Source organism: Eublepharis macularius, chromosome 14 (assembly GCF_028583425.1).
Source record: "Eublepharis macularius isolate TG4126 chromosome 14, MPM_Emac_v1.0, whole genome shotgun sequence".
Taxonomy (NCBI): domain Eukaryota; kingdom Metazoa; phylum Chordata; class Lepidosauria; order Squamata; family Eublepharidae; genus Eublepharis; species Eublepharis macularius.
The window spans coordinates 47,697,501-48,236,370 of NC_072803.1; the positions used below are offsets into that span (position 1 = coordinate 47,697,501).

General features: G+C 43.3%; 10 protein-coding genes and 2 long non-coding RNA genes across 16 annotated transcripts; 6 read left to right on the forward strand and 6 right to left on the reverse strand.

Annotated features, from left to right (window-relative positions):
- The first annotated feature begins 7,032 nt into the window (after positions 1 to 7,032).
- STOM (stomatin) lies at positions 7,033 to 45,965 on the forward strand. Its single transcript, XM_054997799.1, has 7 exons — positions 7,033 to 7,178; positions 20,362 to 20,465; positions 26,241 to 26,313; positions 30,237 to 30,319; positions 40,846 to 41,049; positions 41,739 to 41,873; positions 44,236 to 45,965. The coding sequence occupies exons 1-7, from the start codon at positions 7,121 to 7,123 to the stop codon at positions 44,428 to 44,430; spliced, it is 852 nt and encodes a 283-aa protein (XP_054853774.1). The 5' UTR covers positions 7,033 to 7,120; the 3' UTR covers positions 44,431 to 45,965.
- LOC129342172 (uncharacterized) lies at positions 20,369 to 25,319 on the reverse strand. The gene is made up of 4 exons (XR_008598208.1): positions 25,222 to 25,319; positions 24,999 to 25,113; positions 21,337 to 21,528; positions 20,369 to 20,455 (listed from the first exon to the last, which is right to left on the reverse strand). It is a non-coding gene; the product is annotated as an uncharacterized LOC129342172 (long non-coding RNA).
- A 7,294-nt stretch (positions 45,966 to 53,259) lies between the features above and the next one.
- Positions 53,260 to 114,536, reverse strand: GSN (gelsolin). Of its 2 annotated transcripts, none has more exons than XM_054997448.1 (17): positions 114,466 to 114,536; positions 80,116 to 80,317; positions 79,274 to 79,428; positions 76,574 to 76,735; positions 74,182 to 74,331; positions 71,762 to 71,851; positions 69,266 to 69,398; positions 68,202 to 68,290; positions 66,067 to 66,282; positions 62,361 to 62,494; positions 59,558 to 59,648; positions 58,749 to 58,919; positions 57,385 to 57,559; positions 55,572 to 55,696; positions 55,260 to 55,337; positions 54,110 to 54,170; positions 53,260 to 53,670 (listed from the first exon to the last, which is right to left on the reverse strand). In XM_054997448.1, the coding sequence occupies exons 2-17, from the start codon at positions 80,306 to 80,308 to the stop codon at positions 53,501 to 53,503; spliced, it is 2,193 nt and encodes a 730-aa protein (XP_054853423.1). In that variant the 5' UTR covers positions 80,309 to 80,317; positions 114,466 to 114,536; the 3' UTR covers positions 53,260 to 53,500. The 2 variants fall into 2 exon arrangements, with proteins under 2 accessions (XP_054853423.1, XP_054853422.1); XM_054997447.1 differs by lacking the exon at positions 114,466 to 114,536 and adding an exon at positions 85,766 to 85,961.
- Positions 114,537 to 173,890: 59,354 nt separating this feature from the next.
- Positions 173,891 to 208,589, forward strand: RAB14 (RAB14, member RAS oncogene family). The gene is made up of 8 exons (XM_054998203.1): positions 173,891 to 174,155; positions 197,273 to 197,331; positions 199,202 to 199,255; positions 200,275 to 200,452; positions 201,253 to 201,319; positions 204,194 to 204,281; positions 204,547 to 204,577; positions 206,434 to 208,589. Exons 2-8 carry the CDS (start codon positions 197,280 to 197,282, stop codon positions 206,609 to 206,611), a joined length of 648 nt encoding a protein of 215 aa, XP_054854178.1. The 5' UTR covers positions 173,891 to 174,155; positions 197,273 to 197,279; the 3' UTR covers positions 206,612 to 208,589.
- Positions 208,590 to 209,457: 868 nt separating this feature from the next.
- CNTRL (centriolin) lies at positions 209,458 to 302,155 on the reverse strand. Of its 2 annotated transcripts, XM_054997646.1 has the most exons (44): positions 301,964 to 302,155; positions 299,526 to 299,677; positions 297,871 to 298,117; positions 296,241 to 296,374; positions 295,195 to 295,325; positions 289,748 to 289,889; positions 288,357 to 288,543; positions 286,763 to 286,956; positions 284,587 to 284,706; positions 281,133 to 281,355; positions 280,816 to 280,925; positions 280,138 to 280,332; positions 272,692 to 272,845; positions 268,942 to 269,162; positions 266,089 to 266,265; positions 265,478 to 265,612; positions 264,990 to 265,132; positions 263,146 to 263,353; positions 261,276 to 261,455; positions 259,980 to 260,159; positions 259,268 to 259,384; positions 256,894 to 257,038; positions 248,520 to 248,662; positions 246,857 to 247,049; positions 239,556 to 239,836; positions 238,301 to 238,509; positions 228,446 to 228,638; positions 226,803 to 226,933; positions 225,655 to 225,795; positions 224,983 to 225,109; positions 224,553 to 224,717; positions 224,105 to 224,264; positions 219,305 to 219,420; positions 218,371 to 218,588; positions 217,273 to 217,430; positions 217,007 to 217,080; positions 216,181 to 216,369; positions 215,280 to 215,505; positions 214,718 to 214,923; positions 212,980 to 213,120; positions 212,385 to 212,660; positions 211,851 to 211,913; positions 210,734 to 210,943; positions 209,458 to 209,756 (listed from the first exon to the last, which is right to left on the reverse strand). In XM_054997646.1, exons 3-44 carry the CDS (start codon positions 298,082 to 298,084, stop codon positions 209,751 to 209,753), a joined length of 6,936 nt encoding a protein of 2,311 aa, XP_054853621.1. In that variant the 5' UTR covers positions 298,085 to 298,117; positions 299,526 to 299,677; positions 301,964 to 302,155; the 3' UTR covers positions 209,458 to 209,750. The 2 variants fall into 2 exon arrangements, with proteins under 2 accessions (XP_054853621.1, XP_054853622.1); XM_054997647.1 differs by lacking the exons at positions 280,138 to 280,332; positions 280,816 to 280,925; positions 281,133 to 281,355; ... (7 more) ...; positions 299,526 to 299,677; positions 301,964 to 302,155 and adding an exon at positions 275,994 to 276,221 and having other exon boundaries at positions 209,458 to 210,943.
- A 9,758-nt stretch (positions 302,156 to 311,913) lies between these two features.
- On the forward strand, positions 311,914 to 394,855 carry C5 (complement C5). Its single transcript, XM_054998491.1, has 41 exons — positions 311,914 to 312,049; positions 319,324 to 319,516; positions 320,210 to 320,378; positions 321,755 to 321,825; positions 325,279 to 325,370; positions 327,476 to 327,558; positions 328,831 to 328,921; positions 330,067 to 330,172; positions 340,653 to 340,779; positions 341,967 to 342,082; positions 342,702 to 342,902; positions 343,485 to 343,688; positions 345,653 to 345,862; positions 346,009 to 346,158; positions 347,739 to 347,868; positions 348,353 to 348,418; positions 349,342 to 349,542; positions 352,620 to 352,707; positions 355,348 to 355,424; positions 356,015 to 356,154; positions 357,714 to 357,944; positions 360,465 to 360,525; positions 362,468 to 362,557; positions 363,732 to 363,944; positions 366,157 to 366,232; positions 366,999 to 367,158; positions 370,126 to 370,221; positions 370,483 to 370,654; positions 372,470 to 372,672; positions 375,699 to 375,851; positions 376,640 to 376,702; positions 376,854 to 376,935; positions 379,660 to 379,729; positions 381,508 to 381,610; positions 382,669 to 382,743; positions 384,426 to 384,531; positions 384,990 to 385,076; positions 387,274 to 387,363; positions 391,318 to 391,401; positions 392,299 to 392,425; positions 394,274 to 394,855. The coding sequence occupies exons 1-41, from the start codon at positions 311,985 to 311,987 to the stop codon at positions 394,401 to 394,403; spliced, it is 5,052 nt and encodes a 1,683-aa protein (XP_054854466.1). The 5' UTR covers positions 311,914 to 311,984; the 3' UTR covers positions 394,404 to 394,855.
- Positions 394,856 to 403,658: 8,803 nt separating this feature from the next.
- On the forward strand, positions 403,659 to 421,160 carry TRAF1 (TNF receptor associated factor 1). The gene is made up of 9 exons (XM_054998087.1): positions 403,659 to 403,940; positions 406,358 to 406,442; positions 408,073 to 408,171; positions 409,230 to 409,331; positions 410,412 to 410,477; positions 412,882 to 413,289; positions 416,094 to 416,271; positions 417,095 to 417,243; positions 420,255 to 421,160. Exons 1-9 carry the CDS (start codon positions 403,738 to 403,740, stop codon positions 420,471 to 420,473), a joined length of 1,509 nt encoding a protein of 502 aa, XP_054854062.1. The 5' UTR covers positions 403,659 to 403,737; the 3' UTR covers positions 420,474 to 421,160.
- Positions 421,161 to 447,248: 26,088 nt separating this feature from the next.
- On the forward strand, positions 447,249 to 480,646 carry PHF19 (PHD finger protein 19). Of its 2 annotated transcripts, none has more exons than XM_054998359.1 (15): positions 447,249 to 447,336; positions 458,806 to 459,000; positions 461,303 to 461,384; positions 462,117 to 462,212; positions 462,623 to 462,723; positions 464,296 to 464,444; positions 465,887 to 465,982; positions 468,056 to 468,124; positions 468,952 to 469,072; positions 469,737 to 469,804; positions 470,844 to 471,002; positions 472,520 to 472,607; positions 475,061 to 475,146; positions 476,282 to 476,377; positions 478,127 to 480,646. In XM_054998359.1, the coding sequence occupies exons 2-15, from the start codon at positions 458,821 to 458,823 to the stop codon at positions 478,479 to 478,481; spliced, it is 1,746 nt and encodes a 581-aa protein (XP_054854334.1). In that variant the 5' UTR covers positions 447,249 to 447,336; positions 458,806 to 458,820; the 3' UTR covers positions 478,482 to 480,646. The 2 variants fall into 2 exon arrangements, with proteins under 2 accessions (XP_054854334.1, XP_054854335.1); XM_054998360.1 differs by having other exon boundaries at positions 478,130 to 480,646.
- Positions 453,061 to 454,133, reverse strand: LOC129342534 (uncharacterized). Of its 2 annotated transcripts, none has more exons than XR_008598221.1 (2): positions 453,498 to 454,133; positions 453,061 to 453,289 (listed from the first exon to the last, which is right to left on the reverse strand). It is a non-coding gene; the product is annotated as an uncharacterized LOC129342534 (long non-coding RNA). The 2 variants fall into 2 exon arrangements; XR_008598220.1 differs by having other exon boundaries at positions 453,061 to 453,418.
- Positions 480,647 to 483,319: 2,673 nt separating the features above from the next.
- On the reverse strand, positions 483,320 to 497,775 carry LOC129342431 (protein CutA homolog). The gene is made up of 6 exons (XM_054998197.1): positions 497,600 to 497,775; positions 494,658 to 494,806; positions 487,352 to 487,411; positions 487,147 to 487,192; positions 486,623 to 486,672; positions 483,320 to 485,884 (listed from the first exon to the last, which is right to left on the reverse strand). The coding sequence occupies exons 1-6, from the start codon at positions 497,684 to 497,686 to the stop codon at positions 485,782 to 485,784; spliced, it is 495 nt and encodes a 164-aa protein (XP_054854172.1). The 5' UTR covers positions 497,687 to 497,775; the 3' UTR covers positions 483,320 to 485,781.
- Positions 497,776 to 500,992: 3,217 nt separating this feature from the next.
- PSMD5 (proteasome 26S subunit, non-ATPase 5) lies at positions 500,993 to 521,328 on the forward strand. Its single transcript, XM_054997260.1, has 10 exons — positions 500,993 to 501,177; positions 506,862 to 507,006; positions 507,347 to 507,460; positions 509,772 to 509,900; positions 511,003 to 511,112; positions 513,770 to 513,912; positions 514,840 to 515,031; positions 516,730 to 516,839; positions 518,136 to 518,276; positions 518,563 to 521,328. Exons 1-10 carry the CDS (start codon positions 500,993 to 500,995, stop codon positions 518,818 to 518,820), a joined length of 1,527 nt encoding a protein of 508 aa, XP_054853235.1. The 3' UTR covers positions 518,821 to 521,328.
- Positions 521,329 to 524,006: 2,678 nt separating this feature from the next.
- On the reverse strand, positions 524,007 to 527,581 carry B3GALT9 (beta-1,3-galactosyltransferase 9). Its single transcript, XM_054997374.1, has 2 exons — positions 527,550 to 527,581; positions 524,007 to 525,116 (listed from the first exon to the last, which is right to left on the reverse strand). The coding sequence occupies exons 1-2, from the start codon at positions 527,553 to 527,555 to the stop codon at positions 524,007 to 524,009; spliced, it is 1,116 nt and encodes a 371-aa protein (XP_054853349.1). The 5' UTR covers positions 527,556 to 527,581.
- Positions 527,582 to 538,870: the final 11,289 nt, after the last annotated feature.

Sequence of the window (538,870 nt, forward strand, 5' to 3'; positions counted from 1 at the left end):
CACCCCCTTTCCCCAAAAGAGTTCAAGATGGTGTACATAATTCTCCCTCCCTCCATTTTACCATTGCAAGAACGCTGCAAGGTTGGGTAGGCTGAGAGAGAGCTCAACATGCGATTCAATGAGCTTTATAACTAAGCAGGAGTTCAAACCCCAATATTACAAGTCCTAGTCCCATATTTCCCAGAGTTCCACAGAATCCTGTGGTTCCGCAGGACTTTGTCAGGGGTTCCATGAGAAATCGTGGAATAAATAAATAATTTTTTTGATATACTGCAAAAATTCCAAATATCCCTCAAAATATCATGGTTACGAAGGTAGTATTTAGCTGTATTTTGTCTGTTTCATATTGTTACAGAGCATTAACAATACAAATGACAATAATTTAGCAGTAACTGAATTATGCTCCTCACCATCAACTTTTTCTGGACTGTAAACATTTTCATTGGTTGGAGTTCCTCAGGATTTGAAAAATTACTCTGGGCTTCCTCCATGGAAAAGAGGTTGAGAAACACTGTCCTAGTCTATTGCTCTTACTCAGGGATCTGCAGCCTTTTACGATTAGAGCCAAAGTACATTGAACTTCAGAGCAGGAGATGAAAAGTAAAAGAAAGTCCGTTTGCATACTTGAAACTATACAGCTTAACATTCCTGATACTTGACATGTTGATTAATAATCCATAAAGTTTCTTCAGCCCAAGCACTGATTGGCATGAGTCCTTTATTAGGAAGTGGCATGTGCAAGATCTCACATTAAATAGTAAATATACATAAGGATACTCTGTGAGATTGTTTTAGCGCACTAGTGAATTATCTAAACATAATTCACACTTGGATTACTGGCGATTGTGCACTTCTATCACTTCCCTTTCTGTAAAGCATCTCCAAGAAACCCTTCACCCCCCATAAAATTTTTTGCTTGCCATTCCCTTCACATACTGGTTATTCTAGTATTCCACCTACCCTGCCAAACACTTTCCCATAGGTTGCAGACCTCCCCTCCCCTTCTAACCACTACACAACACTAGTTTCTCACATGTGCATTGTTAAATGCAGGGATGTTGAAATGTGATTGTAAACCAGCCTTCCCACATACCCATTATCTGTCGATTAACAAACCTGATACAAGCTTTTCACACATGTGCAGGACTCATTTCGAGGGGGAACGCACAGGAACGCAGTTCTGGCAGTTCCCCAAAGAAGACACGTCAGGTGGCCTCGCCCACCTGACTCTCGGCCGTTTTGGGCCCGTTTCAGCCTGGATTGGGGCTGAAACGACCCGGATCGGGCCTCTGATGGGTGGTGGATCACTCTCCTGCTCATCAGTGGCCTGTTCCTGACCATTTTGGGCCCCTTTACGGCCATTTTCAGCCCCTTTTTGCCATTTTGGCCCAATTTTGGCCCTGAATGGCCAGGATTGGGTCCAAAACAGCCAGGATAGGTGATGTCAGGGGGTGTGGCATATGCAAATCAGTTATACTAATAACACACTTCCAGTGATGGCAAGAGGCGTGGTATATGCTAATGAGTTATGCTAATGAGTTCCTCCAGCTCTTTTTCTACAAAATGACCCCTGCACATGTGCACCAACAATGAGCAAAAGGGCTGAAAAGCATTTGTATACAGCACGTGTGAAGCTACTTTGGGAGCAAACCCAGATGAAATAGATCTGTTAAAGAAACAGGTAAAATGCACGCCCTCTCCTTTTACAGTGAGTGTTCAGACCACTCAGAGTATGATGCACATCACTCCAATTGAGACAATTTTATTGGAGCAATATTTATTACTTTGTCCAGTATGTTAGTTTCTTATAAAGGCATGAGAAATATTACAAGGAAAGCAGAAACAAGAAGCCCCCCCAGGTTCCATGGGGCCAAGGTGCACTTTTCGAAAAGGTGTGGGATATGGGAAGAAGGAGTGATTGAAAGCTGCAGGGGTCATTTTGTAGAAAAAGAGCTGGAGGAAGTCATTAGCATAACTCATTACCATAACTCATTAGCAAATGCCACGCCTCTTGCCATCACCGGAAGGGTGTCATTAGTATAACTGATTTGCATATGCCACACCCCCTGACATCACCTGTTCTGGCTGTTTTGGATCCAATCCTGGCCATTCAGGGCCGAAATCAGGCCCAAAATGGCAAAAAGAGGCTGAAAATGGCTGAAAATGGGCCCAAAATGGTCAGGATCGGGCCGCTGATGAGCGGGAGAGTGATCCACCACCCATCAGAGGCCCGATCCAGGCCGTTTTGGCCCCAATCCAGGCCAAAATGGGCCCAAAATGGCTGAGTCAGGTGGGCGGGGCCACCTAACATGTGACCTCTTTGGGGAACTGCCAGAACTGCGTTCCCGTGCATTCCCTCTCAAAATGAGCTCTGGAGAGCTGTGTAACTCAATGGGTCCTCCAGTGATAGTCAGAGCAAATGGTTCATACAGCCCTGTTTCTGTGCATGCCTGGGCCACCAAAATGAGAAATCAAGGTTTGTAATAGATTTTCAGGGTTTGGCCTGTGACTTGGAGCAATGTCTGAACTGACAAGCAACTCTAGAGACAACTGCAGAATGGAAAGGGAATTGCCAAGTTTCACAGGGTGAATCTTAGCCTAACCCACATATACACCACTCCGAGCTTCTCAGATGAAGTTGGAATAAAAATAATGATCGGGAGGCTGTTTCCTAGAAGAAAAAGGAAATGATTTGTCAGGACTCTGTGGCTGGGCACAGAGAGTCAGAAAACCAGTAAGGGACACGTAACATCTTATTATTATCTGGCCACAAAGAACAAAGAGGCTGTTGTTAGGAAAACAAGAGGTGCCTCTTAATTCGGGCAGGGCCAAACCCCACCAGATGGAGGGAGTTCTATGACTGGCGATCCCAGTATTTGGGTTTTTTAAAATTCAGTGACATGGGGGCCTGATTCTGATTACGACATCTTACAAAGGGAGGGTTAAGCATCCCCCTGGGCTGATTTCCCAATCTAAAATAACCCTAAGAAGCTACTTTTTGCCCCAGTTGAGGAAACAGACACATATAGGTATTGGTGGTACCGTTATATTTAGCCTAGTGAGCTCCGTGGTGCAGAGTGGTAAGCTGCAGTACTGCAGCCCAAGCTCTGCTCACAGGAGTTTGATCCCAGCGGAAGCCAGGTTCAGGTAGCCAGCTCAAGGTTGACTCAGCCTTCCATCCTTCTGAAGCTGGTAAAATGAGTACCCAGTTTCCTGGGGGTAAAGTGTAGATGACTGGGGCAGGCAATGGCAAACTACCCCATAAAAAACAGTCTGCCAAGAAAACGTCGTGATGCGATGTCCCCCCATGGGTCAGTAATGACTTGGTGCTTGCACAGGGGACTACTTTTACCTTTATGTTTAGCCTAATGTGGCAAATGGCAGCTCCTTGGGGGACTACAGTGCAATCCTAAGCAAAGTTACTCCAGTCCATACCCATTGATTTCAATGGGCTTAGACTGTAGTAAGTCTGCTTAGGATTGCACTGTAAGTTTTCATTATCCTTTTTATTCCCTTTCTAAAGCTAAAAAGAGAGATGTCAGCGTATGCAAACAGAGTGGAAAGTTTTATCTCCACCCATCCCCATTTATTTATCTCAGAAAACTGAGAGTGAAATGTAGGTTATCACTGTGACTTGAGTCACAGTGAAGCAGTTACATCCTAGGGAGGGCAAATTGCAAAAGATTTACAAGGGAGAATGAGGACACATCCTTCTTGAAAGCAAGGGCTATCCCATATCTTGACATCACTTGGCAGAGGGATGCCTGTTCTTTTCCCAGTTTTGCAATGCATTACTCATTTATTATGGCATTATGAAGTCCACTTAGACAAGCAAGAGTAAGTCTTAACCGGATGGTAATTTTTAAAAAAGAAAATAGGCTTGGACCAGATGTAGTGCAATTCATGTGCACATGTAACTTGCCCTTGGAGTTTTACAAGCCCTACCCTATGACGCGTCAGGTACAGTGTAAGAAAACTATTGTGTAATGCCTTAGAAGCAGACTTCCTAGGAAATAAGCCCCACGAAGTTCAGTGAGATCCATAAAAGGTTTCCAAGTATCTACAAATCAGCCCACCCACATATATGCCATATATTCAAATATAGATAAAGTTGTAAGGTTCTCCATCCACAGAACTGTGGAACATTATATCACTAGTGTGATGCAGTGCTCTAGGATTTGGCAAATCTCTATGGTTTTACCATAGAGTTTTGCTCAAATCCCGGAGCATCATCTCAACATTACAGTGGAGATGTAAAATCACTTCTGGTAATTGATGGAATTGATGTTGCGCTATTGGTCAAGTACCATTTCCCCCGGTCCCCCCACTCACTGTTTGCTGGCCATCAGCTGGCAAACCTTAACACTCACTGCTTTCTACTGCTCAGATGACAAAATGTAAAGTCCATCTGTTTGGAGCATAGGAAGCAGCAGTTTGCAACTCTTTCCCAAGTATTGGGTATACTTGCAATTTTTTTAATAGAGAAAATGAAGACATTTATACTTTATATGCTGAGTTGTAAATGATCAGTAAAAGATTAGGTTTAATAGAAAAACAAGTATTGTCAGGGCTTTTTTTCAGAGGGAATGTGGTGGAATGGAGTTCCGGCACCTCTTAAAAATGGTCACGTGTCCGGTGGCCCCACCCCCTGATCTCCAGACAGAGGGGAGTTTAGAGCACAGAGGGCAATCTAAACTTCCCTCTGTCTGGAGATCAGGGGGCGGGGCCACTGGCCATGTGACCATTTTCACCAAGGGCCATTTAAACTTTAAAAAACTCCCCCCTTGTTCCAGCTGACCCAAAGTGACACCATTGTATGGTCTTGACTTCCACCACTGAGTTCCACCACCACCTTTTCCCAGAAAAAAAGCCCTGAGTATTGCAAATATTAAACCTTTTCCTAAAATTTCCATGCCACTCTTACCTTTACACTTGACTGTTTAGCAGTCTGTTCATGGGGCTGTCCTTGAAGACAATTGGAAATTTTAGCTGGTGCAAAGTCACGCTCATTTTACAATAGCTTCACAGGCTGGCAATTAGTTTCTGGGTTCAGCTCGAAGTGTGGGGTTTGACATACTAAGGCCTTCCTGGCCTAGTCTGCTTCCCCGATATGTTCTTCTGTGACAGCCCCATTCACCAGTTAGGCCTTCAGAAAGCACCACACTTTTAAAGCAGATAATACTAGCAGCTGCTCATGCCAGAGCATTCTCAGAGGGAGTCCCTAACTTGGTGGAATGGCTTGCCTAATGAAATCGGACAGGCCCCACACTGTCGTCAGTCTGTAACTTATGCAAAATGGAATCGTTTTAGAAGGATATTTTTAATGATGCCTGGATATTTATCTGGTTTTATGTTTAATGATGGATTACTATCTGTTTTATTGTAGTCTTTAAGGGTTTTTTTTAAATGTTATCTGCCTTGAGCTCTGTGGAGAAAAGACAGATTAGAAACGCTGTAAAATAAAAACAAATTATTATTTCACAGTATCTTTATTTTGTAATTGAGAAGGTGGTTGCTAGTTGCATTGGTCCAAAGCAAAAGCCAAAAATAAAAGCCACGTGATGCCTTTTATTAGGACCAGCCAAAATAACAGAGAACAGTGTGCAAGTTTTTGAGTTCTCTTCATCAGGTTGAACTAAATGCCCTCCTCTTTTTAAAAAAAAAAATCATGAAGAGTTCTGGAGAGCTGAAAAACTTGCATATTGTTCTGTGTCATTTTGGCTGGTCCTGATAAAAGGTATTTTAAAAAACTGTATTTAATTGAGAATGTAATCTGCCCGAATCCTTTGTGAGCTAGACAGGGCTCATTTTGAGGGGGAACGCGCAGGAACGCAGTTCCAGGAGTTCCCCAAAGAGGTCACGTCTCGGCCATTTTGGGCCTGTTTCGTCTTGGATTGGGGCTGAAATGGCCCGGATCGGGCCTCTGACGGGTGGTTGATCACTCTCCTGCTAAGCAATGGCCCGATCCTGACCATTTTGGGCCTCCTTTCAGCCATTTTCAGTCCCTTTTTGCCATTTTGGCCCAATTTTGGCCCTGAATGGCCAGGATTGGGTCCAAAACAGCCAGGATAAGTGATGCCAGGGGGTGTGGCACATGCAAATCAGTTAGACTAATAAAACATTTCCAGTGCGGCAAGGGGCGTGGCATATGCTAATGAGTTATGCTAATGAGTTCCTCCAGCTCTTTTTCTACCAAATGACCCCTGGAGCTAAATAAATGATTCTCTGTCCCAGAGAAAACTCCAATAAACACATTGGGTGGTGGGGGGGGCGTGATTTTAAATAAACACGTGTGAGAATTGCCAAGCAGTTCAGCAAGCATAGCATTGTCTGCCACAGGAATGGTACAAGCTCTCCCTCTTGAATTCTGTTGGTCCTGGGAGCCCTGTTAGGGTGGAAAAAGAAAAAAATGTATTGTTTTGTTAGGGCACAGTGGTGCAGCGACAGTTAACCTTCTGCTTGCAGGACAGCCACTAAAGGAAGCGGTGACTCTTGAAAACTCATGGTCCCTAAGGTGCAAACGGACTCGAATCTTGCTCTTCCATTGCAGACCAACACAGCCACCCACCTCACACTAAAAGCAAGCAAGGAACAGAACAGGCGACAGCAATTGTCTAGGCAGAATTTTTTTTAAAAAAACCCGCGCTTTCCCTGTTGAATTTTTGCTTGCTGAGCTGCTCCAAGCAGAAGGAAAAATTTCCCCGGGCGCAACCTTATTTTCAAAAATGCACATCAGGCAGCAATGCCAATGGGCGAATTTTACCCCTCCCGTGCAAATAAGCGTGGCTCTTCACCTGTTGGATTTCTTATTTAAAAACTGCACACGCCAGCGCCAGTGGTGACCCCCATCCCCCCGGTGCAAATAACTGTGCCGGACGGGAGGCCGGGGCTGGAGCGGCACAGGCTCCCTAAGTCAAGCCTTGTGCGTCTCGGGCGTGCAGAGGCAGGCGGGGCGGTGCTTCGGCGAGGGGCCGGGCAGAGGCGAGGCAGAGCAGCCCCCGCCTCCCCCCGAGTCAAGTTCGGCTGCGGGCGGCCCGGCGGGCGCAGTTGGCTCCGCTCTCTGGGTGGCGCCGCCGGAGGAACCGCAGCAGCAGCCAGGCTGGGCAAGTCCGTGGGCATCATGGAGGATGCCGAGAAGGGCAACGCCAACCGCGGGCGGCGGGAGCTCAAGATCGGGGGTGAGAGGCCGCGGGCCGGGCAGCTATGGAGCGGGGGTGGGGGGGATCGGCAGGGGCGCCTGGTCTGTTTCTCTGCGGTTCGCGGTGCCGCTGAGCTTGTGCAGAGTGCCGCTCGGGCCTGAGTCCTAGCCACCAGAAGGGAATGGCTCGCTTTTCTCTGAGGCAAAATTGGCGGGCGGTGAATCGGCACTCTGCTGGTTCGAATGCCACCACTGTCCGACTGCTGAGACGAGCTCAGCAGGTGGCCTTGGTTCAGCCGCTCCGCTCGGCCCATTTCCCCAGCCGTATTGTGGGGAGAATAATAACACGGACTTCGTTCAGCGCTCGGAGTGGGCACTAATCTGCCCAGAAGAGTGCTCTATAAGCGCTGTTGTTGTTGTTGTTGTTATAGTTGTTATTGTTGTTGTCTTGGAACGGGCGCTCCCATTTGCAGAGCTGTATCAACCCCCCCCCCCCGCCCCCGAACCGCGCAAAGCAAAACTGTATTCCTTGGAGTTTAGTTATCAAGTCAGAGTGCTTCTGAGTATATGCAGAGTGTGTATGAGCGCTCACTGTTTGGCAGGTGCTCGTTGCGTTTGTCGTTTCTGGCCCGGTGGTCTTTGGTTTTTGAGATGGCTTGAAAGGGATGACCCACTGGACAAGGCTTAATATGAATTTACTGCTGGCGTTAGGAAAGATACAGAGGAAACCAGAGTGTCTCTGAGCACATGTAGAGGGTCTCCACACTGTCACTACAATCACCAGGTGAGGATTTGCTGTACTCATCCACGTGAAATTTGGTGATGGTTTTCTGTACGCAGAAAGGGGTTCAGGTCGGGAGGGCTCAGGACATGCTGGTTTCTGGGGTGTCTTCAGGACAGGAGTTTCATTTCTCTGGATCGAAGTAGGCCTGTAGCAAGACAAGAAAGCAGAAATTGGAATCTATGGGTTTCAGCCAGTTCTTGTTTCACCTACATCTGATTTTTTTTTTAGGTTCCAGTGGCAATTTGCTGTATTCTCAAATGCCCACTATGGATGGGTTTTTTATTGTTTTGTTTGGGAGGTGATTTTAAGGGCTAGGAACTCCCAAATAAAAAATATCCAAATCATGATTGAACTGCCATTTCGCTTCCACAGCTATATTCCTCTGAGATTCCAGCATTCCAAACTTCTTAGCTATTTCCCACGCTCCCTCACCCATCCCTTTTCCTGTAACTTAAACTTTGTATTGAACATGGGGCGTGTGAAACTTTACAGAAGCAGAAGTAATCACCCCTGCATATTTAAGCAAAATGCATCAGCAAAAAGTAACCCTCCTTGAGGAATTCTGGTGGTGAATCCCAAGTAAGAAGCAGCTCTGGGGACTTGTTTGTTTACTCTTGTAGCTGGTAATAACAAAATGTTTGGCTGGTGGCTGCTTGCTAGATTAACAGTGAAATCTAAACAGAGTCACTCCAGTCTAAGCCCATTGAAATCAAAGGCCTTAGACTGGAGTAAGTTTGGTTAGAGTTTCACTGTAAAATGCCTGTTGAGACTGTTATCAACCAATTAAACATGGCAGAATTTAAACCAGACAGATGGATAGATTGAATACTTCTTGTGCACAGAAAGATAATTTATTTGAGCACGCACATGCACACAAACATGCAAAAATGTATCCCCCCCACCCATTCCCTGCTTGTACAGTCTACAGAGCTATATAGTTTGCAGAGGGAAAAATATTATGTGGGCTCTTTTGGAGCAGCCTTCAGCTCTCTGTTCCCTGAGGCAGTGCCAGAGAACTAGTGTGGATTAGTGGTTAGAGTGTTGAATTCAAACTTGGGAGACTTGGGCTTGAATCCTCACACTGCTATATAAGCTCAATGGGTGACCTTGGGCCAGTCACTCTCTGTTTCAACCTAGCCTACCTCACAGGGTGGTGGTTGTGAGGATAAAATGCAAGCGGAGAGAATGGCGTTAGCTCCTTTGGGTCCCCACTGGAGAGAAAAGTGGGGGATAAATTTCTAACTAAATAAAGATTCTGGCTGTTGGGTGCGTGCAGGTGAGGCCTGCAGCCTCCAGCACACGAACTAACAAATGATGACTAAAGGGTGTGAAGTGGCTAATTCCATCAAATGCAACAGGGAAACAGGTAATCAGTGTTGCCCCAAACAAACCCATGTCGCCTGAACCTCTTGTGTCAGTTGCATGCCTGCAAGATTCCTCATATACAAATAATGAACCAGCATTCACAAGGGACAGACCTGGAAAATCTTGTGCAGGTCAGTGAGGAAACAGGGTGGCACCACATCCAGCCTACACTTCCTAGACCTTCCTAGATTTTTCCCTGTTTCTAGCACATGAGCAGTAGTGACTGCTGAGGACTCTTGCCGAGTGGCTCCACGGCTGGGAAGCAATTGGGCATGTAGGAATGGGAGGGTGGCCTGCATTTTCCCCCGGTTGGTGAGGGGTCTGGGATTGGCTTTGCTCTGCACAGTGGACAATGATCTCCCCAAATCTGGTGTATTCTCCTCTAAAGAGCCCTGTGGCCAGGGTGGTAAGTGGCAATACTGCAGCCCAAGCTCTGCTCGCGACCTGAGTTCGATCCTGGTGGAAGCCGGGTTCAGGTAGCCGGCTCAAGGTTGACTCAGCCTTCCATCCTTCTGAGGTCGGTAAAATGAGTACCCAGTTTCCTGGGGGTAAAGTGTAGATGACTGGGGAAGGCAATGGCAAACCACCCTGTAACAAAAGTCTGCCAAGAAAACGCCGTGATGTCCCCCATGGGTCAGTAATGACTTGGTGCTTGCACCTTTACCTCCTCTAGGCATTATTTTTTTTTTGGCGAAGCAGCGATGCTGCCTTAAGCTCACAGCTCTAAGTTAAGCCCTGGAGTCCTTGTGCCTAGTTTTTCCCTTCAGGTACAGGGTTGAACACTCAAATAATGCTGGCAGCACCCCTGTGTGCCAGTCTCCTTAAGTAGGAAGCAGGGGCCCACTGTGGTCTGTAAGCCCATTTGGCCTGCCATTTGGTAGACCAGGGAAAGGGGGTTGTGAATTAGCTCCAACACATCTGTTGCATCTCTGGTGGATCAGACCTGTGGGTAGAAGAATTTGGAGAGGTGCTTGTGTGTGTGTGGTCACGACAAGGGAGAAGAGAAAGGCTGAAAGTCTCTCTCCTGCCCTGTCCATCCCCTCCACCTGGATTATTGCAAGTCTTGTCTTGTGTTGCATATTTATCAATTGGGGTCATGCGCATTTCTCGGCACAGTGCCAAGCTGTAATTCCAGGGCTTTTGATATCAGCCAGCTTCGAGTCTGCTGGCACTGGTGAGTGAGGAAAAGGGAGTGCAGAGAAGGGACAGAAGTAAACTGGAAAAAATCCAACCCCGCCCCCAACATCCCTTCTGATTCCAGTCGGCCTTCACTGGGTAGCCTTGACAATGTATTTAAGTGGTGTCATGAATTAAGCCACGTTCTTTGGCCGTACAGTTGCTCCAGGACCATAATAGACACTGTTACATTGCCAGTTTATAAGTTCTGCAGAAATGAAGTGGTAATCGTCTTTCTGGATTGTGCTGCTTTCAGAGGAGGATAGTTGTACATTTGAATGTTTTCCAATAAGAGCAAAAACTCCCTAGAGGCCCTCTTGATTGTCCCAAAGAATCTGGATATATGAGAGAGGGCCTTTTTGGTCGCAGCCCCACAATTGTTATTTATTCATGTCATTTATATTTTGCCTTTCTCACTGAGACTCAAGGCGGATTACATAGTGTGAGACTAGTACAATCAGTGGCAAGGACAAGGGCAGGCATTTCCATACAGCGTCAAGATCATTTCCATAAACAATGTCATAGGGTAAATAAATACAAGTTTACAAAGACATACCATTAGCAAGGATCCAATATGGGGTTGAAGAATTGCTGAAACAGAACATAATCAATTCTAGGACTGACATTAAACAACATGAAGCACAGGTAGTATATAGAAGTACATATTTAAAGCGACAGATAATATGTAAGGCAATATAATGGTGAAATCTATGGTTCCTAACTCATTGGCGAGACAGCTGGGACACCTTTCCTACAATACCACCTTCCTTGCTGAGAAAAAAAGCCTTTTTGAATAATTTGGTTTTGCATTGTTTCACCTACTGGCTATTTCCCCAGGGAGGAGTGCCTAATCCTCTAAGTCTTGAACTTTAGGTGGCAGCTGAAGACTGTTTTATTCAGGATGGCTTTCAATCAGTTGTGTTTTATGTATTTTTATATAATATTCTATTTACATTGTAAGCCGCCTTGAGTTCTGCAAGATAGAAAAGCGACTAATATGATGATGTGAGCAGCCCTGAGCCCATTCGTGAGGAGGGCGGGATATAAGTCAAATAAGATAAATAAATAATAAATAAATATATGTTTTTTTTAAAAAAATAAACAGCATACTAGTGTGAAAGCTAATTGAAACATTCTCCTTGATATGTTAGTTTTCTATAAGCAGGGAAGTTTCTCTCCCCCTCCCCAAGTATACAATTATGCCACTCCCTGTCTGCTTTCTGAAGTGCTACAATCCCAGGAAAAAAATGGTACCACTTGACTTTTGCAGATTATATTAAACAGGCCCTCCTAATTGAAATCAAGATACTTAAATTATGTTCAGGAGCTTCTGCACCAGCTGTTCCACTGAATTTAAATAGCTCTTCCTGCCACACATCTCTGAAATGCATATAACATTACTGTATTCCCCCCCCTTTTTGCAGAGCTAAAAGAGTCTAAGGGCCGAGCTACAAGTGACGAATGACACTTGAACAGCAAGTAAACAGGCTCACATGTATTCCTCCCTGTTCACTTGCGCTCCACTTGCACTCCATGTGATTGAGTGGAGTGCAAGTGGAGCGCAAGTGAACAGGGAGGAATACACGTGAGTCTGTTCACTTGCTGTTCAAGTGTCATTCGTCACTTCTAGCTTGGCCCTAAGCTGCCTCGATCTCTGTCCTATATGCATTCAGTGCAGTTGAAAATAGTGGGGAAATTCTGGATAGGGAAATTCTTGGAAATTTGGGAGGGTGGAGCCTGGGGAGATAGGGATTTGGGGAGGGGAGGGACCTCAGCAAGGTATAATGCCATCAAGTCCACCATCCAAAGCTGCCATTTTCTCCTGGGGAACTGACTTCTGTTGCCTAGATATCAGTTGTAACTCCAAGAGATCTGCAGCCACCACTTGGAGGTTGGCAACCCTAGTTGGAAATAGTGGTTGCCAGACTCTACCGGCATTTTCTGTAGAGATGGGCACGAACCAGAAAAAAAACGAACCATGCGGTTCGTGGTTCATCACATTTCACGAACCATGAACTTTCATGAACCTGCCCTGGTTCATGAACTGACCCTTCCGGGTCAGTAGAAGGTCACTTCTGGGTCAGCAGAAGGTCTGCAGAAAGCCCGACCCCTGTTGCCTAGGTAACTGATTGATTGACACCAGGCTGTCTACAGTGACGAATCAAACGAACCACCCTAAAGTTCGTGGCAGTTTGTCAGAAATGGGCTCTGACGAACCACTGGTTTGCGAACCATGAACCAGCCTGGTTTGTGATGAACTTTGGTTCGTATTTTGATTCGTGCCCATCTCTAATTTTCTGTTGACAACCTATTCTAGCAGGCTTGTATAATGTCATGGTTTGGGTGGGCAGGGATTGGCTTCCCCCAGTTTGACTGATTAGTGTGGCCAATACTAGTGAAGTCACGAGTCCTTTTGAAATGAGCAGGGCTTGTATCAGAACCAAGGATGCAAATTTATTTATTTATTTGGTTGTTTATTTATTTCATTTACATCCTGCCTGTTACCCAAATAGGGGGGGTCTCTTTGCAAGTTGGGAGAACTAGCTTACAAGGAGATGCAGTGAGAGGGGGTAAATGCAGGATCTCCACCAAAGTATACCAGGGCTGTTTCCCCATGACTTAAAAATGGCACCCCAATCACCGAACTCTGGGAGCTCTTTCGTGCAATTTCCACGTCACCATTTCCAAAAGAGAGGCAGGCAGTTATGATTCCGTTTTTGTGATGCCACGTTTTCATGTGGGGACAGCTAGTCAGCCTGATTTACCTTCTGGTAATTCTCCGACTCCAGATGGGATTGGCTTTTGTTCTACCTAAACAGGCCGTGTTTTTGTGTTTGGGGCACATGAGGAAGGAGCTCATGATATTCCATATTCGTAAGCGGCCCTTGCAATACGGAGAAGGTGTAGGACTGCTAACACTGCCTTTCTCCCCAATGGGGACCCAAAACAGCATACAACATTCTTCCCTCCATTTTATCCTCACAACAACCCTGTGAGGTAGGTTATACAGAGAGAGTGACTGGCCCAGGGTTGTCCAGTGAGCTTCCAGACCTGGGTCTCTCAGATTGACTTTGTAAACACTGTACAACACTAACTGGGTTAGGCTGGGAGCATTATTCTTTTGCTACCTGTCCAACTGGAGTATCCCTGATCTGGTTGCAAACTATGTATAAAACTTTGCCCTTCTGATTTTGGCTGTTTCACTTGGATTTTGAGCCCTGGGCAGTTAATATTCTACAGATGTCTCAGCTCTCTCCAGCCAGCAAAACAATTAAAGAAATCACTTCTTTGCCAAGCAACAGCTTTCTTTCTCCCAGGGTAATTTTAATTGGATGACAATCGCTTCTGTAACATCACTTTCCATTGCACCAACGCAAACAGCAGCAAGACAGAGTGGCAATCACCTTTCCCACTCTTTCTTTCTCTCTGTCTCCTTAGAGTAACGCAAAGGATCTCTAACAAACATGCTCTGGCAAAAGAAAATGCCAACTGTGTGTTGGCAACTCAGCGCTCTTGCCCTGTTGAGTAACAGCTCGTTTTCACACATCTCGGCATAGTGCTAAACTCAAGGAATGAATCGAGGATTCATTCCGTGGCACGATGACGTCAGAGGATTCATTCCGTGGCACGATGACATCAGAAATCACGCCATGAAGACGCCCTTCTTCCGTGAGTTTAGCGCTATGCTGAGATGTGTGAAAACGGCCTGTGGCCATTTCCTCTAGGCTACCGGATTTGCCTTGGTCACTTTGGGAATGCTGTGCTATGGGGCCTGCATGGACGGTACTTGAATTCTCCCTTTAGTAGATATTATCTCTTCTCCAGTCATCCCTTTGCCATTACCAGGACAAAAGAATCTGGATCAGGATGTATAATCTAGGTGTGATGTGACTTGTAATCATCTGTTCTGTTGAGCAAGAACCTTTGTGAGCATTGCGGTATCATTTCCTGTTGATCTTTTCCTCTTTCCGGAAAACGAATGCCAAAGTACAAGGGGCAGGCTTTTGAAATTCCCCTTCAGAGTCCTGTGTGTACATTTCTGGGAGTGAGCTCATACTCCAATGATTTGGTTTGAAAGTGTTTCCCTTGCTTGGCCTCTCGGTTAATGCTTCCTTTTGGAAGTGTGCTACAGATATGCGAATCGCTTTTTATTGTAAAATGTATTGACCCTGCAAGCCACAGGGGAATCTTGCAGATTCAAGATGAGTAGTAATTTGGGATGGGGCAGGATTAAAGAGAAGTGCCTCCAGCGAAAATTAAACATAGAATGGGCCTAGTCTTAGAAGATGGTGAAATGACAATGAAGCCCAAGAGTAGGTGTGACGTAGTGGTTAGAAGGCTAAGTTACAAATAGAGTTCCTAGTTCAAAGCTTCCCTTTGTCTCGAGCTCACGAGGGCCATTTCCATATGGGTTATCAGCCCCGAGATCAATCCTGTTGGAAAGCAAGAGGTTGGTGGTTCCTGCTTCTCCACAGCATCACAGTACATTTGTACACCTCCTCGCATTTCTCTGGTTTTTCTACCATCTTTCTCAAACTGTTTTGCTCCAAAGTTTTGGAAAAGATCTCAATAAATCTGAATGGTTGCTTTGTGGATGGTAGAATTCAGATAGTCCCACCCACATGAGAACCATTTCCCCTAACCCTGTCTTCACAGCAGCCATGTCCTATCCCTGCCTGTTTTTTAAAAATATTTTTTAACAAATCAGCCCTAAAATATTGTTATATCAATACTAGCACCAGAGCCCGTTGTGTGAAACAATACAACGGGCTGTAGCTGAGGGGCCTTGGGAGGGCCATGCTGTCTTGGCCACCTCCGCAGCCCCTCAGAGGCCTGGCGCAGGCCCCTCACTGTGCACGTGACAGGATAAAAGGTGAGTCGTCACCAACACGGCTTGCCTTTTATAGAGTAGTATACCAATATGTGCACGAGGTTCTCTGAATTCCCAGCTTTCATATATTTTAAAATAGTAAGGGCCAAACTGCACATTATGGAAGCCTCAGGTCCAACCCATGGCCGCCAGCACCATTTTAGAGAAGAATTTAACAGTTGAGACATTGGTGTGGGGCAAGCCCATGGCATGGCAGCACCATGCTATCTTGTCCTTTCTCCTCTTTTTTCCCAAGAACCAAAATAGACCTCCCTCAAATGACTATTTCTACTCTGGAAAAGTGTGGCGGGGTTACATACGCAGTCACATGGTAAAATCAAAAAGAGTCCAGTAGCACCTTTAAGACTAACCAATTTTATTGTAGCATAAGCTTTCGAGAATCAAGTTCTCTTCGTCAGATGCATGATACAAACATGCATCTGACGAAGAAAACTTGATTCTCGAAAGCTTATGCTACAATAAAATTGGTTAGTCTTAAAGGTGCTACTGGACTCTTTTTGATTTTGCTACTACAGACTAACACGGCTAACTCCTCTGGATCTTTAGTCACATGGTACTTGTCATGTTACAGACCTGATCAAGATCAGGCACTCACAGCAATTTTTAAACAGCTAAATTCTTTAAAACATCATCAGTGGCCGTGGGCTTGACCTGTGGCTGCTGTAATGTGTAATTTGGCTCTTTGTCTCTAAGAGCTAAACTACATAAGACAAATTACGCGAGGACGCTCAAGTGACGCAATGTTAGCAGAGAAGTGTAGTTTGAATTTCACCTTTCTCTCCAGAGCCGGCAAAGATTGCTTCTCAGAGGGTTTGTTAATAATTGACAGAGCCTTCCCAGAGGCAAAGAGGAAATTAACAAGCCCTCCGAGGAATGATCTTTGCCAGCTCTGTAGAGAGAGTTGAAATTCAAACTATGCTTCCCAGCTAACATGCGTCTCCCTTCACTTGAGTGTTCTCGTGTAGTTTAACTCTAAGCCTGTTCTGTTATGGAGATATGACTTTCCCTTATATCTCTGCAATGAAAGGGGCTAGAGACTTTTTTTTAAAAAAATGAAAGCTGGGAATTCAGAGAACCTGGTTCACATATGGGTATAATGCTATATTGATATAACAATATTCTAGGGCTGATTTTAAAAGATGCAAAAGCCCGGGTGGCCACTGTCAGGGGATTAGGGCAGAGAAACTGCAGTGAAATCTGCCATGTGGAAGGTATGTTGCTGCTGTGCTTTATCAGCAAGGGCACCAGCAACAGGGAAACCACCTAGGTAAGTCACTTTCTTTCACTCTCTCTCTCTATTGGCAATATGGAGATAATAAGACTCTCCTACCTTGCAGGGTGATGGTTAATATTGCAAGAACATGTGAATGCTTTGGATGCATGAACGCGCCACACAAATGTGTTAAAAGCCAAGTTTTGAATCCCTGTGAGTTCCAAACTTGTGGCCCAGGACATCCGTCACTTAACTACACCTCGGAGATTCAAAGAGAATTAGGCTAGCACAAATTCTTTCCACCTAGTGCCTACCTTAGTCCATCAGTTATGGATTTCCTTCTAGGTGCTTTATATATATGCCTAAGCTTATCACCCTCTGAATATAATGGGGCCTGTTTCCAAGTAAGTAGTCATTGGATTTCAACTAAATAAAACTTCAACTGTCTGATCTCCATGAAAACAAAAAGTGTGTCTCTGTTGGAATCATATAGTAGGGCCCTCTGAGAGACCATGTAGGTAAAGCGTACTAAGATTAGGAAGAACTGACTTTAAATACCACCACCACTACCCCACACACAAACACATGCTTGATTTATTTAGGCTTGCTTGATTTATTTAGGCTTGCTGGACCTTGATCCAGTCATCTTTTTCCTGCTTAACCTACCTTGCAGGGTTGTTGTGAAGATAAAAGCGAGCAAGAAACTATGGATGCTGCCTTGAGCTCCTTCAAGGAAGGGCAGAATGACAATGCGATAGACCATTTGCAATCTTCAAGTAAAAGAAATCCCACGAATTGTGCATACTCTCTTTATTTTACCCCCAGCTGCTACTGTGAGACTATTAGACAACCTGTTAGCCTGAAACTTGCAGCATGGAGAACAGCTTTTTAAAGCCCGAAGTTTCCCATCTATTTCTTTTCTGCCGCCTCTTTCCTTGATCCTTCTTTTTAAAAAGAACCCCGAAGAGAAAAGAGTATTGTGTTAGTAGATTGCAGCAGCAAATTAAATCAGATCACAACTGGAGTGCAACCCTGCTGGATCCATCCAGTCCAACATCTCCACGACAGCCAGCTAGATGCCCAGCAGAGGGGCCAAAGCGGCCTCGTTTTGTTGTCCTTCCAGTAACTGATATTCAGTGATGTCTTGCCTCTGAGCTCCCAGTTTCCGTTCAGCCATCATGGCTAATAGCCATTGATGAACCCATCTTCCATGAACGTGTCCAACCCCCTTTTGAAGCGAGCAGCCCTCACTGTGTCTTGTGGCAGTGAGTTCCACAAGTTCATTGCGCCCTGAATGAAAGAGTGCCTACTTTTGTTTGTTCTGAATCTCAGGCCTGTCAATTTTATTGGGTCTCTCTGCTTACGCAGTAGCATAGGAGAGGGAGAAAAGGTTTTCTCCGCATGTGGATGTCAGTCACTTGCCACCGCAAGGGCTTGCTGGATGATAAGTTTATCAGCAGCTGAAATCTGATGGACATGGAACATCTCTTGCCACTTTGGCTACCACACCTGGCAAGGATTCACTTCCTTAACTTCAAGACTGCTTAAAACTGCCGATTTCCACCTAGGGATTCTTATGAAAAAAGGTTGGTGTCCTTGACTGAAGCTGTAGCCGTGCTTCTGCTTGCAGATGGGTTTTAACTTTGTAAGGTGCAGCTGCTAGATCTACACTTTGAAGAGGGAAGTTCTCTCTAATCGAGATGAAAGCAGTTTGAAGGGGAAGGGGAAGCGTGGGTGGGGGACGACTGCGGGGAAAGGGTGAAGCCACTCTTTCTATTCCAACTGCCTTCAAATTGCGGTCGTTGCATAAAACTGAGAAATGGCCTGTTCAGACTATTGCAGAAAGACAGGATGTGTGACCTTAAGAAAGCCGGGTGACGGGAAATCTTCCATTCCTAGTTCCAGGTTGTTGCTTGGGGTATTTTTTGTGTGTGTTTTGTTTTTGGGTTCTAGTTGAATATTGTTTGAATGTGCCAGATGCCAACTTCACAAACCTGAAGACTGTGGCTTTCTGTAGCATCTGGTATCCAAATGTATAATACCTTTGGATGTGGATGCTCCACACAGTAATCCTATCAAAATGTTGATAAGGGACTGATCTCAGGATATAGAGTGTATTTTTTGTGCAGTGTATTGGACTGGAAACTGTCAGTTCCGCACTGGGAAATTTTGGGCTAGACATTCATTCTACATTTTAGCCTACACAGAGTCATTGTGAGGAGAAAATAAGGGAGCGGAGAACCATGTAGGCTGCCCTGCGCTCCTTAGTGGAAGGGTGGGATAAAAACGTAATAGATCGGTCTAATGGTTTCTTAGCTAAGGACTACCAGATCTTGTGGCAGTGAGTTCCATATGTTGATTTACAACGAATGTTGCAGGTGTTTTTATAAAGAATACTCGGTAAAGTAGTACATTTTGCCTTCCTTGAAGCTGCTGCCAATCAGTTTCATTTGGCATAGATGCCAAAAGTCCACTTTTAAGAGGGACTTTAAAACAAACAGATCTTCTCATCTGAAAGCTTAAGCAAATGAACAGCTCTACATGGCTGTCCAGTGCCAGATTCTATGCATGCAGAACCGTTGAGATTTGTTTGAACAGTTGGCTTAATTTTGTTCAGTCTGTTCCATGGAAGGAATGTGCATATCCTGTTGTGCAAAAACTGGAATGGAGAGTGGAAATTAGCATCCTGAGTATCTCAGTATCTTTAAAAAACCAAACAAAACTGAGGCTGCAGCTTTTGACACCTCTTTAACTGGTCAAATTAATTGGGCAGCAATTGTTTTGTAAAAATATTATTTTTAATGCAAATAAACTGGAAACACTTCCTCGCAGGAGGGAATGCCTGTTTTGTGCTGTTTCTGTGTGCATAACACGCATGGTTTCAGCATTTGTTTATTTTATTTATTTATTTTATCGTATTTATATTCCGCCCTCCCCACAAGCAGGCTCAGGGTGGATAACAACATTAAAAAATTTAAAACATTTCATATAAAACATTTAAAACATTTAAAAAGCATGGTGCTTTCAGTGTTCAGAGTGCTTCATACTTATTCTCTTCTTGTAATTCTTACAACAGCCATATAAGGTGGACCATTTTTATTATCCCCATATTGCAGTTGAAAGAACTGAGGCTGAAACACAGTGGCTTGCCTAAGGCCCCATAATGAGCTTACGGCAGAGGTATGATTTTAACTGAGCACCTCCTGCATCACAAAATCCTCTGAGCCTTTGTGCTACACCAGCTCAGCTAAAACCAAAATGAGGGTTTTTTTATTGTTCTGGAAAGATCATTTTATGTGTATACAAACTTGATCAACTTTCCAGAACTCATATGGTTAAGCTTTCTTTAAGTGCAACAACACACACATGGAAAAGCATGAAAATGCATCTGACGAAGAGAACTGTGATTCTCGAAAGCTTATGCTACAATAAAGTTGGTTAGTCTTAAAGGTGCTACTGGACTCTTTTTGATGGAAAAGCAAGTTTCTAGTCCTTACCCTTGTAACGTTAAACTTGGAAGCAGCTGAGCATCACTTTGCAAAATCATAGAAGACGGAGGGTGTTGAATATCCTGGGACAAAGGACTAGGTCCTGTCCACTTTAATTCATCCATCTTCTCCATTACAAGCAGAAGCAATTGTGCCAACTAAACAAATATATTATTAGCTACACGTGTACAGTCCCAGAATTGCAGTTGTTTCTTGGTGAAGAATTCTTGATTCTTGTGTGTTTACACATTATATTTTCAGTGGAGTTGCATTGACCCCTCCCATTTCTGTGTCTGTCTTCTCCAGAGGGCTCTGATCATGGCCTGGGAGTATGTGGCTGGCTGCTGGTCATCATTTCCTTCATCATGACCTTGGCAACTTTTCCTGTCTCCATCTGGCTCTGCATAAAGGTAAACTTTCTTGGAAGACATTCAAGGTGTGGAATCAACTTCAAATGAAGTAACGTTTAGTAGCATTTTCATTCTTAATGGAGGGTGTGCCAATGACTAAACTTTTTAAAATAAAATCTCCAACTTGACACATCTCGGTCCCTGCACACAAAACTGCCTTTTACTAAGAGCTAAGCTACAAGAGACGAATTACACAAGGAGGAGCATGTGAAGGGAGTCGCAATGTTAGCCGGGAAGCTGAGTTTTCAAAGAGATCGGAAGGCTTTGTCAATTTCTCCTCTTTACAGAGCCTGGGAGATCCCTGCTCAGAAGGTTTGTTAATTTCCTCTTTGCCTCCAGAAGCCTTTGTTAGTTTCACCTCCCCTTCTAAGAGGTGAAGAGGAAATAAACCTTCTGAGCAGCAATCTGTAGAGAGGGGAAATTGACAAAGTCTTACGATCTTTTTTAAATCAAAAAGAGTCCAGTAGCACCTTTAAGACTAACCAACTTTATTGTAGCATAAGCTTTCGAGAATCACAGTTCTTTTCGTCAGATGCAAGAAGCAGCTGAGCATCTGACGAAGAGAACTGTGATTCTCAAAAGCTTATGCTACAATAAAGTTAGTTAGTCTTAAAGGTGCTACTGGACTCTTTTTGATTTTGCTACTACAGACTAACACGGCTAACTCCTCTGGATCTATGGTCTTTTTTAAAACTCAGCTTCCTGGCTGACATTGCGAAGTCGTTCGCATGCTCCTCCTGGTGTAATTTGTCTCTTGTAGCTTGGTTTTAAGTCAAACCTTTGACCTTTCAAGGTCAGTACTGACTACTCTGACTGGCAGTGGCTCTCCAAGATCTCAAAGCAAGGTCTTTCACATCACCTGCTGCCTGACCTTTTCACTTGGAGATGCCAGGGATTGAACCTGGGACCTTCTGCATGCCAAACAAAGGCTCTTCTACTGAGCCGTAGCCTCTTCCCCTGTATGCTTCTTCAGCCTCAGTTTGCCTCAGTGCCACGGAGGGAAGGGAGAGATGTTTTAATCCTTCCACTTGGTTTTGTATATAGGAAATCTCTGTCTTGGTATCTGCATATTTAAGAAAAAAAAACATTATTTTCCTTTAAAATGTTAGTGACAGAGCAAGCGAGCCACTCTCCTACATGCACGCACATCCGTGAACTCACACTCTTGCTGCCTCTCCTGCGGTAGGAGGGAGGCATGATTCCTTCATGCCTCTTCAAGCGCCATTAGTGTCTGCTTCTCTGAATGGAGCATGTAAGAGCTGCAGTTCACTGCTTCCAGCACTCACACACACACGCAATAAAGGAAGTGGAAAGCACCCCACAACGTTGCAGAAGCCCCCGGGGCAATCTCCTGTTTCCTGGAGAGAGCAAGAGTGGTTAGCAGGGGTTTTACTGGAAGGTGCCCAACCATGCCAACCCTTGATCATAGCCCTGGGATGGTTCTGGTTCTGGCTGGGTTTAGGCCTGGCATACACACAGAAGAGAGTGAGGTGAGAGAACTCTCAGGTGGTAAAATGGATTTTGATTTCAGTCTGCAGGTGGTTGATTTCAGATATGAATGTTCCTTCACATAATACATTCCTTGCAAGTGGAAAGCTAACGGTGCAGGGAGAAGACTCCCCTCCACTTTGCTTGCTGCACAGGGACCGTTTTTTTAAAATTTGCTACAAGTTTTTAAAATGGGGGTGGGTTCCAAAACACAATCTGCATTCTGAAGCGGTGCAATTCGTTCTACCAGCGGAAGAGTCTGCCTGCGTATCTGCTCCCACATTCTCCTGCACACGTGAACCGAGCAGCACTTATTTTCATTTGTTTATTTACTTCGTTATAGCCTGCCTTTCTCCCCAGCGGGCACCCAAAGCAGCTTGCATCATTCTCCTCTTCTATAGTTACAGAGGAGTTGCTGTCTTCTGCATGGTACTTTGGGGAACCTGCTCTTACTGTTTATATTTTGCTCCTAATGGTTTGGCTGTGTTTTAAAATGATTTATACATTATTTTTGTGCACTACTTCAGGAGTGTGATCGGAAGAAATGTAGTAGTTGGAGTGCTGGTGTCAGTCCCTGGCAGTTAGGTCCCCTCAAATTCTCCACAGTTAACACACAGGTGTTCCAGTTGAAGCAACTTTATTAGAGATCCATACAGTTCAGGGTGTTCACACAAAGGTAGCAATTGGCAGAAGTGACTATTCAAACAGGGCACTACTAATTATAGGGAAACTTCCCGCCTTTGGGTCCTTTGGCACGAAACCCCAAAGAGTTACATGGGAACTGATTCGTTTAGGCTAGACAGAGCACAGAATGAAATCATCCCAGTCTCTGAGAAAAGATACATCGCTCACTGCCCGCAGATTGCATCCAAGGACACTTGCTACAAAAGTAAAAGTAAATATTTTCAACAGATAACAGAGAGGCCCAACTGATTCTCCTGTACATTTCATGTTAGCAGTTTACGCGCTCTCAGATGATATAACAGAATACAACTTTAGCAAACAGTTATGATCAGCACAAAATGCAAAACACAATATTGGCAGGTATGCTGGCACACATAACAGCTGGACTAGGACCTGGAATAACCAGGTTCAAATCCCTGCTCCACTATGGAAGCCTTGGGCTTGTCGCAATCTCTCAGCCTAGTCTACCTCACAAGGTGGTTGTTGTGAGGATAGCATGGCCGAGAGGAAAATGATATGATAAGCTGTTTCAGGTCTCCATTAGGGAGAAACTGTGGGATGTAAATAAAAATACTGTGCAAAGCATTTTGTGGTCAAAGCCAATGCACATTTTAGATAGAGGTCAATTTTCCCCTCATCCTTATACATAAAACAGCATAGCTACAGAGTACAGGTTCAACTGGATCATGGCTGGATCCAGATCAGCCGAGAATCTCCTACCAAATAAACATTTGCCTTACATTTTAATTGTCATTTTGAATATTGTGAACTGGTTTGGAAGCCGATTTTTGGTGGGAAAACAAGAGACAATTATAACCTTTTTCTGAAGACGGGTGGGTCTGTACCTACTGCAGGAGCTCCTCCTCTTTTAGGCTCCACCCCCACTCCCATACTTCCTAATAGCATAATACCATGTATCATTCCTGTCTCAAAATGGATGGGATTACATATGCTTATATAATCTTGTTGGTTTTGGAAACCTGCCTCATCCATGTTGCTTGATAATCTTATCCTACTATATAATTCCTTTAGCGTCTTTCCGACGATGCAAATTTATCCTGGTGCGCCTGCATGGCGCACCAGGATAAAAACGCGCTGTGGAATGCCACCAATGGAGGGTGTGGACTAGGTAGCCCAGCTGGAGGAAGAGGGTGGCGCAGGAAGAGAGATGTGTGGAGCCCGGGTGATTGGGTGGAGGCGAAGTGCCCGTTGACCTCAGAGGCCCACCGCGCCGTGCCACTCTCGGCGGGGACCGGGTGGAGGTAAAGCACCTGTCGACCTTGGAGCCTTGCCACGCCACGGTGCTCTCGGCGGGGACTGGGCGGAGGCAAAGCGCCTGTCGACCTCACAGCCCTGCTGCGCCATGCCGCACCACAGTGCTCTCGGTGGGGACCGGGCAGAGCCTAAGCGCCTGTCTCCCTCTGAGCCCCGCCGCGCTGTGCCGTGGCGCTTTCAGCAGGGACAGGGCAATGGGGCATGAGCAATGTGCCCATCGCCCTGCGAGGCCTGCTGGAGCCGGGCATGCGGAGGGAAGAGCGAACCTGCTCTGCTCTCTCTCCCTGGCTCCACACCCCGCCTCCCAGCCCTTCCCACACCCCTCCTGCCTCTCAGCCCTCCCAAGAACCCCCCTTGCCCCTCTACCTGCCAGTCCTCCCCAGACCCCTCCTGCCTCTCCACCCTCCCCAAACCCCCATTGCCTCCCTACCTGCCATCCCTCCCCACACCCCTCCTGCCTCTCAGCCCTCCCAAGAACCCCCCTTGCCCTTCTACCTGCCATCCCTCCCCAGACCCCTCCTGCCTCTCCACCCTCCCCAAACCCCCATTGCCTCCCTACCTGCCATCCCTCCCCACACCCCTCCTGCCTCTCAGCCCTCCCAAGAACCCCCCTTGCCCCTCTACCTGCCATCCCTCCCCAGACCCCTCCTGCCTCTCCACCCTCCCCAAACCCCTATTGCCTCCCTACCTGCCATCCCTCCCCACACCCCTCCTGCCTCTCAGCCCTCCCAAGAACCCCCCTTGCCCCTCTACCTGCCATCCCTCCCCAGACCCCTCCTGCTTCACCACCCTCCCAAACCCCCATTGCCTCCCTACCTGCCATCCCTCCTCAAACCCCTCCTACCTCTCCACCCTCCCCAACCCCCCATGGCCTCCCACCCAGCCATCGCTTCCCAGACCCCTCCTGCTTCTCACCTCTCCCCAGACTCCCCCTTGCCCCCCACCTGCCAGCCCTTCCCAACCTCCAACCCCCCACCAGCCCTCCCCAGACCCAGCTTTCTAGAGCCCGTTGTATTTATTTGCATAACAGGCTCTGTTTCTAGTCTCTTTAATAAAATTCTTAATTTTTAAAAAAGAGAATCTTACCTCTTTCCTTCTTGTTTTACACAACTGGCAGAATCCAACGGGAAAGCTTTTCCTGGATTGTACAAGTGATGAGTTACATGTTTAAATGCTGCCTTCTATGGGTGGGGGGAGATCCCTGTAAGTAGAAAAGAGGGGAAGAGTTGAGCCTGCCTATTTGTCTGATATGCTTCTGATCTTAGTGGGCGGAAGTTAGGTTCATGGGGAAAATTTAAACTTTTGCTACCATCCTGCCATTTGAAGCAGTCCAGTGTAGAGAGAAGTCCTTTCCTGCTTGATTCTTCTGATTGTATAAACTAGCTCTGAGAGTGTGCCAGCGGCAGATTTCCATTGTTCCACTTTCCAATGCACTGCACCTTCCACCCTGAGCAAATGTATATATATATTGGTTGCCTAGAAACCTTGTTGATTTACCCGTAATCTGTGCAGCAGGCATTTCTCTCTTTCTTTCTCTCTGAGCTATTACAGCTGTAGCTTCTTGGCCGAAGCTTTTTTTTTTGATACATGGGCTGATATAACACCAAACCTTGGTTTATTGCCACGGGAATGAGCCTTGGAAATCCACATGCTTATGCATACTTCTTTTTATGCATGACTCAGGGATAGTGACTTTCCAAGAAACTGCAGTTCGCTATGTCATCCAGGTCAGACAAATCAACAAGCTGTGGTTTGTTCTTTTGCCTCCAAACCAAGTATAAAACCGGGCTTTCGAAGCCAGGTCCGTAAGCATGGTTTGTTGTTCCATTCAAATAAGGACGAGGCTTATGTTGGCTATTTCCTTAAAATCTGTCTCTGATGTGAATATACAAACAGCGTTCCTAGTTTACCTTTAGTTTCTTGCTTTTAGTGTTAACAATTGTATAATATAACAAATGCAACAGCTTTCCAAAACAAATGTATGCCACAATCAGCACATGCTGAATTTCTTTCTTACAGTAAACCAAAAATTATTCCCATATGAGCAACAGATGACAGATAACCAAACATTGACCCATAACCCTGCCTGGAACATTTTAAGTTTTAGCCATTTTATGTATAAAATATCAGAACTGTTTATTCTTCCCTTGTGTTCTCTGATACAGCAGCATTCTAATTAGACACATGTCCAGTTTCTTTTCTGTATATTATCATGTGTATGCTACATGTGAATGTTTTACAAAAGCTTAGCACAAAATAGACTGAAAGGTGACTTTATTTTTCCACATGTGGGACTAAACATTTTTCACTTATTGTTCTAATTTGCAGATAGTCAAGGAGTACGAGCGAGCCATCATCTTTCGGCTGGGACGTATCTTAAAAGGAGGTGCGAAAGGGCCGGGTAAGTATTACGTTATGATCAGCAATGTGATGTACCTCTTGTGCTTGCCAAGAGTATGATAGCACTTGGTTTGGTACAAAATAATTCTGCTTCCCCGAACGTTCTCACAGAACTTAAAAAAGATTCTGCCCAGGCTCCTAAAAAGCATCCACGGTTAGCTCCGTCAAGACCCCAAAGTATTGGATTTGTATCATTAAATGGAACAGGATCATCAATTTGACCTTTCTGCTTCCGTTCCTTGGCAGCCACCGCCGCCCCCCCCCCCCATGTTTTTTTCCTCAATGTGATCAGCGAAAACTTCTTGAAGCCCTTGACATGGAGTGTTGTGGGGTCAAGAGGGAGGGTTAACAGTAGAAGGGCAGCTGGTGGTGGGGGGGGGTTAAGCATCCCTTATATCTTTTGCCCAGCAAACACTTCCACCCAACACACACACATACACTGCTTGCACTTCGCACAGGTTTAGTAAATAAGAAGCTTTGGAACCCCCTGCCTACTGTCAAGTCTTTATGTTTCATGTTAAAGGGCAAATAGTTTTCCATATCAAGGTGGATGGATTCCAAAATCACTTTATAATGCAGTAGATGGTGGTGTGGGACCTGCTGTTAAGGGGCAGGGGAGTCAAACTCTTCAGGGCATTCTTAATAGCTCTTTTGAAATTTATCGTCTGCATTTTCAAGCTTGTCTTTTACAGGCCCAGATGAGCCTGTTCTCATCAGATCTCAGAAGCTAAGCAGGGTTGGCCTTGGTTTGTAATTGGATGGGAGACCTCCAGCGAAGACCATTAAAACCCCACATTAAAACCCCAACAGGGGTCATCATAAGTCAGCTATGACTTGAGGGCACCCCCACACACACACATACTCTTAAAGGCTAGAAACTTAATAAAGAAACATAAAGGAGATTTTTTAAGAGCCAGCTTGAAATGAAATTCTGTGTGAGGAAAACATGAGTCTGGTTTAAATCCTTTACATTCTTTTGCACTCCCCCCTCCCCCAATGGCATTTCACTGGCATGATCTGCAGATCGTTTATTTTTAAAAATATATCAGACTGTCATTTTCTAATGGGAAAGTGTTTTCTTTGCTGTGAGCTTGTGGTTTTATTTAATTATAATTATTTAGGTATATTTTGTGTTTGCGCTCAGGCTAGCTGGTGGTGGAAACTGCCATCAAGCCACAGCGTCTTATGGCGACTGTAGAGTTTTCAAGGCAAGAGACTTCAGAGATGGTTTGCCATTGCCTTTCTCTGCGTAACAACCGTGGTCTTCCATAGAGGTCTCCCATCTAAGTCCTAACTAGGGCCAACCCTGCTTAGCTTCCAAGATCTGATGAGAATGGACTAGCCTGGGCTATCCAGGTCAGGGGTCTGGCAATGGTTAAATTGAATATGTATTTTTTATGTATTGACTTCACACAAAGATAATGAGAGGTCTATCTAACAAAAGATAAGGTGACTAGAAGAACAACAGAACCACAATTACCAGTCATTCAGCCCAGAGCAAAGTCCTAACCACAGCCACCAAGGCAGAAACTTCTAGGCCAGAGCAGAAAAACAGGAAGTGTGAGTAAAGGTGTAGCAACGCTTTTAGTGGAACTGTGCCGTACACCACCACACTATCCACCCCTGTAATCTGTATGTTCTTCTTAATTGTTTTTACAAATTCTGCTGTTCTGATGGTTTGTGGTTCTGCCTTGGCTGAAAATGCACCTCAAAACTTGATGTGTCTGCAGAATCCTGTGTTTACGTTGAGATTTTTTTTCTTGCCCGTCCATCGGGTTGTGTTGCAAACTCAAATGTTCCTTTCGGCGCTGCTGGGAAAACACCATCTGACCAGAAATAAGAGTGACGCCCCATGTAGTGCCCTGATAATCTCCACATATTCTAACCTTTCCGTCATTACAATAACAGCTGCCCAGTCACTGAACTCTGCCAGAGAAATCCACTCCTCTTTCTGCGCCTCTTCTAGCTGCTACTCATGTAGGACTTTGTGGAACTTATGGATTGCCCATTTAGCCACATACAGTCTGGCTTTTATCACTTGCACCAAACCTATTCTTGTACCAAGCACAGCCTTAAATTCTTCAGTCAAGGTCATTGCTATATCCGCCGATTGGAGCAAGGTACTCCAATCCAGTTTTAAACTGTGTGGCTAATTTCTACTAAGGACAGGAAGCCACTCCTTTCAGCCAAAGTTAAGTCAAGTAGTAACCCTGCCTCCACCCTTCCACATATGTCACTGTTCTAGGCCAGCTTCCCTAGTACCCTTATTTGTCCTTTAATATATAATAATATATATAATTTTATTATTGCAAAAAGAAAATACAGAAAAAGAGGGATGAAGGAAGGGGACAAGAAAAACAAATATAAAGCTGTGTGCTACAAGGATTATTAAAGTACATAGTACAAAAATCATAAACCTTTAAAGGTGTTAGAATAATAATTGAAACTGTTTAGTGTATATTAGTGTATATATTTTCTAATAATCAACACATGCAGAATTCAAACCTCTTTCTACTCCTTATCTTAAAAAAATAAAAAACTCACCATTCCATTATTACTCCCCCTTATTTGTCCTTGATTATAATTTTTCAAAAGTACATCAGTGCTGATTAGTGGTCAGAAAAGAATTGTTTACACATTGCCTTGGGAAACACTGATGATGCAACTCTGATAACTGTCTCCATCTGGAATACATCAATCATCCACTTCTACCTGGACATAATAGGGTGTCTTTGCTTTGTGGCATTTTTAAGCACCTGTGGAGACAGGAAACTCAGAGCAGAACCACAAGTGACAAAAGGCACAGATTGGACACTTGCCAGCTTCCCTCAAGTTTTGATGGGAAATGTAGGCAGCTTGGCGGAATGCTGGACAAGTGACAGTTGAAAAGTCCATTGGTCAGCAGTCAGAGAGCCAAGCTGCAAGACCAGGATGCCTACATTTCCCATCAAAACTTGAGGGAAGCTGACTAGTGTCCAATCTGTGCCTTTTGTCACTTGTGGTTCTGCTCTCAGTGTCTGACTCCTTGGCATAAGAGTGGTTAGTGTCTGGCTCTTCCACAGACATGTGGCACATCTGGTGTCTCTGCCTTGTAGTTGATAGCCAGTTCTTCTGCAGATGTCCTTGAGTATCTTGGGGTGCAATATGTTATGCACAGGCCACAATTATAGCACTGCAGGTTAATAAAAACGCAGTTTTCAGGCTGATATGATATTTTTGAGCAGCAGAAACGTGATTTCTCTTCCACACACACACACTGCTTTGCTGCTGTGTGTCGTGAAGCACCTGATTGCATTGTTGCCGTTTTTTTTTATCGTCTCCTCTTTCAATAAACATGTTGGCAGTGGCTGTAGCTTGTGCTGAAACTGCAGATAATTCATTTGGGTGGATTCAAATATGACAGCAACCTCTTCTTTCTTCTTGGGGCAGATCTTTTCTGCAACACATTTAATAGTCTGTCTGTCTGTCTGTTTCTTTCAACTTGGAGTTCCTGACTCCAAAAAACAAAATAATCTCTCAAAGCTTCTTTTGAGAACCCCTCAAAACTTACAGAAGGCTGCCTGCTTCTTCAAAACTGCAAGGAATTCTGATACACTTCCCTTTCATCTCTGAGGTGGAATTGATATTTTTCCAGCAGAAAATTGTTAGTAGGACAAAATTGCCTTTCAATATTTTAATAGTCTCTTTATAGTCCGCCTTACCCTCGGCCAAACTGATTAGTTTCCTGTTTAATGAAAAAGGGGATGCCTGTGTTCAAAGACTGGAACAGTATTTTAAAGCAAGAAGAGGAGAAAGTAAATGTGCTCATGTTGGGCAGGAACTGCGGCCCCTGCTTTAGCGGCAAAAGGTTTACACTCATATGTTCACTTATCATGGATATCCCATGGCCACCATGTTTCATGTCTGTATTTTTCTTTCCCACAGGCCTTTTTTTTGTTTTGCCTTGTACAGACAACATTATCAAAGTGGACATGCGGACGATATCCTTCGACATACCTCCACAAGAAGTACGTATTTTCCCCTTCCTGGGTTGCCTTCTTCTCCTATAGTGCAATCCTGAGTGGAGTTACACCCTTCTGAGCCCATTGACTACAATGAACTTGAAAAGGTGTAACTTTGTTTATAGGATACTAAACAAAGCTAATGGGTGTGATCTCTCTTTCCTTTTTCTTCCCCTCTCTTGCCATCTGAATTTCAGAACTCCAACCAAGTTTCTTTCTGTTTACTTTAGAGGGAATTCTTGGGATCAGAAGGAATGGTCTAGTCTGGGGAACTTGCGCTGGGAGGGAAGGGCAAAACACTTCCAATGCTGTTACCTCTCTCCAGTTAGGGAGCACCCCTAGCAGTAGTTTCTATGTAAAACTAAAATGTTGAGAGATCCAATTGAAAATCTTCCATATCATGTCTGTTTGTGTGCATTTCTTAAAGATACACAGGGGCCTTCTCATGATTTGAATGGGGTAACCCTGTCAATCATCAGAATTGGAACCTGTATCATTGGCGGGGTGTGTGTGGAATGTGTGGAAATGGTTACCGATGGCTGATTCCGCACACGTTGGATAATGCACTTCCAATCCTCTTTATAGATCATTTGGAACGGATTTTTTTGTGTGCGGAACAAAAAATCCACCTCAAACAATTGATAAAGTGCATTGAAAGTGCATTATCCAACGTGTGCGGAATCAGTCATAGTCTTCAGGACATGCTGGTCCCACAACATACATTTCCATACATTGTTACAGTCCCACTCTCTGCTTTGTTCATGGTTTCAGGAAAGAGATTATTCAGCAATTTGTGGTTGCCAGGTAACTAAAAGACACTGTTCAACAAAGTGCTTTTTTATTTTTGTTTCCTGAAACTCCTTGAGGCGAGGGTAGAGCATTTGTTTTGCACACACAAGGTCCTGGATTCCTTCTTTGTCCTCTCCAGTTAAAAGGATTAAGTAGCAGGTGACGTGCCTGAGATGTTTGAGAGCTGCTGCCAGTCTGAATAGAGAGTACTAACCTTGATAGACCAGCAGTCTGACATAGGATAAGGCAGTTTCATGTGTTCGAGTTCATGTGAAGATCAGTGTTCATTCCAGGAGGAACCCGAGAAAAGGACTTTTTCATGAGGATCGTAAATTAATTTAAGGAGTTCACTGCCACAAGATGTGGTGTCTTGGATGGTTTTGTTTTTTAAAAAGGGAGGTTGCCCAAATGGGTAGATGATCAATTTGTCTATGGGCCAAGCTACAAGTGACGAATGACACTTGAACGGCAAGTGGAGCGCAAGTGGAGGGCAAGTGAAAAGGGAGAAATACACTTGCCGTTCAAGTGTCATTCATCACTTGTAGCTTGGCCCTACTTTAGAGCTAAATGAAGCCTCTTTACCCTAAGCTAGGCTATCTGTGAGAGCCAAGCTACAAGTGACGAATTACACACGTGAGTCTGTTCACTTGCCAGGCAAGTGTCATTCGTCACTTGTCGCTTGGGTCTCAGAATCAGATGTTGGGGGACATGCTGGGAACAGTTTCGCTGTCATCACACTCCTGTTTTGAGCTCTAAGCAGCATCTCACTGTCCCCTGTTGAAGACAGAATGCTGAGCTTGGTTTGACCCAGCGTGGCAATTATGAAAATGTCCTTCTGTTCTTATGAAACCAGATCATGTCTTTAGTGTTAACATGCCCCTTGAATTAAATCTGGGCATGTGCTTCCGGGCCTTGCATTCTACAAAGAATTCTCATTTCCACTGTAGAAAGGCTCCTGTTTGGTTTAACTGTACCATTTGCAAACTCTCCAGCCTCTCTGTCAAAACAGACAGCTTGCAATAACCGGATCGATGGGTCTCATTTTCGATCCAGTCAGCAGGCCTGCCAGTCACCAGCGATGGTTTGTGTCGGCAGTAGCTGTCACAGAACTGGGAAAAGATTAATTGTCTGGAAACCTAATAATCATTAGGCATAATGTGTTTGCTGTTGCTGACCTATCCGCCTACTTCCTTCTTTTGTCTTGGCGCCTTGATTTGTTTGGTTTTTTTCCCCCCAATTAGATTAAATTGTGCTTGTGGGTTTTTGTTTTGAGGGGGAAAGCAACAGATTTTCATGGAAATTGTGGGAGTTTGGGGGGAGGCTGTCCCCACCTTGTTTTCTCCTTCATAAAAGAATGCTACTTTTGTTATGACACAATTGCCAAGCACAAAATCCCAACATTTGGTGAGAGAGACGGAGTCTGTATAACGCAGCCATCTTCTTAATTAGCACAGACCACAATTGATCCACTTGAGATTTCTCCTGTGTGTGTGCACGCGTGCACACGCATGCATGTGTACAGGGGGGTGGCGGCTGTTGAGGCTGAGGCAGGAAAAGTGGCACCTATGTGGGCGAGGCTTGCAAAGATGGCCACCTTCCATTCCACACAACATCAAAAGGTGTTTTTACCAAAACACTTGTACCAAAACAAGCTTGGGAACAATCACATTAGAGCAAGGGAAGAAGGACAAATACAGATGACTTTATGTGGATGCTCCTGAAAACACCATTGTGGTAAGGATGCCAAATCACAGCCAAACATCCACATGGAAACAGCCCGGCTGAATATGTGACTGAAAACCCTGCAAAGAACAGCTTTGTGAAGTCACCAGGGAGCCTTGCCTTTGGTGCTTTGATCTGTGGTTGTTCCTTAAGCCCCGTCATTAAGGCAGCAACACACAGGAGTGAATCAGCCCCTGGCTTGAAGGGCATCTAATCCAGGGCTGGGCAGCTTGATAGTCATCGAGGGCCAGTGGGAATTAGTGGTGATAAGAGACTCAGATACTGTTGTGCAACCGCAAGGCCTTTAACTTTGCACACAGTTTTTAATCTAATGGAAAGAAAAGCAGAAGGGCCAGGAAGAAAAAGGTGGGTGGGAGGGAACCTAGTAGCGGCACATTGGCAGCAGCAGAGACATTATGTCTAATGACACTTACAGTGCAGTTCTAAGAAGGATTACTCCAGTCTCAGTCCACTGAAATCACTGGGCTTAGACGGGAGTAGGATCACACTGTTAGGTTTGCGGATAGTTGTTTTCCCCTGACGCCCTGTTTGTGAATTCTGTGGGGGTGTTAGCTTTGCCATCTCTGATCAGAAGGAATATGCGTGGCTGAAACCACCTCCCTCTCATCAGGTTTTCCCCCACTAACCCTTCTCTGCTCTAATTTGGATGGCCCATGTTGGCCCTGTCTTGTCAGATCTCAGAAACTGTGCTGGATCAGCCCTGGTTAGTACTTGGATGGGAGACCAGCAAGGAAGTTCAGGGTTGTTATGCAGAGGCAGGCAGTGGCAAACCACCTCTGTTTGTCTGTTGCCTTGAAAACCGTAGCGGGGGGGGGGGGTCACCCAAAGTCAACTGGGACTCGATGGCACTTTTCTGCTTAACCTAGTTACTTGCTTATCAGGTTGCCACACCGCAACCTGGAGCTCACCCCCTTTCCCTTTTAACTTGGCTGCTGGAGTGTGGCCCTTGTAGCTTTTCCCTGGACTTTTTGGCTTCTCTCTGATTTCTCTCTTGCTATCGTAAGCAGGACACCAAGTGCGTGCATTGCACAAGAGGCAAGGAAGGAGCATGCAAGAGAAGCCTCAATTCCTGACTCAGCAGCATATTTTAAAAAGATAATCTCTGGGGTGCAAGCTGGCAGCTCTCCTTCCTTCTTTGTAGAACACTGTCCCTTTCAAAAGCCACTAGACTTCTTGAGATTGTTTCTCTCCCCTTTTTACTATCAGGTCTGCTCAATTTGAGGCCCTCCAAGACCTGCTGCGGGTTTTATGGAGCCCTGGGCACAGAGGATCTTTCTGGCACCCTTCTCCCTCCACATCATGCCCACCTTCTCCCACCTGCCAAATTCTGGGCCCTGTTATTGTTTCCCACCCCTGTCATAGCTACCTCCCTCTCCTCTGTTGCAGTGCCTTTCTTTTCCACCACGACCCTTCCCTCCCAAGTGAGGCTATGCTGAAGAGAGAGCCTTTTTGCCCTGTGAGCAATTTGGCCAGCTGTAGCATCTTCCCCCCTCCCTTCGAAACCCAGTAAATGAAATCCAGCATTCCCTGCCAGCAGCATAATTAGATCATCCTGAGATCTGTTTGTGTTGTATTTACTAGCAAATGAAATACGGCAGGAAGAAAATCTAATTGCTTGAGGAAAGACTCTTTTTTATTATTATTAATGGAAAGGGGGGAGAGAGAGAGTAAATTTATTATCAGGGCTATTGATGCCCTGCATCAAGCAAGCTGGGATTCTGCACTTTGTGGCATCTACAGCATTTTGACCACATTTATTTTGGTTCCCTCCAATCTTTTTTTATTTGCACATTTTTCACTGTTTCCTTCTGGTTTTTCTTCAGAGCCCATGTTCTCCACAAAGTCTTGGTTGGACCTTACCAGTTAAGACTCATTTCCAACTAAAACAAAATCCAAGTATGGGTTACTGTATCCAGAACCTCACATCCATCTATTGGCTCCCACCCTTCTCCTGCTATCAAAATCTGCATTGTAAGATCATTGGGACAGGGATCTATCTTGTTTTGCTTATGTGACTCTGTAAATGATCAAAATGCATACATTATATTAAGGCAGCTTTATATATCCATACTTTGGTATTTTACTACTATATATAGCCATACTTTGCTATTTTACATTAGCAACCCAGCTAGCTGAGTATTCTCTCTAACTAGGGTTGCCAGACTCCAGGTGGAAGCTGGAGATGTCCTGAAATTACAACTGATCTCCAGGTGACAGAGACCAGTTCCCCTGGAGAAAATGGCTGCTCTGAAGGGTGAACTCTATGGCATTATACCCCACTGAGGCCCCTCCCCTCCCAAACCCCACCCACTGCAGGCTGCACCCCCAAAACCTCCAGGAATTTTCCATCCTGGACCTGGCAGCTCTGTCTCTAGCAGAGATCCCCAGTGGGGCAGTCACTGATGTAGGGTTGCCAGCCTCCAGGTAGTACAAACCCCAACGAGAGAGCCACGTATATAGAAGAGGAAAAGCAGAAGCCGTGGCCGACTGACTAGGAAAATATCAAAAAGTGTATTTAAAACAATTCTATCAGAGTGAATTATACAATAAGTGCAATAAACATTCCTATATCACAATCAATACAGCTCTTTAGGGAAGCCCCGGTGAACACCTCTCCACCACGTCCGAAGAAGGGGTAACACAGACTGCCCTAGAGTACTTATTAGGCTATGTACTAAGTCCGATTTGGAACAATGAATACAACCAAATACAATTACAAGTATGTGCAACAGTTATTGCAAAAATAAATCACAATGCCAATAAGGTCATAGAACAATAAATCCAATCGCTAACTGCTGAAACCAATCAAATTGCAACCGCAACGGGTTAGCTAGCAAATGAACATCCCGTATCGGATTCTTCTTCTTCCAAGCAGTTACAACTGAAAAATACAAAATAACAATCAATGATCCATTCCAATATTGCACATATTCCCACCACATCTTGTAAACATATACTCACTTTTTACAGACACAATTCACAAGTATTCCAAATCAAAAGCATAATGGCGGCTCGCTCTCAGGCGTAAGCACAGCCGAATAGAACGTAAATTCTTAAGTACCATCAAGCCTGAAGGCATTGAAAGTAATTTAAAGCACCAGAGTCCTGATCCGTCCTCACAAAAAGGCAGTAAAGTCACAGTTTAAGTTTAGTCCCTTAGGTTCAACAGTGCAAAGTCTGTGGATCCACCATGCCTCCTTCCTTCCACAGAGATCAGTTCCCCTGGAGAAGATGGCTACTTTGGGGGGTGGACTCTATGGAATTATGCCATGCCAGGGTCCTTTCCCTCCCCAAACCTCACTTTCTCCAGGTTTCTCCAGGTTTCACCCTCCAGATCTCCAGGAATTTCCTAAGTTGGAGCTGGCAACCCTATGCTGATGTGTTTCTTGGTACCTGCTTGTTTCTTTCCTCAAGCAAGGAGCCAGTCCTGGCTTTTTTCTCACTGGAGCAGGAAATCTTCAGAATACCTCAGGAATCATGCCTTTGGGTTGGTGGGTAGTGGCACCCATTCTGAAATAGCTGCCCCCCCGCCAGCATAAGAGGATACTTGGCTTTGGCTCTCACAGCCTTTTGTAGTTGCCCACCGTGGCAGCCATTTTGTGATCAGTATCACCTCCTATGGCAGCCATTTTGTGGTGTTGCCCACTCTCTTGTCTCAAAATTCCAAAAATGCCCCCAAGCTCATCGAGGTTGAAGAGTTTTGCTCTGCACTGGCTGCCAGCAGCTCTCCAGGGCATCTGGTGGAGAAAGGTCTTTCCCAACATCTGCTTACCTCAGAATTTGTAACTGGAAATGTCTGAGACTTCCTGCATGTAAAATGTGTTGTTCTATGACTGAGTCATGTCTCCTTCCATAAGTAGGTGGCCTTCAGTATTCAAAATGTTGAAAGATTTCAGTAGGGCAGGTTCCGAGGTGGTTCTGCTGTTCCTTCTGCTCTTGAGCCAGGCATCATATACTGAGTCAGAGCATCAGTCTGTCTTGTCTACTATTACCTTCCTCTGACTGGTAGTAGTTCTTAAGATCATGGGCAGAGTACCTTTTCCAGCATCTGCAGCTTTGTGACCTTTTAACTGAAGGTGCCAGAGATTGAGCCTTGGGCCTTCTGGATGCCAAATATGTGCTCTCACACTGAGCTACAAGCAGGAGTAGAAAGAGGCCAAGGCCTCCCTCTGTTCTTTCAAGCCCCTCCCCCCCATTGATGGACCTCTCGTCCATGAATTTGTATACTTCCATTACTGCCTCCCACGTCTAAAATTAGGTGGTAAGTTCCTTGGGACAGAGACACATTTGCTTGTGTTATTCTTTGTAATGCCATGCATATGCATAGTATAAATAACAAATGAGCTGTTTGCTGCTCCCTTCTTGCAGGGTGCTGTTTATGAATCCCAAACAGCCTTCTACAACAAAGAGTGACATCTTTTGTCTCCTTGAAAAGTGCCTGAGAGACTGTTGGCAACTTGTCTGGTGCCACCACACCTTTTAACCTCCAAAGGATTTAGCCATGGTTCTGAATCAGGCCAGCACCCACAGCTCACATGCAAACCAGGGGGCCATTTCTGGTTACTGTCAGTGAGTTTTTTTCCTGTAGCTACATATATCCACAAATTGAGTGCTGACTCAGCTGTCATTCTTGTCCCTCCCTATGTGCTTTGCTTAGAGGGAATCACATGAAAAGGAAACAAGGCTTCCCTCTTGGGTACACACAGAACACAAGATCTGAGGAATGGTAGATGATTTATGTTTCAGGTGACAAGGAGTGATAGGTTAATTTTTTACAACAAATGCCACAGTGATATCTAGTTTAGGTTACGGTCATATTCCTTTGAAGACGGTCCAGAAATCTTAGTTGACACAAAATTTGGCAGCTAGAGTTTTTACACAAGATTTCTCCTCAGTGAGCGTGTAAGGCCAGAAACGGCATTGGTTTCTGATTTGTGTTCAGGCCCAATTCCATGTGTGATGTTTGATCTGTAAAGCCCCAAATGGCTTGTCCCTCCCCAAGGACATGACAGATCTCCACCCATACGAAATCTGCTCAGGACCTAAGGTCACTTGCTGGTGCTGTGCTTTAGGAGCCCACTCTATTAGATGTAAAGTTGACAGGTACCCGCAGCTGCCCCTGGTAAGTGTTTCTTCAACTCCCTCCCCTGGGACTGCAGAATTCCTACTCCACAGAGATGCAGATGGCACTACTACCCCCTTTGGGGACATTCTGGCATAGTCTAAAGACACGCTTAACCTGGAGGGCCTGTGATTCGTTCTGCCTTTTAAAATACTGTCAAGCCTTTTATTGTTGGTTTAACTGGGGTGGTTTTTTAGTTGATTATTTAATAGATTTTATTCCAGTTTCTATTTATGACTGAAGTTGAAAGAGGAGCACTTACTTAATTGTTTTAAGCTATCTTGGTATTTGAAGAGAGATTTAGGATATTTGTCTTATAAATAAATAAGATAGGTTATAAAACCCATTTGGGCAGAGCTCCTGCTCAACTGATGCATCCTCCCTTTCCAGGCAGGGGTGGTTAGGCTGGGTGTGGTTATGCTCTGCAGCTCTCGTCAGAGGAATTGCTTTGCTACCTTAGCCCTGAGATCAACCATACGATCTGTTTAGTTTAATTATCTGTAGATCCGTTTGAGAGCTGTGTGTTTTCAGGACAGGGAGGCAGCCTGAGAGTTAGCTCTTCCCACTCGTACTTTGCACTATTATTTCAGTGTTTCCAGAATCAGTGCATACAAACAAAGAAATACGGCCGCCTTTTGAAGGATGTCAATGGTGCATTCTAGAGCATTAAATGTCAATTGTCTCAGAAAAGTGTAACTCTGTTTACGAATACGATTGCACTGGAAGTTCCTTTGCCCTTGTGGAAGGGAGAAACATTATTATTTCATTTCTTTCTTTCAGTTCTCCTCTCCCCACCCCGGTTTTCCTCTTCCCAATCTTGGCTCTGTTTTTAAGCTGCTAGAGAAGCCTGATGCTTTCTGGTAAAAGTGACTGAGATTAGTAGAGTAATCTGCGCCAGCATACTGTTCTTCATTTTAATTGCTCCTAAAAAAAAATCCCTTCCGGGCATTGCATGTTAGATTGTAAGGCATTAGCAGGAACCCAATGTTCTTGTTTTAATAGCACCGATTATTATTAAAATTCTTGCCACAAATATGCAGGTCCTTTTAAGTTTTGCATGACAACAGTCATAGCAAAAACAGACAACAGTCATAGCAAAACTATGGACCTTGGGATGTAAGTACAGTATTTCCTCAAAATCAAGATTAAGATTTTCCCCAGATATGCCATAAAATAGAGGGGATCATCTTATGTTCGTGTGCAAGTTACAGTTATGTGCAATAATAAATTGACATACATATATCACTTTTAAGGGGTCATCTTACATTCAGGGTCATCTTTTTTTTGTGAAAACATGATTTTTTTTATTATAGCTTGTGTGTTCCGTTTAACTGGAGTTCCAAAGCCTCTTGCAACATTTATAAAATTCAGGATATTCCATTTTTTAAAAATCTGTGTTTAATTTTTGAAAAAACATAAAATAAATGGACCAATGAGAAGAGATGATGGGTGGAGTGACATGAAAACTGCATTTTAAAAACTGAACTTAAAAATGCCCCCTCCCCCTATGTAAACTGTTTTCCAAAGAGCCTGTTGGGTGCCCCAATTATTGGCTCATTGTATGCTGTGACATCAGAGCAGGCAAACCAACAGCAAGCTACAAGATGTAACACTTGGGCAGCTTGCAAGAATAACCAAAGTTATTCTATGATGTTAAAGGATATGGAGAAACTGGCAGAGGTTAGGGACCGATTGCATGGCTAGAGTAAGATAATAAGGGAGATGGTGCAGTTCGTGTCAGAGGCTATTTACATCTCAACTAGGATGCCAATTTTAAAAAGTTCTACAAGGTGCATATCACATAATGAACTTTTCAGCCCTGAACAGCAAAGATTCTGACTGGTAAAACTACAAGAGTCTCAGAATCTCTCTACATGAGACTTCTTACATGAGGATTCTCAAGTGAAGGGAGATGCAATGTTAGCCTGGAAACATAGGCCGATTCCAGACGGCCCTCCCCATCCCAAAACGTCGCACGTCGTCGCGCGGAAAACGCAAAATATCGCGTTTTCTCACGCAAGTTTTGCGCGATGTCGCATAAAACTTGCGCGAGAAAACACGGTATTTCGCGTTTTCCGTGAGATGACGCGCAACGTTTCGGGACGGGGAGGGCCGTCTGGAATCGGCCATAATTTAAAAAGACAGAAGCAGAGGTTCTGTCAATTTCCCCTATCTACAGAGCAGGCAAAGATCACTTCTCAGAGGGTTTGTTAATTTCCTCTTCACCTCCCTGAAGGCTCTGTCAATTTCCCTTCCCTTCCCTTTCAGAGAGGCATAGAGGAAATTAACAAACCCTTAGAGCAGCAATCTTCACCTCTGACTTTTAAAACTCGGCTTCCTAGCTAACATTGCATCTCCCTTCACTTGAGCATCCTCGTGTAAGACATCTTGTGTAGAAAGACTCTCAGATGCTATAACTATGTGCTATCCCTTTGTTATAACAAAGGTTACTTTGCTTCAGTTTTGTGGATCTTTAGTAGTGAAGTCTGTTGCCGTGTAACTGGGAATACTGGCATAACAGGCAGCAAAGGGCCATAAAGTAGAGTTCAGTGTTATTCTCTAATGCCCTTTAATCTATTGCTGAACACTTTATTCTCCAATTAATTTAACTCTCAGCACAACAATCTGACCTGTATCAATAGCCTACCTAGCCAAATAACAACACAGGTGTGATGCAAATCAAGACATGAGCAAATGTGTATCGACAAAGCAATAAAGTTGGTTAATACTTTGTTTGGTGATGAGCTAGTGGATAGGTTGTGGTTACTAGCAACATGCTGTTGGTTGCTGCTGCTAGCTAAATGCTCTGAATCAATTATATTGCTTCTTTTTAAAAAAATAATTCTTACATTGAATTTTCTCTCTGTTTCTGTCGCAGATCCTTACCAAAGATTCAGTAACAGTTAATGTGGATGGTGTGGTTTATTACCGAGTCCAGAACGCAACCCTTGCTGTAGCAAACATCACAAATGCTGATTCCGCCACTCGGCTCTTGGCCCAAACCACCTTGAGGAATGTTCTAGGGACCAAGAACCTCTCCCAGATCCTCTCTGACCGGGAAGAAATTGCGCACAGCATGCAGGTATGGCTAAGCAATGTTCAAATTGTGTGTTCTTGGACTGTTAGAGAATGAAATCTCTGTTTGGCACAGGAAGTTGAAAGTATTTTGTGTAGATATGGCTGTCTGGAAAATATTGTTCAGGATAAAGGGAAGTGATAACAAACACTGCATAATTCTTAATTGAAAAAAAATGTTCTTAGTAGCTCCAAATGTTCAGTGGTGCTTCTGCGCTGAATATTTGAATTGGGGGGGGGGCTTGTTCACATGAAAGAACTGTGTTAGAGACTATCATGAGCTGGAGGAACCCTGTGGCCTTAATGTGAATTCATTACTAAGTAAATGTGTGTGAGAGAGAGACTTGTATTCTGCAGTTTTCCCAAATGAGTGTAGGCTTTAGTAATATACACTAAACTTAGAAACCCGACAATTCTGCCTTATTTTTCAGTGCTAAAGGGGCAAGTTTTCTAGTCCTTCAGGCTATGAGAATAGGTTTGAAATAATGTGGGTAATACCTGTGAACTGCAAGCTGATCATCATCATCATCATGTGTACTAAAGATCTGGTACAGACACAGGCATAAATGCTCAGTGTCTTTATTCATTTGAGCTATGTTTAAACTTCATAGCTCTTGCAACATTTATTTCGGTCTGTATGATCTCTTGTGTTGATGGACGGCTTTTAACGCAGCTACTATTTCATACTGTTAACAGAGCACCCTCGACGATGCTACTGATGACTGGGGGATAAAGGTGGAGCGTGTGGAAATCAAAGATGTGAAGCTGCCCATCCAACTCCAGAGAGCAATGGCTGCTGAAGCAGAAGCAGCCCGCGAGGCGAGAGCCAAGGTAGGAGAGTTGGCATACTTAGGTTTGTTTGCATCCAGTTAAGGAGATCATCTCCTAAAAGATGGTCCAACAAAAGAGAAAAGCGGGTGCCATCTTTGAAATCTTACAGCTGCTGACCTGTAGTCTTCGGCTTTGGACAGACACCTGGTTTCCAGGTTGACACATGTCCCCTAGTTAGTCAGTTTCCCAGCATGGAGTTTTACTTTTTAAAAAAAATATCAGAATCTGGTTATAGTTTGACAAATTTTACAAATATTTTGAAGTTTACCACTCACAAGATCACAATAAAGTTGAGGGCGAGATTATTTCTTACAGCAAGAGATAAAATTTCAGGAACCTAGACAAGAAGCTATTTTAATATGATGATAACAAATGGGATTGAATAAGAAATTAAAACGTAAAGGAAAGGTTTTAGAGTTCCATAGATAAGATTAAATCTTATCTTAGCTAACTCTTGCTGGTTGTCTACTTCAACAATATTGAACCAGCTGGATCATTGCTCTTGAATGCCTGAAGCATCTTAATATTGTCTATATTAGTCAGAACCCACAACGGTCCTTGGAAAGTATCTGGTCAAAGGAAATGAGATCATCTGTCCACTTAACATACTGAAAGATAAGTTCTTCATTACAGATGGGTTGTCTTTCCAACATCCAACTGCTCCGTAGACCTACATGCACAAGTCCCTATAATCACTGAGCATTAACCCTTCAGGCCTCTCCAAAATGGCTGATTGTTTGCCTAAGAGGATGGTGTTCCTTCCATCTGCCCTGGCCCCGGCCTGGTGGAACGCTCTCCCGCTGGAGATCCGGGCCCTGTGGGACCTGTTAAAGTTTCACAAGGCCTGTAAAACGGAAATGTTCCACCGGGCCTTCGGCTGAGTGCCGGCAGGTGTCCTCCTTCTCCCATCTAAGACCACCCCTTCTTCTGGGGCTGCCCTCGGCCATCTGCTATGCCCGTGCACGGACTCTCAATATTTGTTTAAATAGCCTGCTCCTGGACTATTTTAATGATTTTTTAAAAATTATTATTGATTTTATGTTTTTGTGATTTTAATGTATTTTTTAATGTTGTTAGCCGCCCTGAGCCCATCTGTGGGGAGTGCGGGGCATAAATCAAATAAATAAATAAATAAATAAATAAATAATAACTGAGCATCCATCTTAGAACACTCCCCAGAATTGTCTGCAATGTGCAGGTGAACCTTCCATAACCATCCTACATGTATAACAGCACTGTTTTCTCCTGTTCGTCCACTGAGATCTTCTTTACATGTTCAGGGACAGAGTACCTCTGAGTACCAGTTTCTGAGGGGGACAGTAGGAAATGGAAGCTTTGTCCTTTTTGTGTGCATCCATAGATACCTGGTTGACCACATCAGTAAACAGAATGCTGGAGTAGATGAACCTCTGATCTAATCAAGAAGAGTTCATTTTACGTTGATAGTTGCCTTCTAGCTTGTTCAATTTCCCCCCATTGATTTTGCAGCTTTGTTACAGTATCTTATACAGCCTATACGATCTGTCTTCAACAAGTTTTTAATTTGTTTAATGTTTTGTTTTTGTTTTGAATTTAATGTATTTTCCAATATCACCTGCTCAGAAGCAGCATTACAAACTACGAAAAATGGGGTACAAATAAATAAATAATTGCTACATTTTGAGATATATAGTGTCAGTATATGGCTTCACTAAAGATTTTAACTGCTCGTTCATGGAATTAATTTTGGTGAAGTGGAATGCAGGGTAGCCAGGAGGGAGCATGTGAACCCTGCTACTTTGACTGTTTTTTGTTTTACTTTAAAAAAAAATTGTTTTCATGTTATCCCTTTGGAATTCAATACGATCATCGTCTGGCAGTTCTTCCTCTTGTGCTAACTATTTTTCAAGACAGTTAACAATTTGGCATATTGCATTGTTCTCTTGCCTAGAAAAAAAATTCTGGCTCCAGTTTATTTTTAGAAGATGAAGATAACGTCTATAGACACACCACAGTACCCTTTTCTGTCAAAATACAGACATTCTAGCATACTGTCTGAGACCTTTCGTTTGTAATGCTGTCGTCCATAGCTCAATGATGGAGTGCATGCTTTGCATGCAGAGTCTCTAGTATCTGTCATTAAACATAGGATTACACGCAGTTGCCTTCTACTGAGCTGCATCTATCCACTTAGCTCAAAGCTGCCAAAATTCAGGCAGACAAAGGTTTCTTTCAGCACCTGCTACCTGAGATCATTAAGTGGGGATGCTGGAAACGGAACCTGGGATTCTCTACATGCAAAGTTGCTGAGCCATGTCCCTTCTCGAAAGTGCACAAGGTGGCTTCCTCGGTACTTAGATATCTATGTCTGGCTTCCTTCTAGGTCATTGCGGCAGAGGGTGAAATGAATGCCTCCAGAGCCCTGAAGGAAGCTTCCATCGTCATCACGGAGTCTCCCGCAGCCCTCCAGCTCCGCTACCTCCAGACCCTGACCACCATTGCTGCTGAAAAGAACTCCACGATTGTCTTCCCGCTGCCTATAGATATGCTGCAAGGCATCGTGGGGATGAAACGCTAACTAGGAGGGAGGCCAGGTGCTATAAAAGGGCAAAGTGGAAGAGAAAGAAAATGAGGAAATCGATATTTCTGGCTAGCTTTCCACATAGATGCGCATCCTGTGATTTGTGTCTGTGGGCGACCCGTATCCCATTGCTGTTTATCTGAACAAATTATGCTTTGATTTTAGGCTGTGTCATCAGAAAACTTGGTCTTTCAATCAGTCTGTCCCCGCTGCCCCAAATAGAGAATTTTAGGATTGCCTGAATTTGACAGTCGGAGAATGCCACAGCATCTCTGTGAAGCAGGCAGTTTCAGAAATAATAACATTTTTCTCCTGGGAAGCAGCTTCTCAGTGGTGAATCAGAAGTGGAACTTTCCACCTGCTGCCTTGCTACGGCACATAGAGAAGGAATGAACACACTGTAGTTATGGGAACAATATGCTTGTAGCTACGATGTTCAGTCATTCTCGGATGTGTTTGTTTTGTGTGGAGACTAACAAAAATGCCTTCTATAAACACTTGAAAATGCCTCTGGATCTGTCTTTTTGTTTGTACATTTTTTAATAAAATAAATGTGTGCTTTTTTAAAAAAATAAATAAAATCTTATTTTTAGATGCCTATCCATTGAATTTTTTAATATATATAAAAAGCATGAGCAACACAAAATTGGAATCTCAACTGGTGCCTTTCATTATTAACTCTATTTTGTTTGTTTTTCATTTTTCTCTGATCACTAGTATGTGGAACTCGGTCTTTGTGAACAATAGCATTAACTGCTTGTGGTGGCTTAAAAGCAGGTTTCATTCCTGGCCACGTATATCTGTATATTTGCAGTGTTTTCATAATCTTTACATTCAATGTGAATCCTGTACAGTGGAAGTTTTACCCTACCCCTAGACATTTCAGAGAGTGAATTGTTATAGTTCACATGTTCAGCTTTAAATGCAAGATACCAGTCTTTGCTCAATGACCTTTGAGTGTTACAATAATTCAGACTAGGATTTCTGGCTTCTCCCTCGACCCTAACCTTTTAGCTGCTGCTTGGATAGGATCTTTCAGGCAAAGCAAACTCCGGTGTGTAAAGCGGAGATGAACTGTTTTGCCAACAGTCATATGGCTAAAGGCACAGTAACTAATGATGCCAGCAAAACACATGGTAATTCCAGTTCAGGCTTGGTTTCAAATGCTGTTGTTACTATGTACCATCCAGATGGTGTGTCCCCTGCAGACTCTCAGGTGGCCAAATGCCACTTGTCCCTCCAAGTGGTTGCACATGCTGAGCCAGTCAGTGTAGCATGCATGCAGTCCCAGACATCTAAGAGAATTACAGACCTGTTATTACTCAATCTTTTGGCTAAGATCAAGTGTAGTACCCTGCTTATACCAGGATCCTCTCTTATTTGGAACGGCTGATTTCACCCTGTTTACTTTCAGCAAACCAAAGTTTATGGAGGAAAGGTCTTTGCAGTGTGCCCTTTTGCGCTCTTGCAATAGTGTGTCTGCATTTGTCTGCCATGGCATGTGCTCACACCAGCAGGAGAGGAACGAGGAACTGCAGTTCATCAATCAGCAAATGTTGCATTCCTCTTGAAAGCCATTGTATGCATATGTACTGCCTTGCATGGGTTGAGACTGCATGTGAATTGCCTGTGAGGTCATTTTCACACATCAAGATTGGAAAGCCCCTTTGGGCTCCCTGCAAATATGATGTCTCTACAATCTTTCATACAATCTTTCTTAAATACCCCTCTCCCATTTCCCCATCACCTGGTATGAATGATGTTTGTGCCCGTAACGTAGCACAGTAAAGGATCACAGCAACAGGAAGCGTGTTCTGTGGCGGCTGTTTCCAAGACAACATATTTCTCTTCTAGCATTAACCAGGTCAGTACTGATTAGGAGGGAAGCATTCTCAACACGCTCGTGCAAGAATACAGAACGACACCTACCCACACCCACCTCAAAGCTTTGGTTAAAGGTCTGCCTGCCAGAAGGTTTTTTAATGTTGTGTGTGGAAATGCCAGAAGGGAAGATCGAAAAACAATGTATAAATGAAGGGCAGCCATATCTTTCAAAAGTGTCCTTGTTCACATGATTATGCCTATAATAAATAAACGTGTCTTATAATCAATTCTTGCTTTTGAATTTTTAAGGGTTAATTCAGGGGAAGGGAGGGGCTTTGGTTTGCATGCAAAAGAGCCTAGATTGCATTTGTAGCATCTTCAATTTAAAAGAAGACCTCAAGTGGCATTTCATCGGCTAGATTTGAGTTGCTTCCATGTGGAAAGTTTGCTTTGGTTTGGCCTGCACACTCGAATGAGATTGTTTTGGGGTGTTTTTTTTTGGAGTGGCTACATGATCTCATCCCCTAATCGTCCACTTTGTGGGTTTTCTCCCATACTTTGATGACCCCTTTATCTCTAACAGAAAAAGATAAACTTTTTAAAAATGAAAGTTCGGAAATCAGAGGAGCTAGTAGAAGATGGCAGTAGATCATTATAACATTACCATACTGTGGCAATCACTGATATTTTTAAAAGTTGTGGGTGGGGGATTACATCTGGAGCAGAGGAGAAAAGCACACAGCCATGTGACTCCCATTGCTGCTGCAAAAGCCTCTGCAGTCACAGCAATAAGAGTTACACACAGAATTGTGTCTGAGTGGAAGGAGCCCTGGAGAACTGATGCCAGCCGGGCCAGAGAACGTACTGAGCCACCTGGACTGGTGGTCTGTCTCAGTAGGTGGCAGCTTATACGTCATGGGTGCTGGAGAGTGCCCTCAAGTCATAGTTGACTAATAGCAACCCCTGGTGGGGTTTTCATGGCAAGAGGCTAACAGGTGGCTTGCCATTGCCTTCCTCTGCAACCCTGGTCTTCAATGGAGGTCTCCCATCCAGTTACTAACTCAGGCAGACCCTGCTTAGCTTCTGAGATTTGAAGAGATCAGGCTCACCTGGGCTATCCAGGTCAGGGCATATCTCATGGGTACTGGCTTATATAGTCTGTGCCAAAACATGCAAACTTGTTGAACTTGCGATTTTGGCATAATTTTAGTTCCCTTCAGATTTTTAGTGAGCTAAATCGAAAAGAGTCCAGTAGCACCTTTAAGACTGACCAACTTTAGTGTAAGCTTTCGAGAAACACAGTTCTCTTTATCAGATGCGTCACATCTGATGAAGAGAACTGTGTTTCTCGAAAGCTTACGCTACAGTAAAGTTGGTCAGTCTTAAAGAAGCTACTGGACTCTTTTCGATTTTGCTACTACAGACTAACACGGCTAACTCCTCTGGATTAGTGAGCTAAGAAGCTTTATTTTCTGCACAGACTTCATCTGGCAAAGGGATGTGTAAAGTAAGTGGACAAATGGGTGTTGGGAGTCCAGCAAGAGAGTTTAAGCTTTAGAGTGTTGGATTAATAGTGCAGAGACACAAGTTCAATCAAGAATCTCACCAGGTCACCTTGGCCCAGTTGTACACTCCCAGTCTAATCTCTGTTATGCTGTAAGAATAAAATGTGGGAAGAGAGAACCATATATCCACCCTGAATGGCAGGATAAAATTCAGCCAGCAAAGTGTTCCCTTTTGCATTGCTGCCTTTCCTGTAGCTGGTGAAGGAGAAAACAGAGGATGAAAAACCATTTATATGTATGTTAAACTATAACGCTGGCTTCTCTCTGATGTGATTTGTTCTTTCTTCCAAGAAACACAGAAGGAATGTTGACTTTACTGGAAGCTTCAGACTTTACAAGCTAAAATCTTCATTATGAACGCTGACTGGATTTGAATGCCTGGCTTTTGTTCTACAGCTGCAAGCTGCTTTAGCTTGACTCCAATTGAGCTCTGTTTATGGCGGATAGCAACGGATCTTGAGCCAAGCTGGGAAAGAATCTCATGGTAGCTGGGAAGCGGAAAAACTGTCCAGAGAAGCTGCTGCTAGACATACGGTCTGCAGATCTGGTGCCAATCCTCACCCCCAGCAGAATATAAAAGATCCTATGTGTTTCTTCTCCACTTTGGGCTCACTGCCTTTTCCCCTCATCCCACAGGTTTGTGCTTTTAACAGATTTCATGGCAAGTACGAAGTCTGCTAAGACTTCACCCATTAAACTTTTATCTCACTGTTTTAAGCAGGACACAGGCTTTGTCAGTAGATGAGATGGCTGTGAGGCAGTAAGTCCCCTAATCTCAATTCACCAGATAACCAAAAAAGGTAAGGTAAAGGTAGTCTCCTGTGCAAGCACTGAGTTATTACTGACCCATGGGGGGACGTCACATCACAACGTTTGGGGTGGTTTGCCATTGCCTTCCCCAGTCATCTACACTTTACTCCCAGGAAACTGGGTACTCACTTTACTGACCTCGGAAGGATGGAAGGCTGAGTCAACCTTGAGCTGGCTTCCGCCAGGATCGTACTGCAGCTTACTACTCTGGCTCTTTCCAAAAAAAGCCCCTTTTAATCTCAACCCCCTCCCACTGCTCATCTATGCTAGGGGGATAACTCTACTGGCCTACCTTACATGGTACGGTCAGTGTTAGCTGAGCAATTAAACACTCTGGATTGAGGGACTCCAACACTTGCCAGGAACAAAGTAGTTTATTAAACAGATGATTAAACTGACAGGCTTAACTAACTATATATATACTCCAGGTTTTCCCTTTTGGCTCTCCAGGAAGTGGTTCCTGTTACTGCTTCCCTTTGATCTCTGTACAAGGAACTATTCTGCATGGTGGATATGCAGAATGAAGATCTGCATGAAGCACATCCTTAGAGTTTATATCGCAGTTTCCCTCAAATAATTACTGTTATGTGGCTTGTTGAAATCACAGGGCTTGGCACTTGTGCTAGGAAAGGCAAATAGTGCCAGTTCTATACAAACATGGGGCATGATGATCCACAGAGGTGGTCTCTTGCACAACCCTACGTGAGCTGAAGAGCCAGAAACTGTCCTATGTGGCAGGGACCATAGAAGTAATTCTAAGGGGTGGGAGAATCAAAGTGATCTGGACATGATGATGGTGGTACATTTTCCCATGAGTTTACTTAATGGGCAAATGAATTAAAGTTCTTAGCCATTTCAGTCAGTATCATAGAAATAAGTTTATCACGGTGGTACAGATGAAACTTTTTTTTAAAAAAACCCAAAACATAGTTGATTGGTCAGAGTAACACATCAAATGTTTACGGAATTATGAACTGAACTATGGAAAGATCTTGGTGGGATAAAAATGACCCCCTATTATTTTATTCAGTGATGGGCAGGCATGACACAACAAAGGAAGTTCTTTTGTAGAAAGCCAGCATCTTTTTTTAGGTATTACTGAAGCATCAGATATAATCAGCTTCTCTTCCTCCACTATGTGTGTATGTGGTGTTGGTGGGGAGGGGCACCTTGCCTCTCTCTAATCCAAAGGCTGCAAAATTTACCCAGCTCTGACCTAAGGAATGACTTCTGGAATTAGGTGATAGTTTATATTTCCTCACCTAGTTTATATTCCCTCACCTGGGAGTAAGCCCCACTGAACTTAGCAGGAAGTATCTGTCTAAACATGCAGAGGAGTTGCGCAGTTTGAATAGAAACTTGTTCAACTTTGAAAAGGGAGAGCAACCAACACTGAAAAGAGCAGATTGTGCATAAGTAGCACAGAATTGTCCAGGGCGTAGCACAGAATTGTCCAGGGCTCATCCTCTCCGTGTTCACCATCAACTCCATTTCTGTCTCTCTCCATGCGGCTTACCCTCTCCTCTATCCACAGCTGAGCTCTGCTCCCAAGGTATAGCGAAAGGGCCTGTCTTCTGTTGGTGGGCCCCAAAGAATGAGCAACCATCAGCCTTGACTACAACTGCCGCCTTTGGGCCAGATCGTTGAGGGAGGGGGAAGGCTCAGCCCTCCCTGGCCGATCTTAGGGCTGGCTTTGTTTCCATGCAGTGGGAGTTTATGGAGAAAACCTTATGACTGCGTCAAACTCACATAGTGTTATACCTGTTATGTTTCCCATTCAATCTTCCCTCACAGAACCCCACATCAGCTTGACTTTGCCTCATAGCAGGGCTGCCTCTGCCAGAAAGAGAAGCGCTGCCTTCTGCATCAACTGTCTGAGATCAGAATGGAACCGTAGGCTGACCTGCATGTTGGACATGGGGAAGCGTCCTGAGACCATTGGTTTCTCAAGGATCCTGTTGTCCATTTTGAATGGCAGTGGCTCTCGGATCTTTAACATGACCTACAACCTGGTCTTTTTAATGGAGAAGCCAAGGATTGAACCTGGGACCTTTTACATACAAAGCAGATGCTCTGCCATGCAGTCAAAGCTCCTTCCCATCTCCTTAAAAGCTGGTGGTTGCAGGAACCCTGGGTAATGCTGCTGTTCTCTACAGCAAACAGAGAATGAAACCTGCCCCCTTCCTCCCACACCATGGCACTCAGTCGGTTTGTGTTTTTCTCCATGCCTGCCTGATGCAGGAAGGAGACCAAGCAGGGACGGGTGGGCTCAAGGCACTGGAGCAACACAAAGGAAAGCAGGGGAGGAGCTGGGGTTAGCTCCTCTCTCGCATGCTCTGCTTTTAGATAAAAGGCTGCTGCTGCTTCTTTATGCATCTTTTTTCGTTGTCGCATTTTTAGCCTGCTCCGAGGAGCTCAGGATAGTATATGTGGTGCTCTCCTCCTCCCACAAATTCTCCTATGTACTACCTGTGCTTTATATTGTCCAATGTCAATCCTAGAAGGGATTATGTTCTGTTCCAGTATTTTCTTGTACTTTGTATTGGATTCTTGCTAGCGCCTTGTCTTTTTAAACCTGTATCTATTTACCCTATGGCATTGTTTATGGAAATGTCCTTGACACTGTATGGAAATGTACTTGATTCTGTACGGAAATGTTGATTATACTAAGCTTGTACTGTGTAATCCGCCTTGAGTCTCAGTGAGAAAGGTGGACTATAAATGACAAATAAATAAATAAATAAACGCCTAGCCCAGCAATTCCACCACACTGAGCATAGTAGATCCTGCTGTGGTGCCTTTTTCAGCCTGGGCTCAAGCAGGCTGAAATACACTGCTGTTTTAATGATGTTTTAATGTAGGTGAATTTTTATTGTATTTTAATATTTTGTTATCCACCCTGAGCCTGCCCGTGGGGAGGGCAGAATAGAAATTTGAAATAAATAAATAAAAATCAAATAAATAAATGGTTTCTGCATGGTTGTATTCAAGTGTTTAAAGTTACAGCCTTGCCAATTTTTTTTTACATGTTGACTGCAGAAAACATCCGTGTAATATGAGCGGGCCTCTCAACACATCTAAGCATGTAGCATTGCTGCCACTTCAGGATGTTTGAGGCATGGGCGATGGCATGAGAAAAAAAACTTCTGCTAATCAGCAAAGGAGCTGTTAGCCTGTCTTCACTTTAGACCTCTCTTTTCTTAAGTGTTTTCTCCTTTTCAACCTCAGCTGGAGGCAGAGAGGGACTCTGACTGCTACAGTTAAAGTCTATTGAGCCAATGGAGTGGGGATTCTTTCCCTTTGTAAAAATGTGTATTCTCTAGAAAAGACTTCACTGTCACTTTCTATTTATTTTGGATCTCATCAAACTGAATTTAAATAGATGTTTTTTCTCATCTGGCCAAAAAAGAAAATCAATATTATTTTTGGATTGAATACAGTTGTCATAGGGACATAGGGAAAAAATCAACTGCCATCTTCATAATTAAAGATGGTAAAGTTCCCCAAACAAGTTCTTGATCCTATCTGTCTCTCCCCCTTCAGTGTTTATGTCGGATGGCTGGAGAAAAGAGAAATTGCTATGGTGGGCACCAGGGGCAGAACTCTTGCTTTGCATGCATGAAGCCCTGCCTGAATCCGTGATGCCTCCTCTGAAAGAACAGGAGGCCTTGGGAAAGACCTTACGTCCGCCCGAGACCTTGAATGGATGCAGCCAGTCAGAGCAAACCCTACTGAGCTAGATGGACCAATGGACTGACTCAGTGTCAAGCAGTTTCATACATTCCACAAGATCTGAAACTCAAGTGTAGGTAAATGAACAGAGCAAGCAGACCCAACGGGAAACTGAAAAGTTCTATAGACTCAGCCGATTGCAGCGCTGCATTGGCCACATCAGGCTTTGTCATAACATGCAAATCATGCCCTATTATTTCATTAAAGATCACACCCCGAGCCTCCTCCTCTTTGTCACATGTTCTTGGAGATACTTTTTGTTTCTTCCATGACTGGCTGAGGCTTCTGAAACAAGGGAGTGTTAGGCAACTGCTACATTGACTGTTCAACCCCACCAGGGATCTGGTTGTCCCTAATTTTCAGCACCGTGACTCAGCTCTGCAATTTGTGATGCCTTAATAAATCAGAGAGTGCCTTTTGAGTACGTGCAGCATGACTTCCCTTCTCTGCCTATTGCAGATTTCCCTTCTCTGCCTATTGGCTCAATAGACTTTAACTGTAGTAATCAGAGTCTACCACATGCAGTCTCCACCTGTCTGGGACTGAGGAGGGATGGGAGTTCCCAGGTCTTAAAGGGTGTCTTCGGTGGGGTTTCAGCCCCAGATCTTCTCATTAGAGCCAGTGTAGCCCAGGTGTTCAAGTGTCTGACTAGGACGGCATTGGCCCCAGCTTCAGATTCTCATTTAGCCTTGAAACCTGATGGGTGATCTCGAGCCAGTCACCCTCTTACAGGCTAACCTGCCTCAACAGGCTTGTTGCAAGGATAAAAAGGAGGAGGATTGTGTATGCTGCCCTGGACCCCTTGGAGGAAAGGTGGGGCGGGGGGGGGAGTTTAATGTATTAAACATTATCAGAACCCAACAAAAGAAGTTGCAAAACATTATCAGAACCCAACTTTGCAAATTCCATGTAAGCTTTATTAAAGGCTGTTCCTTAAAGCAGCAAAACAACAAAACAGTTCATGGGCAGTTCTTGGCTATTGCACAGCTATTTGGCTATCTTTTTTTAAAAAAAGAAACAACCCTAAAACCACAAAGGCCACATCTCTGTGCTTTGTGGGAAAGGAGGGCAGTTGTTCTTTGCAGGTAGTGAAGGCACTGGGATTTTTTTTGTTTTAAGAGATGTACATCTTTTGTTTATGCATCGAGCTCTGCCAGAGCCCTCTGCAGAGGATCAGTATCCCAGAAATCGTCTTCCCAGCCCAGGAACCAGCCAGTGAAGGTAGGTGGTTCATGTCCTTGACGGATGACGGTGATAGGAGTTCTTCTGTCGCGGTTCGCAGGATCAGTCTCAATGTACCTTGTTGCTGTAAAGATCAAAACGAAAGAAAGAAAATAAGTAAGTCTACTGCTGTGATCCGAAGGCCAAACTTCACCTTATGGATGCAGCTCTGAAGACAGGTTCCAAATATGATTGGAGCAGCACCACCAAGGGGACAAGGTTTTTAACCATGCTGATTTCCAACTGTAAATTTTCTCCCCACTTGAAAGTTGCTGTTAAGGAAAAAAAAAAAAGCATGCACTTTCCCACTGCGGTTGCATTAAAGTAAGGAGGAAAACATCAGGAGCTCCGATAGCATGCACTTTGGCCATTCCACTCTTCACGGAATACAGGATAGCAAGACTCTTTTCTCCCTTTTCCAGAATACTAGAACTCAGGGGCACCCAGTGTCTGTGGACAGTAGATTTAGGACAAATCGAAAGCAAGTGCTTCTTTTACACAATGAGAGATGCAGGCGGACTTACCTGATGCCTGAGCCTCTGCCTTCTCCTCCTCCTGGGCATCTTTTCCGATCCACACAAAGACCTTTAAAAATTACAAAATGCAATAAGGGGGAGGGAAGAGAAGCCCAAAATAAACAAGCAGCTGCAGCAAGAAAATTTGGGGCGGACCCTTTAAGAAACATGAGACTTAGAACCAGGGGTCATTTCGTAGAAAAAGAACTGGAGAAACTCATTGGCATAAATCATTAGCATATGCCATGCCTCTTTCCATCACCGGAAGTTTGTCATTCATATAACTGATTTGCATATGCCACACACCCTGACATCACCTATTCTGCCTGTTTTGGACCCAATCCTGGGTATTCAGGGCTGAAATTGGGCCAAAAATGGCAAAAAGGGGCTGAAAATGGCTGAAAAGGGGCACAGAATGGTCAGGACCTGGCTGCTGATGAGTGGGAGAGTGATCCACCACCCGTCAGAGGCCCGATCCAGGCCATTCCAGCCCCAATCCAGGCTGAAATGGGCCCAAAATGGCCGAGAGTCAGGTGGGTGGGGCCAACTGCCATGTGACCTCTTTGGGGAACTGCCAGAACTGTGTTCCTGTGCATTCCCCCTCGAAATGAGCCCTGCTTAGAACTTGTAGAATCAGCAGAATCAAGCAATCACTTTTTCTTGGGTTGAACTATTTCAGGCAGCGGGTCAGGAAACTGAATGTGAGAATATGTCCCCATGAAAAATTAAAAAAACCCTGCAGAAAGGAAAAAAGCAGATCAGGATGAAGGGTGAGCCAAATGTTTCTCCCTGATATGCTAGTTTTCTTCATGCAAGGAGGTATTCTCAGGAAATAGCATTCAAAGTAGGAAGGGCAGCATATTCAAACATGAAGTCCATCGCTTGATTCGGATGATTGAGTACATCACCCCTCGGCCTGATAAAGAATCCTCCAGTTCACAGAAGCTCTTACAGTTCACTTATTTTAAACAAAGAACTAAAGGTAGAACTAGATGTCACAGGAGTTATCGGGCTGCCGCCCAAGCAGCAACCTCGTATCTCTCTCCTTCTTCGGCAACGCACAGCTCAACAAGGCAGCCAGGCTCTCTTCATTGTAGAAGGCTCAGCTTATCTGGCATTGAACGTGAACAGACCTGGTTGTAAGGGAAGGGCTAAATACCTGGTCCCAGGTGTCCAACAGCATCACATCATCTGTAGCCAAATCATCTTGGGTCAGTTCCCCAGGGACTTCTTCAATCTAAAAGGAATATTTAAAGATAATACGTAATGGGCATAAATACTCCAAGCAAGAGTGAAAGGCATTCATATTCTCGGGCTACTCCGATAAAGAAGACCCTGCTCCTAACAACCAGCAGGTTACCCACAGGAGGCAGCTGCTGATCAAGGGACAGCTGTCTCCAACGAGATCCAAATCCTCTGGATTGCTGAAAAGGGAGCAACTTTCCATGGCGTCAACCCACAAGATACTTACAACAAAGCGTCCACTCTTGTTGGAGCAGGCAAAGAGCCTAGGGGGATGAGCATCCATTTTCTTGTCCTTCAGCCGTGGGGAAGTGCGGTAAGGGGCTCTTCCACCCAGAGCTTGCCAGAAGTTGGCTGCAAAGCAGAACGAGAGCATCACACATGGTTTTACCAGCCATGTCACTCCATTGCCTACAAGGGTAAGTGGTAAGCTCTGAGCATAGATGCTGGCAGGGCTTTTTTTCTGGGAAAAGAGGTGGTGGAACTCAAGACTGCACAATGATGTCACTTTGGGTCAGCTGGAACAAGGGGGGAGTTTTTTAAAGTTTAAATTGCCCTTGGCGAAAATGGTCACATGGCCGGTGGCCCCGCCCCCTGATCTCAAGACAGAGGGGAGTTGAGATTGCCCTCTGCTAAACTCCCCTCTCTCTGGAGATCAGGGGGTGGAGCCACTGGCCATGTGACCATTCTTAAGAGGTGCCGGAACTCCGTTCCATCGTGTTCCCGCTGAAAAAAAGCCCTGCCCGCTGGAGTGGATTAACCCTTACCGTGAAAGTTCCTAGTGGCAGCCAGGAGGAAGCTGAGCTGAGCCGGTACTACTCCGCCTAGACCCAGCCAGCAGTGGCCATGACAGGTTTGGGCTCATTTGCTGATTTTGCCCGTGATACAATCACCAGGTGCAGACCGAGCTGCCCCTCCCCTGAAGCATTAAACAGCTTGGCTTCCTCGTGAACCATCTGAATGCTCCTGCTACCAGCCCTTCCTCTGGCTTGAAGATCCGGAGTTGGGTCCATGGAATTGTTTAGAAATACTCCTCCCATTTATACCCTACTTCTTGCCCCACAAAAGGTCTCGGATACAGTGTACAGTAAAACAGGCCATAATGCATATAAAATGGCATAACAAATACAGGCAGGGTGGTGGGCTTGGGAGCAGAAAATAAATGAACTTGGAGAGAAGAGGTTTTCCCCAGTAGAGGTAAGAGCAGCTGGGTGGAGGCAACTGTTAGCAAGAAAAGAGCACGAGGGGAAAGAATTAAGTAACACCTCCCCAGTCCCATACCAGTATATCGGAGCTCTGTGGCTTCACTCAAGTCAGAAAAATTATCATAGTACTAAACATAACATGCAGTTCCTCCTTTTAAAATGTCAAGATAGAATTTAGAAAGGCAACGCTTAACTTGACAGGCTCTACAGTTTATCCAGGAGATTTAACTTCTGTCAAAATATGGAACTGGCAAAGGGTCCTAGGACGCGGTTTGATGGCACTCGAACCAACAGGCTTGCTAAAGTCTGGGTCTGTTCAGTGCCCACACGGGAGGCCTCTTGGGAACCTGATGTAAGCCACCTTACCTTCCAGGATGGAAGGAGGATGGAATATAAATGAAATAAATAAGCCTAGACCTGTGGCGCAGAGTGGTAAGCTGCAGTACTGCAGCCCAAGCTCTGCTCATGACCTAAGTTCGATCCCGGCAGAAGTCAGGTTCAGGTATCCGGCTCAAGGTTGACTCAGCCTTCATCCTTTCGAGGTTGGTAAAATGAGTACCCAGTTTCCTGGGAGTAAAGTGTAGATGGCTGGGGAAGGCAATGGCAAACCACCCCGTAACAAAAAAGTCTGCCAAGAAAACGTTGTGAGGTGACGTCCCCCCTGTGGGTCATTATGACTCAGTGCTTGTGCAGGGGACTACCTTTACCTTTACCTAGCACTGAAATGTTCATTATTTTGAGCTCCTGGACCTTGCTGAAGACTAACACTCCAACCCTGGGCCACAGACTGGAGAAGGCTGAGAAAGGGCCAATACAGTTCAGAATACCACCTCATACCTGGTTCTTGACCTTCAGTAACCTGGGTCCCGCTCACACCCAGAACCTTCAACAGCTCCTGGGCCCCAGATTTCTCAGCATCGCTGGCTCCTTGGCCTACCCAGAGGTAAGCAGCTGAGGGAGTTTTTAATACGAAGACATCGTTGGAATTGAGCTCTTTGGCTGCTGGATCCAGCTGTAGAAGAACAGTTGACAATACTGACTCTTTTTGAGGTGCTGAGAGTTCTCCCCAAAGGTGCCTAATTTTCCTTTGCCTTCCAGACACCATTTACAACGTATGTAAAATCATTAACAAAAGCAACTCTAAAAATAAAAGCTTTCCTGGAGAGAAGCCCACACAGCAAAAACTATTCTGGGAATAAATTACAAGTTCATGGGAACATCTCGATAATCAGTCATCCTTATCTGCAGGAAAAGAGGAATCTCCCAGGAATGTATCTAGACCATGAAGTGCTAGCTAAATTTGGGACTTGTATATCAAGTCAAATACCATTTGCAGCAGACTTCAGCTTTCCTAGTTAATTGCATGCCAGATGAAACATCGTACATAAAATTAACAAGGTTGCCCCTTTGGACTCCAGCATACCTGGATGGTTGATTGTCAACCAATCAAATGAAATTCAAATAGATAACCTTTGACATGCACTCCAGTACACCAAATACCACCTCCCTACAACATTTACATTAGAGTTGTTGGAAATCCCTGGAATTCCATTTTCACGTTCATTTGCCTGGCTTAGGCCAACAGATTTCTGTGCAATATCTACTTCCCTTCCAGATTTGATATTGCCATGTGAGCTCTGCCATTTCCATTCATTATACACCATATTGTAGCTGGAGGTTTGACTTAGACTGGAGAGGTCTGGGTTCCAATACCTCTTAGGGCCATGCATCTGACCTTGGGCCAATCATCCATTCCTGGCCCAGCCTGCCTGACAGCATTGTTCTGAAGGAAAAATGGGATTTTACCATCCTAAACTCCTTGGAGGAAGGGTAGGATAGACATGTAGGAAACAAATGATTTTAAAAGCCTTTACATTTTCATCTGGGTTCCTCTCACTTAGTTGCACTACATGATGGGTTTTGTAGTCTTAAGCAACAGTTTTCAAGCATAAATATTTTGCTCAGATTGTGGGCATGCATATCATATATTCCAAGTGGATTTAGATAAATATGGCCTCTGTTTTGGAACATGATTCTGCATCCACAGGACACCAAATTCCATTCTGAATGGAATTCAGCAGCAATACGAATGTGCAACATACACCATCATGAGAGCCATATCCAACCATGAAGAGGATGCAATAGTAAAGAATAGTAAATAAGTTTGCAATGTATGAATTCTGACTTTATGAATCTGATACCTCTACTGCTCTGGTAGCTCCAGAAGTGCTGGACCGGACTTGGAACAGCCGTGTTGCTGCTGGGCTCGTCTGCCCACCTTCTCTGGAGGTGCCACCCTTGTAAACAATCAAAGGTTTCCTGCCAAACAAGCTCATGAGATGAGGTGGTTCTTTGCCCTGGACCACTCGTTTCTGTTGAGAAAGCGGCCCACAGTCAGACTACAGAAGAGGAAAAACCTCACAGTGGATGCTGTACCATGCAAAGAGCAATCAATGGAACACGTCCTACAGTAGGCTTCCATGAAAACAAATCAGCAGTTCCATGGACCACACAAAACTTCTTTGGATTGTGAACCAATTAGAGAATTTATACTTGATCATTGCCTGCCTTATAACAGATGAGTCAGTTCATTAGAGATTCTCTCCATTGATTGGTTCCTGAATTTTGTGATTTCTATAAATACATTCCCCTTAGGAAGTCCATCTTGAAGTTCATTTTCTTGACGTAGGTTGACAGATTTCTATAAAACATCTGCTAAGATTTCATCCTTTTTTTTGTTAGTGACTGCTTTCCTTTCAATGAAAAACACTGGATTACTTTCACATACTTTACACACCATTGCACTGTATGATGTGTTTTGTAGTCTTATGGCTGCATAAGCTGCATTATGGCTGCATAAGCATCAGTTCTCAAGTCTAAGTATTTTCAGTTCCTTTAACAGTCTGCTGTAGCTCTGTTAGTTCCTCTTTGTACCCTATTCCTTCCCTTGCTTTACTACAACTTAACTTTAACTAAACAACCTGCATGGATCCCTGCTGGTTCTAATTACCTGTACGGGAGTGCCACCAAGCTCTTCATCCAGTTGAACACTAAGAAAAGCTGAAGTTGTAATCTCATCTTGGGAAGAATCAGCACCCTGCCTGAAAAGGACAAAATAAAAACAGAGATATACCCTTGAGGATTTTCAGAACTAATCAATTTTTAAAAAATAAATAATAATTCAATTATTTAATTTTAAAATAATAATGGCAGCATGTCTTCAGCAGGCTCTCCTCCAGCCACCCTCCAAGGTTGGCCAAGATTACATTTCGGACATCCGAGTTACAGACCCCCAAAGCGGCAGCCCCCAGGAAACTTCCAGTACACAGAATAGGAGCCGCAAACACCAATTGACTTGCATTGGCTTGTAGTAATTGGCAGAGCCCTAGGCTCGTCCAACTCCCCACAATCAAATAAGAATTGAAAGAGGAAAAAAATGAGACAGAAGAGTTAGTCCTCAAGGAGACCACTAAGCTTGCACCCAGAGCCTGACTGCAGCTCTGAGACTGGGTTGGGGCACAGCCCTAGGCTATCCCACTGCCCCACAAGCAAATAAGAATTGAAAGAAAAAAAGAAGAAACAAGAATGAGCCCTCAGCCAAGGAAACACAATAAGCTTGCTCCCACCCAGAGCCTTGCTGCAACACAAGCCCCAAGCCTCCCTCTGACGCAATCAGAAAAGAAAACCCTGCAACAAGCAGTTCCTCCAAGCCAGTAAACAGCTGGAAAGTGAAAACACGGCTCTGAACTATGTCTTATATACTAAACGCTCACATAGAGACTAATGGGAGCTCTCTCATTGGTGACCAGAGCTGCCTATCAACATTTTCAGGATAAGACTGGTGTGTTTCAAGGGCAGCAGAAGGTCTGCAGGTGGCTCCTATGTTACCTAGGGAATTGATTGCTCGGCGCTGGGATGTCTGGTTTCACAGACCAACAGACCGACTGACTGTCCAAAGTTTGTCGTGTCCGTAAAAAAAGGAGCGTCCCATGACCCACTGGCTTGTGAATGCCGAACCAGCCTGGTCCATGTAAAATTTTGTCTGTTTTTTGATCTATGCCCACCTCTAGTCTTTAACATAAATTTAAGAGAGGTAGCACTTGCCATATATGACCTGTTTTTACAAGCGTCAAAAGTTCTTAAGTAATGCTCATCGTTTTGGCTAATATCTATAAATGCCTATGGAACATCACCTGGCAGAATTTCTGCAAATTACCTTAGCAGAGGTGGTATAGAATAGAAATGGTAACTGCTTTCCTAAAAAATTGTCTGGATATAACATTTATTTTAGTTGGAAAGAGACTGGAACAAATTCTAATCTCAAGGGATGGAAAATACTCCTCATTCCCGAGAGTGTTCACAATTAGCTGGAATGATTCCTTTGAACTGATAAGAGGAAAAATCCACTAATGCATTCAACTTCGGGTCATGGTCTCAGCTGAGATGGTTCATACCAGTGCTACCAGGACCCTTGGAGAAAGAAAGAGATTCACACTGAAAAGTTTGGGGCCTTGACCCCCGACTCCCCCAAACCAGGTTCCCAGTTTGAGGGCTGCCTTTAAAAAGGGGTTGGAAGCAGCAGCAAATCCCAAGCATTAACCGGGACCTTTCTCTCTGGCACAAATTGTACCATCTTCATTGGCTTTCCATTTTATTTATTTACTTATTTCAATTTCTATCCTCCCTACACTGGCAGGCTCAGGGAGGATTACATTCATAAACGTCACTGAAAAATGTCTTAAAGGGAAAGGGTTTGGAGGTGGATGTTCTGATAGGGAGCATTCTAATTCAATTCGGCCGGTGGGGGCCCTGCCCAGCATCAACCATACGTCTGGTGGAACAGTTCCATCTTACAGGCCCAGTGGAAGGATAACAAATCCTGCCGGGTCCTGGTCTCGTCTGACAGAACGTTCCACCAGGTTGGAGCCAGGACCAAAAAGGCCCTGGCTCTGGTCGATGCTAGGCAGGCCTCCCTGGGGCCAGGGACCATTAATAGCTGTTTGTCTCCAGATCGGAGCATCTTCTGGGGTACATATAGGGAGAGGCAGTCCCAAAGATACGCAGGTCCCAGTCCGCATAGGGCTTTATAGGTTAATACTCCAGTTCAAAGTGTGAGTTTTGACATTTAAAGTTCCAAGCAATTTCAAGCCTGTATGCCTTGAGGACCACCTGCTATAGGAGTCTGCCTGCATGCTCAAGAAATCCACAGATAGCCTACACTGTGTAAGTATGGTGGGGAGGCTCAGATGACAGAGCCTTTCTAAGAAAGCCCCCTTAGCTCCTTCCCAGCCAGGCTGCAGGCCTATCTATTTATTTTTCTCATTCAATTTGATTCCACCCTTTTTTCTGGAAGTTCAGGGTATGTGATTCTCCCCTCCTCCATTTTATCTTCATAACAACCCTGTGAGGTAGGCCAAGCTAAGAATGAGTGATAGGACCCAGCTCATCCAGTGAACTTCATGGCTAAATGGGGATTTAAAAATGGGTCTCCCAAGTCCCCATCTGAAGTTCCTGTCTAACAACTACACCATGTTGGTTCTCAAGTGGTGTTCATTTCCACATACCTCTGACCTGACCTAGAAATCTGCCTGATTTTTCTGTGTTCCTGTTGGGGACATGCAGATCTTGTTGCACTTTAGTGAGCTGGTGTTTTTAATGTTTAATGTTGTCTTCATTAATGTTGCCAGATGTTTCTCATTTAGTGTCTGGATACTGATTTTGTTACCCTTAGCTGCACTGAGGGTCCCCATATGGGCTAAGAAGACAGGACAGAAAGTTTTTCATTTTCTGGGCTTTAAAGGGAATCTACTTACCAAGTATAGATGATTTTCCCTTGCTTGTTTCCATGCCGGTAATCATACAAGATGATGTAGCTGTCTCCGCCGTAGAACTGGCCATAGTTTGAAGGGTCTACAGGCACTTTGGCAGAACCTTCTATTCTCCAGATCTGGGTGCAAAAGAGAAGGGATCATTTCAAATTAGTACGAGAACACCTTTTTCCTTTCAAAGAAGGAGCTGCTTATTTCTCAGATTGTAAACGTAGAGCGGACAGTAAGTATAACCTAAAGGCAAAATTACACATGATGCTCTGTCTCCTGAAACAAAAATAGTCTTCCCAGACTGCTGTAAGCCGTTGATAGGCCAAAAGACAGGGAACTGAACTTCCTCTGTCTTGTATGCATTGTAAACCTAGCGCTTGCTTGGTTAACAGTTTTGTTCTCTCCCACAGTGCAATCCTAAGAACACATTCTGTGAGTAAGCTCCATTGAGCAGAGCTCAGTAAGGTTCTGAGTAAACCTGCTTAGGATAGCACTGGCCCAGGTTTGAATCCTCACTGCACTCTGGAGGCCTTCTGGGTGACCTTGGACTAGTCACTCTCTCTCAGTCTAACCTAACCTGCAGGGTTGTTGTGAAGATAAAATGAAGGCCAGAAGAACCATGTTGTAGCCTGCTTTGGGTCCTGCTGACAAGGACAGCAAGGTAAGGATATCTACTTTTTAAGAATATTTTATTTTGCTTCATTTATATCCTACTTTTCTCCCCAATGGGGACCCACAGCAGCTTACAACATTTCCCCCTCCTCCATTTTTTCCCTCACAACAGCCCTGTGAGGTAGGTTAGGCTGAGGATGTGTGACTGGCCCAAGGTCACCCAAGCAGGTTTCCATGGCAAAGTGGGAAATTGAACCAGATCTTAGTTCATCACTCTAGCCACTACATGGTGCTGGTGTGATAATAACAACACAGCTAGAAATTAAGAAACATCTCGGGTTTTTCTGCAATCTCTGCTCCCCTTGTTGAATTCTGCATGTATGCACGTGCAGTTACTATACAGCATTTCCATGATGGCTCTCCACGCTCCTATAAACCGCAGGAACGGTGCCATCCTGACTTCTGATCTCTGCTGTTCTAAACTGCTGAGTAGAAGTGCTGCCTGAAGGACAGTTAACCCCTTCTACGTCTGTTGATTTCAATGGACTTAGCTCTGCTTAGGATGGCACTGTAGGATATTAGGAAGGAGCCAGCAAAAAATTAAAAATTTAATTGGAGAATTGGCTAGGAATTGTAGCAAGACAACGGCTGCAAAGCTTTCAAACTTCCTCTGCCTACCCCTATTCCAGCCCCACACATCTCCTTGCACTTCTGGTTTTGTTCAATTGCACAACCAATAGTTTTGATGTAGCTGTCTGGACACATTGTCTGCCGCCCCCTGCTCTTATAATATTTGTTTCTTCTTCCCAGAATGCAGGTGCTGTAATCTATTAACACCTACAGCAATCAAACCGCGAGGCTGCCAGTGTCCAACATCAAAGGTGGCACGACAAGGTCTTAAGATCTGGCCCTGGAACATTTGCTTTTTCCCCTCCTTCCTGCCTGATGAAGGGTTCTATAGAACCCAAAAACTTGCCTAATGTTTTGCGCCACTGGATTGGCCTTAATAAAAAGGTATTACATGACTTTATATTTTTTTCTGGATTTTGTGTTGGCCAATACAGCTATTTAGCTGGATACACAATACAGCCTGCAGAGCCACCTCCTGGGGGGAAATGGTAAAACCCATGAGAACATCTCACTGACATGCCTTGGCTTGAAATAAAACTTAGCTGAGACTTAAACATCCAGAGCAAAAGATGCTCAGCTTTATCATGAGGACAACGCATGACCGCAGAAACTGTAAGAGTAACACTATATCCCTGGCCTCTCAACCAAAAGGATCTAAGGTAGCAGGTATTGGGAATGACTTTCCCCTTCCTGAGATCCTGGAGAACTGCAGCCAGTCAGAGCAGTTAATACTGACCTTGGTGGACCAATGGTCTCACTTGGTATAAGACAAAAAGGAAGTACCTACTTTTTGCAATGGATAGCTGATCTGTGGAACTCACTGCTAAGAGATGTGGTGATGGCCATTGGCTTAGATGGACTTTTAAATGGGTTGGTCAGATTTATCTCAAACTATTGCTGGCTATTGGGAGGGAAGGCAGCATGTTATAGCGCAGTCTCATTAAATCTCAGAAGCTAAGCAGGGTGGAAGACTCTGCAAAGGAAGGCAATGGCTACTTCACACTTACCTTGAAAGTCCCTTGCTAGGGTCGCCATAAGCTGGTTGCAACTGGATGGCACATAACATATATATGGTTGGCTATTTGTCATGATAGCCAAATGTTCCAGAAAACAGCAAAATCGCGTGATAACAGCGTCTTCTTGCATGATTTCGTGCAAGATTTCGCTGTTTTCCAGAACAAGGTAAGCCGTGTGGAAACAGCCCAGCTTGCCTGTGGTTTTGTTCCAGCCGCTGTTGGAAACAGGATGCTGGACTTCAAGGACCATCAATCTGATCCAGCGTGGTTAGTCTTCTGCTCTAATCTTGTATGTGATTTTGCTTAAAAACACACACACTACCATGACTTCTTGTCTGTGTTACAGAAATAAAATTGCTGTGTGACACAGTTATTGTCTCACTAGCGACCAAGCCCATTTAAAAATTACTCCTGCACTCCTCAGTGGGCCAATTTTGGCCCGTTTGTGGACAAAATCCGCCTGCTGCAGAGCACAGGAACGCTGCAGGGGTGGCGCGATAGGCCCTGGAGTGCTCTGTGCTCCACAGAGGGCCAATTCCAGCCCAAAAGGGCCCAATTCAGCCTGAAATGGGCTGAAATCAGCCCACTGTGGAGCACAGGAGCACTCCAGGTCTTGTTGCACCACCCCAGCCTGCTCAGGGCCGCTTCCGCACCAGGCCAGTGCCAGGCCTTCCTGGGCCTCCAAATGGGCCCCGAAATGGGCTGAAATCTGGCCACTGCAGAGCAGAGGAGCACTCCAGGGCTCGTCGCACTGCTCCAGCAGCACTCCTGTGCTCTGCAGCAGGCCGATTCTGGCCCAATTGATGCCAAATTGGGCCTGTTTGGGCCCCAAATCAGCCTGCTGCGGAACGCAGGAATGCTGCCAGGGCAGCGCAACAGGCCCTGGAGTGCTCTTGCACTCCACAGTGTGCTGCTTTCGGCCCCAAATGGGCCCAATTCGGCCTCAAATGGGCTGAAATCAGCCCACTGTGGAGCGCAGGACTACTCTAGGGCCTGTTGCACTGCCCTGTCCTGCTTGGGGCCACTACCACACTGGACCTTCCTGGGCCTCTAGAAGCCCCAAGGAGGCAGCAGGAAGGCAAATCACATTGCCACTGACTCAGTTCTTATCCCTGCAGAGTGCTCCTGCATGGGGATAAAAAGTGAGTCGTTGGCAACATGGTTTGCTTTTTTTGTCTTAGGATTGCATTGCCTTTCTTCCATCATGAAACTCATGGCAATGTTTACTGGAACTCCAGGAGTCCTGCCATCCAGACACCAACTCTTCTCTACTTCAACAAGCATTATATGCTTTCAGACCACAAGAAGTTCAGAAAATGTGGTCTGCGGATCGCTGGTGGTCTTTTAGGCAATGTCAATGGTCTTCAATCCCACTGTCATCATTTCTAGAGCAAGCAATCTCAAACACTGAGTGAAATCTGGGCTCCTCCTGCCTCAGTTACCTGTTTGTTCCCAGAGCCATCGTCTTCCATACCATGCTGGGCAGCCATCGTCGGGGAGGTGTGCAGTGTGGCAGCATCAAAAGGCACCTTCTCGATCTTGGCTATGTGACCGGAGATGTATGCCACTCCCAGGCCCTCCGTCTGGTCCCTGTCCCGCCAATTCTTGAAGAACTGCTTGAACAGGGGAGTCTCACCGCTCTCTGGAAGGACTTGGATCTGAAGCAAAGCAAAGAACTCTGAGCAGGGACAGTCTCACCCTGAGCTAAATTCCTAAGAGATTCCTGAGGGCCTTGATCAGGTTTCTGAAAAGGTTGCCATATAAACGCTTAAAATAAATACATTTTCACAAATGGGTCTTGGGGCCAAAGTACAGGTGACTGAGTTCCAGCAATGGAAATCCACACGTGCAAAGTAGCCCTTAAAAAAAAGCCAACATGGATTTGGACCGTGGCACTAGAGAAAGGGCACTTAACTTTTGCTGCTGTGTCACACCCCCATTCCCATCTCCCTTTGTCTAAAAAGCTCTCCCCGACAAGAGCTTCTCTAAGCTCCTGCAGAGGGAAAGACCAATATTGTGCTTTCCAGTCCAAGGAGGCTATTTTTGATTTGGTAAATAGACCCCCAAGAAGAGTTAAACCCCCACTTTCCCCAAGCATCATGGCCCCAGTCCATATGTCTTCTTGCAGCTGGTTTTTAGTGTCAAACAAACACATTTGACATTCTAGCTATGGAATTCCAATGCCACATAGAGTTGGTGGTTGTGGAAAGGGATGTCAAGTCACAGTTGACTTACGACAACCCCTGCTGGGGTTTTCAAGGCAAGAGACTAACAGAGGTGGTTTGCCATTACCTGCCTCTGCAACCCTGGTCTTCTTTGGAGGTCTCCCATCCAATCGCTATCTAAGGCCAGCCCTGCTTAGTTTCAGAGATCTGATGAGATTGGTCTTGCCTGGTCTATCCAGGTCAGGGTGCCACATATAGTTATGACTGTTAAACTGGTTTATAACCAGGAAAGTCGAAGCAGTTTAAGGGGATATTTATGCTGACAACTTAGATGAGCCTTACACCAGTTTAATTCTCACGACCTTCTACAAAGAATCCAAGGAACTGAAATTTGAGGAGGGAGCTGAGGAGCTGCCATGTCACAGAGCTACAATTCCCAGAAATCCCCAGAAATCCCCAGAAATCACTGCAGAGGGGGAATTGTTGTTAAACTTGTTTAAGTCGGTGGTGCAGATGGAGCTTGAGGAGAATTCAAGGTATTCTGGAGAAAGAGGGCATTAGCTTTCGGATAACGGGGAGAAACATTCCCCTCAGAGGTGAACACAAACATCTCAGAGAAAGGTCAGATTTAAAGCATTGGCCAAACTATTTTCTGGGGTACATCTCAGGAACAAGCCTGAGGCACAAGCCACCATCTTGTGATAAGAACAGAGGAGCCACAAAGCGTATTGCCCTTGACATAACATACAAAACATTACAAGGGTCAGAAGCCCACAGTCCTAGTCACCTTTCATTATAAAGTCCTACACCTCTTAGGTACTATGGAAGAAGTGACTATGGACTTGCCCACTTCCATATACTCTGAGGCAGGTAATGAATCATTCCCATTTTATAAGCAGAAAATTGCAGGAGAGGGAGCATTGCCTCAGAGGCACTCTCTGCTTACACAGCTGAATTGGCCTGTCAACTAGTATAACAAAGCTAGCTTGGGTTTTGAGTCCAATTCCATCGATCAATGCAGAGTTTCAGTCTCAGATATGTTCTTTACCGTCTCATTCTACTATACTAGATTTTTATCCCCTCCTTCTCCAGGGAGCTCAGAGGACAATCATGATGGTTCCCCCTCCCCAATTTTATCCTTACAACAACCTGTGAGGTAGATTTGGCTGAGATATACTGTGACTGTCTTAAGGTCAGCCAGCGAGTTTCATGGCTGTTTGGGAATTCGAATTTGGCCCTTAGCCAATACTTACCTGCTACACTATGCTGACATTCCACGGTCTCTTCCCCACTACTTTCCTCCTTTAAAGGGGACTTTTGGGATTTCCTAGAACCCTCATTTCTTATCAGCCATGTTTAATTAAGGTAGAAGACTGTAACTGAAGGACAATCTCCTTTCCTTTGACCCTCACCTGTGTGTGCCGGGGATAGCCCATCTTGGTGATGAATTCTGAGGCGGTTTTCAGGGCTGCCTTCCTTTCCTCAGCATTGGCATTTTTACCTATGGTTAGAACAGGTATGTGAGAGCACTGATCTGTTTTAGGCAGTCACAGAATTTAAAAAAAAATCTTAGTTGATCAATCATACGTGGGCTAGCCAATCAATTAATTGATCAAATCAGTGTGCGTTTGAATACAAACAAAACAATAGCTCTAAGGAAAATTTTGCTTTTAGGCGACACATGCAGAAGTCTCAGCAGCCACCATCTAGAAGAGGCATTCTCCCCTATGTGAAAGAGAGCAGGAATGCCTCGCATAAGATGGTACTGGAAAAGGAACATGAGAAAGGTTTATAAAAACATGCATGACATACACAGGAAGAACAACTTTCCACACTCCTATACCAGAAGTTAGGGTAACTTACAGTGCAATCCTAAACAGAGTTACACCAGTCTAAGCCCATTGAAATCAATAGGCTTAGACTGGAGTAACTCTGCTTAGGATTGCATTGTTTACGAAGGTGATAGGCAGTAGATTTAGGACAGACAACAAGAAATAGCTCTTTGCACAAGCCATAATTAACATAGGAATTTGCTGCCTCAAGATGCTAATCAGGTCGACTTGCAGAGGCATATTTAAAGGATTAGGCAAATTTTTGGAGGATTGGTCTCACAACAGCTATTAGGCATGATAACTAAACAGAACCTCCATACACAGAGGCAGTGGACACCCAAGAAACAGAAAATGAGGATAAACGATTGAAATGACTGTCACTATTGTGCACCACTTGCAAGCTTCCAGGGGCATCACACTGGCCCCTGTGGTCAACAATACCCTGGCACAGACAGATCTTTGCTCTGACCCCGCCTGGCAATTTTCATGGTCATACCCACAAAGTAACCCTATGAAAACGCATACAGAAAATTCACACCGGTGCTCAATAAAGCACCGTATATACATGTATATACTCTCCGCAGGAACACATCACGTGCACCAGCTATCATACATTTTGGTTCAGCCATACTCCCTCCCTTTACCTTTCCAGACAAAGATCTTCCCGTTGGTGCCATGGTCAAGAATAAAGCAGTCATCTGAAGTCAAGGCAGCCTGGGAGAATGGGTTCTCATCCGCTACCAGAGAGACCGCCATAGTCCCTGCACCATTAGACACCTGTGACGGAGCAGCAGAGTAGACATGTTGAACTGTTTGAAAAAGATAAACACAGCCTCTACCACCACCCCACAAACTTTTATCTGGATTTTAGTCACAAGAGCGCAGGAGAGGAGGCATTCTATGTAAGCACAAAGATACTCTTCCCTCTATCTCTTAACTTTTTCCAAGCATGACACTCAAAGTCTGCCTAAGGACTGTGAGCTATTCTCAAATTCAGCCTGAACGTGCTTCATATTGGGAAAGACCACCTGAGAGCAGGCAGCCCCTCACCCACTCACAATTATCCCTAGCTGCTATTTGGAGCAGCGCATATTGCCCAGAAAATAGATATTCGTGGCAATTATTTAGGCATTTAATGAGCCAAACAAAAGTGAAGAAGATTCAGTAGAAACAGAAAACAACTCCATCAATTACTGACTGGTACAACTGAATCTGGGACTACTGTATAATGGAAAAAATAGCAGATCGTCTAGCTTACTACGAAAACCAGAAATATATATCCTGTTTTCTAGAACAGTGGTTCCCAATTCTAGAACAACAAAACAGCAAAATATGCTATTCCTAAAGGTGATTATCAACAACTGATGTACTCATGAAGAGAAGAAATTGTGACCCGCTTGAAGAATACAGAATGGGCTAGAGAAATGTCTATCTCAAACCCAAGTAATCATAGTTAGTTATTGTTAGCTGGATACGTTGTTGTGGTATATTATTATTATTGTGTTATTTTGTTGTTGTATGTTCTCCTCTACAAAAAAATAAATAAAATAAAAATTATAAATTAAAAAAAATTCAGTAAACTAATCTGAATTAAAACCAACCTTCCCTCTAGACTCATTTTAAAAAATTCAGTCAGCAAAACACTGCCTGGATTAGAATCAACCACTGCTCGCAAATACAGTATACAAGTTTTTGAGTTAGACAAAATTCTTCCACAGGCTGGACGTCCAAGGGGTTAAAAACAAGGGGAAAATCTGTTACTGAGTCAAAGCACAGTATTAAACCCTGTGGTGTGCTTAAGTGAGTAAAGGCTGAAGGCCTTTGCAGATTTGATGAGAACAGTGCCTTATTTTAAGAATATAATTCACGCAGGTATTTCCCTCTTTCACAAACACACATACCTGTGCAGGGATCACATCACAGGTTTCTTATGCCTCCGCAGAACTCTATCAGGCCTTTTCTTTCAAATGCCCACTCAAAACCCATGTCTTCTATCAAGACTTTGGTTCGACTCCAGGTAATCATTCCTAGTACTCATATTCACTGTCTCACTCTTTTCCCCCTTTGGCCCCACCTGTCTAAATTTAGATTATAAACTATTTTTTGGCTAACATTCCTCTAAAAAGCACCATATATACCACATCTGTAAAGCAACTGCGTGATGCCATTTCTTACTTTCTTCAGATCTTTCCTTAAATCCTACCCTCCCAGTAAAGCCTTTGATACAACTTCCTTACTGACACGGATGAGGCCTTGTTCACACATGCAGGAGAATGGGGTGGTAGAACGGGCTGCGACGGCCAAGGTTGGATTCCAGTTCGGAATGCCCTTTTGTATGGCAAAAAACGCCATGCAAATGGAGAAACCAGCCCAGCAGGGAGAAAGGTTATCTTTGCTTGCTGTGTAGGTCCTCTATTTTTGAGGATTTTTCAACATGGAGAAGGGGGTGGAGGAGGGCATTCCTAAATGTGATCCTCTTGGTGCAGGCTGAAGCAAGCCAATCCATCCGACCACCTCATTCTCTTGACTGCTGTGCCACAGCACATTATTAATTTATATCCTGCATTTCTCCCCAATGGAAACCCAAGAGAGGCTTACAAGATTGTTCTCTGCTCCATTTTATCCTCACAACAAGCTCATGAGGTGTGTTAAATTGAGAGAGCAAGTGGCCCAACGTGAACCAGTTAGATTTTATGACAAAGTGGGGATTCAAACCCGGGCCTCCCAAATTCTAATCAGATCCTAGATTAAATATATATTCTTCCCATCGATCCCATTTTCTTGCCTTCAGTTTCAGATTTTAAGCTCCTTTGCACAGGGACCGCTTGCATTCTGTAGAGTGCCATTCACATGGATAGCAGTATGCACTCTCAAATAAATAAATAATGCCCCAACATTCACAGACAGTGTTATGTTCATATTATCAATTAGATTCAACTGGTTCTTGTCTTGCTAAAAACTGCCAAAGGCAACAAGAAAAAGGAAATAAACTAATGAGGGGCAATGTTGACAGTTTTCCCAGCTTGCAATCTGCTCTAAGCCCATCAGGGACAAGGAAGTGAGACTCTCTGTCTGCCCTTTGTACCCTTCAGAGATAACTTATCAGCTGCCCCTCCCCTTGGTATCTGTTTGGGTTATACCTTGTACAGCTTGGCCAACCTCCGATTGGATGCATCCGCCTGTCCATCATCAGTGGTGCCCTCGGGAAGGCTGGGCTTGGGTCCCAAGACCTGGAAGACCAAGAACAGGGAGGAAGAAAAAATGATCAAAGCTGCTGAATCTCTGCTCTCCAGATGCTCTCACAGAAGAAACAAGATCCACATGAGAAAACCATCAGCAAATTCATGCCTCAGCCCAGTGACCAGACTTACACCTGTTGTGTTAAGAGGCTAGCTATAAAAAGTGGTATGGGAGGGGGAGCAATAAACAACACAGAATCTTTAGGAAATCAGATTCAGTACGAACAGATTTGGGAAGATTCAAATTGTCGAATGCTTCCTGCAAGGAGAAAAGTAGCATAGCAAGAAATGAGCTGGTTTAGCACCTTTCTCCCTGAGATGCTATTCTTCAGTTCCAAGAAAGTTTTTCATGTGGGAAAACAAAATCAGCAGCTGCCTCCTGAAGCATTATGGCCTATGCTACCACATGTGCATTCCACTGCACATGTAAACCAGCCCTGCCACATGGAGGAAAATGTAGTAGTGAACGTATCATCAAACACAAATGATCCACAAATACAATAATATTTTAAAATCTTGTAGTGTTCAAAGTAAACAGTTTTCAGAAATCTGAAGGGTTTGATGATAAACTAAAAGACACCAACAGTGGTTGGTAACTGACTGCCACTGATCACGTTGAACCCACTGGCAAATGCTAGGTGGATTTTTGGTTTCCATTCACTGAATCTTCATTTTCCCACTGCACCATTGGCATTTGGCCTTGCCTTCTTGCGTCTTAGGGACTGGTGCAGCCCTCCTGTTTTCCTAAATGCCAGCTGGCCCATCTAGGTCTCTCAATCGATTGAACAGAGCCCCAGTCAGCCTCCTCAAAGTTAGAGATGGGGACCACCCTGAAATACCTGATCCAGTCCTCCAGAGAAGCACAGCCTTCTGCCAGAGGGAGGAGAGATTAGGCAGTGATCCTTTGCATGAGAACTGGGGTGTTACAATCATGCCCCCATTTTCATCTGCAGAGTATTGGAGGGTACAGGCTTATAAGGCAGTCATGGGAAGAGACCAGGCCTTTTACCTTCATGTTTTGCCTTCAATTGGCCTGCTGGCCAACCTACTTGGCTGGCCAACAAACTTAGTATAAGTGCTGGTTTCAGGATAGGAGATTTAGCTGAAGAGAAATTGTTCTGAGCACTTTGGGAAGCTAAGAGTTCCATAATGATAACAGCGATTTTCTAAAGATGGGGAGATACAAGGGACCGTATGGTTCCCTTTCACAAGCATAGCAATTCATGTTGCCAGAGAGGAAAGGGATGTGTTGCTAGGAACTGTCACAAGCTTTGAAGTGGCGAGTTCTTTAGTTACTGATTAAGAAAACCTGGCTTGAAGCCCAAGTACACACTACGCAGGAGATCAATGGCCTTAGAAGGGTATACCTCTGCTTAGGTTAGTCCTGAGAATCCCCTATTTTCTTTTCATTTCTTTTGTACTGACATGCCTTGCTGCAAATTTGTTCACTGCTAACCTTGATGGGCTCCACCAGTAATACCAGACTGTAAACTAGACCCAAAAGAGTATCCGGCGGTAGAACAAAAATCTCTAGATCTAATGAAACTAATTTTAAATTTTGATTTTTTGTATTACTAATTTCTTAAAGTGCCAGGTGCTAATCACGTGCAGCACTTGGCACTTTAAGAGATTAGTAATACCAAAAAAAAAATCAGCATTTAAAATTAGTTTCATTAGATCCAGAGATTTTAGTTCTACCTCTGGATGCTCTTTTGGGTCTAGTTTACAGTCCGCAAATTTGTTCACAGCAGAGATGAAGAAAGCAAGTAGGTTCTTAATCCTTTCCTTCTAGCATTTCTATCTAAATTGCCACGTCCAAGTTCCCCTCTGCCCTTTAGGAAATAAAATGAAGGTACTTGCATTCCCCCCCGCCCCCACAAACACACACACAGTTGGACTAACATTTTGGAGGATTCTATTTAGTTGGGGAGAAATGACTAAACATTCCCTCCAAATTGCAAATTTGTTCCTCCATCACTGCATTGCAGAGAACAAATGTACCAACCAAAATTTGTGTGTCTCTGTTGCGGCTCTCCCATGTAATGTGCGATTTGGCCTCAAGGATGGCTTGTTTCACCCATCCATTTATATCATTCCTACAAACAGCTCGAAGCAATGTGCTCTCTCATTTCGTTCACACAAGAAACCCCTGAGGAAGCCAAGAGTGACAGAGATGGACTTGCCCAAAGCCATCCAGCAAGCCCCTCTGCCTGCACTAAAATGGTATCCAATATATCACACTGGCTTCCATGGTGGGTTACAGCACAAACTTAAGATGAATGTGAAATGAAGCTGAAATCCATGGGGAAATCAATAATAACCTGAAGCATCTCTTCCCTCTCTGAACCTTCATCTATGACGTAGACCCTGGCGCGGCCACTTCGCTCGTTGTCTCGGATGCCCTTAGCGACCTGCGTGGCCTTCAGCTTTTCAAACCGGTTACTCTGAGAGCCACACCACTGATGGATATTCTGTAGGACACAAAGCAAGGAACAAGAAGAGATGAATACTATCTTCACATGGGGTGGGAAAACTGGTTTCTTTATGAAGCAAAGAGCAGGGCTTTTTTTCAGCTGGAACGTGGTGGAACGGAGTTCCGGAACCTCTTGAAAATGGTCACATGACTGGTAGCCCCGCCCCCTGATCTCCAGACAGAGGGGAGTTGAGATTGCCCTCCGTGCCGCCGAGTGGAGGGCGATCTAAACTCCTCTCTGTCTGGAGATCAGGGGGCGGGGCCACCAGCCATGTGACCATTTTCTCCAAGGGCAACCCACTGAGTTCCACCACCTCTTTTCGCAGAAAAAAATATGACAGATGTTGTAGAGAAAAATGGAAAATGTATTATTTTTCTTTGTTCTTTTTAATTTTTGTTCTCTTCTTTTTCTCTCCCTTTTCCTCTCCTTCATTATTTCTTTTTCTTTTTTTTCTCTTTTCTCTTCCCTTTCTATTGGGATTTTAAGCTTAACAATAAAATAAGAAGTATTAAAAATAAAAAAATTGTCCAGACCAATTGCATACTCTCAACGCCAGCAAATGCCTCAAGCTTAGGATACTTCAGGCAGGAGCATTTTTATAGGAGGAGCTGGAAAAGAATGTTTGGGTTGCAGAAGGAGCTTGCATAGGGTTGCCAATCACCAGGCGGGACCTGGAGATCTCCCAGATATACAACCGATCTTCAGATGACAGAGATCAGATCTCATGGAGCAAATAGGTGTTTTGGAGTAGAGATTCTACAGCATTACATCCCTGTGGTGCTCACACCCCTCCCCAAACCTTGCCCTCCCCCAGGCTCCACTCCCAAATCTCCAGGAATTTTCCAACCCAGAGTTGGCAACCCTAAGCTAGCATCAAGTCATGACTGACTATTTGTATTGTGGAAAGCATCAACTATATAATTGTATTTTTCTAATATCTAGTGATTGTAAAGTCAGCAGCAGCCTGTTTGAAAACCATTCCAGGTAATAAAGGGGTGTTTGTCCCCCAGTCCTGCCCCAATTCAAACAGGGCCTGTTTCGGGGCTGGCATACTGAGGCACCCATTGAGGCCCACAGTTTGGCACAGAGACCGGTAGGCCAAATGCAAGGAGTCCAGAAGGCTGGGGAGAAAGTAGCATGCATGAGAATTGTGCTCTGTGGCCTCCTCCAGGTACTCCCCACATTCAGCCTGGAGGCTCCCCATAACACTGTGGTGACTTTCTTGTTCCTGACGGGGTAAAAGTTGTGCCAGAAAGTCACACTATGCTCCCTCCCACATTGATGCAAGTGAGAGGAAGAGGCATGGCTATAACTGAACAGGGCCGGATCTAGGGTTCCCAGCCCTCGGGACAACCCAAGTCTGGCTGCCCTCACACATGCGTGCTCCCAGGCGTGCATGCCACCAGCGGAGCGGCAGCAATGCTGACAGCTGGGAGGCTGCCCGTGCCACTCACCTGCCCCACTGAGGGGGGTGGCCAGCTTGCCACTTTCTCCCTGTCCTGCGAGGCAGGCGAGTAGTGCAGGTGGCCTCCCAGCCCTCCGTGCCATTTGCCTGCCCATCTGAGGGGGTGGCCAGCTTGCCGCACACTCCCTGTCCTGCTGGGCAGGCGAATGGTTTGGGTGGCCACTCAGCTGCCTGTGCTGCCGCCAGCATGCTCCTGATGGCTGGCAGCTGTGCCCGGCGCCCCCTCTTTGGCGGTGCCGGGGGCAGACTCCCACCCCCAGCCCCCCCTCGATCCAGCCCTGTAACTGAAGGAAAAATAAAGCCATGGGAAGGGGGTGTTATAGTCATTCATGGAGTGGGGAGACACGACAGATGATTAGAGGGGAAAGAGGCTAAAATTTTTAGGAGGAGAAAAGAGCTACAACTAGGGAGGAAAATGTGATGGTGGAACCCACAGACAAGCCTGTGGATCTCTAAAAACCTCCAGCCAGCCCTGTATTTCAGCTGCAAAATGTTTGTGTGTGTGGAAGCTACAAGATACTTACGCTGCCCAGATCCAAGATGAAGCAGTCTCCAGTGTTGAAGCTGTCCCAGGTGACATCATCACACAGGGTGTGCGTGCCACCAGCAGAGCGGCAGCAACGCTGACAGCTGGGAGGCTGCCCGCGCCACTCACCTGCCCTACTGAGGCCCACAGGTGGCCTCCCAGCCCTCCGTGCTATTCGCACGGCCTCCAGCCAGCCCTGTATTTAAGCTGCAAAATGTTTGTGTGTGTGGAAGCTGCAAGATACTTACGCTGCCCAGATCCAAGATGAAGCAGTCTCCAGTGTTGAAGCTGTCCCAGGTGACAGGGATCTCCGTTGCTCGTACCGTTCGCCTGCCTTTGATCTGGAGAAGCCTCTGGACAGTCACTTCATTGGGAACAACATGCCGGAACCCAGAAGCGACGCCACCAGCCTAGAAAACCGGAGAGAAAATGAATTAGTCCCGTGCCAAGCTGAGAAACTTGGATGGACCTACCTGAGTACCAGACCAGTTCTCAATGGGAAAGGACCTTTGACAGCCAAGGGGGATAAAGATGGATTTTCCAGCCTAAGCGCAGATCTTCTTTTGGGTGAATGGCTGTTGCTTCTGTCGGATAAATAGTTACTGGGATTTTAAAGATTAGGTCTCTCCTGGTGTCCCTTCATTGTTATTGTTTGGAGGCACAACTTTAACCATTAACTATGCAAGCATACCATCCTTGTGTGATTTGTAAATTTTTAACAATGAATTTGGGGATACTTTTAAGTAAATTTTGGATACTTTTAAGTAAAGCATCAATTGAAGTTTGAGGTTCTTGTGCTCCTCTTTGTCCATTGCAGAGGCCCTCCAATGCAGAACGCAGGTGCCTCTCAAGCTAGGCACTTTTGCTCCCTCAATATGGCTTCCAGGGAGCCCAAAAGTGCTTAGCACTAGAGGAACAGCTCTACAGAGTAGACCTCCATAACAAATGAAGAAGAGCACAAGCAGAAAGAAGGTCCGTGGGTCCAGAAAGCTACATGCCCCAGTGAAAAATACTAACATTATTGGTACATTATTCAAAAAGGCTTTTTACTCAGATAGGAAGGCTATATTGTAGGAAGGGGATCTCAGATGATCCACTAATGAGATAGGAACCACAGACCTCACCACTATGTTGCACTGGATTCCTATTACTGCTATGTCTTTGTGAACTTCTATTTACCCTAAGGCATTGTTTATGGAAATGTTCCTGATATATTGGTTGTACTAATCTCACACTGTATAATCTGCCTTGAGTCTCAGTGAGAAAAGTGGACTATAAATGACATAAATAAATAAATATGAAAAGGGAGTGTATATGAGCAATGTAACCTTTTTTGAGGATTGCCTTCGCCAAAGTTTTGCAAGATGAAGTGGGGGAGGCAAGAACAGATGCAAAACAAAGGCCAACAGCAGACTGGTGAATCGGTTGCTATCTGTGCGCTAAGAGGGAAATTAACATTTTAGAAACCTTGATAAAGAGGACAATATGGGGGTAAAAGACAGTTCAATTATCTTGTGAAAAGTTTGCCACCTAAACTAGTGAAAAAAATTTGGGTGTATCCACATGAAGCAATTTGTGGGCAGCCAGTGTACATACTCAGCTGCAGCCCCCAAATTTACGGAGCTTCAATGACATTGTCATCACTACCAGCCCAGGTAGTTTGGTAGGGCTGGTGCTAGTACAGCATGCTCAAGGATTGGACTAGGGGACACATGAACACACGAAACCGCCTTATATATAGTCAGACTCTTACCGTGAAATCCTAAGCGGAGTTACTCCAGTCTAAGCCCAGTGAAACCAATGGGCTTAGACTGGAGTAACTCTGCTTAGGATTTCACGGTAAGAGTCTGACTATATATAAGGTGGTTTCTCCAGTGAGTTACTCCGATCTAAGCCCAGTGAAACCAAGGGGCTTAGACTGGAGTAACTCTGCTTAGGATTTCACTGTTAGTCAATCAAGGTCAGTTTGATCGGCAGCCGCTCTCCATGGCTTCAGACAAAACTCTTTCACATTACTTGCTATCTGATCTTTTTAGCTGGAGATGCCAGGAATTGAACGCAGGACCTTCTGCATGCAAGGCAGATGCTGTATCGCTGAGCCACAGTCCCTCCTCTAAATCAGGTTACTTCTCGTTTCTTGTTATGTCAGCCTTAGAGTTCCTGACTGTGAAGACTTGGCATTAGAATGCCCCCCACTGTGCAAGACTCTACTGTGTGTTACATTCAGTTGGAGTAATACGCAAATTTTTGGTTGGTGATACAACATAAATACATGTTGTTTTCTGGTTGTTTTCTAATAGCACACTGCTGAAACAATGTACTTGATCTGACTATCCCAAATCAAGGAGGCTTTGTTAAAAGTGGCAGGGGAGAAATGCAACGGGGATGCATACAGAAACAATCCAGATACCAGAATGGGTCTGATCAGTATATTGATCGTAAAAACTCTAATTTCCAAATTGGTTGTATAAAATCTGGACCAGTTGCTGCCTCCTCTGCCAGAAAAACAAACCCAGTGAGAGCCAAGCTACAAGTGACGCCTGACACAGGTTGGACGCTTGTCAGCTTCCCTCAAGTTTTGATGGGAAATGTAGGCATCCTGGTCTTGCAGCTGTAATGGAGAGCCAAGCTGTAAAACCAGGAGGCCTACATTTCCCTTCAAAACTTGAGGGAAGCTGACAAGTGTCCAACCTGTGTCAGGCGTCACTTGTAGCTTGGCTCTGAGACTTACTGCCTCCCTGGACAACTGGCAAAATCACCCCAGCCCTCTCCTACTGGAAACTGCTTTTCTTTACCCCGTCCACTTCAGCTGATTGCAAATTATCTGGAAGGGAATTTATGACCACCTATTAGCAAATGAAGCACATCATTTGGCCCCCACCAGAAGACAGGCAGGCCAGAAACTCTGTGCTAATGAAATACAGGCTCCTGCTCCAAGCGGCACTTACTTTGTACTTGAGGCCTGTTTTAAAGTACCCCAGAAATGTGGCAGATTCATGTCCTTGCACCTCCCGATGCTGAATAGCCTTGCCACCAAGGTAATCATCTAACTGGACAGTGAAGATGGCCGCAGCTCCGCTCTCATCCTGGCTGCACTGATCCCCTAGGAACCAAAAAAGGAGGAAACACAAGAGTCAGTGGAGCATCAGGTCATTTGCCAGTGACATCCAGTTTGCACAGCCAAAATTTCTCAGCAACTGGATACTAGCAGGATCAATCCATCCATTTCATTTGGGTGCACTTTGCAAGCTGTTATCTGCATCTACTTTTTTAAAGGGTTGCCAGCTCCGAGATGGGAAATTCCTGGCGATTTGGGGGGGGGGGATGCCTGGAGAGGGTGGGGTTTGGGGAGGGATGTTAGCAGGATATAATTACATACAGTCCACCCTCCCAAGCAGCCGTTTTCTCCAGGAGAACTGATCTCTATGGTCTGGAGATCAGTTGTAATTCTGGGCGGTCTCCAGTCACACCACCAGGAAGCTGGCAAGCAAACCTAAACAGAACTTTTTTACTTTGTTTGGAGGATGTTTGGGGATCCTGAATGGAGTGGGAAAATAGTATAGCAATGTTTTCAATAAATAAATAACAAAGAACTGTGATCTGTGGTTTTACTTTTTAAAATAATAAAAGCAGGGGTTTTAGAAGCTGATATTGGAGAATTCCTTCTCCTTAGGAAAGGGGATGATGAAAAGGAGTGCCAGATCTTGCATCCTGCTCGCTATCTTTTAACTGCAGTGAAAAGACAGGCAGCTGTACATCTGCATCGCTCTCCAGAAACAGTTTTCCTTACCCAGCCAGAAATGAAGATCGTACTGCAGATTCCCACTGCGCTGCCGGATGGTGTTCAGGATCACGTAGGCATCTCCAGTAAAGAAATCTCCGTACAAGTTTCTCGGCACCGGCACCAGGTCGAACCTCTCGATCCGCCAGATCTGAAGGCCAGGCTCCCGCCCAGCTTTCAGGAATTCGGCGTGCTCCACCATGCTAACAGGCTGAGAAGTGGCGAGAATGGAAAACAACAACTCAGTTCAGTTTGCTCGGTACAAGGAGGCCTTTGTACTCAGTTGCTCTTTTACGCTGCCTCCAGCACAAGGATTTTTCCAGAGGCCAATTTCCATTTGCAAGAGATGGCTAGAGGAGAAATTTTCTCAGATGTTCTAGACATAAGAACATAAGAAGATGCTTGCTGTATCAGACCATATAGTCCAACAGGCTGCATACGTATGTTGAAAATGGGCAAAACCGTTCTCCATATACAGTTGATGAAACAGTCACATGGCCAACACTAAAACAGACTGTATGTGTTTCAGCCTCAAGGCCTTCCTCAGTGGTCAATTGTACAATATTTATGGTGAACAAACACACTCATGCATCCAGAAACCAATATAAAAAATGCTTCTGATGTTCTTATCTAAATCTGCAAAAGGAGAGGGGGAGAAAAATATTGGCAATCACTATACTATAGAAATATTTTTTAGAGAAATCAATTTTACCTCTTGTATTACGTGGTATAACACTGATTGTTGCAGCAGACCACGGACAGCTTCACAGTATAGTAGTTGCCAATATTAAAAATATTTTTAATATTCAACGGTTTACCTATTTTCAACATATGTATGTGGCCTGTTATTCAGGCCCAAAGTTTTAGCTTGTTTTTAACTTAAACTTTGCATACACTGATAATAAATACCTATTTTGAATATATTTTAATATTTTACTTTGTAACTTGACCCCTGTATTTTCCCCTGTTTGTTTGGGTTGAGTCTGTGGGGGTTTCTCCCCCCCCCCACCTTCTTTTCTTTGCTGTATATAGTCTGATTCAGGATTTTTTTTCTGGGAAAAGAGGTGGCGGAACTCTCAAGAGGGAAATGAGGAAGAAACACATGGGATTCTTTGAAGTAATATTATTTTCACGCACTATTGCCGAGTATTTTCAAGAGGTGCTGGAACTCTGTTCCACTGTGTTCCCGCTGAAAGAAAGCCCTGGTCTGATTCAATCTGATTCATCTTGTTTTCCATAGTGGCCAGCCAGATATCCCAGAAAGCCGACAGCCTCTCCCTATTATCACTTCTAGGCAGCAACTGGTATTTAGAGTATACCGTCTCTGAGCATTTGAGGATCTCATTTAGCCATGCTGGGCAATAGACACTGATGGATCTATCCTCTGCGATTTTGTCCAATTCTCTTTTTATAAGTTTGAGGCCATCCCTACATTCTATGGCAGTGGTGAAGAAGCAATTTTTTTAAAAAAAAGTTGCTTCATTTCTAAACTAAAAAGCCCCAAATGCTTTAACTACAATGTGTGAAAAGTATGGAAACCTTTTAATATTCGAGCTGCACCTAACGGGAGGGAGGTATGAGCAAGAACCTCAAGGATTTCTAAAGCTCATTCTCATATCAAACAAACATACTTTATTTATATATGAACAGAGCCATCCTGTGTCTTTATGTACAAATGTACAGGTTGAGCAGGTATTAGAAAAGTGCAGAAGCGAGCACACGGGGCAGAATCTGATTCATAGCAGAATCATTCCAATTTCTTAAAACCTCAGATCCTAAAACTATCCCCCCCACACCCAGTTCTCCAGCTCAGACTGGACACAACAGTTTTAGCGTTCATATTTGATTTGGTTCCAGGTACATTGTGAAATGCCTCTGGAGAAACAATAACCTCAAATATCCGTCAGTATTCATTGTTAATGCTCAAACTGCACCAAGCCTATATTGTGTAATAAATCAGCATGACTCACAACTGTGTTTTTACATACGCAGTTTTTACTATATGCTTATGTAAAAATCACATGCAATCCAGTATTCTCCATAGGAAGAACTGACAGCAGCTCTGTTGGTAAACTGCTAAACGTTGCCGACACTGACTGAAATTTCCATGCTGACAGGGTTACCTAGCAAGTCTAGCTATGATCGGATGCTATCAACGCCCAGTTTAATTCCACCAATTATTTATATTGCAAACTATAGTCCCTGTTGTCAGCTTCAGCTAACCACTTCCAACTCCTTAAATAAGCTTATTTTCTACCTCCTCCATGTTATCTGCTATCAACACCTAAATCACCTAAATCACAACCTGTATACATATAGAAGTGGCTAAATCATAAATGAGATAATGGACATGAGATCCAAATACTTCTAAATCTTTTGTAACTGGTTTGAAAGCCTCTATTTTGTTTATATGCAAGTATAAAAGAAAATGATGCAATGGGAATCACACCCAACAACATAAATTAATATAAATAATAAATGGAGAACAGCATGGTGTTAAGAGTGTTGGTCTAAGATATGGGAGAACCAGCTTCAAATCTTTACTCTGCCACAGAACCTTAATTTTATTTCCAAGAGACTTGAGGCACCCCCATTTTATCCTCACAATAACCCTGTAGAAAGGCTGAGAGAGAGTCCAAAGATCACCTCATGGCGAGGGGGAAGACTTGAACCTGTGCCAGCCCACTCCAAGTTTAACCACTACCACTTTGCTGACTTATACTGATGAGAGCTTCTTATATGATCTGAAGGTATTTGGGAGGTATTTGGGAATTTCCTGCATTTTGCAGGGGGTTGGACTAGATGACCCTAGAGGTATCTTCCAACCCAGTGATCCTACGATTCTATGAAGAGAGATCAGAACATATAGGTGAGAGCTTCTTCAAAATGCCTCTCTCAGTTTGTGAGCCAATATGGTAAAGTCAGGGTTCCCAAGTGTGGGTTTGGAAATTCCTGGAGATTTGGGGGGGGTGGAGCCCGGGAAGGGCAGGTTTGGGGGAGGGGAGAAACCTCGGTAGAGTTTAGTGCCATAGAGTGCACTATCCAAAGCAGCTCTCTGTAATCTAAGAATCAGTTGTAATTCCAGTCTCTAGGCCCCGCCTGGAGTTTGGCAACCATAGGTGAAGTCAGGGCTTTTTTTCTGGGAAAAGAGGTGGTGGAACTCAGTGGGTTGCCCTTGGAGAAAATGGTCACATGGCTGGTGGCCCCGCCCCCCTGATCTCCAGACAGAGGGGAGTTTAGATTGCCCTCCGCGCCGCTCAGCACGGGCAATCAACGGCGTGGAGGGCAGTATCAACTCCCCTCTGTCTGGAGATCAGGGGGCGGGGCCACCAGCCATGTGACCATTTTCAAGAGGTTCCGGAACTCCGTTCCCCCGCGTTCCTGCTGAAAAAAAGCCCTGGGTGAAGTGATGAGATGGAAGATATGTTTACGGTGATGATGTCGGAATATGGGATCACTCATTTATTTTAAATATTTTTACCTTGCTATCTGTCAATGAAGCCTTCAAGGTGACTTTTTACTTCCCTCAGAGCTTAATAGTAAAGCATCAAACAATGCCCTTACTAGGACCCACAGGGTCCAACGAGCTGAGACACTGCACAATCCTGTGCCAGAATCTTCACAGAGTTTTTAAACAGTAAATTACAGGAAGCCAGCACTTTAATCCTACCACCCCTGCATAGTTTCATCTATCAAAACCCATCCCAACCTCACCGTAATTAGAACAAACAAAAAAGATGAGAAGTCTCCTTCTCCCCCTCTCCTGCACAGCTCTGATTCAAAATGAGGTCTTGCACGAATGCCGTTTATTTTTTAAAAAAACACTGGGAAGATCCAGTCACAGCTCTCCCAGCATCTTGCCCAATACAACCCAAAGATTCTCAATGTAGTGAATGAGCTTTTTCGTTTCGCTGATCGTGCCACAGCTTTGTTTCCTTTTAAGATCAAAAAGCGATTCTTCCAGCTTTAACTCCACCTTCGTAACGCAAACATGGAACCTCACAGTGAATGGAAATGACATTTTGCAAACACACCTGCCAGAAGAAGGCACAAAAACCAGCCATCGCACAGGAAAGATCAGAGCTTTTCCGTGGCTCATGATAACAGTTATCAGTTGATAACAGCGGCTGAGTTAGGATGCCGGTGGGGGTGTCTGAAGGCTGAAATATCCCATCTGTACTCAGACAAGGCGCTTTTGTGCTTTAATATGCTTTAATGTGCTTTTAACACTCTATTTTATTGTACTTTGCTTAAGTTTCTTTTATGCCCTAATTGTAATGGTCTTTGGACCTATACAATAAATACTACTATGGCTCTATACTCTCAACATTGGCCACGGCAGGGCAGGGCAGGGCAGGGCAGAAGAGAGAGAGAGAGACAGAGAGAGACAGAGAGAGACAGAGAGAGACAGAGAGAAAGAAAGAAAGAAAGATTTTCTAGCTTGGTATTAAATCTTCTAATCTGTACCCTACCACCTCTGCTCAGCAAAGTTTGAAGCCTTCCTCTTCAAGGAGACCCTTCCTCTGGCGGAATAGCCATTTAAGTTGGAGGAAGTTTCTTTAGCCTGGAGGAAGGCTTCAGATATTGCTGAGTGGAGACCATTAATTTAAGATGTAAATTATTATAAATGTTTTTATTTGATGTAATTCGCCCTGGGCCTGCCTGCATGGGGAGAGCGGAATAAAAACTGAAAATAAATAAATAGGCAGACAGAGACATGGTTTGGGCACAGGATACCCAAGTCTGGACCTCCTCTTAGCTACAAAATTTACTGGACATATTAAGCTGCCTTCTTTTGGTTCGCCCAAAAGGGAAACAACCCTGAATATAAGGCAAACTCCCTAGAGAAGCTATAAAGGCTTTAAAAAAAATAGCGGTACATAACCATAACTCGTATGTGAATTTAAAACGCCTCCCTCTTTTGCTTGACAGCACATCTTGGGGTGGGGGGAGCCCAGTCTCTTTTTCATGTGAAAAGGGCGATTCTCCAGGATTTCAGGAAAGGATCTTTCCCAGCATACCAGCACAAATGAGATCCTGACTTTCACTTTATTTGTTGATTGCATTTTATACCACAATTATTCAAAGGAGATTAGGATAAGGTACATGGCTTTCTCCCCTCCTCCATTTTATCTTCACAACAACCCAGTGAGGTAGGTTAAGCTTAAAGAGAACTGGCCCAAGGTCGCCCAGTGAGCTTTGCAGCAGAGAAGGAAGCTGAACCCGGGTCTTCCCCAAACCTGGGCCATCTATCCTTCCCTCATATCACAGTACCTGTCCATGTTGCATACATGCTTACCCCTCGACTTTCATTGAAGCCTTGCAGGGCTTCTCAAAAAGAAAGACTATCAAACCTGCTTTGGAGGTAAAAGAGCTGCCCTTGCACAAAATAATACAACCGCCTTAGCAGTGACGTAGAGCTTTCTGAGTATTTCAAGCACTCCAGGTACGCTAGGGAAATAATCCTGCTTACAACAGACCTATAAGGCAGAACAGTCTTAATATTCTTGTATTACAGACAGTGGCGCTGAGGCTAAGAGGCTTGCCAAAAGCCACCTAAGAATATTGCAGAGGGGAGATTTGAACTGCAGACCTGGCTCACACCTTACTCTCTTAGCCACCACCAGCTGTCAAAAACAGATGAAAGAGAGTCACTTACCACAGCAGACAGCACTGCAATAGCCACCACGAGGGAGGTGAATCCCTGGACAGGCATCATGTTCACTCAGCTTAATTGCACACTTTTTGTTATAAGAAACCCACAGAGTTTTCTCTGCACTAAAACTTGCCCAGCTTTCTTCTCAAGTCTGCCTCTGACAGGAGCTGTCAGAGGAAAGAGGGACTGGTAAGACCCTGCGCCTGCCTTTTATCTCCTGTCCCATAACGATGTGCAATTCTTGGCAGGGATTTTATCCCAGGCACACCCAACCCCTGCTGAAATGCAACAGCGGGAGACGCCTGTGTACAGGCTGTATTCCAGGCAACCCAGAGGTTGTTCATGTGGCCCAAAGGACCAGCAGGGTGTAAACTAATGTGTTGTTATACTGAGGCAGCTGTCATAGCAAACAGACATTGCTGCCCATTGAGCGGCCAGTAAATTGTGCAAGATCAAAATACAGCTTTAGGCCTAACCCCAAGTTTGGGATCCGGGGTCTGTGCCAAGCAGGCAGAAAGTGGTGAGGCAAGCAGGTGATCTGCAAAAGAGAAGCAGCAGACTGAAGAGGAAGTGGGATCCTTCCCCATTTGGTAATTCCGCTTTCAATGTCTCCCCCCACCCACCCACCGAGCTTTCCTTCCCCTAGAATAGCAAGTATGAGTCCAGAACCTGCTTGAACGGGGGAAGCAGCAGACATTTAAGGGTTAAGTACACACATCCCATATACATGCCATTTCTCTACTGCAAATCACTTCCTTGCCAGTTGCTTTGCAGCATGGCACAGATCTAGGTTTCCAGACCCAGGTCTGCTGCTAAATGTGATTTTATGTCCCAAGAACAAGCATTAATTCAAAAGATACGCAGCGCATTTTGCAAGAACCTGGAGGAAGCTGAATGCACATCTGAGCAAAGGGACAGGCTTACCTGTTCCTGCCGATGCAAGAAGAGTGGGGTTTTTAAAAGCTGCCCCTAACCATTCCCTACCAAGCTGGTAGCACATGCATCACTCTTTACTTTTGGCTTCTGTGTCATTTCAAAAAACTGGGGAAACAGTTAAGAACTTAACTGATAAATCTGGCCCTGGAAAATTGTTTTCCTTGGCCAACAAAGTACTCTCTGGCTGATTAAAGTGTGCCCCAGTTGCCACAAAGCAATGAAGCAAATAGAGCTGACCTAGTGGTGCGGATCTTCATGTCTGCATCCACACACACACACACACACACACACGTGTGGTGCTGAATGTTTGGCTGCTCTCTGACGACAAGGACTTTCTTCTTAAGGAGAAGCTCTGCAGGTTCCAGTAACTGTGCCCTTTCTTCCATCCTCAAGGGGATGCTGTTTCTAGAACACTGTGTTTATCTTGCTCAATCGCTCCCTTCTGAGCTGTCAAAAGCGTTGGAATGCGCTTACTTCAAATCACTCCCCTTTTGGCCAAGAACTGGCCATCAACCCTTTCAAGACCTTTCATAATAAGTTAACAAAACAGCCTTGGACATTCTCAGATTTTCTTTCTGTGTTCAGTTCATGCCTTGATCTTGCTCATATTCCTCCTATCCCACCCCTTCCAATATCCCAAGGGCACAAAGAACTCATGGGAGAGTTCTGGCTTGCAAACCAACAGAGGCATCTTCCCACAGTATATGCTATCCAAGGAATAAAATTGTGGCATGACAGCCATATGCAACAGCAGAGGAAACAGCAAGTTTTTCCATTTTTGGTAGGGAATATGCTGGTCTACTTTGTTCCAGTCTTCTCCAATTTCTACATCAGAAGGAGATGTATGTATTTATAGAAGCATCTTAATGTATGCAAAACTGCATGTGTATTTAATATGTGCATCTATATATTTATGGGAATATATATCAGAGTAAAAACTGGTTGTTGCCTGTTGCTTACAAGCTAACTCCTCCAATTTGCTGTTGGATGACCTATTTTGATGCAATTGAACGTTCACAAACATTCTAATCACTGAGGTAGAAGACAAAGGAATATCTATTGACAAAAAGAGCAGTGCAGTGAGGAAATTACTGGCAGACATGAAACACTTCCCTCCTCCTTTCCTGTTAGTTGCAAACATAGTGACTGGATCTCCCTGGAAAGGGACCCACATCCTTCTTCAGCTTTCTCAGGCTTACAAAAGACTTCTCAAAATATGTATGTTGCTGCACTATTAGATAGTAGAAGCTGCCTGGATCCTAGAGCCAGTTTCCTGCAGGTCTTCCATAGGCAATCCATCATTTCAAGGATGTTTAGTTCTAAACAGCCATATCCTAATAGCTGAGATGGGCAATCCAACATCCAGATTTAGTAATAAACCAATGTCTTGTTGTTTGTTCCAATCATCTTTGCCACAGTTTTTAACAGAACATTCTGAGTTCATAAGACACTGGCATCTTTTACGTAACCTAGTTATCTGGGTGACCCTGCATAATGGTTCAGCCTACATGCTCACTTTGTTTATTTGTTTGTTTATAGTCCTCCTTTCTCACTGAGACTCAAAGTGGATGACTCAGTGTAAGTCAGTACAATCAACAGCAGGGGTGTTCAATAAATAATGCAATAGGATATACAAGTGGAAATTTGCAGAGATTTGATCAGATACATGGCTGAAGCAATGCTGAGCACAGGAACTGAGTAGTGGTTAAGAGCGCGGGACTCTAATCTGGAGAGCCGGGTTTGGTTCCCCACTCCTCCACTTGAAGCCAGCTGGGTGACCTTGGGCTAGTCACGGCTCTCTGGAGCTCTCTCAGCCCCACCCACCTCACAGGGTGTTTTGTTGTGGGGATAATAATGACATGCTTTGTAAACCGCTCTGAGTGGGCATTAAGTTGTCCTGAAGGGCGGTATATAAATTGAATGTTGTTGTTGTTGTTATAAGCAATTCTAAACTGGACATGTTAAATAAGGCACAAACTTCCAAGCCATTACTACCACCAGTGGAGTATCATAGGAGCAGGAAAGGCCCATGATCACATCTCCATGCATCCGTGAAACTTACTGGATGGGTCATTCTCTCAGGCTAACCTACCTCATGAGGATAGATCAAGATGGGTAGCCGTGTTAGTCTGTCTGTAGCAGTGGAAAAGAGCAAGAGTCCAGCAGCATCTCTAAGGCTAACAAAATTTGTGGTAGGGGATGAACTTTCATGAGCCACAGCTCACTTTTTCAGCTACCTCATGAGGTATCTCTTGTAATGAGATTCTTGTAATGAAAAATGGGGGGAGGGGAGAACTAAGTAGCTACCTCGAGCTCTTGAGAAGAAAGGCAGGATAAAAATGTCATAAAATAAGACTTGATATTATAAATAATATATAATATAAAATGATAAATACAATAATCGTTGATATTCATTTAATAAAAATGTAATTCGTGGGTCTCCAACTTGGTTGAGCCTGTCTACACTATGGGAATTTTGAGAACATTGAGGAGACTCTATCACAAAATAGCTGCCGCTGAACCTGGAGCCAGTCACAAAATGTTGACGGTCCTAAGTCAAGCATCCTCCTTTGACTGAAGCAGCTCTTCCTGCGTAGCAAATTCCTGAAGCTCAAAGGGGATGTTTCCTGAGCTCTTCTGAAGCACCTCCGGTTCCAACGAAGTGGAGGAAAGCCAAGAACTGACCTTTGCTTTGGAGAAGAGATACTTTACAGAAGAAGCGAGAGGACAGCAGGAAACACATCAGTGGGCACCAGGGCACCACACTGGGGATCCATGACGTAATTCACAGCATGCAAACGCAACTGCAATTCACATTTAAAATTATGTTGGACTAGGATGACATTATTAGGGTTGCCAGTCCCCTGCTGGGGGCGGGGGATCTCCCACCCTCTCCCCTGCTTACCTGGCTGGTGGGAGGGGAAGGCACCTCCCAGGGCATGCTCCTTGGTGGCACTCCACAGCAGCTGAATTCAGGCCGGATTCGGCCCAAATCGGGCCAGTGAGGAGAGCTCCCAGGGCAGCACATGGCCTGCACAATGAAGTCACTTCCTGGACACACGTGGGAGGGACGTCAAAATGTAGGTGCTGGGTCTCCAGCCTCCCACCCAGGGGGTAGGGGGACTTGGCAACCCTAGGCATTAACATGATTGGTGTTGTATGTGCACATGGGGGGGGCAGGTGGAGGGGTCCTGTATTCTTGAGCTCCCTCAGTGGCTACCCAAGCCTTGGCAACAGATCCACCAAAATTGGATCTCTTTTGGATATATCTGGGTGGGTGTGAAGAAAAAAAGAATGCCAGCAGTCTAGAAAGCCGCCATGCCTGTTTGCCTAGCGGTGATATTTCCTTGCCATAGATGACTGAGAAAGATAGCTGTTTGCAAACCTGTTTCCCTCTAGGGTTCAGCATTTAGCTGGTCAAACAGAGGTCAAGTATTTTTAAAGCATTAACATTATGATCCAAACACACTCATGCATCTCCTGCACCCCCCAGAACCCCTGCACCACAGCAGAGAGCTAGAACTGAAACTTGCACCTGGCAGCTTGAGGTATCCTGCACTCCCAGTTGTATGCAAGAGGAGAGCACTCCACTCTCTAGATAAATGTTTCCCAACCTTTTTTCCATGGAGGAACTGCTAAAATAACCTTTATCTCAAGGAATACCTACCAAGGAAAACTTTCACAGGCCAGAAAAAAAGCAATTGCGGGGAGTGCAATACAATTACTGCTAAATTATTGTCAAAAAAATGTATTTGTAAAGAGCTGTGTGTGCCCTCTTTCTCGCAATTTACATAACCTTAATAACCACGATATTTCAAGGAATATTTGGAATTTTTCATGGTATTTCAAAAAAAAATTATTCATTCCACAATTTTTCATGGAACCCTTGACAATCCTGCCGTACAATTCCTGGGGTCCTCTGAAACCTGGGCTGTAGATCTTTGCAGGATCCAGTTACAGGAAGGGGCGGGGCAATTAGGTCTCCAACCTAGCTCATGCTAACCTTGGACAGCTCCCTGCAGCAAGGTTCTAGTTCTTGAATGGATAGCTCTTGAATAGAGGTCTGCTCTAGCTCGGCCCGATCTTCACTACCTTCCAAAGAACCCGTGCCATTTCCCGTAGTTGGCCAAGTGGAGAATGGAACACTGAAACTCATTTCAAAAAACAAATTAAATATTATTGTGACTCACTTTAAAAAAAAACAAATTATTATACCCTTTAATAATTTGGGTATCAGTTTCTATAAGTGAGGCCCATTCTCTGGACTGTTCTTTGGCTTTTAACCTGGAACACCATTAAAAATGAAATTAAAAACAAAAAAAGCAAATAATTAATTAGCAACTTGTTCTTTTTCTTTTACTGGGGCTGCTAGCATCTGGGTTGTTGGGTGTCTGATTTCTCTCCTGGAAACAGTACAGAGATGAAGAGCTAAGATGCCACGGCCCTGATCCAAAGTGACTCCCACAACTGCATTTAAATGACATCAACAACATCAGGAGATCCAGTCATGGGTCTCTCCCATATCATCTAGCTAAGTTCCTAAAACCACAGGGCTGATTTTTAAATCACGAGTCACACTCCTTTCCACAAGCTACAATTGCCTTTGCAGTCAGGCTAGCCAGAACTTAGGAGTCTTTTTGCTAAGATGTCTGGTCCAGCACATCATCACAAAATCCACATACAGCAGACTTGCAGTCTCACAGATACACATACAACGCGTCACTGATTTGCATCTGTTAGTTTTTCCTGCTGCGCAATTTAGTAGAAGTTAATTGGGTTTGTTAAATATCTCACTCTTGCTTCTGATACCTTCACCCAAGTTATCTTATCTGTTACCTCACTACACCCCCCACCTTGCAGTCCTTTTTTCATTCTACAACATGAGATACATATTCTGCACAAGCACACCATATGATGCTGGTGGAAAGTGGTATCAAGTCACAGTTAACTTATGGCAAACCTGCAGGGTTTTCAAGGCAAAAGACAAACAAGAGGTGGTTTGCCATTGCCTGCCTCTGTGTAGCAATCCTGGACTTTCTTGGTGGTCTCCCATCCAAATACTAATTAGGGCTGACTTACTTAGCTTCTGAGATCTGATGAGATCGGGCTAGCCTGGGCCATTACTGGGCTAAAAATTCAACATCTTGAGAATTTCAGCTTTAACAAAAATATCAAGACTCTAGTCCACAAGGATAAGAAGATATAGTATGCTATAGTTACTCAAACTTCCTGTATTTACTCAAATGCAAGACTAGATTTCCCCCCAGATATGCCATAACAACAACAACAACAACATTCAATTTATATACTACCCTCCAGGACAACTCAATGCCCACTCAGAGTGGTTTACAAAGTATGTTATTATTATTAAAATATTATTTAAAATATTATTAAAATATTATATTATTAAATATCTATTATAAAAAAGAGGGTTGTCATCTTAAAAGTGCATGCAAGTTTCAGCTTTGTCCAACAACAAAAATCTTTTTGGTATAACATTTGCAAGCGGGGGCATTTTACATTCAAGGTAATCTTCCTTTTGAGTAAATATGGTATATATGCACAGCCAAGGGTATAAATTCTGCAAGCGAAGGGATTGTTTAAGGGGCCATGAGTTCTGCTAGTTTCTCTCCCAGAGAAATCAACTTTCTCCCCATCCTCTATCCGGCCAGCTGGCAGAATACTATTTACAACTTGGCAGCAGGGCAGAGTTGATATTGCAGAAGCTGAGTAAGCGAATGAGTTTTTTCATTCCAGTGCCCATTCAAACCAAAGTTTCTCCATAAATCTGCTCTTCCTTTGACTGTTCCCCCAAATATTCTCTTCTAGCATTCATATGTTCCCAGCAGCCCAAACTCCCCAGGAGCCATCTGACAAGCCAATAAACAGTCCCTGGACATATGAGTGATCCAGTCATGGACATAAGGTGACTGCTTAAGGAGGCAGCACTCCAAGAAGCTTTCAGCTACGTTATGGCTCAGAACTAAAATACAGGCTGTGTAGTTCCTAACGGAGGAGGTGCTTGTTTCTGTGCCTACTGATGGCTAACAACGAAAGGCAGCTTTGAGGTTCAAGTCAGAGATTGGAATCAGAAATATCAGAGGAACACATACTTGATTCAGGAAATCCACCTTACGGGCTGGGCAGAGCCAGCCCGCTTTTTAGCATTAGCAACAGGAAGGGAAAATAAAACCTACAATATGCTGATAAGATTGCCAGCCTTCCAGTAGGGCTTGGAGATCTCCTGGAATTACAACAGATTTCCAATCTATAGAGATCAGTTCCCCTGAAGGAAATGGTAGCTTTGGAGGGTGGAATCTAAGGCATATCATAGATTCTAGGTGAAATCCCTCCTTAAATTCCTTCCTCCATAAGCTCCATCCCCAAATCTCCAGGAATTGGGAGTTGGCAATCCTATATGGTGGGTGGGACTGGCTGTAATTGGTAGTGTATGCTGTAAACTTGGAAAATACAAGGGTACTGCTGCGCACTATTGAGACCACACCAGTGGCTTCAATTTCGTAACCTTATTTAAAACCAGGGAAGCTGCTTGGATTTATAGTCTCCACTGTAACATCAGCAGATCGGTGGTGCTGATAAACTTCAGCGTGTTTTCCATAGCAGTAACAGAGGCGTTTTAAGAGATGGTTGGCTTAAAGATGTGCCACAGGAGATTGGAATCATTGCATTGGAATGGTCGCAGGGACTGTAATTATCTAGTCGGCCAAATAAACGGTCAGAGATTCCAAAAAAAAAGGCGGCTGAAATTCAGAGCAACCCTACACAGAGTTTACCCTGCTCTCTGCCCATATGAATCAATGGAGTTAGACAGGAGTAACCATGCATAGGACCGCACTGTAAGTCTATTATAGCAAAACAGCAGAGAGCTTTGTGGCACCTGAAAGACTAACACATTTATTATGGCATAATAACATTTCATGCATGAAGGACATCCCTCCGCACAGAAGAGAAGGGTCAAAGAGCAATGAAATGTGAAAGATATGGATGATGATGTTTCTTTTAAAAAGCAGAAAAGTTGAACATGGTGACCATCAGAGATAAGTATTAATACAATCATCCTTGATTTGTGAAGCGAACGTAACGTCTGTAGTCCAACAGGAAACCGTTACTGCAGTTGAGGCCTAATTGCATAATGACATACTTCCTCATACATTCTAATTCAGCAATTTCACACTAGCATCTGTCTTTGCAGTTCTTTTATTACAGACCTCTGCCTTTCTGCAGTAGTCTCCTGACCAATAGAAATGTTCTCCAGTTGGTTTTCTGAATGTTGCTGTTTTTTATGTCAGATCTGTGCAGAAAGACTGACCAGGTTGTCCTCTGCAGAGAGCAAGAACGGCACTTCTTGGGAAGCGATGGCATATTTTACCCGGGAGGAGGAGCTGAAGGAGCCCCAGATGGGACGGCTAATGTTATCAGGCCCTGCCATAATGTTGTGGATACAACGTAGATTTGGCAAGTGATGTAGATGTAGATGTAGATTTAGCAAGTGATTCTTGGGAAGTGATGGCATATTTTACCCTGGAGGAGGAGCCGAAGGAGCCCCTGATGGGATGGCTAATGTTATCGGGCCCTGCCATAATGTTGTGGATACAATGTAGATTTGGAGACGAGTAAAGCAACGTTCCTCCAAAAAAGCAATCATCACCCAGAGAACAAGAACGCTTGCAAGCACTTGCTATCACTTTATGATGCCATCCTTTCCCCAAGGAGCTCTGCAGGCATCCTACATGGTTCAATCCTCCTTCTCCTCCTACCCAGAGTAGTAGGTTAGGCTGAAACGGGCTCAAGATCACCTGAAGAGCTGCACGGTTGAATGAGGGTTCGATGGCCGGTCTCTCCAGTCCTGGCGCAGCACTCTGGTCACTACATTTTGTTGGCCATATAATGCATAAAAATATTATTTTATATAGTGAGATCAGTATATAGTGTGCTTTAGAGAGTCAACAAGTAAAAGGAAGGAGTGCATGTCCCAAAGAAGTTACAATCCAAATTTCAACACTGCAGGATGCCACTACGGGAACAGAGCTGATCTCTTTTTTCTTTGGAAACCCACTGGACTTAAAATTGCTTATTTTTGGCAGCATCATGCCCTAAATTAATTTTGGCTTCTCCAAAGATGCATCTGGATTTGCAAGTCTTAAGTTATTTTCTCTAATTTTTTTAACAGTCAGCAACTGGAGCTACAGAATAGGAGCCAGATACTTTGTAATCTTTCAAAAAAAAGTATTTAAAGTGATCACTTATATCCAGTATGCTCTAGACAGGTAGCTCTAGACAGGTAGCTCCTGCACAAGGGGGTGCCACCTGCTTGAATACAAAGGGGGTTTAAGTTGGAAGAATGGCATGCAGCTCCAAGGATTTTGGAGAGCCTTTGATACGTCCATCAAAGGCACTCCAAAATCCTTTAAGGTTTTCAGATGGGCAAAGCATCGGCATTTATTTCATTTCTTAAGGGCAGCCAATGGTTCATTTCTGCATTCAGCCAGCAGGGGACACACAAACACTATTGATTTCCCTTTGAGCAAGGTTTTACTTTTTACAAGCAGAAATAAAACTAACCATTGTACAAGGCAAGAATTTGACATGTATTTGCAATCTTTAGTATTTTCATTAAAATCAATCTTTTTAAAAACTTCTGTCTGATCAAGGCACCTTTTTATTTTATCAAAAGCCCCCCCCCCTAATTATCTAATTGCTACCCTAGGAATCTCACATAGGATGTTCAGATTTTTTTTGTCTTCTACCCACCAGAGATTTGGCTTAAAGGGTCTGGAATCTAACAGTGCAATCCTATGGTGAGTTACTCCAGTCTTAGACTGGAGTAACTCTCCATAGGATTGCACTGTAAGGCAAAGCAATTGCTATTGTCTGTAAATTATTTGGAGTGCTTCCTCAATAGAATCTAATCGTTAGGAGACAGATCTGCTCAAGGACCCTGACTGGCTTGGAGAGAACTACTCTGCCCCACTAAGAAGAGAGGGGTGGCTGTGAGTGTGTATGTTAAACCAAAGTTTTGCATTTGGAACAGACCAAGAGAACAAGCTATGAGTTGGCTGAAGGGGAAAAACTTTGGGATGTTGAAGCGGTCCTGCCTCCACCTATAGTCTACTTGTATATTTGCAAATAAAGGAATTATCGCAAATGATAACGACATCTGTGCAAAGACACCACACTCTCTCTTCTACAAAGGGAGCCGACCCAGATCTCACCCTTAGAACTACTCAGGGCTTGGAGGAAGTGCGCTCACAGAACAATAAGAACAGGCAAATTAAGAAGAGATCAGAGAATCCCCTTTCCTCCTCTGATGTGTCTTTGCATAAATTGGCAGATGTCTGATTTATACAATCTCAGCTAAATTCACCTTTCAGTAGAGCAAGTAAATGGATGCTGGCTAGGTTGCAGAGCACAAATTAGTATTTATCAGCTCAAATCCAAAATCATCCATTTGTATTTTTTGTCTCTGCACCCTCACAGGGAAAAAATTCCTCATATCCCATAAGAACCCTAATCCACACAGTGTCAGCCTATCATACTTTTATCTCACTGTCCTGCAAGGAACTCAGGACAGCATACATGTTTATCCCTTCTTCTATTTCATTCATTCATCCATCCATCCATTCATTTATTTATACCCCGCCCTCCCCACAAATGGGCTCAGGGCAGCTCACAACATTAATAAAATACTATAAATTAATCATAAAACTATAAAATCAGTAATAATCTTAAAACAGTCATTAAAATAGTCCAGATGCCGTATCCATAGGATACTTAAACAAACAGTCGGGAGTCTGTATAAAGGCATACATATGGGCACAGCACATGGCCAAGGGCAGTCCCAGAAAAACTGGTGGTCTTAGGTGGAAGAGGGGGGACACCCACTGGTCCTCAGCCAAAGGCCTGGTGGAACATCTCCATTTTACAGGCCCTGCGGAACTGTAACAGGTCCCGTAGGGCCCAGATCTCCAGCGGGAGAGAGTTCCACCAGGTTGGGACCAGGGCAGAAAAAGCCCTGGCCCTGGTCAAGGCCAGACAGATGTCCTTCAGGCTGGGGACCACCAGGAGTTGCTTGTCTGCAGAGCGCAATGCCCTGCAGGGGACATAATGGGAGAGGCAGTCCCACAGGTATGCAGGTCCCAGTCCATGAAGGGCTTTAAACACCAAGGTTAACACCTTGAACCGGATCCAGAACTCCACTGGGAGCCAGTGCAGCTGGCATAGTACAGGATGAACGTGTGCTCCAATTGGCATTCCAGTAAGGACATGTGCGGCTGCATTCTGGACCAGCTGTAACTTCCGGGTCAGGCCCAAGGGCAGCCCAGCATAGAGTGAGTTGCAGTAGTCTAGCCTGGAGGTGACTGTCACATGGATTACTGTAGCCAGGTCCCAGGGCAAGAGATAGGGTGCCAGTTGCCTGGCTTGCCAAAGATGAAAAAAGGCAGACCTGGCAACGGTCGTGACCTGGGCCTCCACTGAAAGTGTGGCATCCAAGGTCACACCCAGGCTCCTCACCATCAACGAAGGTTTCAGTTGTACCCCATCGAGGGTTGGGATCCAGGTCCCCAGACACAGAACCTCCGTCTTCCAGGGATTCAATTTCAGGCAACTCTGATGTAACCATACCGTCACAGCCGCAAGACCCTTGGCCAAGGAATCTGGAGCGAGATCAGACTGGCCGTCTATCAGCAGATAGAGCTGGGTGTCATCTGCATACTGGTTACAACCCAGCCCAAAGCTGCAACCTGGGTGAGGGGGCACATATAGATGTTAAAGAGGATCGGGGAAAGAATCGCCCCTTTGTGAGGTAGGTTAGGCTGAAAGAGCAACTGGCCTGAAGTCACCCATTGTGCTTCATGGTTGAGGAAAGATCTGAACTCAGAACTTGAAAGAATATGAGGCATGGTGTACGTCCATCACTGCAGAGTCTAGTGCTGATGTCTGTGTGCCCATCAATGATGGAAGTTATTTAGGTTTGTGCACCGTGGTTTCATTGGTTTATGGATCACAACCTAGGTAAACATTCTACAGCAACACAAAAGGTTGTCTTAGAGATACCCCACCCACTGTCACAGCTGTGAGCTTGGTGAGTCAGCCGACTATGTAGCAGTCCATCCCTCTGAACAAATCTAGGCAGCACACCCTTCAATTCAGCACAAAGTTCACATCCTATTGCCTAGGTTGGGATAACAAACTGGACCACTGTGAGCCAAATTTCATCCCAAGGTAATCTGGGGTATCAGCTCTGTATCAATTTTAATGAACCTGTAACAAAACATTTGGCCACAGTTTCACAGATAAGGAAAACGTAATAATGGGTTGGATCCTGGGTATGATAGCAGATTGGCCATGCCTTCCCCTTCCCCTGGAGCAGCTTTTGGGAGGTGGTGACAGAGGGCAGCTGTGGAAAGGAGAAGGTAGGGAAGATCTGTTGCCACAAGCATCTTCTGCTCTTGCATAGATTGCATCGAATCGAGCGGTTGTTGGTTTTTTTTGCAGTTTTCATCCTTCTGCTTTTGTATGAGTTTCATCATCATCATCGTGTTTTTTAACATTGGCTTCATCCGTACAGCAATGATTTTCTGTTATGTATTTTTATCTCTATGAATGCAAAGACATTCACAATGGCAATGGAGTGTCCACACAGAAGTCTCTTGCATATTCTCCTCCATCGGCTGCCACTTCCCTTGTATTTCCCCCCCACTGCACCAGTCTTTTTAAAAAAAATCAGTAAAAGCTATAGTATGTTATAGACATTACAGATTCTCAGGCATATGGGGGCCCAATTCGGAATCAGGGAACTATTTGCTCCATTGAAGAAAACTTGCATGTCAGTCATCAATATAGCTACATTTCCCCAACATTTCAAGTTAGGAAAATGATGCAAGCAGAAGGATGAAGCCTCCTCTCCCTGTGTGCTGTACTCTCAGTCCAAATTGCACCCCCCTTATATGCCTAGGAATCTAAGTTTCAACAGGGAACTCCCAGCATACATCTGCTTGAGAGGACCCTGGTTGACACTGGAAGGACCTGAGAACTGTATAACAAGTAGTTAGTCCCTCTGAGCTACTTTATAGCAGCAAGAAAATAGTCTTCAGCATTTGAAATCCGGTTCCTTGCTCCTTCCCCACCCCCACTCCCAACCCAGCTCAATTGCTGTTGATTTAAAGGGTGATTAGCAATACTCTTTCCTTTCACTGACACTCGCACAAAAATGTGCGGTCAGCAAATGTTTCCCCTTGCTGCAACAATGGGATCGCACTGCTGAAATAACCCACACATAGAGGCTCACAGCCAAAACAACCATGTGTCAAAAGCAACTTATGACACCGGTCAGGGGATCTATTGTATTTTCATCTGGTGTAGCTCAATGTGGTGCACAAGGTTCTTCCTTCATTTCATCCTCAGCACTATACTACCCTGTACCTTTTGCTTTGACCCTAACAACAACAACAACAACAACGATCACGATGATGAGAAGAATAAGAAGAAAAAGAAGAATTGGAGGCAGTGTGATGCTTAAGCCTGCTGGTATTCCATTAATACATGGTTCTGCCAAGATGAAGACAGTCTGCTTTCCAAATCTTCATTCAAAATTGTTAGTCACAATAACTAAATGGAACCTCCATGTACAGCAGCAGTCAGCCTGTCTCTGGATCCCAAATGCTTGGGGACAATCAACCAGGAGACTGATTGCTTTCACCCTCTTCTTTGCAGAGGCATCTTGCTGGAAGCTACTAAAACTGATCCTTGTATTGGATGGTCTGACACAGCAATGCAATTCTTAAATGGGCAACTGGTGGGGCATAGTGGCTAAATAAACTGGGAGATCCCCAGTTCAGATTCTGTATTAGCCACAAACTTACTATGTGGTCTTAAGCTACACCATTCAGCCCCAGGCCCCTGTTTACATTGATTGTGACTTATCCTAGAAGGCTGTTAAAAGAATTAGGGTAAAATAATATACGGGAAAATCTTTCAAGCACTAGATAAAGCACTGCCGCATTCTTAGATATTCCCAGACTTTTCTCCTTGACAACAAGGGCTAGAAACTTGTGCTTTAAAACGGAGAAGGTTCTCTAGATCCACACAAACCCTCAGGCATGTGACAAACTCACAAGACTGAATAACTCTTGCATGCAGCCTTCCAGCATATCTTTGATATCATCCTATGGCATTTACTTAAGAACACAATATTTCAGTTGTGAAAATGAGAATACACAAAGACTATACTGTCCAGGAGGGCTTAGAAGTACAAAGCATGGGGCTCTATTGTCTCTGCAGCTTGCATTCCAAAGTGGGAGTTGCCAGATCAAGATTCCAAAAATAGAGAGACAGACAGACAAAGAGAAAGAAACTGGTGAATTCATGGAACAGAGGTGCAGTGTTGTCTAAGGATAAATATCCATTGTTCTCCAGGGGACCTGATTTTCTGCAACAGAGGAGTCATCTTTTCAAATCAGGAACATCTGGCTGCTTGTTTTCAATTCTGTTCCTCCAGCAATTTTAGGTTGAAATGCAGCTAGATTTTTTTTTTAAGTTCAGTGGAAATGTTTACTAAATTCAGCTGTTTAAAATACAACTCTCATTCATAAGTTCCTAATATGGTCAAGTGCTTTTTTCTCCCCCCCTCCCCCTCGCCCCAGGGCATTGCACAGAGCTGATATTTCCGAAGCCCAAATGTCTCTGGATTAGGCAGTCTCTTGTGGTTAGAATCAGATGGAAATGTGGGCCTTGGTCCATCATGGAAATATTTTTGTAGTTTTGGAAACATTTTATTTTTTAAAAAAGAGAGCTTAGTTTAAAGCAGTAATTGCCAAGCCATGTACTTCAATAATCCAGCCACAAAGAGGCAGCCTGTTGCATCTCTGAATGATCTACTGCTCTGTCTTTGCATCCTGTTTCTGTGCAATTGGATTGCCCAACCATTCCTGAAGCAAATATTCCACAGATCTGTTCTAAGATGAAGCTGTCCATTCTATCTCTGCATGAGTCATTGTTCTGGGCTCTCTCAGTTTCACCTTCCCTTCTAGGAGATGAAGAGGAAATAAACCCTCTGAGGAGCAATCTTTGCTGGCTCTTTAGAGAGGGGAAATTGACAGAGTCTTCCGATCTGTCTTTTTAAACTCGGCTTCCCAGCTAACATTGCGACTCCTTTCACGTGAGCATCCTCGTGTAATTTATCTCTTGTAGTTTAGCTCTAAGAAGTCAGCTTTTGCAAAGGAAATGTTCTTTTCCCTTGCAAATCTCTGGTTCATGAGGAAATACATGAAACTTGCAGAACTGCAATAGAAAGTCGCTATCTCCGCAGAGCCTGCAAAGATGACAGCTCAGAGGGTTAATTTCCTCTTTGCCTCCCCAAAGGCTCTGTCAATTTCACCTCCCCTTCCAGAGGCAAAGAGGAAATTAACAAATTCTCTGAGGAGCAACTTTGCCCTCTGTAGAGAGGGGAAATTGACAGAGCCTTTGCCTCTGTCTTTTTAAACTATGCTTCCTGGCTAACATTGCGTCTCCTTTCACTTGAGTGTCCTCGTGTAAGAGGTCTCGTGTAGAGAGACTTAAAGCCTCTGACATCTGTCAACAAAACTCAAATATTTGCAAGAAGCACGTGACCATTTCCAGCAGTAGCAATTAGCTGAAAATCATTCTTCCTAAACTTGCGAAGCTAATTTAATATTCATAGTGTGAGGAAACCATATCCAGTCATTTTTACTTCTTATATTTAGGTGTCCCATCTATCTGTCTGCTCTCTAGGCTATGCTGCCTCCTTTATGTATTCCTTTTCGCCCTCCCTCCAAACAGATTGCTTAATATTATACTGAAAGAAAAGCCCTAGTTCCCAGCATCAGTTTATAGCTCTCCTGAAAAAGTTTACTTTTAAGGCTACTGAACGCACGCAGGTTGATTAAAAAGGCATTGCTAGAACCACGCCTTCCTGGCTTGGAGCCACAAGTTTCCAGTTAACTCATCCGGCTGAACTTCAGGAAAAAGCTCCCTAGTATTTTTGGAAACTGCAGGGTGAAGCCCATAGATGGTCACAAGAAAGAAAGAAATTCCTGTCATCTACTTGCTGTTCGTACTGCTGTGCAGGTAGTTTCATGAAGTGCAGCTGCAATTTGTCAAGTGTGGCAAACTTGGCAAGAGCTCTCCCGCCACACAGAGACCCTGCTGGAATGAACCTCTGTTGCAACTTCCCTGCATTTACGTCAGCGGTTTCCCTTTTCCCATTGCCTTGTTTGCCACACCGAAAGTGTGCTGCAAGAGAGTCTGAGAACAGTTCTAGGACGCACAGATTGTGCAGCGGATCAGCGAAGCATGCCAAGACTCAGTGACACTCCATGTGCTCCTTCCACAACACCCCCGTAGCTGAACAGTGCAGAGAAAGATCAGGGCCGGCTGCCAACCGCCACTGCATCAAAGCCTCTCTGTCATTAGTGATCTTATCAAGACATTCCCAATCTGCTTCTGAGAAACCCTACTGTTCCCTAGGGAATAGACGGAAAGCCACTGCCGTGCGCTCCAAAGAGTCACATGCATGTCCATTACATGTGACAAACTAGCCAGAGGATTCATGTATTTTCCCACAATAGAGCGGTTTCCATGAGAGACACAGGTCTTGCGTGAAACAGCCAAAAACTTTGGAGCTCAAACTAAAGGCAGCACTGGGGATTTAGTTATTTTTATCCCACTCCCCCCTCCACCATGGAGACTCAAACCAGCTTACAAAACAGTTCCCCTTCCTCCATTTTATCCTCACCAACAACTCTTGTTAAGTGGGTTCGGCTGACAGAGAAAGTGACTGGCCCAAAGGCACCCGGCAAGCTTGCATGCCACCATGGGGATCTGAACTGGCCTCTCCTAGAGCCTAGCTCAAACACCCTAACCACTACACCACACTGTCATTTAGACATTCAACAGTGTGTGTGTGTGTGTGTGTGTGTGTGTGTGTGTGTGTGTACACATTGGGGGGGTGGTATGGATTGAGGCTGCAGTGCTGGCGAATGGAGGGGGAATTTAATCATGCTCCTGTCCTAAGGCAAGCTCCATTGGCTTGAAAGAAGACTTCTAGGGCACATAAACGAAACCAGTCTGCTCTTTGCCTCCAGGCCAAACTGCCCATTTCAACAAGCTCAGGCTGGATCAAGTGTTTCCTTCTGCCCAGGGTGTCCATCAGAACTTGGGGGCTAACTCTGCCTATTTAGTTCTCTTTTGTAAACTGCTTTTATTTCTATTTTTACCTTTAAACCTGGCTAAACAGAGGCTTGCTGGGGGCGGGGTCTATAATTCCTAGGTGGCTACTTTTATTTCTTGAGTAGGTTTTAAAACTTTCCTCTCTTTTTTGATCATGGTCAGATTGAAATAGGGTTTATAGAGTGAATTTTGTTTGGTTGGTACAACTTTGAAGCCTGGGTTCTGGTGTGGCTGGATGGGACTGTCTTTTAATGTGATTTGGGGTTTTAAGGGATGATTTAAGATCCCCGATAGATTTTAAATGACTTAAGGGGGGCATTGAGCATTCTTTACTTGTGTTCCGATTTATTATTCTATCTTTTAAAACCTGTCTGCTTACTAGTATAGGATGAATAGATTATTATTATTATTATTATTATTATTATTATTATTATTCCTCCTCCTTTCTGAGATCTAAGGCGGATTACACATTGCATGTGAAAATACAATATGTTTAACAGCTATTATATTTATTATTATTATTATTATTCCTCCTTTCTGAGATCTAAGGCGGATTACACATTGCATGTGAAAATACAGTATGTTCAACAGCTAAGACATTCACAAAGCAAAATCTTTATCTACATATATATATCTGTATCTATGGGGAGGGCCAGGAGTGGCTCAAGACATAAGCCGTACCAGTTTTTTCTGCCCATCTGGTACTTGTTTTATCAAAAACATAGTACATGTTTATGGAGCACTGAGTGGGATTTCTGTGAACTTGAATATCTGGAAAAGCAATTGTCATGGCTGTTCGGCCCCAAAAGGTGTAATAGCCAATCAGTGGTTAGTTTCTCTAATCCAACCCATTTTAGAGAGCTGATTGAACGTGAGGGGAAGTGCAGCAGCTGCCAGTCTCAGGTCTGCCCTAGGAAGGGAGCACACACTTTTGTGTGCAGCTCTGCCTGAAAGTGTAGAGAGGGTTAACTCTTCTGGAAGAGAACAGGCTGCCCAGGTTTGAGGCCTGTCTCAGGGTGATGACCAGACCTACTATAGTTTTTGTCTGACTCTCGAGAAAAGGCAGGCTGGAAAGGTTGGAAACCTGTGAGACAGACAGGATGTACCCTGACAGTGTTGCCAACTCCAGGATGGGAAATTCCTGGAGATCTGGGGGTAGAGGCAAGGGAGGGACTTCAGTGGGATATAATGCCATAGTCCACTCTCCAAAGCAGCTGTTTTTTCCAGGGCGACTGATGTCTGTCAGCTGGAGGTCAGCTGTAATTCTGGGAGATCTCCAAGCGCCACCTGGAGGTTGGCAACCCTACACTTGATGGTTAGGCAGTAAAAGTCTGTTAGTAACTTACAAACCTTTCAGAAAAGGTCCTGAGGGATAGCAGGCTGTGTAGCAATTGCTCAATCACAATTCAGAGCTTCAAATCTGTGGTTTTATATACTGAAGTGAATTTATCATCAAACCTTGAAGCTGTGCAGTGGAAGTGCCTGTCCTGTGCTGCTAAAGTGTTTTTTAAAAAATTATATAAATAAACCATCTTTGTTATCTCCATTGGACTTTTATCTCAGTGTTCTACTTGTGTACCACAAAATTTACCTCACGGCAGCAAACCCCAAAGCCTTTACATCCGCAATCACAACTATATATAAGAAATGAGGGAAAGGGGATGGCTTTTATTTGGCTCTTCAAAGTCACAAAAGGCTGTATAGTCCCCTTGGTTTGATAAGAGGCTTGTTACAGTGATATACATTCTTAAACAAATAACATTGTGACCTATTTAACTGTGCTTTTGTTGCTACAATCCACCTGCCTGGAAAAGGGACTCCCCTGACTGCGATCCTATGCACACTTGAGGTCGTTTCCATGAAGTCACTAAGATGCTTGTGAGTAACCTGTATAGGACAGGGTTGGGCAATGACAAGAGGCTTACAGGAGCTTCCTTATGAATAGGTTATTTCTATTTCTATTTATTCCATTTCGAGCCCACCCTCCCCGCAAACAGGCTCAGGGCGGGTTACATCAAACATAAATACAATTTAAAACCACAATAAAGGGTCTGAGGCATTTTGGTGAAGGGAAAAAGGGGTCGGAAGGGCGATTTAAAGGAAGGCGAACAATTCCCACTTTGTTTCAGAACAGAACGGTTACCCGCTGAAACTGATTGGCAAGAGACTCAGGACATTCTGGAGCGAGTACTTCTTCAGGCGAGTCAGCATGACTCATGGCATTCATTAACAAATGATGCTAGAATTGAACCACAGTTACATATGCTTTGGTAACAACATTGTAACGTGTTCTACCTTTGAATGTGCACAGGGCTTTTTTTCTGGGAAAAGAGGTGGTGGAACTCAAGACCGCACAATGACATCACTTTGGGTCAGCTGGAACAAGGGGGGAGTTTTTTAAAGTTTAAATTGCCCTTGGCGAAAATGGTCACATGGCCGGTGGCCCCGCCCCCTGATCTCAAGACAGAGGGGAGTTGAGATTGCCCTCTGCTAAACTCCCCTCTGTCTGGAGATCAGGGGGCGGAGCCACTGGCCATGTGACCATTCTTAAGAGGTGCCGGAACTCCGTTCCATCGTGTTCCCGCTGAAAAAAACTTTAGATGGTGAATGATAGATAACCATTTTACACCCGATGTGTGGTAAACAAGTTCCCCTTATTCTGTGGTAGGATGGTACAAGGAAGCTCATCCCAGGATAGTTGGGTCATCTCTGTGGCTTCATGGACAAGACCGGCCTGGTATTTTGGAACCTGAATGAGAAAATGCAAGTGTTCCTCTTCACAGTAAATCTGCAATGGCAAATAACAATCTGCTAACATTATCTCAAGCTCGCATGGCTGCCCTTATTGAGTAAAATTTGATTCCAGACAATTAAGCCCATGAAAGAAGGCAGGTTCCTTTGCTTGATCCAGATCTCTGCAGTGCCACAAAAGACCAACTTAATGCACATGAACAAGGTATGTGTGTGGACTAGGGGTGTACGACCCGGGATTCCAATTTGGAAAAAAAAACCCAAATCGGGTCCAAAACGGAAAGATTCGGGATTCCCAACTCGGGCCCAGCATTGCTGGCCCAATTCAGAAATAACGAATCAAAGCTTTCCAAAGTGATTTGTATCACTCTGAAGTGTTTTCCTGCTTCGGGTAAACCCGAAGCGGGAAACCCAAATATTTTTCAGGTGCATACCCCTAGTGTGGACTAGTAACTTCTGTGGCATAATCTTCAAAGCCTGCTTTAGCAGTCTACAAAATCAATCCACCTGGAGTAACTGCCTCAGCTTAATTCGCCAGTGTGGTGCAGTGGTTAGTGTTAGACTGGGACTAGGAGAGTGGGTTGAAATCCACACTGCTTCATCAGGTGCATTTGGACCAGTTATGATCATTCAGCCTAACTTACCACAAGGCTGTTGTGAGGACAGAAGGGGCAGCAATATCCCCTCCTTTATGCATGTTGCCCACAGCTCCTTAGAGTCAAGGTGGGGTGAAAACAGTGGCAGGGCTAACACTAAGTATGGTGGGGCAAATCTTCCCCATAGGCCACTATATGAAGGTGGTATTTTATCAGTGGATTTGCTCTTATGTGCTAAAAATGTGATCAAATATTTCATTTAGCGTTTAAGAAATCGAGAAGGGAAAAAACATTGCCAGGAGACCTCTCCCACCACCCTTTCCTAGAACAGGAATTCCCAACCCTCCTCCAAGCCATGCCCAAGGAAGATGTCATGAAACATGCACATAGGCAAGTTTTGGAAACGAGAAGAATTCAGATTATCAGGTGGAGGAAATGAGTTTCAATTTATATTATCAAGTGGCAGAAACAAGGAACTGCATAGAAAAGGGAGGGGCAGAAGGGGATTGGATGAAAAGTCCTGTGTTAGCAAGGTTGGATTTATTCAAAACATCCAAAAAGAAAGCGAGTTAACATTCCAAGCAATTTATTCAAAGCGGGTCTTACTTACTACCTTGGCTTCTTTGACACATGTCATCCCCATAATTTTTTTAAAATAACACTGTCCCTAGGAAAATTTTAAATAAGGTTTCAGTTGCTACAGTTTGAAATGGTTCACCTTGCAATTTTTGCAGAGTGCTGTGAGAATCATGCTTTACCAACATACAATCTGTAAATATGAATACTTGTATAACACTGTATTTGGAAAAAAATAGCCTTAACCTAACTGTTAAATCCAGTCTTCTTGCTCTTAGCGTTAAGTGGTTCAGTGCTATTTTTACCAGCTGCTGGCAGATGACCCGAGTTGGTCATAAGATCAAGGGGAAATGAGGATTTGTCATCTCTCCATCAACAGTTCCACCCATGTCAGTGTCTTGATTGCCAAGAAAGAAGCAAGGAGGCAATTGCGGGGGCGGGGGTCCTTTATACAAGCAAATTGCACTGCAGTTCTGACCCAGAGTAGCAGCTCTTTTGTTCCCCAGGAATGGTGATTCCCAAATGCTTGAAAGCTGTGGCACAATTCTTTTCTGGATTATAATTTTGAGGCATGCTTTACTTAACATTCTAAAAAAAATGATATGGATATATTGTTGCAACCAGTTCCCAGAGAAATGGGTAGGTGGGGGGGGTGTCTTCCTTGGATGAGGAGCCTTATCTCCCACTGTCCTTCTATCCTCCACTTTGCTTTGTTCTTTCTGGGACACAGTGCGGTTTCTATGGATATACGCTGGATCAAGCTGAGGCTGAGAGCCAAGCTACAAGTGATGCCTGACACAGGTTGGGCACTTGTCAGCTTCCCTCAAGTTTTGATGGGAAATGTAGGCATCCTGGTCTTGCAGCTGTAATGGAGAGCCAAGCTGTAAAACCAGGACGCCTACACTTCCCATCAAAACTTGAGGGAAGCTGACAAGTGTCCAACCTGTGTAAGGCGTCACTTGTAGTTTGGCTCTAACCAAGTGATTTCTGCTCTGCTGGGTGGTAGTTCTCCAGTATTTTCGGTAAGGAGGGATCTTTCCCCAGGGCCTGTTACCAGGGCCCTTTAGATTTAAAGATGCCAGAGGTTCAGCCAGGGGTCAATGAGCTGTAGCCTCCTCTGTGCAATGCCTCTGCAAGCAGCTGTAGCTTAGATTGAGTCATGGAATCTCAATACACCTTTCTCCCATCCTAAGGATGGTGTCGCTGCAGAGTGGAGCTGAGAAACAATGATGTATGTGGACCCGTCCCATACTGAAAAATATGAGCCAATTGCTTAATTTTTCCAAAGCACGTGTTTGGATCTGTTCACACGTGAACGCACCCTAGAACACCATTTGGGAATCACTGCTTCTGAGTTCAAAAATCAACTCTGGAAAGACTTCATCAGGTTAACTTAAGAATTTAAACTTTTGGGGACACCAACTAACCAGCATAAAACATGACAAGAATGGAACAGCAAACCAGACAGTATGCCCAGCCTTGAATCTTGCAAACCACAAAATGTTCTTAAGGGAATTCCTGTATGGATGTTTTTTGCTCAGCCAAGGAAACTTTTCCTCCCCTGACCAAGCTCTCCCCTTCTTCATCTCAGATCTTGGAAGAATGGAACCTAACTACCAGGCCTAGCATTTGAGAGGGTGTGGCTGCGTTTTCCTTCTCTGGAATTATTGCCTCTGATCCTGTCTCCTTGGTAACGGTTTTGCCTCCGTTGCATCCGCACACTGCTATTAGTTCCAGTGTAAACAGTTCCTCTTTTTTTGCTTCTCACACTAGAGTTTCTCTTCATATCTGTACACCCTAAACTGGGGGCCTTTAAAAAACACGTTTAGCAACATTCTACACACCTAATCCTTCAGGTATTCCTTTTAAAACTTTTTTGAGTCAAACATTTAAATTGGTCTCTAGGTTATCTAGATGGTTTAACAGTGGGATTTTAAAAAGTTTTCTATGGATGATTGCTTTACCTTTTGTTTGATTACAACCTATGGGAGTTTCATTCAGAACTGCTTGGATAAAAATCTAGCAAACACTCACCAAATTAACACCCACACACCCCATAAAAAAATTCCTACAGTGGATAAGGAAGTTCAGAGAGTGCTGTCCTTGACAAAGATTTTGTTTATTTACTTTACTTATACCCTACCTTTCTCTCCAATGGGGACCCAAAGAGGCTTACATCATTCTCTGCTCCTCCATTTTATCACCACAACAACCCTGTGTGGTAGTTAGGTGAGAGAGTGTAACTGGACCAAGGTCACCCAGTGAGTTTCCATGGCAGAGTGGGGATTCGAACTGGTCTCCCAGATACTAGGTCAACCCTCTAACCATTACATGCCACTGGCTGTAGCTGTGTCAATCCCTTTCTTTGAATGAAGACAGAAGAATCACTTGGGACTCCAAAGATACCTAAAAAGCCCCTTTAATTCTGCTTTTTTTTAAGGAGCACTGCTAGATAGTCCAATGGCACCTCAATCAGATTTACTATCACGATTATCACTGGGGATGAGAGAACTCCACAACCTTTCAGGAATCTGCAGCGTAATAAACCATGGTTAAAAGGCTTGTGTGGATGCATCCACAGACCAAATAACCCCTTCCTTCCGGCCACTCTTTCTTTCTACCCTTCATTGTTTCTTACAGCCCAGTCCTACACCTGAGTATTCAAACGTTGTGCTGAATTACTGGGGCTTACTTCTGAGCAAGTGTGCACTGGACTGCAGCATTTAGTTACTTCTTAAGGGTTTTTTCCCCACTTTACTCCTAGTTTGATCAAGTGGCAGCTTTAGAAACTATTCCTGAGACGTGCCATGGATCATACACACCAATCAGGCCTTGGATACAGTTTATACTTGACGGTGTTCCCGACATTAAGGTAGAGTTTTCCATCTTTCTGATCCTTGGGAAACCGTTCGGGACAGGGAATCCCTGTGTGCTGCAGAGAATACTGGGAAATGGCTCCATCTGGCAACATGACCTGTTCAATTCATGCAGGCCGCTGGCCAGGTTTCATAGGCTTTGGGCTGCGCGACTCAAGATATTTTACCCAGTATTCCCCCTGCAACTCCACATTGAAGGGGAAGACAACTATGGGTGGCCCAACTATTGTTCAGGGAAACTCACCATTAATGATTGAGGAATCCCTGGCAACCTTCTATAAGATACCTAGATGAGAGTTTGAAAGTGTATTACAAGGAAGGATGATTCATACTTTCACCCTTTTTCCTGTCCTTGGGGACTTGACTGGATAACAGGCACAGCTGCAGCAGTAAGAAGCTTCCTGCTATTTTGAGAAACAAGCCTTGCAGGTTTTCAAAGATAGGTTGGGCAGTTACCGGGCTGGGTAGTTTCAGATATTCTGATAAAGGGAAGTTGCAGTAAGCGATCTCTTTATGAAAATACCCCCACCGCAGTCACTGTGGTATTCCATGTGATTTAGAAGGAAAACTATACAAAGTATGTCTCATACAGAGCACAACCTTTCTATGCTGAAGATCTCAGGTTCAAAAGCCAGCATCTCCCAGCTACAAGATCTCAGGTGTTGGGAAAGATCTTGCATTGCTCGAAGCTCTGGAGAGCTGCTGCCATGCCAGACACAGCAGGCAATAATCTTAGTATAAGGAAGTCTCGTATATTCCTGCGTACAGAGTGCCGAAGCCCCACACTCTGTCCACAAGAAATCAGGTTCAGCAACTCCTTCTGTCTCCTGAGATTTTCATCAGGCATCAATATCTTTGCAAACAGAAAGGGCTAGCAACTTGCTCTTTTCTTTTCAAATGAAAGCTTAGGTTCCCCGGGAAGCTGAATTCTGCAAACAGGAGCATGTTTTGGCATCTTTTCTCCGGAATTGCATATATCCCCAAGGCACTTTTGTATATACAGCTGAAGGAATGACTCCTGAAGCTATCTTAGGCCTGGTTGTGACAACAAGCAGAATGTGGTCTTTCTAAAAAATAACTGTTGATGGCTTTAAAAAAACACTATGCAAAATTTTACATGGGAAGTTATGGGGAGGAGAGGCTGAGCAGCCTTCCTGTTTCAGAAGGGATAGTCACGGTGCTTTTGGGCTCTTACTCATTCAACGCTAGCCTGGCATCCAGAAATCACACAAGTGTTGTCTGATCACTGGTCTTAGCCCAAAAGTTGGTGCACCGATAATTGTGTGGATGAGACAGAGAAGGGGAAGGGGCTAAATCCTAACCACTCACGAACCGCTGATCTGTTACATTCCGGATTTCTAAGAGGAATGCCATGCGTGCAGCGCCAGCAGCTGGTCCAGGGAAGAACAAATGCAGGATCCACTTGCACGTATAGTGGATCAGGGTGATTATCTTCATACCTCTGGTTAAATTCCTACTGTCAGGCTGTTCTTAAAGTCAGAGGGGCAGTCAGTAAAAAACATCAGAAGTCTATTTTGTTTTTGTTTTTTTAAAAAGAGACATAACTTTGCCATTTAGCAAACACAGTGTCCCATATACTGTCGAAGGCGGAGAACGATGGTTGTTGTGGACTTTCCGGGCTGTATTGCCATGGTCTTGGCATTGTAGTTCCTGACGTTTCGCCAGCAGCTGTGGCTGGCATCTTCAGAGGTGTAGCGTCAAAAGACAGAGATCTCTCAGTGTCACAGTGTCTGTGACACTGTCTTTTGGTGCTACACCTCTGAAGATGCCAGCCACAGCTGCTGGCGAAACGTCAGGAACTACAATGTCAAGACCATGGCTATACAGCCTGGAAAATCCACAGCAACCACAGTGTCCCATGTTTACCTTAGAGGAAACTCTTTGCATGAACGAGTATTGCACTCTAAGCGACGAACTCCTAAAAGTTGTGCAAATAAATTCCTAAAAGCTGTTTTCATTTCTTTTTCCTTCTATTAAAACAATTGGTTTGGCCACAAAAAATTTTTCTGAAAACTTCACACTGCCCCCCCCCACCATTCTACATTCAGGAATGCTCCAGAACTCTTCAAAACTAGAGAATTCTCTGTGATCTTCAAGGAACTGAAGGGGGAGGGAATAACATAAGGCAAATAGTTTAGATGGAAACAAGGATTTATCTTGATGAGCTTGGAGCATGTTGTTTTCAGAAATGAAAAATTCTATTCTAGGCACCTTCTCTCACCATTTCTCAAAAAGCAACACCAATACATTCTCAAAAGAGGTAATATCCAGACCTGTCTTCTTCTCCATCTGCATCTCATAGCAGCTTCAGACAGGTGATTTGATCAGGGACACAATCTAGGGCAAAGTTGTTTTTTAAAAATTCACCCCAACACTACAGCCTTGATCAAATTCACTCCTCTTGGCACCCTTGAAATAATAAAAAAGGGAGATCTACATTTAATATGTAGTTTGGGACTTAGACATCAATCCTAAATGATGCCACATACTGCTGGTATATAGTGCCATCTTGAACAGTTATACCTTTCTAAGCCCATTGACTTCAATGGAATTAGAAAGGTTAACTTTGCTTAGGATTGCAGCATTATTTTATACTGAGACATGGTTGATGAAGGACACACCTACTGGGGCTTAAGTATCACAGAAATCTATTGATTGCATTGACTGACATTGTGTAATCTGCCTTGAGACTCGGTGAGAAAGGCAAACAATAAATAAGGTAAATACATCTGCAGGAATCATGCAAGGTGGTGGTGGAGAGTGCCCTCAAGTCGTAGTTGACTTATGGCGCCCCCTAGCATGCATAGGACTAGATTATTAGTGATTTGATCCCCCATATGTCTAGCACTTTGCAATTTTCAGATTCAGGGTACATCTTTTAGTTCTAAATTGCAACATGGCACACAGTTCAATTCGCTCCAGCGAGAAACATCTCCTAAAGGTTCCTGGTCCCAGGGAGGCCCGCCTGGCATCGACTAGGGCCAGGGCCTTTTTGGTCTTGGCTCCAGCCTGATGGAACGCTCTGTCTAATGAGACCAGGGCCCAGCAGGATTTGTTATCTTTCCGCCGGGCCTGCAAGACAGAGCTGTTCCGCCAGGCATATGGGTGGTGGTAGGTGGCGCTCCCCGGCCAGTTGCTTATAGAATATGCCCTCCCTACCAGCAGTACCCCCATCTAGTAATTTTTTTTACTGCTAAGATGCTCTGTAGATGCTCTGTAGATAGTTAAGGATTGGTCAGTTGGACTCAGTGCTGCTATGTACACACACACACATATATATGTATGTATTTTAACTGTGCAACTTTGGAAGTTTTGTGGCCTTTTATGACTTTTAACCTATAATAATTGTTTTATGTATTTTAATGTGTTGTAATCCACCCTGAGCCTGCTGGTGTGGGGAGGGCAGAATATAAATCGAATATATATAAATAAATGTTTTTACTGCATATGCCTGTTTTCCTCCTCTTTGGAGTAATTCAGATGGAAGGAGCCAAACCCTCCGGTATGATTAACAGTTGTATAGAAGAGGAAGTTTTGCCAGCGCAAAAGAAACCACACCTAGGACAACACCTTCTACCCAACTATGAACAATCTGGCCACTCATTTCTGTTTTTCCCCCTTGCTGCCTCTCTGGCTTTGCTTTAAAAAGAACCCCAAATGAAATATGCAACGATACCCCTGTGGGACCATCCATAGATTATGACCCATTTGCAGGTTAGTTCATGAAAGCAGAGGGGCTTATCTACCCCAGCATCCTGTCTCCTGCAGTCTCAGGGGAGCTCACCCACAGTCCACGATGGCAACAGGCCTCCCCCACTGTATGTCCCCAGAAATCTTGCCTATCCTACTGTTGACCGTGGAGGATCCATTTTTAGCTTTGATGGTCAATAGCTGCTGACGGTCCCAGAGGCCAGAAATGTCTCTCATCCTTTATGAGAAGAAGGGCTTTGGTGGATCCGGTTTCCAACGCGGGCAGCGCCTCGGGGAAGGAGGCGGCAACTATCCCTAGATCCAGCATCCCAGCAAAAACCAAGTGTTGGGAGGGGTGCAGGAGAGCGACCGCAAAGTTACGGGGCAGGGGTCGCTCCCGCCACGCTTCTGCAAAGGACTCTCGACTCTAATCAGGGCCGCTAACCAACGGCTTGTGGACCGGAGGGCGCGTGACTGGGATGCTTTCCCAAAAAATCAATTGGGGGAAGGGGGGGGGAATCGCACTTCAGTTGTCACCCTCGCCTTACAGCACAGCCGACTCCAGCGTTTCACCCCTCCTCCTAGGGTTGCCAACCTCCAGGTGGGGCCTGGAGATCTCCCGGAATTACGACTGGAGATCAGTTCCCCCTGGAGAAAATGGCTGTTTTGGAGGGTGGCCTCTTGGACATTAGGCTCCACCCCTCATCTCCTGGGGTTGGCAACTCTACCTCCCCCCAGCCCACACCGGTTTCCCAAGCCACGGAGCTCCCAATCCTTTACTTCCACGCATCACCTCCTGCCCTGGTTGCAACCGATCTCTCGTCCGAAGTTGCGCTCCGGGCTCCCTCGCGCCCCCCTTCCACGCATACGCACTCCCCCTTTCCCCGGCAGCATCTCGAAAACGAGGGCAGGGCCAGCCTCGTCTTTGCAGCCCGGCTGGAAGCGAGCAATTCTCAGCGCCGCGCCTTTGGGGAACCGCCGCCTGCGGGGCTTCTGGCGCGCCCTCCCCCGGGCACGATCCCCCTGAAGCCACCTCCTGGGAGCTTACCTGGCGCTGCCGTGGAAAAGCGAAGCAAAGTCAAGCCGAATGCAACCCACCGAAAGCAGCAGTGGGCCGGGCAAGGCTGAGCCGACGGAGAGGGAGCCGGGCAGGGACGGGGGGCTGGGCTGGGCAGGGCATCCTCCGCCGGTCCCGCCCCGCGCGTTGGAGAGCTCGAGGCCACTCAGAACCGGGTGGGGGTGGAGCCCTGGGCCAGGGGAGGGCAGCCCGGATCCCGCCTGCCCTTTTGCCTCGGCTGAGCTGGCCTTGGGGAGGCTGGCGCGGGCAGGCGCGCCTTCCCCGGAGCCGGCATCTGTTTCCCTCCCTGGCCAGCCGGATCCCAAGAGGGGAAGCAGCGAGGCCCGACGGCTGGTTGCCTCGGCATCTGGCAATGAGGGACGCGCACGGAGGTTGCGCTTGTCTTCGCTCGTGGCAAAATAGCTCTTGATCTATCAAGCGGGAGAACAGAAGGCTGGCTCCCCTGGACGAGGCCGGCTGGAGCCTTTCCAGAAGCGGCCTGCCAGGCGGCTCCGGGAAGTGTGGGACGAATTGGATTTTGTTTTATTTGAACCCAAGGAATAAAATCCTCAATAGACTACAACAGAGCCCATGGCGATGGATACTGCTTGGTGATGTGGTTGCCCTTAATTTGAAAATAGCAATGTGCCCATTCAAAAAGAGTCCAGTAGCACCTTTAAGACTAACCAATTTTATTGTAGCATAAACTTTCGAGAATCAAGTTCTCTTCTTCAGATGCATGATCCAAACTGGTCAAATACAGAAGAGGAGGGGAGATAGGGGAGAGAAGAAGTCATATAACGACTTCTCACTTACAATCATGACTCGGCCAGCAGAGTCACCAGCACAGGTACCAGGCCCTGCAACAGACCCAGATGCCAGCTCTGCCCCTATATCTACCCAGGGAATACAATTACAGGACCCAATGGCATCAACTACACTGTCTCTGGCTCTTACAGCTGCTCATCCTCCAATCTGATATATGCCCTCATGTGCCAACAATGTCCTTCTGCTCTGTACATTGGACAAACCAGCCAACCTCTACGCAAAAGAGTAAATGGACACCAATCTGACATTAGAAATGGAAACGTCCAAAAACCAGTGGGAGAACACTTCAATCTACCAGGACATTCCACCAAAGACTTAAAGGTCGCTATGGTTCAACAGAAACCTTTCAAAAACAAAATCCAACGGGAGGCTGCTGAACTGGAATTCATATGCAAATTTGACTCTGTCAAGCTGGGACTGAATAGAAACTATGAATGGCTATCACATTATCACAGGTAACAGATTTCCTTTACAGAGGCGTGGTCTGGGGGAGCCCAGTGACACCTGGTGTGGGCTTTTGGGGACTGCAGTTCTCTTTGTCAGATGCATCTGGCAGGGAGAACTGTGGTTATCGAAGGCTTATACTACAAAGGAATTGGACGCTTTTACTGCTGCAAACTAACATGGCAAACTGACTCCACACCAAAAGGAGATGTTTACATATACTAGCAAAGGAATATTTTGGTTGCCTCCCCGCTAATTGCATCCTGTCCCCTTCTGATATATGTCTCCTTCTCTCCCCTATCTCCCCTCCTCTTCTGTATTTGACCAGTTTGGATCATGTATCTGAAGAAGAGAACTTGATTCTCGATAGCTTATGCTACAATAAAATTGGTTAGTCTTAAAGGTGCTACTGGACTCTTTTTGATTTTGCTACTACAGACTAACACGGTTAACTCCTCTGAATGTGCCCATTGGATTCCTATTTCCACCTGTGAAATGTTGGAAAGTTCAGTAATCCCTGAAGATGGAAAGGGGTGAGGGAAATTAGAGGGAAGAAGTATGAATAAATAAATAGTTTGTCCACCCATTTATTTTGTACCCTAGAATCAGCACGAAGGCCTTGCTTAGTGGAAACAAGGACAGGGCTGTCTTTAAATAACAACAACAACATTCGATTTATATACTGCCCTTCAGGACAACTTACTGTCCACTCAGAGCAGTTTACAAAGTATGTCATTATCCCCACAACAAAACACCCTGTGAGGTGGGTGGGGCTCAGAGAGCTCTGGAAGAGCTGTGACTGACCCAAGGTCACCCAGCTGGCTTCAAGTGGACGAGTGGGGAATCAAACCTGGCTCTCCAGATTAGAGTCCCATCGCTCTTAACCACTACACCAAACTGAGTTCCGCTGTCAGATCTGTTCACTATGAGGTTCACGGCATTCCTTTGAAAAAAATTACGGGAACTGTAAATAAGTTTGGAATGCTGCTTTGTACACAAAAGAACCAAGCATAGTTTGTAATTTCATTCAGATATAATGACAAAGTGCTGTTTGTTGGGAACAAGGAAGTCTTCAATTTTTGAGCTGCATGCATGGAAAGATGGTTGGTGGTAGAATGGATGGCAAGAGGACTTCCAAGGCTTTTCCTCATGATGACAAATAATGGTTGATCATTTTCTCTGAGTGCAATCCAAAAGCCCCTGTATGATATGAAACGAGACCCCTAAAATCTGTTGCTCTTTTGCAGAAAATTACAGGATGCAGTCTACCAAGCTACTGGATGTTCTTAGGTAGCGCTTATGGATTGCAGATAGAGGGATTCCAAAAGATGTACTGCTGGCATGAGTAAGAATTATGTTGGGTTAGTAGGGATGTCAGACCCCTGCTGGGGACCCCTGCTTACCTGGCCAGTGGGAGGAAGCGCACCTTCTGTACGCACTCCCCTGCAGTGCTGCACACTCCTGTGCGCTGCTGCCACCCGGATCGGGCCCGTTTTGGCCCAGATCAGGGCTGCTGCAGAGTACAGGAATGTTCCTACCCTCCGCAGGGCCCCAAAACGCGCCTGTTTCGGCCTAGATCGGGCTCATTTTGGGCCTGCTTTGGCACAGATCGGGCCCATTTTGAGCCGCTGCGGAGCACGGCAGCGCTCCTGCATGCCACAGTGGCCCAAAACATGCCCATTTTTGCCTGGATCGGGCCAATTTGGTGCCACTGTGGAGTGCAGGAGCACTCCCGTGCTCCACACTGGCTCAAAATGGGCCCTATCTGTGCCAAAACGGGCCCAAAATGAGTCCAATCTGGGCCGAAATGGGTGCGTTTTGGGCCCCTGCATAGTGTGGGAGCGCGCCCACAGGCTTGTGGGGACGTGCATGCAAAGCACACACCCCACCAAAACAGGTAAGTGCCAGGCCCCCATTCCCCACCAGGAGGTTGAGGGGGCCTGGCAACCCTATTGGTTAGTGCGCCAACACTTGCACTTGATGCAAGTGGCTGGATTTTTAAAAAACAAACCTCTTTGGTAATTGGCAATCCTATCTCTGTTGTAACTGAGATTAAAATGACTTGAACGTGCTTGCAGCTGATCCTGAGGACATTGCTCCAGAAAGAAGACTCACTGGTTTCAGTGGTACTTGCTCTCAAGATAGTGTGCATATAGTGTGCATCAGAGCCTCAAAAACACATTTCCAAGTACCATTGAACTCAGAACTCATTTCTGCATAGAAATGCAAAATGTGTTGTTTGTTCACCAACTCTGTCTCAGGAATCTGCTTTGGACTTCTTGCTCCAGCTAAATGCTAATATCCGTTTTCTTGATGAGTTCTCAAGTCTCCCTTGCAGATCAGTCACTTTTTAAAACTTGGAGAGGAAGTGGCTCTGAGGTTTTGCAGATAGTTGACATGCATTCACAAATTTTTGGCTGTTCCATGACTCATGAAGTGCCTACTTTTTTCCTGTTTTGGTCTGGCAAAGTTCCTGTTTCTGTGTCTAGCAGATAAATGTGCTCCCTCATGCTAAGAAAAGCTTTGCCTGTTTCATTTCTGCCTGTCAAAGGTCGAAGAACTCTGCTTAGGGGGGCAAAAAAACCAACAACCCTGTTATATGATCACATCTTGGAAAAATACTTGAAATGGCTCGTTACGCTCATGGACGGGCTAGGGCGATTATTAGGATAGGGACTGAAAAGAAAAAAGCCAGGAATTTACTCACTATAGGTGTTCACTCTTAGCAAAACCTGGAAACCTCAACTACCCATGACAGGTATTAACTTTCTTAATAAAAGTAGTGAATGGTATTTGGGTTGGGTCTAGTGAAAAAAGGAAGAGACATTGCCTAGGGGCTTTGTAGTATGATGGGGAATTGGGTAAGATTAAATGTTTTATATGGAATGTTTTAAATGTTCTTAATGCTGTTATCCGCCCTGAGCCTGCTCACGGGGAGGGTGGAATACAAATACAACAATAATAAATAGTGTGAAAGCTGGCTGGATCCAACCTTCTGTATTTTCCTTGATTCGATTTGAATTTTGTGTGATTACTTTCCCCCCTGTATTTCCTGCATTTCACAAACCTTTGACTCTGCTGTTTTCCTTCCCTTTTAATCACCACCGGCACCAGGGTTTCTGGCGCTCGTGGCCACCCCCATGTGCACGTGCGCATACACTCCCGGACTGTGTGATGACATCACCATGAGATGACATCACACAGCAAAAGCTGGGCCCATTGGCTGGCAGGTGGATGGGGCGGTGCGTGGAGGCTGCCCACGCTCCGCATGCCGCCCTGGCCACATGCTGTGCCTGTCCCGCAGCTGCTGTGTCAGACAGTGGCTTACTAAAAGTTGCAATCCAGACTACCTCCTGCAATTAGACATGAGTCCATTGGTTTCAAAAGATTTACTGAATATAAACAACCATTATAGTCCACTATCCAAGATACAATGATCTTGGCTGATACATGAGTATTGTTACGAATGACAGGCAAAAGCAATGGTACAGAATAGCAATCCCCTGTAGGCCCCATCCTCCCCCACAGTTCTCAAAACAAACGGCCCAAGGGTGAGAAAGTGAAAGCTTCCCAAGGTTGGAAAAGTTGTAGACATAACATTCCTCTTCTCTCTGTGATGTTCCAGTAACTGCTTGCCACCTGCAACAGAAGCACTTAAAATACTGACAAGATTAAAATGGAGTCTCTTTGGTTTGAAGACATATAAAACATAGTCAGACCCTGACATTCTGCTCCCTCTAAAATGTTCCTCGCTCAGGTTTGAGAGGATACAAAGTATGGAATGCTTTTAATAATTTAGGAGCATAGACATGAATAGACTCCACCCACTCATCATGTCCAGAGTCAAAGTCCTTCCACCTGATGAGGTAAAACAACTTATTATGTTTAATTTTAGAGTCCAAAATTTCTTGTACTTCATAATGGATTTGATCATCAATCAGGGTAGGTATTGGAGGAGCACGGGTGTGCCATTGATTTGCTGGAGGGACTTTTTTCAGCAGACTGATGTGGAAGGTAGGATGTACGTGGCGTAAAATCAAGAGCTACAGTAACTTTGTTGATTACTTTGCGAACAGGGAAAGGTCCCAGAAATTTTAATGCTAATTTACGGCTTGTTTGTGCCACTTTTAAATTCTTAAACTAAATGGAGAGTTTTTAAATATCCGTAATGGCCTGCAGTTGGGGCATCATGACAGCGTTGCAATACTTCTTTTCTTAAACTAGCTGGTACGTAGAATCGATCACCCCAAAGCCACTCCCCTTGTACAGATTGAGTTAGTTTCTCTTTGGGTACATCTTCCCCCTCCTTTTCCACTTCACTTTTCAGTTTTTGTCTCCACCCCTGATCTGACGGAGGAGGTTGCGTTGCGCGACTGCACGTCGTAACCACGCCTCCTAGCTGCGTAGGTGAAAATACAGTATCCACTGTCTCCTCCCTCTGGATTCTGAGTTGGGGCATGCGCGATAGTGCGTCTGCGAGGAAATTCGTTTTACCGGGCAAGAATTTGAGGGTGAAATTGAATTTCGAAAAGTATTCCGCCCATCGTAATTGTTTGGCATTGAGTCTCCTAGGACTACGTAAAGCTTCTAAGTTTTTGTGATCTTTCCAAACTTCGAAAGGATGGCGGGCCCCTTCTAGCCAATGCCTCCAAGAGGAGAGCGCGGCTTTAATAGCAAAAGCTTCCTTTTCCCAGACGTTCCAATTTCTTTCTGATTCAGAAAATTTTTGAGATAGATAAGCACAAGGTTTGAGACTATTATCCTCTCCCGGTTGGAGAAGAATGCCCCCAATCGCCGCATCGCTGGCATCTACCTGTACTATGAATGGGCGATTTTCATCGAGGTGTTGCAGCACTGGTTCCGATATGAATTGCTGCTTTAAGAGATCAAAAGCCAATTGGCATTGTGGTGTCCATGTTAATTTAGCGGTTGGCTTTTTGGCTTGTTCCCCTTTATTTTTTGTTTTTAGTAGTTCTGTAAGGGGAAGAGATATTTGGGCAAAGTCTTGTATAAATTCCCTGTAGAAATTAGCAAACCCCAGAAATGATTGCAGTTCTTTACGGGTTGTGGGGGTTTGCCATTCTTGAACTGCTTTAACTTTGCCTGGATCCATCTTTAGCCCATCTTTCAAAATGCAATATCCTAAGTAACTGAGTTCAGTTTTGTGAAATTCACATTTAGACAATTTGATGGGCAACTTGTTGCACATTAGAGTAGTTAATACTTGTTGAACTAGATGTACATGTTCTTCCTCTGTTTCAGAATAAATTAATACATCATCCAAGTAAACGACTACTCCTTTATATAAAAATTCATTGATCATGGACATGAAAACCGAAGGGGCCCCAGCCAGGCCAAAAGGCATGACTAAATATTCATACTGCCCTAAGGGCGTATTGAACGCGGTTTTCCATTCATCCCCCTCTCTTATACGAACGTGGAAGTAAGCATCTTTTAAGTCCAATTTCGTGAAGATCTTACCTTGTGCCATGACGTTGAGTAGGTCTCTGATGAGAGGTATGGGATAGGCATTTGTGGAGGAGACTGCATTAAGTCCTCTGAAGTCAGTGCATAGTCTTAATCCTCCATCCTTTTTTTTAACAAATAGTACTGGAGCGGCATGAGGACTATTTGCTGGCCAGATGAATCCTCTTTCTAGATTGGTGTCAATAAATTTGTGGAGCTCCTCTCGTTCTATAGGGCTCATTGGGTATAATCTGCCTTTGGGCAGGGTGGCTCCGGGAATGATTTCTACTGCACAATCTGTCCTCCTATGGGGAGGTAAAGTGTTAGCCTCTTCTTCTGTGAAGGCTTGCAGATAAGCTCGATATTCTTTAGGTATTTGATTGATTTCTTCCTGGGTTAGAAGTGCTTGTTTCATGAGGGTAGGATTGTTACCCCAATTTTGGTTCCAACGATGATTTTTGCAGCTATTGTGTTTAAAAATAACACTTCCCGCTGGCCAATCGATGTCTGGGTTGTGGTCCCACAACCATCTGCTCCCCAAAATCAGGGGTATTTAGCTGTAGAGCTAATCACAAAGGATCTCATCTCCCAATGTTGTCCCATCCCCGTGATCACCGGTATTGTTTCAGTGGTAACTGGGTTCATGTTAGTACCATCCATTTGTTCAAAAATAACTGGAGTCTCAAGTTCTTTCATTGGGAGTACTAGTCCATTTACTAGAGCGGGTGCAATAATGTCTCGGGAGCATCCGGAATTAATGAGAGCTTGCACACGAATATGAGTCTTTCTTTCAGGATTGACTAATGTAACAGTCATGAATAATATGGACCCTCGAGGTCTTTCCACTATGGGAACGGACTGCTTTTTGATCTGCCGTTTGGGTCCGTTTACGACAAATCCATTTCATTTCCCGAACTGGGGCTTTCGGGTCCTTCTTCTCCGATTAGAGCGGTTGAGTCAAGTTCCATGATTTCTTCAAGCTCTAATCCTTTCTCGGGAGGATTTCTTCGGGAAGAACCTTGCCCTCTCGTAGTTCGTGGAGCTGGCGCTGGGCGGTACGGGGGGGAAGGGTGGTAGAGGCTGGACGCCGTGGTTGGAACGGCATTCGTTGCACAGGCCTGAGTGGACATTGTGCTGCGTAGTGACCGCTTTGGCCACAATTTAGGCACAGTCCTTGTTGCCATCTAGCTTCTCTCGCTCCCCTGGCTGCGTATCCTGCTCCCCTTCCCCCTCTCACAATTATTGAAGTCCGTCGACTTCAATAATGCTGCACCCGGCTGGGGGTGTGTGGCGGTGGTGGCACGGGGCTGGCTGGCTGCAGCAGCTGCAGGCCAGCCACACCAGCTCCGTGGCGCATGCCTCCGCCCCCGGCATCCCCTCCGGCGCCCCAGTGCCCACGGCGCCCACCTCACCACCTCAATGTTGGCGCCGGTCCTGCTTTTAATACTTTAATTGTAAGAAGTGTGCCTGTTGAGGCACACTTTTTATGTCTGATGAAGTGAAAGTGGATGCTGAGATAAAATGTTAAGTCTTTAAGGTACCTTGATTCCTTTGTATTAAAAAGGTCAGACAACAAATTTACGAAAAAGATAAATTCAAGGGCTTTTGGGCTTTAATGCCTAAGTGGAAGAGTGTATTTAGGCTTTAAAAAATGCCTAAGTGGAAGAAAGTATTGAAGTTTCTAAAATAATGCACGATGTGGAGAAAACGGATAGAAAGAACTTTTGCCTTTTTTCCTGTATCATTTTAGCACTCTGCTAAAAATTGCTTGGCAGCACATTCAGAACAGGGAAAAGGAAGTCCTTCGCATAATAAGTAATTGATTTATGAAATTAACTGTCACACAAGAGGCCATCAAAGTCTTTAAAAGAGGATTAGACAAGTACAGGAAGCAATTAGCCACAATAGTGTTCCACACAATCTGTGGTCCGAATGTCCCTCAGCCAATCATAAGAAGAGACAGATGCAGAGTCCTGTGAATGAAGCAAGTTTATAACGTTTATTAAATGTGGAGGAATGAAGGTTACACAGAGAGTAAAGGGTTCCCTTGTGTCCAACACTCATCAAAGCTACAATAGCTGTGCAAAGCATTTTATACCTTTTGATTAATTACAATATTGGTTATTCTACTGGCTCAGATATTGCTGTGGTCCCCATTGGCTCACGTGGGCTACCACCTCTAATGATACAATAGTCCAGGGGTAAGCTTATTGGAAGAAACAACTTTGATCAACAGCATAATTACAATATTTCTCGATTTCCTTTGCTTATCTTATCTGTCCTTGGCTTATCTGTAGGAGGAATATCTGTCTTCCTTTCCCACACATTTCTTTTATAGCCTTTTCACTCTGCCCCCTTTTCTGTTCCATGTAGCATTTTACTAAAGGTGCCCCAATGTCGCTTTTGGCAACCTTGTATGCTGAACTCCATGGGAGGGGAGTGTTCTCCCTTCCTGAGGAATGTGCCTGAAGTTGCATTTAGCACCCATTCCCCTTCTTTAGGGCTTCTTCTCAGCCTTGAAAGGTACAGCTAATCTCAGGGCTGGATCTAGGGTTGCCAGCACCCAGGGCAACCCATGTCCAGTGCTGCGTGATGATGTCATTTCTGTGACATCATCATGCAGGGCAGAGTGCGCCGCCCCCCAACAAGCTGGCTGCCCCGGTACCGCAAATCTGGCAGCAGCAGCGAGGGTGGCTAGGAGGCCGCCTGCGCCATTCACCTGTACTGCAGGACAGGGTGTGTGTGGCAAGCCAGCTGCCCCCTCAGCGGGGCAGGCAAATGGCACAGGCAGCCTCCCAGCCACCTGTGCTGCAGCCACCCCAGCTTTCTTTAAAAAAAAAAAGCCAGTCTTTTGCCCATTCTGTTCTAGGTAAGGGGAAAGAGGTATTTGCAACAAAAGGGCTTGGGTTGACTTTTTTTTTTACACATGAAACCTGGCAATTCAAAGGAGTTAATAGGTCATGGCAGCCAGTTATTATAACACTATAGAGCTCAAGCAATTGCCACTTTTTTTTTAAGGCTGAAAAAGTCCTCCAGTGGCAGGGGGAAATGGCCATCTCAGAGGACTGAGGGAGGAAAATGCCACCGATGTGGCTGAGACCTGTGAAAATGCACACCTTCCCATTCACACTGTACACAAAGGCACTTTGATTGTGATCTTTTCCAAAAAATCTGCCAAAGGACTTTGGAAAGATACTGGCAATACAGGGGGAGCCACCGAGAGTGGATGACATTGTGTGGATGCTCCAACCCCGCCCTCCTCCGCACCAGTTCAGATTAAAAAACTGGAGTAAAACTTCCATGCGGAAGCAGCCTCCATCAGAGCCTGGAATGATCCTAATTTAAGTGAACTCTCAGGCTGACAATTTACACACTGAAAATTGTTCAATTTTCATTTCACCCTTCCTCCATCAAGTTCAAAGCAGCGTACATTCTTACTAACCTTGTGAGGCAGGCTAAACTGAGAACCCCAGGTAGCAGAGTAGGTATTTGAACCTAATCCAGCACTCTAGCAACTACATTGTCTAAAGGCTCGTCATTTTTAGCCAATCCTGCTAATTTTTTCTTCAGGGAGACGGAAAGAGTGAGTCACATCTCAGGAGAAACAACAAACAAAAAACCCAGATAATCCATCCCACGGGGAATGTTTCAAGAGGAACCACAAGGCTAATGTGGTGGAACGAAAGCTTGAGAAAGTCATCCACAGAAAAGGGAAATGCTTTGGCAAGGGCAAGACATTTTGCGTGGGTTTCAAAGTGTTTTGCCAACACTTGCAGCTTTTCATTTTATGTAATACTTCCTCAATGTCGGCCACGCAAGTTCGCTCCCTTTCATGCTACCAAGAAGGACCCCCCCCCCCACACACATATTTTTATCCCATCTGAAAGGATTTGTTGTTCTTTTATGAACTTTAATTACTTGATTTTATTTTCTCTAGCAGATATCTTCAAAGTCTGGGAGAGGAAAGCCTCTTTGTGAAAACTCTTGTTAGTCAGAGTGCTGTAGAGAGTCATAGAGTTCTTTACATTAATAACCTGGGCTTTCTGTGTTTTCAGGGAGTACCCATTGGTTGTAAGTCTCCCTCTTTGTTAAATGGGCATGGGCTAAATCCTTTTCTCTTTTGGATACTGAGGAGGGTTTGCTTCCGATTAGTGTTGCCAGCTATATATTGGTAAGCCTTGGGAGCTTTGGCGGGGGGGCGGGGGGGCAGAGCATGGAGAGGCAGAGAGACACTGACATAGTGATGCCACTTCTGGGTGATGATGACCCAGAAGTGACATCACTACACCAGTGACACTCTAGAAATTCCCTCGATCTTTATTGTAAAGGCCATAGAGACTGAGGAAATTCCTATAGCATTGTAGGTGCTGAGACCAGAAGTGATGTTTCCACATGTGCGACACCCCTCTCCATTTTCTCCCACCACTCAGTTGCTGGAGAGCAGGTAGAAAGGGAAGATTGCCTGCCACAAGCCACTGGTAGCCCTCCTTCCAATTATGTGTTCAGAGGGAGCCTTACTGAACAGAGTGGCTTATTTCTGAGACAATATTCATAGGCTGAATTTTAGCCATCCCACTTACATTTCTCCTTTCTTATCACTATACATCTTTTCAGGATAAAATCTTCATCAAGCCAGGGGAATAATGGGTGCTTTCCAGCCTACTGTGTTTTCAAAAGTTGTCACTTTCTTTTTTTGTATGTGTATCATAAAAATAAAAACTGAAAAACAAAGGAACAACCCTCCTCCCCAGACAGGACAATAGCACTCTCTGTCCAGTGTCTTTTTCTAGACAAAGCAAATTTTATGTTCTTCTCAGGATGGCAACTCATTGAAAGTTGTGTTTGTTTCAGTTTACCAACTTGGGAAACAATCAAACCTTTTTTTTTTTCAACATTCACATTTGGTGGTGGAGGAAAGTTCCATCAAGTCATAGCTGGCTTATGATGACCCACGCTGCAGTTTTCAAGGCAAGGTGGTTTGCCATTGCCTGCCTCTGCAACCCTGATCTACTTTGGAGGTCTCCCATCCAAATAATAACCAAAGCTGACCCTGCTTAGCTTCTTACCAGGATGGAAGGTAGTTGAAAGTTGCCTTTGTTTCAGTTTACTGACTTGGGAAACAATTTTTTTCAACAATCATGTTTAGGGGAGGAAAAAATGGAGTTTTGGGCCATGCTGGCCTACAATCTAGTATTTTAAAAATGTTTTGCAGAAGAAAATGGAACCATTTTGAAAATGGATGGATTTATCATATATGCCTTTAAAACAGACAGTCCATTTTCTGCTATACAATAAAGCACAGTGGTTAAGTGGTTCGGCTGTGAATCAGCACTCTACTGGTTCAAATCCCACTATTGCTAGGAGCTCAGCAGGTGGCCTTGGGTAAGCCTCTCCTCTCAGGCCCAGCTCCCCAGCTGCATTGTGGGGATAATAATAACACTAACTTGTTCACCGCTCTGGGTGAGGCACTAACCTGTCTAGAAGAGCAATATATAAGCGCACTTATCATCATCATCATCATCATCATCATCATCATCATCATCATCAAATAATAATAATAAATAATTAAATAACAATAATTATCAGACAATTAACATCAATTAAATAATTAATCATTATTAAATTAACTAATTTGTAGATTATTTAATAATAAATAATTGAGTAATTTAATTAAGTAAATAATTACATGCTTATTAAATAATATTATTGAATAATATTAAAATTATTATTAAATGTTATTTTCCCATTTATAACATACTATTAGGAGCCGTGTGGCACAGAGTGGTAAGATGCAGTACTGCAGCCCAAGGTCTGCTCAAGTCATGAGTTCGATTTTGTTGGAAGCCGGGTTCAGGTAGCCAGCTCAAGGCTGACTCAGCTTTCCATCCTTCTGAGGTCAGTAAAATGAGTACCCAGTTTCCTGGGGGTAAAGTATAGATGACTGAGTAAGGCATTGGCAAACCGCCTGGAAACAAAAGTCTGCCAAGAAAATGTTGTGATCCGACATCCCCCATGGACCAGTAATGACTCGGTGCTTACGCAGGGGTCTACCTTTACCTTTCATGCTATTAGCTACAACTCTTACTAAATGGATGGTCAACATATTGGGTAGTGTGCAGTCACTGCCCGCGCCGGGGTTTTGGGCACCTGCGGCCACCCCTGACATGCATGCACTGTGCATGCATGCCACAAACTGCGTGTTGACGTCATCACGTGATGACATCATCACGCAGCCAAGCTGGGAGCATTTGCCGGCGGATGGCTGGGGTGGTGGGCGGAGGCTGCTCTGCGCTCTGCACGCCACCCCAGCAGCGGCTCATGGCTGTTGCTCCCGGCTGGGGGCGTGTGGCAGCGGCAGCGGCAGCAGCACGGGGCTGGCTGGCTGCAGCAGCTGCGGCCAAGCCATGCCAGCTCCGCGGAGCGCACCTCCGCCCCCGACACCCCTCTGGTGCCCCTCTGGTGCCCTTGCGCCCTGAGGCCACTGCCTACCTGGCCTCAATGGGCGCGCCGGCCCTGTGTGCTGTGGACTAGAATCAGCTACCAATTCTACATTCAGCCACGGAGCTCATTTACATAACAAAAATCACTTGCACATCAAATTTGTGAAATGGGCTACAACGGGAATTAAAATGGCATTAAGAAGCTGAACAAATGGAGGAGGGGAGTGTGTGCAAAAGGCACTCTTGGCCTGGGAGGCATATGGTCTAGGGCTGGGTGCCACATAAGACCTCTAAAGCAACTGTGTTAACAGTGGGAAGCAAGCTGAAAATCATAATGAAGAATGCATGTAAAGGAAAGCCAATGCGTTTTATGAGAAAAGAATATTTAATACAATGTACTACAAATGCATTTGTACTTGTGTGCATAAACAATTGTATGTGCATAGTATATGACACATTTACTATGCGTATGTATTTGCTTAGTATGTATTTAATGTTGTTACATTATGATAAAATTAGCACCAGCAATGATTTATGTGCATTTTTTTTTAGACTTTAAGAGCAGTCATAAGGGGTTCTTTGTCCATGACATCTAGTTGACTTTGCAATTTGTGCTACATTCATCTATTGCAGCAAGCTCAACACTGGATCAGCTGTCATTTCTGCCCTACTCATCAGACATGTATCTTCACGCTATCCATTTTTTAAAAATCATAAGCAGCACATACATTTGCTTATGAATCAATCCTTCACTTTATTCGAACAAGTTCACTTGCAAAGGGGAGAGTAGAATTCAATAGGGCTGTGAGAGAACAGTTATGTGTGAAAATCTAATGGTGCTACATTGCACTATGAGAAAGAAATATAGTGAAGCAGCCTGCTAAACAGCCAGGAACAAATGCTGCTAGATTTACCTTGCAATCTTATTCAAAGGTACGCCAGTTTAAGCCTCTTGAAATCAATGGGCTTAGACTGGAGTAACTTTGCACAGGATTCTGCTGTTAGCCACCTAGGTCTTACTGAGAGGGGGCACTTCCAAACATCACATGCTATGGATTCAAAGGACAACCTCAGTTGCCAAGCAAATTATCTTATAGCACTGAAAATCTCATATTCCTCCCTCGGTGGATGATTGGGTCAATGATATGTTAGCTCTCTGTACAAGAGGGAGAATCTCATGCAACAGACAAGAACCTTCTGAGATCTTCGCTTCTGTCTGGCAAGATTTCTTGTATCTGATGCAGTGATCCTTTGTATCTGGTGGAGACATTTAGTAGTTGAATGCTCTAGAATAGATCAGTGGGCAAGGGGGTAAATCCCTGGGAGTTTGCCCACCACTAGTGGGAACATGGAAACTGTAGCTCTGAGGCTAGATGGGTGGCAACCTGAGAAAGGGCCTTCTCAATTGTGGCAACAAAACTTTGAAAGTCCCTCCCTGGGGAGATTTGTTTGTCTCCCTCTGTTATTCTGCCAGCGGGTGAAGATTTTTCTGTTTCGTTTGGCATACCCTCAGTAAACTCTTATTGGCCTTCCTCCCATGTTGTGTTTGTTTGGTTGTCTGTGAGTTTTTGCCATATTGTTAAATATTTATATATACATTTAAAATGTTCTTTTTTATGTTTAAAGAACAAAGGAACTGCTGGGCTAAGCTGGCCTTAATGCCTTGATGTTCACCACCCTGGGGATCCTATATGGGTGGAAAGGCGGCATACAAATGTTTCACATAATTAATAATAAATAAATATGTTGATTGTATGATGGGGAGTCTGGCTCAGACGCTTAATGCTGAGCTCCGTGCCGCTCTCTCAGATTTGTTTTATAAACTCGTCAGCTTTCCTAAACAGCCTTCCTAAACTGTAGCTGTGTTTTCCTGAGTATCACAGTGGTTCTCCGGAGGCATTCAGAGGTATTTTGAATCATTATCTTTAGCTGACTTTTATTTTAGCAAAGCTACGCTGAAGCCAGCACTGAGTGGGAGTGCTCTCCGTAGCAGACTAACTGTGATAGTGAGCTACTTGCCAGCATAAACCAAGAGAATTGGAGGAACTGAAAAATAAAACGCTCCATAAGAAAGAAGAGAGGACAGACAGGGGAGGAAGGAAATCAATAGAGAACAGATGGGTGCTTTAAAGAGGCCTCGCGGCACTGAAGAGGAGGACGCCACCATGCCTATCTGTAAACAGACAAAGATAAGTGAGTTTTTCCCCTTGAGGGACGAGACAGTATATAATATTCCAGTAACAAATCGCTTTGCTGTACTGGGCAAAGAGGGTGTGAAGGGAAAAGATCAGGAGACAGGAGGAGAGAGTGAGAATGAAAGAATTGCAATTGGAAATAATGAAGAGGGAAGAGAAAGCAACTGCAATCCAAGTGCATCCATCGAAGGGGAGGACGACTCAACAATTAAGATGATGATTGAACTGATTGCTCGAACTGTATTTTCTATATTTAACACCCTGTCTGTTATGGAAACCCACCTTGAGAAACTAAGCAGAGCAATCACAGAAATTAAGGAGGGAAACCAACTAAGATCAAGGACTGAATGGAGGGTTAATTGGAGGAGATGTTGCGAAGAAAAGAACACCCGTGGCAGGCAATGGCAAGCTGCAGACATTCAGGACCAATGCCTGTTCCTACATGCTAACAAGATTGCTCTGACAATCGGCAGGTACAGGGGAAGGATTCACTTATGGAAGCACAGGCACCAAGTGGTGGAGCACTTAAGTTATCTCCTGAGGATGAGGAGAATGAACATAGATCTGGAAGGGGTAGAGGACATCACCAATGACAATCAAGCACATAGGATAATTCTTACATTTAAGAGCGCAAAGATCCCACATAAGATGTTGGCCCTCAGAAATACCCTGAGGCATAAAGGTATTTTCCCTACCCGTGTGTTTGGTGACACTATTAAAAGATCTTTATTCACCAAACAGCCAAATAAAGAAGCCTGTGATACTAAAGAGATGACAACGGATAACAAGGAATCCCCCCAGGAACCTGCAATAAAAGGAGATGATAATTCAACCCAGAGGCCAGAAATAACAAGGCCATACATCAAAGAAGGGAATGATTGGCTTGAGAACCCTGAGGAGAAAGAGCTGCTTCATAATTTTGCAACTCTCCCACCTGAAGATCAAACAGCTATAATCTCCAGAATGGGAGGGGTTTATGAAAAGCTGGTGGAAATCCATCAAGCGCCTGCAAAGGAGGAGATGGAAATAGCAACGGAAGCCAGTTTGACTGTGGGGGCTACCCAGAGCAAAGCCAACAACGATATGGATCATCTTCTGCTGGACTGTGCAAGCCCAAACCAGAAACAGAAGAAGCTAGAGGAAGAAACTGGCGATAATACGCCCCAAAGGAAGGGGCCTGATACCAGAAGCCATGTTCCCAGTCAGAATGATCATAAGGATGCCAGCTATAAGAGTTACAAAAGACAGCAGACCCTCACCCAAAACGGATGTGTCTATCAAGACCCCTATAGGACACTGGATGTAATAGAAGCTGATTGACTATCAGAGAGACAGCAGAAGAGAGGACACCCTTTCCATTTGATTGCAATAATATCCTGGAATATTTTGGGTTGGGGGCCTAGAACAAAAGAACCAGATGCAAAAAACCTTATGAAGAAATTTGATGTTATATTGTTGCAGGAGACATGGTGTACTCACTCCCCGATGTTAGAGGGATATAGTTCATATGAGGTACAGGCTGAACCTTCTGTAAGAGGTAGAGCCAAGGGTGGTTTAGGAATATTGGTATCAACGGCCTTGAGAGTTAAGATTATCCAACTCCCTTCGTATGATCAAATCGCGATGGCCTTGATTTTGAAATTTAAAGGAATTGACTGCCTAGTAGTGAATGCCTACATCCCCCCCATTAAAACTAAAGCTCAAATAGAACAGACATGGGGAGGTTTGGAAATGTATATTTGGCAATTGATTAGAACAAACCCAGCTGCTCATGTTGTAATGGGAGGGGACTTTAATGCCAGACTGGGAAGAGATGATAACACCTTACACAATAGCTACAATGCTTGCCCCCCTAGTTTAGAAACATCCCACTTACCCTATACTAGGTTATCGAAAGATCTAAAAAATAATTATGCAGGATTCATGCTGGCACGTATGACGTATGCCTTGAACTTAAGAATCCTAAATGGTTCTCATATAAATGACCATCCTGGGGAATATACATACTGGTCTGGCACAAGGTTAAGTGTAATTGACTACATGCTGATCTCAGAAAGTTTGGTCCATTTTGTGGAATCATTTGAGGTGGCCACATATTGTGGTGGCGAACACATCCCTCTCACTTTGATTATGTCAACTTCCAGCCTCAATCCACTAACCGAAGATAGTTATAAGGGCACCATCGAATATGGGGGGAAATATCTTAAAATAGATGGGATGATAAAATGAGGAAATATATGCAAGAGCTTCTTAATCAAGAAACTATTACAAAATTGGCAAGGGAAATCATCACATCAGACAAAGGGGATGAGACTATTAAATTATATGAGGTCCTCATTCACCATTTACACCCCCCATTAGAAGGGCATCCAACTGATCCAAAGAGCAAATCTGGGGTAAAGACAAATGGTTGGTTTGATAGGGAGTGCATACTGGCAAGGAAGGAGCTCGGTAGTACGTATCTGACATACAGATCCGACCCAGGGACTGCGAATAAAGAACAGTTAAAGTCACGGAAAGCCAAATATAAAAAGCTAATTAATAGGAAAAAGAACGAGGCAAGGGACCTGGCTTGGATACAATTGGGGCAGGCAGTAAGGCTAAAAAACTCCTCGCTCTTTTGGAGGATGGTGGCCAACTGTTCTGATAGAACTCCTTCCCAGGTCTCTAATGCTGTTATGCCAGAGGCCTGGAAAAACCATTATAAAGAACTATATGGAACAGCTGAGGAGCCAGCGCCTTTGCTGGAGAATTTAGAAGATTTATCAGAATGGCCACCTGTTAAGCCCTCGGAAGTAAAATCTCTAATTGAAACCTTGAAATCAAAAAAGGCTCCTGGACTCGATTTAATACCGGCCGAGCTGATTAAAGAAAATAGAGATTGGTGGGCACCACTGCTCGCCAAATTGTTTACAGAAATAGACAGGACAGCAAGAATTCCTACAGGCTGGAATACAGGAGTTATAGTTCCTATTTTTAAGAAAGGCAACAAAAGTGACCCAAATAACTATAGACCTATCAGCCTCCTAAGTATAATAAGTAAGTTGTATGCTAGTCACCTGAAAGGAAAACTCTGGGAGTGGATTGAGCAAAATAATATTCTGAGAGAACAGGCCGGATTTAGACCAAGATGCTCAACCTTGGATCACTGTGTAATTTTAGACCATTTGATCACTAAATACGCATCTAATAGTATCGTTTCCCTATATGCAGCCTTTATAGATTTTAAATCTGCTTTTGATATGATACATCGTAACCTACTATGGGAAAAGCTAAAAGGGATGGGTATTGAAAAGAGATTGCTGACCCTAATGAGGGCTCTATACAGGAATACTAAGATCCAGGTAAGGACAGATGCCCAAGGCCACCTTACAGAAGCCATAAAAGCAGAGAAGGGGGTTAAACAGGGTTGTATTTTAGCACCAACTCTGTTCAACCTCTTTATAAATGACCTAGGGGAGTACTTAAACTGTCCGGAGGTACATGCCCCCAAGGTTGCTGACAGGCATGTCCCCCTTCTGCTATATGCAGATGATGCAGTATTAATCTCTAGAACCCCCAGTGGCCTTAAACGAGCTATGGAAATATTAGCTCAATACTGTCAGGCCAATTACATCAAAATTAATTATCAAAAATCAAAGGTTCTAGTTTTTGGAAGCAAGTGGCGAACTTACCAGTGGAAGATAGACTCGGTGGACATTGAGCAAGTCCGTTGTTTTAAATATTTAGGAACTGCCTTTCAGGCCTCAGGCTCTAGAAAAGCTCATGTGGACCATGTTACAACAAGCACAGCTAAAAGTGCGCGAGCGATTGAGAAATTTTATTGGTCTTCTGGGGGCCGGAATGTTGCAGCAGCAGTCAAGATTTTCAAGGCTAAGTCTCTTGCCCAATTACTTTATGCGGCGCCCTTGAGCATAACAACACATCAGTCTTATTGGCAGTCACTGGAAAAAGTGCAATCCAAGTTTTTAAGGCACATTTTGCAGGTTCCCTTTTGTGTCTCTAATGCACATATTCGTTTGGAATCCGGTATGGTCACTGTAAAAGCACGCCTGTGGATTGCTACCATTGTCTATTGGTTTAAGCTAATAACTAATCCCTCCGGTTTAACCGGTTTAATAGCATGGGATTCTAAAGCACCACTTTGGATCAAAGAAACAGAGCGCAAATTGGGTTATTATGGTCTTTCCAAACAGTTTCTGATGAATATGGAACATGACATGGTCAAACCCTTTGTGAAACAAAGAATCCTGGATATTGAAAGGCAGAACGACTTGAGTCAAGTCAAAGGGTATTTCCCGGGAATAGATAGCCTAAACCAAGTGATAATGATGCCTTACTTACAAAACTTGGATAAAGCAGATTATAGAAGAGCAGTTACCCTCCTCAGAATGGACACGTTACCATCAGCGGTCATGGAGGGCAGATATGCAAAACAACCACTCGAGAAAAGAGTATGTATATGTGGGGCTGGAAAGATAGAAACTAGGGGACACGTACTCTTCGAGTGTGAGCTTTATCAAAATATTAGGGCAATCTTCATAACTCCAATTTGTAATCGGTTCCCAGGTAGAAATGACAGATTCTATCTAGATAAGCTTTTAGCTGATAAGGACCATGAAATTACATTAAAGGTGGCAAATTTTGCTGTGCAAGCCATACGGATTAGGAAGTATTTTACAGGGGGAAATATTTAAATATTTTATAATGTTAAGGATTTTAATATTTAATAATTTGGTCTTAGGCACTCAGGTTTTAAGGTTTTAAATAGGGGTGTGCAAGGAAAAAACTTTCGGCTTTCTTGTTTCGGGATTACCCGAAACAAGATTCTCTACCGTCATTAGCCGAAAGCCGAAACAAGAATCTCTTTCGGGATTCGGGATTCGGCATTATTTTGGCATTCTTTCGGGATTCTTTCGGGTTTTTTTGCTGGGAAAATGCCTCCGTCTTTCAGGACGCCTGGAGGAGGCATTTTCCCACCAAATAAGCCCAAAATTGGTGGGGACCTTCCTCTAACCCTTCTCTAACAACTACCCAAGTTTCAGACAGATTGGACTTTGGGGGGCCATGTTATGGCCCCCCAAAGCAGGTCCCCCCATCCTCCCCATAAGAAAGCAAAGGAGCAGCATATTGTTAGCATGCTGCTGCTGATCTCTCTTCATTATTTCCTATGGGGAAAAAATGAAGAGGCAGGCTTCCTTTGCCAGGGGTGGCATTTTGCATGCAAAATGCCCCCCAGCCCTCAGGGGCCCTTCTACCACCCCTCCTCCCACCCCCCACCAAGGCTCAGCCTGCTCCCACTTGGGGGGGGCATTTCATGGCCTCCCCAAGTAGGTGCTCTAATCTCTACCACTGACAGCTGGGGGAGGCTTGTGTTGCCAGGGGTGGCATTTTGCATGCAAAATGCCCCCCAACCCTCTGGGGCCCTTCTCCCACCCCTCCTCCCACCCCCCACCAAGGCTCAGCCTGCTCCCACTTGGGGGGGGGCATTTCATGGCCTCCCCAAGTAGGTGCTCTCAGCCCCTAAAGTCCACCCCTCACAGCCCCACACAAACCCAGTTCCCCCACCCCAGCTGCCACACACAGACCCAAATCCCCCCAGTAGCCCCTCACAGACCCAAATCCACCCCCACCTGCCCCACACCCACCATAACCCCAGGAACAGGCTGGCCTGCCCTCCCCTTTTGGGAACCCCTAAACTCTCTTTCCCAGGGCAGTTCTGCACAGACAAGGGGTGCCACAATGGTGGCAGTGCCAAATCGTCCCTGGGAAAGAGCACCTGCCCTGGCACACAGACAACCACCCCCCTGACCCCCCCACCACCCGCAGAGAAGGCTGGCCAGCCTGCCCCATTGTTCCCTATGCTGGGAACCAACCTCCCATCAAAGAAGGGAACACAGACACACAATCATTAAGTTTAAAAAACCTTTATTTTCTCATTTTCAAATTACAAGTGGTCAACAAATCACAACATATTACACTTATTGTCCCTCATAGCACAACACAACACAATTAACTACACATCAGAGAATCTTAAACACAATTTTTTTTTTGAAATGGACAAACAGTAAAGTTTTGAACATTACAACAGGTCACATAGTGAGCGGGCACAACAGGGCATGGAAACAGAAGATGATCATAATAACTACCAGCCTAATACAACTCTCCCTCCATAACATGACTTAATGGGGGGGAACCACAGCAACAAAATCCCCCCCCCAACCCTCTGGGGCCCTTCTCCCACCCTTCCTCCCATCCCCCCACCAAGGCTCAGCCTGCTCCCACTTGGGGGGGCCATTTCATGGCCTCCCCAAGTGGGTGCTCTGCTCTCATCTCTACCACTGACAGCTGGGAGAGGCTTGTCTTGCCAGGGGTGGCATTTTGCATGCCAAATGCCACCCTCACCCTCAGGTGCCCTTCTCCCACCCTTCCCCCCACCCCCCACCACATGCATTCCTTGACAATCAAGAAATCTGGAGTTAAATATAATGTGCATGTAAGTCCCTCAAAGACAGAAGCAATATGGAGGTAATGACCCATTTGATTTCCACAACCTCAGACACAATTAGGGATCCGTTTCCCCTTGGTGGGGGATCCCCCACTCTCACCTATCACCCCGAAGGGGGAAAGTCAGTGAATGAGCCTTCAAGGTACGCTCCAGGGGCTGCTGCCGTGATGTCACTGATGTCATCTGGCTGCCCTGAGAGTATGCCTGTGCTTTGCAGTGGGCTGATTTGGGCCCTACAGGCCAAAGCAGGATCCCTTGTGGCCCAAATCTGCCTGCTGTGAATTGTGCGTGCTCCCCAGCCTTGTGTGATGATCACATCACCTCCTAGAACAGACATCATCATGCCAGAGCATTGCCATTAAATGATCATGCGTGTGTGAACAGACCCTAAGTATCCTGTAGGCTTCAGTGATGGTATAGTAATGTTTTCACTCACATTATAGAGAGAGAGAGAGACAGAGAAGGGGGGGAGGCACTGAAGCTAGATTATTTCTTCTATTTTACTGTCCCCTTCCAAAGCCAGGGTGGCATTGGCACAATGCCCCCCTCCCCCCGGCCAGAGCCTTAGTACCAGTATGCATTGACAGGCCCATGCATCATAGTCCTTTTTGAGACCCAGCCAAGTTGTGCCTTTTGGAGAAAAATGTTCAAGTTGCTGGTGGGGGTATGAACAATTTTTAGATATCCACTGTAGTGCAATGGCTAGAGAGTTGGTCTAGAATCTGGCAGACTCTGATTCTGTGCCTTGTAGGCTTGATGGATGTTCTTGGCTCAGCCTAAGTAAACAATTGTGTTGTGTTTTCCAGAGGCAGTCTACGTGATTTTGGGGCCCTGGACAAATGTTCTGGACGGGGCCCCAGAACCAGTGCCGCCCCACCACTGGCTCCTTGCCAAGGCCAAGCAATTTGGTCACCTAGGCCCCAGATAGAGTGGGCAGGAGTGCGTTGTTTCCTTCCTCCCCCCCCTCCACCCCCTCCAACAACTAAGAAGGCCATCGGTGGAGTCACTCCAATGTGAGGCATGGAGCAGCTGTCTATTGTTAGCCTGGTTGTGATGAGGGTGAAACAAATCAAGGGAGAACAGCAATGTGTAAACCACTCTAGGTTCCCATGGGGGAGAAAACCGGGGCATAAGATAAACCTTTAATTTGGTGGGGAGGGGGTATATACATTTTATGTGTATGTGTCTGTATGTTTTATGCATTCAAATCACTTGTGGTGTACTTTAGAATTATATTGAGCTCCACAGTATCCCAAAAACCTTGTCCATGTATTGCAAACCGAAGTCAATCTACCACATCTAGGGTATTCTTCTTTTCCCTACTGCCTTCAATTTTTCTTAGCATTATTGTCTTTTCTAGTGAACCTTGTCTTCTCATGATGTGACATAAGCACTATCATCAATTGATATCTTCAAGGGAGAAAGCAGGCCTGATTTGGTCTGGATGCCACTTACATGTCTTTTTCGGAGTCCATGGTACATGTAAATTGAAACTTTCTTCCCACTTCACAGTGTGAATGCTTTTTCCTCCTATGAGCTTTGTCTAAATTTTACTGTACTGATACTGCTCATTTGGCCAAAAGGCCTGCCCTTGATCAATGCCACATTAAATACTTCATAATAAAAAAATGTTTTTAGAACCATTTAAAAGTGTCCTTAAGTGCCATACGCTGATTTAAAAAAACATAAGCTAAATGTTTGGGAACACAACCAGATATGTGAATGACTGAAATGCAGCCCAATCCCACTGCTACTTAAAATCCATTTTTGATGGAGGTCTGGATTGTCTTACATTGGTGTCATTGGGCTTGGAATCAGGAACCTGGAAGCGTTCCATGGGGGCTACAACTTTCATGCCAAGGCTAAGAGGGTGGGAACGGGATCTCTCTGGGGTGGCAAACTCTGGCCTTGGAAGTTACTGGCAATTTGGGGGTGGGACTTGTGGAAAGGAAAATCTGAGTAGGGATCTCCCCCAGAATCCATGGTCCGCATTTGCCCTCTAAAGAGATTGCCCTTGGAAGCAGCCAGTTTCTCTGTAGGGAACTACTCTCTCTAACCTGAACTCAAGCCCAACCAGGAGTTTGGCAGCCCTAGGAAAATTTCTGAAAAAGATGGCAAAGGAGGGCCAGCAACTGATAGAGGCATGGAAGCCCACACCAGGACAGTAGCAGGGGCCTACTTGGGCACAAGGGACAACCAGTGCTCTCATCCCCCATAGTCCACTCCTTACAGCCCCACACAAACCCAGTTCCCCCACCCCAGCTGCCACACACAGACCCAAATCCTCCACTCAGCCCGTCTCAGAACCAAAACCACCCTCAGCTGCCCCACACCCAGTACCCCAGGAACAGGCTGGCCAGCCTGCCCCATTGTTCCCTATGCTGGGAACCAACCTCCCATCAAAGAAGGGAACACAGACACACAATCATTAAGTTTAAAAAACCTTTATTTTCTCATTTTCAAATTACAAGTGGTCAACAAATCACAACATATTACACTTATTGTCCCTCATAGCACAACACAACACAATTAACTACACATCAGAGAATCTTAAACACAATTTTTCTTTTGAAATGGACAAACAGTAAAGTTTTGAACATTACAGCAGGTTACATAGTGAGCGGGCACAACAGGGCATGGAAACAGAAGATGATCATAACTACCAGCCTAATACAACTCTCCCTCCATAACATGACTAAATGGGGGGGGGAACCACTGCAACAGGGTCCAGCAGAACCTATGTCATTTCCTGTGGCTGTGCTTTCAGTTCAGACACACAAAGCTGAACTGGGCACTTCCAAGGCACTGGACAATGGTATTTCTGGAGCAGTTCTGCAGAGGTCTCCCCCCACCCCCACACCAGCCTCAGAATTTACCTGGGAACATCTGTGAGAGATCATCATTGGCCGGTGCCCATCCACCACTCTACCCGCATCCCCCAACCATGCAAACCCAACATTAACATCAAATTTTTTTTTTTTTAAACATGAACATTCAATCAACTTTTAAAAAACATAATCACAACATTTTTTTTTGGTTTTTTTTCCTTTTTTTTACATGAACAGAACATCAACTTTTAAAAAACATAATCACAACATTTTTTTGGGTTTTTTTTTTTCATGAACATTCAATCAACTTTTAAAAAACATAATCACAACATTTTTTTTGGTTTTTTTTCCTTTTTTTTACATGAACGGAACATCAACTTTCAAAAAACAGTACAACAATTCTTCTACAATTTTTTTTTACAAGGAGTTCATCTGATAAAAACACCTAAGCAATCCCTATCTAACCTGTTTCTCCCTCCAGTAGCAATCCATGTTTCTGGGGCATTATTTCTCATAATAAATTTGGTCCCACAGGGTATGTCTCAGTGATGGGAGATGTTTTGAATCCCCTGGGGGGGGGGCTTTCAAATTGCTGGGTGTTTTCCCTTTGCCACTGGTTCCTAACCACCCTCCCTCTACTGGCCGGTTTTAACTGTATATACAGGGTTTTATACAGGGGAGAGCGCGATTCCAAAGGATTGGACTCATAGAGGATGCAGGCCACAAGTTGGGCTCACCTCAGTCACTCTGGAAGTCCAGTCCTGAGAAATCGAAGAGGCGAGAGTTGACCTTCAGGAAGGTCAACTGCTCGACTCTCCATGGGAGAAGGCGAGTGCGATGTGGGCCGACAATGTCGCCCGCATGTGAAAAGACGCGCTCGCTCTCCACGCTCGTCGGAGGGCATGAGAGCAGCCGCTGCGCCTCGAGGGAGAGGTCCGGCCAGACCGACTCCTTCCTGGCCCAGTAGCTGAGCGGATCGGTGGAGAGCGACTCGCAGGGCTCCGCGAGGTAGTCCCTGACCATCGCCTCCGCCGGATCCTCTCTCACGGTCCTCACGACCCCAGAGGGGACGAGGGCCCACCGGAGCATCTCCATCTCCATCGGCACTCCGGTGGTGGCCTCGGGGGGGGGGCCTGCGCAGAGGGGGCGTCAGAGGGACCCGCACGGCAGGGCCCCTCTTGCGTCCCCCCTGTCGACAGGCGTCCCCTCTTGGCCTGCCTGCGCCTCACCCAAGAGCACAGCCCGTCTCTGGCTTGGGTGAGGTTCCCGTCCCGCTCGGCGAAAGTGCCCTTTATGCGCGGGTCACACATGGTCGCCAACATGTATGACTCTTCCTTAGTGAGAGGAGTTAGCCTGGCAGCTATGCCCTGCTGCAGCCTTCTCACTAATGCGCGCACCGCTGGAACAAGGTCAGCACGGGGCGCGACCCGGTCTGCAAGGGTGGCCAGATTCCTCTGGAGCGTGTGCACCAGGGGAATGACCAGACCGAGGGTCGCCGTGTCTGACGAGACCGCCACAGTGAAGTCCTTGAAGGGCTTCAGGACCTCCACTGTCTGGGTGATGGTGAGCCAATCCTCCCGGTTGAACTCACCCACCTGACTCGCACCGCGGTGCTCGGAGAGCCACGCGTGGAGTGCGGCCTGCTGCTCCACCAAGCGCTCAAGCATGGCGCAGGTGGAGTTCCAGCGAGTGCTGACGTCAGTGATCAGAGCGTGCTCTGGCACACCTGTCCTGACCTGTGTCTGGCGCAGTTCGTGCGTGGCCTTCACGCTGCGCGAGAAGTGACCCGTGAGCCTCCGACATTTCTGGACAAGTAACTGGAGTTCACGGGTCCGGGTATCCACGGGTTCCTTCGAGGAGCCCAACCCCAGCGCATCTCTCACCACTAGGTGAAGCTTGTGAGCGGCACAGTAGACGCTCTCTCGGCTCACTAGATGCGCCGCTGCCCTCATGTTCTTGCCACCGTCCGTCACCATGCATCCCACGGTGGCGGGTCCCTGGCCTATCCACTCGTCCAACTGTCTCCTTAAGGTGGCAGCGATGTTCTCCGCCGTGTGGGACACGTCGAGCACCTCGGCGTGAAGCAAGGCCTTGCAGTAGCCGGCCTGGCGGTCTCGCATCCTTCCCTGTCTAGCTGTGCTAGGCACCTCCCCCCGGCCCCCACCCAGAACCGACTCGGGTTCCCACCAGTGAGCAGTAAGCGAGAGGTACGCTTGCTGCACACTTGGGCAGGTCCAGATGTCCGATGTGAAGTGCACAGTTCTCCCGGCAACCCGGGACAGCTGTGCCTTCACATGATCCCTGGCAGCCCTGTAAAACGAGGGCACCACCGATCTGCTCAACGACGTGCGAGCAGGGACGGCGTACCAGGGAAAGCAATCTTGGAGCAGCCCTGAGAAGCCGAAGTCTTCAACTACGGAATACGGTTGCCCATCCACTGCTATCATGTTGACGATGTGGCGCGTGATGCGCCTGCTCGCCCTCCGGATCCCCTCTCTGGGCACACTAGCGCCCTGCATACCAAGCATCTCCGGGAGAGAGGCTTGGCGTCCCTTTCCTGCAGGTACCCTTGGGGGGAGAGCACCAGAGGAGCCTGCCTCCTTCTGGCTAGCTGGCGGCCGTGCGGCGCCACTCGAACCCTCCTCCCGAAGAAGCACCGCCTGGTGGTGCCTCTTCATATGGTACCTCATCCCAGACGTGGAGAGATGCCACACATCTTTGCCACGGCTGACGCGCTGCCTACAATGCAGGCACAGGGCTGCTCGGGGATCCTCCGTTGTCTGGAAGTGCTTCCAGATTTCGGAGGAAAAGGGCATCCCACGCTTCCCAGGAGAAGCGCGTTCGGGACCACCCTGCGGCACCTCCTGTGAGGTGCTCTGGCCGGACACACCGTGTCCCACTCTCGGCCGGGCAGGTGGGGATGGACGAGGCTGAAGGGGCAGAGATGTGGGCTCTTCCACCACAGTCTCTGCCTCTTCCTCCCGCGTCCTCTCCTCCTGCACAGCCGCGAGAGGCCTGCTGCTGGCCTCAGAGGAAACTGGGGTGGACCGCCCCAGGGGGGGTCTCACGGGCAGTTCCTCCAACATCCTCCGGGTTCCTGGGGTGAGCGGGAGCGCAGGGAAAGTCATGTGCTCCGCGCCCATCCCAGGAGACACCACATGCTGCCCCTCCTCCAGCAGCTGGCTCGCAACCACTGGAGGAGGAGGAGCCTCAGCAGCAGGCCCCTGCCCAGTGCCAGCCCCTGCCTCACGCACCCGGGTTGGGGGTGGCCCTCCAGCAGCTGCCTCAGGAAAGAGAGTCTTGCGAACCCTCTTCCTGTCACCAGAAGCCAGGCTGGTGAACGGCAGCAGCGCAGGGGAGGGCCTCCTCCGCTCAGATGGAGGGGCTGCCGCAGCAGTCCCCCTCCCCCTCCCCTCCTCCCCTCTAGATTTCTCCCTAGCCTTTCCCCCGGGTCCCCTCTCTGCTTTCCTCTCTGACATACTTTCCCCTCCCAAATTCAACCCTAACTAATCAGAAAAGATTTAGAAAACAAAGGTCAACTTTGTTTTCAAGACCTAACTAACCTGCTATAAATCTGTGTTTCTAGTGGCTCTGTGACTTGGAGATGAACAATCAAGTGCCTTTTTAAGCAACCCTATTTATGTCAGGGAACCTGAGCCTGCCAATCAGCTGAATTCCTCTGGAATTGAGCTGGCCCTAAACCCCAATAACAGGTGACAAAGCCTTAAACACTCACACACTAGTATGCCCGGGCCGGCCTGGCACCACCACGGGTGCCAGAGATGGGCAGTGGAACCCTAGTTATGGGGGCACTAATGGGAAGCCTATTGACAGCTATTACAAATTTTTATATATATATATATATATATATAGAATTCAAACCTAACACTCACTCACTAATGCTTTCCCTGCTGAGTCCCTATTTAGTTTTTTAAAAAAAACTAGGCTCGGTTTCCCTAATAATTATGTTGAGGGCAATTATCCACTGATCACCTACCAACTGGCCTACCTACCTAAGAGACACTATTTAGCGGGACCGATGTATCTGTGGTATGTCGGTGTGGGGTGTGGATGTGGTGTTTTGAAGATGAGCCTCCCCCCTCCCAAGCTAGCAAGAACCCACCCCCAAGGCCACCCAAATGTGAACCCGGACTCGCTCACAGTAACACCAGTCCTGCAGTCCAGCGATGTTCAGGCGGTCTTGCAGCTGGTCCTCCTCTCCTCCACGATGCTGTCAAGAAAATTGGAAATGTTAGCAGAGTCAACACCACACGCCGCACACGCAACCCCAAAATTCAAGGCCCCGTTGCACAAGCCAAGTCAGCCCCCCCCCTTAAAGGCTAGGGCCAACCAGCAGCAAAACAAAACACATCCACCCAGCAGAGCTTCTGGCCTGTGCAGGCCAGAAGCTGGCACACTCATTTTTTAGTCCTGTGAAACAGCAGTTCATGCCCACCCCACACTCAAACTTGAAAAATGAAACATGAAAGAAAGCAGGCACTGCGATCAATGCTGGCCCCCCTAACCCCCAAACAATATCCTCTTGCCCAACCAGAAAATGCCCCCCCCCCCCGGCCCAAGCCATAAAGACAGAGCCAAAGCATATGCTCGCAGGTAGGCACAGCAGCAGACATAAGCTCAAAAACCAAATTTAACAACAACCCTACCAGTCCACCAGTGCAGATGTCCAGCAATGTTGATCCTCCACGCAGAGATCTGCAGGCCGATGTCCACCAAGTGCAGTCCAGTCCAGAAGAGGTCCACCAACGATAAACAACCTGAATGTGAAGCAAAACAGTGAGTGCCAGGCCAGCAAACGGGAAGGGTTACCAAAGCCGGAGCAGCAGGCCTGTGTGTGGGCCGAAGGCTGGCACAGTTGATCAGGACGGAGCCTGTTGGGAATCCTTGCAAGCAGGGGACCAGACACAGAAACGCAAGCCACACCATTCCAGATTGTGGAGCACAACTGTGAGTGCCAGGCCAGCAACCAAAAAGGGTTATCTTGGCCAAAGCAGCATACCTGTGTGTGGCCCACAGGCTGGCACAGTTGATCAGGACGGAGCCTGTTGGGAATCCTTGCAAGCAGGGGACCAGACACAGAAAAGCAAGCCACACCATTCCAGATTGTGAAGCACAACTGTGAGAGCCAGCCAGAAGAAAGGCTTCTGGCCTGTGTAGGCCCGAAGCTGGCACACTCTGGTTTTAATCTTAAAACAGTGGATCAAGCTTAAAGAAGGCAAGCACAACAACCAATGCTGAAACCCCCCCCCCCCCCACCATCAAACATTGTCTGCCCAACCTGTCCCCCAGGCCATACCTGTGTGTGGCCCACAGGCTGGCACAGTTGATCAGGACGGAGCCTGTTGGGAATCCTTGCAAGCAGGGGACCAGACACAGAAAGGCAAGCCACACCATTCCAGATTGTGAAGCACAACTGTGAGAGCCAGCCAGAAGAAAGGCTTCTGGCCTGTGTAGGCCCAAAGCTGGCACACTCTGGTTTTAATCTTAAAACAGTGGATCAAGCTTAAAGAAGGCAAGCACAACAACCAATGCTGAACCCCCCCCCCCCACCATCAAACATTGTCTGCCCAACCTGTCCCCCAGGCCATACCTGTGTGTGGCCCACAGGCTGGCACAGTTGATCAGGACGGAGCCTGTTGGGAATCCTTGCAAGCAGGGGACCAGACACAGAAAAGCAAGCCACACCATTCCAGATTGTGAAGCACAACTGTGAGAGCCAGCCAGAAGAAAGGCTTCTGGCCTGTGTAGGCCCAAAGCTGGCACACTCTGGTTTTAATCTTAAAACAGTGGATCAAGCTTAAAGAAGGCAAGCACAACAACCAATGCTGAACCCCCCCCCCCCACCATCAAACATTGTCTGCCCAACCTGTCCCCCAGGCCATACCTGTGTGTGGCCCACAGGCTGGCACAGTTGATCAGGACGGAGCCTGTTGGGAATCCTTGCAAGCAGGGGACCAGACACAGAAAGGCAAGCCACACCATTCCAGATTGTGAAGCACAACTGTGAGAGCCAGCCAGAAGAAAGGCTTCTGGCCTGTGTAGGCCCAAAGCTGGCACACTCTTGTTTTAATCTTAAAACAGTGGATCAAGCTTAAAGAAGGCAAGCACAACAACCAATGCTGAACCCCCCCCCCACCATCAAACATTGTCTGCCCAACCTGTCCCCCAGGCCATACCTGTGTGTGGCCCACAGGCTGGCACAGTTGATCAGGACGGAGCCTGTTGGGAATCCTTGCAAGCAGGGGACCAGACACAGAAAGGCAAGCCACACCATTCCAGATTGTGAAGCACAACTGTGAGAGCCAGCCAGAAGAAAGGCTTCTGGCCTGTGTAGGCCCAAAGCTGGCACACTCTTGTTTTAATCTTAAAACAGTGGATCAAGCTTAAAGAAGGCAAGCACAACAACCAATGCTGAACCCCCCCCCCCCACCATCAAACATTGTCTGCCCAACCTGTCCCCCAGGCCATACCTGTGTGTGGCCCACAGGCTGGCACAGTTGATCAGGACGGAGCCTGTTGGGAATCCTTGCAAGCAGGGGACCAGACACAGAAAGGCAAGCCACACCATTCCAGATTGTGAAGCACAACTGTGAGAGCCAGCCAGAAGAAAGGCTTCTGGCCTGTGTAGGCCCAAAGCTGGCACACTCTTGTTTTAATCTTAAAACAGTGGATCAAGCTTAAAGAAGGCAAGCACAACAACCAATGCTGAAACCCCCCCCCCCCACCATCAAACATTGTCTGCCCAACCTGTCCCCCAGGCCATACCTGTGTGTGGCCCACAGGCTGGCACAGTTGATCAGGACGGAGCCTGTTGGGAATCCTTGCAAGCAGGGGACCAGACACAGAAAGGCAAGCCACACCATTCCAGATTGTGAAGCACAACTGTGAGAGCCAGCCAGAAGAAAGGCTTCTGGCCTGTGTAGGCCCAAAGCTGGCACACTCTTGTTTTAATCTTAAAACAGTGGATCAAGCTTAAAGAAGGCAAGCACAACAACCAATGCTGAACCCCCCCCCCCACCATCAAACATTGTCTGCCCAACCTGTCCCCCAGGCCATACCTGTGTGTGGCCCACAGGCTGGCACAGTTGATCAGGACGGAGCCTGTTGGGAATCCTTGCAAGCAGGGGACCAGACACAGAAAGGCAAGCCACACCATTCCAGATTGTGAAGCACAACTGTGAGAGCCAGCCAGAAGAAAGGCTTCTGGCCTGTGTAGGCCCAAAGCTGGCACACTCTTGTTTTAATCTTAAAACAGTGGATCAAGCTTAAAGAAGGCAAGCACAACAACCAATGCTGAAACCCCCCCCCCCACCATCAAACATTGTCTGCCCAACCTGTCCCCCAGGCCATACCTGTGTGTGGCCCACAGGCTGGCACAGTTGATCAGGACGGAGCCTGTTGGGAATCCTTGCAAGCAGGGGACCAGACACAGAAAAGCAAGCCACACCATTCCAGATTGTGAAGCACAACTGTGAGAGCCAGCCAGAAGAAAGGCTTCTGGCCTGTGTAGGCCCAAAGCTGGCACACTCTGGTTTTAATCTTAAAACAGTGGATCAAGCTTAAAGAAGGCAAGCACAACAACCAATGCTGAACCCCCCCCCCATCAAACATTGTCTGCCCAACCTGTCCCCCAGGCCATACCTGTGTGTGGCCCACAGGCTGGCACAGTTGATCAGGACGGAGCCTGTTGGGAATCCTTGCAAGCAGGGGACCAGACACAGAAAAGCAAGCCACACCATTCCAGATTGTGGAGCACAACTGTGAGAGCCAGCCAGAAGAAAGGCTTCTGGCCTGTGTAGGCCCAAAGCTGGCACACTCTTGTTTTAATCTTAAAACAGTGGATCAAGCTTAAAGAAGGCAAGCACAACAACCAATGCTGAAACCCCCACCCCACCATCAAACATTGTCTGCCCAACCTGTCCCCCAGGCCATGCCAAGAATAAACTGCAACACCTTTTTGCAGAGGCAGGCCACAGCAGCACATTGCCCAGCATCAAAAAAATTTACAAAAATTTTAAAAAGGCCTACCAGGTGTCCTCTCAGGATGTCCAGCACAGTTGATCCTCCAGGCAGATGTCCTCCAGGCTCCAGGTGCAGTCTCTCTTCTTCTCCTCTCTCGGTCACAGCTCAGCAGCAGCAGCAACAGAAGTGTTCCAGACAGTCTTGCTCCAAATTTAAATCCCCTGCTGCAGCCTCAGCCAAAGATTTAAATCTATTGGCTGGCATGAGAATGCAGCAGTGGGATTGGTGACTCCTAAAGTCCCCAGTCCCCTGCCTTTCCCCACCCACACTCCAAGAGCCACCCTCCTCCTGCTCCCCCTCCCCTACCTGTTAGTTTTGGCGGGAATCTCTGCTGCTTTGCAAATGCAAAGTGCAATGCAATGCTTGCACCTTGCATTTGCAAGGCAAAGCAGGATTCCCTATCCTCCTTTGCAAGAGGGGTGGGGGGTGACAGAAGGAGTGAGTGATTCACTCCTTCTCCCCCCCTCCCCTCTTCTAAGAGCCTGCAGGAAGCCTTTGCTTCCAGCAGGATTTTGCTAGCCGCTTGCTAAGGCAAACGGCTAGCAAAATCAAAATGGCGATTCTCGAATGCCGAAAGAATGCCGAAAGAATCCCGAAACGTTTCGGGTTTTTCTTTCGGCAATCCCGAAACGTTTCGGCATTCCCCGAAACGTTTCGGGATTCTTGAAGAATGCCGAAACACTTTTGTTTCGGCATTCTTTCGGCATTCTGAATGCCGAAACGCACATCCCTAGTTTTAAATATTTAAGACTCTGTACCCTGAAATTTTAGTGAATAGATTTGTAAATAATATGACTTACCATGACTGGGTTGTATGCTATTATTGTGTGGTCTATGACCGTAATAAAGATTGACTGACTGTATGATGGGGAGATATGAGATATATCCTGAGATATGATTATTTGGTTTCCCCCCCTTATACACTCCTAGTGAGTGTATTTATTGAGAGTTGATGTTCCCATGCCTTTAACATTTTTATTATATTCTTACCTGTTTATTTATAGGCAAGTAAGCAGATTAGGGGCTGGATCCTGCAGGAAATCTTAGAGAAGGGATTTCCCTCAGCAGAATGGGACTTCCCTGCCCCGCCCCCTGTCTGCCGCCCAAAATATTCCTGGGGCCAGGGGATCCTCTGCAGCAAGACGTGGGAATTCACAAAAATTCCTTCATCAGTGGAAATGTTCTGAAGGATCTAACCCCAAGAGTAGCATGTTGCAGGGTCTTGTTTGGCCCACTTACATTCAGTCAAGGGCTATTCGCTCACACAGCTGTTTGAACTGAACACCCATGTTATTTTTCTTTATTTTCATTTTTTTATATATTTTATATTTATATTTCAGTTTATATACCACCCATCCTCAGGGGCTCTGGGCGGTGAACAAGTTAAAATCAATAAAAACAAGAAAACAATAATACTAAAATCAACATCAACATCAATTTTGAATCTAACTAGTGGAATCTCTTAGCTCATCTTACCTCAGACTTTTATTTGAATTTTTTTTCTCTGTCCAAACAGATCAGAATCTTTACTTTGCTACTTCAGCAATCTCGCCATGCTGCGAGACTGCCCTCTAGCAGCAGAAGGGGCGGCGGGGCGGGGGGCCTCGGGGGGAGCGGCGCAGCCGCGACCCCCGGGGGCCCGGCTGTCTTTGTCTTGGTCTTGGTCTTGGCCTTGGCCTTGGCCTTGGCCTTGGCCTTGGCCTTGGCCTTGGCCTTGGCCTTGGCCTTGGCCTTGGCCTTGGCCTTGGCCTTGGCCTTGGCCTTGGCCTTCGGGATGGGGATGGGGATGGGGATGGGGATGGGGATGGGGATGGGGATGGGGATGGGGATGGGGATGGGGATGTTTATTTTTGGCAACCTCTTCTGCATGCAAAACTTAAAACTTTTGTGGTACAAAGTTGTAATTTTATAAAATGGTTAAAATGTCATAAAATTGTAATTTTACTGACAATCCAACTCAAATAAGTATATAGATAATTCAAACAGTATAGCTTCCATAATCATATTAGGCATAAATATTAAACATAACTTTTAAACATTAAGTAAATAGTATTAAATGCACAGTAGAGATGGGTTGAAGGTTTTATCTTAAATCCTGAGCAGCTTGAAACCTTCAAGTGAGAACTGAAAACATGTTTCTCTGTTTTAGAGAAACTGTCAGTACAAAATAAATGGGATGGATGTTTTTGTTGCGCTCTCCCAACCAGCAGGCAGACTCCTCCTCAGAGTTTAATGGCTTCTTTTTTACTATTTCCAATCATGTGACATTCTACCTAGCCAAAAGTACCACTATGCCCAACTGCAAGATAAGAGAGATGGATAGAAAAAATGACAGGAAAAGTTACATGACCAGATCATCCTTGGTCTCTGCTAACAATTACAGAACATTTATCTGATACTGTTCACTATTTTTAATTGGCTGTCAAAGATAAAAAAGCACCAGTTATACACCATACTAGAAAAAGAACTACAGTGAAGTTCATACAGCGTTATTTAGAATGCATGTTTCACTAAGTATGTGTTCTAAATCATAATCAGCAGTCTACTGGTTTGAATCCCACTACTGACATGAGCTCAGTACGTGGCCTTGGGTCAGCCACTCCTCTCAGCCCCAGCAAAATAGAGGAGGAAAAAATCCACAGGGAATACAATACTAATTCACAAAATTACAAAACTGTAGTCAGAGTGCAAAGGCTACAAAATTTCATCATTGTATTCAAATAAGTAAATAACAATCTCTTGATGCAATTTTCAGGCACACACATCAACATTACAATAATCTTTTACATAATCATACAGGGCAAGTTGCAGTAGACACACACAATTCCCAACAATCTTGGAATAGTTACAACAATTCTTTCCAGGGCTCCCCTCAGTAAGTGAACGGTGAAGCCCAGCCGTGAAGCAAAGCTCCAACCCATGCTCAATCTGGGGCCGGCTATCTGTGGCAGCCTATATCTGTGGCAGCCTCTATTTTGCTGTTTCGCAAGGGAATAGCCATTTTGTTCTCCACTCCTCTCAGCCACAGCTCCATTGTGGGGATAAGAATAACACTAACTTGTTCACTGCTCTGGGTGAGGCACTAATATGTGTAGAAGAGCGGTATATAAGCACAGTTATTATTATTATTTATATTTCCATGACGCCATCCCTTGACCTGTGAAATTAAGTATTTTGATAAATATGAAAGTGATACAAAATATAAATGCATTGCATAATGTGTGAGTGTACATATACAAACTTTAAAAATTGTATTGGATAATACAGCAAAGCATGATTACTGACAAAGCTGCTTTCACTGCTTTCAGTGTGGAGAGCTGCTTGTAGATCAAAACAACCTGGCGAGCTGTCTTCATGCAGAGTCCACTTGATTCTCTTGGCTTTCAATTCTGCTTTCGTTCAGCATGGGTAAATCAATGTGTCAGCAGTAAACATTTGTATCACTCCTCTCTGAATGACCTTTTAAATTTTACTGCCTATCGTGTCAAAGCAATTAAAATTAACAATACAGTTACTAAGCTGTTAAGATCAATTAATGGCTCTTAGGCTTTATTTATTGATCTAGTGACATCTTCAAAACCCACTGGTAACAGACTATACATACTTCTCTTCTATCCACAATATATACACAAGGATTCATTACATATTCTTATCTTCTAAATTACATATTTAAATGACATATTCTTATCTCCTAAATTAATTAGTCAAACTCTTTACATCAAGGATTTGTGACAAGTTGCAGACGGACTATGCTTGGACAGAATGTACACTGAGAATAAATGACATCAAACAAATTGGAAACTAAATAAATCACTTTTATTTAACAAAAAATTCTTCTGAAGTCTCTTTAGAAATTAAACAATAGAAACAAATAAACTATGTGGCATTCCTCAAATCCACGTGTAGGATGCTTTAGAAGTGGTACTTAGAGGGAAATTAATCTCCGTTGCCTCCTGTCATGAAGAGCAAAAAGAAAACATTAGAAATGAAATGATATCTAGAATAAGAAAACTAGAAGATGAACACAAAAAAGGTCGCCCAATCTATAAACTTACTTGCTTGAAAATTAAAGGACAAAAACTCACATTATTAAAGGCACCCAGGAAAAACTCAAACTAATTCTGTAAAATTAGCCGATGTATTTGCTGAATACTACCAAACCATTTGTGCATCAGACAATCCGGACACTAAAGATATTTTAAATTATTTATCATCACAGGAAATTATTTGGAAAAAAACTCACAAGAACATAAACAATATCTGGACCAACCAATCACAACAGAAGATGTTACAGTCACTATCAAATCCTTGAAAAAAATAATAAAGCTTCAGACAGGGATGGATTCCATGCCAAATTTTTACAAAAAAATACATTCACCTACTTTCAACTCCACTAAATGCCACATGCAACTCTGTTATGATAGGAGGTAGCATCCCTCTATCTTGGTCAGAGGCTGAAATAGTAGTTACTCCAAAAAAGGACAACAATATTACAAATACTAAATCTTTTCAACCAATACCCTTACTGAATCAAGACCAAAAGATCTTTACAAGCATATTCGCCAAAAGATTTTCTAAATTTAAATAACCAACTACATTCACCTTGACCAGACTGGCTTTATGCCAATAAGGAATCTTTTTGACAATACCCGCAACACTTTAACTATAATTAATTTCTGTGAAGCATACAAAACCCCTGCATTACTTCTGGCCTTTGATATAGAGAAGAAATTTGATTAAGTGGAAATACCATATCTAAAACTTTTACTTCAAAAAATGGGTTTTGGTGACCAATTCTAAAATGCCATTAATGCTCTTTATCTTTCTCCAAAAGCTACAGTTAGGAGGACTAACAATGTACATTCGATAGATATCCATATAGCAAGGGGAACTAGACAAGGCTGTCCCCTTTCCCCATCTCTGTTTGCCATAACTATAGACAGGGGCGGTGCTACCATTAGACCAACTAGGCAGCCGCCTTGGACACAGACCTCAAGAGGGGCATAGTTTTATACAGATTACTTTCTTGAAAAAAATGCAACTGAGAAAACCTATTGAGCACCCCCTAAATGGTCCTGTCCACAGACATCAAGCAGCTCAAAAGCTCACCGTAACATTTATTTATTTATTTATTTGATTTATACCCTGCCCTCCCCACAGATGGGCTAAGGGTGGCTAACAACATTAAAAAATACATTAAAATCACAGAAACATACAATCAATATTTTTTTTAAATGATTAAAATAGTCCAGGAGCAGGCTATTTAAACAAATATCGGGAGTCCGTATACAGGCATGGCAGATGGCTGAGGGCAGCTCCGGAAGAAATGGTGGTCTTAGATGGAAGAAGGACACTCGCTGGCACTCAGCCAAAGGCCCAGCAGAACATCTCTGTTTTGCAAGCCCTGCAAAACTGTAACAGGTCCCACAGGGCCCAGATCTCCAGTGGGAGAGCATTCCACCAGGCCAGGGCCAGGGCAGAAAAAGCCCTCCCCTTGTTGAGGCCAGATGGATGTCCTTTGGGCCAGGGACCACCAGGAGTTACTTGTCTGCAGAGCGCAACACCCTGCAGGGGACATAATGGAAGAGGCGGTCCCGCAGGTATGGAGGTCCCAGTCCATGTGTCAGGTTCAGAATGCTTTCCTTTATGTTATAACCAAAGAGACTCCATTTTAAGTCTTTTAGTATTCTGAGTGCTTTATTCACAGGTGCCAAGATGTTCCCTAGCAGCTATCTCACAGTAGAGGAATGTTTTGACTACAGCTTTTCCAGCCTTGGGAAACTTTCACTTTCTCAGCTTCAAGCGGCTTGTTTTGAGAACTATGGGGGGAGTCTGGGCCTGCTGGGGTTTGATACTTTGTACCTTGTTCTTTGCCTATCATTCGTAACAATACACATGTACCAGCCCAGATATTGCATCTGGGCCAGTGGACTATAATGATTGCTTTTTTCAGTAAATCTTTTCAAAACAACGGACTCTTGTCTGATTGCAGAAGGTAGTCTGGATTACAATGATTATTTAGCCATAGGTCTGACACCATGAAGGGCTTTAAATACCAAGGTTAACACCTTGAACCGGATCTGGAACTCCACTGGAAGCCAGTGCAGCTGGCACAGCACATGATGAATGTGCGCTTGGATGGGCGTTCCAGTAAGGACGCATGCCGCTGCATTCTGGATCAGCTGTAACTTCCGGGTCAGGCCCAAGGGCAGTCCATGATAGAGTGAGTTGCAGTAGTCTAGCCTGGAGGTGACCGTTGCATGGATTACTGTGGCCAGGTCCTGGGGTGAAAGATAGGGTGCCAGTTGCCTGCCCTGTTGAAGATGAAAAAAGGCAGACCTGGCAACAGTCATGACCTGGGCCTCCATTGAAAGTGTGGCATCCAAGGTCACACCCAGACTCCTCACCATCAGTTCAATTGTACCCCATTGAGGGCTGGGAGCCGGTTCCCAGCTCGATTGCCCCATGATCCAGACACAGAACCTCTGTCTTCAGGGGATTCAATTTCAGGCGACTCTGATGGAACCATACCGTCACAGCCTCAAGACCCTTGACCAAGGAATCCAAAGCAAGATCCGACTGGCCATCTGTAATGATTCCAAGTAAATGTGTGCATGTATCTTTAAATGCTTGATGAGATAGGTGAAGAGTGGGGGGTGAAGATGGATGAGTGAGTGATATGATTGGTTGAGGACTGAGAGGGTGGGTGGAGTGAATGCTGTTTGAGACTGAGAGCAGAGAGAAAATTTTTAGTCAGAAGAAAGCAGGCTAGCTGTGTGCTGCCTGAATATGTTCAAGTGTTTATGAGAGAAATATAACCTGTGTGGAACCTGAACTGAGCATATTTGTGAAAGGTCACTCAGTCAGGGAAAGAGAGGCCAGCTGTGTGAATGAGAGTAAATGAAGTAACTTTAAGAACCGAGAACTACGTTTATGAAACCGATACGCTTCTTGACTAAATAAAAGTTTATTTTTGGTTTGTTATATCCCAGTGTAGCTGTCATTGCTATATCCCATTCCTATCTTCAGGGCCACATAGAACCACGAAGGAGCCTGACGCTTAGGAACGTTACCAAAGGGAAAATTTAAATAAAGTATCTTGGAATAAAATATTCCTGGTGGCAGCAGACTACCCAGAGGGTTAAGGGATAGATTAAAAGAAAAATCTACCCTAGAGAAAGTAAAGGTCATAACACCATCCATCAGCAGATAGAGCTGAGTGTCATCCGCATACCGGTGACAACCTAGCCCAAAGCTGCGGGCTAACCGGGCAAGGTGGCACATATAGATGTTAAATAGCATCGGGGAAAGAATCGCCCCCTGAGGGATGCCACATACCAAAGAATGGTAAGCAGACATCTGTTCCCCAAGTGCCACCCTCTTTCCTAGATTGTGAAGGAAGGAGTTCAGCCATTGCAGGGCTGTTCCACGAATCCCCACATCGGCAAGGCAGTGGGTCAGAAGATTATGATTGACCATGTCAAATGCTGCTGTAAGATCTAAAAGTATCAGCAGTGCCGACCCACTCCGGTCCAGGTGTTGCCGCAGATCATCTGTGAGGGCAACCAGAGCCATCTCTGTACCATGGCCAAGCCTGAAGCTGGACTGGAATGGATTCAGAACAGAGGCATTACCCAGGTATACCTGCAGCTGTTCCGCTACCACCCTCTCAATTACCTTACCCAGGATCGGAATATTCAAAACTGGGCGATAATTGGCTGCATCAGCAGGATCCAGTGATGGTTTCTTTAATAAGGACTGCACCACTGCCTCTTTCAGTGAGTCTGGAAAAAAAAACAGAACTCAGAGAAAGATTAATGATGTCAGCTAATGGTGCCCAAATCCCATCACCACCACTTTTCACCAGCCATGATGGCCATGGGTCCAGTGGGCACGTGGTAGGTTTCACAGCATGCAGGACCCTGCCCACCTCCTCCTGGGAGAGTGGCCTGAATTGATCTAATATCAACCCTGAGGACAACCAAGGGGCCTCCAGTACACATACTGCATCAACTGTGGTGGACAGATTCCGGCGGAGTGACAAGATCTGATCTGCAAAATAGTCTCCAAAAGCCTTACAGCTTATTATCGAATTTACATTTTTATTTGTCCCATGTGTGGGGGACGTTAAAGACCAAATCACTCTGGAAAGTTGTGCTGGGCGAGAGCTAGTGGACGCAGTGGAAGCTGCATAGTAGTCTCTCTTTGAAGCTTTCAGTGCCATCTCATAGGCCTTCATAAACGTCCTATAAGATGTTCTTGTCACTTCATCATGGAGTCACCGCCACACCCGCTCTAGCCGTCTCAGCTCCCATTTTATTTGTCGTAGCTCATCAGTATACCAAGGAGCGACTCTAGTTCGGGGGCAGAGAGAGCGACGGGGAGCAATCTCATCAATAGCTTCAGAGAAACGGGCATTCCAGTCCTCTATCAGCTCATCCAATGAGCCACCAGGGGGCATCGAATCCTGCAGAGCGTTCTGCAATTCAATTGGATCCATTTGACTCCACGGGCGAGCATAAATCAGCTCATCACCCAAGAAGGAGGGGGTCATGGTGCCCAGACAAGCCCTCAGGATGAGGTGGTCTGACCATGGCACAGCTATAGCTTCATCCAGATCCACCTGCATCCTGAACCCAAAGATCAAATCCAGTGTGTGTCCTGCTCGATGTGTGGGCATTGATACAAACTTGGAGAGTCCTAATGCTGCCATGGAGGCTATCATGTCCATGGCCTGTGAGGAGGTAGCATCATCGGCATGGACACTGATGTCCCCTAAGACCAGAAGCCTGGGGTACTCCAAGGCCCAGCCAGCCACCGCCTCTAACAGGCCAGGCACAGCATCTGCTGGTGCACTGGGCGATCAGTACACCAGACAGATGGCTATACTCTCCTCAGCATCCCACACCAGGCCCACACAATCAATGCCAGGAATCTTTGGCAAGGGGACCAGCCTGATGGAGAAAGACTCTCAAATGAGCACCACTACCCCAACAAGACATTTACCAATATGTAAAACAAGTATGAGAAACCTGTACCATAAATGTGTTGGAATATATGTGTGTTGCAAGGTCTGAGATTCAGTCATTATGGGGTTATTGTGATTACCTACCATGCTATCGTTTAGATTGACCTGGAAGGGGAACCTGGCTCAAAGCCAATAATCTGCAAGCCCGGGAAACTTGAGAGTGTTTGTAAACTGTTATTGGTCAACAGGTCAGGTGATTTTCTTTCAGGGTCAAGAAGACAGAGGAATAAGAAGATTCTCCATTCAGTTATCCCAGCTCTTTGTTTGTAACCAGTAGTGAGAATGTAGCTCCAGGCATTTGTTATTTTGTAGGCAATCCTGTTAACCTTTTTCCTTTAGAAGTAAATGATTTTAAAAGCTAAACTCGTGTGCTGACTCTCTATTGATTCAAGATCCATTGCACCTCTGAAGAAAAGCTATTTTTTAACCTTTTCCCCCAACAAAGTGGACCAATTGAAGTAATTATTAAGGTGAAAAAGATGCTAGTGATTCATGAATATTGTTCTTTGAATAACAGCTGTATGGTATGGCTTTGGATAGGCAATATGAGATCATTAACTCTCAAAAAAGGCAAACCTTATGAGTTATATCATCCTGCTTTCAGATAATACTGCCAGTCATTGCGGCATCTCAAAATAGTCTAGGAGACTCAAAGTTATCTCAGAAGTCTCAGTCAACTTGAGAGGAACAATCCTTACTGAAACTACTCCTTTTTAGCTCTCCAGAGAGCCAGCTAAAAAAGAAGAAAGCAAACAAAGTAACTGCAGACAAAAGTATCTCCTTTTCAAGTACAACATAATTCTCTCTCTCATTGAGTGATTCTGCACACGTTGGATAATGCACTTCCAATCCTCTTTATAGATCATTTGGAACGGATTTGTGTGCGGAACAAAAAATCCACCTCAAACAATTGATAAAGTGCATTGAAAGTGCATTCTTCAATGTGTGCGGAATCAGCCAGTGTCTCACAGCAAACATGAGAAGGGGGTGGGAGTAGAAGACACTCTGTTGTGCCAGCCAGGAAAAAGGTGGGGAAATAGCTTCCAATGCTACAAAAAGAAACTTTTCAGCAACTTGAGGAAGCCAAGCAAGAAGTCAGAAGGAAAACAAAAGGGAAAAGGTGGGAAACTGCCTGAAGAAAAAAAGCGAAGAAAAAAACCCACTTCATAGAGCAAACTGTATCCCAGCAACACCAAGAGAAGAGGCAGAGTGGAAAACACTAAAATCTTCACAGCTATTCTGCTGCGTCTGGAAAGAAATGGGCAGAAAGTCAGCTTCATGGCTGCAATAAAAGGGAGGAAAGTAGGGAAATTATGCCTCTTTTCTGTCGATGTATCAGAATACATCGTTCTGATGTTGTATCCCTGTTTACCAAGGTTCCAGTAAAAGACACTATTGCACTTATTAATCAGATTTTCCCAGAGGATGTAACAGCCTTATTCCACCATTGTCTGACAACCAGTTACTTCCAATGGGACAACGAATTCTATGAACAGATGGATTGGGTGGCCATGGGGAGCCCACTCAGCCCAGTTATAGCAAACTTCTACATGGAACATTTTGAAAAAACAGCTCTAGAATCAGCACCCCACAAACCTAGTGTATGGTTCCGGTTTGTGGATGATACATTTATCATTTGGAGCCATGGGGAGGAAGAATTGATGGGGTTTTTGAATCATCTCACCAACATCCACCTGAACATACAATTCACAATGGAGAAAGAAATCGAGGGAAAACTCCCATTCCTGGATACCTTGGTCATCCGCAAAGCAAACTTTCAGTTAGGTCACAGGGTCTACAGGAAACCAACTCACACTGATCGGTACTTACACAAAAACTCCAATCACCACCCCCGACAGAAAAGAGGCATAATAAAAACATTAGTGGATCGTGCAAGACGGATATGTGAGCCGCACTTTCTCAATGAGGAAATTAATCATCTAAACCACGCACTTCAGGCAAATGGCTACTCCAGAAATGAAATCCGAAGAGCAATGAAACCCAGGATGAATCAAACAACCAAGGAAAAACAGTCTCCTACAGGAAAAGTGTTTTTGCCATATATCAAAGGAATTACTGATCAGATGGGAAAGCTTATGAAAAAGCATAACCTTCAAGCAGTATTCAGACCCACCTGAAAAATACAACAGATGCTACGATCAGCAAAAGACAGTAGAGACCCCCTCACCTCTGCAGGAGTATACCGTATACCCTGCAGCTGTGGACAAGTTTACATCGGGACCACAAAGCGTAGCATCCAGACAAGAATAAAAGAACATGAAAGACACTGCAGACTTGGACAACCTGAAAAATCAGCAGTGGCTGAACATAGCCTAACTCAAACAGGGCACAGTATCTTATTCCAGGACACCAAAATACTGGACAACACTTCCAACTACTTTGTCAGACTGCACAGAGAAGCCATTGAAATTCACAAGCATAAGCAAAACTTCAACAGGAAAGAAGAAACCTTAAGAATGAACAGAGCATGGTTTCCAGTTCTGAAAAACACCAGGCTAACAAAACATTCTATCCCCGACAATAGCCCTGCAGAGAAGATTAGCACATCAAGTACCAATCCATATGCAAAAGAACCTCCTCAGGATACAGTGAAGCCTCCCGCCATTAGCATTCCACACCCTGGGAAACTCTTACAGGATGACTCAGCTCAACCCCACCCCTCCTGAGTAGATACAAATGACCTACATCTTTTCCACACTGTGACACTGAGAGATCTCTGTCTTTTGGTGCTACACCTCTGAAGATGCCAGCCACAGCTGCTGGCGAAACGTCAGGAACTACAATGCCAAGACCACGGCAATACAGCCCGGAAAACCCTCAACAACCATTTGCTAAGCAGCCTTCCTCAATCTTATGCTAGCATTATACATGTTTTGGAAATGAGAGAAAGTCTAAGCTTAAACTATGTACTTGCAAGACTGCAAGAGGAAAGTTTTAGCAAACTAGATCATAACAGTGAGCCAAAAGAGCTAGCTTTAAGAATCAGTTCAAGAAATGATTTCTTCTGCAGCATCTGTAGAAAGAAAGGACATTTAAAAGAAGACTGTTGGTTTCGTGATTCACAGAGAGTGAGCAAACCGCCACGAGGGACAGAAACAAAAGGCTTTAGGAATGCTAATGCAGCCATTAAGTCACCTAATGCCGATGGTCAAAGGAAAAACAGATCTGATAAGAATTGTTTGAATGTTGGTAAAAATGATCAAAGCATATGCAAATGGACAATTGACAGTGCATGTACTAACCATCTATGCAATCAAGAAAGTTTCTTTAATGAGATGAATAATAGTCACGAGAAATTGTATACGGCAAATGGAGAAGCTATAACAGCTCGGGGACAAGGGACCGTATCTGCATGTTGTGCGCTACCCAGTGGCCAAACTAGAGAAGTGCAGATCACCGATTGTCTCTACGTACCTGAAGTTAAAACTAATTTATTATCAGTTTCAATGATGGCCAAGAGAGGAATTGAGACTGTATTCAAAGGAGAGAAATGTTTTATTAGCAACGAAGGTGAATTAATTGCACAAGGCACATTAGAGGATGGCCTGTATATGCTGGATTGCTCTGAAGGTGCAGTGAATTTAATTGAAAAGTGCACTCACAAGAATTGTACTAGTCTTATCCATAGAAGGCTTGGACATGCTAATATGGATTATATATATCAGCTTGAAAGGCAGAATCTGACTAATGATTTGCAAATGAGAAAATGTCCTGATGCAGAGAAATGTCTTTGCTGTATTCAAGCCAAAGGCACAAGACCTTCTTTCACCAAACAGAGTGAGAAGCAGACGACAAGACCACTGGAGCTGATTCACAGTGATGTCTGTGGACCCATGGGAACAGAAACACCCAGTGGAAGTAAGTACTTTCTGACTTTTACTGATGATTTTTCAAGATTTACTGTGATTTACCTGCTCAAGGAAAAGAGCCAAGTACTGGAAAAATTCAAGATGTTCCTAGCAGTGGTGCAGAACAGATTCCAGAGAAAACCAATGGCTATCCGCACAGACAATGGAGGCGAGTACGTGGGGAAGGAGATGACAAGCTTCCTAGCAGCTGAAGGAATAGAGCATCACCTGACCGTGCCATACACCCCCGATCTCAACGGGATAGCAGAGAGGAAAAATCGTTCTCTCACAGAAATGTGCAGGAGCATGCTGCAAGAAGCACAGCTACCTCAAAAATATTGGGGAGAAGCTATCAACACTGCTGCCTATCTGCAGAACATGCTACCTACAAAGGGTGCAAGCAGCACACCATTTGAACTATGGTACAACCGCAAGCCCAATGTAAGGCATCTGAAAGTGTTTGGATCAAAAGCCAACACTTATGTTCCGAAGAAAAAGAGGTCTAAGATGGATCTCAGAACAGAAGAAGGCATATTTGTTGGATATGCACTGGGATGCAAGGGATATCGAATCCTCAACCCAGAGACAGACACGGTGAAGATCCGCCATGTGGTGTACATTGATGAAAAAGAGAAGGCAAGCAAGCCTGACACCAGAGAGTCTGCACCAAAGGAAGCTGATGCAGCACAGCAGCCAGAAATTGTGCAACTCTGGGACCTGACTGAGACGCAAGAGACACCTGCAGAGCCCACAGAAAGAGAAGGGGAAGCAGAGCCAAGTGTCAGACGCTCAGACAGAACAAACAAAGGAGTTCCACCACTGAAATTCTCTTACCTGGCAAAAACAGAAGCTGTACCAGAACCTTCTAGCTGGGAAGACATAGAAGGAATGCCAACAAGAGAAACAGAGAAATGGAGAAAAGCTGCAAAAGAGGAAATTGACTCTCTGATGCAGAACAAGACATGGATTCTCACAGAACTACCACCTGGAAAAAGGACAGTAGGATGCAAATGGGTTTTCAAAACCAAACTTGATGCAGATGGAGAAGTACAAAAGTACAAAGCAAGACTAGTTGCAAAGGGATATTCCCAGAAGTATGGAGAAGACTATGATGAAACCTTTGCACCAGTAGTGAAACACACTTCAGTAAGAACACTACTGAGCATAGCAGCCGCAAGGAAGATGCATGTGGAGCATCTGGATGTGAAAACTGCTTTTCTTCATGGAGAGCTGGAAGAAGACGTGTATATGACACAGCCTCCTGGATTTGAACAGTCCAAAGACAGAGGACTTGTATGCAAACTGCAGAAGATCATTTATGGACTAAAACAGGCTGCAAGGGCCTGGAACCAGAAACTGAACCAAATGCTCATCAAAGAAGGATTCAAGCAAGGTGGGGCAGAACGCTGCCTGTACTCAAGAAAGAAAGACAACAAATAGACTTTTATTCTGATTTATGTAGATGATCTTCTTCTTTGTTATGAGGATCAACAAGATTGTGATGAAATAATTCAGCACCTGAACCAAGAGGTTGAAGTAAAGCCTCTTGGAAATGTCAGCTTTTACCTTGGAGTTCAAATAGAGCGAGAGGAAGATGGAAGCTATCTTCTCAATCAAAAGCAAAAGATCATGGATTTCCTAGACTACATGGATATGAAAGATGGAAAACCAACATGTACTCCAATGAAAACAGATTTCCTGAAACAAAATGGAAACAATGAACCTCTGAGAAACTTCAAAGTATACAGAGAAGCAATTGGAAAACTGCTCTACATAAGTATAGTGACCAGACCTGACATAGCAGCAGCAGTTGGAATACTGTGCAGGAAAAGTGCATCACCAAGTGTGAATGACTGGCAAGCAGTCAAAAGACTGGCAAGATACCTGAGAGGTACTGCACAACTGAAGCTCAAGCTACCAGCAAGCAACAATCCCAGACTAGTGGGATTCATGGATGCTGACTGGGCAGAAGACGTCACAGACAGAAAGTCTACCAGTGGACGAGTATTCTTTTATGGCAGAGGAGCAATCAGTTGGACAAGCAGAAAGCAAGACCTAGTAGCGGCATCAACTACAGAAGCTGAATACATATCAGCAGCAGAAGCATGCCAAGAACTCGTGGATTCTACAACTATTAGAAGACTTTGGAATAAATGAACCCAAACCTATACAACTCTTTGAAGATAATCAATCTTGCATAAAGCTTGCAAATACAGAAAGAATTGGATCAAGAACCAAGCACATTGACATAAAGAATCACATTGTGAGAAGTATGCAAGAAGAAGGGCTTGTTGAGCTACAGTACTGCCCAACAGAAGAAATGATAGCAGACATCCTCACCAAGCCACTTGCCAAAGAGAAATTTCAAAGTCTACGTGAAAGACTGAACTTTGTGGACTTTGTACACTAGACATTGAGAAGGGGTGTTAGAAATAACAATGTCTGGTGTACTGCAGCAGCAAGAAGTAAGAAGAGCCTACCATGCAGGGGGCAGCAAGGATCACTTAGTTAGGACAGTGAGAGTAGCACCTCTCTTGTTTCCTGGGGGTCATTTCCTTGTCTTGTCTCCTATTGGGCTAAACAGGGCAATATCCTGCTTCTTCTCTCTCCTGCCACACTTCTTCTCTCTCTCTACAAGATGTAGTCAGATAGCTAGGATCTATCTCTCAAGTATGTAACTTCCTCAAATAAAGCTTTTGCCTCTCTAACCAGCTCGGCGTTTAATTCTGCAGCGTAGTTTTACACTCGCTCTAACATGCAACACCTTGTAGAGAAATACGCTACAGGAGACCAAGCATCACTTTACCGGGCATTTGTTGATTTAAAAGCAGCTTTTGACACAGTCTCTAGAAACAGACTTTGGAGGAAACTGCAGGCCTCCTCTATTGATAGGTGACTGCTGTTCCTTTTTGGAGCTATGCACAAGCAAACTGCCCTGAGTAAGGTGCAGCCGAATTGGGCATTTGACTGACCCCATTCAAACTTACAGGCAGGTGTGCCTTCTAGCCCCCTTTCTGTTTATCTTCTACATCAACAATTTGGTAAACCTTTTGAATGACCCTGGATTGCACCCTCCCAAATTAGCAAATAGGCACATTCACGTACTGCTCTATGCAGATGATGCTGTATTACTTTCTAGGACCCCCATAGGGCTGAAACGAGCCCTAAAAAAATTCTCCCAATTCTGTGATACTGAACACCTTCTAACTAATTACCAAAAAACTAAGATCCTGGCTTTCGGTAAAAATCCAAAGTACAGACGATGGGAGCTTCAGGGGCATCAGTTAGAACAAGTTACCAGCTTCAAATATTTGGGTGTAGTTTTGCAAGCCTCAGGTACCAAAACAACACATAGCAGCTTCATTGCTGATGTGGGAGAAAAAACAGCACATGGTATACTGAAATTCTATCGATCACAAGGGGGGCAGTATGTACTGGCTGCACTCAGATTGTTTAAAGCCAAACCATTGGCCCAATTAGTATACGGATCATTCTTGGGGCTGCCATCCTCCTCTTTCTCTCAACTTGAGAGAGTGCAGTCCAAATTCTTTAGAGCTCTATTACAAGTGCCCAAATGCATGCCTAACTCATGGGTTAGACTGGAAACAGGAATGTTAAGGGTAGAGGCCAGAATCACCATCCTTTCAGTTTTCAAATGGCTGTCAGGACGTCTAAACCCGCAAGGTCTGCTCCCTCTGTTATTCCAAGACAAATTTCAATCTAATTGGCAAAAAGCGACTCTGAAATCTATGGGAAAATTGGGTCTTTCCCCTCAAAGTTTGCAAGTCATGGGGTTAGACCGAGCAAAATCACTCATTAAGCAGAGAGTGACAGACATTGAAAGACAAACAGATTTACTTAGAGCACCAGGTTTTATTTCTTCAGATACTACTAAATATATTGCCGCTCCTGCAGCCTATTTATACTTTCTTGAATCCGGTAACTCCAGAAGGGCATTTAGTTTAGCTTGAAGTTCAACTCTACTCTCTGCCATTCTGGAAGGAAAGTTTAAAGCTGTCCATTACTCTCTTAGGCTTTGCTCCTATCCCCTAAGAGAAATTGACTCAATGGAGCACATCTTCTTTAACTGCCCAAGTCATAGTAAAATTAGAGTGGAAACCATCAGTCCATTAGTAGAAAGATGCCCTGGAAGTTCAAATAAAATCAAACTTGATTATCTTTTGTCTGATCAGAATCACCAGACAACACATCAAGTAGCAAGATTCTGTGGCCAGGTCTACAAGCAACGTAAATCGCATAAGGCAGACTGAATGTATTTTAACCTTTTAAACAACTAATTTATGATGATCTTATTTTTTTACTCTTATATTTATTCATCATTCTTCCCCTGTATCCAGTCTCGACTGTTTTTAAACTGATTTGCAAATGGTTTTATATGTACTGGTCGCAGACTGTAATAATAAACTTGACTTGACTACCTCTGCACCAAGAACAGCAGAAATACCTGAACCTACTTCATGGGATGAATTATCCTAGCTACCACCAGAAGAAGCTGAGAAATGGAGAAAAGCAGAGGGTGTGGTGTCGGTGTTGAAGAGAATGATAGCACATTGAAAGAGCTCCGTCTCTCCCATGCCTGAAATTTAAAATTTATGTTGGAAGGGTAAAGTAAAAATATTTACCCTTCCAACGTAAAGATACACTAAGAGATCCGAAAGGCAGATTCATATTTATTAAAGGCACTATAGAAAACCAAACTTACACATTTGGCTCAATTTATGCCCCAAACCAAGACAGCCTAATGAAATTCTAAAACAAAGTTCATTAGAATACACATGTATCACTTAGTATAATCAACAAATAGAAACCAAAGGATTCTGCTCACTAGGTTGGAGGCAAGTTCTGACGACAACAGGGCCAACAACAAAGATTCTCAGGTCAAACTCCATGGTCAAGTAACAGATTCCAGAATCAAAGACTGTGATCCACCAAGGCTCAGTCAGCCAGAACCTAAGAACTCACCAACAGCCAAGTGCAGAATACCACAATTGTGACTAGCTAATCCCATGCTAGCTGCAGCCTTATAAAGGAAGTTTCTCCTACAGGTGAGGCTGGGTTCATTAAGCTTCTTTCTCCAAGCTGGCTCATCTCTGCTACTCAGGAGGAGTAGATCAGATCCTGTACTGGCTCTCCTGACATTTCCTCAGCAGGGGGAAGGCCCTGGGCTGCCAGGCATGCGCTCCTGTGCTTGGTCCATGCCTCTGCCCTTACCCTCAGCCTTCGCTGCTCCTGGGGTTCTTTGGGAGACAGTGGCAGGTCTGGCAGCAGGCAGGTCCATGCTAAGGCTGCCTGGCTTGATGACACTGTGGTTGCCAACCCTCCTGGAGATCCCCACAAATTACAACTGATCTCCAAATGACAGGTTTTAACATTCTCCGAGACATGGAGGCTTCTTAGACTGGCCTATGTGGAATTAAACCCCACATAGGTACTACCTGACAATTGATGCCAACCCACCTAGAGAACTCCGAGAGTTACAAATGACTTTCAAATGACAAGTTTAAATTATCTCAAACAGAATGGTGGCTTTGGAGTGTGGCTTCTGTGGAATTATACCCCACTGAGGACCCTCCATATTATGATTGCCGTACCTGGAGATCTCCTTCCATTTCAGCTGAACTCCATATGTCCTATTTTACCTAAATTGGAGGCAATGGTGGTATTGGGTATTGGCAACTGGGGTGTCTGAAGCACCTCCTTACAGTAGTTGCCAACCCGCCTGGAGATCTGTTTCCGTTACAACTGAACTCCATATGGTGATGTTCTCTCTCTTGGAGACAATGGAGGTCAGTGCCTGTGGCATTATACCCCTCCGAAGCCCATCTTACTGTGCTTCCTAATATCCAGCTGGTATCATCTGGCCCATAATTTAAACCCTATCCTCTGCTGCCAACAGGAACAGCTCCCTGCCCTCCTCTGACAGCCCTTCAAATACTTAAAGAGAGCAATCATGTCCCCCTATGACATCATGCAATTTGGATGTTATGCCTCTGTTGATAGACCCCAAGATCGCACTCACCTTTTTTGTCACTTCATTACACTGGCTGCTCATATTTAACTTACGTTCCATCTGAACCCCAAGATCTTGTTTACACACACTGCTAACCAGAAGTGTATCCCCCATCCAGTATGTGTGTTCCTCGTTTTTGCTACCCAGATGTAGAACCTGGCACTTATCCTTGTTAAATTGCATCTTGTTCACATCCACCCACTTTTCCAATGTGTTCCGATCTCGTTGAATTCTTTCCCTATCTACTGATTTTGTTTGCTGCTTCTCCCAATTCGATATCATCTGCAAACTTAATGCATAGCCCCTCCACACCCTCATCCAGATCATTTATAAAAATATTGAAAAGTACCAGGCCCAGGACCGAGCCCTGTGGCACCCCACTGGGCACCTTCCTCCGTTCAGATGAAATGCATTAACATCTACTCTTTGAGTGTGGTTCTCCAACCAGTTCCCTATCCACCTAACTATCCTAGAGTCCAGTCCACAGTCCTCTAGTTTACCCATCAGAACATCATAGGAACCTTGCCAAAAGCTTTACTGAAATCCAGATAAACTACATCAATTCTCACGATCCAATAAGCCTGTCACTTGATCATAGAAGGAGATGAGGTTGGTCTAGCAGGACCCATTGAGGACAAATCCATGCTGACTTCTGCATATCACTATGTTGACCATCAGATGCTTGCATACAGACATGTTTAATATCTGTTCCAATATAAATTTTTTTGTCACTGCATCGCACTGGCTGCTCATATTTAACTTACATTCCATCTGAACCCCAAGATCAGCTGTAATTCAAGGAGAACTCTAGGCCCCATCTGGAGGTTGGCAATCTTATCAAGTCTCCCGCTCTTCAAATCAGCTCTGCTGTTCTCCTCTATATGCTTGAATCATCTCTCCATGCACTTACTGACGCTTTAGTCAAATCCCTCTCCGTATACCTGTGCTTTGTGCGGCTTTCTGACCGATATGTCGCCAAGTTTTGTTAACATTCATCCACTGTTCTATGTTTACACACAGCCGCTTTCCATTATTGTTGCATTCACCTTCATTTTGACCCACTGACTGAATTGATCTATGGGGAAGCAGTTTCCTTTGTTTGGTTGATTATATATATTAACTAGCTTGATGCCCGTGCTTCGCTATGGTATGCTGTGGATTATCAGTAGAGTGAAGATAATCCACTATTTTCTCCATGGTGAAGATATCCCACACTTTCTGATACCACTGGTGCAATTTTGGAAGTCTGTCTTGTTTCCAGTATAACGCAAGAAGCATTTTCGCTGCAGCTAATAACAAGAGTATTCAGTTTCTCCTGATCGTTGGTACTGTTGGGTCTTCCCAGAGACCCAGCAGGATTGTCTCAGGATTTTTAGGTACATCATAGCCTGTGATTTCTGTAACAGACCTCAAGATTAAGTCCCAGAATGACTGGATTTTAGGGCACATCCACCAGAGATGAATATAATCTCCAATTTGGCCGCATTGCTTCCAACAAAGCGGGGCTATAGTAGGATTAAGGTGATGGAGGGAACTAGGTGTCATGTACCATCTTGACATTATTTTAAAAGATGACATTTTAATATTGATTGCTTTCGTTTTTAGGTGTCTGCCTGACCAAATCAGGGCCTATTGGTTGTCTGTTAGTATGTTCTTGCAATCCCTATTCCATTTCATTTGGAATTGCAATTGGTTGGCTGCTTATAAGGTGTGATAGTTGTAAGTATTGGTACCATGGCAAGGTATCAGCTGCATCTTTTTCAATTTGCCCTTTACTTAGGATGGCCCCTTGTTTGGTTATATCCATAATTCTACTTTTCTTAAGTATCTTCCATTTCTGGAATGAGATTAAATCCTTTCCAGGTGGAAACCAAGATTGGTCCAGGAAGGATGATAATGGAGAAGGAGTGGGGGCTAGATACTGCCTTACCCTGTCCCAAGTTATTAGAGTAGATTTCAGAAAAGGATTGGTAAATGTTTGAACTGGTCTGCTTTTATGATCTGTCCAGATTATATCTTTTATGTCATGTGGGGAAATGTGTATTGTTTCAGCATAGCTCCAGTCTAAATTTTCTGTAGGATTTAACAAAAGTACTATATTAGCTAATTGAGCAGCCATGTAATAATGTTTTAAATCAGGTATAGCCAATCCACCTCTATTGGAGGTACGTTTCATGGTTGAGAAGTTGATTCTAGGGTGTTTGTTAGCCCAGATAAATTTATTTATGAGACTTTGCCATGACTGGATATCTTGATCCGTGAGATGAATAGGCAGCATACGAAAGTTAAATAAGAAAAAAGGTAAAATCATGGATTTGACTAGCAGTATTTTTTCAGCCCAGGACAAATTTAACTTGTCCCAATCCTTAAACTTATTTTTAACCCTTACCTCCAGGGGTTTAAAATTAGAATCTTTAGATTGGCTAAATGTAAGGGAATCATGATACCTAAATAGTCCCAATTATTACAAATCCAGTGGTATTCAAAAGTAGAAGCTATATGTGAACGTATGGCTGGGGTTAGATTAATAGGGTAAATTTCAGACTTGGATTTATTAATTTTGAGGCCTGATAGTTGCCCAAATTTATATAAGGTATTTTCCAGGGGAGTTAATGAGGCAAGTGGGTTAACAATATAGAGTACCATGTCATCCGCAAAGAGGGATTCGTTTTTTTTATTCTAACACCTGCAATCTCAGAAGTTTGTCTTATGGTTTCTGCCAAAGGTTCGATAGAGAGGGCAAACAATAATGGGGAGAGGGGACATCCTTGCCAGGTCCCTCTAGTTAGCTTGATGCTCTTTGATATCATTTCATTTATTTTCAGTTGAGCCGTAGGGTTGGCATAAAGCAAATTGATCAAGCGTATAAAGGATGGGCCAAAACCCATTTTTGACAGAAGTTTCAAAGGAAAATTAGTTTCTAAGCTGTCAAAAGCCTTTTCTGTGTCCAATGCCAATAACAGTGCCTCAATTTGGTTAGTATTACAGTAGTTGATAATATTAAGAGACTTACGTACATTATCTGTGATGTTTCTATTTGGGATGAAGCCAGTTTGGTCAGGGTGGACATACTGGTTTACGATTTTGTTCAATCTATTGGCTAGTATTGCTATAAAGATTTTTGCATCCTGATTTAAAAGGGAAATTGGATGATAGAATGCTGGCAAGGTGGCATCTTTCCCTTTTTTGGGAATCACAATGACCGAAGCTTCATACCAGGACTGGGGAAAGATACCCTGTGAAAGAACTGTGTTGCAGGTCAGTCTCAATGGTTCCACTGGAATGTGCTTAAAACTTTTATAAAATTCTGCAGGGAAACCATCCCTGCCCAGGGTTTTATTAAGTTTGAGCTTTTTAATGATCCCTGTGATTTCCTGAGTGGAAATGGGAGAGTCTAAAAATTCCCTATGTGCTATAGTGAGTTGCTTTAAAGAGGTACAGGAAGCTAGAAAATTGTCCATTTCTGATGGAAGGGGATTTGTGGTTTTATAAAGATTAGAGTAAAAAGCATGGAACTCCAGAGATTGTCCCCTACAAGAGGACATGTGCTGGTGCTGATCCAGTCCCTGGTTCTAGTCCTATGGCCTCGAATGTGGCCTGTCTCCAAGCACCCTGTATTAGACATGGCTTTGAATAAGGAAGTGGTGAAAATATAAGCGCCCTACAACCCCAAATAATCTTTGGATCACCCCAAATCACACACCCTGAATTCCAGAGACTGTTCCCTACAAGAGGACATGGGCTGGTGCTGATCCAGTTTCTGGTTCTGGGCCTAAGGCCTCGAATGTTTGATGTCTCCAAGCATCCTGAATTAGACATGGCTTTGAATAAGGAAGTGGTGAAAATATAAGCCCTCTGAAACTCATATAAGTTTGGGTGACACCCAAAACAATCTTTGGATCACCCCAAATCACACACCCCTGAACTCCAGACACTGTCCCCTACAAGAGGACATGTGCTGGTGCTGATCCAGTCTCTGGTTCTGGGCCTAAGGCCTCGAATGTTTGATGTCTCCAAGCACCCTGAATTAGACATGGCTTTGAATAAGGAAGTGGTGAAAATATAAGCCCTCTGAAACTCAAAACAATCTTTGGATCACTCCAAATCACACACCCCTGAACTCCAGAGACTGTCCCCTACAAGAGGACATGTGCTGGTGCTGATCCAGTCTCTGGTTCTGGACCTAAGGCCTCGAATGTGGTCTGCTTCCAAGTACCCAGTATTAGACATGGCTTTGAATAAGGAAGTGGTGAAAATATAAGCCCCCTGCAACCCCAAATAATCTTTGGATCACCCCAGATCACACACCCCTGAACTCCAGAGACTGTCCCCTACAAGAGGACATGTGCTGGTGCTGATCCAGTTTCTGGTTCTGGACCTAAGGCCTCGAATGTGGCCTGTCTTCTAGCACCTACTATTAGTCATGGCTTTGAATAAGGAAGTGGTGAAAATATAAGCCTCCGGCACCCCAAATAATCTTTGGATCACCCGAAATCACACACCCCTGCACTCCAGAGACTGTCCCCTACAAAAGGACATGTGCTGGTTTTACAGTATATCTTAATGGGAATAATAGGAAAGGGCATAAAAATTAACACTCTAGTCCAGGCTCCAAATCTGAGCAGACCCGAGACCTGGGCTGCTTTGAGAGAGAAACTGTTCCAAATACAAGCTTCTTGGAGGCAGCGGAAAAGGGAGCTTACAGCACCAGAACCACTTTGGGGGGCAGAGCGCTTATATTTCCCCCACTTTCCCCCACGTTCTTATTCAAAGCAATATTTAATACAAGTTTTTTCCAGGCAGGCCACATAGGAGGCCTTAGGTCCAGAACCAAAGACTGGATCAGAACCAGCACATATCCTTTTGTAGAGGACAGTCTCTGGAGTTCAGGGGTGTGTGATTTGGGGTGATCCAAAGATTATTTGGGGTGCAGAGGGGCTTATATTTTTGCCACTTCCCTATTCAAAGCAATGTATAATACAAGGTTCTTGCAGGCAGGCCACATTCGAGGCCTTCGGTCCAGAACCAGAGACTGGATCAGCACCAGCACATGTCCTCTTGTAGGGGACAGTCTCTGGAGTTCAGGGGTGTGTGATCTGGAGTAATCCAAAGATTATTTGGGGGATGCTGGGGGCTTATATTTTCACCACTTCCTTATTCAAAGCCATGTCTAATACAGGGTGCTTGTAGACAGGCCACATTCGAGGCCTCAGGTCCAGAACCAGAGACTGGATCAGCACCAGCACATGTCCTCTTGTAGGGGACAGTCTCTGGAGTTCAGGGGTGTGTGATTTGGAGTGATCCAAAGATTGTTTTGGGTTTCAGAGGGCTTATTTTTTCACCCCTTCCTTATTCAAAGCCGTGTCTAATTCAGGGTGCTTGGAGGCAGGCCACATTCGAAGCCTTAGGTCCAGAACCAGAGACTGGATCAGAACCAGCACATGTCTTCTTGTAGGGGATACTCTCTGGAGTTCAGGTCTGTGAGATTTGGGGTGATCCAAAGATTATTTGGGGATGCAGAGGGCTTTTATGTTTCTCACTTCCTTATTGACAGCAACGTCTAATATAAGGTTCAGGGAGAAAGGTGAAATAGTAACCCTCAGCTCCAGAAGTAGAGATTGGATCAGAACCAGCACATGTTTTCTTGCAGAGGGCAGTCTCTGGAGTTCGGGTCTGTGTGAGATGGGGTGATCCAAAGATTGTTTTGATGCATAGAGGGCTTTCATTTTCCCCAGTTTCTTATTTACAGCAATGTCTGATAGAACGTTCTGGGAGGCAGGCCAAATAGGAGGCCTCAGCTCTAGAAGCAGAGACTGGATCAGCACCAGCACATGTCGTCTTGTAGGGGACAGTCTCTCAAGTTCAGGGGTCTGTGATTTGGGGTGATCCAAAGATTATTTGGGGTTGCAGGGGGCTTATATTTTCACCACTTCCTTATTCAATGCCATATCTAATACTGGGTGCTTGGAGACAGGCCACATTTGAGGCCTTAGGTCCAGAACCAGAGACTGGATCAGCACCAGCACATGTCCTGTTGTGAGGAACAGTCTCTGGAACCCAGGTCTGTTTGATTTCTGGTGATCTAAAGATTATTTGGGGGTGCCGAGGGCTGTTATATTTCTGAGTTCCTTATTCACAGCAATATAAACTACAAGGTTCTGAGAGAAAGGTGAAATAGTAGGCCTCAACTCTGGAACTAGAGACTGGATCAGAACCAGCACATGTCATCTTGTAGGGGACAGTCTCTTGAGTTCAGGGGTGTGTGATTTGTGGTGATCCAAAGATTATTCTGGGGTGAAGGGGGCTTATATTTTCGCCACTTCCTTATTCAAAGCCATGTCAAATACAAGGTTCTTGGAGGCAGGCCACATTCGAGGTCTTAGGTCCAGAACTAGAGACTGGATCAGCACCTGCACATGTCCTCTTGTAGGGGACAGTCTCTGGAGTTCAGGACTGAGTGATTTGGGGTGATCCAAAGATTATTTGGGGTTGCAGGGGGCTTATAGTTCCCCACTTCCTTATTCACAGCAATGCCTAATACAAGTTTTTTCCTGGCAGGCCACATAGGAGGCCTTAGGTCCAGATCCAGAGACTGGATCAGCACCAGCACATGTCCTCTTGTAGGGGACAATCTCTGGAGTTCAGATCTGTGTGATTTGGTGTGATCCAAATTTTTTGCTGCAGCTGCTGCCCCTTTCTTCTTATTGAATTGTTCCGGGGGCATCCTATTTTGAAGCTGTTTACTCAAGATCTGGGTTTTGTAGGATGACCCAGTATAGATCCACTTAGAGTGCTGAGTCTTCTGAATATGGAGGTGTATAATATGTGCCCCTGCAAACTTCATTTTGGAGTTTAGAGCTTTTCAGTTTTCCCACAATATTTTTCTTTGGCTTTGCGAATAACGAATAAGGAACTGCAAATAAGGAACTGGGAACTGGGAACCAACTTCAGCTTCCTATTTTAATTGCTTATATCCTGCCTAGAAGCGCAGAAAAGCAAGATGTAAACTTTTAAGCAAACCTTCGTTCCAAAATATCAGCACTATTCAATAAAATACTTTTTAAAAAACTGAGGCAAAGATACCAAAGAGGGAAAGTGAATCAAAAACTTGAGGGCTGGCCAAGCGAGAGGAAGAAATTCAACAAGTAGATTTCATCACGTCAAGTACGGGGGAACTCCGATTGAGTTTCCGGCTGCTGGGCAGCTGTCAAAGGCAGCAGCATCAAAAGGCTCACAGCCGCAAACCTCCAGAGAAAGAGAGCAAGCGTGTGAAAGCAGAGGTACGTCTTGACTGACAGGCGGAGCCAACAGGCTGGGGTGGAGCCCCCATTTGATAAAGGCTCGTTTTAGAGCAAATAATTTTTCTTTTCCTGTTAGTATTTTATGCCCGCCCGACTCACGATGTGATTTTTTCCCCTTCTTTCAAGAGCGCATGCTTAGCGCGCGGCTGGTCCAGAGCCCCGACAGCGCCGAAAGTGAGCGTTCCCTCCTCCTTCTTTCCCTTCACCAACGAATGAACAATGCCCCGTCCCTCTTTCCCATTTTGATTGGCCCTTTCTTTCTCCTCTCACAGGCAACGGGTGTGGTTTGGGACCTTTTTAAAAATCTGTCTTTTTAGGTTGCCATTGGCCGCGCGCCTGCTTTCCGTCTTCCCTTTCTCCCCGCCTTCTTTATCTTCCGGCTCACCTCCCTTTTATTAAGGAGTGGGCGGGGAAATCCCGTGTCAGGGGGTGCCGCCATCTTGGGCAGAGTGTGTATGAGGCAGAAGGAAGAGGAGGGGCAGGAGTGAGGAAAGAAGGAGCAGGGAAAGGGGGTGAAAAAAAGGAGGAGGCCACCGCGCTGCCGTCGTCGTGGTGCGCGCGCAGCTGTAGTGGAGTCGCCGCCGCCGCCTTTGCTAGCCGAGGCTTGAGCCTGAGGAAGGCCCCGGAAGGAGACGGGGAGACGTCGCGCCGCCGCCACCACCAGAGCCAAGCTGCCCAGTCACCAGCCTCCCGAGCCCAGGTAAACCTGAGGGGCTGCGGCCGCTCCTCCCCGCCCTAGTAGGCCTCGGCTCCCCCTCCCCCGCTCTCCTCACGGGGTTGCTTGGCAACGCCCCTGCGGGGGGGGTCGAATGTGTTGGGGGCGGGAGAGAGCGCCGCTGCTTGTGGCCGAGAGGTCTTTAAAGGGCTGGCCTGGCTGCCTGGGTTGAGATCTCTGAAGGCGGGTAGGCCTCTGCTCCTCCTGCAGCCTCAACCGGTTTGGCTGTCGTTGGGCCTCCGCCTCTGTTTCCCCCAGAAGTGTTACCAAGGAAATACAGCAGGATTTCGGTCCAGTGGCACCTTAGAGGCCAACAAGATTTTCAGGAGATGAGCTTTTGAGAGTCAAAGCTCTCTTCTTCAGATACCAAGGCAGTAGCTCTGCTAATGCCAACTTCTATGGAAAGAGCCTTCTCCTGGGGCTGTTGAGTTTGGGAGGTGGGCGGGTAGGTCGAAGGGTTCCTAATAGTTACCTGATTTTGCCTTTGTTGAGATGCAAGGCCTGCTGATATGTCAGCAGGTGGCCATGGGTGAGCCACTCAGCCCCAGCTGTATTGTGGAGGTGATAACTTTGTTCACCGTTCTGACTGGGGCACTAATCTGTCCGGAAATGTGGTATATAACCACAGTTGCTATCATCATCCACGTTATTGAAATTGACTGTAGTGACTCACACTGTGTAACCTCTGTTGCGTCTCAGTGAGAAAGGCGGACTATAAATGATGCAAATAAAAAATGTCTCCATTCTCTTTTCAGTCTTCACACATTTTATTTATTTACATTATAGTCTGTCTTTCTCATTGAGACTCAAGGACGATTATACGGTGTGTACAGTCAGTATCAAAGACATTTCAGTAAAACATGCATACATCCTCACTATGCAGGTGGTCCATTTTATCCCAGTAGATTGTATTGGCGGTGCAAGGTACACATAAGATGTATGAACCTGCCTTGTTCACACTGCTGTATCTCACCTAGGGAAAAGAAGGCAGCATGAAGTGATCTCTTCAGATCCTGGAAGCTAAACAGAATCAGTACTTGGATGGGCAGCAACCAAGGAAAACTACAGAAAAAGACAATGGCATACCACCTCTGCTTCTCACTTGCCTTGAAAGCCCCTTGCTAAGGTTGCCTTAAGTCGATTGTGACTTAACAGCACATATACTCACATCTGGACTGAGCTCAGTAGAAGAGTAAGATTCAAGTCCAGTTGCACCTTAGAGACCAACTATATGCAGCTGGACTCAAATTCTGCTCTTCTGCTGTAGATCAACATGTCTCCTGACACTATCTTTAGCTCAGTATTGTCTGCTCTGATTGGCAGTGGTTCCTCAGGGCCTCCATTAGACAAAGACCTTTTTCAGCTATTGGAAATCCTTTCAACTTGAACTGCCAGGGATTGAACCTGGAATTTTACCACTAAGGTGGTAAGGATGCACACATCAAGTGTTATACTTTAGTTTGTGTCTCCTGTATTGTGTGCCCAAACATGGCAAATTACTCTGAGATACTTAGGGATCCAGCAGAATCCTATTGACTTAAAGCTGGAGATGGTGTGTCCTGCAATTCCAAGTCTGTGTGTGTGTGTGTGTGTGTGTGTGATTTGAATGTAACACACACACTGGAGCGCACCCCCAAGTAAGCGAGGAAATAGCATACGTGCTTTCTTTGCCTGGGACTTGGGAGAACTGCTTCCAGTTGGAGGAGACAAAACTGAGTTAGATGCATTAATGTTCTGATGATACAAGGGGGTTGCATATGACTTAGTCTCTGTTCAGCTGGTCCTGCTGTTTACCTAGAAGTAAGCTTCACTGTATTCATTGGCAAGTTTTCCTGGTGTTTATAGATGTACAGTGTGAGCCTAACCATATTCTTGTTACCCTTGTTTTTCTTCATCATCATATGCTGTTAGTGTTCATGTTGTAAGTTCCTTAGGGCAGGAGTCTGGTGCCTTATCTCTTGAACTTTGTAAACGATCATGTATGTCAGTAGTGCTGTAAATTATAGATATTTATTTGGAAGTTAAATGGAGTTCCTCTGAGTATGTATTTCTAGAATATTAACCTTTATCCCACAAATTGCATGTGCAGCATAAGTGCAATTGCAGTGTTGTAGTTAGTATACACTTAACGTAGGCATATCTTTTTTCCCCTTGTGTGTGACCCAGGTTGGAAATCTGGTGCATGCCTGTCTCCTTTGCCTTTAGATTTTAGACATATATTTATAGTTGTACTGGTCTGATGCAGTGCATGTGCACACTTGTAAATCTTGTGTGCTATTTTTTTCCTATTTGGGAATAATATGAAGAATAAAGGAGAAAATGAGTATGTCACCAATATGCAGCAAATATAGAAACATATCTTTGTACCACTTTCTTTTTAGGGAGCCACTGTGTAGGGAAATGTCATGTGTAAGATGACCTTCCTTGTAATCTGTGCATGTGGCAATTGTACACTGAGTACATTTTATACAGCCTGTCTGTATAACAGAATTTCTAAATTGCCTATACATGCAGAGGTAATTTATTTGGATTTTAAAGTCAAAATTGTAATACTGTGTGCTGTAGTAATTGGTTTATTTTGTGATGTGTATGTTGTAGCTCAAATCATAGAGCTATAATGGAACCACTCTGTGGTAAGATGCTGTGTATTGATGTGTTTCCTTCTTAATATGTAGGATGAGCCACATCCATTTTTCTGTATCTAAGCAGTAGTTTCCTAAACAGAGATAGCATGTGTGAGATTATCCACTCCTTTTCTTGTGAGCATTCAGTTGTGTATGTAAGTTAGCATGCATATTTCAGTTCAAGTTAACATTTCAGGAAGCTCTCACTAATAAGGCCAGTAAAGAACTCTTAATAGAGAGAAGTAAATTTGTCTTTACGGCATTAAAGTTTATGATTAGAATGCTGAAAAAATCCTTTTTTCCATCAAGAAAGATAGCTGTTAAACAGTTCCATGGTGAATGTATGAACAGCTGCCTTATACTGAACCAAAGCATTGGTCCCTCTACCTCAGAACTATGGCTTCTGACTGGTAGTGACTCTTCAGTGTCTCCTGTAGGGAAAAGTCTTTTTGAACACCTATTAGCGGAACTCCTTTAATAGGAGATGCCAGAGATTCTGAGACCTTCTTCATACACTCTACTGAGGCATGTTTCTTTCCCTTGAATGGGGGTAGTGGTGGCAGAAAACTTTCATTTTCTTGTTGTCAAGTTATTTCTGTTCACTCTCTGCCTGCTTGTAGCTTTTTCATTCCACTACAATATTGTTTATCTATTTCAAACATTGAATAAGCAGTTAAAGGTAAGAACTAATAGAGCTGGCCAAAATATGTGAGTCAGATGCCTGCAAAAATAATTTTTGCCTGGTGCTTAAAAAATACAGAGGGTAGATGAATATAGGCAGAGTGGATGTTCCAGAGACTGCACAGCTAGAGACAAGGCCATGAGTCTTTTGGCTACCTGTCTTCCTTTTGAATAGAAAGCCACATTGGAGCAAGGACAGTGACTTTACAGACATGGTGGGTTGATATGAGAGAAAGCAGTTCTTAAGGTATTCTGTTCCCAGGTCCTTTTCTGTTTTTTTAAAGGTAAGGACAACCAAGTTTCTCATAGAAAACTAAGGCTGCCATAGAAGTCTGATGAATTAATTGAGACTAAACTGTCAGGGTTGCCATAAGTCAGCTATGACTTCAGGGCACTCTCCACCACTCTTGAGTAAGCCTGTATAGGTTTTTATTGCACAATATCTTTTCATTGGAGCTCAGTCAGTCTCTGAAATAAGCAGAAAGTGTAATCTGGGAGTTGCTGTTTTTAATGGTGTATTTTATTTTTGGCTATTGCCTTTGCTTAACCGAGTTCTTTACCATTTAGATAGTTTGAGTTATTCTATTAACAGATTTTGTTTTTAATTTCTTATATGAGTATTTTTACTAAGTGTGAAATCTTTAAAAAATCTGTGCAACAAGTTGTGTGTAGTTTTCACAGAACTATAAAATATCCTTCCTTTGGGAGACTGTCTTTAGTCGGAGCATGTTTGGAAAACCGTGTAAAATCTTTCTGTTGGGTGTCCCAATTAGATAACAAATCTAATAGGGCTAAACTGTACATATGCTTCAATTCCAGATAGTTTCCTGTACTGAGCTGACTCCATAATCTGTATTAGCTTTCAGACTTCCTAGAAAGGACAGTAGTATTGGTTGCCATAGAAATAACTGTGTGGAACCTAGGTCTTGCTGAGAACTTGCCTTATTGGGGCAGAATTCTTAAGCACACTTGGGAGCAAATGTCATTGAACTTGATGGGAGCATGCATAGAACTGGGCTATAAAATGTTGGAGGGTGATTGTGGAAGGATTGAGAATTACTTTAAGCCACAAAGGATTATTGAGCTTTCTTTCATGGATCAATTTTTGATGACATCTACTATGCATCTTGGTGTAGGATGGATAAAACAAACACCTTGCCTAATTAACATTGAGATGACAAACCTGCATGCACCACTTCAGACTTTGTGTGTGTGTGTGTGTGTGTGTGTGTGTGAGAGAGAGAGAGACAGACAGACAGATAGACAGGCATGTTGGAATGTTTCTGCATGTGCACAAATTCTCTGCATGAGAAAACTAGAATGTTAGGGAAAGGGTTCTACTGTAGCTTTCTCCCTGACATGCTAGTTTCTATTTGTAGGAATAATTTCTTCACGGGAGAGCATTCAGTCAGGGAACCTGTCATCTGAAGCAGTGTCATGCTGACATAAGCTCATGGCTATAGGCAGAAATTTGGCAAACATAAAAGCAAACCAGGCAGAATACAATACATATTAGAGTAGTTTTAGGTGCGAGAGTGCCTGGTTTATTTTTTCTTTTGCTAAATTAACACCTTAAACAGAATGCAACTATATACTCTGGAAGTATTAGGACTTGTTAACGTTATGGCTACTTTCAAACATTGTGATTAAACAGTGGCTTGTGCAACAAACTCTGGTTGATTTACTAGATATACATAACAAATCCTGGTTTGTATCTAAGCCCCAGTTATTTTCTTCTCTCCTGCCTTCCAGCAGGAGGGAACACCTTATTCTGTGTTTTCTGTAGGCAAATGACTGCAATGGGCAATATTACTGCACAAACTGTGGCTTGTGAATCCAGAGACATAACAGACCACAGTTGGTAAAACTGTGGCTGACAAAACTACTAAAAATACTAGTTTGAAAGCCCAAGTTTGTGCAAATCAACAAACATATATTTGCTGGACCATCTTCATTGAGATCTTACAATTGGATGAGGTGTGATCATACCTTGGCTTACTGTGGTGTACGTCACTCTCTGGAACATAGTTAAGAGTGTACATTCTGCACATACAACATGATACACAGATTTTGTGCTCAGAGATTCTAAAATACCTTAATTTGGCAGAGGTTGATTTTCATACATATTGAGCTTGAACAACATGTATTCTTTAGCAACATTTTTCTTTAGCAACTACCCCTTGTGTTGGATTGAGTATGGGATGAATATGTCCCCCTGCCTTGCCCAGAATAATGTATTATATCAAATCCAAAAAATCCCTGGATTGGAGAAAGCTCTGTTTGTTATATTGATTTAAGGTTTGTCCTGGTTTTCAGCCAAAGATTGTTCCCAGGGTGGTTTGCTGTACTAGTTAAAATAACTTCATCATCATAACTAGAAGCATTGAAACACCATAATATAATTAAAACATGTTACATCTGCAAAACTCCCAACTTCACAGTCATGACGAAATGCCAGGATAGAAAATACATCTGTTGTGGAATTTTGGGATACCTTTGTACTTCTTCCAGCTGTGATTTAAAGGAATGGCACTATTGGCGGATATAATCTAATAGTCATTTATGTGGTGGAGGAAAGTGCCATCAAGTAATAAGTGACCGATGGCAACTCCTACTGGGGTTTTCAAGGCAATAGACTAACCAAGGTGTTTTGCCATTGCCTGCCTCTGCATAGCAGCCCTGGTCTTCTTGGAGGTCTCCCATCCAGTCACTAACCAAGGCTGATGAGAGCTGGCTTGCTTGGGCTATCTGGTTTAGGGCAATAGTCAAGTATACTGCTCTAAATATGTGTAAAAGGAGATGCAGTGCTACATTTTATACAAATAACTTTTTGTTCTTTGGAACCTGCAGTATACTGAGTTGGACCACTTGTCCATTTAGCTGACTGTTGTCTGCTCTTTCTGCCGCGTGCGTGTGTGTGTGTGTGTGTGTGAGAGAGAGAGAGAGAGAGAGAGAGAGTCTTTCCCAATAGCTTGTATTTGACATATTCTGCATATAAAGCAGGCGCTGTTCCCGAATGGTACCCTTGATGAAGGTACTGTCTATAGGCAAAACTGCCCTATCTGAGTTGTTACCAGAAGTATTAAGATAGTAGCATTGTAACTGTTCATAAGTTACAATGAACACATGGACAATCATGTGTATACTGTACACTTGATTTTTCTGTATAGGTGTATTGAATGATTTTCATGTTGAGTGGTTTCATTTGTAAAGTGTAATATATGAATAGTTTAACTGTGGGAGCACAGCAACCAGATATTTTCTGCTTTTGATATATAACCACCTTTCATCTTGTGTATCTGTAATTAAAAAATATTGATTTAACAAGTTACTGGAGGTGAAGTTCTTTGGGGGGGGGAGGATAATTGAGTGTAGGAGGGGCTTGTTTTTGATTAAGGATGGCCAGCATCTAAGACTGCTTAGGCATTCTCTTACTGCTGGAAGGCAGTCATATGTGTGATGGGATTAAGAGGCTAAGGTTTCTGTGTTTAATACTTAAAAATGGAATTCAGAGGAATAAAACTAGAAAATTTGTGTATGGGATAGGAGATATATTTGAAGATGTTTGTGATCAAGCAGTTACCTACTCTCAAGGTTGGCATTTTACTTTTGAGTGGCTATTGCAAAGGATTATCAAGACAGAGTAGGTTAAAATATTCTTATTAAGTCCTGACCTCAGAAAGCGTCATTCATAAATACAGCCTGTGTAGCATGTTGGTTTCCTTTGTAGTAGGGCATGCATACTTTTCAGTACAGATTTGATGACCTCAAATCAAGTGATGGAACAGTGTGTGTCATGCCTCATAACTGCTTTGGGGAGGGAGAAGTATGTCTGCGTAGAATACTTCGTGGAAAACCAAGCAACTTGGAGTTTAATGTAAACAGGCTTCAGCTTAAATTATAGCTTCAAGAAACTTGGTAGTCACAGTCCAGCCTTCCATCTTAGAATATCTAAACTATCTCTACAGACATCTGCTTCATACTTGAAAATGAAGTTAATTTCACAGCCACATCGGGCAACTTATTTCATTGCTGAAATATGCTGATAGTTAGGGGTATGGGAAAAACTTCCTAAATATTAACAGTAGCTCTCTGTAGTGTAAGCTTGTGGGTTTCCTAGTACTGGTAAGTAGGACCTGTTTCTGAATACTGGATCATTAAAAAAAACACGCTACTCTTCCTCATTTATTTCCCCCACCCCAAGCAATTTATGCATCTAGCTGTTCATAACACTGTGTTTTTCCTTGTTGGTTTTTCTGTTGCTGATGCATTTCCTGGCTTGAGAGCAGCTTATATTAACCCTTCCTCTAAAAGAGGAATAGTATCTGCAGTACAACTCAGCTTCATTTCATTATTGTAATATCAAGTGAACATGCTGCCCCTTGGCAGCCATGCCTTGGCTGTACTTGGCAAGTGAAAAATCAAGCTTGGCTTCTTAGTGCTCATTAATCACTAGGGTGTGCAATTGCATGAACACTTCCTCTTTGTTTGGAAAGGACGTAATGCATAGACCCCCTTTCCCTGTAATCTCTGCTGCACCTTAAGCTGTAGAACTGGCTGTCCAGTGCAACATTCCCCCTAAACAGCTTCTCCTTTTATATTAAAAGCTAGGGGATACCACGATAAGCAAGGCTTTTTTAAAAAAAATAATTTTCCCACTGTGGGGGTTATTTATTTCAAATATCCAAGATTGTTTCCTCAGAAAACTAACTTTTTTCCTAACTATCTGGTATTTATTAAGGTTCTATTTTAATTGTATTTTATTTTAATAACTATTTTATGCTTGTATGATAAATTTCTATTTTTACTGTTCTTAACTCTGTATTGTGACGACCTTTGGCCATATACAATTAAACCTACTACTACTATTTAAAATATTTATAGCCAACTTTCCACAATGTCTGAGGTAGCTTACAATATAAACATTAAAACATGTACATTAATGCACATCAAGTTAAATCTGCAACTTCTGTAATTTATCACCACCAGATGCCAGTCAAAGACATCAATTAGTTACTTTCACCAAGGGCATATTGAAATAATTCCACTTTGCTCCTTTTGTAGAATGCTTCTGGCACCATATCGGGCAGTATGTTCTGAAGAGGGGACATGGTCACTGAAAATGTGTGCCTATGGGATGTGGATTAGCATACCTCCTGAATAGAGGGCGCTGTCAAAAATGAGGCACCTGGTGGACCTTAGTTGGCACAAAGGATCATACGGAGAAAGGTGGTCTGTTGTATTTGTGGGTCCTAGGTCATGACGGATTTTAAAGATAACAACCAACACCTTGAATTGTTGCCTGAAAACAAATAGGTAGCCAGTGAAACTGCTGAAGCACAGGTGTAATGCAATCATACTGGCTTAAACTAGTCAGTAGTCTAGTGGCAAAATTCTGTACCAACTGAAATTTTTAAACAGTTTTTCAAGGGCAGCCCTACATAAAACACATTACAATAGTCTAGCCTCCAGTTTGCAGTGGCATGGATCAATGTGGCAAGGTCAGTGCAGTCAAGACAGAAGGCCAGTTAGATCACTCAATATAGATAATAGAAAGCGCTCTTAGCCGCATCCCCAACTTGCTTTTCTTTCTAAGAGCAATATTGGACCTGATAGTACTTTCAGGGCTTTTTAGAGTCAAAGAAGTGGACCATCATGGTATCAATTTGAATTAGTGGCAACCCCATGCAATTAGCTTTTCCTCCCAGTATCTCCCCTTCTTTCCTGCATTCAGTTTCAGGGGTAAGGAGAGGGAGTGGTGAGAACAAAGCGAATGGAAATTGCAACTTCATATGCCAACACCCTTTCCACCCTTTCCCCTAGTGTGTAGAAGCAGCATGTTGGTGACACTTTTTCTGCCATAAGGATGCAAGGTTGTGTTGAGCACAACTCCACTGTGGCCGTCCAAGTTTCACCCATTTCAGGGATGCAACATTGCCTGCCTATGAATGCCTTGTGCCCCCTCAGACCTGGTGGAGGTCTTGTTAACCAGGACAGTCCAGTGCCTACTGCAGTCTTCAGTAAATGTTATAGTTCAAGCTTATAGTATTAATGCTCTGCAGAAGTTTTGAAGAGTTGGGTTACAATTCAGTTTTGGGTTTGCTGTTTCAAAGAGTTGAAAGCCCTACTGGCTAGGTATACTCTCTTAAATATGCCTCTAAAAGAGAAATATATGCATAGCTCAGATTTGAGTATCCTGTCATCCTTGCAGACTTTGGTCATGATAACTCTTGCTGAGTATGATGGTGAACAAAGCTTGACTGGTGCAGCTACTGACAAAGTGAATTAGCACATACTGAAGGTATGAAGAGCTTGACTACAGAGGCCACAAACCTAGAAGATTGTAATAGCATAAGAGCTATATTGGGGGGCGGGGTGTTTGCCCTGACCTGGATAGCCTAGGTGAGCCTGATCTCGTCAGATCTCAGAAACTAAGCAGGGTCGGCCTTGGTTAGTAATTGGATGGGAGACCTCCAACAAAGACCAGGGTTGCAGAGGCAGGCAATGGCAAACCATCTCTTGCCATGAAAATCCCACCAGGGGTCACCATAAGTCAATTCTGACTTGAGGGCTCTTACCACCACCATATTGGGGGTGCTGCAAGAACTAGCAAAATACATGTAGAATCTCAAAGGGATTATAAGAAATCCTTTTCAGAAATTTAGTTGGTGTAATTCAAAATCCTATTTCAAGTTTGAAGATAGGCATTATCTTAGTGCAGATATCAAATAGAGCTTCTCTCAGTAGCAGTATTACTCTCATTTACTGTACATTCCAGTTGAGAGAATAAAACATGGATAATCTAGAAATCAGAAGTCAGAGGGAGGGCAGCCAAATGAGGATGTTGTGGCAAGCCATTCAAGCCAGTCTCTTCCCCTCCCCCCACCCCCCGAACTCTTCAAATACATCTCACGTGAAGAGGCTGAGAGGTGAGAAATGGATGCGGCACATAGCGTTAAGTAGATCCACTCTTCAAAATAGTTTAAAATTATCCAATTCTGATTTAATAATAACCTCATCAGAGAGAATTAGTGTATCACTCTGTAGAAGAACAATGTCATCCCGAACAGAGGTTAGCACCCTTCTGAGCCCAATGACTTCAATGGGCTTGGAAAGGTGTGCTTAGGGTAGTACTGTGAGGTGTGAACTTGGAAGTTTGGTTGCTTGGAGGCGTATGCAAGCCACTGTCTCTCTTGTAACCATATTAGAATTTTTTAGGGATTATTGAGAGAAGTGTATGGAAGATGGTTGGGCTTTTAAATCTCCAGCAAAACTGAAGGTGGTTGAATACCTATTGTTCCTTATTTTCTGAATGAGATTTGGAAATGGGTTAGATGCTGAGTGCCAAGGCATAGAAGAAGGTACAGAAAGTGGCTGTTGGTGGGGGGAGTGTCTTGTTTAAAGAATTCACAGTTTGCACTCTGGGCTGTATGTAGTCTCTACGTTGGGACTATGCAAGTACAGCAGTTGCCCTTATAGCTGATACGCTTATTTCATCCCAACCCAAGTTAATTTCTAGCCTTTCTGGCTACAAGGAGAGGCTTGAAAAGATTAGACTAATGCCTGGGTATATCTCATCCAGGGGGCATTGCTTTGAGTCAGGAGTAAGAATTGCATTGGTCAAAGGGAAGGCTGTTGTTCTGAGCTCCTTCTAGGCTTTTAGGAAGCAGGGTGCTGGACTAGACAGGCATTTGGTCTGATCCCAACAAGGGTTTTTGGTACAGAATTTGGTTGAACATGCTGTAGGCATGGCAACATGTAACATAGTATGCAGCTGTGACACAGCATCAAATGCTTGATGCCAGTTGTAGTCTTGCCCAGGGAAATTGGGGGTAAGGGAAGAGAAGGGCCTTGCCTCAGTGGGTACTGCCACTGCATGCAGAAGACTCCAGGCTCAATTGCTGTCATCTCCAGCTAAGAACTTTTGGGATCACGCACTGGGAAAGAGGGGGTAGCAATGTCAGATTTACTTTCTGCATGCAAATACTAACTTTAAAGCAATGTTGCAAGTAGTAGCATGCTAATTAAGTAATGTTAATGCAAGGCAGCTTTTGCATGCTACATTTTGTATGGTTGATACACAGTAATGCAGATGTCTCCAACCTGGTACCCAGCAAGTGTTTAGAAACTGGGCGGGGCAAGTGGGGCTTTTGCTCCGCTGGGGTTCTGATTGGCCATTGGAGATCTGATTGCCTGTATAGATTTTTTTTTTACAGTTGCTTCAGCAGCAGCTGCCACTACAACACAAGGATCTTCACTGTATGATTGAACATAAGTTATATATATACAAGAAAATATTTTAAAACAATATATTCATTATCCTGTTAAATACAGTTTCTGCCAGAAATGTTGAAGAGTTACTATTAGATTTATACAAGACCTCATTCCCTGCCATTTTGTGGTTGATGCCACCTTTTTTTGACATTCATTTGGAGTTTGGCTCCATCTCCACTGGCAACTGTTTTGTAGTTGCACTCACCACCCTGTACCAGAATCTTGTCAGTGCCTGCAGGCTGAAAAGGGAACCCCTGCCGTAATATATACATGCACACTATGTGGGATTGTGACTAATATAGTGCTAATTACAAGCAGTCTAGCATCATGTGAAATACTCATAATAAATTTGGATATTTTAAGGAACTCCTTGTTTAACTGCTATTGAAAATATTTGGCAGTTGGTGGCTAAAGGACTGATAAAATGTGATTGCAAATGAGATCATGTAAGGAAAAATGAGAAGGTTCAGCAGTAGGAAGAAGGTTCAACCAAGAAAGAAAGTATACTTAAGTAGCATTGATGTGATCTGTCCTAATGCATTTTCTGTAGGCAAGTATCTGATTAGGGTGTAGTGGAGCAGGAGTCCTGTATGTGGAAGGACATGGTGGCAGAAGAGCGATCTAGCAGCACTATCCAAGCTGGTGTGGAAAGTTCTTCTAATACAAAGTAGGGCAGTGGGGGACCAGAGCAGATCCTTTCTGCCTTTCAGAATAAGTTTGTGTGCATAGACTTCTCCAGTAAAAGGTGACTTGGAAGCATCTGTTCTTGAAGCGTGGCTTTATATCAAAACTATATGCCAAACTTCACATTGGTGTGATGTTTAAAACATTGGAGTGGAGAAGCAGTTCCTGCATCCTGCCAAAGTCCTACAGTTGGGTGACTGTTTAATGTTGTAGAGTAATTTTAGTTTTTGTGATCTTTTCTCTTAACGGCAGCAGTCAGAATATTTCTCACAGGAAGAGAAAAATAACAGACCCAGCTCTTGCAAGTCATGCCAAGAATCCATGCTTTCTTACTTAGCCTAGCTACTAGGATTTACTGAAGCTACTGTTCGGTGCGGCAAGGGTTGCTAGCATTGTATTGTAAAGGCCAGAAGGTACACTTGGAATGCCTGCAGTATCTGGGTGTGTCCATGGTGGAAAGGAGAAGCCTTCCAGAGATTATTCTGGAAGAATAAAATTTCATAGCAATAAAAGCAGTTTAAAAAAAAAACAGCAATAAGACTATAATGTTAACAGGGGAATTGATGTTGAAATTATAATCTTTTGAGCTATCTAGTGATAGCAATCTCTTCCCACTGTGAAACTATAATTTTAGCTAGTGGGGATAAGGAAATATAAATTAGATCCTGAGGTGAATTTGGGGGGGGCGGGGTTGTTCACGCTTACAGCTCACGTTATGATTCTTAAGCCTGTATCAAGAGTGGTGAGTGGGAGCTCTGTGAAACTTACTGTCTCAGGAATACATTGGCCAGGGATTGCTTTTTAGTGCATAGAACACTCTTATTTAGCAAATACATGGACCAAGTACTAGCCTGTCAAAATTTAAGTGTCATCTGTGGCCTGAAAGGAAAAATTGATGTAGCTTCCTTGTATGGTCACTAAGAAGCAATCCATACTTTTTGCATTGAACTAGGAGAAAAGTTGTTAACAAGGTCTTCAGAAATCTGATGTGCTGAGCAGGACTGGAAAAAGTGCCTGAAAACTTGATCCAGGCTTCTGGAGACTGATAGTGCTACCAGCTCTGCTATGTCAATGAAGAGTCATTCTTGAGAACTGTAGGTATAGAGTGATTTTCTTGCAGCTTGATCTTAAACATGTTTACTTGGGAATTGGTCACATGAGTTTCAGTGGAAGAGCTCCCCAAAATGCTTATAATTACAACTAGCTCACAAATACAAGGCTTGTATTGTGATTGGACCCAATCATATCTATTTACAGAATTTATAATTCCTGTATTCTCATAGACAAAAGGATGTTCAGTAAATATCTCGCTTGTAGGTGTCTAATCATGGTTACTGCAAGTTTGCTCAAGCCAAGGAAAGCTATATTTTAGCCTTTGCAAAGATAATTAAGGCCACAAAGGAAAAATGTTGGGGCCGGTGGCTTTTGCTGTCATCTTGGAGTAGGAGGATGGAATCCTGTGGAACATCTTTCAAGCTGCTGAGATTTGAAATACAGGGGAGGAAAACAGCTTGAAAGAGAGGTTATTTATACTTATCTACCACCCAATTTGTCTACCCAGGAGTAGCGAACCAAAATTTATGTTTGCCGTTGCTCTTGCCTGACTACATGAGATGCCGGATAACCAAAAAGCAGCAAGAAGTTGTGCTTAGATTGACTCAGTCTGCATTAGATATAAAATTTCCAGAAATTTTGAAGCCATGGACAAAGCATTTTCCTATTATTATCATAAAATGTATTACAGCATATAGCCTTCAAAACTATTACATGTAAACAAAGAAATCTTCAGTTTGTTTACAGTATACGTAAGAATTATCATCTAATGCTGTAGATTGATTTGCATAAAATTCATATTACACATTAAGTAACTGTCTTTCACTCATTCCAGAAGAAAAAGAAATGAGGTTTTTTCAGTGATCCCCAAAATTTTCAGTTGATTCTTTTAGAAAAAACAAGGGGGGAGAAAAATGGCTGCTGCTACAATTTCCCCTGCTTTTCATATCTCTAGCCTGTACAGTGTCAGTGTATTCATCCTTCTGAGGTCAGGATGGTGCTGTCCCTTTTATCATGCTGACTTCTGAGAGATGCTGAGAAATCTGCCTGAAGGCTCGTGGCATTCTGAGTGTTTCCAGAGCACAGCAAAGGGAAAACAGGGCCCTTACTTCTATAGTCTCCGGAGTAGAGATGGGCACAAACCGGAAAAAAACAAACCGTGCAGTTCGTGGTTCATCGCATTTCACAAACCATGGACTTTCACAAACCAGCCCTGGTTCGCAAACCGGTTCGTTTGATTCATGAAAATGTCACATCCAGGTCAGCAGAAGGCCACTTCTGGGCCAGCAGAAGGTCTGCAGGAAGTCCATCCCCTGTTGCCTAGGAAACTGATTGATTGGTGCCAAGCTGTCTGTAGTGACGAACCAAAAAACAAACCAAATGAACCAGCCTAAAGTTCATGGCGGTTCGTCGGAAATGGGCTCTGACAAATCGCTGGTTCACGAACCGACCCGGTTCGTGCAAAACTTTGGTTTGTTTTTCAGTTCATGCCCATCTCCACTCAGGAGAAATGGTAGGGTTGGAGACTGTCATCTGACCACTGCATACCAGTTACAAGCATATTTGTCAGTCTAAAGAACATAAGAGAAGCCATGTTGGATCAGGCCAATGGCCCATCCAGTCCAACACTCTGTGTCACACAGTGGCCAAAAACCAGGTGTCCCAGGGAAGGGACACTAGAAGCCCTCCCACTGATTGCCCCCTCCAAACACCAAGAATACAGAGCATCACTGCCCTAAAGAGTTCCATCTATACCTTGTGGCTAATAGCCACTGATGGACCTCTGCTCCATATGTTTATCCAATCCCCTCTTGAAGCTGTATATGCTTGAAGCTGCTACCACTTCCTGAGGCAGTGAATTTCATGTGTTAATCACTCTTTGGGTGAAGAAGTACTTCCTTTTATCCGTTCTAACCCGACGGCGCAGCAATTTCATTGAGTGCCCACGAGTTCTTGTATTGTGAGAAAGGGAGAAAAATACTTCTTTCTTTCCCTTCTCTATCCCATGCATAATCTTGTACACCTCTATCATGTCACCCCCCCCCAGTCATCGTTTCTCCAAGCTAAAGAGCCCCAAGCACTTTAACCTTTCTTCATAGGGGAAGTGTTCCATCCCTTTAATCATTCTAGTTGCCCTTTTCTGCACTTTTTCCAGTGCTATAATATCTTTTTTGAGGTTTGGTGACCAGAATTGTACACAGTATTCCAAATGAGGCCATACCATTGATTTATACAGGGGCATTATGATACTAGATGATTTGTTTTCAGTTCCCTTTCTAATAATCCCCAGCATAGTGTTGGCCTTTTTTACTTCCATCGTACACTGTGTTGACATTTTCAGTGAGTTATCCACCACGACTCCAAGATCCCTCTCTTGGTCAGTCTCCGCCAGTTTGGACCCCATCATTGTGTATTTATATTTGGGATTTTTGGCCCCAATGTGCATTACTTTGCACTTGGCCATGTTGAATCTCATTTGCCACATTGACGCCCACTCGCCCAGCCTCGACAGATCCCTTTGGAGTGCCTCACAATCCTCCCTGGTTCTCACCACCCCGAACAATTTAGTGTCATCAGCAAACTTAGCCACTTCACAGCTTACTCCCAACTCCAAATCATTAATGAACAAGTTAAAAAGTACCGGACCCAATACTGAGCCCTGAGGTACCCCACTGGTTACCACCCTCTACTGTGAATATTGCCCATTTATACTCACTCTCTGTTTCCTATTCATTAACCAGTTTTTGATCCACAAGAGGACTTGTCCTTTTACCCCATGACTATTGAGCTTACTTAGCAGCCTTTGATGAGGAACTTTATCAAAAGCTTTCTAGAAGTCCAGGTAGACAACATTTATTGGTTCTTCCTTGTCCACATGTTTGTTCACTCCCTCTAAGAACTCTTAACAGGTTCATGAGGCAAGATCTTCCCTTACAGAACCCATGCTGAGTCTTCCTCAATAGCTTTTGTTCATCAATGTGCCTAAAAATTCTTTCTTTAATAACGGTTTCCCCCAACTTACCCAGTATTGACGTTAGACTGACTGGCCTGTAATTTCCCTGAGCTCCTCTGGAACCCTTCTTAAAGATGGGGGTGCCATTAGCTACCTTCCAGTCCTCAGGAATTGAGGCAGATGTTAATGAAAGGTTACATATCTTTGCCAGGAGATCCACAAGTTCACATTTGAGTTCTTTCAGAACTGTTGGATGTATGCTATCCAGGCCTGGTGATTTGTTAGTTTTTAAACTTAGCAGTAATGATCGTGGGAGTGGCCTACATTACAGGGCTGTTGTGGGGATGACTGGGATTTGTGAAATGTTTATTATTTTAAAAAACATTTCTATGCCACCTTTCCACACAATTCCACGCAAGCCAATTTCCTTGGCTTGAGGAAAATGGGATGTGTGTTTATTATGTTTTAAGAGAACTGTTACTCTGGGAGGAGATATATATATATAATAAGTCCAGAAATAGGAAGTGGAGTGTTTGCACCTGTATGAATGTGCTTTAAGTTATCTTGTAAATTTTAATAAATGGATTTATGAATTTGTATGGATGCTTTTTTTGAGTAAATGTAACAATGCCAAACAAAGTCTTTATACCTATTGGCAGAAGTCAACAATTGAGTGAGGTAGATGAATCTCCCTGGAGAGGGAATTCCAGAGTTTTGGTGCCACGATGAAGGAAGTCTGTTCTTGTGGGGGCCACCCATCTATCCTCGGGTGGCAGGGGAACCCAAAGCAGGGCCTCTGAAGGTGACCAGAGCGGTTGGGTGTGTTCATATGGGTCTTTTAGTTATGCTGGTCCCAAGCCGTATAGATCTTTAAATGTCAGTACTAGCACCTTGAATTGGGCCCTGGAAGCAACTTGGGAGCCAGTGTAGATGAAACAAGACTGGAGTAGTATGGTCCCTACAATCCAGTCCAGTCAGTGGTCTGGTCACAGTATTCTGTACCAACTGTAGCTTCCAGACAGTCTTCAAGAGCAATGTTTTGCAGTAATTTAATGTTGTTGGGATTCAATGTCAGTTTTGGGGTTTTAATCCCAATTTGTTGGGATTAAATGTCAATTTGTTAGCTCTCATCCATCTCAAAACTGCTCAGAGGTACAGTTTCCAGAGCCTTCCTATGATTTGCAGCATACATGAGATAGAGCTGAGTGACATCCTCAAATTGGTGATTACTCAGCCCAGATCTCCAGATGATCTCTCACAGCAGCTTCATGCAGATGTTGCAAACTGTGGAGGACAAGATGGAGCCTTGCAGGATACTATACGCCAGAGGCCAAGGAATGGAGCAGCGGTCCCCCTGCACCATACTCTGAAACCTACCTTCAAGGTAGGACTGCAGCCGCCACAAGGTTGTTATGGCATTTGTATAGTAGTACTTTAAATGTCATTTCTTTGACTAGGCTTGCCCAGTGTGTCTGATAGACTGCTTACCCTGAGTGGATGGGCAGGTGGCTGATGGCAGTGGTGAGGCATCTTCATGTCCTTGTGCTGTGAATTGACTGTAGTGATGCACATAGCCCTGTTGCTTACAAGCCACTGCCACAAGTCAATTACAGAAAGACAACATGCACATTCTTGGTAAATCAAAACTAAGTTTCACTGGGGTCAAGGTGAAATAAATGCCTTCCATAGCCGTGAGATTTCCTTTAGGGAGTTGCCTCCACTTCTGAAAATTAGCATGGCAAAAGAAATGGAATGTGGTCCCCCTCTCTCATTTCCCAAAGCTCACAGTTGAAAGGGATTATCTGTGAATCCAAGTTACATCTGTGGGATAGATACACCCTTTTAAGTAGCTTCAGAGGTCAATGGTAGTTTCTTCTACCAAGGTGTAACAATTGTGACCTGGTTGCATTGTGCAGCCACTGTGGGGCTTGAAAGATGGAGGTTGAGCCATGGCTGCAGTTGAAAATAAGTGACACTAGAATTCCTTGTAAAGAAGAATCTCACCAGGATTGAAGGCTTAGACTTTTAAATGCACCACAGTTGTTATATGAAGAGTGAGTTATATTTTGAAAACACTCAGAGCTGTAAAATTTCTAGAAAATTTTGAAGCTGTGGGGGCCGGTGGAGAACTACTTTTCTGTTTTTGAAAAAACAAATTACGGAGAAATTGAAATATATGCTGTGCTTTGGCATTATTCCCAAACTTAGTCTCTCCTTATGTTTATTTCACTTTCCCATTCAGTACAACAGGATAAAATTTCCCCAACACTGTCAAGGGTATATATGTACACTGCAATTTAGAAAAATTTCTAAGTGCGAGAGGTGGCATAAAACACAATCAGGCAACTTTTCTTCGTTAAGGATCAAAGAACGCATAGCATATGGAATTGCAGACAATTGGAAACAAGAGTCTATACCATTTTTTCCACTTTTCTGGGACAGCTTAATCTCTCCTCTTAGTCTTGGGGCATTACACTGATGTATCCTTAAATATGATACTCTTCATGAGCAGAATGCAAGATGCACAGATGGCAGCCTTTGATTAGAAACATTGGCTAGTTTTATATCTTAGGTTAGTGCTTGCTGCTTTGTGTGCAGGTAGTTTTTTTCCCTCCAGATGTGGAGAGAGAGAGGCAGCAAGTAAGTGACGCTAAGGCTTTTGGCTAAGGTCCAAGGGAAGCTGCAGTTACAGTTTGGAAGTAGCGGACAATCCAGCTTTATGTCTGGCGACTCCTTTTTGTAGGACTTCCTTTTAAAGTAGCAAATGGAGCTCGACGTGTGAAAGTTTTGATAGGATAAGCTTCAGGGCTTATGAACAGTTAAATACTTGAAGAATCTGTTTAAAATATTAAAACTTTTGTGGAAATATGACAAGAGTTAAACCAGACAGCATTTGAAGGTGGTATTTTAATCTCCCAATGATCCTTCAGATGCCTAATGTTTTTAAAGTAACATATCTTTATGACGATGATCTTCCACGATGGGTGAAAAAATAACTTCAGTTTTGAAGTTGGCTGTAGTGTAAGGAAAGCTAAAATTAACAAGAGCCATGAATAAAAGGAATACTATAGGCAGGGCACTGCAGGAAGATATAGGTTAGAACAGGCCTTGATGCACTTTTTTGGATCTAGGAACCTGCGCAAAATTTAGGAACCATACTAATTTTTCTGCTTTCGGGGCTTTGTATGTGAATACCTTTTGCGTTGCCACAGAACCTAATCTTTTCCCAGCCCTGTGTGCCATGTGTGCACAGAGAAGCCTCCATCTTAGAAGAAGCATTCCCACCTCTGTAAGAAAGGTGGAGGAAGATGCTGCTTCTAAAATTCTTGTCACCAGGGGTTTTTGCAATCATTTGTGTTTCAAAAATCCATTTGATTGTTCATGGGCAACTTTTTAATTGATCTGAATATTGTATTGGCTAATCTAATCTAATCAATTATTGCACCCCTGCTTGAAAATAAATATTACTGACTTTAAGAGGGCCTGCTTCCAAATGTTTGATTGGAGCTCTCAAGTTAGAAATAACATGAAAAAATAGTAAAGAGTCCAGTAGCACCTATAAGACTAACCATCTTTATTGTAGCATAAACTTTCGAGAACTACAGCTCTTTGTCAGATCTGCATCTGACAAAGAGAGCTGTAGTTCTCGAAAGCTTATGCTACAATAAAGTTGCTTAATCTTAAAGGTGCTACTGGACTCTTTACTATTTTGCAACTACAGACTAACGTGGCTAACTCTTCTGGATCTATGACCATGAAAAAATAGTGCACAATAAATTTACTGTTGGTCCTTGAGATAGAAATTGCATCTTTGTAAATATGAAACATTCCTCTAAAGCCATTTACTCAAATTCACCCCTAGTCATTAGAACAAAAAGGAATTGGCATCTTAAAGACTAACAAATGTTTTGCTTTCATCAGTGAATTTGAGGTTCATTAAATCTCTTTATCTACAAGACTCCTGTTTGTGTTTGCGTCAGTAAACTAATACTGCTACTCCACTGGAATTTGTAACTCATAACCAGAAATTTTTATGAGCCACAAGGAAGTCTACTTGCCAAATGCCTCTCTTTTCTGAAGAGCAGTATGCTGAGCAATTTGGTAGGGAACAGATGTCTGAAACACTGTGAGGCAGAGGCTCTTGGGAAACAGAAGCTGAAAACAGTACTTCTGCCGAGTATCTCTTTTGCGCACCCCGTCATACACTCAATGTCTAATGTACCGATTGAGAGGAACTGGATTTCAGATCCTTCTGCCTAAAGAGACATAATTACTCTGTGATGAAGACAAAATAGTCCATATGAGTTTCATGCATCCAAAGGTTGAGAATCCGGTCATTGAAGGTGGGAGTTGCAGTTGTGTTTCGGTTTGGTTTCTTTGTTCTGAGACAACAGCATTGGGCAAATGCCCCCATATCAGCATGGAAGGAGGATGGCACTTTTATTAAACACCCTTTAGGATGAGTGAGAAACTTGTATTAAACCTTTCCTACATAACTTGTGACAATAACAGTTTAAAGGCTAAAGAGAGATGGCAGCTATGCATGTTGATTGCTTGCTTCACTTTGCATCTCTGTGTATCCAGGTCTGCCTGGCCATGCACTTATTTGTATATCCCTTCAAAGCTGAAGCTCCAACAAGCTGCTGCTACCAGACGGTAGGTTGGTGCAGATCACAGAAGTCTTGGATGTGCTTAGGTAGGGCTTCACAGTTCATTGTCCCCAGCCTCTGGAGCTTCCTTTTTGTAATGAGTCTTGACTTTGCTGATTCCTCTCTCTGACAAAACTGCATTTGCGTCTAAGGCAGGAAGCTGTTAAAAGTTCAGGAACTCTGCTGTGAGATGGAGGTGGCAATGATAACCAGATGTTGTGAGGTCATGTCAACCTGATGCCTGAGTTTGTCTAGCCCTGGATTGGCTCTTTGGGTTGATATGGCTATGTGACTCGGGACAGCAGAGTGAAACCTGACTTACACATTTACTTTGCTATCCTTGTAGTTTTTGTGCCATTTATAGCTCAAGCTTGATAATAGCTGTTAGTTTGCAGGTGAACAATCTGTAGATTGGCTCCTTCTTTTGATGAGATATGAATGTTTAGGCATTCAGGCTAGTAAACTTTGTGAACTTATTTGAGCAGCTGCTATAGTGAGTGTTGCTGAATTGCTGTATGCATTGAGTAGAATTCAGACTGGTGTAAGAAAATGCAGTGTAGCCTTTTCCTTACAGTAAATGCTGGTAATGTATGCTAGCTTGGGCTACTATTTAAGCTAACATGGTTGAAAGGTAGTGGCACCTTTTCTTTTTTAGTAAATGTTTAGGATCAGGATGTCAAACTTCAGTCCTAAATATCTGTTCTTGAATAGGCCTGTTAATGTTGACCAGGTTTTCATAAGGAGAGGACTTGGACAGTTCATGAAATATCTTGGAGATACAGTAGTTAGAGAATAGATCTTAGTCTAGAACTCCTTGACTAGGAGTGAGCAATAAAGGGTATCAAGACCTGCCTCTATTGCTCGATGCTGCCCAATACTCTGAGTATCCTACTTGGTTCAACTCATTTTTGTACAGTGAATGCTTTTTTACTTAGAGCAGAGAAGTAAGAGTGCCAGAGTGGTAGTTTGAGGTTTACACTGGAATGGAAGCTTGCAAAACTGAGCGGTGGTGGCAGTGAAAATCTTTTCTGCTACTACCTCATCTGCAAAATACTGTTCCAGGTGTGACGTGTTCCAGTCAGATGGGTCAGAGCTGCCTCAGCATGGTTGTCAGATCACGGTGATTGCTATTTACTTTGCAGACATAGTTGTTCACTTCAAAGGTTGGTGGTTCCAATATAGTATCTGGGGTGGGCTTCAGAGGCTGATCCTCATCCTTCCCTTTTCAGTTACATTTTTGCTGTCCAGTGCCAAAGATGCTGTTGTTACTAGAAGGATACCACTTGCAGATTGGATGTGTGTCCATTATGGCTGGTAGAAACCATTTAAGGGAAGCTGGAGATGTTACAGGCTAGGTTAATCTACCGATCTTTTCACAGCAACCAAATAGCTTAGTTTCTGTAGTTCAGTACATGCTCAGACTCAAAATACTGTGGTGTTTTCTGGCCTGTCGCTACTCTGTTGCACTTTCCCTTCTTGGTTAAACTGAAAGTTGTGCAGCTTCCAATTCACCTTGGATGTCATCAGGTTTCTGGACTGTTCCTCTGATCCAGCTGCATGTAGCTTTGGAAATAATCACAAAATTAGGTACAGTGTTAGCCATTTAGATCTTTTGGGGGCTGTAGCACCATTCATCTTGAGGCCTGGGTGTTGAATTGATGAGGGGCATTTGAACTTGAGTGACTTATCTGTTCTGTTCCAGAGGGTCACAGTGGATGAATTGTTGATTGTTTCCTAGTAACTTTATTTGCAGATTGTGCCTTCCTGTCCTCAAAGTTGTGAGCATTATTGAATTTTCTATATTCAGAAGCTCAAGCTGGCTTCTGCTTCCAAATGGAAGTGAATTGTTAGTGCTCCAGCTTCCCTAGTGGCTCCTTACTAAGCATAGTCCCGTCTTCTCCAAGCTGAGAGTCATCTTGGTCAGAAGTCTTTGTAGTTTAAGTGCCAGGCACGGCTAGTGCAAACATTTAGAATGATGTAATGAACAGCTAGAATAGTATAGCTTCTCTCAGAAATATGGGTGGATTGTTTGATCATATGGGGTACAGCCACCCTGGGGTTTTGTAGCACCTTTATCTTAAACCTGTTCTCAGTGTACAAAATGGTTAACTTGATAGTTGGAAACAATGCCTTTGAATGCAAACAGATACATTTTAAGTAAAGCCCCTCTTTTTTTTCTTCTAGTGCCACAATGGCAACTGCACCTTACAACTATTCCTACATCTTTAAGTACATCATTATTGGTAAGTACAAATATGTCTCATCTACAAATACCACTTTGTTAATAGTTGGGTAAACTTCTGCTACAGGATCAGACTGCTGTTGGCAAGCTTTGAGGTTGGCCATAACACCAGGAATTTTTCTGTGTAATTCCTTTTTGATGGAGCATTCAGTGAAAGGAGGCTGTATGAAAAGAACACTTAACAGTTTCATCTTTAGCTCCACACTCTATAATTTTTGAGCTGTGGAGACATCACTTTCTTACACATGTCTATCAATACCCATGTAGGAATATTTTAGCTTGCAACAGTCCAGTACGAGTCTCTCTACATGAGACAACTGACACATGAAGAACACGTGTCAGAAGTTGCAATGTTAGCCAGGAAGGGTAGTTTAAAAAGACAGAGCCAGCAGCAGAGAAAAGGCTTTGCTATACACTGGAGCTATGTTGAAGGGACTGTGAAATGCTAAAAGGGAAACTCCAGCCCATTATAATCTCTCCAGGTCCAAGCCTGGCTCTGGAAGGCAGCTCCAGTCCATTTCCATTCCTCACTACCCTCTGATTGTGATCCCACACAATATTAGACTAGAGAGGTGAAATTGACAGAGCCTTAGGGGAGGCAGAGATTAAGTTAACAAACCCTCTGAGGAGTGATCTCTGCTGGTTCTGTTGTTTTAACTACGCTTCCCGGTGAACGTTGTCTTTCCCTACACTTGACGAACATCCACCGAGGCATCTCATGTAGAGAGACTCATTTGGCCTTGCTTAAAAATGGAAGCAGTTTTCCTTAGCCACATAGTGAAGAAGCCTAAGCTTTAAGATACTATGTTCTTCACTGTATTAATCTTTGCCCCCTCCCTCCGGTGTTTGTTTTATGAGGTTGTTAACCCCATGAATTATGCAGAACAGAATGGCAGTTGACACATACAGAATTGTGTTTGATCCTTTTCACTCATGAAAGCAGAACATTCACTGCATTCTTGTTGCAAAAGCTCATTTCAGTGTGACAATTTAATGTAATTTAGCAAAGCTCTGTGTTTTAAATAGTCTTGAGGTGTGAAATCAAGAGATCTAGCTTTCGTCAGTGTGTTCAGAGAGTACTACAGTGGAATTTAATCCCAGGTCTGTGTCCAGCGTTTGGGGCAGCATTTTCCACTGTAGGCCCCCAATAGTGCTGTAGAGACATAACATGGGGGGAAACCTCTCAGCCAGGCATAGCGCACCTGTAATCAAAGCACCCATTTCCTTGCCTCATGGCTTACATGCTGGAGATATCATGAATTAAATGTCAGGAGAAGGACACTTCCTTTTATAAACATCTCTTTTTCTTTTATAACTGTCTTGTGATATTTCTAAATGGTCCCTAATATGTCTGATGTTTCTGTTACTGTTCTGAAAGTGGGAAATTGAACATTGCCCAGCTGCTATAAAAACCCTTGGCAAACTAGAAGGGGAACCTTCCACTACCAGAAAATTATATTAAAATGTTCAGGTACCTGGACTGCTTCCAGTCTTTCATGATGCTATAAGACTTTAAAACTGAAACCCCTGTTAAGCAAAAGCACATAATAGTTGTGAATTGTTCTACACTCTGTGAAACAGAGCCATGTTACCCACAGTCAGCCTCAGACAGAAAGTTTCACAAGCAGTAAGAGTAATTGTAGGAAGAGGTGATGTGGTGTAATGGTTAGTGGCAGACTAAGTAGATATGGGTTCAAATCTCCTCTGCAGGGAAAGTATCTGGGTGATCATGGACCGGCACTGTTTCTCAGCTTAACCTGCTTCCCAGGGTAAAATAGAGGAATGGAATACCGTGTCACTTGTCTTGAAGGATGGGATAAATTGTAATAAAACATGCAGTTCCTGACTCTTTAAATGTTTTTCTTCAATAGGAGACATGGGTGTAGGGAAGTCCTGCTTGCTGCACCAGTTCACAGAAAAGAAATGTAAGTGTGTTCACTTCCCTACCTGTAGGTGTTGACTTGGGCTTCTGTTGGGCTACCTAGTGTGCAGTCAGTGGGGATGGCTCCAATAGAGCTGAAGCAAAATACATGGCAAGAATGTTCCAAGGGATATAATGCTTGCGTTGTTGGGGCTTAAATGCCAATCCTTGCCTCTTGTTCCCAAGGGTTGGAGCCTCAGTCTTAACTAATTCTGAAAGAGTGTGGCCAATAGATGAGTCTCCCCAGTCAAATGTAAGGCAGGAGACTTCTTGGAACTTTGATGCAGTTTGTGCTACTCTGAACACATTGGTACATTTTGGTATTGCATGCAGTTCCTGCATTCATTCAGAAGTCTGTAATTCACCACTAAACTCCAGGGAGCTTCTTTATTTAGCTCCAGCGAGCTTCTTTTTTAAACCCTGCAGCATAAATCTGGTACTTACTAAAATAAAAACTGAAATCTGACCCAGTGTTGTGACAAATTAGCTACCTTTTTGAGTATTTTTTAATGAGAAACATGAACTTTAATGGGCTGAAAATGGGTCAGTGAAATACAACCTGTAGGGTGGGAAGATGGTTCCTCTTCTTCCTGCTGGGATAAGAACCATGAAAATTATCTAAAGGCTTGTATCCTTCTGTCCTTGTTCTCACGGCTGCCATCATAATAAAAGATCAAAGCAGCAAAAATAAGGAATAACACATACAGAAAACAAACCTCCGTTCAGAAGCACATGCCATATACATTACGTTACCTTGTCATAGATTAAAAGCTCACTGAGAGAAAAACCTTAGACCTTTCTACAATTACAATGTTTTTGTCTAATATCTGCAGCAAACCGATTCTATTAAGCAGATGTAACCACTAAAAAGGCCTTCTTTCTCACAGCAACAGGCTGAACTTGACTGTAGGAGGGGACTGTTGATGAGCTATTAATCAGGCCTTAACATGTCAACATTATTGTGGAGAACTTGGAATGGAAGTGCTGTCGCCTCACTATACATTTTTTTTTTGTGTGTGACAGTTATGGCGGACTGTCCCCACACAATTGGTGTGGAGTTTGGGACACGAATAATTGAAGTTAGCGGCCAAAAAATTAAGCTGCAGATCTGGGATACAGCAGGGCAGGAGCGATTCAGGGCTGTCACACGGAGCTACTACAGAGGAGCAGCAGGCGCTCTTATGGTCTACGATATTACTAGGTAAGATGGCTTCCTGCGTTAGACATCCTTGATACACTTACTTAACTTTAGTCTTAAAAGGCACTGGCCAGCATTTTCCCCACTGGTGAACTTGTAGGCGTTTTTTAATGGAACTTTAGTGTGGCTTCCTGTGTTCGTGGGAAATTCAAGAAGTGCCTAGGAAGCCAATATAACCAATGGCAGAACAGTAACATTGTGCTTTTTCAGTATAATTCAAACAAAGCACATTGACACTGATGCACATTAAACAAGTACAAAAGACATAAATTACTTAAAATTTAGAAAATACACCTCTATTGTGATGTACAACCCACTATGCATAAAGTGCTGAAAAATCCATCAGTGTATATTTTAATATTCTGAATAAACCTTTATAGAGGGCTGGCCCATTAACTTGATCTATTAACCTGTTTTGCTTGATCCTTTATTCATTAGAAACTTACCAGAATTGAAAAACAAATACCTGCTCGCTCCATATCTAAATCAGTTGATATTTCACATGTAGTGGACCCAAAGAAATTCTAGCTAGTAAGAAGCTGCAGACTTTTGCTACTAACGGATTGGCACTGTGATGTCTGAACCCATTAAAATTAACAGGTTGTTTTGCTACTGATATATGTGTAGATGACTGGGGAAGGCAATGGCAAACCACCCTGTAACAAAAGTCTGCCAAGAAAACATCGTGATGTGATGTCCCCCCATGGGTCAGTAATGACTCGGTGCTTGCACAGGGGACTACCTCTACCTACCTATATAATGAGCAGTGAAGTCTTTGAGCCCTGCCTTTCTTTTTTTGGCAGAAGAAGCACGTATAACCATCTAAGCAGCTGGCTGACGGATGCGAGGAACCTCACTAATCCAAATACTGTAAGTTGGCTGTTTAAAACACATGTAGATATAGTTGTTAACAACTGAAGAGTTTTTTAGTTGAACTCTTCTCAGTTGTATGTATAGACAAACTTGCCTAATACAGTAACCTCTATGTTAGGCAGAGTCTCTGTGTGGGGCTTTCAAGGCAGTGTGAGAACATACAGCTAGATAAACAGAAACTGTCACATGTCCCTCTATAGCAGGGGTGGCCAAATGGCGGCTCGCGAGCCGCATGCGGCTCTTCAAGTCTTATTTGGCGGCTCCCGGAGGCTTGCAAGTTCACTGCTCCCCCAGGCTCCTTTAAGGGGCAGAGCCGACCAGCTGCTCACCCGATCTATGCACCCAGCGTGCTTCCCTTTCCCAACGCTGGAGCAACGAAGGGGCGGGCCAGGGCTGAGGACAGCCCACACCTCCTCGCCTTGCTGGGCACTCCTCTGCAGGCACTGAGTTTTGCCGGCCCCGCGCTCTCAGCGAGCGCCCGGGAATGGCAGTTGGAGGGAAGGGGAAAGAGAGGAGTGAAGATGCGACGAGGAAGCGCCAAGGCAGAGGTGGCCCAGGACTTCCTGCTTTCCGGCTTACTCCCGAGAAGGGAAGTGCGCAGCTGCTGAGAGCCGCTCATGGCATGAAGCACAGCCTGCGCCGGGGGGCTTTTGCATGGGTGGAAGCCTCGTTAGTGGCGCACCCATAAGTGTGTGCTGGACAGCTGAGATGGAGGAGCAGGGAATGTGTTTGCTTCAGAGAACATGTGCTTGCTTTAAGATTGTGTGGCTCTGCTTTTGTGATCCTTCCTTCCTTGATTTTTCTTTCTTCCCTCCTTCCTTCCTTCCTTCCTTTCTCTTTCCTTCTTTCCATTTCTTTCTTCTTTCCATCTTTCTTTCTTTTTCTTTCCTTCCTCTTTCTTCCTTTCTCTTCTTTCCTTCTTTCCTTCCTTCCTTCCATATATTTCCATACCTTTCCATATCTTCCTTCCTTCCTTCCCTTTCCATATCTTCCTTCCTTCCTTCCCTTTCCATATCTTCCTTCCTTCCCTTCCCTTCTTTCCTTCCTTCCTTCCTTCCTTCCTCTTCTTTCCATATCTTTTCATACCTTTCAAAATCTTTCCCTTCCTTTCTCTTTACTTCTTTTAATATCTTTCCATGTCTTCCTTCCTTTCGTGTATTTCTTTCCTTCTTTCCCTTCCCTTCTTCCTTCCTCTTTACTTCTTTCCATATCTTTCTATGCCTTCCTTTCCTTCCTTCTTTCCATGCCTTCTTTCCTTATCTTTCTTTCCTTTTTTATCCTTCCTTCTTTCCATGCCTTCTTTCTTTTTTGTCTTTTCCTTCTTTCCATGTCTGTCTTTTTCTTCCTTTCCATCTTTCCATGTCTTTCCCTCCCTCCCTTTCCTTTTTTCCTTCCTTCTTTCTTTCCATGTATTTCCTATTTTCAATAAAACATTAGGGTTGCCAATTCCAACGTAAAAAAACCTGGAGTCTTTAGCCAGAATACTCTAGAGGTGGTGCCTTGCAAGGATGACCTCACTTTTTGTGATGTCACTTCCAGGTCAAAGGTTAGGTGGCAGTCCTTCCCAAGCTCCACCCCTTCTGATGATGTCACTCCCAGCATACTGTACCAAAACCCCACCCCTTCCTGTGATGTCATTTCAGGGCACTCCACCAAACCCGCCTCTTCCTCTGAAGTCACTTCAATGCATCATGTCTTGTGGCTCTCAAACATCTCAGGTTTATTCTGTGTGGCTCTTGCATTAAGCAAGTGTGGCCACCCCTGCTCTATAGTATTTTTTTTTCGTTCTCATCTGGAACGGAAGGTATAATTTTGAATACTGGGTGCCACCTTTCGCATCATCTTTATGGAGGCAGGAAACTTCTGCAATCTTTGTCTCCTTCCTGTTGGTGCCTTTCACCTCAGTTCTGTTCCTGCCACCATAGGTGTGAAAGGAAGTTCAGAGAATTGACCTTCTGTCTTTTCCTCCCTGTCAATTCCAAATCTATTTGATTTGAAATCCACTTTTACTGGCTGATTAATAGTTGCATCCTTAATCAAAGGTCTTTTCCCACAGCACCCAAAAAACCCCGAAGGTACACTGAAGTGTCATCTTGGTACTTGGTATATTTGGTTGTCACGTCTCATAACTGGGATGTGACACAACATCTGGGGTACTCTGGCTTGTTTCCAGCTGTGGAGCAGGTCGAGTAAGGCTTCTCCTTAGATCTTCCCTGTCAGGTTTTTTTAGTCATTGCTAGTTATTGAAAGTTCGTATTTAGCTTAGGCTGTTTTGAAATATTTCTTATCTGTGTAGCTTAAAAGTGATTTCATTCTCTTCTTTGCAGTACTTGGAGAAAACAAGTGATTTTGAAGTCATTTATGTCTGCTTTTGTTTGATAAGGTTTCCCTAGCAGTTAGTTTAGTTGGCCAGGCTCACTTCCTCTTTAGCACAACGTTTTTTATTGAATAAATAGCATTTTCTAGAAGCTCTCCCGAGAGGGAACTAGGAGGGACAGTAAAGTGATGTTTCAGCACTCGACAGTTGGCCTATATTGTGGAAGACGCTTAACAATTGTCATCCTTGCCCTCTTAACACAGAAGGAGGGCTGGAGCATAGAAGACTGGCTGGATATAAATTCTCTCCATTGTAAAAAACTACAATGATTGACTCTTGCAGTTTTTCAGATAAGATTTTTTTTTTACTTGCCTGGGTACTATGCCTGTACACCGTAGGGGGGCTTGAGTAGCAGATCTTCCAAGCATCTTCTGCAGAAAAAAGAGAAATTGCAGCGGTCTTTCATGTTGCATGGGCTGGCTGATAACTTTTTATTGATCATTTGCCTTTGGTTGGGTCTGTTAAATCACTGATTGCATCTTGTTCTGATGCAGGTGATAATCCTTATAGGAAATAAAGCGGATCTGGAAGCACAGAGGGATGTTACGTATGAAGAAGCCAAACAGTTCGCTGAAGAGAATGGTGGGTATTCTTGTTTCTTAGGGACATCTGAGCAGAATTCTTGCCCATAGTCATTCCTTGGGCCTCTGTAGCTGTGCTGCGGGTTGCCAAGGAAGTCCACAGCTGTTGCAGCCTTTTCCCTTGATTGAGATGCGCAAGTGACAGCCCTTCCTACGCCCTCCTGGGCTTGTGACTGTGTTGGGAGTGGGAATTTTGCATGGGAGGTTTACCTTAAGGGACTAAGGACTTCAACTGTGCTAAACTTTCCTCTTTTATTTCTAAACAGGGTTGCTGTTTCTTGAAGCAAGCGCAAAAACGTAAGCAGTGGTCTTGATTCCTTGAAGTTGCTTGTGTGTGTGACTACATAATTATTTCAAGAAGGAACACTTGATCCCGGGACAATTTTTCTTCCCACTTCTTTGTAGGATATGGAACTTTTTGGGGGGTAAAGGATGTAGGCTGGAACATGGCACATACCTCTTCCCTTTCACAAGAAAGCTGCAACCATTAGTTGCAGGCTGCCTCAGTTTCAGCTTCGGCTAGAGGTGGAGAAGCTTCTATAGCTGAAGTGCTGGCAGAAACATACAGCACTGACTTGTGGTGTATCAGCAGTGAAAGTAAAGCGGGGGGCAGGGGAGGGTCCATTTATGGCTAGACATGCTGGAAGTAAACTGAACCCTTGCTGCACAGCCAAAGCATCTCAAGGGTTGCCTCAGATCCTTCTGGTGGCTGCATAAGTTGTTCTAGAGGTGCAGTGTGCTTCACCTGTGCCTATTCCCTTTTCCCATGGTGGTGCCAGTACCTCAGTGGGTTGGGTGGAGAAGCGCCTTTGTGTGCTGCGCAGAATTGTTTGGCATGCTGCTGTTTAACACACGTGCTGCAAGTTGCCTTCCACTATCCGAGGCTCTAAGGGAAACTGGGGTCACTGCATCTCGGCAACTGCCTGCTTTGCCCCTTTGCTAGCGATGCTGCTCCCTGCATCTACTACCTGTCATGGCTTGTTCCCTTCTTGCCGCCTTCTCTTTTGATGTGGCATGCCACTGTATCTCATCCCACAAAAATTGACCTTTCACACTTAGCTGCTTTGTTAGACTGTGCCAGGCCAACATCCCCTAAAATGTTTGTGACTGGTCCATGAAATTGGTAGAGGGGCTTGCAAGTAATTTTCAGATTCCTTATTCGGGAAATGTGGGGCATTCTGTGCCTCATGTTGTTCTGAAGGAATTTTGGCATGTTGGGGATGTGAATGCTAAATAAGCTTAACTTTCCAACCAGCTCGGGGTACCTGTTCCCAGTCCTGTTGTAGCAAACTACAGCATGCACACAGGACCTTTCTTTTCTGACTTGTGTACTTTTTAGGCATGGGTGGTATAAATGGTTAGACTCAAGGGAGACCTACATTCAAATCCCAAGCTAGCTGTTTGGTATTGTGATCCACTTATTCAAACTTACTTTGCCTGATATGTCGGCAAAGAAGTGGGTAGCAAATGACTCAGTGACGTACATCTCTGATAGCAGGTAGAGGGCAGTGAGGCACTGCAGGGAGCTGGGCAAGAGTTTGGGCTGCTGAAGCAGCAGTGCCAAAGACACAATCTGCGCTCCCTTGCACTTTTTGCCTCCTCTTGCTTTGTCATGCGTTGAACAGCTCCCACCTCTGCTGTCCAGCCTTTCTCCCCTTCTTCCAGATACTATTGTAATGTTACTAGTTGCCAGACAGCTTTTTCCCTTTCATTATTGTTGCAAAGGGGGAAAGGGAGGCAGGAATGTGAGAAGCTGGAAAGGAAGAAGAGGCAAGAAAAAGAAGGGTGCAAAGGGCAGGAGCTGCCATTAGGAATGGTTGGCCCGCAACCCACATTCAGAGGCTTTGCAACTCACTTTTGGGTCCCGAGCCACAGGTTGGGAAACAGTAGACTGGGGGATGGCCTTGGCCCAAGTGCTGTTTCTTGCACACAGCATACTTCATGGACTGGAGGGGTGCGGGGTGAGAATGTAGTGTTACAAACTGTTTGGAGGATGGAATTAAAAAATACCTGTTAACTCATCTTTCACCATGAGTTCAGTGAAAGTTAGGACTCGGAGGATTGTGGAATTATTAATCTCAAACCCATGGGATCCATTCCAGAATGGAGTCCACCACATCTGTTGTCAATTAATGTCGCTTTTCTTTCTGCAGAGGAGAGAATGTTGAGGATGCATTCCTAGAGGCTGCCAAGAAAATCTACCAAAATATCCAAGATGGAAGCCTGGATCTGAATGCTGCAGAGTCTGGAGTACAGCACAAGCCTTCAGCTCCGCAGGGCGGCCGGCTAACAAGTGAACCCCAGCCCCAGAGAGAAGGCTGTGGCTGCTAGTGACCTCAATTCCTCAGCTCTGTTTCTGACCTTAAACCTCTGTTAGGAGCAGTGCTTTTGGCTGCTTCAGTTTCCTCTGTACATCTTACTGGGTTTAATTAAAACTCTTGAGGCAACAGTTTAACACAGTACTAAACTTCTAAAAATAAGAGAAACTTAGATGTAATCAGGTTATCAAAGGCAAGTAGAGTCAAACCCTCTCCCTGCATGGTAAATCTAGAAGTTTTTTTTCTCCCCCATGATTGTCCTTGTGAATAGTGTCACCGATCCATGATTCACAAAACAGAGCACTGATGCTGGACCTCATGATTTTTACACTTTCTCTCTCTCCCTCCCTCCGCAGGGCTTTGTCTCTCTTGTAAGGTTTAACTTTGTTAGCTTCAGCATTTCCTCCCAATCTGTAACTGGTCTCAGTCTGTCCTTTTAGTAACAAGAAGTTGACTTTTGCTGTGGAGTGGCTTCTAAGGGTAGAGCAGGAGCCCACAGAATTGTGTGTCTTATTGAAAGGATTCCCCGTTATAGTCTGGGAGGTGGGGGGGGGAACCCCATTGCAGGGCTGTATGTTTTCATCTGTCTTGGCCTAGCACACGACAAATACCTTACACTCTGCAGTTTGACACCACCGCCTCCATTTTGGATTTTTATCTTTGACCCTTGTTAACAGAACGTAAATATGTATAAATTTTGAAGGAACTGAGCTAACACACTTAAGTACCTTCTGTGTATATGATTTTAATGACAAATAAAACTGATTACTGGCATTAGAACAATGCATAAGAATATATCGGTCTGTACAGTTCAACCTACTACATGACCACATTGCCCCTGCTTAGTAAAACTACAGCCCACTTAGCATAGGCCTACTCCTGTGGCATTGTCATTTTGGAGGTTGCAGTTCGAAAGCTGGGCCCCGCCATGGTGCAAGAGGCGTATCCACCCCACTGTAGTAATCTAGCCTATCTCTGCACTGTGGCCATCTATTGCTGTTTGTTAATACTCCTGGTCTTGTGCAATTGATGGTGTGCATTTCCTTCTGTTTCTTTTTTTGTAAGAATTTTGCATCGATCCAGCTTAATTTTCGGCCTTTTTGTTTAGGAAGGCTGGGCTCTATTGCACATTTTATGCTTTTTATGAACGGGTTGTTCTCAACTGGACTGTCATGAGTATATTGCTCTTTGGATTTTGAACTACACCATGGCATTTGACACTACAGTTGAACGGGCTTAACTTGTGCTCCTGCTAAATTCTTGGTCCTTGCTGTAGCTGCAAAGATCTTTTCTGAAAGAATGAGCACAAAGCAGTTGTGTATATGCAGACCTGACTTTCTACTTTGTTTGGAGCCATGTTATGTAAACAATCTCAACTCTGTACTGTACTCTCCCTGGCAACCTAGCCTTTATTTTTTAAAGAGGAAGGCCAATGAGTAGTTAAGCATGATTGGGGCAAGATGAGCATGTTTGAACATTTTGACTGCAATGTTTCAAATACAACAGTTCAGAAATCCCCATAAGACACTAAGCAGAGCTACGTTCCAATATGTAAGCAAAGGGTGATAACCAGCATATTGTACAGTCAATGTTAAATAAAAGCCAAAACTGGAATGTGCAAATGATTAGTGTTTGAGTAACTTGTGCACTGTCCCTCGGTGTTTTCCTTTCCCCTCCGTTTTGATCTGGTTAGGTTCTCCCCATCCCCCTTTCTTAAAATAGATTAGTATAATATTTTTTGCTAAAATGAATTGCACCAGGTGGGGGATTTTTGCCCAGGGACCATGACCTGTTGGTACAATTAAGTTTGGGCAAAGGCAATCACTTCCTGCAGCTTGTTGGTGATGCAATACCCCCCCCCCCCTTACATTTCCCCAGACGGAAGTTACAGTAGGTCTTTGTTTCTGTGACAGGACTTATTTGGGCTGCTGTACTCATTTAATGTAACAATGCTATTATCTAAATATTTGTAAATAAAGTTACCTGTATCTAGATAAGTGACAATAGTCATTCTTTGAAGACTTCTGCTGCGGGGGATGTGAACTGTCATTTGGAGGTGGTCAGTGAAGTGCCCACTAGACTTCAGCTGCAGTGCGTGCTGTTTGATTCAACACTGTGTCTCGAGATTCAGTAGCATTCTTCAGTAGAGGAAAGAAACTCTGAATGGCTTTGATTTGGATTTACAGAACTACTAATCTCCCTTCTAGAACTCAACAGCAATGACAGCTTGGGCAGATAATCGTGTGCAAAAGCACAACAAAGCGTTGGTGAGTAGCTCTGCTTTTGGAAATGAAAAACCAACCTTCCTTTCACTCTCAACTCAGGTTCCTTTCCTGGACAGACAATATTCTGCAGAATAAATGGGACACGTGATGCTGAATTTATGGCTTGATACAAGAGAGCTCTCCACCTTCATGAGGTGGCCAAATGTCAGAAGTGCTAACTGGTGTTTATCCAGCTACGGCTGTTTCTTTCTGGTTTTCAGTAAACTATGAAGGTATTATCTCACAGCCCCAAATTACTGGACCTACTTGATATTTGTCTTCGAGTTTAATATTTGAGTGTTTAGTAGTATCCTAAGAATGGATAAACCTGGGCAATCTCAGAAGATAAGCAGGGTCAATGCTGATTAGTACTTGGCTGGAAGGCAATGGCAACCACCTGTGTCATCATAAGTCAATTAGGACTTGATTGCAAAACACATCTTGGGAATAAGTTTCTAGAAGGCTTAAAGCAGTCATTCCCTGAGCTAGGCTAGGTAGAAGCTTGGCTAATTTGCATGGTCCTTCTTGCACCCCATGTAAGAACAACAAAAAAAGGAATGTTTGACAACTTTTATTAAGAAAATATTTTATCCACAAATAACATTTTTTCCAGAGAGTTGTAAAAACATACATATAAACCTGAACTGTAAGTCTCCCCGCCGCTTCCCAAGGTACAACTGAGACCAGTTGTAATGTTTTCAGTGCTTTAGTAGAGTTCTAACTTCCCACTTAAAGGTCATGAATTGCAAACACTTAGGATTCAACTGAATATGCATAAGGAAAATATGTAAAAGATGTCACAAGGGAATGTCCATGTAAGCAAACGAGGTAGTAGTCTTCAGCTATTTCAAACCTGTGTTAGGCACCTGTCACTACATCACTGCTTTCCTACAACTGTAAAAGAAAAAAAAAGTCATGCCACAAACTCTTCCAACCACACACCAAAATCAATAGCTGGTAATAGGTCAATTGTACCCATTTTCTTTACTCCCCATACACATCTCATGATTCCTTCCCCTTAGTTCTTAACTGTTTTGAGTAGGAAAAGGTGGCTCATTTTATGGAACGACTATGCTGAGGTTTGTCTAAGAACCAGTCTTCAGCCTGCCTTTGGCTAGATAGCTGCTGCTATACTTGTAAGGGCTGAAATGCACTACTTCCCGCAGGCTATTGGCTTGTGTTTATAAGACAGTGGCCTTTATGTTAAAAGTTAGGGTGGGGCCATTCTAAGTAGGCTGTGATTTGACCCCCAATGAAAGGGGTAAGGGATGGCTCAGTGTGAACTTTCCCTCCTCCAGCAACCAGAGAGTGGTGCTGTTTAAATGCTGGGTTTCCAGGAGTGTTTTCCCTAGTTCTTGTGTCTCTTGTTCAAAGTAAACCTGCAATTCATTATGCATACCAGGCTGCTAGTACTAATACACATACCTGCTTTGTTAAGATTAAGCCGTGTACTGGTGCATGCTCAGAGATCGTGCAGAAACAGATGTTGGTGGCATAGAAAGGGATATGGCTGACTAGAAAAGAAGCTGCTTAAGTAAAAAAATAAATTCCAAATAGGGCATGTCAACGGGTTGCTTTTTTAAGGCTCTGCGGTGGCAGAATAATTCCTAACAAGCAGATGCTTTAAAAGGACTTGGGGGGGGGTTCAAATTTTTTGCTCCCCTACTATCTCCTTTCCTTTTCCTGAAAGCCTGCATACCCTCTCCTCAACGCTGATGATGTGAGTTTTGACTCTCAAAAGCTCATACCAGAAAATCTTGTTGGCCTTTAAGGTGCTATTGGAGTACCTCCCACCTTAGTAAAAGGTGATGTGGAGGAGGGCTACAGGCAATAAAGGCAAGCAATAAATTGACATGGCTATCAAAGCATACCTGAATCTTTGGAAGGTTCAGGTCTTCTAGAAAGGAAGCTGTGAATCTGGAGGAGTTTAAGGATGGAAAAAGAGAGTCTGTTGAAGTGCTGCTAACCAGTTCATCCAGTGCATCCACTTGCCTCTTCAGACTATGGAGGGTGCCCTCGGTCTGTTGCCTGCCTTTAATTAACACCTCTACTTGCTTAGACATGCATTGCCGAAGCTGAGCCTTAAGAAAAATAGGTCAATAGCCACATTGGAATGTATTCGAAGAATTTGGCCAAATATCTGAGACTGTAGATTGTAAAGCCTCAAATGTTACGAGGCCAGGAAGCACATTTCATAGATAACGCTTACTGCATACAAGGCAATCTGTTTGCAACTTTCTGGGGGGTTGCAAGGATCGGGGGACGGAAAGAGGAAAAGGTACAAAGATTTGGGCTACTGAGACAGAGGTCTAGCAAGAAGAGATAAGAAGGCAAGCCGCTTTGGGATTTTGGTATTTAGCTCATTTCGGTATGCTCTGTAAAGATCCTCCAGGGCCTGCGCTGGTTTCTCCTTTGCCGCAGCTGCCAGCAGGGTGATGAGGAAGGCCCATATCAGCTGCTTGGCAGGCATCTCCCTGCCAAACAGCTGATCTGCAGGTTTAAATGCCCTTTCCATGCTGCTTTGCAGCGGCACAGAAAGGGGCATTTAAACCCCTCGACCTGAAGCTTCCCGAAGCAATACGAATTGCTTCGGGAAGCTTTGATTTGGGGTTTCTGAATCATTGCGAATAGGCTCTGATTCAGGTACTTTACCCGAATACAAAACCTGAATTGCACACCTCTATATGTAAGGCACACACGCACAATCAATCTTGGCTTCATGGTTTCTCTCTTAATATTTTAGGTCATATGCAAAATTTATCCTAGAAACATGCTTTTAAAAATTAACGAATGAAATTTGAGCTGAATTCTGCACCAGATAGTGGTGCTCTTGGAGACACCAATTCCCCACCAATAAGTTTGCTAAAAGGAAATGCCTTGTATCTCACTGATCTGCACACTATCCAGTGGCCAGAACCCCTGTGGCCTTAGCATATTCCCTCATCATCATAGCACTTTGGCTAGGCAAGTAACACCTGCTGTCTCTACCTTGAGCCGATCTTCATGGTGCTGCAGTTGTTCTCTGCGTGCTTTTCCTCGCCACTGTTCATCCTTTAGGAAAAAAACAGATTGTAATGCAGCTATTGATAGTAATGAGGCAAAGGGCAACATCCAAGATATGTCTTTCCTTCCCCCCATCCCACTTACAGTAAATGCATAAAGGACTGGTTGATCACAGATCAAGATAGATCTCCATACAGAATCATCGTATAAATAAGTATCAAATATCAGCAGAGCTGATGTTATTTAACTACTTTATAATGAAAACTCTCTAATGAAATCCTGCTTCTAAAATGCAAGCTCCTAGACCTCAGGATTTAAGAATCCTGAACAGCAGAGAAACAGGTGAAAATGGGAGTTGAGTTAGATTTTCTAGCGCACAGTATCGAGGCTTATTTTATGACCAAGGTTGTGTTTCAGACATTGATGATATGCACTAAGACAGGAAGAGAGACTCTTGCACACAACCTCAGTGTCCAAAGCAGTTCTGTTTTTTACATCGATTTCAGTAGAGCTGTTTACCGTGACATGGATTTTGGACAAGTCCAGTTTTTCGTCAAAGCATGGCACTCTTGCTTCTTTAGCTGCAAACGGATAGTTTTCCTTTAGGCTTTCCAATTCACCCTGCTGTCTTCCTTGCATGTCAAAGGTGGCCTCTAGATCCTCCAACACCCCTGGAGGGGACTGGCTCAGGTCCTTCAAACCAGTCCTCATTTTGTCTTTCACTTCCTGTTTCAGTGTCTTCACTGCCCCCCTGAGCTCTTTTTGTTGTTTCTCCAGTTCCTCTTGGCTCTTCATCTAAGTAAGATTACATGGATACAAGTGAGACATTTCAGACAAGATGCACCAACAGCTAATTTGCACAACTAAAATCCAGTTAAGACAGTTGGCAGCCTCTTGCTATACTGGATTGGGAGCAGTGGAGAACTGGAATTGGCAAGGTGGGGGGAAGAGGAGGAAAACTCTTTAGACTGTTCTGCAGCTTCTCCTAGCAATTCAGGATCAATGTGCTAGGTGACCCAAAACATAAAGGAATGTGGCTGAGTCACAATCACTGGAAATGTGTATGGGGCAGCTATACCATTTTGTACCCCATTTTGCAGCTCCAGGTTATCACCTGTGATTTCAGCTGAACATACTCCTCCTGGATATGGCCAAGGTCCTTCATCAGTCGCTTTGCTCGCTGGTGGTTGTCTTGTGCCACTTGCTCTATGGAGGTTACTTCTTTCTGCAAACAGCGATTCTCGTGTTTTTGTTCCTAAAATCAAGAAAGAGAGTAGGGGGGGGCGGAATTAACTGCTTTGCCTTTTGCTTTCCTTCAAATGAACAAACATGCACCTCTGAAACAAAACCCAACTTCTTAATCACCCTCCAGGTAGTGCTCTGATAATAGTCTGGGCTTGCCCCCCCTCATTATTTATTTGACTTCTAGCCTGCCCACCCTACAAGTGGGCTCAGGGCAGGTTACAACAACGTATAACACATTTAAAATCACAATAAAATCACACCATACTGATTATAAAATACAGCAAATACATTATTTCCAGAATAGTGGTCCATATAATCCACTCCTGACAAAAGTCCATGGGGTGGGGGGGGGGAGGAAGGAAGAAACAGCCATTCTGGTCACATGATGACTCACATGGGGGCCAAGATCACTATATAGTCCCCCTCCCCTGACGGGAGACTGATAGGGAGGCTCACCAGATGGATACAAGCCTGGCCTCAACCATATTCAAGGACCACCACCACTGCCCAAGTGGATTTGCCTTTTCCCTCATTCACCTGGGGGTCTGGGGTGCAGGTTCGGCTCTGTGTGTATGAGTGAGGTGTAGACAATCCTAGCTCCCACCCCACTTTTTCTTGTTTGCTATCCCACCCTGCCTAGCAAGGAGATTGCAGCTTTGTGCAGAAGAAACTGCAAGACAGTCAGGTATTCTTAAGGTATTCTCTCTTTGTATTCTTAAGAGAGAAAGATCTTTATTCAATATAACACAGCTTTATACTCTCAAGCACGGGTCCACAGGGGGAAAAGTGCATCATAGTGCTAAAGGGTTACTGCAGAACTAAGAAAGAAAAAACACATGAGGTTAGCCTAAGCTTTAGAGACACAGATGTTACCCCTTGCTTGGGACAGACACAAACCTGCTCGTTAGGGCACATGTTACTCTGTTCCCTCCCTGGTTTCTGATCCAGCTTGAGCAATGATAATTTTTTAACCCTTACTACTCCAGCTGGGTGGGCTTCCCTTCCCCCAATCCTGAGTTTGGGGAGTGATGCTGCTTGGCACTCTCTTCTCCAACCAACTTTGAGTGCAGGTACCGTTCTTTATTGCCTCCCTCAGATCATCCAAATAGCCATCCATCTCACCCTTTCCTACCAGTTGGGCAAAGGCGTATCTCCATGAAGTATGAGTATCTCCCCTCATGTGAAATTTAAACAGTTTATTACTCTTTTCCCTAAGAAAGAGTGTTCTTCTCTGGGGGTTTGGATCCCCTGGGTGTAAATTCAAGACATCTTACACTCTTGTTGCAAGAGACTACACTCCTCATCCTCAGCACCCACCCCCCTGGCAATTGTTCTTGTGTTATAAAATCTCTTGCCATCACAAGTCATATAGGTGGTGAGACAGTTTATGAAAATAAAATTACAGGATTAAACAGATATGAATTCAGAAGCCTAAATTTATGAATCCCTATCATGACAGCCCTTGAATACATATGGATCACCACCACCATTTGGTGTAATGGGAAGGGGGCAATCATAATGGCCAAGATGCACCTGGATTTCTGTTCTTTCCAAAGAAAAGTGGAATGAAGGGCATTCACTATAGTGAGAAAATAACAGCAACGTACATGAAGAGCTTTCTCAAGCTGGGCCCGTTGTGTCTTGAGGGCTTCCCTCAGGTCTGCTATTTGCTTTTCAGCTTTTCTCCTCTCTGCTTGGATCTGACCTTGGATCACGAGCTGCTCAGCCTTGGAGAGATCCAGCTCCCTTTGGAGGCATAAAACCTCACCCACCTTTTCTTGCAGTTGCCGTTCTTTTTCAGAGAGCTGATGTCCTGGAACCACAAGATTTCAAAGCCTCTGTCACTGGAAAAATCATAGATATATACCCAATTCTAGCTTACTTTACTATGTCTGCATCCCGCCCAAGAAGATCATAGGAGCACTTTAGCTTCAACATCTCAGTGAGGGAAGTTAAGGCCACCAACTGAGCTGCACAGCTCAGCATGGATTTGGAGCTATGATTCCCATATAATGCACTGAGTATTATATATTATGAGTTCATGAGGCTAGTCAGATAATGATATTCCAAAAGCGGCAATTACCTACTCTGAACTCTTGGGGGTGGCATACAAATCTAAGCAAAATACCTAAAAACAGATCAATAGCTGCAGTTTTAAAAATAACGTACGAGTTTTGCTGACGGTTTCTTCAAGGGCTGCACACCAGGACTCTTCCTCCTGAAGCTTCTGGATCCGTCCTTCTGCCTCCTGGACTTTGGCAACTGCTTGCTGCAGTTCGTGCTGCTGGTCTGCCAGCTCTTGTCCCAGTAGCTGTTTCTGGTCCTTTGTTTTAGCTCTGCACTCTTCCCGTTTCTTTTCCTCATCCCGTGTGTCTTCCCTGAGGTTCTGAAGGATCTAGCTCAAGACAACAGGCCAAGAGTTACCTTCGGTTGATGAAGGCAAACTGAATGTGTGGCTCATACTAGATCTTGATACATTTATGCAGGGAACTATGATTTCATTAGCTGGAGCTAAACGGGTCAAGAAGGGATTCCTTTAGACTTATGCTCCTTCACTACAGTGAGCCACACCTGGAGACACATGTGGGGCAGATTAGTTTAGCAGAAGAAAGCTCTGTTACAAAGAGGCACTGTTGATAACTTTACTTCATATTCAAGGGAGATGGGAAGGATCTTTTCCTCACACCAGAAGGGCTTGCGAGTGTGACAAAAAGTTCCTTTCCAAATTGCCATACAAACTATTTCAAAGGGGGCACTAACAGCACACTTTTTAAAGAACAGAGTTTAAGGCAGCGAAGCCATTTACAGGGTGAAAATTCAACTGAAGGATGAAAGTTCTGCACCGCTGGGCACTAGAGTTAAGTTCCTAACATCATCCTAATTTATCTCAGGACTGAGACATTTGCCCAAGAAATACTGGAGCTTTGAGACTTGCTGTCAGACAAGACCAAGAGTGGAACATTGATCTGATGGAAGATTAAGGAGGCCTCTCAGCCCTTTGTTCTGCCCTGCGGGTGTTCATTCAAAATGTGGAGAATTTTGCAAAGCAGAGTGGATTACACTCTCATACCGCTTCTTGCTGGGCCAGTTCCAGCTTTTGCTCTTCAATTTCCTTGCAAAGCTTCTGCAGCTGGTTCTCTCTCTCTTTTTGTGCTTCTTGACATTCCCTGCACTTCTTTGAATATTCACTGATGTTGTCTTCCAGGGCTGCTTGTTCCTGAAGGGCTTCCTCTTTCTGCTTTGCAGCATTTTTTACCTCCTGTCCATTTCAGAACAAAGTATAGTTACTTAGGTAGAAGGAACTTGTGCTCTAAATCCTAATGCAGTTCTGTCTGTCTGCTTACTGAAAAACGTGAAAGGATTCCTGACTGACACATTTCTCATTACATACTCTTCATCAGGTGCAAACATTCTGTTTGCTAGGTTATTAGTTTCTTCTTGTTTCTTCTGGTTTTTAAGAAGGAAAAGGAGAGAAATTACCCATCTTGGAGACAAAAAGTGTCCATAGCTTGTCTCTGAGGAAGGGTATTTAATACTCAAAAGATGTCAGGGAAGATCATTTGGAGTACATCAGAAAATAAATGGAATTTTGCTTAGCACCTTTTGGAGAAATGACTCACTGCTTGTTGCTGTGTACAAATGGCCTACTGACTGCCTCCTATGAATGTTGGAAATGTAAGTAGTGGCACAGTGTATGAGCCAGGCAGAAGAATCCAGTTTGCATACCCATTATCAAAAATATGCTGCTTAATCCCATGTTGAGTGAGACTCACTCCCATGTATGTAAGGATGGGATCAGGCAAAGAGCTTCTTTGCTAGAGGTTTCAGTTCTTTCAATGCAGTTTTCAATTTCTTGTCAATTATATATAAAATGCAGAACATACAAAAAACCTTACCTGTTCTAAGAGCTGCAAATGCTGCCTGGAATCATTCAGTTCAGTCTTCAGTATATTCAGCTCCTCCTTTTTTTCTAAAGAAAACATGTTTCACAGTTTGTTACAAGAAAAGACAATCAAGAAGAGTGTGAATATATGAAGGTGGACTTAAGGTATAAAAAATACTCATCACATATTAAGTATTATAGTTGCCATATGTTGTAGATCTAAGCAAGTAGACAAACAAACAAAAAGACCATCCACTTATTTAGAACGTTACTTTGTACCATGAAAATGCTTCTGCATGTCTGCAATCTCGTCATTTAGAGTTTTTTTGTGTTTTTGTAGACGGTTAATTTCTAGCTGCAATTTTTGGATATCTGAGTCCATATTCTCTATACTGGTGAGGGCTGCTTTACTGCTGTCTTCGGTAGCAGCTAAAGTTCTGCAAAATAGGAACATACATACATTTGTCCTGAATTCTCCTTCATATATTTGCCAAGATTAATACATTAAACATTAAGTCGAGCTTAAAGCAGAAATATCATTCCAGTTGTTGGGTGAGACAATCTAATGAGAAGCAAATTCCTTTTGGGGCTGTAGTGATAAACTGGAAAAAGTAGGTGGGGGAGAGCACCGTAAGAAAGAGACTTTAAACAACTTGGGGGTTTCCTTTTTTGGACTATCCCAGTCAGGCTTCTCCTGCTAGATGTGTTGGTCTAACAGATGTTCAAAACGTAAGGATTTATGTCCAGTGGCACCTTAGAGACCAACAAGATTTTCAGGGTGTGAGTTTTCAAGAGTCAAAGCTCCCTTCTTCAGACACCTATGTTCAAAATACTCTGCTGGAAGTACTCTTAGGCCGACATGATATTAAAATGCTCTACAGCAAGAATGGGACAGCCAGCGTTGGTATTCTATCTGCTGCTTCCCAGGGCGACAACTGTTCATTGCCAGCAATGGAAGACTTGCCTCTTCTAAGGATCGAGTAAGCTCAGCCCCACTTGGTTGCCTCAGAGGTCTTCTATCAGAACTGCTACAGTATAACTAACTGGACTGTTGACTTTTCCACCATATGTGCAAGATCAAAACTGTCTGAAATTTGTATGAAGAGTCTCACTGCTTTTTTCGGTCTGAGGTACTGCATATAAAACCCCAAAGGAGATATAATATTGACAGTGCTCCTTAGGATAGCATTTCAATGGGCTTAGACTGGAGGTACTCTCCTTAGGATAGCATTGTAAATCTCTCTCTCTCGCACACACACACACACACACGCAAACTCATACACAGACAGAAATAAAAAACCCAGATCACTGCAGATTGTGCTAATTGCTGCACAGTATGCTCTTGTGAAACCTCTCTCCACAGTTGGCCTGCCTCACCGTTTTGTTTGTGACCATTTCTCCTGCAGACGCTGACAGTTTTCTTCTAGCTGCTGCTTCTCTCTGCCCAATGCCTTGATGCTGTTCTGCAGAGTCTGGTGCTGAAAATTCAGCTGTTCAGCTTCTTGTTGGGCCACCTTGAGCAGCTGCCTTTGGTGTTCCACTTCCCCTCGCTGCTGCTGGGATGATTGCTGCAGAGCCTCCAACTCCAGTTTCTCCTAGGCATGAAACACAAATGAAGCAACGTTACATGTTTTATCTCTGTATAACTGCAGTTCATGTTTGCCTCCTTTACTGGGTGGTGTGCGCCTTTGAAGATGGCCATAAGCCTGCACCGTACCTCACACTGGGAGCATGGAAAGGTTTTGATGAATGGCACTTCCTGAGGCCTTTTAATACAGTCCAGGGTTTTTGTATTTAAAATTGATTTAAAAAAAAAATAATTTGCGCACAACACATTTCTCCTCAAAAGGATATTGCGCTTCCTAAGCAATCATTTTATAGTGAGAAAAACAGCAACTTCCTTCCAGATAGCACATTCATTACCATTTTAAAGGCAATTTCACACACTTCATAGAGAAAAAGCTGAGTTTTCCACTGTAACTCAAAAAGTTGCGGCCAATTATGGTTCTTCAACAGCTGAATTTGTATGATACTTAAATATATCTCATCCACATTTTAGGTATACACTGAAAATATCTTCTTAATGTAATATGTAAAGAATGTAGATCCACACATGTGATGGATACCCATTACACAGAACTGGTAACTGGTGTATTAGATGGTATACCTTGCTGAAATTATATAGGTTTGGAAGCTGCTGTCGTAACTGTTGTCACCATGGCAGGATGAAGACACACTCAGGCTCACATGACAATATACACCTGGTTACGTCTGAATTGTAAAGTGGCCCTGACTTTACTTCAGGGCTTACCTCTAGAATTTCAACTTGCATCTTTTCTAGTTCATTAATTTTTTGTTCATGCTGGAGCTTTACACCTTCCAGTTCACCATTTTCAAGCTGCAACATTTCCAGAATGTACTTCAGTTCTAATAATTAAGAAGCACAAGCAAAGACATGTAAGTTCCAAGCAGACTGATAAAGTGCATACATGAAATTAAAGGGAACTTCTTAACTAGGGAAGCTGGAAAAGAACCACTGCCAAAGACCTTGGAAAAGCTACTGGTGTTACTATTAGACAATAATCTAACTCCACATAAGGTAGCTTCATTTGCCCGTTTTCCATTCTGATCTGAGACAAAATTAGGACATTACCCATACAGAAATGTCGCAGTTAAGGGTCTAAATCTGAATACAAAGTAATCTGGATTCACTGGAGGCTGGTGGTGAGAAAGATCCTGCCTTGGTCCCCCAGGAGTTGGAAGTGGTGTCGGAGGGTGGGATTTTGACTGGTTTTCCTGTCAAAACCCTAGCTGTGCACAACTAGCTAAAGGAGGCTGGAAGAGAACTTAAACAGGGTTGCACTTACCTGCAACTGTTGTTCATCTAGGTCTTCATGCAGACACATACTGGGACTGAGCTTGCACAGGCTGGCCGCTCACAACAGAGTTTTCTTAGTTTTTTGGATACAGAAGGGATGACCCCTCCCCCAGACCAGTCCAGAGTGAGTTTTCCCACCAAAACAGTCATGTGGTATAGAGAGGTTGCCCCCTTTCCCCTCAGTTCTTCTGTGCCGCTGCAAGCCCTTTGACAACATACTAGAGAGAGCCCACAGAGGGGCAGGAGGAAGGGAAGGTGCGCCTGCACAAAGACCTAGATGAACGACAGTTACAGGTAAGTGCAACCCTGTTTTCATCTACGGTCTTCAGTGTAGTCCCACACTGGGAGAATAGCAAGCTAACTCACCAAGGAGGTGGTGTGATGCTCTCAGATGAAGAGAGATTGTAGGACTGCTTGACCCACTGCTGTCTCTCTTCTAGAGTTGACATCCACTGCATAGTGCCTGATGAAAGTATCCGCCGAAGACCATGTTGCTGTCCAGCGGATATCCACCAGCAGCACTCCTCAAAGGAACACAGGGGAGGCAGCTTGTGCGCTTGTTGAGTGGGCACAGAGAGTAAACGGACAAAGCACTCGGGCAGACTTATTAACACATTTTTATAGCAAGTACCACCCATCTAGATATTGGCTGTTTCCACACATCTTACCTGCCTGCAGAACATCATGCAAAAGACCCAGAAGACAGCGTCTTCTCATGTGAAATCGTGCCAGGAAGACACGATTTTGCGCAAAGCTCCCGGATAACAGCATCTTCCTGGTGTGATTTCACGCAAGAAGATGCTGTCTTCCAGGTCTTTTGCGCGATGTTCCGCAGGCAGGTAAGACGTGTGGAAACGGCCATTGTCTGAGATAATGCAGAATGCAGCCAGAATGGCAAACAAAAAATGCAGAGTCCTTTAGAAAGGATTGAGTTCTGTCCATATAAAATAAAACAGCTATCTTTACATCCAAAGTGTGTAGCATATGTTCTTGTGAGGTTGTTGGGTTGGGAAAAAACACTGGCAGGGTTATGCTCTGAGACACATGAAATCTGGACACTACCTTGGGTGAGAAGTTGAACTGCAAATGAGTATGCATCACCACTTCATCAGGATACACCTGTAGGAAGGGGGGATCCACCCTTAATGCTTGGAGCTCACTAACTCTTCTGGCTGATGTAATAGCTAGGAAGAAGGGCACCTTAGAGGCAAGGAGAGCATGTTACCAATGACTGGAATGGTTTTAAACATCTGCCAGTTTTAACACCCCCCCCCCCAATCTCCGAGGTCCTGGAGGAAAATCGAGCAGAGTGGATTTTTGAAAGAGAGAATCTCTCCAGTCGAGCGGCTGTTCTTTGTAAGAAAATCCACTCAGCTTGGTTTTCCTCCAGGAGCTTGGAGATGGCAGGGGGAGGGGGATGTAACAGAAGGCAGGAAAAAAGCCGAGGAAGAGAGAGAAAATCCACGCTGTGATTCCCTGCCAGAAGAACAATGGGAGGGACTGGGATTCACTCGCACCTCAGCTTTTTCCTGCCTCCTGTTACATCGCCCCCTCCCCCTCTCGAGTTCCCGGAGGATTTTTGAGAAAGATTTCTTCCAGTTGCAATTCTCCTTGACTGAGTATCGCATTGAGCAGCTGGTTTTTTTTTAAAGACTACCTCTCCCAGATAAGCTTGTGAGACCCGACATATGAAGAACACGTCTGGCATCTCAGGTAGTTTGGCCCTGAGACTCCCGGGCGTGGACAACTTCCACCTGCACTTCCTCCTCCAATTCTGGGGAAGCAGAGCATGACCGCCTGCTGACAGCTGGATGCAGTGGCATCTCCACCATCCGATACAATAGTTGAATCGGATCCGAATGACCAGATTGTCGGCGAGACTTATGTTGAGGCTTCTCCACGTGCTTTGACTTGTCCTTGCGCTTATGTGGTGGATGGTCAGTTGAACCCTTCCTGGGTACACTTGATGCCGGAGATCTGGAACCCTCGTTCCGAAACCTGGGAGGAGCGTCTTCCAGAACTATCACATTGGGAGCCGACCACGCCGAAACCAAAATCTCTCAGAAACGAGAATATGGTTTGTGTCCGCTCCAAAGAGAAGCCACCAGATCCAATGGTACTGCAGTAGACATCAGATCCAAGGCTGGCATTAACTCTGGGGAGGGTATGGTCATCAGCAGATTCGAGTGCTCTGCTGGGACAAATTTTTTTTTGCTGCCAGGCTTGTGGTGCTAGACACGGCTTTTCCCCAAAGCATAGCTCTTTATCAGGAAGCCTGATCTCCTCTTGCCTTTGGTATAAACACTTGGCAATGCTTGCATCAGTCAACCACATGGCCTTCGCCTAAGCATGCAAGGCATAGAGACTGGCCATCTTAGTCCCACACTCCTCACATCTTTTGAACAAGGACTGGTTTGCCATAACACCAAGTGAACACTATCAATCAGGCAAAGTTGAAGCTGTACAAAAAGCAACACCTTGGTAGATCAGACAAACCGTGGTATGAGAAAAAACTTTAATTTTCAAACACTAACCTGAACTATGACTATAAACTACAACTTTAACTACTAACAACTAACCAGTAACCATAATTGCAATCCAGGAGAAAGCGAAGCAGCTAGCAGAAAACATCTGTTCTTTGCAGCAGCAAGAAACAAGTGAGGAGAAAGGGGGTGACCTCTCTATACCATGTGACTGTTTTGGTGGGAAAAACCGCTCTGGAGCAACCCATTGGGGAGAGGTCACCCCCTCAGTAGCTTAAAAGCGAAGAAAGTCCTGTTCTGAGCAGCCAGCCTGCACAAGTGCAGTCCCAATGCGTACCTGTACTGAAGACCATAAATGAACTGTAAGTTATTTCATTCCCCTACTCAGTAAAATGGACTAAATAATAGTAACTGCACTCACATACTGCTCTTCTAGACAGAGTAGTACCTCAACCAGAGCAGTGAACAAGTTAGTGTTACTGGGGCTGAGAGGAGGGGCTTACCCAAGGCCACCTACTGAGCTATTGGCAGTAGTGGGATTCGAACCAGTAGAGTGCTGATTCACAGCTGAACTACTTAAACACTGTGCTACAGCAGCTCTCTCTGGGTTAGAGTCTACAGCTTTCGCCCAGGTACAAGAGAGAAGAAGAGCAGTATTACCTGATTCCTCATCTCAGTATTGCACCCCTCCCCAAGCTTTTTGTCATGATCTCAGGCATAGCCTTTTCAGGAGTCAAAAAGGAACCATCGTCCCACGTACAGCAAAGCTGGTAGATCTAACCCTCTTTGGTCAACAATGCATAAACCACTACTGAATGAGTCACCTAGGATTTTTCACAATCTTCTTTGATATTCCATACATTCTACTGTAGAACTAGACCTAGGAATCTGGCTACGGCAGTTGAGAATAAGACTGATGGTGGTAGGGAACTGGGCTTATTGTTGAGCTTTAGATGCTAATATTTAGTGAACTGTGGCTTTTAAATATTACATCCTACTGATATGTTTAGTGTTTTTTAAGAATGGATTTGCCACTATTCCTGCTGACAGGCAGTATATAAATATTGCAGCTGAATAAATAAAGAAGGCATAACAACAGATGGTTAAATAATGATAAACATATAAGAATATTGTTGGACACCAGATCTGTCTCCCCATCATCTACAGATAAACACAATTATGACTCAATTTACCCATATTTACTCAAAGTCAATCATGAATGTAAGATGACTCCTTAAAACGTTATATGCATTTTTTATAACTAAACATAACTACCCCCCCCTTTTTAATGACATATCTGAAAAAAACTACTCTTGCATTTGAGTAAATACTGTATGTATTAAAACGGAAAGATTCTCCCATTCTCTCTCTCACACACAGAGAAATTAAAACATATTTAAACAATATTTTTTATTTCTAGCTTGCAACTTAATCCTTTCTGAAGTATGTAACAGGTCAATATTATTAAAAATATTATTTTAATTTGGTCTCCTCTGAGAGACAAAATGGGCTCTGGCTCATAATATCTTATGATGATACAATAAACTCATTAGACATTAAGGAGCCGCAAGACTCTATTATTGTGCATGTGGAAGACTAACACAGCTTCCCCTCTGGAACTCCCCTTACTTGTTATTAAGTAAATTAGTGTAGTCATTACAGCAGTTCCCCCAAACTTATCATCTATTTTGGGGGCCAGTAAGGGCATGTTGTGAAGCTCAAACAAAAACAACTGTTTTTTAAGCCAAACCTGTCTTGTGCTTTGTGATTAGTCCTAGGACATCCTGCAGCTTCTCATCCTCTTTTTGGATATTCTGCATTATTAGGGACATCTGGTTTCTTTTCTCACTGAGCTGGGCGCTGAGTTCTCCTTTCTGAACACTCAACTCTTCTAGAAGAGATTTCACTTCCTGGACAAAATAACCACAATGCCGTAAGTAAAGTAGTATTACTATCTGTACACAAATAATTGATTTTTTTTCCAATTTTTAATCCTGTCCTCTCACTTTTTACTTCACTTGTTGTGCTCCCAATTCCCATTTTTAAATTGGGACAGCATCAATTTGGACTTTATGGACTAACTTCTGGCATTAAGGCAATGGGATAGTTTCAGTTGTCACTTCTGAATTATTTCTAATGCAGCCCAAATACTTGATAAGCCCACCAAAATATCAAGCACACACAAACAGCTGGAAAACCTTTATTTGCCACCGCTTTTCAGCCACTTCAGCCTCGCCGTCCCTGAGAGCTCCTGCGAGGTTAGCATTTCTCTGAGCGATGCTATCTTGGAGGAGGTGCAGCTCTTCTTTTTTTTGACCAAGCAGTCTGTCCAAAATCAGCAATTCTTGCTGTTGAGCTGCAGTCTGCAAAAATTGGGGAAGGAAGAGAGAGAGAGAGAGAAAGCCAGCTGTATCCAAAGAGGCTAATAACATTCTGATGCCATTCCTCGCTTCTTGGCCCCTGGGATTATTGGAATGTTCACTCCCTTCAAGAGCTAGACCAGCGAGGGAGCTGAGAATCTGAGTTGGCAACTGCCAGTTCAAAGTTAGCATCAGCCACAAAATAAGGACCTGCATTTCAGGGAAGGCTGAATTAAGTCAGATTTGCCCCACAACAAATTATGCTTACCTGATCCTTCAACCTCTCTAGCTCACTTTTTTTGCTCTGAAGAATATTTTCTGCTTCTTTAAGTATCTGAAGATGATGGTCTTCATTACCTTCTGCAACCTGTATATCGGCCTGCAGCTTCTGAAGACTAGGAAAGCATATTTAGGATTAAAATAAGTTCTGAGAAGTGGCAGTTGCCAATTCAAATTGGCTTCAACCATAAACTCAGTAGGGGGCCATGGCCAACTCGTTATTGTTTCTGCCTCAGATCTTCCTCTGAAATACGGGGATAACACTACGGCTTGTCTTATGGGGCTACTGTAAGAATTCCTAATGTAGATGAAACAACATTCTAAAAGATAATCGAGGTAGTATCACGATCCACTATGAAGGAAGGGAGCCCATGTGCTCCTGTGGCTATCCCCCCATCCTGCATTAAATTAAGATAAAATATATAATTCTTTACTCTGCAACAAGCTGGCTTCTTTACAGAACAAAGTATGAACAGGGAGAAGTCAGGGGAAAGTCTTCTTGATAGCTGATCCCCAAATTCAGAAATCTTTCAGCCATGACAACAGAGGCATTTATTTTTGTGTCCAAAACTATGCCTGCTTGTGCATTATGCAAATTAGCCCTGATATCAATTTAAAGGACGAAAAGCAAAGACTTCATCAACTGCCTCAATTAACTTGCCTTTCAGTCAATATCCCGATCTTCTGACTCAGTGACTGAAATTCAGAATCTTTTGCTGACACAACTTTGTTGATTTCCTTCAAGATACCTTCTTGTTCCATCTTGTGCTGTTCTAAGTCCTTTGCATCTGCCTGAAGCAACCTGAAACAAATCCATGGAGGACTTTTTAGTGCTGCTTGCTTGAAGCATGCACCATGCAGATGTTCTGACCTTCCTTTTTTAAAATTTAAGTCAACTGTTGGTTTTGCTAGTTGTATCCCTCTTTCTGAACACAAGTTGTGGTGCAGAGAGCTAAGACACAGCAAGTAGTCAGGACACACACACACATGCAAGGCAGGTTCTTCTCCTCCATTAGCTCTCCCTCACTTCCTTTCTTACAATTCATATTCCACATTATTCTGGGAGTCCAAGGGTGACTAAGAACACATCCCTATTCTAGCCCAAATAGGCAATCAGAACAACTTATCATAAAATCACTGCACATATAATTAAAAATAAAGACAACTCTACAAGAAAGCAATAAACATTGAGCAGCAAAAGCACCAAAGCAGGAGCACCAATACCAAAGCAGCAGTGCCAATATCAAAGCAATTAAAGCAAAAACAAACATGACACCCTTAACAGACTCACTATGAAAATGGATCATGTAAAGTAACCTGCAGTTGGGAAAAGAAGGGGGGGCTGAATTTTATAATGCTGATCTCAAACAAAAACAAAAAACACATTCATTTAATTCTTCCAAGCATGGGACATTGGGCTGGGAGGATGAAGGAGGACGCCAGAAAACAGCTGCTCTGGAGTCAAGATGATGCACCTGCCTGCCTCCCTTTCTGAGCTCTCTGATATCCTGTGGCCACAGTGGTGAAGGAGTTCCTCTCCACTTAATCCAGTTGTCTCTATTTTGTAGCCTCATTCTCCCTTCAATTGCACCTAATCTGTCCAAAAGCTACAGATAACCACAATGAGTTAGATCCTAGCAACTTGATAAACATGGGCTTGGTAGGACGCATATGGAAGTACAGTGAGGAAGAGAATTTATGTGATTGCCCTCCTCCCTCTTGACCCAGCAGAAAGCTGTCAGGATCCAAACCAAAGCGGCTCCCTTGCTATATACATCCAAACTGTGTGATTTCACACTGCTAGCGTACCTTAGTTGCTGATCTGCTTTTACAAGCCTCACTGCCATCTCCTGAGCCCGTCGTTCAAGCTCCTCTGCTTCTTTTTCAGTCCGAGTCAAATGCTGCTTGGCGTTGTTGTATTTCTCAATCGTGTCTTTGGTCTAGATAATTAAAAATAAGCTTCTTACAGCATTTTGAAGTTATGAATTCCTATCCCATATACATACTATTAGATCAAACAGCTCTTCCCTCTTTATATGTAGTTACATGGCACTTGTTCTGTCCCAAAGACACTGTTAGCATGGAAGAGAAAGAGACAGTTTTAAAAGAAGCAGCAGAACAAGAGAACAACTTATTAGAGCAAATCAATGTGCGTCACGTACTTTTTAACAATTTTGTATCATCAATTGTTTAAGGATGAAATGGAGCTGTTCTCTGTTGCCCCAGAATCAATGGCTTAAAATTAAACCAAAAGAGTTTTCAGCTAAAAATAGGAAGACATTCCTGACAGAGCAGTTCCTTAGTGGAACAGGCTTCCTTAGGAGGTGGCGGGCTCTCCTCCTTTGGAAGGTTTTAAGCAGAGACCAGATGCCCATCTGTCAACAATGATGATTCTATGACTCAGTATGAATTAAGCTCGATTGTGAGAGGGAAGGCAGGAAGGGATGAGCCAGTGCTCGGCTCTTGTGGCACTTTCTCGTATGTCCAAGCCAGATTGGCCAGGGATCCTGGAAGTTTTTTTTACCTTCCTCTGGGCAGTGGGGGGAGGGGGCTGTGAATTCCCTGCATTTTGCAGGGGTTGGACTAGGTGACCCTTGGGACTCCTTGCCACTCGATGTTTCTATATTTCTAAGGATAATTCTCCAGCCTTTGCTTCTGGATACAAAGTAGCAATTGGGAGTCATGCTGGAGTTGCATGGAAACATGTTATGTGAACAATTCATTTGTGTCCCCGCCGCCCCAAATCATCTGTTGAACTGCAGCTCTCACATACAGTAGTCTAGTCACAGATTTCTACATCCATACAGTAATGGAAATGATTTGCAGGAGTCAGGCTGTACTCATAAAATCATGTTGTGCAATGTCATTTTTACTGTAGTAACGACAAATGCCACCTGAGAAATCCATCAGATCTCACCCTCCAGCCACCAATGAAGAGCTTACAAAGGGCACTGACATGGCATTAGGATCAGCCACACAGTGTGGAATTGTGTCAGCCAGTAAATCTACATGTACAGGGAGAGAAGAACTGTGGAAGGGACATGTGGATGCTGGAAGCCTTGCTGAAGGGATGGCAAAAGTTCAGAGTTGGTAAAATATATGGGATTGAGAAATGTATTACAAATTAAAAGTAAAACCTTCCACATTTAGGGCTGTCAGATGCAATAAGGAACAGGACTCCTGTACCTTGAGTGGATGCATACAAGAAAGGATTTTTGGCAGGCACCACTCTTCCTGTCAGAAGCTTGCAGTGGAGAAAGAAGCTGCCCCATCAGAATTCTCTTTTATATGCTCCTACTAAAACCACAGGAGCACTGCCCCACAGCGAATTCATTTACATTAGCTAGGAGACTCAAGGTGATTTACACAGGGTAAGATGCTTACAGGCCACAGATTCCACCGGGCCTTCTATGTAACTGAGTTTTTAAGATTTTCTTAAAAACAAACATTACTTTTCCTCGAGTGTTTTCAAGTTCATTTTCTGCTTCTGCAAGAAGTCTGTCTGCCTCCCTGAGTTCTGCTCGTCGCTTTAGAAGAGTCTTCTCTATGCATTCGATTTCATCTGCAATGTCTTCGTGATGTTGGAGAGATTTCTCTAACTCCAGCTCTGTAATAAGGCTGTTCACGTGCCCATCAACAAAATCTCTGAAAACACAAAATGCTAAGAAGTTAATAAAGAATGTATACAGGGGTTAAGGAGTTTAAGTAGTAGGCGGGGCAGGAAAATAAGTTGTCTTTATGCAGCAGGGGAGCAGGCCATGAAACATGCACTTCAGAACATTGGTGGGGATGGGGAGTGAAGTGATCTGAGTACACATTGAGTCATGTGTGAACCTGGATAAGATGATGATGGGGAACAGTGCCTCAGCAGAAATCTTAACTGATGGGAAAGCTCTTAGGGGAGCTTTACGTATCATTGTCCTAAATAGTTTAGAGCAAAGATGTCATATGGCCTGCAGGCTGGATTCAGCCCCGCCAGGGCTATCTGGCCCAGGAGCAACTGGAGGAAAAGGCAGCATGCTGGAGGTTGCTCTGACACTATTAATCAACAGTAGTCATCCTTAAGACTAATGCAAGGGAAGAGAGATGCTGATTAAAAACTCCCTCCTCACCCCATTCCAGGCAGAATCTGTTCCTTCTCTGCCACTCCTGGCTGCCTCTGAAGGCTAAGCTAGATGTGCAGGTTTTTAAAGAGTTAGGTTAAAAGGTGCCCCATGGCGCAGAGTGGTAAGCTGCAGTACCGCAGCCCAAGCTCTGCTCACAACCTGAGTTTGATCCTGGCGGAAGCTGGGTTCAGGTAGCCAGCTTAAGGTTGACTCAACCTTCCATCCTTCAGAGGTCAGTAAAATGAGTACCCAGTTTCCTGGGGGCAAAGTGTAGATGACTGGGGAAGGCAATGGCAAACCACCCTGTAACAGAAGTCTGTCAAGAAAACGTCGTGATGTGATGTCCCCCCATGGGTCAGTAATGACTTGGTGCTTGCACAGGGGGACTACCTTTACCCTTTTTTACTGTAGCTATGTGGCTACAGGGGACTCTGGTTGGGTCTGGAGAACCCAGACCCTGCTTTTTCTGCTCCTCGTGGAGCAGTCTGTGCATGTGGAGCAGTAAAACTCTGTGCTATTGTGACATGAAATGGCTTGAGGGGGAGGGAGGAGCCCCCCCCCCCGAGGCATTCTAAGGCAGTTTGGGCTTTCCTTTACTTTTAACAGCTATTTACTTTTTAACTGCTGTATGGCTGAGAAAACCTGAGTTCTTTAAAAACTGCATGTGTAGAAGACTCTCTGTTGAAGAGAGGGCAACAGCCTCAGAGTTAATGGGAACATTTAGTGGCATATCAAGGGCAAGGCTAAGGAGGTTCTGTCAAATTTCTCCTCCCTCCCTTGACTCAGGGCTTGCTCACTGGAGCCAATGGAAATCTCAACTCAGGCTTTACCCCAGGCTATTGCAAAGGAAGTCTCCCCTTCCCTGAGGCACAAAAGCTCCAAATAATGGGAGGAGCATCCAGCTCTTCCACCTCCTCCAATATGGGGAGCAGCAGCAGCACCGCCTGGGCTCGCTTGGCTATAAGTTGCTTACTTCTCTTGCCTTTGCCTTGCGGCCTTGCTCCCAGTTTGCAATGCGCGGCACTGGCTCTCTTGTCCCCTGCAAGGAGTATCTTGTCTCCCATAAGCCAGCAAAGGCGGAGTTGCTCTTTGGTCCACTTGCTTGCCTTTGCAACACTCCAGGGTGCATTGTTGCAAAGGAGACAGCCAGCACTGTATGTTGCCATGCCTTGATTAGCTTGGCCAGTGGAAAGCTGGTGAGGAAGCTTGGACCAGGCACATGCTTCACTTGGCAGCTGTGAAACCAAGACTGGCTGGAGTTGTAAAGAGGACTTTGTGACAATGGAGGGCTGCAGTCCTTCCCTCAGAGCAAGCCACCATTGAATTCAGTGGCTTTATTTCTAACTAACTTATGTAGGAATGTATGCGATGCTATGTGCACTTGTTTGGTATCCACAAATCTGAGGGCATGTTCTCAGGACCACTGGTAAAATCCAGAACACACTAACGCGAGCATAAAGACTTGCAGCCAGATTCTAGGAAGGTTTACTTGGAAATAAATATTTTGAAGTTCATTGGTACATGGTCCTGTCTTTTTTTTTTTTTGAAAATTTTTTATTGGGTTAGAATCCATTATTTCCACATTTACATTCAATTTTCCCCAATTTTTTCATCTCTAACCCCCTCCCTTCCCCCCCCCTTTTTGTTGACTTCCAACAGCTTTCCAACCCTTTGTCCCCTTTCCCTTACTTTTATTAGCTTCCTCTATCTAAAACAAATATATATTCTCCATTATTCTAAGCAGTACATCCTTAACTATTTTTAACATTATATGCCCAAACTGTAAGCCATTGTTTCCATCTTAGATAAACAATTTATCCCAATTTTTCAATTTCAGGTATTTCTATATATCATAAACCATATAGATCATACATTCGTTTATATCAAACAATTTGACTTATTCTCTATATATATTACTCATTCTATCTTTTTATAATAGTTCTATATATCTCTCCTCACGTAGTCAATCAATTTGACCCATCTATATCTTCAGACATTCAGTTTGGTACAAAACTTGTCAGAAAAAAAAAGAAAATATTGTTAGTTAATCGCTCCTTATATTTAGTCCTTATAATTAATTATTTTCTCTATATTCTGTTTGTTAACCTATATATATCTATATATATGTCAATCTATTAATCTGACTGCTTATTAATTCACATTTATCTCTTCTCCCCCCGGTAAAGTCTCCTCCCTCTACTTCAATACTTCAGTAGTTCTCAAACTGCCACAGTTTTCCTCCCACCTCCCATTTCTTCTCCAGGTATTGTTTCAGCTTCTCCCAGTCTGTGTTGAACTGCCCTGAGTCCAGATCTCTCAATTTTCTTGTCATCTTGTCCATTTCAGCCATATACAGCAATTTGTAAGTCCAATCTTCAATAGTTGGCACTTCTTGTACTTTCCATTTTTGCGCATACAAAAGTCTAGCTGCTGCTGTCATATAAAATATCAACGTCCTGTGTTGGGCTGGAATTCCCTCCATTCCCAAGTTCAGTAGCAGGAGTTCTGGGTTCTTATTAATTTGAAATTGTAAAATTTCACTCATTTCTCTTATTATTTCCCCCCAGTACTGCCTGGCTACCTCACACGACCACCACATATGATAGAGGGAGCCCTCATGCTTCTTACATTTCCAGCATTTATTAGAAGTATTCAAATTCCCTAGCGCAATCTTCTTTGGTGTCATGTACCAACGATAGATCATTTTATAAATGTTCTCTTTGATATTAATACATGTCGTTGTCTTCATTGTAGTTTTCCACAAGTATTCCCATGCCTCCATTGTTATTTCTTTATTAAAGTTTATAGCCCATTTCACCATTTGTGTTTTAACTATCTCATCCTCGGTATACCACTTCAACAGTACTTGGTATACCTTGGATATTCTTTTCTTATCTTCTTTAAGAAGGGTCTGCTCTAGTTCCGAATTCTCTATTCGTATACCTCCCTTTACAGAGTCCGAATTATATAAGTCTCTGATCTGTCTATACTGGAACCAATCGTAGTTAGGTGATAGTTCCTCTTGTGTCTTTATTCTAAGTTTGGATGCTTCAGTTTTAGTTATTTCTTTATACGTTAAACATTGTTGTTCATTATCAACAGCTCTCGGGTCTATCACCTCATATGGAACCACCCACAAAGGGGTTCCTTCTTGTAGATAAATTCTGTACTTCTTCCAGATTATGTATAGACTTCTCCGAACAAAGTGATGCAGGAACATCGAGTTGACCTTTACTTTGTCATGCCATAAATATGCGTGCCATCCAAATATTTTTTTATATCCCTCTAGGGCTAATAGTTTCTTGTTCTTTAATGTCATCCATTCTTTCAACCAAACTAGGCAGATTGCATCATGATAAAGTCTCAGATTGGGCAGTTGCATTCCGCCTCTTTCCTTTGCATCTTGTAAAACTTTCACTTTCACTCGAGGCTTCTTGCCTGCCCAAACAAAATCTGATATTTTCCTCTGCCATTTTTCAAATTGTTTGGAGTCTCTGATGATTGGTATTGTCTGTAGCAAAAACATTACTCTTGGTAACACATTCATCTTAACTGCTGCAATCCTACCCAACCATGACAAATTCAATCTATTCCATTTAATCAAGTCTCTTTCTATCTGAGTCCATAGTTTTTCATAATTGTTTTTGAATAGATCTATGTTCTTTGCAGTTAATTCGACTCCCAAATATTTCACTTTACTTGTTACTTCACAATCCGTTGTTTCCATTAACAATTGTTGTTTCTGCTTAGTCATATTTTTGCATAATATCTTTGACTTCTTTTTGTTAATGAAGAAACCTGCCAAGTCTCCAAACTCCTTGATCTTATCTATCACTCTTGGCATGTTCTCCAATGGGTCCTCTACAATTAACATTATGTCATCCGCAAATGCTCTGACCTTGTATGAATAGTCCTTTATTTTTATTCCACGAATTTCATCATCTTGACGTATTTGTATCATCAGAATCTCCAATACTAAAATGAACAACAATGGAGATAACGGGCAACCTTGTCTTGTTCCTTTACTTATCGTCAATTTCTTGGTCAATTCATCATTCACCACAATTGCTGCAGTCTGGTCTCTATAAATTTCCTTAATTGCTCTGATGAATCTTTCTCCCAATTGTAGCTTTTCCATAGTGGCAAACATAAAGTCCCAGTTTAAATTGTCAAACGCTTTTTCAGCGTCAACAAAGAAGAAACCAACCTCTTTGTCACAACGCTTGTCATAATATTCAATAGCATTGATCACTGTCCTTAAGTTGTCTCTTATTTGTCTGTCTGGCAAAAAGCCTGCTTGTTCCTCCTCTATGACTTCCGAGAGCCACCCCTTCAATCTCTCCGCCAATATCTTCGCAAAAATTTTGTAGTCATTGTTGAGTAGCGATATAGGTCTATAATTTTTCACATTAGTCAGGTCTTGGCCCTCTTTTGGGATCAATGATATATTCGCTTCACTCCAAGTTTCTGGAATCCTTTGATCCCTTAAAACCCCATTCATCACCTCTTTTAGGAATGGTGCCAGTTCATTAGCCATTGTCTTATAGAATTTAGCCGTAAGTCCATCTGGCCCTGGCGCCTTTCCTAGATTTGCAGATTGTATTGCCTTACTTATTTCCTCGTCAGTTACTTCACTATTCAACTTATTTCTCCAAGCTTCCGAGATTTCTGGAAGTTTGGTTTTCTCCAAATATGACGCTATTGATTCTTTGTTTACTTCTTTTTTATTATACAGCTTAGCGTAAAATTTATAAAAGGCTCTACTAATGGTAGCCTGCTCCAAATACGTTTTGTTATCTTCGCAAATTTTATCTATTATCTTCTTTTCCCTTTTCTTCTTCAATTGCCATGCCAGGTACTTCCCAGGTTTATTAGCACCCTCAAACGCTTTTTGATTCAGTCTTTTGAGATTCCACTCCAATTCTTTATTGCTCATTGCTGTTAGCTGTTCTTGAAGTATTTTAATTTCCTGGTATACCTTCTTTTTCCCTGGTCTCTTTTTTAGCTGTATTTCTTTGGCTTTTATTTTCTCCTCAATCTCTTGTCTTTTCTCCTCTTTCTTCTTTCTTGCTCTACCATTTAAGTCCATTAGTATGCCCCTTACAACCGCCTTGTAAGCATCCCAAACTTTATTGGTTGGTACTTCTTTATTCACGTTGTATTGTATAAAAAACTTTGTCTCTCTTCTCAGTATTTCCATATTCTCTCTTTCCTGTAACAAGTCCTCATTTATTCTCCATGCTTTCCTTTTTCTCTTTTTTCCAAATTTCCACATAATTGGGTTGTGATCTGAGCCTACCATAGGCATTATTTCTACCTCCTTAGTCCATAATGCTAAGTCTTTTGAGGCCCAGATCATATCAATTCTTGATAATGTAGAATGCCTTGCAGAATAAAAGGTAAACTGTCTGCTTTTAGGATATTCTCTCCTCCATACATCTTCAAGAGTCTCTTGTTGAATCAACTCAAAAAAAAGCTTTGGTAATAGTCCTCTTTTCTTTTGTGCCGTTGTAGTCTTTTTGTCTAGTTCCAAGTCTGTCACTCCATTGAAGTCTCCAGCAAGAATTATCTGGTCGTATGCAAGATCGTCTAAATGCTTCCTTAAATCCTCAAAGAAGCTTTCTTTTGCACCGTTAGGTGCATAAAGTCCGACTACCAACACTCTCTTTAAATTCCAAATACATTCCACTGCTACAAATCTAGCTTCCACATCTCTCATAACAAATTTTGGCTGTAGCTCCTCTTTTATGTACAACACCACTCCTCTTTTTTTCTTGTTGGAGGCCGCTACATATTCTTTGCCCAATTTTCCAGATTTTAAATATTTTACATCCTGCTTTCTGATATGGGTCTCTTGCAAACAAACAATGTCACATTTTTGTTTTAGTAGCCAGTGAAAAGTATTTTTCCTCTTATTCGGTGAGTTTAGTCCATTTACATTCCAAGATAATACTTTACACTCCATACTCATGATCTTGTTGGTAAGTCTTTTTCATTGTCCTTAATAAATCGCTCCATCTCTCGCTCAGATCTGATGCGTTTTTTGGCCCCTCCAAACTCAAAGGACACTCCTTCCGGTAACTCCCATCTGTACCTGATTTTCATGTCCTTCAAAATCTGAATTAGCACTTTATATTTTTTCCGGTCCAATAACACTGATCTGGGCAGTTCCTTCATTATAATAATCGTCTTGCCATCAATCTCCAATGGATCTTGAAACTGTTTTGTCACAATCCTCTCTTTCATATTTCGTGTTGTAAACTGCACAATCACATCTCTTGGTAGTTTCCTCTGGGTTGCTATTCTCGAATTCACACGGTATGCCACATCTAGGATAGCCACAACTTCCTCCTCCTCCTTCCCCAGGTACTCAGCCAACACCTCAGTCATCTGTTCTTGCGCTGACTTTCCTTCCACTTCTGGCAAGCCACGAAAACGTAGCTGCTTCTCCATATGTTTAGTTTCTGCAACTGACATTCTCCCCTTCACCAATCTCATCTCTGTTTGTTGCGTGTCTGCTAAATTCTCCATCGCGTCTTCTACTGTTTTAACTCTCTGCTGCGTTCCTTGTAATTCATTTCGTATTGTTTCCATACCTTTTTTCACTTCTGACAGCTCCGATTTTACTGTCTGTGTAACCTCTTTAACCTCTTTTATCAGCTCCAATTTCGTGTCCTTAAGTTCTTTAATCATATCTAAAAGTTTTTTGTCCAGGTTTTTATCCAGGTTTTCTATTGCCGATTGCCACTCTTTTTTTGACATCGTGGGGCTTGCTTTAGCTCGCTCCCATGAATCCGCTCTCTTCCTTAACTCCATGGCGTAAACTTTAACGTTTTTCTATTTTAAATGTCCCGGTCTTCTTATAGAAATTAAGTTTTAAAGAGTCCAAAATGTCGGGCGTCTTTTCTCTATGGTTTCTCTATGATTTTGTAATCCAAGATGGCCTACTTCCTCTTCCGCTGAAGCCGCGACATTTCCCCTTTCAAAAATGGCGATTCCCTACTTCCTGCCCTCCAGCAAGGGCCGCTTCTCTCCAGCCACTCTATTGTTATTACGCACTTCCTGTCTCCCGTCTTCCCACAGCAGATCTCGCGATGGTGTCTTTTTCTCACAGCTCCAAAGCCACAGGTATTCAAAACAATAGTCCCATTTCTTTAATAACTTCTTTAAACTTAGTCTCTTTTTAAATTCGATTCCTGCCGAGTCTTCCCCTCCTTTTCACTAGTCTGTTGCAGTTTAAAAATCTACTTTTTTTCCTCTCTGTTTTTATCAATCTGTCCCGTCTCAGAAGATAATGATCTTTACCTTCTCTTCACTTTTCTCGGGTTGTAATCGCTGTTTCGATTTTAAGTTCTCCTCTCAGCTTCTTCCCCCAATCGATGCTTGGGTATGTAGGTCTTATGCCAGCCGAATTGGCCCCAAAACTGCCGCAGAGATTATAGCCGACCCGTCGCAAGGTGGGACCTCAAGGATCGGGGGGAGACTCGTTGTGTAAAGCCCCCCCTCGTCCGAGATCTAGCTCACCCTAGGGTCTTGAGCGTTCTTTGCCTGCTCCCCGCCTGAGAGCAGTCGGCCGCGGGCTATTTTCACCCCGCCGGCCGGTTAAAACGGCAGTCCGGTCAGCTCCGCAAGTGGAGCTGCGTTAGACCTCCATGGATCCCAAACAGGAAGTCCGGTACATGGTCCTGTCTTTATGTGCATCTATGCAGCCTTGTCCTAAACTGGGTAGAGGGGGTTTCCTCATCGAGGTCTCTGGAATTTAAACTCAGTAGTAGTTTTAATATGCTTAGTTTCAGGTGAGTAGCTATGTTGTTCTGCAGGAGAACAGCAAGATACAGGTCCAGAAGCACCTTAAGGACCAACTAGATTTCTGGGGACTTCAAAATGTATCCAATGAAGGAGCTTTGACTCTCAAGAGCTCATACCCTGGAAATCTAGCTGATCTTTAAGGTTCTGCTGGATCTGAATCTTGCTGTTAATATACTTAGAATCAGTTTTCATGGCCTAACCTCATACACCCTGATTCTATGCATGTTAACTTGGAATACCCCATTACTTTCAGGGAGATAGCATTGTAGCTTTACTTGCTTGATAATAAATGTTTTGCTAGTGTAGGAAGCTTGTGCCTTAATGCAGGGCTTGTGCCTTAATGCAGATTTTTATGACAGCATTCATGACTTTGAGACAAAGCTTCAGCTTTGGGAAAAGCTATTTCAAGAAAATAATTTGGTACACTTGCCCACCATAAAATCTCTCTGTCTAGTGATCATATATATCTACAGAAAAGTACAGGAGAAAAATTCAGAACTCAAAAATGAATTCCTAGAAAGATTTTCTGCCTTCAGAAACCTATGCAGAGATTTTGGAATTTTCCATAATCCATTTTCTGTGGATGTCCATGAGGTTCCAGAAGAGCTCCAGATGGAAATAATTGATCTGCAGTGTGATGCTGTGCTCAAAGATAAGCTTTCTGAAGTTGGCATTAGCAAATTTTATCTATTTGGAGTTCGAATTACTCCCAGCATAAGACTTTTGCTTATAAATTCTGTTTGGTACAACATACATCTGTGAACAGCTTTCTATAATGAAATGCAATAAATCAAAAGTACATTCTCATCTTACAAAGACACACCTGAACAGCATACTTAAAATTGCTACAGCACAGACTTTAACCCCAGATTTTGATGCAACATTTCAGAGCAAGAGGTCTCATTTATCAAAGGCTGTTTAATAAAGGAAATACTGTAATAGTGCTAATGTTTTAAGCATGTTTATATTTTGAGTAAAAAATAATATTATTCCCTCCTTTCTCTCCTTTATAAAGTTTATATCTCTGGTTCGGAGTATTAAATTTTATAGTAAACATGGCTCTGCCTGACAAAGTAACATTTATGTCAGATCTGGCCCTCGTAACAAATGAGTTGAACAGCCCTGGTTTAGGGCTTCAAGAGACAACGGACAACCATCTGAATCGCGACAGAAAGTGAACAGGCAGCCAGCACAGCTCTTTCAACATTGACAAGATGCATTCCGGACAATCAGCAATCTTGTATTTTGTGTCAGTGGAAATTTATGAACAGTCTATTAGAATACTGGCCACAGATGGCTCTAGGATGGTACCAGCATAGTGTCTGTCTGATTACTTTGGACAAAAAGAAAAAAAATTAAGAGGCTCACTAAGATGCAATAAAACATCCTTACTTGCGTTTACTTCGTTTCTGGGCTGTCCTGCGTAGCTCTGCCACTTCATGCTTTAGCTCTTCTCTTTCACTCAAGAGGCCTTCAATGTCCTGGTACAGTTCTTCCCTGTCTTTATTATGGTCACAATGAGATGATCCTGGACATTCACCCTCCTGCCTCTGAGACTTTAACTGATCTAGAACACCTTTTAGTCTTGAAATTTCATTCTCCTGCAGCAGATAAACAGTACAATGAAAGGTGAGTGAATTTCATGTTTTTACATGGCATATGTATTTCCAAATTGTTCACCGCCCCGTTACAGCAAGCACAAAAACATCTGAAAAGAAGACACATGTAAAAACATATAGTGGCACACAGCACACACTCACTGGGGCTACGCTATTCTTTGTGTTTACTTATTTGCTTCATCTACAGATGTTACAACATACACTATATGGGCGTGCACTGGGAACAATACTACTTCTAGAAGTTGACAGATTGCTTTTATATATAAGAAGATAATTTCCATGTTTCCCAGCAACAGTAATACATAAAGAGCTCCAAAGAGAGAGAGTAAATCACTACCTAGGTTTAAGGTTGATTCTAAAATACTAAAAATATTCTCACATTTAATTTTTTCAGCCAAGAACATGCACTGCAAAGTTGCATGTACCAAATTAAAACAACGAAGACTTTGTGACACTTTAAAGACTAATTGTAGTGCAAGCTTTCCTGTGGTAGACCTACAAAAGCCCCTGCTACAATAAATGTTAGTCTCTCAAATACCACAAAGCTCTCTGTTCTGCTCCACCAGACTAACACGTATACCCCCCATAAGAATGTGCTAAGTTATGACCTTGTTCTCTTCCAGTCTGCAAAAAATACACTGGTTACTTCTTTGTTTGAAAAAGGGAAAGCATTCACAGGGGAAAGGGTTTATTTACAAAGCTAGACCCAGTTGTTGTTGATGTAATATAAACAATACATTCCTAGATTTAGACACAATCAGATTAATGTACGTGTATTTATAAAAGGTGCTACTCAAGTGTTTGCAATACTCTGTATAAATAATTTCAGCAATCTGTACCAAAGCCATGTATGGCTGACATCACTTTTTACATTTTACAAATGAGATAACTGAGGCTGGAAAAAAGAGCGGCTTGCCACGGGCATCTAGTCAGCTTACGCCAGATTTGAAATGAGGGACTTCCCAACTCTACTACACTACACTGCAGAATATGCATCTTGATTTCAAAGGCTGAACCCAGAAACTTACCAAATTATGGTGCTCAGGTATGTTGCAGTGAAGCACTCCAACAGGGACAAGAGGCACTGAACAGTTAGCAGGAAGAGGGCTGTAAACTAGCTGGGCTCCTGCTGGCGGTGATCCATACATGACTGTAGAGTGAGCAAGTTGTCCTCCATTGGCTGCTACAGGAGGAAGGCCATACACCACCACCCCTGGAGGCGCAGGAGCCCCATCTGGCAGCAGGGTATAAATAACAGAACCAGGAGGCGGTACAAAAGAAGAGGTCACTTCATCATCTTCGTGGTTTCCTGTTGTTTGGGATACCATGAATATAATCTGTTAGAACACCTTCTCAGACATAAAAACAAACACATCTTTTGAAGAAAATCATACATTGTGAAAATTTAAGCGTTCAGTTCTAAGCTAACTGTTCTAGAGAGTACAGCATTTTAAAAACTGATCTTATTATTGCTTTTTAAATTTAAGTGTGTCTGATTTTATTGTAATGATAGGCAGTGCTTTTGTGAACCACTTAAGACCATTTAGGCTGACCATAAAAATAAAATAAATTAGAAAAAAAATCTCTCTAGCAAAATATATAACCTGTGGAACTGCTTCTCAAGCAATGTAATCAAAGGCTGTCCACGAGGCGGACTTCCGGTTTGGGATTCATGGAGGTCTAACGCAGCTCCATTTGCGGAGCTGACCGGATTGCCGTTTCAACCGGCCGGAGGGGTGAAAATAACCCGCGGCCGACTGCTCTCAGGCGGGGAGCAGGCAAAGAACGCTCAAGACCCTAGGGTGAGCTAGATCTCGGACGAGGGGGGGCTCTACACAAGGAGTCTCCCCCCCGATCCTTGAGGTCCCACCTTGCGACGGGTCGGCTATAATCTCTGCGGCAATTTTGGGGCCAATTCGGCTGGCATAAGACCTACATACCCAAGCTTCGATCGGGGAGGGAAGTCGAGAGGAGAATTTAAGATCGAAACAGCGATTACAACCCGAGAAAGTTGAAGAGAAGGTAAAGATCGCTATCTCTTGAAACGGGACAGATTGACAAAAACAGAGAGGAAAGAAAGTAGTTTTTTAAACTGCAACAGACTAGTGAAAAGGAGGTGAAGACTCGGCAGGAGTTGTATTTTAAAAGAGACTAAGTTTAAAGAAGTTATTACAAAAATCGGACTATTGCTTTGAATACCTGTGGTTTTGGAGCTGTGGGAAAAAGACACCATCGCGAGACCTGCTGTGGGAAGACGGGAGACAGGAAGTGCGTAACAACAATAGAGTGGCTGGAGGGAAGCGGCCCTTGCCAAGGGACAGGAAGTGGGGAATCGCCATTTTTGAAAGTGGAAGGGTCGTGGCTTCAGCGGAAGAGGAAGTAGGCCATCTTGGATTATAATAACATAGAGAAACCATAGAGAAAAGACGCCCGACATTTTGGATATAAAAAATTAATTTTGGCAAAGATTGGGACATTTGAAAAAAAGGAAAACGTTTAATTATACGCCACGGAGCTGAGGAAGAGAGCAGATTCGTGGGAGTGAGCTAAAGCAAGCCCCACGATGTCGAAAAAAGAGTGGCAATCGGCAATAGAAAATTTGGACAAAAAACTTATAGACATGATGAAAGAACTTAAGGACACGAAATTGGAGCTTATTAAAGAGGTCAAAGAAGTTACACAGACAGTAAAGTCGGAGCTGTCAGAAGTGAAAAAAGGCGTGGAAACGATTAGCAGTGAATTACAAGGAACGAAACAGAGAGTCAAAACAGTAGAAGACGCGATGGAGAATTTAATAGAAACGCAACAAACAGAGATGAGATTGGTAAAGGGGAGGATGTCAGTTGCAGAAACTAAACACATGGAGAAGCAGCTTCGTTTTCGTGGTCTGCCAGAAGTTGAAGGGAAGTCAGCGCAAGAACAGATGACTGAGGTGTTGGCTGAATACCTGGGGAAGGAGGAGGAGGAAATTGTGGCTATCCTAGATGTGGCGTATCGTGTGAACTCGAGAATTGCAACCCAGAGGAAACTACCAAGGGATGTGATCGTGCAGTTTACAACTAGAAATATGAAAGAGAGGATTGTGACAAAACAATTTCAAGATCCATTGGAGATTGATGGCAAGACGATTATCATAATGAAGGAATTGCCCAGATCAGTGTTACTGGACAGGAAAAAATATAGAGTGTTAATTCAGACTTTGAAGGACATGAACATTAGGTACAGATGGGAGTTACCGGAAGGAGTGTCCTTTGAGTTTGGAGGGGCAAAAAAGCGTATCAGATCTGAGCGGGAGATGGAGAGATTTATTAAGGACAATGAAAAAGACTTACCAACAAAACCATGAATATGGAGTGTAAAGTATTATCTTGGAATGTAAATGGACTAAACTCACCGAATAAGAGAAAAAATATTTTTCATTGGCTACTAAAACAAAAATGTGATATTGTTTGTTTGCAGGAGACCCATATTAGAAAACAGGATGTAAAATATTTAAAATCTGGAAAATTGGGCAAAGAATTTGTAGCGGCTTCCAACAAGAAAAAAAGAGGAGTGGTGTTGTATATAAAAGAGGAGCTGCAGCCAAAATTTGTTATGAGAGATGTGGAAGCTAGATTTGTAGCAGTGGAATGTAATTGGAACTTAAAGAGAGTGTTGGTAGTCGGACTTTATGCACCTAACGGTGCAAAGGAAAGCTTCTTTGAGGACTTAAGGAAGCACTTAGACGATCTTGTATATGACCAGATAATTCTTGCTGGAGATTTCAATGGAGTGACAGATTTGGAACTAGACAAAAAGACTACAAAAGCACAAAAGAAAAGAGGACTATTGCCAAAGCTTTTTTTTGAGTTGATTCAACAAGAGACTCTCGAAGACGTATGGAGGAGAGAATATCCTAAAACCAGACAGTTTACTTTTTATTCTGCAAGGCATCTTACATTATCAAGAATTGATATGATCTGGGCCTCAAAGGACTTAGCGTTATGGACTAAGGAGGTAGAAATAATGCCGATGGTAGGCTCAGATCACAACCCAATTATGTGGAAATTTGGAAAAAGGAGAAAAAGGAAAGCCTGGAGAATAAATGAGGACTTGTTACAGGAAAGTGAGAATATGGAAACATTGAGAAGAGAGACTAAGTTTTTTATACAATACAACGTGAATAAAGAAGTACCAACCAGTAAAGTTTGGGACGCGTATAAGGCGGTTGTAAGGGGCATACTAATGGACTTAAATGGTAGAGCAAGGAAAAAGAAAGAGGAGAAAAGACAAGAGATTGAGGAGAAAATAAAGGCCAAAGAAGTACAGTTAAAAAAGAGACCAGGGAAAAAGAAAATACATCAGGAAATCAAAATTCTTCAAGAACAGTTAACAGCAATGAGTAATAAAGAATTGGAGTGGAACCTTAAAAGACTGAATCAAAAAGCTTTTGAGGGTGCTAATAAACCTGGGAAATATTTGGCATGGCAATTAAAGAAGAAAAGGGAAAAGAAAATAATAAATAAAATTTGTGAAGAAAACAAAACGTATTTGGAGCAGACTACCATTAGCAGAGCCTTTTATAAATTTTACGCTAAGCTGTATAATAAAAAAGAAGTAAACAAAGAATCAATAGCATCATATTTGGAGAAAACCAAACTTCCAGAGATCTCGGAAGCTTGGAGAAATAAGTTGAACAGTGAAGTAACTGACGAGGAAATAAATATGGCAATACAATCCGCAAATCTAGGAAAGGCGCCAGGGCCAGATGGACTTATGGCTAAATTTTATAAGACAATGGCCAACGAACTGGCACCATTCCTAAAAGAGGTGATGAACGGAGTTTTTAGGGATCAAAGAATTCCAGACACTTGGAGTGAAGCGAATATATCATTGATCCCAAAAGAGGGCCAAGATCTGACTAGCGTGAAAAATTACAGGCCTATATCATTACTTAACAATGATTATAAAATTTTTGCAAAGATATTGGCGGAGAGACTGAAGGGGTGGCTCTCGGAAGTTATAGAGGAAGAACAAGCAGGTTTTTTGCCGGACAGACAAATAAGAGACAATTTAAGGACAGTGATCAATGCTATTGAATACTATGACAAGCGTTGCGATAAAGAGGTTGGTTTCTTCTTTGTAGACGCTGAAAAAGCGTTTGACAATTTAAACTGGGATTTTTTGTTTGCCACTATGGAAAAGCTACAATTGGGAGAAAGATTCATCAGAGCAATTAAAGAAATATATAGGGACCAGACTGCAGCAATTGTAGTGAATGATGAACTGACCAAGAAATTGACGATTAGTAAAGGAACAAGACAAGGTTGCCCGTTATCTCCATTGTTGTTCATATTAGTATTGGAGATTCTGATGATACAAATACGACAAGACGAGGAAATACGAGGAATAAAAATAAAGGACTATTCATACAAGGTTAGAGCATTTGCAGATGACATAATGTTAATTGTAGAAGATCCATTGGAGAACATGCCAAAAGTGATAGATAAGATCAAGGAGTTTGGTGACTTGGCAGGTTTCTTCATTAATAAAAAGAAGTCAAAGATACTATGTAAAAACATGACTAAGCAGAAACAACAATTGTTAATGGAAACAACGGACTGTGAAGTAACTAGTAAGGTGAAATATTTGGGAGTTGAGCTGACTGCAAAAAATATAGATTTGTTCAAGAATAATTATGAAAAATTATGGACTCAGATAGAGAGAGACTTGATCAAATGGAATAGATTGAATTTGTCATGGTTGGGCAGGATTGCAGCAGTTAAGATGAATGTGTTACCAAGAGTAATGTTTTTGTTACAGACAATACCAATCATCAGAGACTCTAAACAATTTGAAAAATGGCAGAGGAAAATATCAGATTTTGTTTGGGCAGGCAAGAAGCCTCGAGTGAAAGTAAAAGTTCTACAAGATGCAAAGGAGAGAGGCGGAATGCAACTGCCCAATCTGAGACTTTACCATGATGCAATCTGCCTAGTTTGGCTAAAAGACTGGATGACATTAAAGAACAAGAAACTATTAGCCCTAGAGGGATATAAAAAAATTTTTGGATGGCACGCATACCTATGGCATGACAAAGTAAAGGTCAACTCGATGTTCCTGCATCATTTTGTAAGGAGAAGTCTATATACAATCTGGAAGAAGTACAGAACTTACCTACAAGAAGGAACCCCCTTGTGGGTGGTTCCATATGAGGTGATAGATCCGAGAGCTGTGGATAATGAACAACAATGTTTAACGTACAAAGAAATAACTAAGATTGAAGTATCTAAACTTAGAATAAAGACGCAAGAGGAACTATCACCTAACTATGATTGGTTCCAGTATAGACAGATTAGAGACTTATACAACTCGGACTTTGCAAAAGGGGGCATACGAACAGAGAACTCGGAACTAGAGCAGACCCTTCTTAAAGAAGACAAGAAAAGAATATCCAAGGTATACCAAGTACTGTTGAAATGGTATACTGAGGATGAGATAGTTAAAACACAGATGGTGAAATGGGCTATAAATTTCAATAAAGAAATAACAATGGAGGCATGGGAATACTTGTGGAAAACTACAATGAAGACAACGACATGCATTAATATTAAGGAGAACATTTTCAAAATGATCTATCGTTGGTACATGACACCAAAGAAGATTGCGCTAGGGAACTTGAATACTTCTAATAAATGCTGGAAATGTAAGAAACATGAGGGCTCCCTCTATCATATGTGGTGGTCGTGTGAGGTAGCTAGGCAGTTCTGGGGGGAAATAATAAGAGAAATGAGTGAAATTTTACAGTTTCAAATAAATAAGAACCCAGAACTCCTGCTGCTAAACTTGGGAATGGAGGGAATTCCAGCCCATCATAGGACGTTGATTTTTTATATGACTGCAGCAGCTAGACTTTTGTATGCGCAGAAATGGAAAGTACAAGAAGTGCCAACTATTGAAGATTGGATCTACAAATTGCTGTATATGGCTGAAATGGATAAGATGACAAGAAAACTGAGAGATCTGGACTCAGGGCAGTTTAACACAGACTGGGAGAAGCTGAAACAATATCTGGAGAAGAAATGGGAGGTGGGAGGAAAACTGTGGCAGTTTGAGAACTACTGAAGTATAATAAAAGTATAAAAGAGAGGGGTGACTTTACCGGGGGAGGAAGAGAAATGTGAATTTATAAGCAGTTAGATTAATTGATTGAGATATATATAGATATGTATAGGTTAACTGATAGAACATTGATAGAGAATAATTAATTATAAGGTTTAAACATGAGGATTGAGTAAATAACAATATTTTCTTTCTTTGATAAGATTTATATGCACCAAACTGAATGTACAGAAGAGTTAAATTGATTGATTATGCGAGGAGTTATATAGAATTACCATAAAAAGTTGAAATGAGTAATATATAGAGAACAAATCAAATTGTTTGATTTAAATGTGGGAAATTTTTATGGTTTATGATATATAGGTTTATATAGAAATATTCAAAACTGGAAAATGGGATAAATTGTTTATCTAAAGACGTATAGTTTGGGTGTATAATAAGTAAAGGAGTTAAAGATGTACTGCTTAATATAATGGAGAATGTATATCTGTTTTAGACAGAGGAATTTAATAGAAGTAGGGGAAAAGGGACAGAGGGTGGGAAAGCTGTTGGAAGTCAACAAAAGGGGGGGAAAGGGAGGGGGTTAGAAACGAAAAATTAGGGGAAAATTGACTGTAATGTAAAAATAAAAATGTTCTAACCCAATAAAAAATTTTTCAAAAAAAAAAAAAAAGGCTGTCCACGAGGCAAGATGTGGATAAGAAAATATCATTGCTGCATTCATGCTTTTAGTAAATTGGATGTACCCTGTTTTGTGTATGGCGCCTATCTAGTATCTGCATTATATTGTACTGATTTTAAATATGGGTTTTAGAAAACTGTTGATGATTTTAATGTTTTCTTGTTTTTAGCTGCCCTGAGCCCATTTGTGGGGAGGGCAGGGTATAAATGTGATATATAAATACAAATAAATATAGAAATGGGAGGAACCTGGAAGACACAGTTTGCACCAGTCTTCAAAGTTAGGATCAGCAAATGGGCCAGACATCCTAGAATGTCAATTCTATTGACATAAATGGGTCTTACTTCAAGTAAGCGAGCATATGTACCGGTAGCTGCATGTTTGTCTACTAGCCTAGCTGGCAACAGGTCTCCTGCTCTTTTAATAGCTACATGGTAGAGAGAAGTTCTAAAAGAGTTGTTTCTCCCTTTGCTGTGCTAGAGAAACTGCCTTTGTCATGCAGCTCCTAAAGATTGAACAAGTTTGGTGAGGATCAAGCTGACCTACCTCCATGAGAATGAGATTCTGGCAGGCCGCTTCCAAGTGGTGTATATGCCCAGCAGACTCTGGCAGCAGGAGAAACAGAAGCCTCCTTCGTGTTTTGCTTACCCTCCCCATGCCTCTTTCTGACTGGGGTGGACATAGGACACTGCAGGCCAACTCCAGAATCTTTGGTACTCTGAGAGGCAGGAGTGGATGCCTTAAAAAAATTGAAACATGGAAGTTGACAAACCTTCCATGCACCAGGTCTCAAGTCAGTAAGCTCCATGATGTAATTTAACGCAAGTCCCTCTTGTTCTTTGCTTCCAAGGTGAATTCGTGCAGTTCGTCATCAAGGAGCAAAGGCCTTGCAGATGCAGGAAAATTTAAACTATTCTGATACATTTGGCCAGCAGAAGAAGCATGTTTCTTTTCATATGTGGAAGCCACAATCTGGGACCATGTGGTTTATGGGTCCCTTCAGTCAGCTGTGCCCAAGTTAACTTTATCTCTAAGCTAAACACTATGTTGATCTGGTACCCAGTACAGTACTGTGTTGCCCAAAAGCATATATGCTGCTTCATAAACATGTACGAGTTCTTAATTAACAAATCCTGGAACAACTATCCATGAATGAATAAAGTATAGCAAAAAGCATACATTAATAGAAGCATATCAGACTTGATGGTTGTTGTGGGTTTTCCGGGCTGTATTGCCGTGGTCTTGGCGTAGTTCCTGACGTTTCGCCAGCAGCTGTGGCTGGCATCTTCAGAGGTGTAGCACCAAAAGACAGTGTCACAGACACTGTGACACTGAGAGATCTCTGTCTTTTGGTGCTACACCTCTGAAGATGCCAGCCACACCTGCTGGCGAAACGTCAGGAACTACAATGCCAAGACCACGGCAATACAGCCCGGAAAACCCACAACAACCATCGTTCTCCGGCCGTGAAAGCCTTTGACAATACATCATATCAGACTTGTTAATGTAAGTAGCCTGATTTGAGATTTAACAGTCAATTTCCTTCTGGCGGTTGGCTTCAATTAATCCCTGAAGATTTGTAACATATAGCATAAAGCTACTGACTTGCATAAGAGATCTGGTACTCTGTAAAAACCAAAATATTTTTTCTTGCAAAGCAAGGTAGTATGTATTATGTATTGGACCCTACTAGCTTTTTTTTTGTTTTCATCTACTTATGTCTCACAATCCCCAGTACAGTCTTTAGGTGGAGGGAGTCAGAAGAGGTCCTTCTTCCCTCTGCAGAAAGTTGGAAGTATCCAACCTTATATAGTACATAGCTATGCATTAAGGCATCACAAGAGCTGATTAATATGTGTAACAATGACATCATTATATAAAAGTTGCCATCATAGGCAAGTGAGACAAATGTATGAATTATTCTCCAATAACTCAGAAATGAAAATGCTCCACACACTCCTGCATATACCCCTCACTCAGTATTTTGGTTCTGGGTGTCTGTTTGCCCTGTATCTCCATGTCTGGAATCCAGGTTGGGGGAAAAGCAGCTCAGGAAGGGAGCTGCAGGCAGAAAACAACAGATGGGGAACAGTTAGCTAACCCACCTCCTACAGAATTAGTAGATGCCCCTGAATCTGCTTTTCAAAATTCACCTAAGCATTTCTAAAGGAAAGTTCCCCATATTTTATTCCTCCCCATCAAATCATACTTGCGATGATGATGGCATACAACACAGAAGTCCCTTTTGTTTCCGTGGATCTACTACACTGGCAAGGGTGTCATTCTGGTCAGAGATGGTACACTTGAGCGCTTCAATTTCATCCAATATGTTGTTAATTTCTTCCTTGTTGCCTGCAGAAGAAATGTTTGATTTAGGTTCATTACCTATACTTGGGTACAGATTTGCCTGGATCTAAGGCCTGCCTGAGCAAACTGAAAGGAGGATCCACTCCTGCAGCAGCCCCCTACCGATTTCCCATATTGATCCTTAGAGTCCTCCAACTGTCAAGAACAGATTTTCAGGGGACACAGAGGCTGCAGCTGGAGGAGAAGGCAGGCAAGCCTTCATGCAGGCTTGACTCTATTTTCAGTTCTGTGGATCCCACACAATAGAAAACTTTGTAGAGCATTAAAAGAACTCCCTGAGCAGGTCTTGTCCAACCATCAAGTTCTTGCCTGAATACAAAGGCTTTGAATGAAAGACTGATGGAGCTGAGATATAAGATAATAATAATAACAACATTTAATTTATATACTGCCCTTCAGGACAACTTAACGCCACACTCAGAATGGTTTACGAAGTGTGTTATTATTATACTCAAGACAATCATTCTATGAGGTGGGTGGGACAGAGAGGTCCAAGATCACCCAGCTGGCTTCAGTCAGAGTGGGGAATCAAACCTGGTTCTCAGATTAGGGTCCTGCCACTCTTAACCACTACACTCTAGTAGCATGATTTAGTTATGGATTAGTTCTAGTCATAAATAGGTGCATTTTATTATTTATTTTATTATCTGCATTATGTATAGTCTGCTTTACTCATTGAGACTCAAGGTGGTTTATACAGTTTAAGTCAAAACAATCAACGGCTGAGACATCAATAAATAATACACTAGGGTAAGGACCACCTACTGAGTTCATGGAAGTAATGGGATTTGAACCACCCGAGTGCCAATTTGCATCCTGACCACTTAACCACTATGCTACAGCATAAGGACATGTAGATTGCCAGCCTAAGCAGAATTACACCCTAGCATTGACTTCAATAGACTTAGAAGGGTACAACTCTGCTTAGGATGGTTCTGTGACAAACAATAAACAAAATATAACAATAAACATAATAGAGATTATCTATTTTTGGTCTATGTGACATTTCAACACTTAAAAACTTTGGAAGTGTAAAGAAGAAAATCTTAATCATAATTTCCATCATAAAGGAAATAACAGGGTTAACATACCTGTAACTTATGTTCATCGAGTTCTTCTGTGCTGACACACATGGGACTGCGCAGGCGCAGGCCAGCCGCCGGAGAATTTTCTAGAGCTTCCATGGCTCCGAAGGGGCGGTTTGTCGCGCGCCTCAGCGACCGTTTTCCCGCCCAAACGGTCACGTGATCCTCCAGCGACCAACGGCCCCTTCCCTCAGTTCTCCCTTGCCGCCGCTTGACCAACACACCTTAGCCATAACACCTTAAAAACACCAATTTCCGTTACAGCCATCACATTATTGTGCATTGGAGTTCACAGCGGGGCAGGAGGGAGGGTTGTGTGTCAGCACAGAAGAACTCGATGAACATAAGTTACAGGTATGTTAACCCTGTTTTCATCTTCGTTCTTCTGTGCCTCCACACATGGGAGTGTACCAAGCTTCACACAGTAAGGAAGGCGGGGGTGAAGTCCAACACAATTTTATTAAGCAAACAAGAACAACAATAAATAGATATGCATATATACATCTATGTAAAGATACTGTGTAAGGACACATAAATACCCAATATTTACATATATACACACCCCCAGGTACATATATACACACTTTCACTCAAGGGTACCCAACAGGTACGCCAAGAAAGTCATACCAAAACTCCCTCAGGAAAAGAGGGAGTGTAAGACAGCCTTGGCCACAGATACATCCTGCTCCGCATTGACATCAACGGCGTAATGCCTGACAAAGGTGTCTGCAGAGGACCATGTGGCTGCTTTACAAATGTTAACCAGGGGCACCCCCCTGAGGAGTGCCGAAGAGGATGCTTGGGACCGCGTGGAGTGGGCCCTGACATGAAGCGGGCAAGCCACCCCTGCCAGGGAATAGGCCTTGCTAATGGCCGTCACAATCCACCTAGACAGGGTCTGTGAGGAAGCCCTGTTACCCTTGTCCTTGGCCCCAAAACACACAAACAGGTGAGGACTGGAGCGGAATCCCTTCGTCCTATCCAGGTAATAGGCTAGGGCCCTCTTCAAGTCTAGGGTATGGAGGGCCTTTTCCCCCTTAGAGGAGGGTTGAGGAAAGAATGCAGGCAGTGAGATATCCTGCGAGAGGTGGAAGGCGGACACCACCTTGGGCAGGAACCCGAGGCAGGGACGCAGGACCACCTTGTTGGGATGAAACACAAGAAAGGGAGGGTCAGACCGCAGTGCAGACAGCTCACTGACCCTCCTGGCCGATGTGACGGCCACCAAGAATGCTACCTTGTAGGATAGCATGTCCAAGGGGCATGTAGCCATAGGTTCAAATGGAGGCAACATGAGACGTGAGAGCACCAAGGACAGCGACCACTGAGGCACTGGCGCCGACACAGGTGGGTAAAGATTGTACATGCCCTTAAGGAACTGGCGGGATTGTGGGTGAGAAAACACCGTAGCACCCTCAACACGGGTGTGAGCAGCTGATATCGCTGCCAGGTGGACCTTGAGGGAGGACACCTTCAAACCCAGGCCACGCAAGTGGCACAAATAGTCGAACACAACCCCCAAGGGACTGCTGTCAGGCACCACCCCTCTGGCAAGTGCCCAGAGCTCAAACCTGCGCCACTTGGCCGCATAAGCGCGCCTAGTGGATGGCCGACGAGCATTCAGGAGGACCCTCTGTACCTCGTCAGTAAAGCCTATCGGGGAGGAACGATCCGCCAAGCCGTTAGGTGCAGCTTCCTGGGATCGTGGTGGACCAGGCTCCCGTTTAGGAGAAGGTCTTGCCGAGGGGGCAGACTCACATACGTCCGTTGGGACATCTGCAGGAGCTTCGGGAACCAAACCTGCCGTGGCCAGAAGGGGGCCACTAGGATGCAGTCCGTCCCGTCCTCCTCTATCTTGCACAGGACCCTGGGAATCAAGGGGAACGGAGGAAACATGTAGTGCAAGCCCTGCGTCCACGTAAACTGGAAGGCATCCCCAATAGAGAGGGGGTCGCTCCCTGCCCTGGAACAGAACGTGTGGGCCTTGGTGGTCGCCGCAGTGGCGAACACGTCTATCACTGGATGACCCCACATCTGGAAGATCGGCCCAACGCACTCTACGTTCAGTTCCCACTCGTGGTCCAGTAAAGGGACCCTGCTGAGGGCATCTGCCCGGGCATTGTCCGACCCAGCCACGTGTATAGCACGGAGCGACACGCCGTTCTTGATAGCCCACTGCCAAGTGAGTGTGGCTTCCCGGCACAGGGCCATAGACACTGTGCCCCCCTGCTGATTCACGTAGTACATGGCAGTCGTGTTGTCCGTCTGCACCAACACCTGACGATTTCTCAGCAGTGCTGTAAGAGACACAAGTGCGAAACGAATGGCCCTTAGTTCAAGCACATTGATATGGAGGGTCTTTTCCCTGTCAGACCAGACATCCTGCACAGACACATCACCACAGTAAGCCCCCCATCCCAACAGAGAGGCATCAGTGGTAACCGTGATGTCATGGTGTTGATACCCAAAAGGGGTCCCCTTAAACAAGTTGTCATCAGACAGCCACCAGTCCAAGGAGGAGAGGACGACCCTTGGGATAGAGAATTTGAGGGACGGAGGGTGCAGCAGAGCATCGTACCTCCGCACAAACCAGTTCTGGAGAGGGCGCATACGCAGCCTAGCGAAAGGCACCACAGAGGTGGCCGCTGCCATATGCCCTAGTAGGCACTGGATAGTGCGCACAGACTGGAATCGGTTCCTTTTAAACATGGACACTAGACCCCTTAGGGACCGAGCCCTCTCCAAGGGGAGCAGGGCCTTACCCTCCACAGAGTCTAACAGTGCACCAATGTAGGACACCTTGCAGTTGGGCACCAGTTTGGATTTCTCCAAGTTCACCAGGAGCCCCAGGCGTTGGCAAGTGCTAAGTACCAAGCCAATGTCCTGCACCAGCCTAGACTCCGATTCAGCCACGATGAGCCAGTCATCGAGGTACGGAAAGATGGTACAGCCTTCCTCCCGTAGGAAGGAAACCACAGGGGCCACACATTTCGTGAACACTCGTGGGGCAGTGGACAGGCCAAAGGGGAGCACCTTATACCGGAAAACCCTTTGCCGGTAAACAAAGCTCAGGTACTTCCTGTGCTCCTTCCGTATGCCCACGTGAAAGTATGCGTCTTTTAAGTCAAGAACCGCAAACCAATCCCCCTGTTTCAGCAAGGCGATCACAGCCGCCAACGTAACCATTTTGAATTTGGTCACCTTGAGGAAGGCATTAAGGCCCCTCAGATCTAAAATGGGACGTAAGCCCCCATCCTTCTTAGGGACCAGGAAGAACCTAGAGAAGAAACCCTTTACAGAGTCCTCATAGGGCAATTCTTCCACAGCACCCTTGGCCAAGAGCGACACGATCTCCGCATCCAGCTCGGCCATAGTGTTATTGACAGCTGTCAGGGGTGAACTGCATCTAGGCAGCTCAACAAACTCCAGCCCGTACCCCAGTTCAACAATAGTTAAGACCCATGAGTCAGATGTTATTGACTCCCACTCAGAGAGGAGTGGACTAAGTCTGTCCGAAAAGTTCGGGGATACGGCTGGCGCGACCCGTCAGTACTGCCTCCCGGCGCCCTGCTGGTCTTTCTGCTGGGCCGGTTGCTGTGCCTGACGAGGCTTGAAGGGCCGACGCCTCCTCTGCTGTTGTGCGGGAGGGTAAGGCCGCTGCTGGTAGGCAGGATACTGTTGGTAGCCCGGCCGCTGCTGTTGGTATCTGCCCTGGTAGTGGTAAGGGCCGGACCGGGGAGCGTACCGTGACCTGGAGGAGGGCTTGTCCGCTGGAGCCAGACCCAAGGACCGCGCCGTCTGCCTGTCCTCTTTTTTCTTTTTCAGGGTCTCGTCGGTCGATTTGGAGAACAGCGAGTCCCCTTCAAAGGGCATGCTCTCCACCCTGGAACGCACCTCCTGGGACAGGGCTGTAGACCGCAACCAGGAGTGGCGCCTGAGGACCACCGCCGACGCCATCCCCCTAGCCGCAGTGTCAGCAGCGTGGCTCCCAGCGTTCATTTGCTGTTTAGACAGCCGGACAGCCTCTGTTTGCAGCAGGGACACCACAGCCTTCTGCTCAGGAGGGAGGTCCCGGGTATAGGATGCCAACTTCTCCCAGAGGTACAGCTGGTACCCTGCCATGATGGTCTGGTAGTTGGCAATCCTCAGACCCAGTGAAGCAACGATGTATTGGCGCCTGCCCATGGCATCAAGCTTCTTGCCCTCTTTATCGGCAGGCACCGAGGAGTGACCCGATCGTCGGGGGTTGAATTCCTCTGTGACCAAGGAGGAAGGTGGAGGGTGTTTCACCAACGCCGGCCAGGTGCCCTGCTTGATCTTGTAAAGCTGCTCGATGCGCTTGGATGTTGGAGGTTGATCACAGGGCACCTGCCACACCTTCTCCACAATCTCCTCAATACCCTCGAGCATGGGAAAGCCAACGTACGCCGGATTATCCCCATAGATACGTTTGAGGAGCTTGTCCTTGGTCTGGGGAACAGCCGAAGAGATGTCCATCTCGAGAGCCTTGGCCATCCTTGCCATCTGGTCGGCGTAGATGCGGAGGTCCTCGAATGGCGAGTCCGCAGATGGCACTAGCTCCTCAGCTGGCGATGGTTCGGACCAGGACTCCGACTGGTAGCCGCCAAAGCTCTCCCCATCCTCCTCATCGGAACCGAGCTGGGATTCCGGAACCTGGAGCGGAGGGGGAGCCCACGCCGACCTCGATGTCGAAGGCCTCGGTTCCGACACGGAGAAGCCCGCAGGTGCCCCCTCCCATTGGCAACGGTATGGCGAGGGGAGGTAGGAAGCCTGCCGATGCCGGGACGCAGTGGACCGGACTGATCGGACACTGTCCCCGGAACCATGCCGCTCACGACCGACCAGAGGTGGAGACGGACGGACAGGCGACGGACGGCTCCGACGAGGAGATGGGCTCGGTTCCAGCCTCGGCGACCGAAGGGCAAGCGATGGTCGGCTCCGACGGTGCGGGCTCGGCTCCGGCCCCGATGAGAATTCCGCGGGCACCGTCTCGAAGGCCATCGGATCCGGCACCTGCACGGAGATGTCTTCTGGCTCCGGGGAGCCCAGGTGAGGGGAAGGCGTGTGAGGAAGCACGATGACCTCCTCCTGAGGAGCGGGACGCGGCGACCGATGATGCTTGGTCTTCTTCTTCTTCTTCGCTGGTTCCGAAGAAGACCTCGGAACCGACGCGCTCCTCGCCTTCGAAGGGGACCTCGGCTTCGACCTCTTAGGCTTCATCGGAACCGATCCGGACGTCGGTTCCGACCGGGGACTCGGTACCAGGATCCTCGGTTCCGACGTAGGTCTCGGATCCGACCTGGTAGATGACGCGCTACGGGGCGGCCGCACCGGTCCCTGCGCTGGAGAGGCCGCTCTCGACGCCGAGGTACTCGGGGGACGCGGTTTCGACCCCGACCTCGCGGAGGCCACTGAGCCAGCTCTGGAATGCCGTTCGGCAGAGGGGCTTGGGCCGGCCTTGGAGGAGGGCAACGGAGCGCCTCCGGACATGACCTTCTGCCACAGGGAGGAGTTCAGTCGGGCCTTGCGCTCCTGCCGGGCCTTGCTGGTGAAGCCCTGGCAAATCTTACAGGCCGTCACATTATGGGTCTCCCCCAAACAGAACAGGCACAGTTCATGGCCATCGGTCTTGGCCATTTTCGTGTGGCATTGGAGACAATGCTTGAAGAGAGCCTTTGAGGCCATCTTCAGGGGCACGCGAAAGGAAGGTCAAAAACAGTCCGAGTCAAATTACCGAGTCCACAACAAAGTCCAAAACGAGATCCGAAGAATAGTCGAGGTCACGAAGTCCGAAGTCAAAAGCCAAGCAATCAGTCAGAATAAAGCACGAAGCACAAAAAAGCACAGAGCAACGAAGCTCACGTTCTCTCCAAGCGGCGGCAAGAAGAGAACTGAGGGAAGGGGCCGTTGGTCGCTGGAGGATCACGTGACCGTTTGGGCGGGAAAACGGTCGCTGAGGCGCGCGACAAACGGCCCCTTCGGAGCCATGGAAGCTCTAGAAAATTCTCCGGCGGCTGGCCTGCGCCTGCGCAGTCCCATGTGTGGAGGCACAGAAGAACGAAGATGAATAAGTCGTTTTGCATCAAAACTTAATGGAAAAAACAATGATGACCTCCAAGACAACTCAGACACCAGCAAAAATAGACCAACATCTGTTTTAGGTTCTCTATTTAGGTTTCAGTGGGTGAGAGTGAAAATCTGTAAGAACCCATATGGTCACTGCTAATTCACTGCAATAATTGTATGACTATGACAAACGCCCAAGCCCAGATGGTGGAAAAGATGTTCCACTCCCTCTTTCTTTTGTATTTGAGTAATTCTTGAATTATGAATCTTGGATGCAAAAAAATATGGAATTGATTCCTCAGAGTTTGAAATTGTAAGCAGCTCTAATAGTCCAGAATAGCCTGATCTTGTTCAAAGCCAGGAAGCTAAGCAGGGGCAGTGCTTGGATGAGAAAACACCACGCAATACAGGGGCTGCTACACTGAAGAAGGCAATGGCAAACCATCACAAGTCATCTCTTGCCTTGAAATTACATGAGGTGGAACTTCATAAGGTCACTACGAATCAGTAGCAACTTGATGGTACATTTTATCTTTAAGCAGCCCTGAGACCTGAACACAAACATAGAAACAGACCGTAGAACAGCCTCTTAGGGAGGCCCATCAATCCCCTTATGTTATGGAATGTGGCCAGAGTCACTTCCAGTGATATGACTGATTTGAATGGATCCTCACTTTGAAATCAATGTTTTGTTAGTTATTTTTATTAAGTTTTAATAATTTTATAGTATCACTTTAATGTGCCTTAAAAGAATTTTGTAAATTGTCTTTATCTTTAGAAGAGGAATGAACATGGATTTATTTGCCTTTTGATTTATTAGCATTTGATACATGACAGACTCAAATTCTGGGGATGGTGGGGTGAAAAATAAAAGAGTTCAGATATGCAGTGTCAAGATTTTGTCCCCAAGCTTGAGAAACTTAATTGTAGTATTTTTAAAAGGCGAGGGGGTGGGGCAGAATATGCAAAGGAGGGAATAAATACAACTGACTTTAAAACTTGAAGCACAATGAAAAAAAAACCATAGGGGAGGGAAAACATTACCTGCTCCAGCCTGCTTTAACAGACTTTGTAGTCGGTCAATTTCTGCTTTCTGCTGTTGCAAGAGTTGGTTTAATTTCTCTATCTGGTCTTTCTGAAAATCTGATTTCGTTGGCTGAGCACCTGCCTTTTCCATTTCATACTGAAACTATTGGAAAACAGTTTAATCAAAATCTTGTTTATTACAATTAAAAGTAAATGGACTCTTAATATCAAATTATGAAAGCTGCTGACTCAAGAATTTTGGCATGGCATCTAAACAGTGGCATAAAAGACCTGGTTAGATCTTGTTTGCTAGACCTTGTCCCACTCTACATAAAATATAATAGGTGTAGTGTGTTAGATTAAAACTGGGGAGACCTGAGTTCAAATTCCTGCTCAGCTGACAAGGTTGCTGGATAACTTATGGACTAATCACTCTCAATCAACCTAACCTATCTCACAGGATTGCTGCGACAATAAAATGAAGGAGAGGACAATTACATACGCTACTCTAAGCTCCTAAGCAAAAAGGAAGTATAAAAATATAATAGTCTGAAAGTTCACTAGTAGTAACTGACCCAAATTGTACATTCCTCAGCGCCTTAACACACAATATATCCTGGGAAAGTATCTGACCAGGTCCTGTATTTGAAGAAGTCAGTGGGAGATAAGTTCCCCAACTGATCCTCGTATTCAAGTCTATATTTCACTCTTGTCCCTTGGCTTAATTTTATTTATTTAACAACATTTATATCCTGCCTTTCTGCCTTCACAAGGGCCACCAAGATGGCTAAATAAAGGCCTTTTCTGCATGGATGATTTTCGCCGTTTTTAGCCCAATACCTCTTTTGATTTTCTTCCAAATTCTAGACACTTAACTCTCCCTTCAGATTTCAACGTGGACTGGATAAGCCAGCACCCTGGCACCATCCGACAACTGTAAGTGCTAATGTGGAGTCATGCAAGAGATTATATCTGCAAATGGTTACAGCAGGCAACCGAGCAGTCTACTTCCTCCTGTAGGCCAGACCTCAACAGTCCTCTGAACATCCAGAACAACTTTGCTGACCTACATTGTGCAGACACAATGCTGGTGGAAAACTGTTGTTTCTTTGCCACCATCACTGCCATGGAGTATGCTTTAAAATGAGCTTTTGTCCGTGTCTTATCAGATTTAATAAACCAAGGGGTTACGTGGGCTCTAACACTAGAAAGGGGGAGCCTGAAAGCAATCATGTCAACCACCCAGGTCATTTCCTCATTCCAGAGGTCAACCAGGATGTTAACAGCAACACCAGCCATATCAATACGAAACCATCAGAAAGCCATTCAGATCCATCTGGCTTTGGGGACAGTCACTTTAAAAGATCCCGTATCCCTGTAAGTCCAAATCTGAACAAAGAGTGATTTGTCTGTCTCAAAGGAACTGTCATCAATTCTTTCACCCTCAGATCATATTCCTCCTGCCCAGAATAAAATACCAAATCAAGAGTGTGACCTACACAATGTATAGGACTAGTTATTACCTGAGACTGGCTCATAGTTGTCATGGAGGCCATGCAATCCTCTTGACAAGACAGCCTCAGCATAAATGTTGAAGTCACTCAGGACAGCCTGCCTAGGGGGTTCAGTATCACCCCCAAGACCAACTCCACCAACTCAGGCAGGCAGAGTGTTGGGCAGTGGGGTGGGCAGTACACCAACAGAATCCCAATCTGGTCTCTCAGTCCTAACATTAGGTGCACAACTTCATAATTGGTAATGCCCTGGATGGGATACTGTGATAAGAATATAGAGTCTTTACAGACTACACCAACACCATCTCCCAGCCTACCAGGCCTACGCTGATATATCACAGAATGCCCCGAGGACACAATTGGGAGAGGTTAACCCCTCCGCCTTCCCCTAGCCAAATCTTTGTGGTGCATGCCAGGTCAGTCTTGGATGTCTGCAAAAAATGTTTGTGGAACCTTCCCCTTACCTGACCTGCTCTTCTCCCATCACTGTATCTATCTCACACACTATGAATTGTGGTACCACCTCTCACTCCATTCCGTCCCTCCAAGCATCTCTCTCCCATCAGTACGCAAAGAAACCAATAAACAAGACAATACAAGTACAGCCACACTTAATACTGACTATATAGAAATCCAGACCAACCTCTTACCCTAGGTAATGGAAAACAAAACCACAATCAAATCCAGACCCACATTTCATCTGGATCAGAATTAAAAGCGCGCGCGCACGCACGCACACACACACACACCAGCTCTCACCTGATTAAAACAGAACAAAGCAAAAACAAATCAACAAACAAAGTGGTGCACCCTCATTCTCTTCCTCCCAGACTAATGTTCCTTAGCAAGATGCAAGAGCAAGAAAAATGCTAACAAACCTGCTCCTCTTTGTCTTTCAAAAGCTTTTGCAATAATCCAATTTCTGCTTGTGCTCTGGCAAGTCCCTTTAAGGCCCGAGTGGCCTCCATAGAAGACTTCTCGGCTTCCTGAAGCTCCTAAGGTTTAAACACAAAAGGGAACCTTGAACTTATCTTACAGCTAATTACACTTTGCACTGGTTAAAAACAGAAAGCCTTGCAGGATTGTATTTATGCTGCTGTTTATTTTCTCATTTGAATTAAGTCTGTTATTTTGTATTTGTACGCCTCAAGTCTAATTTACCGCCATTGCCAGGTAATGTACGGGTACTGCTTGTCTAGCAGAGGATGACATTGCGCTGAATCTCATAGCTACAATGTTCATTTATCCGTTGAAGAAATAACCAGAGGGTGGCCAAGAATACAGTTGGCATAGACACCTCTGAGCACCAATATGTACAGCAAGGAGGAATACTTGAACTCTGGCCAGAGGGATGGTGTATTTCTTCTCCCATAATTTCTTTCTTGGTCTGCTTTCTGTAGCAAGTTTTTCTAAGCTTTAAGTGTAGTATCCATCCCATTATTAATTAAAATCAAGTAAGGTGCAATCCAAAACTGAACTTCATGCTCAAATTATAAAAGACATATAAATCAAGAGATTGAACACTGCATATGGCATCAAGAGAAATAATTTCCAGAAAGTATCCAGATTTACAATTTAGCAATAATGTACCTCAGAGCGTTCCTGGTTAATCTTGTGAACAGTCCCATGAAGTGACTGGAGTTGATCTTTGGCTGCACTGAGCTCTGCTGTTGCCCGTTTATCTGAAGCAGATATTGCTTGTTTTAACTCCTCCAGTTCTTTATTGATGCCAAGCAATTGCCTTTGTGACCTGGCATCTTCTGCATTTTTCTGAAAGAGTCAAAGTATTATTCAATAGACTTCACTAAACTACTCGAAGGCAAACCTCCAAGCAAACAAATCTCTTTGCCTAAAGAACAGCCAATAGTGCCTTTTCATGAACATGCAGTGTCAGAAATCAGGCAGGCAGGGATGCAGAACAGGCCCTCTCAGTTGCTGCTCACCCACCCCAACCATGGAACTCTTTGCCACCCGAAGTTCATTTGGTCCTTTCCTTCTTGGTCTTTTGATGCTGTTATGATCAGCCTGTTCTACAGGGTTTTTGAAACAGTTTTTTATAGCTTATGCTGATGCTCTGTTCTTACTACTTTTTAATTATTTTATTTATTTATTGATTGATTCTATTCCTAGCCCGCCCTCCCCGCAAATGGGCTCAGGGCAGGTTACAATTAAATGCTCAATGAGCATTAAAACATATAAAATACATTTTAAACCAAAAAACACCACAAATACATACAAAAACAGATGGCGGGCCCCTTCCAATTTCCCCTATCATAATATAAACAAAGCAAAACAATGGGGTGGGGGGGCACAGTTTAAAATTAACTAGTGACTGCGCTTATAGGGAGGCAGATGATTACGTTGCCCCCGCTGGTGGGAGACCAGTAGGGAGGCTCCTAAAACGATGAAAGACTGGCCTCAACCATATGCCTGGCGGAACATCTCTGTCTTACAGGCCCGCCAAAAGGATATAAGATCCTGGCGGGCCTGGGTGTCCTCCGACAGAGAGTTCCACCAGGTTGGGGCCAGGACTGAAAATGCCCTGGCCCTGGTCGAGGCCAGCTTGGCCTCCCTGGGGCCAGGGACCACCAGTAAGTTCTTACTTGCTGATTTTAATGCTCTCCGGCATACATATGGGGAAAGATGGTCCCGCAAGTATTTACCAGTTATTATCAATCTGATTGTTTTGGAGGTTTGTTTAATGTTTTCACTGATGGTTTTTTTAAAAGATATTGTAACAATTCTGTGTTTGGATCCTATGTTCCCCTTCCATGAAGTCTTTCTCGAGAATTCCCCCAACAGAGGACATCTTCTGACAGAGGAAGTCTCTGTCCATTAGATTAAGACTTGCCAGACTATTTGCATATGTTTTAGATGCTGTCCTACCCTATTCTCCAAGTCTTCCAGTTGAGCAAGAATTCTCTCTCTCTCTTCCTCAGCATCTTGAAGCTGCTGATCTGCAAGGGACTGGATTTCCTCCATGTTCTTCAGCTTTTCACTTAGATCCTGGATTTCATTCTCTAGCTGCCGGACTCTGGTTTCATTCTGTCGCTTCTCAGATTTAATCTGGTGTTGAAATGCAAGAAACAAAGGAAAAATGATGTGCTCTTTCCCCAGGTATCTTGCTGATGCCTGCCATTCCCAGACAATGAAAGTTAACACATGGTTATTTTTTTTTGCAAAGGCTTCACCTCTTTTGCCTCCTTTTACAAACCATTATAAAGGGTTTTATTCTAGGATAGCAATTAGAATGTACACCACATAGAGATAGTTTTGTGCTATCTCTAACATTCTGAAGCTTGATGTTCTTATGATTTATGCAGTGCAATGCATGGCACTTTAGTTCCATAAACAGAAAGGACAAGGTCCCTGCCTCCAAGGAGTTCACAATCAGCCTACCCCATTCACTGAGGTCTTCTGTAGATTCCCTGCTCTATGTTCTCCAGGGTCAGAGCTGTAGCAGATATGAATACAGGGGACAGGACATTCTCAGTGGCAACACCAAGAATTGCCCATCCAGGAAGGCTTACTCAAATCCATCCCTCCTAGTCTTCAGTTGCCTGGTTAAAATGACATTTTCAGTTGGGCATTTTTTGAAGAAAGCTGACAGGAAGAAAACTGATACATTTGAAATGTGGTGCTAGAGGAGAATTCTGCAAATACCAAGGACAGCCAAAAAGACAAATAAGTGGGTACTGGATCAAATCAAGCCTGAATTCTCCCTAGAAGCTAAAATGACTAAACTAAGGCTATTGTACTTTGGTCACATTATAAGAAGACAAGATTCTCTGAAAAAAATCAATAATACTAGGAAAAATAGAAGGCAGTAGGAAAGGAGGAAGACCTAAAACGAGATGGCTTGACTCAATAAAAGAAGCGGCGTCCTCCAGTTTGCAAGTTCTGAGCAAGTCTATTAATGATAGGGTGTTTTGGAGTCTTTCATTCATGGGGTCGCCATAGGTCGGAGGCGACTTGACAGCACATAATACACACACATTTGGTCCTATAATTAGTTTTAGTTTTTCTGTTTTCCTGGGTCCTGAGAGTTGCTTTATTGTTTCTCTGATTATTGATTATACTTATTTTGTTTTAGACTACTGTTTAAAATTGTATTCATGTTTTGCACTTGTTAGCCACTTTGTAGGCTAACAGGTCAAAATGCAGGAATATAAAATAATCAATATCCAGCAAGATAGGGAAGGATGTATGTGAGAAATGCATTTAAATGTCTTGTAGATTTAGTTAGGGATGAGGTTTAAGGGCTAAACCAAAAGATACATGGAAAAAGTGGATTTTGAGAAAGAATTTGAATAATGAAAGAAACAGCACTATATACATATTCAAGCAGGATTAAATTGAGTTTTATGTTTATTCATGGTTTCTGCTAAAATAGGTGCTATAAAATCTTATTTAATCTCATCAAAATATCTCTTGACTGTACCCTGGTATCAGTATTTAAAGAAAAGATTCCCTTTTCAGTCTGCTAGTTCTAACAAATATAGTATCCAGTTCCATAATTAACCTCTGAACCTTTCAGGTATTTCATACTGAATAGCACAAACTTCCAGCCTACATGGTTGTCTAGCTTTATAAATATTCAGTTATCCAAGAATGCCACAACATAGTAGTCACACCAAACACGCTCATATAAAAACATCCAACCATTTATATAAAATAACCAAAACACTCCCCAGTGTTATACCAAAAATGAAAGTGACCTTTTGCCACTTCTTTGTGCAATTTGTAATCCTCTTACTTTGGCTTCTGCAGCTTTGTTGCAGGCCAGCCTGTATTTCTCTTGTGCCGCTTCCATCCTAGCTTGCTGAGAAGCCATTTCCTTCCGCAGCTCCCTTTCTCTGGCCTGTGCTGCCTTATTTTCCTGCTGTGAATGAGCAAGGATCTCAGCAAATTGCTTCTGCAGATCTGCAAGGTTTTTTCCTAAGAAATCGTTTGAGTTATGGCACCTAAAATAAGCAGTCGCAAGAAAAAGTCGAGGAAGAGAAACGGGAGAGGTTAAGGAGAACTATTGATTAAGCTTATCATCAATATCTTAAGCTATTGTGTCAGAGACAAACTAGATATTCTGTGGAAGAGCAACCTCCAAGTGGTAAGGAAAGGGTGCAATGTTGTCAGAAGTGGCAGGCAGGCAAAAAATACTTAGCCCTTCTGTGCCCACTGCTTCTGTTTACACTGCCCTTCCTCAGCAGTTTTTCTCCCCAGCACAGCCGGGCCGCATTGAGGAACAGCTGCTGAAGGAGAGAAGAACAGGAGAGAAGCAGGGGCTGGCAGAAAGCTCTCTCACTTTTTAGATGTTCAACAGTGACTTGGACTATCAGATCAAGGTCTTGAATTAATGCCTAATTTGACTCCTAAAATAATTTAAGAATGACGATTCTTTCAAAACAGATTTAAAGAGTGCACACCAAGTGTATGCTGTAAATACAAGGAGTTGCAATTGGCTGAAGTTCCTAGATAAGAATTTACCATATACTTGTAGGCATCACTCTCCTCTGTATTTAGCTTATGAAGCAGCTTGATGTTGAGTCAGCCCAGGACTGCTCACCCTGCCTGGCAGCAGCCCCCTAGAGTCTCAGACACTGCATGGTAGACATGTAACAGAAATGAGGTACTCAATTCCTGTACTGATCTCTCCAGAAATTATAGATAGCACAGGTGGTACAGTCCAAGAAAGCAAACCATTACACAACACAATGCCACACTTTGTACCCATTTTTGTCTCTTACTTTTTCTTTTGCATTGTTACTTCCTGTACTTTCCAGTTAGTTATGAACTGTGCAATTAACAGTGCACACAAAGCTGCTTTTGGAAACAAACTGAGATCCATGTCAAGGCCACTTCTAAATAATTAGATGGTTATTCATTTCCATGACCTTCAGAGAGAAGGCTAGACAAGGGACAGAATCTTGTCAACAAATTAGCTTCTGAATTCACCTTTCAATATACTGCAAGGTCAGGAAATTCATCTGCTAAGGAACTTCAGATACAGAAATCTGTCCTCATTCCTGCATATACCTACAATCTGAGAGATCTCCTGCCAATATACATTTGGCATTTGCCCCACAAGAAAGCACCTCTTGCCTTCCACATTAAAGAAGACAAAGCCACTGTTTTTCAGACACAGACATTTCAGTTTAATATAGTATACTAGCTTCATGTAAGGGAACATGGAAACCAGCTAGTAAATGCCACCGCCTAATGAGAATGCTTGAGAAGAAGAAAAATCAAAAGTAACACAGACTCTTTTAGGGTGAAGAAAGGCAATGTATTTACATAACACTTTCCCCAAGTTCTCAAAGGCTTCACATATATAACTATAAGAGTAACAACTTAAAACAGCATTTTTTTGAGAATTTTTAGCATTTTGCATTCATTCTCAGAATAACCTTAAGGTTATTAACCCTGTATGGGCCAGAATTATTACTGTGATATAGCAGAGTAGGTAAGATTTGAACAAAGGTATACGTGGCTTGCAGCTTACAAAAGCCACTGCATCACACCATCTTCTCAGTAAGACCAGAAATGCTGCTTTTGGGTGAAGATGGCGCATCAGACCAGCCCCTTCATTAGGATTTTGCTTACCTAATTTCTGCTCCAGTCTGTAGCTTTCTTTTCAGTTCATTCACACGAGCAGAGACTTCTTCAGGACGAATTAAGTTGTTAACCGCATGATTCAATTGATTTTGAGTATCTTTAACTTGCTGTTTCAAAAAGTTATTGTTCTTCTGAAATAAACAAGTTTGAGAGCTCTGTTTCTAGTTTCCAGTATTTTTCCTTCTTGCCATGATTGTATAAAAATGTATCAAAGACTGGTATCAATATAACATTGCTATTTTACTGCACCTTCTCCAGAATTAGTTTTCTGGTGGAGCTACAAGCACAGTTGCTACAGCAGACCATCAATACAAAATTTCAGTTTCATAATTCTGGCTGAACCCTCTCACATTCAGCCCCCACTCGACAACACAGAAACATGACTGACCTTCACTGAAGGAAACAACTACGGAGTTATATTAAAGTGCCACATATGCCAATTCAGAAACCAACAGAAAAACAAACAAATACTCCACCTGCAGCTGTTTGAGTTGGGAAAGCAACTCGTTATTTTCCTGTTCCTTCTCTTCCAATAATTGTGCTTTGGCCAGGGCATTTTCCAAGGCTTGTCTTTCTTTGCTAAGTTCATCTTGGAGAGCAGAGTGTTCCAGCTTCTCCCCCAAAAGAAAAATATTCATGTTTTTAAAAAGTGAAAAGAATAGTTCTACTGTCTTCTGCAAGAAAACTCAAGAGAACAATGGGTAGCACACTGGTTTCCAAGAACAGTTCCTTCTTCTGAGGAAAACATGAACAGCCTTTGATGAAGGGACTTCACCTGACTTTTGCCACTTCTCCTGACTTCTGAGCCTGGCAACCAGCAGGAGCTCTAGGGATGGGGACATGGGGGGTGGGGGGACAGTGCCCCGTGTGCTAGGGTGCCACTTCTGGGGAAAACCTAGAAGTGATGGCAGGGTACCTCTAGGATACTTTATGGTTTTCCCTGGAAGTGACATCATAGTGCACAGGATACCAACTTCCTTTTTAAAAAAAAATTCAGAGGGAGGCCTGGCAGCCCTAATTAAAAGCTACGTGCCTGAACAAAAGGTGTAAGGAAAGGAGACATCTTTCTTCATGACTTTTTACATACCTGACTAAGCTTTTTCAGCCTCTCCAACTCTTCTTTATGTTGAATGGCTTCAGCATCTCGGGCCTTCATCTCTGCCTCCAGTTCAGCCTCATAAGCACTTAATTCACCTTGGGCCTCCTGCAGGGACTCATTTAGTTCTCGTTGTTCTTGGAGTGCTTGCTCAAGATCTGCAATTTCCTGAAATCAGACAAGTTCAAATGTCTGATAAATCCTCTGTTCAACAGCAGTGGCATGCTTTACTACTGGACAGTGTTTGCAGTCGGACCCCTCCTGATAATGAGGGGCAGTTTATAGGTATGAAATCATAAACATCCTTCCTCATATAGCCAGGGGTCATTTCGTAGAAAAAGAGCTGCAGGAACTCATTAGCATAACTCATTAGCATATGCTACGCCCCTTGACATCACAGGAAGTGTCATTGGCAGAACTGATTTGCATATGCCACACCCTCTGACATCACAGGAAGTGTGTCAGAAGGCAACACCTACCCCTCAGGCTCCACCCCAAAAGTCTCCAGGTATTTCCCAACTCAGAGCTGGCAAGCCTACCTGGAGAAAAATTGCTTCCAAAGCACAAAGAAAATAGTCAAGATGTTAAATGGTTTTATTATAAAATCAACAACGCTACAATTAACGATTAACTAATATAAATAACCATGACTGATATATTTAACTAACACAGAACCAATCTGCTTTCAAAAGCTGTGGGAACCATACCAATGTCAATCCCCTAACAAAAATAAAACAGAATGAACTCAAAGCAGCACACACATACACATAGATCCGGAGGAGTTAGCCATGTTAGTCTGTAGTAGCAAAACAGAAAAGAGTCCAGTAGCACCTTTAAGACTAACCAACTTTACTGTAGCATAAGATTTCGAGAATCACAGTTCTCTTCATCTCTCTCAGGAATGAAAACAGCAGAATGAACTCACTCAAAGCAGCTAAAGCCTCCTCTGCAAAGGCGACCACAGCAGCTCAGCTTACACACTCTCTCTCCCCCTCTCATGCAAAAAGCAGAATGAACGCAGCGCGGCTTACCCTCCTCTGCAGAGCCCTGCCAGGCCCCAGCTGGCTCTCTCACTCTCTCTCACAGAGGAATGCGAAAAAAGCAGAATGAACTCAAAGCAGCTAAGCATCTTCTGCAGAGCCTGCAGGACCGAAGGAGGAAGGAATCACGGATTCAAGAGCTTCCGGAACAGCGTTCCGGTGCGTTCCCCCTCAAAATGAGCCCTGCATATAGCATAAGTGCAAGACACTTCCTGGCCTGAAATAAAACAAAATGGATGCCAGCCAGGAAGGAGCCTGGAAAATATTTTAGGAGAATCAGAGTGGCTGGCTGCCTATAGATCCCCTCCATGTCCCAGAGAGATGCATGAGGTTTCCCAAGAAACTCCTGACTAATCTCATCCACGCCCTGCCTTACTTCCCCTTACGCATTTACCCTGATTATTCACCAAACTTGGTAGCCTTTCCCATCCAGTACTCAAAAGGACATCAAGCATCATTTGCACATATAGTTCACCTCAGGTAGACGCATTAAGCCTCTCCCAACTCATTCTCCATCTCTGGAAAACCTATTAAGTCATTGTTTTGGGGGCAAAGATGTCAGCTTACCTCAGGGAGCATTTTGCCCTATATCTGGGCTTGCAAGCCACTGCTTCTTCTCCATGAAACACTGGTTGTTTTGCTGCTGCCTCTATGGACCTCTATCTTCAAAACTATTAACTATAGCTTTCCCTAAAACTGCTTTCTTCCAAGTTCCTCCTTGATTTCCTCTTAGTTAACCTTGTATGTGTGCTGGATGTGAATTTTGTACATTTGTACTTTTATTTCTCTTTTAATAAAATGCCTTTCCAGTTGAACATCTGGCTGGTTTATTTCAAGAGCTCTCTTAAGGGAATAATCCCTGTAAACATAGGTGGAGAATCCCAGTTACCTCCTCTCACTTTGTCTCCTTTAAACTAATTCTCTCAACTAATTAGGAGACTGCATATTTGAGTAATAACTGGAACTGTGATCCAAAGATCTGGCACTTTTCTTTTTTCCTACTTGAGAATCAATTTGGTGTAGTGGTTAAGAGCAGCAGAACTCTAATCTGGAGAGCCGGGTTTGATTCCCCACTCCTCCACTTGAAGCCAGCTGGGTGACTTTGGGTCAGTCACAGCTCTTCCAGAGCTCTCTCAGCCCAACCCACCTCCCAGGGTGATTGTTGTGGGGATAATAATGACATACTTTGTAAACCGCTCTGAGTGGGCATTAAGTTGTCCTGAAGAGCAGTATATAAACTGAATGTTATTATTTTGTTATTGATAATACTTTCCCACTGCTATCACAACAGACTGACACCATCATCAATCCAATGTGAATACAGTCTAGATTTATAACAACAATCCCGTGTCTGCGGCCTAGCAGCAAAGCAGCAGCAACAGTAGCAAGGTGGCAAGTAGTGGTGGCAAGTAGTGGTGGCAACAGGTGGCAAGTAGTTAGCAGAAAGGGTGCTCAATCTTCCACCACTCGCTTCTTTCCCTGCAAGATGGGATTCAGAGATATGTTTGCTGATCAATTAGGGAAAGGTAGCTGGTGTGGGGAGTAGTTACAGAGAAAAAAAGAACAGGCAAGGTAAAAGTCTAAGCTCTTCTGCTCACTTACAAAAGTATCTCGTCCGTCCAAAATACAAAGTTGGATAAGCAATGGCTTTAAGATGCCTACCATTTATTCACACTGTAAACCTAAAACTGGTCTTTAACTGAATGGCCCTGTTCAAAGTTCAAGAGGAGAGCTTTGAGAGTAGTTTGTCTTCAGAATTATTAATTCTTTGACATTGGGAGATACAGCTGTTCTTACATCTTACTTTTCTTAGATTTTCTGTATCCATGGCAATTATTTCCAGCTGACTTTTCTCACCCTCCAGCTCTTCCAGCTTTTGCAGCAATGCTTCTTTATCTTTCCGCAACTCCCTACATTCTTCGCTGGTCTGTTTGGCCTGACCCTTGACGCTCTCTAGATATTCCTGCAGCCCAGTGATAATTCCTTCCAAGTCTCTCTTCAGTGCATCATTTGCTGCAATTTGGCCTGCAAGCAAACACAAGAATGAATTGGGGGGAGAGAAGTATTTCAACTATTAAGTTGGTCAAGGGGGACAAGAATAAGGGCGCACCCCCCACCCAATGTTTAAAGTAGAGATAACACCACTGATGGTGATCTTAAAACATAAGTGGAGGAAAGAAGCCATTGATGTCAATATCTGATAAAGTATTTTTTGCATTTATAAGTAAGATTTATATTGTGATTTTTGCATTATACAAATTATGTATTCTGAAATCTGAAAGAAAAAACAACAACCCATATCTCCAGTTAGGCATATAGCTTTCTGTGATCAACAGCACAGCAATGTGAGGAAAAAAATAATTCAACAAATTTTAATAATGGTTAACTAAGAACTGGATTACTCAAAAATTGTTTTTCAGAAAGTGTATTTCTCTTTCCAAACCTGGCCAGTAATTACCCACAGATTTCAGCAACAAAGACAGAAAGTTATTCATAACCGCATTATTTTTCTTACTCTCTAGGTCATATCTTCCCTCTTCATAACACTAACCATCCACTACTTCCTAAAATAAGGAATATCTCTGTATAACTATTAATCTGAAAACCAAGCAAGACAAGAAGATCTCCACTTTTGCTACAAATAGAGAGTTACTCCAGGATACAAAAATTCAACTTGACTATATAACAGTGGTAAGCACCATTCAACCCCAGAGAACAAATGCCAGCTGACTCCCTCTTCATCTATACCACTGTAGCAAATTCAGAGAGAAGCCTGGTGTTGCAATGTTTGGAGAAACAATTGTGGCCAGTATTCTGTCCAAAGGATAGGATAGCCTATAAATAGATATGCAAGGTTTCCTAAAAGATGATCTCTGCAGATTGAGGAGGCAATCAAACACTCATTGCTAATGCCACAAAAAACTTTCCTACTATTTGCCCTTGCCTCTCATGGCAGGCAACATATTGCTTTGGGGCTTTCAGAATTTACCAATATAACTATGCTTTCAACTGTGATTAAGGGGATGGAGTAAGGGACTTGGCCTGTTGCTCCAAGTTCTATCTAACTGCTAGCCATTGCTACCTAATATACTTACAGCTAAGTCCTTATTCACAACAAAGAGTTCAGCAACTGTGATCCAATGACCATGAACAATTCTGCATCTTAAGCAGCAAACCCAGATGAACCATGTATTATACAAGCAATTCCTGTTTCAAATACAGATAATGCCCAGCACACCTGCATCTTTCTGCACATATGCACATGTGCCTGGAAACTGCAATATATGGCATGTAATGCTGCTGCACAAGCAGTAATGTTTTTTAAAATTCTAAACAACCCTTTGAGGTAGGTGGCACTAAGAGCCAAACTCAATGTTATGAGTTACCTGAGTTAGCCACAGGGACTAGCAGTCACACTGCAGCTATGAGTTCTGGTGGCAACTCCATTTATAAGCACTGCAGGGGCCCCATTCTGATCAGGACCGTGGAGCAGGAGGAGGGGCCCCTTGCAGTGCTTATAAATGGAGTTGCCACTAGGATCTCAGGGCTGCTAGTCCCCATGATGAGCTCATGTAATTTGTAACATGTTCTTTGGTCCTAAGAGAGAAATTTGGCATGAGGTGAAACTACTGGGTTCCACATTAGAATTGCAAAATTTGAATCCAGACAAACAAGATTTTCCAGCGTGTAAGCATTCAAAAGTCTGAGCTCCCTCCTTCAGACACAAATAGGAATGGAGATCCCTGAGCCTTTACATCGCAGCCAAAGGTGGGTAGGATGTTACAAGGGAGGGCATCAGGATGTAAAGGATAATGCAACTTGATTAGAACAGAAATTAAGCATCTGTAGTGAGATAAGGATACTAAATCTCTGTTCAGCCCTGGGAGGCAGGGCGGGGGTGAATTGTTCTGAATTTGTGAATGAACTTGATGTCAGTAATCTCACATTGTAATCTCCCTTTGAAGTTTTTCTTTTTGAGGACGGTCACTTTTAGGTCAGCAACAGAATGTCTTGTGGCTAAAGCATTCCATATAGAGATCTAATGTGGTGTTGTGACTGTCAGGGGTGTCCATGTAGAGTATTTCTTCCTTTACTGTTAGGTGGGTGGCAATTGGTGGTCAGTGTGTTATCCATGGGAAGGTTGGAGAGATAGCAGTTGTTCAGCAATAGATTGTGAGTTGTGTTGTGAAGATGCTGCCTGTCTATCTATGTTCTCTTATGGAGCTTGACTGAGGCACTCCTTCAGACGCAGATGGTGAAAAAAGCCTTCAAGTCACCACAGAATTGTATCATCTGTGTAGGTTTTGTGGGGCATAAGGATAGTCCTCATGAAAGAACAGATTCCTCTGCTGAGCTGAGAATGGGCTGTGAGAGGTTGACAATATTGCTGGAGAAGCTGTTTCTACAGCCTGCAGTATGCATGAGGCTAGACAGTTTCTTGTCATTCTGTTTCTTCAGAGAGATGAGTTGTAAGTTGTAGACTGCTTGCTTTCTTCTGAGAAAATCTTGGCAACTGGATTGATTTCTTATGGAAATGTCCAGTTCAGAGATGTGGTCATTGATCTGTTTCTGACATTAGAAATCACAACATTCAAAAACCAGTGGGAGAACATTTTAATCTTCCAGGACATTCCATTGCTGACCTAAAAGTGGCTGTCCTCAAAGAGAGAAATTCTGAGGAGAGATTACAACGTGAGATTGCTGAAATGGAGTTCATTTACAAATTCAGAACAATGGCAACCCTCCTCCCTGGTCTGAACAGAGACGTAAGATCCTTATCTTATTACCTTAAGACCCTTAGCTCATTACTTTCTCGGCCCCGGCTCCTGCCTGATGGAACTCTGTTTGTGGAGACCTGGGCTGAGCAGGAATTGCTATCTTTCTGCCAGGCCTGTAAGACAGAGATGTTCTGCCAGGCATATGGTGGTTGCGGTGGGTGGGCCGTGAAACCAGCCCCCTGTCATGGAGGGGGTTTACCCCCTGTTCTGTTAACATCCAATAGTTGGCCTCACGGATTGCTGTTTGAGTTATGCAACATGTGTGCTGCTGTCTTTTAGAAACTTTATAGTTATATTTATTGACGTTTTTATCTGATTTTAAATTAACATATTTATGTATTTTATATATGTTGTATTCCGCTTTGATCCCATTTGCGGGGAGAGCAGTTTAGAAACAACAACAACAACAGATGCTAATTTCTGCTCTAACCAAGTTGCATTGTACCTTTACATCCTGATGCCCTCCCCTGTTAACACTCCACCCACCTTTGGCTGGGATATAATGGCTCAGGGAATTCCATTCCTATTCGTGTCTGAAGCTTACACTCCAGAAAATCTTGTTGGCCTCTAAGGTGCCACTGGACTCAAATCCTGCTGTTTCAGTGCAGACCAACACAGCTTCCCACCTAAAATGTTAGAATAGGAATTTGAACTGTGTCTGCCAGCTATAGTCAGAAACCACACTGACAAATGTTATACTTGTTTTGTCAAGCGTAGAGCCACTCAAAGTCTCTAAACTAGATGCTAAGAAAACTATTTTAAGAGGTTAATTTTACCATCTGTGAGCTGTTGCTCCAGGTCCCTGATTTCCTCAGTTTCCTTTGCAATTCGAGAGAGCATGTCATCCAAGCGACTTTCAAGCTGTTTGTAATGCTTGTTCATCATGTCAAGTTGCTGTTCTTTGCTTACTCTCTGAGCCTTCATGTGAGCCTGTAAATTGTAGAAAAATGGTCATGCTTTTAAATAACTGACAGTGCAAGCCTAAGAACACTTTCCTTGAAGTAAGTCCCATTGAATAGACCTCAGCAGGATTCTGAGTAGACCTGCTGACCTTCTCAGAGTGGCAGTTAAAAAAAATCCTTCTATTACTGTCCTTGCAAGCATTCCTATTTGGGGGTGTGGATTTCGATATAAATGAGCTGAAATTATACCTGAAATAAGCGTTATCAGGTTGGCTCAGGGACACCCAAAATGATGCAAAACTTGACAGAAATTGCAGAAGCAAAAAAAATTTATCTCCTAGAATTCCAAGAGTGTTTTAGAGGTTTGAGGAAGGTGCAGGAATGGGAAGGGGAAGAGAGGAAGCTGGCTGAGAAACAGCTATTGCCTTGAGAAGAGAGATGCTGACTAACAGCTGATGATCAGGTAGGCCTAGCCTCCACCCATAGCCCTTTACATTTTAAAAAAGAAAAGACCGAACTAGTTCCAGACTCACCATGTCAGTATTATTTCTGCTAGAGGTTTCTCCCCACTGTTGGCATCAGAGACAGAAGAGCCCACCTGCTGAGCCAGAAAATGGCGGCAGGTGGGTTGGGGGAACGGAACTCCTGACCACCCATGAGGCTTGGCTGTTGCAGAGGCCATTTTCTCCCCACTTTTTTTAAAATTTAAATCAGCAATTGAATAGCATTGTATTAATATAACAGTATAGCAATATGTGTACCAGGTCTCTGAATTCCAAGTTTTCCTTTTAAAAAATAAGTCTCTAGTGCCTTCCATTGCAGAGACATACCTTTTCCTTTATATCTCTGCAATGGAAGGAGCTAGAGACTTACTTTTTTAAAAAAATGAATGCTGGAAATTCAGAGACCCTGGTACACATATTGCTATGTTATATCAATGCAATACTATTCAAGTACCATTTTTTTAAAAATAAGTCAAAGTCCCCAGCGGGAAAGAAACATCTGCTTTGACAATCAAGCCTCACAGGAGTCCAAGAACCCACCAGCTTGTCTGCCATTTTCTGGCTGTGGAGGCTCCACTGCCTATGACAGCAGCAGCAGGAAGAAGCCTCCAGCAGGTACAATGCTGGCTTGGTAGGTCCAGAGCTGGCTTTCTCTCTTTCCAGACCCACTTCTGCTGCCTTGGGGTATGTGTGCATAACAAAAATAATGGTCTCAAATTTTCGGGAGCCCCCCAAAACACCTCGAAAAAATCCCGAACCAGTCATAACACTTCCAAAGAACTGGGATAACAAAAACAGTGCCCTACGCCAAATCCAGATCTGAAAGTATTATGAACATTTTTGAAGAGCACATCCCTAATTCTTACTACAGATTCTTTACAGTCTTTCTGGTGCTAATCAGGTATAAATGGACAGGTCAAGCTAGCTGAGCTTAGCTGGCCTTCAGGTTTCTTCAAATTCTTCTAATATAGGAAACTGACACATATAGAAGTAATAATAATAATAACAACAATTGCCCTTATATACCGCTCCTCTAGACAGGTTAGTGTCTCACCCAGAGCAGTGAACAAGTTAGTGTTATTATTATCCCCACAATACAGCTGGGAAGCTGGGGCTGAGAGGAGTGGCTTACCCAAGGCCACCTACTGAGCTCATGGCAGTAGTGGGATTCGAACCAGTAGGGTCCTGATTCACAACCGAATCAAATTCTGCATAAAGCTGGAAACTGTTCTTACATTTGCCAAATCTTTTATAAATCAATTGTCTGAGAGTATATAGTAATGAACATCATTAAGACTTTTTAAATTGCTCTTTCTTGTCTGAATAACATTGTCAACCCCTACAGGTCAGCACTGGTTTCACACACAGAGTATCTTAATATTAGATTTGCAGCCCACTGTTCAACCATAATTCTCCAAATGTAACCTTTAAATTGTTTTTAAAAAATCAAAATAAAATCATCACAGATCTGATAAGTCAGGTTTAGAGCAAGCTACAAATTCTCCCCCTCCCTCTCCATAACATGAAGTAAAACTTATTCCAGCATCTGTTATTATGTTGTGTTCTTCTTGCCAGCTATACCCAACAATGTAGAGCAAGGGTAGTGATGCCAGGAGATAGGGCAAATATTACAAAGGGGCAGAACTCAACACTGGGAGTGTTATTCTCAGTGACAGGCCTAAGCTTCTCATAACATGTCAGTCCACACTAAAAGAGAAATTAGCCACTTAAAACCAGTTGTTCTGCACTAAAGTATAACCTAATCAGACTGACAATTTAATTATTTCAGTTTCACACAAAGCAGTATGTTCATTATTTCTTTTTAAATCTCACCCTAACAGCGGACAATTTCAAATGATAATATCCACTCATCAACTAAACACATTTGGTTGCAGCATCTCCTAACAAGTAAAAGTGTTTAAGCTGGCAGCATAACTGAATTAAACTGACATACTTCCAAATGGCATGTTCTGTTATCAGTGCTCAACTTGAGCCTGACTTAGAAATATGGGGCTGGTGTCAGGCTATATTTTCCAACAGTAGAATGGAAATTTTTTGCCATCCCCCTCCTACAGATCTCCACAAAATGCGACCTTGAAGAATGACATGAGGTGGGTCTGCAGCGAGAAAGATGATCTGATGGAAACTGGCAGTCTTGATCAAACCCATGAGGTCAGATCTCATAGGGTAGACTACCTCCAGCCAGGGTTTTAGGTATTCTGTATTTGTCTACATTTGGCTGTTTATGTACTCATACCAACACAGCATTTATTAGCAAAACAAGGCACAACACAAATCCCTTAAATAGATAACAGCAGTAAATGTAATGGGGTGTTCCAACATTTAGCCCTTACTGAAGATCTTTTTAAAATGCAGTATTTTATTATTTTTCCCTCTAGAAATCTTAAAAATGTTTACGCCCCCCCCAAACTCCAATCAGCAAAAACTGTCTTGCTATGAAACTCTCCAGCTTATTATTAATTAAGACAATACAAGATGACTTTAGCAAAATTATAAACTGGTCAAATCAAATTTTTAAAGCAATGAGCTTTTAAAATATTCACAGTAATGCAAAACACTAGCTAAATGTTAAAGAAGCTACAGCTCAACAGTGCTCTCTCCACTGCAGCTGTTCAGGTCACAAGAGGGTTTGGGGGGAGTGGATACACTTACAAGTTTTTCTTTGTCTTTTCTTCTTCTCAGATCATGTGCTGAAAGCCCTATTCCTAATTTGGTATTTGTTGTAAAAAAAAAAGCAGCACTAAGAAAAGTTGCTTAACCAGAACATAGTTCCCCACCCTAACCTCCTGTCTTGTCGTGGACATCAGCTTCTCTCTTTGACAGTTGCACTTAGGATGTGGTTTGAAACAAGCGAAGTTGCAGAAGCTGCCTGTGAGAGCTTCTTTGTGACGCCTGCACAGTAGAAACGTGCTCTCCAATCCCTACTTGTCTCAGCTAGCTGGACTCTGTCCTGTTTGCTTTAAATCACAACACAGGAAGCAGCGCAGGCAGCCAATAGACTAAAGGCCTGCTAACAGGCAGCCCCGTTGTCTGAGAGGCTGGGCTTGGTCTCTGGAGAAAGCCACTTCCTCTCATTGAGCAAGCCTCCCCCAAACATATGGAACAGAATTATTGGAGGGGCGGATTTCTGGACTGCTGACTTAGCAGTTCTTTTAGAATGAAACCCCTGGGCTTCGAAAAACAAAAGCAGTTCTGGCACAAAGATACCTCAAGCACAGCCACACAATTTAAAAGCATTAAGTGCTATATTAACCTTTTTATTTGCAATATAAAGCTCTTAAGATTTATATTAAAGTTTGCTAGCATCTGTTTCAAAATTAGAATGAAATCAAGACCTTGTAAATACAAACTTCTTGCAGTGGAAACAGCTTTGACACAATTTAAGTGCACACAGATAACAGCTGTAGTTGCAAGAAAATTGTCTTCCGCTTGTTTAAGAGTTTCTCCCTGATTAAGAATCATGTGCAATTTAGATACCATTCTGTCAACAGGAATTAGCTGAGTTCTCTGTGGGATAAATGCAGCAACTACTATCTTTCATGTTTAAAAAAATGCCAAAAGGCAGCTTTTAAGCAGAGGTCGGCAGAAGATTAAGAAACAGGCCTATCCACATTGTTTTACATAGAATGTCAGTGTTCTGCCTCTTAGGGTGTGTTTGTAACAATTGGTTCCTTGCTGGGAGAAGGTAAAGTGAGCCACTCATTCTCTCTACTTCTGTTAAACATTCTGTTAACATTTACTCAGTGTGCTGTTAGCAGTTTCTAAGAGCAGCAAAAAAAATTATTTTGCTACTGTTGGTGTGGAGATCTGGGGTGCTTATTTTTTATTTGATCAGCTGGCAGATACAGCTCCAGGCTTCTGCCTAAAGCAGACCTGCTTCTGAAGAAGTGAAACAGACATTGTATGGAATATCATAAAGAAGCGGAACTTACTTTCCCCAGTGAAAACCCGCAAATGAATCACTAACCAATGGCTCTACTTGGGATGTGGTTCAAACTGTACCTGCTCTTTCCGGGGAGCAGGCTTGGTGCAAATACACTTGTCTAGAATAGCCAATAACTTAAGATAGCAATCCTTATTTACTGGGTGGAGGGCTAATATTGAATCCAGTGAGCGGAAGAGGCCAAAGCTCAGAGATGGAACACATGTTCTGTACAAAAAGGGTTTCAATTCAATCCCTGGTGCCTCCAGTTAAAAAGATCTTAATCAAAAGGACCTAAAGCAGCAGGACATCTGCCTGAGATCACAGACAGCCGTTGCTAGTCACAGTAGACAGCAGTGGGCTAGACTGATAAACAGGCCGAGTTGATAAAGGGCAGCTTCATATGTTCCTACTTCTATGTAAGCCTAAGATAAAAGACAGTTGCACACGTGAAAGTCACATCCATGTCTGAAGATGGACTGAAATATCATGTGAGGACAATACAGCCGTCTGACTGTGATAACAGCCAAATAAAGCCATTTTTTTAGATGTGTCCAACTGTCCATCAGAATTTTGGTTATTTTTATTTGAATGGTAGATCTTTATGCTATATTACAAATGGCTTTCGAAAGCTTCTTGAGTTTCAAAAGTAGTTGGACATTAAGTCAAATGCCCCCTCATGCTCGCTTAATTAATTGTGGTTTTCTGGAATGTTCTCACATAATGTTTGTCTTACAACTTGCAAGACTCAGTATGTTTAAAGAATAATGTGAGGAAAGGGCTCTAAAATGCAAATTGTATATTTCTTATCCATTGTTTGCCACCTTAGAATCTCCAGAAATGGTGTTATACAGAAGTTCTTTCATAGATCACGTAAACAAAGAATGAACAATTTAATATCATATTCATGCCTGTAATGATTTAAGCGTGTGTGTGTGTGTGTCTTTAAATGCTTGGTGTGGCACAGATGAAGTGGGGGTGAAAGAGAGGGATGAGTGAGTGAGATGATTGGCTTGTGACTGAGAGTGTGGGCGAACTGCAGTTTTTAGTTACTTACTGAGCCGAGAGAGAACATTCAGTCTGGGCAAAGCAGGCAAGCTGTGTGCAGCATGAGGGGGTGTCTATATATTTCTGAGAGAAATATTGAGTCTGGGCAAAGCAGGCAACCTGTGTGGAAGCCTGAACTGTGTGTGTCTGTGAGAGCACTTTCATTCTATTTGAAACTGGCAAACTGTGTGTGCTCCTGAGAGAGAAAGTCTATGTATATTTGAGTGAGCAATTGATACATTTGAAGTAGGCAAACTGTGTGTGAGCCTGAGAGGGAAAGTTTATGTCTATCTGTGTGACTGAGCCTATGTGAGAAAACTTTAAGAACTGAGACCTATCTTTGAAACCATCATGCTTAAGTACTAGAGTGAAACCAATACGCTTCTTGTAAAAACAACTGTTTTATCCCAGGGTATCTGTCATTCCTATATATCCCATTCCTATCCTCAGAGCCACATAGTCCCACGAAGGAGCCTGACACTTGGGCACGTTATAAAAAGGGAAATTTAAATTAACTATTTTGAAATATAATTCTTGGCAGCAGCAATCAACCCAGAGAGTGTAAGAAGAGGGTCAAAGGCAAAAACTAACTGAAAAAGAAAGAAGATCATACTCGTAACAATGCCTTCAACACTAGATCAAAGACATTCAAAGATCAAAAATGTATCTTCCCAGATTGCAGTCTAGAACATTTTTATCAATGTACATTATTTCTTAACATAAGCAAGATACCGTCCATTGCAAATACCACCACCCCAATCTACAGGCTCTGCTATTTGGAAAAAGCAGCACTTCCCATAGAAAGTGTGCCGCTGAACAATAATGATAGTGAATAGTAGCACACTTCCAGTTCAGTTTCATAGGTGACATAATATTAAACCATAATTATAATAGAGATGTCAACCCTGGTTAACACTAACGAAATTTCTCTTAACCAGAGTTTGCAAATGTACTTTAAACTCTGGTTTAGAGGGGAAGCATTAAACCAGAGAACTGGCAGCAATTCAATTGCATCACATCATGCAGCTGTTCATATAGATATAGCTGTTCATCACATCATACAGTTGTTCATACTGACCACTCTGCAAGAGTGGTTAATAGGTACATTTAACATGAGCAAACAGCATTTCAATGTGAAGGAAAGAAACCAGCAAACTCAGATCAATACCTCTGGGAACACAGGCAAGCTTCTTAAGCCACCAGCAGCCTTTAAGTTCCCTTGGAGCAATATGCTAATTAAATCTCTACTGTTATAATATGTAGTTTTTTATGCTGCTTTAGATAATAGGAAAGGCACAGTGCACAAACTTGCTTCCTACAAGTGAGGAAAGCATAGTACAGTGGGGCTCTATAGAAAACCAGTAGTTTGTAATAGTGTTAGGAGGATTAGTTAGAAGGCTGACTGAGTATAACTAGACTCTAAGAGTCTCTCTACACCAGCCCTTTTACACGAGGATGCTCAAGTGAAGGGAGACGCAATGTTAGCAGGGAAATGTCACTTTCCCCTCTCTACAAAGAGCTGGAGATCCCTCCTTGGAGGGTTTGTGAAGATTATGTTAATTTCACCTCCCACTGTGGGAGGCAAAGAAGAAATAAACAAACCCTCTGAGGAGCAATCTTCAGCTCTTTGTAGAGAGGTGAAAGTGAAGAAGCCTTCCGCTCTCTCTTTTAAACTCCTATGTTTCCCGGTTAGCATTGCGTCTCCTTTCACTTGAGCATTCTCGGGTAAGAGGTCTCGTGTAGAGAGACTAACTGGTTAGTGCAGAAGTAGTTTTCTTCAACATGAATGGAATAATGTCTATACATCCATAAGTTTGGGAGACCTACGTGTCTTGGGTCTTTAGGATCCAAAGAATCTATAAAAATCTGTAAGTCTTCTAACTCCTTCTCTTTTTTGACCATTTCTTGCCTCTGCTTTTCCATCTGTTTCTCTAGCTCCACAGCTTCTTCTCGCAGCTCATTTAGGAGACGTATCTTGTTGCTCAGCTGTTCTCGGAGACATTCCTTTTCCACTTCTGACATCTGGATACAGAAAACACATCTAACTATTCTGAGATACACACACACAAAAATCAAAACCTTCAAAATTTGGTTTTAGTACTTCTGCAAATAAGCCTGAATGAGTTTAGATTCAAGTACATGCACTCAATCCTGTTCATATTTCATCAGAACTTGTTACAACAGCAGTCTACAGGACTTATTCCAGCAAAGTGCATCCTGCACTTACTTTGTTAGTCAGCTATAACTTCCTTATACTGAAAAAGAAGATTATCTATGAAAACACAGGATGAAAACTGAAACCCCATTTTTCTACAGAATGGTGCATAAGCACCTCATCTTGACTAAACATTTATCCCAAAGCACCTACATGTAAACATTTAACACTAATCAAAATCCTTAAAATTTGAAAGTTATGCAAAGCAAAACTAACACACAACTGCACATCTGTGTCCTTTCAGCTGTTTTCCTTTATCTCCACATTGCTGTTGGTATATTTATACATACCTTTTTCTGAGCCACAGCATTCTGAACTTGGTTAAGCTCCTCTGTCGCTTTTAAAACACGTTGCTCTGCACTGGCTACTTCATCTTGCAATTCAGCCAGTCTTTCTTGGGCTGAGAAAAGGAAAATAGTACTTTGGAAAGATACAAATGCAGACATGAGCCAATGATACAGTTAAAAAAGGAAGAGTTCTTGAGATAAAAAGTAGTGGCCATAATCCACAGAAGTAATACAGAAAGATGCTCTCGGGCTTTTTACATCTTTTATTAAAACACATGCTTGAATAAGCGCCCTAGAAAAGAAGCAACAAGCTTTGTTACCTGTTTGAATCTTTTTCTCTTTTTCCTCTAATTGTACATCTAGGGATTGATGAAGATTAAGTTTAAACTGCTGGATTTTTTGTTGCTCCTCCTGTTCCAGTCTTTCCACTTGTATTTTCTGGGCCTTATTGGGGATGTAACCTTCCACGGCATACATATTCCTTTTGTATCTGGCTTTCCCAATGTAAGGACTTTCACCTGGCACATCATCAAGTTCAACATCCTGAAAACAGAACATAAAGCCAGCCAGATTTTAAGTTGATTACTAAAAGATTTGATGAGGTCTCAACAACATAAAAAAATTATATTCTTAATATGTTCAAATAACCCTTTCAAAATTAAAGCTAGTCTTGTATCAATTTGCTTTGCGGATTTGTGTGGTTGAATTTTTAAGTTACTACATGCAAGAACAAAAATGACTACATACAAGATCAAGCAGAACTTGAGTACTTTACAGAGCAATCCTCTGTAGGGTTACCCCAGCCTAAACACACTGGAATGATCTTAGACTAGGATAACTTTCAGTGCAATCCTACGCAGATCTACTCAGAATTCTACTGAAAAATACTCAATGGGGCTTACTCCCAGGAAAGTGTTCTTAGGACTGCAGCGCTGGCATAGGATTGCACTGTAAAAGTGTTATCTAACTGTTTTGTAGGAGTTTCATTATTGGAAAACAGCTTTCAGCACTCATTTTAAAGGCAGGATATAAATACACTAATACATACATAGTCAGACACTGCAACTGGAGGAAAAGGGAGAAATATTGAAAAGATGTGAGGAGGGAATTCCATAAGAAGGAAAAAGATACAAAATGAGATTTTGTTGGGTCCAACAGAGCAGGGTGCCTTCTTAACAACGATTTATTCTACTTCATTTATACCCCCGCCTTTCTCAGAAATGAGGACCCAAAGCAGATTACATCATTCTCCTCTCCTCCATTTTTTCCTCACAACAAACCTTGTGAGGTCGGTTGAGCTAAGAGTGTGTGACTGGCCCAAGGTCACCTAATGAGTGGTCTTCCATGACACAGTGGGGAATTAAACCTGGGCCTAAAACTCTAAACACTGGATGTTGGTCACGCTGCTCGTTCTGGAAACCATTTTTACAGGACGTTTCTTCATGTTTCTTTCAAATGCAGAAGTCAGTGTCCACTTAATTTTGCAGTTTTACATAGCCTTTTATCCAAGTACTAATGCAGATACATCCTCAAATTTAGGAAAATACATTTCTTCCCATCATTGCAACAGAAGTCTTTTAGTTACTACCAAGGCTTAGAACATTTAAGTATCAGGTTGTGAGCACAAATCCTATCATTACATTATGTGGCTGCAGGAATAATTAGCTTTTAAAATCATTTCTAATCCTTTACACACATCCTTCTCTGTAGAGGCTGTATCACAGAATGAGGGCTGCAATCCTACAAATACTTTTCTGGGAGTAAGTCCTATTAAATAAAATAGTACTTACTTCTGAGTGGATCTGCTTAGGATTGCTCCCTAAGAACATAATCCTATGCATCCTTAACTCTAGAGTAAGCTCCACTGAACATAGGGAGATTTACTTCCAAATAAACATGCATAGAATTGTGCCATCAGATATCAAAGTTTATATATTATGACATGCATTTTGAAATTACTCTTTTTTGATCCTGCTTATGGATTAAGAGGACTGAGACCAGTGTAATACTGAAAGAAAGTGCTTATTAAAAAAAATCACACATTTGCAATTAAAAGCACAACCATGATTTTTAATCTAAAAATTCTTGCTTTTTAAACAACTCATATCCTATTCTCCCCCAAACCACACCTACATTTGTGACTTAATCAAGGAGCAAATCTCTGCTTTAAAAGTATCTCTAGAGAGGATTTAATTAGTCCATCCAGAAAGGGAGCTACTGTGCAATATCCATCCATCCATATACATATATTCCTATTGATTTCTACTACAGGTCTCATTTTTAGGGCTGGAAAAACAGAGCATAGTTCAAAATGAACTTGCTGTAGAGATCCTGCTGCAATTCATGAGATTTGTGCAAAAGCATAACTCTGCCATGTGCAGCTCCAGTGTATTCCTGTGAGGTCTATGTAGAAGAAATTTTTTAAAAAGAAATTGGTGTGCTGCAACATTTGACTCTTTTGACAGGCAATCTGTACAAGAGGATATTGTTACAACAGAGTATAGGGAAACAGAATTGTTTCCAATTGGCAAAGGTATTAGACAAAGATGTATGTTATCTCCCTATCTTTTTAACTTATATGCATAACATATCATAAGGAAAACTGGATTAGATTTAGATGTAAGTGGAGTGAAAATTGGCAAAAGGAACATTAACAATTTGAGATATGCAGATAACACCACAGTACTGAAATAAAATAGTGATGGCTACTGATGAAGGTTAAAAGAGAAAGTGCTAAAGCAGGATTACAGCTGAACATCAAGAAGACAAAAGTAATGACTACTGAGGAATTACACAATTTTAAGATTGACAATGAAGAAATCTGAAATTGTCTCAAGTCTCAATCTCCTTCTGATTTCTTTGTTGCAGTTTCCCTTTTGTTTGATGACTGAGCCAAGGATTTTCTATACCTTGGCTCAATCATCAAACAAAAGAGGAACCGCAACAAAGAAATCAGAAGGAGATTGAGACTTGGAAGGGCAAGGAAGTATTAATGGGGACTCAGATAATTCATACTATGGTATTTTCCATTACTAAATATGAATGTGAAAGTTGAAGAAAACTGACAGGAAGAAAACTGATTCATTTGAAATGTGGTAAAGGAAAAGAGGTTTATTGATTCCATAGACTGCCAAAAAGACAAATAATTGAGTTCTCAATCAAATCAAGCCTGAATTCTCCCTAGAAGCTAAAATGACTGAGGCTATTGTACTTTGGTCACATTATGAGAAGACAAGACTCACTGGAAAAGACAATAATGCTAGGAGAAGGCAGTAGGAAAAGAGGAAGATCTAATATGAGATGGATTGATTTAATAAAGGAAGCCACAGCCTTCCATTTGCAAAACTTGAACAAGGTTGTGAATGACAGGACTTTGGGATGTCATTAATTCATAGGGTTAACATCAGTCAGCTGCGATTTGACAACATGTGACACATACAAATGAAAGTACTTTGGAAGAATTAGATGTATTACATATGCAAAACTCCTTACAGAAACCACTATATGACTGTTTTAAACCAAAATCCACTAGACCTCTTATAATTTTATTCCTCAAGAATGTTCCAGCTGAGTACTGCTGCAGATCTTCTCTTTTTGTGCGCTCCTAACATACAATATAAAATGTATTTGGGAATTTCAACTCTTCTTTTCACCATACTTTTGTAAAAATCACTTTCTAAAGAAAAATCTACAAAATTACCATAAACAGCATAACTGGAAAGAAATAAGAGAACTCCAAGAAACAAATTAAGAATATCATATGCAAATAATTACCTCTACTGGATAATAACCCAATGGCTCAAACTTGGCATCAATCTTATAGAAAGCCAGCTCTTGCTCCAACTCATACTGTTTCTGACAGGCTCGGGTTAATTCCACTGTCTTCTGCTTTAGCTGATACAAAATATCAGAAAGAACAACATGTCAGATTTGCAAGCAAATTGTGTATACAAGCAGTATTTACATGAGATGGGGCACCTGCATTTTTATTCTACTTGAGTCAAATATTTTAATTTTTAACAGGAGCTAATTGAACTGCAAAACTCTTTGTAATCTGTCGCATTTTTCTAGTCTATCTATGCATGCCAAATATCCAAAGGCTATTGCCAGCCAAATATGAAACACTTAAACTTAGCTGGAATTAAGAACAGTTTAGGGAGCAATTCTAAGGTCTACTCAGAAATCTAATTTCATTCAATGAGAGTTATTCCCAGAAAAGTATTCTTAGGGTTGCAGCCTTACTGTCTTAATCTTAATAAGATTGCATATATGAACAGTGAAGTCACTGATGTCTGACAAAGAGAGCTTTGATTCTCAAAAGCTTATACCCTGAAAATCTTGTTGATCTTTAAGGTACCACTGGACTCAAATCCTGCAGATAGGGCACAGTTTACACTGAAGGACTAAGCTGTTCTACATCCTGGTGTGTATTGGAACTTCCAGACCTGCTTATTATCTTCCAGACAGAGGCTGGAAGAAGCAGGCAAACTGTCTTAACAATGGCTTGCTTTGTGTAGACATACCACTTCACTTAACAAAAGCCATGGTTTCACATCATGGTATACAGCCAATTCTTAACCACGAAAAAATACCATGGTTAAGTGTTATATCTCCATAGGGCCTACATAAATCTATATATTTACAAATAATTTTACTTCCAATACATCTGGAAAACTAAGTACACTTATAATTTAATCAGCTGGGACCTGTCACTATCCCTAGCGCTTAAGTTGCTAACAAAGAACTGTGTTTTCTCTTTTTCTCAGAGCTTTTCCTGTTGGATACCTGAAGGAGAGCATGCAGCAAGGTTCCAGTAGGTAGCAGAAGAAAGAACTGAAGGAGGAAAAGAGAGACAGAGGAAAAAGGGTAGAAAAAGGAAAGATTGGAATAAAGAAAATAATTAAATTTCTAAATCAAAAGTCTGACACCATGCAAAAATTCTAATTCAAATAAAATACAGAACAGGAAAGTTTCAAGCAAACAGCTGCACAACAAGTTCAGTTTTAAGTTCACTCAGAGTGTCTGGAACAAGTCCATGCAATCAAATCCTAGGACTAACAATGAAAAAAGATATATGCAGTCAAGCTATACACACAAGGACTACCTTTAAGGTGGAATAAAGGCTCAGCAGTAAGGAAACTGGGACAAATCGAGCTATTGGCTAAAGGAAAGAAAGGCAAGCAAAATCTGTCATCCAAAAGGACAAGAATAGACAGTGCTGAAAAATACAGGATGTCAGATATTCTGGAAATTAAGCTATTTTGAGAAACATGCTGTTCATTCATTCAGGGTTGTAGCAACAACAGACACAATCCAATGGGAGGTTTTCTTGCACAAGCCTATTGAAATTGGCACAGCTCTTGTTCACTGCAATGGTTGTTGTGCAGAAGAACTTCTGATACAGATAATTTCTAGTTCTACAGAACTACCATAGTTGCTAATTCATCTTTAAAACTAGTTTTCATTAATCCCAAAAGCAAATAATCTTAATTAAGAAGTGAGAGCTCAGTCTTAAGCAATACTGTATAGCCACACAACACAACTGGACGATATGATGTTGCAGCAAACAAAACAGATGGTGCTTCCCGTTTATAAATAAGCAACAGTTGAATCCCACAATTTAAAAGCAACAATGTTAACCAGAATAGGAAGAACAGAAACATTTATATTTCTCAAGTTAACACCTGCACTCTCTCACTTAATACCAAGGGAGAAAAGACTGTCATAAAAGGACTATATCCAGATAAACTACATATGAAGTCAACTACTGATCGTTAAATTTTTGGGGATTGCAACAGTTTAAATGTTATCTAAATAATCCCCAAAACAAATTAAATACCAGTCTCTACCATGTAATGCAGCACCAATTTCACTGAGATTTAATCCTTCAACACAGACACATTTTGAAATTCAACAGCTTTCTAATAAAAACAAACAAATATTGCATTACCAGTTCATTTTTTGTCTCCAGCTCACTTTCCAGATCTTTGTAGCTCTGTTTGTGTTGCATGTTTTTTTGTTTTAACAATTTGTTCAGGTCATCTTGTTGCTGGAGCTGTTCAAGCAGACTAGCCTGTTTGTTTTTAAGGTCTTCCATCTCTTTCATGTTTTTTTCCAAGTCCTTTTCTAGATTTTCTATCTCTTCTGCAAAATACAGAAAACCAGCAAATCATACAAACTTCTACTGGTATGTTCCTTTACTGCTGGCAGAGAACCAAACAAATGCAACATTCAGGGCTTTAATTAATTTTAAGTTGATATCTTCCACTCATGATATCCACGGATAAAGGAGATAAATGACAGAATGCAGAAACCAACATGAAGCCTCACCGCTCCAAAATACAGACATATGCCTTGCAGACAATTATTTTTGCTGTTCTGTAGGGTGGCTCTTACTGTTATCTGACTGATTAATTGCTAAAACAATCAACATAAAAGACCAGGAATCCAAGACAACACATAATTTAAATGGCTGTATTTTAAATTAAATTTTAAAATGCTTAAAAGCTTCTGCTTAATCACTGTTCTCAAACGCTTACCCTTTTGTTTATTAACAACTTTTAAATCTCTCTTTAAAATGATGGTTTGGTTTAAATAAGGGCCTTGGTTATGAGCAACTGGGGCTAACAACTGCAACCACTATAGGCTTCACTGAGATTCTGATGAGGGTGTTCCAATACTGCTCTTCGGTGCTATCGTAAGCAAAGTTACTTAGGAAAGGGTATAACTCTACTTAGGATCACATTGTATATACTCTAAATGTTATTGGTTTGGGGGACAATCCACTTCAATTTTTTTTATCCTTACTGAAATGAATCAGTGCTATGAAGAAAAGAATATCAATGTCTTTATAGGATACAAGTGAAACAGTACAAAGATAGTATATACTAATTAGAAAATATGCTTATCATAGATACAGCACCCTAAAAGTGAAATAATAATATACACCTACTGCTGATCAAATCATACTCATTTATTTCAATATTTAGAACTGTTCCACACCCTAGGCTGCAGCGCATCTCAGTTTACCACTGAGTGGACACTCAACAGGGTTCTGCATTCAATCAGAACGCTCTAACAGGTGTACTTGGGTAATTCAGTGTGAGCCAGTGTAACTATTAATGTTGGACTAAAACTTGAAGATCATGAAGTTCTTGGGACTAAGCCTCACTGAGTAGACCTTCTTAGGATTGCTCTCTGGGTGATTGTGGATCAGTCATACTCTCTATCTCAGCCTAGCTTAGCTCATAAGGTTAAGAAGATAAAACAAAAGAGTGGAGAAATGTGTTCATGGCTGCAAGCTCCCTGGACAAAAGGCATGATAAAATGTAATAGGCAGACAAATGACTATTACTTTCACATTTTACTTGTTTAGGTGTACACTTAAAACTTTGTCCCTAAAAAATCTGGTGTGAAGGAGCCATTATTGTATATTACCACTAGAACATCCTGTTTATCTACTATACTCAAAGAATTTGCTCAGACTGAAAAATATTTCACAATTCATCTTAATTACTGAAATGATGTATGGTTATCATCTTTACCTATATTAAACCTCAAAAAAGCCTCATCCCTCTCAGAGTTTGTCACTGGCTGTCCATCAAGTTCTTCCAATGACCTCAAATGGAAAATGGTGTAAAGACGGTAATGAGGTAGGTTTACAATGGGGTTGTCAGCCAGGAACAGAGAAGTCAAATCTTTAAGGAACTTCAATTTAGCTACCTCATGGAACTGTAAAGAAAAAAAATTACAATAATTAAACACTCCTTGAAACAGAAATTATGATCAATTTTCTGCTAATAGATGCACAATTTAACAATATTATGCAACAATCACAATATTACGACACTGCTGTAACCTAAGACATTAGGTAAAACCTTGAAACCTATCAAAAAATTCTCAACTGAAAAGGGAACTGCAAGAATATCACCCAAAGACAAAAATTACAATGAAGTCAAAAGTTAAATTTTGATTTTCCTATTGAAACCTGCATTTTCAATAAGAGTGCTGGATACTTTAGCAGAGTGCTGTATACTTCCTGAGCTTTAAAAAAATGTGAAGAAACACTAAACACCACATCCCAAAATGGGAGTGTTTTTGGATAATAGCTAAAAATGGCAAGCACACTGTTCTGGCTTATCTCATCAGTGATGGATTCAAGCAGACTTGGATTCAAATTTGCACCCTGGAATTAAAGTTTACTGGGTGAACTTGGGCCAATCACTCTGTCAGCTTAACCTATTTAACAAGACTGTTGTGAGAACAAAATGGGGAGAGAAGAATGATGTGTGCTGTCCTGCGCAGCTTTGAGAAAGGGCAGAAAAAAAGCATACAGAGAGAATTTGAGTTAAAATAAATCTGGGTTACGTTTTAACATTGTGCAGAAAAGCCATCTGGTGCAGTTTTTTAAAAATACTGCATGTGGGTACTCCTTTCCATCTCAATCTCTGCTGAAAAACTCCTGTGTGTTGCCATGGAACCCCAGAGGCTTCTGAAGCAAATTCTAGCGGACACTCAGCAAATCCTAGGGCACTGGATACGTTTAGTAGACTTTACTGGTGTTTCACTTCAACTGAGGATATGACCTAAAGTTCACCTAAACACTCTCCTACAGCTGAATATTACAAGCAGAAAGTGATGGAAGTGTGTTTCAGGGACCTGCTCACCATTACTGATGTTCTCATTGAAGAATCTCCAATAAGCTTCCCACGAGCTCTGCAGCCCAGGTTCCCTAAAGAAGTTTGAGATCTACTGCTCTAGCTTTTGTCCACACAATTCTAATCTGCATATATTAGAAATATGGGGGAACCACATACTTTTTGCTTTAGAAAAGATCTGTTCTTACAGAAAAAGTTAAAACAAGAAAAAAAGACAATCAAACCCCAACAAAAAAAAAAACACTGTGCAAGTATTACCACATGTTGAAATCACTTACTGAAGATACTTTATTATGTCTCAAATTCAAGGTGCGCAAAGATCGGAGTTTTTTTCCCATCCACCCAGGGATGTGCTCAATTTCATTCCCGGCAAGGTTCAGTTTCTGCAGGTTGAGAAGGTGTTCGATACTTTCTATTTTACTGGAGAAAAATGAAGTATTTTTAAAAGTCATTTAAAAATTTATAATGGTTTTCCTTCATTGTTTGGCACCACGTAAATAACATTTGTGTTTGCATGTTCCCCGCTTCCCTCACGTGCTGTGAACTAGTCACAGCACAGAATTAGTAATATGTCAATGCTTAATTGCTGATTCTTGTTTTAGCATTGTTTTCAGCTTGTACCATTTCTGTACGTTTGCATTTGCATACCCTATTGCATTGTTTATTGAATAAACCAGTTGTTGAACATATTGACTTACAGTGTGTAATCCATCTTGAGTCCAAGTGAGAATGATGTTACAAATAACATAAATAAATAATAGTTACTCCTATTTAACTAAACAATAGTTGCTATTGCAAGTTATAGTTTGTCACTGTATCTGAATAGGTAAACAATGTCATATACTGGCCTTCTAAAGCAGAACTGTAAACCAGCTTTCTAATTTGTTATTCTGGTCTGGAGGGTAAACTTAAACCACAGATTTCCTGTTCAGATAAAACAGCAAACTGAAGCTTGTACTGAAGCAGAAGTAACTAATTTTCCTTGAACACCAGAAAGAAAAGAAAGAAAGAAAGAAAGAAAGAAAGAAAGAAAGAAAGAAAGAAAGAAAGAAAGAAAGAAAGAAAGAAAGAAAGAAAGAAAGAAAGAAAGAAAGAAAGAAAGAAAGAAAGAAGTGCATGAACACAAAACTCATTCCAAACCAAACCAAAATTTATTTGTATTTAGCCATAGGCCATTACAAATCGCAGATGACAGAGAGTAAAACAAAGAGACATAGGATTAACTAAAATTGATATAACATGATTAAAAGAAATAAAATTTAGAATTAAATACAACCAATGGACCATTTTCAGTTGTCAAATTTGGGTACAACAACAAATATATACACAGTTAGTAGCAGCGATAAGTATCCACCCTCTCTTGGTGAACATAAAATTTCAATTCTACTATACACTGATGACACAAAACTCATTCATGTATAACTAAACTATCACTAGGTTTTACAGAAACTGAAGTGTTAGCCATCTTAGTTAGCCATCTTAGTCTGTAGTAGCAAAATAGAGTTAGCCATCTTAGCCATCTTAGTCTGTAGTAGCAATCTTAGTCTGCCATCTTAGTCTGTAGTAGCAAAATAGAAAAATGGTGCTACTGGACTCTTCTATTTTGAAGTGTTTCAGATGTACATTAGCTTCAGGCGAGGAAGAACCCTCTGGAGAACAGCAAAAATAATTTAAAGTCTTTTTTCCTAGTCCAAGAGTCAGTAACCTTTTATAATTAAAAGCCCAACATCAAATTTCAGAGCAAGAAAACAATAAAGAGACAGTATCAGAAAGCATACCTGGACAACTGAAACAATACAATTTAATTAGGAGTTTGCAGCAAAAAAAATCAGCTTAATTTGGATCCAGTATTCAAGAATACCATAAATATTTGTTATTCCTGATAGTCAGGTCAGATTCTCGATTTGGATTTGGTTTTAACCAGGAATACCAAATATATTCAGCCATTATTTTCTACAGGGAAAGTTATCCAGGGAGCTAGGGGGCATTTTTCAAGCAAACACCACCAAATTTATCGGGAACCTAGACCTGCCAGTCCAGTAAAGACCCACCTAGTTTCAGGAAGATTGGATGCACGGGGTTAATTCTATAGGCCCCTGAACAAGGTGCCCTCAGCTACTCTCCACTGTTTCAGGCAACCCCTGTCAAAAAGCCACTTCCCAATGCAAGCTGAACCAACAAAGCCCAACAGAACCAAAATGAAGCAAGGAGATCCCACTGGACCAAACTGAAGTAATGGGACCAACATCACACCAGAGAATCCCACCAGAACTAATGCCCAACCAGAGAATCCCACTGGTACTAAACTGAAGCAAGGAAAGGCACTGTTGCAAACCCAACCGAACCAGAGTCACTCAAAGAACCCAGGCAGGCAGAACCCAGGGCCAGTGTAAGCACAATAAAATAAACCCCAAACCACAAAATCCCAACAAAATCAATTTCAAAAAACCAAACTGAAGCAAGGACTATTGCAAGTCCAACAGAATCAACATCAAACCATTACCAGACAAGTCTGGGAAGCTTGCAAAAGGGGGGAAGCTAACTTATTCACTCACACCCCTTCCCTCATGTCTCACTCCCCTCTCCCCGGAGGGAAAAAGGCCAGGAAAGCCTTGGAAAATTGGGGGGAGAAAAAAGCTTGCAAGAGCAGCCGGCCAGAATTAAAAAGGCTGTAGCTTGCGTTTGCCAGATAAACCTGAATATATTCTGGTTTATCTGTCATTGATTTAATCAGTATCCTGAATTTAATCAGTATCCCAAATTTATTCAGGATTCTCTAATGTTATTTTGTAACCCAGATACCGAATCGTACACCCCTAAATTCAACATGATCAATAAATGACAGCCATAAGGTTTCTGCAGCTCAAACTTTGGCTGTTCTGAGTTCTTTATTAGGAAGTGGTACACTCATAAGTTCTCACAATAACTAATAAATACACACAAGATGATGCTGCACAATTGTTTTAGTGCACTGACATAAATTTGTGCATGAATCACAGTTGGATTACTAGGAACTGTTCACCTCTATTATTTCCATTTTTCTAAAGGATCTCTAAGAAGCCCTTGAGTCCCACAAAATCTATACCAGCCATTCCCTTCATATACAGGTTATTCTAACATCCCACCTCCACTTCCTAGATACCTTACTTTAAAGATTTGTTTTCCTTCTAAAAGAGCCACATTTAGTTGTAGAGCCATGGTTTGCGGGCCTCTTTAAACTTATATTTAATGTCATGGAATGCCTGCCAGATCTTAGCTTTTTCTTCTATACAAAAATTAACACAGAGCAGTCACAAGAGTTATTTTAGCAACTCAATACCCGCTCTCCACACAAATCAACAGGAGTATCCCCTGCTTTGACTGCTGCAAATCTCCTCCCCATCCCCTGCAACATGCAACTAGTGTGTATTAGCTCAACAAACCTTCTACCCTGAAGAGTTGTTAGCAGTGTCCTGCACATGGAGTACAGGGTAAGTAAGCACAGTGCAAAACAGATGCTCAGGTAGTGCAGTCCTAAACAATTACATCCCTTCTAAATCCATGGATTTCAGTTTACTTCAGAGGGTATAATTCTACTTTGGATCGCACTGTTTGCCACTGTGCTATTGCTGAGGTCTGATTTCTGCACTTGGAAGGGTGCAATTGTAGAACTGCACTGCCATGGGTGAGGGCAATCAGTAAAAAATGCTACCCCCTTTTCCAAAGTCTTTGAAACTACATATTTGGACACACGACATTGCACTCAATAAGACTATCAAATCAATCAGCATGCTTACAACTGCAGCCTGAAGTTTCCTTGCATAACAAAACACACTTACCACAGGAAGAGCTACAGTAGTCCTAGCCTGTGTAACATTTTTATTTTATTCTTATTTTATTTTTATTAAAGCAAAAAATAAGTACAGAAAAAAGAGGAAGAAAGGGAGACAATCAAGACAAATATAAAACTGTGTGCTACAAGGGTTGTTAAAATACCAAGTACAAGTATCATGACCTTTATCAATATTAGAGTAGTAATTAATATAATAGTTGAGCCTAATTAGTATATATTTCCCATCTGTACAACACATACAGAATTCAAACCTATTCCTGCTTATTATTTAATAATAAAAGACTCGTTATTTTGTTACTGCTCCAATATCCTTTCCATTTTTAACAATTAATTATTAACAATAACACTGCTTATTACTTAATGTAACTGATTATCATAGCCTTTTGTATTAATATAGAGTATTATAGAAGATTCTAACCTATTTCTACCTCTTATCTTAAAAAGAAGAAAAAAATCCTTATTTCACTTCTGTTTATCATTACCTTTAACTTACAGTTTACTTAATGATAACAATGTTGACTTTATGCCAATATTTCCATATTATACGGTCTGTTCTACCAATTATCTACCTATTCTACCAATTACCTTTATATAACTATCTTACAATTAAATTATAAAACATATCAATATGCAATCATTATCAGATTTACAAGACCAAGGCCTCTTATAAATTTTATCCATTATAAGCAAAATATTTCCCCATTTCTCTTTGAGTTCTTTAATTGGCCTTCTATTTATATAATTTGTCAATTTTGCCATCACCACATATTCTGATATTTTGTCCTTCCAAATTTCCCTGGTTGGGCATTCTTCTGTGTTCTCTCATCGGAAAGAAAAAAAACCCCTATGCCAATTACTAATTGCCACAATGCAGAAACACTTTTCTACTAGCAAAGCATTACCTAAGAAATTACATTATGAAGAAAAATGTTTGCAACATTTTAATAACATAATAATAACGATTTATATACTGCTCTTCAGAACAACTTAATGCTACACTCAGAGAGGTTTACAAAGTGTGTTATTATCTTCATGACAATCACCCTGTAAGGTGGGTGGGGCTGAGAGAGATGTGACTGACTCAAGTTCACCCAGCTGGCTTCAAGCAGAGGACTGGGGAATCAAACCCAGTTCTCCAGATTAGAGTCCTGCTGCTCTTAACCACTAAACCAAACTTAGCTCTATCATCATCATCAATATATCTATTTCTCAATGTGGCCTCATCTGCAGATTCTTAAATCCAGAGACTGGGGCTATGGACAGACAAGACAGATCTTTCTACAATCCTGAGAAAAGTTCCAAGGCTGCAGAAAAATCTGGAAAATATATATTAAAACTTTCCAAAATGACACAAGCAGTCCTTAGTGGTCATTGCTAGAAAATCACAACCATACTGCAAGCCTTTAAATCTTAGTTTCTGTCAGTAAAAATATAGAATAAGGGGGCAGGCCCCTTTCCAGGGCAGTTTTGGTCTTTGAGAGAGGACTCATTGGGGCCAGGCCTAGCAGCAACCAACAACAACTTGCTACCACATGATTTGCATTTCTCATCCCGGCCCAGGTGTTCAGTTCTATTCAACAGCAACCACTCCATGATAGCCAGTGTAAAGTAGTGGTTAAAGTTTAAAATTAGGATTTGGGAGACCCAAGTTCAAATCTCTACTCTGCTGTGGAACCTTACTGTGTAACTTTGGGCCAATCACACACTCAGTTTAACATACCCCACAGAGTCATTGTTAGGCTAAAAATAGAGATTTGGAGAATGATGTAAACTGCTTTGGGTCCCCATTGGGGAGATAGGCAGAGTATAAATGAAGTAAATAAATATAGTTGAAGATGGGGGCAGGTCTCCCCTTGTTTGCTTCAATTCCCTCTCCCCCTCTCCGTAGCTTACCTTATTTTGTTGTAGGACAGATTAAGGTCCCGTAGCTTGAAAAGTTTATCCAATTTTTCAATCTTCTCAATCAGATTGTTACTGAGATTAAGGACTTCAAGTTTCTCACACTTCTCCAAATTTTCTATGTACTGTAAATATAAACAGGACTTTATAGTAGTAGATTAGCCTCTACAGTATGATAAAAGTAGTCTTCTGTTCTGTTTATTAAGAACCATGCTGACTGGAACATTATACCATGCTGTCAAGTGGGATGAATAGTGGATTGTTATTGTGCCATTTTATTTTAAAACAGAAAAGGGAATAATCTTTAAAAACCATGTTTTACTAAGGAGGCATTCAAAAGAGCATTTAGAGAGTCTTAAATGCTTAATTAGGAGATAATTTTGAAATACACAAATTCAGAGCTGTACACTGGTTGCAGATTGTTATTTTAATTTTAAACTGCAATGACATATCTCCTATTTTGTTTCTTATACTAATTTTATTCTTCCAAATCATTTAATTAGTCATCCAAAAATAGTGTCGGGAATTCCAAGGTCTGAACTGGAAGGCTCATGGCAAAACTCAGCCAAGTAAGATACCTCAGGCTTTTACCATTGTACCCAGAGCCACCTTCTTCAGCTGCAGAAGGAAGGAGGTGTGCCGATTTGTTTGCTGTGTTTAGTCTCTAGATTGGCCAGCCCTGATACAAATACCAGGAGGATGGCATTCTCTTCTGGCTTAGTTAACAGAGTAGAACCTCAACATGCAGCCACGGACTTGCAGGGACTACAAATTAAGAACAATACCTTCTGGAGCTGGTGGCCTAGCCCTAACAAGCAGCTCCAGTAACAACTCGCAATAACAATGAATAGCAGCTCATCAAAAGTAGCGTACAAAGCAATTTGCCTTTTAAAAGGCAAAAAATATTAAGGACTGAAGGATTTGGGGTTTCTAATTTTTGCCAAATATCTGATTTTTTTTTTTAAGTATAGCATGCATTATGTACATGAACAACAGGAGTTTTTCTCCCAAGTGAGTACATATCTATGACAACAATATACCTTAAACTTCTTTCCTCCATCTTTAGCAAGAGAAAGATTCAAAGAAGTTACACGTGCCACATTTTCCTGTTTGGACAATTTCTTGATAAGAGTCTCTGTTATGTATCTAATACCTGTAATGATACAGTTGCCGCCTGAAATTAATAATGAAGTATGTTACTTACAAAGTTAGAAATTTTGCTATTGCTAAAGGAAAAATGTTATGACAAAACAGGCATGCCCCAAAAACTACTATGAAAGGAAAATTTAGTTTTTGTACAGAAAATAAACAGCCTGAAATTTAATTAAACACTTTTAACTAGATAGTGCCATTTTGAGTTTAAGGCTTTGAGATTTATCAAATACTGATTTCTGCTAGTTCTAAATCTGTAATCAGGAGGGCTTTATAGAGTTGTGCTTAAGGAAATGGGTCAGAGAGATGCTTTTGTAAAGGGATAGGGACTGTGTACTGTACTACTGGGTACTATCTGTTGCTATATTATGCTCCAACAGGGTAATTTCCACTTCATTATTGCTTATGTTTGCTTCAGCATTATTTCAGCTCTGTATTCAGATTTATGCTTGTTTTCAAGTTTCTGCAAACCATAACCCACTGTACAGTTTACTGAATGTCCCAATCATTAATTGTATTGACTTAAACTGTGTAAACCATGTTGAATCTCAGGGAGAAAGGTTAGCTTTAAATAAAATAAATATAAATAAATAAACCAGATCTGAAGTCAACACTGATGTCTACGTCACCTGATATTGTGTAATTTAAGATGTGTCCAGTAAACTTGGAGGTTCTAATAAAATTAATATAAATAACGTTATTTAGAAATATGGATAACAATCAAGCATCAGAGAATACTTTGAATATGCAATAGTAACATGCTCTACAACTTTTATATCTTGATTTCTATGAGAATGAATTATAAGAAAGGAAAATCCAAAATGTAGCAGTCTTCCAGTTTTACTGCTGAGGAAGAAGAGCTGGAGTTATTTGTTAGTGACGGAAATTTTTATACACACACACAAAAGATGATCTAAATTTGACTAGAATTAGCACTGACTGAATAACACAAGCATATCACCAGACAACCATGATATTTCACACAATTATTTTAAAGACCATTGTGAAATATACAGATTGTATTCTAACAAGAGGATGGACTGCTATTGTGTTCAATGAAATCTTCCGTGGGATACACATCGCATTGCACTGGCCATTATCCAGAAGAGGTCAAAGCACTACCTGTTTCCCAGGGTTCAAGTAGAAAATTTATGGGAACTCTGAACCAAATTAACTCCTGAAGCCCTGAGATCAATGGCAAAACAGGAAATGCATGAGCTTCTGTTCCAGGAAGTGGCCAATGGACTGTGGTGCATATGTGCCTCTGCATGTCTATCTATTTATGGGGGTACCTCCATTAGGCCCTGTGTAAATTCCTCCAAATAATCCCAGCTATGCTTTCCAGGGTGGATTATGCCCTTAGTATTTATATAGTGCTAAAAAACACTTTTATTACAAGGTGCTAATTTAACAGCTATATTCTGCAAAAAATAGAAACAAAAGTTAAGAACTTCTAAAAATGAACAGTGTGTACTATTTAAAATTCTTTATGTGATCAAATATAATTAATAACAATACCTTGTCCGACATGATAATCAAAGGGAATTTCTAAATCCCTTTCTTCAACTAGATCTCCTGAATAACTTGGTTCTGTGGCTAGATAAGCAGCAGAAGTTCCTTGTCTGCTAAGTGGAGATGGTGACCGGCAGCTTGAGCTCATTGGACTCTGAGTGCGAGATGGAGACATTTGCCTTTTTTCAAATGATGCTCTTTGTGGTCGGCCTTTCTTCATTTCACAGAATGCTGCATTTTACGAGATGAAAAGCTACAAACATATAGACACAAGGTTTTCAAAGGCATAAATATTAGCAGCTGCTCAAATGTAAAAATTAAAAATCCAGGTACTGATTTTAACAAGTTTGTTTGCTTAAACAAACCTTCCAGCACAGCTTCCCTTGTGAGCTTTTTAAAAAAAAAACTTGGTGAAGGAAACTTAAAAGCAATTTATCCAAGCACTGAGAACTAACTCTGGCTTCACGCCTTCCATCTTTGCTTAACTCGCTGCAGGTCTCCTTAGCGTAGTTTCAGGAAGCTGTGGTTTGCCCAAGTGTAGAAATACTAGAGCTGATACTAGCACTTTATTTTCAAAAAGCAAGCTGAGAGCATCAGCAAGCAAGCTTCTTTAGAGTTCTTGATTATTGCAGCCATTACAAAAAGTAAAGCAAATTGTCTATCTACTGTGCCAATTAGCCACACAGTTATAAACAACACGAAGTGGCTACTGTCAAAGCTACTTTTTCACTTTTTTATTTCAGCAAAATAGGAGCTATACAGTGGGCAAAAATTAAGGACAGAACAAAGGCAAAATACCAAACCACATTAAATGTGGTTACTCAAAGGTGGCTTACTCAAAGCATCTGGGACCAGATAGTTGTGGGGATGTTTTGTGCAAATGCAAAATATAATGCATTTCCTTCCTGGCAATAACTAAAAGAAGTTCAAGCTTCCGCTCTTGCTTAAACATGTGTGCACATACAGAACTCATGATCAGCCATCAAAGATGGGACAGTTATAAAAGGCAGAAGTCTATTTTGGTTCACTTGATATCAAGTCTGTGCCTTTTGATAGTTCACGTGGTCTTTGCTGTGGGCTTTGCTTTTGATGCATACAAAGCAACCAGTCATGTTGCCCAAAGCTAAGTGAAAAGAAAGTATTTGCTCCTGAAACAACTTTAAAAACTTTCTTCCATTATTCTTCTTTAAGACTTATTTCAGTTAGCCCTTGTTAAAAAGGAATAATAAGAAATTGTAAAGTTAGAATACTGCTATGTATTATACTGTATGCAATCATTTATGTTACTCTCACAATTCTGCAGAACCAAAATTAATTTCCTCGATCCATTAACTGATCCATTTAATGCTGTCATCTTTATTTCTTATATTCTAGATACCTGGCATTAATCTTAGAGGATTATAATTTAGAAAAAAATATTTAAAACTGCTAAAGTGTTTGTTTTGAGCATCATTAAAGCACAGCTCTATCATGATATACAAACATGTAACAAACTAGGAATTCCCCACCCCCACCCCATTTTAGCCTCCAAGTCTGATAAATTCATACTGTTATAATACAGAACTGGCCTTTGGACATATTTTATTGAACACCATCAGTGTAATCTCATCTAAAACAATGTTCTCATGTCTACACAGAGTTGCACAACCACAACCACCTACCTCAGTGATATGAGCCAGAGTGGTGTAGTGGTTAGAATCCTGGATTAGGAGACCCCAGATTAAATGTTCAGCCACAAAGCTCAATGGGTGGCCTTGGACCAGTCTTTCTCTTGCAACCTCACCTCCCCCACAAGGTTGTTCTGAGGATAAAACTGAAGAATGGAAAAATCATTTGAAGTCCTGAAGGGAAGACAGTTATTATCTATGAAAATTTAGGAAGTTTCAATGCTTTGTTCATTGTATCCCTTATACGGTTTTTATTACATTGTTCTCTAATCTTTCAGTCCAGCTTTGGTGCATTGTTTGTCTCTGCCTGAGACCCAGGAGAGGTGCTGTCAGTCTGATCATGATGGATCAACAGTCTGATTCAGTATAATTCAGGTTCATGTGTACGTATTATACAAATATAGCATATATTTTACATACTTTTCTAATTTTTGTAATCTATTGTCTATGATTAGTTGTATGTTTTATACTGTCTACTACGTTGCTTTTTAACTGGATACTCCACCTTGAGTCTCATGAAGAAAAACAGGCTATAAAAGTTGAAAGCAAGCAAGAAAGTAAGAAAATAGACTTCTGATTTATTTGTAATGCAGACCTTCCTAGCCCCAAGTCAACTGTCATTAGAAATTTCAGAGCTAGTTCTACTTGGATACACAAAGAAGTGCGAAAATATCTCTCTGTCTAATAACATCTGAACTTTTGAAACAGCAGAGAGAGAATGAATGGAGATGATAAAACCCAGATGCAGTACACCACTACAAACAAAATTTTAAAAATGGTGAAAAACAGGAAAATTCAACCAGGGAACAGCTTCAATAGTCAACAGATATCCAATAATCAAATATATACAGTCAAATCAGTGGCATCTCTTAGAATCAGGAACATGCCAGAATTATGTGCTCTCTCTCTCTCTTAGTATGTGATGATAAAATATATATTAAGAGCCAGGGTGGTGTAGTGGTTAAGAGCGCAGGATTCTAATCTGGAGAACCAAGTATGATTCCCCACTCCTCCACTTGAAGCCAACTGGGTGACCTTGGGTCAGTCACAGTTTCTAGGAGCTCTCTCAACCCCACCCAAGGGGTTTTGTTGTGGAGATAATAACATACATTGTAAACTGCTCTGAGTGGGCATAAAGTTGTCCTGAAGAGCAGTATATAAATCAAATGTTATTATTATTAACAACAACATATGGTCACCTACTCAAGAATACTAAGCAAAGACTAGTTACATCTTATTCCAGATGAGATGACCTATAATAAAGCAAAAATAATAAAAGTGTGGGTTATCTCTCTCTCCCAGAGATAAATACAATGCATACCTGTATATGAACCTGACATTCTAATCAATTTTATTATATTTTTATCCTGCTTTTCAGCCAAAATAGGCACTCAAAGCAGGTCACAAGAATTAACACACACACACACACACACCAAATACAGATGATACCACATGCATAAATTCTGTCAGGAAAGAATGCTCAACTAAGATCCAGGGCACAATGGTGGAGTGAGGCCTCTTTCTCGTGGCCCCACTGATAGCAGTTAGAAGCTGGAGGAAGTATCATAGAATCACAGGGTTGGTCAAGGGTCATCTAGTCCAACCCCCTGGGGGCTGCTGTCGGTTGGACTCCACATACAATACTTTTTGCCTTCCCTCTGATTTTAGTACCTATGAAAATGGAACTAGCTGGCCATAAGTTTTCTAGATTAATTATCATAGGATACAAAGACTGGATGATGAAATCACTTCTCCATCACTCTTGGGGATATGGGACTACTGCTTTTCATTAACAAATACAGGATGCACTATTCCTCCTTTTCCCACTCAGCCATTCATACTATTTGTATACAAACATACACATTCGTATTATATTAGAGGATCTGTGGGCTTACGGAAGGGTGGTGAATACAAGATTGCTTCCATCTTCCTGTTTTGAGACACCAGGGAGACATCAACCCCTTCCCCTCCTGACATGCAGCACAGCAAAACGTGTGTGTGTTACATTTCAGGTTTTTAAAAAAATTCAGCACCTTCTTGGTGGCTGAATCAAAGTGGCAAAGATGTTACTCTCCCATCTCTCACAGCGATCCTGTGTGTGGAGGGGAGACGGGCAGAGGGATCTTGACTGGCCCCAGAGTCGCCCACCGAGCTTCACAGCTAACAGTCAAACCCAGACAAGAGTAGTCCTGCTACAATAGAACAGAAATCCATCTCTGCCAGCACCCTGTTTCCCGCAGCAGCCCACCAGGCGCTTCTAGGAAGCCCAATAGCACGGAACGAACCGCTTCCCTCCAACACCCGTCACTCACAGCTACACAGCCTCTGTACATGGAGGTTCCATTGAACCCTCAGAGCCGATACCTACTGACGAAGCTCTTCCTTCCCCATCGGAGGTGCTGAAGGGGGAAGGAGCCTCTCCTCTCACTCACCTGCACCACCACAGTCACGGAATAAAAGGGTGGGTGGAAGAGAGGAGGAACCTCGGGCCTGGTCCCTTCGCCTCAGGCCTCCGCTTTGATTACCCGCGTTGCCATAGCAACCACTCAGGGCGCGGACCAGCGGGCTGCCCGCCGTTGTTTTCTACAGCGCGCGCGGCGTCGGTGGGTTTTTTTTCTCTCCCTTTCTCCTACTCTTCAACTTTTTTCCTAACCCCTCCTCCTTATTGTGCTTTCCATTTCCTCTCCTTCAATAGTTCAGCTACCGAAGGGAGAGGGAGCCTGTAGTCGTTTGCCTCAGAAGGAGACGGAGGCTGGTCCTTTAAGGGCCCGGCGACACCATCTTGTCCTATTCGCAGCAGAAGCAGCAAAAACTGGGGGCGGGATCGGCAGTAGGACCACGCCCCCTTTCTCTTTCTCAACATCGTGTTTTCCAGACAAGGCGCTCAATGGGGAACGCATGCGCAAGTGTGCTGTGCTGCTCCTCCACGAGTTCTTCAGGTGCTTTGTTGTCGTTTCCCGCCTATTGGAGCGCCTTGTTGATTATGAGGGATTCACAGTTTCAATGAGGGCTCTCGCGACCCTTGCAACGTGTGAAGGGGGAGAGAGACGAATGTATAAAACTGCTTGTCTGTCTGGACTGAGTCGCTTTGCTCCTCCTAGCTTAGCGCTGCCTATTGATGCTTTGCCCTTGTTACTTGCTGCTACTTCTTCTAGGAGTGCCAGGAACGGACCTGGGATCGTCTGTATGCATAAAGCACATTGCCCTTTCCCAAATACCTGCACTGCCTGTGAGCCATGAGCCCTGCTTCAGATAGGAGGTTACTAGAGAAACCTAATAATGAGAAAGTTCCTGTTAGCTCAACTTGGGATTGACTTGGTATTAATAAGATTTCTAAATGAGAGTTGAAAAGGTAAAGGTGCAAGCACTGAGTCATCATTACTGACCCATGGGGGGACGTTGCATCACTCTGTTTACTTGGCAGACTTTTTGTTATGGGGTGGTTTGCCATTGCCTTCCCCGGTCATCTACACTTTACCCTCAAGAAACTGGGTACTCATTTTACTGACCTCGGAAGGATGCAAAGTTGAGTCAACCTTGAGCCGGCTACCTGAACCTGGAAAAAAATTGTTTTCTGCCAACTCTTTCCCCTTGCAATGGTACATACATGCAGTATCTATTGGCTCTGGGAAGCTGAAGTGCCTTTATGTCTTCTGTTTTTCTATATTGTTCAAAACGACCTACGAATGAAAGTAAAGTATGCAAATGATCAATATTCGTAATGACATTAAAGCTCGTGCTGTAAACTCACTCGCCGACCATGGGCAGAATATTTTCTTAGCCTCATCAGCTGCTCTGCAATATTATTTAAATTTTATTTATTTATAGCATTTATATTCTGCCTTTCCATTGAAATAGTGTCCCCAAGGCAGCAAACATAAATACTTAACAATACAATAAAAACATAGACATACAAACAAACGTGGAGTTGCATGATCTGTTAAGCTGAGTATTGTTAATTAAATTTTAAAATTGTGAGTATTATTGTGTGTTACGTGTTGTCAAACCAACTAATTATGTGACCCTATGAATTGACCTCCAAAACATCACTGACAGCATTGCCGAGGTCTTGCAAAGTGGAGGCTGTGACTTCCTTTACTGAGTCAAGCCATTTTATTTCGGATCTTCCATTTTTCTGACTGCTGTCAACTTTCTTAGTATTATTGTCTTTTCCAGTGAATCTTGTCTTCTCATGATGTGATCAAAATACGATAGTCTCATCATTTTATTTTCTAGGGAGAATTCAGGATTCCAACATCATATTTCAAATGAATCAACTTTCTTCCTGTCAGCTTTCTTTATTGTCCAGTTTTCACATCCGTACACAGTAATGGGGAATAATATTACATGAATTGTCTTACTCTTAGTCCCCAGTGGCACTTTCTTATCCTTAAGGATCTTTTCTAGTTGATGGCTGCCCTTCCAAGTCTCAGTCGCCTGATTTCTTGGTTGCCATCTCCCTTTAGGTTGATGATTGAACTAAGGAATAGAAGATCTTTAACATTTTCAGTTTCTTCATTGTCTACCTTAAAATTGTGTAATTCCTCAGGAAATATTACTTTTGTCTTCTTGATGTTCAGCTGTGATCTTGCTTTGGCGTTTTTTTCTTTAACCTTCACCAGTAGTCTTTTCAAGTCTTTACTATTTTCTGCCAGTACCAAGCTATTTAAACTAGAATATCCCAGCACCAGCCATAAAAAAGAGGCACTAGGAAATTCAGACTATGCCCCGAAACACATAAGAACAAGATACGACGACTCCGGACTTACCCGGGGTCGTGGTTGCCGCCGGAGGGAGGAGGAGGCCGGGAGGACGCGACGGCCATGACCGCGGGACCGCCCGGCATCCCCCGGGCGGGCCCGCGGCCAATCAGTTCAAACCCCGGGCAGCCAATCACGGCTGCCCGGGGTCGGAGCGGTGAGGGGGCGGGGCCCGGGGGCCGCAGTTTTCTCCAAGGTCCGACAGTTGGGTATTTAACCCACTGCCGGACCCGCCCCCCTTCACTTGCGCCGTGGAGCTGACACCCACCCTCCGCGCCCTATCTTTTATGCTTTGTTTGATATGTTGTCACAACTTGCTAGCGTTGGGGCATTGGATCGGATCACATTTTGGGGGAATCGCCCCCCCTTGGGGGGGCTTCCCATTGAGGGGATTCCAATAAGGAATCTTGGGAGGGAGGTATGAAGGCATGCCCAGCTCGGGGGGCTGCCGGGGCATCCTCCCTCCCAGGTGGCAGGGGGGGTCACATGAGGGTGAACACCGGGTGACCTCCCCCTGAATGCCACTCCTTGGTCCCCCCCCCTCAGCCAGGGGCTGGGGGGGGCAGGGGGCATCGGCTGGCAGGCGGGTCAGCCGATGGCGTGGGGATCCGATCCATATGCTGCGCCAATACTCCTTGTCGCTGTTTGTATGGTAATAAAGTTGTGGCCATGTTTTATCCCAGCAATGGTGTGTGTGTCCTGTTTGTTATGCGGTGTCCTCCGCGGCCTGTCTTCTCACTCAGCCATAGGCGGCAAGTGGTTTTAGGTCTCAGTGGGGTTTAGCAGCCCCCATAAAGTTTTTATAAGAAACAAATCAAGTTTTTGGCATGAAGCTTCTTGATGGGATGGTTTGGTCACATAGTTCACAGCTTTCATGGAGAGTTAAGACAACTTACTTATAACTTACTGGTTATAAGAGGGAATTCAGGGTTGTGAGTACAGGAGTGTGTTGTGGAAGTTTATTTAGCTGTTCTGTCTCATTGGAGACAGATTTGGCAAACTATTTACTGGATCTGGCAAAAAACAGTTTTGGAAAGTCCAGCTTTCTGTAAATGCAAAGGTCAAAACCCAGTTTTCAGGAAATGCAAATCCTGGGTTATAAGAACAAATATCAGAGCTCATTATCAAATAAGCATTATACAGATAGTAAAGTTGATTTTAAAATCATGACGACTTCAATCAGCAAGACAAAAAGATTTAAAGAATCAGTTTAAATCAAATTTCTAATATTTAATCATATCATGTAGAAGTGTGTACACTAATTCAGTTGGAATAACAATTAAAAACATTGGCTTGGAACTAGTCTTTACCTATTACAAACATAATCCACAGCCTCAGGTCCTGCAGCCTGTATGCCTTTTACACTGTACCATTATAGACGTTTAGACAACAGAGGGTTTAGTGTTAATGGGTTTTTGTTTACCTCTCTATACACATGCAAGGATGCTAAACAAGATCACCTGTTTTTAAATAGCAAGATTTAGGTCCACTGACACCTTACAGACCAACAAGATTTTCAGGGTATAAGCTTTTGAGAGTGAAAGCTCCCTTCTCTTCCTTTGAGAGCCAAAGCTCCCTTTGATAGTGACCTGTTTTTAAACAGGTCATTAAGCATTATACAGGAACAGGATCACAAAGGACACTCTTTTTCTTTTATAAAAAGAGACCTAGTTTTGAAAAGCAATAACATGCAGGAGTGGTTAAATTTCCTCTCTCCTTCTCACATGGCCTTATTCCAAGTGATGGCTGTGCGATTTACCTTTCAGAGATGCCTGAGTGAATTTCATCAGGTATGTTTTGCACAATGCTGGATTTTTGTGACTGGAACGATGAGATGTTTCTTGAACTGAAATAACCCCTATGGCTGCTTTGGCCCTTATAGAAAACATGGGGCATATGTTTTTCCCTGCAAGGATTTGAAAGAACAGGGTGGGTTTTATAATTAGGTCAAATAACCTAGAGTTGTGTCCGTGATCTATTCTTTAAAATGAGGGCGACAATCCAAAACAGTCTTCATTTATTTAGAAATGAAATGTTTCTTCCTTCATACAACGGACACTCATGCCCCTGCGTTCTCTAGTGGCAGAAAAGTTCCAATTTTAATGTATGCTGATGATGCTGTTCTTTTATCTCAGACCAAAGTTGGCTTGAAGCGAGCTTTAGAAAAATTTAATGATCAATGTAACATTGAATTGTTAACAATTAATTTCTCTAAAACCAAAATTGTTCGTTTTGGCAGCTCATTTAGGAAATATATCTGGAATATGAAAGGAAATGTCATAGATCAAATTAAGAACTATCAGTATTTAGGCATAACTTTTTCCTATAATGCCAAATTCTCAGCACATCTGACCTCATCAGCCACTTCAGCAGAGAGAAGTGCAAATGCCATCCTTAAATTGTTTAGAAGGAAAGGCGCTGGCTTTCTCCCTACGGCCTTAAAAACTTACCAGGCAAAATCTTTGGCCCAATTTTTGTATGGCTCACAAATTGGACTCTCTGCCAATCTTAAGATTCTTGAAACAGTCCAATCAAAATTTCTTAGATCTCTATTTGGTGCTCCCAAGAGTACATCTAATGTAATACTTAGACAAGAGGCAGGATTACCCAGAGTTGAATTAAAAGTATGGGAACAGGCAATATTCCTCTGGCTGAAAATTCATTATAATCCAAAGGGAATGATAACTCATCTCCTAGCTGCGAACCCTTATCCACCTTGGTTCACACAAATCTTTAACAAGATCAAGCAAATTGGCCTAAATCCTGAAGATCTTTTTAATGGAACCCTGAATATGGCAAAAACAGCTATTACTCAGAGGCTTCTTGATATTGAACTTCAAAATGAAGAAGCTTCACTTCCCAAGAACTTCAGGTGCTTAAAATCTTGGCCTAATTTTTCAGCTGCCCCATATTTATCCAGTATTACCCATGAGTCCTACAGATGGGCATTTTCTAGAGCCCGGTTTGAGGCATTGCCTTCAGCTGTATTGTACGGCAAATTCTGGCAGATACCAATGCATGAGCGCTTATGTCCATGCATGGACAATATGGTGGAATCGGTTACTCACATACTTTTATTCTGTGAATTTTATTGTGAAGAACGGTCTCGCCTCATACTACCTCTTTTGTCTAAATTCATCCCTTTGCAATCCTATTTGGAATTTAGACCAGACGTTCTGCGCAAATTTCTTTTAGAAGATTCTCAGAGCTCAGTAACCTATGCTGTGGCCAAATTCTGCTCTTTAGTTATCAGAAAACGTAAACTTCTCTTAGTGGAAAAAACATCATAAATTTTTTTCTATTTTCATTATTGTTATTCCATTTTCACTCTTATCCCTTTATGCCTGTGGTTTTCCTGTATTGATAATATTGATTTATTGCTTGTAATCGTATTGTTTTATATCGCTGGCTTTTGCTGTAATAAATTGGATTTGATTGGAAATGTTTCTTCCCATAGTGTTTTCTTTTCTACAGAAATGCAGGCTTTAAGGGGTATAGCTGACAAAAAGTCAAGAATTGAGGCTTAAGGGTAGAATTTGATGTATTTTATATTACATTCAGAGTTTAGTTTAAACCAGTAGGACATTTTTACTAGTGACACTTAATATAATTTATTATACTAAAGAAAATAATGTACATAAAATCTGAGTTAAATGTCTGACTTTTAAATAATTTAGGTCATTGCACTGTGAAAAACAATCCCAGCACTTCCATAATGCGGGTGCCTGGAATTTCTGTGAGTTTTGCTTTAACACACCTGTAGCCAGGGCTTTTTTTCTGGGAAAAGAGGTGGTGGAACTCAGCGGGTTGCCAGTACAGGGGGCAACTCTTGGTGGGAGGTGGTACCCCTGGTACCACATGTGCGTGTGCAAAGTGCACGCATGCTCCCAGGGCCAATGATGTCACTTTGGGTAAGCTGGAACGGGGGGCGGGGAGTTTTTAAAAGTTGAAATCTCCCTCAGCGAAAACAGTCACATGGCTGGTGTCAGGATCTCATTGGCAGAGTTCTTCACCTGAACAATGTGGTGTCTTTCTTATACATCATGTCTAGAATTTGCTATGTTAAACTGTATAGCCGTCTAGTTTATTCCTTTCCATGTTTTGAGTACTGAACAACAGTTACGCCATGTTAATGTATTCGTTGTTAGCCTCTCCTTCCTTCCAGGCATTGCCGGACAGCTGCTTCCGTGGGAGAGAAGGCAAGTTTATCTTATGTCTGCAGCTCCGACCTTGAGGTTCCCGCTTCCTCGTCTCCACACTCTCAGCGCTGGGAACTCTGAGGGGGGAGGATGGGAACCCAAGGGTTGAAATGTAATTGCTTTCATCAGGTACCTCATTCCTAGCAAAGTCTATGGTTGGCCAGAACGGTCTAAGTTCTGGAATGTGAACCCAGGGCCTGTATGCTGTTTTCTAATAAAACTTTTGAAATCAGGAGACTCTGTCGTCTTGCAGAAGGGAAGGAGGCAGTAGCTAGCCGACTGGAACGCCACAGTCTGACAGCTGGTGGCCCCGCCTCCGATCTCCAGACAGAGGGGGGTTTAGATTGCCCTTTGCACTGTTGCATGGAGGGCAATCTAAACTCCCCTTTGTCTGGAGATCGGGGGTGGGGCCACCAGCCATGTGACCATTTTCAAGAGGTTCCGGAACTCCGTTCCACCGCGTTTCCAGCTGAAAAAAAGCCCTGCCTGTAGCTAATTTTTCTTTTTTTTTATAATATTTTTATTTTTAACATCTAAAACAGTAAACTACAAGAAACTACAATAGTACAAGGGGAGGGAAAGAAGGAAAAAAAGAGAAGGGGAAGGGGGGGTGGAAAAATGGGGAAGGCAGCATACAAACACTAAACACTACACTTCAATGCTTTCCCTTCATACTGCCATAATTAAAAATTAAAGCTTAATAAAGTAATGATGGAATGGTTGATCTTACAAAATACAAATTACAGTTCAAATTAAATCTCGCCCCCCCCCCCCCGGGCCTCGGACGCAGTTCTCTCTGAGCAGCTACAGCCGCAGCGCTCGTTGCCTCCCCCCTCCCTTCAGGCTTCGAATCTTCTTCTTTTTGCTTGGTGTCTTGCCCAAATTCTTGATTTTTGTCCACAAAATCCCTTAGCTGATCTTCCGAATTAATCTTGTAAGCTTGATCTTTATAACTAAACCAGATTCCTTCCGGAAATAGCCATTTGTACTTTATGCCACGTTCCCTCAAAAGAGCTGCCAGCCTTTTATACTTAAGTCTTCTCTTCCGAACTAAAAATGGAACGTCCTTCAGTATCTTGACTTTATTTCCCAGAAAGTCCAAGTCCGCATTATATGAGTTATATAGGATAGTGTCCCGGACCCTCCTAGATGAAAACTCAATAACAATCTCGCGAGGCAGCTGCCGCTTCATTGCATATTTTGAAGAAGCCCGACGGACTCCCAAAATGGCGCTTTTTACTTCTTCTTTAGTTGCCCTCGCAGGTGTCGCTAAAAGTTCCGAGGCAAGATCCCTTAAATCCTCGTTTTCCTCCTCTTTAACATTCTGGAGACGCAAAATGGTCTGTGTTCGCTCCACTTGCAGCCCAATCAGCTGGTTTTCCACCAACTTTAGCTCCTTGTTCGTTGCTCTTATAAGTGACGCATTTTCCTGAGCAGACTTCTCTGCCCCCCCCCCCCGCTACTTCCTTGATGGCTTTCACATCGCTCTCAATTAAGCCCACCCTTTGATCTGTTTCATTCAGCTTGTCAACAAAGGGTTTTATGGCTTCGATGACCGATCTTTTCACCAATTCCTCAAGCGACTCCCCTCTTCCCTGCAGGGCGGCCGAAACTGACTTGCCCAGAGCAGGACTCTGCTTTTTCGCTGCCATTTTAGGGGGGGGGGGACCGCCAATCTTCCGAGACTCTGCGAGGGGGAAAAAATCCGAATCTTCTTAACTTCAGATCCCACCACTCCTTCACATGCGCTTGTAGTGACAGAAGGGATTCGCTTACTTACAGGCTTCCGCCTAGTCCTGTTCTTTGCCGTTTTCCGTGGCCCGGCAGCACGCAAGGTGCCGTGCACGTCTGCTGGCCTCCATAGGGACAAACGGGCAATTTACCCCCTGCCTCGATTTGCCAGAGGGCTCTTCCCGCCGCGTCCCGGACCCAGACTCCCTCCCTGGGAGTCCTGGGGGCTAACCTTTGCAGATCAGCCGCCCGGTCAGGCTGCTCGGCCGCTTCCTCTCAGACCTGCCGAGAGGAGCGTCCGACATGGCCGCGAAAACGAAATCGAATCCGCCTGTAGCTAATTTTTCATTCTCATTTTTGCCTCTTGTTAGGGGGCGAGGAGGGGAAATACAAACTCTCATCCTTTGTCTTCTAGCCTGGAAGGACAGGTTTCATAGAGTATGTTTAGAAAAAAAACAAGCTGTAATATAATCTTGAAATTTTTTTTCATATTTTCTTTCCTCCAAATTGGTGTCCAAGAAATTTTCTTTCCCCACTTGCTTTTGTAAGCTCTATAAAACAAGGACAGACCTCTCAATAGTTAACTCTCAGGGGAAGAATTGGCAGGCAGGCAGTATGGCCCACAAAAATGAATGTGATTCCTTTCTCTTGAGAGGGGGTACACTCCAGTCCCCTCGTCAAGAGAGGAGTGTCCTATCCCCAGGTGAGAAAGATGCGTGTGATACATTGAGCAAAGATTTCTTTGCAAGCTGCCTTTCCCGTAAATGTTGGCTTCAGTATTTGTTTAAACTTGCCAAATCTTGCATAACTTCTGTTTTTCTATAAACTTGTTTGCTAGGGTATTATGCATGAGAGAAATAAAGTGTCTCTGATTTTTATAGAGTCATGCTTGGGCAAATCAGTTAACTAATGGTGCTATCCTAAGTAGAGTTACTCCAATCTTAGACTGGTTGAGATTGCACTGTATATTATACTAAAGTATTAAAATACAGAAGGGCTTCTATGTTATCTCTAATTGTGTTGCATGCTTGCATCTAGTGGCCTTTGGCAAGGGTGCAGGAATTCCATCTTCATGAACAAACACTTTCAAAATTTCAGTGGCAATAGTAATTTAGTTACTTTTGTTCTTTTTAATGGTATCAATTGTCTATTGAACTGTATTTTAATAAGTGTCATGTATGCAGTATATAATTTTTAAATAAGTAAATAAATGTACTGGAAATTAGGCTTTAGTATCAATAATATGAAAAGATCAACATAAAAGGATTTGTTTGGTTGACAATCTACTTTCTCACATTGCGGAGAGCCATTTACACATTAATTAAAAAGTCTAAAAATGTACACAAAAATACACACAACATACTGTCTATGCAATGATAATGTCACAGAATCAGAGTAGAAGGATAAAAGGTCAGACTATCATATCATAACAGATTTCTAAAGTTCTTTCTCAAGAGGAAAGTTTTACATTACTTCCTAAAATGTTGTGCACTAAGATGAAAAAGGAGTGCCTTTCTGCCTTTCTGACTAATCTCTTGTACAGTGAGCACAGATGAAACCTCTGAATTAAGTACTCAAATACGAGCTGGATATTGTTCAGCAGGGGAAAAGAGGATTCTCTATAAGGAAAGAAAATCCTTTTCAGAGATATGATTAATGATTAACTGTTAGATAAATTCTCTGACAGATTTCTCCAAACGGACTTGGTGGGAACAGAATACCAAAAGCTGGTGTCCCCAAGTTCCTGCTGTACCAAGCCAATCATGATTTTTCCAGGCATTTTCTTATTTCTGACCTTTTGTGGAAGAAGTTCGGCTCAAGAACAAACGTAAGTAAAGGATGATTTTGTCTGTTCTACTGGGGAAGGCAATGGCAAAGTCTGCCAAGAAAACATCATGATGCGACGTCTCCCATGGGTCAGTAATGACCTGGTGCTTGCACAGGGGACTACCTTTACCTTTTTTTACTGGTAAAATAGTGCAAGAATGTGGATGCAAAATGTGACAGTCCAGTTGTTAACTGACACAGGATACCAAGCCATTCTTCTAGAACTTTGCTGGTTCCCAGCTAGTTTCTTGGTGAAATTAAATGCTGGTCTTGATTTTTTGACACACTACATAACCTGGATTAGGGGTACCATATTCCCCAACAGTTACTATTTTCCAAAAACAACCCCTGACCTCTTTTGACCCTGTCTTTGCCTGTTGGGGATGCTGTGTTAGGATTTATTTACTGTGAGTTAGTGGAGGTCATTCTTCAAGGTTTAGCTTCCTCCCTGGAATCTCTAGAAGGCCAGTGTCTGGACTTGATGCAAACTGTCTCTAGTCATCTAGGTCAATATAAGTTCATGAATGTTAAAGCCTGTTTACAGTATGTAGACTGCCATTGCACACTACACATATGAATATTCTCTATGAATGATTTGGTTCTTGATTGTTGGTTGTTATAATTGTACTGTATAACTTGGGTATAGAGAATTGCATGATTTATATTTTGCACTTTGCACTTTAAAACACTGAAAAAGATTTTGGATAAATTTCTATATTGTGTATACATTTTTGATTCCACCTCGACTTTGTAGTTGTTTCAGCTTATTGCACACTACACAACTGCTAATATGTATTTTGAATGGTTATTATAACACATTACAGACACAATACTTTTCGAATTTTATTTTTAAGTGCATATTTATGTTATTTAAAGAATAAAAAAATGAAAAGCATTGTGTCTCTGTAATGCGTTATAACCATTCAAAATATATATTAGCAGCTGTGTGGTTTGCAGTGGCAGCCTGCATGCTGCAAAGGGGCCTTGGCATTCATGAACTTGTATTGACCTAGCCCAGGAGAGCCTGATCTCATCAGATCTCAGAAGCTAAGCAGGGTCGGCATGGTTGGTAATTGGATGGGAGACCTCCAACAAAGACCCAGATTGCAGAGCCAGACAATGGCAAACTACCTCTGTTAGTCTCTTGCCATGAAAACCCCACCAGGGGTTGCCATAAGTTAACTATGACTTGAGGGCTGGATTTCATTTTCATTTATGTTATTTACAGTCTTCCTTTTTCACTGGGCCTTAAGGTGGATCACACAGTGTGAGTCAATACAATCAACAACTGGGACATTCAATAAACAATGCAAATAGAAATGTGCAGAGATTTGAAAACAAGCAGAAATACGAAACAGAACTGAAACAGAGCACAAGCAATTAAACCTGAAATACTAAATACTGTAGAAATTACCCTGTAGGAGCATACTTACTATATAACAGACAGTACGCATGCAAAACAACAAGCACTGTCTTGGCTTTAAATCAACAGGGCAAACAAATATGGTAGGCCTTCAGCAATGTGAAAGATTAGAAGAGGCATCCTTCAGACAGTGATCCATGCTATGAGAATTGGGGTGTAGCAACCATGGTAAAATGCAGAGAATACCACCTCCCATGTGAACCCTCATGTATGCGATTAACAAACAGTTTGCTTTAAGAGCCACTGCCTAATGAGACGAGAATCAGGGCCTTTGGGATGGTAGCATCCTTCCTCAGTATGAAGCTCCCAGCCAAAAAACACAGTAAGTAGCCTGTGAGTGATTCCACACACGTTGGATAATGCACTTCCAATCTTTATAGATCATTTTGAACGGATTTTTTTGTGTGCGGAACAAAAAATCCACCTCAAACGATAAAGTGCATTGAAAGTGCATTATCCAACGTGTGCAGAATCAGCCTGTTTTACGAAAAACCTATGCAGAGTGAGGAGCAGGGCTGCTTGACTGTTTCTTTTGTGCTGAAAATCACTTCTAAGTTGCTTTTATCCCCGTGGAGGACAAGACAGAAGTAAAAACATCTTGGGGGAACTGTTCTGAGAAAAAACTGATATGGAAATAATTAAAAAACCATCCCTTCTGTTTCAGATTAAGCCTCTCCAGCTGTAGCTGAATGATGTTTTAATCCTTTTGTGACTTTATAATAAATCTCGAAACCCATTACCCTGAAAATCTAGTTGATCTTTAAGATGCTACTGTACTCGCATTTTGCACTCCTATAATAAATCTGTCGAACTGGTTTTATCTGTTGTGCTTATTTAAACAGTTTCATGATGATGTTAATCGCATGTGTAACATGTAAGCTACCTTGAGAATTCCCTTGGTGTCAAAAAGCTGAATAAGAACGAATAAATAAGTAGGATAAGATATATAGTTGCAGCCAGCATGAGATTAAAGACAGATGAATGGAACATTCAGATGCAGCCAATACAAAACTCAGAATGCTGGTTGATAAGAGAATCTTTGTAGAAGCAATAGTCTTGCTTTTGGGAAGGGCTTCTGCCTTTGCTGAGGCTGTTGCAGTCATCAAAGCTTTTGCTCTTATGGTTTTCATATTGACATCAATGGGTCTGCTTCAGAGTAAGTAGTTTAAAGTTTCTCATGTTATGTAGCATGCCTAATGGGTAAGGTAACAACAACAACCTTCAATTTATATACCACCCTTCAGGACAACTTAATGCCCACTCAGAGTGGTTTACAAAGTATGTCATTATTATCCCCACAACAAAACACCCTGTGAGGTGGATGGGGCTGAGAGCTTCAGAGAGCTGTGACTGGCCCAAGATCACCCTGCTGGCTTCAAGTGGAGGAGTGGGGAATCAAACCTGGCTCTCCAGATTAGAGTCCCGCACTCTTTAACCAGTACGCCAAACCGGTACTGCAAGCACTGAGTCGTTAATGACCCATGAGGGAATGTTGCATCATGACATTTTCTTGGCAGACTTTTTACGGGGTGATTTGCCATTGCCTTCCCCAGTCATCTACACTAATGGGTGCATTTTCATATATTGTTTCACCCAGGGGTCATTTCGTAGAAAAAGAGCTAGAGGAACTCATTAGCATAAGCCACGCCCCTTGCCATCGCCGGAAGTGTGTCATTAGCATAACTGATTTGCATATGTCACACCCCCTGACGTCACCTATTCTGGCTGTTTTGGACCCAATCCTGGCCATTCAGGGCTGAAATTGGGCCCAAAATGGTCAGGATCGGGCTGCTGCTGAGTGCGAGAATGATCCACCACCCATCAGAGGCCGGATCCGGGCCATTTCAGCCCCAATCCAGGCTGAAATGGGCCCAAAATAGCTGAGAGTCAGGTGGGCAGGGTCACCTGGCATGTGACCTCTTTGGGGAACTGCCGGAACTGTGTTCTGGCATGTTCCCCCTCAAAATAAGCCCTGGTTTCACCTATATTACAAAAAAATGTAAATGGGGAGGGGCTAGAAAAACCGTACTTTTTCAATTTTTTTTTCAAACAGGGCATTAATTATTGTTTTATTGAGAAAACATAACTGTGACCAAACCGCACTTTTTAGTCAGTGACAATCATCACTAACAGAATGATTGCTCAGGGATACTCATTGTTATTAAGTTTAGACACTACTCTTCAAACTGTGCAAAAAGAAATGGGAGGAAAATTTGCAAATTGGTTTAAGTTTATGGCATGGAAAGGGACTTGGGAAAATGTCACCTCAAAAGTCAAGTCTGAAAGCGAATGTTTGTAAAATAGTTTACCAATGGAATCTTACACCTCGTACTATAATTGTTATATACAGAAATTTATCATATGTATGTTGGAAATGCAGATTTGATACATCTGTTTTGGGCATGTCCAAAATATAACCTATTTTAGCAAAATGTGGTTCAATTTGTTAATTGTATGTTATGCAGTAATATACCACTGAACCCTAAGACAATTCTGTGAGTTTGTTTAAAAGAATTAGTAGCTTCTTTAGCCTTTAAGTTAGTCTCAACTCTGCTTATAACTGCTAAGATCATGACTCTATTATATAGGTGGAGAGTGGGTGGGGCGGAGACAAAAACCCCTTCTATAAATAACTGGTTTAATTGTATTTAGAATGCAATCTTATTAACTAAACATATTACCAAATCATGCAAACGAATAATTTCCAATGTGCAGATGAAATTTTTGATGGCTGGACAACTTTTTATTATGTAATACATTGAAAAAATTAGAGACAAACTATCCTTTTGCTTTTTATGAATTGTTTGTAAGCTCAATTCTTTTTTTCTTCATATATATGCAGTAATAAAAATTTTAAAAAGAGAAGTTATTTTTAAAATCCCAGTTATATACCAGTGCAATCCAATGCAGAATTAAGTGCACATAACTAGACTTGCTAGCTTTTCAAATAGCCTTTGTAGCTGTGCCTTCAACACTTGCTTGCTCTGTGCAGGAATTATCAAGTGGTGTTTTTCAGCATGGAGACAAATGTAATCTGCTAATTGCTCATCTGATCAAGCCTGCATTAAAGGCACAGCTATGAAAGCTGATTGAAAAGGTTGCAACCTTGGACAAGTATAATTTTCTTTAGACTTCTGATATGTTTTAATCCAATGTCACATTTTTGGTCATGTGTTGGAATGGTGGACTTGGGCTGTTAGTTTTTTTTAGTTCTGTATGTGGACAGACAGCTGCTGTTCTCTGCATGTAGCAATAGCTTTTATGCTTTGTGGAAAGGAGGAACAAACTTGTTAAAGAAACATGAAATTCTCAGAATAGAGCAAGATGAAAACCAGCCACTGCCGCCACCATCACCTCCTTTAAAAGAAGCAGGAAAAAAATCGGAAGTTACCTCACCAAGCTTAAGAACAACTTTCACTAAAAATCAAAGGATTTATTGTGTGCCTATATATACACTTTTCACCTAAAAGAACCTATTGATACCTAGCAAACAATACCTATATTAAACTGATATAGAAGCCATAATAACATTGTTTCTAGAAAAACAAGGCTAAAGCACAGGTATCTGGGAGAAAGTCCTATTGAAATTAATATATTAAAAATATAAAAATTGGTGAGTTGAAAACCTCTTATTGAACCAACTTCTATGTGTTGGAGGAAGCAATGTCTGATGTACAATGCTGAAGAGAAGAAGATGCTACCGGGGATGAGAGATGGGCATGAACTGAAATACGAACCAAAATTAAGCATGAACCAGGCCGGTTCGTGGTTTGTGAACCAGCGGTTCGTCAGATCCCATTTCTGACGAACCGCCATGAACTTTAGGCTGGTTCGTTTGGTTTGTTTTTTGGTTCATCACTGCAGACTGCCTGGTGCCAGTCAATCAGTTTCCTAGGCAACAGGGGATGGACTTCCTGCAGACCTTCTGCTGACCCGGAAGTGAACTTCTGCTGGCCAGGAAGTGACCTTCTGCTGACCTGGAAGTGATTGTTTTCTGACCTGGATGTGACGTTTTCACGAACCAAATGAACTGGTTCGCGAACCAGGGGCAGGTTTGTGAAAGTTCGTGGTTTGTGAAATTTGATGACCCATGAACCACATGGTTCAGTTTTTTCCCGGTTTGTGCCCATCTCTACCAGGGACATCAAGGGCTAGTTAGATAGGAATGTGAGGTCAGACTCAGTACCTTTCTTTCTAATGAATGCCATTTCCTTGTTTTGTCTCCAGATTGGTACTCTCTGGGGCAATATCCTCTTTCTTCTCAGAACCTCTTTCTCTCAGTCAGCTAGATAGCTAGAAGACTATCTCCATCTCTCCACTTCCCTATCAAGTACATTAGTTCCTAAACAAACTTTCTTTAATCAGTATGCATGACTATTGTTGTGTAGAGGCTTTGCCAACATTCTGTTGGCATAGGAGTGTGCAACCTTTCAAATGAAATCAGAGTTTTTATTTATTTATTTTTTGCCTGATTAAGTCTTTTGTGCATTCTCCATGATTTATCTATCTAAAAATAACTTTAAAGTCCAAGTGGGAGTAGCATTTTCTCCTGCTTCCATGTGAGGGTGCCTTTCTCATGGAGAGTCAAGGCAGATTACACAGTACCAGTCAGCACAGTCAATTGCAGAGATTTCAATGAAGATTCAAACTAGCAGAAATCCAAATTCAGAGTAAAGGGAGGGGTGGGCTTGCTTTGCTGTGGAGCAAGAGCTTTTCTATTTTAATGTAAGGAGACCTGTGCTTGAAGGGGCAGATCTACTAGGAAACTAATCAGGGCTTTTCCTCTGGGAAAAGAGGTGGTGGAACTCAGTGGGTTGCCCTCGGAGAAAATGGTCACATGGCTGGTGGCTCCGCCCCCTGATCTCCAGACAGAGGGGAGTTGAGATTGCCCTCTGTGCCACTTAGCGGCGCGGAGGGCAATCTAAACTCCCCTCTGTCTGGAGATCAGGGGGCGGGGCCACCAGCCATGTGACCATTTTCAAGAGGTTCTGGAACTCCATTCCACTGCGTTCCTGCTGAAAAAAAGCCCTGAAACTAATGATGTTTAAGCTTCAAGCCTTCTAATCTTGGAGGGGCCCTGAAACAACTTTTTTTTTTTAATGAGTGAATTTTTCAACAAAATTGATGGAGGTTTTTTAAATTGTTTGTTATTAAAATAAGGCTACTTTAGTGACAGAATCATAAGCCGATGGGTTGAAGTACTAAATATTGACCTTAGAATTTGCTCTAATACTCATATGGCCTCAAAATGTCCCTGTAATTGGTCAAATTTCAAAATTTTCCCAGGGTTAGTGCTTGCAGCACCCAAACCCCCAGCTGCTGCCCTATTGTTGCTGGCTGAGAAGGGGCCCCCATAACAGTTCAAGCTTGAGGGTCTCAAAAATGTAAGTCCGCCATTATGTGCTTGAGCTCTGGAGATGGTGCATAGTTTTAAAATAAATGCGGGGGGGGGGGAGAGAAAAGAAAGGACTAGGGGAATGCAGTGTAATATTGGTGGCTCATTCAAAGAGACACAAATAAACACATTAGAGACTTGTGACAATCCTCATAACTGATGACATGGACACTTTTCAATAGATACTGAGGACATCAGAACAAATCATGTAGTATACCTGGGACCTAAAGTATAGTTTTCCAGCAGCTGCAGTTATTTGTTTGCATGATGGGAAACAGCAATTCCTGCAGAACCAAAGTATTGTTTGTGAAATCATCTCAAGTCATCTTACTGAATTAGTAATGGTTGCATGACCCACAGGGTCTGGAAATACCCTGTGGGTCATATAACCATGAGTGTCAGTTTTGTCCTTGTCTTACAGATACAGTAAAGTGTCAGTTTTGTCCTTGTCTTACAGATATGTTATTACAGCACCCAAATTGATCCGTGCAGGAGCATCTGAGAAGATGGTGGTTCAAGCCTTTGGATATGAGCAAGAGTTTCCCGTAACGATATCTATTAAAAGTTTTCCAGATAAACAAATTACTTATGCCTCGGGTCGTATCCAGCTGACTCCTGCCAATAAGTTCCAAGGGTTTGTTACTTTAACGGTATGTAGTAAAGTATGTCTGTAATTGTATGTATATTTATTTGCTTGTTTTCAATATTTAAAAGCCCGCCTTTTTCCTGAGCTTCTCAGGACCCAAGATGCATGGTGGTGGAGGAAAGTGCCAGCAATTCATAGCTGACTTAAGACAATCCCTGCTGGGGTTTTCAAGGCAAGAGATGTTCAGAGGTGGTTTGCCATTGCCTGCCTCTATGTAGCTACCCTGGTCTTCCTGGGGGGTCGCCCATCCAATTTCTATCCAAGGCTGACCCTGCTTAGTTTCCAAGACCTGATGAGATCAGGCTTGCCTTGGCTATCTAGGTCAGGGACAGGGTGCATAACATGATAGGAGGTAGCCATGTGATCCTGTAACCACCCTGAGCTTCTTGGAGGAAGAGCAAGATAAAACGTGGTGCAGAAAGATGGATGTGAGCTCAACCACGGAAAAGGGATTTTTCAGTGGCAGCCACACTGCACCAGTAGCATATGGACTGGGCCATAAAAAGCCACTTAATGATCAAGGCCAATTCATGTGTTCACTTTTGACATGCATATTTAAGTTTTTTAAAAAATCTGATTATGGCATTTTTGAAAAAAATGTCATGCCTCAAACGTTTGACTCGGTAAAGTTATTAATCTGGGGAAGTGTTGTCTGCTGGTTTTTTTTAAAAAAAATAATATTTCCCCCCATTTCCAGATCCAACCCAAAGATTTAGGAAACAGAGACCCAAACAATTTAGTTACATCCGTGTATCTGGAAGCTGTTTCTCCACACTTTACAAAAGAGAAGAAAATTCATGTTACATATGAAAATGGATTTCTCTTCATTCAGACTGACAAACCTGTTTATACTCCAGATCAGTCAGGTGAATGTACTGTTCTTTATCCCGCTAAACAATGAGTAATAATTCTGCACTGTCTTGATCAGGGCTTTTTTTCAGCAGGAACGCGGGGGAACGGAGTTCCGGCACCTCTTGAAGATGGTCACATGGCCGGTGGCCCCACCCCCTGATCTCCAGACAGAGGGGAGTTGAGACAGAGGGGAGTTTTATGATCTCCAGACAGAGGGGAGTTGAGACAGAGGGGAGTTTTATGAGACATAAAACTGGGGTTTATATGGCCCCTGGGGAAATATACCCCCTGGGGAAATGGCCATATAAACTGGGGTTCGGTTTGGCTGAGGTTTGGGCAGTTTAAAGGGCCCTGCTGCTTGCAAGCAGCAGGTCCCTTTAAACTATCAGCTGGCAGGCAGCGAGGGGGGGATACCCCCCTGCTGCCTGCCAGCTGATAGTTTAAAGGGACCTGCCACTTGCAAAGCAGGAAAGGGCCCTTTAAATTGTCAAATACTCCTTTCCCTGCCACTGCTAAGCGGCCGGAAAGGGGTATTTAAACCCCATGAACCACGAACTGGTTCGTAAACTTGCTCCAGTTCGTGCCAGTTCGTGATTCCTGCTTCATGAAAACCCACGAACCACGAACCTCATGGTTCGGTTTTTTTGTGGTTCATGCTCATCTCTAAGTAGCAGCCACAAGGAGAAAATGTGGGATAGAAAATGAGCGGGGAGTGGATGGGTGTACACAATTTGCTCCCTTGCTGTCTTTTCAGTCGGCTGACCCCTTCCCCAAAAAAGCCTGCCATGATTTGCATTGTAGCAAAAAGGTTGTGCTGCCCTAGCATCCATTTTAGCATCTGTTTTATTTTCACAGCAATCCAGTGAAGTGGGGTAGGTTAACAGCATGAAGGTCAGCCAGTGAGCTTCCTGGCTGAGCAGGGGATTTGAACTCAGGTCCAACATTTCCATCATTGTACCATACTGTAACCTGTAATTTGTCTGTAATCATGACAAATCCTAAGAACAATTACTCCAGTCTAAGCCCATTGATTTCAATGGGTTTAGACTGGAGTAACTCTTTTTTAGGATTGTGCTGGAAATGATATAGTTTGAAGATGAACGCTGGAAGTTTGCCAAAAACTTCAATTGATTTGCATCTGTCTCTAGTTACTTGAAGGCAACACAGTTCACTTTCTCCGACCAATTCTGGACAGCTGTTTGCTAATGCTTAGAAATGTGCTGGGTGAGCCCTGCATTGCACAACTGGATCCATTTGATTATCAAAATGTGCTCTTCTGTCCTTGGGTGACAAAGTCCAACAGGAGTCTCTCAGGAGTACAGTTGTTACCTGATTTTGTTTTATCAGAAATATCATAGTGTTAAACATTTATTTTAAATTGTATTTTCAGTGAAGATCAGGCTCTACTCTTTAAATGAAGAACTGAGGCCGGCACGAAGGTCAGCCACCTTAACTTTTGTGGTGAGTACAACATAAGTGAAGGTAAACTCTTTTTAAACAACCTGTCTTTTTCCAGCAAGGTGTGGTGGTGGTTTTGATTACTGAAACCACATGCAAAATCAAAAAGAGTCCAGTAGCACCTTTAAGACTAACCAATTTTATTATAGCATAAGCTTTCGAGAATCAAGTTCTCTTCATCAGATGCCTGATCAGGCATCTGATGAAGAGAACTTGATTCTCGAAAGCTTATGCTATAATAAAATTGGTTAGTCTTAAAGGTGCTACTGGACTCTTTTTGATTTTGCTACTACAGACTAACACGGCTAACTCCTCTGGATCTGAAACCACATGGATGGTTGAAGGGTTAAGCCCTTGTACTCCCTTCACATTATCTTCATCCAATCAGGGCTGAGAGTACTTGCAAATTTGCCTTTTACAGACAGAGATTAGTGATGTCCATCTAATCTTTTTTCCCCACAGTACAGAAATAAGAGGTGGAAGTACTAGAAAACTACCATAGTTTCATGGAAATCTACTATAATCCAAAAGCTAGCCTTTTGGAAAAACTGATGTATAAAAACACTCTTGTTGTGATATTTATTTATTTGTAATCTAGTAGTATTGCCATTGCCAAAACCCCATTTTCCTAAATATGCAGGCTTGAGTCCAAACCCTTGCTTATGATTATGTTCCTCTTTGTCTATTGCCGACACCCCCGGGTTGCCAACCTCTAGGTAGTGCCAAAAGATAAGGCTGTTCACGATTACAGTCACTAAATAAAGGTGGTCAAAAGACCATCGGGAAGAAAAATTCTACAATACTATAGTGCAACAGTTTATAAATCTTTTCAAGTGATTTTAACAATAATACATGATAACATCATATTACATATAATTTCTCATATCATTTTTCAACATTTTTCAGCAATCTTATCAGTCATAATACACAGAAACAAGAGTCCTCTGCAAGAGGACCTGAGGGTGTGACGGCAATGTAGCAGAAAAGGTTTTTAAAGACTCAAAATAACATGTCTTCTTTAACTTTTTTCTTTTTTCCTTTTTTTCAAATTTTTCAAAAGCCAAGATGGAAAGGTACGTGGCTGGTCCAGAGATGAAAGTTGGAAAGCCCAGCGGTGCCCGGAACTAAGACCGGCAGATTTTCCTATAGTCTGATTATGTTCCTCTTTGTCTATTGCCGACACCCCTGGGTTGCCAACCTCTAGGTAGTGCCAAAAGATAAGGCTGTTCCCGATTACAGTCACTAAATAAAGGTGGTCAAAAGACCATTGGGAAGAAAAATTCTACAATACTATGAAGGATTCTTTCCACGTCCGTGGGTGTTCTTTCGGTGCGTATATTATGCAACTGTGTACGGAAATAGATGGTTGCCCCTGAGGAAGTTCTTATGGACGAAGAACTATAAGAAAATCTGCCGGTCTTAGTTCCGGCACCGCTGGGCTTTCCAACTTTCATCTCTGGACCAGCCACGTACCTTTCCATCTTGGCTTTTGAAAAATTTGAAAAAAAAGGAAAAAAGAAAAAAGTTAAAGAAGACACGTTATTTTGAGTCTTTTATAACCTTTTCTGCTACATTGCCGTCACACCCTCAGGTCCTCTTGCAGAGGACTCTTGTTTCTGTGTATTATGACTGATAAGATTGCTGAAAAATGTTGAAAAATGATATGAGAAATGATATGTAATATGATGTTATCATGTATTATTGTTACAATCACTTGAAAAGATTTATAAACTGTTGCACTATAGTATTGTAGAACCCCTAGGTAGTAGCTGGGATCTCCCAGAATTACAACTGATCTCCAGGCCAAAACGATCAGTTCCGCAGGAGAAAACAGCTCCTCTGGAGGGCGGACTCTGGAATTATACCCCACTGAGGTTCTTTCCCCTCCCAAACCCTGCCCTCTTCGGGCTCCACCCCCCCCCCAAACTCCAGGAATTTCCCAGCCTGCACCTGGCAACCCTTTATTTTCCTCTAGTGTTAGGAGCTTTTTGTCTCATTGAAAGATGCTAGTCTTGAATAAGCGGAAGCTCCTAGCATTGGAAGAACTTTGTTTCGCAATGAAGGACCACTGTTTTGGTAGAAAAGGACATTCGGGGACAGGGTTATGAATAGCAAAGGCAAATTGCTGTGATCCAGTGATAATTAAATGGAGCATCTATAGTCAGAAAAAAATTTACCCAGGTGCTGGGAACAAACCACTGGGGGTGGTATTGTACAGCTGTGAAGTTCCAGAGGCAAGAGAAACAGAATGTAGGTCGAGGTGGAACATTGCTGTGATCCAGCAGGGCAGTTCTCCAAGTAGCCACTCGCTGGGTTGGCAGAGTAATTAAAGGGCCAATTCACATGATACAAAATCCTAGCAGGCAGCCAGCCATAAGGACTTTTGTATCAGATGTGCAATGGGATTTCCGTGCTTCCCAGATGTATGCAGCCCCAATATTTATTGTAGCTGTGGTACACAAGAAGGGGCTTTGGTGTCCCACACGCTATTTTTTGCATCCTGAAGTGACCCCGGAGAGCTGCGATTTGCTTCTGTGAGAAACTTATACATAACGATGGCAAGTTGGCAACACAGTGGCTCCCTCAGCCATTTCAGGATGTGAAAACGGGTGTGTGTGTGTTGAAGTCCCTTCTCCTTGTGTGCCATGATCTCTGTCAGAATTGGCCCCACATGTAAAGTGGGGCTGGGAGTCACAGAAATCCCATGGCAGGTCTGAGACAGAGCTGACCATGCGGCTGGACCAGCACAGGAGGGACGCTCCTCCTCCTTCAACTCATCCCGCCTCCACTCCGTCTTGTACCAGGTGCCAACCCAGCTTGCTGGTAAGTCGTCAGCTTCCTTTTCTACCAGACAGGGAAGCTTTACATGGGTATATTTTTTCTTTCCAAATAAATGGAGGAGAGCAATGATGTATGCCCAGGGCTTTTTTTCTGGGAAAAGAGGTGGTGGAACTCAGTGGGTTGCCCTAGGAGAAAATGGTCACATGGCTGGTGGCCCCACCCCCTGATCTCCAGACAGAGGAGAGTTTAGATTGCCCTCCACGCCGCTCCAGACAGAGGGGAGTTTAGATTGCCGGTGTGGAGGGCAATCTAAGCTCCCCTCTGTCTGGAGATCAGGGGGCGGGGCCATCAGCCATGTGACCATTTTCAAGAGGTTCCGGAACTCCGTTCCACCGCGTTCCTGCTGAAAAAAAGCCCTAATGTATACCACTCTGAGCAAAGGGAAGGGGGCAAATCTAACAAGTAGATAAGTGTGGGCAAGTGGGCTAGTACAATTTTATTGTGAGCTTGTGACTTCTGTGCACTTATTTTCGGGGCTAGCACAAGGATTGTCTTGAAACAAACAACACATAAATTAGTCCTTTTGATTATCCAAAGGTTTAAATGTTTCTTCCATAGATATTAGAAGTTGTAGTATATTGTATAATAAGTTTGATTTTATTTTTTTTCTGAAAGGATCCTGAAGGAGTGGAAGTGGACATTATAAAAGAAGATGACTTTACTGGAGTTATATCATTCCCAGACTTCAAAATCCCATCACACCCTAAGTAGAGCTATTACTATTTTAAATATTACTAGCTAAAGCCTTTGTTTTGCTTTGCAAATAATTATGCTTATTCTAATAGCATAATCAATGCTCAGACAGATTTAATTTTTTTTGTACATCCCATATCCCAGTGAGTGGATTTAAGCATCAGCCTCTTCTATGCAGTCTATATTTACAGATATGATCAGATTAGCCAATATTTTAGAACTCTGAAAGAATGGAAAGTATTGGGATAGCATTTTTTTAAAAAACAAAATACTCTACCAGTTGGATAATCCTCTTGAAATCAGGGACCAAACTTTGATGTTAGAGGCAAAGAAATCAGTTTCCCTGTGGAGTGTATAGAAGGGTTTTAGTGCAATATTCCCTTTTAATCCTCTAGGGGGTGCTGGTTATTCACTTGGAATTTGAAAGCAGGGAGCCCCTCTTGCTGAAGAGACTTTTGGATATTTGAAAGCTGGTTTCGCATAGCTTTCTGCCACCAATCCTGCCTTCTTGCTGTGAATGCCACAGAGCCAACCGATTGCAGTCACCAACTTTTATGTACATGCTTTCTGAACTGAGAATCCCGCTTAAGTGGATGGGGATTCTTAAATAAATATTTGTTTTATTTCATTTACTTTATAGCCCATGTTTCTCACTGAGATTCCAGGCAGCTTGCACAGTAAAAAGCAATACAACAGGACTAGGATTACAAAGATGAGAAATGCCTGATACTTTTTACATCATTATATGTCAAACTATGCAGAGAATTACAGAATTAGAACACAATGCAGTAAGAACAGCATAACAAACAAAATAAACAAATGATACCTACCATATACAGTAGCATCAATTACAGTCCTGTTCCCTTTATAAAATTACCTTCCTGCACCATTCCATTATATTATAGCCCTGTTCCCATCGTAGGAATACCCTTCCGAACAATTCTCTTTTACATAGTTTGCAAAAGGACAAAAGTGTGTGTGTGTGGGGGGGCTTTCCTGACCTCTTCAGGCAAGCCATTCCTCAAGGCCATAATGCAGAATGCACAAATTTAAAATAAATAGACTCTGATAACTATCCTATTCGGAGGGATATTCCCTGATAGCATGAAGGCTGCATGCATGCTTCACCAGGCTGTGGCCCACTGCAGGTTTTTGGAGTCTGGAGCAGACAGTATGATGGGGGGCATTGGAAACCCCTGTTTATTTTCCTCAGAGATATAGATCCTCTCCTGTCCTGCAGAAGCCCTCATGTTGTACCCATTCATGCCAACACAATGACCCTGAAAGTTATAAAAATATATAGCAAGAAAAGGACATGTGAGGGAAAGGAAATCCTATCCCTGCCCTTGCTTCCTCTTCCCCTTCTTCAATCTTTGCTTCCCTGCTCTCCTTCATTCCATCGGCTCTGTGTCTACTTCCTTCCCGCATCTATCCCTGTCTCCTGCCTGGCATTTCTTCTTCCGTATCCCCTCACCCACCCAATTTTTCCTTCCTCCAGCCATTCACCCTACCTGTTTGTTTCCTCCCCCCTTTCCTCTTTGCCTCTCTTTTTCTGACGAAGAGAACTTGATTCTCGAAAGCTTATGCTACAATAAAATTGGTTAGTCTTAAAGGTGCTACTGGACTCTTTTTGATTTTGCTACCACAGACTAACACGGCTAACTCCTCTGCATCTTTTTCCCAGTGAAGGCCCTGTGATGTCTTCTCTCCCATCCTCTCCCTACTTTTGCTCCCATCAAACTCTCCTTTCTTTTTTGCATTGGCGATCATTTTGTGTAGCTATGGCAACCAAAGTTCTGCTTCTTTATGTGATATCTGCTCATGTACCATTTGCATTACCATTTCTGGAATTTTTTTAGAGCTCCTTTTTCACGTTTTCCTGCAACTGCGTTTGCAGAAACGTAACCTTAGCCATGGGTGGTCTCGTTGTGTGGATTTCTTTATCTGCAAGGTTGGGAGGCATAAATGGCTGTGAGATACAGAGATGCTGAGGCAATATATTGTATTTGATAGGGGTTTGACTGAGGGTAACGAGCTTAAATCCTGTGCTTCTACGAAGCTATCTGGGTGATTCAGAGCTTCCACTTTAAAAAATGCAAACATCATTTTGTTTTCATAGATATGGTATTTGGAAAATTAAAGCTCAATATCAAAAGGACTTCACAACTACTGCCGAAGCAAAATTTCAAGTCAAAGAATATGGTAACGTGGATGTCATTTGAAATTTTAATGTTTACGAAAATTTCGTATGCCAATAGGCTAATTCTTTTGAACAATTTAAGGAGACAACCGATATTTTCTGCACCAGCAATGAATAAGTTTGCCACTCTTTAAAAAAACCCTTAATCCTACTTTGATGCTTTTAAGCAGCAACCTAAGGGTCTATTGATCTTATCCAGCAAACATATGCATTTAAAACACAGAGATTGCTTCTTTTATATATATATAAAAAAGCAGAGAATGGCCTCTTTTAGCAGAGAAACTATGGTGAGTATGTGAGTGCTTAATCCTTCCCTCATCCTCTTTTTCCACTATGTCTCTTCCTTACAATCACTGTTGGACATGAACATATGAACCAGCCTTATACGGATTCAAGCTGTTGGTCCATTGAGCTCAGAATCAGTGCAGCCCCAGTCCTCACCCATTCCCCCCTCAATATTGTTTGCAAATACCTAGGGCATATTGATTAGGAAAACAATCTGGGGGGAAAGCCGTGAGTGGAGTAAGAACTCCTTTCCCTTACTGCTTCTCTGTTCCACATTGCACTTTTCTAACACTGCTTTGAAGTGCAGAAGCGAGCCTTTTGGGAGCACTGTTAAGGGGAAGGGGATTTCTTTTTCCAAAATTAACTTTTTTAGATATAGCCACTGATTCTTCTTATCTTCCTTTTCCTCTTTTTAAACGATGGATTCTCCGTGAAGGGAAATCAGTGCACTCTTTTGTAACTTCAGCCCTTGCAGTTATATGTTACATACCACAGGGTGGTCCTCTAATGGAAGATTTCGGAAGATATCGTCTTGCCTCTGTAGCATCTACCGAGTGAAATTCTGGAAATCTGCAGACCCTCCCTTTCTGCCCTTCCTCCCTTTAAATGTCTCTCTGATGAAAACAAAATGGATTAGAAACAAATTTCAGATTCCTAAAAAGAGGAAAAGAAATGGATTATTAGTTTTCATGGAGAAATTGGGTGAAGAGGAATTTAGGAGGAGCCTTCTTAACAAGGCTAGCTTGGGGTTTCCTAGACACATTAATGTGTAATGATGAATAGCTGGCATTCAGAAATGAAGCTGGTGGCTTCTGTCATGTATCTCTCTGTCGGAAATCATTTTGACTTTTTCACCCAATGTCAGGCTGTTGCTGAAGGCGTAGGAGCAGGCCCAATGAGAGGAGGGGGGAGTAAACGTTCCACAGAAACGCAGCATACTTTTTGTATTAGTGTGTTAAATCAAACTTTTTTTATGCTTAACATTTCAGCCATGCCAAGCTTTTCTGTCACCATAGAACCTGAAAAGAACTTCATTAGTTTTGAGCAATTTGAAAGTTTCAGGATTGTTGTGAAAGCAAGGTGAGGCTGACCTATCAACTCTTCCTCTTGTCCGTTGCGTTCTGTTTTGCTTTTTATGCTGAGGAATCATCATCATCATCATAAATGTGCTTGTATACCGCCCCTCTGGACAGATGAGTGCCCCACTCAGAGTGGTGAACAAAGTCAGTGTTATTATTATTCCCACAATATAGCTGAGGAGCAGGGGCTGAGAGGAGTGGCTTACCCAAGGCCACCTGCTGACCTCATGGCGATAGTGGGAATCAAACTAGCAGAGTGCTGATTCACAGGCCAGCCACTTAACCACTATGCTACAGCAGCAGGAATGCTTCTGTGCCGTTGTGCCTAGTATCCTCAGCAATGTTGCAAGGGAGACTGGGACGTATATGTCATATTGTATCCCAGCCTTTTATGAAATTGCTTGCTTGTGTGTGTGTGTGTGTGCACACCATCAAGTCACAGCCAACTTACAGTAACACAGCAGGGTTTTCAAAGCAAGAGACATTCAGAGATGGTTTGCCATTGGCTGCCTCTGCAAAGCAACTCTGGCCTTCCTTGGTGCTGTCCCATCCAAATACTGACCAGGGCTGACCCTGCTTAGCTTCTAAGATCTGATGAAATTGGGCTATTTGGACCATCCAGGTCAGGGCACTTTATAAATCTAATCAAGATATACTGATTAGCTTGCCCACAGATTTTTTTTTTTAAAGGGCCAAGCAAGCAAGAGGAAGCTTGAATCAAGCCGAGGAAGCATTACTGGGGGAGGTGGAGTTACCTTTTCCCTCTGCACTATTTTCTCAATTTACCTACATATTTTCCCTTGCAGCTTTTGATGGGAAGGGCTGGTTTAAACTGGGAAAACAGTACAGGGGGATACTGCACTATAGCCTCGTTCCAAATTCTTAACCCCACACATATCTGCGTTGGTTTTAAAAAATGATGGGAGAATTAGTCATCGATCTCCCCTTGGCTTGATTAGATAAACTCCAACTTTGTTCTTCTAAAATGACACTTCTTCCCTAGGGCATTCCTTTTGGTCCAGAGGATGCCCCCCTTTCTGAAATTAAAGCTGTCCCTGTTCTGTGTTTGGCTTGTTGTCATTTGTTGCAAAAGTGACAATAACTAAGCTAATTTATGTGGGGTGTTGTTTTTGCCTTATTTTCAAGATATTTCTACAACAAGAGAGTGGCCAAAGCGAATGTTTATATCCGTTTTGGAATAATTCAAGGAACTGAGAAAACCACGATGCCAAAAGCAGTGAGGTTCAAAGAGGTACGTTTGAATAAAAAATAATCCGGTCAGGCATGTTCCAATTCCCACTGAAAATGCTGAGGTTTAGACCAGGTTCCAGGTTTACCCTGACCATCTTGTGGTGTCAGCATTTCCATTTTAAACCGCTATTATCAGGGGGCATCAGAAGAAAAATGCACTTTGGGCTGAAAATTAGCAGACAGTACCTCATCCAGGGAGCAGTTTCAATTTGGCTTACACAGCCAGACCACATCAGTGAATGCCTTCTTGTGACAGTTTTCCACAAACAATTGTAAGCCATTTTTTAGCAGGGCCAAGTTACTGTTTTAACACATTGCAAACAGTGGTTTAAAAGGAAGCAAGGGGCCTGAGTTGAAGCCAGATAGAATCCCAGACTCGTTAAAACTGATGTGCGGTTTTCTATATCTGAATGTTTAGGGATAGGATAATAAGGTAAACTGAAGGCCAATATGCACTACATTTTAAAGTCAGGACCAAGTTCAACTGCTAAAATACATCTGCAACATTTTCAGTTGTGTGAGTGATACATGGGAGTTTAAGGACCACAACCAGGGCTTTTTTTCAGCGGGAACGCGATGGAACGGAGTTCCGGCACCTCTTGAAAATACTCAGCAATAGTGCGTGAAAATAATATTATTTCAAAGAATTCCATGTGTTTCTTCCTCGTTTCCCTCTTGAGAGTTCCGCTACCTCTTTTCCCAGAAAAAAAACCCCTGACCACAACTACATGTGACACTCAGTTTTCTTTTAAACTATAATCAGCAACACAGAGTGGGGTGCATTAGAGGACTGTATTGGGCTGCTGTACAGTTTCTGTAGGGGGGAGCAAATTAATTTGTCATCTCCAAGCTCTTTTCCTGATTTCAACCAGGGGCTGTTGCTTGTCTTACAAGGAAATACAGCTGTGATCAACAATTGAATAGCATGGGTCAAGTCTAGGGAGTTGCCAGGTTTCCTGCAATGAACATAAAAGTGAGGCTCCAGTATGTTCCCAGTTACTGCTTCTGTTTTATTAGCCCATTTTCCTCCTGACAACTCTAGACCCGAGGCAGATGTTGCACAGAAACGTGCCTATTCCAATGTTCGTGGTCCTTTGACAACTGGCAGCATGACAAGCGTATTTTGTTAGCTGGACTTCCGTGCTCTTGGAACACAAGTTAAAAATGAAAGTTTTAGACCAGGAAGGGAAATGTACTCTGAAGATGCTAAGGAACATGCCTCTTAGTTACTTATAATTTCCAAAGGCTGTGCCCTAGCACAATAAGCCCCTGTGATGTAAAGATTAAAGTGTTGGACTAGGATTAGAGAAGAGTAGTTTCTAGTCCCCACTTGGCTTCAAAACTCTTTGGATGACCTTGGGCCAGTTTTTTCTCTCTCATCCTAACCTACCTCACAGGATTGTTGTGCAGATTAAACAAAGGAGGGTATGCTGACCTTAGAAAAAGGGTGAGAGGGAATTGTAGATAGGCAGCCGCTGAAAAGTTCTAGGACTGAACCTCAATTCACGTTTTGTCACGACTGTAAAATGCCTGCAATTTTTTTATGGGGAGGATGATGTCATAACGTGAGTGCTAGATCCATTACTTCATCTGAGCCAGGATTCTGGAAGACTCTGGATAATTGCTGCCTTCAGCCCTGCTTGTCCAATATAAAACCTGAGATGCAGTAGCTTATGATTTTCCAAAATCCTGGCTAGGATCAGGTGATGGATCCACCATGAACATTTTACTTTTTTCTCTCCTCTTTAACCTTTAACCTTGATAACCTTGATGTACACTCTGCAAACAAATGAGCTTATTAATTTAAATGTTTTTTTCCTAAAATTAGCAAATTTCATATTGTAACATAACATCCCAGTCCACAACCATGTGAACAGTCGTTGCTTGCTGCATTCAAACTGATTTTGTCCTGTTGACTCCCAGCCAGTTCCTCCTAGAAAGGCTCTTTGAAGCACTCCCAGCGCTTGCTGTTTCTGGGAACTCGGCTTGAAATATTTGCTATTACTTGGTGAGAGGCCAATATATTTTCCAGGCAAGAAAACATTAGTGTTCTTAGAATTTTTCATTCTTCGTTGCAGCTAGAAAGTAGAAGCATGCCGTGTAGTTGCCAGGATCTGTAATTTGGTCAGTATCTGCCAACTAATTTCAAAACTTAAAAGCGTTGGTCTCAAAAACTAGGTCAACAAATGAAAGTTGTTGGGTTTGCTTTCCTCCTCCTCTTCTTTTTTTAGCATCCTGTTTTTCAATAATGACTCAATGGATCAAAGAACACTCCACCAGTATTAGAGATGTGGGTAAATGCAATAGTGCAACTGCCTTGAGTTGATAAAGTTATGGTGTTAGCGCTATAGGCAAGGCAAGCAGGTTAAAACTATGCTATTGTAATGTTTTTAAAAAATAATTGCCTATATTATAGATAAGCAGAGTGGTGCTTTTGTGGGGGAGGGTGTGTGTCTGACAGCTCTTCAAAGATTTGGATATCATGATTGAGCATTTCAAACAAGGTTGTTGCCATCACACATTTCATCTGCATTCTTTTAGCTGCAACTGCTTGGGAAATTCTGCTTTGCTGAGCTTCGTGGTGTTGCCTGATGGTTCCATATAAAGCGGCACCGACCCAGTTTCAAAGCCAGAATGGCATCCAGGGATGGACTGGCCATTTAACTTACAGGAAAAGTTCTCAGTGCGCCACTTGCCCAGGGGGGGGCGCTGCTGGTAACCAAGATCATGCAGAACCAAACCCCAGTAACTCTGCCAGTACTGTAAAGGGCTGTTCAACCTGGCTTGTTCCTGGGCCATTTAACTTAGTCCCCACCCACCCATAGCATCCTGGGTTGGCTAGCTCACTGCACTGATTCAAGCCCCAAGTTGTGAAGTTTCTTTAGCACACCAGTGGTTGCACTCCGTCCTAAATTAGCCAGCAAAACTGAATGCAGGTGTTACGGGGATTATTTAACTATAGTTATAAGTTTTCTTATTGGCATTTAGCCAATCATTAAATGTGATGCTTGAGTTATTCTTCCAGTTATTCCAAAGAGAGCTGAATTGAGCTCTCTGAAGAAGTTAAACTCTGGAGTTAGATTTGTATAAACAAAAAACTGCAGAGCTACTTACAGGAGGTGTTATCTCGTCGCTTGAAGTAATCCAATCAAAATTTTAAAGATCTTTATTAGGAGTGCCAAGATGCATCCATAATGCTTTGCTCAGGCTAGAGGCTGGGTTAGTAACATTGGAAACCCGGGCCTGGTTCCATGCCATCTGTCTATGGCTCAAGATAAAATTTTCCCCTTCAGGATTAACTCCTCTAATTTTCCTAGACAGTTTCCGTTCAAGCTGGATCTCAACAATAGAACGCAAATTGTCACTATTGGGCTTCTCCAGCACAGCGCTGATGCACCTTGGCCATCAAGGAGCCAGAATGATTATCAAACAGAGACTATGGGACACTTCTCTCCAAGTAGATAGAGCACGGGCCTTAAATGTCACATTAGTGGGGAACAGAAAACAAAATTTTACTCCACCTAGCTATCTCTTTTCATTGGAGTTCCCAAAACACCGCAGAGCTTTCACCTTAGCACGTTTTAATGCTCTCCCATCTGCTGTCTTGGAGGAGAGATATGCTCATATCCCATATGCAAATCGCCTCTGCCCCTGTCAATCCGGACAGGTAGAGACAATAGAGCATGTCCTTCTATACTGTAAGTTCTATCAGGAGATTCGAACCAAGTATATCTTACCAGTTATTGCTGCCTACCCAGGCAGACCAAGTCAGTCTTATTCTGCCCTCCTTCTAACTGATTCCTGCAAAGAAATTACTGCTAAGGCCACAAGGTTCTGTGCTTTGGCTAGTGTAATCAGACAGAACATTATTACTTCCTCTAGAAATTTTAATTAAGATTTTAATTATTTTACCCATTTTAGCACACTGATGTACTGAATTTTTAGACCTGTGTAAACTTAAAATTAATATACTCTTACAGTTAATTTTATTCTGTTATCCTTTTAGCAGTTTGCTGTAATGAAATCACTGCTGAGATAGCAAGATTCTGCACCCTGATTAGTTTAATTAGATAGACTACCACAACTCCCTTAAGAAATTTTAACCAATATTTAACAATTTTATGTATTTAAATATATTGCTCAGTTTCCTAGATATGCTTAGACATGTAATCAATGTATTTGTTTTATATTATTGTATATGCTGACGCAAATTCTGATCCTAGATCGTAATAACAATAAACTGAACTGAACTGAACTATAGTTATAAGTTTTCTCAACAAATTGTAACCAAATCATTTGTTGCAGAGGAAATGCATCACTGTACATTGCCTGTACGCTGTACATTTAATTCAGCTCTACAATATTATTTCATGGGGGCATCTGTTGAAATCCATAGTTGTTGCGATATTAAATACTGCGGTCATTTCCACACAACCTAATGTCATGCAACACTCATGGAATGAGGATGTCTTCCAGGTACAATTTTTGACGTCACCATGCCATGAAAACGGGATCGTGGAGTGATGACGTCAGAAATTGCACTATGAAGACGTCCTCGTTCCATGAGTGTTCTGTGACATTAGGACGTGTGGAAATGACCTGCTTCCTTCTATTTTGGCAAATCTGGTCTATTCCTCACCCCCAATCTCAGTTGTTCATATCAGCATTTCTTTGGTAACTTAGAATCCACCACCATATCCTTTAAAGGACATTAGTATTGAATCAACCTGAAATTTATTCTAGGTTCAGTAGAAAAGAGTCCTGTCTCTGCTCTCAGAATGGCTGCTGGGGTTCAAGGAAAATCTTTTTTATTAAATTATTTTACAGGGTTTCTGATAAGGCAATATTTCAGGATTCAGGTCCAAAATACATTTTGGCACCCATCTTCCCCATGTAAATTTTAAGGGCAGGCTTATGAACAGGCCTCCTTTTGAACTGAAGAGTTTCAAGATCTGCTGAACAGTTCATGTGACTGTACTTTTAACTACCTCCAAATGAGTTCTCCGACTAAGTTGTTCATTAAAATACGCCCCCAAATAGGATTCACACTGCTTTATAAGATGTTCATCTGTGTCTGTTTTATGTGCCTTCAAGTAGCTTCTGACTTATGGCAACCCTAGGAATTAATGAACTTCAAAACATCCTATTATTAACTACCTTACTCAGGCCATGCAAACTGAAGACCTGGCTTCCTTTATTGAGTCAACCCATCTCATGTTAGGTCTTCCTCTTTTCCTACTCCCTTCCACTTTTCCTAGTATTATTGTCTTGTCCAGTGAGCCTTGTCTTCTTACAATGTGACCAAAGTTTGATAGCCTCAGTCTCATCATTTTAGCTTCTAGAGAGAATTCAGGCTTGATTTGATCTAGAACCTGACTATTTGCCTTTTTGGTCGCCAATGGTGTCTGTGAAACTTTCCTCCAACATCACATTTCAAATGAATCAATCTTCTTCCTGTGAGCCTTCTTCATTGTCCTGCTTTCACATCCATACATAGTAATGGGGAATACCATAGTATTAACTATCTTGATCTTGGTCTCCACTGACACTTCCTTAGACTTAAGTATGTTTTTTTGGTTTTTATTTTTCATGGCTGCCCCTTCAAGTTTCAATCTCCTTCTGATTTCTTGGTTACAGTTTCCCTTTTAGTTGATGATTGAGACAAGGAATAGAAACTTTTTAACAATTTCAGTTTCTTCATTGTGAACTTTAAAATTATGTAATTCCTTCATAGTTACTTTTATCTTGATGTTCAGCAGTAATTCTGCTTTGGGACTTTCTTCTTTAAACTTCATCAGTAGACATTTCAGGTCTACTATTTTCTGCCAGTAATGTGTTGTCATCTGCAAATCTCAAATAGTTAATGTTCCTTCCACCAATTTTCACTCCACCTTCATCTAAACCTAATCCAGCATATTGTACAATATATTCTACATATGAATTAAATAGATAGGGAGATAAAATATACTGTTGTCTGACACCTTTGCTAACTGGAAACCATTCTGTTTCCCCATATTCTGCCTTAACAGTAGTCTCCTGTCCAAAGTACAAGTTGTGCATCAAAACAATCAGAAGTTGTGGCACACCCATTTCTTTTCAAGCCATCTGTAGCTTTTCATGATTCACACAACTGAAAGCTTTGATGTAGTCATTCTATAAAGCACAAAGTGATAGTGTTCTTAAATTCTCTGGTATATTCCAATAACCAATGTAAATTTGCAATAGAATCTCTAGTGTCTCTTTTCTGAATCCAGCTTGAACATATAGCATTTCTCGTTCCATACATGGTAAGAGTTTTCATTGTAAAAATTTGAGCATTATTTTGCTTGCATGAGAAATAAATGTGATAGTCTGGTAGTTGCTGTAATCTTTGATATCTCCTTTTTTCGGAATTAGAATGTAGATTGAGCATGTCTAGTCTGTGGTCCATTGTTTTGTTTCTCATATTTGTTGGTATATTCTTGTTAAGATTTTGATGGACTCTGTTTCTGTAGCCTGAAATAGCTCTATTGGTATTCCATCTACTCCAAGCGCTTTGTTTCTCCTAATTACTTTGAGTGCGGCTTTCACTCCACTTTCTAAATTGCAGGTTCTTCACCTTCTTTGAAGGAATCTGTCATCCTTTCATCTTTTCAGTATAGTTCTTCAGTGTATTGTTTCTATCTTTTCTTTATGTAGCCTTGATAAAATAATGTTCCCATGTTGATCTTTCAGCATCCCTAGCAATGGTTTGAATTTCTCTTTGATTCCTTGTACTTGATTCTTGTTCTTTCTTTTTTGTTGTTCTCTTCTATTTCTTTGCATTGGTTATTATAACAGTTTTCTTTGTCTCTACGGGAAAGTTGATGAATGGCTGCATTTAGAATTCTGATTCTATTTCTGTCATCTTTTACTTTTGTTTCTCATCTAAAGCAATTTCAACAGTCATCCAACGAGGCTTTTCATTTCTTTTGGCTACAATAATAGCCCTTGTGCATTCTTCCTTGATAATATCTGTGGTTTCTTCAACCCATCTTCAGGAATGTTATTTAGATTATTGTTTGACACTATGATTGTTTTAGTGTTTTTCTTCAGCTTTATATTTGATATTAACTATTCATGGTATATACCATAATCAGCACCTGGTCTTGTTTTAGCTGAAAGAATAGAGCTTCTCCATCTTCTGCTTCCAATTATGTGATCTGTTGGATGTCTGCATTGGCCATCCACTTTCATCCACATATACAGTCATGCTGTTGCCTGAATCATGAATTTGCAATTAACAAATTGTTGGGTTCACAAAATTCTATGAGTTGTTCTCCTGCTTCATTTCATAATCTAGTCCAAAATTTCCAAAAATACTTGACTCCGTTTTGTTTCCTACTTCCTAGGTTTTTCTTCCCATCTTGACACTTGCATAAAAGCATTCAAAGTCTTCCTCTTCAGTTGGGTTGTAAACTTTGAATGATGATTATATTGATAGGCTTTTTTGGAGTCTGATTGATATTATTCAGACTTTGCATTATAGCCTCTGATTGTTTGTGCTATGCCATCCCTCACTATTAGAACAACACAATTCCTTCTTAGTTTGTCATTTCCAGAGTAAAACACTTTGTAATTTTCTGACTGAAAATATCTTAAGCCAGTTCACTTTAGTTCACTCACACCCAGGATTACAATGTTTAGATGCTTCCATTTCTTGTTTTACAATTTGGTCCTACAGTTTTGGACTTTCCGTTTGTGTCTATTCGCATCAGCAACTGAATGTCCTCTCAAGTTTAATCCAGTTGCATCATTAAGAACGGCACTACTCGCAGGGCTCTTTTCGAGGGGAAACGCACAGGAACGTAATTCCGGCAGTTCCCTAAAGAGGTCACATGACAGGTGGCCCTGCCCACCTGACTCTTGGCCATTTTGGGTCTGTTTCAGCCTGGATTGGGGCTGAAACAGCCCAGATAGGGCCTCTGATGGGTGGTGGATCACTCTCCCGCTCAGCAGTGGCCTGAGCCTGACCATTTTGGGTTCCTTTCGGCCATTTTCAGCCCCTTTTTGCCATTTTGGGCCCAATTTCATCCCTGAATGGCCAGGATTGGGTCCAAAACAGTCAGGATAGGTGATGTCAGGGGTGTGGCATCTGCAAATCAGTTATGCTAATAACACACTTCTGGTAATGTCAAGGGGCGTGGCATATGCTAATGAGGTATGCTAATGAGTTCCTCCAGCTCTTTTTCTACGAAATGACCCCTGGCTACTTGTACTTATCCTCTGTGCTTCCCCAGCTGCTAACTGAGTGTCTTCCTACCGGTGGAGTTTACCAGAACTGTATCATATTTCATTTTGGGTTTTCTCATCATAGCATTTGCAAGGTATGAGATGATCAGAAGTAGTTTACCATTGCCTTATTCTGTACAGCACTACCCAGGGTTAGCTGAAGTTTCACTGCCATCATCTATGAAAGATCCTCCATCAGTGTCACCTTCCACTGCTGCTGCCCACAGCTACCATTCAGGGATTTCTCTGCTCCCATCACCACAGTAACTGTCAGTTCTCTTCTGCTGATGTGACTGTTGATTCCTGAAGGGGGTGGATGCATCTGTGGGCCAAGCTACAAGTGACGAATGACACTTGCCTGGCAAGTGAACAGACTCGCGTGTATTCCTCCCTGTTCACTTGCCATTCACTTGCGCTCCACTTGATCAAGTGGAGAGAAAGTGAATGGCAAGTGAATAGGGAGGAATACACGCGAGTCTGTTCACTTGCTAGGCAAGTGTCATTCGTCACTTGTAGCTTGACCCTTAGTTTGACCATTCTGCCTTGAGTGACTCTGCTAGGAATTTAGACTCTTGGCAAGGTCTAAATTCCTGATGTTATTTCTCTCAGTCTCTGTATCATGCATCTGACTAAGAGAACTTGATTCTCGAAAGCTTATGCTACAATAAAATTGGTTAGTCTTAAAGGTGCTACTGGACTCTTTTTGACTCAGCTTCACTGACACACTCAAACCCTCACCATGTTAAAGTGTGCATCCAAAAGGGAAGTTTATCTATAATCCATTTATGTTTCTTAGATTTTTTTCTCAAAGGCCACTACCTCCATTTTAGAGTAATTAATATTGTGTTGTGCCATGTTACAGAAAGCATTAAACTGAGTTAACATCTGTCTCAGACTTATCTGGTTTATTGATAGCCAAACCATAATAATAATAACATTCAATTTATGTACTGCCTTTTGGGATGATTTAACACCCACTCATACTTACAAACTATGTTATTATTATCCTCACAACAAAACACCCTGTGAGGTGGGTGGGGCTGAAAGAGCTAGAAGCTGTGACTGACCCAAGGTCACCCAGCTGGCTTCAAGTGGAGGAGGGGGAAATCAAACCTGGTTTTCCAGATTAGAGTCCCACACTCTTAACCACTACACAAAACTGGCCCATGTTGTCAGCATATATCAAGACTGAAACTTTATTTGACCCCAAAATAGGAGAGAAAGGCAAGAGAGGCCATCTCATGCACATCAATTAAATTAAAAGGAAGCCAAAATGCAACTCTGTCTTATTCCTCACTGAATGTTAATACTTTATGTGAGATACCCATTTTTATGTCCTCTGATCCACATAACATTGTTTAAGTGAAGTCTATGAATAAATCAAAGAAGGTGCTTGTCAAAATTTGTCTCAGCTATTTTTTTCTACAATATGGTACCTATTTACTGATTCAAAGACAAAAGATAAATCAAGAAATACTACAGACAAGTTCTTAAAGGATCCATGAATAGTTTTACTAATTAGATGCTGCAACATAAGACACTGATCTATGCTACTTCTATCCTTGTGGAAACCTGGTTGTTCCTTGTTGATAATTTTATTAGTTTCCTCCCAAGCCTCCAGTTTATGCAATAAGTAGCATGAATATACAGTAACTTATAAGCCACCTTTAACAAGCTTATATGGCTATAGTTTTGAGATTCACTATTATTGCCTTTTTAAAGGGTTGGGAGGGACTCCTACACTAGAAACCCCAATTCTGGGGGGGATTTCCTGTCATATTAATATGCCTTATTGGTTTCACAAAGTTTGGCTCCCACCATTCAGAGTTTTGTGTAAATATTTCAGGTGGTAACATACCCTCAGCTGTTGCTTTCCCCTCTGTTAACTTTTTCCATCTCAACTATTACCTCTGTTTCTGCAAGTGGCTGCCATATGGGCATATCTTGTCTAAGGAACAAATGGTGGTAGGGAGACTGATTAATCAGACTTACTCCCAAAATCCTATTGAAGTATGAGTGCCATTCATTAGGGGGGATTAGGGCCTCTACCAAAAGGGTCTTCCTCCAAAGTAACAAGTCATCATCTCTAAATAATACTGCCTGACCTAAATTTGTCTGTCTTTATCATATGTGTATAAGGGTCAGTGCATCTCTACAAAACATACACTGTGCCTGGTCACATCTGACCTAATAATGCAGAATAATATGTTTGTCTGGATTTCATTTCTCAGATGGATGATGGAGTTGCAGAATTTAATTTTAACAGCAAAGCTGCTGTGGCTGAAATAGGGTATCACAGCCTTGAGGAGCTTGATGGCCTAGGCCTTTATATTGCTGTTTCAGTGCTGGAATCTACAGGTAATTCTGACATTTTGGGCTTCATTTACAATTACTGACTGCATTCCCAGTGTATTCCTGGGTGCTGTTTCCTGGGTCTCAGCAAGACCAGACCTTAACAGCAGATGACAGATACTAACAGTGCAATCCTAAATGGAGTTACTCCAGTGTAAGCCCATTGGTTGATTGGTTAGGCTGAGAGTATGTGACTGGCCCAAGGACACCCAGTGAGCTTCTATGATGCAAACTGGGGGTTTCTCGGATCCTAATTTGACACTCTAACCAAGACACCACAGTGGCTGGAAAGATCAAGTAGCAGCTCTCAGTTAGAGCTCCCAGGCAAGACAGATAATGTTTTGACAGCAGTCTGAGTGCAACTCAGCATATAAATAATGAATTCTCAGGAATGTGAAGGGCAATAGGGTCGAGCACCTTGGCATTGCTGGGCAGTTCCAGTCTTGTGTATCAGAAGATTACAGGGAAGGCCAGGGGACTGATGTCCTGACGAATCGCATTCCTTGCATGAAGAGTGTGAAACCAGTACATACGTATTACAGCTGTACCTATCCACAAGTAAAATCCCAAAAGCCAAGAACTCAATCCATATAATACCTTTTATTAAGACCAAACCAGTGACACATAACATCATGCAAGCTTTCGACTTCACCAGAACCCTTCATCGTGTCAAATGTTAAAATAAAAAAGAGGGAGAAAGCAGATTTTTTTCAGGCATGCTTTTAAGACCTTGCCATGCCTGTATATGGTGGATCTAACAAGCAAAGAAGAATTAGGTTTCAGGTTGCTGCAGGCTGGGGCCATAAAGCAATAGGTAATAAATCAGATAAATTCCATAGCAACAAATTCCCCCCCTCCAATTCCCCCCCCCCCGTTAACCACTGAGAATCCCACTTAGTCCTAGTGTCACCTAGTGAACTTCAAACAGACTGGGGATTTCAACCTGGCTCTGCAATGATCCCCCAATTTCAATGGCAAAAGCATTGACCTTCTTCTGCAAAGACCTTCTTCTACAAATTGTTGATCCTTGGACTGGGTCCCAGGGCAGCTTAAGGTTTGTGGGATCCCCGAGGCAGACTCCTGTGTGCCATAGAGCAACCCTCTTCCCCGATGCTTCCGTACAAGGAACATGTTGGAATTGGGGCATGATACCAGTTTTGGAAATCTCTTCTCACGAGCCTTGATTCTTTCAGGTGGTCATTCTGTGGAAAGTGAATTCACAGGCATCAAGTATGTCCTGTCCCCCTACAAATTGATTTTGATCGCTACTCCTCTGTTTGTGAAGCCTGGACTCCCCTTCTACGTTAAGGTTGGTTGACACCAGCAAGATAAATATAGACTAGATGATAGAATTGTATCATAGTAATACGTGTCCTGTTCCCTTGTGGTATATTCTTAGCTGCACTGGCCATTATTGTATGATCAGCTGCTCATATTGTCATGATTAAACTGGTCTGTTTGTATGTCATTGTTTCTTATGCCTTAGTTCCCCCTCATATACACACATTTTTGCTTTTCTTTTTGTGACTTAAGATAAGCAGATTTTCCCCTGTTCCATTCTTTTATTACTCTGTAATATCTCTCTAACTCATTTTGGTCCTCCTTATTTCCAGCTTAATAAAAAGATAGATATCAATTTTTGGTAAATTAATTCCAAAATGAGATCAGTTTGTTAGGAATTTTGGAGACTTCTATTCATTTTCACGTTCTTCATTGTACCCTGGTATGTGACCAATACACAGGTTAATAATAGAATGCAAGAAAACCCAATGTGATTATGTGTATGGCTACATTAATTCTTTTTTGTACAGTATGTTGCTAGTGTACTCATGCCCTTGAGTGCACTGGTAAATAAATACAAATACTGTGTACTACTATAGGAGGATATTGAATATAGTATTGTAACACAGTGAATTTTGGATGAATAGGTGCAGGTGAAGGATACATCAGATGAACCTGTTAGAAACATTCCTGTGATTTTTACTGCAAGCGCCTTCGATGGGCAAATGGAAGAGACTACGTTAGTTCAAGAAGGTTCAGAATCTGGGAGAAGTCAAACGAGCCAAAGTGATGGAACAGCTCTGTTTGTGGTTAATGTTCCTCCTGGTAGCAATGTACTGGAGTTTCAAGTGAGTTAAATACTTTTGAAGTTGTAGTTTGTGTTCACTGTGTACTTTGGGATTGTATACTTTGGCCGCTGTGCCATGTGGTTGGGAAATATTTTTTACATTTTGAGACTAATAAAATGAAAAGATGGATTTTTTTAATTGTTTAACATGCCAAACAAAATCACAAAGTAGAAGTAGCAGTAGTTACTAAACCATATTTTAAAACTTCTCAGGAAAGGTGGGGGGTCTGGGGAAAAGGATATGTGTATTCTTTCAGCATTGCAAGCACCCACTAGATGGGCCGTCAGTCACGGAATAGGGGTGCTGCAAATTCTCCAGCCGCCCTCCCCATTTTGATTCAGAAATTTTAGGTTCACTCTCCCTGGCATGAATTCAAGATCCACAAGACTTTATGTTCACTGGAGTGGATGGGCCAGTGTTCCAACTCAGAATAAAATACAAATATGTTAGAATCTAATAATTTTAAGGCTGTACCCCACATGGTGGGCAGCATCTGAAATTTTGTCCTTATTGTTCCTGTCCATTTTAATTGATTCAGGTTGCCGTTGTTAAATTGTGTTGTATGTTATCATTTTTTTTTAGTTAAAAACAGCAGATGCCAAATTATCAGAAGACAACCAAGCTAGTAAGAGCTACGTGGCAAAATCGTATGTTTCTCCCAGTGGAAGCTACTTATATATTGACTGGGCTTCAAACCACAAAATGCTACGTGTGGGAGATCATCTCAACATCAACGTGCACCCGCTTAGCCACTATGTTCACAAAATACACCATTACAGCTATTTGGTATGCCATGGAATGCTTTCCTGTTTCATATACCTATCTGCCTGTCCCCAGATAATACCACATGCCTGATAAAATGTGTAAGCATTCCCTTTCCTTCACTGAGTCAGGTCTATACTGTATGAAGCAAAAGACTTTTCGCTGCCTCTTATCTCAGGTTACAGAGGGGGACGTTCTAGAAAGACAGAGAGGTAGAGAGGCCAGGGTATATGCATCCCAGCTATTGGGGCTAACCCTTTGATCTGTAGATTACTATTCTGAGAGCAGAACCACAAGTGACAAAAGGCACAGATTGGACACTTGTCAGCTTCCCTCAAGTTTTGATGGGAAATGTAGGCAGCTTGGCGGAATGTTGGACAAGTGACAGTTGAAAAGTCCATTGGACAGCAGTTGGAGAGCCAAGCTGCGAGACCAGGATGCCTACATTTCCCATCAAAACTTGAGGGAAGCTGACAAGTGTCCAACCTGTGTCTTTTGTCACTTGTGGTTCTGCTCTCAGGGACTTCCTTCCTTCCTGCTTCTCCCTTGCTTGCTTGCACGCTTCTCCATCTTGCCACCATGGAGGAATCAGGACATGCTTCCTGCATCCACCAGCATCCTAGCTTAGATAGATAGACTAGATACTATGGCAGGAGAGCAACCAGCTGCTAGAAAAGAAATGTAAAACAGCAGCTATAGTTGGGATCCAGTAAACTAAGTAAAACCAGTACAGAATGAATAAAATCAGCCCAGAATTAATACCTGTTGAAAAAGGGTGCTTTTTAACAAGCTTCCTGATTCTAAGAAGGAAAGGGAATTTCTATAGATACCTCCTGAGCAAGATAATTCCAATGTTGGTGGCCACTGCCAAAAAGGCTCTGTGCAAATTTATTTATTTTATTTTATTTACATCACTGATAGTCCGCCTTTCTCACTGAGACTCAAGGCGGATTACACAGGATGAGGTTAATACAATTAGTATCAAGTAAGTACATTTCAATACAGTACCGTAAGGTAAACATATACAAGTTTAAAGACATAGCATTAGCAAGGATCCAAGACATAGTAGAGATACTGAAGCAAAACATAATCAATTCTAGGACTAACATTAGACAGCATGGAGTACTGGTTGTACATAAGAGTACATATTTAAAGCAGCAGATAATGAGTGATTCCACACACGTTGGATAATGCACTTCCAATCCTCTTTATAGATCATTTGGAACAGATTTTTTTGTGTGCGGAACAAAAAATCCACCTCAAACAATTGATAAAGTGCATTGAAAGTGCATTATCCAACGTGTGCGGAATCAGCCAATATATGAGTACATAGGAGTACATATTTAAAGCAGCAGATAATATATGAGGCAAAAATGGTGACGAAGTCTGTGATCCCCAACTTGTTAGTGAAGCACCTGAGACCCCATCCCTACAATGCAGCCCTCCCATCTGAGTAAAAAATGATGCTAATAGTTTTTTAAAAACATGCTTATTTTAACTGTTGACCATTGCTTCCCATCTATGCATCAAGTGGTGTATAAATGAATAAAATAAATATAAATCTACTAGCAACAGAGCCTGTTTTTTTAAAAAAAGGGCCCTAGAAAACCTGGGGACACTGGGATTCCTGCAGTGGCGGCTCCCTCTGGAGGCTGCATTAGCCAGGATGCACTTTTTAGCCTGGTGCTCCTGCACAGGCACACCAGAATAAAAGCGCGTCGTCAGAAACACTGTTTCCCTTTTTTATATATAAAGATATCTTTCCAGGTCTGGTTCTAGCAATTGGCAAAGTGAGGCGTTAGCAGATGTTACATGGTACTGCAGAAACAGTAAATTGTACTGTACAAGACTATAAGAAATAAACTAAATATATGTGCACTCCACTAGGAATATCAAAGTTAAATGCATTCAGGGCTGTTTTTTTTATTATTCTTGAAGGTGTCACAGATTGTCATTTTCAATGTACTTTCTTTCCCCTGTTCTTTTAGATCTTATCCAAAGGGAAAATAGTAAGCTATGGGACTCAGGATAAGATTAAAGACTCTGTTTATCAAAGCCTAACTTTTCAACTAACTCATGAAATGGTGCCTTCGGCTCGTCTTCTCGTCTATTACATAGTTACAGGAGAAGGCACTGCAGAGCTGGTAGCTGATTCTGTCTGGTTAAATATAGAACAAAAATGTGGGAACAACATTGAGGTGAGTAACTGTTCTTTATATGTTAGGTGCTCTGTGCATTTTATTTAAAATATGGACATGATCCAGAGCAAGCTTGTCATGATTGACAGTGCATCGAAATCAGGGAATTTCCTTTAGTGAATCATGTCTGTTTTTAACCTATGCAGGTTCGGTTAACAAAAGGCCAGACATCATACAAGCCAGGACAGGTCGTATCACTTTCCATGAAGTCCCAGTTTGGCTCTTTCATTGCTTTATCGGCCATGGACAAGGCAATTTATGGGATAACAGGAAGAAAGAAGAGGCCCATGGAAAAAGTTACGGGACATTCATTTGGGGGAGGCACCCCCAATTGGTAGCAAGCATTCTGTTACATTCTTGTATTTGGGCCACTCAAAGATTATATGTTATTTCACTTTTGACCAGTGTCACCACTGGCTATTGTTCAATCAAAGAAACCTAATGGTTCTTTGTGTTTTTGAATGAAACATCCTATCTTGGAGAGAGTGACACACTTCCAGCTGAGAGCCAAGCTACAAGTGACGCCTTACACAGGTTGGACACTTGTCAGCTTCCCTCAAGTTTTGATGGGAAATGTAGGCGTCCTGGTTTTACAGCTTGGCTCTCCATTACAGCTGCAAGACCAGGATGCCTACATTTCCCATCAAAACTTGAGGGAAGCTGACACGTGTCCAACCTGTGTCAGGCATCACTTGTAGCTTGGCTCTGAGAAGCAAAAGGATGTATAGGGTGGGGGAGACGAGAAGCTTGCTCTTAAATCTTGCTGTCTGTCTCTTCATACATGACATTTTTCTTACATTGAGGAAAAGTGCGTGGTGAAGGTAAGCAACTGAAGGCCTAACTACCCGACGTGCTGTTTGTGGGCCTGCCTTGTTTATAAATAAATCAAACATTGTAAGTTACCACAAGTCTTCAGTAATCTCTCTGTGTCACCTAACCTGATCTGGGAAGCACTGGCCCTGCCAAATTTCACTACTCAAGGAGGTTGTGGGTGTCAGAGGTGTTTTCTGCATGGGAACAGGCTTGTGTGGTTTCCCTGTTGCTGGTGAATCAGCCAATACAGTGCAGCGGCAATGGTGCTTCCACATGGCAGGTTTCCTTGGCATTTCCGTGCCCCAGTCTTCCAACAGCAGCCATGCCCCTTCCCCCAGGCTACTGAGTTTTTTTCCATTTTTAAAAAAATCTGCCATCAAATATCGTTATAGCAATATAATATTTTAACAGTATGTGTAACAGGTTTTCCGAATTCCCAGCTGACATTTTAAAAGAGTCTCTACTAGCCCCGTTCATTGTGAAGATATGCCTTGGCACTTATATCTCTGTAACAAAATGGGCTAGAGACTTTTTAAAAATGCAAGCTGGGAATTCAGATAACAACAACAACTCTTCTTCTACTATCTTCTACACATTTTAGTGTAAGGTTCTATTGCTATGGTAGTCAATTGCTTTTAAAATTAATTCCTTTTTAAAAACGTGCCTGGTGGGCGTGGGGAGGAAGTGGCTGCTGCAAAGACAGGATCAGGGGAAATGGATGCCACCCAGGCTTTACTGCCATCTTTCCCAAAATTTTGCAGCAAAGCAGGTTTGAGAAATATTGGAGAAAAGCTGGGGAAACCCCTGGAGATTCATAAATGTACCACAATGCTTCAGAGGAGGCAGAGGGGAAAACCCTGCTTCTCAGCAAAAGGGAGCCCAGGGCAGATAACCCAAGTGGAAATGGCCAGAGTAACAAGTGGTAGCATTTGTCACTGCCATTTCTTGCAAGTGATTTACAGCTTTATGCCTGATGCAAGGAACTGTCTGCAATACCCCTGTTCAGATGAAGCGGAATTTATCCTATCCTACCAAAGTTCTTAGCCCCATCCTTTTCCAACAGGCTCTTTTGCAGCTGGAGAACAGCGATCTGGGCTGTGGTGCTGGTGGAGGAGAGAACAATGTAGACGTCTTCCGAAAGGCCGGTCTCACTTTTCTAACCAATGCCAATGCAGAGGACTCAAAAGAAGCAGGTGCTTTCCCCTAGCATTTTTAACTGCAAAGGTGCAAAATGTGCTCCCTTTGAAAACAACCACTTCCTAAATCATGATGGTTACATTGAGGATTAAACTGTGTCAGTAGCGGATATCCTAGTAAGATTTGCTGTGTGTGTTTGTATCTGATTGCTGAGCTGGGTAGTGTGAAGTGCCATTAAAAAAAACAATAATTGCATTCTGCTTTGAGGTGGGGGGATGACTGGAATGAGTAATTATGACTTTTTGAAGAGGCTTCTGTGCGTGTGCATAGATGAATCTTTCCAACAAAGCCAAAGGGGATTCCTTTATTTAGGCAGGTTTTGGAAACGAACCGCAGTTTTAGTAAGTTGCTCTCGGTTCCGGCTGTTGACCAAAGAGAGGGTGGTTTGTTTCAAAAGCGCTCACTAAATGTGTGTTTTGTCGACAGCTTTACGAAACCATTCTTATCGTTGTCGTTCTTCCTCTTTATTTGTTCCGACAGATGAAGCTTGTCATGCCATTGTGAGATCAGTAAGGTCCACCATCAGCGAGGAAATTGAGAAAAAAGGTATTCCCTAATTTCCCTTTGCCAGCAGTTTTACTTAGCAGCATTCACTTTTCACAGCGTTTCTTCCCTGATCCCAGTTCCAGTTCTTCACAGGTTCCTGTTGCTATGACTACAGCAATTTGGTATGAGGCACATAGGCCTGGCTTTCGACAGAATGGATGAAGGGGCACCCGCGGCACCCAGAATGGTTAAGACTTCTGCTGTGGGGGGCGTTTGAAATGGGATGCTGTCCTATCAAAGACTGGTTTTGGTCAACAGATGTTGCAGTATAGTTAAAGCTAAGCAGGTTTTAATCAGGTGAGTGCCAGGTTGGGAAAGTGTGATCTCAGGTAGGAAGCCTGGGAAACACCTTGGAGTGTCAGTCAAGACTAGGTAGTTCTGGGCTCAGCTTCCTAGGTTCATACATAAGCACAATAAACTTCCATGGCTCGGATGAGGCCAATCTGTTCTTCCCTCTTTCCAAAGTTGCCTGTTAATTAAGTCTGCTGTTTTGTTTCTTTTCTTGTTCACATATCTAGTATTAATATGTTGAATTATTAAATTTATGGGCTTCCTCTTCATAGCCAGTTTGGTGTAGTGGTTAAGAGTGCGGGACTCTAATCTGGAGAGCTGGGTTTGATTCCCCACCATGCCACTTGAAGCCAGCTGGGTGACCTTGGGCTAGTCACGGCTCTCTGGAGCTCTCTCAGCCCCACCCACCTCACAGGGTGATTTGTTGTGGGGATAATAATAACATACTTTGTAAACCGCTCCGAGTGGGTCTTAAGTCATCCTGAAGGGTGGTATATAAATTGAATGTTGTTGTTGTTGTTGTTATTGTCATCTTAATTCCTTTTTATTATTCATGACTAATTGAAATATATCTAATAGAAAGACTGCTGTGCCACAGAAAACAGACATTCGAATGCTTCCTGTTGTTTCAGTATCTCGCTATAGACACAAAGAAGTTCAGAAGTGTTGCAGATCGGGAGCAGCAGAGTATCCTATCTCACAGACATGCAGCGAAAGAGCCAGCCGTATTAAGAGTGTACCAGTGTGTATAAAAGCCTTCACGGACTGTTGTGAATTTGCAAACAAGCTGCGTCAAACTGAGCCACACAAAATTTTAGTACTGGCAAGAATGCGTAAGTCACGTCCTGACACTAATTGGAATCTACAGTTGTTTCATGTAGGAATTTAAAGCAAAGTTCAGAAGCGTGGGCAGAAAAGTGAATGAATGGTTCAACCAGCAGATTGATTAATCATCTTTTAAAATCCAGAAAGAAGCAACCAAAAGAGTTCAGTGCCACTGGCATTGTTATTAATTTTGCACTCCATCCCTCAAACAGGCAAAGCATTTGCAGGTGCTCCCAATGAGGAGCATGTCTGAGGAGTCAGACATGCTGAGTCATCATAAATACCAACTACAAGCCACACAGTAACTGTGTTGATAAAACAGCAGACCACGAATTAGCCGGATCAGCTAGGGTTGTCCTAGTCCAGATGAATGACTGCTGTGGGTCTGTTGTGCAAATCCCAGTCAAACTTTGTGTATCTCCTTTTGTTGAAAGCATGGAAAAATGCAGTCCTCCATAATCTGTTCTGTTTAGTTAAGAGAAACTATAAATGCCCTCAAAATACAGTAATACCATGTAGCACAGGTATATATTTTTATAACATTGATATTCCACCTTTCTACTTTAAAAAGTATTCAGTGCTTTATGCAATAAGCTTTTAAAGATAAAACCAACAACATATACATAAAAATAAACTATTAATACATTAAGTGAGCTATTAATAAATTAAACTATTAAAGCAAAAGCCAGACAACAAACCAAACAGCAGTTAAAAAGACACTACTAGAGTTCAACCCAGCTTAACGAAAAACCTTAAATAGCAGTATTGCTTTCCTCCCCGCCTCCCTCCGCATAAAACACATATACATCAGAAGCCTACAAAAAACAAAAACAAAACCCTGCTGGCATATCAGGTCAGCTTTGAATAATCATTTATTTTAATTAATCTCCTGAAGGCCATTAATAAAACGGAAGTCAGGACCTCCTGGGAGCCACCACAGAGAAGGCCCTTTCCTGTATGCCGACCAGTCTTTCCTCCTGCAGAGCTGGCATATAGACAAAGCCAACCACAGAAGATCTTAAACTACAGGCATGTGTATAATGTTTTTGAATGATCAAGATAGCTTCACATACATTATTTCCAGGGCTTTTTTTCAGCAGGAACGTGGTGGAACGGAGTTCCAGAACCTCTTGAAAATGGTCACATGGCTGGTAACCCCGCCCCCCTGATCTCCAGACAGAGGGGAGTTGAGATTGCCCTCCGCGCCGCTCAGCTCTAAACTCCCCTCTGTCTGGAGATCAGGGGGCAGGGCCACCAGCCATGTGACCATTTTCTCCGTGGGCAACCCACTGAGTTCCACCACCTCTTTTCCCAGAAAAAAAAGCCCTGATTATTTCACTAATTCTTATGATATCCCAATAGGTTAGGCTAGAATTCCTGTATTTCTCTTGAGAGCCAGTTTGGTGTAGTGGTTAAGAGCGTGGGACTCTAATCTGGAGAGCTGGGTTTGATTCCCCACTCTTCCACTTGAAGCCAGCTGGGTGACCTTGGGCTAGTCACCATTCCCTGGAGCTCTCTCAGCCCCACTGACCTCACAGGGTGTTTTGTTGTGGGGATAATAATGACATGCTTTGTAAACTGCTCTGAGTGGGTATTAAGTTGTCCTGAAGGGTGGTATATAAATCGAATATTGTTGTTGTTGTTGTTGTTGTTATTATAATCCATGATGCAAACAGGGAACCAAAGCGGAGAGAATAATTTGCCTAAGGTCATGTAGTGATGGTTGTTGGGGGTTTTCCGGGCTGTATTGCCCGGAAAACCCCCAACAACCATCGTTCTCCGGCCGTGAAAGCCTTCGACAAGTCATGTAGTGACTTTGTGGCTGACCTGAGATTTGAGCCAGGGATTTCCCATTTTATGCCAGTATTTTAAACAAATGCCTTCCTTGTGTGTGTGTTTGTGTGTGTGTGTTTAATGTTGTTTGAACGCTGCTCATTGAGGTGGTGATTTGGGAGAGGTTAGTTATACACTTGCACCCTGTTTTACATTTGTGTTAGGACTGTGTTAGATCAGCTCCTGCTAAATTGCTCTGGCTTTCTGTTTTAACATCAGTGATGTTAAAAAAATGCTGTGTGTTTGGTTTAAAGGTTGATTAATTGCTTAAGAGTGGATTTAAAAAAGCAAGACTTATAAGTCTTAAAAACTTTTCTTTATTCCAAGCTGTCAAATTCTTACTGCCATCATTGAGTTCACTGTCCAATTCCTTTTGCAAAAGCCCAGACGAATCAGTGCAGGCCTCATATATATGTTTAGGGGAATTAGCAAAACTTGTCAAATACGCAGTTTGGTTCATAGCTATTTATTTCCCTTTTAAGACAACCCAAATCATCATGTTAATTCACTCCCCATTGCTTTGAGTGAAGAGAAGTTCCAGGCAGTACTACTTGGATACCCTTTGAAGGAGAGAACACTAGAATCTTAATGGTGTTTTGTGTAACATTTGCTTTATTTATAACTATGCCTGTAGAGCAATGGTGGAGGCCAAGAGACACCTGTATGCTGACCTTACATGAGATCCCAAGGAGACAGGGAGATTTTGCATCCCCTGGTGTTTCAGTTAGCTCATAGCATGTGTTCCCAAACTGGAAACTGCTTGAGAGCCAGTTTGGTGTAGTGGTTAAGACTGGGAGCAGCAGGACTCTAATCTGGAGAACTGGGTTTGATTCCCCACTCCTCCGCTTGAAGCCAGCTGGATGACCTTGGGTCAGTCACAGCTCTTCCAGAGCTCTCTCAGCCCTACCCACCTCACAGGGTGATTGTTGTGAGGATAATAATAACACACTTTGTAAAGTGTGCTGAATGTGGCATTAAGTTGTCCTGAAGGGTGGTATATCGAATGTTGTTGTTGTTGACACACTCACTTCTTCCCTTCACCCTCAACTAGAAGGGGTCATCTTCTCCAAGTCTCTTTGAATAGTTGACAGAACCACAGAAGTAACAATGAACATCCATGAGGGAAAATGTCACTTATCCATTCTGAGTCATCATCCTAACACCGGACAGTCAGCTTAGAGGAAAGGAGGTGATATTTGAGGATGCTGCATATGGCTGGCTGGGTAGACATTTTTAGAATTTTTTTTTCCAGATATTGAAGCAATCTTGGATTCAGATGAGCCAGTAGTCCGAAGCTATTTTCCTGAAAGCTGGCTCTGGGAAGTGCACCACGTTGCTAGGTACGGTATTGCATATAAGATTCTATAATTTCAATTTCAGCTGTAGAACAGAATCTAAAGGCAGTTACCTATTTCTTAGTAGGCCTAGGGCCAAGCTAGATGTAGCATCTGCCACAAGGTGGGTTGGGTTGGGGAATCTGTCAGGGGACTAACATTCCTAAGCACTCTGAGGCTGTTTGGCTTGAGGATACTGGCCTGGGAAGAGGAGAGGCTTCAGCCTTTTCTCCTATGCCATTTTCCCAAGTGAGAAAATAAGGATTTGGGCTCAGAAAAATTGCAAGTGGGGGAGGCTGAAGCCCCTCTTCCCCTGATACTGCATTCCCAAGCCAAATCGGGCCCCAGAGCTCTTGAGAATGTTAGTTCCTCAATGTCACTTCTGTCTGTGACAGATCCTCTCAAAGCCAAGCTATAAGTGACGCCTGACACAGGTTGGACACTTGTCAGCTTCCCTCAAGTTTTGATGGGAAATGTAGGCATCCTGGCCTTGCAGCTGTAATGGAGAGCCAAGCTGTAAAACCAGGACGCCTACATTTTCCATCAAAACTTGAAGGAAGCTGACAAGTGTCCAACCTGTGTAAGCCGTCACTTGTAGCTTGGCTCTCACCCTCAACTTGTGGTAGACATCATTTCTAGTTCAGCCCTTAGAATGCTGCCACAAGGCCTAAACACACATTATGTTTTTCCTGGGTACACCGTCTGGTCAGGTCACAGATGTGTTGTGTGAGCTCAGAACTTTCCAGTTTGCAGCCCTAATCAGGACTGGGACTGAGGGAAATGGGTGTTTAGACCATCCCCCAAGCTGTTTTTCTCACGTGGAATAGCCCCGGGGAGCCACTGTTGGTCCTGTTGTGACCTGCACAAGTACATATGTGTCAGTTTCCCCAGCCGATGACTAAACAGCTCCTTGTGGTTGTTTCAGGTAAAAGAGATGGCATGGTTGGGACAAAGGTCTAACTCTCAGAGCCAAATCAGGCTTGATTCGAAAGACTCCTACATGGTTTTTTTAGCATGCTAAATTTCCAGTTCATGACTGTTAGGGAATGGTGATTAACTCTTTCCTCCTGTGCCTCCTATATAATTTTCTTCTCCAAATTTATGGGAAAATAAATCCTTGGATCCAGGTGCCTGAGTCTCTCATGTCAATTCCTTCATCAGCCCTTAGAGTAGGGTCTGGGGAATAGGCTGACTGCTGCTAAGACTACACAGTGGCCACAAAGAAATCAGCATATTCGATGCTTTAATGTTACATATCTTTGGTTGATATTGGATTCGATCTTATTTAGTGCAAGGAAACTTTCGACTGCAGCTTTCTGTGCCCTATGAGGTTGTACTGGGGAACTCCTGTAGGAGCAGGAAATCAGTGAAAATCTTTTTTTCAATGGCAGAAATGCCTTTCACCAATGGAAAAAATAGATGTATGCCATACTATGCGTGTGTGTGTATGTGTGTGTGTGTGTGTATACACACACTATAACACTTTTTGGTAGAAGATGACAAATTTATTATGAAATCTGACTCCACAGTGATCAAGTGGTTGGACTGTGAATCAGCATTCTGCTAGTTCGACTCCCACTACTTCCATGAGCTCAGTGAGTGGCCTTGGGTAAGCCACTCCTCTTGGTCCCAGCTAGATTGTGGGGATAATGATAACACTGACTTTGTTCACTACTCTGATTATGGCACTTATCTGTCAAGAAGGGTGATATATAAGCATACTGTTCTTGTTGCTGCTGTTATTCTTTTGGTGTCTGGACCAGGGCCCAGGGAATTTGTTTTAATTTTTTGTTCGTGTTCTGTACTCTTATCTAGACTTGGCATCCTAGACAGTTGAAAATAATAAAACAAAATACATCTTTAAAACATATACAGTATAAGATCAAAGACTAAAAACCAGCAAGAAATTTAAAAGAGCTAGTAAAGTCTGGAAGAAATTAAAAGGGCTAGTAAAGTCTGCAGCATCAAATAATCAAGAGTAAACAGAAATATTATCAGCAGAACCCTTAAAAGTGCAAAGCAATTTTTAAGCAGTTTAAAGGTATATTCAGGGTACTTAGAGAATGGCTGGTAGCATCTCATGGTCTGAGATTCCAGCAAGGAAGCAAAGTGTGGTTTAGAACTGTCTGCTTTAATTTTTCACCTGCCCAATGGCCTGTTCCTTACAGCCAGTGTCTTCCAAAGATTAAGCATCGGTGGTTTGTCAATGCAGACATCACAAAAAAACCCACTTTTCACAAATCATTGTTCAAAAGCCCACTTCAAGACATGGTTTATGATCTTGGTTTGCTGGCCACTCACAAACGATAGTTTGTCAGTTCGGACATCACACTAAGCCATAGTTAAACTCCCTGAATGGAATCTATAAACCAGGGCCGATTCCAGACGGCCCGCCGCCTTGCGAAACGTCGCGCGTCGTCGCGCAGAAAACGTGAAATATCGCGTTTTCTCGCGCGAGTTTTGCGCGACATCGCGCAAAACTCGCGCGAGAAAACGCGATATTTCACGTTTTCTGCGCGACGACGCGTGACGTTTCGCAAGGCAGGGGGCCGTCTGGAATCGGCCCAGCTCTCTTATGCCACTGATGAACAGTCATGAGGCTGAAAGTATCTCAACTATTCAATTTCTGTGAAAACTTTTACACAGCTTGAAGGCTCTTTCTGTGACCCTTCCTGATTCTCTCACCACGTGGGAAATACAGGGTGTTGGCATTTCAGATAAAGGTATGTAAATGAGTCCTCATTCATTTTTGGTGCCCAAGGGAGAGTTTGCACATGAAATGAGACAATTTGTTGGGGTGCATGTGTGTTAAAAAGCTAGCATGAGATGTTCACTGCAGCTGGCGGTGGGGTCTGGGGTACAAAACAAGACCCACATGGCCTGAGGCTGTGACTGTCTCCTCTACAAGGCAAAGTGTTCAGAGAGTGGTATTGGGTTTTAAACATCAGCTCCTGCAATTAGCCAGCAGTATGAGTCAGTCCTCTAGATATGAGTCTTGCACCCACCACAGTAAACTGTAGATGACTGGGGAAGGCAATGGCAAACCACCCCATTACAAAAAGTCTGTCGAGAAAACATCGTGATGTGACATCCCCCTATAGGTCAGTAATGATTCAGTGCTTGCACAGGGGACTACCTTTCCCTATGAGTCCTCTAGATTTGGCTCTTGTACCCAACACGATTTCCATGCTCCTAAACTAGTCTTTGCCCATACTTGCTTTCTGCTTGCTCTGGTCACAGAGGTCACCTGCAAGTTTTTAAAGCAAACCCTTTGTAAATACCGAGGATATTCTTTAATGTTTCGTTTACACAGGTTTATGTGTTGCTGATGCACTTCAAGTGGAGGTAGTCAAAAACCTGTTCTTAAGTGTGAATGTTCCTTACTCTGTTGTCCGTGGAGAACAAATTGAATTGAGAGGATCCCTTTACAATTACAGAAATCTCAAAAGCAAGGTATTTATTTATTTATTTATTTAAAACATTCATATGCCACCTCCCCCACCCCCAAATTGGGTCACCTGGGCAATGAACAGCAGATCATTAAAACATTAAAATAACATTTAAATTGCATATATAAATGCAATGAAAACATACAGATTTATAAACAAACACACACACAACCAGGGAGGAGGGCCAATAAGAGTTTACTGGGGGTGGGGGCACTGGTAAGCCTCTTTAACTAGAAATGTTACTGAGAACACCCTTCATTGAAAGGTTTTTTGCATGCCAGTGTTTCAACTCTACCCTTCTGAACTGGAATGCAACATCTCAAATATGTTGATTAATATGGATTTGAACCTTTTATCTTCAAATTTGAAATGTACGGTCTCTCGATTATTTAAATATCTCTTTCTTCTTTTGAATCTGGCAATTGTAAAATATGAATTTCATCACTCAACACACAGCTGTGTACTGTCAAATGCAAAAATTTTATCAGTTGCTTACTAAATATAGATCCAGAGGAGTTAGCCATGTTAGAGTAGCAAAATAGTAAAGACCAAGTCCAGTAGCACCTTTAAGACTAACTAACTTTATTGTAGCATAAGCTTTTGAGAGCCACAGCTCTCTTCTTCAGATGCATGGAGGGTATGAAGAAACTGACCAGAGATATATAGGTGGTGATGGGAGGGGGGAGAGGGTGCAGGGAGTAAGGGCCATGTAAATGTAAATAAATGTACATGACTCTCCATGCATCTGATGAAGAGAGCTGTGGCTCTCAAAAGCTTATGCTACAATAAAGTTGGTTAGTCTTAAAGGTGCTACTGGACTCTTTACTAAATATAAATTGTTTATAGTTATAAAGTGTTATCAGATGTTTAGTACCTTACTGTGTAAACTGAAGGTAAAGGATGTAAACCTTAATTAATATGGAAGTCAAATATTTAAGTCAAATATTCATATTAAATATCCAGAGAGAATTCAGCAAATATTCAAATGCACTGAGAAGTTTGAGAGCACATTTGCTTCAGGGAGGGGGCGCTGGAGACAACAAAAGAGAAAAACCTCAAAAGGTTATAAGCCTTTAATTTCTCCTTATGCATTTGAAGAATGATCTCTTCATCAGAGGTGACCTTGCAAACCTCTGGAGAGAAACCTCCAGTCAGTAGAAAAGTCTTCTCCTGTACAGCTTGTAAGATACTAACTTTAGAGTTAGTTTGGTGTAGTGGTTAAAAGTGGTAGGCAGCTGGGTGACCTCGGGTCAGTCGCAACTGTCTCAGAGCTCGCTCAGCTCCACCTGCCTCACAGGGTGTCTGTTTGTGGGGGATAATAATGACATTGACTTTGTAAACTGCTCTGAGTGTGGTGTTAAATTGTCCTGAAGAGCAGTATATAAGCACATGGTTATTATTAAGGTTGTTAGTACAAATTCACCCTGATGTCAAAATGGTTCTTGATCCCCATGAGGACATTCAAAGGACATTAAAAAAAAACACCCGTTTTGAGGCTTTCCTTTTTTGTAGCATAATATTGATCTAGCTAACGAAATGTTCTCTTTCTGGTGCGTGCTTCAGTTTTGCACTCGGATGTCGGTTGGCGAAGGAATTTGTCTGTTCAGAGGCACTACCAGGAATCAGCGCGGCATACAGACCACTAGCTGTGATCGCCATCGGGTAATCGAGGGCTCTTCTGTTGCCTTAGTAACATTCAAGATTCTTCCACTGGAGACAGGTCTCCACACAGTCAACTTCACACTCCTAAGCGAGTTAGGCAGCGAAACTGTTGTGAAAACATTAAGAGTTGTGGTAAGATCCAGCTTCCTTTACTTAAAAGCTTGCAGCCCGTGTTCAGCTAAAGTAAAATGTGGTTGATAAATCATGCATAATCATGCCTGTTTATCCACTACAGTCAAATGTGATTTCTGCTTGCCGTCATCTTGTGTCTAATGTACTGCTACCAAGTCATTCTGGCAGATTTTTCAATCAATGCCGATATTGTTTCATATTATCTTGTCATCCATACAGCATCTGCATAATAGGAAACTGTTGTCAACCCTAGACTGGGCATGGGGGGGGGGGCCTCTGGGTACAACACAGTGGCTTGCCTAAGGCCACTAAATGAATTTGTGGCAAAGGCGAGATGCAAAGCTATGGCTATTTTGTGATTCCTAGCTCAGTCTATTTATTCATTTACTTCATTTATACCCTGCCTTTCTCTCCAATGGGAACCCAAAGCGGCTTATGACAGTCTCTTCTTCTCCATACAACAACCCTGTGAGGTAGGTGAGGCTGAGTGTGTGAGACTGGCCCAAGGTCACCTAGCAAGTTTCCAGGCAGCGTGAGGATTCAAATCTGAGCCTCCCACGTACTAATCTGATGCTCTAACTACTATACAGCACTGGCTGGCCAAACCACAAACAGTTGATGGGGGTTCCATGTTAAATAATCAGTAAGTAGGATAGTAGTTTGTGTTGGAACTGCATCTTGAGGAAAGAAGGGACAAGCCTTCCCCTCTACAAGCTGATTTCCTGACCTAAAATGACCCCTATATTTGGACCAAATATAAAGATCCTGATACAGGACCTGCATGTTTACCCCCAAATAGGGTTGCCAGCCCCCTTACTTCCAAAGTAGGGGGTGGGAAGTCACAAGAGAGGAGTCCGATCTGGCTTCCTCGCATGTATGCGTGCTCCAGAGGCCCTGATATTGTCACTTCCAATTGGGAAAAGGAAGTGATAGGGTCTCAGCAGAGGCAAAACCAGCCCCCAAAATAGCATTTTTGCTGCTGAGACCCTGTCACTTCTGGTTTTCAACCAGAGCTTCCTTGGATCCCCTGGAGCAGGTGCACATGCGTGGTCTGGCGGCTCCTAGCCTGCCTCACCCCTGATTTCTCCATCACTAGCCAGGTGAGCAGGGCTGGGGGTGAAAGGTGGAGTTGGGGGATCCCCTATCCCCATGTAGGGGGAGGAACTGACATCCCTACTCCAAAGAGGCAAATATGATACACAAATTCTCATTGCCATGACTGAAGTTCATTGGGTGACCTTGGGCCAGTCGCCCTCTCTACCTCACAGAGTTGTTGGGAGGATACAAATGGAGGAGAAGAGAATGATATATGCTGCCCTGAGCTCCTTGGGGGGAAAGGCAGAATAAAAATGTACTAAATAAATGTTGGTGGCATGTTTGTATGTGTATTACATTTATCGAGTCCGAGAGCTGGAAAAATCGTATAAATCATCTAGTCCGATCTATGGTACAGTACAGGAAATCCAGAGCAAGAGCATTCCTGGCACACGGCTGTCTAAAAATCTCCAGTGAAGGAGATCCTGCCCACTGCATAGGTAATTGGTTGCATGGTTGGGTTACTTGTTCTATTAGTATATTCCTCCATTCAGCCTAAACCTACCTTCTTGTAACTTAAACCTATTAAATGTATACATCTGAGAGTCTCTGTACACAAGAAATCTTACACGAGAACACTCAAGCATAAGGAGACAATGTTCGCTGGGAAGAGTTGTTTCAAAAGACAGAGCGGAAGACTTGGTCAATTTCACCTCTCTGCTGAGTTGGCAAAGACTGCTCCTCAGAGGGTTTGTTAATTTCCTCTTCGCCTCCGGGAAGGCTCTGCCAACCCTTTTGGGAGGTTGAGTATCTACATCTTTTTAATGTTTATTTAATACTTGGTCAGGCATCCTATAATATATGGTGGGTATAAAACAAATAAAAACAATGAGGAATGCCTTATGGCCAAAATGTGTTTGATACATGTATATAATGATGAATATAACACTGCCTGGTCATTACGGCATCCCCATGCATATAGGTGCAATTGTTTAAGAATTCCTACACTAGGGGAAGGTACTTAAACAGTGAAATCCTAAGCAGAGCTACTTCCGTCTAAGCCCATTGAAATCAGTTATACCTTAAAGCTGAATTCTAAGCTCACCCCAAGTTTTATGATTCCTTTTTCAGTTAGCACCAATATTAATTGAGCCAGGGGATAGGCATTCATTGCTTTCTGTACCTGCTTTTGCAGTCTCTGTGCCAGCTAACAATTTTTATTATATTTTTGCTGGTTGATAATTTGTACTGCTATCCTAATCCTGCTTGCATCCTTCTAAGCCCATTGACTTCAATGCTGTCACTTTTTCATTCAAACGGTACAATTGAAACCAAGGGATTTTAACATCAAAATAAACAGGTGGGGTGTGTGTAACAGGCATACATCTATAATACTTTTAAATTATTATAGTATTAAAAAGAAAAGTAGAAACAAAAATGCAGAATAATTGTATTCCTCCCCTTCCTTCTATTCTTGGGTTTTAGCCTGAAGGCATTCGAAAGGAAATTTATGAAGGCCGCACTCTGGACCCACAAGGTGTTTATGGTATGGCAAGTGACTTATTTTTCTTCCTGATTAATTGTTTTGTTCTGCCGTTTTAGATAAAAATCAGCATGCATGTATTGAGATGCTGTGAGAATATAAACTCACAGTTCATTGACATTCAGAATGTACGTTTTAAAAGGGCGACTAAAATTAAAAAGTCAGATATAAAACTATTGTCAGGGCTTTTTTCAGCTGGAACGTGGTGGATCGGAGTTCCGGAACCTGGAGCGGCACGGAGGGCAATCTAAATTCCCCTCTGTCTGGAGATCAGGGGGCGGGGCCACCAGCCATGTGACCATTTTTGCCAAGGGTGATTTAAACTTTTTAAAACTCCCTCCTTGTTCCACTTGAGCCAAAGTTACATCTTTGGTCCTGGGAGCATGCGCACATGTGGTACCAGGGGCACCACCTCCTGCCAAGAGTTGCCCCCTGTGCTGGCAACCCACTGAGTTCCACCACCTCTTTTCCCAGAAAAAAAGCCCTGGTCATCCTTTAGCATTCTGATCCCACTAGAACACTGCTACTTCCCTACATCTCACAGCCTGCCTCCACTTTAGATTGCCTACATTTATTTTTCATGTGTCTGCCTGATGCCTGATTCTGAGACTGAAGGTTCTTTTAAATTCTATCCTCTTTATCTACAAAACACAACATTAATTTAGCTCCTGATTTTCCAGCAAAGGCCCTTAACCTTTGATCCACTTCCCCTGAGTGTACAGATTCGGGTTGGATCCTGAGTACCATCAGCAGAACCAACATGTATTTTTTCTCAGGAGTCCCCCAACAGCCCCTTCTGACTCTCAGAGCCAAGCTACAAGTGATGAATTACTTATAGCTTGGCTCTCAGAATATAGATTGTTAAGGTTGTGGGATCAATGTAGACTAAGAATGAGGGACTGCCGCGTGGAGCAAAATCTTCCCCTGACAAGGAAAGCCACTGATCATGACTCAGGAAGAAACTTACCAATGCTGGTTAAAATGCTGTTTGGAGAAGATGATGCAATAGAGGAATGGCTTGAAAAAGCAATACACCGCAAAACGGGCTGTCTAAATTGCTAGCGCACCTGTTGCCAACAGCCCGGGAGCTTCCCTATCAACCTTCTGGCTCCCGTCGTACCCTCTTCGCCCTTCATTGGCAGGTTTGCCTGCAAGAAAGAAGAAACAACCTGTTGAAACTGTACATTTTGAAAGACGAACTTTGTATTTATATGCATGTTATTATACATGTATTGTATGGACCATATTCCATGCATTGGGGCTACATGCGTGCAGATGGATAGTCCCTAGTATTTTTGGAGTATATATATTGGAATACTTACCTTGCACTTTTTGCACTCATTGCATTGGCACTTGCATTAAAATTGCATTATTGTTATTACCTATCAGGTTTCTGTAGACCGTTTGGTCCTTGTTTGGCAATCTGAAGGGTTTTAACCAGTTCCTTGTATTGAACTTAAAAATACACTGGCAGCCAATGAAATTGCTTTAAAATAGGCAAGATACATTCAGACAACACAATAAAACCAACATGAAAATTAATAACCAGCCAACCAAGGAAGGCCATGAAATAGCCAAGAAAAAACCCAAGGAAGGCATAGAAATAGCATTATGTGATTGTTATAATCATGTCTGTTTTAAAAATCTTTTTCTATAAGCCATGTTTTGAAAGCAAAGCTAGATACAAACTTTTACAATGAATTCGTCAATGTGATCCCTCCCCCGCCCCAGTTTTAAACTTATTTATGGCTTATATTTTAGGTTCATACCAACTTTTTTAAAAAATGAGGGAATGGAGAACCATTTAGGCTGCCTTCAAGTCTTTGGAGGAAGAATAGGATAAAAACATGATAGATAGAAGTTAACATCAATATTAAAAGAGCTAAATAAATTATGTACTGACAAAAATAGTGTTGTATGTTTTCCTTTATATTTTCAACAACAGGCACAGTGAACAGACAGGGAGAATTTCGGCACAGGATACCACCAAATATGGTCCCTAAAACCAAACTTGACAGGACTGTGAGTATAAAAGGTAATATGGGGCATAGAGTGGCCTATACTACTATATTTTACCTCAACATATCATAGGCTAACTCAGCCCTTGACAAGGTTTTGTATCTCTTATTGAAATAACGAGCAGATCCCCTTTGTTCCATCCTTTCATTGTTCAAGAATTTTCCTCTATATTGAAAATAGTTTCAGTTGGGTTCCTATGTTGGTCTGCGGCAAGATTTAAGTCCAGTAGCACCTTAAATGCCAACAAGATTTTCAGGGTATAGGGGAGCTTTGACTCTCAAAAGCTTATACCCTGAAAATCTTGTTGGTCTTTAACAACAACATTCGATATATACTGCCCTTCAGGACAACTTAATGACCACTCAGAGTGGTTTACAAAGTATGTTATCATTATCCCCACAACAAAACACCCTGTGAGGTGGGTAGGGCTGAGAGAGCTCTGAGAGAGCTGTGACTGACCCAAGGTCACCCAGCTGGCTTCAAGTGGAGGAGTGGGGAATCAAACCCAGCTCTCCAGATTAGAGTCCAACGCTCATAACCACTACACTGAACAGAGTTAAGGTGCTACTGGACTTGAATCTTGCAGCTCTACATTGAGTTTCACTCCTCCTTAACTCTGATTAAACAAGATTTTTTTTTTAACTCATTCTGGAATGGAGCATGTGAGCGTTCTACTGCTGCTCCAGTTCGCTTGGTTCATTTGTCTCACCCCACCCCCAAGTTCATTTGTGCACTGATGGGCAAATCTTGATATAATTGTAAATATGGTTGCATCAAGGCTTTTCTTGTGACAGTGTTTTACTAGAAGTGCATGAGCTCCTGTGCATTATTAAAAACACACACACACAAGGAATCTTGATGCAGCAGACATAAAATCACATCAAGGTTCCTCTTTTTAGCATCTATGTAGTATGCAGTGTAGTAGTGTGTATAATGTATTGGATGGAAAGAGGCAAATGTAGTGGCTGAAAGCAGCTGTTTCAGAGTGCAGTGCTCTGTAAAAATTTTAAAAATGGAACAGAGGATTCCTAGTGACAGCATTTGTCCCACTTTGGAAACAAGACCAGAACTCTAAAGTCCAGAGAGAAATTTAGATGAGAATTTCAGGAGCATCCCTAATTTTTAAGTAGTGGACGGTATGTGTTGCGTGAACTGCAACAGGATTTCAGGGTATAATTTTTCTTTTCTAGGAAACCCTCTAGGTGAAGTGATCGCTACAGCTCTCGACCCAGAAGGGGTCAAGTTCCTCGCTAACCTCCCCAAGGGAAGTGCAGAAACTGAATTCATGAATGTCATCCCAATATTTTATGTATATCACTACCTGGAAAGGACAAACAGCTGGGATATACTTGGCTCGGAAGCCATCACTTCAAAAATTAACATGAGGAGAAGGATGAAAGAAGGTAAAATAAGATTCCTGGTGGGGTTTTTCTATGGACCTGCAAACCTTGTAGGATGGGCAAGTGTATATTATATTCAGCAGCAGGATTCTCATAATAGGTGTGTGTGGATAAAAAAATTAAATATTATTAATATCCATGCAGGGGAAGGGTCACTATGTCTCCCTGTTGGGGTAAATTAACACCTCCATGTGGAATTAGCTATACACTGATATGCTTAAACATGGAGCCCAGCAGTTCAGATACCAACTCCCTATTCTCCATATGCCACGAGGCCTACTGGTCACAACAGGGAATTTCAGGTAGAGGAGATAAACATCAGAGACAGGAACAGAGATGGGCACAAACCGAAATACAAACCAAAGTTCGTGACAAACTAGTGGTTCGTCAGAGCCCATTTCTGACGAACCGCCACGAACTTTAGGCTGGTTCATTTGGCTCATTTTTTTGGTTCGTCACTGCAGACAGCCTGGTGCCGATCAATCAGTTTCCTAGGCAACAGGGGACAGACTTCCTGCGACCTTCTACTGACCCGGAAGTGACAATTTGCTGACCTGAATGTGACATTTTCACGAACCAAATGAACCAGTTCACGAACGAGGGCAGGTTCGTGAAAGTTTGTGGTTCATGGTTTGTGAAATGTGACGAACCACGAACTGCATGGTTCAGTTTTTTTCCGGTTCATGCCCATCTCTAGACAGCAATCCTCCTGCTTGCAGCAACCAGGTGATTCCCAAGTGCAACTTCCATATCATTGCCTAATATAAAGCTTCCAAGATTTGCTGATCTTACTCCTTTTGGACAACTCATTGCTGAGAAAAGAGGCCACCAAAGTATTCTCCTGCACAGAGATTGGCTTGCTCACAGCTTTACTTGCCTGATTGCCACCTCTGCCCCAGGCCACATGCTACCTCTGCAGCCCTCCTTTTGCTGGCACTTGGACCTAAGTGGCTTACAGGCTGATGCAACGGATCACAACTGCGATACCACCTTGTGGAACTCCTGCAGCTGTGCCAGTTGCAGTGGCTGTGAATACCATCCTCTCGAGCAGGGGTCATTTCATAGGAAAAGAGTTGGAGGAACTCATTAGCATATGCCATGCGCCTTGACATCACCAGAAGTGTGTTGTTAGCATAACCAATTTGCATATGCCACACCCCCTGAAATCAAAACAACCAAACCGGGGCTCTAAGACATTAAAAGCCAAAAATATACTCTAATTTTCTGTATTACAAAGTGCGAACAGTGCAATAAATACAAACATGGATACAGAATATATTATATAAATTTTGGAAGTGCAAAGATACAAAGTCCAAACATATATCACAATATTTTGGTGTCCGGAAATATCAGAAAGGTTTTTATAAAGTGCCAGTTGCCAGTTGTCAGTACATCAAAGGGAGCCGGTAGGTAGGGAGTTGTGCACAGTACTTATATATTCACAGTCCATAATTATGAATGTAATTAGACGAACGCCGACGGGAGTTTGCTGGCAAATATCATTAACCCGTTTCGTGAGTGACACGACTCACTTCCTCCTGGGCTTAAAACAATTCGGACTGGTCATACTTTTATGTTGGCGTGCAGCCTCCAATTTGGTCACATCACGTAGTACAACTTTTTCAAAGCTCTCAATCATGGGATCAGACACAACATTATTGAGCATTTTTCATCCTTCAGGCACCGCAGCACACCTTCGCGGTTCCACACCCCCTGACATCACCTATCCTGGCTGTTTTGGACCCAATCTTGGCCATTCAGGGCCGAAATTGGGCCCAAAATGGCAAAAAAGGACTGAAAATGGCCAAAAAGCAGCCCAAAATGGTCAGGATTGGGCCACTGTTGAGTGGGAGAGTGATCCACCACCCGTTAGAGGCCCAATCCAGGCCCTTTCGGCCTCAATGCTGGCTGAATCAGGCCCCAAATGGCCAAGAGTCAGGTGGGCGGGGCCACCTGGCATGTGACCTCTTTGGGGAACTGCCGGAACTGCATTCCTGTGCGTCCCCCCTCGAAATGAGCCCTGCTCTCGAGGAAAGGCTGCTTCATGCAAATAGAGTCTTTGCACTCCTTGGCCTGATGTTCATTCTGCCTGCAGCCTCTAGTCTCCCTTTCTGTCTTATTACTTTGTTCTGAGATAGAAGAATTTTGAGCACTGGGGAAAATAACAAGCAAAGCAGCTCTTGGAAGCACTGCCTTATGTATTTGTATTTCCTAGGAATCATAAGAATCCTGTCATTCCAGAAACGAGATTTCTCTTATACAATGTGGAAAGACGGTCAGTCCAGCGCTTGGTGAGTTAATGGCGTTTGATTGCCAAGGAGCTGAAAGATTTATGTGTTCCTGCAACTGCTGCTTTCCAGGGGTTGTCCCAGGGGGAGGTCAAGAGTGGGCAATGGGCTCTCTCTTTCACCATTCCTGCCCTAGTTGCTATGGGGAGAGTTGAATGACCAAAGGAGACCATGCAATTAGTTGTGATTTGTCAGAACTATACCCACCATCAATGCAAAGTATCAAATGACCCTCCCTGTATTACAGACGCATAAGGGCAGTTGAGTGCGTGAGTATAAAATCTTTCAGATTGCAAACTGAAATGCAGCCTTAATGCAAAGCTTGAACGTATGAAGCTACTTTATGGTGATGTAGAATGTTGGTCTAGTTAGCTCAGTGTGGGCTGTTTGAACTGGCGGCAGCAGCTCCCTACAGTGTCAGGCAGAGGTGCCCCCCAGTCCTGGAGATGCTGGAGGCTGAACCTGCCTGCAAAACATGTGCTATGTCACTGAGAGCCAAGCTACAAGTGATGAATGACACTTGCCTGGCAAATGAACAGATTCACGTGTATTCCTCCCTGTTCACTTGCCGTTCACTTGCGCTCCACTTGATCAATAAATTAGGGGCTTTCTTACTAGATTGTGTGCCATGTGATAAGTGGCTTCTTTTCAAAACTGAAACATTGATTGTGAAGAGTGGGATCCCGAACAAAAAAAAACCCCTTCAGAGATAGTAAAAAATAAGGTTGACTTGAGGAAGTATTCTTACTTTACTTGATTGTCACGGCAGGCTGACCGCTTTTGCCCTAAGGATTTTGGGACAAGTTAGCTCGTATACTTCTGTTGAGCAGGCTTCTGTGTGCAACTCTTTGACGTGGCTGATTGAATACTGTCAAATGGATGATGGAGCTTTCAGAGAGATTTCAAGTTACCAGCCAGTAAAGCTGCAGGTAAGAAAACTGGCCACTTGTTTTCACTTTGGCACATGAAATATCAGCATTTAATATTTCAATAAGGAGTGTCTATATTTGCCACAAAAGCCTGTTCGTTAAGGCCCTCGCCCTTCCTTACTTGGCTCTCTACCCTCCTCTATTTTATCCTCACAACAACCCTGTGAGGTACGTTAGGCTGAGAGTGAATGTGGCTCAAGGTCAGTCATTTCACTTACTGACAGACCTATCACTTACTGATGTCACCATTGTACAAGTAGGGGTGGAATGGCCACTTAACTTACATGGAAATTTCCTGGTGAGCCACTGCTGTAGAGGGCCACTGGTAGCCAGGAGCGAGCAGAGCCAAGCCTCAATAACTCTTCCAACACTTCAGGGGCCACCTGACTCAGACCCTTCATCAATGATAACAGTAATTGGTGTCCGCTCACCAGTTGTCTCCTCCCAACTGCTGCCAGTTCATGGAAGGAAGCAGTGAATGAGCCCGTTGTTCACTTCAATGGAGTAAACAGCCCCTGTGAGGCTGGCTTGTAGCTCTTCAGGGGCCTCTCAGCTTGAGTTGCTCCAGGGCTGTTTTCACCTTACAGTCCACTCCTGTATACTCCTGTAGGAGCCCCGTGGCGCAGAGTGGTAAGCTGCAGTACTGCAGCCCAAGCTCTGCTCACGACCTGAGTTCAATCCTGATGGAAGCTGGGTTCTGGTAGCCAGTTCAAGATTGACACATCCTTCCATCCTTCCGAGGTCGGTACAATGAGTACCCAGTTTCCTGGGGGTAAAGTGTAGATGACTGGGGAAGGCAATGGCAAACCACCCCATTACAAAAAGTCTGCCAAGAAAACGTCAGGATGCGACATCTTCCCATGGGTCAGTAATGACTTGGTGCTTGCACAGGGGACTACCTTTACCTACCTGTATACAACCCTATCGCAAATACTTCTTCCAAAGTGCATACACAAATCCCTTCAGATTCAGGAGCTGTTTAGCAAACTGATGCTTTTCAAAAGAACTAGTTTATATAATGTCAGGTAATATTATTACTTTTATATTAAAGATGTAAGGAGATGCATGGTGGAGGCTGCTTCTTGCTAAGGCCACCTGATAAGTTCATGGAAAAGGTGGCACTTGAACTGAAGCATTCCGACCTCACACCCCATGCTGTCTTCCCTAGCAGCAAGACCCATTGAATTCCATGGGACTTATTTCTCAGTAAATATTTGGCAGACCAGGCAGCCTATTAGATATTATTCCATCCAATCTCCATTTTGTATCAAGAACAATACATTATTCTAAACATTCATAACAACAAAGGAGCTGGTAGTATCTTAAAGACTAGTGATTTTATTGCAGCCCAAGCTTTTTTTTTTAACTTTTATGATATTAATAAACACATACAGTAACAATAAATTATATTTGGATATATACATGAGAAAAGTTCACAATACTAGAGCATAGTGCAACATTAACAAGTATATCACCCAAAAATATGTCCTTAAATATCTATTGCAATATATTATTAGCTAAGAATGACATATTAAAGAATCTATGTTCTGCTTAGTTCTATAAAGTATATAGTTATTATATTTCAAGATTAATAATTGTTTAATAAGGCAAGCTGGATAACAATATCTCATTGTTTGAATGAAAGTCAAAAAAAGGACTCCGTGTTGTGTATAAGTCTGATGATAATAAAGGATTTGTTGACATTAATATGCTTTCCGTTATCTTTTCCATTATCAACTGTTCCCAGACTTTTGTGTACCATAGATTAAAGGATGGGGGAGATGTGACTTCCATTTCGAAGCTATTGCAGTTTTTGCTGCCACTAATAATGTTGTAATTAAGTCACGTCTGATTTGTGGCAAAGATAAGTTTTCCCAATAATCTAGAAAAATCAGTTCTGGTTTGAAAGGTATGGAGTATAATGTAATAAGAAAAATTTGATTAAACAGCCCAAGCTTTTTGAAGAAGCGGACTTCAGCTAGCTGAAATCATTTTGTCAATGTTAACCTGATAGAATAAAAAATAAATCTTTTAAAAAGCAGCTTAAGGTGTTGCAGTGCATTTTCCACCTCGTTGTCGAACCCCTCTGTTTCCAAGGGGTCCCCCTCCCTCTTCACTGTACACATATCCATGTGTGCGTGTACAACTACATGGAATCATACATCGGCCGGCCTCCATGTGCATGACAAATTTTGCAAACTGGGTCTCCCTGCAGACAATGGGGCAAGCTACAAGTGACGAATGACACTTGAATGGCAAGTGTAATTCTCCCTGTTCACTTGCCCTCCACTCAATCCACTTGCCATTCGAGTGTCATTTGTCACTTGTAGCTTGGCCCAATGTACGTCTCTCTACCTGCCTCGGTAGGCAGGGAAATGTGCCTTTCTAAACTAAGATACCAGCGTGGTGAGGACTAGGCTCCAGAAAGATTGAATATTGGAAACAGCCAAGAGTCTTTGAAATGAAAAACAAAACAGGAGGAAAATTGGCTCGTCCAAGCCCTTGAGATTTCAGAAGGGATGGGATGGCCGCCAGCTTAGGCTGTCAAGCTGAAGCCATAATTTGTTCTTTACTCTTTAATGACCCACAGGGCTATGTAGGCCTCTTATTCTGGAGGACAGAATTGCTATGGTGACTGGAAGGCATTGATTCTTGTCAGTGCAGGGGACAGACTTGCCCTCACAAAGATAAGCACACAGGAAGTGTTTTCCCTTTGAAGTGAAGTTTGCTCCACATGTCACTCCACACCAAACTCTTGATTGGGATCAGTATTTTTACCTGTCCTTAGTTCCATATTTATGTTATAGATCCAGAGGAGTTAGCCGTGTTAGTGTGTAGTTGCAAAATAGTAAAGAGTCCAGTAGCACCTTTAAGACTAACTAACTTTATTGTAGCATAAGCTTTCGAGAACAACAGCTCTCTTCGTCAGATGCATGACAAAGCTAATATTTATGTTACTTTCTATAGGGTACATTGCCTCAAGAACAGCAAGAAAAGACTTTATATCTCACAGCATTCTCTCTGATTGGAATGGAAAAGGCAGTCCACCTCTGCCCGCTGCAGGTGAGTCTGATCACATTCTTCTTTGGATTAGCAGCTCTGTTGTCATGTTTTTTGTACCACTCCACAAATTCATCTGATGTTGCTGTTGTGCACTTTGGTTACATTCAGATTTCAAGGATCTAGAGAATGGTGTGATTTTCAAGCGCTCTGCTCTGTCCCTAGCATTTGTACATAGGCTCGCTTGTTATTTGGCCATGGAAGATGAAAGTGCCAAACCTATGAGTTAGCAATATGACCAATGTTTTCTGTTTGCCTTGACAGAAAGTCCAAGATGCTATAAATAAAGCTGAAGATTACTTGCTGAAGAATTTCCAGTCTGCACAAAGCACGTTTTCCTTGGCAATAGTTACTTATGCACTGACTCTAGCAAACTCCAACCAGGCTGGTGCACGCTCAGCCTACGCATTACTGAAGAGAGAAGCCCTTGTGAAAGGTAAAGCTTTTCAGCTGATGGCTGGTCCTGTCCTGTGCTGCCTCCCCTCCGACCCCCATCCCCCCGATGGTGGCAGCACTGAATGAAGGTACCTCTTGGGAAGAGGTTGCCAACTAACACCCAGCCTTGGTGCTTATCTTGCTGTTCTTGTGTCATGACTAGCGATGGGCATGACCCAAAATACGAACCAAAATTAAGCACGAACCAGGCTGGTTCGTGGTTCGCAAACCTCGGTTCGTCAGATCCCATTTCTGATGAACCGCCATGAACTTTAGGCTGGTTCGTTTGGTTTGTTTTTTGGTTCGTGAGTCGTGGCTGCAGACAGCCTGGTGCCAATCAATCAGTTTCCTTGGCAACATGAGATGGACTTCCTGCAGACCTTCTGCTGACCCGGAAGTGACCTTCTGCTGACTTGGAAGTGACCTTCTGCTGGCCTGGAAGTGACAATTTTCTGACCCGGATGTGACATTTTCACGAACCAAACAAACCGGTTCGTGAACCAGGGGTAGGTTCGTGAAAGTTCATGGTTCATGATTCGTGAAATTTGACGAACCACAAACAGCATGGTTTGGGTTTTTTCTGGTTCATGCCCATCTCTAGTCATGACTGCTTTGCCACTCCACTAATCCTTCCAGTCCAATTGGATTAGCAGTGACTAGGCAACATGCGCAGTCCCTGTTTGGATCAATCACAGTGTCAAAATGGAAAACAGTTACCTAAAGAAATGGCACTCTACAGTGCGTGCCTAACAATGATGTCTTTCTCAGAGTCTCTCTACATGATTCTTCTTACACTAGGATGCTCAAGTGAAAGGAGACGCAATGTTAGCTGGGACCTGGGGTTTAAAAAGACAGAATGGAAGACTCTGTCAATTTCCCCTCTCCACAGGAGGGTAGTTTAAAAGACAGCAGCAGAGATGCTCCTCAGAGGGTTTGTTAATTAGATGAAATTAACAAATCCTTTGAGGAGCGATCAGGCTCTGTCTTTTCAAACTATCCTCCTGTGGAGAGGGGAAATTGACAGAGCCTTCAGCTTTTAAACTACGCCTCCCGACTAACGTTGTGTCTCCCTTCACTTGAGCATCCTCATGTAAGAAGTATCGTGTACAGAGACTCCAAATGCACTGTGTCAGGAACTTCTGAAAAGATGATCTGCGTACTGGTGTTCCAAAAGTTAGGCTGCTGCCCACACCTTGAATGATTGTGTGTGTAAATGGCTGTCAAGTTGCAGCTGATTTACAATGACCCCATAAGTCAGGGTTCCCCAACATGGTGCCCATGGGCACCATTGTGCCCAACCAACACCTTTCCTGGGGACCACCAAGTATTTTTAGAAAGTGGGTATGACCAGGTGGGGCTCTTGCCAAGAATGGCTTCTGATCAACTGTTGGAGAGTTGATTGGCTGAGCAGATTTTTAAACACACTGCTTTGGCAGAAGCTGCTTCCACAGCATAAGGATCTTCACTGTGTGACTGAAGATACACTGTAGCAGCCATTTTGTGGCTGGCTCCACCTCCTGCAGCAGCCATTTTGTAGCAGCCATTTTGTTGCTTTGCCCGTCACACTGTTGGAGCTCCAACTGTGTCTGCAGGGTTTTCAAGGCAAGATGCAGACAGAGGTGGTTTGCCATTGCCTGCCTCTGCATAGTGACCCTGGGCTTCCTTGGAGGTCTTCCATCCAAGAACTGACCAGGGCAGACCCTGCTCTTGTACCTCTGTGGAAACTTTCTGGAGCAGTTTGCCTGGACAGCTCCTTAACTGGTCTCCTCTTCCCTGTCATGATGACTACTTCCCCCTTTTTTTCCTTTCTTTCTAGTAAACCCTTTGTATCGCTTCTGGAAAGATTCTTCCAACAAAATCGATGTAAGCACTCCTTCTGACGGCAGTGCCAAGATGGTTGAAACCACTGCATATGCTTTGCTGTCTACTCTGCTGCAAGGTGGCAAAGAATATGCCAACCCAATTGTCAGATGGTTGTCCGAACAGCAAAGATATGGTGGAGGTTTTTATTCCACTCAGGTACTTAAAAAAATAAACCGCCCGGAAATGTGTGTGGGGGTGCTTCATTGCATATTGCACCTGGCTCATCTTGGGGCTCCTTGTAAGTTTCCAGACATGACTCAGGCTTCTGGTTTTGTATAATGAAGGTTTCAATATTTCCACTGCAGTGCAATTGAAGCACTTTGAAATCAGTGGGCTGAAGTGCTCTTAAATTGCACCCACTTCTCTTCTGGGTGTACACACACACACACACACACACACACACAGAGGGATGGGGTGAAAACCAAATGATGGTTACATGGAGGGACATAACCCAGAAGCGAAGTAGGTGCAATTTAAGAGCACTTCAGCCCACTGATTTCAAAGTGCTTCAATTGCACTATACATATATATATCGCACTCTCTCTCTCTCTCTCTCTCTCTCTCTCTCTATATATATATATATATACAGGGCTTTTTTCTGGGAAAAGAGGTGGTGGAACTCAGGACTGCACAATGACATCACTTTGGGTCAGCTGGAACAAGGGGGGAGTTTTTTAAAGTTTAAATCACCCTCGGCAAAAATGGTCACATGGCCGGTGGCCCCGCCCCCTGATCTCCAGACAGAGGGGAGTTTAGATTGCCCTCCGTGCTGCTCCAGTAGCGCGGAGGGAAATCTAAACTCCCCTCTGTCTGGAGATCAGGGGGCGGGACCACCGGCCATGTGACCATTTTCAAGAGGTGCTGGAACTCTGTTCCACTGCGTTCCTGCTGAAAAAAAGCCATATATATAAATATATATAAAAGCAAAACAGTGATACAAAAAGAAAAAAGGGGGACAAAAATTTAGAAAAATAATTTAAAATGCACATTACAAGGACCATCCAAAATATGATACATAACTTTTAAGATGCAAATTTCAGATATATAGCATACTCAGGAACGTTTTCTCTTTCAATCCTAATGAAACTTGCCATTAAATTAACAGACATTTAATGAGCTATATAAGCAAGCTGACTTGAAATCAAAAAAATATTTTAACATTGAACATTTGAAATCAAGGTAGAAATGAATTAATTCTTGAATAATTTTAAAACATTAGCACATCCATAAACTATAATTACTACAAACAAAAGAGGCGAGCAATGCATTTTAAAGGTATTACAAAAAGATATAATAATAATGTGAACCTACATCTGAAAAATGAATTAAATATTTTATAGTCATAAAATATTTGTAATACTCATTATATTAATTATATTAATCAATTAGCTAATATACATAATTCTAACTAAAACAAAATCTTTTTAAAAAACAGCATTTCAATGACTTCATATAGCTCAAAACCAGGGCTTTTTTCCAGCAGGAATGCGGTGGAACGGAGTTCCGGAACCTCTTGAAAATGGTCACATGGCCGGTGGCCCCGCCCCCTGATCTCCAGACAGAGGGGAGTTTAGATTCCCCTCTGTGCTGCAGCACGGAGGGCAATCTAAACTCCCCTCTGTCTGGAGATCAGCGGGCGGGGCCACCGGCCATGTGACTATTTTCTCTGAGGGCAACCCACTGAGTTCCACCACCTCTTTCCCCAGAAAAAAAGCCCTGCTCAAAACCAATAGAAGTAGTCTGTGTCACCCCATCCCTTTAGAACTGTCTTTGGCTGTTTCAAAATCAAAAAGAGTCCAGTAGCACCTTTAAGACTAACCAATTTTATTTTATTGTGCTGTTTAAGAGTCATTCATACCTTCTGCATCCTGGTTCTGCAGTGTACACTAGAAACCGCCTCTTTCCCTTCATGTTCCATCATAGCACCACCTCTTCTTGAAAGAGAGCCCTCAATACATCCAATACAAATGGGGAAGGCATGTCAGGATATGCTTTTGGCAGCTGCTCTCTAGCTCTGGAATTTCCTTCTCCCGACTCTTATTGAAGCCTGAGACTGGATGTCTAGTAGAATTTAGACAGCATTTAGTGGTCAGAGATAAATATAGGGTCTTTTGGTTGCGTGTTTAATAAGCGTTCAGTTGTGTGCATGGGTTTGTTTGCTTTACAATGGATTTAATGAAGAAAAAGTCTCGTTCTTAAGAAACTGGGTACGGGCAGGCATGAGAGTGCAGAGAAGAGCCAATACATTGTTTCTCTTTCCTTTATTTAAGCAAAAACACCATGCCAAAAAGTCAACCAAGTTGCATTTTTTTTTGTTAGAACGTGTACGGGTGTAGTTCAACAACTTAGTCCTTTTAGGATGTTCTTATTTGCACATTTGTAAACAATGTCCCCAAAGTTAACGCACCTACCATTACAGATTTCTTTCTGTAAACAGAAATGCACCTGGGTCCTAAAGCAACCAGTGAAATCTATTGTTTCCGCTTTTGGTGGGGCTTGTTTATTTGCTGGCTGGTTGCAAACCATGGTTTGTCAATTCCTACTTATGCTTTGATGTGATGTCTCGAAACAAAGAGTTTAGTGTTGGATTTTTTTTTTACTAGGAGCAAAAATATATGATCATTAAATAACAACAACAACAGCGTGCTTATATACCATCCTTCTGGACAGATTAGTGCCACATTCAGAGCGGTGAAAAAAGTCAGTGCTGTTATTATCCCCACCATACTGCTGCAAGCTGGAGCTGAGAGGAGTGGCTTACCCAAGGCCACGTGCAGAGTACACAGCAGTAGTGAGAGTCCAACCAGCAGAGAGATAGCTTGGCGCCCAGCCATATAACCGCTATGTTACAAATAAGCTGCCTGAATTTAGGGGACAATCAAGCTGTGCATTTAAATAAACAAATATGTGCATAAGTAAAACAACTTTTATGGCACATCCCAGAATTACAAGTACTGTGGCATGCTACCTTCCCATGTTCAGAATACTTAATAAACTGGAGGAGGGGGTAAGGCTGTGAGAACACCTTACCTAATCCACCCAGAGACCTTCATACATCTCCACAAGTATTTGAATCTGAGTTTTCCACATCTAGCCTTTTCACTAGGTCCATCCTATTGTCTAAGAAAAAAATTGTCTTTGTTCTGCTTCTAATTTTTCCCCTCCTTTACTAAATTCAACAGGATACCATTAATGCTCTGGAAGCATTAACAGAGTATTCTATTCTCATTAAACGATTGGAACTAGATATGAGTGTCAAACTGGCTTACAAGAATCATGGAGATTTTTACCATTATAGACTTACAAGAAGCAGTTACTTGGGAAAGCCTGTGGAAGTAAGTGCATTAACGATGAAAAAGTCTATCTATCTATCTATCTATCTATCTATCTATCTATCTATCTATCTATCTATCTATCTATCTATCTATCTATCTATCTATCTATCTATCTATCTATCTATCTATCTATCTATCTATCTATCTATCTATCTATCTATCTATCTATCTGATCAGCAAAAGACAGTAGAGACCCCCTCACCTCCCTCCATTAGCATTCCACACCCTGGGAAACTCTTACAGCATGACTCAGCCCCACCTTCCTGAGTAGATATAAATGACCTGCCAACATCTTTTCCACACTGTGACACTGAGAGATCTCTGTCTTTTGGTGCTACACCTCTGAAGATGCCAGTCACAGCTGCTGGCGAAACGTTAGGAACTACAATGCTAAGACCATGGTTATACAGTCCGGAAAATCCACATCTATCTATCTATCTATCTATCTATCTATCTATCTATCTATCTATCTATCTATCTATCTATCTATCTATCTATCTATCTATCTATCTATCTATCTATCTATCTATCTATCTATCTATCTATCTATCTATCTATCTATCTATCTATCTATCTATCTATCTGAAGGAGAGGATGTTTTTAAGTACTCTTTTTCGGAACAATCCTAAGCAGGTCTACTCAGAACCCTACCCAGGCCTATCCAATGGGACTTACTCCCAGGAAAGGGTTCTTGAGATTGTACTGTTTATTTCTTAAAAGTGCCATTTAGTTTGACATGACTGTAACAGCTTAACATCATGGTGTTCTGTATTAATGTCAATTTTTAGGCACCCTTGTACGATGACATACAGGTGCGCACGGGTAGCAACACTGGATTAGCAACAGTGAATGTAAGTAAACAGAGCATCTCGCTCTGTTGCCTCATCATGTTATCTGGACACCTTCAATATCTGAATGCATTTAGGAAACTTTTTGAAAAGGCTACTTGAACTCTGGAGCCAAATGAATTTAAATTTGATTTCTTTTTTTGGACATGTGCAGGTGAGGAGCGTATATTATAAAATCAGTACTTCTGAAGACACTTGTAACTTTGAGCTGAAGATTGAAGCAAAGTTACCAGGTGGTAAGGAAGCAATAAGATTTCCTGTGCTTTTTAACTTTTTTAAAGAGAGACAGTGTGGAGTTGTGGTTAGAATGTTGGGACCAGGTTTCAACCCCTGAGGTTGGGACACTCAATTGATGGCCTAGTGCCAATCACTCTTCCCCAATCTAATATATCCCAGAGCAATGTTGCGAGGATAACTTTTCCCTTATTCATAGATCTAGAGGAGTTAGCCGTGTTAGTCTGTAGTAGCAAAATCGAAAAGAGTCCAGTAGCACCTTTAAGACTAACCAACTTTACTGTAGCATAAGCTTTCGAGAATCACAGTTCTCTTCGTCAGATGCATGGCATCTGATGAAGAGAACTGTGATTCTCGAAAGATTATACTACAGTAAAGTTGGTTAGTCTTAAAGGTACTACTACTGGACTCTTTGATTTTCCCTTATTGTTTCTCATTAGCCTACTCCTGTTCATGTGTTTGTTTGTGTCCTGTTTTAATTCTTTTTCTATGTTTATATGCATTTAAATCTTGAATTAATATTGTGATCATTCTCCACTTTGGCCACCCTAAGCTGGATGGACAGATAGCTTTAAAATCTTTTAAATAAAATGGAGGAAGGAGAAATTGGTTCCTGCGCTCCTTAAATGAAGGGTGGCTGAAAAATCGAATAGGAAAAGGTAGTTAGTAGCCACATTCTGCTGATCTGAAGACTGGAGCGGATATGACCCTTCCCCCCCCATCTCCCTTCCATGAGTTTAAATCACCCTCTAATGTGTGCATTTCTTTGGACTGTGATTTAAATTATGGAAGGGGCATTAAACTCCTTCTGTGTTGAGTTGGTTATGAATGTTTTTGTTTTTGTTTCAAACTGAAAGAAATCCTAACCATGGATCTCTAGCATAATGTCTACAGAGTGTGGTCCTACCTCTCCTAATTTAATGTGCCCCGCATTCCTGTGCCTTCAGTAGTAAGATCCTCCTCACAAGTCCTGTATTCTGTTCCTCCTCCTCCAGAAGTGAGAAGACAGGGCTTTTTCAGTGGTGGCACTGACCTGTGGAACACCCTCTCCCTTGAGGCTCTCCAGGCGCTTGCGCTGGTCTCTTTTTTATGCACCAGGTCAAAGCATTTCTTTTCACCCAGGCTTTTAACTAAGGGGGTTTGATTTTTTTTAAGTTCGAAGCTGATACCTCCCCATTTGGAGAGGTGAAAGCCCTGAGATCTTGCAAACAGAAGGCCCTGACTACCAATCTCCACGTAGTCAAAAAGATTAGGGAAAGAAGAGCAGGAGAGAAAAAAGCAAGCACAAATACAGCTTAATGCTGGGAAGTAATTTTTTTCACCCAGCTTTCACATGTCCCTGGGATCCAGACTGCAGTTTTTAGATTCTCTGGGACACTTTTTCTCCCCGGCCAAGAGAGAAATTACCACCACCCATAGGTACATCGTGTCAGTGCCCTGCCCTACACCTGCTTTGTCAGGGTCAAGCTAGAAGTGACGAATTACACTTGAATGGCAAGTGAACAGACTCATGTGTATTCCTCCCTGTTCACTTGTACTCCATTTGCAAATGTAATTTGTCACTTCTAGCTTGGCCCTCAGAGCCAAGCTACAAGTGACGAATTACACTTCCCTGGCAAGGGAACAGACTCACGTGTATTCCTCCCTGTTCACTTGACATTCCCTTGCTCTCCAAGTAGCTTGGTCATCGTGTAAAGGAGAGTTCAGCCAATAGATGGTACTATTTGCTTTACTGTACCCATTTCCGTCAAAGGCGAGATTACTCCAACTGAACGCACACAAAGATACTTCTTGGTTGTACACTGTTTAACTCAGCATCTGCTCCAGGACTTAGATGGCTCAATATGAGAGAACTTTGATGTAATCATTTTCCTCATATTTGTATTTGAATGACATGACAATTCTCTTTTGCAAAATGCCTAAATGATGATGTTTGAGGGATGACAAGTTCTTTTTAAATTCCCACTTCGAACTACAGGAAACATTTTTTTTAATCCTTTCCCCCCCTTAAAACTTTTATTTTATTGATAAATTTAAAATCTCATTCAAAGGGGAAAAAGAAAAAAAGAAATGGGGGAAAATAGAAATAGAGAAGGAGAATAAGAAAAAATGAAAGAAAAAGAAGAGAACAGAAACTAAAGAAAAAGAACAGAGAAAAATTATACATGTACGAGAAATCATTTTCAATTTTATTTACAATGCCTATATATTTATAAACATTATACTTGTAGTCTTAAATCTTGAAAATTTACCTTTTTTATATTACCTCCCCCTTTTATTTAATTTTCCCAAATTTATCTTCTTAGAAATCAAATCCACAGATCATCGGTTCATCTTTTTCCTGTTTCACGCAGAAAGTCAATAAGAGGTTTTCAGTTTGTTGTGAATGTAGACAATGTTTTATCTCTGATCAAAGCTAATTCAGTTTTTCCCCAGTGGGGACCCAAGGTGACTTACCTAATTTTTTCTCCTCCATTTTATCCCCACAACAACCCTGTGAGGTAGGTTAGGCTAAGGCTGTGTGATTGGCTCAAGGTCACCCAGCAAATTTCTGTGGTAGAATGGGGATTTGAACCTGGTTCTCCCAGATTCTAGTCCAATACTATAAACATTGTAGAACACTGTCTCTCTTAGTTTGGATATACAGAACAGAGATATACAACAACCAATTTGCTTATTTACTGGGTAGTTGATATTGAAGAAGTGACTATAAACTATTGCTTCAGTTCCAGATGCAGAAGACGATTCATATCTCAGGCAGTCTAATGAACCTATGCGCTTGGTGGCTTGTGCAAAGTAAGTCCGGTTGAATTTCTCACTATAATTTTGTTGAAGATATCAGAAAAAGTGTGCCTTATTTTAGACAGCTTCACATTTTACAACAACATTACAGCACTTCACTTATTCTTGCTTGGACCTTTGTCCCCTCCTTCACATCTGATGTTTGAAATCAGGATAAATTCATCTGGGTGAACTAATAATTACCCACATAATTGCCAAATGCAGATACTTGCCAAATGCAGATACTTTAGATTAATATACTTTGAACACCAAAAAGGGAACAGAGGCAACTCACAGAAATAAAAAAATTGCTGAGTTACAAAGCTAGACAATAAAATGGCCTGGTGCACATATATTATCCCTGATCTTCTATCCATGTTTAGGTGTGTAGTAATAGGTTGTGGCGTTTTGTGTTTTCTTCTGTTCTTCACTCTCCTGCAAATCACCCTCCCTTCTCTGCAACTTCTGTTAGTATCTTAAAGATAACCACAATTAGCTTTAACCAGAGTTTGCAAACCTGCTTTAAACAATGGTTGCAAACTCTGCTATGAAGTTAATCATTGTTAGCATTAACAACGAAGCAGACAGCATTGGTGTTAGCTCAGAAAAGAGAAGCAACAGAGGGAATTTGTGGTGGATGGGAACAAAAGCTCAGGATTCATTCTTAGAAGACAGGGGATTTTACATCTGCACCAGGCTGGAGTGGAATGCCCATGCCAATTAAAAGAATTTTAATTTCTACCTGGACTTCACCATTTGTATTCCAGAGCTAAAGCAATGAAACCCCTATAGCAGTCATTTTCATCTCCCTCACACCTGGTACCAGTATTTTAATGACCAGAGAGATTCAGTGACTACATCCCATGTACATTAAAAGAAACTGAACAACTCTGAAGTTTGATTACAAGAATGGCAGTCCTTGTAAGGAACTATGAGACCTGTATCCTGTGATTATTTAGAAGATAGGGTGAAAGAGAATCTGGATTTAAACTCAGTTACCTGGGGATCCACGGAGCCCCGTGGCGCAGAGTGGTAAGCTGCAGTACTGCAGTCCAAGCTCTGCTACGACCTGAGTTCAATCCCAGCGGAAGCCGGGTTCAGATAGCCGGTTCAAGGTTGACTCAGCCTTCCATCCTTCCGAGGTTGGTAAAACGAGTACCTAGTTTCCTGAGGATAAAGTGTAGATGACTGGGGAAGGCAATGGCAAACCACCCAGTAACAAAAAGTCTTCCAAGAAAACATCGTGATGCGACGTCCCCCCCATGGGTCAGTAATGACTCGGTGCTTGCACAGGGGACCACCTTTACCTTTACCTACCTGGGGATCCAAAAGTCTGCCACCTGCCTTAAAATATCAACTAATTTACTCTTTCTAAATAACTGTTGGAGTTTTGTCATTAAATTGCATGAATCATGTCTGGGCGGTCAAAGGAAAGGCCCTTTTTAAGTACTGCAAGTTCCAAGTCAGTAAAATTCATACTCAATAAATGAACTACCGATAGTTTTTAAAAATCTTTTTCCTGTGACCCATTTTGTGATCCTGTGGTTTCTCTGTTTCCAAGGAACCCCCATGTTAGTCTGAAAAAACCATTGCCATAAAATTAAACCAGCCCCGTGTATTCTCTATTCTGTTGTTGATTTCACTGATGCAAATTCCACCAAAGATGAAGTGAGGCTTATAGTGCTATAAATGAAGTTAGAGGCATGTGAGAAACTGTATCGGAAGAAATTTATTTTCTCACATTGATCCAATCAGCCGTTGTCCTATTTAAACTTTCTTAAAACTCTGGATAGGTACAAGCCTAGCCAGCTAGAACCACAATCTGCTTCCTCCCATGCTGTGATGGACATATCTTTGGTTACTGGATTGGATGCCTACACAGAAGATTTATCTATTGCAAGTATCACTGGATTACTGATTAATGGGTCCCAGAAACTGGGGCGGGGGGGGTAAAGATTATGTCCTTACGCCGTATGGGTTTTTTCCCTCCTGTGCTGGTACCATAGAAAAGAGGCTGCTGTCTTCCTTACACCCACTTTTCAATTTGTTTCTTCATCTCATTGACATCCCTGCCTTTCTCCAAGGAGTTCAAGATGGTACACATTGTGCTGTCCTCTTTTATCCTCCTAACAACCCTGCAAAGTAAGTGAGGCTGGGAGAGTGACCTGCCAAGGAGAGCTTCATGGCCCAGCAAGGATTTGAACCCAAGTCTCTTCAGTCTATCTAATTCTAGCTAGGTATTTTTATCCCTCCCTTCCCCTAGGGGGCTCAGGGTGGCAGATGTGGGTCTCCCTTCCCTATTTCTGTTTTTACAACAACTCTGTGAGGTAGGTTAAGGTGGGAGAGCATGACTGGCCTAAGGTCATCCCGCAGGAGTGAAGATTTCAACCTAGATTTCCCAGATCCCAGCTCAGCATTCTGACTGCCATGCCGCACCGGCTTTGGCACCACATTGGCTCTTCATGTTCCCTTCTAGTGTCCCCTTTTCCCACATTAACCCTGCCACCCAAAGCTTTTAAGAACAGTGTTTTATGGGTTTTTTCCCCTCTCTTAGTCCAAGACACACACCCTTCACGGTCCAAATAATACTTCACACGGTGGTGCAGCTTGTTGGTTTGAGCTTGGATCTGCCTGCAGGCAGATTTTAAAAAGGGTGTGTGTGTGTGATTTTTAGAGAAAAAAAGACAAAAGGACGATGAGAACTGAGCCTTCCCCTCACCCACTGCTTATCTTCCTGTACTGTCTTCCTGTACAAGTATTTTTGTCCCAACTAAGCTCTCTGCCTGTATTGGAGGTCTGCTGAGGAGAAAAGTTCCAGTGGGTTTTGTGTGTGTATGTGTGTGTGAGTGTGTGTGTGTGTGTGAGTGTGTGGGGGATAAGCTGTTAAGATCAGATCCCCCTTTCTAGATAAGTGGTGCAAATGAGTTCATGAATTCTCTCCCTCCTTTTCTCAGCTTGCAAATGGAGTGGATAAACTGATAGCAAATTATGAGATAAAAGATGGACACGTAGTGGCTCAAGTAGACTCAGTAAGTCCCTCTCACTTCCTTGTGTGTTTTTATCTTACTTGAATTTTGAGCTGGTTTTTGACTGTAATCATTCATTCGTATTACATGATGTGTCAGTAACTGCAGAAAATGTTTCAACAGTTTTGCACCTGGACTGTGTATATTCTGTTCTAGAATAACTTTATTGCACCTTTGTGTTGGTCTTTCAGTTGTTTAGAAAGCCCAACTTAGCAGAAAATGAAAGTAAATTCTTCTCCCAGGTAATCCAAATTGAATGTTTTGTGCAGTGCACATAAGTTATGCACGCTTGTATGGAATTGCTTCAGTTGCAACTTCTGCTGGTTAGGGGAAGGGGCAAAGCAGGGCACTGTACCTCTCTACCCTATTAGTGTATCTAATTCTTAACATAGCCTCAGCAGCAGGTACTTAAATCTGCAGATCAAGCCACGCAGAGAGAAAACTGATATTTCTACAAACTTGGGGGAACCCCCCTCCCATATCCAAATTTGCAGAAAAATCTGAAAACCTAAAAAAACCTGAGGGAGGGGTTTGAATCCTCCCCAAACAGAGGAACCTTGTCTGCGCTTGCAAAGAAAATGTCAGCTTACCATTATCAGGCAGGGGAAGAAGAGCCAGGCAAGGTCATGCACCTGGACACAGCTGGAGTGCCAGCGTCAGCCTTGCACCACCACTTCTCTTCTGCAGGCTGGCAACCAGGGAAGATGAGTGGAAGCCACCATACCCCTGCCTGGTCAAGGTGCCGCTGCTGCAGGCAAATGGGGGAAGAGGAGCAGGAGCTGCTGCTGCCACCACTCCCCCGCCATTTTGGGGAGGCAGGTGTGAGAGAGAGCGCAGGAACCCCTCTCAACTTGACTCAAGTAGAGAGGGATCCTCCACAGCATACCCCTCACTGCAGTGTGAGCCAGGAGGAAACAGTTGTGGCACTGTACACTGTAGCCAGGTGGGATGGCTGGCAAGGCAAGCAGCTAGCCTGCTGAGTGAGGGTGGAGGCTGAGACACCCCCCGCCCCCAGTCTTGCAGGTCATTCACTTCTGGATATCTTAATCTACCACTACCCCAGCTCCTGAGAATTCAGGAAGCATGGAAGCATACGTTTCAAGCTCAGCTTTTTAATCATCCAGAGGAGTTAGCCATGTTAGTCAGTATTAGCAAAATGGCAAAGAGTCCAGTTGCACCTTCAAGACTAACCAACTTTACTGTAGCATAAGCTTTCGGGAATCACAGTTCTCTTCGTCAGATGCAAAGAACTGTGGTTCTCGAAAGCTTATGCTACAGTAAAGTTGGTTAGTCTTAAAGGTGCTCCTGGACTCTTTTCAGTCATAAGGACTAGAAACTTGCTTTTATAAAAAACGTGCATGGTATAAATGCTGAGATATTTAAGATGTTGAATTTGGCCCTCTGTATTAAATTCTGTGTTTGCATCAGATGAGAGCATACAGAGATCTCTGGTCTGTGCCATCTCTTTGCCACATGATAACGGTACCCTAACAACAAATGCAGGAGACCTGTTTTTTGAGTTGGGCTGAACTCATGCTGATCCTCAGCTGGAACGACAGTTGATCTGTTAAACAAACGTGGGAACTAATGGGGACCTTCAAAATAAGGATGTTACAAAAAAGATCACTTTTCAGAGGGCAAGCACTTTGTGTGAATCCCCCTTAACTTGCACACTATTCTAACAGATTCCTGCGGGCGAATTCCTGTGCATTGGGTTCCGTGTAGCAGAGATTTTCCGTGTTGGAATGCCAAGCCCAGGAACCTTCACTGTGTATGAGTATCACACCCCTGGTAAGCAGTTTGTTTCTGCCCATTGCCTCCCTTTGATTCCCACAGGCAAAAGCAAAGGCACGTCCACAGACTAACTTGTGAGTGACGGCCATACTCCACTAGAATATGGGTCATGCTTATATGGGTCATTCATGGAGCCATCTGATGGCTGCCGCTCTGGATCGGGCTTCAGATTCGGCAAAGGGGTGGGTCAAAGAAGCGGTCATGCCAAAATAGAGCAGTACATCTAAGATGCCACAACAGGCTGCGCTGTATTTAATGGACAGCTTCCTGTTGTATTTGCTGTTTACTAGTAACTGTTTATTTCCGTAAATAAAATACATAAAATCATCTTGGTTTCTTTCAGATCTTGAATAGAATTCTGCCCCAGTTTGTGCCTGCTCTCACTTCCTGGTTTATGACATGACAAACCACTGTGCTGTAGCTGTCTTCAAATAACCTTTTCCCCCTTTCCTCAGATAAACAGTGCACTATATTTTACAACCCCTATGGAGAAGACTCTCTTGTAAAACTCTGTGAAGGCAGTGAATGCAAGTGTATGGAAGGTAAGCTCCCACCTGGTTTTGATTGGCAGCAAGTCCCACTGAGCCTTCAGGTGTGAAGGAAAGCCCATTCCAACCTGTGCTGTCCGCTAGTGGTCCATAAACACCCCACCTTCTCTTTCCCAGGGAAAACAATATAAGAAAGGGGATACCCGTTCAGCTCCTGCCATTGGCCAGAGGATAAGCAGCTGTAGAGAGATTGCTTCCTTCCCCTTCCTGCTGGAGAGAATTCTGCTCTAGTTGCAAGTTGCACAGGGACTGCCTAAATATGTGGGGGAAGATACCATTGCCAGAAAGACCACCTGATCAAAATGCAAGTCGAAATCCTGGCTTGTATCCTACAAAGTGCTGAGTTTCCCCACCTGCCTCTGTCCCCTGAAGTCCCCTGCCAAACCCTGGAAAGATCATTCCTGGGGTCTCCCCTCCCACATGGATTAATAGCTGTGGGTGGAAGAGATAGGAGGAGCCATTTTACACCCTTCTTCTTCCTCAGTGCAGCCCCCTGACCTTTGCACCTTTCATTTATGTGGGAGTTGGAAATAATTTTTTCTGGGAGTCAAAAGAAACTGCATCATTCCATGGATGTGTAGTATGATGCACACCCTTTAAAACAAATGAATAATGGGGCTTACTTTCCAAGAAGTCTCCTTAAGATTGCAGCCATTGTGTTATCTGTCTTTAAGAACTGTTTGTTTGTTTCAATTTAGAAATCTATATCTTGCCGCTCACATAGCCTGACTTATTGTTTCAGCATGAAAGTACTGCTTACTGCTAAAGGCAGTTTATTCAATATCCTTTTGAGATAACTCAAACAAACAAATTGCGGCCAAAACATTTTAAGAAAAGTTGCAGCATTGACTAAGTAAAAATATTGGAAGCCTTCCAGAGCAATTCAACATCCAGTTGTAACGTGGTTCCACTTGCCAAGAGCAAAGCATAACTTATGTAACTGAATCAGACAAATAGGCCATCAGGCTCAATACTATCTGCTCCAAAGTCTACTAGTTCTCCAGAAGAGAGGTTTTTCCCAACCCTGCCACTTGATCCTTTGAAAAATGTAAAAATTGAATCAGAGTTAAACTACATGAGACGAATTATATGAGGACGCTCAAGTGAAGGGAGACGCAATGATAGCCGGGAAGCATAGTTTGAATCTCACCTGTCTCTACAGAGTTGGCAAAGATCGCTCCTCTGTGGGTCCTCTGAGGAGGAATCTTTGCAGGCTCTGTTGAGAGGTGAAATTAACAGACTTCTGAGAAGTGATCTTTCCCGGCTCTGTATAGAGAGGTGAAATTCAAACTACGCTTCCCAGCTAACATTGCTTCTCCCTTCACTCGAATATCGTCATGTAATTCATCTTATGTAGTTTAGCTCTCAGAGACATGTATACTTGGAAAGCATGTGTGTTTTCTGCTGGGCACGAAGTCACAGAGTTTGCAAACTCTTTCTCAATTTGTTTATTTGCTATATTTATTGACCACGTTTCAACCATAATGGCTCCCAGAGCAGTTTACAATAAACCAAATTAAATCAATTCACAATCAAAATGTTAAAACAAATCCGTTTCAGTGGAAGAAGGCAGTAATAGGATGTATGTGTGATGCATCCATCCTTCTCCTTAGCTCACTAGATGCCAATTTCCTGATTCAGTGAGCCAGCAGAAATAGCCCTCCTCACAGCTATAAGAGATGTTATGCAGCAGAGCCTTGAAGCACTAGAGGTTGATCTTATCTAGAAGCAGAGCCCTTCCTTTGCCTGTTCACTGATGATAATATGGCCCAGGTTCTGTTTGATATTTGCTCAGGCAGTGGATATGGGGTGTGTATGCTCTGATCTTCTCCCCATCTCGTTAGATACTCTTCCCGCATTATGGGGCTGGGGGCAAGACTAAGGGAAAGAGCAGAGCCCTGCTGCACTGGATGTTGGTTTCTGCCCTCTTTTCCCTCCGAAGATGGCCCCTTTTACTTTTACAACAACCCTGGAAGGGAACTTGAATTCAATGGACTTAGAAATGTGCCGCTGTCCTTAGGATTGCACTGTAAGAGAAAGAGAGATTACCTGACATGTGAGGTTTATGGCTGCATGGAGTTCTGAATCTCCCCTTTACCCACTCTAGCCACTATGCCATACCGGATCTCTTTTGAAGGAGATTTTTCTGCTTTCTTTGTTTTTCATTGCTTGTCTGTCTTATGAAACACAGCGGAATGTGGGCGCATGCAGAACAGATTGGATGCCTCCATTACGACTCAGACCAGATATGAAGCGGCTTGCCAGAATGACATTGCCTATGGTAAGAGGGGAACATGAAACATACAGTTTCTTCTCTCACTATGTAGCTGACCTTTCTAATGCTCCATTAAGAAAGGCATTTACTAGTACTTGCTTTCAAACTATGCCATCTGAGTATGTACAGGGCAGATATCAAAAATTGCCTGTGGAACAGCATCTCTGTCCTTGTGGCCTTAATCAGGTAGAAGACATAGAGTCTCTCTACATGAGATGAATTACATGAGGATGCTCAAGTGAAGAGAGACACAGTATTAGCAGGGAAGGGTAGTTAAAAAAAGATTGTCAGTTTCACCTCTCTAGAGCCTGCACAGATCATTCCTCAGAGAGTTTGTTCATTCATCTTTGCCTCCCTGAAGGCTCCTTCAATTTCACTTCTCCTTAGAGGAGGTGAAGAGGAAATCAACAAACCCTCTGAGGAGTGATCTTTGCTGCTTTACAGAGGTGAAACTGACAGAGCCTTTCAATCTGTCTTTTAAAACTCGGCTTCCCGGCTAACATTGCGTCTCCCTTCACTTGAGCGTCCTCGTTTAATTAATCTCGTGTAGAGAGACTCTTAGTACACTATGTTTTACATTATCCTTTTTATGGATCCATTTGTAATAAATTGCTGATTTAATTTTTTGCAAATTTTTCTGGCTCAGATGAGGCATATGTTAAATTTTTATGGGCTGATGTTTTTCCTCTTGTTACTCTCAAAGTGGCTATTTTATCTTTTTATCTATAAATATAAGGAAGAAATTAGTATCTGTTAATCCTGTAAGAATTTTAGCTAAATACTAATTCCATATCATTTCATGGTTTTTGTATTTATCTCTTTTACCATTTTAGTTTTAATCTTTTAAGTTTTATGCTGTTACGTAAATATGTTTTAACCTTTTGCTGTGGCATGCCATTTTATGTTGGTGTATATGTGGGGGTGTTATGGCGTATGGCTACAACCATAAACCTATCAATCAGTTACCCAGACCAGATATGAAGCTGCTTGCCAGAATGACATGGCCTATGGTAAGAGTGAAACGTGGGATATACAAGGGTGCAGAAAACTGCAAAGCAGATTGGAACATGTCTGTTGTGGAACTCGAGGCAAAGGCAAAGCAGCTTCTTCACTGCTGCAGAGGCATTTATGCCAAGCTTTAGGAGGAAGTCACAGGCTGGCAGCTGCCATGTTTGCAGCAGCTACTGCCGGTGAGCTCTGGACAAATTCAAATTTATTATACAGTCAAATTCCAGCAGAGAGAGAATACTACGAAATTACAAAGTTAAAATTATTAGTGAAAATAGCACAAAATTAAAATAGTTAATTAAAACAGTAATATAAAAGGGTGGTATTTACATAAGCCCTGACAATGAAAGCATCTGACGGATTTTATAGGCTGTTGCACAAAATTCTGTGACTGAGGCTGTAGTTGTTGGAGCTCTGGACAGGTTTTGGCAGATGCAGGAAGTGCTTAAGAAATTCTTGGGCACATTTCCCCAATTTAGCCACCCAGCTCCACTTCAAGAATGATCTCACTTTTTGGTCTTGTGAGAAGGGGCTTCTCTAAGCCCTACAACTAGCCCGGCTCAGCTCATGGAGGGCCTGGAGACGGCTGGATTTGAGCAGGAACAGCAGACAGCAGGGTCAGCTTCTGCAGGACCTGGGAGAGCTGCCAGGGAAGGCAGATGTTGATCTAACAAAATCAAAAAGAGTCCAGTAGCACCTTTAAGACTAATCGATTTTATTGTAGCATAAGCTTTCAAGAATCACAGTTCTCTTCGTCAGATGCATGGAGGGCAGAAAGAAACCGGTCAAATATAGAGGAGGAGAGAGGAGGGGAGGAGGGATGTAAACAACTCCTTTGATATGGAGATGCAAACAGCTCCTTTTGATGTGGGGATCAGTTTGTTTGTGTAAAGGTTCAAAGGAGTTTGCCGTGTTAGTCTGTAGTAGCAAAATCAGTAGTAGCCCATACTACAGACTAACACGGCAAATTCCTTTGAACCTTTACACAAACAAACTGATCCCCACATCAAAAGGAGCTGTTTGCATCTCCATATCAAAGGAGTTGTTTACATCCCTCCTCTCCTCCTCTCCTCCTCTCTCCTCCTCTATATTTGACTGGTTTCTTTCTGCCCTCCATGCATCTGACGAAGAGAACTGTGATTCTCGAAAGCTTATGCTACAATAAAATTGGTTAGTCTTAAAGGTGCTACTGGACTCTTTTTGATTTTGCTACTACAGACTAACACGGCTAACTCCTCTGGATCGTTGATCTAACAGTTGGCCTACTTCTCTAACAGTAAAATCGAAAAGAGTCCAGTAGCACCTTTAAGACTAACCAACTTTACTGTAGCATAAGCTTTCGAGAATCACAGTTCTCTTTGTCAGATGCACGAAAGCTTATGCTACAGTAAAGTTAGTTAGTCTTAAAGGTGCTACTGGACTCTTTTTGATTTTGCTACTACAGACTAACACGGCTAACTCCTCTGGTTCTCTAACAGTGCAGCTCTTAGCAGCATTTCATCTCTCTGAGTTAACTGAAGTCAATGAGCTTAGAAGAGTGTGATGCTTCGAGCAGAGATGTGTGTTATGAGCTGCCAAGTTGCTTCTGACTTACGGTGACTGTATGAATGAACAACCTCCCAAACATCCTATCGTTAACAGACTTGCTCAGATCTTGCAAACCAGACGGCTGCCGCTTCCATTACTGAGTCAATCCATCTCATGTGGGGGTCTTCCTCTTTTCCTACTCCCTTCCATGTTTCCTAGCATTATTGTCTTTTCCACCGAGCTTTGTCTTCTCATGATGTGACAATAGCCAAAGTTTAGTCATTTTAGCTTCTAGGGAGAAATCAGGCTTGATTTGATCTAGACCCTGCCTGTTTGCCTTTTTGGCCATCCATGGTATCCGTAAAAATTTCCTCCAACACCACATTTCAAATGAATCAGTTTTCTTCCTGCCAGCTTTCTTCACTGTCCAGTTTTCACATCCATCCATAGTAATGGGGAACACCATAATATGAATGATCTTCATCTTAGTCCCCAGCAACACATCCTTATCCTTGAGGATCCTATCTAGTTCTTTCATGGCTGCCCTTCCAAGTCTTAATCTCCTTCAGATTTCTTGGTTGCAGTTTCCTTTTTGGTTGATGAAAGCAGATACATGGATGTAAAGGAGCTCTGGTCTGGCTGTGCGCCGCAACATCATTCAGTGGCTTCAGATGGCACCCTCTGCCTTCTCTGAGGATCACCTCAAAACAGATTTGGGTGGGCCAATCCAGATCTCTCATCCAAAAGTCTGAGCCCCTAGCCCCCCTCCCCTCCTTGCTTTGGAGTCTGTTGTCCTCTTTAGAAAGCTCTTTGAGGAATGCCCTTCAGAATCTAGGTTTGATGGAAGCTTGGAAGCATTCCCCAAGCTTCTGTTATCTGAGGTGCTCTTTAATTAAAAAAAATTAAAATAAGGTTACATTTTGCCCTTAAGCCCCCACCAAAAATTTTGCTTTTAAAGTGTGCGAGCTCTCAGTGTATCCCAGCACTTTCTGTGACTTAGCATGTCACTGTCCTAAATTTGTGGGCTGGGGGGGGGGCGGTGGTAGTTGTATTGCACCCATGCACTGGAGGTGACTGAATGATCCCTGAATGCACAATGCAAAGACTGATTGGAAGGGGCCAGAATAGTAAATTGTGCAAAGCCATGGGGAGCAGCCTTCTTGGTAGAAGTGCTCTGGGCTCATAGAAGCCTTTAAGTCTTGGATTCATTTCATTTCAGTTCTCTTGTTAGGGTGTCCTCCTGACACACTGTTTGGAAATCACTGGGCTCAGGTCTGTGAAACCTTCTGGGCAGATGGTCAGAAGAGTCACAACAGTACCTGCCTTTGTTCAGGGAGTGAGCAAAACTTCCCTCCCAGCTGATGTAAAAGCGAAAGATTTTTTTCAGAACCTGCATTAATGCATATCGTTTCCCCCCTCCTCCAGTCTATAAAGTGAACATCTCGTTGTCCAGCAAAGAAGGCAGCTTTGTTAAATATACCGCAACTCTACTGGATCTTTTTAAAAGAGGTGAGAGAGTATTTGCTATTTTGTAATGGATTTTATAGATCTTGTATAGGATCAGAGGAAGGGTCCCTCTCATCCTGCATCTTGTCTCCAATGTTGGCTTAAAGGCAGGGCTAGGATTACCAGCACTACGGGCCAAGCTACAAGTGACGAATGATACTCGCCTGGCAAGTGAACAGACTCACGTGTATTCCTCCCTGTTCACTTGAGCTCCACTTGATCACTACATAGTGATCAAGTGGAGCGCAAGTGAACAGGGAGGAATACACGTGAGTCTGTTCACTTGCCAGGCAAGTGTCATTCATCACTTGTAGCTTGGCTCTCCTTGGAGAGAGTAGTTTGGAGAGGATGTGATGTCACTTTCAGGTGATGTTCCAGGCTGCCTCCTCTAGTCTTTTTGGCCTTTATCACACAGACTAGAAGAAATTCTTAAGAGTGTCACTACATGGAGGTCATTTCCCCCTCTGCTCCTCAGTTCCTCAGGGGGAGGAAATTGGGGTTAGAAGCTGGTAGTTCCCTACCCTGGGCTGGTCAATAGGAAGCCTAGAAAGGGCATATCCCTGTAATTGCTATGTTGCCTCCAGGAGTCAATTGTACACTCGTTAATTCTGGATCTCGCTTGTCATAGCTAATATCAAGCCATAGGGATGTTCCAAAATCATTCTACCTTTTGCTACTCTGTGCAGCTTGGCTTGCTGGCCTGCATAAGGCATGTGCAGCAATTTGTTCCATAAGCACTTCTTTGCAGTGCACCTTCTCGCCGTTTTAGTGGATGGGCCTGATGAGGTCTGTGTGTGAGGATGAGGAGGTTGTGGTGGTTAGGACAACCCTTCCTTGCCGAAGTGGGCTGGACGAGCTCTTTTTTGGATCTTCCTAATTTGTGTCCAATTCTTTTCCAAGGGGTGACTTTTGCTCAGAAGAATGAAGAAGTTGTCTTCATTAAAAAGAAGACCTGTACTGATGTTCAGCTCAATCCAGGAGACAGTTACTTGATCATGGGGAAAGAGGCTTTGAAGACGGGTACCAAGTAAGCAAGCAGCAACTCATCGGGGCGTGTTCTGTTAGCCCTTTCCCAGGGCATTGGCGTGAGACCCAAGGGACTTCTGCACGGACTCCTTGGAAATGAATGGCTGTGATAGGGGCAGCCGTCTGTGCTCTTGCAAGCCCCGTTAATTTCAGCGGCAGTTGTGCAAATTATTGTGCCCCTTCACACAGTGCTAATGACACTTCATTTCTCATCTGGATTTCTTTGGCTGTATCAACTGCAGTCAGATTTCCTTTCCTTTAAATATTTTAAAAACACATTTAGATTATCTTTCTCTATAAAAATGAGCTCAAAGCAGGCTTTAAACATTGTTTCAATGGCTTGTTATACTGATAATTTGTTGTCTTATGATTTTATAATATTATTCTTAACTTTGTAGCCACCTTGAGCAGGACTCTGGAGAATTGGCATAACAATTCCCTAAATAAATTAAATGAACACACATTTAGATAAATCATAAAGCACATTTAGATAAATCACAAAGCAGAGTCTTTCTGGGACTGTACCACTTCATACTGGAGGGGGTGAACTGTGCTCTGTTAAAAATGATCCCTGTAGGTAGAAAACATCAGGGAAAATACTTCTAGCTTGGGTTTAGCGGACTATCAGCAGTGGGAGAAGACTGCTGGGGGAGGACTGCTGATAAATAAGATCAATGAGATTTAAGGTGGTTGCTGCAACATTTTGAAAAGTTGAATTGTGGCGGTAATATTATTTTGTAGATTGCCAAGGTATTTCGTGGTATTGTCAAGATGTTTCATGGAACAGTTCTAATTTCTCCAAGATTGTGGGGAATGAGAATGGAATTATATATTGTATGTGCTTCAGTGAAATTACTTATGTTGTAAGAAGCATGGAGTTGCAATATAAAAAGGCACCCCAGTTCCAAGTCCTGCCCATCCATATATAGTAGAGTTTCCCCCATGTCCTTGTATAGTTTTGCTGTGCCTTACCCATACCACACTAGCCATTGGCCATTTGTAAGGAGTGGGGAGACACTCAGCAATGTAACTACACATCACATTGTTTGTGATTTCCCCAGTTCTGTCATGCACCTGAAAATTAAATTTCCAAAATCACTGGGTGATCCGAACAAGGAACTCCCAGTGTGTATCTCGTTTAATAGGACTCGGGATGAACTCATAACATGTAGTTAGGCCTCCATTGTAATGATGATGATAGGGGACTGGGTACATTATTACTTTGTTAAAGAGGTGAAGAACTGGACACAGGAATGCCATTTTCAGCAGCAGTTGGCATTTCTTAGAACATGTAGCTCTGCCCTAAATTTCTCAGTTCTCACTCTGGGGTCCAAGCTACAAGTGACAAATGACACTTGCCTGGCAAGTGGAAAGACTCATGAGTATTCCTCTCTGTTCACTTGTCATTCACTTGCTCTTCACTTGACACTTGTAGCTTGGCCCTTAGTCTTTCACATGGCTACTGTCCACGAGGTAACAGGCATATGGTGGTTGAGGAGGGAGGACCCCCCCTTCTTTGACCAGCCTCCTGCCGGGTGGGGGGATATTTCCCCCAGTCTGTATAACATCTGTTAGTTTGCATCCCCCCATGAGTTTTAAAGAGGTTTTAGTGAGGAAAGGACAATGCAAGTGCCGCTGGATTTTATAATTTGAATTTGGTTTTATTTGCTACTTGTTTTACATTGTGATGTAATCTGCTCTGAGCCTGCTCTGCAGGGACAGCAGAATATAAATATAATAAAACAAACAAACAAACACAGGCACAAGTTTTGTATCTTACGTCCAAGTATCCTCCAGTGATTGTATTTTCCCAGTTTCTTACTTGCACATTTTTCTTCTGTCTTTTTAGGTACCAGTATCCCTTAGATGCCATGACTTGGATTGAGTGGTGGCCTTCTGCTTTGTCCTGTGATTCTTGTCAAGAGTTTGTGGAGAGTTTGGAGGAATTTGTAGATGATCTCTTTATCAATGGCTGTTAAGCTATCAAAGAACTCCTGCAGGCACCCTTTGGAACAAGCAAAGATCTCCAGTGTGTGGTATTTTCTGCAATTCTTCCTGACCATCTGTGATGACCTTAGCTGATTTAACCAGGAAAGATGGATCTATCCACATCGACAACAGCACTTATTTTTGCCAGAAAACCCTTGAGATTTCTAGTTTTTTGGAGAGATACATATAGTGAGAACCAGACTTACAAAAGGACAATGACATTTGGAATGGGGTGAGAGGAAACGGAACTCATCAAGAAACAAGAGTGCAGAAAATGGGCTGTATGCATAAATAATAGTGAGATGCAAATGTAAATATTTCATATCTGACACTAAATGTGATCAGCTTGTTTAGACAGAGACTGTAATAATCAACCCAAAATAACTCATGTCTACTTAATCTGCTTTCCTTCTGCACTCAATAAAAACTATTACTACTACTATTTTTTTTATCCCATTCTTCTTGCAAAGAACTCATGGCAGCATATGTTCTCTCTCCTTTGTTGTCCTCATAAATATATCACAAGTAAACAAGAGGAATCTACTTGGAAAGTAAGCTGAAAAAGTGGGAAACATACAAGTAGAAAATAAGGCTCAATTACCAGAAATTTACAAAAACAGTATAATGGCGTAAAAAACTCTCAAGGTCAATCAAAGAATCACGTACATCATGATCGGTGAGCCACTGTCAACCTTTCAGCTGTATAAGAAGATTTCTTATTGACACATTTATTGACTTTGATACTTACTTGTTGAAAAATTATCCGGACATTGATACTTACCTGTTGAATGCCTTCCTTGATTGGAAGTTATAGTGTCCTATTTCTGGATTAATGCAGAGGCACTGGGTTAATTCCTAAGTGTAGCTTGATTATGATGTACATGATTCTTTGATTGCTCATAAATATATCAGCATATTTATTACTTTATTTCTTTTATTGCTTTATTTCTTTCTTGCTAAAACGCAAAGCCGATTACAAAATTTAGCAATGCAATAGGAACATTCATAGGATGAGAAACAGACTGGCCCAAGGTAAATTATGGAAGAAAGGGGGGATTTGAAAGGTTTTCCCCATTTTAGTCCAACACTTTTAGTGACTGAACCACAAAATCTATCACCTGTTATATTTTACATTTCATATTTGCTGGGACTATACAAAGCAAAATACTATAGTTCTAGTTTAGAAAAAAGAGGGGTTGGGGGAGGATGTGATCAAGGATGTGTGTAATACTCAAGATCAGCAACATTTTCCCATAAGTAGTGGACTTCTGGAAATGATGTTAAAGTTATTTTTGTTTTGTGTGAAGCCATCGATACTTATGTACTCATATCAGCATTTAAGAAGAGAAACTTCAACCTTCCTTTGGGTATAAAATTGACTGGCCCACAAGTGTTCGGTCTAGTCAATTTCGTGCCTCCTTTGAATTTTGTGGGATTAGAGGAAAAAGTAAGGAGAACAGAGCAAATAGGGTTTTTTTCTCCCAGCAAGGCTTCCTTCTCCCCCATTTTGGTTCATGTGGTTATTGATGGGTCAGGGATAATGGAGCTCCCATTTCTCTAGGCTTCATTTATTCAGAATTATTTATATGCAACCACTGAAGTGTGAAAACTGTGGTACCTAGACTCATAAAACCTATCCCTGAGGGCATCATAACCCATCTATTTCTTTATAACTTCCACACTGTGCATTTTATTGACCTTTAAAACCAAGATAACTCTCTCAAAATGAATCGGCTTCCAATCTGGTTTTGCACAACCCAAAATAGCTCTCTGGGCTATTAAATGGCTGACCGCATCCCACGGGGCACAGTGGAACAGAAAACATGCACTTTAGGGCCTAACTTTCCCTGCGGACCCAGCTACTCTGACTAATGCTGTGTAGTGACTAATCTTGCTCCTCTAAACGATGCGAGATGGCTGGGGGCGGGTTGCAGAGTCAGAAATTTCAGAAGAGTCATTTCTAAACTGCAGACCAGGGTACACTAGTGTTCCATGAGAAGACGGGTAGAAGAAAAATAAATCAAAGTATTTGGCCTTAGAGGAGGCTGCCCAATGCATCTAAGCATGAATTAGTGTCTTGGCCTGGTATCCTTGCACTGTGCAAGTGGAGGCCGATTGGGTCATTATGCTGTACCAGTTGTGGTTGAATTATCTAGTCATTCCCAAGGCAAAGAAGCAACAGGATTTCCTGCTTGAAGCAGGGGCTGCTTGTTGTGTCCTTGTGAGTCAATGCACTCAGCTTGTTTGCAAGCAAGAGGCATACTGATAAAAGAGTGGCTGAAGGCGGTAGATTTTTCTGCGTGTTTGTATTAACTTTACTCTGAAAGAAAAGCTTGCGAGGTGTAAGAATGAAATGCACTTCCAATATTCAAAAACAAAGGGCATTTTTGCTATCAGAACTTGGGAAACAATGCTCTGGAATGAGAAACAGGAAAACAGCAAACGATAATTGCTTTTCTTTCGCTCCAGGTGGTATGCCAAATTGGACACAAGGAGCTCACTGCCTGGCATTGGCTACCCCATTCACTTCAGTTGGAGGTGGGAAGCCCATTGCATCACGGGCTATCTTCAGCCATTCAGATGGACTTGCAAGAGTATGAATGAAGACCACGGCAGCTGGCATTTACAGAGCACATTTCAAGGGTTCAGAACGCTTCATGCAATTCTTGCAACAGCCCAGTATGGTAGACTACTATCATTTAACCCACACTAAAGATCACAGGGAGAGAACAGGCACGTGTTTAAGAATATACACTGAGTTTGTGACTGCTGTGAGATTTGGACCACAGCTTTCCCAACTTACTGCTCAGATTCTTGGGGCCTTACTACTTGTTACATGCAAGCATATGTAAAGAAGATCCAAGCCCTACCCTTTGGGTAAGAAAAGTGCATTTGGGATGTTTGTATGTGGTAGCAAAGGGATTTTAAGCTAAGAAACGGCTGAAAGATTAAGGAACCTTTCCCCTTTTCTTTACCCAAAAAACCCAACTCCTACTCAGTCTTTACTCGTTTGCACATAATGTGAAGCCTTTACACTACATGGCATACTACTTAACAGTTTTATGTTGCTTTTAAACATCCAAAGCGCTTCACATACATGATATAATTCAGTAGGCTTGAAGGCAGTTGAATACGATTACAGGGGCTGTTAGACTGAGATGTGGCTTAATAGGTATTGCCTACGTTTGACATGCAGAAAGTCTCTGCTTCTGTTCTGGTTTATCTGCACTTGGAAACTCTCTGGAAGTCATTGCTGGGAAGGATTTTTCCTGTGCTTGCCATCTGTATCCACCTCTGCTCTGCAAGTTTAGACCTCTGAGTCTTTACATTCTTCTGAATGCTACCATTGTTAGTGCCCATTTGCTTCAAGCACAAAGAAGTCACCAAACTGCCTGATTTCGCTCAAATTAAAAGTTTTTGGTACTTTCCACAGTTGACCTGTTTCCTCTGGTAAATCCCCCTGTCCCACCCTGGGTGAGGTCAGATATAAGCCCAAACAGGATGTGGTTGGTACGGAAAGAAAGGTTCTAAAGCTCTCAGCAACATACCAAGGCTGCACATTAAAAGTGGGTTTTCACACCTCTGGAGCTTCTGCAATGGAAAGGCAGACAACACAGATTTAGTGAACACAGGAGGAGCTAAGCCAGGGACCTCCACGCAGACCGAGTGCTCTACCACTGAGCTATAACCCCTCTCCAGCTGGTTCTATTTCATTTTCTTAAGTGCTGCTTTAAGGCGTCCTTGCTGCTGATTGGTTCTGTAACGCTCGGATCATTTCTTTTCCATGGTGTTATTTCATTTTAAATGTTATTGCTTTGTTGCTTTTATTGTTGTAAGAGATCTCACGAGGCCTTGTGTTGACAGGTGGGAACTAACTCTCAACTAACTAAATAACCTAAGGAAAGGACCCTCGCTCTACGCTTAAGAGTATATATTGCCTATGTTTTATTTTAACTCATGCCTGCTTATCTCCCCAATGAGCACCCAAAGCAGCTTATTACACCACTCTCCCTTCCTCCGTTTTATTCTCACAACCACCACCCTGTGAGGTAGGTTAGGCTGACAGACAGCAACTGGCTTGAGGGCACCCAGCCAAGTTCCCAAGGGAGAGGAGACTGACTCTTCCAGACCCTAGTGTGACATGAAAACCGCTATAGCACACAGGTGTAGCAAACATGTAGCGATGAGAAATGATTCTTCATAGAATCATAGAGTTGGAAGGGTCCATAGAGACCATCTAGTCCAACCCCCTGCCCAGTGCAGGATCAGCCTAAAGCATCTCTGACAAGTATTCATCCAGCCTCTTCTTGAAAACTGCCAGTGAGGGGGAGCTCACCACCTCCCTAGGCAGATGATTCCACTTTTGAACTACTCTGTCCGTGAAAAAGTTTTTCCTAATATCCAGCCGGTACCTTTGTGCATGTAATTTAAGCCCATTGCTTCGGGTCCTACCCTCTGCTGCCAACTGGAACAGCTCCTTGCCCTCCTCCAAATGACAGCCTTTCAAATATTTAAAGAGTAATCATGTCCCCCCTCAATCTCCTCTTCTCCAAATTAAACATTCCCTTTACATTCTTCCATTCTTCCTTTACATTAAAAAACATTTTAAAGTTCCATGTAACAGTATGAAATCTAATTGTCCTGGAAGCTCTAGTAACCATTTTATGTGATCAAATTGATCCTGTGTGACCTCCTAGAAAATAAGCAACTCTCTTCTACCTTCTGGCTCTTCCCTTTTTAATTAAGGAGCTAAAATAACCCCTAAGAACTGGACGCTTCTCAAGGACACCTGCTCAAACCCCTAGAATAATCTGAGCGTTATCTCTGAAATCTCAGTAGCCAGAAAACGCTGACAGTTTGTCTTCCACTATCCTAGGTGGATTAGTAGACAGCTGCAATTCGAAGGCCTGCTTGGGCCACCATGGCAAAATGAGCCGAAATGTTTTCTGTTATAGATAAGAGTCGGCTTGAAATGATAAGGAAGAAAATGGAGCAGATGGCAAGTCATTAGATGGCAACATAAATAGGTAGGCATCCACTATGTCCACGTCTTGGTATACAGAAAAGTGCATTTTCCATTTTTTTAAAAAAATAAGTAATTTTGGTTGCATTTTTTTGCCTACCTTTTTCGGTCAGAAAAAATAATGGCCTCCAAAGCTATGGAACTATTGCAAACTTATACCAGTATCAATTAAAATATAATTTAGTGGGCTCTTGCTCCAGACAACCTGGAAGAATACCTGGCTATTGCCTCTCCCTTTGTGGATAGCAAGCATTAGCTGGGAAGGAGGGATGCTCTCCGCTGGAGTTACATCCATGCAGGATGGATGCCTGGCTGCTGCCTCTTCTCCTTCAAGCATAAGAGCTGGAGCTAGCAACAATGTCTGGCTGCTGCATCTTTCTATGGAGGATGCCTGGCTGCTGCCTCTTCTCCCTCAAGCATAAGAGCTGGAGCTAGCAACAATGTCTGGCTGCTGCATCTTTCTATGGAGGATGCCTGGCTGCTGCCTCTTTTTCCTCAAGCTTAAGAGCTGGAGCTAGCAACAATGTCTGGCTGCTGCATCTTTCTATGGAGGATGCCTGGCTGCTGCCTCTTCTCCCTCAAGCATAACAGCTGGAGCTAGCAACAATGTCTGGCTGCTGCATCTTTCTATGGAGGATGCCTGGCTGCTGCCTCTTCTCCCTCAAGCATAAGAGCTGGAGCTGGCAACAATGTCTGGCTTGCTGCATCTGGGGCTGCCCACGGCCATCTGCTATGCCTGTATACAGACTCCCATTATTTGTTTAAATAGCCTGCCCCTGGACTATTTTAATGATTTTTTAAAAATTATTATTGATTTTATGTTTTTGTGATTTTAATGTATTTTTTAATGTTGTTAGCCGCCCTGAGCCCATCTGTGGGGAGGGCGGAGTATAAATCGAATAAAATAAAATAATCTATTATGCCACCAGGCACCAGCCCTTTCCTTCACTGCCATCCAGCAAACAACTCTGATTCTGTCAAAACTTTACCCACTAGTATTCATCTAGAGTTGCCAAATTTCAGGCCCAAAAATATTTCTCCCACTGGGCCAGGCCCAGGAGTTGTGCTGGAGCAGAATCTGGGAGGATGCCTGCTGAGTCTAGATGGTAGTGGAAAGTGCCATCAAAGTCCTAGGCAACTTAATGATGAGCCCACAGGGTTAAGAGACATTCAGAGGTGGTCTGCCCTTCCCTCCCTCTGCACAACAACCCAGATTTCTTTGGAAGTCTCCCATCCACGTACTAATCAGGGTTGACCCAGCTTAGCTTTTTTTTTTAATTTTTTTTTATTATTATAACATATGTACATAATCATACATTGAACCATATACATCTATTTTTACCCCTTCCCTCCCACCCCACCCCCCATTATATCTTCATATCTTTAACCATGTGCACAGATTCTTCATACGGGCTTGAATGCTTGGGTTGGCTTCCCCCCTTTCCACCCAGTGCCTATAACACGACCATTTACTTGTAATCTTTTGATGCTTATCCTCCCATGTCTCATCAGCAGTTATCTGTACAAATATATCCGATTGTACACGTTCAAAGACATAATTGTTCCATTTTTCCATTGTCCATTTATGCTTGTCCTTCCATCCCAATGCTATTACAGCCATTCCGGCTAAAATAATGATTTTATATAGATCTTGCTTATTTCCATCTACTCTTTTATTTCCCAATATTCCGGAGATAAGCAGATCCCTATTAACCTCTATATTAACTTGAAATAAACCAGACATTACCCTTATAATCTTTTGCCAATATTCCTTGACCACATTACAATCCCACCACATATGCGCATATATACCAACTTCTTGACCCCAATGCCAGCATTTAGGGCTCATTCCTTTAACTATATACAATATCTGAGCTGGTGTTCTATACCATTTCCATATAAATTTCCTGACCAATTCTTTATCTTTATTCATTTTAATTTTATTTATACATTTCATTATTTCTTGAATTGTTTCCTGATGAGATAAGCCTTCTCGCTCCCATTTATTCTGTATTACCCTTATCATCCTTTCCTTATCTCTTATCATTAATTTATATAACGCCCCTGTTAGCCCTTTCTCTTTTATTTGTCTTTTACTTAATATATCATCAATTTCTGTTTTTACCCCAATTATCTCCTCTACTTTTTCAGATTTAATTGACGCATATAATCCTCGCACCTCCAACCAGTATCGTTTTCCTGTTTTCTCCAGCAAGTTATCTTTTGCAACTAAAGTCCCACCTTCAGCAAACAAATCTTTTAATCTATTAAATCCAAATTCTTCTAATTTCTTCCACCCACCAGTGTCTGTATATTCCTTATTTATATATTTTAATGGAGTCCACTTTGAGTAAACCGGCATCCATTTCCTATACCATCTTTTCCAGATACCTAGTGCCATTTTCCTTGGGCCAATCGCCTTCTTATAAGCCATCTGAACATCCCTATTAAAGATCCCCGCTCTTCCTATTCTGTTATTTATCTCATTCTCCATCCTAACCCATTTAACTCTATCATTATGCCCAATCTCTACTGAATATTTCAATTGAAACGCCTCATAATACAATTGACCCAGCTTAGCTTCTGAGCTCGGACAAGACCAGGGCAGCCTATGCCATATAAGTCGGGGCTGAGTCCTGATGTTGAAGGTAATTGGCAGAACAGGGATGGAGCCAGAATTGGGCAAACGGGGCAGAGTTAAGACAAAACCTGGCAAATTATGGGCAGAGCCTGACAATCTAGCAGGGCCTGGACACAGTCTCTGCCAGAATCTGAAAGTGACTGGTTTACAGAACCCATAGCTGAACCTGTTTTTCAAATCAGACCAGTAAAATACCAGTAAAACAACAGCTGAACAATGCTCTTGGCATTCTAGCCTGGCATTCCACTTCACCATGCTACAGCCAGTGTGGCTCAGTAATTGGGGGTGGTGTTAACAGGAATTCTGTGGTTTCATTGAGGTTTTAATGTAAATTATGTTTTACTGTCGTAACCTGCTCTGAGCCCACTTGCAGGAAGGGCGGGATAGAAGTTTAATAAATAAATAAATAGAGTGTCATGCTAGGATCAGGTCCAATCCCCACTCTGCCGTGAAGCTCACTGGGCACGCTGGCACAGACACTCTCTCCATCTAACCTACCTCACAGGCTTGTGAAGATAAAAAGGGGGAGAGGAGGGTTGCCAATTCCTGTTTGGGAAATTCCTGCAAACTTGAGGGGTAGAGCCATAGAGTCCATCCTCCAAAGCAGCCATTTTCTCCAGGGGAACTGATCTCTCTCATCTGGAGATCAGTTGTAATTACAGGACATCTCCAGGTCCCACCAGGTGGTCGGCAACCCTGGAGGAGTCATATATGCCATAATGGATTCCTCGGAGGCCTAAATAAATAAAAGTGCCACGTTGTCATTATCTCAAGTAGAAGCTCTTCTGTTCTGCTGGTCTGATTTACTGGCATTTTTGACACTGCAAGAACAGGAGATTTTTGTTAAGAAATCAGGTCAGGCAGGTGCTTAATCAGCATCATACATCCTAGCAGATCTGCCCCTGGATCTCCCTCAAAATGTTTAACCCCTAGACAGATTGACAGCTCTTTACAACAAGATCACAGCCGGAGCAGGCATAAAGCAGTGACATTGCACACAAGTGGTCGACTGGCACCAGCAGCCCCATCTGCAAAGTTGGGATACTTCCCATGACTAGAGAAAAAGCAGTAGAAAAGAGCAAGAGCCCAGTAGCACCTATAAGACTAACAAAATTCGTGGTAGGGTTTGAGCTTTCGTGAACCACAGCTCACCTCTTCACATACAGCTAGAATGCGAGTGCATCTGTCCTTATATCTTGGAGAGTGGAGCGATTACAAAAGCTCATCCCCTACCACAAATTTTGTTAGTCTTAGAGGTGCTTCTGGTCTCTTGCTCTTTTCCACTGCTACAGACAAACAGGGCTACTCATCTTGGATCCAGAGACAAGCCGAAGGCCTCTTCTCCCGCAGCCCCCTGCGCTTTCTCGGCGCGCCCCAGTCCCCAAATCCCATGGTGCCCGAGGAGGGCTTTGATGCACGCCTTGTACGCTCAAGCTTTGTGTTTTCAAGGGGAATTTGGAAGCTGCTTCGCAGTTTCCTGTTGCAAACCCCTTCCGAACTTTCTGGCAGTCGCACACGAGAAGGGCGGGTTGCAGGCCGGCAAAGGCGCGCAGGGCCCGGGAGAGAGCTGCAGCCCGGCCGGCCTTTCGGGGCTCGGCTGCCCTTCGCAGCGCGCCCGCGCATTCCGGGCGAAGGGCTGCTCGCCGCGCTCCGGCTGCAGATGGCCGAGCGGCGGCGCGGCGGCGGCCACGTGAGCTCATTTCCTGACGCCGAGCCGCGGCCCGCGGGATTCCCGCTCGGCATCTGCGCGGGCGCTCCGGAACCAAAATACCTCTGCAGCCATTGCCAGGGCGTGCTGCGGGCGGCCCTACAAGCCCCCTGCGGGCATCGCTATTGCTCGGCGTGCCTGGCCTGGATCGTCCGGTGAGTTCCCTTCGCGGGGCGAGGCCGGCGAGGAGGCGGGCGAGAAGGAGCGCCGCTCCGTGCATCGCGCGCTTTTAGGGCGCAGGGAATTGGGACGTGCAACAGGCTCGCTTCTTCCTCGCGATGCCGCTGCCCCGTGTGCCTGGTTAGCGTGGAGTCCCCCTGTCGATCTGTTCACATCATCAGCACCAGCATCATCGTCCCCAGAGCGGAGGCGAAGGCATCTTGGCATTCCCTGATGCTGCTCATGCTGAGCGGCATGGGAGAGGAATACCTGGAGCATCTCGCACCGTGGATGAAGCGGGGGTAGTGGTTAGACTTGGATCAAGCAGCCTCAGGTTCAAGTCCCGGCTCTGCCTGCAAGCCCACTGCGTGATCTCGGTCGTTCGCGCACTCTCAGCCTAACCTACCTTGCAGGGTTGTTGTAAGGATAAAATAGAAGGAGATAATACTGTTGCAAGCTGCTTTGGGCCCCCATTGGAAAGAAAAGTGCGATATAAATAGAAAACTGGCCTTGTTAGTAGCCAGGGCCTCCAGCTACCTCATTCACCATTCTTTACACCAGCTGACAGGAGCTCTCCAGGGAAGAGAAAGGACCTCTTCTAAGGTCCTGAACCTGTAGAATGGCAACCCTACATAATTTTCATGCTGAAAATAAGGCAACCCCCCCCATCAAACAGAGGGTCTGTGATTTCAGGGGCTGGGCCTTGAAAGCAGAGACGGTCCCTGGTAAACTGGGCCAGGTGAAGCATATGAATTCCCAACTACTGCATTTTGTGGAAGGCCTAAATTATTGTTCTGTCCATTCACCTGTCCTCTGATGTGTTATAAGTAACATTTCAAAATAAGCTTTGTCAGCTGCAGCACATTGCAAGGCGCCTTAGTGTTGATGTGTGTGTATGTGCATGCGTGTGCAGTTGGGTCCTCCCCCCTCAAGCCTTTTCCCCTCTGTTTTTACTGCTCCACGTGGAGTATTCTGTGCAGGGGAGCAGTAAAAAGGAAAAAACCTCCCCCTATAGAGAAGGCTTGAGGGAGGGGAGGGAAGAGCCCCTCCTTCTCCCACAGAGGCAATCCAAGGCTGTTTGGGCTCTCCTTCATTTTTTAACAGTCATTCCCCAAAGCTGCTGTGTCAGGGAACTCAAGTTGGGGAACCGAGACCCAACTCTCTAAAAACCTGCATGTCTGGCTTGACCCTCAGAGGATAAGGTGTGTGTATTGTGTCTAGGGGTGGAAGCAGGACTTTTTATCTGGCTGGACACAGTATCGGCATCACTTTTGGCTGGTGTGCTTGGGCCAACAAAGTGGCAAACTTTTTTTTTGAACACAGGCAGCTGGGTGTAAATATGAAAGACAATTCTAATGTGAACTAGGTGAGCAACAGAGCATCTTTAAAAGGCACCCCTCAAACCTCCCCCAGAGGAACCAGTTAAGGACAGTGATTCACCAAGGAGAGGTGCCGCAAAAGAGGTGCTTATTAAACCTTTGGGGTGGGCTGCAGTGGAGCCCTTGGCATCTCGGCTACTCATTACTGCCTTCTCATGCTTGGCTCGTGTGCATCCAAGGAGCATAGTAAGTCTCCAGTCTCATCAGCAGTTCACTCTGCAAGAAATAGGAAACAGCAGTTAAAGGGCTGCCTGCATCTCTGTTAAGATGGAAGTAGGTAATGCATAAGTGGGGATTCTTTTAAACCTTCTCTGGGTGATCACCCAGCTCAACATGGTGATTCAGGAGCCCTTTGCCCGTATCTCAGCTTGAGAGAAAATCGTCAAGGTGCATAATAAGGGAGAGGCCTTGCCAAAGCTTCGCTGGCTATTCATATAGCCGGAGATGGTCGTTAAGGAGCCTTTTAAGAGCCCTGGGCCTGAAGCATGGCATGTTTCAGCTTGGGAGAAGGTCACCCCAAAAGGGCGCCGTCCAGAGCTTTTCTTGCTATCCACCCTGCAGGAGATGGAGGATGAAGAGTCCTTTGCTACTCCCTTTGGGAGGGGCTGCGACTCAGCGGCAGAGCATCAGCTTGGCATGCAGAAGATTCCACATTCAGTCACTGGCATCTGCAGCTAAAATGATTGGAGGAGGGGGGTGATGTGAAAGACCCTGAGACCCTGGAGAGCCCCTGCGAGTCGGAGTAGACAACACTGACCTCGATGGGCCAATGGTCTGTTTTGGTTTAAGGCAACTTCATGGGTTCATGTGAGAAAGGGACTGAGATCCATAATGGTGATTGTGTGCAGGGAGAGTTCTTGCAATCAGGAGCTATGCTGCGGGTTAATGAGACAGAAATCCTTTGGGGTTGCATCTCTCCCATGTGTCTCTAGTTACCTATCCTTGTCCTAAGGTTTTGTTCAGCTGTCTGTTCACTTGGTCTTTGGATGTTGCAGATAAAAAGGCATTTGTTTTGTTCCCTCCTTTTTACCCAGAAACCATAAAAATCCACTATGTCTGAGTTGTAAGGAAGAAGATCCCAACAGCGTAGATGAAGAAACCTTATTATCAGTAGAAAAGGTATGTTTGGCCTTTATCATGTGGAAGGAAGGTGTACTCTGAAGGAAGGCGTACCTAGGTCAAGGAAATCACCACCCTCTTTATTTCCAAAGATGGGGGCACACAAAGCATGAACTCAGGTGCCCCGTTAGATTTGGTAGTCAGGTTCATACATGAGAAGGCGCACACTGCTTTTGTAAGAGTTTTTGACATGGGGAGCCAGACTGCAGTTTCTGTTAGACATCTTTGCATCTAGAATTACTGAAATGTAATTAGTCAGAGTAGAGGACGTTGCTGGTAGAAAGCCCTGACCCGAAGCTTAGCTTTCTGTTGGACTTAGCTGTGCATTTGCTGTCATCTTCTTATAAAAATATAAACAGGATTATTGCCAACTGGAAAATGAACATAAGGGGGGAAATGAACAGCAAATGCTTTACCTTACTACTTACCTCCAGACAAAGACTGAAGTGTTCTAGCTGGACTGTTGTGTTTGCCCTCTCCCCCTTTATTGGATTGGATTCAGCATTTATTTTCAGTTCTGTTTCCAGGCAATGGTTAATTTTCATACCTTTCCAGGACAATTTATGACATCAAACATTCACTGAAACCGAGTGGCTCTTTAGCTTGGGTATATATATATATATATATATAAACATACATACATACATACATACATATACATATACATATACATATACATATACATATACATATACATATACATATACATATACATATACATATATATATATATATATATATATATATATATATATATATATATATATATATATATATATATATATATATATATATATATATATATATATATAAAATAAAAGCATCTAGCAGTCAATTCAGGTCATTATAAACAGCCTGCATTGTGTATTAAATTGGGTTGCGTGGGTGTGGGAGGAATCCAGCCCTAGACACTGAGAACAGATGAGTTTTGCTTTACGGGAACTCATTAACATGGCCTGTTAAAAACCTGTTCCTTAGAGGCTGTTTTGGATTTAAAGAGAAATAAATAAGGGGGAAGACGGACATAACATCTGTAAAGCATTGGAGACAGTTGGAAGTACCCCTGCCATGTTCAAGGCAAATACACATTTTTGTCTTCAGAGCTGAGCTTTGAACAAGCTAGTTTACAGCCCCCCTCCCAAAGCCCTGATTATTGAGGATGCTGATTGGCTAGTGCTCTCTGTTCCTGGAGCAGTTTTGCAACCCTGTTAAAATGTTTTACTTTTCTTTAAAACGAAGCAGAGGGTGGACATATAAATGAATAATATATGTGTGTAGTGCATAAACTTCACGCTTAGAATATGATAATTGTCTTGCTAGATCAGATCAAGGGGTCATCTAGTCCAGCACTTAGTTTTCTGCAAGAGTCAGCCAAATCCCTCTGAGAAACTCACAAGCAAGACATGAATGTGATCCTATACTTTCCCCTAATACTGCGTCTGAACACGGAGGCTCCATTTGTCAGGGCTGATTGCTCTTGTTCGTGTAATCCTCCATGGACCACTGTCCCTTTAAGAACTTTTTAAATTACGCAGGTGGGCAGCACTGCAAGACACAATCCCCAGACACTGGAGAAAGAGAGGAAAAAGATCTGAAAATGTGTCTCTGTGCCTATCTTCTTTGCTTACAGGCTTTTAGCGATGCTGCCATTAACAAGGAGATTTCGGAGTTAAGCGTACGTTGTGAGGTCCCTGGATGTACGTGGATTGGCATCATGAAGGCTTTGGAAGTAAGAACGAAGACTTGTTGCCATGAGCTAATTGGATAGAGGAGGGGGGTGGGTGGCTCAGATCCTTTAGACATCATTATAACTGTAGCACATGTACACTTGCGTGAAGCCTTGAGGGCAGGGATCCGACCAACCCCCAGCACAACCACCAAGTTGCAAGGATTCCTCTTTTATTAACCTCAGGCCTTTTTTCTCTACGTAATTCAAAACCTGGGCAAAGGACTCTTTAGCCTTCTCTTGCTCCACGTGAACAGCACCAGAGGCTTTGGCAGAGCTGTGCCGTTACAGTGCAGATCACCCGTTCCTTCCATCTTCTTTGCCTGTGGCTTGGTTAGTCCAATGGAGTGAACTGCTGAAGTTGCGGAGGAGGGAGGAGGGAACGCCAAAGCCATTATTCACCTCTGGCGAAGGAAGGGTTAAAGAGGCCTTTAGCCACGTCTCCTTTGATATAGGAATGAATCAACAGGCAGAAACAACCTTTCTAGCCCCAGCTCAGTTCAAAATAATTGTCACGGTCAGTTGCAGACCAGAACTTGAAGGCAGGTTTGCCAGTTTGGAAACATGGCTCTCGGCGGTATGTGCTGTATGAATCACTTTCCATCCCTTCCTTTCCTGTTTGCGCAATATGAAGTGCAGCTTAGTTATTCATTTGATGGCAGCCTCACCTTTTGAGCCAGAGGGGCTCCTCTGGGGGGTTTACAAAAAAATACGGTTGAACTGGGGATGCTTTCAACCCACTCTGGAATGGCACTGCTTTGGGATGGCTTCCTACCCAAATCCCAATTTTCGTTATATAGGTGTGGTTGTACCCAGACCCAGTGCTCACCAGTACTATGTACTGGCCACTTTGGGGGGGGCTCTCCCAAGTCCTGAGGTGGGAATTGGGATATCTATGAGTATCTGCATTTAAAGCAAAAATACCAAAAAACAAAAAAAAACCCAGACCCTCTACCTCCAATCTCATTCTCCTGGCAATTGAAGGGTTAATTGCCTAGCAGAGGGAGAGAAGCCAGATGTGGGGCGGCTGGGACTCCGATGAGCATCTTTTCTTCTTCTAGGGCCACAAGATTACATGTGAACACGCTCTGATCCCATGCCACGCCGGGTGTGGGCAAACAGTGACGCGAAAGGAGCTTACAGAACATTCGCAGCAGGAATGCGTGAGTGCCACCTTGTACTCCAGTCGTAACCAGAAAGTATCTGGTTATGAGCGCCAAGTAGGATGACCTTTGTGTTTTTTTGGTTTTTTTCCAGAGGTGTGGGAGGGGGAAAAAGTAAATTCATTTGCATATGGAAGAAGATGCACTCAGAAATGTCTCCTTTTAGCTGTCTGAAACTTTTCTGCAGCTGGAGAATTTTCTTTTCCTATTGTTGTATCATATAAAGACTGCAGTCAGGTGATCTGCAGTTACAATTAATAGACCCCCCCCCCCTTAGAATTATGTCCAGGGCTCATTTCTAGGGGAAACGTGCAGGAACGCAGTTCCGGCAGTTCCCCAAAGAGGTCACATCAGGTGGCCTCGCCCACCTGACTCTCGGCCATTTTGGGACCGTTTCAGCCTCTTGACAGGTGGTTGATCACTCTCCGACTCAGCTGTGGCCCAATCCTGACCGTTTTGGGCCCCTTTTCAGCCATTTTCAGCCCCCTTTTGCCAGTTTGGACCCAATTTCGGCCCTGAATGGCCAGGATTGGGTCTAAAACAGCCAGGATAGGTGATGTCAGGGGGTGTGGCTTATGCAAATCAGTTATGCTAATGACACTTCCGGTGAGGTCAAGGGCCGTGGCATAGGTTATGAGTTATGCTAATGAGTTATGCTAATAAGTTCCTCCAGCTCTTTTTCTATGAAATGACCCCTGATTATGTCTGTTACTGTACTTACTCCTTTCCACTTGGAGTGATTTTGTGCAATGTATGTGCCCCTGTCCTTCCTTCCTGGACCCTGCATAGATTGCTTCAGGAAGATTTGGGAGAATGTGATAACTCACCTATTGGGATGGAGCATCTTAGGAGGATAGGATGCTCAGTAATATGGTTTAGAAAGGGAAGCCATTTCTCCATGAAGACCGATTGATAATTGGGATTCTCTGATGAGGCTGTTTGGTGTGTTACTTTGTCAGATATTAAGAGATCTCAGACTTTTGTCAGTTTTCCATTTTTGGTCTATGGTTGTCTTGGCTGCACTGGAGTGTGTTAAATCTAGACATGTTTCCATTCGTTTGCTGATGCTCTCATACACAGAATCTTTCAGCAGTTTCCACTGGCAAGGAGGAATGTCGATTTTCCCGGGTTGGATGCCTGTTCAAGGTGAGCATAACAGCTGAGCAGACGTCTGTGAATGGATGTGTAGCGGGGAGAAGACAGAATCATTTCCCGTACATTCCCAGTCTCATTGCCAACAAGTCAAGTCTTTGCCTTTTAATGAGGTGAGGGAGGGTTAATGTATAAGATCCCAACATGACTCCCTCAACTAAAAGCCAGCCTCCCCCAAAGAGCGTCTTAAAGCTCTACTAACAGGTGGCCAGACCCCTTTAGAGAGGGGGATTTGATTGTTGTAGGTCAGCCTCCAACAGCATTGAATTTGTGCTTGATTTTGTTAATTCGGTCAAGTGGTGACAAGGACTTTAGGTGTAATCCAGGTTAGTTATCCAGGCACTTAAGCCACTAGGAGAAGGACGCTCTGAACTCTTCTGCTTATGATTTGTTTTGTACTATCAGTAGTTAGGCGGCATAGAATCAGAGGTGGAATGGAATGCACCAGTGTGCCTCCAAACATAAATATCAATTAAGCATCTGTTTCCATCTGTTTCTGCCCTTTCCCTCACCTTGGCAGAAAAACAAAGTGCAGTGGGTTGAAGGTAGAGAACGGGCATCTTGCTGATGATGCGGGCTCCATTCCGGCTCTTGAATTTCCGAGAGCAGCTTTGAGGACTAGAAACGCAGCTTTTGATTTCAGTGAAACCGTAGGATTTTTTAAAATGCTCTTTTTTCAGTACCAGCTAGCCAATCCCTGGTTTGCATGGTGATGCCACAAACATGCAAATTATATAGATCTTGGGGGGGGGGGGAAGGAGCTAAAGTAGTGGAGAAGGGAGGGGAGGGGAGCATCTCCTGGCAGGTATGCAGAGCAAATAGATTCATTCAGCCCAGGGTGCAGAATGCAAACAACTTGCATATAAACATATGAAACTGACCTTATACTGAGTCATTAAAAGATCCATTCTAGCTGAACCGTGTCTGCTTAGCCATTACTAACCCATGACTCACTAGTCTGAGCTTGTTTCCTATTCCTACCAATCAGCCTTTACTGGAGGGGGTTCTTTCTCCTGCACCTCTGCCATCATGCATGGAGGAGCAATGCGGTTGAAAGTCCCCACTCTTGCAGGAGGCTGTCCGTTGCATCCCTGCATGAGTCATTGCTTTGGGCTTGCCTCCTTCCAAGCAGGAGGCACACCCAGAATAGAGGGTCATGCAGGAACAGGAAAGTGGGTTTCTCTGAGGATGAGTAAATTTTAGGCCCATCCAGTGTAAACAGAAACTTTTGTAAGTGCAAGAGTGACTGTATGCCTCCAATTTTAATTATTCTTTTTTAAGTGTGCTGCAACGATCAGCCGTTTGAAAACATTGTTTTGGCAAAATAGCACAGCAGTTAGGCATGAGTCAAAAGCGATTCAGGCTTTGAGCCTTGATTGTACCAATGGCAAGACCAGTTGCAGGGAAAGACTGGGTGAGGAAAAAAACAGCTCTAGAAAATTGTTTCCTGGACCCACCTCTGTCTCCGCCCCCCTCCCCCCCCCCTCGGACAGATGCCTCCTTCCCCTCTCCACATGGTGCTTGGCTGGACCAGGTGCCTCCCTGCCCCATGGGGCAGCATGTAGCTGCAGTGGCTGCTGCCCACCACACCTAAGGCTTGAACTGGCACCTTGTGGCAGCAATGGCAGCTCCCACTGACCTTGCAGAGGATGAGGGCTGTCCTTCGCTTGGGTCTGAGGTGGCTCTGGCAGGGGATGGGTGGACTTCAAAGGACATTGGCTAGCTGGGACCTTACCCAGGGACTTTAACACCGAGTCCACCCCTGGCTGGCTGTCCATGAGCCCTTCAGCACAGAGTATCCATGAACCCTTGCCACAGCTGTTGTTCCCTCCGAGGTGCACCCGAACCACACTACTTGTTTCCCCCTTCGCTACTGCAGCCATGCTTGAGGGAGCAGAACTCAACTTCCTTGCACCCCTTTCTCCCCCCATCTTTGCTGAGCGGTCTAAAGGAGCTTGAAAGAGTCACACCTCTGCTCCTTTTGGATCCTCCCACTGGCAAATGGGAGATTGCCCCAGAGGCCTCTGTAAACTGCAGGAGCCCCTGGCCAATGGGGGCATAGGGTTGCCAGCTCCAGGTTGTGAAATTCCTGGAGATTTGGGAGGTGGAGTCTGGAGAGGGTGGAGTTTGGGGAGGGGAGGGACCTTAACAGGGATATATGCCGTAGAGATCACCCTCCAAATCAGCTGTTTTCTCCAGGGGAACTGATCTGTGTTGCCTGGAGTTGTAATTCCACGAGATCTAGAGAAGGAAGCTCAGCACAGTCCTCTGGTGGCTCTGCTTCCCTCCACTGCCTCCATTGAAAAATGGGAGCTTGACCTCGCATCTCCCATCAGGCCACAGCGGGTGCCAGCCCATGCTGACTCCTGGCTGATAATGTTCCACTCCTTCCCCACAGGGAATCAGAAAAGAAAGACAGGAACACGAGAAGAATGCCACGGGAATGCACTTAGTTCTGCTCCTTCAACATGCAAAGCAGCTGAAGGGGAATCAGCTCCCTGCAGTTGGTGGGACAGACTCTTGCTTCAAGGTGGCCAAGGCCCTGAACGGGATCTTCCTCAGCTTGCAGCTCCCGCAGGCTTTGGATGTGGATGCGTTCCCTGGAGTGCCACTGTATGAGGGAGAATCGCGCTGGCAGGCGCTGCTGAGGAGGAAGGTGCTTCCTTTGTTGGACAGCAAGCTGCAGGTGTTTGAAAACATTGTGTCTGTGCTCAGCAAAGAGATGGATGCCTCGCGCCAGAAGATAGTGGCCTTCCGCGGGCAACGGGGCCTCGACCAGGATACCATTCGTGGCTTGGAATTGAAGGTAATTGTGGGTCAACGCCTAGAGAGTGGCCTTAGCTCAGTGACGGAGCATCTGCTTTGCATGCCCAAGATGCCAGGTTTGGCTGGCATTGCCACCCAAAAGCATCCCAAGGAAAAGAGGCTATCGGACCCCTGCATAGATCCTGGCATACCACTGCTACCCAGGGTACATTAACATTTCCTCATTTTCAAATAGGAAAAACTTTTGTTCTCATCCAAAATTTGAAGGGGACCCCCCCCCCCCTCACACACACACAGTTTCCTATTTACTGTATCAGAGTGAGATTCCCTGCCCTGATGCACTTCTGTGTTTCTGCATGAGTCACTGAACTGGGTCTGGCTATGAGGAGGCAAACAAGAGCAGTGATTCATGCAGAGATGCAACGGACAGTCATTTCGGAGTACAGTTACTACATCTGCATCTTTGCATTGGATATGATCGATCTTCCAATGGCAGGGAGGCAACAGAATTGACCATCCTGCAGAGGAGGCTGATGGGTAGGAAAGGAGCCCAGACTGGTAAGTCATGCAAGTGATGCAGCTTCATCAGTTCGTGAGTACGCTGAATGCCCAGGTGACATTAATAACTTAATCTTTCTCTCTTTCATGGCGCATGTTGGAGAGTTAGTCGAGTAGGTGATGCTGGGATAGATGACCCCATATGGCAGGGCCAAACCAAGCTGGAAGCACCTGTTTTCTCAAAGCACTGAGCACAATGCATGCACAATGTGTCCTCAGATTTTTTTTTTAATGTATGTTATTTCTTACTGAGATTCAAGGTAGATTACACAGTGTGATTCAATACGATCAACAGCTGGAACATTGAGTCAATGATACAGTAGAGTATAGGTTGCAGAAATTTGAAAACAAACAGAAATCTGATATAGAGTTGAAACAGTGTTCAAAAACATGCCATTTGACATGACATAATAAATGACATTAACGTTCAGTACAAAGTAGTATAGTCTGCAGTCCCTATCCCTTTATCAAAGCATCCCTATGAACCATTTCCTCACAGCACAGTCCTATTACCTGTCTATGAAAGCCCTCCTGAATAAATCAGTTTTGCAGTTTGCAGGGAGAGTGAAAACGTTCCTGTTCTCTTCAGGCAGGTCATCCATAAAGTGGGTGGGGGGCACCACAGAAAATGGTGCCCACCACAGAAACTGCACAGGCAGTTGTTGATTTTGCTCATTTGCAGGGTAGCACCTGCAGAAGACCCTGTTCAGATGAGCGAAGCTGCCAGGGCAGAGCATGGCCGCTGATAACTAGCAGGGAGCTTGATGGGGTTAGTCCGACTTCCCAAAGAAGTAGCTGATTATGCTATAAACACTGGCAGAGCGGTATGAAGGGGGGCATTTGGTGACATTTTGGGCTCCCTGGGAACTGGGAAGCCCCATTTTGGGCTGCAAAGTGAACCTCTTCCACCTCCCCTGTATTTTTTAGTTCCCCCACCCTACTCTATGTAGTCTGCAAATTAGTGGCATTCTTTTGCCACCCTAGGACTGCCTATCTGGCATTAGGAATTAGAGAGCCAGTTTGGTATAGTGGTTAAGAGTGGTGGGACTTTAATCTGGAGAACTGGGTTAGAGTCCCCACTCCTCTGCCTGAAGCCAGCTGGGTGACCTTGGGCTAGCCACAGCTCTTCCAGAGCTCTCTCAGCCCCACCCAACTCACAGGGTGATTAATGTTGTGAGGATAATAATAACACACTTTGTAAACCACTCTGCGTGGATGTTATGTTATCATTGTGAGAACCCTGCCTTTCCTGGAAAAGAAAAACTGAGGTTCTAGTCCTCAAGCACAGAGAAGAGTTTTAAGAATTCAAGAGCCTGAGTGACCCCATGGCATCTGCAAGGTGCCCGTTTTCTGCTTGGAGCAAGCAGAAAGATACTGCTTTTCTGTCAAGCCATGGGTTGGGGATAGGGGTGGAGGAACTACAGTGAAATGATATCTATGTCTGTGAGTGCCTCCAGCTCTGTCATTCTATCTAACCCAGCCGTCCAAAGCAAGTTGTGGCTCCCAAGATATGGGTGGAATCTGAAACAATGTAGGCTCTGCCGACATCTCACAAACCTGTGAAGTTTTTTGGTGATCCTTCTAAGGATTAGGGCCAGGGCTTTTTTTCAGCAGGAACGCGGTGGAACGGAGTTCCAGCACCTCTTGAAAGTGGTCACATGGCTTGTGGCCCCGCCCCCTGATCTCCAGACAGAGGGGAGTTGAGATTGCCCTCCGCGTCATGTGGTGCGGAGGGTAATCTAAACTTCCCTCTGTCTGAAGAGGGAAGGGGCGGGGCCACCAGCCATGTGACCATTTTCACGGAGGGCAATTTAAACTTTTAAAAACTTCTCCCTTGTTCCAGCTGACCCCAAGTGACATCATTGTGCAGTCCTGAGTTCCACCACTTCTTTTCCCAGAAAAAAGCCCTGGTTAGGGCACTAGGACTTCAGAAACCCACAGCCGTACTTCTCTCACTATTCCTATTCATTGTCTCTTGTCTCCACTGTTAACGGGTAGCTTTGCGAGTCAGTAGCCACAAAATAAAGGAAGAGTCTGATGGTATCTCCAGGACTATTGAAGTTCATTCCTGCATAAATGTTTGTAAGTCTTGGTTCTCTTCATCCGCTGCACACGCCAGCCTGATATACACTCCAATGCATCTGATGGAGCGAACTCTGACTTAGGCTGGAATCAGAGTGGCCAGTCTTAAAGGTGTCATTTGGCTCTGGTTTTACTTTGTCTCAATTGAGGATTTGCAGACAGCAATCGCAAAAGCATGAGCGTGTTAACCTTTTCTCTCCCAAGATTGCTGATCTCCAGCGATGTCTTGCTCAGAAGGAGGTGGCTTTAAGCAACCTGCAGCAGAAACTCCTGTTGTCAGCAGAAGCTTCGTACAATGGCATTTTTCTGTGGAAGATTACAGATATTCACCAGAAGTGCTACGAATCACTGACTGGGAAAATGCGCAGTTTACAATCTCCTGGTAAGTATATCTCAAGTGAGCGCCGGTGCGCTGTAGTGGTTAGAGTGTAGTATTGGGACTAAGGACACCTGGGTGCAAATTCCCACTTGTGTGAAAATCGAGGGGTGACCATAGGCCTGTCATACTCTCTTAGCCCGCCCTACCTCATAGGCACCTGGTTGGACTCTGTGAGAAGCAGGATGCTGGTCTCAATGGCCTGATCCAACATTGCTCTCCTTATATATATATATTCCTGGTATGCACATCTATCAATAGCTATTAACCTTGAAAATGAAGACTGGAGCCTCCATATGCAGAGGCAGTGTATCTTTCTGAAACAAAGCCACAGAGGAGCTCTGTTGCCCTGCTTATGGGCTTCCCATCTGACTGTCCACTGTAAGACCAGCTGCATCTTGGTATCAGACCGCATGAAACAGTTCTGCTGATACTGATGGCAATTAGCCACAAGAGTGAAATGGTTTTGTGGGGTAGTGGTTAGAGTATCAGGCTATCAGATCTGAGACCACCTAGGTTCAAATCTCCACTCTGCCATGGAAGCTTGCTGGGTGAACTTGTCCCCCATCCCTCTTTCCCTCCCTGTCTCCTTCTCTCTCTCTCACACACACACATACACCCTAACCTACCGCACAGGGTTGTGTGGACAAAATGGAGAAGAGAAGAGCTACATACGCTGCTTTGGGTCCCCGTTGTGAAGGAAAGTGGGGTCAAAATTAAATAAACTTCATGAATCCCAGTGTATGAATGGTGATACTATCCTGATTGGTTCATGCCTGAGTTTGAATGAAAATCCTGAATTCTGACCATCTGCGTTCCTCATTTTTAGCATTCTACACAGCCCGATACGGTTACAAACTCTGCCTGAGGCTGCATCTGAATGGCGAGGGGAAGGGCAAAGGAACTCACGTGTCCCTCTTCCTGGTGCTTCTCAGAGGGGAATACGACGCGCTCCTCGAGTGGCCTTTTGAACACAAGGTAAAGAGGCTGCGCTTCTCTGTTATTTCTGAACATGCGGCTCAGAAGGGGAGAGAAGGGCATATGGTTCCCCACTGTCTTGTGAAAATATATTCTACCCCAGTAAAATAGGCTTAATGCGACATTATTTACCCGGTGATGTTATTTTACCTTTGTGCCCTGAAAAGCTTCGTCTCCCCATTTCCCCACATTAAGTGTACATTAAACAGATAGGACATTTTGTTCCAGGCCGGTTTGCAACCCTTCAAGAGGAAAATATAGTTAATATTGCATTTTTACAAAATAGTAAAGAGTCCAGTAGTATCTTTAAGTACTAACTAACTTATTTGTAGCATAAGCTTTTGAGAACCACAGCTGTCTTCGTCAGATGCATCGTCAGACAGCTGATGATGTATCTGATGAAGAGAGCTGTAGTTCCCTAAGGCTTATGCTACAAATAAGTTGCTTAGTCTTAAAGGTGCTATTGGACTCTTTAATATTTTGCAACTACAAACTAATGGCTAACTCCTCTGGATATGTCACTGGGAGGATTTTGTGGCCGAGAAGCAGAATATCAATCGCGCCCAAGGTCAGCTAACTGCTTTTACTTGCAGACTACAGAAACTAAATGAATACTTTTTTTAAAAAGTTATTATATAATAATTTTATAGTATAAAAATGTATAATTTTTTAGGTGAGAGTCTCCCTTTGGCAGTGCTGACACCGGTCCTAGCCATGGGTATTCCCACTGTGTTTCAAAGGGTTGGATTTACTCCTAGGAAAATAAAATTACTATTTATTTTATTCATTGATTGTAGGGATTCATGCCTCACCTTACTTGCCTCCAAGGTATCTAAGAACATTAGTTGATAAATACTAGTATCAGAAATAACAAATATCAAGAATGATCCATTCAGTAGTTAAATACCCTTAAAATCCCATTTAACAGGAGAGATTTAAACATTTAAGAATAATAAAAACAGATCCAAAAAACTAAGATATGCCAATATTTAATAATAATAAATTACAATATAAAAACAAAATGCAAATATATCCTTTAAATTAAAAAAAAATTAATTCACACACACTTTGGGCTTTACTCTTGACAAAATTAAGTCGAGGTTCAACAGTCTGTTTAAACTCTTGAGGATGGCTTTAAGGATAATGAAGGGCTTATGACTCAGTGATACAAGTCAGGATTTCTCTCCAGAATAAGCCAGGTTTAGTCCCAGCACCTCTAATTTCAGCAAGCGTTTTCAGAACCTTTTCTGTACCTGAGACCTTGTCTTTCACTCCAGGTGATAACCTTAGTCCACTCCTTTCAGATTAAACTGGCTAAATGCTGAGTGGTTTGTGGAAGACCTGAAGGATTACAACAAGCCAATAAGGTGCTGTGGCAAAACGGGGCCTTTCCTCCCACTGGTAGACCCTGCTCTGCCTACCCCTTCCTTTTCGCCTCTGGCCAGGCTCCCTGAAGGGGCTGTCTCCCTTTCCTGTCTCCGGGTAGTTGCTGCCACCACTGTCCCTGTATGGGGTCCTGGTTAGGCAGGACAGCCTCCTAACCTCCCTCCTCTGCTAGTGGGCCCAAGTGGTTGGGGGACTATGTGGAACAGAAGAGCTTTCTTCCTTCATAAATTCCAAAACTCCTTTATTTAACTTCTAACTATACACAGGCAAATATACAGTGAATGGAAGGAATAATAAAACATAAACAGGAACCCCTACTCTATCTCTCTCATGCCCTAATTCGATGTTGTGTAGGGCAGGCCCCAACCCTTTGATACCTGGGGTTACACTAGATCTCCCTCAACTCTCCAGCCACCAACTGTCGCTGACTCTCTCTCCCTCCAATCACATTCCACTCCAGAACTCGCCGTCCCCTCTGCAGCCCATAGAAAGTTAACTCCACAAACAGAATGGCGTTTCTCCACAGGTGCATTTTCCACATACAAGAAAATGCACCTAGAAAATCCCAAGCCCTTTATAAAACAACTCAAGGCCTCCAGCATCTTCAGTTAAATGATCTCAGGTAACCAGTGCTGAGAAAGACGTTTCTCTGCCTGAGCCCCTTGGGGAGCTTCTGACTGTCTGAAGCTAGGTAAATCAATGTCTGGATTTGATACAGTTCCTTCTCAGCCTTGGGTTGAGGCTTGCTAACCTTTAAGGAAAGGGGCTGTGGCTCAATAGGTACTAAGTGGACCCCGTGCTTCTGTAGAAGGCATCTTCCTATATTGGCTGACAATTCAATGGCAAAGCTCGTGTGTGGCACTCGAAAATCATAGGTATAAGGTTGTCTATGGGGTAAGATAGCAGAGCTGGCTGGCAAAGTTCTCAACCTGCTCTGCCTCCGACAGCTGGCCGAGATATTCTTGGACGGGGTAGGCATATGTTCTGAGTCTGCTTCATTCGGCTCAGCTCATGCTCATAAATACGTTGCTTGGACGATCACTTCACATGGGATTCTGCATCTGTGTTTTGCCCTCCCACCCTCCAGGGAAGTATTTTATTTAGCTCCAAAATATTTTTTTGCTCATGAAGCCTGCTTAGACTCTCATGTTTTGCTAACTGCTGACCTTCAGATGTGGGAAAATCCTGGTTTTGCTTGTCGGCAAAGCACCTGCCATCACGATGCATTTGTTTACTAAAGATACACCACTGTTTTAAAAAAAATAATCAGATTGAATTTCCTGTGTTGTGTCTCGTGGCATTTTCAAGAGTGGCCGTCAGTTTCAGTGTTCCAGGCCTCCAAACAAGCTGAACATATCTGGGTTTGAGTCCAGTAGCACCTTAGAGTTTGTTTCTCTTTACATGTTCAGCAATTTGTCCTGGATCTTCCAGATACTTTGTGTATTTAAGAAATATTTTATTGTTAAGCACAGTTGTTTGTTCTCCTCACAAACACACAGTGTAATCCTAAACAGAGTTACTCCAGCCCATTAATTTGAATGGGCTAGAGTAACTCTGTTTAGGATTGCACTGACAATTTGTGTTCCGTGGAAATCTTATTTCCCTCCCTTCTGTTTGTTTTGCAGATCACTTTCATGTTGCTCGACCAGAACAACGGAGACCGTCTTGTGAGCACTTTTCACACAGATCCCACCTCTGCGTCATCCCAGAGGCCTGTGACCGATATGAATGAGGCCTGTGGCTGTCCCCAATTCCTCTCATTGGCCAAATTCCAGTCGGTGAAATTCACTTATTTAAAGGATGGTACTCTTTTCCTCAAGTGCATTGTGGAACCCTTTCTGTGAAAACTTCTGTCAGAGCTTTTAAAGCATCAATGGGTGATATCTCCAAGAGAAGAGCAACATCGGAAACGTCTTGAGAGCTGGAGAACTAGTTTGCATCTGCAGTGGGGCTGATGTATGCCTTGCAGGGACACCTGTTAGCAAGGCCGTTGGTTACAGTGTGGAACAATCTGTGTTGGATTGCCCCCAGTTTCCTGCTTCCGACACCCATATCTTCATAATCTGACTTCCGGCCCCATGCAGGAGTGATGTGTTAGTATTATCAGTAGGATGTTTTTCTTTCAGTTCTCAAATGTATTTGGTTAACACCATATGGTGGCTTACAAACCATTTTTGTGAACATAGCAAACTTGCTGGAAGAAGGCCATGTTACTTAATTAAAAAAAAAAAGATTATCACCCTACATAACTAGACATGCCTGTGCCATACTTTCCACAAGAATCTGTCCCTACCCCCCAGAAGCAAATCCACAGCCTTCATGTTAAGGAAGCAATCTTGTACATATTTATTTGGGAATAAGCCCCACTGAGTTCAATGGGACTTCTGGGTGCATGCATAAACTCAGACAAGGTATTTTAGGACAGTGGTTTTCAACCATCCAGTCCAGTATAGACACCCATAAGTGTTTTGTTTGTTTATTTTAATCTTCAGCTTACTCTTGTCTGTGTTATGGAACCCCTGTGCATTTTCAGGAGGTTGTGAATCTTGCTCATTTAAGTTCTAAGATCAGCAGAGTGTAGTTCCTTCAATCCAGGCCAACTACTTTACATTTTAGGCAAATTGGCTCCGTAAGATGCATGCCAAACACATAACTTTGATGCATTGTCTACAACTTCTTTGCAGGTCTGCTCCCAGCAATTGTTGCAAAAAGCTGGGGAAGGATCAGAGGAAGCATCTTTTGACCTGTGTGTTTGCTCATACCAGAACTGGCTTGTGTTTTCTTTTGAGAGAAGTGCACACGCATGTCAACCACAGCTTTGACTTCCCTTCAGTTGCTGCAGTAGCGGAAGGTGGGAGCAGGAATGTGTCTCAATGAACCATTCGGCAGAATGCTCAATGTACATTTCGCTTCCACTCTCTGCATTGATAAGGGCTAGACACTTCTTTAAACATGAAAATTGGGAGTTCAAGCCATTCCAAATGGCAACTGGATGGCCTACTGAGAATCTAGACAAACTCCAAACTACCAAGCCATAGGACAACCCGACACAGTTCGCAGCAGGCGTTAGTGAGGGCTGTTAGGATGTACATTCACTCTCTGCCTTAAAACTTTGCCTAGCATTCTCCTACAACTGTGCATGGAAATGGGGCACTCTGTTTTTCCAGGAAGCTTTCTCATCATGACTGATGATTAAAAAGCCCCTTGCTAAGCTTCAGAGGAGCCCCTAAACATGGCTTGAAAACCACTGCCGTAAAAAATCCTGACAATTTTTGACAACCTGAAAGTGTTTAAAATCAGGATTTCAAATAGCATCAGCCCTGCTTGTGGCTTTCTCTCTTTCACAAGTGTCTTCTTCCCAGGATAATTCATAATTAAACTAGGAATCCAATGAACAGACTTCATTATAAAATCTTTGCGGGTAGAGCTTCAGATGCATCAAAAGGCTTTGCCACTTTAAAGTAGCTCATGCTTTCTGGTTTCTTTGGAGGCAGGGTTCTCTGAGTCTATGCAGAGTGCACTGACTCTACCAAAGTTGTATACTATCTATTGGACTTTTCAGCAGTGTGCTTTCTGGTAGCGAGCAAGATGCACTTTGCTCTCAGGACTAGCCTGTTGCTATTTTTTTTTCCATTTGAATGGCACCAGAGGAGCTAGTCCCAAAAGACAAGCAGGAATAAGATGAGTGTTTTGTGGCTGATTGCACAAGGCTACACATTGCCCTGGATTTTAGTAAATAAATCATTTCTTAAGTAGAGAGAGGATTCTCCCTGTGTTTGCTGTCCCCACAAGACAATAACTGCCTAACTAATAGCCCAAACCAGCCTGATCTCATCAGAGCTTGGAAGCTAAGCAGGGTTGGCCCTGGTTAGTGCTTGGATGGGAGACTACCGGGGAAGGTGGGGTTGCTTGGCAGAGGAAGGCAATGGCGAACCCACTTCTGCACATCTCTTGCCTTGAAAACCCATGGTTCTTGGGTTGCTATGAGTCAGCTATGATTTGATAACACAGTCATTAACTAATTATTCCCTGCCCAATACAAATATCTGAGATTAGCTGGCAACAAAGCAACCAAATATGGCTGTTATTATTATTTAATTTACTTGTTTGTTGCATTTTTAAAAGATCTCCAACTTTAAACAATTTTTTGGGGAAAAATAATAATAATAATGAATACACTTTTGTCTGCAGACCATTTTGCCTTCTCCAGCTTTTCAAGCCAATAGCTACAAATGCTTAGTCCTGATTGTAATGATAACAATAATTAATCTCCATCTCCCGCATATCTGTTGCCTTGCTTTTGACTTGACCAGCCAGCAGCTGCCTGCAGAAAACCAATTTTTTCTACCTCTCTTTCTCAAAACAAAAGCTTAAAATAGCCAATTGGATAGCAGCAAACCCAAGCCAGGGAATGAATGCCATTTAGAAAATCAAAACAGCAGCTAATTAAAAAGCCCAGCTAGGGATTCTGTTTGCTAATCAAGGACCGCCAAGAAAGGCTCACATCAAAATTGAGTGACTCGCAGTCACCCACGGCAACCAGGCAGGGCTGGACCTCTGGATTAACGTGCAATAAACCATCTAAGAGAAAACACGCTTCCAACCTCTTCCTCTCTGTCCTCTCAATACCATGATAGAAATAGATGGTTTCAGAAATTGGCAGCAGCGTATGGCCAGCTAATGTGGACCTCGTATAGAATCCAGAGACCTTTGGGACTCCAGTGGACTGGCCTACTAATGGACTGGGAGAGGCCCTTGAGGGTTGCTCTCCTGAAGTGCCACTGGCAGCCAGGAGCAAGCTGAGCTAAATGGCCCCTGCCAGGGGTCTGACAGTACTGCTGGCATTGCTTGGCATGGACTTGGGCAGAATGACATGACCACGGGCAGAGAATGAGCCAAGTGCCCTTTGTGCCCCCTGCAAGGGGCTGCTTGGCTCTAAGGCTGTTTAAACTTCCCAATCTGGACCTAGAAAGCACTTGAGTATTTTACAGCAGCAATTCTAAAACACGGCTGTGAGAGAAGCAATTAGGTGGTGTAAAAGATGGGTAATGTAAGGCTGCTGGGAGCCCACATACCACTCTGACAGATATGGTTGCCTGCTGCATCTCTGAATGTTTCACTGCTCTGGCATTGGTTGCTTCGAGTCAGCTTCTGCTAGGGGTGGGTAATTCTGCTTTATGTCTGGTGCATTTGGTCAGGGTTGACTCTAGATTCGGTATTATCCCTTTCCCAGAATAGACTGCCTGTTGAGCCTCCTCATGCGTAGTAGCTTTCAGACATGTTCAGAACAATGCCTCATGCAGAAACACGGTAGGGTAGACTCTTTTTTGGGTAGATAATTCCCACTTACTCATGTTGAATATGAAACAGTTCCAAGCGTAAAACTGCTGTTTGTGACTCTGGTTTTGATTCAGAAAAAAAATGTGCCTCAGCTAATCAAAACATGGCCCTTTCCAAATGGAGTGAAGATTTACAGTAAAACAGATAATTAGATTTTGCACCATAAACAACCAGTTAAAAGAAAGCGTTCCAGAGAAAGGCCTACTGCTGTCTTATCTGGCTATTGCCCTCTTTTGGGACAAAACATCTTGGGATGACATCCCAGTATACAGTGAAGCTAGCTGGTGAGCAAGCCTATGAAACAGCTTTATATAAGTTTATCTATTAGCGTACGCCATGTGGGAGGGGTAGAAGGTGGAGCTAGGGAAGGAGAAGCTAAAGTAGGTTGGGGTGGAACCTGGAAAAATCTGGAAGTTCAGAAGCAAAAGGGGGAAGTTCAGCAAATTTCCAAATCTGAACTACCCAAGATGAAGCATGAAGAACTTTAAATATCTTCATCTTTCAGAACATGAGTTATATTTCAATACCATGAAGCAGAAAAAAAAATTGACAGTTTCTCTTCCAAGTGGTCTAAAGTTCTTTCTATTTCTACACTGCTACTTTCCTAATTTAATTTTTGTCCTGCACTGAACTTACAATTTGTACATTTTTCATATACATAGGTGTACTCTCATCTTCAAGGAACTGTTCATAGTTACATCTGCCAGGATCTTTCTGGTCAAATCAAACAAATTGGTTCTGGCAGTTAACCAGCATAGCTGTCTGTAAAACTGGATTCTTCCATAGCCACTCCTTACATTTTGGCTGTGCCCCTAATCTTCCATATTTTTGCAGGCTCCACCCTTGATCCACCTTGGTTCCTCCTTCCTGACTCCACCTTCCAGAATGCATTTATTTATAGTCTGCCTAGGCTTGCCAACTCTGGTTTGGGAATTTCTGGAGATTTCAGGCTAGTGTTGGGGAAGGCAGAGTTTAGGGAGGGAGAAATGTCAGCAGGATATAATGCCATACAGTCCACCCTCCAAAGCAGCTATTTTCTCCAGGGGAACTGATCTCTTGCCATTTAGAGATCAATTATCTGGATGTTATTACTTACAGAGGGGGGGACAATAGGGTTGGAATAAAAACTTACAGTAAGGAAACAGATAAGAACTCCTATTTGGATTTTCAATCCTTCCACCCGCGCCATTTAAGGGAGAATATCCCTTTTGGGCAGCTACTTAGAATCAAACGTAATTCATCATGTACATCGGATTTTGAGAAAGACGGTAGATTGTTATGTAAACAGTTCATTAGGAGGAACTACCCAGAAAGTGTGGTACATAGAGCTTGGCACAGGGCAGGAAGGGTGGATAGGAATTCCCTTTTTGAACCTAAGACGAAAGAACAGAACAACAGAATAGTATGGGCATTAGACTTCACACCAAGAGCAAATCAGATTAGAAAGATAGTTTCTCGACACTGGAATCTGGTGGAAGGTATAACGGGATGCGAAATGAAACCTAGGGTTGGTTTTCGCAAGACTAAAAGCCTTAAAGATATATTAGTAAGAGCTGATGTCAGTAGGGGAACCCTTACACAGCGATTACCAAAGGGGAACTTTAAATGTGGGCAATGTCAGATTTGTGTGATGCTACATGAAGGCAAGGAGATCTCTATTAAGGGATATAGACATATCATTGGCCATTTTGCAAACTGTCTAACGAAGGGGGTTGTATATGCCCTTGAGTGCCCATGTGACTTGATTTATATTGGCTGTACTCTGAGACCCATCAAAGTGAGGGTGCTTGAGCATATTTCACGAATTCGCAATAACGTGATAGAAGCACCACTCACTCAACACTTTAAGGAACAGAATCACCGGGAGAATAACTTTAAGGTGATGATTCTGGAAGTAGCCAATAAGGGAGAGCGAGAGGGGGTCCAGTCTTGGCTCCTTCGCCGGGAGGCTTACTGGATCTTCAAGCTCGACTCTGTCAAACCAAAGGGTCTGAACAACGAATTATTACTTAACTGCTATTTGTAAAATAAGATTACCGTGGTGGGGATTGATTTAGTGGGGGTCTGTAGCTTTTACGAGGAAGATAGTTAATCAGCCAGTCATGATAAGAGTGTAATTAACATGAACAGGGGTCGCGCCAGAGAATGCACGGCCGCCTTTCTTCGGGTCAACTGTTTGCCAATGTGTATTATGAAAATGTACCTCTGATGTGATGTGTAAGTATAATAGGGGAATTTTGTACAGCTAAGGGATTAATACTTATGGAACCGGGGAGTTGATGGACCTCTATCCCTATTAGGAAACACGCTCCTGAGGAAGTGGGCACGAAATCTGATGTTTGTAGCCGGCCCCAGATTGAGCGTGAGGAAGGGCTTGTTCCTTACCTGCACATCTATTTTCATCTGAAGGAAGAGGATGATACACTGAAGAAATGCTATCTGAGAAATTGGAGAAATTCACTATCTGAGAAATTGGAGAAATATATTTAAAAGAACTGTCACGTCTCCATGATTTTCGGTTGTACCTGATATAGTCTGTTGTTGTAGTACCTATTGTGATTGTAGAGTTTAATGTATTGTATTGTATATTAAGTGTTGTTACGTAGTTGGATGAGAATGAAATGTAAAGTATTTATTGAATGGTTATAGTAGCACTAGCACTTGCACTTTAAAGAATTTTTCACTTGACTAAATAATTGGTGTGAACCGTAAGTTTTGTTAGTTACCCGTGGGGTTTTCCCTCCCAGTGCATTAAACTACAAGTGACGCCTGACACTAGTTGGACCCTTGTCAGCTTCCCTCAAGTTTTGGCGGGAAATGTAGAGCAGAACCACAAGTGACAAAAGGCACAGATTGGACACTTGTCAGCTTCCCTCAAGTTTTGATGGGAAATGTAGGCATCCTGGTTTTGCAGCTTGGCTCTTTGACTGCTGTCCAATGGACTTTTCAACTGTCACTTGTCCAGCATTCCGCCAAGCTGCCTACATTTCCCATCAAAACTTGAGGGAAGCAGACAAGTGTCCAATCTGTGCCTTTTGTCACTTGTGGTTCTGCTCGTAGGCAGCTTGGCAGAATGTTGGACAAGTGACAGTTGAAAAGTCCATTGGACAGCAGTCGGAGAGTCAAGCTGCAAGACCAGGACGTCTACATTTCCCATCAAAACTCGAGGGAAGCTGACAAGCGTCCAACCTGTGTCAGGCGTCACTTGTAGCTTGGCTCTCAAGGCGGATTACATAGCGTAAACCCATGTTATTTTTAAAAATCAACATTGAAGTTCCGTGATCACAACTGTATAATAAAAATGGATAGGGGAGATTTTAGGATGGGAATCACAAAGTAGCCAAATAGAGCAAGGGAGTAAATTTGCCACTAAATAAAAAATAAAAACAATATTCAGAAAGGACAGTGATCAAGACTTTAGTGTAGGCCAATCACAAGACAGTTGGCAGCTCTTTCATGAAGCACGAGCTTTGCACAAGCATACCCGGAAGAGGATGTGGAGTGCTAAACTTGAGGGCGTGACAGTTCCTGGAATGAGAATTGGGTCACCTCGTTCTGAAAAAAACTGCCATTCTGTATTGTTTCTCATTTAAAACAGACTGGTCAATATAAGCAGTAAAGAATCATTGTGAATTACAGGCCTACAAAAAGCCAGATTTCTTTTTGTCTTAGTTTCTTTTTTAATGTAACTGACATGCAGATAACCTCTTGCAAAGCTCCTATATAAGCTTGTCTGTGCTTATCAGGCTCTGCACCGTATGCTTTTTGCTGCACATGGCAAGCATACCCACTTGAAAGGATCAGGGCTTTCATTGCAACTGTCCCAAGACTATGGAATGAACCTCTCTCCCTTTCCGTCTCTGCTTTCCCCAAAGGATTATAAAACCCAGCCACTCCAGATGACATTTGACTGCTGCTGACTCATTTGTAGATGTTATGATTGTGTTCAGTGGCTGATGAGGTTGCTTTAATTATCTTCATGGTTTTGTATATTTAAATGATCATTTTGCATGTGTGTTTATTTTGGCTCAGTGTGTAAGCTGCTTTGAGCATGGGGAAAGCAGCACAGGAATCATTTGAAATAAATAGATCTTAATTTACAAAGTTGTGTTATTTCAGAAGTTCTGGCTTGATCTTGCGCAGCCTGCCTCTTTCAAAGCTTATCTAGTGCATTGCGATAACTGCTTCTAGCTATTGCTGACAAACTTGAATTTTATTTTTTTTAATTAATAAATGTTTATTGGATGGGTCAATATATAGTCAAATTAAAGCACAAATACAATCTATTTCAATTCCCACAAGTATATTTCCCCACCCCCCTCCCCACCCCCTTTTCAATGTTGACTTCCAACAGCACTCGAACCCCCCGCTATTAATACCACATTATTTCTATATTATAGTTGTTCTTATCTTATTATTAGTAAAGATCTTAACTATATCTTATCTTACTTAGTATCATTAAAACCCTTCAAAAGACCATAATTGTCCCTTAACATCCCATTTCTTTTCCATATATTTTTTCAGCTTTTTCCAATCTTCCAAAAAAATTTTTGGTTCTTGATCCTTCAAGTTTCTTGTTAGTTTGTCTATTTCAGCCATGTACAACAATTTGTTTGTCCATTCTTCAATTTCAGGTATTTCTTCTTTCTTCCAGTATTGAGCATATAATATTCTTGCTGCTATTATCATATAATATAGCAATGTCTTGTCATTTCTATTAACATCTTCTAAGTGCAAAGATAATAACAACATTTCTGGATTTTTAACAACATTATACTGGAGTATCAAAGACATCTCAGCACATATTTTAGCCCAAAAGTCTCTAGCCTTACGGCAAGTCCACCACATATGAAATAGAGAACCTTCATGCTCCTTACATTTCCAACACTTATATTGGATAGCTGCTTATTAGCTATGGCTAATTTTTTTCGGTGTTAAATACCATCTATATAACATTTTATAGCCATTCTCTCTAATACTGGTACATGTTGATATTTTTAACTTATTTTTCCACAATTGTTCCCATGCTTCCATCATTATTTCATTGTTACAGTTTATTGCTCACTTTACCATTTGTACCTTGACTGTTTCATCTTCTGTGAACCATTTCAATAACAATTTATACATTTTAGAAATTGCTTTATTACTATCTCCTAACAAAAGTTCCTCGAATTCTGAATTCTTAGTTCTAAAACCTGTCTTCCTTTGATCTGTATCAAATAGGTCTTTAATTTGTCTGTATTGTAACCAACCATATTTAAATGGCAACTCCTCATTTGGTTTGAGTTTTACCTCCTTATCTACTACTTCTGTTAAGTCCTTGAGGGTAAGCCATTCTTTTCCTTTATATTATATAATATTGTTTATTGCTTTTCCGGCCGAAGCCATAAGCCATACAAACACCAACAAAATATGAACTGTACACTTGAACAGACCCAATTCACACAGACATAACTCGTCATTATCACTTTAAACTATCTAAGCTCATGAAGATTTTGTTTCTTTATCACCGTGGCTAAAAAGGAAGCCACTATAGCAGAGGTTTGATTGTCAGGAAAGTTATCAGACAGTAGCACTGAGATTGCCCAAGGAAGGAAGGGAAGCTTTTCTTTTAACATAATAGGAATAATAAATCTCTCTCTTTCCTTACTCCACTTAGGGCAAAAAACTATTATATGATCCAAGGTCTCTAACTTTCCTTGTCCACAGTCACAAACTCGTTCAGAATAAGGGAGTCCAGAGAAACGACCAGAAAGCACTTTAGAGGGGAAGGAGTTAAGTCTAGCCAATGTGAAGGCTCTGCGTTGAGCTGGAATCTTTAAAGAATAGCAATAAGATGGAATAGCCTCTGGGGGTGAAAGTCCCAGGGATAAGCCCGAACATGTACGCCTGGCTCTCTGGAGAGTACTGCTGTAATCGAGATCCTTTAGTTTTAATTTTATAACTCTTAGGGCCTCATTTGACTGTAAAGATGTTATATCAATATCCAGAATTTTTAGTTTCTGGTTAATTAAATTAGTTCGGCTACTCTTATAGGTATCCTGCGGGATCAAGTGTGCAAAACCTACTTTCCCTGAATTGTCCTTGTAAATTTCCTTGTTCAAGAACAACTTAAAGGCTGTAATCCATGCTCTCTTCTCAATTGAGGGTTGGGCGAATTCGACTCTAAGTGCAGTACCTGCTACGCATCTCGGGACTGCCGCTATCTCCCTCAAAAATGTGTGTAGAGGGGTGTCAAGGTTGTCGGATACACCTTCAATCCACACTCCACACCCATAAAGTATCTGTGGGATAACCTTAGCATTAAAAATCCTAATGGCTGCTGGTATATGTTTTGCTCCTTTGGAGTAAAAGAATTTTTTAATTGCCATTGATGAGATGTTTGCGGCCTTCAGAGCAGCCTGAATATGTGGTTTCCATGATAGATTGTAGTTAAAAGTGATACCAAGATAACTAAAGGAGGGGACTCTCTCCAAAGCCCCTCCCAGTACTCATATCGATTTGGGGCCGTTATGGAAGGACCTGGAAAATCTCAGGACTTTTGATTTAGCATAATTAACTTTAAGTTCCTCATTATTACAATATGTAATAAATGCGTTAATTAGTGATTTTAAACCTAGTTCTGTTTTGGAGATATTCTAGGTTTGGGTTGATCACCTCAGCTGGTATAATCCACAGTGGTTTCTTCTGATCTATAATTTTTTTATATTTTAGCCAAGTCAACAATAAATTTCTTCTCAGATAGTGGTACTGAAACATTGCATCCATTTTGTACTTATCGTACCACATATACACATGCCATCCAAAAAGTTTGTTATAGCCTTCCAAAGTTAACATTTTATGGTTGGCTAAAGACACCCATTCTTTTAACCAGACTAGACATATCGCCTCATGGTAAAGTTGAAGATCAAGTAATTGCATTCCACCTCTTTCCTTAGCATCACAAAGTACTTTCATCTTTACTCTTGGTTTCTTCCCTGCCCACACAAATTCCGATATTCTGCCATTTTTCAAATTGTTTTTTGTCTTTTATGATTGGTATTGTTTGCATTAGAAACATAATTCTAGGCAACACATTCATTTTAACTGTGGCAATCCGACCAAACCACGATAAGTTTAATTTATTCCATTTTATCATATCTCTTTCAATTTGTGTCCAGAGCTTTTCATAGTTATTCTTCCAGAGCTTTTCATAGTTATTCTTGAATAGATCAATATTTTTAGCTGTGAGCTCTATTCCCAAATATTTAGTCTTGTGTACCACTTCACAATTTGTTAATTCACTCCGTTCCTGTTGCTTCTTCTTGGTCATATTCTTGGTTATTATTTTTTACTTCTTTTTATTTATAAAAAAGCCTGCCAAATCTCCAAATTCCTTAATTTTATGCAGTAGTCTTGGCAAAGTTTGTAGTGGATCTTCTGCTATAAACATCACATCATCTGCAAAAGCTCTCAACTTATATGAAGATCCCTTTATTTTTATTCCTTTTATGTTGTCATCTTCTCTAATCTGCCTTAATAATATTTCTAAGACCATAACAAATAACAATGGTGATAGTGGACATCCTTGTCTTGTACCTTTCCTTATTTCAAACTTCTCTGTCAGGTCGTCATTGACACAGATTGTTGCTCTTTGTTCCTTATATATTGTTTTTACTCCTTCTATAAATTCTTTACCTAAGTCCATCTTTTCCATTGATGCGAACATAAAGTCCCAGTTCAAGTTGTCAAAGGCCTTCTCTGCATCTGCAAAGAAAAAGCCAACTTCTTTATCTGGTCGCTTGTCAAAATATTCAATGGCATTTATAACCACTCTCAGACAAACTTGAATTTTAGACAGAAACTTAAGAGAAAAGAAATGCAAACTTCAAGAAAGCAAATTAAAAGCCAGACATTTAGGCAGGGAGCTGGTGTTGCATAATGGCTAAACATTATAAACCAGGAAATCCCTGTTTCGAATTTTACTTTTGGTAAGCCACGATCATTTCATCCATTCCTATGTAGGATAATAATACTGGCCTACTCTACTGGGATGTTGTAAGGAGTCAGGAATGGCCAGTCTGAAAACTTAGTTTCTTCCCGAGTGTCAATTTACTTAGACCGAGCAGCTAAGTCTTGGCAGCTTTAGAGGACCAAGTGAAACCTCCTTGGCACCTAATGCCACAGAAACTCGGCTGAACTGGTAGCTGCCATATCACCCTCCGGACATGGCCAACACCGGAAGGCAGGCCAGCAGTTCTCACAATGCTGGACGCTGCTGCTGGAGTCATTTTTAAAGCAGACCCCATGTAGCAACTCAAAGAATATACATGATGTGATTTGGACTCTTGCTTTATATAAAGGCTGACCAGACATTGTGCCAAACGGTGACAAGAGTACAAAACAGGAATTCATTCACTCAAAAAAGGAGCTGGAAGGAAATAGCTCTGCGGCTGGAATATAGTAAGCAAGGAGAGGGTCTCTTGTTACCCATTTGGCTGGCAAGAGGGAAGCTTGGAGGCTCGCCATGTCTAGAAGTACATAAGCCGCTTCTTACTGAGCCTAGCAGTTAGTCTCTCTAACTCAGTATCGTCCATCTGGATCACCTAAAACTCTCCAGAAAAGGATCTTTCCTGATGTATTACTAACCCTTAACAACACATTGAACCTGGGAGCCAAGCTACAAGTGACGCCTGACACAGGTTGGACACTTGTCAGCTTCCCTCAAGTATTGATGGGAAATGTAGGCGCCCTGGTTTTACAGCTTGGCTCTTCATTACAGCTGCAAGACCAGGATGCCTACATTTCCCATCATAACTTGAGGGACGCTGACAAGTGTCCAACCTGTGTCAGGCGTCACTTGTAGCTTGGCTCCCAGGTTCAATATGTTGTTAAGGGTTAGTAATACATCAGGAAAGATCCTTTTCTGGAGAGTTTTAGGTGATCCAGTTGGACGATACTGAGTTAGAGAGACTAAATGCTAGGCTCAGTAAGAAGCAGCTTATGTACTTCTTGACATGGCAAGCCTCCAAGCTTAATAACTATTGCTTACACTTCCATTTGGAGTAGTGGTAAGAGCGGCAGGACTCTAATCTGGAGAACCGGGTTGGATTCCTCACTCCTCCACTTGAAGCCAGCTGGGTGACCTTGGATCAATTACAGCTCTCTCAGCCCCACCTACCTCACAGGGTGTCTGTTGTGGGGAGAGGAAGGGAAAGTGATCGCAAGTTGCTTCGAGACTCCTTTGGGTAGTGAAGGGCTCTTCTTCCTAAACTCTTCCTAAATTTTCCATTTCCCCCAGAAAAAAAAGTCCTTTTTCTCCATGGCTTCATTATTTCCAGAAATATGATAACTCTAGTACCAGGCAGAGAAAGGTTTTTCCTAAACCTGATGTCAGATATGTCGAGGATGGAACATGAGACTTAATGTATGCAGAGCTTGTGCTCAGTTGCTGGCGGTCAAACTAGCTGTGCAGGTTTTTAAAGAGTTGGGTCTGTGTGTTCCCTGCAGCCACACAGCAGCTGTGAGGAATGGATGTTCAAAAATAAAGGAGAGCCCAAACAGCCTCAGAAAGCCATTGCAGGGGAAGGAAGAGCTCCTGCCACCTCCTCCAAGCTGTTTCCCTGTGCCAAAATAGCATGGGGGGAGGTTTTTCCTGTTTTCAATGTTTCATGCGCACAGAACGCTCCACTGGACCCAACTCTTTAAAAATCTGCATGCCTAGTTTGACTCCGATGGCCCAAAGTCCCTTCCCAAATGCTACTGCAGCTTCCTCCTGCTCGACCTACACACAAAGTGATACAAGCACACTCAAACAGGCTCATTTTTGCAATTTCTTACCATCTGTAGAAACAAGACAGCAAGCCTGGGCTTTCATGGAAGTATGCCACGGCCATGGACTTCATCTGTTTGCCTAGCTCTTGTGGTTTCTTCATGTCTGCCTTGTGCAACTGCAGAAAAGCACGCAAAGAAAATTTCCTGCAACAAAAGAAAATGAGGATAGATTTAAATGGACAGTAAATAAACAATAGAAAGGGCATGTTGAAAGAATACCCTTTCCCAAAGGCCATGATTGACATTAGCTAGCAGCATACCCTGGGTTCTAATCTGAACCATGGGTTTGGTGGAGTGTTCCTTCTGATGCTTGAAAAGAGGATGTCATTCACCCAAACCTGTATGTCAGGCAAAGAGCCCTACTGTGGCATTATTCTGAGTCCATCTGGAATACATTGAATGGTGGCACATTCCAAGACTGGCTTTCATTTCCACCTCTCATTCCCTTGGAATTGCTTGATATGTTGGTGTGGGGGACCTCAGTTTTCACAGCCAGAGAACAGGATGGGCTGGGGCTGCAGCACTTAGGGTTGCTAGTCTGTGTCTCCTGAGGCTTAGAGTTTGAGTCAGGGAGTGGAGCCTAGAAGTGGGAGGGTGGGGCTTAGATCAGGGGTGGAGTCTGGGAGGAGAAAGGTGGTTTCCAGCAGCACCTGGTAGGTTAGGGGAAGAGCTTGGCTGGAGCCTGCTGGAGAATGTTAGAACAGCCCTGCTAGATCAGACCAGTGGTCCATCCATTACAGCATCTTGTTTCACACAGCAGCCAAACAGTTACCCTGGACTACAGCAGTGATGTCTTAATCCTGGGTGGTAAGAGACGTGCCTTCTGTTTTCCTGTGCACACTTGTAAATATAAAAATGCCCCGAATCAGGCATTCAGTCTATAGGGGGGTTCTGAAGAGAAGTCTCATAAGTAGGACTTGAAGACAAAAGCTATCCTTTATTTATGTCCTCAGTATCTCACATTCAGGGATATACTGCCTTGGTACATGGAGGTTTTGTCGTGGCCTATAGTTGTTGATATTCCTGTCTTCCACCCATCTTTTAGGCCAAAATCACACATGCATTATAAGACACAAAATTATTGTGACTGTTAAATCAGATGGTGCAGGAAACTGATCCAATAGCATTTGAACATTTAAGATTCTCCTCATAAACGCTGCTGCCTATTCCCTCCCCTGCAGAGGTGAGGTGTCTGGGGATTTTCCAATGGTGTCCCCTCTCTGGTGGAATGGCCTTCCACTTGAGATTTGTGCCTGGTACTTAACTTACTTTCCTTCAGGTGCCCAGCCGAAACATATTTTATCCAAGCTTTTAAGTAACTAAGGGGTTTGATTTTTTACATAATTTGTGCAGTATTCTCTGAGGACTGTTTTACGAGGGTCATTTTAGGATGTTAAATGTTTTGTGTTGTTGTCAATGCTCTGGCTTGTTTTTAAAAGTTGTTTTTTAAATAGTTTGTTAATTTTAATGATTATAATGCTGTTTATCAAAAGCTTTTAATACCAGTTAGTGTTATCAGATACAAGTGAGTTTGTTTTTCTATTTTTAGTGCTGGTTTCTTTTTTAAAATATTGCTTATTTATTTTATCTGATTGGCTATTATTATTATTTTAAAATTTACTTCATTTATACCCTTCCTTTCTCTCCAATGGGGACCCAAAGAGGCTGACATTATTCTCTCCTCTATTTTTTCCTCACAACAACCATGTGAGGTAGGTAGGCTGTGTGTGTGACTGGCCCAAGGTCACCCAGCAATCTTCCATGGCAGAGCAGGGATTTCAACCTTTGTCTTCCAGATTCTAGTCTGACACTTTAAGCAATACAAATGTAATAAAATAAAGAATTGTGCAGTGTAAAATAATTACACAGTGAAAAAGCTGAGACAAAGTTAAAAACTAGAGACCTAGTAACTTTAACTAATACACCACACTGACTCTAATTATTGACCTTGTTTTAGTTGCCCTCAGAAGTTGCCTGAAGGGTTTTTTATAGTGGAAAGACAGGATGGTCATTTTTAAACAAACAAAATATACTCAATGAGGGAATTCTGGGTGGAATGACGTTTGTGACTATTATTTCTCAACGGGCTTAGGATGTGATACACACACATGCACACACCACACACAAAGCAATAGATAGGTCACTGCTTTGTGTTTGGCTGGCCCAGACACCACCAAAAGTCATCCAAAAGGAGCAGTTTTGCAGAGAAACCAGTTGCATGAGTTATTTATAACCTGCTTGTGTCATGAGTCAGGCTGCTGAGCCATGACTCATGGCAGATTTGAGGCTTTCGAGGGCTTGTAAACTTTTATCAAAATATGTCTGAGACTGGGAAGAGGGAAATGTCCAATTCTTTGGAAGAGTACCACGCCCTTCTCAGATGAGCCTAACTGGGAGGCAGGGCAAAATTCTTTGGAACTGTTGGCATCTGTGTGGAACAAAAGATGGGTCATCCAAGAGACGCTGAGCCAAAATTAGGCAAATGTCTCCATACAGTTTGAATGAGTTTCAGTTCCAAGCTCAAAGACTGTGATCCAGTTTGGTGGCGGATGAGTTCAGCTACAGAGGATGCCTCTAGGTTGTCAGCTGACCAGAAAAAAAGAGTAGGAAAAGCTTTTCACATGCAGAGATGGGTTACTGCCTGGTCAAATTGTTGTGAACGGTCATTTTTTTAAAAAAAAATCTAGACAACTCTACATGCTGTACTTGGGTCAGAAAAGGCCTGCTATGACTATAGTTGCCAGCTGGCCAGGAGAAAATCGAGGGTTAAGGCGTGGAAATGGACAGCTAAAGCTTCACCTGATAATGGTTTGCAGATCCAACGAATATTAAAGGGACACAGAGAGGGGCCGGTTACATCTGAGATACACATATTGAGGAGGAGGACTGGGCTTGACACCTTGGGAACGCGGCTGATGGGCCACTTCTCTGGGGAGCAGCAGGAAGCCAGGAGCAAGAAGAGACTCTGAATGGGACTAAGTTGAAGGGCTGCTCAGCTTGACTTGCTCCTGGGCTCTTACAGTTTCCCAGTCTGTCAGGAAGTGCATATGGGGAGTCAGATAGATGTATGGTCACCATCCTCCAGGTAGTGGCTGGAGATCTCCCGGAATTACAACTGGTCTCCAGGCTACAGAGATCAGTTCACCTGGAGAAAATGGCTACTTTGACGGGTGGACTCTATGGAGTTATGCCATGCCAAGGTCCTTTCCCTCCCCCCACCCCACTTTCTCCAGGTTTCTCCAGGTTTCACCCCCCAGATCTCCAGGAATTTCCCAACTTGAAGCTGGCAACCCTAGCTAGTTTATACATTTTGCTCTAAGTTGGATCTGGGTTCTTCCAACCCTATGCAAACGCTCTCAGAGTCAGATGACAGCTCCTGGGAAATAAGGTCCCAAGCATCGTAGGGCCTTCTGGCAGGGGGCAACAGCAGGGCTGTATTATTCATAAGGCTGATAGGCTGAAGTCTAGGGGCCCCACAGGGACTAGGGCACTGTTACCTGCTCCCTAAGGCTCCAGTGGTTAAAGGCACTTTACACTCTGCACCATAGCAGTACGTGTGTGTGTGTGTGTGTGTATACACACACACACACACACTCATAAGTATATATGAATAGAATTCTTCAGGGGAGACCCTCAAAATAGATATGGGGCTATGTACTGCAGTCTAGTACCTGTTGTACCGGCGTCAACTGTAGTGAGATGAAAGATTTAAGTGTCAGAGGGGCCCCGAAATACCTGAAAACCTAGGGGCCCAGCCATGGGATACTACGGTCCTGGGAGAGGGGAGGGAGGAGGGGCTTCTGCCTTCCTCTGGGGCATCCTCCCAACCCCAAATGACCCCAGGGGGTGTGATTTGTCCCACTGGCGGCATGCACGTGTATCCCATCAATAAATATGCAGCCCCCAAAGGGGCAAATGATGCCTATCCAGGGCCATTTTGGACCAAGAAAACAACACATGGTGGGCAGGCTAAAGCCCCCCTGAATTGGGCTCCTCTGTGGTGCTTTGGAATTTAGATCCCAGTGGCTGCTGTCTGACTGTGAAAGGGTCAGGAGAACTCAGACCTGACTCAGGGCAAAAGGTATCATCTAGTTTGGCATCAAGACAGAAGTAGGACTCTGGGAGCTTGTGGACACCAAGAGAGCATATTAAGGAGCATGTGTGGCCTTGTGTTGCTGACTACACTATTTGCATACTTAAATGTTTTGTGAATATCATTGTGAACTTCATACGGTTGGAAATCTAAAAAATAGCTTGTGACTGATATGGGCGGCTCTCTCACATCTTAATGCTATCAGCAGTGGTCCCCAACGTGGTGCCTGTGGGCAGAATTGTGCCCACCAACATCTTTTGTGGTGTCCATCAAGTGTTGTTAGAAAATGGGTGGGGCCAGGTGGGGCTTTTGCAAAGCATGACTTCAGATTGGCCATTGAAGTATTGATTGGCTGCACACATTTTAAAAAACAGTGCTTTAGCAGAAACTGCTTCCACAGCACAAGGATCTTCACTGTGGGACTGAAGGTCAGCTGAAGCAGCCATTTTGTGGTAGCCATATTGTTGCTTCACTCACCACACTGTGTCAGAATTCCACATGTGCCTGCAGGCTCAAAAAGATTGGGGACCCCTCTATTAGGATTATTACATCATTGATGTTAATGATTAATAAGCAATTTTAATATCAGTTGTATTCTTAGTATTATCATTTTTTCTGGGAAAGAATACCACATCAGAAGTAATACCAATGAATGAGATCATCGTCCTTACTATATTGACTGTATGCTATCATGTGACAACAATTCCCTTCTACATTGAACAAACATGTTGGTCTCTACATGTGAGAATCATAAGAAACCACAATGACCAGAAACCAATTGGAGAATATTTTAATCTCCCTGGATATTCTGTTACAGGCCTGAACATCACTGTTCTATCAAAACATACACAACAGCCCTTTGTTTAGCAGGTCAATATCTGCTGGTAGTCCCTGGCCCCGGGGAGGTTCACCTTGCCTTGACCAGGGCCAGGGCCTTCTCGGCCCTGGCACCTACCTAGTGGAACTCACTGTAGAAATGTGGACCTGGCAGGATTTACAGTTCATACTTTAAAGTTTTAGGACAGGAGTCACACTTAACCTTTCTATCTTTTTCCTCATACAGAATTTACACTTGAAAGATTCGTGACGGAATTCACTCTCTGCTTTAACTCCTTCTCCCTTCACTCTTGTAGACTTTCCCTCAAGTAAGTTTCTGAGTTTAATCTCCCCATATCTGTGACTCTTGAAAGATCATATTGAAATAAATATTGTTAGTCTTTAAGGTGTCATCGAACTTTTGTTTTATTTTGCTACAATAGATGAACACAGCTACCCCTTTGGAATCTTACCAAGGATGACGCTGAATAATATTTTAGCCTTTTAAATTTACTTTTGTGCTCGTCTTTCCCTGGTTGCTTGATACACACTGGGACAATTTCAACAGCATAGTCAAAAGCATGTTGTGTCTTATTTGAGTTTCCACTATTTTTTCTTCTTTAGAGCTGCTGCTCTTTTCGATGATCTGGCTGCTATATTTATTTATTTAAATATTTCACATCCCTCTTTCTGGCTGTGAAGGCACTCAAAGACAGATCATGAAAAGTAAAAAACAAACAAATACAAAATCATAATAAAATGGAACTTCCATCTGAAAGTGGATAAAAACCAAGTAGAAAACCAAGATGTTAAGAAGGAGCAGGAAAAAATAAAGCAGGAGGGTTACCCACTTCCAGGCAGGAGAACCTGGAGTTCTCCTGGAATTACAAGTAATCTCCAGACTACAAAGATCAGTCCTCCTGGAGGAAATGGTGGCCTCAGAAGGCATATTCTATGGCATCACATCCCAGTGAGATCCCTCCCTTTCCAAAATTCCTGCCTCTTTAGCCAATGTCCCCAAATGTACAGGAATTTCCTCATGAAGGATGTGGCTATCGATGTATTGTCGAAGGCTTTCATGGCTGGAGAACGATGGTTGTTGTGGATTTTCCGGGCTGTATAGCCGTGGTCAGGAACTACAATGCAAAGACCACGGCTATACAGCCCGGAAAATCCACAACAACCATCGATGTGGCTATCAATGGCTACTAGTCATGATGTGTATCTACTCCCTCCAATATTAAAGGCTGTATGCCTCTTTATATCAGTTGCTGGGGAGCATAGGCTGGAGGATGCTGTTGCAGCTGGTCCAGTACTGTGTAAACAGCGTGCTTAGCTACATGGGCCTTCCGTCTGATCCCGCATGGCTCTTCTTATGTCCTTAAGTGGCAAACACACCCGGCAGTATAATCTAAAGTATTTTTTTAAAAAAAGCAGAGTTATTCTACGGGGTGGTTTGCCATTGCCTTCCCCAGTCATCTACACTTTACCCCCAGGAAACTGGGTACTCATTTTACCGACCTCAGAAGGATGGAAGGCTGAGTCAACCTTGAGCTGGCTACCTGAACCCGGCTTCCGCCAGGATCGAACTCAGGTCATGAGCAGAGTTTGGGCTGCAGTACTGCTGCTTACCACTCTGCGCCACAGGGCTCTAAATGTGCCCTACATGCAGAAAATCCCCAAATAGATTTCAGGAAGCATATCTGGGAAAAGTCCGTTCCTGCTGCTACAAATCAGAGTAGACAGCATTGCATCGGATGGACCACTGGCCTGGTTCTGTATAAAGCAGCTTCGTATGACTTCTTGATTCACAGCTAACGCTCTTGGCTAGGATGCTACTCTGGAAAAAGCGACCCATTGGCAGAATTCAGCAAGAGTAGGGCCAGCTTCCTACCCAGGCAACCCCTTGGGGCACCATAGTGAGGAAAGTGCACCCACCTGCCCCGAGGGCGTGACTTGCTTCCCCCTGGAGACAGTGTAGGGGGGGATGATGAGTGTGGCTTGCGCATGTTGTTGCCTCCCAGACCCACACCGCTGCCAGCTGGGTCTGATCCTTGCTGCTGGGGCCCTGTTGCCTCCATGGGAGGAGACGCACAGGGCCCCACGTGTTGAATTGGTCCCGAGCAAGGAATACTTTCCTTCTCCAGGCTTCATCTCTTAATTTTCTGTCTGCTGAGCTCTCAGTTTTGGCTATCAAGCTTTAATCCAAAGAGTAAAAATGACAAAGGATCTTAAAGGCCAATTGGTTTATTGTGACATCAGCAGCTCCCAGGGCCTGGGAACCTCTTTGTTAAATGCATGAAATGGTACTATGTTGTACGCAGAAATTGCAAAACCCTTTGCAACTGACAGCCTTTTGAATTCCCCTCCATGTTACCCATATATGGATATCTGTGTATGGCTATGTCTGCCAGCCAAGGATAACATCATGCATCTGAATCAGTGCCCCCCTGCCCCAGCTGTCACATCTTCTTTGACCAGGCTCGAGTCTTTAAAGCATGAGGAAGAATAATGAAAATGACAGTCTCAGGGCATCTTAAAAACTAACAGAGGTTTTTGTGAGCCAAAATCCACTTCATCCGATGCATGAAGACTCAAGTCTCGGTTGTCAAAAGTAGAAATCCATGGGAACAAGCAAACAAAGTGGGAGGGCAGGTGAAGAGGGACTGGATGTTGATATGAAGGAATGCCTGCAAGCTTGGCTTTCCAAGACAGGTGTGTAATGTGGCACTGCAGAGCATAGATGAAAACAGTAACAGATCCCAACTGGATAGGTGTGAACTAGTCTAAGGTTTCTAGCTCCAGGTTTGGAAATTCCTGGAGATCTGGGGGTTGGAGCTTGGAGAGAGCAGGGTTTGGGGAGGGGTGGGACCTTGGCAGAGTAAATGCCATACAGTCAACCCTCCAAAGTAGCCATTTTCTCTGTGACCTGGAGATCAGTTGTCATTCCAGGAGATCCCCAGCCACCATCTAAATCAGTCACATCGTCTAATGAAATGGCAGAGTAAGGGGCATCCTGTCCCCATCAAGAGGGACAACTCATTTTGGTAGCAATGCATTCCAGATGAAAGACAAACACATCTTTACACTCGCATGAGCTTCTGTGGGCTAAAGCCCATGGACACCCTAAGTGGAATGACAACCTTCTAAATCCATGGGCTTAGAAAGGTCTCACTCTGCTTAGAATGGCACTCTGGGGGGCAGCAGGGGGCTCCTGTCAGCTTTTTCTTTCTGTAGCCAGCTTTTTGCCCCCTTTGAACCCTTTGATAACCTTGCTCATGAATTCCAGCTCAGCAGCTTCTCACTAGCAGATCCCTTTGAAACTCTTCTGGTGACTCGTCGTGGCAGCTTTTGAATCTGTGGCTAAATCTCAGATAGGCTAACATGCTCCCCCACTGCTTTTGGAGTGTCTTTGCTTTGAATGTCTTTGAGTTCATTTATTCACTTGCGCAGAGACCATCCAATCCAGCCAAGGCACGTGGCAGAAGGGCATTGCTCAGACATGATCATATCAGAAGATGTGCGGGCAAATGAGTCCTTGATGGCATGATTGGCACCCTGAGCCCTGTGAGCATTGCTTGAGTAGTCACTATGGGAACAGAGCTGGACTAGGGAACTACCAGGGATTCAAATCCCCACTAGTTCAAGAAGCTTAATCTACTTTACAGGATGGTTATGAGGATAAAACAAAGGTGGGGAGACCTGGGTTGGCTGCCCTGAGCTCCTGGGAGGTCCATTGGTTCTGATCAGGGCTTTTTTTCAGCTGGAACATGGTGGAATGGAGTTCCAGCACCTCTTGAAAATGATCACATGGCCGGTGGCCCCGCCCCCTGATCTCCAGACAAAGAGGAGTTTAGATCGCCCTCTGCGCCAGTGGAGATCTCCAGATCTCCTGTCTGGAGATCAGGGGGCAGGGCCACTGGCCATGTGACCATTTTTGCGGCGGGCGATTTAAACTTTAAAAAACTCCCCCCTTGTTCCAGCTGACCCAAAGTGACGTCATTGTGCGGTCCTGAGTTCCACCACTGAGTTCCACCACCTCTTTTCCCAGAAAAAAAGCCCTGGTTCTGATGAGCTTTTTCTTGCAAGCATCTGACACGATTTGTACAGCATCAAAATCCATGTGATATGACGGCCAGCTGTTTGCATTAAAAAGATGGTATCTACACAGGGAGTTGGATTAACTCACAAAATAAATCTGTTTCTTTTAAAACTGGGTAGCTAATTGCTTGAGAGAATGAAATCCTGCCTGGAATAGTCATCGGGTTAACTAAAAAGGCCACAGGGTGGCCGTGGGTTGGGTAATCTAGTTCTACAATCTTTGCACTTGCAAACCTATCTCCGTAAGTAAAAAAGCTGATGAACCCTTTCTTCCAAATGTGATCATTTGATTGCTGTTGCTGATGGAGCAGAAAATGACCCAGGAGAAGGGCTGGATTTAGGTGCAGACAATCTAGGTAAACAAGCAGGACATAGGACTGCGGGAGAGGTGGAGGGCTTGGTTTAAAATTAATCTACTGGGACACTTTTTAATATCTATCCATCTAGTGTAAATGTACACTTCGGTCTCTTGATGTCAGTAGATTTCAGTAATTCTTGAAATTAAAAGACACTTCTATACAGTAAACCAGTTTGCTTTTCATTTGCTTATATATGGAATGGATAAATACTGGTTTGCAGATTGTAGCATGCAAATTTACCATCTTTTGTGACAAAGATAAACCAGGCACGTAGACTGTGTATTTAACTTGCAAAAGTCTATTATATCTTTAAGACTTTTAAAAAATGTATACAGCTGTGGAAATTTTTAAAAAGTCTTAAAGGTGCACCTGGTTTTTTTCTGAGTATTATTCTTCACAAATCCTAATACAATCATGAATTTTATAGAAAAGAATAAAAGTATTCCGATTTTTAACAAATAGAGGATGGCATTGAAGATGCTCCTTACTTGGAGTACTGTTTGATCTGTGACCAGAAACAAGACTTACGGCGTTACCCCTCTGGAATTATCTTTTTAAAAATTAGCCTGATAAAATGTGATGAGTATTTGTGTGCAATTATGCTCTTTCACTCCCCCCCCCACCAATGAAAACAGTTGAGTTCTAGTCTTCAAAAGCTTCAGTTGTGGGAGAGCGTATATGTTCTCTTTGCAAGCCTTGCAGGGCATCTCTGAATGCATGAGGGTGTGTAGTACAGGGTGTGATTTGGATAACTACACATCTGCCCAGAGTGATGGTCTTAAAGACTGCCAAGTGAACCTATGAGTCTGGGTGTTTGCAGTGCTCCTAAATGTTGCCATTTTCTCATTGGGTCTTTTTTATTTTATTTTTTCCTTGACCATTTTCTAAACCTTTTCCAGCTCTACCAAAACCCAGAGGACCGACACATCTTCCCTGTAAGGAAAGACTAAAGTGTTCAGGGCTTTCCCAAAAGAGGGTCATGATATGGAAACTGAGAGGGAGGGAGAGATCTTTTTCCTCCTTAAAGAAACAAGGATGCTTTTAAATGTTTTATATGGAATGTTTTAAATGTTCTTAATGCTGTTATCTGTCCTGAGCAGAGGGCAGAATACAAATATGATAAAATAAAATAAATAAAAATAAGAATATAGGAGGTACAGAATGAAATTCATCGGTAGTAGTTTCAGGATATTAAAAAGTACTGTTTCACACAACATGCAATTGTCGCTGCCACAAGGTGCAATGATACAGCTTTGATGGCTTTAATAGGTAAACATATGGAAGATAAGTCCATAGAATAAGGGTGACGTGAACCTGGGACATAGTGCAGAGTCAGAACATAGTGCAGAGTTTGTTTTTATGCTGTTAAATCTGGCTTTTATCATTATTTAATGTACCGTTTTATCAATGTGTTTTTATCTGTATGTTGTAGTCCGCCCTGAGCCCGTCCACAGGGAGGGCGGACTATAAATTTAATAAATAAAAATAATAATAATAAAATAGAACCTCCATGTCTGGAGGCAGTACTAGTTACTTTGGGGGGAACAGGGGAAAGTTTGAATGCCGTGTTCCACTTGTGAGACTTTCAGGACACCTGGTTGGCCACGGTGGAATACAAGACACCATCCTAGATGAACTATTAATCTGATTCAGAAGGGTTCTTCTTATGTTCTTACAGCATTTATGATGTCTGATGATATTTAAACCATACTGTTTTGAGAATCAGGGGTGTAGGGTGTAGGTGGGAGGTATCAGAAGCTGAATTAAGGGTAAACCAATTGGCTTTTTAATAATAATAGAAAAGTGTGTGATCATCATTGCTGATGTGTGTGTGTGAAAGGTGGATTTATATATTGCAAAAAGGGTGTTCATGTGTCCCATCTCTGCAGAGAGAGCCCATACTGGACCTTCCTGCAGAGCCAGAAAAGAACAGAATAACCAGCGTCAACAACGAAAGGGAGGATTTACACATACTCCACCACCGTTCTCAGGAACTGTCATAGGAGTGGATGGCAATGAGTCACTTACATGAGAGAGCAAATAAAGTGGTGCACCCTGGGCCATGGAGGGGGAAGGCTGCTTCTGCTCCCAGCCCTTGGTAGCGCCAACAGTGGAAAAGGAAGCCCGCTCCTATCACAATAGCTTTTATAACCCCAACCTAGACTGAGTTTCTCAGTCAGCCAGAATGTGACTCTTTTATTTGCTCTGTGGCAGAAGTTCTTTATTTGTGCACTAGTCAGAGTTCAACAGGCATCACTTCCAGTCTAGACTGGCATGACTTCCAGAAAAACTCTACACACTCACCTGCCCATCTGAGGAAGGGAGCGTTGACTCTGGAAAGCTCATACCCTGGAAATCTAGTTAAGGTGCTATGGACTGGAATCGTGCTCATCCACCCCTTTATTTGAGAGCATCAGGGCCGTATTATTCATAAGGCTAACTAGGGGCCCCGCAGGGACTAGGGGCCCATCAATTTTTTTTGCTGAGCCCCCCCCCATAAATTACAATTAATTGATTCTCTTATATAACCTCTATTAATAAGATAATCAACTACTTCCTTATTGAAGTGAAACAAATCGTCTCTTATGTTAAAACAATTATCCATAAATTATATATTTTAATAAATAATTAAAAAAATTATTCACTTCAAAATATTACAGTATTGAACTGTAATGTGCTTTCCTGAAGAGTTCTACTTGTGCAATGAAAATATTTTTAAAATTGTGAATAGACTTCTTCAGGAGACCCTCAAAATGGATATAGGGCTATGTACTGTGGTCTAGTACCTGCCGTACCAGGGTCAGGCTGTCACCTGTAGTGGGGTGAAAGATTGAAGTGCCCAGGGGGCCTGAAAGACCTGAAAGCCTAGGGGCTGGCCATGGGTTAATATGGCCCTGGAGAACATGCCTGCTGGATTCTTCTATGCATAAAGCCAACTTCAGAAGGGATGAAGGCTTTTGCCCAGAGGCTGAGTGGCACAACGTCATAAAGTCTGAAGAACTTTCTGTATCAGTAAGCTGTTGCTTTCTTGAATGTACAAACTGGGAACTAGTGCAGTCACTTGAACTTTAACTGCGAATTGAAGAAACATGTCACCACCACAGCTTTGATCAATTCATACCTGAAGATGTGTCCATCGAAACATGGTTTATCACTGGGAGCACGTTGATTATGTATTATTGTGGACTGGATATAAGAATTTATATTTGATGTGAACTTTGCCAGTAAATGATATTTATTTTGGATGCATATGACCAGCTGCAACAGTGGATTGCACATGCCTTTATGAGTCATTGATAGGATTGTAACCAGATATTTATACGATGACTACTAAACCTAGGCACTGTTTGTAATTTTCCAGCTACATGGCTTTAATTGTGGATTCTTCTATGCACCTTTCTTGCTGCCTAAATAGAAAGAGCCTACTGAGGGCCAAGCTACAAGTGATGAATGACACTTGAAGGGCAAGTGGATTGAGTGGAGAGCAAGTGGAGGGCAAGTGAACAGGGAGGAATACACTTGCCGTTCAAGTGTCATTAGTCACTTGTAGTTTGGCCCTGTGTTGGTCTGCAGCAGCAGAGCAAGATTCGAGTCCAGTTGCACCTTAGATGCCCAGGGGTTCCTGCCTTCATCAGAAGCTACTTTGTGGCCAGCCCGCAAGCAGGTCCTCCTTGGCTGTTTGGCCCTAGCAAACTCTGAGGTATACTGCCCCTGAACCTGGAGGCTCGTGATCTGCCCGGCACAGGAGTGCAGTCATCGCAGGCAGGCATTTTCCATTTCCCCTTTGCCTGGAGGTTCTCGGGGCTGCCCGGAGGCTCGTGTTGCAATCGAGCCTCGGGAGGGGCTGCGCTACCGCCAGGATGAAGCCCGGCGGAGGAAGGGGGGAGGCGGGGACCGCGCTAATTACATAAGCAAAACGTAAATAATTCGCGGGAAAAAAGAGTCAGAGAAAAATGGCGCCCCGCATCTCCTGCATCTCGGCTCGGTAACAGCCGCCGAGGAGGGAAGAGGCACCTTGCCGAGGGCGGGGATGGGATCCACCCGCTGACCCCCCCCCCCGGGCCCGGGAAGTTGGAGCTGCATGATCCCCCCCCCCCTCACTTGCACTTTCTCCCGGCCTTTGCAATGCAGCAAGACGCTGCCTGATCCCGAGCGGAGGCGAAGGGGGAACGGACCCAGCGATCGGTAAGAGGGGCTGCGGGCGGTGTCAAGCCGATTTGCAAGAAAAGCGCGAGGAGGGGCCGCTTACACCTCTTCGCTTGCCAATGCTTTAGAAGGAAGCGGGGCTTCGTTGGAAACTTTCAAATCCAAAAGCAGGGGCTTGTCAAAAAGAGAGGGGAGTAAAACTGAAGCGTTCAGCTTTTACTGGGAAAAGTTTGGGGGACTGGGTCGGGAGAAGTTGGCTTGCGTGTTGCAGCCCTACGCGCGGTTCCTTGGGAGTAAGTTGCATTGCACTCAAACCTGCTTCAGAGTAAAAGTGTGTGGGATGGCATTGCTAGTCCTTTCCTGGAAACGTCAGTTACTGAACCTTAAAAACTTCTGTGCACGGCTTACTTAGGTGGAAGTGTAAGCCCGCTGAAGCCGGTGCGAGTTTACTTCTGAGTAGGAGTGCCTCAGGCTCGGGGTGCGGAATACGGGGGTGAGGGAGAAGAGAGAAGGGTGTCTTTCTGTTTCCAAAATGAAAGTAAGTTCGGTATGGAAAAATAGCTCAGAGATATGAATTTGCAAAGTTTGCAAGGGGGGGAGGGATATGGGGGACGGAGAGAGGGGTTTTTTTTGGCACTTGCAGGTCGACTTGCAAATTTGGGAATTAACCCTCATCCCTCACTTAATTCTCGTCCGGGCCGGGTACAATCCCTCCCCCGCTTCACTGTAGATTTAAAATATTTGCAGTTTTGTTTCTGTGTGTCAGTTACATTCTAGCGACCGCATCCGATTCTCGCCTCCCTGCCCCGCTGGAGATGTTTGCCTGTTTCGGTTTGACTAGACAGTTCGTGTGTTGTTACACCCCTGCTCCCCCCACCTGGCCTAAAATGGATTTTTTTAAAAGTTTTGCATGGATTTTTTGAATCGACCAATCACAGCACGGTGGGTGACCGGCTCATCGTCAATTACACGCGGGAGATCTTACATTTTGCAGAGAGTAAAAAGTGTGAGAGAGAATTTGTACACAGTGCAGAGGGAAATAAGGGTAGATTCAAGAGGACTGGTATGTGAGGAGAGGAAATTCCTGATCGATCGTCCGGGAGGCAAAGTTGCAGAGGGTAAACTTAACACTTATCTCTCCCTCCCTAATAAGGATGCAAGGTAGACCTGTCCATAGACCTGTCAAAGGCCATGCTAACTAAATGGAACCTCCATGTACACAGGCATTGTACCTCTGGGTATCAGATAACTCGGGACAGATAACAGGGAAGACCGGAGCCTTCCTCGTGTCCTTTTCGAAACCTTCTCAGGAGGCATCTGGCTGGAAACAGGATGCTGGATTAGATAAATCCAGCAAGGTATTGCTTACATGTTCTAATGCATCATCATTTTGGGCCACAGATGCTAAGGTCAAGATTTCCCCCATTATTCAAGGCCAGTCAATCAGCAGCCAGTTTGGGGCACATTTTCAGCATGGCACATCTTTCTAAAAATTGTACCTGCTAGATATAACTAAGGATGCCACCAAATTTCATAATCCCCCTGTTTTGACTCAGCCCCCCATGTTGTGGTCTCCCTTTAGCCTTTTCTGAATTATTGTCCCATCACCCCCCCCCCCCCAAATTAATTTATGCATTTGTTACTGCCATTTTTGCATCAAGTGCATATAAAAGGAAAAACACTTCAAAATGGTCCAAGTGAAGCAAATGAATTGGGGACTCCAAAAAATGGCAACATGAGAAAGATAAAGATATGGGAAAGGGCATCTTCTCACATCCCATCTAATCTTCACAGCACAATAATAATAACAACATTCGATTTATATACTGCCCTTCAGGACAGCTTAATGCCCACTCAGAGTGGTTTACAAAGTATGTCATTATTATCCCCACAACAAAACACCCTGTGAGGTGAGTGGGGCTGAGAGAGCTCTGAAAGAGCTGTGACTAGCCCAAGGTCATCTAGCTGGCTTCAAGTGGAAGAGTGGGGAATCAAACCCAGTTCCCCAGATTAGAGTCCCACACTCTTAACCACTACACCAAACTGGCTCTTACAAGGTTGTAATATGGAGGAGAAGTGTCTTGAAAACGGTGCTGGGCATGTATATTGTGCTCAGATTTCCTAGAATGGCTGTGCTAGGGTTGCATGATTCAGGTCAAGGGCCAAGCTACAAGTGATGAATGACACTTGAATGGCAAGTGAACAGACTCATGTGTATTCCTCCCTGTTCACTTGCTCTCCACTTGAACAGGGAGGAATACACGTGAATCTGTTCACTTGCTGTTCAAGTGTCATTCATCACTTGTAGCTTGGCTCCAAGAGGATGCTATAGTATGACAACTTATACTGGGGACCAGTTTGGAGGTTCTTTGCTCTGGCCTGCATCACAAGGTAAAAGATGGGAGAAAAAGGGGAAAAAATTGGGGAGGGAGAAGGGACCAGCCAGAGGCTGTGCATGGCATCCCCCCCCTTTTTGTCACCCACCTGTCCACCTTCTGTTTCCTGTCCATCATTAAGGAATTTTGTTCCTTTAAGGAACTTCCTTGTCTGGTGTGAGATTCATCGTGGTTCCAGGTAAGGATTTCATCTTTAGTGGGGTTATTTTAAGGTTCTGGTACTTGGACCTACCTTGTCAGTTGTAAGGATAAGCAAGATAAGATAAATTTCAAACACTGAAAGCACTATATAAACATTTAGGATGATTATTACTGGGAGGGGCAGAGGGGTGGAGTTTGGGCAAGTCAGGAGGTGGGGCCCACACAGAAGAGGCAGTGGGAGGTCTGTCCCCAGAGACAGTGCTGTCAGGTGAGCCGATTGCTCTGCCTCAAGGCTGAACAGGGCCAGAGTGGAGTGTTTTGGAGCATCCACACAAGTCCTCTCTAGATCTGTGTGAAATAATGCACTTTCCCTGATCAACAACCTGTCACTCTAGAGGGCATGGCGTAGAGTCATCTGTGTGGGGTTCCACAGTTGATACAAATGGAAACGTCGACTGCAACTTTTTACCTAGAAGACTCCTGTTTTCTTCTAAAATTTCTGGCAACTGTGCCAATTTCTGGCTTTTATGCACAAAAGCTTTCTAGCAACAAACCTATAGGTGTGGGTTTTTTTCTCTTGGTTATCTTTCAGCCCTTGTGCTAGGATCTTTCAGATGTGCAGGGGAAGGTCAGAAGGAAGTAATTTTGATGCTGGCTTCTGGACGTTGAGGCTTGCAAGTATATCACGCTGAGCTCTGAATGTGTTGGACTTGGGGGATTACTGGGCTTTCTGTGCCAAGGTTTTATCGGATCGGAACCGGATCAGGTTCAAGGTTCTGGTATTGACCTATAAGGCCTTGTGCGGACGGGGGCCAGCATGCTTGAGGGACCGTCTCTCCCCGTCTATTCCCCGGAGGATCCTCCGATCAGGAGAAAAACAATTGTTATCGGTCCCTGGCCCCAAGGAGGCCCGCCTCACCTTGACTAGAGCCAGGGCTTTCTCAGTCCTGGCTCCTACCTGGTGGAACGCCCTGTCTACTAAGACCAGGGCCCGGCAGGATCTACTATCTTTCCGCCGGGCCTGTAAGACAGAGTTGTTCCGCCAGGCTTATGGCTGAGGTTGGGTCTCCGCTGGCCGGAGGATGCAACATCTACCCCTGTCCCTGTGAAAGCTGCCCATCACTGTTTGTTTTTCAGCTGCTGTTACTGTGCTGCTATATCTAGTTGTACTGCTGTATCGCTTGTTAATAGTTGTATTGCTGCTGCCAGGCAAAGAGTGCTGCTCTTTTTAGATGATGTTTTAATGTTTTAATATGGAACGTTTTAAAATGATTTTAAGGTTGTTATCCGCCCTGAGCCTGCTTTTGGGGAGGGCGAAATACAAATATGATATAAATAAATAAATAAAAATTATCCCCTCTTGCTGAGCCTGTAAACTGGTCAATAAGGGCATCTTTTAAGTCTCCGTAGGCACTGAGATTCTGGCCTTCACAGGCACGCTGGCCTCACTTGTGTTTTCCTGAACCAAAGAACCAACCTTTTTATTATGTATGTATTTATTTGTTGCATGTTTATTGTGCCCTTCCTCCAAGAAGTTAAGGGCAGCATACATGGTTCTCCCTCCTCACAACAACCCTGTGAAGTAGGTTAGGCTGAGAGAGTGTAACTGGCTGAAGGTTACCCAGTCAGCTTCTTTGGCAGAGAAGGGATCAGGGCCTGGGTTTCCCAGATCTTACTCCAACACTGAAACCACTACAGCATGCTGTCTAGCTGTTTCACAGCCTGCCAAGTGTTTGACAGGTGGAATGTTGAGGGCTATGGTACATGGGCTCAGCTTGTCTAATGTTGAAGGGCAAATGAATGTAATGGTAAGAGTGTTTGAATGTTCAAGAGGCTTACTCTATCAAGTTGTGATCATTGCAATTAACCTATAAAGTAGGCTGGCACGAGCACCCTCATGTTGCAGGGTGTGTGTTCTGAAGCAGAGAGTGTGTTGTCTAAGGCCACTTTGTGAATTCCTGGCAAAGATGAGATTTGAACCCAGGACTTCTGGATTCATAACTTGGCCTCTTTGCTACAATTGCTAACAAAGGAATGCAATGAAACCTAGAGTTCTGAGAGTTAATCAAGGACAGACCAAAAAGGGGGGAAAAGCCAGATAAGGGAAAAAGTCAAGCCATGAGAGATTTTACTCTTCCTGGGTTGGTTTATTGTATAATAACAGGTCTGAAAAGAAAATCGGATGAACTCCAGACCTTATTCTTGGAAAACCAAGGCAGTTCTCGAAGGTTGGAACCCAATGTGGAAGGAGCGAGCCATCTTGGAATCCAGCCTGCCTCTTCCGCGCTTTTTTAACACGCAGCAGGCTGTCCATGGCCGTATCCTGCGACTCAGTGGTGTTGGCTCGTGACAAAGTAGGAGAGCCCAAAAGAGGATTGGCCTGGAAATTGTGTGTGTGTGTGTTTCAGCTTCCTAGCTCTCTTGAGGGCTGAATGAGGGTGGCTACTTTATCAGACCATAAGAAGCCGCACTGGCTCTGTTGGAACACAGACAGTGAATGGCTGGACTGATGGCAGCGGCAACAACTGGATGCATAGGTGTGCTGGCAAAGAAGTGTGCAATCTGAGGGGTGCAGCCCAGTTACTTTTACTGAAGTAACTGGGCTGCCAGGTAGTCAAATCTGCCAGGTACTCAAATTTCCCTGGCCTTGTACGGAAACCCCCACCTCCACCACATTCAGTAAAATCCAGCAAGCCCAGGCCTAGGAAGTTTTTAGTTAGGGCCAGCTGACTACTGAAACCGTTTAAAACACCAGGAGGAGGGCCCTGCAGTGGATGGGGTTGTTGCTCAGAGGTAAAGGACCAGCTTTGTATTCTGAAGGTCCCAGGTTCAATCCCTAGCATCCTTAGTTAAAAGGCCCAGGTGGCAATACCTTTCCTTGCTAGATCCAGAGGAGTTAGCTGGTTAGTCTGTAGTTGCAAGATAGTAAAGAGCCCGGTAGCACCTTTAAGACTAACCAACTTTATTGTAGCATAAGCTTTCGAGAACCACAGCTCTCTTCATCAGATGCATCTGTGGTTCTCGAAAGCTTATGCTACAATACAGTTGGTTAGTCTTAAAGGTGCTACTGGACTCTACTATTTCTTTACTAGAGAACCACTCTCAATAGACAGTAGCACTAAACTAGCTGGAACGATGGTCTGATTCCATCTAAGGCAGGTCAAACAAGTTCCTGCTTCCCTTTGCTAACAGAAAAGAGAGAGAAATTTCTCGTGGGAAACAAACCAAGAATTAATATACTTTTTATATGATATTATAAGGTAATTTCAAAGGCAATTGCACGAAAATTATACAAACTGTTTATATATAGCCAATAAAGATGTCCAGAGAGTCTATCATCTGTGTGTATTCCTCAATGTGTATTCCTTAATCGCAGTAATATCACGGTATGCAGATGAGTCTTCACAAAGTCTTCTCATATAAATTCAGCCAAACAGCTTCTCATATGCATTCAGCTTGGAATATAATCACAAAAGTCTTCTCATATAAATTCAGCTAAACAGCTTATCATATACATTGCCACGCCCAATCTGGGGCCGGCTACAAACAGATTTCGTCCCCTTCTTCAGGGGCGTGGTTTATAGCTGTAAAAAACAACATTCTTACTTTAATATACAATAACCAACATTTAAGTATTATTGCAATCCCCCAAGCGGAACTGACCTGTTGTATTCACACAGCATAGGGTATTTGAATCAATAATTATTGTGGAAACGTGTGTCTCCAGTATCACAGTCACAGCAGCTGTATCTTCTCCTGCTTGTGGCCAAACCCTTCAACTGCAGTTTAAATCACATACTCATTATCCAATCTCAAAACTTTAAAGCAACATAACTGATTATAAAAAACAATTCAATGATAGTTCCGTATTGAGGCCGTGCGGTCTGATCGTCTGCAGAAAGACAATCCAAAATGCTTCCCTCCTCAGTAGCTTAATTTGATTTGCATGTCCCTTAGTTACAACCTCCAGTACCGCTACTTTAAAGGAATTTTCTTCATGACGATGCTCGATAAAATGTTGTACCAGGGGTGCTTCCATTACTCTGTGCCTAATTCTAGACATATGTTCAAAGATCCTAGTTTTCAATGGTCTTATCGTACAACCCACATAAAAAAGAGCACAGGGACATTCAAGTAAGTATATCACACCCGATGTGTAACATGATGCAAAGTGTTTAACTGTCAGTTTCCGTTCCTTAACAAAAATCTCCTTCCCCTCTAGCATAAATTTACACAAAGTACATCGGCCACATTTAAAATTTCCCACAGGTAATGATGTTTCCTGAAGTTGAGTGCGCATCATAGCATGAACTAAATCATCCCTTAGGCTCCTGGATCTTCGTAAACCACATAACGGTGGTTGTTCACATCCCGCAATCTCCTCAATGAGGGGCCAATGGCGAGCTACGATTCTTTTAATTTTATATGTTAAGGGTGTGTAGTCCAATGCCCATCTAATTCTTTGATCTGGTAGGGCTTCCCGAGTCTGAAATAGTACAGATCTATCTATAGCTCTAGCCTTAGAAAAGGCTTGAGATATAATTTTAGATGGGTAACCTCTATTAGTAAACATTCGTTCCATCTGCCTACCATCCCTGTCGAAATCAGTTATTGTGGTGGAATTCCGTCTGATACGCAAAAATTGGCCATATGGTATATTTTGTCTAAGGTGCCGGGGATGGAAGGAACCAAATTCCAAATATGAATTCCGATCTGTCTCTTTACTGTAGGTTCTAACCTGTATCTTTTGAAAGGCATCCCGATATGTAACTACATCCAAAAAATTGATTTGGTTGGGGTCTGACCGCCAGGTGAATTTAACATTCGCATCCCGTTCATTAAGCCATTTACAAAATCCTGTTAGCACTTTTTCAGATTTGGAAACATCGGGGGTGTCTGACAGCTCGGGTGATGAGGGTCCTAGCAGCAGGAATCTTAGAACTAGAACAATTTACCCTAACCAACGACCATCTTTTTTAGAAAGAGGCAAAAAGAAATCATTCCAAAGAACGCGGATGAAAGTTTAATTTTCAATTTGTCTTCCCGTGAGCTGAATTCATTAGTAATAGCTGTTCTCAATAAGGGATTGGGATTTGTCCCAACCCCCAAATACCAACCACTTCAGACACGAGTAGACCTATTTAAGTTGGTTCGGCTTATTAAACTTAGATATTTCTTCCAATCTCAGCCGACTACCCCGGTTCAGGGAGAGTCTTTACTACTTAGGAAATTAAAGGGTCCGTCATCTTTTGTGCCGCCGGTCTCAGATCACCGTATTGACACGTTTGAATATATGATCCTTAGGGACCTTTCTCAATTAGAAAATGAACCTTACAGTACTTGGCACAACTTGTCTCGGTTAGAGAGACGGGCTCTTGAAACCTTACGTTCCGACGCTAACATTGTCATTAAGCCTGCCGACAAGGGCGGGGGTATTGTGATCATGGATAAAGATATGTATGTTAATGAGGTTCACAGACAGCTTAGGGATACCACCTTTTACACACGGATCTCTTCGGATCCAACTAATCATATTAAAGACCTAATTAAGATTGTCTTGGATGAGGCAAGGGAGATGGGGGAAATTACAGATACCCTCTATTATGCTTTACAGGTTACTTCACCTAGAATCCCATTATTCTATGTACTTCCAAAAATTCACAAGAAAACAACGCCCCCGCCAGGTAGGCCAATTATATCTGGTTGCGGCTCAATTTTGGAACCATTGGCAATCTTATTGGACTCTTTTTTACAACCGGCTATTACTAAAATTGAAGGTCTATTGCATGATACACGTGATTTCATTAAAAAAGTTGAGAACATCACCCTGTCGGAGGACACAGTATTTTTAACGATGGACGTTAACTCTTTATACACCATCATTCCTCATCAGGAAGCCCGAGAGGTAGTAGAAGAAGTTCTTACAACTACAGAAAACACTATCCCATCATCTTGCCTACTACAATTTCTCGATTTAGTTTTGGAAAAAAACTATTTTTGTTTTGATGATCAATTTTTCTTCCAGAAAAAAGGCGTTGCTATGGGGTCCCCGGTGGCACCCAGCATCGCAAATTTATTTATGGCCCGTTGGGAGAGATTTCACATTTTACAAGACATCAACCCTTTCAGGGGTAATATTGTTTTCTTTTGTAGATATCTGGATGATTTATATTTTTTATTTCAGGGAGCTGCCCAGATACCGGATGTTTGTAAATGGCTTAATGAACGGGATGCGAATGTTAAATTCACCTGGCGGTCAGACCCCAACCAAATCAATTTTTTGGATGTAGTTACATATCGGGATGCCTTTCAAAAGATACAGGTTAGAACCTACAGTAAAGAGACAGATCGGAATTCATATTTGGAATTTGGTTCCTTCCATCCCCGGCACCTTAGACAAAATATACCATATGGCCAATTTTTGCGTATCAGACGGAATTCCACCACAATAACTGATTTCGACAGGGATGGTAGGCAGATGGAACGAATGTTTACTAATAGAGGTTACCCATCTAAAATTATATCTCAAGCCTTTTCTAAGGCTAGAGCTATAGATAGATCTGTACTATTTCAGACTCGGGAAGCCCTACCAGATCAAAGAATTAGATGGGCATTGGACTACACACCCTTAACATATAAAATTAAAAGAATCGTAGCTCGCCATTGGCCCCTCATTGAGGAGATTGCGGGATGTGAACAACCACCGTTATGTGGTTTACGAAGATCCAGGAGCCTAAGGGATGATTTAGTTCATGCTATGATGCGCACTCAACTTCAGGAAACATCATTACCTGTGGGAAATTTTAAATGTGGCCGATGTACTTTGTGTAAATTTATGCTAGAGGGGAAGGAGATTTTTGTTAAGGAACGGAAACTGACAGTTAAACACTTTGCATCATGTTACACATCGGGTGTGATATACTTACTTGAATGTCCCTGTGCTCTTTTTTATGTGGGTTGTACGATAAGACCATTGAAAACTAGGATCTTTGAACATATGTCTAGAATTAGGCACAGAGTAATGGAAGCACCCCTGGTACAACATTTTATCGAGCATCGTCATGAAGAAAATTCCTTTAAAGTAGCGGTACTGGAGGTTGTAACTAAGGGACATGCAAATCAAATTAAGCTACTGAGGAGGGAAGCATTTTGGATTGTCTTTCTGCAGACGATCAGACCGCACGGCCTCAATACGGAACTATCATTGAATTGTTTTTTATAATCAGTTATGTTGCTTTAAAGTTTTGAGATTGGATAATGAGTATGTGATTTAAACTGCAGTTGAAGGGTTTGGCCACAAGCAGGAGAAGATACAGCTGCTGTGACTGTGATACTGGAGACACACGTTTCCACAATAATTATTGATTCAAATACCCTATGCTGTGTGAATACAACAGGTCAGTTCCGCTTGGGGGATTGCAATAATACTTAAATGTTGGTTATTGTATATTAAAGTAAGAATGTTGTTTTTTACAGCTATAAACCACGCCCCTGAAGAAGGGGACGAAATCTGTTTGTAGCCGGCCCCAGATTGGGCGTGGCAATGTATATGATAAGCTGTTTAGCTGAATTTATATGAGAAGACTTTTGTGATTATATTCCAAGCTGAATGCATATGAGAAGCTGTTTGGCTGAATTTATATGAGAAGACTTTGTGAAGACTCATCTGCATACCGTGATATTACTGCGATTAAGGAATACACATTGAGGAATACACACAGATGATAGACTCTCTGGACATCTTTATTGGCTATATATAAACAGTTTGTATAATTTTCGTGCAATTGCCTTTGAAATTACCTTATAATATCATATAAAAAGTATATTAATTCTTGGTTTGTTTCCCACGAGAAATTTCTCTCTCTTTTCTGTTGGTACTATTTGTGGGGATAGCCTTCATTTCTTGTTTCTGCTTCCCTTTGCTGGCACCGTGTTCCATGCTCCTTTGTTCAAGCTGCAACTCACTTAGCAAACTGCCGAGAGTTTTGGAGAGGCTGGCGGAAGGTGACGCTGACGCCAGAGCAGTGTTGCAGGGCATGCTGGGGACTGGGGATGGGTGTTGCGGCATCTGTGTGTGGTTGCAATGTGTTGCCAGTCAGCCCCTCTCAATCTGCGCAATATAAGGGGTGGCAAATTGCCTGAGGCCAATCCTGAGGCATTATCTTTTCTCTGGCTGAACTGATCTTGCTGGCTTTTAAAATGCACATTCTTCATAAATCAAAGTAGATTAAAAATAGATCTTGGCATCCGGTCCCTGCTGTTGGCTAACTGGCCGGATCCTCCGCTTTTGGGACCAGAAGAGGTCAGGGCAGGCTGTGGTTTTGTGATGAAATCGAGGCAAATGTCATCCTGCTGGCAGACTGCTGTCTAAATCCTTTCCTTGGCGAGTATCATCTTGATGGCTAAAACAGCAGACGATATGGCTTGGGTCCTATTAAATGCCTCGAAGAATCGGACTCGGGATCCGGTTGCTAACCTGGCAGGGAGAGAGCCGTTGTTCGCTGGCAGAGCACCTGACCGGTATGCAGAAGGTCGGAGGATCAATCCCAGGCAACGCACACTAGGAAACGCTACCTGTTACCTGAGACAGAAGCCCCAAGAGTCGCCCCTTCCAGCTAACTGAATGTGCCCAGATTATCAGACTCCAACTGATGGGCTACTATGCTGTTCTTCCAAATGCACAATCTAAAACAGCAACCTAATTCCCAACTAAAATAGACAGAAACAGCCATATATTAAATTTAAAATTAACTCAGACTCAGAGCCAGTAAAATAATCCTCAGTCGTAAAATCAGCAGCCAGCTAAAAAACCCAACAGCACCAATTAAAACGTCAAATCATCAAGTCAAGGAGAAGGGACACTGCTTTCAAAATTTAAAAGAAGTCTTAACAATTTTCCTGATGAGCCTCATGAGGCAGTGAGTTCCACATTCTATCATGCATTCCACCATTCTTTGTGTTTTACCTTCAGCATCTACTTGGGCTCATGGAGAGCACCAGTGTTAAGCACGTCTATGCAGGTCCCGCACATCTTCAGCAACCAACCATCGTCTCTTCCATGAAGGATCAGAGCGGCCGACAAGAGCTGATGGTCAAGCTGACGGAAGGGCAGTATGTCTTGTGCCGATGGACTGATGGGCTCTACTACCTTGGGAAGATCAAGAGGGTAAGATCAAGTATCTCTTTTTTAAAAAATCCATTTATCCTCTTAAGGTAGCAATACTTCCTTTATTCTCTTGGGAACCTTAGCAAGGTAGGCGATTTTTATTTCTGTTCTTCAGGATATGAGTGCAATCCAGCCAAAGTTTAAATACATTTTAGACTTGTTGATTGCAATGGAGAATTCAACATCTGCTTCTTTCCCATTTCCAGCCACTGGTATTTAAAGTGGCTTAACTTTGAGCCCTGTGAGTCTAAGCAGCTGATAATTTGGATTGGACTTTGTTTGAGCAGAAGCTGTTAGTCATCAGGGTTTTCAAACCAGGGACTCCAGCAGAAGGATACGGTTGTCTTACTTTTGGTGCCATCATAGTTTGCTAGGGGAGAAAACTGCTATCTACTGTGTTTTGGCGCCACCACTGCTGATGGTCAGGGTGTGGTATGGCAGCTGCCGACTAATCCTGGGTCAGGTGACGCCAGGGGCCAATCAGATTCCACATGTTCCGGCAAAGTTGTAAACTGTGGGAATTTTCCCAGTCAGAGGGTCAAATAGACCCTGCCTGAGAACACTGCCCCAAAAATGTTCACAAACTTTTCAAGCATATGTAATTCCAAATCCAAAATGTTTATTGCGGTACATAACCGGCACAATAACAACCTAAATGAATCTACAAAGTACGTAAAAGAACAGTGTCAGTATCAATGAGAACTTAGAATGAACATAAAAGATATAGGCTGTAAAAGTCTTTGGTTTCATGCTGTGATGAATCAACTCAGGTGGATTTACTGGTGTAAATATAAATAGAAAAACAACATAAAATTTAAAGTTAAAAATTTAAAAGTCAAGTTCAGAGAAACAAATAAAACATGGAGGATGCTAGTATCATGTGTCCAATGCCCTCTGTAGTTAATCCTTGCGTGTTCTAAGTGCAAGGAATCTAGTGCAAGCCCATGTGAACTGTAATGTACGTTATGTAATTTATGGCATCCCTCTTGCTCAATTGTATGCCTCTGGATAGGCTTGTAGCCAGAAATTTTGTAGGGACAGTAGATTAGTTCAGAACAACCAGGGCAGAAATGCAAACAGCTCAAATATTAAGTTATTTAATTGCATTAAAGAGAAATACAATTTTAACTGGGTAACAGAATCTGTTTCTCAGGACAAAATTGCTCGTGACATTTGGAGATCTGTGATCAGAACCCCAACTTGTGCTTTAATCAGAAGAAGCAGTTGCAGGTTGTTTGCATGAGATGTGGATTGTGGCCACAGTGCTGGGGAAAGGGAAGGTTTAACTCTACCCCCTGCCCCAATGCAGTTACACTGATCAGAGCTATCCTCCCTTGGGCTGCTTTCAGGGGGAAAAGAGAGATCTGTATTCTGCCTGTCTTGTCCCCCTAACCAGGGCTTTTTTTCTGGGAAAAGAGGTGGTGGAACTCAGTGGGTTGCCCTCGGAGAAAATGGTCACATGGCTGGTGGCCCCGCCCCCTGATCTCTAGACAGAGGGGAGTTTAGATTGCCCTCTGCGCCACTCAGCAGCCCGGAGGGCAATCTAAGTTCCCCTCTGTCTGGAGATCAGGGGGCGGGGCCACCAGCCATGTGACCATTTTCAAGAGCTTCCGGAACTCTGTTCCACCGCGTTCCAGCTGAAAAAAAGCCCTGCCCCTAACACAGCTAAATGCAGCCACCGGCGGGGGGCGGGGGGATTTCAATGAGGGAAATTAACTGTGTTGGAGGGAGACAAGAGTTAATCCTGCCTTTCCCCAGTAATGTGGCTCACATCTGTACATTCTCCTAGTAACTACTTTATAGAATCACATCAGTCTCTCCCAACATCACAGGTGGCTCAGCCCTTACTGAACAATTGGGTGGTGAATTCCTGGTGTGCTTGTTCTTAAAGCATTGTAAATAAAAGGGCTTGAGTATTGCTAGTGCTTATAAATGAAAGCTGGCAATTCAGGAGGTGATCCTAGAATATCCCTCTGGGATCTGCCCCTACCCCTACCCGCCATCTTCTGTAGCCATGATCAGATGAAGATATAATATCATCTTAAGCAACAGAGGCCTTTGCTAGCCGCTGGTAGCCATGTTGAAGCCAAGCCCCTGTGGGGTTGCTGCCAGGAGATGGTCTTTGACCCAGCTGGAGTTAGCCCAGGCATGTCAGCTTCTGGCTACTGATGGCTGCGAATGATCCACGCCCCTTTGCTGCACTGGCACCTTCCTTTTACTGCCCCAAGTGTTGCCGGCTCTCCTGCCACTGGCTCTGACTTCACTGCAGTTGTGGACTTTCCTGCTGTTTCCTCTTTTGTAGGTGAGTGGCTCCAAGCAAAGTTGCCTGGTGACCTTTGAAGATAATTCCAAATATTGGGTGCTTTGGAAGGACATCCAGCATGGTGAGTCTTTGGTCTTATCCCTTTGGTAAGAGCTACTGAAACGGTAAGCAGGCAAACTTCAGTCTTACATGGTCTGCCTTTTTTGATTTTTTAAATCCTCACAACAACCTTGTGAGGTAGTGTGGCGATTGGCCCAAGGTCACCTAATGGGCTTTGTGGCTCAGCTGGGATTTGAGTGTAGGTCTCCCTTGCAAAGCTCTAACATTCAGTACCCCTCCTCTTTCCAATGGACCACTTAAGGGAAGATATAAAGGAGTAAGGAATGGCTTGGTCTACAGCCACAAAAACGCAGCATTCAAAGAGCATTGCAGAGATCGACAACAGGGTGGATCCCTTTGTGTTTGTGAGCACTGCTGATTGTCCACCCTTAAATTGGCCCGAGTTCGATCAGTGGGCCATGGTTAGCTTGTGGACTGCCGCCAGACAGCTCGTTCCTGTTCTGAGATGCGAGTGCGGCTAAGGAAGTGGAGCAACCTCACATGGGTACTCTCAGTGAAAGCACAAAGTTCTTGGTGTGTCACGCACACTTGTGTGAGACCCTAGCAAAGACTGTTGTGTGAGGATCCCTCTGAAGTCCTAGGAGCTCCACCCGATTTACCAATGCAGGTGTTAGTAGAGTGGCAAGAGATTCTGTCTGGGGAAAATAGCCAAAGTGTCACTCTTGTAAAGATGTGGATTGGGTTTATAGGAACCCTCCATCCCTTTACCCACTAATCTCTTCCTCTCTTCCAGCTGGCGTACCAGGTGAAGAACCCAAGTGTAACATCTGTCTTGGAAAGACGACAGGCCCCTTAAATGACATCTTGATATGCGGAAAATGTGGTCTAGGTAAGAACAAATGTCCCGGGGAGGGGGGGGGATCATAGTGTGTTTCACGAGGAGACTGAGGCGCAGAACATCACCAGGGAGAAGCTCCCTTGTAATTCAGCAAACCCAATGTGCCATTTTAATGTGATGATCCATGCGCCAGGCTGCCGCCACTTGTCCAAACAGTTCCGTAGGCTCCCTGGCTGCGTATTATGTTGTCCCTTCTTTGGCCACAGCTTTGTGACTTGATAAGAGAATACTGATGTCCAAATGAATATGAAGCAGTGCTCAAGCAGCTATTGCCATCTGGAGTGTGCAGTCTTTTGCGCAAAAATAACAGCTGCTCTGGTGGATCCGCTTGTAACTCCTCCCACCAGAAGGAGGAGCTTGGCCTCCGCTTTCACATACACAACTCTACCTCTTCCCTTCAGGTTATCATCAACAGTGTCACATTCCAGTTGTGGGCAGTTGCGAAGGCTCCTTGGTGACGCCTTGGTTCTGCCGGAGGTGCATCTTCGCCTTGGCTGTGCGGGTGAGTGATGGAATTGGTATGATGTGACCTGTCATCTTTCTTGCTGGAGCGTGTCTTATTTGGCAGCTGCTTGGTTACAGTATTCCCAAGAATGGCAAAAGTTTGATCAAATCCAATATTCTGTCTCCAACAGAGGACAACAGGGTGCTCCTGAAATGTTAGCAAGCAGGATGTAGAAGTAACAACCCTCCTTTCTTATTTTCCCACCAGCAAATTGGTGGGGGGATCATGAGATAAGTTTATGAAACTATTCATTGTGTGGGGAAAATGGATAGTTTTTTTTCTCTCCCCTCTCCCAAAACACTAGAAATTGAAACAATGGGTAGTAAATTCAAGTCAGGTGAAAGGAAGTATTTCGTTGCAGAATTGACTTGTGGAACTCATTACCACATGATATAATAGTATCAATCAATGTTGGCGGCTATAAAAGGGACAACCCTGTGAGCTAGGTTAGGTTGAGAAAGAGTGAACAGCCCAACTTTACCCAGTAAACATCATAGTTGAGGCCCAAACTAGTCATCAGGTGTTACACATGATCGTTATGTGTAATGCCTTACAGCCAGATGGCAGCTGCAAATTCCCTGTGGGAACTCAATTCTGAAGTGCTGCAGTGCTTGATTTGGACTGGGCCCCTTGCGCTGCAGTCTCAGTCCAAATCAGGCTCCTCCAGCACTTCGGAACTGAGCTCCTGTAGGAATCTTGCAGCTGCCATCTCGCTCTAAGGCCCTGTGATGGACACATGTAACATCTGGTTCAGCATTGAGTGGAGATTTGAACCTGGGTTTCCACAGTCCTAGTCCAATACTCTACTCATTAGGCTCCTCAGCAGAAATGATACGTCTTTCTTATTTGTACCTGTGGTAGAACAGCCCCGCTGACCTGTAAGCACTGCCCCTCCTTGCCCTTTGGGCAGCCCCGGTGCCAGGGTTACCCGCACCTGGGGCAATCCTTGCGCGCACGCGCGCCCCCGGGCTGCCTCTCATATCAATCCAAGTAACATCATCAGTGGACCCAATGACATCAGCCGTACGATCTCGGGTTCATACCCCTGCTCATCCTCTCATGTAATAAGCAGTGCCCCTCCGCTTTCTGCATTGGACAAACTGGCCAGTCCTTTTGACAAAGAATTAATGGACATAAGTCTGACATCAGAAACTGAAACAATCAAAAACCTGGGAGGGTAAGCTTTTGACAGAAAATCTTCTGGCCACATCTGCATGACTAAAGCCCAAGGCTAGGGCCGTTTCCACACTACTTGCCCTCATCCGAAACATAGCGAAAAAACCACTGAAGATAGCATCTTCTCGCGCGAGTTCTGCGCAATGTCCTGCAAAACTTGCACGAGAGGACGCTATCTTCCGTGGTTTTTTCCGCGACGTTCCGGATGAAGGTAAGTAGTGTGGAAACGGCCCAGGTGTGACTTGGACAGCAGGTGGCTTTCTTCCCCTCTTGCCCGTTCACAGCTAAGAGGCACTTCTTTAAACGGGGGGTGAATGTTTTGACACACTCCAGATGTATGAATAAAAAGCATTTCTTCCCAGGATGCTGACCCTGTGGCTGTTGCTTTCACAGAAAGGTGGGGCCCTGAAGAAAGGAGCCATCGCCAGGACCCTGCAAATGGTCAAGATGGTTTTGTCATACAACCCGGAGCAGCTAGAGTGGGATTCGCCTCACAGAACCAATCAGCAGCAGTGTTACTGTTACTGTGGAGGCCCTGGCGAGTAAGGCTGATTGGCTCATGGTTTGAATGAAGCTAGCCCAAAAAGAGAGATGATTGGGCAGTAGCTGGGCTGTCGGGAGATGTCAGGTGTCACTATTAAAGCCATTGTGGTACAGTGGTTAGAGCAGTGATCCTAAACTTTTTTTCCATGGAGGATCCCCTAAGTTGGTTTTTCAAATCCCAAGGAACCCCTACCTATAAAAATGTTTAAAGGCCAGAAAAAATAGATAGTGGGGAGCACAATTCAATTACGGCTAAATTATTGTCAAGAAAATATATTTGTAAAAAGCTGTGTGTATACTCTCTCTCTGCCAGCTTTTTTGTATTATCTATTTTTCTGTGCTGTTCTTTTTTTCCTGGCTTGCCTTTCTGGCGGCTCTGTAGCAACACGAAATGAACGCAGACGTAAAACAAGTACACATGACCTTAATAGCCACAGTATTTTGAGGGATATGTCAAACCTTTTGCGCCTTTTCAGAATTTTCAATTATTTATTCCACAATTTCTTGCAGAACCCCTGATGATGCCCTGCGGAACCCCAGGGTTCTGTGGAAATAACGGCACTTACATACCACTCTTCTAGATAGATCAGGACCCCAGTCAGAGCCGTGAACAAGGTCAATGTTGTTATTGTCCCCACAATACAGTTGGGGAGCTGGGGCTGAGAAAGGAGTGTCTTGCCCAGGGTTCTTTTTCTGGGAAAAGAGGTGGTGGAACTCAGTGGGTTGCCCTCAGCAAAAATGGTCACATTGCCAGTGGCCCCACCCCCTGATCTCCAGACAGAGGGGAATTCAGATTGCCCTCTGCACCGCTTCAGCGGCGCAGAGGGCAATCTCAACTCCCCTCTGTCTGGAGATCAGGGGGCGGGGCCACCGGCCATAGGACCATTTTCAAGAGGTGCCAGAACTCCGTTCTGCTGCGTTGCTGCTGAAAAAAAGCCCTGGTCTTACCCAAGGCCACCTATTGAGTTTATGGCAGTAGTGGGGTTTGAACCAGATTTGCAGCCCAACTACTTAACCACTTCACCTTCAGCAGCACTGGGTTTGTGTTTTGAATTAGGATCTGGAAATCCCAGGTTCAAATCTCCACTCTGCCCTTTAAGTTCACTGAGTGCCCTTGGGTCAGTCATTCCCTTTCAGCTTAACCTACTGAACAGGTTTATTGTTGCAAGGATAAAATGGAGACGGGGAGAAAGTTGTTGTAAGCTGCTTTGGGTCTCCATTGTATGAAAAGTGAGATCTAAATATTTAAATAAATAATGTTCAATAGGGAGAAGCCTGTTGTGCCTGACATTTTCCCCTCCAGGGGTTTCCAGTTTTTATATTTTGGCACGGGAGGGTGAGACAGTAGAAATAATGTGCAGCCAGTGTGTGTACATGGTTCTGGTGGCAATAATCCTTATTCATTACCATTCCAATCTAGTTTTGTTTTGTTTCTCCCCAGATGGTACTTGAAGATGCTGCAGTGTTACCGCTGCCGGCAATGGTTCCATGAAGCTTGCACGCAGTGCCTTAGTGATCCTATGATGTTTGGTGACCGGTATGTTTGTCTGTTCAAGAAATGCTGGTCTTGCTTTTCTCCCTCCCCGTTTTCTGTCACTTCTTTATTGACGCTTATTTACTGGAAGCATTCTTAACTTGTGGAACTCACTGCCGCAGGATGTACTAATGACTGCTAACATAGCTGGCTTTAAAAGGGGGTTCAGACAAATTTATGGAGTCTGCATCCACTTGTGGCTGTAAACCATGATGGTTAAATGGGACCTTCATGTTCAGAGGACATGTACACTGCATGTTGATTTCTAGAGGTGAGGGGAACAATTGGGGGAAGCTTTGGCTGCTCTCACCCGCTTGTGGGCCTGATGGTACATCTGGTTGGCCACTGTGGGGAAACAGGATGCTTGGGTCTGATCCATTTAGGCTCTTCTTAGGGAGTGGGAGAAGATCTTTGGATGGCCGAGAGTGGCAGAGCTGGAGGGGGGATGGTCACAGGGAATGGATGTTGCAGGATATAGTCTTTGAAGATGAGGATGAAGTGTTTTGCTGGATTTGAGAATGGACGGGAAGCTGGAGTTGGTGTTTATGGAGGAACATCCGCTGTCTTGGGAGCCAGTGTGGTGTAGTGTTTAGAGTGCTCAACCAGGACTTAGGAGACCCAATTTCACATTTGTACTCGGCCACTGACACTTATTGGGTGATCAGAAGACTGATTCAGCTTTCTCTCAGCCCAACCTCTTTCACAGGAGTGTTGTGAGGGACAAACGTGAAAGAAAGAACCATGTATCTGAGCTCTTTATGTGAAGGGTGAGATAAATAGGCCCATTTCAAGGACTACAGAGAGATGGAATGGTGCAAAGTGAGTGAGAGGTTTGAATGGCAGTGTGGTGGCCAGAGGTGAAGAGGCTGGGGGGACGGGACAGGGGACAGCAGGAAGTTGCAGTAGTCAAGGCCAAAGATGAGTATGTGATGGAAAGCCAGGAAAGCAGGGCAAGCGCCCCCTGGTGCCTGAAGGATGTGATGGGAGGTGAATCGGAGGATGTTCTGGCTTCCTTTGCCTCACATTTAGAGTTGGTTTGTTAAGAACCTGCAAAGTGCTTTGCCGGACCAAACTGCAGGTGTCGGCCAGATTCCTCTGGCTTCTCACAAGAAAGGTATGAAGGTTTTAGCCAGGCCCTACTGCAGGTCCCCAGTGTCAAATAATTGTAAGTATACTGGATCTGAACATGGAGGCTCCATGCTTTAGCTAATAGCATACATATAAGCCTGTCCTCCTTGTATTTGCCTGCTCCTTCAAAAGAACCCTATTGAAGCTTGTGACCAGTAGTGACTCCCTTGTGGCAGTGAATCTTTTATGTGAATAAGTGTGCAGCATGAAGAAGATTTGCCTGCCCTGAACCTGCTGTTGGTCACCTTCATTGGATAGACTCAGGAGCCTACAGACACGTTACACAGTCCACCACAAGGATTTCTGTCGAATGTGTGCTGCAAATTTCCCGCTGGGAACGTAGTTCTTAGGAGTACAATTTGGAGTGGGACCATGGTGTGCAGAGAAATGCCTCCCCCTCAGTTTATTTATCTATTTACATCATGTATAACTTGCCTTTCTCTCCAGTTGGAACCCAAAGCAGCATTCTCCTCTCCTCCATTTTATCCTCACAACAACCCTGTGGGGTAGCTTAGTCTGGGAGTCTGTGGCTGGCCCAAAGCCTCTTAGTGATCTTCCATGGCAGAGCAGGGATTTGAACGTGGGTCTCCCGGATCCTAGTCCAGCGCTCAGACCATCACATCGCACTTGCTCTTAGTGCCATTTCCCCAAACTAAGCAGGACAGGCTTTTGACTTCCTTCTTTATAGGTTTCCTCCCAGGTACAGCTCGGGATGTGGGAGACGCCTGGTGTAGTCCTGCACTGCACTGGCGCACATGTGTAAATCATGTATTGGGGGTGATTACTTGGAGGTTCATGTGAGAGGTTTGGCCTCTCTCACATGGATCACCTGTTATTCACATGCATGTCTTGGCATTACCACGCAGCAGTGGCACCTGTGAGGCTTCGCATCGAAGAAGGCCTTGGGAAAGACTCCCTTCCTTCTAACGCTCTGTTGTTACCTTTCAGATTTTATGTTTTTTACTGCTCGGTGTGTAACCAGGGCCCAGAATACATCAAACGCCTGCCTTTGAGATGGTAAGATCTTGACAGTGATAGCAGACAGGAAATCCATTGTAATAGGGCTGCCTTTTCAAAAAGATCTTTTAGTGCTTTTTCCCTCTATTGGTTATTAAGGGGCTAGTTCTCCAAATCATTTTCCCTGCCTTTTTCACACGGTACTTTGAGGAGACTCTGTGTAGCTTCATGTTAGGTAAAGCCATCCAATGTCCTTGACAGAACCAACAGTAAGGCATGGAAGTCAAATCCTTCTATTCTTGTTGCTTTGTAGCTCCTGGTTCTCAAAGATATACTGCCTCTTACCATGGAGGTTTTATTGACCCATCCAACTGATCTCTCCATACATTGTCAGGCTGCATAGTAAACTTGCTTGTAGCTAAGGGTTAAGGAGCACATACCTCAAGCATAGCATGACATACAAACAAACTTTGCATATTCTATACGTGTATGTAACATTCAGGTATGAAATAGCTGGATTTCTTAATAGCTTGGAAAAAATGAATTTTCTTAAGTGCTAAGTTAGGGACAAACATTTGGCCATATTTGGATTCTTCATCTGCTTATTTCAAGAGTTAATTTGCTGTTTTCCTCCTTTAGTTCCTAAACAGCAGCATAGAAACAAATAAAATAGCTATCTGGCAACTCCATTGAGCCATCTCATGGAATGACAACAGTTCATTGGTTAAAACTTGATCAGCCAAGTCATTGAGGCTGAATTCGGCCTGTGGGCCCATAAACAAGCAACCAATGCAAAAATTACCCCCCTCCCCATTCTTGCATTAGGAGGGTCTTGGCTGCAATTTATTTCTTTAATGTCATTTATATCATTTTGTTTGCACGCACAGGGTTGACGTTGTGCACCTCGTGCTCTATAACTTGGGCGTGCAGAGCAAGAAGAAATACTTTGACTTCGAGGAAATCTTAGCCTTTGTCAATCACCACTGGGACCTTTTGCAGCTCGGGAAGGTAAACTGCTGGCTCTGATAGGGTTTACTAATGCCTTGGGTTAGGGAGGGACAGCTTATCATCTTGAAGCTGAAACTTGGGTGCCCCCATGTGGTTGTGAGGTGAATATACAAAACGTTTACTGTATCATTTGAAATGTTGCATTGTTCCCTGTCCATTCCGGCTCCCATGGAAGGCTGCATAACCGTAGCTATTCGGGGTGGGGTGGGGAATGGACCGAGGACCTTACAGAAAGTGGACATGTTGTAATATCTGTGATCTAGGAGGTATCTGGTTCACATTTCAGCCACAAATTCACTCCGTGGCTTTAAACAAGCTGCCTGTCATCAGCCTCAGTTCTCCATCTGCAATGCAGGGAACAGGTAATGCTGGCCTACCTTCCATGGGTGTTGTAAAGATTGCTACGATGATGTATGCGAAACACTTTCAATACAGATTTTAATTGTTATCAGTAACAAATGTTATCAAAGGATCAGTAATCCCTGGACTTTGACAAAATTTTAACAACTTGTATCAAAGTGCTTCTTCTACTTAATCTTTTTGCTGTTTTGCATTGGCTTAAGGGGATTCCCCCCTCTCCAGCACCATAAAATGTACAATTCTGATTGTTGCCTACCATCTAAGCCGACTTTCTAATGCTTTTGTTTTCAATCCTGCTTCCCAGCTGACTGGGACCCCCGTGGCAGAGCGAAGTGCTTACCTTCTGGATGCACTGAACAGCTACAAAAGCAGGTAAGATCTGAGTTCAAATCCTTGCTCCCCTTTATGGCTCACGGTGTGATCTCAGGCCAGAATGATCCCTCAGTCTTAGTGGCCTTTCCATCCACTGTCCACTTGAAGGAGGTGATCCTGCTATGTAGATATGATTGAATGATCCAGTCATTTTTGGCAGTGTGCCGCATTTCTGCTTGCTTCATTGCTTCTTCCCTTCCTGCCATCAGCTTCTGCTGGGAGTGCATCATTCAATCATGTATCTGCAATGCGAGTGAGTGAATAATGCAATAGGTCCTGATGCAGGGATAGCTTGGAGGAGGCTACCTGTCGCAACTCTGTATGAGCCATTTCCCTGGGCTTAATTCCATCCATTCGGGCCAGTCCTGACCAGAGATGCCTGCAGAAAGATATGATAGTTGGCTTCTCTGTGGGTATGTGATTCTTCATCCTGCACACTTCTAAACTTTTGGGGTGGAAGAAGGATGTATGCTATCAGTGATTTTTTTTTAAAGGATGTATCTCAGCTATCAGAAATTTGGAGAACTGAATAGTAGATCTATAGCAATTCCTTTATAGGGATGAACTAATATAGCTGTTGATTCTAGAGGTCTATCTTATTTTTTGTTGCTGTTGTTGGTAATTTTGGTTTGTTTTATGCCAGCTTTACACTTTATATATGCCATTTATGTGCAAGTGAAACAAAAATGTTGAAAATGTGTTAATGGGAAAATCTGGTGTACGAAAACAGAAACTGGTGCAAAGATTAAAAACTCACAGATTCATTCCTTGCAAAGGAGAAATTAAATCAGAATGGGGACATGCTAATCAAAGCAGCCAGCTGGAGACATTTGAGTTCATTTCTGGTCCTGTCTTAAACGTACATCTTCATACAATGCCATTCTCATTTTTATGTATAGGATCAACAAATATACAAATAAATGAGATTTCTCTGGAGTTAACAGTGATCCCCCTCTGCTGTAAACCAAGCATGCAAACAAGCCATAAGTGCATCACCAACTGGGAAGATTTTAATGAAGTCTCTGCTTCCCCCTTGTAGATTTCTCTGTGGTAAGGAAATCAAGAAGAAAAAATGTATCTTCCGTTTGCGCATCCGGGTCCCACCCAACCCACCTAGCAAACTCCTTCCGGAGAAGGTTGATAGCAGAATCTCTGAACCGAAGAAAGGAGGAGGGAGCAAGCATTCCCATAAAAGCAGGTGAGCGTCCTGACAGAGTGGCACCTGAGGCTGGAACTATACATGCAGTAGAGTGAGCTGGTAGAGTCTTCAGGTGTCAGGATGGACTATACCACTTCAGTCTGCAAGGGATGCTGGAGCATCACTTTTTAAATTGCTCCCCAATGTTAAGAGATTATCATCCCTTTCAAAGCTACTACCAACCTTTGCTAGAACCTTTCTTTCTGATGGATTAGTTTTCTGCACGCAGGGAGTTTTTGTGCTGTGGAACACTCAACAGTGATGCCTGATAAGTCTAACTACCTATTGCTTTAAGTATGATCCTACTGACTAGTTCTATGTTGTTTAATGTCAGTCCTAGAATTGCTTATGCTCTGTTTCAGCATTTCTTCAGCTCTGTTTTGGATTTTTGCTAATGTGATGTCTTTGTAAGCTTGGATTTATTTACCCTACGTCATTGTTTATTGAAATGTCCTTGATATTGACTGTACTCATTTCGCACTATGTAATACGCCTTGAGTCTCAGTGTGAACAGAAGACTATAAATTACATGAATAAAATAAAGTTATACTGTCTGTTCTACTATCTTAGGGTTTGACCACCTCTTGGTACAATGCGTAGATCACTTTATCTCATCGTAAAATGGTTAGGGACCCTGGCTGCCATGAAAACTGCCAAGCCAGGCTGCCCAGTGACAAAGCTGAAGTCTCTGTGTTCAGGGGATTCCCTAAGAATGCAGAAAAATGCAGAATGCAGACTTTGTTAGTTTGCTTAAAAAAGGGGGGGCACCAGAAAAGCAGCCTGCTGAGGACCATAATCTTGTTATGCTGAAAGATACTAAAAATCCACCGAAGGGAGGGGGGCAGGAAAGGAAAAATAGTTTACTTAAGTCCCTGACAGCTTGTTGACTTTGAGGTGAATGGGATATGATTCTAAACTGCTGTACCCTCTTGATTCCTGGCAGACCCCCAGCTTTTCCAGCACTACTAGTCCTTTTCTCAGTCTTACCCGTGGAAGGTGCAGTCACTATATAAAACCTTCTCCAATGTGTCCAGAATGACCTTGGGGGAGGACAGGGGACTGCTGAATGCAAGTGTGAGAATTCCCTAGCAGACACACACACAAACCTCTCTTCGCCCGAGCCCTGGACTGTAAACGGCAACAGATGATCAGCTAATGCATTGTCCAGGAACACAAAGAATTGGAAAGAATGAAAAAAGATCAGGTGATGGGAAAGATCTCTACCTGAGACTCTGGAAAGCCACTGCCTGTCAGAGTAGACAATGTTGACCTTGACAGACCAATCGAGTAAAGGCAGCTTCATACGTTCATGTACGGGTTCGATCTACCCTCTGCAGTCTGGGTAAATGCAGCCCACTCTGCCACCTCAGCATGTCACAGCTGTATTCCCACCTTATTTCCTTGCCTGTGTGAACCAAGCCGTACTAATTTACCAGCCTGCCGCTCCCCCAATCACCAGTCTGCCCAGCATGTATGTATGTTGAGATTGTGACCTCTTTTGTTCTGTTTTTCTGCAGTTCACTGCCACATGAGCTCCAGCAGGAACGAAGGCAGGCGGCCCGGAGGAAAAGATCCAAATTTCTCTTGGAAGATGCTATCCCCAGTGTTAGTGTCTTGATAGTTTAACAAGGAGCTATCCCTTATTTTGGTTTCCTGGGGGCTTTTTTAAAAAAAAATCTGGATTTATTCTACCTGAAGTGACAGATACAGGCCCTTTTCACACTACTTACCTGCTCCCGGAACATTGCGAAATATCACGCAAAAACCGCGGAAGATAGCGTCTTCTCGCAAGAGTTTTGCGTGATGTCGCGAGAAGATGCCATCTTCCACAGTTTTTGCACGATATTTTGCAACATTCCGGGAGCAGGTAAGTAGTGGGAAAAGGGCCTCAGTTTTAACACTTAACAGGCATGGGAAATGGGCGTGTCTTCTCTTACAATTTTCTGGCTGTCAGTTGTGCTTTCTTTTGAGCATGTGCAGTGAGAGTTCTTGCTTTCTTCTTTAAAGCACACCTGAGAGCTGATCTATGTATGCAGTGGATTGAGGTGATGGTGCAGAGGTGGTAGAACAGTGCCATTTCAGGTTGCAAGTTTAGCATTTTTCATTTTTTAAATAGCCTCCCTGCAAGTAGAAACTATCAAAACTGAGAGTGGCCTGAGCCAGACCCTTTCTCTCTGACAGTATAGCTTTTTGCTTGCGTGGAGTTTTTTTTTATTATAATAATAACAACGTCATAACATTTTATTTATATACCGCCCTTCAGGATGACATAACACCCACTCAGAGCGGTTTACAAAGTATGCTATTATTATCCCCACAACAAAACACCCTGTGAGGTGGGTGGGGCTGAGAGAGCTCCAGAGAGCCGTGACTAGCCCAAGGTCACCCAGCTGGCTTCAAGTGGAGGAGTGGGGAATCAAACCCGGTTCTCCAGATTAGAGTCCCGTGCTCCTAACCACTACACCAAACTGGCTCTCAGTTATGGGGGGAAACTTCCAAAATGTGATATGTGCTCTTTCAATGTGACTTAGGGCCAAGCTACACATGACGAAAGACACTTGCCTGGCAAGTGGATTGAGTGGAGGGCAAGTGAACAGGGAGAAATACACTTGCCATTCAATTGTCATTTGTCACTTGTAGCTTGGCCCTTAGTTTAGTCCCCACGAGCTTCTTGCAGTTGTGTGACTTCATTCTGCTGCTTGGGAAAAGGACAAAGTAGGAAACGAGAGAGTGCTTTAGATTACTATGAATACTGTCGACAAGATGAATAGATATCCATTTTCTAGTTTATTTCAATCAGGTAAAAATCATAAAGAATAAAACCGTAAAAATAAAGCTTCCACAGTGCAAAAGGCAAACATCGGCTGCATTCAGAAATCATAGCAAACATCTGTCTGTTCCCGATGAGTCAAACTGTACTTACATGCTTCCTCCTCCACAGACCTTCCTAAAACTTCAGTTAGGTGTGGAAGCTTTTGGTCAAACTCCAAATTACTGTACCTGGGCAAACTGAAGTTTGCTTCCTTCCCTCAAACTGGAATTCTAAAACACCGTGGGATCCCAGTTTCAGATTCCATTTTACTTGGATACCTGCATTTGGACATCACAGCAAACTGGAATTTCATCGAAGGCTTCCGAAAGCAAGAAGCTTTCAAGTGTGTTTGTTGTGCAAAAGCGGGAAGAAGCTTATGGACATAGCAAAGAAGTAATGTTCATGCTTGACAGGAACAAACAGAGGTTTGCTACAATGTCTTAATGTGTCCTTTTTTGTTAATAATACTTTGGCAGAAAATTAACAATTGCACACACACATCTAACCTACATTGCTAAATCATTTGAGAATTTTTGGTTGCAATTGATGCAAAACCAACTGTTTATTAGGGAGAATCTAGTGAAATTCATTAGCAGACTGAAGAAGACAGAAGCACTTCATGCAACTAATACCTAACCTTTGGAACTCACTGCCACAAGATGTGGCAATGACCATTGACTTAGATAATTTTAGTGCAATCCTATGCAAAATTATTTCAGTTTAAGACCACTGAAAGCACTGTTTGTTTAGCTTTAGCCTTTTCAACTTCTCCTCCCATAATATAATACATTTATTGTCCTTTTCTGGTGCTGTTGTCTCATTTTGTTACTTCTCATGTCTTGTTTTGTTTTGCACGTCACTTTGGAATTTGCCCCGAAGTGGCCTATGCATTTTAGTAAATAAATAAAATATGAGTGCATTATTTGGCAGGAGATCCTGGCTAAGTTCTGGCATGCTGAGCTGAGCACAGCCTAGCATCTCTGTATGGCAGCCCACAGGATTTTGCTGTCTGCTAAGATCTGGAAAAAAAAGAGGTTGCCAAGCATATGACAGGTCAAAATGCATAGCTAGCAAGCCATGCTGATCTGGCAGGATTGCAAGTGGCACTGACCTACTTTAAGGGGTATGACGGCGCAGATCTTGCTTAGAGGGTTAGAACTGGACTTGGCTTATCCCTTCCCTTCCCTTCCAGTTTTACATTTCTTTATAATTCATGATTCTGTCCCATTTCTTTTGTCCCCTTCAGAGTGATTTTGCCTCTGCTTGGAGCACAAACCATCACCTGGCCAGCATCTTTGATTTTACTTTGGATGAAATTCAGAGTTTGAAAAGGTAACTGCTTTTGCAGTAAGTGTATGAGCGGCGGTGGGGAATGAGAATATATAGGTAATATTAATGTAATATATGTAACGAAGCAAGGCTTTTCTTCTGCTAAAATAGGGAGTATGTCAGGGTAGCACAGTGGTTAGTGTGCCGGACTAGGATCTGGCAGACCCTGGTTCGAATCCCCCCTCTGCTATGGAAGCCACACACTCTCAGCCTAAGCTACCTCATAGGCTTGTTGTGAGGATAAAAGAGGAGAGGAGGATGCTATTGTAAGCTGCTTTGGGTCTCCATTGGAGAGAAAAGTGGGGTGTAAATATAGAAATAAAAGTAAATACCAATGCTAGTTGATAAATGTATGAAAATACATTTAAAGTTCTGAAAAGGAAAGAAACATAAAAGGTTAACCGCAGGGCTGTCATAAGAGAGGGATCATTGCTTGATGGGAGAGCAACATACTTCGCTTGAAGAAGGTCCCAGATTCAATCCTGGGCATCTCCAGTTCAAATGCATCTTGTGTAACGAGGTCCGGAAGGGGCCCTGTGCATCTGCTAGGGCAAGGCAGCCTTATACATAACTTGCTTGACGAAGGTCCATAGTGCTGTCCGCATCTGACAGCGAATGCACGTATGTTCTGTAAGAAAGCGCTGGTGTGCATTCACATTACAAATGAAACTGGGGATCCGTACCTGGATAAATGGGCACTTTCAATCACATTGTCAGCCGTACATGCACTGAGAAGGCAAGACTCACTGGAAAAGACAGTAATGCTAGGAAAAGTGGAAGGCAGTAGGAAAAGCGAGAGACTCAAAATGCAATGGCTTGACTCAATAAAGGGGGCCACGTCCTCTAGTTTGCAAGATCTGAGCAGGTCTGTTAATGATAGGACATTTCGGAGGCCTTTCATTCATAGGGTCCCATAAGGTGGAAGCGACTTGATGGCATATAATACACACACACTTTGAATGTAACATGAGAATTACTCACTGTAGGCATAAAGAAAAATCAGGGGTCTGTCTCTGGCATTTCCGCTTCAAGGATCTCGCCTTTGGGGGGATGTGTAAGGCACTGGAAAGCCACCGCCAAAGGATTTTTTAATGAAAATAAATAAAAACATTGTGACTGTTTTCTTGCTCTTTTTCAGTGCAAGTTCGAGCCACACATTCCTCTCAGATGTAGATTCCACGGATGCTGTCAGCACTTCAGGTTCAGCCACAACCAGCCTATCTTATGAATCAAGGTGAGAACTCTGTAGATCAATCTCTCTCTCTCTCTCTCTCTCTCTCTCTCTCTCTCTCTCTCTCTCTCTCTCTCTCGTATGCATGTCCCATGCCCCTAGTTGCTTATGCCCAGGTCTTGACCCTTTTTGGCTGCCCCACTGTTCTTGTGTGCCACTTCCAGACTAGTGTAAATCTCCAGGAGCTGTGGGGGTGGGGGGCAGGATTGGATTTTGCATGCAGGAGGTCCTAGATTCAGGACTCCTACACATTTCCACTTAAAGGCTGTCTGCTATGAGGACTTTGGCTGAGCTGCTGCCCTTCTGGGTTGGATGGGCCAGTGATCTGATTCAGCATAAGGCAGCTTTGTCATTCGGTCAAGTATGAGAGCCTTTTGAAAATTGCGTGGATTTATATGCAAGGCTGCCATTGATTTCTATGCATCTCAGTTATTTCTCTTGGGGAGCTTTCATGTTCACAACTAGCTACTCTGTACACCATCTTGGAAACAGAAAAGCCGCTTCAGGGGAAGGCGGGCATTTTGAGGGGGAAAAATAACAGAAGGGAAAAGATTATTTTTTTAGATATTTATACCCTTCCTTTCTACCGAACAGAAACCCCTTCTCCCCTCCTCAATTTTATCCTCAAAACAACCCTGTGAGGTAGGTTAGATTGAGAGAAAGTTCCTGGTCACCCAGCACATTTCTGTGGCAGAATGGGGATTCGAACTGGGGTCTTCAGGATCATAGTCCAGCGCTCTAGCCACTACATCCTGTCCTTCTCTAACGGCCATTTCCCACTCAGGCCTACATCCTGCTGAGGCTGCTTTTTAAAAACAAAATATTTGGGAGAAAGAAACATACAAGTTATGTCACACCTACTCTAGGTGAGCTTTATATACAGTTTAAACTCAAGGAGAACAGACATATCAAAACTATTAGCTATAGTTGCACACTAGAACTTCCATGTACAGAGGCAGTGTATCTGAATATCAGAAGGTAAACTCTGATTAATTAGCTAAACGTTGTGATCCCATTATTAATATTGTGTGTGTGTGGTGCCCTCAAGTCATAGCTGACTTATGGCCACCCCTGGTAGGGGTTTTCCTGGCAAGAGACTAACAGAGGTGGTTTGCCATTGCCTGCCTCTGCAACCCTGGTCTTCGTTGGTCTCCTATCCAATTACTAACCAAGGCTTGACCCTGCTTAGCTTCTGAGATCTGACGAGATCAGGTTCACCTAATAAATCCAGCCCTGAGGCAGCTGTAGAATTCTGCCTCATGATAGGCCCATCTGTACTGGGAACAGCCTCACTTATAATGAGGCACTGGGAATAGAATTGTCATTTGCAATATGAGGAGAATATTCCTGGCCTGTTGTCAGGACTGGTCTGTGAAAATGCTCTGAACAGTCTAAAAGCATTATATAAATGATAACCATTGACAGTAATAATATTGATGAGCTGGTGTCATTACAATCATAAGCTGTGATCCAGAAGGCCCCTGTTCAAATCCCACCTTTGACGCAAACTATTTAGGGGCCTCAGGCCAGCTGCTTTCTCTCAGCGTCCCTCCCTCTTGCTATGTGGGGAAAATCATACTGGCCTACCTCACAGGGCTTTAGGGAGCATTACAGCACAACAATATTAATAGCGTTAGTAACTGTAGTTATATACCACTCTTCTAGGCAGATTAGAACATCAGTACAGGAGAAGCAGCTTGAACACTTGAAGTGCTGGTAAATACCCATTGCTTGTTTATTATTACCTTCTAGCAGAAGGAATGTGGGCAGTCGGAAGCGGAAACTGTCAGTTAAGACCTACAAAGCAATAGAAGCAAAGCAGAAATGCTTGGAACACCCCCAGAGAACCACGCCCGGTTGCTCTTCAGAGGATAGCGAGGCAGCCTGTGGTCCTGATCGCCTTGACGCCGCCATTGACAGCCATACCTTTGAGAGCATGAGCGAAGACGACTCGTCTCTCTCACACCTCAAGTCGTCCATCAACAACTATTTTGGTGCTGCTGGGCGGCTAGTGTGTGGGGAGAAGTATCATGTGTTGGCTCGTAGGGTGACCCCTGAAGGCAAAGTGGAGTACTTGGTGGAATGGGAGGGGACCACTCCCTACTGAGATGTCCGGTCAGGCCTTGAGAAAGGGAGGGCATCGACGCAAGAAAGTCATGGGATTGGAAGCTGGATTGGGCGGTGACTGTCATAGAGATCTCTCCCTAACACTTATTTTGGAAATCTTGGCCAAGTGTCCCCATCACAGTACCCACTGCGGTGCTAGGAGAGACCTAGATCAGGTACAGTCGGAGAGGCCTTGTTGGGAAATGTGACTGTGTCATGAGTTGGAAAGAATTCGTATTGCTTTTAATGCTGCTTCTTTGTGAGGGGACGAGGAAGGGGTGGGTGGGGCCAGTACAAACAATACTGTCTCCAGTCATGTTCACATGAACAGGCCCTTTCCCTAAGGAATCTGCTTTTGTTTCCTGGTGACAAATAGGGTAATTGAGACAACTTTGTGGAATGAAAAGGTGGTTGAAACCAACTAGTTGTCAAGAAACAAAGGTCCACCATCTTGCCAAATACAGGAAGGAGACTGAATGGTGTAAGAATGGTGACAGGTGTGAGCTGTGAGGTCCTGGGTTCAAACCTTGCCCCAGTCCTGAACTTGTTAGGGAGGAAGGCTACAACACTTTCAGTTTTGGCCCCTTCTCGCCCCCGCACCCCAGCCTGGTGATATTGGCCTAACCTACAGGGGCTGCTTTAAAGATGACTGAAATAATGTACCAGAAGAGCTTTGAGCACTTGTCAACGTGTTAATATGTTACAGTCTGTAGAAAGCTGCTTGGCAAAGAGCTTCACACCATCTCCACCTCTGTGGAAAAGAATGGAAAATATGCTGCTACAGTGGATAACCAAACCCAGCTATTAAGTCTATACTAGATACGATTTTAATTTGATTTGAGAATGAGGACTGGAGTCAGTTTGCAGCACTTCAAAATACGTGTCCGACCCCTGAAACCCTGACAGGAGAACAGCATCCTCATTGAGGATGTTGAACAAAGATGACCTATCTGAGAGAAAGAACATGCTCAGGGTCTCACCACACAAGACAAAATACACTCGAATTGCACAGGTAATTCAAGTGTATTTTGTCTTGTGTGGGAGGTCATTCGAAGGATCCCCCTAGAGCTCCTAGTATCCTTACTTTCCAGAGATAGCAACTTATTTTTTGCTTTCTGTGGTGGGCACAGGCATTCTGGAAAAGGGCACCATACTCACAGCCAACAGCTTACAAGTAGAGGGCATGTACTCCACTCATTTTCAAAAAAGGGTATTTCTCCCTCTTTCCCTTTAACTCCCCTCTTTTCATTTCCATGCTCACTTTTGATACAATGATTTTTAAGCCACTCGTTTTGTGTGGTGAATATCCTCTCTCACAGAAAGGTCTTGCTGACTGATTTGCGGTCAGAATTTTTGAGGTATTTCTACCACAGGTAGACCACCACCCCCACGCGCACACAGGTAGACCTTACACTGACTGACTGCTCCATGGGGGAAGAGGGTAGATATCCATACCATTCAGATGCTTCTAGAGTAGCGAGAAAGCTGGGCTTCTCACTGACTGACTCACTCAGTCAGTGAGACTGAGTTGTTGTGGCACTTCTGGAAAACTGACATTTGATGGGCACATCATCTGAGATAATTCGCAAGGGATATCCATGTTAGGCTCTGCTTGTAGTCTGAGATAATCTGATTATGAAAAAAGTCTGATGCAAATGTTTGACTCTGTCTCTTAGTAGTGTTGTTGTTGCCAATGCAACCCAGAGCGCTGTGGCAGACGTGTTAAAGTGACTTGTACCCTTTTATGAGTGCCTATATGCAACCTTTTTAAAACAAAAATCATCACCAGAAGAGGGAATTTGCAAAGCCTTCTTCTACCTTAATTGATTTCATTTGCATGTTCCTGTTGCACATAATACTTTTAGGCACTGCAGCTTAGCTGACTAATCTGTCCTAAGGAGAGAAATGTGTGGCCTCTAAAAAGGTATTTGTGTTTTTGGGTTTTTTTTGCATTGGTTTGGATTTATCTTTCTAATGCTTCTGTGCACCTTCTTAAAGGAAAAAAAAAGATCTACAGTCTCTCAAGTTGCTGCTTTCTAATAACTGACTTTTGTTTGTTATATTCAAGTTGTAATTAATATGTCTGATGTACCATTAAAGTCCTTTTTTAACTTTTCCAGGGAGTTGTGTTGTCAGAATAGAGGTGGCTGCTTCAGGAAGGCGGACTTTAGCTGCTACTGAGGTGGCAGAAGGGGAGAGGGACATGAGTATCAGCTGTCAGGAAGTTCTTCTGTGCCCGCCCAAGTGAAAGGAGCAAGAAGTGGTTATGTGCATTATTCTTTTACTGTAATGGCTAAAAGGAGGAGCTGTGATGGGGAGATCCCAGGTAGAAATCTCTCACCTTTGCCATGAATTCACTATAAGAGGTCATAGGCAAGACATTCAGCCTCAATCCCCCTTCCTCTGTTTGCAGTATGGGAATATGAATACTGGGCTATGTTAAAGTGCAGTTGTAATGATTATGATCAGGGCTTTTTTTCTGGGAAAAGAGGTGGTGGAACTCAGGACCACACAATGATGTCACTTTGGGTCAGCTGGAACAAGGGGGAAGTTTTTAAAAGTTTAAATCACCCTAGGCAAAAATGGTCATATGGCCGGTGACCCCATCCCCTGATCTCCAGACTGAGGGGAGTTTAGATTGCCCTCTGTGCTACTGGAGCAGCATGGAGGGCAATCTAAACTCCCCTCCGACTGGAGATCGGGGGGGCGGGGCCCACCGGCCATGTGACCATTTTCAAGAGGTGCCGGAACTCCGTTCCACTGCGTTCCAGCTGAAAAAAAGCCCTGATTATGATGATATACGTGAAAGGCTTTGAAGGTTGAAAGTGCCACAAAGAAGCTAAGTATGATTTGTATTCTCTATGGCTAGAGAGAGATCACAGTGGCTCCATTCAGACATCATGCAATGCTATGGAATTCTGTTAACTCTGCAGTCATCTGGGAGCTGAATCATGGCTGAGGTTTCCCACCACAATTAATGTGGAACTGCTGTAGCATAGTAGTTAAGTGGTCGGGCTGCAAGTCAGCACTCTGATGGTTTGAATCCCACCACTGCCATGAGCTCAGCAGGTGGCCATGGGTAAGCTACTCTTCTCAGCCTCGGCTCCTCAGCTGTATTGTGAGGATAATAAAAATGCTGACTTTGTTCACTGCTCTGAGTTGGGCACTAATTTCTCTAGAAGAGCGGTATGTAAGCACACTGTTATTAATAATAATAATAACAACATTCAATTTAGATACCACCCTTCAGGACAACTTAATGCCCACTCAGAGCGGTTTTAGAAAGTATGTCATTATTATCCCCACAACAAAACACCCTGTGAGGTGGGTGGGGCTGAGAGAGCTCTGAAATAGCTGTGACTAGCCCAAGTCCACCCAGCTGGCTTCAAGTGGAGGAGTGGGGAATCAAACCCGGCTCTCCAGATTAGAATCCTGCGCTCTTAACCACTACACCAAACTCTCAGTTTGCTGTTATTATATTCCTATTTACTCAAGAGTAAGTCCTAGTGGGTACAATGGGACAGCACTGTTATCCTCTCGACCATTAGCAGCCTTACAAGTGACCTTTTACTGCTTCCCTGATTTGGTTTCCTCTAGGCAATCCCATTTGTTCTTTTTGGCAGGAATGTGTGAACTGAGCTCTTGATTGTTTTCATTGTTGTGCTCCAACCAAAGTAAAAATACCCACCCTTCCTAAGCTGCAAGGTACACTCCACAGGGTCAGAGTGCACCCTGCCATCAAAGTCGTAGCAAGACCCTTCTGTGTCCTTGATGCATTTAAAAATCAGGGCTTTCCTTTCATTTTTTTCGGAGCAAATATGACAATTCCATTTCTAGATAACTGCATTTTGGGCATCCTTGGTCCTTTCTATCTTCCCCCACCCCTGGCAGTTGCATCTGTTATCCTAGCTTAGCAATGGCTCTCCTTAAAAGCTTTTTTTTTTAAAAAAAAGTGATAGCTATCAAAACTGGCACATAAATGGATTTCAAAAGAAAAACCACTACAAGCGGCTTTCTCTTCCAGTGGAATGAGCTTTGCAAAATTTGCCATGAATTTCTCACCACTCCAGAGACTATAAACAGCTTAATCTCTTCCCTGAAACTGTATTTTGTAGCCATTTCTCCTTTTTTCTTGCTCTCTGTCTCTGTATGAAGGATCCATTTCCAGTCATAGTCAGAGTATTGCCATCTAATGGACCAACAGCAGATTAAAGAGGCACTTCTCATGCTTTGGAATTTATCATGCAAACAGATTGTGTAAAAGTGCAGCTTTGGAGAGATGGAAACTGCAATTTGTAGCGACTGCATTCCATTTACTAAGATTCTCTAGTCTTAGCAAATTGAAGTGGGTGGTGGTTTAATGTGTATGCTTCTATAATTGTACCTGAGGCAAAGCTGAAACACAAGGTTTAAAAAAATAGGGAAAAGGCAAACTGGATAGATTGATAGATGTTGTTTTTATGTGGGCTAGGAGCTAATAATAATAATAATAATAATATTTGATTTATATACTGCCCTTCAGGACAACTTAACACCCACTCAAAGCAGTTTACAAAGTATGTTAATATCCCCATAACAATTACCCTGTGAGGTAGGAGGGGCTGAGAGAGCTCTGGAAGAGCTGTGACTGACCCAAAGTCACTCAGCTGGCTTCAAGTGGAGGAGCGGGGAATTAATCCCAGCTCTCCAGATTAGAGATTAGGAAAGTACCACCTGTTTGGGTATATCCTGGACATCTGAGTTTGCAGCCACAGCAAGGCTGCATGTATGATTCTTGCACAGAATGTAGGTACAGAATCTAGCTTGGGGACAGAGCAAGTTTTTGGTTCCTATGTTGTGTGGTAGGAATGGTGGATGTGACCTAAGACACTTTCACACTTTACTGAGGAACTTTATTTGGAAGATCCGAGGCAAAACTCAGAGGAGCACAATAAAATAACAATAACTTAGCTTTGTTCCCAGCTCACTCTTTGGGGTGTGCACAGCAATTGCTACTGCCTAAAATCTGTACTGCAGAATCTCAGTGCTGCAAATCAGCTGCAAACTTCTCAAAGCCAGCTATGCTGCCAAGAAGCAGCTAGCCGTAAAGCACACTGCTGAAAAATGCAGTAACATTGAACATGGCTTGGAAGTATGTGGCTAACCTTTGCTGAAAGCTCTAATGGTGGAGGGATAGATACAGGCCAAAACAAAGGGGACTCTGTCTGTATCCAGCTTGCCAGTGACTTAAGGCAATGTGTGCTCCATAGTTCTCCCCACACACACCTATGCAAAATATTAAAAATTGCAGAATGAATGGAATGGGAGGGATTATGTAGATTTGCAGAATTTAACTTATTTAGAGTGTGTGATTGGTCTAAGATTATTCAGCAAGCTTCCATGGCGGAGGAGGGATTTGAGCCTGAGTCTCGTAGTCCGACATTATAACTACTACACCACACTGGCTTTCACTTGCATATTTGTATACTTTAGGCTAGGGGGAGGAAGGTTAAAAGAGAAAGTGCTAAAGTGGAATTACTGCTGAACATCAAGAAGACAAAAGTAATGATGACTACTGAAGAATTACACAATTTTAAGAATGAAGAAACTGGAGTTGTTAAAGATTTTCTATGTCTTGGCTCAATCATCAACCAAAAGGAAGACTACGACCAAGAAATCGGAAGGAGATTGAGACTTAAAAGGGCAGCCATGAAGGAACTAAAAGAGATCTTTAAGTGTAAGGAAGTGACGCTGGAGACCAAAATCAAGATAATTCATACTATGGTATTCCCCATTGCTATGTGTGGATGTGGAGATAGTTCACAGGAAGATTGATTCATTTGAAATGTGTTGGAGGAGAATTTTATGGATGCCATGTGCTGCCAGAAAAGAAAGGGGGTTCTAGACCAAATCAAGCCTGAATTCTCCATAGAAGCCAAAATGACTAAACTGAGGCTATTGTAATTTGATCACATCATAAGAAAACTCACTGGAAAAGACAATAATGCTAGGGAAAGTTGAAGGCAGTAGGAAAAGAGAACGATTCAACATGAAATGGATTGACTTGATGAAGGAAGCCACGGCCTTCAGTTTACAAGACCCAAGTAAACTTTAAATGAGAGTACTTTTAATTAATTCATAGGGTCACCATAAGTCAGAAGCCACTTGACAGCACATAACACACACACACAGGATCGATGTACCCAAATTTCTTGAGCTTGTGGGCACCACTGGAATTTTGAAAGGGGGTAGTGAAAGCCACCACCAAATGGCTGCTGCAGGAGGAGGAGCCAAACACAGTACCTCCCTCCCTCCATACTTTGCAAAAGAATTGCAGAAGTGGAATAAAAAGAAATGAAGGAAATTCTGGGTAGGAGGGAGGGAGGATGCAAGATATTGAGGAATAAAAAAGCAAGGGGGGAGGGAGAAAGGGGGGGGGGAGAAGGAAAATCTGAAGGGAGAATCGAAGCACAAGCTGGGTTGCTTACCAGAATGCTGTTGTCTTTGTTGTAGAATATGCATACAGTTTTGAACTTTGGGTTGTAAATTCACCCCTTTGGCTCCCTACCCCAGTATCCCTTAGCCTCCATTTCCATGTGCTGGTTCCTGATATTTCAAGTAAAAGAAGCCATCTTGCAAGCAGATCTGATCTGAGGATGGATCATTTTCAACCTGATCAGTCAGTAAGGTTGGCAACTTCCAGGTGGAGCCGGAAGATCTCCCAAGATTACAACTGATCTCCAGACTACAGAGATTTTCCCTTGGAGAAAATGGCTGCTTTGAAAACTGGACATTAGGACATTATACCCTGCTGAGGTCCCTCCCTCAAACCCCATTCTCCCCAGGCTCCACCCCCAAATCTCCAGGAATTTCCCCACTGGATTTTGGCAACCCTAGTTACAACTGATTGGTTCTCCAGACTACAGAGCTTCATTCCCCCAGAGGAAGTGGCAGCCTCAGAGGGTAACCTCTATGGTATATCATAGATTCAAGGTTTTATCCTTGACCAAATTCCCCCCTCCTCAGACACTGCCTCCAAATCTCAAGGAATTTCCTAGGCTAGAGTTGGCAACCCTCTAATTCATTGACTTTCCTTGAGGAATCATCTCCAGGAAATGTTTCATGGAAACCAACCTTAAGAGGATTGCGCCAAAGTTCCAGCTGCTTCCTGAGCTGGATGCCGCCCTCTGATGCTCTTCCCACTCACCAGAAGGCGCCTTCTCAGCTGTCCGTATACATGGAATATGTATGCATGAAGGGTCATGCCGAGGTGCAAAGCGTAATCTCTCAGAAGGGCAGCCCTAAGTCCCCGATGACCCTTGTTAATCATACGGAACACTCTCTTCAATCCATTTCAAATAGGCTGGGTTTCCTTGGTCAATAGGCAAGCTGATAAATTCAGGGACTTCAAAGGGATGCATGGATCTGAGAAAAGACACACCCACAGGTAATGAGAACGTGTCTAAGTGAAGTAAAACTAAGTTACCAACCTCCAGGTGGGGCCTGGAGATCTCTTGGCATTATAACGGATCTCCAGGCAACAGAAATTGGTTCTCATGGAGAAAATGGCTGCCTTGGAGGGTGGACTCTATGGAATTTTACCCTGCCCTCCCCAGCCTCCACCCACAAATCTCCAGGAATTTCCTAATGCGGAGTTGGCAATCCTGTGTAAAACTAATTCCCATAGGTAGGAGTAGCCACAAAGTACAAGGACCGAAAAGTTTACGTATTTATTAGTTATTCTTTTAAATATGAGTAGGGTTGCCAGCCTCCTACTTTGGGCCTGGAGATCTCCCAGAATTATAACAGATTTCTAGGTGACAGTGATCAGTTCCCCTAGAGAAAATGGCTTATCTGTGGGGTGGACTCTACCTGCTGAAGTTTCTCCTCTCCCCAAATCCCGTCCTCTCCAGGCTCCACCACTAAAATCTCCAGCTATTTCCCAACCTGGAGTTGGCAAACCTAGTTATAAGCTGCCTCAAGGAGGTGTCTGAACCTTTCTAAATTAAATTAAAATATGCCAAGAGTATTCCACCCAGTTGCATCATGCACATTTTTCTTTTTTAAAATGTGAAGGTTCTAGCCCTCATTGCTGCAGACAAATTCTTTGGGAACTGTTATTTGATTTGAACTGATTTTTTTTAACCGTTGCAGAAACCTCACCTGATATAGTCTGACAACTCCCTGATTTTAGATGTCCTCGTTTTCACTAGCTTTAATGGAAAGAAAAAACAAGAGGATTAGGAACTGCTAAGGTACAATAATAATTACTTCTGCAGAGGTGGCGCTAGCAGACCATTTTGGAAGTTGGTGGAGCCGAAATCAAATGTTGGATCCTTAGGAATTTGACAAGATTTCAGAATTCAGTGCTGTCCTTTAGAAATCAACATGGCACAGCATCCCAAACAGGAGACACTTAAAAAAAAATCATGAACCAGAAGAATATGTTTGCAAACAAATTTAAGCACGGGCATAATTTTCAACGGGGAGATGTAATTAAATGGCAAACATTGTGGATGAGAAGATAGTCATCTGTTCAATTCTTGATCATTTAACAGGAAATTGTTCTGCTTCTCAGCGGGCAATAAGGAGGTGGGAAGCAAATTTTTAATTCCCTTTGGCCAATCGGAAACCTCTGGCCAATCCTACATCCCTTCCAACCTAAGGTACACTTCTCGGATGCTTACCAGAAGTACCTCTGTAGCTTCTTCAATCTCCCCTTTCCAAATATACCTATGTAAAAAGCCAAGAAGAGAGCCAGCTTTTAAAAAAAAATCCAGGCTGATGCAGAATTCTTCTTGAGTGGTCAAATGGGTCCATCTCGGGGGCCCTTTTTGGGTGGAAGGATAGCATATAAATGTTTTAAAGAAATAAAATAAATATTGGACTCACATGGTTGAGGTTTTGGGGAGGATGTTCACACAAGCAGCCAGTTTCCGGTCCATAATTGCCCTAGGAGAAGCAGACAAGGTTAATTCCCCTGCAAGCTTCTTTCTTCCAGACTGGAAGAATGTCACTCTTCTTGTGCTGTGGATTTCAGTTTTAATTACTGACTACTGTTCTGATTGCTACACATTGGGGTGCTGTGTGTTCCTGGGGGAAACAGTTAAGTGATCAGCCCTCCTCCCAAAACTTTGCCTCAAAAATTCTCTAGGCTTTCAGGGGCTTAAGTAGGCTAATTTCTCTCCTCCCCTTCTTCTCCTTGATCTGATACTCAGCTATTAAAAACTTTCTGATACTCATTTATTCACAACCTTGTGTCCTTCAGAAGCATGCTCAGTCCTCATCACCCTCTTTAAAAAAAAGTTATAGTCATTTTCCTGCATATTTGTGGGAGTCCTGTGAGTATGCAGAGACTCATTGTCGGCAGGTGGCCCTATTCTATGGCTTTTGTCATCCGCACAGGAACCCGCTGGTTTATTGGAGATATGCTAGCAATGATCAGGGCGCTGATGAACATTTACACAGGACTTTCGGTGTACCTGGGATCTTACAGAGAGCCAAGCTACAAGTGACACCTGATACAGGTTGAACACTTGTCAGCTTCCCTCAAGTTTTGATGGGAAATGTAGGCATCCCGGTCTTGCAGCTTGGCTCTCCAACTGCTGTCCAATGGACTTTTCAACTGTCACTTGTCCAACATTCTGACAAGCTGCCTACATTTCCCATCAAAACTTGAGGGAAGCTGACAAGTGTCCAACCTGTGTCAGGCGTCACTTGTAGTTTGGCTCGGAGTTCCAAAGGGAAAAACAGATGGTTCCTGCCCCCAAAGACCTTAGAGTTCAAAATAAGTGAAAAGAGAGACTGGCAAGAGGCGAGAGGGAAGAATGTGGCCAAATGAATTAAAAAGACCCCTTTGTTACATTTCTTAGGATAACTAAAATGAATGAGAATTACAATAAAGGAATTAATACCATTTTGTTCTACTCATTTCATTGGAACTTGTCAGTTTTGTTATAGAGGGGTCATATTGGGAGATAAGAAATTGACATTTAATCTATCGGTACTGGTTATAATCATAATCATAATCATAATCACAACAACATTCGATTTATATACAGCCCTTCAGGATGACTTAGCACCCACTCAGAGTGGGTTACAAAGTGTCATTATTATCCCCACAACAACAATCACCCTGTGAGGTGGGTGGGACTGAGAGAGCTCCTAGAGGCTGTGACTGACTCAAGGTCACCCAGCTGGCTTCATGTGGAGGAGAGGGGAATCAAGCCCTGTTCTCGAGATTAGAGTCCCATGCTCTTAACCACTACACCAAACTGGCTCTCATCCTATTCTTCCTTCTTTCCATTTAATTCTTACAAAAACCCTGTAAAGAAGGTTAGCCTGACAGAGAATGTCATGTAAAGTCACCAGCGACTTTCATGGCAGAGTGAGGGCTAGACCCCAGTTTTCTCCAGGCCTATTCCAGCCACTGTATGATGTTGGGTCTCAAACTAAGCTAAACAAATCTTGCAACAGAAGAGGTTCAAGAAGAGGTCAGAGAGAGGGAACATTAAGAAAGATCAAGACATATACAATGGACATTTATAGGTTTCCCATTAAAACAAATGGAAAATAAATGACAACATAAAAGAAGGTGTATATGATGGATGTGAATGAAACTTATGAAAGGAATACCACCACCAAAAAAAAGGTGCATATCTCTGAGATCTGCTAGTTCTCAAAAGGAAATTCACATTACAGCATGTTTAACTTCTTTCCTGGCCTCTTTCATAGAGTTGCCAATTCTAGGTTGGGAAATTCCCAGAGATTTGGGGGTGGAACCCAGGGAGGGCTGACTTTAGGGAGAGGAAAGACTTCCACAGGGTACAATGCCATACAGTCTTCCCTCCAAAGTATGGTTTGGGACCGCCTACTCCCTTATGAACTTACTTGACCACTGCGGTCATCTTTGCAGGCTTTGCTTTGGATACTCCTCCCTTCTGATACTAGGTTGGTGGCAGCCCAGGAGAGGGCCTTCTCAGTAGTGGAAGGCAAAGCTGACAGAGCCTTCAGGGAGGCAAAGATGAAATAAACAAACCCTCTGAGGAGCGATCTTTGCCGGATCTAGAGAGGTGAAACTGAAAGAGCCTTCCAATCAGTCTTTTAAACTACCCTTCCTGGCTAACATTGTGTCTCCCTTCACTTGAGTGTCCTCGTATAATTCGTCTGAGAGCTAAGCTACAAGTGACGTCTGACACAGGTTGGACACTAGTCAGCTTCCCTCAAGTTTTGATGGGAAATGTAGGCATCTTGGTCTTGCAGCTGTAATGGAGAGCCAAGCTGTAAAACCAGGACGCCTACATTTCCCATCAAAACTTGAGGTAAGCTGACAAGTGTCCAGCCTGTGTAAGGCGTCACTTGTAGCTTGGCTCTGAGTGTCATCTGCATATCGGTAACAACCCAGACCAAATCTGTGGATGACCTCACCCAGCAGTTTCATGTAGATGTTAAAAACACGGGGAACTGAACTTTGCCGGACTCCACAGGACAAAAGGGCTGAGCAGCAGCCCCCCAAGCCCTACCTTCTGAAATGTACCCTCCAGGTATGACTGAAATCAATGCAAAATGATGCCTTGCAATCCCAGCCTGGAAAGGCAGTAGAGAGGGATAGCATGAGTGATGGTATTAATAGCAGCTGAGAAGTCCAGGAGAATCAACAAAGTTGCCCTCCCTCTGTTTATCTCCTGGTGCATTCACCAGGGCAACCAAGGCTGTTTCAGTCCCCTAACCAAGCCTAAAAACAGACTGGAAAGGATCTAAACAATTTCTTTCATCTAGGAAAGTTTGAAGCTGTCCAGCCACCACCCTTTCAATCTCCTTGCTCAAGAATTTGAGACTAGCCAATAGTTATTAAAATCTCCCGGGTGTGGGGTAGACTTCTTTAGAAGTGGGTACATTACAGCTTGTTTCAAGGCTGGGGGGACCACCCCATTGCTCAAGGAGACATTGACTGCCTCTAGGGTTGCCAGATGGCTTTCCTTCCCAAACTGGACGAGGTCCCTGGTTTACTTTTTACCCCCTTTTCCCCCCTTTGTGTGCATGAGCTCCCAGCCCAGCTTGATAACATCACTTCCATGATGTCCTTGCTGGAGCACAATACTATACATCAGTTTTGTCCCCAGATTAAGTTTCAGCCTGATGAGGAAGTGGGAGAGGTCCAGGGCTTTTTTTTCAGCTGGAATGCGGTGGAACGGTGTTCTGGAACCTCTTGAAAATGGTCACATGGTTTTTTGGAAAGATAACCGTATAACATAGAGTGAATATATACATACATACGTAAATTTAAAGATAGGTCTAATTGTTAGACTTATGGTATATGTATAGATAAAGAACAATATATAGAATAGAAGCCTAAGTAAATGACAATAAGTGTGTATAATAAGTATGTGTATAGCAGTATTGGAATTGATGTATAAAGGGGGGCAAATTGTTTGTCCCATATCGAAGAGAATAGAAGGAGTAAGATAAAACACAGGTTATCAAAATGAATATTATTAGTAGTTTTAATGAAGAAGATAGATTAAGAGGATTTTATTTATATGACAATTCATATGACAATCTATATGTGAAAGGAAGTGGAAATAGTGCTTAGAAGAATCTGAAAGTATATTATAATAAATAAATAAAATAAGTATGAAGGGAGTAGAGGGAAAGTGGATAGGGGGTTGGAAAACTGTTGGAAGTCAACAAAAAGGGGGGGAAAGGGAGGGGGTTAGAATTAGAAAAAATTAAAGAATGTGATTATAATTGTTATTATATGTTTCTAATCCAATAAAAATTCTTAAAAAAAAAAAAAGAAAATGGTCACATGGCTGGTGGCCCCGCCCCCTGATTTCCAGACAGAGGGGAGTTTAGAGTGCCCTCCGCACCGCTTGACAATCTCAACTCCCCTCTGTCTGGAGATCAGGGGGCGGGGCCACCAGCCATGTGACCATTTTCTCCAAGGGCAACCCACCGAGTTCCATCACCTCTTTTCCCAGAAAAAAAGCCCTGGAGAGGTCAATTGGTTGATAGTGATTTGTTTTCATAAAAGAAGGATGCATGCATTCTTGTGTGTAGGACAGGTTGTGAGGTTAGTGTAAACAGAGATTAAATTCGGGGATTAATAATAGCTCTCCATTGCGAGCTTGATCATTGCTTTGAAAAATGATTCTTTCCAGCAGTAAGCAACAGTGATTTCAACCTTCTAGTTAGTTCTTATACTGACTTGTTAACTGTTTGCACCACATCCCCAGAATTTTCAATGATACAAAACGGGACCCTGAGCAATCCCTCAAGACCTTGAAGTCTGTCTCTGTGTGTGTTTGTGTGTGCGCCCACAGACTTTTCTTGCTGCTCTCTGAAGAGTGAAAAGCAGCACAGTTTACAAAGAGCCACCCTGGTAGGAACTCGCCCCTTCTCAGTAAATGGCTCCTTCATCGACAGAGATGCAGTGTTTGAAACAGAGGAGACCATTCAAGACAGCCTCCGAGCTGGAAGTTGGGTGGAATGCCACCACAGACAGCACTGTGCATATAGAAAATGTTTTCCTAGGAAACTGCAAGATGTACTCCCTTTCACCCTTGACAGGATATGGAGAGGACTATTTTAAGATTCCACTGTTTGAGCACACAAGCACCAAAATTAGATGAAGAATTCAGCATCTGGAGAATCTAAGCACACTTTAGAAAACAAACCATCGTTTCTTTGTACTAACCTCAATTCAAGGTTTTGACTCTCTCATACAAGCCCTTCTTGGCCTTGGTCCCTCATATCTGTGCAACCACCTCTTCCCCTATGTTCCGCCACAGCAGCTTTACTCTTGAACAGTGCCTTCTGCTGATTCTACTCTGCAGTTGGGCAAAATCAACAGCTGCCTGTACACGTTTGCTCTGTGGCATCCCCTACCTTATAGAATGGCCTGACTGAGGAGATCAGGAAAGCTCTCACTCTCCTGGCTTTCTCCAACAATGCAAAACTGGATTATTCAGGAGGGCTTTTTTACTCAAATAATAGGGCTGTATTGTAAGAAACAGCTCAGTGAGTTGCCTTGGTAAAGGGAGAGGGACTGTAGACTATTCTACTGGATACTGTCTGTTGATGTAGATATGTTCCTACTGGGTAGTTTCCACGTCATTCAAGATATCGTGTCTAATTACTTATGCATTGTTTGAGCATTTTCATCTGTGTTTAGATTTATGCTTGTTTTCACATTTCTGCAACCTATATCCTATTTGTTCATTGAATGTCCTAGTTGTTAATTTGCACTGTGTAATCCTCCTTGGGTCTCAGTGGGAAGGTGGACTGTTAGATAGATTAGATAAAATATGTCTTCAGGTTTTTTTTAAAAACCCAGCAAGTTTCTAGCCTACTCAGATTTAGCTTTCTATAAAGCAAAAGGGTTCTGGTCTGGACAGCTTCCATTTTTTTGAAGACAGCAAATTTCTAGTCTCTCTGTCTGCAAATAGGGTGGTGCCTGGAGATCTCCTGGGATTATAACAGAAGTTCAGACTTCAGAGATCAGTTCCTCTGGAGAAGTGGACTTTATGGTATTAAACAACATTGGGGTCTCTCTCTTCCCCAACTCCATCCTCTCCCCCAAATCTCTAGGAATTTCCTAATCCAGAGTTGGAAGATCTACTGCAATAGTAGCCTTGAACATGAGGAGGAGAAAGGGGGCTAAGCAGTATTTTCAGGGGTCAGATGGTGGGTCTTCAGTGTCCTATGTAGCTCCTTTTCATGATCATAAACATTGCAACAATACATGCAGACATATGTAATTAGCATAATTTACAGACTTAAAATTTAGGGTTTTCTTGGTACAATATTATGGTTGTGTGTGCATTTAAAAAAAAGGCTCAGAGGTGGGGTGGCCCAGCCATCATAACAACAACAACAACAACAACATTCAATTTATATATTGCCCTTCAGGACAACTTAATGCCCACTCAGAGTGGTTTACAAAGTATGTCATTATTATCCCCACAACAAAACACCCTGTAAGGTGGGTGGGGCTGAGAGAGCTCCAGAGAACTGTGACTAGCCCAAGGTCACCCAGCTGACTTAAAGTGGAGGAGTGGGGAATCAAACCCCATACAGGTAGACTTGGCATCTACTCTTGGGGCAAGGCAATCCAAGGAACACAGATGCCTCTTATTAAATACCCCATCTTTGTTGACACTACAAGTGAGAACATGCCTGCGTTATGGCAAGGTGCCAAGGCAGGCAAGACCAACATTGTAAATTGCCCAGCTGGCAAATATTCTTGAGCTGGCCCGGGGCCCAGAGTATAGAAGCCTTTGTTTTTAGAAGCTGATAGTCCTCTCTGAGGATTAGCCAGGGTGAATATTTAAAGACATGACAACTAAATAATGGGAAGAGGAGACTGCGGCGATAGGATCATGGTAGCTCTCTCCAAGGCATTTCCCACCAAATGCATGTTGCCCTTGTACAGCTCAATTTGTCCCTTTGCCATTGATTTTGGCTGGGTATCCCTAGGGCACAGGGGGGAGAAAGCTTTCCACCTCCAGGGCTTGCTTAATACAAGAAGAGGTGATGGGATTTATGCCTGCCTGCACACCTGCATTTCTACCCTGAGAGCTCTTTGTTCACCCGGTATTGGTTGGGATTGAGAAGCTGCTGTTTTTTATTCTCTGTCATTGTATATAGCTGTGATTTTATATACCTGTAATTTCATTTTTGCATACACTTAAATAAAATTCCAATTTAAAATCTTTTAAAAGAAGAGACGTCTTCACGGATGGGAAGAGGTGGTACTAAGCGGGGTTGGCTGAAGCAGCAGCAGTGAAGTTAAAAAAATTCAAAGGCAACATTCCTCTTACCTAACAACCAGTGTGGCGTCAGGGTTAGCATATCAGACTACGGCTAGGTTCAAACACCCATACAGCTAGAGAACTGAGTGGGTAATTTGGGGCCAGACTAACCTACTTGTAAGTTCTCTGAAGGAAGATAGCAATAAAACAAACCTGATCAACAGATATTTCATTGCTTCATATATTCTGGTGTTGACAGCTAACTCTGAAAACAAATTCCAGGCTAAACTTTGGCTCCAAATAAGCTCTGTTTGCTTTTCCCTGGTCTCTTTTTCTCTGAACAAATGCCCTGTAACTGCAGCCAAGACAAGCTGCCTGGTGGTTTGTCAACAAGAATTTCAATTATTCACAGCGTACAAGACGGGAGAAGCTGTCGGGCACCCTACCTTGCAATATCTCTTGCGGTTTGTTCATTGGGGCAGTTGACGAAAGCCACGGAATGAGTCCCAGAGATGTAGCTGCCAGTCAGCGCCGAGTGCAGCTGAAGGCCCATCATTCTCAGCACTGGATACATCAGCAAAGATAAAGTCATGGCCTAGAGAAGGTGGGGAAAGTTTGGTCTGTTAATGAACCAGCTTAGAATAGACTTCAAGCCTTTTCTTAGAGGAAGGCTGGGATTACAAATGTAATCAATGAAGCAGGGTACTTTTTCTCAATTAAAATTGGAGACACTCATCAAAACCAAACAAATTACTTTTACAGGCTGTAAATTTTAGCAACTCTCAGAGGATTCTCTGACCTAAGGTTGCCAGCTCCGGGTTGGGAAATTCCTGGAGATTTTGGAGGTGGAGCCTAGAGAAGGAAGAGTTTGGGGAGGGGCCTCATAGAGTCTAGTCTCTTGAAGTAAGAGAGCACCAGAGTGCAGATCTTTGCAGGATTGTGGCCCCAACTCTGGCTACATGGGTGGAGCTATCAGCTCTCCATATATGTATGTTTGTGTATTGATACATTTTTATTGAATTGTTTATTTTATATATGTTTGTGCTATGTGCCATCAAGTCACTTCCAACTTACGGTGACCCTATGAATGAACAACCTCCAAAACATCTTATCAACAGCCTTGCACACGTCTTGCAAATTGAAGGCTGCGGCTTCCTTTATTGAGTCCAATCCATCTCATGTTGGGTCTTTTTCTTTTCCTATGGATTTCAAATTTTCCTGGCATTATTGTCTTACATAGGTAGGTAAAGGTAGTCCCCTGTGCAAGCACCGAGTCATTACTGACCCATGGGGGGGACGTCGCATCATGACATTTTTTCTTGGCAAACTTTTTACAGGATGATTTGCCATTGCCTTCCCCATATTGTCTCACATATTTTATTTTAAATGCCGTTTTAATGTTGAAATGTTTTATTGTTTTGATGTTCACCGCCTTGGGGACCCCATTTGGATCAAAAAGTGAAATAAATGTTTAATTAAATAAAAGCCTTCAGTTGACCTAGTTCTCCAGCTTGGCCGGTACTCGTCCGGGATGACTTCCTGCAGTAAGCTTCTTGATATCCAGCTTCTGCTCCAGATAAGCCTGACCTCAGCTGTCCATCAAAACCCTTGTGCCTTTCCCCCTGAATGGCTAGGTAGAGAACTGACACACCCAGATCATAGTCCAAGCTGCTACACAAGATTGCCAGTATGATGGAGAGGACAGAATATGGAGATCTGGGTTCAAATCCCTACTCAGCCATGAAACTTGCTTTTTGGTCAGCCACTTTCTCAGTTTTGGGTCCAGTAGCTGTTGGGAGAGGAAGATTCAGCACTGTCCCTTTCCTCAGGTTTCAGAGAGGGACAAACCAAAGAGTTAGAAAGAGAGAGGTCAGGGCACTCTGTTTACTGCTCTGACTGTCCCTTTGATATGTAGATTGCTATTCTCAGGATTTCCTCCTCCTGACTTCCTCCCTCTTATCTCTTCTTTTCTTAGCTTTGTTCCAGGGAACATCTCTCTTTCTCCTCCATTCATCTTGGAAGCATGGATGCAGGACTTGTCCTAGCATCCATGTCCACCCCTAGACTAGATAGGTAGATATGATCTATGTCTCCTCCTTTCCTATCAGAGTATGGAGTACCTACAATAAAGAACTCTTATTTCTTTTCTAATTATAAGCAAGTGTGTGCTCTGTTATTTTCTCAGCTGCGGACACACCAGCCAGCAGAATCAGCTCACAACCACCTATAATCACACACACTTCCTCTGCTAAATGATAGACTCTGCTAATGGCCCAAACATGGAAACTTTTAATTAGGTTTATGGGGCCAACGTATGATTTATTTATCTGTTTTATCCCCACAACAACTCTCTGTGGAAGCAAGCTTTCATGGCAAAGTTGGGATTTGAAATTGGGTCTCCTGGATCCTAGTCCACCATTCTAACCACTACACAACACTGCCCTGAGCCACCTGTGGCAACCATCCCACTAGGTATCTACATATATATAGAATGGATTTCTGTGCTATAGTTCACACATACAGAAGAATTTAGTGGGAATGAATGGTAGAATGGATTGAACTATAGCAGAGTGCCAGTGGGGGATTCCAGATTTCAACGTTTCTTCTCATAAATGAATTCAATGCACACAGAAAACTAGCACAGCAGGATCTCTCTTCTTGCTGTGCTGATTTTCTTTCAGCAGGGAGAATTTTTTTAAACACCAAGGATGATTCCAAAATGTGATCCATGCATGTTGCAGTCTATTTTAGCACTTCATCATTCTACCATCTTATTTTTCAGTACACATGATCTAGACCAAAGAAACATTCTTTAATTTAAATTACATGACAATTAATTTTTGAACTTGTTTAAAATGCTAAACCTTAACAATACTGTAAAAATTAAACAGTCAATATCTCTGCTACTTTAAACAGTATTTTTGGTTTTACTGTTTGTATGGTGGCTACTATTTTAAAAACAAAATTTCAGTTTGTCAGCATCCTTAGATTTATAGGCAAGAAATAGCATTGGCCTTTGGGAAATTAGATTTAACATTGCTAACCAAATGCAATGAAACATTATACATAATAGGATAATCAATCCCACTCAGTATTATTCAATTTTCTTCCAAGGAGACGGGATGAGATCACCTGTTATTATAACAATAAAGTGGGTTTGTGGGAGGAGAATCCTATGATAAGATCCCCCCATTTTTAATTACTAAAAATATACTCTAATGCAAATAGAGGGAAAGAGTCAGTCCATATATCTTTAAGACTCTCGGTGTTTTACCCTAAACAGAGTTAAGCTCTTTTAAATCCACTAAAGTCTACAGTGAAACCCTTGAGGACTGTACTGTTAGTCAATTTCATCCTACTTCATTAGTTTGCAGTTTGTGAAACTTACCAGCAGCAGAGTGAAGCATCCAGGGCGGGAGTTGGAAGCGCCCAGAAGCGCCTGGAAACGCTGGATTAACCAATCTATTTTCAACATCCTTCCGTCTTTTCCAATCTCTTACTTCCCAGTCCCACCCATTTAGCCCGTGATTTCAATAGTGGCGCCCTTCCCTTTCTCCCTCCACCGTTCCAGACTCGATCACCTCTCAGGGGTTCGCTAGGAAAGTTGGATATTTGCTTGGCAATGCAAATGAAAAGACTGGCGATTGGCAGTCCCCGCCCCATAGCAGCTGGTATCCGCCTCTCTTCTTTGCTGGAGCCGATAACGCCAGTCTCGGTCCACTTTTCTGTGCTTCCTTGACCCCCTTATCCTCCAGAGCCTCTCCGACCAACCTTTTTAGGCTCGTTAGTTCTGCCAGCATTTATTTTACAGGCTAGAACATTAAAGTTGCATGTGTGTTTAAGAACTATTTCCTTAGGAGGAATGTACAAACAAATGTAAACACATGTACCTTACAGATATTTTACATGTGTTGAAGTCCAAATTATATTTAGTGTTTGTAATAACCAATAAAGGAAGACCACGATCTTTGAAATTGCTGGGATCATTTGCGGTCATCTCTCATGTATGCTCACAGCAACCCTAAATAGGTCTGCTCAGAACGCAGATCTATTCAATCAGGCTTACTCCTAGGAAAGTGTTCTTTGGATTTTACTCTCAGACAGTTTTTTATTACTTTGGCTTTTCATGTCTTCTATTGTGTGTATATTTGTAAAAAAAAAATTGCTTGCAAGTAGTATTTGTGCTTGCAGTCAGTAGATTCCAACCAGTTACTTCCAGGTACTTTATACTCTTCTGTCCAAATATCCATCAAAGATGGTTGATGGATTAAAAACCAAAGCGTAGATTATCATCAAACTAATTGCATATAAAACCTTCTTTTAAAACCCTCATTTTAGCAACTGGACATTATTTTATTTTTACTTCATTTATACCCCCGCCCATCTCTCAAAAGAGAACAAAAACAACTTATATTGTTCTCCTGTTTTCCATTTTATCCTCACAACAACCCTGTGAGGCAGGTTAGGCTGACCCAGCAAGCTTCCATGGCAGAGTGGGGATTCAGACTTAGGTCGTATGGAATTTCTTCAATTAAAAAGTGTATTAAGTGTGTGTTAACCTCAGATCCAGATCTTTTGGGGAAAGGGGCATGTCATTATAATTCATTCACTGCTGCATAAACCAGGAGGATTAGAGTTCTATGGGATAAATGCAGTTAGGAACTGATAGTTTTAAAAAAGAGAAATTTGACTGTGAGCAGGTTTGTAACACTCTCAGATGTTAGGAATTTTTAATAGATCTCCTCAGACTGACAGGGAACTGTTACAGACCCAGTGGAAACAATTATAGGACGTTCAAGTAGGACTGGCTGAAGGAAATCAGATTCTTTTTAATGATTAAACAATTTGTTTCATGCCTGCTTGGATGAAATCCATGGAAAATTCTATTGACTTCTGAATCTCTTTATCTCAAGTTTGAATGCTTAAAATATAAAAATCTCAGCAGCTGTTCGTCATCACTGGGTCGAATTAACAGTAATAGAAAGAAAATACAGAAATGTTGTTTTTAAAAATAAATCATTTAGCTGTTGAGCTTGTGCATGGGCTTGATTCACACTATGCTTAGTCCAGAAGCTGCCTTGGTGGTTTACAGAACAAAATCAATTTTTATTGAAATTCTTGGTGGCCACCCTAGAAAAAGGGGTGTAAGCAGGAAGGTGACTCTGGTGATAAGTATTATAGGTTTCCTGGGACTCTCCCCAAAATATGACACATCTCTGCACATACGCAGAGAAGTTTCAAAGTTGAAACATCTAGTTTGTCATGCACAAAGGGGATGTTGGTTTGGATGGTCTGATCCAGCAAGGCTCTACTTCTGCTCTTATGCATTGGGAATTTGAAGTTATTCGTTGGGAGGGAATGGATGTCTGTACCCATGCCCAGAGGCATTCATATGCCATAACAAGGCTAAACTTTGGATGGAATAAAACCTGCTGGGTACTTTTGTTTTGTTTTTGCCTTACCATTGGCTCTCTCTGAGCTAAGAATCAAAGAAATATGGGAGAGGGTAGGAAACATCCAAGTAGAACAAGCAACCTCTAATTCCAGGCACCATTTGAACAAGGAGGAAAAGATTACAGGGCAACCTACATCAAAGACGTCAGCGTCTACAAGCTTCGACATTCAGCACAAAGATGTCCGGAGAGAATGCCTTTAAAATTATGGACTGGAATATTTTTTTCTCTCCCAACCTCCTTTTTAATTTTTAAAATTTTTTGTAACATCTAGCTTGAGGAAGAGTTGTGGCGAACTGGAAAGCTTGTACACACTTCATTATAGCTGATCCCAATAAAGGTATTATGGGAAGTGGACAGTGGTTTGTTTTGAGGGTTTCATTTTGGACCAATATAGTTACAAACACCTTCACCTGCATGGCCCAAGCTAGCTCAGTCTCATCAGATCTCAGAAGCTAAGTAGTGTCGGCCCTGGATAGTACTTGGGCGGGAGACCTCCAATGAAGACCAGGGTTGCAGAAGCAGGCAATGGCAAACTACCTCTATTAATCTCTTGCCATGCACCCCATGGAGTTACCATAAACCAGCAGCAACTTAAGTGCAGTTTATATACACACACAGCTCTTCTCCCTTGGTTCATGAGAGGTACCAGCTCCAGTCTGGGAAATTCCTGGTAGTTTTGTGGGTTGACCCTGAAGAAGGCAAGATTTGGGAAGGAGAGAAACCTCAGAAAGATATATTGCCAGAGACCATCCTCTAAAATACCCATTTTCTCCAAGGGAGCTGATCTCTGGGGCATGGAGAACAGCTGTAATCTCTGGGGCATGGAGAGCATCAGATGAAGAGAACTGTGGTTCTCGAAAGCTTATGCTACAGTAAAGTTGGTTAGTCTTAAAGGTGCTACTGGAGTCTTTTCTATTTTGCTACTACAGACGAACACGCCTAACTCCTCTGGAGTCGTAATTAAGGGAGCTCTCCAGCCGTGCCCTGGAGGTTGGCAACCTAAGGAGCCTCAATCTGCCCCATAGAAGCCATCTTGAAAAACGAGATCAAATCCCCTAAGGACTGGATGGGTGGGCAAGTTCGTCCCACCTGCTCCTCTTCTCCCCGCCTTTTCTCTCTGGACCAATCAGGACCTCAAGAGCGAGGTGACGTCCATCTCTCGAGACAAAGGGGCGGGGCCCCGTGACTGGCGGCGCGGGGGCGTACAGGGGTCCCTTAGTTACGCGGCCGCTCGGGTCGCTAAGGGCGGAAGTCCAACCAGGCTCCTCCCCTTTCCTCTCCCCCAGTCTTCCTCCTGCTCCCTCCCCTCTCCCGCCACATCCAAGATGGCGACGCCTGGGGTGGAAGCGGCGCTGGAGCTGCTCAGGCGGCTGTCGGGGCTGCGAGAGCCGACGGAGGAGCTGCGCGACTTGCGCGTGGCGGTGCAGGCTTTGGCGCCCGGCGCTCTCCGGGAGCGGGGTCCCGTATTCCCCGTGGAGGGGCTCTTCGTTCTCATGGCGCGGGGTGACAGGTGCGGGCGGGAAAGCGGACCCTTCTTTCCTTGCATGAGTTCGTTGCTTCTACGCTTCGAGTCTCTTTCCATCCAGTCTGTTGTTGAAAGCTGCTTTTGTGGAAAAGGGGTGTGTGTGTGTGTGTGGGAGGGATGCAAATGCCTTAAAACAAATGGATAGCTACTTTATTATGTATTTATATTTATTTTATTTATAGTCTGCTTTTCTCACTGAAATCCAAGGTGGATTACGAGGTGCTGTTGAATACGCACCTGCTGTTTTCTGAAAAGTTTAAACCAGTTGTGTTGCTGGTTTGCTTGCTTTAATTGACTTTTGTTTAAGTGTTCAGTTATGTGCAAAAACTCAGGGGAAGGAAAAGCAGGGCAGTCTTACGTGTTTATGTAACGATTTCCTCGTGGATGGGGAAGCAAAGTGGCTTACAACACTGTTCCGCTTTCTTCTGTTTTGTCCTCACAACAACCCAGTGAAGTAGACTAGGGTGAGCGAGAGTGACTAGATTAAGAGCATCCAGCAAAGTAGGTGATCCAGTGACTGGATCAAGGTCCATGGCAAACCCAGGATTTCAACCCGTGTCAACTAGACACTACACTGTGCTGGTCATTGTTATTACTTTTTCCCCATGTATTTATGTTATAGTCTGCTTTTCTCATTGAGGCTCAAGGTGGATTATGTACTGTGAGTCGTACAGAGAATTTCATAGATATTTTAATAAAGAGTGTAGTAGGGTATATGCATAAAAATTTACAAAGATTTAAAACCAGCAGAAGAAGTTAAGATGTTGTTCTAGTTTAGAATGGTTTGCTAGTCTTGAGTATTTGGATTAATATTTGTTCTGTTGTAAACAGCTTTGAGTATCTTTTAGGGAGAAGTAGCTGAGAAATAGCTTCATTTCTCCCCCTCACCGGGTAGCTGCATTAGTCTCATCTAGTCAAAAACGTTGTGGCACCTTAAAGAACAACAGATTTTCTTTGCTGTCAGCTTTCTTGACCAGGGCCCAATTTGTTAGAGCCATGAAATGTTAGTTCTATTATTAATTTGGGCTCTATATAGAAATGTTCCTGTCCCACAGTAGTTGTCTTGCATTTCAGGATTTTTTGGCCCCACCTGTTGCATTTTTCCTTTCTGTGTCTTTGCATACCAGCTAAAGATAATACTTTATGCATGTCACTCCTGATCTTCAGCCTTTTTGCAGGAGCCAGGCTTTAGTCGCATCAGAGCTAAAAGAGGAATCTTATGAAAACAGTATGTCCTGGGACATCTTAAGAGTAAGCAAATGATTGGCAGAAGCTTTTATGAACTAAAAGCCTGATTTGTCAGATGCGTAAAGCATTACCCTCAGTTGGCACAAGGGTACAGACAGAGAGGGGTGACTACAACTGGAGTCCAGAAGGCCCAGCTTTTGAAGATGGAGGTGTGCAGTATGACAGTGCAGAATGCAGATGGAACGATCCAGTAGAAAGACTAAGCAATTCAAGCAGAGCAGGTGTGGGCCACTCCCAGCTGTTAATGAATTGGCAAACTAAGTTGAATGAATGGTGTCCGTAGCCAGTAAGAAGGCATGATTGCTTTCAGTAGTGAGCTAGTTAATCTATGTTAAGCCTAAACTTAAATCTGCACATAGGTGCAGATACAAGGTATTAAATAGGTTTAAATCTGCACATAGGTTCCCACTCAATAACTTCCTCTTTGATTTTTTTTCTTTTTTGGCAGAAACATGGCTACCTTTAAGACTGATATTGAATGTCCAATGAGGTTGAAATGTTCCCTCACAGGTTGTAGAATTTCTGTTTTTATTTTTTTTCAGTTATCTTGTGCAGAGATTGACCATTATGGTTTGAATCCACTAGCACCTAAAAGATCATCAAGAATTTCCAGGGTATAAGCTTTTGAGAGTCAAGCTCCCTTCATCGGATACAAGTAGGAATGGGGATATGAGTCTTTTTATTCCAGCCCGAAGGTGGGAGGTGTGTTGCAAAGAAGCAAGATAGAATGTGGAAGTACAATGTGAAATATAGTTAGCTTCATTAGAGAAGGGGAGGAACTCAGTTTCAGCAATCTTCCATTGTAATCTTCCTTTGAAGTTTCTCTGTATGATGACAGCCACTCTTGGGTCAGCAATAGAATGTCCTGGAAGAGTAAAATGTTTTCTCACCGATTTTTGAGTGTTGTGATTTCTAATGTCAGGTTTATGTTCATTTATTCTTTCCTGTATGAACACTATTACGTTTGTGCTCAATAGAGATTGCGAGCGACTAGCTCACTACAGAGAGTAACTGTCCTATTGATCTTTACTTGTTAATGAATAGTTAGAAGTGATCTACATCCCCTTTATTCTCGCTGTGTGTATATGCTTCTGTCTACTGAGTAGCACTTCATGCATCTGAACAAGTGGAATGTAGCTCTCAAAAGCTGCTGCCACAATAAACATTTTAGCATATGAAGTCTCCTAGTACTCTTATTTAGATATCAGAGTTGTTCCCTACCTTTCCATCTCATGGCTTACCTAAAATTTAAAGCCAAAGTCTTAAAATGTCTATTAAAGCCTCATACTAATTCAAATAAGTGGTTCGACTCTACCCTCAGCCGTTCTGGAAGGAAAGTTTAAAGCTGTCCATTACTCTCTTAGGCTTTGCTCCTATCCCCTAAGAGAAATTGACTCAATGGAGCACATCTTCTTCAGCTGCCCAAGTCACCGTAAAATTAGAACGGAAACCATCAGTCCATTAGTAGAAAGATTCCCTGGAAGTTCAAATAAAATCAAACTTGATTATCTTTTGTCTGGTTGGAATCACCAGACAACACGTCAAGTAGCAAGATTCTGTGCCCAGGTCTACAAGCAATGCAAATCGCATAAGGCAGAGTGAATGTATTTTAACCTTTTAAACAACTAATTTATGATGATTTTATTTTTCTTTTACTCTTATATTTATGTTTTGCTCTTCTCCTGTATCCAGTCTTTACGGTTTTTAAACTGATTTGCAAATGGTTTTATATGTGCTGGTCGCAGACTGTAATAATAAACCTGAGCCTGATTCAAATAACTCATGATGGCTTAAGATGAAAACATGCTTTGAGTGCTCAGTTACTAGGGTTGATTTTTGTTCCAAAAATGTGTTAAAACTCTGTCATGTATCAAAATGTTTACATTCTTGTTGTTATTGTTATTAGATGTTTCTAGGGGATTTGTGTAACCACTCTGGCTTGGTGTTGGAGCAGGCAAGAAAAGGACTCGCAACTCACGGCCCACCGAGTGATTCCGCACATGTTGGATAATGCACTTCCAAACCTCTTTATAGATCATTTGGAATGGATTTTTTTTTGTGTGCGGAACAAATAATCCACCTCAAACGATTGATAAAGTGCATTGAAAGTGCATTATCCAACGTGTGCGGAATCAGCCACCATGATGTTGAATGATATTGGCCATGTGTGGCAGCCCACCAAGGGCTTGATTAAAAAAAAAAATCCTCTGCTCAGTTTACTGGCTTAGAACTGCAAAAACAGGTGTTTGAGCACCCAGCTGGCAACAGTATGGCGCTGATGGGTTGAGCAGGACACGGTTGAATTGTTACTGCCAGCATGGCGTCGGGGCTAGAATGTCAGCCTCTGAATAGGAAGATCAGTGTTCAAATCCCTACTAAGCCATGAAACTCACTGGGTGACCTTGGGCTGGAGCTGGTCGCTGTGTCTTGATCTGCCTAGCCAACGTAGCTTTTGTAAGAACAAAATATGTGAAGAGTACACTGTGCATAGTTACGTGCTGCCCATGGGTCACTGGAGGAAGGGCAGAATAACCCCTTCTTCCCAGCTGCCATTGTTGAGGCCCATGGGGAGAAGCAGCTAGGACGTTTTCATCATGCCTGGACACCAGACCTTACTGAAAACTCCTTTCCATTAAATAGTTACTTACTTTTTAATTTATTGCTTAATTTTACTTCATTTATACCTGGCCTTTCTCCCCAATGGGGACTTAAAGCAGCATACATCATTCTTCCGGTCTCCATTTCTTTTGCTCAACAGCCCTGCGATGTAGGCCGGGCTAGTTGTGTGTGACTGGCCTCAGATCACCCAGCGAGCTTCCATGGCAGAATAGAGAATTGAATCTGGGTCGGCCAGATCCAAGTCCGTTACTCTAGCCACTACGCCACGCTGGCTTTCTCTATTGCTTTTAAATGGATTGCTCTGGGAGCCAATTATTTGGCTGAAGAAGGGTAAAAATACAATAGAAAGGCCGTTAAGAACTGTGGTGGTAATTCTGGTTTCTGTGACGATTGCTTTCACAGAGATTGGATAATGCACCTTCAGTGCACTTTAGCAGTCGTTTGCAAGTGATGCTTTTTCCTGTTTTCACCCAGGACAATCTCCTTGCAAACAAAGTGCATTAATAAAAGTGCATTAACTGATGTGTGCATAAGGTTGTCTGAAACCATAACATAATCAATTGTACTCATTCTATCTCCTGACCAATAGGTATATTCGCCAGGGTAATCATTCAAAATTGAACCATTCAATATGCATAAGTTGTTTCAAAATGCCATTTGTGTCAGGAGAAATCCTGAATAGTTGGCTTTAGGGTCTTTTGAAGAACGAGCATATGGTAAAGTTTGAATAGAAATGCTAGGAGGACAAGTCTTAAACTGGGAATATAGGCTAGCATCATCCACCCCTCTCTGAGCATTAAAGTCTCCACCCACTAACAGCTGTGCAGTAGGATATATTGAAGATAACTGACCAATGTATGTTTCTAGGCCTGCCCAGAGTTTTTCTATTTGTTCTTTTGCTTGCGCTGGAGGCAGATAGACATTAATAATTATAAAGGAGCAATATTGCTGATGGAAAGCCACAGCCATAGCATTTGAGTTAAATGAGGGGAGCGTGGCAATTTCCCCATTGAGGGTGCTAGAGATCATAATGGATAAACCTCCTTTTGCTCTCCCATGTAGTGAAGGCTGAGCTGCTAAGGCAAAAATTTGGTAGCCACTCAGAGCTGGAGACTCAAGACACCACGTCTCCTGAAACAGTATCATGTCAAAGTTAGAAACATAATTGATAGTGCTATTCTCCTTTCTCCTATTATACCACCCCATAACATTCCATGATAGTATAGAGAGTTCTTGTCTGCACATATCAGTATTCCTCAAGGGGCTCTTTGGTTGTCAGGCCATCGTAATCCTACCCAGGGCCCCTTCAGGATCATGGTAGACACAGCCACCAATAAGACGACAGCCATTTTAAATATTTTAAGGCAATGTAATCTATTATGTTACTGAGGTATCTTTTAATCGGAATTCTCTAGTTTATCTCTGTAACATTGATCATTCCTGTAATTCTTTTGCTGGTCTAGGACCGTAATAATAAATTTGATTTGATTTGATGTGTGCATAAGCAGCTGATGTGTGACTGCTAGTCTTTGGATTTCTGCCTGCCCTTTTAGAAGCTGCTCTGTTACTGGGGGTGGTTTGTCTCTGTAGGTAATATAAATGATTAGAGTTGTATGTGGAGAATTGCATGATGCATGTTATATTAAAAAATGTGACCTTAAAATGACTGAAATTGGATGTAGTCCTTGTGAACAGCATCAATTTGTGTTACCGTTCTGAGTTTAAATCTGAATTTTGTAAATGGTGGAGTCCCTGGTTAGTTGCTTACAGGCATTTTCCTCTCCCCCATCTCCATCATACAGTGAACAGATCTCCTCATGTATTGTGATCCTGGAGCGGTTCCTGCAAGCCATGGACCCCTTATATGTAATTCGAAACTTTGGAGAACAACTTCAGAAAGGCCTCTTCCATCAGCATGATTCAGTCAAAATTCTTACTATATCTCAGGTAGATACTATATTTTGCTTCTTTTAAGGACACCCAGTGAGCTTCATGCCTGAGTGGGGATCTGGACACAGGTTTTCACAGTTCATCCCACCAGCCACTGCACCACACCAGGTTGACATGCCACGGCCTTAATGTCCTTAGACGCACTAGCGAAAACTCCAGATGGCAATTGTTTAGAGACATCTCGATTGATTAGTCATGCGTCTAAATCTGCATATGTCAAAGATCATCTCTGGCGATGGGAGGGTGAAGTTGGAATGCTTTATTGAACTGTACAAGCTTGTAAAATATGCAGCTGTTGGAGCTGCTCTAGTGTCTTACCGCACTGTTGAATGTTTAGGTTGGAAGGATAGTTGAAGACTCTGATGCTGTTAAAGAAATCCTCAACACTCCAGAATTGCTGAGGCAGATCATTTATTGCATTGCCGCAGAGAAAATATCGGTGGCCAAGGAGGTAAGAGTTGCAAGCTGATGCAATGCTTTTGACTGTAGCAGGTATTTTTTTAATAGCCACTCATTCTGATTGATTGAATCTATTTTTATTTATTTATGTCATTTATAGTCCGCCTTTCTCACTGAGATTCAAGGCGGACTACATATTGTGAGATTAGTACAATCAGTATCAAAGACATTTCCATACAATGTCAAGGATATTTTCGTAGACAATGCCATAGGATGAATAAATACAGTTTACAATGGCATAGCATTAGCAAAGACCCAATACAGAGTTGAAGAATTGCTGAAACAGAACATAATCAGTTTTAGGACTGACATTAGACAACATGAAGCATAGATAGTATATAGGAGTACAAATTTAAAGCAGCAGATAATATGCAATACAACATAGTAGTGAAATATGTGGTCCCTAACTTATTAATGAAGCATCTGAGACCCCCTCCCTACAATGCTGCCCTCCTATCTGAGTAAAAAGCCTTTTTGAATCTATACTTCAGACACCAAGATTAGGGGGACACACGGGGCTCTTTCTCTCAACCACCCTAAGATATATGTGACGCTGGGGGGGTGAGGATTGGCCCAAAGGACACCCACATCTGTTACTCACCCACGCCTGCTAAGGTGGGAATTTGAACCCATATCTCCTCGATCCTAGTCCGGTTCTCTAATTGCTACGTGTCACTGATGGATGTCCTTTAAAGCCTGTGCAAACGGGAAGATAACTGGTTCTCTTAGACCCTTGGTGTGCCACCAATCATTGCAATAGGTGTGCATGTTCTGGGCAGATAAGCAAGACTGTGTGGGTGGGGGAGCCTTTTATGTGAACTTATTTGCAAGACTCGTCTGCTTTTCCTCTCTGATTGCACAGAATGTGACCTAGAAGAGCCTTTCCATCTCTGCTTTGTGCCCAGAATTATTGCTACAAGGTTTAGCGATGACTCGGATTAGGCAAAATCATTGTGCTCTCCGGGCGGTCCTAAAGAGGGCTTAAAGGCAGATAGTTATCTAGTTAGTTATTGGTGGTGTTTATCCGCGAGAGCTAAATGGAGCTGCTGCGGTGAGAGTTGAGACCGCATTCCTCTCTGTGCCAGAAGCCGGGGACAGCAGTGCTCTTCAGACTCTGCTTGGCAGCTTCCCCGAGGTATCTGGCTGGCAGCTGTTGAAAGCAAAACATGGGATTAGGTGGGCTCTTCATTGGGTCCAGCGGGGCTCTGACATGTAAGTTTTATTTTTGATGTGAAAAATGTTCCTGACATTTTCCCAACACTGGATCCAAGATTACTGGACAATAAAACAACATCATGAAATCTGTAGAGATAAAGTGCTTAAAAAAATTAGGCCAGCCGCTGTATGGCAACCACAGAAAAGAAGGGAAAAAACAAATCTACACCCCAAAAATCTGGGCGCACAGGACAAGACGCTGCCTGGTGTAGAGAAGGCACTAGGTATATCTACCTTGAGACATAAATGGGGTATTGAGGCAAAAATGGACTTTTGCTTCAAATTCCGGTATAAAGATGTTGTGGGGAGGGGCTGCAGTTGAGTTAGGGAGTTTTGAGAAAAGGCTTGGAAAAATTTCACTGTTGGTTGAGGGAGGGATAGAACTTGAAAAGGGTTGACGAACTGCAACAATGATTGGTTTGCAGTTGAAGCAATGGCTTGGTTTGCCTGTGAGTGGATGGGTTGATGACTTAAAAGTATGATTGGCTGGATGCTTATTGACTTCATTTATATCCCGCCTTTCTCCCCAACGGGGACCCGAAGTGGCGTTCATCATTCTCCTCTCCTCCATTTTATCCTCACAATGATCCTGTGAGGTGGGTTAGGCTAAAAACGTGTTCCTGGTCCAGTGTTGCCCAATAAGATTTCACAGCAAAGTGGTAATTTAAACTTGGGACTCCCAGATCCTAGTCTGAAACTCTAACCCACTACACCACAGTAACTCTCCAGTGTGTGAGAAAAACATTTTAGGGTTCTTAGGAAGCAAACATGTCAGAGTTACTGAAGTATTCATGCAGGATAATAGAAAGCTAACCTATTGTATGCTTTTTAGCTTTTTCCCTTAGTCTGTTTTACAATTTGAAATCTAATCAAAGTGTTCTGAATTATTTCTTGTCGGAGTAGTAACGTCAGAAGTAATCCAACATGTTGAATTTTAGGTGTGGGAGCTAGAACTTGGCGCTCATCCCTCCTCAGACTTTTACAACTTGATTGTACGTGGTCCCTAAAGAAGCCTGTCCTGATCTGTTTTGTTCCATTGCCCATTGCTGCTCCTGTTCTTGCTCTTACAGCCGTTCTTTATTTTCCAGGCTATCAAGTCTCTGTCAAGAATAGCACAGTCCCCCGAAGGGTTGGAGGCACTGCTGGCCGGCAACTTGCTGGTTGACTTGAAAAACGTGATGGCCAAGAGCGACGTCATACGCTACCGAGTGTACGAGGCAAGAGCCTTTCCTTCCTTGGTGGCCTGGTTGCTTGATAAGCCTTAGTGGGTAATGACGAAGGGATTGTGTTATATAGTGGAAATGTTTTTGTCCTTCTGGAAGAAAGCAGCTGAAAGACGATGGAGCAAATCATGTGAACGAGCATCATGGAGGATAAGGGGGAGCAACCATACCTTCTGAAATTGGACAGTTGCAAGGTTTCAGTGCTGGCAAGATAAGGTTGTTTGGAGCATCCTGGGTTGGCAGTTTCCACTTATTCCTCCTTCCTGCTGCACACTTGTCATTCCTGTCCCTCCAGGAGCAGCATTTCTTGGAGATCAGTGGACTCCCGTGGAAGGGGAGAGGCAGGAAAGTTCCAATCTGCTTACCTGGGGTATCCAGGTTGTGGCCTGTTCTGGGTATATTAATAGATTTTTATTCAGCCTCTCCTGGAGAACTCGTCCAAGGCTACTTAACAAAATAACATAATAAAATACAAACATTAAAATAAAACCCAGCATTAAAAACGAATGAATGTAGCATTTTTAGACAAAAAAGCATGCTTACATTATTTTTGGCCTGGCACCTAAAAGAAAATAGCATAGGTGCCAGGTGAACCTTAACAGTAAGGGCTCTCTACTGTTGAGGTGCCACTGCCAAGAAAGCCCTGTCTCTGGATGCTGCTTCTCTCTGCTGGCAGGGGTATGGAGAGCAGGGCATGTGAGGCAGATCTTAACTGGACAGTATGGGAGGAGAGGGTCCTTCAGATACCCTGGCCCCAAGCTATTTGGGGCTTAAAAGGTAAAACCCCAACACTTTGAATTGTGCTTGGAAATGTAGAGCCACACTCCCTCCCTGGATGCTTAGCCTGCTTAAAAGGTATAGCACATCTGAAGGATGTGGCAGGATCAAGTGGAGGAGGGCAGCTTCCCCGGCTTTCTTCCTTGAGAGATAAGATGTGAGAAGATGAGCCACCTAGAAGCTGATGTGCTGGTTGCTGCAGCTTCACACTGCTTTGAATGGACTTCTGCATGAATCAACATGCAGTCGGGACGAATCATGCCTGATCATTCTCTACCTTTTGGCTTCTAAGACTCTTTCCCCTGTGCTTTTGTGTTAGCTAGTTGTCAACATCGCCTCAGTGTCGGCAGATTCTCTGAACTACTGCGTGAACAGCGGACTGCTTTCGCAGCTGATTGGGGAGCTGACGGGGAATGACGTGCTTGTCAGGTGCGTGGCAAGATGGCTTATAAAAGCAAACCACTCTGTCTGAGTGTTTGATCTTTCGTGGTCTTGGATATGCCCCTATTCCTGCTTATGCAGAGGTTTAATTTCTTTGCCAGCCAGTGTTTTCATGTCAGCTCTAGGTTCTTGAGTTGCAGCCTTGCAATCTCTGCTATTTCACTGCCTTTTTCTCCTGGGGCTTTTCTGCACACACTGGATTTATTCCTGATTTTCTTAACAGTCAATCCCCATTGGAACAGTTTGGGTATTGTTCTGCTACACGTCTGCCCTCCTTCAGCATTTTAACAGTTGTGGAGTCAGCTTATTTTGTTCTGTACGTGCCTTAAATAGCCAGGCATCTGGGAACAGTAACGTTGACTGCCTGAGCTGATTCTTGATTCTGATGTGTGAAAGACCACCAAAGCCTGGATTGTCTGCTGAAAGTTCTGTTTTTCTGCACTGAAGATGTGTATTCGTGTGAGACCTTTAAGAAAATCAGGAAAGAGATGCTCAGTTGCGTTAATGCAAGGAAGTCTGTATCAAACTGGCTACTACTGTACATGGATGAGTTTTATTTTGATTCCTCTCCTGTTCCATCCCATGAGCTTAGAGCATGTTTTCCTCCCAAAGGGTTTGCCGTCTAAGCTATTAATATACTGTACTATAAATCATTGTGTACTGGTATTCCAGAAGGTAAATAGATGTTCATTTTCCAGTCCGGGAATGTCTCCTCTTTAGCAGCAACAGCTACCAATGGCATCAAATATTTATTTATTTATTTTGATTTATACTCTGCCCTCCCCACAAATGGGCTCAGGGTGGCTCACAACATTCATAAAATACAGTAAGTTGATCATAAAACTATACAATCAATAATAATCTTAAAACAGTCATTAAAATAGTCCAGGTGCGGCTTCTTAAATAAACAGTTGGGAGTCTGTATATGGGCACATATATGGGCGTAGCACATGGCCGAGGGCAGTCCCATAAAAAGTGGTGGTCTTGGGTGGAAGAAGGGGGACACCCACTGGCCCTCAACCAAAGGCCCAGTGGAACATCTCTATTTTACAGGCCCTGCGGAACTGTAACAGGTCCCGCAGGGCCCAAATCTCCAGCGGGAGCGTGTTCCACCAGGCCCGGGCCAGGGCAGAAAAAGCCCTGGCCCTGGTCGAGGCCTTTGGGCCGGGGGCCATCAGGAGTTGCTTGTCCGCAGAGTGCAACGCCCTGCAGGGGATGTAATGGAAGAGGCGGTCCTGCAGGTATGCTGGTCCCAGTCCGTGAAGGGCATTAAACCCTAGAGTTAGCACCTTGAACTGGATATGGAACTCCACTGGGAGCCAGTGCAGCTGGCACAGCACAGGATGAATATGCGCTCAGGTTGGCGTTCCAGTAAGGATCCGTGCTACTGCGTTCTGGACCAGCTGTAACTTCTGGGTTAGGCCCAAGGACAGCCCAGCATAGAGTAAGTTGCAGTAGTCGAGCCTGGAGGTGGACGTTGCATGGATTTCTGTGTGTTACATCTCAAATGTTTTGTCATCTCAGTTTTATTGAGGAGTATAGCAGGATGTGGAGTTTACCAGATTTTATAGATCACAAGTTGCTAGAACTTAATGAGGAATTCACCATCAGAAGTTTGTGGAGAGATGCAGTCTAGTCCCTGGACAACTAAGGCATCTTTTTACTGACTCTTCTTCAGCTAAAGAACCCTGGGCTTTTCCTAGCCACTTGCTCCAAAGTTCTGTGGGCCTGAGAAAGCCATGGGGAATCTTACTTGTTCAAGTAATTCAGGTCCAAATAGGAGTCTCCCCACCTTCCCATCCTGTGTAAATCACGTTAAGCTTTTTATATGGGGGCAGGCAGATTACTATGTTTTTTATTTTATAAAATTTATCATGATTTCTTATTTATGAAAGGGAAATTTTGGCTTGTAATTGCTGTCAGTGATTAGGAAAAGGAGGAGTATGCAGCTGAGCAAAAATGGTTTTATCTACTGAGCAAAGGGAAAATATGTCCAGTCCTCTCTTCGTACATTTAAAACTTACACCCCGATGACGGTGAGTTAAAGTTAGGCAGAATAACCTTAATTACCAGGCTTATATTTCATGCTTTTGTGCTCTGGAATACACTCTCCCGTGAACCCACTTTTTATCTAACTTGCATCTTGACCTCTCTTCTGTGGATGCTCTTTATTTTTCCAGTGGAGTCTCTCCTTCTTAACACTCTGATATCAAAATCAGGTATTTTAACAAAGCACATTTCCCCCCTTGGCAGTACCATCAGACCCTTCCTATCTTGTCTGATGGAAAATTTCGAACCACTGGCTAGAGATTTCTGAGTCCATTGTTCATGAATCCTGAATTCAGAGGAAGAAACTCCTTTGTTCTGTTGGCTGCACCGTATTGGCCTAAGAATTCACATTCTCCCGCCAAAAAAACTCAGTCCCAGTATCTTTTGCTTACTTGTAGAGGTTTCTTCAGCCTAACCTCTGAACCTTAAAAGTGCCAATCAAGCATCTGCCTTCCAGCATTGTAATTTTGACAGGGATGCCTTTGGGGTGAGGCGTTATCGCTGCTGCAGTGCAGTTTGTGGTGAAATCTGAGGCTGATCAAATGCAGAAGGAATTTGAAAAGGTCTTTGTGACTACAATATTTTCCACATTGCAGAGCTACCTGTGTCGAGATGGTGACGTCTCTTGCCCACACTCATCACGGGCGTCAGTACCTTGCCCAGCAAGGAGTCATCGACAAGATATCCAACATTATCATTGGGGCAGACTCTGATCCTTTTTCCAGCTTCTACTTGCCAGGTGACATAGTGTTCTTGTTCGTGGGGCTTATTTTGAGTTCAGTTTCAGGGTGATGCTTGTCATCCATCCTCAAGGGCATTCAGGAGAGCACCAAAGGCTCACAAGGAACGTCCAGGTTGTCAGAGGCATCCAATGGTTGTTGTCCTCATCCCACTTTTTAAATTAAGCCCCCGTCTATTTGTTTTATAATGTCAGACAATAGACAGCCTGAGAGTGTATCTAGACTGGGCAAGCTGTTCAGAACCTTTATATTTTTACTCTATCCTCCTTTTGTGCTGCCCATATTTCTCTCCCGCTTTATTCTCGCAAGAACCCCGCAAAGTAGGTTAAACAGAGAGTGACTGACCCTGGGATCCCTAAATAAACATTGCGGTTGAATGGAGATTTGAACCTGGATTTCCCCAGTCTTCATTCAGTTCTCTAACTCCTACACCACACTGCTTCTCTCCAAAGTGAAATTGGAAATGTGGTGTTTCGCATTGCTGCATGTAAAAGGGCTAGAATTTAATTTAAGAAGGAAGTCCAGAATGCTTGTAAGTGGTCTGCCTGTTTAAAAAAGGGCACAGGCTCCAGGCAATGTAAAGCAGACACTTTGAAATTCAAAATATATTTTCATGGTATAAAGAAATGAAAACTTTACTGCAGTATCCAGTGCTACTTTTTAAAGTATAAAGGTCCAAATCTTTTCATAATCAGGTTGTTTTGTATTGGTTGAACAAAATTAACCTTGAGAAAAATTTCCTTGCCTTTCCCCTCATTATGTACTTACATATCTTCAGTAACTTTAGGCATTCTTGTTGCTTATAAAACAACTTGCTATGCATTTTCTCCTTCTGCTTTGGTATAGGTTTCCCTTCAGCCACTGCTCTTTCGAGGTGCTATCCTGAAGGCTGTAACTAACGCAGGTTCTTCCTCTGGGTTTGGCAGGCTTTGTAAAGTTTTTTGGGAACCTTGCCATAGTCGACAGTCCAGACCAGATATGTGAGCAATACCCCATCTTTATGAAGAAGGTCTTCAGCATGGCAGAAGGCCACGACCAGACCATGTATGGTGTTGCTGTGGATACGCTTGGGATCTTGGGGTCGACGGTGGAGGGAAAGCTGGTCTTGCAGAAGATGGGTGAGTACAGCTGATGTGCGTATATTTAAAGAGGATTCTTTTCCTTAAGTAGAGGAGAAAGGGTGACACAAGCAGTTTGCAGAAATTTTGAACTTAAAAGCTTCCCTGGGGAAAGAAGAATTTTGAGTGGAAGTGAACAAAATTGTGTGGCTATTCAAGAGTAGAAGAGTAAGATTCAGATCCAGTAGCACCTTAAAGACAGCTAGATTTCCTGGCTATGAGCTTTTGAGAGTTGGCGCTCTGTCTCTCGGGAGCTCATACCCTGGAAATCTAGTTGGTCTTTAGGGTGCTACTGGACTTTAATCTTGCTCTAAAGAAGTATAGACATCTTTTTCTATTGGAAGACATTCTGTTTTGTTTGGTGTTCCTTCATTAACTTTTACTAGTCTTCCTCCCTCAGGGTAATGTTCACTGCCTAGGGTGGAAAGGGAGCATAGAAGTATTTTAAATAAGTATTCCCAGTACTTAGAAGAGTTGGAAACGGCTTTTTCTAGGCTTACCGTATGCCTGCTTATGGCTCAGAGCAGTGGTGGAAGAAAGACAAAGGGGAGAAATCCTCAACCTCTGTGTTGATATATCACTTCCGGGTACAACCCAGAAGTGAGAAATGAGTAGTTCTAGGAATCGCATTCACTGTGTGCTAGTTCATGTTTGTTTAATTTATGTATTTTATTCATGGGGTGCTATCTGTGATATTTTCACACCACTGAGGAAGGTCTTTGGGCCAAAATGCATCTGGTTTTATTGGTTTTATACATATGGAAATAAGTTGTACTATTATATTTAACTTTATTTATATACAAGGTTTTAGTATGTATATATAGAACCATATGGCGTTAATCTAATTTATGTCTTTCTGAATACGGATGTTTTAAATTAATATTTTAGTTACTTTCTACAATTTTATTTTTTTGTTGTTCAAAACTCCTTGGTTACCTTTGCCGTTTTGTGTACCTGCTCTGCTAGAGTCTTCTCAGTCAAATTGCCAAAGAGTCAAAGATTTGCTCAGTTCATCTGGGAAGCACCCCCCCCCCCCAATGAACTGAGAGCTCGCCCTGGAGCTGAAACATCTGGAATAGCAGCTATGTTTGCTCAGGGAGTGTTGCCTGCCAAAGAAGAAGGGGTACCTGAGAAACTTGCATGTAGCTTCAGCGGGCGAAGAAAGAGCTTTAGGATTACACAGGGAGTCAAGAGGGGGTGGATGGGAATTGCCTATAGGACAAGATTGCCATGCTGTTTCTGAGCCAAGCCATGAGCAAAGATACAATCCCATAATTACCCAGGAAATGTTTTCTTTGCTTCCTTAGTTCAGTCTGATCAGCCCTTATAATGTGTAAGTAGATTGGAATGCCAAGCAAACTAAGGGTAGGTTATTCCAGGAGACTTGAGATCCAAGAAGATTTCTTATGAAACTGGAGGATAGACCTTCCGGACCTTCAGAGATGGTTCTTGCCTAGCTTGCTGATGGTTATTTGGTGGGTCTTATTGCGATATAGCTAGGAGGCTTTTTTTTACACTTGGGGTGACGGGCGTGCAGCTTGGCAAATTCTTCCTTCAGAACTCTTAATGAGCTTCACATTTGGCAGTTCCTCAAGACTGGTGAGAGAGCTTGATGTCTTACTGTCACTTTTCAGTGCAAACTAGCTGGCTGTGACGGAAGAACTGTAAAGAGAGAATCTGTTCCTTATATCTTTGCAGGGAGGCGATTTCATCATGTGCTAAACCAAATGGGCTGTCAAGCAAAAAGTGCCCCAACAGAGCTGAGGGTCCGATGCCTGGATGCCCTGGCATCTCTTTTGTATTTACTGGTAAGCTGTATAAAATTGTAACTGATTTTCAGTTTTGCATGGCTAACTTCGTGGGTCAAAGAACTGCTGAGCAATTTTGAATTTGTTTTTGCTTCATTTATATTCCTCCTGTCTCCCTATATGGGACCCAAGCAGCTAACATTATTCTCCCTTCCTCAGTTTTATCCTCACAACAACCCTGTGAAGTAGGTTAGGCTGAGAGTGTGTGACTGGCCCAAGGTCACTCAGCAAGCTTCCCTAGCAGAGTGGGGATTTGAACCTGGGTCCCCCAGATCCTTTTCTGACACTCCAGCCCCTGTACAGGGTGTCAGCTATTCTCCTCTGAGTATAATTTTCCTACCAGTATCTCTTTCCACAAGAATCTTTTCTGAGTGGGAAACAAGATGGAAAGTTACTGTCAAACATGATTTTATTTATAAGCTGTACAGTACATCAGCATTTCAGTGATGGTGAAAAGAACAGGTTGAATAATGAAGTCTTATGAAATGGATTTTAAAATGCGATTCAAGAAAGAAGTATGATTAAAGTAGCATGTCAGATGGCCCTGTGACTAATAAGGTATATTTCAGTTAGCAAAATGGTATCTCGGTGCATTTAAAGACATGTTTTTAACTTTTGATTACGGCTGGGTCTTAAATTAAAGACTTCAGGAATTTCGCCCCTAGCCAATGTGTGTGTGTTGGGGTGGGGGTGGGGTGACCTTGTTTTCTTCTGGTTGCAAGCCGTGAACAAATCAAGCCCTGTAGCATGTAAAGTGGTAGAACATTTGGTGGCCTTTCTGCATCCTGGAGTTCCCTAATGAGTAATTCTTACTGGGAAGTTCTTCACACTTACCCAAGCATGAACTAAAAACAGTGTCATTCCCGACATATAATAATAACATTCGATTTATATACCGCCCTTCAGGACAACTTAATGTCCACTCAGAGCGGTTTACAAAGTATGTTATTCTTATCCTCACAACAACACACCCTGTGAGGTGGGTGGGGCTGAGAGAGCTCTGGGAGAGCTGTGACTAGCCCAAGGTCACCCAGCTGGCTTCAAGTGGAGGAGTGGGGAATCAAACCCAGCTCTCCAGATTAGAGTCCTGCGCTCTTAACCACTACTCCAAACTGTCTCTCTAGCACAAGGCAAGGAAGTTGTTCCTACAGGTGAAGCATCGAGTTGCTTTTATTTCATAGAAGATTTGAGAGACCCTTCCTGTATATTCCAGCATGAACAAATGTCTCCGAGGCTTGGTGCTTGTGGGTAAAACTGGGAATTGTATCTTCTGCCTTTTTTTTTTTTTACTTACAGCCAGACCAGCAGACAGAAGACCTCTTGAGAATGACAGAGTCCTGGTTCTCCTGCCTGTCTAGCCAGCCTCTGGAACTCATCAGGAGTATCAGTACACAGCCATTCCCTGACCTCCACTGCGGTGCCTTACGGGTCTTCACTGTAAGTGCCCCACTTTTCAATAGGGCTGTATGGCTAAATGATCTTTGGAGGGTGTGATTTTTTTAAAAAGCATTCGGCGTTAGTCAGTGGCACCAGCAAACTGGTCTGATACGTGGGAGAGTGAAAGTCACCATAATGGAATCAACAGGTTGCGTGAGAGCCTTGTATCTGCCACGGGTGTTCACGTTGCCTCCTGTTGCTGATTCTGACTCTCAAATCTGAGGTTTCTTCATGTCCTGGTTAGGCTCTTGAGCTCTAATTTTAACATGTTCTTTTAATGCTTTAGGCCATCGCTAACCAGCCCTGGGCCCAGAGGATGATGGTGGCTAGCCCAGGCTTTGTGGAATATGTCGTGGACAGATCGGTGGATCCCGATAAGTCTTCCAAGGAAGCCAAATACGAACTTGTCAAGACCCTTGCCAGTTCCAAGACAAGTGCGGAGATCTTTGGGAACCAACATTTTTTAAAGCTTCGGGGTTATATGCATGAAGGGCCTTATTACGTCAAGGCCATTTCGACCACAGCTGTGGAAGGGGCCGATTAACATCTGCCAAGTGACAAATTCCTTTCCAGTAATTCCAGGAATGGCAGATTGGTGTCAGACTCCTCCAGAACAGGGAATTTGACTTTATGGGTGTGCATGGGAGGAAAACATCTGAGGAAGCAATTGGCGTGTGTTTGTGTGTGTGTGTTAATTTGAAAAGAGATAACTGGGTAGAAATGTTAAGGACCACGTTAGTTCATGCCTTTATGCCGTGGAGTAATGTAACAAAACTTATCTGGCTCCTTAGTGGCAGAGTCGGATGCTTTAACATGACATGTATCGGCTGGTTCTTTTTATGCTTTTTTCAGTGTGTTGGAGTGTGCATGTGTGGGGGAGTGCCTCCATTTAACCAACCCGATACAGTGGAGAGGCCAAATTTGAATACTGAATGCAATTCAGAAGGGGTGTTATGTACTCTGACCCTAAATGTAACTGCAGTTCAGGGAGACTCCTTCAGGCCTGTGAAACAGGTGAGTCTGCTCTACGTGGAGGGGACAGCTTGGTCTGCTGTAGCCAGCAGTGGCCTGCCTGTGTGTTGGCTTCCGGGTAATAGTTTTTATGTGGCAACACATCCCACTGATCTTAATGGAGCAAAGCCAGGAAACACTCATGGGAGCTGTTTGTGATGGTACCTATTACTAGGCTGCATCCTTTTGGACTGCAGTGGGCACATCAGTGTTTACTCATCTGCGTGAACTATTATGTGCAGCGTTGGTATGTACAGGAAAAGCTTACTCTAGAACGTTATTCCTAATAGCCCAGTTCTGTATATGCAAAGACGATTGTGTCCTCCCCCACTGTCAGAAATGGTGCAGCTCAGCAATGGATACACTGCGCAGACCTTCAGCTAGCCTGTAATCTGCTGAGTGTGTGTTAGATTGGGGTCAGAAGTCACGTTGCTGGATGGAAATCTTGACTTGAATCCTTAATTCTGATTATGGCACTTCTCAGAGAAACTGAAATTTGAATCAGGGGAGTTCTGTGACACTGATTTACTGGAACTATAGATGAAAATGGGTGCAGCTTCAAAAATCCTAAGACCTACCCTTTTTGACTACGTTTGGAAAACAAAACACATACGTCCGTGTTCCATCTTTAAAAGCCACTAGGATTCTAAGTATAGCTTTCTTTGATGTAAATTGTGTGGAGGCTTGTTTCGCTTTAAATGACCACAGTCTAGTGCATGCTAATTAGAGCTGTGTATCTGTTCAAAGTTTAGCTTCGCTGGATTTTGACCAGTGCATGAGGGTTGGGGACCTTATAGCTGCTTTTCAATACCAAGTTATTTCAGCAGTAGATGAGTCCCTTGATTGTTTCTCTTAAAAGAGCACTTCTTCCATGTGTGACGATCATGATGTTGTACTTTGGATTTTCTTCTAATGGTATGGATTATCGGCATAGAGTCATTCCGTTAGGAAGCGATGCCTATTTATCCTATTGCTGTTGGTGAGTCCCTACACTTGTATCCAAATAGACTGATGGAGCAAGACAGCATTAGCTGCCTTTCAGCAGGGCAGAATGAACCTTTTCTGACTGCCCCTGCAACCAGTGGTGCTAGGCAACGATTTGACAAGGCCCTGTGTCAGCATCCCACGTGGTGGAAAAGAAATTTTCACTGGGCAGGAGGAACGGATTGGAAAGGAAGCGAGTAATAAAAGAACTTCTTTTAGTGGTCACAAGCTGAGCATTTTTCAAGCTAGAACTGGATCCAGGCTACACTGCCGCTGCCAGTGGAATCTCTGTGTTGGTCTCCACCTTCCCTGTCTTCTGTAGCTTCAAGTACCTGTGATGTTACTTTGTCACGTCTGTGTGTTTCTCAACATGACAGTGTTGTAGTGTGTATTTATGATGATGCAAGGAGGGACGTGAGAACACAGCCCTTAGTAGCCTACTCCTTATTAAGCTAGATTATAAACTCTCTGCGCCACCCTTGCTGCCTTTATTGATGTGATCACTTGTAGGTGTGCAGCTTTGGACTGACAAGGGGGGAGCTTGTTGCAGCCGGTGTGGGATCCAAAATACCTCTCTTGAGTGTCAAAATACTTCCATCATTTTGGGGGATGATGGCATGGCTTGCATCTGGATTCTGTGCAGCTGTGGTTCACACGATCATCTTATCAAAACACTTGGCTAAGGTGGCCCACCTCTCTAGCACGAGAACTGAATCTTTTAGATCACACATTCAACCGTAATTGGGCTGTTTCAAAAGGAGTTTAATGGTGGCAACCAGAGACAGGCAAGTCTAAAGTTTCCATTCATAGGAACACAATGGTAGTATTCAAACTAGCTCTCTGTCTAGCGGATCATTACTTCTCATACCAAGGCATAGGATAATAGGAGCATATTATAGAATTCACTATGCTATTCCTAGGCAACGGAAAGGGATTGTATCCATGTTGTAATCATGCTTGTTTCTTCAAGGGTATATGCTGTTCTATAACCCAGTGTATCATTGGTACTTCACCTCTATGATGCTTTCAAAGAACTTCAGATAAACAAGTAATTCTAGGAATGTCAGACTTTTTTTCTGTACAGGAATATCATTTTCTGTGTGTGAATGTGTGTTTGTGTTACGTGCCATCAAATTGTCTCTGGCTTATAATGACCCTATAAATGAAAGACCCCCACAACTTCCTGCCATTAACACCCTTGCTCAGATCTTGCAAACTGGAGATTGTGGCTTCTCTCACTGAGTTAAGCCATCTCATTTTGTGTCTCCCCTTTTTCCTACTGCCTTCCAGTTTTCCTGGCATTCACCAGGAAAGAGGAGTTGTGAAAACTGTCAAATTATGTCTATGGAGCAATGACGAGAGTAGAACTTTTCCTTCTGTGAATTGTGGTGGTAATGCTTATAATTTAGCCTGTTCTCTCTCCCTCTTTATGTTTAACATTTGTTTGTAAGGTGTATCTAGACAGGTGTGTGTATGTTTTCAAACACAATTTTGCTCTTACTTTCTCACACATCTTTGGGGGTGGCTTTTACTTAAAAAAAATCAAGTGACTGCCCTTTGAGGCAAACTAAATAATGAACAGCACCTACATTTGCAGATTTTTGGAACTCCATATAACAAAGCACACAGGCTTTTGGTATGGTCTGCATGACGTATTATGAGCAAATAAGTCCTTCCTGCAGTTTATTTTGTGATGGGCTTATGTGTAACTGCAAACTTCTTGCATGGGGTTCGTGAAACTCAGCCTCAGTTGTGAACGTAAGAATCATTCAAATTTTCTTCAACTTCTCTTTCAGGTGAGAAGGCAGCCCTTTTCCATATTATACTGAAAAATTGATTACTTAATCAGGTTTCTCAGTCTTCTCCCTCTTATCTTTATCACAGCCATCTTGTGTGACCATCTTAAACCTTCTCCTCTCCACATAGAGCTCTTCACTAAGCCAATGCAAGAAGAGGAAAAATAAGGACTTCTCTGCCTTGCTTGCTGTGACATGAAACAGGCAGGCAAGGTTTGTCTTTTACTGCCTGCAGAACGGCTGGCTGAACCTGCTTTCTTCAGTAACATTGTCCATTTAGAGATGCCCTTAGGATATCTGCTGTCTTTTTCTTTACCGGCTTGCTGGCTGCTGGTGAACTGAAATGATTTGCTTGGAAGGTTTCAGTAATGCTTCGTAACCTGAAGTCTCCAGTAAAATAACTGGCAGTTTGGGGACATGTGCAGGTTGCCAGAGGCACAAACATACTTTTAAAATTCTAAAAAAAAAAACTTGCTCTCCATAACTAGAAGGCTGGGGATAGCTATGAGATTCAGAAAGCAATGAGATGCTTTCAGAGACTCCCGATGCTCCTCTTGATGGGATGAGCTCAGCGCTGGGAAGGGTGTGTGTGAGTGTGTGTGTGTGTGAGAGAGAAAGCTTTAACCTTAAAAGCTTAGTGCAGTGGCAAACTAAATGTCCCTCCCCCTTCATGGTCAGAACCTCACAGTGAGCAAGGCAAGGCAAATCTGTATGCCGAAATCTTGGGAAACTTGGAGTAACACCAAATGAGGTTGTATACTACAACTGGTTTTGTTAATTCTAGGTTTAGATTTTGTCTCCGGGTTAACTGGATTCGACTGCTATGCAAGCTGTTCCTGAACTGAAAATGCTGACACCAACAATCACAAGCGATGAGCATACCCAGTTGAAATATCGGCCCTTTTTCTGACTTGGTGACCATGCTGTTCGGTCTTGAACTTGTTTGTCTTTTGGAAGCCATTTTGCTTCTGCTGCATAACCAGGAATATTTCAGAATCCGGAACTAAGGAAAAGGGGAAGTTAATTTTTTAATGAGTATCACCTTAAGTTCTCACATTTATGGGCCTCACTTTTTGAGATCGATAAGTTTGCTTCCTTTGAGGCTGAGTTTTAAGTACATTTTCATGAGCATTCACTTCAGAGCAAGAGATTACACTGATTAGAAAGGTTTTAATTGCTTGACAATATTGAGTACATATATCCCCATTGTTCATGCTGGTTTGAAATAAAAACATGAGCATACTCTAACACGGGGGGGTGGGGGAGACACAGATATTAGGGAAACAAGCAGAATTTATCAAATAGGTTTTCTGAATGAAAGCAAGTTTTCTTAACACTTCAGGAGAACAGGTGCATCATCCTAAAGTTCTGTCTCATCCAGTAGTCTCTTGCCATTTGTGGCTCAACAGCTGCCCCTGAAGCTCACAACCTACTCACTGCTCCTTGCCACCCCCAAACATGGAGGCTTCCTTTACCTCTAAGGGCTAATCTATTTGGTCTGGATCCAGCTTTGAGTAAGAACCTTGGGAAAAGATGGAGCGATGTCAGGCATGTGCTCATATTGCCTTGAAGAAAGGTCTTCCTTTTGGAGTACCTTTTTTACAGGTATATTTTAGTGGACATTCTCTTTTATTTCTGTAAGTTGACTTCAGAACCAATACTTTTGGCTGAAAAGCATCCCAGCAGTTCACTAGTAATTGATAGGCCTGTGCAGTCATTGGCAAGGAGTAAGAAGCCCCCCCCCGCCTCTTGGTAGTGGGCCAACCAGTACTTGGGTGTTGCTATCAAAAAGGAAACTACTTCACACAAGGTATAGCTAACCTATGGAACTCTGCCACAGGATGCGACGGCCACTGACAGTCTTCATAAAGCATGTGGTCAATCCCTGGGGCACCTTAAACTTGGAACTCTGGTTTAGTACCATCTGGCGTTCTAACATCTAATCAGCAAAATGAAGAGCCTCATTCTGTAGGGCATCAACACTGAGTTGTTTAAATCCATCTAGATAAGTCATGACTCGACAGGACACCAGCCCATAATAGGTTTCCAGTAAAGTGCAGGTTTTGCCATCACTAACTTCCTCCCATTCCTGGACCAGCTGGCTCTCTCTCGATACAGCTGAAGTGAAGATGAACTTGTAGCAGCACCGGTTATACCGGATATGTTTTTTCCCAGAAAACCGAGAGCTATGAATAGGCGTCACACCAGCTTTCTTCGTACAGATTCCCACAAAAACACCAGGAGGCACCGAAGGAGGAACTTCATGAGCCGTTACATAGATCATTCTTGCTACATCCTGTGAAATGACTAAGGCTGTTGCGCTGCAGTAGTCAGGGTAGTATTTCTCTGGATAGGTTTGCAGGGGGACAAAGCTGGGACTTTGAGGGTCTCTGTTGGGCACCTCTTGATGGACCACTTTCCCTAGATAGATCTCCTCAAGGTGAGTTCTCAGGCTTAACAAGTAGTCAACCAGATTTGGGAGGTTAACGAACATCTCCTCATCCGTTTTGAGAATGAACCTTGCCCCAGGACAGAAAGTTACTATCCACTCCACTGCTGTAGTAGTCTTCAGTGTTTGGTTCTCTGGTGAATCAAAGAAGGCTCCTTCGATAAGGTCTTGATGCTCCTGGAACTCTCTGATGACCTCCAAATCGGTGGCTTCTGAAGAAGGTTTCCCTAATACAAACAAGATCCTAGTGGTATAACCTTTGACACCGGTCATGTTTGCCCACGTTCGTCGAATTGCATCGCGCCTTGAAGCATTTTCAGGGTTGCTGAAGGTAAGAACCAGCAAGAAGATCTCCTTGTGGGCACAAGCCTCCGAGTTACTGATAATGTAAGCTTTGGAGATGTTGACTTTCAGGGGGGACACATCCAACTTGCGTGCTTTCTCTCTGGCGTTGAGGATTTTCATGTCTGTGTAGGTAGTGGGGAGAGCTCTCAGGAAGTATTCCTCTACTAGATCCGCCCCAAAGAGCAAAACATGGAAAAGTGCAACATTAAAGAGGATGAAACAGCATTGATAAGTCCGGAGCCGGTAGAATGTTATCTGTGAGGGAAAGAGGAGAATATTCTGCTTAATATTTGGCACCTCTACACACCTCCCGTCCCCCAAACAGGGGAGCTGGTTCTGTGTGTTACGATATCACATAATGTGAATATTCCTTGCTTTCTAGCCGAGATGAATTCCCAAGGCAGTTTATAACAATTTAAAATCCCATCAAAACTACAGCATAAAATTAGGGAGGGGGAGCTGTAGAGGGTAATCTTTTCCTTCACCTGCTGTTATAGCAGAACAGCAGTTTTACTTGGTCAGATGAGAAGGTCTGTCCAGTCCCAGAAGAGGCAACTAGGTGCCCCAGAAGTCCTACAAAGTCTTCCTCATTTGTCTCCCAGCCATTGGCATTCAGGGGCACACTTCTCTGAATATGAAGATTCTACTTAGCCAGTGTGGCTAATAACTGTTGGTGGGCCTCTATGAATTAAAGCCCTCCAAATTCAGTGGCTGCCACTTGTAACAGAGTTCTACGTGTTATATGAGAAAAATGCATCTCTGTGTTCTATTTGTATTGCCCATCACCTTCACCGGAGCTTGTGAGTGACATAGTCCAGATTTCAAGTGCTTCTGCTGAGGGGGAGTAGCAGGAGTACCTTGTGCATAAAACTCTGAAATAGAAATACAGTATCAACCAGGGCTTTTTTTCAGCTGGAACGCAGTGGAACGGAGTTCTGGCACCTCTTGAAAATGGTCACATGGCTGGTGGCCCTGCCCCCTGATCTCCAGACAGAGAGGAGTTTAGATTGTCCTCCGTGCCGCTGTGGCGCAGAGGGCAATCTAAACTCCCCTCTGTCTGGAGATCAGGGGGCGGGGCCACCGGCCATGTGACCATTTTCGCCGAGGGCGATATCAACTTTAAAAAACTCCCCCCCCTTGTTCCAGCTGACCCACTGTGTGGCCCTGGGAGCATGTGTGCATGTGGTACCAGGAACACCACCTCCTGCCAGGAGTTGCCTCCTGTGCTGGCAACCCACTGAGTTCCACCACCTCTTTTCCAAGAAAAAAAACCCCTGGTATCAACTGTAAAATCTTGTAAGCTGTTCCCCTTGCATGTGTGAATCTGGATAAACCTTGACTGCAATGTGGCACAGTCACCAGGAAACGGCAAAAATGCTCTGGGCCTGATCTGGTCTGTGGGCTCCAAGCATGATTGTTCTTGGAATATTTGATTCAAGTAAATTTGCATACGGGGAAAGGTTTGTGGTTTGGTGGTAAGCTTCAGACTGGGACACGGGAATTCCCAGGTCCAGTTCCTGGCATCTTGAGTTAAAGGAGCTCAGCAGTGGGTTGGAAAGCTTGTCAACCGAGAGCATTTTTAGGTTTTAAGTGTTCCAATATAAAAGTTCTTGCACCTCCTTTATCTGCTGCCTTTCTGCTTAAACTGACAGCGACTAGTTCAAACAACAAACAATGCAACACCCAGTTAAACTATTACCTAATGAGTACTCTCCACTGACAACTGGGGGGAAAATAGTCACCACTAAGTGTTGGAATAAAAGGTATTTTAATAGTTACAGTGGCACTGAAGAAACAGTCATGCCCTCAGCTGTCTGCTTCACTAACTGTACTACTCTACAAATGTAGTGTGACCCTGTACAGATTTACTAAAAAATAAGCATTGTGGAGTTCAGTGGGACCCCTTCTCAAGTCTTATAGGATTGTGGCCTTTATTTTTAACCAATGAAAGCAGGGGGCCTTGGTTTAAAATATTTGTATGGAACTAGCTCAAAATGGCTTATGGGAGAGAGAGTCAAACGCAATGAAAATGAAATTGAGAAGAATGATCAAAAAGACGACCAACTTTAGTACCACCGCACACTACCAATAAAGGCAGGGTTCAACACAAACGCTTGAAAATAACAAACCATCTTGTCTAAAAGGTGAATCTTTTTCTCACCACAGAACTACAGCCCCCCTCCCAAGAGGTCAGTTTCCAAAGTAATTGGCTAGATATGGAGAACTGAGCAGGAGACCTTTCACAGATCTCAGCTGACGAGAGAGCTATAGAAGGATCCGTGGTCTATTGATTCCCCAATACTTTATCCTGTCTCTTGAATTCTATCAGTAATAGCCTTTTGTTTAATGGAGCGAACCCTGCAGAGACCCTTATCATTCAAAGCATTGCTGTACCAACACTGTGTTGGCAGATCATCGGTTCATACTATATCCCCGAGAACCGCAAGCTTTGGATCTAGTTTCAGAGGGGGAGCCATGCTGGTCTGCAGTAGAAAAGCAAGATTCAAGTAAAGACCAACTAGATTTCCAGGGTATGAGCTTTTGAGAGTCAAAGCTCCCTTCGTCAGATACCTTAGATCTCAGGAGTTAACAGTGCAGCTTAATCTTGGGTTACTGCTTCAACATTTTGCTATGATAAGTTTTCATGGAAGGATTTCCTTAGCAGCTGAAAGGAAGCCAAAAACTTACCTGCATGATGTTGGTGGTGGGTTGTGCTGGAATCTTCAGAGATCAAGTGTGTGGTTTTGAGTGTACACATGGCGTTTCTGCACTGCTGGCTGTGGTATGTAGGTCTATCAGGATAAAGTTCCTCTGCGTCAGCCAAGTGTGGTTTTTCCTTTCAGCTCCGGGTCTGAGCAAAGGAAATATAATTCCAGAGAAGGGTGATCATATTACAGGTATATCACAGTGGGATAATTACTCTTTTGTGCTTTATTAATTTTTGAGATTAAAGAGGCTGTGCAAAGGAGAAGAGTCTTTCCTGGATTGGGCCAAAGGTGTATTAAGTTCGGCATCCTACTTCCCGGGATAGCTAACCAGAAGCCCTTGAAAGGTCTGCAACAAGAACACGGAAGGCAAGACTACCTGTTGTTGCAGTTATCGAGAGGTTTTCTGCCTGCGAATACAGAGGCTCCATTTTGCCAGCATGGCTAAATCCCAAATTTTCCTTTTTAGCAGTGTGCAGTGGCTAGTGTTAGACTTGAACCAGGGAAATGCAGGTTCATAACCCCACTTAGATGCAAAGCATACTTGCCTTGGGTCAGTTGCTGCCTGCGCCTAATCTACCTTACAAGGTGGTGGTTTGAATAACTTCCCCTCTATCTATGAGTCTCAGTGAGGACGGCAGACTATGCGGTGAAATGCCTTGCATCCAAGGATTAATGCCAAAGTTGATGGCCCCAAAGGATACGTTTTTGCACTCTGTACAGGCACAGAGGCTATGGAGGACCCTTTGGTAGGGTTGCCAGCTCCAAGTTGAGAAATTCCTGGAGATCTGGGGGGTGAAATCTGGAGAAAGTGGGGTTTGGGGAGGGAAAGGACCTTGGCATGGCATAATTCCATAGAGTCCACCCTCCAAAGTAGCCATTTTCTCCAGGTGAACTGATCTCTGTGGCCTGGAGACTAGTTGTAATTCTGGGAGATCTCCAGCCTCTACCTGGAGGCTGGCAACCCTACCCTTTGGTGACTAGCAGGAGGAAAGTGAAGAAATAAACGGGGAGGGATCAAAGCTCGCCAGCGCCATGGAAATGGCGGAAGAACAACAATGGGCAGTTAGGGTCCCACTGAAACTACAGAGTTTCTGGTTTGCCCTTTATACTTGAAGCCCATAAATAAATTTCTGGCAAAGACATGAGAGAGCTTATATTCCCTTTCTGACTCCAACAAATTAAAATTTATGCTGTCAGACGTGGATCCCATTGTTTCCAACAGAATGGCACTTTTTGCTCTAGCTGCCAGAAAAGTTAGAGCAAAGCAGTCTGTTGAAAAGAAAGGTAATTTCCAAGTCTGGATGTGAATTTTTAAAGAGAGTCATAATTTTAGAAATTTTAAAATTTTAGAACTGTAAATATGTTTTTACCTTGTTAAGGCCTATGGCCACAATACAATAAATTCATCTGTCTGTGTGTCTACAGAACTTCTGGAGGCCAAAAGGCAGAGCAAACACTTCCAGCAGACGGGGTTTCAGGCGGCAGATTGGGAAATTCCTGGAGATTTGGGGGCAGAACTTGGGGAGAGTGCGGTTTGGGGAGGGGAGGGAGCTCAGTGGGGTATAATGCCATAGAGTCCACTGTCCAAAGCTGCCATTTTCTCCAGGGGAACTGACCTCTGTTGCCTGGAGATCAGTTACAATTCTGGGAGGTCTCCAGCCACTGCCTGGAGGTTGACAGCCCTACCTGCAGACAGGAGGAGAAAGAGTGTTTGCTAAAGGATGAGCTAAAGCAGGCATCAATAACCCTGAGCAAATTGAGGAAAGCGGGTTTCCTTTGTCTGTTGGCCATTTTATACTTGGGGGAGAAGGAATTTTTTTTCCTCTTAAAAACAATTTTACTAAAACAGAAAATAGCTTTGAACTGTAGAAAAAATATCAAAAGCAGACTATATAAGTAACATTAGACAGTAAACATAATATCAAAAACAAAATATGTAACAAAGTATTAAAACTACATAATATGATAAAAAGTAACATTGAAGAACAGATGTAATATCAAAAACAGAATGTATCGCAGATTATTAAGACTGCATAATATTTCTCCTCTCCATCCCCTCATTTATGTTAAAATACATTATACTCGCTATTTTATATTCAGCATATTAAGAAAAAACTTATTTTTCAGCCACATAGTCAAAAAGACTTTCCATTTATCCTGAAATTCTGAAATTGACCTATTGTGCATATAGGAAGTTAATTCAGCCATTGTCACATAAACATACAATTTATTTATCCATTCAGTCACATCTGGACAAAGTTCTGCCTTCCGTTTTGTTGCGTATACTACTCTAGCTGCAGTCACCACATATTTAAAGAGTTCACTGTGTTCTTTTGCAATATTACTTGGTAAAATATTGAATAACATATTTGGGGGGTTTAGCACAATGCAGAGCATTAATATCTTTTGCATCTCTTCTTGTATTTTTATCCAATATCTTCTTGCTTCCTTGCATGTCCACCATGTGAAAGAATGTTGCGTCTGTACATTGCCATTTCCAGCAATTTCCACTATAGTTCTAATTGGTTTTTGCAATTTCCTTAGGAGTAATATATCATCTAAAAACATTTTATACCAATTCTCTCTTAACCTTTGACAGTACATAACTTTAATTTCTTTAGTCTGTAAAGATTCCCATTGGCTCATCGAGATATTTTCTTCAAAGTTTTGCATCCATTTTATCATTCAGTTTTTAATTTGCTCAAATTCTATTTCATACTGCAACAAGATTTTATATACTTTTCCTAATAAGTGTTTTGGATCTCCGCTGATTAGTTATGCAAGGAGGAATCTATCTTGATCCCAAGAGACAGCCAGAATGATAGTGCCTATCGTTAGCATCTTTAGGGATAAGTAAAAGTCAAAGCTGAAAGGATTGCATTTTATTCACATTTATTTAAAATCTTTGCTCAGTCGGTAGTGTGTGCTTTTCATTTTCTTATTAAAGTTCTTTTTATTTTTTAATTTATTTTTTGTCTGATCTCTGTGATTTATGTCACAGGCTCAAGCCCCTGTTCAGTCTATGGATAACAGGAGTGGAAAGAGGAGGGGCAGGGGGGCTTGATTCTTCTTTCCTGGAATGCTCAGTTAAGTATGTTGGCCCTTCTAGTAGTGAGTGCCAAAGGAGATACAAATTTGGAAATAAGTCTTTAAGTGGCAAATTAACAGAGGATGCCTGAGCACTAACCTTTGCAGGCTTGAACCCAATTAGATAGCTCCTGGTGGTACAGCCTCATGAGTGGGAGACATGGGATGGCTGTGTAAATTCATTATTCCCACCTTGGCTGTGTAAGTTAGGGACAGCAGCTGAGCATCATCTATGCACACACCCATTCGCTCCTGCCCAATCTGGGGGTGAGGAGAGAGAAAATTGTTTTTATTTTCTCTTAGAACCTGCACCCTCCTTCCTGTGGCCTGCATACTTCTGGAGATGTGACGGTGGAATAAAACTTATTTGAGAGATAAAGATACTTTTTTTTATTCTTACCTGCAAACCTTGGCATGCAGCAGCCACATTTGATGGTCCTCTGGACTTCTCACAGGTGAGAGGGATGAGTTTCCAGGAAGTGATGGTGGAAGCTGCAAAAGGAAGGCCCCTGAAACTCAAGAGATTTGGGGGAGCAGTGCAGGATCCCCCCCAGGGGAGGATGAATCCCCGCTTCCCAAGTGCATCAAAGATCCTGGGCCAACCTAGGCTCTGAAACCCTGACTGCTGGAGCCTGCCAAGAAAACAATGGACAGTGTTCAGAATCTATTCACATCAGAGGGATTCATTATTTTCTCTGCAGGATACAAAAACATATTGATCCAGGTGTAATGGGGTTTTCCCAGCCTGGCTGTCTCTATCAACACTGGTTCCTCTCTGTAAATCTCAGCCCTTCCAAAGATGAAATGGTTTCCCCTGCTCTGATCCATAACAATACCAAGTCACACCTTTGGTCTAGAAAGCTCAGCAGCATTCCTTTCCTTGGTAAGCCTATCCAAAATTTCACATCAAAGTGATCTTATCAGATCCTTTTTACTTGCCTCATTTGCAGAAAGTCCCTGGCTTATCATGTGATGTAGCTCTTCCTTTCTATTATCCAGCTTTTCATTGAGAATTCTGTGAGTACTTGTTGCTAGGGTCTCTGGGGGCACTACGGGGTGGTGGTGAGATTTCCATTTTAAAAAGCCATTAGGCTTAGAGGGTTCTGAAGTGCCATACTTCAATGTGGCCAGCAGAGGTCAATATTTCACTGCAAAGCTGAGATGCTTATTGCAACCTGCTCTCAGACTCAGTCCCCCTCCTTAAATCCACAACGTCTGTTTATCCACACAGAACCCACTTCCACTAATTCACTGGGGCTTCCCCATACATGGGGTGGGGGGAGGCAGTTCTCTTGTACAAACCCCTCTGAGGTATTAAGCAACCAGTTTTTTGAAGCCAAAGTACACATAACTCTGCAGATTTCAGGTGGGTAGTTGTATTGATCAGCAGTCAAAGAGCAAGATCCAGGTCCATTAGCACCAACTAAATTTACAAGGTATCAGTTTCCAAGAGTCAAAGCTCCAATTTGGGATTTTAGCAGTTCTGTTCCTAAAGGTATAAAATCTCTCTCTGTTCTCCAGTTGCTCCTTACAGCTGTCCATACGGGGTAACTACAGTCAGTTTCTCTTTAGTCTGTATGTAGGCATGAAGTCTAAGGCTCAAATACTTAAAGAATTGACTAGATTAAGCAATTAACTGCCACTATCCTTTAAAAAACAATCCTGGTTAATTTGAGCAACTGTTTTTTTTAAAAACATCTTTGGAAATTTAAAAAATATAGGGACTTTAAAAATGAAGGGCACAAGCTATCTTGATATTCCTTTGCTTCTTTTCACAGGAGGGGCATTCTTTCAGGTCTACTTAATATTACAAATAGGGAATGCCTTTTTGAAGGTGGTAGCTACTATGCATCCTTGTGCAGCGATTGCTGACGTTTTTTAACATATCGGGGATGCAATTTTGCTTGGGAACTGTAGTTGAAAACAGTCGTGTCTCTAGTGCAGGGAGGCAAGGGAGGGGAAGAGCTTTTCAAAGACAGCCACGCATGATTGCTGGGGGAGAGGAACTTCGCAATTGTTTTCTTGCAATCTCAACTGAGAGATGAACTACTAGTTCTTCCCCTGCCTTCCCATGCTAGGGACAGGGTCCTGTGTATTCTTCTCTCCATTGAAACTGCAAGAAAACAATTTTAAAGTTCATCTCCCCCAGGGATTCCATGCAACTGTCTTTGAAAAGCTCTTCCCCTCCTCGTGCTAGGGACATAACGCTATTTTCAACTACAGTTCCCAGGTAAAATTGCATCTTTGACATGTTAAAAAACATGAGTCTGACATCACTTGTAGCTTAGCTCTTAGGGGCACTGCCTCTTGCAAAAGATGGGAGGATGTGGCTCTGTAGGTAGCACTCTGCCAGGGCTACATCTGCATACATCATGAATTGGGGGTCCAATCATTGCTCCCCTAGGCCCTAAGTAAACTGATCACATGTTAAATTACTCTTTCAGCTTAAAGGGTGGACTTCTCCTAAAGTCTGGTAAAGTGTGCCCCATCACTGGACTCTGAACCTAACAGAGTTTGGTGACATCTTAAATGAGGTTTTCCCATGCTGTACCAGAATGGTTGGAATATAAGATGGTTCTTGACATCTGCTGGAATGATGTGATAACAAGCTTGTCACTCACTGGGGTGATGTGGCGAAGGACAGATCCAGGGTTTTGTAGCCTGGAGCTTTTTCCAGACTCTACTTCTGTTGTTTTCCTAGCTCAAAGCCTTGCCCAGCTCCCACTAAGAAGCTTTTAGCCAACAAATGGATTAAAATCTATATAATTAACTGCCTGAGATCTCTTTTAACTGGCTTGAGACCCAAGTACTCAAAGGGCCACCTTCACCTGTAGTAGGATTCAGAGGAGTTAGCCATGTTAGTTTGTAGTTGCAAAATAATAAAGAGTCCAGTAGCACCTTTAAGACTGACCAACTTTATTGTAGCATAAGCTTTTGAGAACCACAGCTTTCTTTGTCAGATGCATGCTACAATAGAGTTGGTTAGTCTTAAAGGTGCTACTGGACTCTTTACTGTAGTAGGAAAAAACCCCGAAACAACCTGTTTTGGGTTGTTTCGGGTTTTCCTGAAATGTTTCAGAAAACCCGAAACGTTTCGGGTAATCCGAAACAGTGATTTCCTAAACGTTTCGGTATTTCAGCTTGTTTTAGTAATGCATTTCAATGGGAAAAAGCCTCCCCCAGGCTTCCCGGAAGTCTGGGGGAGGCATTATCCCAACAAATAAAGCCAAACTTGGTGGGGACCTTCCTCTAACTCCCCTCTAACAACCCCCCAAGTTTCAGAAAGATTGGACCTCGCCTAAAAGGGAAAGGTTTTTGCTTGCTGCTGCTGATCTCTTACGTTGTGGATGCTGCTGCTGATCTCCATGTTTCCTATGGGGTAAAAATGAAGAGGCAGGCTTCTCTTTCTGGCGGGGGGGGCATTTTGCATGCAAAATGCCCCCAACCCTCAGGGGCCCTTCTCCTACCTTTCCTCCCACCCCCCACAAAAGCTCAGCCTGCTTCCACTTGGGGGAGGGGGCATTTCATGGCCTCCCAAAGTAGGTGCTCTTCCCCACCCCCTTTCTGCACTATTTCCAGCTGGGAAATAACAGAGGCTTGTCCTTCTAGGGGGGCATTTTGCATGCAAAATGCCCCCAACCCTCAGGGGCCCTTCTCCTACCTTTCCTCCCACCCCCCACCAAGGCTCAGCCCCAAGGCTCAGCCTGCTCCCACTTGGGGGGGGGCATTTCATGGCCTCCCAAAGTAGGTGCTCTCAGCCCCCAAAGTCCACCCCCTACAGCCCCACACATACCCAATTCTCCCCCAGCTGCCATACACAGATCCAAATACCCACAGTAGCTCCTCACAGGCCCAAATCCAGCCCCAGCAGCCCCACACAATCCCAGGAACAGGCTGGCCAGCCTTCTTCCTTTGTTTCCTATGCTGTGAACTATAACACTCTGTTTTTCAAAGCAAATGTGCACAGCCCAGGGATGCCACAATGGTGGACACACTTCTGAGTGCCAGCTTGTCCCTGTGAAAGAGCACCTGAACCAGCCAGCCCCATTGTTCTCTATGATGGGAACCAACTGGACAACAAAGAATAAAACACGAACAACACAAAGTTTTTTTAAAAAAACATTTCTCACTTTCAAAGTACAAGTAGGCAAAGCATTATGACACATTACACCAGCAGTCCCCCACACAGAAAAATAACATGACTCACTTAAGATCAGAGAATCACAAAAACACAATTCCTGTCAAAAACACTTTATTTCTTGAACAGCTTTACGTTACACAGCAGGGGGGCACACCAAAGGGCATGGCAGCAGTATCTTACACAAAAATAACACAACTCACTTCACAGTAAAGAATCACTCCAAAAAATTGCTGTCAAAAGCACTTTATTTCTTTAACTGCTTTAGGTTACACAGTAGGAAGGCACAACAGGGCGTAAAAGCAGTCTACTACACAAAAATAACACAACTCACTTCACATCAGAGAATCACTCAAACACAATTGCTGTCAAAAAAGGTGAAGTGGGCTGTATTATTTTGTGTAGTATGCTGTTTTCATGCCCTGTTGTACCCTCTTACTGTGTAACCTAAAACAGTTAAAGAAATAAAGTGTTTTTGAAAGCAATTGTGTTTTCAGGTGATTCTTTAATGTGAAGTGAGTTGTGTTATTTTTGTGTAAGATACTTCTGGCATACCCTTTGGTGTGCCCCCCTGCTGTGTAACTTAAAGCTGTTCAAGAAATAAAGTGTTTTTGACAGGAATTGTGTTTTTGTGATTCTCTGATGTTAAGTGAGTCGTGTTATTTTTCTGTGTGGAGGACATGCTGGTGTAATGTGTCATAATGCTTTGCCTACTTGTAATTTGAAAGTGAGAAAATAATTTTTTTTAAAATTTATTTTGTGTTGTTCGTGTTTTATTCTTTGTTGTGCAGTTGGTTCCCATCATAGGAAACAGTGCGGCAGGCTGGCCAGGCTTCTCTGTAGGTGGTGGGGGTGTCAGGGGGTGGTTGTCTGTGTGTCAAGTCAGGTGCTCTTTCCCAGGGACAAGTTGGCACTCAGAAGTTTGCCCACCATTGTGGCACCCCTGGGCTGTGCAGAATTGCCCTGGGAAAGAGAGTTTAGAAGTTGCCAGCATAGGGAACAAAGGGGGAGGGGTGGCCTTTGCCAGCCTGTTCCTGGGGTTATGGGTGTGGGGCTGCTGGGGGTGGATTTGGGTCTGTGAGGGGATAATGTGGGGAATCAGGATTTGAGTCTGTGTGTGGCTGCTGGGGGGAATTGGGTTTGTGTGGGGCTGTGGGGGTGGACTTTGGGGGCTGAGAGCACCTACTTGGGGAGGCCATGAAATGCCCCCCACAAGTGGCAGCAGGCTGAGCCTTGATGGGGAGTGGGAGTAGAGGTGGGAGAGGGGCCCCAGAGGGTTGGGGGGCATTTTGCATGCAAAATGCCACCCCTGGCAAGACAAGCCTCCCCCAGGTGGAAATGGTGGAGAAAAGAGCACCTACTTGGGGAGGCCATGAAATGCCCCCCCCCAAGTGGGAGCAGGCTGAGTCTTGGTGGGGGGTGGGAGGAAAGGTGGGAGAAGGGCCCCTGAGGGTTGCCACCCCTGACAAGCCTGCCTCTTCATTTTTTCCCCATAGGAAATAATGAAGAAGATTAGCAGCAGCAAGCTAAAAATACGTTCACGTTTCCCTTTTTTAGGCGAGGATAGGGGGCCTGGTTTTGGGGCCCCCCCAAAGTCCAATAGGTCTGAAACTTGGGGGGTTATTAGAGAGGAGTTAGAGGAAGGTTCCCACCAATTTTGGCTTGATTCGGTGGGAAAATGCCTCCCCCAGGAGTCTGGGAAAACGGAGGCATTTTCCCATTGAAAAGAAACCCGAAACGATACCCGAACCGCTAAACCCGAAACGGCTTGCCGTTTCGGATTTAGCTGTTGCCGAAACAGATTCTTGTTTCAGGTATACCCGAAACGAGAATCCCAAAACAGTGTGCCTTTGCACACCCCTAACACAGAGATCAGTTCCCTTGGAGGAAATAGCTGCTTTGGCGGGTGGATTCTGTGTCGTTATACCTCCCCAGGCTCCAATCCCAAACTTCCAGGAGTTTCCCATACTTGAGTTGGCAACCCTAGCCTGTAGCAACTTGCCTGAGTTTTCAGGCCCGCTTCCAGGGCCGCAGTGGTAGGAATACAGTGGTCAGGAATTTGTGGCAGAACCATTTCACTGGCTGATCCCAAACGACAGGAGTCCTTTCCTCGGGTGGTACGGTTGTCACCATCTTAATGAGTCTTCCAACATAATTTGAAAAGGCATTTGTTCTGGAATACCTCTGAGAGTATCTGATTTGGCATTGGCTGCCTTGAGGTGTTCTGTTTTTAAAAAACCTGATTTATTAGATTTCACTGTAGTGGTCTCTTGTATGCAGGACTCTTCACATAGGCCGATTCCAGATGGGCACAAATAAAGCGAGTGCTTTCGCTTTTTCAGTGACAGCACTCGTAAAAACCCGCAATTTCCCGTCCCGGCTTACCTGTGGTCCATGGCGCTCAGTTGCGCTCTATAAGCGGACGGTGTGAACGCGGTATTGCGGGTTTGCACACTTCTGGATGCTTCATCGCCGCGGAGAGGCCCTCCCCTTTCCCTCCTTCCTTTGCCGGCCGGCCGGCAACAATATTCCCTTAATTTTTTTTTAAAAACCGGGCGCCATTTGCGCAGTTGCACGTTTGCGCCCATCAAACTGTGCAAATGCACACAAACGCACAAATGCACAAAAGCGCACAAATGTCGACGCTGCGTATTCGCATACCTGTACGTTTGCGCATTTGTGCAAAACATGTAAAAAAATTTTTTTCAAAAAACGAAATGCGAACCAATGAAGGCCCCCAACATCAACTGTGACGGGGAGGAAACAACCAATCCCGGGTACCTCAGTTGGCCGTGCGAACATCCGGAAGCAGGACGGCACGGCACGCTGCGAGACAAAGCGGATGGAGACGAAACTGAACTCGTGGCCAGTAAGCGATTATTTCTGCAGAAAAACCGCAATTTCTGGCCATCTGGAATCGGCCCTCGACTTTCTCACAGTTTGAGGGCTGAACTGCAGCAGTTTTTCTCCGAGCTTCCTCACACCCTCATTTTCCATTTATTATCTTTTTTGTGTTTTCCTCACTGTTTCCCTGTGCTTTCTCAAATTGGATCAAAGGTGGTCTGAGAGAGCAGGGGAAAACACCAAAAGATAACAAATAAACTCTCCTGGCTTTCCATAAACTCTGCACAATCATTCTGGAGGGCTTTTTTAACTCAAGAAATGGCCCAGAGAGATCCCTTGGTAAGAGACAGGGATTATATGGTATTCTGTTGAGTGCTGTGTGTTGATGTAGATATGCTCCTACGGTGTAGTTTCCAGGTCATTGAAGATGCCATGTTTATTTACTTATGCTTTGTTTCAGCAATGTTTCATCTGTGTTCAGGTTTATGCTGGTTTTCACATTTCTGCAACCCGTACCCTATTGTATTTGTTCATTGAACATCTGCTGCTGATCGTATTGAGTCGCACTGTGTAACCCACCTTGGGTCTCGGTGAGAAAAGTGGACCACAAATAATGAATAAATAATGAGACACAAGGAAGCTCAGGGCAAAACTGCTGCAACTCAGCTCTGAAACCATGGGGAACCTTTGTGTGAAAAGGGGCCTGAGTGTGAGTGTTAGCTGCCTTTATTTTTTAAACTGACAGGCAGCCTAAATACCTAAATACTTAATAATAATACCTAATAACGCCTCATGCAGAAGGATGATACTTCTTGAATATAGATGAAAGCCAGACTTGAGAAAGGGAGTAGAGATTGAAGAATACTTTGGATGTACAAATGATTGCCTCCGCTATCCAAATTATTATTTAGGTTATTAGCTTATCCTACACATGCAGCAGAACTAGGTCATGAGGTAGTCGAATGAAACTGAGCCCGTAAAAGCAGACAATGGGTGGAACCATTTCAGATGGGGCTCCTCATTTTTGAATGCTTTGTTACGTGGCGGGGCATGCAAAAATGTGTATCCTCTCCAGCCAAAGTCTGAAATGGTATAGTCCATTCACCTTTTTGTGCTGCAAGTATGGACAGGTTCTCAGAAGGCATAAGGCACAGCTGTTTTGATGAATTCACACACACGCACCCTCCTGCAGTGTGGAGAAGGGGACTTGTGGGCCTGCCAAGAATGCCAAA

Excerpts from the sequence above, each read along its gene's own strand:
- PSMD5 (XM_054997260.1), top strand. The coding sequence starts at position 500,993 with ATGGCGACGCCTGGGGTGGAAGCGGCGCTGGAGCTGCTCAGGCGGCTG. Across the intron at positions 507,461-509,771 it reads AAATATCGGTGGCCAAGGAG|GCTATCAAGTCTCTGTCAAG; the intron begins GTAAGAGTTGCA and ends TTTATTTTCCAG. Across the intron at positions 516,840-518,135 it reads CATCTCTTTTGTATTTACTG|CCAGACCAGCAGACAGAAGA; the intron begins GTAAGCTGTATA and ends TTTTACTTACAG.
- TRAF1 (XM_054998087.1), top strand. The coding sequence starts at position 403,738 with ATGGCCGAGCGGCGGCGCGGCGGCGGCCACGTGAGCTCATTTCCTGAC. Across the intron at positions 403,941-406,357 it reads TGCCTGGCCTGGATCGTCCG|AAACCATAAAAATCCACTAT; the intron begins GTGAGTTCCCTT and ends CTTTTTACCCAG. Across the intron at positions 406,443-408,072 it reads CCTTATTATCAGTAGAAAAG|GCTTTTAGCGATGCTGCCAT; the intron begins GTATGTTTGGCC and ends CTTTGCTTACAG.
- PHF19 (XM_054998359.1), top strand. The coding sequence starts at position 458,821 with ATGGAGAGCACCAGTGTTAAGCACGTCTATGCAGGTCCCGCACATCTT. Across the intron at positions 472,608-475,060 it reads TGGAAGATGCTATCCCCAGT|AGTGATTTTGCCTCTGCTTG; the intron begins GTTAGTGTCTTG and ends TGTCCCCTTCAG. Across the intron at positions 475,147-476,281 it reads GAAATTCAGAGTTTGAAAAG|TGCAAGTTCGAGCCACACAT; the intron begins GTAACTGCTTTT and ends GCTCTTTTTCAG.
- STOM (XM_054997799.1), top strand. The coding sequence starts at position 7,121 with ATGGAGGATGCCGAGAAGGGCAACGCCAACCGCGGGCGGCGGGAGCTC. Across the intron at positions 26,314-30,236 it reads AGGAGGTGCGAAAGGGCCGG|GCCTTTTTTTTGTTTTGCCT; the intron begins GTAAGTATTACG and ends TCTTTCCCACAG. Across the intron at positions 30,320-40,845 it reads TCGACATACCTCCACAAGAA|ATCCTTACCAAAGATTCAGT; the intron begins GTACGTATTTTC and ends TTTCTGTCGCAG.
- C5 (XM_054998491.1), top strand. The coding sequence starts at position 311,985 with ATGATTTTTCCAGGCATTTTCTTATTTCTGACCTTTTGTGGAAGAAGT. Across the intron at positions 376,703-376,853 it reads CTGGATTAGCAACAGTGAAT|GTGAGGAGCGTATATTATAA; the intron begins GTAAGTAAACAG and ends GGACATGTGCAG. Across the intron at positions 387,364-391,317 it reads CCAGAATGACATTGCCTATG|TCTATAAAGTGAACATCTCG; the intron begins GTAAGAGGGGAA and ends CCCCTCCTCCAG.
- LOC129342431 (XM_054998197.1), bottom strand. The coding sequence starts at position 497,686 with ATGTTGAAAATAGATTGGTTAATCCAGCGTTTCCAGGCGCTTCTGGGC. Across the intron at positions 487,193-487,351 it reads CTCCCCAAAACCTCAACCAT|GTATATTTGGAAAGGGGAGA; the intron begins GTGAGTCCAATA and ends CTTTTTACATAG. Across the intron at positions 485,885-486,622 it reads GAGTTGTCAGACTATATCAG|ATCCATGCATCCCTTTGAAG; the intron begins GTGAGGTTTCTG and ends GTCTTTTCTCAG.
- RAB14 (XM_054998203.1), top strand. The coding sequence starts at position 197,280 with ATGGCAACTGCACCTTACAACTATTCCTACATCTTTAAGTACATCATT. Across the intron at positions 197,332-199,201 it reads CTTTAAGTACATCATTATTG|GAGACATGGGTGTAGGGAAG; the intron begins GTAAGTACAAAT and ends TTTCTTCAATAG. Across the intron at positions 201,320-204,193 it reads ACCTCACTAATCCAAATACT|GTGATAATCCTTATAGGAAA; the intron begins GTAAGTTGGCTG and ends GTTCTGATGCAG.
- CNTRL (XM_054997646.1), bottom strand. The coding sequence starts at position 298,084 with ATGAAGAAAGGCCGACCACAAAGAGCATCATTTGAAAAAAGGCAAATG. Across the intron at positions 266,266-268,941 it reads ATACAGAAAATCTAAGAAAA|GAAATTGCAGATCTTGAGCA; the intron begins GTAAGATGTAAG and ends GTCTGATTTCAG. Across the intron at positions 217,081-217,272 it reads CATGCAGAAGCATTTTCATG|AAAAAAAGGAGGAGCTGAAT; the intron begins GTACAAAGTAAC and ends TGTTTTCTTTAG.
- GSN (XM_054997447.1), bottom strand. The coding sequence starts at position 85,825 with ATGATGCCTGTCCAGGGATTCACCTCCCTCGTGGTGGCTATTGCAGTG. Across the intron at positions 62,495-66,066 it reads ATGGCTCTGGGAACAAACAG|ATCTGGAGAATAGAAGGTTC; the intron begins GTAACTGAGGCA and ends TTTTGCACCCAG. Across the intron at positions 55,697-57,384 it reads TACTGAAGGTCAAGAACCAG|CCAACTTCTGGCAAGCTCTG; the intron begins GTATGAGGTGGT and ends TCTGCTTTGCAG.